The 559,873-nt window shown below is 45.5% G+C and overlaps 15 protein-coding genes, 4 long non-coding RNA genes, 3 other non-coding genes and 4 pseudogenes across 77 annotated transcripts; 13 read left to right on the top strand and 13 right to left on the bottom strand.

Annotated features, from left to right (window-relative positions):
• Nucleotides 1–29,224: 29,224 nt before the first annotated feature.
• Nucleotides 29,225–36,099, bottom strand: LOC145513639 (uncharacterized). The gene is made up of 2 exons (XR_014059611.1): nt 32,275–36,099; nt 29,225–29,593 (listed from the first exon to the last, which is right to left on the bottom strand). It is a non-coding gene; the product is annotated as an uncharacterized LOC145513639 (long non-coding RNA).
• SNW1 (SNW domain containing 1) lies at nt 35,440–68,332 on the top strand. 2 transcript variants are annotated; one of them, XM_081510559.1, is made up of 14 exons: nt 35,440–35,475; nt 39,546–39,699; nt 43,181–43,342; nt 53,005–53,100; nt 53,193–53,299; nt 54,233–54,337; nt 56,305–56,374; nt 57,042–57,107; nt 58,702–58,818; nt 59,719–59,860; nt 62,685–62,781; nt 65,717–65,834; nt 67,410–67,573; nt 67,654–68,332. In XM_081510559.1, the coding sequence occupies exons 1-14, from the start codon at nt 35,462–35,464 to the stop codon at nt 67,850–67,852; spliced, it is 1,611 nt and encodes a 536-aa protein (XP_081366685.1). In that variant the 5' UTR covers nt 35,440–35,461; the 3' UTR covers nt 67,853–68,332. The 2 variants fall into 2 exon arrangements, with proteins under 2 accessions (XP_081366685.1, XP_081366684.1); XM_081510558.1 differs by having other exon boundaries at nt 67,410–68,332.
• LOC145515929 (U6 spliceosomal RNA) lies at nt 39,048–39,150 on the top strand. Its single transcript, XR_014061134.1, has one exon. It is a non-coding gene; the product is annotated as a U6 spliceosomal RNA (small nuclear RNA).
• Nucleotides 51,619–51,690, bottom strand: TRNAC-ACA (transfer RNA cysteine (anticodon ACA)). The gene has a single exon. It is a non-coding gene; the product is annotated as a tRNA-Cys (tRNA).
• On the bottom strand, nt 62,171–74,227 carry SLIRP (SRA stem-loop interacting RNA binding protein). Of its 4 annotated transcripts, XM_081510565.1 has the most exons (5): nt 74,122–74,227; nt 72,219–72,277; nt 69,300–69,407; nt 68,350–68,448; nt 62,171–65,723 (listed from the first exon to the last, which is right to left on the bottom strand). In XM_081510565.1, the coding sequence occupies exons 1-4, from the start codon at nt 74,216–74,218 to the stop codon at nt 68,374–68,376; spliced, it is 339 nt and encodes a 112-aa protein (XP_081366691.1). In that variant the 5' UTR covers nt 74,219–74,227; the 3' UTR covers nt 62,171–65,723; nt 68,350–68,373. The 4 variants fall into 4 exon arrangements, 3 of the variants coding, with proteins under 3 accessions (XP_081366691.1, XP_081366693.1, XP_081366690.1); XM_081510567.1 differs by lacking the exon at nt 68,350–68,448; XR_014059609.1 differs by lacking the exon at nt 62,171–65,723 and having other exon boundaries at nt 68,334–68,992; nt 69,047–69,407.
• Nucleotides 74,228–74,305: 78 nt separating this feature from the next.
• ALKBH1 (alkB homolog 1, histone H2A dioxygenase) lies at nt 74,306–99,603 on the top strand. 2 transcript variants are annotated; one of them, XM_081510563.1, is made up of 6 exons: nt 74,306–74,508; nt 75,533–75,641; nt 79,493–79,622; nt 93,645–93,735; nt 96,714–96,907; nt 97,804–99,603. In XM_081510563.1, exons 1-6 carry the CDS (start codon nt 74,326–74,328, stop codon nt 98,231–98,233), a joined length of 1,137 nt encoding a protein of 378 aa, XP_081366689.1. In that variant the 5' UTR covers nt 74,306–74,325; the 3' UTR covers nt 98,234–99,603. The 2 variants fall into 2 exon arrangements, with proteins under 2 accessions (XP_081366689.1, XP_081366688.1); XM_081510562.1 differs by having other exon boundaries at nt 79,460–79,622.
• Nucleotides 99,604–132,201: 32,598 nt separating this feature from the next.
• Nucleotides 132,202–237,977, top strand: SPTLC2 (serine palmitoyltransferase long chain base subunit 2). 3 transcript variants are annotated; one of them, XR_014059607.1, is made up of 13 exons: nt 132,202–132,442; nt 157,393–157,587; nt 173,584–173,738; nt 175,477–175,625; nt 177,351–177,475; nt 178,520–178,613; nt 181,557–181,662; nt 182,358–182,577; nt 186,031–186,157; nt 223,198–223,333; nt 225,300–225,429; nt 235,452–236,330; nt 236,659–237,977. XR_014059607.1 is itself a non-coding variant. In XM_081510561.1 (12 exons), exons 1-12 carry the CDS (start codon nt 132,311–132,313, stop codon nt 235,524–235,526), a joined length of 1,644 nt encoding a protein of 547 aa, XP_081366687.1. In that variant the 5' UTR covers nt 132,202–132,310; the 3' UTR covers nt 235,527–237,977. The 3 variants fall into 3 exon arrangements, 2 of the variants coding, with proteins under 2 accessions (XP_081366687.1, XP_081366686.1); XM_081510561.1 differs by having other exon boundaries at nt 235,452–237,977; XM_081510560.1 differs by lacking the exons at nt 235,452–236,330; nt 236,659–237,977 and adding an exon at nt 232,805–234,582.
• On the bottom strand, nt 146,993–152,327 carry LOC145512458 (protein transport protein Sec24C pseudogene; annotated as a pseudogene).
• LOC145513638 (elongin-C pseudogene) lies at nt 172,911–173,363 on the bottom strand (annotated as a pseudogene). Its single transcript, XR_014059610.1, has one exon. The product of XR_014059610.1 is annotated as an elongin-C pseudogene (transcript).
• On the bottom strand, nt 197,993–205,924 carry LOC145512457 (small ubiquitin-related modifier 1 pseudogene; annotated as a pseudogene).
• Nucleotides 206,941–208,516, top strand: LOC145513636 (serine/threonine-protein phosphatase 2A catalytic subunit beta isoform pseudogene; annotated as a pseudogene). Its single transcript, XR_014059608.1, has one exon. The product of XR_014059608.1 is annotated as a serine/threonine-protein phosphatase 2A catalytic subunit beta isoform pseudogene (transcript).
• On the bottom strand, nt 226,412–231,834 carry LOC145513640 (uncharacterized). Its single transcript, XR_014059612.1, has 2 exons — nt 231,710–231,834; nt 226,412–228,681 (listed from the first exon to the last, which is right to left on the bottom strand). It is a non-coding gene; the product is annotated as an uncharacterized LOC145513640 (long non-coding RNA).
• Nucleotides 237,978–241,908: 3,931 nt separating the features above from the next.
• Nucleotides 241,909–252,063, top strand: ISM2 (isthmin 2). Its single transcript, XM_081510799.1, is given in 13 exon segments — nt 241,909–241,985; nt 242,080–242,707; nt 246,474–246,716; nt 248,191–248,334; nt 248,385–248,484; nt 249,897–249,969; nt 249,971–250,032; nt 250,251–250,334; nt 251,556–251,614; nt 251,616–251,696; nt 251,699–251,796; nt 251,798–251,978; nt 251,980–252,063. Coding segments are annotated over 13 exon segments (1,914 nt in total).
• A 7,311-nt stretch (nt 252,064–259,374) lies between these two features.
• Nucleotides 259,375–267,138, bottom strand: AHSA1 (activator of HSP90 ATPase activity 1). Of its 6 annotated transcripts, none has more exons than XM_081510553.1 (10): nt 266,981–267,138; nt 266,687–266,871; nt 265,137–265,327; nt 263,428–263,510; nt 262,899–263,016; nt 261,742–261,830; nt 260,757–260,885; nt 260,200–260,301; nt 259,890–259,941; nt 259,375–259,768 (listed from the first exon to the last, which is right to left on the bottom strand). In XM_081510553.1, exons 2-10 carry the CDS (start codon nt 266,764–266,766, stop codon nt 259,596–259,598), a joined length of 1,017 nt encoding a protein of 338 aa, XP_081366679.1. In that variant the 5' UTR covers nt 266,767–266,871; nt 266,981–267,138; the 3' UTR covers nt 259,375–259,595. The 6 variants fall into 6 exon arrangements, with proteins under 6 accessions (XP_081366679.1, XP_081366677.1, XP_081366678.1 ...); XM_081510551.1 differs by having other exon boundaries at nt 266,687–266,861; XM_081510552.1 differs by having other exon boundaries at nt 266,687–266,858.
• A 270-nt stretch (nt 267,139–267,408) lies between these two features.
• VIPAS39 (VPS33B interacting protein, apical-basolateral polarity regulator, spe-39 homolog) lies at nt 267,409–291,360 on the top strand. Of its 4 annotated transcripts, none has more exons than XM_081510550.1 (20): nt 267,409–267,495; nt 270,489–270,581; nt 271,220–271,322; nt 273,075–273,218; nt 274,325–274,363; nt 274,720–274,784; nt 275,518–275,574; nt 278,624–278,683; nt 279,677–279,710; nt 280,219–280,321; nt 282,291–282,318; nt 283,632–283,705; nt 285,336–285,411; nt 285,852–285,986; nt 286,573–286,614; nt 286,933–287,022; nt 288,208–288,294; nt 288,866–288,955; nt 289,367–289,471; nt 290,363–291,360. In XM_081510550.1, the coding sequence occupies exons 2-20, from the start codon at nt 270,489–270,491 to the stop codon at nt 290,381–290,383; spliced, it is 1,446 nt and encodes a 481-aa protein (XP_081366676.1). In that variant the 5' UTR covers nt 267,409–267,495; the 3' UTR covers nt 290,384–291,360. The 4 variants fall into 4 exon arrangements, with proteins under 4 accessions (XP_081366676.1, XP_081366673.1, XP_081366674.1 ...); XM_081510547.1 differs by having other exon boundaries at nt 278,591–278,683; XM_081510548.1 differs by lacking the exon at nt 274,325–274,363 and having other exon boundaries at nt 273,075–273,224; nt 274,678–274,784.
• Nucleotides 291,361–295,290: 3,930 nt separating this feature from the next.
• Nucleotides 295,291–315,305, top strand: NOXRED1 (NADP dependent oxidoreductase domain containing 1). Of its 6 annotated transcripts, none has more exons than XM_081510536.1 (7): nt 295,291–295,357; nt 296,093–296,264; nt 299,211–299,422; nt 303,207–303,387; nt 304,159–304,310; nt 305,689–305,911; nt 314,948–315,305. In XM_081510536.1, exons 2-7 carry the CDS (start codon nt 296,110–296,112, stop codon nt 315,120–315,122), a joined length of 1,098 nt encoding a protein of 365 aa, XP_081366662.1. In that variant the 5' UTR covers nt 295,291–295,357; nt 296,093–296,109; the 3' UTR covers nt 315,123–315,305. The 6 variants fall into 6 exon arrangements, with proteins under 6 accessions (XP_081366662.1, XP_081366664.1, XP_081366661.1 ...); XM_081510538.1 differs by having other exon boundaries at nt 295,291–295,361; nt 296,096–296,264; XM_081510535.1 differs by having other exon boundaries at nt 295,291–295,361.
• Nucleotides 299,040–299,165, bottom strand: LOC145516016 (U6atac minor spliceosomal RNA). Its single transcript, XR_014061199.1, has one exon. It is a non-coding gene; the product is annotated as a U6atac minor spliceosomal RNA (small nuclear RNA).
• Nucleotides 315,306–315,769: 464 nt separating the features above from the next.
• On the bottom strand, nt 315,770–326,768 carry SAMD15 (sterile alpha motif domain containing 15). Of its 5 annotated transcripts, none has more exons than XR_014059604.1 (4): nt 325,097–326,768; nt 323,948–324,046; nt 318,394–320,394; nt 315,770–317,517 (listed from the first exon to the last, which is right to left on the bottom strand). XR_014059604.1 is itself a non-coding variant. In XM_081510532.1 (3 exons), the coding sequence occupies exons 1-3, from the start codon at nt 326,738–326,740 to the stop codon at nt 317,281–317,283; spliced, it is 1,980 nt and encodes a 659-aa protein (XP_081366658.1). In that variant the 5' UTR covers nt 326,741–326,768; the 3' UTR covers nt 315,770–317,280. The 5 variants fall into 5 exon arrangements, 2 of the variants coding, with proteins under 2 accessions (XP_081366658.1, XP_081366659.1); XR_014059603.1 differs by having other exon boundaries at nt 320,245–320,394; XR_014059602.1 differs by having other exon boundaries at nt 320,249–320,394.
• Nucleotides 326,769–327,073: 305 nt separating this feature from the next.
• TMED8 (transmembrane p24 trafficking protein family member 8) lies at nt 327,074–355,586 on the top strand. 6 transcript variants are annotated; one of them, XR_014059605.1, is made up of 7 exons: nt 327,074–327,224; nt 342,043–342,124; nt 348,220–348,352; nt 350,151–350,277; nt 350,767–351,072; nt 351,974–352,091; nt 352,309–355,586. XR_014059605.1 is itself a non-coding variant. In XM_081510543.1 (7 exons), exons 1-6 carry the CDS (start codon nt 327,107–327,109, stop codon nt 352,524–352,526), a joined length of 984 nt encoding a protein of 327 aa, XP_081366669.1. In that variant the 5' UTR covers nt 327,074–327,106; the 3' UTR covers nt 352,527–352,549; nt 352,865–355,586. The 6 variants fall into 6 exon arrangements, 5 of the variants coding, with proteins under 5 accessions (XP_081366669.1, XP_081366668.1, XP_081366667.1 ...); XM_081510543.1 differs by lacking the exon at nt 351,974–352,091 and having other exon boundaries at nt 352,309–352,549; nt 352,865–355,586; XM_081510542.1 differs by lacking the exon at nt 351,974–352,091.
• Nucleotides 355,587–365,076: 9,490 nt separating this feature from the next.
• GSTZ1 (glutathione S-transferase zeta 1) lies at nt 365,077–376,347 on the bottom strand. 9 transcript variants are annotated; one of them, XM_081510522.1, is made up of 9 exons: nt 372,830–376,347; nt 372,505–372,556; nt 370,633–370,700; nt 370,053–370,133; nt 369,336–369,461; nt 368,045–368,120; nt 367,447–367,499; nt 366,619–366,668; nt 365,077–365,620 (listed from the first exon to the last, which is right to left on the bottom strand). In XM_081510522.1, the coding sequence occupies exons 1-9, from the start codon at nt 372,845–372,847 to the stop codon at nt 365,494–365,496; spliced, it is 651 nt and encodes a 216-aa protein (XP_081366648.1). In that variant the 5' UTR covers nt 372,848–376,347; the 3' UTR covers nt 365,077–365,493. The 9 variants fall into 9 exon arrangements, with proteins under 9 accessions (XP_081366648.1, XP_081366650.1, XP_081366655.1 ...); XM_081510524.1 differs by having other exon boundaries at nt 369,384–369,461; XM_081510529.1 differs by having other exon boundaries at nt 370,053–370,123.
• A 342-nt stretch (nt 376,348–376,689) lies between these two features.
• On the top strand, nt 376,690–418,429 carry POMT2 (protein O-mannosyltransferase 2). Of its 7 annotated transcripts, none has more exons than XM_081510515.1 (21): nt 376,690–376,994; nt 385,071–385,155; nt 390,496–390,600; nt 392,709–392,817; nt 394,470–394,578; nt 396,334–396,493; nt 398,183–398,289; nt 399,154–399,236; nt 401,200–401,309; nt 405,133–405,199; nt 407,406–407,475; nt 409,198–409,276; nt 410,429–410,580; nt 411,015–411,106; nt 412,161–412,237; nt 415,330–415,401; nt 415,639–415,698; nt 415,789–415,894; nt 416,718–416,858; nt 417,003–417,117; nt 417,944–418,429. In XM_081510515.1, exons 1-21 carry the CDS (start codon nt 376,741–376,743, stop codon nt 418,047–418,049), a joined length of 2,259 nt encoding a protein of 752 aa, XP_081366641.1. In that variant the 5' UTR covers nt 376,690–376,740; the 3' UTR covers nt 418,050–418,429. The 7 variants fall into 7 exon arrangements, with proteins under 7 accessions (XP_081366641.1, XP_081366640.1, XP_081366643.1 ...); XM_081510514.1 differs by having other exon boundaries at nt 407,403–407,475; XM_081510517.1 differs by lacking the exon at nt 385,071–385,155 and adding an exon at nt 384,960–385,007 and having other exon boundaries at nt 390,462–390,600.
• A 5,977-nt stretch (nt 418,430–424,406) lies between these two features.
• On the top strand, nt 424,407–429,753 carry NGB (neuroglobin). The gene is made up of 4 exons (XM_081511434.1): nt 424,407–424,747; nt 426,153–426,264; nt 426,868–426,987; nt 428,370–429,753. Exons 1-4 carry the CDS (start codon nt 424,659–424,661, stop codon nt 428,502–428,504), a joined length of 456 nt encoding a protein of 151 aa, XP_081367560.1. The 5' UTR covers nt 424,407–424,658; the 3' UTR covers nt 428,505–429,753.
• A 7,761-nt stretch (nt 429,754–437,514) lies between these two features.
• Nucleotides 437,515–517,721, bottom strand: TMEM63C (transmembrane protein 63C). Of its 10 annotated transcripts, none has more exons than XR_014059601.1 (27): nt 517,528–517,695; nt 495,033–495,167; nt 472,433–472,572; nt 471,822–471,987; nt 471,431–471,589; nt 471,211–471,290; nt 470,771–470,852; nt 466,309–466,346; nt 461,136–461,278; nt 459,976–460,024; nt 458,095–458,203; nt 456,623–456,696; nt 455,760–455,840; nt 455,524–455,647; nt 454,635–454,768; nt 453,128–453,250; nt 452,560–452,713; nt 450,978–451,084; nt 449,907–449,993; nt 449,288–449,353; nt 446,575–446,737; nt 446,249–446,354; nt 445,712–445,879; nt 442,916–443,025; nt 441,283–441,351; nt 440,879–441,108; nt 437,515–438,422 (listed from the first exon to the last, which is right to left on the bottom strand). XR_014059601.1 is itself a non-coding variant. In XM_081510509.1 (26 exons), exons 5-26 carry the CDS (start codon nt 471,969–471,971, stop codon nt 438,222–438,224), a joined length of 2,418 nt encoding a protein of 805 aa, XP_081366635.1. In that variant the 5' UTR covers nt 471,972–471,987; nt 472,433–472,572; nt 493,679–493,868; nt 495,033–495,167; nt 517,528–517,705; the 3' UTR covers nt 437,515–438,221. The 10 variants fall into 10 exon arrangements, 7 of the variants coding, with proteins under 7 accessions (XP_081366635.1, XP_081366638.1, XP_081366636.1 ...); XR_014059600.1 differs by having other exon boundaries at nt 471,822–471,984; XR_014059599.1 differs by lacking the exon at nt 471,431–471,589 and having other exon boundaries at nt 471,822–471,984; nt 517,528–517,705.
• Nucleotides 517,722–524,160: 6,439 nt separating this feature from the next.
• Nucleotides 524,161–532,470, bottom strand: LOC145513623 (uncharacterized). Its single transcript, XR_014059597.1, has 3 exons — nt 532,339–532,470; nt 529,079–529,174; nt 524,161–524,318 (listed from the first exon to the last, which is right to left on the bottom strand). It is a non-coding gene; the product is annotated as an uncharacterized LOC145513623 (long non-coding RNA).
• Nucleotides 532,471–532,579: 109 nt separating this feature from the next.
• LOC145513622 (uncharacterized) lies at nt 532,580–535,754 on the top strand. Its single transcript, XR_014059596.1, has 4 exons — nt 532,580–532,845; nt 533,424–533,492; nt 534,064–534,254; nt 535,652–535,754. It is a non-coding gene; the product is annotated as an uncharacterized LOC145513622 (long non-coding RNA).
• A 7,391-nt stretch (nt 535,755–543,145) lies between these two features.
• ZDHHC22 (zDHHC palmitoyltransferase 22) lies at nt 543,146–553,866 on the top strand. Of its 2 annotated transcripts, none has more exons than XM_081510504.1 (3): nt 543,146–543,265; nt 545,676–546,215; nt 551,176–553,866. In XM_081510504.1, exons 2-3 carry the CDS (start codon nt 545,690–545,692, stop codon nt 551,439–551,441), a joined length of 792 nt encoding a protein of 263 aa, XP_081366630.1. In that variant the 5' UTR covers nt 543,146–543,265; nt 545,676–545,689; the 3' UTR covers nt 551,442–553,866. The 2 variants fall into 2 exon arrangements, with proteins under 2 accessions (XP_081366630.1, XP_081366631.1); XM_081510505.1 differs by having other exon boundaries at nt 543,146–543,829.
• The last annotated feature ends 6,007 nt before the right edge of the window (nt 553,867–559,873 follow it).

Raw genomic sequence — 559,873 nt, 5'->3', positions numbered from 1 at the left:
TTGTTGTTGTTGTTGTTGTTTATTGGGGTTTTTTTTTTTCCTTTGGCCACACCATGCAGCATGCAGGATCTTAGATCCCCAACCAGGGATCAAACCCATGCTGCCTGCAGTGGAAGCGCAGAGCCCTAAGCCCTGGACCACCAGGGAATTCCCACACTGAAGGGTTTTAAATTGACATGGGATATGAACAGAGAAGCCAAGTGGAAAATGCACTGAGCAACCAAAACCATTAAGAGAAGCAACTAACTCTTCCTAGAACCTGCCAGAGTCCCAGGTGCATTTCTGGGACAGCACAACCTGGGTTGGCACATTGAGTATTTACTAATTGAATGCCGTCCAAGGGAGGTTTTCCTACAGGATGCTGTGTGGCTTATCCCAGAGGTGGACCATCTGTGAGAACGCATCCTCTAGCCAACCAGAGGAAAAGCAAGAGAAACCAAAATACAAGGTTCTTCCTTAAGGCAACGAGAAAAGAGCACCACAGAGGAAGGAACAAGGGGCCTTAGGGTCCGTGGTAAAGGAAGCAGAAAAGCTGCATTAGCTCCCAGCAGCATCTCAGAGAGGAGCAATGCCCGCAGGAGTCTGTCCACAGAAGCGGCAGCAGAAGGAGGCATGGGCTATTGGCCTGAAGCTTGTGTTGGCACCTGCCCAGGATAGAATGTTCCAATAGAACAAAGGAAGTTGACTCAGACCCAGAGCCAGAAGGTCAGGATCCAGCTACCCTGGAGGACAGTTTAGCATTTACCAGAGGATCAGCAAGCCAATCCATAAAAAACTTATGTAGTAGAGCAGAAGGACAGAAACCTGCTTGGCCTGCCCCATGAGGTGGTCAAACAGGCCTGAACCTGATGGAAGGTTGAAAGGGATTTTCTTTAATACCTGGGAGGAAATAAGTCAAGATAAGTAATCTGGAATTAATTTCCCGCCCGGGGGCTGGAGTGATATGGAGAACGGGGATTTCTTATCTGCCTCTGACTGGCTGAGAAATCCCACAAAAAGCACGTCACCCCAGCCCTTGAGGTTTTTTTTCCTCCAGCCTCCAGCTTTATTGAAATCTAATTGACATACCCTTCACTTTTCTTATCTGTCATAAGGGAGAAGAAAAATTCTTTGTGAAAAAATAGCTGATATATCTCAGTAAGGTTAAAAAACGCATATAAATTCTTAACCAGAATTCCAATTCTATTTATTGGACTATATATATATTTCCCATATGCATCTATATATTCTAATAGATATTATATAAACACACACATATGCTATCATTTATAAAGCACTTATTATTGCCAGATGGTAGTCTAAGTGCTTTAAGTATAAACATTTTCTCATATAATCATCATGATACATGACATAGATATCATCATTGTCCCCATTTTATAGTTAAGCAATCTAAGGCTCAGCGAGTTAAGCAACTTGTCCAAGGTCATGTGAAGGGGCAGAGCTGGGCTTCCAACCCATGAATCTGACTCCAGAGCCCAGTCTCTGGAATGGCAACCCACGATGATCACAGATCTACTTAGAGAGGGAATCATCTGAGGCAAATGTCTGGGGTCAAAGTAAAATATACCCTGAGACCTTTGAGCAGTTTTATCAGGAGAAAGGCAAGCTGGCTCAGCAGTAATTCTTTATTACCAACTGTCTCAAGATTCAATATCCTCTTTTGTAAAGGCAAAGTGTCAGTCGCTCAGTTGCGTATGACTTTTTGCAACCCCCATAGACTGTACCCCAACAGGCTCCTCTGTCCATGGAATTCTCTAGGCAAGAATACTAGAGTGGGTTACCATTGCCTTCTCCAGGGGATCTTCCTGACTCAGGGATCAAATTCAGGTTTCCTGCACTGCAGGCAGAGTCTTTACCATCCGAGCTAGCTAGGGAAGCCCCTTTTGTAAAGTAAAAGGATTCTGCGGGCAGAATTCTAAGAGCTCTTCCAACATTCACATTCCGTGATTCTTTGAGTCTGTAAGCAATGTCCTATCCCTATAGACTGACAGGGAAGGCAGGCATGAGTAAGCCCCTGTGCTGCACAGCCTCTGTGTCCTCCCCAAGGTCCTCTCTCCACCCTTCTCTGCCCTGCCCTATGCCCAGGAGGCTGACCAGTACAGGCTACATCCCCAGGGCTCACCAGCCCTCTGTCTTCCAGTTGAGTGCAGCCAGTGGTAGGAGGCAGGGAGGCCAAAGGAGAGAGAGACCCTGTGTCTGCACACACAGACACACCCTCCACGTGTGCTCCTGCCCTTCCTGCCTCCGTTCTGACAGTGGCTGGACTCCTCTCCTGACATAGCTCCCTCCCATGGAGCACTACTGCCTTGGCCCCAGTTCCCGCTGGGCTACAGGAACACCACTCCCATCTCACACCCCTTTAGATTCAGGGATGATTAGGGATGACCATGGCTTCCTGCTCGACTAGCTCCCAGCTGCTTCCCCTTAACATACACACCTCCTCGAAGCGGTCCATTTGTTCAGCGCTCTGGATTTAAACCCTCCAATGTGCCATCTGTTTCCCACAGGACCCTGACTGCTGCAGCCCCTGAGAGTGGGATGGCTTTCCTTCTTGTCACTGCCACCATCTCTCCAAGTGTCATAAACCAAACATAGGAATGCCAGACCTCCTTTCAGGGTCCCACAGGCATCCTTACCAAGTCAGAGAGCCTAGAAATAGGCACTTTCAGGTGAGCAGGCAAGATTCCCCAATTCTCCTCTGGTGGTGGTAGCATCAGTACCAATATTCTATTAGCCAAAGTCTATTAAAAAACAACAACAACAACAAACTCTTGGGCTCTCTTGAGAGAGGCGACATGGGTAGGACAGACAGACCTAGACTGGAATCCCAGTTCAAACTCAATGGGTTTGAACCTTGACCCAGTCACTTACAGACTCTGAGAACTTCCTGTGTCTCAGTCCTCATCGGCAAATTGAGGAAAATAATATCTGCCTCTCAGCCTTGCTTCAAGGATTGAATATGACAATCTATGCAATGCCTGGCACATTCTAAAGAGATGCTCGGTAAATGTTAACTGCCTTTCTCTATTAGGCAACTGGAAGGAAGAGGGAGGAAGCCATCAGAACAATTAGATGGGTTAAAGCAGCTTCTCCAGAAATCCCATACCACCTCCTTCAGTTCTCCAATGGAATAGCCAGGGGCTGATATGGCAGTGGACCAAGACAGGGAAAAACAAAAAAAGAACCCATCAGAAACTAGGCTTTTGTCAAAAAAAAAAAAAATGCTGAAACCCAACTGCAGCAAGCAATTAGGGAACAATAGCTAAATAGTTTCTATAATTAGAGAGAGAAAGCATCACAAGTGATGAGAGTGCCTTTGTCTGCACTGACCCTCTTCACCCGAAGAAGATCTTGGCTCACGTGAGACGGAGACTGGGGATCTTTGTGTCTTTTTTAGTTTTCTTAAGAAATTAAATCTCGTACCACTCTTCTGTGGCCAGGAAGGGAGGGCAGTGGAGGCAGCAAGGACCCTCTGGTCAGAAAGGCAACTGGAAATGTGACTCACTGTATAGGACTAATTCAATCTGAAAGAGGAGAAAGTCTTACAGCTTTGCTGAGAGTTCCTGACACCCTGACCTTACCCTGCTCGTGGGGCAGGTGGATGGGTTGCCATTTCTGTAGGAAGACAAGGCAGATGGGTTTTGACCATCACCTAGTCTGCTTCTTTTGCTAAAATCTACGTGCTTTGTGCTAAGTCGCCTCGGTCGTGTCCAACACTTTGCAACCTCATGGACTGTAGCCCACTCAGCTCTTCTGTCCATGGGATTCTCCAGGCAAGAACACTGGAGTAGGTTGCCATGTTCTCCTCCAGGGGATCTTCCCAACCCAGAAATCAAACCTGCATCTCTTATATCTTGTGCATTGGCAAGTGGGTTCTGCCACCTGGGAAGACCTGCTAAAATCTGGGGGGCAGCAAATCTTTACTTTTTAACAATGGATATTCTAGACAAAAGCAAAGGAATTCAGCTGCAGAAGTTGCTTGTATATTTTTGATATTAATTGTTTGTCTGTTGCTTCATTTGCTATTATTTTCTCCCATTCTGAAGGCTGTCTTTTCACCTTGTTTATAGTTTCCTTTGTTGTGCAAAAGCTTTTAATTTTAATTAGGTCCCATTTGTTTATTTTTGCTTTTATTTCCAATATTCTGGGAGGTGGGTCATGGGCATATACACCGAGGAAACCAGAATTGAAAGAGACGCGTGTACCCCAATGTTCATCGCAGCACTGTTTACAATAGCCAGGACATGGAAGCAACCTAGATGTCCATCAGCAGACGAATGGATAAGGAAGCTGTGGTACATATACACAATGGAATATTACTCAGCCATTAAAAAAAATACATTTGAGTCGGTTCTACTGAGATGGATGAAACTGGAGCCCATTATACAGAGTGAAGTAAGCCAGAAAGAAAAACAACAATACAGTATACTAATGCATATATATGGAATTTGAAAGATGGTAACGATAACCCTATATGCGAGACAGAATAAGAGACACAGATGCATGGAACAATTTTATGGACTCTGAGGGAGAAGGTGAGGGTGGGACCTTCCGGGAGAATAGCATTGAAACATGTATATTATCATATGTGAAACAGAACACCATTCCATGTTCGATACATGAGACAAGGGCTCAGGGCCGGGGCAATGGGATGATCCAGAAGGATGGGATGGGGAGGGAGGTGGGTGGGGGGTCCAGGAAGGGGAACACATGTAAACCCATGGCTGATTCATGTCAATGTATGGCAAAAACTATTACAATATTGTAAAGTAATTAGCCCCCAACTAAAATAAATAAATTTATAAAAAAAAAAAAAGAAAAGAAAAAAAAAAAGCAAAGGAGAGGATGTTTACACAAACATTCACGCTGGAAAATTGCTCTCTATGTCTCGACAGAAAGACAAACCTGGCTTCCTCACCCAAAATCTCTATGCCTTCCCACGTACTTCTGTTCTTCCAGGCCCCCAAGTTCTAACCCAAGTCATCCTCTTCCCTTCATTCTTCTCAACCCCTCATTACTCACTCAGTCTCTTGATACTTCCTTCTTTTTTATTATTATTTTAAATACTTACTTATTTATTTATTTGGCTGTGCTGGGTCATAGTTGAGGCATGTGGGATTAGTTCCCTGACCAAGGATCAAACCTGGGCTCCCTGCATTGGGAATGTGGTGTCTTGGCCACTGGACCACCAGGGAAGTCCATTTTGATACTTTCTTCTATAACCCTTCTCATCTTTCTCTTCCTCCCCATTCGTATTACCACAAGCATTGTCAAGCTCCACACACATCCCATGACTAGACTTGCATCCAGGCCCCCTTCCTCCAAACATTTCACAAAACACCACCTAAGGCACTGCATTCACAATGCCATCCTGTATACCCAGAGTTTCTAAACTACAGCCCTTCCTAAACTAAGTACTTCTGGTGGTAGATCATTTTAGGTGGTGTGGTAAACACCGTTAGTGTCCAGGTCCCGTTGACTGGCCAGTATGCCCATCACTCAACTTCTATGAGTGTTGGCTGCTAACAGCTGGCAGTAGCCCCCTTCTCGGGAACACTGATGGGCTGAGGGGGCTGCCTCACCAGGGAATGTCTGAAAGGTTACACCCTCTCTCATTCCTACATCGTGCTTTGAAGAAGGTATCCTGTTTCTTGAATGCTGGGGTGCTACAAACGGTTTCTTTGGGAGAAAACCAGGTCAGTCTAGGAAAATCTAGGACACCTGCAATGCGGGTCCGTGAGAGGCCGTGGAGACGGAGTTGTCTCTGCCTCACTGCCTGGAAGGAATTGTTACTGGAGGTCTGCTGTGATCCAGGTACTGAGCCACTCTCAAACACCAGACCTTGTTCTGAGAACACTGATGTAAATAAAATGATGCCCCAGCACTGCTGAGAAATCCATAGTTTGGTAGTAGACAGAGATTTTTTTCTTGTAATTTTACAATCAGTTTTCCAGTGGTCAAAACTTTGCCTTCCAGTGCAGAGGTTATGGATTCTATCCCTGATTGGGGAACTAAGACCCCACAGGCCTCGTGGCCAAAAAATCAAAACATAAAGCAGAAACAATATTGCAACAAATTCAATAAAGGCTTTTTTTTATAGTGCTATATAGACAAATGTGAAAAGTAATATTGGGGGAGGGGAGAGCCCCTCTGTTCCTTCTACCCGTGGAGCACAGTGAAGTTCAGGATTCAGCAGCTGAGTTCCAGAGTAGATTCTCTCGCTTAGTCACTGAGAGACCCCAGGCAAGTCCCTGATGGTGTCTACTTGCACAAAAGAGTAATTGAAATGCCCCTTAGAAGCCTGGAAGGATATACACCAACTTCATGGAAACTGTCTCTGGATTATAGGATTACAGGCGGGTTTTATTTTTTTCTGTTCGCTTTTCTATTTTTTAAAATTTCCATAGAGAATAAAATCCTTTTGAAATCAGCAAAAGAAACACTAACTTTTAAAAATGTGGTTTAATTCTCAGAAGTAAGCTCCACCACTCAATCTTTTGAGTACATACCCTCCTCCTCACACTTTCTCTATTAGCTTGTCTGTTTAGCAGTATTCCACAAAGGGTAGTTTCTGTATCTCATTTCAGATCTGGGGATGGAAATATAGAAGATGATCCTAGAATATCTCGTCATTCCACAAAGCCTGGACATTATCGAAAACTATGGGTGTTGGGTCAAAAGTATTCAGAAGTCAACATTAAGAGTCTCCCATTTGCTAAAAGTGGGGCAAGTTGATCATCAATCTGCTAAAATGATTAATGGATTAACATACATCAAATATGTTTAACTCCATAAAGTTTACAATGATACTCAAAAAAATAAGTCACCTCTAAAGAAAAGTAGGAAACCATCTTCATTTCAATTCAGTTCAGTCACTCAGTCATGTCCGACTCTTTGTGACCCCGTGGACTGCAGCACGCCAGGCCTCCCTGTCCATCACCAACTTCCAGAGCTTACTCAAACTCATGTCCATTAAGTCGGTGATGCCATCCAACCATCTCTTCCTCTGTTGTCCCCTTCTCTTCCTGCCTTCAATCTTTCCCAGCATCAGGGTCTTTTCGAAACGAGTCAGTTCTTCGCATCAGGTGGCCTAATTAATTAATTAGGAAACCATCCAATTATTATAAATTAGATGGCCATTAAATAGAAAGAACTGAGCATTCAGTCTCTCTTTCCTTTATGATCTGTTCCAAAGTGTAGTCAAATAACTGATGAAGGGAAGATTCTCTTTTAGAGAAGTATTCCAGCTAATAAATGGAGAAGGAGTGATAGAACATCACTAATTCACAATATCTAATGATTTAGGGGTGTAGCAATGATCATAAATGGCAACTAACATCACAAGAAAGACCACCAGACTTTGGATCTGCCTAATAGAAGTGAACACTACTATCTGTGAAACTGCTTTATTCCCTCCCCTGACCCCACCACAAAAATGAAGAAAAAAAAAAAAAATCTGAATCTAATCAGGCCTTTAGACCTAATGAAGAACTTACAGGAAACAGAGGAGAAACTTTACAAAGACACAAAATAGAGGTTATGGGAACCTCTACAAAGCAAACAAAATACTGCATGAAAAAAAAAAAATAAACAAGATGGAAGGGGAACCTATAAGTAAAAGAGATATGATATTACTGAACTCAAGTCCAACTGCCCACCACTAGAAAATCAATATTCAAGAGGTGAGTGTTGGTCAAAATGGCAAATGTTACTTTTAATTAAAAAGCCAGCACTCTGGGGAGAAGACAGGCTTGTGTCCTAAAACCGACTCTGAAGATTCTGCTTGGCCAGGAAAGTTTTCAAAGGGAAGATGGGGAAGTGATTTCAGTTAATTGTTAAGACAGGGGATCGGACTCATCGTCACCTCCTACTGTGTGCAGGCTTGTGTGCAGGCTTGTCAACTCCTCCTGATCCTACTTTACATGCTGTCTCGTTTACACAGTTTATTCATGAGATTACTGAAGGGAGAGCCGGGGAAGAAATCTGTTCATCTGTTAATTACTTCTACTTCTGTTAATAATTTCTACTTTGATGAATGGAAAGAACTAACAGTTTAGGCAAAGTATTTTGTGATCAAAAGATTTGAATAGTGGCTTGGGCTGGAGATGCCTGGTTTAAGGTTAGTTACAATAGCTTTGCTAAAGTGACAAGACAAAAGGGACCTCCTGCAGAGAGCTCTTCTCTGCAAAAAGCTGCTTATAAATCCCCACTTGTCAGAACATCATTCCATTTCTATGGAATTATGGATGAACGGGGCTTCCCAGGTGGCGCCAGTGGTAAAGAATCCACCTGCTAGGGCTTCCCTGGTGGCTTAGTGAAGTGAAGTTGCTCAGTCGTGTCTGATTCTTTGCAACCCCATGGAGTGTAGCCTACCAGGCTCCTCCGTCCATGGGATTTTCTAGGAAAAAGTACTGGAGTGTTTTGCCATTTCCCTCTCTAGGGGATCTTCTCGACCCAGGGATCGGACCCAGGTCTCCCACACTGCAGGCAGATGCTTTACTGTCTGAGCCACCATGGTGGCTTAATGGTGGTAAAGAATTCACCTGCCAGCGCAGGAGACATGGGTTCGATCCCCGATGCAGGAAGATCCCCCATGCCACGAAACAGCTAAGCCCACTTGCCACAACTATTGAGCCTGTGCTCTGGAGCTCCGGAGCCACAACTACTGAGCCCATGTGCCCCAACCACTGAAGCCCTTGTGCCCTAGAGCCTGTGCTCTGCAACAAGGGAAGCCACTACAATAAGAAGCCCCCAAGCACGGCAACTAGAGAGTAGCCCCCGCTGTCTGCAACTAGAGAAAAACCTGTGCAGCAACAAAGACCCAGCTTAACCAAAAAAAAAAGAATCCTCCTGCAATGCAGGAGACACAAGAGACTCAAGTTCAATCTCTAGGGCAGAAAGATAACCTGGAGGAAGCAATGGCACCCCACTCCAGTATTCTTGCCTGGAAAATTCCATTGGCAGAGGAGTCTGGCGGGCTATAGTCCATGAGGCCGCAAAGAATCGAACACGATTTAGTGAGTGAACGACGACAATTTCATGCTAGCATGCATGCATGCTAAGTTGCTTCAGTCATGTCTGACTATTTGCAATCCAATGGACCATATCCCACCAGTCTCCTCTATCCATGGAATTCTCCAGGCAAGAATACTGGAGTGGGTAACAGGGCACAATATTCTCAGCATGCAAGATGTTGACATGGGTCTGTAGCCTCTCTGTGCTGACACTTTCAGCTGCTTGCTTACATATATGGGTTGAACAAGCTATAATTATTTTGATGCCCAAAAAGATACAGATAATTATGAGCAGTACTGTTAATCCCATTCTCTTAAGGCCAGTCCTTGGGACTGTGCCAGCCAGAGATTCAGTACTGCTCAAGATGGAGCAGCGTATGTCACGGCTGCCGTCTGATAGTCGTGCAGTTAGCTTTTTCCCTGTAATGACAGTTACAGAATCTGTAAAACAACTCATGCTGAAGGATTCTGTGACTCTATTGTCCTAATCATTAACTGCTTGATACTGAGCACTTTTGTGAGGCCGGGAAGCCTGCAAGACCAGCTTTTCTACAGACAAGAGGCAGGAGACCTGGAGGGGCCTTTGTGCTTGAAGGGGCTGTGCAGAATTCTGCTCTGTTCCATGAGATATATCAACCTAACACAGTGGATCTCAATTTTCAGATAAACAAATTTCATGTGAGTATGCACGTGAGTGTAAAGTAAAACCCAAGAACATGTTTTTTTTTTTTTTAATGTGAAACATAATTTTAGCAAAATCAGGGAAATTCAAGCACTGGATATTTGATGATATCAAGGATTTTTTTTTAATTTAGGCATGACAATGATACCATGGTTGTGGTTTTTAAATAGGACTCTGTCTTTTAAAGAAACATAATGAAAGTTTTACAAATGAAATATAATGCTTGAGATTTGCAGCAAAATAATACAAGAGAGGAAGTGGGAAAGAGGATCATAGACAAGACTGGCCTGTATTGAAAATTGTTAAAGTCCCTGTTGAATTCATCAGGTTCATTTCCCTGTTCTATTTTTTAAGACCTTTGAAATTTTCATTGATAAAATATTCTGGAAGTTCATGGCTGAAACTTGAAAATTTCAGAAAAGTAAAAGAAGAAAAATTATCCATAATCCCACCCTGCAGAGATAATCACTACTATCATGTTACAGTATATCCTTCTTGACTTTTAAATAATACATGTAAAAGAACCCTGCTGTGAATATCGTTTTGTACTGCTTCTTTCACTTAAGATAGTATATTTTCTCTTGTCCTTAAAAACTCTAAAGCATTGTTCTTAATGGCTCCAATAGTGTTTTAGTTTCTAACATTTATTTAATCAAAGCTCCATTTTTACTGCTAAAAATTTTGCTGCTATGAACATCCTTGAAAATCTTTATTTGGGGGTACCACTCATTTTTTAAAAATAGAATTAGTGTTGAAAAGACTAAGCATTTTCAGGTATTTAATACAACTACCAAATCACTCTTTAGGAAGGTCATCCACTTATGTTTCTACCTATAGTGAAGTAGAATTCCCCTTTTCCTGAAACTTTACTTTTCTGAAAGCATTTAATGCTGCTGCTGCTGCTGCTAAGTCACGTCAGTCGTGTCTGACTCTGTGCAACCCCATAGGCGGCAGCCCACCAGGCTCCTCCGTCCCTGGGATTCTCCAGGCAAGAACACTGGAGTGGGTTGCCATTTCCTTCTCCAATGCATGAAAGTGAAAAGTGAAAGTGAAGTCGCTCAGTCGTGTCCAACTCTTAGCGACCCCATGGACTGCAGCCTACCAGGCTCCTCTGTCCATGGGATTTTCCAAGCAAGAGTACTAGAGTGGGTCGCCAGTGACTTCTCTAGGAAGCATTTAATATTCCCTACTTAATAAAAAATTCTAAGTCAAAAGAGCAGTTGACAAGTGTGTTGGAGCCAGACAGGCCTACCTTTGAAACCTATTAGCTGTGTAACGTTGGGAGAGTTAGTTAACATCTCTGTCCTGGGAACAGACTAGCACTGGGAGGTCATAACCATTGAATAAGGTCATAAATGTAATGACATATTATCTGTCAATTTCCTAACACAGTGCCTGGCTTGGCAGATGTTAGCTGTAACTATCATCATTATTATTATTACACATTACCTTTCTATGGAGTAAAATTCATATTTTTATAACAGCTGTTTTCCTTTTCGTGAAGAGGCCTTTTCACTTGTTTCTGCATTCAAGTCTGTATTTAAGAAGTGCTATTGTTGTTTAGTCACTCAGTCATGTCCAACTGTTTTGCGACTCCATGGAACTGTAGCTCGCTAGGTTCCTCTGTCCATGGAATTTCCTAGGCAAGAATACTGGAGTGGGTTGCCATTTCCTTCTCTAGGGGAACTTCCCAACCCAAGGGTCAAACTTGTGTCTCCTGCATTGCGGGAGAATTCTTTACCACTGAGCCACCTGGGAAACCTCGAATTTAAGACAGCTTATGGATAAGTTAGGGTGCTTTTTGTTGCCTCCAAAAAAAGCCCAAGCTAGGCTGATAGAGCTGCAGCATCCAGAGGGACAAAGGATTCAGGAGATGTGCTCTGACTGTCCTCAGTGATTCTGTCCTCAACAGTCTGCCTATCTCTGACTGTGGTTTTCAGCCCTATAATGATGTTCCTAGAATAAGACAGCTTGTCAAATAAAAGAAACACAACTAAACCTACAGGCTTCTTTGTTTCCCTCCATCTGGAAAAAGAAAAAGCCCCTGCCCCCTACCCTCCAGTTAGATCTTTTTTTTTTAACTTTTTATTTTCTTCTAGGGTATACCCGATTCCCTGCTGGCTCAGACGGTTAAGTGTCTGCCTACAATGTGGGAGAACTGGGTTCAATCCCTGGGTCGGGAAGATCTCCTGGAGAAGGAAATGGCAACCCACTCCAGTATTCTTGCCTGGAAAATCCCATGGACGGAGGAACCTGGTGGGCTACAGTCCATGGGGTCACAAAGAGTCGGACATGACTGAGCGACTTCATAGCTGATTAACAAACAATGTTGTAATAGTTTCAGATGAACAAGAAAGGGGCTCAACCATACATATACATGTATCCATTCTCCCCCAAACTCTCCTCCCATCCAGGCTGCCACATAACATTGAACAGAGTTCCATGTGCTATACAGTAGGTCCTTGTTGGTTATCCATTTTAAATATAGCAGTGTGTGCATGACTATCTCAAAGTCCTTTACTATCACTTCCCCCTGGCAACCATAAGTTCGTTTTCCAAGTCTGTGAGTCTCTTTCTGTTTGGTAAGTTCATTTGTAATCATTTCTTTTTAGATTCCATATATGAGGGATGTCATACAATATTTCTCCTTCTCTGTCTCACTTCATTCAGTTTGACACTCTTTAGCTCCACCCATGTTGCCACAGATGGCATTATTTCATTCTTTTTAACCCCAGGTAGATCTTGAGATGTATACTGATTAAGAAAACTGTTTTTGTTTTATTTAGTTTTTAGCTTGTGTGTGTGTGTAACTTGATAAGCACATTCTCAAGGTAAAGGGCCAAGTTGTAACACACTACTGAATCAGGAGAATAAAGTGAGAGGGCTTGCTGTAACAGAAGCAGAATAAAGAGCCCCCAGGCACACCTGCACATATGGATACTCGCTACATGACAGAGGTGGCCTACAGGGCAGTGAGGAAAGAACAAATGTGTTAATAAATGATGCCAATAAAATTGAGTATCTGTGTAGGAAAAAAAAAAACCTGAAATTGCACTTATAGCTCATATACAATAGTCAATTCCAGCTGGAATTGACCTAAGTATAAAAAGGAAACTAGAAAGCTTTTACAAGATAATACAGGAAAGCACATTCAAAACCTTGAGACAGGGCAGCATTTCTTAGACAAGACACGAGAAGCACTACCATTACAGAAAAGATTCATAAATTTGCTTACTTTAAATTCATAAATTTACTCTTAGTAAGAATTTTCTATTCATCCAAAGATACCATGCTGCTAAGTCACTTCAGTCGTGTCCGACTCTGTGCAACCACACAGACGGCAGCCCACCAGGCTCCCCCGTCCCTGGGATTCTCCAGGCAAGAACACTGGAGTGGGTTGCCATTTCCTTCTCCAGTGCATCAAAGGGAAAAGTGGAAGTGAAGTCGCTCAGTCGTGTCCGACTCTTAGCGACCTCATGGACTGTAGCCTACCAGGCTCCTCTGTCCATGGGATTTTCCAGGCAAGAGTACTGGAGTGGGGTGCCATTGCCTTCTCCGAAAGATACCATAGTTAGAGCCAAAGACAAGTAGACCTATAGAAAATACTTGCGATGCTACAAAACAAACAGACTCACAGACACAGAGAACAGTCTTGTGGTTGCCAAAGGGACAGGGGTAGGGGCTGGATTGGGAGTGTGAGATTAGCAGATGCAAACTATTATATATAGAATGGATAAACAACAAGGTCCGACTGTATAGCTCAGAGAACTATATTCAATATCCTGCGATAAAACATAATGGAAAAGAATATAAAAAAGGATGCATATATGTATAACTGAATCACTTTGCTGTACAGCAGAAATTAACATAACATTGTAAATCAACTATATTTCAATAAAATAAATTTTTTAAAAAGTACTTCCCATAGACAAAGCACTGGTTTCCAAAGAGCATGACAATTTCTCACAAATCAAGAAAAAGACTTATCAACCCATAGGAAAATGGACAAGAGACTTAAACAGGATCTTAACAAAAGAGGAAATCAAAAATGCTCCCCTCATCAGTAATCATGGAAATGCAAATTAAAATCAATGCTGTAATTACATACCAGATGTAAAATTTTACATGAGTATATCAAGTGTTGGAGGTGGGACTATAAACTGAATCACTCGCTTTGAAAAACGGTTTGGCATTATCTGGAAATAGGAAGATCCGCATATCCTATGACTCAGTCATCTACTCCTAAGTGTGTACGCTAGAGTAACTGCTGTGCAAATATTCAAAGTTGCGCTATTCATTAATAAATTGGAAACAGCTCAAATGTTCATCAACAGAAGAACAAAGTCTTGAACAAGTTTGCCATTGTGTGTGCTAAGTCGCTTCAGTCATGTCCAACTCTTTGTAATCCCATAGCCCACCAGGCTCCTCTGTCCATGGGATTCTCCAGGCAAGAATACTGGAGTGGGTTGCCATTTCCTCCTCCAGGGGATCTTCCTGACCTAGGGATCAACCTGCCTCTCATGTCTCCTGCATTGGCAGGCAGATTCTTTACCATTAGTGCCCTCTGGGAAGCCCTAAGTTTGCCATTACCCTCTCTAATAAAATTTAATTAATTAACTAACAATAACTAATCTTTGGCCACCTGATGCGAAGAGTTGACTCATTTGAAAAGACCTTGATGCTGGGAAAGATTGAGGGCAGGAAGAGAAAGGGATGACAGAGGATGAGGTGGTTGGATCGCATCACCGACTCAATGGACATGAGTTTGGGTAAACTCCGGGAGTTGGTGATGGACAGGGAGGCCTGGCGTGCTGCGGTTCATGGGGTCGCAAAGAGTCAGACATGAGTGAGTGACTGAACTGAACTGAACTGAACTGAATCTTTTTTTAATAGGCTTCCCTGGTGACTCAGTGGTAAAGAATCTGCCTGCCAGTGCAGAAGACAGGGGTTCCATCCCTGGGTCAGGAAGATCTTCTGGAGGAGGAAATGGCAACCCACTCCAGTATACTTGCCTGGAGAATCCTATGGACAGAGGAGCCTGATGGGCTTCAGTCTATGGTTTTCCAAAAGAATCAGACACGACTTAGCAACTAAACAACAACAACAATCTTTTTTTTTTATAAGGTATGGTTAAATTATGGCTAATCTTATTGGGCATTCACCATGTGCTAAATACTGTTCTAGGGTTTTAATATGGGCTTCCCTGGTGGCTCAGAAGATAAAGAATCTGCCTGCCGTGTGGGAGACCTGGGTTCGATCCCTGGGTTGGGAAGATCCCCTGGAGAAGGAAATGGCAACCCACTCCAGTATTCTTGCCTGGAGAATCCCATGGACCAAGGAGCCTGGTAGGTTATAGTCCATGGGGTCACAAAGAGATGGACCCGACTGACTAACACATTTTCAATCATTAGAAATACTAATACAGAATTTACAATGTGCCAGGTACTGTTCTAAATAGGCTTCATATATTTAGTCATTTTATCTTCATACTTAACCTATGAAGGAGACCCTGTAAGCAGCTTTTGGCAGGGAAAAAGTCTTTGCAGGAGAGAGCTCTCTGCAGGAGACACCCTGTTTGTCTTGTCACTAACCTTAAACCAGGCACTGAACCAGGCACCCCCACGCTCTGCTCCTCTCTGGCACTTGTACATCTTTCAAATCTTTTAACCACCCACTACCTTGTTGGTTCTTTCCATAAATAAAGGAAGTCGAAAAGAAGAAGTTATTAACAGATGACGCGACCTCTTCCCTAGCTTCCCCTTCCATAATCTCAAGAACAAACTGTGTGAACAAGATAACTTTTAGAGGAAGATCACAAGACATCCATGAGTCTGTGTGCAGAGGGGGATGACAACAGCTCTGAGACCCCATCTCAATGGTTAACTGAGATTACGTCCCTTCTTTCCTTTAAAACTTTCATGGCTGAGCAGAATTTTTGGAGGTGGTAGGGGGGACACTGAGCCCACCATCTCCCCAGATTGCCAGCATTCTGATTAAAAGCACCTTTCCTTTCTACCAAGACCTGCCTCTCTCTCTCTCTCTCTCTCTCTCTCTCTCTCTCTCTCTCTCAAGTATTGATTTTTCCAGTGGAGAGCAGCCAGACCTGATTCAATAACAGTGCAATTATTATCTTCACTTTTCAAATGAGGAACTTGAGGACAAGAAATTAACTAACTTGCTCACGATCACACAACTAGTTAGTGGAAAAGTTGGGAGTCGGCCTTCATGGAGCCTAAACTAGAAAAGGGTCTAAAGCAGAACCTAAAGAAAGACCATCAGATAAGGAGTTAATATATAAAGAGGGGCTCAGGAGTTTTTTATAAAATAAGGGGAAAGAGGCAAAAGTCCCTTGTGTCTTCCATTTATGTCAGAGGGAGTCGGAGGAAAGTTGGAGCAGAGATTTTTTTTTTAGTATCAGCTTTATTGAGATATAATTCCACATACCATAAAGTTCACCCTCTCAGAGTGCACAATTGAGTGATTTTTATTATATTCACAGAGTTATATAACTTTCACCCTATCTAATTTTAGGACTTTTTCTAAGACTACAAAAAGAAATGTGTACTTAGTAGCAGTCACTTCGTGGTTCCAGTCTCCCCTTATTTCTGTCTTTCTTACCCTGTGCTAGCCCCCAGGCAACCGCTAATCTATATTCTGTACAGACAGGCCTATCCTAGACATTTCATATACATGGAATCACACAAGGTCTAGTCTTTTGTGACTGGCTTCTTTCACTTAGCATAATGTTTTCAAGGTTCATTTAAGTCGTATCACGCAGGTGTACTTCATTCCTTCTTATTGCTGAAGAACATACTATGGTATGAAGATACATACCACATTTTGTTCACTCTTTCATCAGTTGATGGACATTTAGTTTCTTTCCACATTTTAGCTATTACGAATAATGCTGCTATGAATATTGTGTACAGGTTTCAATATAAATATGTTTTCATTTCTCTTGGGTCTACACCTAGAAAAGAAATTTCTGTGTCATATGGTAACTTTGTGTTTAGCATTTTGAGGAACTGCCAGACTGTATTCCAAAGCAATCATATCATTTTATTCCCATCAACAATATATCGGACTTTCAGTTTCTATACTTCCTAATACTTCTTATTGTCGGCCTTTTTGATTATAGTCATCCTAGTGGGTATGGAGTGGTATCTTATTGTGATTTGGAGCAATTGTCTTTAATATATATTAATATACATATTTATATATAATACATATTATATTAATATATGATATATAAAATATATAATATCATATATTATATATTATATTATCTATTAATATTATATATTATATTAAATATAATAATAAAAATATTATATAATATAATCAGAAGAGCAATTAATACATCAAGAGGGGCTCAGGAGTTTTTTATAATATAAGGGGAAAGAGGCAAAAGTCCCTTGTGGCTTCCATTTATGTCAGAGGGAGTCTGAGGAAAGTTGGAGCAGAGATTTTTTGGTTGTAATACATAAATATATATATTATAATAATTTATAATATTAACATTATAATATAATACATATAATATATTATATGTTGTATAATATATATTACATATACTATATTATAATATATAATATATTAATAATTATATATTTATATTACATATAATATATATAACATAATTATATAATGTATAATTATGTTATATATTATAATATAATATTATATTATTATAATGATAATTATAATAATACATAAAATTATAATAATAATTATGTATAACTATGTATAATTATATATAATAATTAATAGAATAATAATATATAAAATCATATTATATATAATATATATCATTTTATATATTATCAAATATATAAATTAAATACATATATTTATAAATATATATTATATATATATTATGCTGCTGCTGCTGCTAAGTCGCTTTAGTTGTGTCCGACTCTGTGCGACCCCATAGATGGCAGCCCACCAGGCTCCCCCGTCCCTGGGATTCTCCAGGCATATATATATTATACATATTATATATTACATAGATTATATTTAATTATTAGTATATTGTATTATTATATAATATATTATATATTATTATTTAATTAGTAATATATTATATATTATATGTACACATTATATATTATATAATATATAATTATCATAATATATTATTGTACAATTATTATTATATTATATTATTATAATATATATTATATTATTATATATTATATTGTAAATATATTATAATTATCAATATATTATTTTATAATTATTATATAATTATATTATATATATTTTATAAGTATATAATATATAATATATATAAATATAATATAAATTAAATATATATTTAATTATATATTATATAATTATATAATATATATGAAATTATAATTATATATTATATATAATATATTACATATTATATATAATATAGATACTAGATATAATTATTATATTTATATTTAATATAATATATAATATACAATATATATACTATAATATATAAATATATAATATAATATATAATATATTATATATATTCTAATATATAAATATATAATATAATATGTATAAAATATAATATATAAACATATAATATATATTTAATATAATATAAAAATATAATAATTATATTGTTTATTTATATTATTATTTATTATAAAATAAATTAAATATATATTTATAAATATATTATATATATATATTTTTTCCTTTGGCCATGCTGCATTGCCTGCAGGATTTCAGTTCTCCAACCAGACATTGACCCAGGTGAAGGCCCAGAATCCTAAATATTAGGCAACCAGCGAACTCTCTGGAGCAAATTTCTTGTCTGTCGGTTGAACTTGACCTTGAAGAGTCTTGCATTCTCAGCATTCACTCAGCCTTAGCCATGTCTCGCAGACCTCTGGTAAGAATGGGTTCCTGATAGCTTCAAAAAGTTCTCAGAGTTCACCCACTTTGAAGAATGTGCTTTTTCCTATGTGGTGAGACTGATCCTGACCATTCAGACAGGCTTCCATTCTCATGTTGCAAGGAGCTAGAATCTAGCAAGGAGCTAGAATTCTCTCCTAGAGTAGAGAATCTCTCTCTACTTTTCTGGATTCTTCCAGAAATACTCTCTCCTCGCCTCTGGAGGTTTTTCTTTATTGCCTCAGGAGGAGTTTAATTTGCTTTTGTCAGGAACAGGCATTTACGTGTGGTTATTTTGTAGGAGGACATAAATTCTCCCTCCCACACAAACTCTGATACCTATTATTTAAATACTAAAATATTCTCAGCCTCTCGGCCAAAACAATGGTCCTATATTATTGTTGGTGTATAGTTGAGTGATGGGTTTAAAGACTCCTTCTGTTAGAAGCCTGTGTGGGGATTCTGACAGGTGGTCCCCAAGGGTACGTGTGTGTCTGGTTAGTCAAGGAGAATGTTGGGATATGAGTGCAGTTAGTATATGGAGCCAGGAAGTCTCAGCCATTAGCTGTGTTCAGTCATCTTTTCTCTGCCAGTGATGACAGAGCCAGAGACTCTGCTTGCACCTGGGAAGAGGTCTGGATGGAAAAGTTAAAGGCAGGTCAATAGATCAAAGAAGAGACCAAGGCTGTTGCTGCTACCTCTTAGCCCTTTCCCAAGCTGTTCTGTCTGCTTAAACAGCTCGTCCACTCCACCCAACACCCAAACCTCTGACATTGTTCTTCAAGGTCTCACCTATTAATGGCACATGATCTTGGTCAGATGACATTATAGGAAATTCAGTTCAGTTCAGTCCCTCAGTTGTGTCCGACACTTTGTGACCCCATGGACTGCAGCACGCCAGGCTTCCCTGTCCATCACCATCTCCTGGAGCTTGCTCATACTCATGTCCATCGAGTCAGTGATGCCATCCAACCATCTCATCCACTGTTGTCCCCTTCTCCTTCCGCTTTCAATCTTTGCCAGCATTAGGGTCTTTTCCAATGAGTCAGTTCTTCACAACAGGTGGCCAAAGTACTGGAGTTTCAGCTTCAGCACCAGTCCTTCCAATGAATATTCAGAACTGATTTCCTTTAGGATGGACTGGTTGGATCTCCTTGCTGTCCAAGGGACACTCAGAGTCTTCTCCAACACCACAGTTCAAAAGCATCAATTCTTTGGTGCTCAGCTTTCTTTATGGTCCAACTCTCACATCCATACATGACTACTGGAAAAACCATAGCTTTGACTAGATGGATCTTTGTCAGCAAAGTAATGTCTCTGCTTTTTAATATGCTGTCTAGGTTGGTCATAGCTTTTCTTCCAAGGAGCAAGATTAAAATTCTTTTAATTTCATGGCTGCAGTCACCATCTGCAGTGATTTTGGAGCCCAAGAAAATAAAGTCTGTCACTGTTTCCATTGTTTCCCCATCTATTTGCCATGAAGTGATGGAACCAGATGCCATGATCTTAGTTTTCTGCATGTTGAGTTTTAAGCCAACTTTTTCACTCTCCTCTTTCACTTTCATCAAGAGGCTCTTTAGTTCTTTGCTTTTTGTCATAAGTATGGTATCATCTACATATCTGAGGTTGTTGATATTTCTCCCAGCAATCTTGATTCCAGGATTCCAATCTTGATTCCAATCTTGTGCTTCATCCAGTTTAGCATTTCTCATGATGTACTCTGCATGTAAGTAAAATAAGCAGGGTGACAATATACAGCCTTGACGTACTCCTTTCCTGATTTGGAACCAGTCTGTTTGTTCCATGTCCAGTTCCAACTGTTGCTTCTTGACCTGCATACAGATTTCTCAGGAGGCAGGTAAGGTGATCTGGTATTACCATCTCGAAGAATTTTCCACAGTTTGTTGTGATCCACACAGTCAAAGGCTTTGGCGTAGTCAACAAAGCAGAAATAGATGTTTTTCTGGAACTATCTTGCTTTTTCAATGATCCATTGGATGCAATTTGATCTCTGGTTCCTCTGCCTTTTCTAAAACCAGCTTGAACATCTGGAAGTTCACGGTTCACATATTGCTGAAGCCTGGCTTGGAGAATTTTGAGCATTACTTTGCTAGCGTGTAAGATGAGTGCAACTGTGCGGTAGTTTGAGCATTTTTTGGCATTGCCTTTCTTTGGGATTGTAATGACAAGTGACCTCTTCCAATCCTGTGGCAACTGCTGAGTTTTCCAAATTTGCTGGCATATTGAATGCAGCAGTTTCACAGCATCATATTTTAGGATTTGAAATAGCTCAACTGGACATTATAGGAAGCATCCTCTGAATTCCCAGGCTTGGCTAAGTACTTGGTACTTCCAAATCTTCTTGGGCAGGCTCACCTTCAGCACCTGGGCTTACTTCATACTGTGATGAGGTTACCTCTTTACACCAGGTGTGCAAACTCAACTGCTTACAGAGGCCAGAGAGATAACAAAAATAAGGATTCCTGGTGGTCCAGTGGCTAGGGCTCTGCATTCCCCTTGGTCAGGGAACTAAATCCCACATGCCACGACTAAGAGCCAGTGCAGCCAAATAGATAAATAAAAGGTAATAGAAGTAAGTGGAGCAGGTCAGACATGTTAATAGTCCTGGCTTTTAAAGGAAAACAAAAAATTCATCCATTTTAAATCACAGTTTCCTTGATCTACCTTTTGTTTTCTTTCAAGAGCATCATAGATACAGGAAGCATGTTACTTCTTTTATTAAGGAAAACAGTGCAGAAACTTCCCTGGTAGTCCAGTGGTTAAGGCTCTGCACTCCCACTACAGGGGCATGGGTTTGATCCCTGGTAGAGGAACTAAGATCCTATATGCTGCATGAAAGAAGTGAGAGTGAAAGTTAGTTGCTCAATCATGTCCAACTCTTTGCGATCCCATGGACTGTAGCCCACCAGGCTTCTCTGTCCATGGAATTCTCCAGGCAAGAATACTGGAATGGATTACCAATTCCTTCTTCAGGGTATCTTCCCAACCCTGGGATTGAACCAGGTCTCCTGTATTGCAAGGCAGATTCTTTACCATTCGACCCACCAGGAAAGTGTATGCTGCATGGTGAGGCCAAAAAAAAGAAAGAAAAAAGTGCACAACTGCAGCAGTGAATGGTCACTGACTCCCTCAGATATAATAGGGAGTGGAGGGGACTGTGGTCCATATTGGCACACTCCCTTCTAAATGCTGCTGCCATGTGAGAACGTAGGCCCAGGATTGCCAGCTCGACTAGCTTTCAAGAGCTGGAAATCAGATTTTTATTAAAATCTCCTAATTTTTAAATGTCTGCAACTAATTCAAAAGTGCTAAAGCATGTGTGGACAAACAGAACACTTCTGAAGGCCAGATTCAGCCCATCAGCCCCAGGTCTACCAACCCTCTGGCCTTTAGGATTCAGGGTGTATAGCATTTAACCCCAAGTCCTTCCAGATTAGCATAGGGTCTCGTACAGAGAAAGTACATGGTACATTTTTTAAGAAAACCCCCTGATATTCATTTAGTATTCACCAGACCAAGCACTTACACATACATTTATATTATCTCATAGCATCTTCAAAGTTTTATGAGGTAGGTAGGCTTGCTAAGGGCTTCCCAGGTGGCTTAATGGTAAAGAATCTGCCTGCAATGCAGGAGACACATGTTCAATCCCTGAGTCAGGAAGATCCCCTGAAGAAGGAAATGGCAGTCCACTCCAGTATTCTTGCCTAGGAAATCCCAAGGACAGAGGAACCTGGGAAGCTGCAGTCCATGGGGTGGCAAAAGAGTCAGACATGACTTAGTGACTAAACGACAAAGGCTTGCTAAAGGTTATAGAACTAGGAAGCAAGAGAGGCAGGACTCAAACTCAGGTCTGTCTGACTCCAGATTTTTTAGAAAGGTACTCTTCCATTTGGGAGCCAGTAAGGAAGAGTGGTTAAAACCATATTTCTCAGTTTAAGTCACTTTCCAGATTTGTCACTTTCCATTTGTCATCTCGGGCAACTTGTATGACATCTCTAAGCCTTCATTTTCCAATCTGTAAAATGGGGATAAAAAGTGTTAGCTACTCATAGGGCTGTTATAAGAATTAAATGAAATAAACAGACGCGGAAGAGCTCGTCAACACACAATAACTATTCTTTTCTTCGCTGCACTGGGCTTGTGATGCTGAACACAGGCTTTCTCTAGCTGCTGCAAGTGGGGGCTACTTTCATTGTGGTGCACAGTCATCTCCTTGCAGTGTCTCCTCTTGTTGCAGAGCACAAGCTCTAGGCATGTGGGCTCAGTAGTTGTGGTGCACGGGCTTAGTTGCTCCGTGGCATGTGGTACTTTCCTGATCAGGGATCGAACCCATGTCCCCTGCATTAGCAGGCAGATTCTAAACCACTGAACCACCAGGGAGGTCCCACAATAACTATTCTTATAGCCCCTGTATTTTCCCCTTTAGGATTACTAAATCATAGCCATCCACACCCACATCAGCTCCTTAGCACACAAACAGGCATATTTTAGTGGGATATCTTGTTACAAGACAAGAGAAAAGACAGGAAGTAACGCAAGCAGTCACTTCAGGTATCAGATGGCTGCCTTCTGAGCTGCCTGCACACTTGATAGGAATGAAAACGATCAAAATAAATGACAGTGCTCAGGGCAAGGGGCAAACTGTTCCCCTGCCAGGCTGTTCAATAAAAAAGGAACAGTTATCTTGGGTCTAAAGCTTCATCCCCACTGGAGCCTTGTGTTTCAAATCCCTTTAAGGTTAGAACCAACTTTCAAAAAGAATAATTAAATCTGGAAAGAAATGGGGTCAGCAGGTCTCACAGTGCTTTCAAACAGGAAGTCTTAGAGCTGGAGGAGGGAATGGCTGCCAGCAAAGCTGCTTTCCTGCATATCCAGGAAAACTCAATACAAAAACCCAAAGAACTACTCAGTCCTAGGAAGACGATATAGAAGCCTATCTAATCACGAACAAGTTGACCTTAGCTTTAAGTCATCCACTGTCAAAAGACTGGTTCTATTCATAAACTGATGCATTTCGGAACACTTTTGACTTCCTTAACAACAAAAAAATTATATTTAGTAATCACATAAACACAGAGGCTGTATTCATGCTAACAAAGAAATGAAATACCTAAGAATCAATATGCTGAGAGATGTGTACAGTCTATATAAAGAAAACTTCAAAATGTTATTGAAGAGATGAAAGATGATTTTAACATATCAAAACAGTGTTCCTGAGATATAAAATTGTAAAGATACCAGCTCTCAAAGTTAACCTATGGTCAACTCAGTGGTAGTCAATATTCCTATAGACTTTTTTAAAAGAACTCAACAAAATAATTCTAAATTTCATTTGGAAAAAAATGAATGGTGGGATATCATACTTTTATTTACTTATTTATACATTTTATTAAGTGTGCATTTTGATTTTGATTTTACAGCTTTATTGAGATACATTTTGCATTTAATTAAATTTACCTTTTCAAAGTATACAGATCAGTGGTTTTTAGTATATTCATAGAGTTGTGTCAACACCAGCACTCTGTAGTTTTTCTTTTTTTTTTTTTGGACTGGTCACTTAGCAGTGAAAACGTGAAATCCTAACCATTGGACCACCAGGGAATTCTCTATAATTTTTCAATACTAAAAAAATAAAAAACAAAAAACCCTGTACCATTAGCTCTCACTCATCTTTCCCATTCCCCATTTCCACACAAGTTAGTCCCAAGTAACTATTAATCTACATTTTGTCTGTATGCATTTGTCTATTCTGGAAGTTTTATATAAATAGAATTATACAATATCTGGCCTTTAGTGACTGGTTTCACTTAGCATAATGTTTTCAAGGTTTCTGTAGTAAGGATTTAACCTTGCCCAGATAGAAATCTGGCCTTTGTCCTGGGCTTTGGGAAGGCAATCTCTAAGCTCTTGAAAGGTCATGCATAATAGAAGTGCCTCTGTTTTTCTGGTAGCTTTGAGTCACCAGATCAATTCAGTTCAGTTCAGTCGCTCAGTCGTGTCTGATTCTTTGCGACCCTATGGATTGCAGCACTCAGGGCTTCCCTGCATTTGGTGTCATATTTTTTTGTTTTTTCATACTGTTCATGGGATTCTCAAGGCAAGAATACTGAAGTGGTTTGCCATTCCTTTCTCCAGCGGACCATGTTTTGTCAGAACTCTCCACCATGACCGGTACATCATGGTAGGCCCTACATGGCATGGCTTAGACAAAGCTGTGATCCACGTGATCAGTTTTTGAGTCACCAGATGGTCTGACAATATAATTTAGGTGGAAGCTAGCCACATCAAATAGTCTTACAGTGGGGGCTGGCCAGAAAGACTAACAATGTGATTTAGCACGGGGGCTTTAGGTCACAGTATCAGTAAACGTCTTAGAGGCTGGAGACTGAGATCAGCCACACAAGCAGTCAGTCACGCCTATGTGATGGAGGCTCAGTAAAAACTCTGGACACCAAGGTTCAGGTGAGCTTCCCAGCTTATGGTCACACAGTGGTGCCAGGAGAGAAATGCTCTTGGGCTACACAGGGAGGAGACAACTGGATTCTCCATTCTTGGAATCTTTCTGAACTCTGCCCTATTCACCTTCCCTTGGCAAATTTTTGTTAATTAATTAATTTATTTTAATTGGAGGCTAATTACTTTACAATATCGTAGTGGTTTTTGCCATACATTGACATGAATCAGCCACGGGTGCACATGTGTTCCCCATCCTGAAACCCCCCCTCCCTCCCCATCCCATCCCTCAGGGTCATCCCAGTGCAACGGCCCTGAGCACCCTGTCTCATGCATTGAACCCGGACTGACGATCTATTTCACATATGATAATATACAGGTTTCAATGCTATTCTCTCAGATCATCCCACCCTCGCCTTCTCCCACAGAGTCCAAAAGTCTGTTCTTTACATCTATGTCTCTTTTGCTGTCCCACGTATGGGATCATCATTACCATCTTTCTAAATTTCATATATATGTGTTAATATACTGTACTGGTGTTTTTCTTTCTGACTTACTTCACTCTGTATAATAGGCTCCAGTTTCATCCACCTCATTAGAACTGATTCAAATACATTCTTTTTAATAGCTGACTAATATTCCATTTGGAGAAGGAAATGGCAACCCACTCCAGTATTCTTGCCTGGAGAATCCCAGGGACGGTGGAGCCCGGTGGGCTGCCGTCTATGGGGTCGCACAGAGTCGGACACGACTGAAGCGACTTAGCAGCAGCAGCAATATTCCATTGTGTATATATATGTACCACAGCTTTCTTATCCATTCGTCTGCTGATGGACATCTAGGTTGCTTCCGTGTCCTAGCTATTGTAAACAGTGCTCCTCGGCAAATTTTTTAACAATTTATTTATTTTTGGCTGCACTATGTCTTCATTGCTGGAACTAGGCTTGTGTCTAGTTGCAATAAACAGGGGCTACTCTCTAGTTGTGGTGCACAGGCTTCTCATTGCAGTGTCTTCTCTTGTTGCAGAGCACAGGCTCTAGAGTGCACAGACTTCAGTAGTTGTTGTTCATGGGCCCTAGAACTCTGGTTCAGTAACTGTGGTCATGGGCATGGTTGCAGGGCAGCACCTGGAATACTCCTGGACCAGGGATTGATTGAACCAGTGTCCCCTGTATTGGCAGGCAGATTGCCAACCACTAGACCGCCAGGGAAGTCCCCTGTCGCTAATTTTCATCTGGATCCTTTCCCTATAATAAACCAGAAAATAAGCATAACACCTTTCAGTAAGTTCTATGTGTCGTTCTAATAAATTGTCATCAGGACTTCCCTGCTGGCTCAGATGGTAAAAAAAACCTGCCGTCTATGCAGAAAACCCAGGTTCAGTCCCTGGGTTGGGAAGATCCCCTGAAGAAGGGAATGGCAACCCACTCCAGTATTCTTGCCTAGAGAATTCCATGGACAGATCATGGGGTCACAAAGAGTCAGACACGACTGAGTGACTAACACACACACAATGAATTGTCAAAACTAAATGTGGCTTTGCTGCTGCTGCTGCTAAGTCACATCAGTTGTGTCTGACTCTGTGCAATCCCATAGTCAGCAGCCCATCAGGCTCCCCTCCCTGGGATCCTCCAGGCAAGAATACTGGAGTGAGTTGCCATTTCCTTCTCCAGTGGCTTTAGGAACTCCCAAATTTGCTGTTGGTGTTAAGAAGTGAAGGTAATCTCTTACAAACATCTTCTAACTTTGGAAGTTGGCTGAACTCACTCAAGGTTTGTTGATATTTTAGCATGTAGCAATACTACAGTCCTTTTTTTTGCCAAATAATATTCTATTCTATGGATATATCACATTTTGTTTATCCTTTCATCAGCTGATGGACATTTGGGTTGTTTCTACTTTTTGGTTTTTATGAATAATGCTGCTATGAACATTTGTGCACAGGTTTTTGTATGGACATGTATTTTCAATTCTTAGTTATAAATCTAGGAGTAGAATTGCTAGGTCACATGGTAACTTCAATGTTCAATTTTTGAGGGACTGCCAAACTGTTTTCCAAGGTGACTACACTATTTTCTAATACTACCAGCAGTGTATGAGGATTCAAATTTCTCTATATCCTCATCAATATCTGTTATTGTCTTTCTTTTTCATTTTACTCATTCTAATGAGAATGAATTAGTATCTCACTGTAGTTTTGATTGGCATTTCCCTGATTCCTAATGATGTTGAACAAATTTGCATGTGATTATTGGCTATTCACATATTTTCTTTGAAGAAATACCTACTCAAATGCTTTGCTCATTCTTTTAAATGGATTATGTCTTTTTGTTGTTAACTTGTAAGAGTTCTTCTGACTACAAGTTCCTTATCAGATATTATGATTTGCAAATATTTTCTCTCATTCTGTAGGTTGTTTTTCACTTTCCTGATGGTGTCCTTTCAAGCACAAAAGTTTTTAATTTTCATGAAACCCAATTTATCTATATTTTCTCTTGTCGTTCATATCTATGGGCTGACAGTAGACTATATTGTAAAACTTGTGCTAATTTTCTTAGAAGTATTAATGACAATGTGGTTACAAAGAGAATTCCTTAATTCTTAGTTGATGCATGCTGAAGAGTTTGGAAGGAAATATGTGCTACTTTGACATTGACATTTTGGAGATTCTAGGTCAATTGTCCTATAAAATGTCTCCACATTCCGGATTTTTCTGCGTTCTTCCTAATGCTGTTTAACTAGTGCCTCTAGAGCCTGAATTTCTTGTGAACTGGAAGTTAGATCTGGTTTGATCAGGTAATTTGAGAACATCCTGTCAGAAAAAACTAGTATCAGATTGTCCCTCCATCCAGATTTCTAGAAAGGTACATTTTTTCTTTTGCAGTTACTAAGTAATATGTGAATCTAGCCTTTTAAACTATAGTTCAGTACAAATCAGAACTTTGATTTTAAAATCTGTTTTAAAGATTGTGAAGGCATATGAAAGGATTCTAATAAGGAAGAACAGTGAGGTAGGACACTGCTACTTTTCACCAGGAAATGAATATCAGTAAATAAAGCAGCAATATCTAAAGCACAATGGCATCAAAGCATAAAATACTGATACTGCAATAAATAAAAACATTCATCATATAGGACAATAGACTGTTAGCTGGAACGCACCCTAGAAATAAAATTGAGTTTAATTGCCTCACTTTACAAATGCACAGCCTGAAGCTCAAGAAGCTTAATAAATGCTGTTAAGGCCAATTAAATTAAGTCCAGAAAATAATAATTGTTTTTTGAGTGCTTACTCTATCCTGGACATTGTTCTAAGCACTTCACATGATTAAATTAACTGATGAGTTTATTTAATTATCCCAAAAGCTTTATGAAAATAGGTTTTACTTAACTTTCTCTCTCTCTCTCTTTTTTTTTTTTTTGGTCCAGCAAGAAACTTAGAACTTAAAATAACTTGCCCTAATTTACAGGTGGTAAATTAGGATGCTAGGATGGGAACCCAGGAAAGCTGACTCAAGAATCTGTGTGTTTAGCAGCTCCATCCTATTACCTCCCAAGTTGTCACTTGTGGCTACAGGGCCACAGCTGGTTAGAAATCAAATTAGGCCCAAGGTTCTCTGAGGATGAATTCTTCCCTCCATCTGGAACACCAAGAGTGGGCTGAGTTGATTGTTTCTCGTAATCTGGGGCATCACCAATTCTAGCCTGGCTAGGCAGTCTCTTATGAGCAGGCAGCTGCTAATAACCTATGATAATGAGGGAAGAATGCTACCAGGAAGATCCAGCAGAACTGAACACAAAGCTAGAGTGTGTGCTTAGTTGCTCAGTCTTGCCCAACTTTTTGTGACCCCATGGACTGTAGCCCCCCAGGCTCCTCTGTCCGCGGGATTCTCCAGTTAGGAACACTGGAGTGGGTTGCCATGCCCTCCTCCAGGGGATCTTCCCAACCCAGGGATCGAACCCAGGTCTCCCGCATTGCAGGCAGATTCTTTACCGTCTGAGCCACCAGGGAAGCCCAAGAATAGTGGAGTGGGCAGACTGTTCCTTCTCTAGGGGATCTTCCCGACCCAGGAATCAAACTGGGGTCTCCTGCATTGCAGGCCAGTTCTTCACCAGCTGAGCTACCAGGGAAGCCCCTTAGGGTATAATATTGTACTACTTTTGCAATAGATTTGCCTTCTCCATTATGTTTTACTAAGATTGGTGTTAAAGTCATTTGCTATTCCCTATATACCCCATGGACAGCAAGAGACCACAAATAATAGAAATGCTTCACATGGATAGCCTCTGCAAAAAATGAGAGTGAGTGCATGCTCAGTTGTGGCTATCTCTTTGCAACCCCATGGACTGTAGCCCGCCAGGCTCCTCTGTCCATGGAATTTCCCAGGCAAGTATACTGAAGTGGGTTGTCATTTCCTTTTCCAGGGCATCTTCCTGTGGGTTGTCATTTCCTTTTCCAGGGGATCTTCCTTGCCCAGGGATCTAACCCAAGTCTCCTGAGTTGCAGGCAAATTCTTTACAGCTGAGCCACCAGGGAAGCCTGTGAAAAAAATGAGATAATTGTAAAAGGTCTTCTCCACCCTTTCCTTTCAATCCTACATCCCAGATCTTGGTCTATATCTTACTGATTTCCCATGTTAATTATTTTAACCTTTTCCTCAGGGGCCTCCTTTGTGTTTCATCGCTATAGAAACCCATTCTGCCTTAAGAATCATCTTTAGGGACAGTTTCTAAAGTCTTCCTTCTGCTCCAAATTACCTGCTGAGTTAAATCTAAGGTTCTTGATCTTGGCTTCAGGACTTTCTCTAATTTGCTCCTCTTTTATTCTCTTTTTAGAAATAATACATTCCTGGAGCAGAGGTTAAAGCAGATCACTATCAGTGAAAATATTAATTGAAATAACTAATATATTTACACAGTACTTTAGATTTGAGTAAAACATATTCACCTACATTACCTCAATCACTCTATGATAGATACATAAAACAGGTAACATGATCAGCATTTTAAATTTGATAAAACTGGGGGCCAAAGAATTTAAGTATCTTGACCATGATAACACAGCTTACTGGTGAAGCTATAGCTTGAATTTATATTTTCAGACTCCAGGTCATGCTTGGTACATTATACAGTCTGATCAAAGATCCAGCATTTACCAAAATATTTTTTTTTTCTTTTGGCTTATATCCTGTGGCAGATAGAATTCTAAGATCTCTCCCAAGATCCTCTCCCCAGCCCTGCCCCTTGTATACACCCTGCAATAACCCTGGAGCTGTGAATATGATGAGACATCAGTCCTGTGATTGTGTTATGCTACAAGTTGATTTTAAAATAAGATTTTCTGGGTGGGCCTGACCTAATCTGTGAGCCCTATAAAAACAAAAGAGTTTTCTCTGGCCGATAGCAGAAGAGAAAGTCAGAGAGATGTGCTGTATCTGGCCTGAAAGAAAGCAAACAGCCATCCTGTGAACTGACCAAGCGGTCACGTGGGAAGGACATGAGGGTGGCCTATAGGAAGTGAAGGTGGTCCTCCTCAACGGCACACAATGAAACAGGGACCTCGGTCCAGCAACTGCAACAACTAGAATGAGCTTGGAAATGGATTTTTCTTCAGAGCCTCAGCCTGATGAGGATCCAGCTCAACATTGTGATTTCAGGTTTATGAGACCCAGAGCAGAGAACCCATGCATGCTCTGCCAGCCTTCTGACCTAAGAGATGTGAGCTCAGAGTGCTGTTTCAACCTTAGTGCTGTTTCAAGCCACTAAGTTTGTGACAACGTGTTATACAGCAATAGAAAACAAATACATCTAATATTCCCTTTGTTGTTGTTTAGCTGCTAAATTGTGTCTGACTTTTTTGTGACCCCCATGGGCTGTAGCCCGCCAGGCTCCTCTGTCCATAGGATTTCCCAGGCAAGAATACCGGAGTAGGTTGCCGTTTCCCCCTCCAGGGGAATCTTCCCAACCCAGGGATCAAACCCACATCTCCTGCATTGGCAGGTGGGTTCTTTACCACAGAGCCCTTACTCTTCTTAAAACACACATTTTATGAAACCACTTCTATGGCCCTAGGAACCCAAGATGTGCTCTGAATCTCAGCAGATACAAAGTAAATGTTACTGATGCTGAATGAGGCTAAGGAGGCCCTTCTCACAGTACAGTGGTAAGAACTAGACCAGGCATTTTTTTAATTTTACTTTTTAATTGTCTTATAGTAAAACTGATTTTTTTTTTGGGTGTACTGTTCTATGAATTTTAGCACATGCATAGTTGTGTATAATCACCATCACAATCAGATATAGAACAATTCCATCATCCCCAACGTTGTTTTGCAGTGGTCACATGTTTCCCCTACTGCTCATCCCTGGCAACCATTGATCTGTACTCTGTCACTATTATTTTCTCTTTTCAAGAATGTCATAAATAGGGACTTCCCTGGCGGTCCACTAGTTGAGAGTCCACCTGCCAATCAAGGGACATGGGCTAGATCCCTGGACTGAAAAGACCCCACATGCTGTGGGGCAACTAAACCCATGCGCCACAACTACTGAAGCCGGAGCGTCCAGAGCCTGCACTCCGCAGCAAGGGAAGCCACCACAGTGAGCAGCCCGCACACAGCGACGCAGAGCAGGCCCTGCTTCCGCAGCTGGAGGAAGCCCGCACGCAGCAACAAAGACCCAGGGCAGCCAAAAGTAATATATTAATAAATAAAAGCTTTTTATAAAAAGAATGTCATAAATAAAATCACATAATACGTAATCTTTTGAGACTGGCTTCTTTCACTCATCATGATGCCCTGGAGATTCATCTAAGTTGCTGGACGTACCACTAGGTCTCTGAAATGACATATTTTTAAATCTCTCTATCTAGAAGTTTAAAACCTAGAGAAAAGTACTGAGAATCATCAGATGTTGAACACTAGAAGGGATGGTTGATATTACCTAGGCCCATGCTGTCCTTTTATAGATAAGAAATCTGAAATCCAGTGAGGGTTGAGGACTTGCCCAAAATTGTATAGGCACAAGTGAATGGTGAGAGAGATTCAGTCTCCCTGGAAGTCACATAACCCATTGAAATTTATGAAACGTGGTAAATGTTAAGACTAGGGGAAGAACAAGAATTATGGGAGCACAGAAAATAACCGTTGTATAAATTCCTTTTTGTTGCAAGTGATCATAAACTTAAACTAGTTGAAAGCAACAAAATAATTTATTGGCTCACTTGATTAAAAAATATTCAAGGTGGTGTGGTCTTCAGGCACTGCTGTATCCAAGAACTTCCATGATGTTGTCAGAGGTCTCAACTCCATCAACCTCTTACTCCCCCTCTCTTTATCCTCTGGCCTCTCCACTTTGCATGGTGGCTTCATTCTTCTCTGCCATAGGCTCTCGCCTTATGCCAGGAAAGATGCTGTGCGTGCGTGCATGCTCAGTCATGTCCGACTCTTTACGACCCCACGGGCTACAGCCCGCCAGGCTCCTCTGTCCGTGGGATTTCCTAGGCAAGAATGCTGGAGTGGATTGCCAGTTCCTTCTCCAGGGGATTTTCCAGACCCAGGGATGGAAGCTGCGTCTCCTGCATTGGCAGGTGGCTTCTTTACCACTGAGCCACCTGGGAAGCCCCCAGGAAAGATAGATACTGGTAACTCAGGCCTACACCCCTATAGCATCTGATCCAAATGAAAGATATATGCTTTCTCTCCTAACTCCATAGATCAAACCTCTAGCAACTCTGTTTCTTTTACTGATTCCTCTCATATCCCCAACTTCTAAACTCCAGAAGTCTGTCCTTGGACCACTTCTCTTCTGCACCTACACTCACTCCATTAGTAACCTCATCTGGTATCATGAATGTAAATACTATCTCTCTCCAAAGGTCTCCACCCTTGATCACTACCCCCACACTAAAAACTTGTATATAAACTGCCTATTTTATACCTTTACTTGGATATCTAACAAGGCATTTCAAATGTAACACGTTCAAAGCCCAATTCTGATCTTCCCCCACAAACGTGGCCCTCTCTCAGTTTTCCCATCTCAGTAAATGGCAACTCTGTCCTAGTTGGAGTCATCCCTGATTACTCTCTTTCATACCTCACATCAATTCCATCATCAAAATTTGTTGTTTATATCTTCGAAATAGATCCAGATTCCAACTTAGCCTTATCATATCCACTACTAACTCCCTGCCTAAGCCATCAGCATCTCTCCCCAAATTATCTTAAAAGTTACCCACCAGTCTCCCCATTTCCTTCCTTGCTTCTTGGAATCCATTTTTAATATAGTAGCCATAATGATCTTCTTAAAACATAAGTCAGATCAAGTTTATTCTCTGCTCGGAATCTCCAGTGTAATCTCTATATGCTGCAAAGGAGTGATCACCAAGATATATTAACAAGTGGAAAAAGCAAAGTGAAGAAACATGTCTATGTGTTATGATCGTTCAGTCATGTCTGACTCTTTGCGACCCCATGGACTGTAGCCCATGGAATTCTCTGGACCTATTTATCTATAAACTGTATAGACCCCATGGACTATACAGTCCATGGAATTCTCCAGGCCAGAATACTGCAGTGGGTAGCCTTTCCCTTCTCCAGGGGATCTTCCCAACCCAGGGATCAAACCAAGATCTCCCCGAGGTCTCCCTTGTATTTAACTTGTCAACTCCTTTATTTAACCTGTCAATCCTTTCATTTAATGTTGTCACCCCCATTTGGGAATGCAAATGTCTTCTACATTTGGGACCACAACAAAGGAAATTAGATTAAATGGGGAGTAAAATAAAGTGCACAATTTAATACTATTAATATTATTATTGCAACTAATACTGCACAATTTCACTCATCTCACATGCTAGCAAAGTAATGCTCAAAACTCGCCAAGCCAGGCTTCAACAGTACGTGAACCAAGAACTTCCAGATGTTCAAGCTGGATTTAGAAAGGCAGAGGAACCAGAGATCAAATTGCCAACATCCATTGCATCATCGAAAAAGCAAGAGAGTTCCAGAAAAACATCTATTTCTGCTTTATTGATTATGCCAAAGCCTTTGACTGTGTGGATCACAACAAACTGTGGAAAATTCCTCAAGAAATGGGAATACCAGACCACCTGACCTGCCTTCTGAGAAATCTGTATGCAGGTCAAGAAGAAACAGTTAGAACTGGACATGCAACAACAGGCTGGCCCCAAATAGGAAAAGGAGTACATCAAGGCTGTACATTGTCACCCTGCTTATTTAACTTATATGCAGAGTACATCATGCGAAATGCCGGGCTGGATGAAGCACAAGCTGGAATCAAGATTGCCGGGAGAAATATCAATAACCTCAGATATGCAGATGACACCACCCTTAGGGCAGAAAGCAAAGAGGAACTAAAGAGCCTTTTGATGAAAGTGAAAGAGAAGAGTGAAAAAGTTGGCTTAAAACTCAACATGCAGAAAACTAAGATCATGGCATCCGATCCCATCACTTCATGGCAAATAGATGGGGAAACGGTGGAACCAGTGGTAGACTTTATTTTCTTGGCTCCAAAATCACTGCATATGGTGACTGCAGCCATGAAATTAAAAAAATTTTAATCTTGCTCCTTGGAAGAAAAGCTATGACCAACCTAGACAAGCATATTAAAAAACAGAGACATTACTTTGCTGACAAACATCCACCTAGTCAAAGCTATGGTTTTTCCAGTACTCATGTATGGATGTGAGAGTTGGACTATTAAGAAAGCAGAGTGCCCAAGAATTGATACTTTTGAACTGTGGTGTTGGAGAAAACTCTTGAGAGTCCCTTGGACTGCAAGGAGATCAAACCAGTCCATCCTAAAGGAAATCAGTCTTGAATATTCATCGGAAGGATTGATGCTGAAGCTGAAACTCCAACATTTTGGCCACCTGATGTGAAGAAGTGACTCACTGGAAAAGACCCTGATGCTGGGAAAGATTGAAGTTGGGAGGAGAAAGGGATAGGGAATGAGATGGTTGAATGGCATCACCGACTCCATGGACATGAGTTTGAGTAAGCTCTGGGAGTTAGTGATGGACAGGGAACCTTGGTGCGGGGCAGTCCATGGGGGTCCCAAAGAGTCGGACACGACTGAGCGACTGAACTGAACTGAAAATAAAGCGACTTAAAAGGCCTCTCAACTTCGTTAGTATCTTGCTTAGGGAGCGCTCTATCATGCCATAGTGTAAGAGCGATGCGTTTTGTTTTTCCTTAACTGAAGCGTATATCCCAGAACTCTGGTTGAGAACGGAACCGAATTGTAGTCTTGCTCAAAGAACGACAAGTCCCAGAAGGCAGTTCGGCTAGGGCGCCTGCGCACCGCGCGCTCCTTCCTTCCCACAGCTCTCCGCCCGGGAAAGGCCCGCCCCGCGGTGCTGTCGCTCGCGCTGGAAGAAGCGGAAGAAGATGGCGCTCACCAGGTGGGTTTGTTGATTTGGGTCCTCGATACGGAAGGGTCTGGGAGTACCCTCCTTTTTCATTTCTCTGCCCACACTCTCCGGGCGGTCACCCGGCCCGGGCCACAGAGCAACTGTAGGCCGAGGCCACGGCTGGGCCCTCCTGCCGGCCGCCGGGACGGCTAGGCCTCGCCGAAGCTGGGGTCTTTTCCTCAGCGGCTTTCCGGGTTGAGTTCGCCCCCTCACTAGGGCCGAAGTCACGGCGTGGCTGATAGGTCTCTGGCCTGAGAGACCGGGGAGTCGCGCGTGTTTTTCGCCTGGGCGTCTTGGGGGTGTGGAGGGCGCTGCTTGTGGTCCGCGGCTCGGGTGGGCGCCGTGGGGTGTGTGGAGGGCAGGGGCTTATTTGGGCGGAGTGAAGAGGCCGGGAGACGGCGACTGCCCTGCTGTTTGTTCGCCTAAGTGTTTTCTTCTGTTTCTGTCCCAAACCAGGACTCCTGGGGAAAAAAAAGGTGGGGGGCGGAGGGAGCGGTACTGAAGGAGATTTAAAATCAAAAGCCACAGTAGTGGCCGCTGTCTGCTGGTTCGCGCCGCTGCCCCGCACTTTTAACTTTGGGCCTTTTTAGAATTTCTTCCCGAAGATAGAACCGCGTAAGCTCTTTGCAGTTCCCGGTTGCCTTGGCAACTGCTGGTGATTAAAGTGGTCCCCGCCTTTAAGGGAAAGATGCTTAAGGAGGAGATTCCAAGGAGTTATGTAACTCCGACCTTGCTGCCCCATCTAAGTAGAAAACTTTCCGCGCAAACGAACTGCAACAGGAAAAGTTGAGTGCCCAAAAGGGTAAAGAAAGAAATCGCGTTAGGACATCTGCCTCAGCTCCCCTGACACTCTTCATTCTCCTCGTTCGCGTTTGTCTTGGCTGATGACCGTTATGAACCCTAAAAATACTTGGATGAGAGATTTCTTTTGGGTGCCTTGCTCTGTCCTAGGGTTTGTGTGTATACAGAAGGAAATCTGACAGTCTTTGGCAGCAGGGAAGATTGGGGTACAACGCCTACAGATATGAAACAATAATACAGAATGCTTATTATGTAGTACTAGCCTAAAGTGCGAAAAGAATTAGATGGAATGGGCTGAATGAACTGGAGCGTTTTCTTTAGTAAGTGTTGCATGCAGCAGACATTTCAGTGAGTGCCCTCCAGGTGGGAGGCAATGTGACAGAGACTAGTAGTGTTATGAGGAAAGGCTTTGTGGAAAAGATGGAATTGAAAAGGATATACAGCAAAAATACCAGAGATCTTGTCAGTATTGAGTGCTTAAAATTGCAATAGCAGAGTGCAGTCATTAAATAGCTTGTCTTGGGGACTTACATAGCTTTCTGATTTTGCGGAGTTTTAGCTGATTTGGTTTCTATAGAGAGTCTCAAGTTTCCAGGTGAAGTGTTGTTATCTCTAAGATCTCCCAGAGATTCTTAACAGCAGAGACTAGTAAAAAGCAAAGGATAGACTAAGATGTCTCCACCTGGCTCTACTGACATTTTGGGCTGGATAATTCATTCTTGTATGGGGCTGTCCTACTTATATTAAGATGTTCATAAGTATCTTTAGCTTGTACCCAGTAGATGCCAGTGGCATCCCCACCCCTTCTGCTCCCTCTACCTCACAAGTTAAAACAAAATGTCTCCAGATGTTGTCAGATATCTGCATTGTAGTTATGTTGCCTCCAGTTGAGAAATACTGAGGTAGACTTTTGCTCACTTAAGCAGCCCACCCCTACCATTGGGAAGTACCTCATAGGATTGTCATCCTTTACAGGGAACAACAACATTAAGACGTCTGGAAGGCTAGGATGTGTTCTCATTATAATCCAGGCCAGATTACCTGTTTACTAGATTGTCCAGACTCTGCCTTGTCAAGCTGCCTTCCTTTTGATCATTTTAGTGACTAGTTCTTCCAACAAAAGGTAAAAGAGAAATGAAACCTAAGTAAATATTTTGACTTCTTTGTTTCTGACTTTGTATCCCTCTTATGTGTTAGTATACATGGTTTACTGAAAACAGCTATGGTATAAGCCCAAAATGTTTTGACTCCTTTCATCCATTCATTTGCTTAGTAAATTGCATGTGTTGGATCGCATGGGTTGAAAGTCTACTGTGTGTCAGCTAGTGTTGCTATTGAGTCAGTCAGGGAATCTTCTTAGCCTCAGAGTTTACATTCTAGGGAAGACAGACTGTAGGAGTAAACAAATCAATAACAATTTCGGGTAGTAAGTACTAGGAATAAAATAAAGGTTTAGAGAGTGACGCAAAGAGCGGGGTGGAATGCTGTTTTGGTCAGGTAACAGCTGTAGGGAGGTATAATTGAGCAGGAACAGGAATACTAAGAAGCAAGCACTGAAGAATCTGATGAAGAGTTTTCTTAATAAGTAAATAGAATACCTATGGCAGTGGGAAAGCAAATGTAAAGATACAGAGATGGCTTCTTTAAAGAAAGGCAGTAAGTTTGTCGTGACTGAAAAATGATGAGTGCAAAGGGTAGAGTGAATTTATTTCTCTAGCCAACGTTTAAGTAGGCCCTATTGTGAGCTAGTTAGGCAGTGCCTTAAGAGTTAAGGATTAAAGAAACAGAAAGTGTGATTCCTGCCCTCAAGTTGCCTACAGTCTAATGAGAGAAAGAAAGATAAATCAATAGTGATTCCAGTACAGTACGACAGATGTTGTAGTAGTGGTGCGCAGAGGGTCTTGTGAGAGCATAGGTGCAGGGCAACTAACTTACACTGGGGGAATTGTGGAACAGCTCCAAGCAATCAAATATTTATGGAACACACACTGAATGGTATCCAGACTCTGTGCCACATTGTTCATGGGTGGTCTCATTTAATACTTACAACAGCTCTGAGAGGTAGATAATCTTTTGGTCCATCATTACAAATGAGAAAACTGAAGTTCAGAGAGGTAAGCAACTAATCCAAGTTAGTGTGTGGCATAGACAGCTTCTGAACTCAGAGTTCTTCCCATCACATTACCTGACCTGCCAGACTGGATTAGATTCTTCTGACATTCGATGTCGAAACACTCTGTACTTTTTCTGATCACTTAGTATAATTGGTAATTACGGATTTGTGTGATTTTTATCTCTCTCTACAGCACGCATGTATCTTTCTCAGTTCATCATCTCCTTTCCTACCTAGCACAGTGACAGCACCCCAGCAACCAATAAATATTTTTTTAATAAATAAGCTCTGCTGCTTATTCAAATATTCTTACTAGCCAAGAATCACAAAGGAACCCTAACTTTTCCATTGGGTGTATTATTTACATACTGGAATCCTTTTGTGGTACTTTGGTATATCTCTGTAATAACTTTTATCATACTTAAAAGTTAAGAATGGTTAAAACCTCTTAAGTTTTAAATTACATTCAAAACTAGATACCCTTGGGAAAATGCACTTAAATATGCATCTCCTGTTCTCTTTCTTTTTTTATCCACCTCTTTGTTACTTTCAGTGCTAATACTTATTTTTTTGTATTGATGCTAAAATAGTTGAACGTAGGAAGCATAATGGTAAAATAGTTAAAAATAAGAAGTAAAAGAATAGTAAAGTGCTTGGTTCAGCAGCACATGTACTAAAATTGGAACAATACAGATAAGATTAGCGTGGCCTCTGCACGAAGATGACACGCGTGAAGTGAATATGAAATTTGTGAGGTGTTCCATTTTTTTTTTTAAGGGGTATTAAAGACACTAAGAAAATCATATTCTAGAGAGTTGACCCCTCGGTAATTGAGAAAATTTACTTGTTACAAGAAAAGAAATATGGAGGCATAAAAACTCGTGGTTTATTATGTGAAATATCTGTTAATTTTGGGCACTGGTTGCCTGCATCCTGGTCAGATATTTTTGCTGTATGTCTCTGAGTACTTATTTCTTTTCCAGGCATAATAAAGCAAGAAGTATTTAACCCTGCCATAAATCATTGGAAAGTTTGCTCTTTTGCTCAAAGGAAGAAATATTATAGGAAAATAGTGTTTCATGGCCAAATTGCAAAGATAAAATGTAAGAGTTTTTAAAATTCTTACCTTTTTTGTCTTTGTTTCTAGCTTTTTACCTGCACCTACTCAGCTGTCTCAGGACCAGCTTGAGGCTGAAGAAAAGGCACGATCCCAGAGATCACGACAGACCTCACTGGTCTCCTCCCGAAGAGAGCCTCCCCCGTATGGTTACCGGAAAGGCTGGATACCTCGGTTATTAGAGGTAAACGGTTTTGCTAAAGTTTATTATAGCACCTTTGTAAAGTAAATGTAAACCCTAGAACTGTTGCATAAGAGTTCCGGTATGATAGAGATTCTGGTTGTGAGCTCTCAAGACATGTACTTCCCTCAGAAGATTGAGCTTTTTGTTCTTGCTTATTCTCATTGCTTTGATCACTGGAGAAGCATACCAATGTATGTCTCTTATGTCAAACTGTTACTCATGTACAGAAGCAGTTAACATACCCTTTATAAATTGGGGCTTATAGTGTATGGAAAATAATGGGGAAGTAAGAGAAAAAAATGTAAGAATGGTTTCATGTTCAGATACCTTTCCCTCCAGCTTCCCTACGTGCACAGTGCCACATCACCCTGAAGAAACAGCTCTCCTCCAGGGAAAACTCTGGCAGCATTTGCTTTTCTGATTTCTTTCCTGTTAGGTGTAGTGGATAGAACACAGACAAGAAGATTTTTTTAATTAATCTTTTTTTCCTTATAGCTGTGTTCCTTACTATTTGTGTGACCCTGGACAGATCCTAAGCTCTCTTCCTCTATTTTCTTATCTTCAATAGGAGAATGTACAGCTTAGATCAATTTGGGGGAAGGTATAAGAGACAGAATTTGATGGTTAATTCAGAGTCAGTGAGGGAGAATGAGGAATCTGAAATGATCTTTTTTATGTCTCTAGCTTGATCGCAAAGAACAAACTTTGTTAGCAGCACTTAATTCTCCTCATTACTCAGCATCTTGTACATCAGTTCAATGCATATTCCTTTCCCTAATTCCAAGGGCAGACTGCCCATGCTTGATCACCTTTTTTACCTAGCCAGAAATGCAGACACTTGAGGCTTGCCTCCCCAAGGCCTCTTCCTGTTTCTTCTCCACCTTCCTATTTTCATTCTGACTCCTGCAAATTTTCCTCCTCCACTTCCCAAGGAATATACTTGCTCTATTAAAAATCTCTGTGCCTATTCATTTGTACCCAGTTATTGTAATTTTATCACTTTGTTTTGTTCTCTCTTTACATGGTTATAATTTTGCTTCACAAATAGGAAGGGTCAAGTCCTAAACTTTTTTTCACATGCCTCCAAGTGGTGATCATGGAACTAATTATTCATTGGATTGAAATATGTTGCTCAGCACCTATAAAAAAGCAACTGTATCCTCAGCCTCTCTCCTTTGTCATTATCCCTGCCTGCCACATTCTTTGTACAGCCTAGAAGAGGAACACCCAGCTAAATCAGGTCTTCTCTTAACATATTCCCTGGTGGGTTTTTTTGTTTGGTTGGTTTTTGCTCAACTATACTCTGATCTTTTATTAATTCCAGTGTCTGAAGGCCAGCCTTCTGACACCTCTGAAGGTATTTTTGTTGTTGTTGCTTTTATTTTCACTGATAATGTTAATTTGTGAGAAGCAGAGCAAAATAAATGATTATCAAGGAGGCCATAATGCTGTCTTATCTGGGGCAAAAAGGTAGTACTTGCCATTATCTAATAGAAGACTTGAGTGTCTCTTTTAAGGGATTATAGATATTCTATGTTTGGCCTCTCAATAGATTAGAGTGAGGATGGCAGGCATCATCTACATACAACAGAAATTGCATCCTTACTTTCATTTCAGCATCAGGACATATAGTACTATTAGTTTTTAAAAGCTTACATGACTATCATAGGATTCCTATATCCTGGTGGAGCTGACCAGTTTATTTGAAAATCAAACCAAAATGGCCAGCTAATGGAAATACTTACTGTGAATGCTTCTTGAGGAGAGTGAATATTCTATGGAAGAAAGTGTTTTGTTCTAGTTTTTAAAGTAAAAGCTATGATTTTCTGGCAAGCTTAATGACCGCATAATGCCACATCTACAGTCCTGAAGTGCTTGTTATAGTTGAAGAACTCTAGCAAATCTGAGCATATGTCAGATTGATGGCCTGGGTACAGGTAGGACCATTCTGGGGAATGTTTTAACTATTTTCTGCCTAATTTACAAGAAAACATCTTCAGGTCTATTATTTGTTTTAAAAGATGTCAAACCTTTCTTTAGCAAGTAAGCATGTTGTACCTAGAAACTCATATATCTAGGATCTAATGGAATATTTCTTGAAGGCGGAGGACATAAACGTGGCTATTTTCATAAATTTTTTTCATCAAATCCCCTCTAAATGATTAATATTAAAATATTTTTCCTCTGATTTCTTGCCCTTTCGTGAGCTAAGATACCTCAGTTTAGTAGGAAATGTAAAGACTTTCAGAGTCAAAAGATGTGGGTTCCAGTCCTCATAGCTATCCATGAGACCTTGGAAAAATCACTTTTAACTTTTCTAAACATATTTTGTCCATATGAAAATATGATTTGTTGAAGAACTACAAGAATTAAATGAGAATATATGTGTGAATTAAATTTTCTAAGTTTTAATAAGGTACTAAGCAAATATTATTAATTTAATAAAACTTTAAATTTAATGTTCATATGTTAACTTGAATGATAGACTTTTTTTGTAATTTTAAACTTCACTGACAGACTTAGCTTGTCTCCTTTAGAAGTCTTAATTCTGTCTTCTAAATAATTATATATAATCATCATTAGAAATGTGGTACACTCATTTCTGGATGCTTCCTATTTGCTTCTCATGGAGCACTGAATAAATAGTATCATGTTCTTACAATCTGAAGAAGAAATATAATTCTTTACTTTTTCTTTTTTTTGGCTGTGCTGCACAGCTTGCAGGATCTTAGTTCCCTGACCAGGGATTGAACCCAGGCCATGGTGGTGAAAGTCTGAAATCCTAACCACTAGGCCACCAGGGAACTCCCCAATTCTTTACCTTTCTCCTCTAACTATAGCTTGACCTGTCTTTCACTAAGAAAATTATGTATGCTAAAATGAAAAATCTTTTCCTTATACTAAACATTTTGCTTAATTTCTTCCTGCCATGTACTTAAAATCCAGATCCTTGCCATAATCTAGAACCTGTTTCATGGTCTGATGTTTGTTGTCTACCCATACAGACTTAATCACTTTATGTGTCTGCACCTCTGCTCTCAATAAGCTGCAGCCCCACTGGACCTCGTTTCCTAGAACATGCTCAGCTCAGTCTTGCAGCAGGGTCTTCACACTTGCTGTTTAATCTGCCTAGAAAATGCTTCCCTCAGATCTTCCCATGACTGATTTCTCATCATTCAGGCTTTACCTCACACTACCTCTTCACAAAGGTTATCCCAACCACACTATCAAAAACAGCCTGTTTTCCCAGCCCCTTTATTGCTGTCAAGGCATTTATCACAAGCCAAAAATTATGCCTTTTATATCTTTGCCCACTAAAATGTACACTCCGTAAGATCAGAGACCCCTGCTGTGTCTACCACCATTTCTCTAGGATCTAGCATAATAAGGGCTCGGTAGTTACTTGCTGAAAGAGGGACTGTATCTTAAATCTCAAATTACTATTATTGAACATTCTTTTTATTTCTCTTTATTTATATAGGATTTTGGAGATGGAGGGGCTTTTCCAGAGATCCACGTGGCCCAGTATCCCCTGGATATGGGACGAAAGAAAAAAATGTCAAATGCATTGGCCATTCAGGTGGATGCTGAAGGAAAAATTAAGTATGATGCAATTGCTCGACAGGGACAGTCAAAAGACAAGGTAACCCTCTCATTGATTTTTTTCCCCCCATTGATAAATATTTTGTGAGAATTTTTTTTTTTTAATTGTGTGAAAATGATAAATCTTTGGCCATTTAGTTTATGTTAAAAGTAACAATGAAATATACTTAGGCTAACTGAAGATGACTTCATAACAGTATGAACAATGTAATATGGCTTCATAACAGCAATGACTTTTTCCTTAGAAATTCCTCAAATTGATGATAAGTTTATATATATTAATCCTTAGGGATTCCATGTATTTGTTTTACATTTTAAAAACAATTCTTGTTTCCCTTCTAGTTTTACTGAGATATAATTGACATATAGCATCATATATAAAAAACAATTCTTTTATAGTACTAGCTTTTTTATTTTTATTTATTTATTTATTTTTTTTGAAGATTTTTCAGCCTAACTTTATTACCTTTATCACCTTTATCACCAACGCTATAGCCAGACCAAACTATGGCAATAGTTAATTTGAACATAACCTGTACCTTGATGCCACTGATGATTGTTTACTATGACTAGAGTACTCTAACCACATATACTTAATAAAATTCAGACTATCCTTTGGGATCCAGGTCAAATATGAAGCTTTCCAAATTTGCCTCCTGATACACATTGTCCCTTTACCTTCTTTTAAAGAGAGTAGTTTGTTTGTATTGTAATATGTTAATCCAGCAGATATTTATGTGATGACTGTGTGCTGGGCACTGTGTGTACACATTGTGGGCATATTTATATATAGAAATAGATATAGTCACTGTCACTATAGAACCTATAGCCCGAAGATAACACAGACTTTGAACAAAATCTGTGCACACATATTGTTGTTTAGTCACGCAGTCGTATCTGACTCTTTGCAACCCTGTGGACTGCAGCACACCAGGCTTCCCTGTCCTTCAGTGTCTCCCAGAGTTTGCTCCAACTCATGTCCATGGAGTCAGTGATGCCATCTAACCATCCCATCCTCTGCCATCCTCTTCTCCTTCTGCCCTCTTTACCAGCATCAGAGGCAGTTGGCTCTTCACATCAGGTGACCAAAGTATTGGAGCTTCAGCTTCAGCATCAATCCTTCCAGTGAATATTCAGAGTTGATTTCCTTTAGGATTGAGTGATCTCCTTGCTGTCCAAGGTATTCTCAAGAGTCTTCTCCAGTACCACAGTTTGAAAGCATCAATTCTTTGGTGCTCAGCCTTCTTTATGGTCCAGCTGTCACATCCGTACATGACTACTGGAAAAACCATAGCTTTGACTACAGAGACTTTGTTGGCAAAATGATGTCTGCTTTCTAATACGCTGTCTAGACTTGTCATAGCTTTTCTTCCAAGGAGCTGCTGCTGCTGCTGCTAAGTCGCTTCAGTTGTGTCTGACTCTGTGCGACCCCATAGACGGCAGCCCACCAGTGTCCGCCATCCCTGGAATTCTCCAGGCAAGAACACTGGAGTGGGTTGCCATTTCCTTCTCCAAGTACTAGCTTTTTTAAGTGCTAGTAAATTTTTAGAAATCTACAATTCTGGTATCCTAAAAAAATCAAAATTTAGTTTTGTCTATAGTCTTTTCTATTTCTCTTCCAAAATATGCACATACTTAATTATTTTAATGGTTTATTTGAATAGAATAAATCGCATAAACTTCTTTCTCCCTTAAGTAAAAAACTGGCACTTGCTAGTTTTAGGATGGCCCTGCTTACAAAGTAATCCAAAGACCAAAAATAAAATTTATTTAAAATAATCTCATCATAGAGCAGCCACACCCAGAGCCAAGGAACTGTTTTTAAGACCTAGTTTTTTTCTTATAAATAAATACTCCAAACAGAGATAAAAGATCTCTTTAGAATTGAATGTATTGGGGACAGTACCTGAGAACCTTCAGTATCTGTCCTTTGCTTCTTCTCTCTCTCCCAAAGTCTCATTTTACTCTCTAAGATAGCACTAATGATATATCATTGTTTGCTCCTCCATCATGGCTGCTAGTTTAGGGGAAAACAATTATACAGTCATGCAGATTTATATCTCAGATTTCAACTGGGCTCCCTTGATATTCCTCCAAGCTTAACTCCTACTCTTCTCCATCTTCTCTCAGTTTAACAGGAGACTCCCCATCTATTTGCAGATAAGACTGTTGGAAGAAAATTGTTGGCTTTCTTTATCTTGCACTTGCCTTTTTGTCTTGACTGTTCCTTTTGTCTCTATAACAAATCTCCTATCTAAACCTAATCTTATCACGTGTATTCTAGATCTCATCTCTTCCCCTTTCCTTTGTAACTTCACCTTTACATGTATTCCCACTTAATATATATACACATACACACATACGTATCTTTTTTTTAAATAAATGAGATTTTAATTCTTATAACTCCCATAGACTTGAATTTTTTTTTTTTACTTGTATTGTTTTAAAGATTTTTATTAGTACATAGAGATCTATTTCATTAAGGAAAATCTACCTAGATTTTCATGGTGGCCTTGTGCCCTAATTGTTTTTAAACATTGAAAATTTCCAGTTTTTTACTTTTGCAAGCAGAGTTTTAATCAAGATCCATATGTAACCATCTTTTTGCACATCAGTGTTTTGTATAACGGCTTCCCTGATGGCTCAGGGGTATAGGATCCAGCTGTCAGTGCAGGAGATGCAGGTTCCATCCCTGTGTCGGGAAGGTCCCCTGAAGAAGGAGATGCCAACCCACTCCAGTATTCTTGCCTGGACAGAGGAGCCTGGTGGGCTACAATCCACGGGGTCACAAGAGAGTCAGATACGACTAAACAACAGCAACAGCAACAGATTTGTATAAAATAAAATCTTTGTAGTGTATGTTTTGGGTCAGAGGATATTCATATTTCACATGTGACATATAATGCCAGTATGTTCTCTAAAAAGCCTTTGCCTAACATTCATTCTATTCTGTTGTATTTCCCTCAGACTCTCAATCTGTTAGTTACCATGATTTATCTTATTTCCTTAACATTTCTCAGGTATGGTTCCTTCTCTGCTACTTAGTTCAGACCCTTATCTTTTCTTGCTTAATTTACTGCAGCAAAATCTGAACCCCTCTCCTTGGCATTTGTCTTACCTGCCTGAAAAAACGGTAGTTCATGTTTTTCTGTTTCTCTCTCTCTCCCCACCCCAAACAGAGCATAAGCATGCACACTTAAAATCTTTCCATAATCTTTAGGATGAGAACCAACCAAGCACCTAATGACACACTTGACCTCTTGCTTACCTTTCTAGCCTAGCATCAATTTCCACGACCAGAATATTGAGATCCAAAAATTAAAAGTCCAGTTTTAGCCATTCTGTTTATTTTCAGTACAAAATTATCAACATTACAGGTTGTTGTTACAGAAGAAGAAACTTTCAGGCATTCCTTGTAATATGTCTGCTATAAGGAGCTTCTTGCAGTTCCCCCGTTATGACACATTTTTACTTTGGGAACTTCCCCCGTGTGCCCTCTCATTCTAGGGAAAGTCCTCTCCCTGTTCTTTTTTATGACTAAATTCTCTTGCTTTCAACTCACTCTTCTCTATTCCAGCGTAATCTCCCTGATCCTCCCTGGCTGGATTGGGTGTCCTTTTTCCCTGTTCCCTATGTATAGCAGCAGTCATCACTTTTGTTGTAATTATCCATTCACTAATAACGGTCTGTGACGTTTAATTATAAGCTCCTTGAGTACAGAGATTATGTCTTTATTTTCCTCTTTGATGCCTAACTTAGTGCCTGACATAGTGACACAAAGGCATTCCAAAGTGTTTGTTGGAAGAATTATAGCTGTATATATTGAATAACCAAGCCAGGCTTCAGCAATACATGAACCGTGAACTTCCAGATGTTCAAGCTGGTTTTAGAAAAGGCAGAGGAACCAGAGATCAAATTGCCAATATCCACTGGATCATCGGAAAAGCAAGAGAGTTCCAGGAAAACATCTATTTCTGCTTTATTGACTATGCCAAAGCCTTTGACTGTGTGGATCACAATAAACTGTGGAAAATTCTGGGAGAGATGGGAATACCAGACCATCTGACCTGTCTCTTGAGAAACCTGTATGCAGGTCAGGAAGCAACAGTTAGAACTGGACATGGAACAACAGACTGGTTCCAAATAGGAAAAGGAGTACGTCAAGGCTGTATATTGTCACCCTGCTTATTTAACTTAGATGCAGAGTACATCATGAGAAACGCTGGGCTGGAAGAAACACAAGCTGGAATCAAGATTGCCGGGAGAAATATCAATAACCTCAGATATGCGGATGACACCACCCTTATGGCAGAGAGTGAAGAAGAACTAAAGAGCCTCTTGATGAAAGTGAAAGAGGAGAGTGAAAAAGTTGGCTTAAAGCTCAACATTCAGAAAACTAAGATCATGGCATCTGGTCCCGTCACTCCATGGGAAATAGATGGGGAAACAGTGGAAACAGTGTCAGACTTTATTTTTTTGGGCTCCAGAATCACTGCTGATGGTGACTGCAGCCATGAAATTAAAAGACGCTTACTCCTTGGAAGGAAGGTTATGGCCAACCTAGATAGCATATTTAAAAGCAGAGACATTACTTTGCCAAGAAAAGTCCGTCTAGTCAAGGCTATGGTTTTTCCAGTGGTCACGTATGGATGTGCGAGTTGGACGGTGAAGAAAGCTGAGCGCCGCAGAATTGATGCTTTTGAACTGTGGTGTTGGAGAAGACTCTTGAGAGTCCCTTGGACTGCAAGGAGATCCAATCAATCCATCCTAAAAGAGATCAATCCTGGGTGTTCATTGGAAGGTCTGATGTTGAAGCTGAAACTCCAATACTTTGGCCACCTCATGGGAAGGGTTGACTCATTGGAAAAGACCCTAATGCTGGGTAGGATTGGGGGCGGGAGGAGAAGGGGACGACAGAGGATGAGGTGGTTGGATGGCATCACCGACTCGATGAACATGGGTTTGGGTAGTCTCTGGGAGTTGGTGATGGGCAGAGAGGCCTGGCATGCTGCAATTCATGGGGTCGCAAAGAGTCGGACACGACTGAGCAAATGAACTGAACTGATATTGAATAACGGAAAACCACTTTTGCCTGGTGGCTTAGACGGTAAATAATCTGCCTGCAATACGGGAGACCCAGGTTCAACCCCTGGGTCGGGAAGATCCCCTGGAAAAGGAAATGGCCATCCACTCCAGTATTCTTGCCTGGAGAACTCCATGGCCAGAGGAGCATGGCAGGCTACAGCCTATGGGGTTGCAAAGAGTCAGACACAACTGAGTGACTAACACACTAACACTTTCTGAAGCCACTAAGAAAGCACAGTCCATTCCTACAAAAGGAAAAATAGGTCCCTATTCATGCAGAGCCCATCCTGGAAATTTATCCTGTGGCAAAAGGCCTTTATTTGCCTTTGTTTTGGTTCATCACTCTTTCTTTGGAATGGTGACTATTCTTTACTGATATGTGCTACCTTTCCTCTTATTTTTTAGGAAAATAATTTGGGATTGACAGGTTGTGTAATTTTAAATGAAATATACATATTTAAATGAAATATGTATATTGGTGATTCTTTTGTATTCAAAATAGAGTAGAAATGTTAAAACTGAACTGTTTATTTTAGATTTCAGTATTCTGGCCAAATAAGGTCTCCAAAGTATTTTTCCTTATACAGTTAAAGCCTTGAGATGTCTGTCTATAGTGCCGCCACTGGAAATGAACCCTAGACTAGTAGTTTATAGGGGTACCACTCTCAGGTTCATACTAACCCTGACTTGAATGGGGGAGGCTATACGTGTGTAGGAGCGGGTGATATGTAGGAAATCTCTCTACATCCTCTTGATTTTGCTGTGAACCTAAAACTGCTCTGAAAACTGCTTTTAAATAATAATAATAAATAACCACAATGAAGGTTAAAAAAAAGAAGACTGGAACACTCACTGAATTGAGTAGAAAGATACTGAATGGAGTGACTACTTGGATGGGGGCTGTATGATGGATTTATTTCCTTGCTTGACTTTATACCCCTGGAATATACATTTGAATTCCTTACACACTTTTAATAAATATGTGCTTTTTTTTTTTTTTAAGTAGATGGATTAATGTATGAAGTTTTTGAATGGATTTAATAATTCAACATTAACTATGCACTGGTATTTGGAGGAGGGGGACACTTTTTGACTGTTTGGGACTGTCTTGAGCGTTGAATTATGTTTAACATCACTGGCACTGTCTATTGAATGCCAGTGGTGCCTCACCTGCATCCCCACCATTGTTTTGACTGGGAACACTTCACATGTTTTCAAAGACCCCGGGAGGGGAGTTGGAGCTGTTAGCATTGCCCTGTGTGAAAACCACTGATTTTCCTGTGGTAATAGGAACTGGCTACTAAATGTACAAGATAAGATTTTTTAAAAATTCATTATTCAGGATGCTGATATGCAGGGTCCTTGACCTAGGATGAAAAGGTTTATTGGATTATTGAAGTTGTACTGTATTGTAGTGATTTCTGATTTGTATCAGAGGGATCTGGTATTCTTCAGAAACCAGGGACTTTTCACTGAAATATTAATAGTGAAAGAGCAAGAATGGAAAATGCTTGGGACTTCCCTGGCGGTTCAGTGTTTGAGACTCTGAAGTTCCACTGTAGGGAGTGAGGTTCCATCCCTGTTCAGGGAACTAAGATCCCGTGTGCCATGTGGTATGACCAGAAAAAAAGAATGGAAAATGCTAGCTCTAGGTATAAGATGTGAACAAGGCAAGATTCCAAGGGATCATATTCTGGGGCAAATCTAAGGTCATTGATCTCTCTAAATGTAAATACTGTGTGTAAGACTTAATGGTAATACAAAATTGGGAAAGAGAAAAAAATTTAATGTTAATAGAACTAAATCCTTTTTTTGTCCAATGGTGACTTCAGTGGTAAGTCTTAAAAAGTGTTTACATTTTTCCATCTGAAATAGTTATATAGGAAATGTTACATACATGGTATTACCTAGAAGAATGCCTTCAACCCTCCCCACCTGAAAAAAAACCTCCGAACTTTAACCCTAAGATAAATTTTATGTTGTTACCTTGTTCATAATATATCACAAACTATAGTGTTTTGATATAACCAAAAGATAGTGTTTTCTTTTTACCTCTGAAATGGTACATATGTTGATAGGCTTATCCTTTTAGTCAGTCCAGTCCTTTGCCAGTTTTCAGTCATAAAAAAATTCTGTTTCACAGATGAGTTACTACTTTATCTTGTTCACAGAGCTCATTTGTGCTCCTGATACCTTCGAAAGTATATTGTATTTTTCAGATAATCCTCCGCAGTCCCTTTGTCTCCTGAGATACGAGTTTCTTCAGCACGTTTGGTTCTCAGGCAATAAAAATTTGGGGTTTTATAGTTAATTACCTTGGAGGAATCTCGCTCTTCACATGTCCTTCACTCAGCTTTGTGAGATGCTAGAATCTTACTGATGCTCATTTAAAGGGTTATTAACTTTGGAATACCCAAATAAGAAACAGCAAATGGCTCTTCTATGCTAAATTTAGTATTGAGACTTTATATTGAGCATGTATGACTATGAGGGAGCCATTTACTTAAAATCTTTTCCTGTAATGATTGCTGTATAAAAGTAGTTAACTCTTCATAGTTTTGGTAGTATTTTCCAGAGATTGTTATATAACTTTTAATTCTTAAGATATAGATTTTTCCATCCTGAAAAGGTGTTAGATTTTGAGATCAGTTACTGGCTGTGTGATCTTAACGCGCTGAGCCTTGCCTTTCTCACTAGAGTGAGCTTCAGAGCACCTTCCAAAACAAACACTCTTGAGAGGATGGTGACACTGCTGCTGCTGCTGAGTCGCTTCAGTCGTGTCCGACTCTGTGCGATCCCATAGACGGCAGCCCACCAGGCTCCTCCGTCCACAGGATTCTCTAGGCAAGAACACTGGAGTGGGTTGCCATTTCCTTCTTCAATGGTGACACTCGTAGCTCCCATATCAATAAACATGTTTTGTGGTAAAGTATCTGTACTTCTTACCTGCTTGCTTTTCTCATTCCTGAGAAAAACAAGCTAGAGATTTTGTCCTGTATCCATGATGCAGTTTTTCCAGGAAATCAGAAGCTTATATAAAATATTCTGCAATCCCAACATGTATACATACACCTTTAACATAGAATAGAAAGAAAGGAAAGAAAGTGAAGTCGCTCAGTCGTGTCCGACTCTTTGTGACACCATGGACTGTAGCCTATCAGGCTCCTCCGTCCATGGGATTTTCCAGGCAAGAGTACTGGAGTGGGTTGCTATTTCCTTCTCCAGGAGACCTTCCCCACCCAGGTATTGAACCTGGGTCTCCCGCGTTGTAGGCAGACGCTTTACCATCTGAGCCACCAGGGAAGTCCCAACATAGAATAGAGTATCTGTAAAAGTCATACATTCATTCATTTTTATAAAAACTATTGACTGAAAGCCTCCTGTGGACCAGGCATTGTTATAAGCACTGGAGATACTGTAATGAATAAGAGATTCCTCATCAGTGATACAGGTATAATCGTTGTGCACACCTCATAGGGTTGATACAAAAAGTTAAATTTGTTTATATATATATATATATAAAACAAAAGAACAGTGGCACAAAATATGTGCTTAATAAATTAGCTGTTTTGTTATTACTTTAATGGTGAAGACAAAGATTTAAAATAGATAATTTTGTACTGTGAGCAGTGCTTTGAAGAGAGCAGAGCTCTGTGACACCAAATGATTGGATTGGGAGGAATTGCTCCTGTAGCAAGGGTAGTCATAGGAGGCCTCACCCTTGCATGTGTGACCTTTGAATCAAGACTCGGGTTGAGAATCCAGTTGAAGAACTGGGAGCAATATTCTATAAAGGCCCAGAATTGGGGGAAAGCAAGTTGTTAAGTTGTCCTTTCTCTGTATGTGTGTTAAAGAATTCTAACTCAAGCATCAAAATCTAGAATGCTGCTTATTTGTTAAATTTCCAGTACCTCTATTTTTCTGTAAAATCTGCCATGTAGGTTATGATGGAAGTATTCAAGAAGTATACATGAGCATGAAAGTTGGTAATATTCTATTTGGCAGAGGCCTACCGATCAGAAAACAGTCCTAAATGAGTGTGAAATAAGGTGTGTGTATAGATTTTTTTTTTTCATGGAAGAATGTGTTCTGGGTTTTTTGACCATGGCATATGTTCATTTTCTTATCTATGAATATAGATGATGCAATAAAAGACAAACATCATAAGTAGGGTCAGGTCAATGAAAGTTTTTAGACCCACTGAATTTGGAAATTATTCACTAACCTGACTTAAATTCCAATGAGCTTGTAATCCAAGATAATAGTGCTTTAGGCAATTTATATCATCATTAATTTCAAGTCCTAGTGAGCCTCAAAAATAGGGATCACTGATGCGTAAGATTTTGTTGGCACAGTTTATTTGGATACTGACTTGATTAGAAGATCTCAGATAATTTAAATGCATGAGGTCAGAAGAAAATTATTAACTTTTATAGCCAGGGCAGCAATTTGTGTATATATTTTAAGCTTCCTTGGTTTTAAAATCTAAAAGACAAAATCTGTGTCCTAAATTTATAAGTGTGCTGAGAGGACATTTTGACTTCTGAAATGACTTAATGAGGTTGCTTCTCTTCATTCTTTGCTTTTCTTAAGCCTGCTTGTGTTTGAACATTTTAGGTCATTTATAGCAAGTACACTGACCTGGTTCCCAAGGAAGTCATGAATGCAGATGACCCAGACCTGCAAAGACCTGATGAAGAAGCCATTAAAGAGGTAACTGGGAATTGATATATGTAATTATTTTAGATGAGTTTTTACATCTTCATTAACTTTCAAAGCACTCATTGTGGCGTTTCTTATTTCAGATAACAGAAAAGACAAGGGTAGCCTTAGAAAAATCTGTATCGCAGAAGGTTGCTGCAGCCATGCCAGTCCGAGCAGCTGATAAACTGGCTCCTGCTCAGTATATCCGGTATGAATCATGCCTGGAGGTATTAGCTTCATGTTGGAAGTGATTGGAGTTGGGGGTCCTAGTATTCTTTCATTATCCTTAGTCACAATTGTAAATGCAGTTTTTTGAGTAATTACTTGAAGTCTGTTGATTCTTAGTGCAAATGGTAAGCAGAATTTTTTAAGATGTCCACTTTTAAGATATTAGCTGTTACGCTATTTTAAAACATTTTTTTTTTTACTTTTAGAAATTAACAGTTACACAGAGTATATGGTGTAAACCATAGAGATTATAGTTTTCCATTTTAAAATTACATGTGTATAATATCTATATAATAACAGTATATTGGAAATATTGTATAATACAACACTACTATAATTATTTGATAGTATGCTATAAGTATTAATAATGTATTAATATCATTTATATAATAATAGCCATCCTTATAATACTTCTAAATTTTGAGGAGTTTCACTCAACTAAATTTTTATGTGGAAAGATAATTCACATAGATATTAAGGAAAAATTCAGAGCTGGTAGGGCTGCTGTCATCATTTTTTCTGTTTTATAGCCTATGATTATTCAGAAACTACTAATTTTAAGTTGCTTGCTGAGGATATTATTTTTTCCTCAAATGCAGACTTACAAAATAGGTGCCATTTTCTTGACCTCTTACTTAATGAAATTGAACACAGTGCTTAGCATGGTTCAAAATGGACTGTGATGGATGATTTGCAAACTAATACAACTCTAGTTTACATTCTGCTTATAACCTCTGAGTTGCTGTTAGTTCTCTTACCTCTGTTACTATCTGCTCTGCCTAAATATTACTGCAATTTTCTATTACTGCTTTGTGAGAGAAACAATGTAGTCCAGCGTAGGATTGTAATAGAAGTAAAATACCTGTTGAAAACTTCAATTAGTTATACCTTTAGTTTCATGTACATTCCTTAGATACACACCATCTCAACAAGGAGTGGCTTTCAACTCTGGCGCTAAACAGAGAGTTATTCGGATGGTGGAAATGCAGAAAGATCCAATGGAGCCTCCAAGGTTCAAGTAAGTAGGTGGTTTCATGAGAAGGCACCACTATTCCTAAAAAAAAAGATATCACAAAGGAGGGAAATGTCCATCAGCATATAAATGGATAAACAAAATGTAGGGCATCTATACATGGAATGCTTCCCTGGTGGCTCAGCTGGTAAAGAATCCACCTGCAATGCGAGAGACCTGGGTTTAATCCCTGGGTTGGGAAGATCCCTGGAGAAGGGAAAGGTTACCCACTCTAGTATTCTGGCCTAGAGAAGACCGTGGACTGTATAGTCCATGGGGTCACACAGAGTTGGACACGACTGTGCGACTTTCACTTTCGTACATGGAATACTGTTGAGCCATAAAAAGAAACAAACTTTAATATGTACAGTGACATGGGTGAATCTCAAAATAATTATGCTGAGAAGCTAGAGAAACACAAGTACATACTGTATGATTCCTTTTATATAAAACTCTAGAAAATGCAGACTAATTTATAATGACAGGAAGTAGATCAGTGGTTGCCTGTGAGGAGGGAGGGAGTATGGATAAGAGACAACAGGAAAAAGAGGCATAGGCAAAGGGGCGTGCAGAAACTTGGAGGTGATGGGTATGTTCAGTATTTTAATTGTGATGATTATCTCACACAAGTAAATTGTGTTTACTTGTGTCAAAAGTTAATCAGATTGTACATTTTATGTATAGTTAATTGTATGTTAGTTGTGCCTCAATAAAGCTGTTTTTTACGAGGCAAAATATTATTCGATGAAATGATAATACGGTGGAGGTGAAGTGGGTAGTGATGATGATGACAGAGTTGGCTGGGTTTTAATAATTGTTGAAACTGAGTGGTTGTGATAAGAAAAACAACTTTTGAGGCAAACAGCTTTTTCCCCCCCGAGGTGCTGCCTAGGCATTTTGCAGTATGATGACCCTACTCCCAATGTAGAAACAGGACATCTAAATTAGGACTTGCATTTAGGATGCCAGTCATAAGTTCCCACTTTGCCTTTCCCAGGGAACATTTTAAAACATAGTTGGCTCTTCATGTCCACAGGTTCTGCATCTGCAAATTAAACCAACTACGGATTGAAAATAGTCAGGAGGGTTTCCTCTGGGAGTCCAGTGGTTAGGACTCTGTGCTTCTACTGCAGGGGACAGGAGTTCTATCCCTGGTTGGGAAACTAAGATCCTACATGCCACGTGGCCTAGCAAAAAGGAAAAAACAATTCCACTAAGTTCTCAAAAACGAAACTTAAATGTCATGCCCACCACAACTATTTACACAACATTTACATTGTATTAGATGTAATCTAGAAATGATTTAAAATATAAGGAAGAATGTGTGTAGTTTATATGGAAATATTACTCCATTTTGTTTAAGAGACTTAAGCATTCATGGATTTTGGTATCCTTGACGTCCAGGAACCAATCCTTGGATACCAGGGGACGACTATAACCACTTAGAGTTAAGTCCCAGGAAAAGTTAGACTCCTCTGTCCCAGCCACCTAGGTATTACTACCCTGCTCTCTGTCTCCTGCTCACTTGTGGCCTAGGACAGAGGATCGTTCTTCCTCTAGTTCTTTGCTCTCTCCTCACCCCTCACTTCTGAGGTCTTTAAGTAATAATAAATCTTGTGACTGTGCTTCATCACGTGGGTGTATTAAAACTGCACCTTAAATCGAAATGACCCAGTTGGGTTTCACTTCTCCAGAGTGAGAGCTTGGAGGCTGAGAGGGCTATCTGAGGACCCTGTGTGGGTGGCTTGTGCCCCCTTTTCAGCAGGTCTTAATCTACGCATTCTTGATTGAATACACCCGCTTTAGCTTCTCAACACATTGCTGTATTAATAGATGGACATTCATTATACACTCTTGTTTTTGTGTCTGTTTGAAGCTTTATGTAATAAAAAATGAGGAGGGAAGACTTGACTTACTGACTAAAAAGGAAAAATGTGTATCATTCTGTGGTTGTGCTTTGGTTTATCCTTCAGGATTAATAAGAAAATTCCTCGGGGACCACCTTCTCCTCCTGCACCTGTCATGCATTCTCCTAGCCGAAAGGTAAATCTTTGCTCTAGTTTAAAATCTCTTTTTGTACTCGTGATTACTAATTTATAAGTAACCTCCTATAGAATAAATTCTAGATGCCTATATTATTACTTTCCACCAAACGTATTGTTCCTTTAACTTGTTTTTCAAGATCAAATAGGGACCCACTCAAGATTGTAACATGTGGTTCCATAGTATGAGAATGTATGTAAAATGTTACCCTGTTAGCTTTATGATTAATAACCTAACCCCTGCTTTTAATGGAATGAAGAGAGTCTGCTGTTTGAACAGATTTTATCATAGTTGTAGGAAGTAAGTTCCTAGGATCATTAGGTCTGTAATTGATAGTCCAGATGACTTTTTTTTTTAGGTATATTTTATTACCCAGCTAAAAGAAAAAGTTTTCATCTGGAAGTATTCACATCAGTTTAAATATGTAAAAATACTAACCAGCATTTGCAACTGTCAAAAATAGAGTATATTCCATGTTTTATATTGAAGTTTTACTAGAAACCATGATGTGGGAACATAGTATATAGTGCGACTAAACAAATGGAATTAGGACCTTTGATTAAATCAGTGTGCATAGAACTATCTTTGAAGAGAAAGATTGCACTTAGTTTTTTGCTAGACTATAAATCTTAAAAATGTCTCTTCTTCCTCTCTTTTCTCAATGCAGATGACCGTGAAGGAGCAGCAAGAGTGGAAGATTCCTCCCTGTATTTCAAACTGGAAAAATGCAAAGGTAATTAACTTGTCATAAATTCAGTATCTTAGTGTTAGAACCTCCTGAAAAACACCCAGGAAGGCCCTTCAGCCTGAGTTACTTTAGATGAAACCTCAGCATCTCATTTAGCTGAAGGTTTTCCAGAAGGAACACCCAACTTATACGACTTTTTTCTTTTTATGTTGATGTATTGGAAATGTTAGTGTCCCAAGCACATGAGTTCCATGTAGATTCTCCTGGTAAAATGTAGTTATTGGAAACACATAGAGAAGGAATGAGTAGAATGAAGTAACATATCAGTGAAAGATACTATTCTTTAGAAAACTTAAATTTATATCTGAAATTCTTCTGAAAGGATTTAGATCAATTTAAATAATCATGTGACAAAACAAAATAAATGTTTGGATATATTCAGTGCTTTCATTTTTAAATTATTTCTGTTTATTACAATGCATGCATAAATTATTTAAATCCTATGTATATCTACTAATCACCAAAGCATCTAGGAGTCATAAATAATCTGTAAAATACTGTGAAATAAGTTTCCTAATCATTATTTCCTTTTCCTCCCAAATATTTCATGATTCTTTTTTTAATGGGTGAAGAAGGCCACCTCAATCCATGATTTAAATACAACGTATTCCTTAAAGGAACTTAGGGAATTCCCTGGCAGTCTAGTGGTTGAGACTCGGTGCTTTCACTGCCAAGGGCCCAGTTTGATACCTGCTTGGGTAACTAAGATCCAGCCCACAAGCCCTGTAGCACAGCCAAAAATAAGTTATACACTCATCCTGAAACAAAAGGATTGTTGGGTAGTCTGGTTTGGTATACCATACATATATATGTATGTATAACTGTGAGGTATCTTGAGCTGTCTGTAACACTCCTTGAATTAGGAATAAAGACCATGGACAGGAAGTCATTATTTAGCAGTCTAGTCAAAAGTCTGAAAGAATAAAGCTGAGCATGGAAGTTACATAAATGTTCAAGCATATTCCTTGAGTTGTTGAAATAGGATTCAGAATTTCAAAACACAGAATCTTAGTTGTCTAGCAAACTTTTATCTTTTTTCTGTTTACTAAAATGTGTAGGGTTCCAAGAATCTGATAAGCCGTGAAAGCAGTGCAGCAGATTAAGCTACCTATAGACACTATGATTTTAGTGCTTTCTTCTACCTTTGTATAACTGTTACATTTACTTGATGAGCAACTATTTAGCTATTTGGTAGTGATTTCCTTTTATTATACCCCAAAATTTAACATGAGAGTCTGTTTTCCTAGAGCTTGCACTCTGAAATGCTAGTTCTTCTGCTTATTAACTGTATGACCTAGGCCTTCTACCTCAGTGTCTTCATCTGTGAAATGGAAATAACAATGTTACCAGCCTATAGAATTGCTGTGAAGGATAAATAAGGCTATAAATATAAAATGCTTAAACAGTCCTCCACACAAAGCCCTCAGTGTTAGCTGCTACTACTGTTGCTTAATTATGAAGAGAGATGTAAGGAGAAAGAACTTAAAATGGTTGTCAAAATGGACATATATAAATCTAGTTTTAAAGACTCGATTGTTGCTCTTTTGTGACCAGTGTTTTCTACCTGCCTCCGTGCTAGGGTTATACAATTCCATTAGATAAACGTCTGGCTGCCGATGGAAGAGGACTGCAAACAGTTCACATCAATGAAAATTTTGCAAAACTGGCCGAAGCCCTCTACATTGCTGATCGAAAGGTTGGTCTATTGTAATTAAGTTGTTTAATGCTCTTGATAATTTGTAAATCTGTTCTCAATTACCTAAGATACTGTTATTTGGGCTACATTGCTGAGTACCCAAAGAGGCTCTCACCTGTGGTATGTGTTCCAGAGATGACACGTGCTGATGGCAGCTCTGACCCAGGATTGGCCTTTGTAGACTCATACGTACCCCACCACTGGTGATTCATCTTCCCCACAACATTCTAGAATAATGGTGCTGCACTAGACTGATCCCATTTTTGGGAAGGTTGGCACCTACTCTTTCTGGGTTTCTTAATTTTTCCCCATTTCTCTATGTCTTCCAAAAGATCAGTGGCACAGAAGGGAAAATAAACATACCGATGAATGCTACAGAAAATGGCATTCATAGTATTGGGTGTCTGTTAATATTATGGTATTAATATGTGTCTTTTAAGTTTACATGCATCAGAGTGTGGGTATAGAATATACAGAGTATATCTTCTGTGTCACAGTGAGCACCCTTATGTAAATTATTTCTTGCTTATCTATACTAAGGCTATATCTTGAGTTGATATGATTGATTTTGAAAACATTACCAGTTCCTGTTACTGATATTGAAAATTGCTTTATTGCTTGTTTAATTTTATTTTTTAGATTGTTTCTAAAATGAAACAGTGAAAAGGCGTTAGTGAAACACTGACTTACAAGATTGATTGGAGTCAGAGTGAAAAAGCTGTTTGCAATGTTGTCTAGGCAAGTTATCTTTGTAGACAAGAATCTTTGTTTTAATTAGTAGTAACAAATGTGAATTCTTCTAACTGTTCTTTCAAGCTAGAGTTTAGTCAGGAAATTAAATGACAGCTGTAATTCTTTATCCCTGGTAGTATCTTATTTAACATCTAACTTCACTTACAGGCTCGTGAAGCAGTGGAAATGCGTGCTCAAGTAGAGAGAAAGATGGCTCAAAAAGAAAAGGAAAAACATGAAGAGAAACTTAGAGAAATGGCCCAGAAAGCCAGAGAGAGAAGAGCTGGGATCAAAACCCATGTGGAAAAGGGTATAACATACTCGTTGTTTAGCTGCTAAGTCATGTCCAGCTCTTAGTGATCCCATGCACAGTAGCCCACCAGGCTCCTCTGTCCATGGTATTTCCCAGGCAAGAATACTGGAATGAAGAAAATACTGCCATTTCCTTCTGCAGGGGATCTTCCCACTCCAGGGATCGAACCTGAGTCTCCTGCATTGGCAGGCAGATTTTTTACCACCTGGGAAGTCACCAGGGAAGCCCTGACATACTCATTACTAAATTGAATTTACTTCATGAATAATATTTATCTCAGTTTAGAAAAATCTCAGCTGTTTTTTTACTGCATGCAGAAGTAGTGCATACATATAAAGAAAATGTAGATATTTCAGAAATAATGTATAAATGAAACAGTAATTTTTGCCTCATTAAGTGGAAGTAATAGAAAATAAAGAATGTGTATTTAAATGTGGGCCTTTACTATGGGATTCCACCAGAAATTTTTAAAATTCTGAGCAGAATACTTTTAAAAATCACATATCATTCAAATGATAGGCTTAACTTTCGCTTATTTTTCTGGAAACTTAAAGAAATGAGATCTCAAATTGAACAATTCAGCTCCCCCAATGGTAAACTTAACCCACAGTTTTTCTGTCTTTTAGGCCTTTAATCATAAAATCCGCCAGTGTTTTCTCTCTTGCTTTATTTAGTGATCTACATAAATATTGTGGTATATGTGCTACATTAATTCAGTTAGAGTGAGAAGACTAATTCTAATTCAAGAAAATTATGAGGGTGATTTTTCTTTCAGTAATAATTCCTCATCTAGTATACTTACTCATTCAGTTCATGTTGAGCACCTACTAGGTACAAGGTTTTCATCTAGAGACAGAGTTTTCTGCTAGTCAGGTAGGAGATATAGCAGTGAACATTTTAGGGAATGTAGACAGACAAAAAATGTTAATCATATAGTGTACTAGAATAGTCACTATGAGGGAAAAAAAGAGGAGGAGTATGTAAAAGTGCCAGAAGGAGGGAGTGGTCAGAATAGACCTCACTTCCGAGATGGTAACTTTAGCAAAAAACACTTGAAGAAAGTAAGGAAGTGAGCCATGTGGATACCTAAGGGAAGAGCATCCCAGATAGAAGGAATAGCCAGTGTAGAGGCCCTGAGTTGGGAGTGTATCTGGTGTGTTCAAGGAAAAGCAGGAGGCCAGGATGGCTGGATTAGACCTAGAAAGCTAAGTAGAGGAGATGAGGTGTCAGAGTAGTTAGGGCAAAGTGGAGATGAGGTGTCAGAGTAGTTAGGGCAAAGTGGCCAGATCTTGTGTGCGTTTTATAGCTTTTACTTCAAGTAACAAGGGAAGCAATTTGAAGAGTCTGGAGCAGGATGACGTGATCTTGCATATGTTAGAAGGCAATGGAATGGTTATTTGGAGGAGCAGGAACACCATTGGAAAGCTATTGCAATAATCCAGATACGAGATAATAGCAGGAGGTAGGTAGTGAAAATATGTCAGATATTGGGTGTGATTTGAAAGTAGAGCTGACAGAATTTGCTTATGCATTCAGCAGAAGAAGGAGAGAAAAGGAGTCAAAGATGACTCCAGAACTTTTGACCTAAACAATTGAGAAGGATTGAATTGCTATCTACTAATATTGGTAAGACTACACTGCGAAGAGATTTGGGAGGGAAGGATTAGGAATTTAGTTGTGGACATGTTAAGTTTAAAATGGAGGTGTCAAGCAGGCAATTGGTTATAGGAGTCTAGAGTTGAAGGGAAATAATGAAGGTTCTGACTAGTAACCCACTGTCTTGCATATATATATAAATGTCTTAATGGAGCACGATATAAAAAACCTACCTGTTGTAACCTAGCCACTGAAGATAACTCAGAGTAAAACCTCTCTGTATCTAACTTCTCTAAACTGATTTAAAAAAAACAGGCTGGTTCTTGAGAAGTTAGTTAAACTGTTTAAAAATCCTCTTGCCAAGTATTAATAAGAACTTACCATTTATTAAGCGTTTATTATGGCAGGTACCTCTCTGAGCACTATATTACTTTATATAATCCCTACAGCAACTCTATGCAGTGGTTTTGTTATTGTCACTATTTTACAGAGGAGGCGATGAAGGCTGAGAGGGATCAAGTAATGGGTATGATTTCACATTGTTGATCTGTCATAGAAACAGGATTTGAACCCAGACAGTCTGACTCCAAAGCTCAAGCTCTATACTACATTCCTTCTATATCCACATTATATCCCTTCAGCCTGGAGAGGGTAGAGAAAATGAAGATAGATATAGACACAGCAGATGAGATTAGATGCAGCCAGCCCCAATTGTATCATGAGTAAAACGTTCTTTATTTGGAGTCAGTCTTCGAAAATATAAGGATGAACTTTGCAAATTCTTTTTTCTGGCATTTTATTATGTAATTTTAAAACACGTAGAATTTAGCTGAAAGAATTGTACAGTGAACACCCATAACTCCACCACCTGGATTCTATAGTTAACATTTATTTATAAACAGCATTGCTAAATTTGGTTTGTAACATATTTACCCAGCTCTCTCTCCATCTATCAGTCCATCATATTATGATGTGTTTCAAAGTAAATTAAAGACATCGGTGCTGTTCATGCCTAAATACTTTAGCTGCATGCATGATTCTGGAATTCATGTACAAAAATTAAACTAGTACTGTTGGATTTAAATTAATTACAAGTGAGGTTAAAGGGCTGAATGTGAATACAAAGAAGTTCATGGATTTTTCTAAGGTTAAAGAATATTCTCTTGTTCAGAATATTAACAGTGATAAATATAGTGATAAAGTCATTTCACCTGTGTCCACACAGAGGACGGGGAGGCACGTGAGAGGGATGAAATCCGGCATGACCGGCGAAAAGAGAGACAGCATGACCGGAACCTCTCCAGGGCAGCTCCAGACAAGAGGTCAGTACTCTCTGAGGTCAATGTGAATTGTGAAGAGTGACCTTTGTGAACCTTCTAGAGAGGAGTGTTAGTCCACTGAAACCAGTTTTGCTTCTCTCCTTGCTCTTCAGGTTGATAGCTTCATACACCAGCACCTATTTTCTTGCCCTAAACTGCTTAGTCAGCCTTAGCAGAACTGACTGTGCCTCAAAGTGAGCTTTTCTTCCATTACCTTGTATTGTCAGCTAGGGTTGAGAAGGATGGGGATACACAAAAAGGGAATTCAGATCATATTTATGAAGAAGAAAGTAGTGGATATGCCTGCTCTGGTCTGTTCTTTTCCTGCTTCAAAGGGTGAGACAGATTGATTTATCACATGCCTGCTCCTCTAGACAGGAAATAAGCTGCTGGGCCTTTTTTGAGGTCCTTTCACATGCAGAATACTGCAGTGAGTGAGTGCCTGCGGTGGGGGAGAAGAGCAGCTTTTGTAAGAAGTGAAAGTCAGCTTCTCTTCATGAGCAGTTTCACTTAAAATTCAGAAAGATAGAGCTGTCATATGAAATTACTTGGGAAAACTGACAGAACGCTCTTAATAAGTACAGACTTAACAAAGGAAATACACGTATGAACACTTGGAATAAAGGAGAGACGGATTCGTGAAGTCTGTGGTTCACCAACGACCGAGGACTAAAATGGATGAAAAGTTGAAGAAATGCTGTAATACAAGAGGTGGAATTCTGAGTGAGGGTTAAATGCAAATATAAAACATTTTCTTTCCAAATGAGCAGTTTTGCATGCTCTCATCCTCCTGTGAGCTGATACAATCTGTTTTTTTAGGTCATATCTTAAACAGATTCCTGCTGGTGGTATTCTTTGTTATTTAATGGCATATTTCATCTCTGTGAATAAGGGAAGTCATGGGAAAGCAGAAAATCTGAATTTAGAGTTTAAATGTACAGTATAGAACAGAAAGGAATGAAATTTGAAAGTACACAGTTAATGATACTCTCAGTCTGAAATTCCTAAGCTGTAAAAATCAAAATGGCTCTGTAGATAATTGAGCCCTTAAAACCAGTAAAGTGACTGAGAATTGATAAAATAGAGAAGTTTTAAACTTGTGCTTGGATGAAAATTAGATTGTCTATAGAAATCATTTTAAGACCTGAACCTCTAGTAAAGTAAATGATGACAGTTATCATGGTATCATTGTGATGTAGATTACATACATAGCGAAACAGCAGGGGAATTAAGTTCATCTGAATGTCAAACATCATACTGGTTAATCCAGTCATTAGACATATTTTTCTCAAAATTCTAATAGGATAAAATTACTAAATGTTGTTAGGTAAAAATTGATTCTATCTTATTGAAAGTGATTCATGTGGTATACCTAATTTGCATCCAGTCCCCCAACTCTTTATAATAATAGCAGATACAGACCATAGCAGTTTCATATCTCAGCATGGTTACAAGGGGATTGTATTAAGAATGATTCTTTTGAGAAACGACAGCCTCTTCTATAGGTGGTGGTGGAAAAACTGGACAGCTACATGAAAAAGAAGGAAAACTTTATACCATGCATAAAAATTAACTCAAAATCAATTAAGGGTTTGAATGTAAGACCTTAAACCTTAAAATCCCTAGAACACATAGGTAGTAAGCCCTTTGACACTGGTCTTAGCATTGATTTTGTGAATCTGACTCCAAAGACAAAGGAAACAAAGGAGAAATAAACAAATGGGACTGTATCAGGCTAAAAACTTCCGCCACGATGAAGGAAGCCATCATCAGAACGAAAAGGCAGCCTACTGAGTGGGAGAAGATACTAGCAAATCATATATTCGACATGAGATTAAAGTCCAAGCTATAGAAAGAACTCCTGCAGCTCAACTAAAAACAACCCAGTTAAATGGGCAGAGGATCTGAATAGACATTTTTCCAAAGAAGACATGCAGATGGTCAACAGGCACATGAAAACATAATAACATCACTAATTATGAGGAAATGCAAATCAAAACCACACACCTTTAGAATGGTGGTTATCAGAAAGACAAGAAATAGCAAGCATTTGGAGAGGATGTAGAAAAAAGGGAACCTCATGCACTGTTGGTGGGGGTATACATTGGTGCGGTCAGTATGGGAAACACTGTGGGGATTCCTCAAAAGATTAATAAGAGTAGAACTGCCATATGATCCAGCTTCTCCACTGCTGGGTATCTATCTGAAGAATACAAAACACTAATTCAAAAAGTGTATGCATCCCTATGATCACTGCAGCATTATTTACAGTACTCAAGACGTGGGAGCAGGCTAAGTACCCATCAACAGATAAATAGATAAAGGTGTGTGTGTACACACTAGAATACAACTCAGCCATAAAAGCGAAATCTTGCTGTCTGTGATAACCTGGGTGAACTTTGAGGTTCACTTATGCTTATTTCACTTGTGCTAAGTGAAATAAGTCATAGAAAGAGAAACAGGGTGTGATTTCACTTAACGTGAAATCTACAGAAAACAAAACAAACAAAAACTCATAGAACAGATTGGTGGTTACCAGAGGAGAAGGGGGTTAAGGAATTAGTGAAATAGGTGGAGGTCAATTGTGTGGTGATTGACAGTAACTAGACTTTGGTGGTGATCACTGTGTGTAGTGCTTACAGACATCAAATTATAATGTTGTAGTCCTGAATTTTTCCTCAAGTGAAAAAAACATCTCTGAGCAGTTCTTTTCTGTATCTGGAAGGCCTAATTATAAAACCCTATCTCTTGCAATAATCATGTATCTGAAATACTGTAAGAAATGCCATCCTAATTATGCCTTATCAAGGAATATATATGTTCATAAGATGTGAACTGGACAGATTTGTTTCCTCTGCTTCTGATAATGGTTGTATTGAAGTTGAAATTCAGCTTGTCTGTGAAGAAGTTTCAATTTGCGGCATGGTATTCAAAACAGGTCGAAACTGCAGAGAAATGAAAATCGAGACATCAGTGAAGTCATCGCTCTTGGTGTGCCCAACCCTCGGACTTCCAACGAAGTTCAGTATGACCAAAGGCTCTTCAACCAATCCAAGGTACACAGAGTCTAGAAATAGCATATCTTAAGTGTTAATACAAATACCAATCTTCAGGGAAAAGAAAATTAGCATATGAGGCATTTGCATCAGCCTAAGGGCGTGATGGGAAAAAAAATTATGGGGAAAAAAATTAGAAGTTGCATATTGTAACTTAAGAAACAAGTTAGAATAGCTCTGATTTTGACCTCTTAGAGTTAGCTAAGATTTTAGACACTGTTAGAAAATGAAAGAAATTAGGTGGTAAAACTTGGTTCCGGTATGTTAGTCTTTTATTTCTAGAATAGAGCCAGTGTCCTGTAAGTGTCTCTTGGGTTATTTTTTGTGGATATTTTCAAAAATAATTGTTTTAATGCTATAAAAACACAAACTTGGGATCTTTGAAAAATGAAGCTGTAAAACCAAAGTACTCATCAGAAAGTCTGATTTCTAGTTACCAGTTGTCATTCATTAGCTAGAACACCTTAGGCCTGAGGAAGTACCTTTATGTTTTAATTTACCCAACATTGATTATTTACTGTATGTAAGTCAGTGACATCAAAGGTAGACGTGTCTTAACCCTCAAGGAACCTGCAAGTCTACTGGAAAAGACAGATACATGTATATAAATATAAAGACAAGGCAGACTGTGCTAAGAATACAGAAGTATAAATGTCTGCTGGGATATAGAGGGGTCCCATCACCCCCTGCAAGGCTGGGAGTCACCCTGCGGACTGTTCCAGCAAACATGCTGAGAGCATGGTATCCGAGTCACAGCAGGACAAACTCATGGACCCACCAGGGGTGACAGGGTACACAACGTCCCTCAGCACGACCATAACCACATCAGGAGAACCCAGGTCCTCGCCCTGACCCTGCACCAGCAGAGTCAGGGCCTGGCTTCCTGCTTCTAGGCCACAACCATGGTCCAACAGAGACCATGACCCCTCACACCCCAGGATATTGTTTCCTGAATAACAAAGTCTACCTTTGAAACTAAAGAAAATAAAAGTTGTGATGAAAAGTTTTATCAAAAGGCACATTCCTATATTAATGAACCATCCAAATACACGAAACAAGTTTGTTGACTTGAGATTTTCATTGAGAATATTGTGTTATGCTTCAATAGTGTTCTCACACAGTTAAGGGGTATAACGTTATTACTGTAAATGGCGTCAGATAAAATGTTGTGCAGTTCTTTCATCTTGCCACTGTGTCTGCATAAATGGATTGTCAGTGCCTGCTTTTACTAGTACCCTCCAATTTTAAAGACCACTTTGCTAAAACAGTCATTAATGAGTACCCTATTTAATGTTAGGACCCAAAGGTGATATGAAGAAAAAGAATGACTGAGACGGTTTTTTATTGAAGGATAATTGCTTCACAGACTTGTTTTCTGTCAGACCTCAACATGAATCAGCCATAGGTATACATATATACCCTTCTGTGATTATTTTTTAATAACCTTTTTAATTTGTAGTTCAGATTGTTGAACATGTAAGATGTAAACGAGCAAGGGTTTACTCTTCCTAAGAATGTAATCCGATTCAAATTTTAATAAAAACATGTACACTTTTAATGTCTGTTTTTCCACAGGGTATGGACAGTGGTTTTGCAGGTGGAGAAGATGAAATTTACAATGTTTATGATCAAGCCTGGAGAGGTGGAAAAGATATGGCCCAGAATATTTACAGGCCCAGTAAAAATCTGGACAAGGACATGTATGGAGATGACCTAGAAGCCAGAATAAAGACTAACAGGTACCAGGGCAGACCACTCAGTTTTAACATCTACACCAGTGAAAATAAAATGGCTCATAGTCATTTCTCTTTTTCCCTAGATTTGTTCCTGATAAGGAGTTTTCTGGTTCAGACCGTAGACAAAGAGGCCGAGAAGGACCAGTTCAGTTTGAGGAGGATCCTTTCGGTTTGGACAAATTTTTGGAAGAAGCCAAGCAACACGGTGGCTCTAAAAGACCCTCAGATAGCAGTCGTCCCAAGGAACATGAGCATGAAGGCAAAAAGAGGAGGAAGGAGTAGATACTTTGTTCGGAGTGAACGAACTGTTATTGATAACCCTAATGATGCAAGTCATATGGGGAACACTTTGTACATGGCCAGGATAAAAACCAAATCTGGGTGTCAGAGCCCAGCACTACTTTTTATTACAGGAGAGGGAGGGGGGTATGGAAAAGTTCTACTTTGAATTATTTAGTTTTTTTAAAAATGGGTTGTTTGTGCTTCTCCCACCTTTTGGCATTTATAGAAAGTACTGCCTCACACATGAAATTAAGGCCACTTCAAGTGACATCAGTACTTTGGGGTTAATATTTTGTCTAAAAATGACTGCTTATGAATAAAGTGACCCCAGTCATAGCAAGTAGAAAGAAAGATGTTCACATATTAGAACTGTCCTGCCAAATGATGTTTGCCCCTGTTGTGCTCTGTTAATTTGGAGTGGGGAAAGTAAGCTCGTGCTTGGTGCAACTATTTGTTTCAAATAAAAACATTTAGACAAAACTTGCTCTTTTATTTACTTTATTCAGTAGGCAGTGAGGGTCTCAAAAATCTTTCTCTTCATCATCAGATGTTTGGTCTCCTTGCAAAGCTTTGGGTTTTTGAGGTTGAACATGGAGCTGGGGGGAAAAAAAAATCAGCACTGTAAGGAAAGTCAATGTCTGCAAAAACATTAAAACTGAAAACTGCTGTTCTATGACGGAGTCAGCACCAGTGAGCCAAAGGATGTTATTTATTCCTTGTACTTAAGGATCCCTGAACTCCCATTAAAAACTGTAAATCATCAGTCTGGCCCAAGGTCACATCAGTTCAGTTCCGTTAAGAAGCTCAGTCGTGTCCGACTCTGCAACTCCATGGACTGCAGCACACCAGGGTCCCCTGTCCATCAACAACTCCCAGAGCTTGCTCAAACTCATATCCATCCAGTCGGTGATGCCATCCAGCCATCTCATCCTCTGTGGTCCCCTTCTCCTTCTGCCTTCAGTCTTTCCCAGCATCAGGGTCTTTTCTAATGAGTCAGTTCTTTGCATCAGGTGGCCAAAGTACTGGAGCTTCAGCTTCAGCATCAGTCCTTCCAATGAATATTCAGGACTGATTTCCTTTAGGATGGACTGGTTGGATCTCCTTGCAGTCCAAGGGACTCTCAAGAGTCTTCTCAAGGGACTGGTTGGATCTCCTTGCAGTCCAAGGGACTCTCAAGAGTCTTCTCAAGGTCACATAGTAAGTGGGAAAGAATATTTCAACCAAGGTCTCCCTGCTGTTTCCACTGTTCCATGTATCTTGCTAACCATTAAAGTGTCTTCTTGTACTTAAGTCTCCAGACCTTTTAGAACTGGGAACTCTCCCACCACCACCATTCTTTAACAAACATTAAGTTACAAATCGTCCAAAATGCCTGTCATTTCACACTTTTGACCTATTTAACTGTTATACAGAAAACTCACATGATACGATACAGAAAAATATTTACCTTTACTCCATCAATAACATGATTTTCCTGTTGTAGTGCATTGTGAAGTTCTTCTTCTGAAGAAAAGTGAATCCAACCCATACCTTTGTGAAAGCCAGTCTCTTTGTCCTTAAAAATTCAAAATTTAGGAAGAAATTAATAATCATGAACTCGAGAAAGTTTCCAGGTGTTCCAAATCAAACCACGAACTTTTTCATCTGCCGAAATGGAATACAAGACATTTTAATTAAAAAGTATCAAAAACCCTGCTTTAATACAAATACTCTCTTATTTGCCCAAAGCTTAATCTGTTAATCTTAACACACTCTCTAAATAAAACATGAGCAAAGTGCTTTCTGTGTTGTTCGAGATAAAAACCACACTAACAGCAATAGTCAAGGGAAATTTTGATAAAGAAGTACTCTTCCTCTTTCTAACTCACTTCTAGGAACTAGGAAATTACGCCTTCAAAGCTAAGTGCATTTATGGTAATTTCTGAAACTAATCACCCTCATCACAACTATCACCATTATCATCACATGCTCCTGAGGAAAAAGGAAAAGTTACCTTTACTTACCTAGTTTAGGCTTCTGGGTTAATTTAAGCAATCCTCCTACTTACTTTTGTGCAAAAGACAAGAGTGCTTATCATCCAACCTATACATCAGATTCTGGCTTCCCTATTTTTTCCTGTTACATTACACATTAATTTTCCTACGAATCAAAGACTTCTCTTCTTCAAATCTAAAATCTGTTAACTCCAGGTCCTAAGTTATTATTCTTTATACTTTTAAGAGGTAAATGGCAACCAATAAAAATGTTACTTTTTGGAGAAACTTTAATACTCCTCAAAAAAAGCAAATTTCATACACTTTGTAAAACTTTTTTCAGCTTACTGATTTTCATGTCTGTAATACACGCCTCATTCTTTTAATCATCTATAAAAATGCCATCGTATCAGTGAATTAATATCTATTCAACCAACCCCACTGATGAACACTTATCTTCTTTCCAATTATATTATTAAACAATGCTGTTTTGAACATCCCTCACTTCGCATTTCTGTAAAATCAATCTCTAGAAATGGAACCTCTAGATCAAAGCAAATCCTCCTCTTTTCTTTTTGCTACTTACTTTTTATTTTGGCTGCACTGGGTCTTTGGGGCAGAACACAGGCTTTCTCTAGAGTCAAAGGCAAATCTTAAATGTTGACAGATTTTGCCAAATTACCCTTCAGTGACAGTATCAGTTAAACTCAATTTCAGTACCAGTTTCCCTATACCTTCACTAGGGCTAGATATACATAATCTATTAACGTTAAGCCAATAGTTAAGAATTTAAGTTACTTAAAGTTGATATTTTACCACAGCCTTTTCAGTGCCATGAGGAAAAAAAGCCGTTTTAGTGAACCATGGTAAACTGTAAGTGTACTCATGTCACAAACCCCAAAACACAGTAATTTAAGCAAGTCCACAGAAAAATACAGCTCAGGAAAAAGAACAAATTTATACAGTGATATTTTTTTAAGACTTTTGTCTTTTAAGGACTCTATTACTTTATTTACTTAATTATTTTTGCAGGATGTTAGTTCTCCAACCAGAGATTGAACCCACACCCTTGGCAGTTGAGAGAGTCCTAATCACTGGACCGCCAGGGAATTCCCATAGATTGATTTTTAAACCCTCAGGAGGAAGTAAAGAAAATGTAACAAACAGAAACACACCAAAAGCACTCAACCTGGGCTTCCCTAGTGGCTCAATGGTAAAGACTCCACCTGCCAGTGTTGGCAGGAGACGCGGGTTCGATCCTTGGTCTGAGAAAATCCCACAAGCCCTGGGGCAACTGAGCCACTACTAAGCCTGTGCTCTGAAGCCCAGGAGCCGCAACTGAGCCCATCTGCCATAGGTACTGAAGCCCGCATGCCGTAGACCCTGTGCTCTGAAATGAGAAGCCACTGCAATGAGAAGAGAAGCCCATGCAGCAACAAAAACCCAGCATATCCAAAAAAAAAGCACTCAACTCAGTGAGGATAAAGATTAAAATTTTCTCCACCAGTTAAGTTTTATGATAAATTATCCTCTACTCTCTCAAAGTCCTTATTATAATACTGTAATAGACAAAATTCCAAAATGGCCCCAAGACCTCCATGTGTTCCACCACGTTACCCACTGTGTAATCCCCTCCCCCTGAATGTGGGCAGGACCTATGACATACTTCTAACCAAAAGAATACAGCAAAAGTGACAGGATGTTGCTCCTTGAACCGGAAGATGGTGTCCCTCTGAAGACTAAATTATAAAACTGTCTTAGCAGACTAGAGAAACTCCCTTAATGACTCTGAAGCAAGCTGTCATGTTGGGAGAGGGCCTGCATGGGAGGGATGTAACAAGGTAACAAGCTGAGTAACAAGCAACTGCAGGTAGCTCTGAGCACCTGAGACCAGCCTCCAGCTGAAAGCCAGCAAGAAAGCAGATACCCCAGCCCTACAGTTGAAAGACGAATTCTACCAAAACCTGAGCGAGTTGGGAAATCAATCTTTCCCGGTTGAGCCTCTCCAGCTGACAGACACCTGGATTCTGCCAGTCCAACTGACAGACACCTGGATTGCCTCTTATGTGAATCCCTGAGCAGAGAACCTAGCAAAGCTGTGCCTGGACTCCTGATCTGTATAATCTGTGAGATAATGTGTATGTGTTGTTTTGAGCCATTACATTTGTGACAATTTTATGTAACAATAAAAAAAAATAACACAAATGCTTCAAATACCTAGGATAAGGCTTTTTGTTTTGTTTTTTTAAATCAGTATCACCCATAATTTAATGAACAAAGACTGAACAGCTTTACTCCATTACAAATTCATGTAAATTGATATGCTTTGACAAAAAATAATAAAAAATTAGAAGAAAATGTTAATGCTTTTTTTAAAAAAAGGTAATACTCACAAAAGGAACAGTGCACTTTCGTACATGGCCAAATTGTGCAAAGTGTTCTCTCAGCTCACCTGTATAAGAAAAGAAAACATATTAAGAGGTTTTTTTGAGTTGTTATTGTTTTATCCTCCATCCTAGATTGAGATAGAAACAAAGAGGGGTCCTCAAGTCCCCAAACTCCTTGTGAACAAGGACTAGTTTGTATTTTCTTGCAGCTTTAAGATCCAGGAAACCGTTACGGTATTGATTATAAAGCTGTAATGTACCAGATTTGGGGAGGTGTTAGGGTGGGAGGAACATGGACAGATAAACTGCTGAGATGACCTAGTCTTCATCCCCAGCAAGTACTGAGTCATCACCATACCAGGTACTATGCTAAATGCATGGATTAAAATCTCCGTGAGATGATCACACAGGAGACAGTTCAACAATCACAATACTGTGTGTTGTTAGCTACATTAGAGATTTCCAAATAAAATCTCAATCTCAAAAATATCTGCAGAAGTGACCATGGATTTTTACATTTTGATGAGCAAATGTAAAAACCTTAACTCAAAACTACAGCTGACAAAAAGCTGTGTTGGTAACAGAAATCAGTACTGATCACTCCCCAACTCTCTATGTCCAGCCTAAGCCTCTCCCATGAACTTCAATTTTTGTAATCATGAAAACAATTATCATTTATTGAGTATTTACTCTGTATTGAGCACAAGTCTAAGCACTTGTATTTACATGTAAATTCATTTAATACAATCAACATCCCTAGGAGAAAGGTATTATTGACTCCATTTTATGGCTGATGAAACTGAGGCATAGTGGTGAGCCCTTTTCCCCCAATTACCTTCCCTTAGGTACACACCTTAGGTTTTGAACTGTGGTGTTGGAAAAGACTCTTGAGAGTCCCTTGGACTGCAAGGAGATCCAACCAGTCCATTCTAAAGGAAATCAGTCCTGAATATTCATTGGAAGGACTGATGCTGAAGCTGAAACTCCAATACTTTGGCAACCTGATGCGAAGAACTGACTCATCTGAAAAGACTCTGGTGCTGGGAAAGACTGAAGGTGGGAGAAGGGGAAGACAGAGGATGAAGTGGTTGGATGGCATCACTGACTCAATGGACATGGGTTTGAGTAGACTCCGGGAATTAGTGATGGACAGGAACGCCCGGCGTGCTGCAGTCCCTGCGGTCCCAAAGAGTCGGACACGACTGAGCGACTAAACTGAACTGAACTAGGTTATACAACTACCTAAAGGCCAGGTTGGAATTCTAACCCAAGGAGAAACGCTTCGGAGTGCATTTCTCAATCTATACACAACGTCCCCTGTCCAGCTAACAGAGAACTCACAGGTTTCTCAAACTAAACACATTTAAACTTTACTCCTCATCTTTTTTCCATCTGCTTCTCCTACATTCTAATCACCAAATTCACCAACATTAAAAACCTGGAGGTCATTCCTCCCTTTCCCCCATTCCGTACTCTTCCCCATTCAACTCATCACGAAAATCTATCGATTATTCTTTGGTTAACATAAGTGGACCTGATCTCTCCTTCTATCACTACCCTGAAGTCTCTGAACTAAACTACTGAAACTACCTCTTGTCACTTTGAATCCGTCCCCACGCTGCAATCGAAACAACCCCTTCTAAACCGTAAATCTTAAAAGTTTCCAAGTAATTAAAGCTTTAAACTCCGAAAGGCTGGAGACCGTGAATGTGCTCCCCAAAAGCTCAAGGGGCATCCCTTAAACGGCTAATTGCAGACAAAATTTCTTTCTACTCACTGGCTTGCTCTGCAGCACACTCAGCCTCCTTAAAATCCAGCCACCACGCTGATTTAAGTGCTTCGCAGGAAGCAAGGCTTTTCAAGATTTCTCGGACCTAAAGATTCCGCCCCTACTACATTTCCAACTCACTTGAGGCCGCCGTCCAGGGAATTTTTCTGACAAACGCAACCGGTCGGCTGATATTTGTACGCAGCGCCATAGCGCCCCTCGCTGCCGAAGCCGCCATCTTTGGACTGAGGAACTTCTACTGACCTGAAGTCGCGACCCCGGAAGAGTCTGCCTAATCCGGAGCACGGAAATCAGCTTCCGGGTCAGGGGAGGTTGGGCAACGAGATGGGGAAGATGGCGGCGGCAGTGGGCTCGGTGGCGACGCTGGCGGCGGAACCTGGGGAGGACGCGTTTCGGAAGCTTTTCCGCTTTTACCGGCAGAGCCGCCCCGGAACCGCAGACCTGGGAGGGGTCATCGACTTCTCGGTGGCCCACTCAGCCCGCAGCACGGGACCTGGTGCCCTCAAGGTACGGAGAGGGGAGCGGCGCGCTCGGAAGCGATGGGCTGAGCAGTTGTGGCTCAAGGACTTAGTTACCTCCTGACATGTGGAATCTTCCCGGACCAGCAGTTGAACCTGTGTCCTCTGCATTGGCAGGCGGACTCTTAACAACTGGACCACCAGGGAAGTCTCTTAAGACATTCCTAAATGCCAGGAAACCTTCATGGGTCCCTTGAAAGTTTAATTTATAAGTAATTAACAAAGATAAAAGTTACGAGTTTCGGTTAGAAGTTCATCTAAAAGAGAGCAACTATGGTGCTTTTAGTAAACAAAATTCCTAGTGTTTTATTGAAAGACTTTTTTTCTGACTAGGGCACTCCAGCTTGGTGTTCCCCAAAGCCCTGTTTAAACACCGTATTCAAGTTCCTCAGAAGCGTTATTGTTAGTCCTAACCAAAGATAGTCCATATACCAAACACCTTTGATAATTCAGAATCTTACAAAAAATCACAAAGGTGTAGTATCGTAGGAGAAGATAGTGTTAAAGGCCAGAATAGGTCAGCTCCTCATAACAACTTCAATTTTGTATAGCTCTGTTGTGTTTGTTAGTACATAGATGAGGAAACTGAGTATCTAAGATGTTAAGTGACTTATCTAAGTCTTACATCAAGTAAATGGTAGAACTAAGTTTGTTGTTGTTGTTCAGTCGCTAAGTCGTGTCCATCTCTTTGCAGCCACATGGACTGCAGCATGCTAGGCTCCTCTGTCCACCACCTCCTGGAGTTTGCTCAAATTCTTGTCCATTGAGTCAGTGATGCTACTAACCTTCTCATTCTCTGCTGCCCCCTTGAGTCGGCTCTTGGCATCAGGCGGCCAAAGTATTGGAGCTTCAGCTTCAACAGCATTCCTTCCAGTGAATATTCAGGGTTGACTTAGGACCCCAAACTTAGGACTCCTAACTGCCCCACATCAGAAATGCCTTTAGAGGTTTGAGATTCTCAGTTAACCTGTGAAATAGCTTTAGCTTGCTGACTTCTCTTTCCTTCCTGCCAGGTGGTCAAATCTCAGCTAAATTTGTCCTCAGTCAGTGACCATGATGCACTCAGAGCAGGACTTCAGCCCATCAGCAAGTGGCAAGCCTACGGACTCCAAGGCTATCCTGGTGAGTTCAGTTGAGGTCAGAAGGCAGAAATTACTCAATCATTTGTCTAATTTTGGAGAAGGAGTAAATAGACAAGAAAACTAAATATACAAATGTTCCGCTTCCAAACCCCTCCTAAATTCTTCGTTGTCTAAGATGTCCATTTATTTGGCATCTCCATTGGATAGAACAGGAGTCAGTAATGCCTGCCTTAATAGTGCAGAAAGTGACAAACCAGGTGCAAATCAAAAATTAGAACACTGACTCGGGGCTCCCTGCCACAGTTCTGAACAGAAGAAGCACTTTGAATTGATAGAGTAACTCATCATGTTCACTCCAGTCACAAAATCCCTACATTCACAAATGATGTAACAACTTAAAAGCTGTTGCTGTCATCAAGGCTGAATTTTTGAATAGAAAACTACAGATAATGAGATCAAAAGTCCTATAAGGCAAAATAATCTAGATTTTTGAATTTCAGTGATGTCAGGTAGTTCACTTTACAGATGGAGAAATTAAGATAATAATGAAAAGTGGGTAATGTTATTAACCCTTTTTCTAGGCTCATGGGGCCATTGTTGATTAATTATCATGAACTATTTAGAAAATACATAATGCCTTATTTGGCCAGACCATCTTATATCTCCATTCTGTTCCTCAAAGACATAAAGTTAACATTGCACTTGTGATTTCAAATACAGGTCAAAAGCCAGAGAAATTCCTTTAAAAATTTAATGTTTGTTGTTCCAAGAGCCGGGTCTGTGTTACAGCTATTAATACATTATGACCACTGAAGTGTACATGTTGCTATCATGGGAAGAGGTAACAACTTTCATGCTTCTATAAAAGGCCACATGCACTTTTGTGTCTGAAGTCACAAAGGAAACAAAAGTGGCTTTTATATATGAAAGCATTGCTGTTCGTGTATTTAAATAAATGAGCATTTGTCATCAGTAGTGTTTTGTGCACCTTTTATTCTTGAAGGCGCCCCTTTACCTTTCAGGCCTTGCTCCTGTCTTCATGGCCATGTTTACCAGATTGTTCATACTATAAAGTTACCAATCCCAGTTTGGTTTTCTGTTGTCCGTGTTGGAATATAGGCATACCTCATTTTATTGTGCTTCACAGATAGTTTTGTTTTTTTACAAACTGAAGTTTTGTGGCAACCCTGGATTAAGCAAGTCTTTTGGCAGCATTTTTCCAACAGCATTTGCTCACTTTGTGTTTCTGTCACATTTTGGTGATTCTGTAATATTTCAAACCCTCCACCAGCAAAAAGGTTACAGCTCACTAAAGGCTCAGATGATGGTTAGCGTTTTTCAGCATTGTTGTATATAATTCAAATAAATAGAATTTTTAATTAAAGTGGTTCATTGTTTTTTAGACACAATGCTATTGCATAAATACAATACACTATAGTGTAAATTTTATTTGCACTGGGAAACAAAAAATCTTGTGACTTGCGATATTCGCTTTATTGCAGTGGTCTAAAAGTCGAAGTATCTGAGGTATGCCTGTACTTGGTATTTGGAGTTTTCTAGGATTTCACACTTAAGCCACATCATTTGAGCTGGTACCTCATTATGTCCTTAAAGACTTTATTCTGTCTTTCCTGCCATCATAAGCTGCATTTAATAGAAGTACCATGTCGAAAACACGGGAAATGAGTCTCACCTTACTCTGACTTGATCAGAAGAATTACGTTCTGCATATTCTAAAGGAACCTGAGTATACCACAAGCTGTCCTTCCAAGAGTGAGCAGGAAGGTGATGGGTCTGAAGACCAGAGACTGAGTCTTGGGTAGGGTAGACCTGAGGGGGACCATGATAACATCAAACATTATCCTACATAGGAACGGGTGGAAAGCAGTACATACTGGTGATTAAGGTCTGACACCAGACTCTGGGGGTTCATGTCCTGGCTCTACCACTTCATACTGTGTGATCTTGAGCAAGTTTCTTAATCTCTCTTGGCCTCAGTTTCTTCATATGTAAAATGTGTCGAAAGATAGTACCTACTTTATAAGGATAGGATTCAATGTGAATGTACATGTAAAGTACTTAGGTCAGTTTCTGGCACATAGTAAATGCTCAATAAATCTTAGCTACATAGTTAGAGGCATTTATCAAGAAGAATTGAAAACTGATTTGGGGTTGCTGTGTGTGTGTCAGGACCTAAGACCAGTGCTTGAAAAATCAGGCAAATTTTAACTCCATGAAAGGAAGACAGCAATTGTCTGGAACTGATTGCCTATAAAAGTATTCAATTTCCTGTCACTGTTCAAACCTGAATTAGATCGGAAGTATTCTTCATTTAATGTGATATCTTTGGGAGTATTATATTTTTATTTTGTAAAGTAGTGGTAATTGCAGACAGTCATTTATTGGAATTTTTTTTCATATCTTTTTTTTCCCCAAAATATCAACAGCTCTATCATTCTTAAATTATTTGGAGAATTTGACTTATACATGAAATGCAAAAGTGACCTCCACACTTCTAAGTGAGTGTTCATTCCTATCCTGAATTTTAGAGGAAGAGGGGTTCCTTCTATTCAAAACCACTCTCTTCACCTTTTGATCCTGCCTTTTATCCCTTCTAGCTTTCAAGACCTCCCTTTGTTCCTTTTCCTTCTTCTATATTCAGCCAGTTCCTTTCTGCTGGTTCTTTGCTCATCATCTATAAGCATGCTTGCTGCTGCTGCTGCTGCTAAGTCGCTTCAGTCATGTCCGACTCTGTGTGACCGCATAGACTGCAGCCCACCAGGCTCCCCCGTCCCTGGGATTCTCCTGGCAACAACACTGGAGTGGGTTGCCATTTCCTTCTGCAATACGTGAAGGTGAAAAGTGAAAGTGAAGGCACTCAGTCGTGTCCGACTCTTCGAGACCCCGTGGACTGCAGCCTACCAGGCTCCTCCATCCATGGGGTTTTCCAGGCAAGAGTATTGGAGTTGGATGCCATTGCCTGCTCCGATAAGCATGCTTGGGTCTTTCCAAACTCTCCCCTTATTCTTCTATGGCTCCTTCTCAGCCTTTGTTTCCCTTCATAGCCAGACTTCTAAAAGGCATTATCTGTATAGCTATCTCTACTGATCTATCTCCAGGTGCTTCTTAGGACAGAGTTTTTCATCTGTCTGTAGTTCTTAAGAAAGTCCATACAGTGTATGCTTGTTGAACGTTAATGAGTGAATCGTTAACTATGCATATGATTCCAGTTAGCATTGTTACTCCTCTTTTATAGAGGAGAGGTGGCTAGGTATTTGCATGCTGGACAGCTGTCTATACTGTCTTTCTTCCCTGTTACAGTAGTCAAAGTTCAAAAGAGGCAGAAATCACCCCAATTGTTTTAACTGAGATAATTTAATATTAAAAAAATAATAATTAGCTAGATATTAGAAAACAGAAAAGGCCAAAAAAAGCAACACTGAGATATCACAGAAATAGTAACTACAGGAAGCAGCTTCCACCTCTGTAAATGATACTTGGTGAAATTTCAAGGGTGACTTGGCAGTTTTAGTTCTGAAGTTTGCTTCGGGGTAACACAGTAATTGTGTAATACTTGTTTCTCTTGAGAATAACCCAAAAAGCCAGAGATAATTGCATAGTGATAGATGTCTGGCGACCATCATCAAAACAGCTTTTTATTAACTTGAAGAAATGCCTCTTCCTCTAAAACTAGAGTGTAGGAATGAAAACTTACGTTTATGTGTGGAAGCATTAGCAAAGGGAGGTATGGAGTAAATAATAAAGTAGGGGGTATAAGGAAGTCAACAAAAATAAATGATCTGATTAACTGATGGAAAATTTCCTCCTCTCCTTTTTCTCTCGTCCATCTCTGTATAGGATTTATTTTTATCTCAAACCCCTTCCTCCCAGGTTACCAGTGGCACTGGGTAAAGCAGTGCCTTAAGTTATATTCCCGGAAGCCTAATGTGTGTAACCTGGATAAGCATATGACTAAAGAAGAGACCCAGGATTTGTGGGAACAGAGCAAGGAGTTTCTAAGGTAAGTCATACCAGTCACAGTAAAAGCATTAGTATTCAGCTCAGGTCATCTCAGGTCTTTAAAGGAACTACTCTATAATAGTTCAGTGAAAGTAACTGACCTGCTTTTTTTTCCTCTCATGTCTACTCAAATACAGCACAGTTATATTCTTTCCCCCAGGAACATTTGGACAGGTGCTTTGACAGAGTAAATTGAGATCCATTTTAAAGATTAGCTTATCATGGCTTAGATAATGAGTTCATCCTCATTAATCATTAGATGATCCATTTTTATTCAGCTTCACCCTTTTTTCTGCTTGAAGAGAGTTCCTTTGAAGTCTTATAGTATCCTAAGAGAGTTACACTGAAAGCTCTTCTGCTCTCCTGGATGAAGTCAGTATTACTATCTGTTTAATGGTGGCCAGCTGTTCTTCATGAAAACTACTCTTTCTACCTTAATGTTGTTTCAGCATTTCATTCATTCTACAGATATTTTTTGAGGGTCAGTTGTGTGCCAGACATGTTGCTAAGCATTGGAGATACACAGTACAAAGGTAAACAAGATGCTGTCTCTGCACTCAGGAGTGCATAGTCTATGGCAGGAACTCAGTATCAACAGGAATAAGATAATAGAACTCAGAAAGTGTTAGAATAGGTGTTTATGAAAATGCTGTGGGGAATCAGAGGAAGAAATAATTCTTCGGGGCAGGAAAGAGGTGTCAAAGAAGGAAAAATGATTTTTTAATTGGCCCATTATCCTCTTTTTTTTCTCCATCCATTTGAAATGAATCTTCAAAAACAATTAGGTGTTTGCCTGTCAGAATAGCAAAAAGGCTGTTTGGCATAGAGAAAGCAGCCTTAGCAAAGACAGAGTAACTTTTCTGTGATACAGGAGCACAGAAGGTATACATTCATGTGTTTATTCAACAAATGTCTGTTGAGTTTCTGCTGTGTCGGATTTTGTGCTTAAGTGTTAGAGATTCAAGACAGAAAAGACAGTTCCTGCCTTCAAGGAGTTGTAGGTTAGTCAAGGACAGAGATAGGTGCACATATAATTAAGTACAGTTTGGAAAGTACAGGGATAGAGTTTGTAAGATAATGAGTATGGTCAAGTAAGTGGTAGATTGAAGGTGGATGATGGAAGATGCTTCCCGGAAGTCCTGAATAGAATTGACAAGAGATGACACCGGAAAGGTTTTTTAGGGCCAGATTGTAAAGAGGGTAGTGATGTAAAGCACTGGTTCGAGAGTCTGATTGCCTGGGTTCAAATCCTGGCTCTGCCAGCTACTAGCTTTGTTGACTTTTAGCAGTTTAACGTTTGTATGCCTCATAGTAGTCTTTTCCTCATGTAATAGTGGTAGGATTAAACAAGATAATGTGAGAAATCCTTAAAACAGCCTGTTAAAACCTTTGTACCAGTTGTGTGTGTGTTGTTTGGACTTAATTTTCAGAAACTATGTCATATTAATTGTTTAATGATACAGTTTTCAGAAACTATGTCATTAATTCTAACAGAGAAATAGATTATTTTCTTAAGCTGAAAGGAAAATAACAATAAACTGCATTGGTTTCCCTTTAAAAATCCTCTTGGTCTCTAGGTTATGTTACAAGCGAAAGCAGTGAGGAAAATCCTATTATTTAAATATGTCTTCTGTAGAATTGAGAGCAAGTAAAGGAAGATCCTGGCTAAGTGAAATTAGAGAGCTTAGAGTTTGTTACTAAACCAGCCACTGTTTTCAAGAAGTTGATTTTTTTTTCTTGTTTCTAACAAGTGATTCTCTTGAAATGCCAGTTGTCATCTTCTAAGATAGCTCAGATGAATCTCTGTAATAAATCATCCTGTAAACAATGGTGAGATACTTTTTTTTTTGGTCTAATAAATTAGAAAAAATATAAAATGTGATGGTTATACCTTCTGTTGTCAAGGGGTGGAAGAAATTGATATGCTCAGACATTGCTACCAGCCCGGAAAATCAATTAGGGCCTGTTTTTCCTTCTGTCACTACTATAGGATAGATGTTTCAGTTTCCTCATCTGGGAAACAGAGGGATTGGACTGGATAAGCCATTCAGGGTGGCTGAATCATGGTCAGAGTCACCTAGATGGTACATGCCAGTTTTCCCCCTTTTCCAGAGCGTATCAGAAAGGGAGAGGATCTGTGGTTCAAACAAATTTCCCTAGAGATTTTGGTTATCTACCGTTACATTCACAGTAAGAACTACTGGATTAGAGGACCTCTAAGAATCCTTTCGATTTTAACTTTTGAGGTTTCTGTGGTCTGGGCAGAAGAAATTTTTAAGTAGAAAATGAAATATTTGGAACATATAAGCAAAAATAGATCTGTTCACAAAATTAGGGCACCCAAGGAGAGATAAGAAAGCCTTCCTCAGCAATCAGTGCAAAGAAATAAAGGAAAACAATAGAATGGGAAAGACTAAAGATCTCTTCAAGAAAATCAGAGATACCAAGGGAACATTTCATGCAAAGATGGGCTGAATCAAGGACAGAAATGGTAGGGACCTAACTGAAGCAGAAGATATTAAGAAGATGTGGCAAGAATACACAAAAGAACTGTACAGAAAACATCTTCACGACCCAGATAATCAGGATTGTGTGATCACTCACCTAGAGCCAGACATCCTGGAATGTGAAGTCAAGTGGGCCTTAGGAAGCATCACTACAAACAAAGCTAGTGGAGGTGATGGAATTCCAATTGAGCTATTTCAAATCCTGAAAGATGATGCTGTGAAAGTGCTTCACTCAATATGTCAGCAAATTTGGAAAACTCAGCACTGGCCACAGGACTGGAAAAGGTCAGTTTTCATTCCAATACCAAAGAAAGGCAATGCCAAAGAATGCTCAAACTACCACACCATTGCACTCATCTCACACGCTAGTAAAGTAATGCTCAAAATTCTCCAAGCCAGGCTTCAGCAATACATGAACTATGAACTTACAGATATTCAAGCTGGTTTTAGAAAAGGCAGAAGAACCCAAGATCAAATTGCCAACATCCGCTAGATCATCAAAAAAGCAAGAGAGTTCCAGAAAAACATCTATTTCTGCTTTATTGACTATGCCAAAGCCTTTGACTATATGGATCACAATAAACTATGGAAAATTCTGAAAGAGATGGGAATACCAGACCATCTGACCTGTCTCTAGAGAAACCTGTATGCAGGTCAGAAAGCAACAGTTAGAACTGGACATGGAACAACAGACTGGTTCCAAATAGGAAAAGGAGAACATCAAGGCTGTATATTGTCACCCGCTTATTTAACTTATATACAGAGTACATCATGAGAAACACTGGGCTGGAGGAAGCACAAGCTAAAATCAAGATTGCCAGGAGAAATATCAATAACCTCAGATATGCAGGTGACACCACCTTTATGGCAGAAAGTGAAGAAGAACTAAAGAGCCTCTTGATGAAAGTGAAAGAGGAGAGTGAAAAAGTTGGTTTAAAGCTCAACATTCAGAAAACTAAGATCATGGAATCCAGTCCCATCACTTCATGGCAAATAGATGGGGAAACAGTGGCTGACTTTATTTTTCTGGGCTCCAAAATCACTGCAGATGGTGATTGCAGCCATGAAATTAAAAGACGCTTACTCCTTGGAAGGAAAGTTATGACCAACCTAGACAGCACATTACAAAGCAGAGACATTACTTTGTCAACAAAGGTCCGACTAGTCAAGGCTATAGTTTTTCCAGTGGTCATGTATGGATGTGAGAGTTGGACTATAAAGAAAGCTGAGCATAGAAGAATTGATGCTTTTGAACTGTGGTGTTGGAGAAGATTCTTGAGAGTCCCTTGGACTGCAAGGAGATCCAGCCAGTACATCCTAAAGGAGATCAGTCCTGGGTGTTCATTGGAAGGACTGATGTTGAAACTTAAACTCCAATACTTTGGCCATCTGATGCGAAGAGCTGACTCATTTGAAAAGACCCTGATGCTGGGAAAGATTGAGGGCTGGAGGAGAAGGGGACAACGGAGGATGAGATGGCTGAATGGCATCACCGACTCAATGGACATGAGTTTCGGTAAACTCGGGGAGTTGGTGATGGACAGGGAGGGCCTGGCGTGCTGTGGTTCATGGGGTCGCAAAGAGATGGACACAGCTGAGCAACTGAACTGAACTGAATTTTATGTTTTGTTAAGAGTTTATTGTCAGTGAATAGAGATAGTTGTCAGTGTAGCTCAAGATCCTCACACAAAGAGTACAGTAGCTGGGCATAACCATCTTTATTGCAGCGTTGCTTATGATGGGGTGGGGGGAGGAATGAGAAACAACCTAAGTGTCAGCAGGAGATCTAAAATCATTCCCCAGTATCTCCCATCACATCCACCCTGGTCTAAAGCCACCATCACTTAACTGCCGTAGCCTCCTAACCCGTCGCCCTGTGTCTTTTGTCTCTCTCCAGTCTGTTTTCTACATAGAGTATAGAAATCGTGTCACATCTTTTATAGTGTCTTATCTGCAGTACTGCAGTTCAATTCTGATGTACAACATCCAGAGTCACCACAGACATCACAAGTTAAAGGCGTGGTCCTTAGCCAAAGTACCCTCACTTCAGACACCACCTCCTTTTGGGAGGTTTGGAAGTTTGGGAAATCCGCAGTCTGTGCACATTTCTGACCAACTGGGTACAAATTCAGGGGAATTGCCATGATGTCTTGGAAACCGTGATCTCCCTTCACTCATTAGAACAATTCACAAAACTCACAGAAGCATTATACTTACTATCATAATTTTATTATAAAAGGTACAGATCAGGGCCATCCAGTGAAGAGACTATAGAGTGATGTCTGGAAGGATCCTGAATACAGAGCTTCCGTGTCCTGTTCCCAGGGAATCAGGATATGTAGCTCTCACAGGAAGCTCCCCTGAGGCCTAGTGTTCACAGTTTTAATTGGAGTTTCACCACTTGAGCATGATTGATTGAATCATGATTGAACTCGGTCTCCCTGCCTAATACCACTTTCTAGCTTGACAGACCCACATCCTGAGTCATCTCCTTAGCATAAACTCAGGCGTGGTTAGGGTCCATAGTGAATAACAGATACTCCTATCCCTTCCAGAAATTCCAAGGGTTTAAAAGCTTGCTCTAAAGAACCAGGCACAAAGATCAGCCAAATTCTTTGTGTACAGTCCCGTCACACTTAGAACAAAATCAGATGTCTTTATCAAGGCTATAAGGCCTACACAATCTGACTCTCCCACCTCAGCTCCTGTTCTTTTCATTTATTCTCCAGCAGTCCTGGCCTTCATTCTGTTCCTTATACACTTTAGACATGTGCAGATTCTTTGTACAAGCTGTCCCTTCTACCTGGAAAGCTGTTTCTTTAGATGACTGATCAGTGGATTGCTTCCTGTTGGTCTTTGTTCTTATATCATCTTGTGAGATGATTCCCTTATTTGGTTAAAAATAGCACACCACCCCAACCCCTGTTCCCTTCTTCTTTGTCCCTTTGCCAGTGTTTTTATTCTTCATTGCATGGTAGTTACTAAATAAATCTTTGTAGAATTAATTGGTTAATGGATACTTTTTTATACCTCTTGAATTTTTTGAATATATTATCTATTCAAAAATAACTTCAAACGACAAGACGAGGGAAAATGTACATTTAAATAAAACAACTTTGCTTTATTTATTTCATAAGTTAGCTTATGCAATACTTTGTTTCCATTTTTGTATTCAATGTATGTGAAGGCTTTTTTCCATTGATATTTTCAGTACAGAAGCAGAATTAATCCCTTGCCCTTTCTTCTTCTTTAAGACTTTGTTTATGATGCTGTTACAGCATGTATCGTAGCTAATCCTGGCATATGCCCCTTCTCCTCCCATTGTCTGCCCTGCCCCCTCCCCCAGACCTTGAAAATTTTGTAGCCTTGGTGCCAACCACAGTTCTTTGTATGTATTAGAAGGTGCTGAGTAACTATTAGTTTTAAGTAAATTGTTAGCTTCTCTGCTAGCCCAGTAAAAGTATAATGCTAAACTTGAGAATGATTGATTAAAGACTGTATATAGTATCTTCCCATCTTATTTTCATTCATTTATTAAATAATGTATATTTACGCTTTAGGAATGGAGAAGGAAATGGCAACCCACTCCAGTATTCTTGCCTGGAGAATCCCAGGGACAAAGGAGCCTGGTGGGCTACAGTCCATGGGGTCACAAAGAGTCGGACACGACTGAGTGACTAACACACGTGCTTTAGGAAATACTTGGTGCTAGCATAGATGTGAAGATTAAAACTCAGCCCCTGCCTTTGAGGAAGAGACTATTTAAGGAGGAATTCAGGTACTTTGATAACATATTTACAGCACTAAACTGTGTGCTTTAATAGAGGAAGATGTGAAGCTCTGTGTGAGCGCTGTAGAGGAGTGAGAGGCTGAGTCCAGGATAAAGATCTCCCTGAGGAAGCGTTTAACCTGTGTGAGAAGCAAGTGAGAAAAATTGAGAGTCGAGCAGGAGAGGAGAGAGCATCTCAGAACATTGCGTGGTCAGAAACAGAGCCATGAAAGATGGAAAGTAGGATACCTTGTAGGAAATGCTTGGAGACAAAACTAGAAAGGTTAAGGCCAGATTATAAAGGGGTTTCCGTGCCGTATAGTGTTGATGAAAAATTAATTGATCTAAGAAACAAAAATGGAAATATTTTATCTGAACCAAGCTGAGGATTATTACCTGGGAATAGCATGTGAGAAAGCTCCAAGAACTATTCAGCTGTTAGAAGTCAAGGCACAGTTGCATACATTTTCTGAGACAGAGAGCTGTGTATGAAATGATGGATTATTGACAGTTTACAGAGTCTGTTTCTAAGCATCCCCTTACAAGATCAAAAAGGAACTTTATCTCTTAAGGAGTTATCTTATTGATGCTGGGAGAATGTTGCTCTTTTTTTATTTTTATTTTCTAGAATGTTGCTCTTTATATGAGCAGGTATTTCTGCTGATGGGGGAGGTTTGATCGATGCATAATACAGATACACAATGCATAGTAAGGGGGAGAGACGGAGCCTCAAGGCAGAGGAATTTTTCTATGTTTAAATTTTTCTTGTCTTGCCATAAAATACGAATTTTTTTTTCACAATAGGAAAATGTGGACTTTGTCCTTGTGAATGGGGAATTCAAGATTAGTAATAGATTTTTCACTTTAGAGAATTTTTGTGGCAGTGCAGAAAATGGACTGCAAATTTAATCATTGCAGAAAGCACAGTTAAGAATTTAACTTACTATCGCATGCAAAAGATAATGCAGGCCTGGTAGAGACATTTTCTGTAGGACTTGGTAAGCAGAAGACGATGAAAGTGACAGAAAAGTAGTTAAGGATTAAACACAGATTTCTAAGTGGCAGGTAGATTAAGTTTGGGCAAAGTGGGGGGTGTTCCAGATTTACTGAGATATAATTGACATATAACATTGTGTTATCCAAGGTGTACAACATAATCTATGTATAGTTTCAAATGATTATCACAATAAATTTCATTAACGTCAGTTACCTCACATCATTACAATTTCTTTTTCTTGTTATAAGAACATTTCTATTCTCAGCTACTTTCAAATATACAATACAGTATTAACTATAGTCACTACGTTGTACATTGGGCTTCCCAGGTGGTGCTAGTGGTAAAGAATCCTTGCCTGCCAATGCAGGAGACATAAGAGATGTGGGTTTGATCCCCGGGTCAGGAAAATCTCCTGGAGAAAAGAATGGCTACCCACTCCAGTATTCTTGCCTGAAAAATTCCGTGGGCAGAGGAGCCTGGTGGGCTACAGTCCATGGGACCACAAAGAGTCGATATGACTGAGCACACACGCTATACTCTACACCTCCAGAACCTCTCTTCCAGTGACAGGTTTTTATCTTTTGACTACCTTTACCCATTTCATACACACACAACCCCCCTCACCTCTGGCAACCACCAGTCTGTTCTGTATCAGATTTTTTCGGTTCCACACAAAACTGTGATCATACAGTATTTGTCTTTCTCTGATTTATTCCACTTAGCATAATGCCATCCAGTTTTATCCATGTTGTCACAAATGACAAGATTTCCCTTTTTAATGGCTGAATAAATACTCTGCTGTGTGCGTATCACATTTTCTTTATCCATTCATCTTTCATTGGAAAGGCAGAGGAAAGAAAGCAACTTAGGTTGTTTCCATGTCTTGGCTGCTATAAATAATGCTGCAATTATTTAATTATGCAAAACAGTGTAGCAGTTTCTCAAAAATTAAAAATAGAACTAGTATATGATCCAGGAATTCACCTTCCAAGTATGTATCCAAAGGAAACAAAATTACTATCCCAGAAATATATCTGCATCTCCACGTTCACTGGAACATTATATACTGAGATTTTTAATGGAAAAAAGATGGGAGGAAGAGGAGAGTGAGCAAAGATAATCCTTAGAGTAGTTTGGGGCTTATTGTTTTTGAAATGCCTCTGGAGTATCCACATGGAGATGTCTCTGCCTTTGGAATAGAGAACTGAGCAAAGTTTAGGAGTCAAGTGAGAGACAGGGATATGGGAGTTACACAGGAAGACCATCATCATAAAGCAAGCAGTGGGAGTGATGTGGCCTTTTGTTTGTTTGTTTATGAAAAACGTATAAAGAAAAGGCAACTGGGCTTCAGTTCAGTTCAGTCGCTCAGTCGTGTCCGACTCTCTGTGACCCCATGAATTGCAGCACGCCAGGCCTCTCTGTCCATCACCAACTCCCGGAGTCTACCCAATCCCATGTCCATCGAGTCGGTGATGCCATCCAACCATCTCATCCTCTGTCGTCCCCTTCTCCTCCCGCCCCCAATCCTACCCATCATCAGGGTCTTTTCCAATGAGTCAACCCTTCGCATGAGGTGGCCAAAGTATTGGAGTTTCAGCTTCAATATCAGACCTTCCAATGAACACCCAGGATTGATCTCCTTTAGGATGGATTGATTGGATCTCCTTGCAGTCCAAGGGACTCTCAAGAGTCTTCTCCAACACCACAGTTCAAAAGCATCAATTCTGCGGCGCTCAGCTTTCTTCACCGTCCAACACTCACATCCATACATGACCACTGGAAAAACCATAGCCTTGACTAGACGGACTTTTGTTGGCAAAGTAATGTCTCTGCTTTTAAATATGCTATCTAGGTTGGCCATAACCTTCCTTCCAAGGAGTAAGCATCTTTTAATTTCATGGCTGCAGTCACCATCAGCAGTGATTCTGGAGCCCCAAAAAATAAAGTCTGACACTGTTTCCACTGTTTCCCCATCTATTTCCAATGAAGTGATGGGACCAGATGCCATGATCTTAGTTTTCTGAATGTTGAGCTTTAAGCCAACTTTTTCACTCTCCTCTTTCACCTTCATCAAGAGGCTCTTTAGTTCTTCTTCACTTTCTGCCATAAGGGTGGTGTCATCCGCATATCTGAGGTTATTGATATTTCTCCCAGCAACCTTGATTCCAGCTTGTGTTTCTTCCAGCCCAGCGTTTCTCATGATGTACTCTGCATATAAGTTAAATAAGCAGGGTGACAATATACAGCCTTGACATACTCCTTTTCCTATTTGGAACCAGTCTGTTGTTCCATGTCCAGTTCTAACTGTTGCTTCCTGACCTGCATACAGGTTTCTCAAGAGACAGGTCAGATGGTCTGGTATTCCCATCTCTTTCAGAATTTTCCACAGTTTATTGTGATCCACTGGGCTTAGGAAGCATCAAATCTGGGTGAAAAAAATTACTATTAGAAGCCAAGGTAGGAAAATGTTTCCAAAATAAGACAAGGACCAAGGCTTAGGATTTGATGATTAAATGGTATCATTGAAACTAAATTAGTTCTTGTAGAGTGGTGTAAGCAAAAGTGAGATCTCAATGAGAAGAGAGAGTCGGAGCAGCTGATATTGAGTCCTTTGGGATGATTTAATGATGAAGAGAAGGAGAGCTATGGAACAGACAGAGGCAGAACTTAGGGTGCCTGAGTAAAAGGTCGGGTGTGAAAAGTGTTTCTTGTTGTTTTTATTTCTTAAGTTTGTGTAAATCTTGAGCGTTTTTACAGGATCAAAAGGAAGAAGAAACAAATACAAAGGCAGGTTGGAAATATGAGAAGAAAGATGATAATGGAGAAAGGCCTCAGAGGCTACATCAGGGAAATGGGGGACAGTGTAGGTGGAGAACTGGCCTTAATGGAAAGAAATAAGACCACTGCTGAAACCAGGAAGGAAGGACAGAGTAAGGATTTCAAACAGTATAGAGGTGTAGGAGAGGGAGGTTGAAATCATTAACTGGATCCTTTGAGTGGGCCCCTATATTCTCTTTGTTCTGGAAGGGAGTAGGGGCAGGACTGAGGACTTGAGGTAAATGGTGAAGGTTCAGAACAGAAAGTAGAAGATGAGATAAAACTAACATTTGCAAGATAGCAAAAGAGTGTTACAGTAGAATTGGATGTCCATTTGCACTGGTTTACTGAGAGATTCAGGTTAAGAAGAGAAACAAAACTGGAAGCACTCAAATACTGAAAAACTGGAATTCTAGGGACCTGAGATGGAACTTTAAGTTTAATGAAAACAAGAGGCTAGGAAAGGAAGAAAGACCGAAAGCTGTGGTTGTGGAGGGAAATATTCAGAATGATGAAAGACACAATTCCTAAATCTTTAAAAATGATTCAAGAGCAATACCTGTAATAGCATGTTGAAAGTTTCCTATCATAAACAACTTTCAGATTTCTGTCCTCAGTCAGTACTTGGTTCACTAATATCCCTTGAGTCAAGAAAGAAAAAAACACCAATGCTTACCCACTGCATGGAGAGTAGGCAGGCAGGACAGGAGTTCATTTCCACACAGTTTGGGTTCAGTTGAAAGCAGTGCTGTAGAACGAAATTGCTGAGAGGAATGCTAACACTTACATAAAGGTTTTCCCCTGACAGAAACTGAGCAAAGTGCTGAGTAGGCATTCAGCAGGGGAGAAGGTGCAAGCTTTGCTCATCCGTCATCTGCTTGCTAGTGCCTGAAGGGGCAACAAGTTTCTGTTTGCAGTGAGAACCAATAATTAGGGTCATACCTGCTTGAAAACCTTCTGGATAATTGGGTGAAGATTTAAAGTTAGGTTAGATGGCAACATTCCCTGCATTCCTTCAGGTGGATAAGCAGCTCCATTGCCACTAAGCCTTCTTGGCTTCTTCCTTTTGGACAGGTCAGGCTTAAAAAAAGAACCACCCACCCTTCCCTTCATTAACCCCTCAGTATTTTCTGCCTGAAAAAGATCTGGGAGCATGTGAAACCTGGTTTGAGCCTTATACTATTCACAATGTTCAAATGAATTTTTTTTGGAATCTTTATTACCCAAGAGGCCTAGAGGGACCAGAAGAGTCCCTAGGTGCTACTAAAAAAAGAAATGTCTAGCACAGGCCAGTCCTGCTCTCACATCTTGAAGGCAATTGTTACAGCAATTGTTGCTACTTTCCTTCCAAAAATCCTAGACAAAAGCAAGAATAGAAGTCAGGTTTTCGAAAGAGGATATGAAATAAGGGGTAGAATATCATACCTACATTATGTAAACACACACATACACATTTTCTCCTCAAAATGGCACACTCAAAACTAATCTTTTACTAAGCAAATTTTAAGCTTTTTTTTTTCCCTTCTGTTACTGGAACTAGAGTTATTGCTTGTGAAAGTATGGCTCTTCTCTGGCTGCTTTTGCATCCTGGACTGGTGCCCCTCTATAATATTCGTATAGGACAAAACCCAAAGCCTTTTTTATAGTGATACAGTTAAGGTAGAAAGAGATATTCTTTTTGGTTTCCTAGAAAAAGAAACAAAATTTTTTAAGGTACATGTTACCGACTATATCTTCATGCTTGGTTGTTACTATAATTTTGTTAATTTTATTAAGACCATAAACTATATGTGTTAATTATAATAATGTATATCCTGTTCTTAAAGAACATCAGACCCCATCTTTTGATGAAAAGCAGTTTATTGGTGTCACCTCAAATGTCTAAAACTCCATCAAATTTTCAGAGCTGCCTTATTATCTTTTATTTGTACAGATAGTCTGGTTTTGGGTTCTTTGTCAATAATAAAATGATCTCTTATTGAGCTAGAAAGAAATAAAAAGTTTTGTGTGTGTGTATGTGTGTTTGGCTAGAATAGAGTTTCTCAAAGTGTGGTTCCTGGACCAGCAGCATCAGCATGGTTTAAGGAAACTCAGTGCCCAGATTTTTAGTGGAGGATGGTACATAGGCAATCTCTGCCTGACAGGTACCAAAATTCAGACTCCCAGAAGGAAGACACGTGTTCAGCATAAACTGTATTGTTTATAGAGACAACATAGGAACAGTGAGCTTGGCCAAGAGCCAACCTAATATGCAGTCCTTTCAAAGGATAGCAGTAGGACCTCCTAGGCCTCTTTTCTTCACAGTTGTCCTAAATAGGTTAGTATTTGATCCATTCCTTTTATTGGTCTTGGTGTTGGGGCTTCCCTGGTGGCTCAGTTGGTAAAGAATCCACCTGCAATGCTGGAGAGCTAGGTTCGATCCCTGGGTTAGGAAGATCCCCTGGAGGAGGGCATGGCAACCCACTCCAGTATTCTTGCCTGGAGAATCCCCTTGGACAGAGGAGTCTGGCAGGCTGCAGTCCATGGGGTCACAAAGAGTCAGACGTGACTGAGCGACTAAGCACACACTGGTCTTTGTGTATGTCTGTGTTGCAACATCCTTAGAATGTAAACTCTTTGAGGACAGACAGCAACTACCCTGTAAACTATCAGACATCAAGATGGATGCCACTTCCTCTGTGAGCCTGCAGTAAATCCTTTGCTTCTGCTCATGCTCTGCCTATATTGCCTACTGCATCACTCCTTGTTTAAATGCCGTCCGTTCTTCAATGCCATACTCAACTCCCCAGCTTTACCATGAAGGCTTAACTGATTAGGTAGTTGACTTTGAACTTTCCTTTTTCTGTTCTAGTGGTCCTCAAAGTCTTGTGCTATCCATCTTAGTGCTAGATTTTATAAAACCTTAAATTTTCCCCTCACTTCTTATACTTATCTGTCATCTCCTGTCAAAATATAAACTCCTTAAAGCAGTCCAGTCTTTTCTGCTTTAAACAGTAGTGGTTCTTAGATTAAAAAAAGAAGATTGATTAATGATGTAAATTATATGGAAAAACTAAAATGATTAGCCCTGGCATTCTTACATTTTTAGGTATTTAGAGGTAAACAAGCAGGCTTCTTTAGAAGAAGAGTAGCTAAGAAATTCCCTGATGGTCCAGTGGTTAGGACTCCATGCTTCCCCTGCTGAGGGCCCAGGTTCAGTCCCTGTCAGGGAACTAAGATGCTGTAAGCCATGCTGTGCGGCCAAAAAAAAAAAAAAAAAGAGTAGTTAACCCCATAGATTTGATTAGACTAGATTATAATTACAGAAAGGACACCTCCATTTTATAGAAATCTCCTGTGGTTTAAATAAGGTAATGTTAGAAACCAAATCAATTAAAGTGGCCATTAATTGTTAGCTAAGCCTCAGGTATTTAAGTTGTTATGTGGGGTTAAAGAAGGTATGTTAAACCAGTAATTTTTGATTGTGTACTGTATTTTGCCAAACTTTTTCCCCCCAAAATGCAGTTCTAGGAAGCCACCATCATTCTAGATATAATGATAGCTGTAATTAATCATGTCCTGCTTTCAGCAAATGAAATTGTAAATGTTCTGTTAGCCAAATTTTCAATTCCCCATAGGACTCTGTCCCATTTCCCATGGACAGGTAAAGACATTTCTGTTGTCATTTTATCATTATTGATATTCTGGAGACTCACCCTTTAAAATTGATCCCATTCAGCAGAAGATTTAGAACCAAGGATTAGAAATTAGAAATGCTAGCATATTTTTGGTGGTATTATATTCTTGGTCAGCTCATTTATCTGTTCTGATTTCCCCTGAGGAGATCTTGGCTAACTGCTTATATAGATACCAAATTTAGACTCCAGGATCTATGCAAAAGGCTATTGCTGCCATTTGCAATGAGTAAAGCATCTTTTGTCTCCAATTTTGCAGGTGTAAAGAAGTGAATAAACGGAGACCCCGAAGTTTGCTAGAGAAACTACGCTGGGTGACCCTTGGCTACCATTATAACTGGGACAATAAGGTATTCAGATTTTCTTGCTAATTCCATTGATTTTCATTTTTATGCTTCTTGGGCCCACATAGTTTGACTTCTTTCTGGCCAAGCTTAAAGTATCAGATTATCCATTTGTGGGAAGGTTTCTTTAATTTATTCCCTCCTTTAAAATCCTTTTGATACAGAATCTGAAGAGAAATAATTTTTCAAGAGAAAACTACTTTTTCATGTGCTCTCAGATTATATTATTTCATCAGAAGTCATTGATGCTTTCTCTGGGGAGGTTTCAGGGGTACAGATTTTTCTTTACTGTATTCATGAGGAGTATTCAGGTATAATCTTCAGTCCCACTGTTATTTAGTGTTTGTTGATTTTTCATGTTTTGTGTAACGTGGGCCTGGAGTGAAAGCAGCTCCACGTACTTACAGTGTTCTCTTCCATCAACTCACAAAAGAACTTTCAAGATCTCGATTCCTTTGACTGCTGTATAAGATCTGTGCAGGGGAGAGATGGGAAAGAATGTTCCATGTTTTCTTGAGGTACAATTTTTTCTTTCCTGACCCTTGCGCTTCAGAAAATGCCTCCTTTATCACTGGCATCTCAGTGCCACTTTTCTCAGTGAGGTGTTTACCGCCAAAAGGACTTAATTCTGAGGATAAACTGAATCAAATTGGTATGAACCATCTTCCTACTAACCAGTTACGTTTTAAAAGCTCCATAGTTTCAGTCAACCTGGCTTATTAATAAATGTATTAACTACTCAGAATAGTAATAAATATTGCTCAGAACTATTCATGATGTAAGTCTTATTTTCAGTGATACAGCTTTAACGGAAAACCAGACATCTGTATTTGGGGAAATGGCCGTGTGGTTTTCTTCTGGTTAGACAGCCTCGATTTGAATCCTGCCTTCAATATGGATAGTGTCTAACCTCACAAGATGGTTGTGAGGATTAAATGATTAATGCCTTCATACTGATTACAGTAGTGCCTGACTGTTCTAAGCAGTTAAATTCATTAACACAATAAATACTAGCTTATTGGTTTTAAGGTACTACTTTTATTGTAGATACTGTTATTTCCCAAGGACCTCAAAGTTAGCCTCACTTAACTAAGAAAAGCATGGTGTGAAAATAGTCAAAAAACACTGAATGGTTAATCAGAGAAAAGTAAAAGAGAGACAAGAAACAAGAGTAGTGCATAGGGAATTCAGGTAGGGATAAAAGCCCAAAAAGGTGATTGTTTTGTTGTAGCAGAGACGATCTAGTGCTATAAGTCGTTGCTCTTTTGGAGGACTAAAACAAAATGGTAGAGAGAACCTTCTCTAACTACACTTATAATTTTGAGAAATTAAATAGGAGCTCTTATTTGTAGTACAAAAAAGAAAAGAAAAAAGTAAAACAGATTCCAACTGAAGAGGCTTGGCCATCCATCAGAGACTTCTCAGAAAAGTCTGATTTTTCTGATCAGATTTGAGGTTGGTTGAATAAGAGGACTGAGAGAGGAGCCTCAGACCAAGGAGGAGTGTCAGATGCTGCCGGCTCACAGAGCCCTCAGACTCGTCTGCCGCCTTGTTCTCAGAAATTGTGTGTCTTTTGTATAGAGAGTGTTCTGGCCTTTAAGAGTTGTGACCCTTAGGTACGAAAAATAGAGGCAGTTCAGGAAGGTAAGTGCTGAAAATTACTTCCATTTTAAGGTCCTGTCTTGACCACAGTGTAGGTCAGTTTAAATGTTTTGAGCATGTCAGCCCATCAGATTGACCAATGAAATCACATGAAACTACGTTGCAGACTAGTTTTTAATTGATAGACTTTTTACCTTCTGTCCCAGGATCCCATCCAGGATACAGTACATTTAGTTGGCATGTTTCCATAGGCACCTCTTGGCAGTGACAGAGTTCTGAGTTGCCTTTTTACCCTAAGAGAACTCTCATGTTTGGAATTAGAGTGGGCGTCCCTGGTAGCTCAGCTGATAAGGAATCCACCTGCAATGCAGGAGACTCCAGTTTGATTCCTGGGTCGGGAAGATCTGCAGGAGAAGGGATAGGCTACCCACTCCGGTATTCTTGAGCTTACCTGGTGGCTCAGCTGGTAAAGAATCTGCCCGCAGTGTTGGAGACCTGGGCTTGATCCCTGGATTGGCAAGATCCCCTGGAGAAGGGAAAGTCTGCCCACTCCAGTATTGTGTCCTGGAGAATTCCATGGACTGTATGGGGTCGCAGAGTCAGACACGACTGAGCAACTGTCAGAGAGAGGTGTAATTGCTTTGTATGTTGACTCCATGCAGGGTGAATTTGTTGGATTTATCACCACATAGCACGGTGCCTACCATATCATAGATGCTAAGTGTTTTGAATTGGCTCAGTATTCAATTACTGGATGCCTCAAAAATGTGTGGCTATTAAGAAGACAAACTTTTATTTTTGTGTATAAAAAGCTTTATGTATAAAAGAAATAGGCTACAAGGATATATTGTACAACACAGGGAATATAGCCAATACTTTATAATAACTATAAATGGAGTATAATCTGTAAAAGTTTTGAATCACTGTGTTGTATATATGAAACTAGTGTTGTAAATGAATGATACTTCAATAAAAAAAGTTTTAAGGGCTGAACTAATATTACATGTGGTAGAGAACAGACTTGTGGTTGCCACGGGGGAGGGGGTGGGGAAGGAGGGGTTGGGAGTTTGGGGTTAGCGGGTGCAAGCTATTGTATATAGAATTGATAAACTAACAACAAACAAGGTCCTGTACAGCACAGGGCACTATATTCAGTATCTTGTGATAAACCGTAATGGAAAAGAATGTAAGAAAGAAGTGTGCATAGGTATAACTGAATCACTTTGCTGTACAGCAGAAACTGACACAACATTGTGAATCAGTCAGTCAATATACTGCATGTAAATTAGATGATTTTAAAGTGGTAATTAATTTTATGCCACAGTTTCCTGTTTTCCTGAGATCATTGTTTATTTTTCTTATTTTCCCTGCTTTTATCAAAGAGATACTCAGCAGATCATTATACACCTTTCCCTTCTGACCTGGCTTTCCTCTCAGAGCAAGTAGCTGCTGCCTGTGGATTTCAGGGTTTCCGAGCTGAAGCAGGTATCCTGAATTACTACCGATTAGACTCCACACTGGGGATCCATGTAGACAGATCTGAACTAGATCACTCCAGACCCCTGCTGTCATTCAGGTGAGTTGGGTCTGGGGATTTTGAATTACTTTTTATCATTTCATTCCTTTTTATAAAGCATTTTTAAGCTTAAATAAATAAAAACATTAAATTTTTTAAATGGGTGAACTCAATAATCTTTCACTTCTGGGCATCTCAGCAATGTAGCGTATGTAAAATTAACATCGCCCTTTTGAGTAATGACCAAGTTACAATTAATATTTCTGTTTAACATGCATGGATTCTGTCTTTCGTAATGAGAGGTATTGTCACTGTCTGTGGAATAGATGAATGGTAAAGGCCATAAGACAAGGGAGCGATCTTTTTGAAATAGAGAAGAGGAAAGCACAGAAGCCTGAGTAGTTTACTCTCCTTGTCTCCCTGAATGTAAGTTTATATTTTTGCAGAGTGCTGCACCTGTATCTCCAGAGGAAAATGCCTGAACAGAATCTTATTAACTGCCTTATCTTTAAAGTGAACAGAAATGATAAATATCTAGTAAAAAAAAAAAAACCCAAATAAATTTTTATTTGCTTGTTTAATTGCTTCAAAATCTATTTTGCAGCAGTTCTGTGGGCTCTAGTAAGTTTAAATAGCAGACAACAGACTAGTCACTCACAGACACAAACCAGAAAAGAAGGATCTTAGAACAGTTTAAAAAGGAGGATTGGGACTTCCCTGGCACTCCACTGGTTAGGACTTGGTGCTTTCATTGCCATGGGCCTAGTCTCAATCCCTGATTGGGGAATTAAGACCCCATGAGCCGCACAGCACACACACCCCCCATCCCAAAAGGAGTATTTGGAAGCAATAAGGTTCAAGCTGAAATTAGAAAACTAGTGCAGTTGGCAGTTAACTTTCCCAACCGTGGCTAATAACAGAAACTTACTATTGTGTATTGTTTTACTTTTTCGTAGCTTTGGACAGTCTGCCATCTTTCTCCTGGGTGGCCTCAAAAGAGACGAAGCCCCCATCCCCATGTTTATGCACAGTGGTGACATCATGATAATGTCAGGTTTCAGCCGCCTGTTGAACCATGCAGTCCCGAGGGTCCTTCCCAGTCCAGAAGGGGAAAGCCTGCCTGGCTGCCTCAGGACACCTCTCCCAGCTGACCTCCCCAGAGACTCAGTGGTGGAGCCCTGTTCTGTGGAGGACTGGCAGGTGTGCGCCAGCTACTTGAAAGCTGCTCGTGTTAACATGACCGTCCGGCAGGTGCTGGCCGTGGGTCAGGACTTCCCTTTGGAGCCCACGGAGGAGAATGAAAGAGACATCACCACAGAAGGGTCCTGCCATCTGGATGATGACAATAGCCAAGTCAAACGAGCGAGGTTAAACCCTGACTGCTGAAAACTTGAAGAGCCCTTTCTTGTACTCCTGCAGGTTCTACAGGAAGTGGCTGTGCTGATTTGTATTGCCATCAACTTTAGCACCAAGACAAGCCAGAAAACAGAGACAGGGAAAAAACTCACCATTGATCACACTGTTGCCTTAGAACTCATCCAGAAGAGGAAGCTGATTAGCCACTTTGTTCAGAGAAGTGTTTGACATTGTCCAGTCCTGGTTAGGTTTTGGTGCTAAAGTACGGAAAAGTCCAAGAAGGTATGACCTTCCACAAGAGCCTTCTCAGCCTTGCCATCACCTTTGAGTGAGGTAGAAGTGAGTTTCCATGTCTCTGGAATCTTTAAATACCTCAAGTTTTGTTGATGGGAAACATTATTCTCCTTCCACCACCCTATCTAGGGATTTGTGGTAAAATTGTGGTTCCATGAACCGACTATTAGTCTTACTTTAATTCTTCCAATCAACATTGAATTCTTTGGACTTCTCTGGTCTTCACAGAAGAATCCTATACACATAACTGGAAATCACATCTCCTAGAAAAGAAATTAATCCCAGCTATCTCTCTTGCCTAAAAGGTAAACACACATAAACCCAAGGAAAGAGGAACAGTAGTTTCTCCAGATGTCTTTTGGGTCTGTAAACATTTCTGTTGGCTTTTAAATGCAATTTTAATTGTTGGACTAAAAAAAATCCTAAGGGTATTCTGTAACTTTTCTCCATGAATAAACTTACTCAATTTTAAATTAAAGATCTGTATCTGTGTTTGAGGGTAAATGTATCTGGGATTAGTTTTTTTCCTATTTTCACTTGCTGTATTGTTCATGCTGTTGAAGCCCTGTAGCTGTTTCTGCCCTAAGTATTTGTAGCTGTCTCACAGGAGAGAATGTTCCTTGACATTCTAGTCACTCTTTTTTTTTTTTTTTTGGATTATATACAGTATGGAAAATGCATGAAGCACTGAATTTTAATCTATGTCACCCCACTACTCAACTCAGTATATCCTGATCCTTTAAGTTACCTTATGTTTCTCTGGACCTCAGTTTCCTCATTCATAAAATGAAGATAATGTCTACTGCCATCTTCCTAGATGGATGTTGCTATGTCAAACAGTAATGGAAATTTAGTGCCCCTTTCTAGGAACATAATATTGCCAATATTTTATTACTGTATAGACTCTTACAAAACACCCCAGCTTATCTGTGTGAACGACTGACCAGAAGCTACTTTGTTACCTGCTGCTTGTGACATGACTTACCAAACTTTGATTTCTCCTCTGTCCTGCCCTTTTTTTTTCTTGAGTGTTAAATAATTGAGTTTATATTGTAATCTTTGGTGGGTTTTTTTAGAGGAATAAAAATGAACAGATTCACCCTTTATGTGTAGCTGGGTTCTAAAATTAGTTCATAATAGGATAATTTCATGTAATTAAAATTACCACTGAGAAAAAGTCCCTTAAATTTTCCATAATATACATTATATGAACACTGTGTGCATTATATGTGACTCACTGAAAACCAACATGTCATTCAGTAAATCCATCAGTCAACTTACCCTTCAGCATTTGAATAGATTGTTGTTTAGTCAATTGATTGTCAGATGAAGGTGTTGGCTTGTGGTCAGGGACAGTATTTTACAAAAAATGCATATGCAAACTGAATATGGAGTGAGATAGGTATGCTGTGAGAAACTGAGGCCAGCCAAGAGGATAGCAGGTTCCGCTCACCCAACCAGGCTTCCTCTAAGGCTGTGCCCATGAACTCATTTGGGAGTGGAGGGGGCTGAGCAGAGCTGTTTGCACAGTTCAGTTCTCGTTTTTATGTATATTTACTTCTGTGAGGCACATGTAGTTGAACATATATATAATGCAACTCCACTTTGACACAGGAATCTATGCAACTCGAGAAAAAGGGAATAAACTGGTGATGATTCTCATCCAATTTGAAAAAGCAAGAGACTTCCAGAAAAACATCTATTAACTGCTTTATTGACTATGCCAAAGCCTTTGACGGTGTGGATCACGATAAACTGGAAAATTTTGAAAGAGATGGGAATACCAGACCACCTGACTTGCCTCTTGAGAAATCTGTATGCAGGTCAGGAAGCAACAGTTAGAACTGGACATGGAACAACAGACTGGTTCCAAATAGGAAAAGGAGTACATCAAGGCTGTATATTGTCACCCTGCTTATTTAACATATAGAGTACATCATGAGAAATGCTGGGCTAGAGGAAGCACAAGCTGGAATCAAGATTGCTGGGAGAAATATCAATAACCTCAGATATGCAGATGACACCACCCTTATGGCAGAAAGTGAAGAAGAACTAAAGAGCCTCTTGATGAAAGTGAAAGAGGAGAGTGAAAAAGTTGGCTTAGAGCTCAACATTCAGAACACTAAGATCATGGCATCTGGTCCCTTCACTTCATGGCAAATAGATGGAGAAATAGTGGCTGACTTTATTTTTCAGGGCTCCAAAATCACTGCAGCCAATGGTGATTGCAGCCATGAAATTAAAAGACGCTTACTCCTTAGAAGAAAAGTTATGACCAACCTAGGCAGCATATTGAAAAGCAGAAACATTACTTTGCCAACAACAGTCCATCTAGTCAAGGCTATGGTTTTTCCAGTAGTCATGTATGGATGTGAGAGTTGGACTAGAAAGAGGGCTGAGCGCCGAAGAATTGATGCTTGAGAACTGTGGTGTTGGAGAAGACTCTTGAGAGTCCCTTGGGCTGCAAGGGGATCCAACCAGTCCATCCTAAAGGAGATCAGTCCTGAATATTCATTGGAAGGACTGATGTTGAAGCTGAAACTCCCAATACTTTGGTCACCTGATGCAAAGAGCTGACTCATTTGAAAAGACCCTGATGCTGGGAAAGATTGAAGGCAGGAGGAGAAGGGGAAGACAGAGGGTGAGATAGTTGGATGGCATCACCAACTCAATGGACATGAGTGAGCAAGCTCTGGGAGTTGGTGATGGACCGGGAGACCTGGAGTACTGCAGTCCATGGGGTCGCAAAGTCAGACACAACTGAGTGACTGAACTGAACCAGAAATTTTCTAAGTCAAGGGGCAACAAACTGTAACTCACCTCCTGTTTTTGTACAGCTATGAATAGTGTTTACATTTTTAAATGAGAGGGGGTGTATTAGAAGAATAATATTAGTGATACATGAAAATTATATGAAATTCTTGTTCATAAATAAAGTTTTATTGGAACACAGCCACACTTAATTCATTTATACAATCCATGGAGTCTCGAAGAGTCAGACATGACTGAGCAACTAACGCTTTGTTTTCAAGCTGGTCTTAACCCCTATGCTGTTTTCACTTAATTAAAAGGTTAGCGTATTAGAGTAGGGAAAAAAAATAAAAACCCTAATACCCTAGGTATATTTTACTAAGGCAAATTAGACTGGTAATGAGGTGGAAAGGAGTCCGAAGAATGGTTATTGATCTCAGTGTGAGTGAAGGGCTGGCGGACATCAGTAGGAAAGACACCTCACCTGTTTTCTCCACTTCAAAGATTACAGTGGAAAAAGCAATGCAAATCTAGTTTCTTAGCCTGGGTAGTAAATGTTTATCGACATTGCTTTTGATCAACTATCCTATCCAAACTTGAGCCCTCATAAGATGAGTTTGTTGGCTGTCAATTAGTTTTATTGGTAAAACAAATTTCTCACTATATCAGTCGATCATAGAGGAAATCAGTCCTGAATATTCATTGGAAGGACTGATGAAGCTGAAGCTCCAATACTTTGGCCACCTCACGTGAAGAACTGACTCATTGGAAAAGACTCTGATGCTGGGAAAGATGGAAGGCAGGAGGAGAAGGGGACGACAGATGATGAGATGGTTGAATGGTATCACCGACTCAATGGACATGAGTTTGAGCAAGCTCCAGGAGATAGTGAAGGACAGAGGAACCTGATGTACTGCAGTCCATGGAGTCGGACATGACTAAGCAACTGAACAATAACGATAAAATCACCTGGGTGAGGCCTGCCTTTCCTACCCTATTCAAAATCTCACTCCCACTGGTGTTCCTCATTTTCTTTACAACACTATTTTTGATAGCATTTATGACATAAAACTGCATTATAAGAAATAAGGAAATAATATTATTGTTCCCCACACACACTAGATTCTGAGTGCCCTGAGGCAGGCGTGCCCTAGTTCTCTAGAAGCGTGCCTGGCACAGAGTAGTTTCTCACTGCACATCAGTATCTGTCGACTGAATGGATGCCCAGTGTTGATGGGGTGTGTGAGAAGGAGCATGCATGCATTGCTGCTGCTAAGTCACTTCAGTCGTGTCCGACTCTGTGCGACCCCATGGACGGCAGCTCACCAGGCTCCGCCGTCCCTAGGATTCTCCAGGCAAGAATACTGGAGTGGGTTGCCATTTCCTTCTCCAGTGCATGAAAGGGAAAAGTGAAAGTGAAGTTGCTCAATCGTGTCCGACTCGTAGCGACCCCATGGACTGGAGCCTACCAGGCTCCAAGAGTACTGGAGTGGGGTGCCATTGCCTTCTTCTCATGCATGCATTGCTGTAGTATAAATTGATAAAGCCATTATATCATCAGTGTTTCCCTCAATTTTGACCCAGCAATTCTACTTCTAGGTATCTTCCCTATAGAAATACCTGTCCAGGACACAAAATGTTACATGTAAAAAGATGTTCATTCCTGTGTTCATAATGGTGGAAAACTGGAAACAACCCAAATGTTAATCAGTAGGAAAAGAGTTGTTTGGATTAAGGTTCATACACACTATGAAATATTAATGCTATGGAGCCCTTCGCAAGAATGTACAGACATGAAAAGGGCTCTAAGATATATTGGATATCTTGGTTATTGAAATTTTCAATAACTTTCAATTGGTTATTGAAAAACATGAAATGGTAGAATTCTATGTACAGTGTAAAAACTAATACGTAAAAACTAAACAAGACTGTTATCTGTAGATACATGTACCTGTGTGTAAAGATGGGAAAAAAGATACATCCAAATGTAATGGGAGGAGGAGGATGGGCAGGTGGTAGAAGGGACTTTTTACTCTCTAGGTTTTGTGTGTGGTCTGATTTTTTTAAGAACATATTTATGCACTACTCATATAATTTTTTAAATTATGCATAGCAAACCCTGTAAAGAATTATATGCAATAATTATATGAAAAATGGAGGAAATTCATCTTTTTTTCCCCAGACTCTCTGTTAAGTTTCCTCTTATAAATAAGAACAGGTACTCTGTTAAGTGGGCTTCCCAGGTGGTTCTAGTGGTAAAGAACCTGCCTGCCAATGCAGAGACTCGGGTTCAGTCCCTGGGTCGGGAAGATAGATCCCCCGGAGGAGGGCATGGCAACCCACTCCAGTATTCTTGCCTGGAGAATCTCATGAAACAAGGAGCCTCACAGGCTACAGTCCACAGGGTAGCAAAGAGTCAGACACGACTGAATTGACTTAGCATGCACACACTCTGTTAAGTGATGCAGAAAGCACACAGTTTCAGCTACTCCCACAAAGGTTTCTGGGTTGGGTTCTCCAGGGGCTGACTAGGGAACGTGTGATTCTATCCATCCAGGCAAGAGAACCAGGCTCTATCATGTTTGGGTCTGTCCTTAGCTCAGGTGGCTCACTGCACCTGGAGACCTTGTTCTCCATCCACTGTGGAAACACCAACGTGGGTTTTGGTTGCTAGGGCAGTAAATAGTCAGCCTTAAGGTTGAACCAACTGATGAGGGCCACAGTCATCCTCTGAAAAGGATTACTATATTCTAGGGATGTTACTGGACAGATAAAATTGAAGTCTACAGGGCACTAAATTTATTATCTGTTAGCTCTGTGGTGAGGGAAAGCAGGAGGAGAGACAAAATCTGCTGTTTGGGGCACACTGGTGTGTGTTCGTGCATGTCTACTTCATAGCATGTGTTCCCTTTTGTTAGGTGTTAACTGTCCTATCCCCAAAGTGACATTAGGCCTGAACATGTGCCCAACTGCTTGCCGGCTACTCACTGCTCCCATCAAAAGGAATCAAGCACTTCCTGGGAGTCACCAGTTAGAGGCCCTACACACTTTGCGTCTTCATTTTTAGGAGGTGCTCAACACAAAGGCTCTGGTCTCAACAGCTGGAAAACAGTCAACTAACCACCTTGCCTGGGTTCTGGCCGTGAAAGATTCTTCTCTTATCTCTGAAGACAACCATGCCATGTCTGTGTCATTATCCAACTAGTCCTGCCTTTGGAGGCATCACATGGTGGAAGAACTGCCTACAGGAGTTGAAGAAACATCAGCTTTGCTGCTGTCAGGCAGGCAGCAGCAGCCCTTGTTATTTATTAACCCAGCATCTCTGCAGCGTGAGTCACTGTGTTTTGTGAATGTGATGGGCAGTGTTTCTGCCCTCGGGTCTACAGTGAGTGGGAAAAACACCTCCATAAACAGGTAATAAAATATGCTGTGATGAGCCAAGAAAAAGGTGTAGCCAGAGGGGCATCTAACAGCTGGGAGGAAAAGCCTTCCTACAGAAAGGGACATAATAGCTGGCAAAGAATGAGCTGGCCACAGCTTCACTACCCTCCCGTGTGGCTAAAGACCTTTTATTATCTCTATTGTTTCTTTGGTCTTATGGGAATAAAGGCATCTGGAAACTTTTGAAGACCTTTTCAAACCTTCATAGTTGACGATCTGGTACGATTCATTCATTCTCTTCACAGCCCTTAGCAATGTCTGCTGTCATACCTTTTGTTCTATTATGTGGGTCCTCCAAAGAAAAATCTAAGAGCAGGCCTTCCTGTGTGTTATTCATTGATAATTCCCTGACATCTAGAATATTGCTTGCATGTGCATGCGTGCTAAGTCGCTTGGCCTTCCTGTGTGTTATTCATTGATAATTCCCTGACATCTAGAATATTGCTTGCATGTGCATGCGCGCTAAGTCGCTTCAGTCGTGTCTGATTCTTTGCGACCCTATGGGCTGTAGCCTGCTAGGCTCCTTTGTCCATGGGATTCTCCAGGTAAGAATACTGGAGTGGGTTGCCATGCCCTCCTCCAGGGGATCTTCCCCACACAGGGATCGAACCCAAGTCTCTAAAGACTCTTGGGAGTCCCTTGGACTGCAAGGAGATACAACCAGTCCATCCTAAAGGAAATCAGTCCTGAATATTCATTGGAAGGGCTGATGCTGAAGCTGAAACTCCAATACTTTGGGCACCTGATGCAAAGAACTGACTCATTTGAAAAGACCCTGATGCTGGGAAAGATTGAAGGTGGGAGGAGAAGGGGAGAACAGAGGATGAGATAGTTGGATGGCATCACCAACTCGATGGACATGAGTTTGAGTAAACTCTGGACGTTGGTGATGGACAGGGAGGCCTGGCGAGCTGGAGTCCATGGGGTCACAGAGAGTCGGACATGACTGAGTGACTGAGCTGAACTGAACTGAGCACCACCTGGGCAGCCCATTGCTTGTACATAGCTGCTCAATAAAATACTGTTGAATGATAGAAGAAAAATTTCCCAAGCAGCCTTTTGTGAGGGATTTACTGCTTATCCTGAGCAGGAATGTGGCTAGCAAAGGCATTTCCGGTGTCATCAGCCTAACCCTATCCAAGTGCTCCTCATGCCTTAATGAGGAACCATTCTGCTGTAAGACACAAGCCTATCAAGTTACGAAAAGTACCCAAGGACAGGAAATGCAGAGCCTCCCGGAGAACTAGAGGCCCAAAAGTCCCCTGGACCACAGCAGCTCCCATACTTCCTCCCTCCCTCTCCCTCCCTAGTCTCTGCCTGTGTCTGCTTCCTGGGTCTGCAGACCCTTTTCTGATTTTCCTTACACAAAGCTGCTCCTGAAGTTGCCACTTCAGCCTTCCAGGTTGGGTGCAAATAGGTAATCAACCCAGATCCAAACTGCTGGAAGAAAATCTGCTTGGTATTCTTCCGGTCCCTCGTGTTCCCTGATCTGGTCAGCAGCGGCCAGAGATGCCGTGACACTTTGCTCATCAAAATCAAAGAAGGACACAGGACTTCCCTGGTGGCCCAGTGGTTAAAGAACCTGCCTTGTAATGCAGGGGACACGGGTTCGATCCCTGGTTGGGAACTAGGATTCCACATGCTGAGGACCAACCAAGTCCATAGGCCACAACTACTAAGCCCGTGCGTCCTAGAGCCCTTGCTCTGCAACAAGAGAAACTGCTGCCTTGGGAAGCCCGAACACTGGAACTAGAGAAAGCTTGTGCATGCCAGAGAAGAGCCAGCACAGTTAGAGATAAATTAATTAATTTAATACATACATGTATATATATATATATTTTAAAGAAATCGAAGGATGATGGGTGGAAGGAAAGGAAATGATTAGTGGAAGAAATGATTGGCATCTCTACCAAATTTCCTTCTAGAATGAAGTGCTGGAGAAGGTTAACCCCGGATCACTGGACTGGGAGATAATAGAAGGGGGAACCTATCCATGGCTTTGCCCAAGCCCCTTCACCAGAGGGTATACTCCTGGGGCTCCCCCAGACAACATTCATCAGTTGCCCCCGTGACATCCCCCTGGCTTGTCGCCTCTTGGGCTTTGTTGAAAAGTTGGAGATGGGGGTGAGTCATACACTGCCCCCTCAGCCCCATTACTTGGGAGACCAGAGGTGACTGAGGCGCTTTCAGCCAGAAAAATATAATTTAAGGGCCTGGCATCTGGCTGGGAGCAGAGAGCTGTGTTGCCATGGCAATGCCTCGCTTCATTTAACAGCAGCATATCCCTGAGTTTGGTCACATCCACACTTAGGCACATACAGCTCCCTGTCAGCAGCCCCCGCGATGCGCACACATATACCTCTGGCAGAAATCCCTCTGCAGAAGCGAAACCCATTCCTGAGCCTGCCTCCCTGTCATAGACACCCACGCCCATACCCTTTTCTGCAATACCTCGGCCAATCGTGTGGGCTGCAAAAGCACCCCCAGACGGCACGGAGCCTCAAGGAAATTTAGAGGGCTAGATGAGTGCAGAGCCCCTGAGACAGGTCCACACGGAAGCCTGCCGGGGTCCATATGCTTTCCAGCCTTCCTAACACACATCAATCTTCCTTTATAAATCTCCTTTATGCGTCTCCAACCCTTTGTAAATCTCTAACCCTTTAATGATGCCCAAGAGCATAGGAAAGAGAGGAATAGCGGCGTTTGGTGCACAAATGCTTCTTTATTTTCTAAAGAGGAAAGAGGTTAGGCCAAAACCCTGCAGGTACTTACTCAGAGACCCCTAAGTACCTGCTAAGCTTCTGTTTCTGCCCCTCCCTTAACTCAGGCAGCAGTGGACAGGATGGATCAGGGCAGGGAGACCTGGAAGCACAGGGATGTTCATAGCAATGCTATTTGTGGAAGTGAACAACCAGAAACAGACTAAACATCCTTTCACAAAGAATAGGTAAATAAATTTAGAGAAAGAGCAAAGAAAGAAACTATAGATATTTCAGCAGATTCCCAATGATAAGAAATAAATGTCATCAGACTTGGAAATAGCTGCAAATGTGAAATAGATGTGCATATTATTACTGAGCAATCAAAATGGATGACGGGATTGTCTGTTCTCTTCTGGATCTCTGCCACTGCTTGCTGATCATTAAGTAATTTTCAGAACCACATGTCCACCCATAAAATGTAATGATTCTCCTTGATGAGGTCTTTGTGAAAAAAAGAAAAAAAAAGTGATGATTTCACACTTACACAATATTCCTGCAAAGATGGTTTGGTCCACTGGCATTGAGGATTTAATAAAACAGGGCCCACAAGGCAAAGAAAAAGAAGATGAACTAAAGAGAAAACAGAACATCTCCGTTTTAACATGGCAAGTTTGAAGCATCACGATTCCCAACATGTCTTGTTATGTGCAGAGCACAGTGCAAAGCGTCAAGTTCCCGGACACACCAGGGAGAAGCAGAAAAAGAACTAAGGCTATTAGAAAGATGCCAGCGATGGAGACGTCACCTGGGGTGCCAAACCCACAGGAAAGAAAGAGGTCCCAGGTCACATGCCTGGGATAGGACCACAGACAGGTGGAAGGGAAGACTATGAGGAAGGGAACTTCCTCCTCACTCCTGACATTCTCTTCCAGAGAAGGAAGCTTAACTAGTGGAACTTCTGGAACTCCCTCTGCCCCACTGCTCCAGTGACTTGCTGTTAACTTTGGAAAGAATATCTGGGCACCTTTGACTCAGCCCACATCTTGTTTCTCTTGGATAACTGTTCTCCCCCGCCCTTCTTGCTTTTACTCTTTTTTTTCTTTAAGGAGTAGGCATTTTATTGATTTATTTCAGAACAATAAAGACCTTTATTACCCAAACTGAGATAGGAAGGAAGAGGGTTTATTTTTGTGTGTTTATTCTGTCTTTAGGCCCCGCCGTGAGACTTGCAGGATCTCAGTTCGCCAACCAGGGATTGAACCTGTGGCCCCCGCATTGTGAGTACAGAGTCTTAACCACTGGACTGCCAGGGGAGTCCCTGCTTTTACCCTTAAAGGGCAGGAGGTCTGTCTCCAGTCAGTGTTGGGACTGAGTGGGTAGGTCTGCTTAAATTCTTAGGCTCGGTATTAGCAAACTCCATTGGCTAAAGAACGGTCTCTGACCACCAATAAAGGTACTATTTCACCTTCCATACTTACTTTTGTTTTATGCCTTGACTTATGCAAAACTCAGGTGGAAATAAGAATGCTAACATTTGGGAGCCACTTGAAGCCTGTCGCAGTTATTCGCTGCGGCATAACAAACTACCCGCAGACTTTGTAACTTAAAATGACAAGTGTGTTTTATCTCACACTGTTTCCCAGGGGCGGCTTAGCTGAATGGTCATGAGGCTGCAGGTCAGGGCTGCCGTGGTCTGAAGCTTGTTCAGAGCCAGAGCACCAGCTTCCAGCATGGCTGTTGGCTGGAGGCCTCAGCTCCACCCTCTGCGGCCTCTCCACAGGGCTGCCTGAGGGGCCCCTGACCCAGGAGGGCTCCTCCAGGGCAGAGATCTAACTGACAAAGGGGGGGACGTCACCATGCCTTTATAACCTAGCTTCCAAAGGCAACCACCATCACTTTTCTCTGTATTCTTTAGAAGGGAGTCCAGCCCAGAAGGGGAATTCAGCTACATCTCTCCAGAGGAGTGTCAAAGAACTCAGGGATCGTTCTTAAAACCACAGAGTCTTCGACAGAGGAAAAGCGACTCTGCTCTCTCACATAAGAAGCCAGGCAAGAGCTGGAGAAGGAGATGCCATTTGTTCAAGCCCATTTTTTTTTTTTGGCTGAGCCTGCCTGGTGGCACATGAGATCCTTGTTCCCTGACCAGGGATCAAACCTGTCCCCACTGCACTGGAAGTGCAGAGTCTTCACCACTGGACCGCCAGGAATTCCCCATTCAAACAGCTTTTATTGTCCACTAGCTTCTGGGCTTCAAGCTGGATATCACGTGGAAAGATGAGTAACACAAGACCCTTCGCTGAGTATCTGGGTGAAACCAGACACTTCTTTGACTCCCTCCTTTGACCACGTCCCTACCCTCGAGGTGACTCATCCACAGGCCCTGCAGAGGGGCCTAGCCAGAGCATTTGACCCCCTTCTAGACTGTGCTCTGAGCACCCAAGATCCACAAATGCTCTTCCCAAATGGCCCAAGCCTCCTCCCTGCGCCTTGCAGTCCTCATCCTCGGGGTCATTTTCCCACCAATGTATGCACCCCCAGCCCACGGGCTACTTGCTGGGGTGTGGACGAAGCTTGGTCATGCAGACTGGGATGTCGTTTATGCACGGTCTGGAGGTGAGGAAGGGACAAGAAGAGAAGGAGCGCGGCCTGGGGGATGGGGGGCGGCGGCCAGACGAGAGGTCAGTTAGACGCACACAGGTGAATGTGCCCACAGCACACCAGGGGCGTTCCTTTTCTTCCTAGCTTGCCAGTGCCCTTGTCTATCATCTAGCAAGCCTGTCTCAGCCGAGGGCCGATGCGGGTCAGAGGTTCTCTCCCTTGGAGGCACCCCTTTGTGGCCAGGGACCAGCAGAGCTTCAACAAGCAGCAAGGTGGCACTTCTGAGCCCAGGCCTCCCTCTAGTGGCCAGTCCGGGGACAACAGTGAGAGGCTTCTGGCCACCCTTCTGAATGGACACCCCTTCCAGAACCTGCTCTCCAAAAACGCTATCTGATCCCGTGGTGCTTGGCTTAGACACCTCAAAAACAAAGCAAAATTTCTCAAGCTCCATGGCCCCCGCGTTGGTCTTCGAGGGAAAAGCAAAGCGCACGCCTCTGTCCGGTGGACGAGGTCCTTCCCAAAGGTAAGCCAGCCTCCCTCTGCCACCTGTCCCCCCTTCCGCGCCACCACCTCCCCAGCCTCTGCCTCCCGCAGGGCACGCACACCTGCACTTCGGTCAGACCAGAGGGCTGGCTCTTCCCCACGCACCAAGGGCTTTCAAGCCTCTCTATTCTTTTGCTGGCAGTAAACGGCCCACCTCTATTCATCAAACAGGCTCTTACTCTTCACAAAAGACTCATGTCACTTCTTTGTGGCTCCCCTGGGGGAGAATTCTCAGCCCCTCAGAGGGTCTCTTTGAGCACTTTTCTACAGAACAACAGCTAACATGGACTGAGCAGTGATGCCAGTCCCAGCCCTGAGGGCTCTAGTGACATTATTCATTGACTCCTCACTAGAACCCCAAAGCCAGGAGCTACGAGCATCCGCATTCTACAGACCAGGAAACTCACGGGAGCAGGGTTAATCATATGCCCACGGACACACGAGCAGCAAGTGAGAGTCATATTCCCACGGACACACCAACAGCCACAATGCTCTCTTGAGCTCCAAGCCGCCTCCTCCGACCGTGGCTTGTGCACGGGACTTGAGAGCCCCTGTGACTCGTGCCTGGAAAGGCCTCAACCTAGTTTCTGAACCAATGGCAGACAGGAAGGGTTGGCTTTGCCTCCCACGCTTTTTCTCAGGTCCTCTGGTTCTCTGAATCTTGATTCTGAATCTCCCATCTTGTTCCGGGCTCAGAGCCGGTCACACATTGTTAATACGGAAGGGCAGACCCATGGGCATAGTTTGCAGTCTAAAGATTAACTAAGGATAAGAAACAGGGTGTAACTTTGAGCTGGTTGCCAGAACAACTGATTCTTAATTCCCATCTCTAAATTAATAAACCCAAGTCAACCAGGACTATCAGAGTTTGTGCAGCCAGCTGCTCCCAGGGAGGGCTGTCCACGGTCCCCACTGTCCCCCGGCCCCTGGCAGGACCGGCCTGTGTCCCCCCCCCTTCTTCCTCCCGACGGCCTTCTCTGCTCTCTGTGCTCTAATTTAGGCAACAAGCACTAAACAAACACTTTTCTGTCCGCCCGAAGTACTCAGGTTACTAGGCCATTACCATTTCCTTTTTTTTCTTCAAAAGGAAAATACAGGTTTTTTTTTTTTTAATTCTTCCTGGTTATGAAAGTAATAAAGTCTGGTGAAAACTACAAGCACATACATGTTTATAGTAGAAAGTGAAAGTTGTCAGCCATTCCACCAGAACAAGATAATCACTGTTTTCAGTTTAGTTTCTAGCATTCCAGATGTGTGTGTGTGTGTGTTTCTCCATACTAATCTGAGTTGTAAATGAAGACTTTTCTCTTGGCAATTTTATTCCAGCAGTCCTGGATTGAAGTGATGATGCTGCTGTAAGATCCAGGTCAAGAACCATCCAGATTCACCCAAACAGAATTCTCCAGCTTCCGTGGGGGAGGGTGAAGAAGAGGGAACCTTTGGTTCCAGAAGATTCCTGAGGTCCTTACACCAATTGGTCATAAAAGGTCTGTGTATAAAGTGACCTTTACTAAAGCCATAGATAGGAAAGCTTTCTTATAGATTTCCTCGGAGCCAAGCTCCTACTTACTCATATCACCAAAACTAAGGGAATCCACTGATGCGATATTTCCCTTCACAGTAATGAAACTGCTCTCCGGGGTACTTTGCTCTCTTTTCTTTAGAACTCAGCCTAGGATGGCACAGCTTTCATACCTGGTTCCTGCCCAGAGGAGCTCACAGGCTGTGGGAATAGTCCTCCCCCTCTAGGGCAGGAGGCAAATTTCTCCACAAACAGAAAAATGCCAGACCGTGCAAAGCAGGACTCACGCTCCAATGGCTGACTCACATCACCAAACCCCAAGAGACCGAAGCGTGAAACCAGAAAAGCAGTTTAATCATTTTCTAATAAGAAGTAGACTCTGTAAACGGGTTGATAGGCTGCTTGTGTTTGCTGACCAGCAGTTTCTCTCCCTGTGAGCTTATGATTACAAATGAAAATAAAAATAGAAAAATGGTCATGATAACAGTTCCATTTACTCTGTCGAGTGCCTACTGCGTGCTAGGTACTGCGCTGAGCATTTTATCTTCAATTTCTTAAATTAGTCTCCCTACAACAATATACGGCATCGCCGACTCAACGGACATGAATTTGAGCAGGCTCCGGGAGTTGGTGATGGACAGGGAGGCCTGGTGTGCTGCAGTCCACGGGGTCGCAAAGAGTCGGACACGACTGAGAGACTGAACTGCACTGAACAACACTGTACAGTGGGTACTATTTTTATCCCCACTTTGCAACGGGGTTCACAAATGTTTACAGCAAATAAGTAGTGGACCCACAATTCAAACCCAGTTTGTCATGCTCCTGAGGCCCAAGCTCTGAATTTCCCACCCACCTGGCCTCTCCTCCCCTTCTGGGAAACTGGATTGCAATCTGGACTCAGAACAAGAGGGCGTTGTGGGGAGACGAAAACACAACTCAAATGTAATGGGCCTCTTCGGAGCCAATCTCAACACAGTGATGTACAGGGTCTGCATCCCGCATACAGAGCGTCCACTGCAGTAGCCATCGTCCATGGAGGACTTGAGCATCCTCAGATTTAGGTACCCACAGAGGTCCTGGAACCGAGGAACCACTGTACAAAGAAAGCACAGATCTGACGCCAAAATCGCCAATGCAGAAGGTCCATTTTCCTGAAAAGATAAAAGAAAGTAAAGTCGCTCAGTCGTGTCCAACTCTTTGCAGCCCCATGGACTGTAGCCTACCAGGCTCCTCCGTCCATGGGATTTTCCAGGCAAGAGTGGGTTGCTATTTCCTTCTCCAGGGGATCTTCCTGATCCAGGGATCAAACCTGGGTCTCCTGCATTGTAGGCAGACGCTTTACCGTCTGAGCCACCAGAGGTTTTATGAAAAGAAGAGTGAAGAGTTTACACATCATGAAACTTTCTAAATATTCCGTCTCAACATCTCTGTCTTTTTTCCATGTGTCTCTCCCTCTATGGCTTCCCAGGTGGCTCAATGGTGAAGAAACGGCCTCCCAAAGCAGGAGAGGCAGGTTTGAACCCTGGGTTGGAAAGATCCCCTGGAGGAGGGCATGGCAACCCACTCCAGTATTCTTACCTGGAGAATCCCATGGAGAAAGGAGCCTGGAGGGCTACAGTCCATAGGGTCACAATGAGTCCAACACGAGTGAGCAACTAACTGAGCGGGCTCTCCCTCCAGGAAAGGTCCACACCCCTTTCCTCCTCCTGCTTTGCTCTATTCCTCATTCCGTCTTCTGGGACTCCTCCTTGACTTCCCTCCAGATTTCTCCTCCCTCCTTCAAACCTCTATCCTGGTTACCTACCTCAGAGATGACAGATTGATAGCTCCAGGCAGAGCCTGCAAAAGTGTTTCGATTGACTGACACAGTTGTTCAAAAGTTTGAATTAGTGACAAGATTTAAAATTAGCAGGTTTCACACATAAATTTAATTTGCAACTTTAAAATAAAAGGTTTGCTTTTTTTCTTCCCTATGGAGAAACCACTGGTTGGAGCTGAGCAGCACCTGTTTTTTTCTAGAAGCTCAGATTCTTCCCTTTATCAGTCTCCTTCCTTCCCCCCAGCCTGCTGACAATAAGTCTGAAGGTGAGGTGCTCTTTGTCATCGTTTCTATCAACTAAGTTATCGCCTGACCTTTTCGGGTATTGGATTTTCAAATCCCATCTATTTCTTTATTTGGATACCACAGCCTGGTAACTAGCACAGCTAGACTTTACAGCAGTCCTTGGGATGGGTCTTCCTGGCATGTCCACCTTGTAAACGGGACACTGAAGTTCTCTGTGTGTGTGTGTGCTCAGTCACTCACTTGTGTCCGACTCATTGCAGCCCCATGGACTGTAGCCCACCAGGTTCCTCTGTCCATGGAATTTTCCAGGCAAGAATACTGGAGCCGGTCGCCATTTCCTACTCCAGGGGATCTTCCCAACCCAGGGATTGAACCCACGTCTCTTGTGCCTCCTGTATTGGCAGGTGGATTCTTTACCTCTGGGAAGCCCCTCAAAAGACAGTGTCCATCCACAGATGAAAAGGCAACCCATAGAATGGGAGAAAATATTTGCAAATTCCTGATAGAAGGGATTAACACTCGATATACACAGAGCTCCTGCATATTCACCAACAATGTTCAACAATGAAGAAGCAACTAACCTGATGATAAATGGGCATGGTTGCTCGTGGGAAATCATCCAGTGTGTATACCCAAGGAGAACATGCCCTCTGCACTCAACTGAACGCAGAGCAAAGGTCAGGTGTATCTCCTAGAGACTTGCTCTTATCACAGGGTAAAAGTCAGTTGGACAATAAAAAGTGAATTCGTAATGTACCAGATGGTGATAACGTAATATAAAGAGTTTAACATTTGTTCTAAGGTGGGTGCTTCTAATCTGACTTTTATACTTATGATAAGAATAAGCTTAGTGCCTAGTGATTCATCTTTGAAATAAACTTTCTCACTTTTACGTCAAGTTTGGGGATTCATTTAATTATAATCCTTCAACTTGTCAGTTGAACTTTTATTGTTTCTAATGAATCACAGCTTCCATAGTGTTTTGCGGTGGTAGACTGTATTGTTGTTTAAGAGTATTCACTGTTTCTCCCTTGGATAAGATTGTATTTCCTTGCCTTGTTGACATCAGGCTTGCCCTTGTGATTTGTTTGGGGCAGTAACATGCGAGTGGAAGTGATCTGTGTCATCTCTATAGCTAGCAGTTGCTTATCATTGTTCTTTCTTCTCTGGACCACAATGAGGAGAGCCAGGCTCTGGGGTGAAAGCAACATGGAACAGAGCCTACTCCCTGCTGGATAAAGAGCCTGAATGAGAAATAAACCTTTGTCACAGGACTACCCCGGTGGTCCAGGGGCTAAGATTCCGTACTCCCAATGCAGGGGGCCCAGGTTCAATCCCTGGTAGGGGAACTAGATCCCACATTCCCCAACTAAATCCTAGCACAGACAAATTAAAATAATAGGTAAATAAAAATTAAAAAAAAAAACACCTTTGTCACATGCCACTGAGATATCAGGATTGTTTGTTATGGCAGCATAATCCAACCTATCCTAACCAAGACATGGGCAAACAAAGCAAAAATACTAACTCTGATAACACAATAGATTGCAAAGTTGTCCATTTTTTCCTATGTATCAAAATGATTTATATTTTCTCATTCATTAAGAAGTAAATACCAGAAGTTTAAACTGATAAAGTAATTACATACTCATGAACGCTCTATAATGCTCTATAACAATGATATATAAAATTACAGCTACATATACCAGATACACACAAATCACCCTCCCAGGACAAAGCTTACACAGGAAACTGTCAACGTTTGCTTTTTTGCAATTCCCCTTTCAAGCACCCATTGCTGAACATACCCCTTTCCAACAGACATATTCTTTCTTGAGAGAGGCCAATGGCTTTAATCAGGCTATTGTGTCAGGTTCTGCTAACTTAGAAAGCATTCTGTCTCTTGAGGTGGCTGTGTATGTCTCAACTCAAATCCGTTATGAGTGAAATATTTTCAAAGTATTGCCATAATACAGGTACCTGGAAAAAAAATGCTAGAGTAGCAAATGATAAGTAAATTCTCCCCTGCTGCCCCAATCCCTAGCACCACTGTACAGAAGTAATCCTGTTAGGAGTGTCTTATCAGGGCCAGCTTCCAGGGTATACTATCCCCGTAGTCACCCAGACCTCTATGCTCAGTATTCTGAACTTGGTTTAATGCTCCACCATTACCATCTGAAATTCTTAATCAGTTTTGAGCAAAGGCCTAGCATTTTCATTTTGCACTGGGCCCCCAAATTAAATTGCTGGTCCTGCTTAATGTATATCCTTCAGAAACATTTCCATGCATGTACAAGCATATGTTTGCTTCTTTTTTTTTTTTAAACACAGTAGCTCATCAAGTCCTTTTCTTCTTCCCGGGCCTGCAGAAAGACCTCATTTCTCAGCCTTACTTGCAGTTAAGTTGGAACTCTGTGACTGAGCTCTGGCCAGCGGAAGGTAGGCAGATGTGAGGAACACTACCTCCAGAAGGATCCCCTAAAGGGATGTACCCACTCTTCTGCAGGGTCCTTCTCTCATGTGGATGGCTCTCGATGTCTGCATGGGAATGAAGGACTCTACAAGCGCACCGTCATATGAGAGGAGGACCCCGTCACGAGTCATCCCTGAAGGGTGAGCCACTTGGAAGAACCTCTAACCCACATGAGACTGCTATTCTATCAGGCTGTGGCCTCTTTGGGGTGGTTTATTACAGCAGTTGTAGTGTTAACTACTGTAAGACATACACAAATAAGATCATACTCTGTGTGTGTGTACGTATTATGTGTGCATGCATGCTAAGTCACTTCAGTTATGTCTGACTCTTTGGGACCCTATGGACTGTAGCCCGCCAGACTCACCTATCCATAGGATTCTCCAGGCAAGAATACTGGAATGGTTTCGTATGCCCTCCTCCAGGAAATCTTCCTGACCCAGAAATCCAAGCCGTGTCTCTTATGTCTTCTGCATTGGCAGGCGGGTTCTTTACCATTAGTGGCACCTGGGAAGCCCATATATTACACATATATATTATATATATATATATAAATGTCTTCATATATATATAATTATCATATATATGTCTTTAATATATAAATATTTTACATAAATATATATATATGTACATGTCTTTGGCACCTTTGGCTTCCCTGGTAGCTCAGCTGGTAAAGAATCCACCTGCAATGAAGGAGACCCTGGCTCAATTCCCGGGTCAGGAAGATCCCCTGGAGAAAGGATAAGATACCCGCTCCAATATTCTTCAACTTCCTTGGTGGCTTAGATGATAAAGAATCTGCGTGAAACAAAAAAAAGAATCTGCGTGAAATGCAGGAGACTTGGGTTCGATCCCTGGGTTGGGAAGACCCCTGCAGGAGGGCATGGCAACCCACTCCACGTTTCTTGCCTGGAGAATTCTATGGACAGAGGAGCTTGGCGGGCTACAGTCCATGGGATCGCAAAGAGCTGGACATGACTGAGTGAAGTGCTTTTATCATACTTAGGCTGAATTTCTACTAATTTATTGTGAGTTCTTGGTAGGCAATTCACCACAGCTGTGAGTGATGACAACCCAAGCGATGTGTGTCAAGCGCAGAGCAGAAGAATTTCTACAAAACCGTGTGGTCCAGATCTATTAACCTCTTCTCCTTGCTTTGTGTCAAAGCAGAACTGACGCCTGTAGACTGCGCTTCTTGAGCCAGCTGGCTTCCTGCTGGGCCTGGCCAATGGAAGACAAGAAATTAGGAGGCGGGAGAAACGGAAGGGCCAGAGTATTTTCTACTTTTTTCATTGCCTTGATGCATCTTTAGCAGCTGCTGCGTGTTTTTGGTACCTCTAGCTCTTACTGGACAGGTCCTCCAGAATTCTGACTAAAACTAATCGATCCCGGCCCTGGGCTCCATAATACCATCTCCCTTCTTCATTATTGACTGAATGGCTGTGTCCCACCCCCCGCCCCAAATCCATATGTTGAAGCCCTAAACTTCATTGTAGCTGTACTTGGAGATACGTTCTTTATGGAGGTGATTACGGTTAAATACGGTCATCAGGGTCCTGGTGCTTCTAAGGAGACACACCAGAGAGCTCTCTCTCTTTCCCTTCCCCCTTTCCCTGCCCCCTCACACACAGCACAGTGAGATGATAGCTGCCCAGAGAAGGGGCCTTAGAATGAACCCTACCTTGCTGGCACCTTGATCCCGGACTTCCTAGCCTCCAGAACTCTGAGAAATAAAGTTCTGTTGTGTGAACCACCCAGTCCACGGTATTTTCTTAGAGCGTTTTGAACAGATGAAGACACCCTTCCAGCGGAGGAGCACTGGTAGCTGCCTGACATTGCTCATTTCTGAGCTGTCTCACTGTTCTCCTTCAGGCTTCTCAGCTTTTCTATCGCAAGTTCTCTGCATTGAACTCCCTTTGTCTCAAGGACTCACCGTGGTTTCCTTTCTCCCGGCCAGACCCTGAATGACTCACTCCCATCCTGCTCAAAGACGTTGGATGCACTCAGACATATCCAACTCCCTTCACTGACAACACAGTGTGTTGCTTAAGAAAGATATTACTGGGGCTTCCCTGGTGGCTCAGTGGTAAAGAATCTGCCTGCCAATGCAGGAGAGGCGTCTGGGTGGGGAAGACCCCACATGCCACAGAGCGACTGGGCTTGCGCACCACAACTATTAAACACGTGCCCTAGAGCCCAGGAGCCACAACTACGAGGCCCACGTGCCTCGTAAAATCCTTGAAATCCTTGTGCTCTGGAGCCGTGCTCCACAACGAGAGAGCCCAACACAATGAGGAGCCACACACCACAACTAGAGGTACCCCTCTGCTCACCACAGCTAGAGAAAAGCCCGCATAAAGCGATGACGACCCAGGGCAGCCAAAAAGAAATAAAAAAAAAAAAATGTTTCTAAAAGACGTTATCAAATTGGCCTGGCCTGAGTTTGAATCCTGACCCCACTCACTTCCTGGTTTAGTCACCAGAGTGTCACCTCAATCTCACTAAAGCTCGGTTTCCTCATATGCAAAATGGTGATAAAAATACATAGCTGAAGTCTAGCTCATGGAGGATATAATGCTTGAAAGGGGCCTGAGCATAATGCCGGACACGCAGAACGTGTTCAGTAAGTGTTAGCTAATACAGCGGGAGGAGGGACAGGGCTTGGTGAGAAGCTGACGTTGCCAGGCATAATTGCCAGAATCTTCTTGTTATTTGTGATGTGTAGTCAGTCTCCTAATAGCATGACGAGCCTCTTGTGCAGCATCCTAGGAACTTGTTTATAATCCCTTATTTATAATCAGGGTCCAGAACACATTATGCGAGAGTCTCAGAAAGTCTGGTTGGTCCTGCAGAGCACCTTACATTGGCCCTGTCTTTTTTCTTTTCCTGCCTGCAGCTGGCCCTGAACTCGCCCTAAGTTTCTGGGCCTTTAACCAAAGAACCAATATCTGCAGTCCTCTTTCCCTTCACCTCTCACTCCCTTACATATCCCAGTCAGACCCCAGAATCTGAGGCTTCCAAGGTCATCGAAAACCTAAGGAACTGCTGAGAATTCCCAACCTGGAGTCAGCAAGCTTTTTCTGTAAAGAGACAGATAGTAAATATTCCAGGGTTTGTTTGCAGGCCACTTACAGTTTATGTGCTAACTACTCAGTTCCACCTTTTTAGTGTGAAAGCAGCTGTAAGTGAATGGGCATGGCTGTGTACCCATCAAACTATGTTTATAGACACTGACAGTTGAATTTCATATAATTTTTACCTGTCAAAAAATATGATTTTTCTTTTGATAACTCTTAAAAAAGTTATCTTTTCTTAACTACCTAAAATATAAAAAATATTCTCAACTCTCAAGCTGTACAAAAAACAGATAGCAGGCAGAATTTGACTTGCAGGCCGTAGCTTTCTGATGGCTTTTACTCAAATTTCTGTGCCTTTTTAGTTGTGGCCCTCTTTCTTTCCTTCTTTCCTTCTTTTTGTGACACTGGGTAAATCACTTAGCCTCTCTGAGCCTCAGTGGTTTTTTTGTTTACGCTAAATTTATTTTTCAGTTTTATGAGGAATAACTGGCTTTCAATACTGTATAAGTTTAAGGTGCATGGCAGAATGATTTGACTTACATATATTGTGAAAGGATTACCACAATAATTTTAGTTCACATCCATCTGGGCTTCGGTTTTCTATCAGTAACTCCAGAGTAGCAGTAGATGAATGTTTATTAAAACCAGTTCTTCACTGAGGATGGGGCAGGAGAGCAGCAGTTGGTTTTGCTGTTACTGTTCTCAACCTTTTTGTTTGTTTGTTTAGGCATCCAGGTAAAAAATCTCATTTCAACAGAGAGTTCGCCTGGAATTAATCTGGGAAATTACTAAATGATCCAGTTGTTCCAAATCTTTTTTCTGCCTCCTCATTCTTTACCCCCACAAAACAAATCCAGATTTCAAGGAGTAAAGCTGATTTGGCATAAAAGTTTACTTTCCTCCCTTGAGCACTCCCTTATTAGACGATCAGTATGTTTGTTCATCATGGATGGAGGAGCCTGGTGGGCTGCAGACCATAGCATCGCACAGTCGGACACGACTGAAGGAAGTTAGCACGGACGCATGTTTGTTTATGACCTGTTTATATATTTGTTCTAGGCACAGAGTTCCATACACTCATTAAAGAAATATGTGTGGATCGCCCCCTATGTGCAGAGCATACACTGGATGTTCTGACTTCTCAGGGAGGAGCCCAGTGATGAAAAAGGGGTGAGGGAGCGGGGGAGGGGGGCTGAGTGCGGGGCGGACCACGTAGGAATGCGGAGAAACAGGGAGGGACAGTTAGTCACCCTGGCTTCTGGGTTCCCAGAACCGTTCCCACTGTCACTCCAAACCCCGGCTATCTTGCCTCCCCGACTTCCTTCCGGTGCTTTTGCCAAACACAGGCTTCAGTGTCCCCGGCCAGCGCATCCCTTCCGCCGCTGGTCCTTTCCCAGCGTGCAGGGGGAGAGGGCAAAGAGCTTGGGCATCACTCCCTTCCCCCCCGCGCGCCCCCTCCCTCGCCCTCTTTCTCGGAAATGCCCCCCGCCCCACTCGCAGCCGCAGCCCCCACCGCTGCCCTTTATCAGTTCAGGACACGTGGGAGCCCGGCGACCCTCGGACCTCCCCGCAGTGTTCCGATCTCCGTAGGGAAACCGAATCAAGGCTGACCCCAATCTGTTCCTGTGACCTTTTCTGCAGAGAAGCCCGGCGGCCTGCGATTGCTAGGGAACGCAGGCAAACATACGTTCCCTGTGGGCTTTCAGCCTAGAAAAACCTCCTGTCTGGCCTTTCACTCTTGTGGGGTGGGGCGGGGCTGGGGGTGTTAGAAGAGACGTCCAACCCCACCCTCTTGGTTTTCTCAGGAACAACGCTGGTTCCTCTCCAGGGCCAGTCCTTTCTGCCCTTCTTATTTCTTTACTCACCTCTCTTCCCCACTTCTGATTGAAGAAAAGTCCTTACAAGATCGAATTTTGACTTCTCTTCTGAGGAATTTTTAGCAACCCCCTGGGATAGCTGTTACCTCTCTCAGCTTTTCACTTGCTCTCGGAATCTGTTCATCTCTCTCAGGCTGAGTGGCCCCTTCGCACCCACTCCCTGACAGACTTAACCTGATTTTTAATCTCCCTTCCTCTCTTCCTGACCCAATAGGATGGACGCTTTGGGGTAGCTTTTAGCCCATGCCTGTCCCTTCTCTGAGAATTTCACACACACAGAGAGAATTCGATTTCTGGGTGCACCCTCCGCAGCCATGTTCGAGTTTAAGCACTTAAACGGGATCTTTACCTCCATGGTGTTAACTGGGCCAGAAAGTACAGGACTAACAACTGGGCCAAGCCTGTTCTTTCTTCCAGACTTTGGAATTGAGTTGAAGATGCTAATTGCAACCTGAGCTGATCTCTTAGATGCAGGAGATGCAAGCAGGGAGGGCTTTGCCACATGAATGTTGAACCAGTGAAAACTGGTCTGTAAAGAAGAAAGGACACAGATTCTCAGAGAGAAGGAGAGATGAGGCGGAAGAGTAACTCCCTAAGGATGTGACGGCTTTCTTCTTCCTACTTCCTGCCTTTGGAGCGCAACTGCCCTTGGCTTCCTTGAGACTCACAATAAATGTGGTATGTACGTCTGCATGAGATAGGATGTATTGACTGCAAGTGGCTTCAATGGTGAAGAATCTGCCAGCATCTTCGGTGAAGATAAGGGTGTTATTTAGTTGTGGCGCAAGGAGGCCCCCCCCCCATAAGCAACTTTAAAGGAAGTTATTTTGTATAAAAATATGTAGCATTGTCAAGTGAGCATAAAGAGAGTGATGGGGAAGACAGCAAAATCTTTGAAGAGTTCTATATACAAGTGGAAAAGAAATGGCTGCCTCACCATAAACAAATTCTGTTTAAAAAATATGTACACATCATTGCTCCATAGAATACACATGCCACGTTGCCTAGAGATGAATGACTCTTCTAATTTGTGTCATTTTTCCTTTAACTATTTTTAAAGTTGAGACATGATTTACATAAAGTACAATTCAATTTATGTCATTTAAAATCAACAATACATAGCATTCAGAGCTGGTATGGTCATCTATGAGTCCTTTGTCACAATTAGTGCTCTCTTAAAGACTAAATTCTGTCTGTAGAGATGGTATTTCTATTTTTCTTATACAACTACAAACATTTATTAATTGCTTTGAGATGACAATTTGATAAATATGATACTCATTTTAATCAAACATAAATTTGGGGTAAATTTTGGAGGTTAGGTTTGATGAAGAGAGAGCATCAAAAACCCATATGTCTTATAACATTATTTAAAAGTGTTGAGAGTCTCCTAAGCGTTCCTACTTTTTGCTTCTTGTCATGATATTTAACATGAGCAGTATAAGGGACATCTGTTGTTTATGCATGCCCAACACCCCTTTTTCTGCTAAGAGCACCCATCTCTTCCATTTGGAAATCCATTGGTCTCTCATTCTTAGATTCTGTGGCTCAGAATTGGAGGTGTGGGTGGGCACAATATTCATGCCTGACCAATCAACTCACCATTCGCCTGAGACATGTGACCTGAGCTGGGCCAGTTGGAGCTTCGCTGGGAATCTCACTGAGACCTCGGAAAAGAGGCATTCTCTCTCAGTTGAGATTTTAAAGCTGGTGGAAGGCAAGCTTGCCAGCCAGCCATGCACCATCTTTACCATCATATGGTGGCCCCCTATCCGGGAATGAAGCCAACTTAGAGGGCCATTAAACCAGAGATGGCGACAGATTCTTGATCACAACAGATCCAGTCGGATCTACTCTACCTCTTGTCTTTTTGGTTATGTGAGCCAAACCTCCTCTATGCCTAATCGAACTAGAATTCAGTTTCAAAACTCTCACTGCAGAGTCTTGAGTAATACCACCACCATCATCATAATTGTTATCTGCAGCACCACCCCTCCTTCCTGGAGCCAGAAGCAAAAGTCCATGTCCTGAAGCAGAGCCTCAGATGATAAGAATAATCAGCGGACCAAGAGCGCTTGGGAAGTGCAGGGGGGCAGTGCAGGTGTGGTGGTTGAGTAGGACAGAGGAGACACCAGGCAGAGAAGTGCTTCTAGAGCAAAGGAAACACAAGGCAGAATTCTGCCACTGAGAGACAGGCTCCAGCTGCCTGCTCCCCGAAATCTCATGTCTCATTTCCGAGTTCTGACTGCAAATGCCTTGTAGCGTAGGTGCTTAGTCGGTCAGTTGTTTGACTCTTTGTGACCCCACATACACTTTTTGGTTGTTTTTTGCCACCACCCCTGTGGACCAATGTGACCCAAACTCATCCAGTCAGATACTCTCTCCCATGACTGACTCAGGCAAGTGACTCAAGGATGGAAGAGCTCATTAGAGCTCATTTATTTCAGTGGTGGTGTGCTCACCAGCTTCTGTCACAAACCCATGCTAAGGTCCTTGCTGCCTAACCCTCTGGCTCTCCTCTGGCTCGTGAGTTTTTCCAAGCCTGGTCCCCCAGTCTTCAGCCAGGTCTCTAAGCTGCAGATAACCTTCCAATAAATTTCCACCTGTGCAAGTCAGTTCAGTTCCATTCAGTTCAGTTGCTCAGTCATGTCCGATTCTTTGAGACCCCATGGACTGCAGCATGCCAGGCCTCCCTGTCCATCACCAACTCCTGGAGTTTACTCAAACTCATGTCCATTGAGTCGGTGATGCTATCCAACCATCTCATTCTCTGTTGTCCCCTTCTCCTCATGCCTTCAATCTTTCCCAGCATCAGGGTCTTTTCCAATGAATCAGCTCTTCGCATCAGGTGGCCAAAGTATTGGAGTTTCAGCTTCAGCATCAGTTCTTCCAATGAAAATTTAGGACTGATTTCCTCTAGGATGGACTGGTTGGATCTCCTTGCAGCCCAAGGGACCCTCAAGAGTCTTCTCCAACACCACAGTTCAAAAGCATCAATTCTTCGGCACTCAGCTTTCTTCATCGTCCAGCTCTCACATCCATACATGACTACTGGAAAAACCATAGCTTTGACTAAACGGACCTTTGCTGGCAAAGTAATGTCTCTGCTTTTTAATATACTGTCTAGGCTGGTCATAACTTTTCTTCCAAGGAGCAAGCATCTTTTAATTTCATGGCTGCAGTCACCATCTGCAGTGATTTTGGAGCCCCAAAAAATAAAGTCTGTCACTGTTTCCACAGTGCAAGTCAGGCAGCGTTAACTTGTGTTGCATGCAAACGAGACACCTCTTTGACAGTACAGGCCAGCTGCTCCTCCAATGATAGCCTAGTTTCTCTTACTTCATTTCTCTTCCTAGGCTGCAGTCCTGCATGGCCCTTTTTAATGTGCTTTACTGGAGGCCTCCTCCAAACAATTGTTATTTGTCCTTTTCGTTTCTCATTCCTTGTAGTGGATAATGATAGGGTTGTTCTTTCTCTGCAGTGAATCCTCCTTCTCTGTAACTGATTCCTCACCTCCAACAGCTTGAACTTGGGCTTTGGCCATCATTGATTGCTCAAGCATTAGATATCTTATGCTGGGCCGATCAGAGTTCTGTCTCCTAAGAGTTTATAAACATGACCAGGGGAATGTGAAAGTTGTAGGTGACTATAGTTAAGCCTCAGAAGTGAGGTTCTAGGGGAAAGGTCTATAGTTTTCTGTTGCTGAGGTTTGGGATTTTTTTCTTGGTCCCAACATTTACCTATCTTGAGGAGAGATCTAATAAATATACACTTCTTGATTGTTGTTGTTCAGTCGCTCAGTGGTGTCCGACTATTTATGATCCCATGGACTGCAGCACTCCAGGCTTCCCTGTCCTTCACCATTTCCCAGAGCCTGCTCAAACTCATTGCATTGAATCAGTGATGCTGTCCAACCATCTTGTCCTCTGTTGTCCCCGTCTCCTCCTGCCTTCAATCTTTCCCAGCATCAGGGTCTTTTCTAATGAGTTGGCTCTTCGCATCAGGTGGCCAAAGTACTGGAGCTCAGCTTCAGCATCAGTCCTTCTAATGAATATTCAGGATTGATTTCCTTTAGGATTGACTGGTTTGATGTCCTTGCAGTCCAGGGGACTCTCAAGAACCTTCTCCAACACCACAGTTCAAAAGCATCAGTTCTTTGGCCTTCCTTATGGTCCAACTCTCATATCCATACATGACTACTGGAAAAAACATGTTTGACTATACGGACCTTTGTTGGTAATGTCTCTGCTTTTTAATACACTGTCAAGGTTTGGTATAGCTTTTCTTCCAAGGAGCAAGCATCTTTTAATTTCATGGCTTCAGTCACCATCTGCAGTGATTTTGGAGCCCCCCAAAATAAAATCTGCCACTGTTTCCTTTGTTTCCCCATCTATTTGCCATGAAGTGATGGGACCAGATGCCATGATCTTAGTTTTTTGAATGTTGAGTTTTGAGCCAGGTTTTTCACTCTTCTCTTTCACCTTAATCAAGAGGTTCTTTAGTTCCTCTTTGCTTTCTGCCATAAGGGTGGTGTCATCTGCATATCTGAGGTTATTGATATTTCTCCTGGCAATCTTGATTGCAGCTTCTGCTTCATCCAGCCCAGCATTTCACATGACATACTCAGCGTATAAGTTAAATAAGCACAGTGATAATATACAGCCTTGACATACTCCTTTCCCAATTTGGAACCAGTCCGTTGTTCCATGTCTGGTTCTAACTATTGCTTCTTGACCTGCAAACAGATTTCTCAGGAGGCAGGTAAGGTGGTCTGCTATTCCCACCTCTTGAAGAATTTTCCACAGTTTGTTATGATCCACACAGTCAAAGGCTTTAACGTGGTTGATGAAGTAGTAGATGTTTTACTGGAATTCTCTTGCTTTTTATATGATCCAATGGATGTTGGCAATTTGATCTCTGGTTCCTCTGCCTTTTCTAAATCCAGCTTGAACATCTGGAAGTTCTCAGTTCACATACTGCTGAAGCCTCGTTTGAAGAATTTTGAGCATTACTTTGCTAGCATGTGAAATGAGTGCAATTGTGCAGTAGTTTGAATATTCTTTGGCATTGCCTTTCTTTGGGATTGGAATGAAAACTAACCTTTTCCAGTCCTGTGGCCACTGCTGAGTTTTCCAAATTTGCTGGCATATTGAGTGCAGCATTTTCACAGCATCATCTTTCAGGATTTGAAATAGCTCAGCTGGAATTCCATCACCTCTACTAGCTTTGTTCATGGTGATGCTTCCTAAGGCCCACTTGACTTCACACTCCAGGATGTCCGACTCTAGGTGAGTGAACACACCATCGTGGTTATCTGAGTCATTAAGATCTCTTTTGTACAGTTCTTCTGTATATTCTTGCCACCTCTTCTTCATATCTTCTGCTTCTGTTAGGTCCATTCCTTCTTGATTAAGTTTTCTAATATTGGCTTTGTTGTTGTTGTTTAGTTGCCCAGTTGTGTCAATTCTTTTGCCACCCCATGGACTGTAGCCCCACCAGGCTCCTCTGTCCATGAGATTTCCTAGGCAAAAATACTGGAGTGAGTTGCCATTTCCTTCTCCAGGGGATCTTCCTGACTGAGATATTGGAGCCAGGGATCAAACCCACATCCCCTGCCCATGTCTTCTGCATTGCAGGTCAATTCTTTACCGCTGAGCCACCAGAGAGGGCCCCTTATCTGCAGTCAAAACAACCTTAATTTATAGTCTCCATGTGATATAAGACTCCTTGGAGGTAGGACCAGGTTTTCATTCATTCATCCATTTATTCATTGATGAAACATTTATTGGACACTTACTGTGTTTCAGGCACTGTGGTAGGTGCTTAGCACGCAAAGATAAATTAGACAAATACCTGAATTCAAGGAGCCTGCTCTCTGTCTAGTTTGGGTGTAAATGTCTTCAGTCAGTCATTCATTCATTTAACAAATAGTTCATTTATTCTAATGAACTAATCGTCACCAGCATGTACTTACATGACAGGCCTGAGTACTAAATGCTTTTTTTTCCCCTTTATATTATACTCCAAAATATGTTGTCAAAATCAAAATTAATAAAATATCAAAAAATTTTGAAAGACAATTTTAATGGAAATGTGTTTAAAATTTTTGAAAAATATTCTATTATCTTGAACATCCATCTACAGGGAAATGTTTTCCTAGGCTCTGGCTACATGACCACTGGTGAACTGGATCCAAGGTGAAAAACTAATTGAACAATTCAGCCAGTCTGTTTTGCTGGGACAGTTTAATACATCACAGTGTCAGGACTAGTACTTCTAGTTCCCCACTGCTGCATACAAGCATATAGATGAGTCATGATGCATAGTGCCAAGGCAGTTTTCAGATTTCCTGATTATCAGAAATATAGGCAAATACAGATTGAAAGCAAACACAGTAGCTTCAGAGTCAATGGAAGTGGATTTCCTGTTGTATTTTTTGAGTTAGATTTAGTAATATTTATATTCAATAGTTTCAGGTGATCATCTTGACACCTTTAGACAAATTTATTTTCTTCTAGATTAAAAAAAAAAAACAAAGGCTAATGTAATGGGTTTTAGTTGGACCATAAAGCAAGAAAATTGCAAAGAAGATTTAATCATCATATCCTAGTATAATATACATAAACCTTGACTGATTTGCTCATGCCTGGAAGTCAGCCTCAGAATAGTATCTTAAGAAAAGGACTAAGAGTCCAATAGCAACAGATTAATTTCAAATAAATTGCCTAGTAGTGCTAGAAACTAATGAAACTCTAACTAAATGGTTTTCTTATTTAATTCTCATAACATCTATGAGATATGTCCCAATTTTCAGATGAAGGAACTGAGTCACAGAGAGGTTGTGCAGCTTTGCCAAAGTGACAAAACTTCTAGGTGCTGGAGATGGGTCTCCAATCCTGTCTGACTACAGGGCTCTTGCTTCTAATCATTGTGTAACCTCCCTGTCAAAATAAAGAATCCCAAAGCAATGTATCATATATTTACAGAGGTGTGTATAAAGTTCACAGGGAAGAAAGTGACTAATTTTGCTAGGAAGTTGGAGTTCAAGAGAGGTTTCACAGCAGAAGAGATCTGAGCAATCTTGGAGGATAAAAGAGTTGTAAGCCTGGTTTGTACCTTGCACAGAACTTTGTATATGATCTCAATAAAGTGCTGGTAAGGCTGCTTAAGCCTCTGGAAGGAGTGGTTTTACTGTTTGCATAGAGCCTGGGGGTGTTTCCTACAACCTTCTGAGACATGCTTTTTGTAATTTAGCAATGGTGGACATGATCATTAGATCATTTGTGTATTATTTCATGCTTCCCTGGTGGCTCAGTGGTGAAGAAGCTGCCTGCCAATACAGGAGACTCAGGAGATACGGGGTTCGATCCTTGGGTGGGGAAGATCCCCTGGAGAAAGAAATGGCAATACATTCCAGTATTCTTGCCTGGGGAAGCCTGTGGACAGAGAAGCCTGGTGGGCTCTAGTCCATGGGGTCCCTAAGAGTGAGACGTGACTTAGTGACTAAACAACAACAATAACGACAAAATCATTTATGCTCACAAAAACTTTGTGAAGCAAGTAGTATGGGTATTAGCTTTGTGAGATGGGTGAGGAAACAAAGGCTGGTGTTGCGTGACCTGAGGACGATGTTGCATACATGGTGAGTAAGTGGCCAAATAAGACAAGGACCTGGTGTCTTACCCTCTGGAGGGCGGGACTGACTAGCAGGATTCCTTAATCTAGCCAGGTTCCTTAACCCTTACTCTCCTGTTCAAGGCTTTGCTGTTTCCAACCTCTGTGCCTGAGCTTCTGAAGGGTCCCTCTTCTAGGAACACCTCCTTCCTCCTCATTTGCAGCTCTCCAAATTCTACTCATCTTTCAAGATCAAGCTCACTTGACTTCTCTGGTGGTCCAGTGGTTAGGAGTTCACCTGCCAATGTGGGCGACACAGCTTTGATTCCTGGTCTGGGAAGAAGCTCCCATACTCTAGCCACCGGATACAAAGAACCCACTCACTGGAAAAGACCCTTATTCTGAGAAAGATTGAGGGCAGGAGGAAGAGGGCGTGACAGAGGATGAGATGGTTGGATGGCATCACCGATTCAACTGACATGAACTTGAGAAAACTTCAGTAGAGACTGAAGGACAGGAAAGCCTATCACACTGTAATCCATGGGGTTGCAAAGAGCTGGACATGACTTAGCCACTGAACAACAACAACAACAACTGGGAAGATTCCACATGCCTTGGGGCAACTGAGCCCATAGGCTACAGCTAATGAGCCTGCATGCCCTAGAGCCTGTGCTCTGTAACAGGAGAAGTGCGGCAACGTGAAAGTCGCTCAGTCGTGTCTGACTCTTTGGGACCCCATGGACTGTACAGTCCGTGGAATTTTCCAGGCCAGAATACTGGAGTGGGCAGCCTTTCCCTTCTCCAGGGAATCTTCCCAACCCAGGAATCGAACCCAGGCCTCCTGCATTGCAGGTGGATTCTTTACCAGCTGAGCCAAAAGGGAAACCCAAGAATACTGGAGTGGGTAGTCTATCCCTTCTCCCGCAGATATACCCAACCCAGGAATTGAACTGGGGTCTCCTGCGTTACAGGCGGATTTTTTATCAACTGAGCTATCAGGAAGCTAGAAACCCAGGCACTGTAACTGGAGAGTAGCCCCCGTTCACCACAACTAGAAAAAGCCCAACGAGGCAATGAAGACCCAGCACAGCCAAAAATAAAAAGTAAAAAGTAAAAAATAGAACTACCATGTTGTTCAGTCTCTTAGTCGTACCTGACTTTGCAATCCCATGGATGGTAGCACGCCAGGCTTCCCCGTCCTTCACTATCTCCTGGAATTTGCTCAAACTCCTGGAATTTGCTCAAACTCATGTCCATTGAGTTGTTGATGCCATTCAATAATCTCATTCTCTGTTGCCCTTTCTCTCCTGCCTTCAATCTTTCCCAGCATCAGGGTCTTTTCCAGTGAGTCAGCTCGTCGCATCAGAAGGCCAGAGTATTGGAGCTTTAGCTTCAGCATCAGTCCTTCCAATGACTATTCAGGGTTGATTTGCTTCAGGGTTGACTGGTTTGATCTCCTTGCTGTCTGAGGGACCCTCAAAAGTCTTTCCCAGCACCACAATTTTAAAGTATCAATTCTTCGGCGCTCAGTTGTCTTTATGGTCCAACTTCGCTCACAAAAGTCTGTATAGTCAAAGCTATGGTTTTTCCAGTAGTCACGTACTGATGTGAGAATTGGACCATAAAGAAGAACCACCATATGACCCAGCAACTCCACTCATAGTCATATATCTAAACAAACAAAAGATATATGCACCCCAATGTTCATTAAAAAAGAAAAAAGATCAAGCTCACTCCACATCTTCCTCCCAAACCTTCTCCAAGTTCACTCAGGCCACTGTCTAAGCCCCAATTAAATCCCTTACCCCTGCTTCCAATCAGATTCCCACCCCGAAAACTTCCTATATAGAAAAGTCTAGACTTGTCACAGCCAACCAGCCTTCCTCATCAGAACTCCTGTTACCTAATCACTCCAGCTTTTGGTCAGCCTTTCGTTTTTGTTTATTTCATGTATGTACATCTATTCTCTTGTAGAATGTGAGAGGAAAGCCATAAACTTTTTTTAGCATCATACGTGTATTGACCTCCCTGGTAGCTCAGTTGGTAAAGAATCTTCCTGCAGTGCAGGAGACCTGGGTTTGATCCCAGGGTCAGGAAGATCCCCTGGAGAAGGAAATGGCAAGCCACTCCAGTATGCTTGCCTGGAAAACCCATGAATAGCGGGGTCTGGTAGGCTACAGTCCATGGGGTCGCAAGAGTCCAACAGGACTTAGCGACTAAACCACCATTTCCTCTCTAATAACTATGGGGATATAGATAAAAATAGGTGAAAAATAATGTATATAAATATATATCAAATGCTTCTAGTATGAACCGGGTATTGTGATAGGTGCAAAATGGCTCATTAATAGAACTCTTGCAATGAGTCTATTAAGCAGGAGGTATTCACTCCATCTTAAAGAATTTGGCTCCCAAAGCGGTTAAATACTCAAGGTTTAGCTTCTGGTTACTGGCAGATCTGGAACAAGACCAAGTTCCTTGACTTTCTGTACTAAAGAAATTGTACAGAAAACCCTGAAACTGAACAGATGTGAAGGGCAAAGAGACATGTGAATTATTACTTAAAACGTGTTAATGTACGATGAGCATTGAAGAACGGTGAGGGAATGTCAAAAAAAAAAGGTATCGTGTAAAGAATTAGCTAATTAAATAGAAGGCTGGGACTCAAACCGAGCACTTCCCCGGAGGCAAAGGCAGAGAGGGCGGCACCGGACCAGGAGAACCGGGAAGCCGCTCTAGAGACTTGGGCTCAGCCCAGCTCCCAGGTCCAAGCTTTCCCCCTCCAGCAAACCCTCCTGACACACCCGCGGAGCCGCGTCGTTCTAGCCCGTGATTGGCCAGGCGGGGCGTGGGTCCGCCTCCCCCCTCGCTCCTGATTGGCCAGTGGCCCCCTCGGCGCACGCCACTCCTGCTCGCTCCCCCCGGCCGGGTCTCGGGCTCCCGGGGGCCCCGCCTTGGGCGCGCCGCAGGCTTCGCGGGAGCGGGCCCCTCCCCCGCGTGACGGCCCGGCAGGGAAGCGGCGGCGGCGTGCAGCCATTTCCGGTTTCGGAGAGGCGGGAGGGGCGCTGAGCGGGACTTCGGGGCCGAAGCTCCCTCGGCCGCCGCCTACAGAGAGCGTCTTCCTGTGGCCGCCTGGGTGCTGCCGGGACGATGCGGCCGGATCCCGGAGGCTGCTGCTGCTGCCGTCGCCCGGTGCGGGCGAACAGCTGCGTGGCGAACGGGGAGGTGCGGAACGGGTACGTGAGGAGCAGCGCCGCGGCCGCCGCAGCCGCTGCCGGCCAGGTACGGAGGGACCGGGCGGCCGGGGGCCAGGGGCCGGGGGGCCCGGCGCCCGCGAGCCGGCGCCCGTGAGGAGAGGCGGCCGGGAGGTCGCGGTGACCGTCCGCGGGGCTCACGGGTGCCAGCGGCCGCGTCCTGGCGCTGACCCTGCCTTCCCGCGGCCGGGAGGCTCAAGGGCGGCCGCTGGGGCTCCCCTATCTCTCTGCGCCTGAGGTCTTCCCCCCACCTCACCCCACCCCACCCCGGAGGTCTGGCTCTGCTTCTACTACCCGATCCCGCCAGAAGTGGGTGCTGCCACTTTGGGGAGGCAGGGAGTGCCCCCCCTTCCTTGGAGCCCGGGAGGGTCCACTCGTGGGCTCTTGTTTTTTTTTTTTTCCCCCCTCCGGAGGCTCCCCCTCTAGCCCTTTCAGGTGGTTTTGCTTCCTCCTAGACGCTCTGAAGCCCTCCAGGGAAAACCACATTTAGAATCCTCAGGAGACAAAGAAAAGTTAGGAGGTGGTACCAGTTGGAAACGCACCGTCTCTTCCTTACCCCTTTCTGCAAAGCAAGACTTTGGACCACAAACCTGGCAGTGAACCTAGTCCAGAGGCTTAAAAGCTCTATGGTCTTGGTCCTAAAAGCACTATGGTCTTGGTCCTAGGTGAAATTCCACCCCACCCCCAATCCCGGGCTCCAGATTGAGTTAGGTGGTCTTTTTGACCCCATGAGCAGGAGTACTGTCACACAAGGGAATTGTTTTAGCCTGGTGATGACTTGTGATGAGGGAAGTCCAGATGGGTCAGCAGTAAAGAATCCGCCTGCCAGTGCAGGAGACACAGGAGACGCGGGGCTCCATCCTGGAGAAGGAAATGGCAACCAACACCGGTATTCTTGCCAAGATAATCTCTTGGACAGAGGAGCCAAGAGGGTTAACAGTCCATGGGTCACAAAGAGTCAGACTGAGCCCAAACGCACAACTTGCAATGAATCTGTCTACTAATTCACCAAGGCTGAGTCACCAACCAAGCCCTGGCTGTTCTGAAATATTTGAAAAGTTCTGAATTCAAAGCAGTAATGACTGTCAACTTTCTAGTTCTGTGGACTGACAGGTATTCTGAAATGTGTTTTTAAAGAGGAGCTGGTTAGAAAGATGAAATACTCTTGGCAGAAGAGTATTGTGATATTTCTGGTTGATTTTAATACTGATAAATCTCATTAAGAAATTAAGGAAATCATTTTTTCAGGAGAGTCTGTTCCCCATAGCAGGAAATGTGACTGTTGTAATGTAATTTGGTATTACCATAAATATGCCAGCCTTCTCCCCCAATCAGTAAATACGATAGATAGGTCTGATACTATCTGGTGTGAAACAGAAAACAGGTGTTTCTCCAGGTCTTGTTGAGATATTAAGTCTGTAAGAGTTAGAGGGGAAATACTTAAAAGAGTCTTGACCTCCCCTGAAGTTTTAAGGCATAAGACAGCATAATACACAGACTCAGAAATTTTGTTTTCCATTTTTGAAGAAATAATTGTGTGAGACAGGAAGTGATAAGAATCAGCTCATTATAAACCCATTGAAAAAGCTGTTTTCCTAGCAATGGCTAATAAGATAATATTGTGGTAGAGACTGTAACAGGGAAACCTAATGGTGGAAATCGGAAAATACATTGCAGGCCAACAAGTGCATTATGATTTTTAAGAGTGAGGAGGAAATCAAGAGAAAGGTGTTCACTCGTTAGAGGTGGTTTGTGTTTAAGTACTGTTTTCACTTAACATACTTGTGTTCGGAGTTAGTATTCATAGTAAATAAGATTTCTCCCTCCCATTAATCCTGAATTGTTTAGCACTGGTGGGCATGACATTTCTTCAGAGATTGCTGACTGATACACTGAAGGAATATTAATCTGCTGAAATGAAATTTAAAAATCTATATAACTGGAAAACTTGACTTTTTCTAATATATCTTAGTGAAAAATTTCACTCAAGACACGCTGGTGGCATTTGGAAGAATGGTTTGGTGGAATGCCCAAAGAATATTTGGAGCTGCACTATCCCTTCTAGGGGAGAAGGCAATGGCAACCCACTCTAGTACTCTTGCCTGGAAAATCCCATGGACGGAGGAGCCTGGTAGGCTGCGGTGCATGGGGTCGCGAAGAGTTGGACACAACTGAGCAACTTCCCTTTCACTTTTCACTTTCATGCATTGGAGAAGGAAATGGCAACCCACTCCAGTGTTCCTGCCTGGAGAATCCCAGGGATGGCAGAGCCTGGTGGGCTGCCGTCTGTGGGGTCGCACAGAGTCGGACACGACTGAAGCGACTTAGCAGCAGCCGCAGCAGCATCCCTTCTAGAAAACAATTTCTCATGAGTCTTTTTTTTTTTTTTAAGACAAAGACTTTAGGTATTAACTTTTATACTAATAGGAGGACTTGGCTGTGGGGTGTTGCTTTTCCCCCTTTCTTTTTGCTTAAGCAAAAGAAATTTCATGAGAGCAAGAATATCTTTAAAGTATTTTTTAAAGTTGTGTTTGTTGTTTCTAAAGGGATGTGCACTCTAGTGCTCTGTGTATTTTCCCCCAGCTTCTGGGGGAAATATGGCAAATTATGCCATAAAAATACACCTAAGATGTTAAGTGCACAAGCTTGTGTCTTTTACTAAAAAGAGAATGTAGTGTGGTTTTTAAATCTGAGCTACAAGTTCATTTCCTCACATATTCCACTTTTTTGTTTTTTTTGGCCGTGCCTGAGTCATGTGGAATCTTACTTCCCTGACCAGGAATCGACCTGAGCTCCCTGCATCGGAACCATGGAATCTTAACCACTGGACTGTCAGGGACATCCCCCATTTGTCTTTTAATGAACAGAAGAGAAGTTAGAAACTTCTAAGATCCCTCTACACTCTTAGGAGTCTATGTTTCTGTGTTTGAAAGGATGAATGTGTATGCTGGCCTCTTTGTTGGATTTGGGTTTAGAGTTTGAGTAAATATCAGTAGATGCCAGGGTAGAAAGGGCATTATGAAACAATCAGATATTATTGTTTGGTTTTGTTTTCTGTTTTCCAATTTTTTTATTGTGGTAAAATACACATAACAAAATTTACCATCTTAACCATTTGTAAGTGTCCAATTCAGTGGAATTAAATATATTCATGGTGTCGTGCAACCATCCACACCATCCATCTCCATAACTCTTTTCATCATGTAAATCAGAAACTCTGTACCCATTAAGCAGTATCTCCACATTCTCTCCTCCTGCTAGTGCCTGGTAACCACCATTCCACGTTCCACTTTTTTGTCTTTTGGTGACTTTTTTTTTCAGCATAGCATCCTCATGATTCACGTATGTTGTAGCATGTATCAAAATTTCCTTCCTTTTTAAAGGCCAAATAATATTCCATTGTGTGTATATATACCGCATTTTGCATAGCCATTCATCTGTCAATGTACACTCAAGTTGCTTCCATGGTTCAGTTGTTGTGAATAATGCCACTGTCAGCCAACAACTCTTCAACCGTGCTTTCAGTTCTTTCAGGTATATACTTAGACGTGAAATTGTTGTATCATATGGTATGTTTAATTTTTTTGAGGAAACGTGCTACTGTTTGACACGGTGGCTGTATCACTTTACCTTTCCATCAGCAGTGCACAAGGATTCCAGTTTCTCCACATGCTCACCAACACTTGTTATTATTATTTTTTTTTTTACAGTAGCTGTGAGATTTATAGGAGAAAAATATGTATATATCTACCCCCACTCCTATGTGATTTCCTAAGTGGTAAAAGTCCTGGGAGCATCTTTTGTTCTAATATTTGGTCTTTGACCTCCAGTTTCTGACCCAGCTTCACATTTCCTGGATAATAGAAACATCCTTTGTTCCTAATGAGCTGACTCTCATTCGGCTCCTGAATGGGAGCCCTGGTCACCAAAAAGACCAAATCATGATTAGAAGCTTGGGATTTGGGACTTGGTGATCCAGTGGTTAAATGTCTGCCTTGTAATGCACGGGACACGGGTTCAGTCCCTGGTCTGGGAACTAAGATGCTATATGCAACGGAGCAGCTGAGTCCCGGCGCTGCAACAGGGTCCAAACACCAGTGCCACAACTAAGACCCGATGCAGCCAAAAATAAATAAATAAAACAAAAGAAGCTTGGAATTCTCAGCCCCACCCCCAGTTTTCCAGATGGGGGGAGAGGCTGGAAATGGAGTTAATGATCAATCATGCCTGCATGATGACACCTTCGTAAAAGTCCAGAGAGGACTGGGTTCAGAGAGCTGCTGGGTTGCTGACCACGTAGGGGGCTGAAACAGCAGCCCACCTGGAAGCTTTGTGCCCCTCCCCACATTCCTTGCCTACATCTCTCTTCCATCTGTATCCTTTGTTACCATCTCCTTTTATAACACACTGGTTAACAGTAAGGAAACAGTATTCCTGGGATCTGTGAGCTGCTCTAGTAAATTAGCCAAACACAAGGAAGGGGTCCCCAGAACCTCTGATTGGTCAGAAGCACAGGTGATAACCTGGACTTGATACTGGCATGTGAAGTTGGGGTTGGAGCAGGACAGGCTTGTGGGACTGAACTCTTACCTGTGGGATCTGATGCTGTATCCTGGTAGTGTAGAAGTGAGTTAAATTGTAGGACACCTACACTTGAAACTAACAACATTGTAAATTAGTGATATTCTTCGTTTTTTTTAAAAAAGGAAAAAAATTGCAGGACACCCAGCTGTGTCACAGCATTGCTTGGTGGTATGTAGCAGGCCCCCTTCCCACTGGTCCCCCCTCCCCCGCCCACACATACATGTGGTCGGAAGTGTTAGTGGTATGACAGTGTGAGAATTAAGGAGAGATATCACAGGAGAATTAGGTTTTTTCCTGTACAGTAGCCATCCTTAAAGGTGTAGACATTACTGTTTTTTAATGACGACGGTAGGTAGAGTTTTCACAAGGAAGAGAAGCAGTAATTTTGCTTCTCTGCCATTCAGAGGGAGTGAGAGAAGAGAGGCAGGATTTTTTGAGGTAAAAGTTAGCATTAGGGAAGCTTTGGTGGAATTAAGAGCTGGAAGGAACCTTAGGGGTTTATGTAATTCATTCCCTTTATCTATTTGTAGGACTTTATTAAAACTATATCATTAAAACTAATCTTGATAGATGATTCTATCCTATTTTTAAAGACCTCTAGAGATTTTGCAGGAAATTTTCTCAGCAGCAATTTGGAGTATTCAGTGATCTTAATTACCAAGAGTTTATTACTGTGGATTTAACATTTGGTTAAATAAATGCCATATTTTGGTTGTACCTGAAATATAGTACTGTTGGTTTCTACTTTTAAAGCCCATTGTTAACATTACATTTTTTCTGTCTTCATTTCTTTGAAGAACTTTTGAGATTTGTTTACACATTTAACTTTGCTAAATTAGTTAACAATATAGAAGAAAAAGGAGAAGGCAATGGCACCCCACTCCAGTACTCTTGCCTGGGAAACCCCATGGACAGAGAAGCCTGGTGGGCTACAGTCCGTGGGGTTACTAAGAGTCGGACACGACTGAGCGACTTCACTTTCACTTTTCCCTTTCATGCACTGGAGAAGGAAATGGCAACCCACTCCAGTATTCTGGCCTGGAGAATCCCAGGGACGGGGGAGCCTGGTGGGCTGCTGTCTATGGGGTCGCACAGAGTCGACCACGACTGAAGCAACTTAGCAGCAGCAGCATAGAAGAAAAAAATGATCTGCTTTTGAGAGAGTTTGAACCTAAGTTTTTTCCCATTAGGAATAGATTTAATGAGATTTTAGAAGAATGACAGCCTTCTAGCTGCCCCAGTAAATAAGATTTTATCTTAAGGAATTGGGGCAAAAGTTATGTTCTTATTTAAGTAATAAGATAAAGTAGAAAGAACAAAGTACTGGTTTTGCTACTTAGAAGAAGGCAAATGAATAACTAATGAAAGGTGGTTTACTAAGTAGCTACTAGCTTTTGTTTCCACTGAGAGGAAACAGTACCTGGGAAAAGAAGTTGGTTATGACACAGGAGTACATCATGAGAAACGCTGGGCTGGAGGAACCACAAGCTGGAATCATGATTGCCGGGAGAAATATCAATAACCTCAGATATGCAGATGACACCACCCTTATGGCAGAAAGTGAAGAAGACCTAAAGAGCCTCTTGATGAAAGTGAAAGAGGAGAGTGAAAAAGTTGGTTTAAAGCTCAACATTCAGAAAACTAAGATCATGGCAGCCAGTCCCATCACTTCATGGCAGATAGATGGAGAAACAGTGGAAATAGTGGCTGACTTTATTTTTTTGGGCTCCAAAATCACAGCAGATGGTGATTGCAGCCATGAAATTAAAAGATGCTTACTCCCTGGAAGGAAAGGTATGACTAACCTAGACAGCATATTAAAAAGCAGAGACATTACTTTGCCAACAAAGGTCCATCTAGTCAAGGCTATGGTGTTTCCAGTAGTCACGTATGGATGTGAGAGTTGGACTATAAAGAAAGCTGAGCGCAGAAGAGTTGATGCTTTTGAACTGTGGTGTTGGAGAAGACGCTTGAGGGTCCCTTGGACTGCAAGGAGATCCAACCAGTCCATCCTAGAGGAAATCAGCCCTGAATATTCATTGGAAGGACTGATGTTGAAGCTGAAACTCCAATACTTTGGCCACCTGATGCGAAGAGCTGACTCGTTGGAAAAGACCCTGATGCTGGGAAAGATTGAGGTCAGGAGGAGAAGGGGACGACAGAGAATGAGATAGCTGGATGGTACCGTCGACTCGATGGACATGGGTTTGGGTGGACTCCAGGAGCTGGTGATGGATAGGGAGGCCTGGCGTGCTGCGGTTCATGGGGTCGCAAAGAGTCAGACACGACTGAGCGACTGAACTGAAAATGACACAGGAACTGGAGGAGTAGCTAGAATGGTGAATATACCTGTTCAGGTTTCACAGGGCCTGATGAGACATCGGAAGACCTTAAAGCTTTGCGAAAGTAATGTTGTAACTGTTTACAACTCACGGGATTAGATGTTTGTTTCAAGTGCTTTTTGTTCCAAGCAGAAGAACATTTCAGGTCTTACTGGTTGGATCTGAAAGATTCCAGAGTCATTTGAGGAACTCAGGAATTCTCGTTAATAAAAATTCTTGGGAAATGAGACCAATAGTTAACAAATAAATCACTGTATTCTTCTTCTCCCCCCACCCCGCCCCCGCACTGTATTCTTAATATAGTATCTTAGAACTTGGATATTCAGGGCAGGCAGTCTTGCCCATTTTTTAAGGTTGGCCTAGGTGGCCTAGAAACTTCATAGTGTTCTGAGCAAGTAGTTAATTGGTTGAGATTCAATTAGATTCCATTTTTGAAAGAAAGAAGCAGTGTTTATTGGCAGAATAGGCAATTGAGAGGGATGGGTAGAGGCTGTGTTTGCATTCTGAGTGGGTGTGCCTTACTTGATTAAATACATGGTTTGTGGCCTCAAAAGCTAGTTGCCTTCTGAATAGCTTCTAAGAAGACTTCTATAATATAATTTGTAATTTGTGACTTAATGTGAATTAAGCAAGTAAACCCTTTGCCCTTGCCTGATTCAAGCTCAGAAAATTTATCGTAACGGTTGTTGTCTTTAAGACTGCCCTCAAGACCCATTATGAAGGTTAAAGTAGTGATTTTTCCTTTTGTTTTAAAGTGGTTTTTCCTTCTGATTGTAGAAATAATACATGTGTACTATAAGACCCTAAAGGGCAGGGGTAATCCCTGTGTTGGGGGCTCGTTTTTGAATGTGGTCTGTTGTAAATCAGTCTGCTGTTTTCTTATATTTCTACGTAGAGTGAAAAATACGCAGTTTTACTGAGACTATACACGTTGAGGTTGGGGGAAATATTCAACAATTTTTATGATTTGGAAAGCTTTAGAAACTACAGATAAAGTACTGACCTGTGCAGTGTGCTGGTTTTGAATTATTCTAGATAATAAGCCTCTTTCTGCTTAATAAGTAAGCCCCTTCAGCAAACATCTGAGCTTTTACTATTTGACTTGTGCCTGGTTTGTGATAGGAACTAAGGAAATCTTAGTTGAAGGAATGAAGGGGTGGTGGTTGAAGCCATGGAAGTTGGTAAAGTAGATAGAAAAGGGCATTAAGCAAGCAGAGGAGGCACCAAGGATGTAATATTGGGGAATCCTAGTGTTCTTGGAGAAGATACACACACACCACTGTTGAAGAAGGTTGGTTGGGAAAGAAGGAAGTGTTGGAAAGTGGTGTGAGAAAGTCCAAGGAAATGGAGGGTGTTTCAGTAAGGAGGGGTAAGCAACAATCTTGGTGGTGGGAAACTAAGGATAATAATAGCCATGAGGGGCTTCCCTGGTGGCTCAGCGTTGAAGAGGCCCCTTGCCGACGCAGGAGACACAGGTTTGATCCCTGGTCCAGGAAGCACATGCCGAGAAGCAACGAAGCTTCCATGCACCACAGCTGCTCCTGAGCCTGTGCTCTAGAGCCCGGGAGCCACAACTGCTGAAGCCCGCAGTCCCTAGAGCCTGTACTCCACCACCAGAGGAGCCCCTGCAGAGAGACGTCCGTGCACCACAGTGCCGAGTAGCCCTGCTCGCCACACCTGGAGAGAGCCCGTGCAGCAACAAAGACCCAGCACAGCCAAAAATAAATTAAAAAAAAAATTTAAAGTGATAGTAATAGGTACCATTTACTGTGGTCAGAGCCTCTCCCAGCTTTTCTACCTATCTAATCTTTACGAGAGCTTGGGTAGTAGGTGAACATTATCTCCATTTTACAAGTAAGACTGAATTCCAGACCATTTAAATAACTGGCCCAGGTAGTAAGTTAACAGGACCAGGTTGTATTCAGGTTTGTCTTAATCTATCATGTCACTGGATTTGACAATTCAGAACTTAAATTAATTTTTGAGGACTTTAGGTATCAGGAATGCCAAGAGATTTCATCTTCTGAGAGTTGGTTGTAGAGGCTGATCTTTCCTTGGATTTTTCCTGAAATGAGCTAGCCTCTCACTACTGCCTATCACACATACTAGAAAAAATAGTTTGGAGCTTTACTCCCATCACACAAGCTATGCCACTCTCTGAACATATATTTCCAGAAGTGTCCTCTTTCTTTTGGCAGGCACATTTACAAAAGAAGGGAATCCACATTTTTTCCTTGCCATCAGGGTAAGTTCCTGATTTTTTGTGATGTTACCTTGTATGGAATGGACTAAGAAATGCTTCCAAAGCCAGCCGTAAAACAGCTCTGCATTTTGACGTTACCATATTCCTGTTGATAGTTCAGAAATGCAGGCCTCCGAGTGTGCACGCTCCGCCTGGTTTCCATCAGCCGCACTCGGTGTGCTCTGGGCAGTGATGCTCTGCACAGGAGGTATTATTGTCCTTCACACCCACATCTCTGCAGCACTTTCCTGTCTCTTAGAAAAGCCACAGGTTACTACAGACGAATGTTGTAGGAAGCCTGTGTGCCAGTGCAGGTCTGCCACAAGGTCTGCATTTTCTTCTGAGCTCTCTTCCACCTCTAACGTGTTCTGGGCCGGTGCCCTCCCCTCTGCCTTTGTAGTGGGCACCAACTGAAAGGGCAGCCGGGTTCGCATCATTCTCCATAAAGCCATTAAAGCACAGCTTTTGCACACACAGCATCAAACAGAATTAAATGTTTAGGAAAAATGCAACAGAAAAATTGCAGGACTTGAATACTGAAAACTACAAAAACATTTTGAAAGAAATCAAAGATCTAAATAAGTGCAAAGACATCCAAATGTTCAGGGATTGAAAGACTTAAGATTGGTCTACAAATTCAGTGTAACTCCTATCAAAGTATCAGCTGGATTTTTTGGTAATACTTACAACCTGGTCCTAAAATTCATATGAAAACATAAAGGACCCAGAATAGACAAAGTCTTGAAAAAGAAGAACAAAGTTGGAGGACTCACCCTTTCCAATTTCAAAAGTTACTGTAGGGACTTCCCTGATATTCCAGTGGCTAAGACTGCACTGCCAATGCAGGGATCCCAGGTTGGGGCAGAACTAAAACCCTTACATTTGTGGTCAACTGATTTTTCTACAAGAGTAGATAATTCAAGGGGAGAGAGAATGGCCTTTTTAAAAAGTGTTGTGGGGGCAAACTGTGCATGCAAAAGATCAAAGACCTAAATGTAAAAGTTACAACTACAAAATTCTTAGGAAAAAACATGCAGACTTTGATCAGGCCATGGTTTTTTTATGTCCATGACTCCAAAAGTATCAGCAACCAAAGAAAAAAAAAAAGATAAATTGTCCTGGATCAACATTAAGAACTGTCTTTCAAAGGACACCATGAAGAAAGTGAAATGAGAATCCATAGAATGAGAGAAAGTATTTGAAAATCAAATCATATTGCAGATAAGAGGCCTGTTATCTAGAATGTATAAAACACTCTTCTAACTCAATAATAAAAAGACAACCCAAGGAAATTCCCTGACAGTCCATTGCTTAGGAGTTGGCATCTTCACTGTCGTGGCCTGGGTTCAGTCCCACACGCAGCATTGCTAGAAAAAAAAAAAAAGACAAACCAATGTTAAAATGGACACATGATTGTGATAGAAGTACCCGTTAGAGACCTCTGCTGTACACGCTAAAGGGTGATATCTTTATCGCGTCCTGTACAGGCGTGGTTTGTATGTAGGCAAAGGAAACAGGTTATTTTCAGGATAGCTAAGTTAATTAGTGTTAGTTCTGGTTTCCTAGAAACAGACATTGTCTTAGTAGGGGAAATGAAACTCAGATAGCCACTGTCTCAGTTCGTGTCCAGCTGATCGTATGAACAGCAAAAATAGCTAATTATATGAACAGCAAAAAATGAGCACAGAGGTTGGGTTTAAAGTGAAAGTCTCATTTTAAGCCACTGATAATTTTTAAACAATCAGATTCAGTTATATTATCTCTGAAATGATTAAAAGAAAATTTGATTCATAGAATATCTAAGGAATATGACTGAAAGTGAAAATGTTAGTTGCCCAGTCGTGGCCAGCTCTTTGGGATCCCGTGGACTTTTGCTCACCAGGCTCCTCTGCCCATGGAATTCTCCAGGCAAGAATACTGGAGTGAGTGGGTTGCCATTTCCTTTTCAAGGGGAATCTTCCCAACCCAGGGTTTGAACCTGGGTCTCCTGCATTGCAGGCAGATTCTTTACCATCTGAGCCACCAGGAAATATGACTAAGAAATGGCAATAAGTGGAAAATGTAGAAACTTGCATTCTCATCTTGACTTTCAATCCAGCTTTCTTGTGACTGGACAGATTGCTTAAGTATTCCTTGGTTTTGTCATTAGTCGTGTGAAGAGGAAAAGTGAGACAACTTGAGAATTACTTGTGCTCAAAATGCTTCTCACTTTGTGTGCAATTTTCATTCTGCGTATTTATATGTAAACCTCTTTAGATAGTATCCTTTAAAAAAGTTTCCCTATTCTCTTTTATCTCAAAAATCATGATGAACTTTGTCTTCTTTTTCTCTAAAAAAAAATTGCAGAATTCTTGAGGACTTGAAAAAGGACTACCTTTTATTTGTATCGTCAAATACAGGGTATAGATCTTTACATAGAAATGAAATATTTGCTGAATGAGTGAAAAGAATGAGATGATCATGATGATTTTGAGCTCGTTGGTAGAAAGGGGGCTCTGGGTTCCTGGGAGAGTCTGATGTCCAAAAATTATTTTTTGCAGTTTTAGAAATGTTAAAAACAATTAAACAGGAGGATTCTATACTTCTGGGGACATGAAATTAAAGGGAGAGATCAAGGTGTGAGAGATACCCCGAGACTTTGTTGTTGTTTAGTCGGTAAGTTGTGTCCTACTCTCTTGCAACCCCATGGACTCTAGCCCTCCAGACACTTCTCTCCAGGGGATTTCCCAGGCAAGAATCCTGGAGTGGGTTGCCATTTCCTTTTTCAGGAGACCTTCCCATCCCACATCTCCCACATTAGCAGGCAGAATCTTTACCACTAGGCCACCAGGGAAACACATATCCCAAGACCAGCAGTACTGAAATATAAGGCTACTGTATACTGTGCCTTCTCTCTTTTAGTCATACTCCTGTTCTCGCCCAGCCTCCTGGGAAAGCAAGGGTTTTTGATTGGTTGTTGGATGTTTTGAATAAAAGACCGGCAGAGACTAAAGTCAATTTTTTTTTTGCTGTTTGGTCTCTTAGAGATACGGGAAGGTGGAGGAGGAAATGGCAACCCACTCCAGTATTCTTGCCTGGAAAAGCCTTTGGACAGAGGAGCCTGGTGGGCTACAGTCCATGGGATCGCAAAAGAGTCGGACACAATTTAGCAACGAAACAGCAACAAAGAAAATACATCTCAATTACAATTCAACCTTATTTTTAATAAAATATTAGAGATATGGGAAGGGCCTGAGCACCTCCGTCTAACCAGGTCTTGAGCTTGGTGGGCTGGGCAGAGTTTTTAGGTAGATTCAGTTCACTCTAGTGAGTACAGCGTCTCAAGGATGGGATCCGTTGTGTGTTTGTTGCAGGCCCCTCCCTCTAGTATGACCTTACCTCCTAAGCATGGTAAGATTGTGGTTGACTTCACATCACCTTTCTAGTCCATCTCCCTAGCTTCTCCAGCACTTAATAAATGTCCTATGCAGAAAACTGGTCACATATCCAGGACTCTTCACACCAACCTATATAGCTCTTATAAACTCTGTTGGTTTTTCTTTTCCTTGGTAGAGCTCTTCTGCCCATGGCAAGTCTAGTTATGATCTGTTCATGATCAGATTCTATGAATACCGCAAGTAGAGAAAATGACCAGCGAATTTAGCTCACTAAGGAAAGGCTCTTCCCTCTCTGGAATCTTAGTTCACCTTGTCCTTTTTGCGTGGAAAACAGTTTCTCATTGTCTTTAAAACTACTTCTTGTTTTGAGTAATCTGTGCAGTTTTTTCTAGGTTTTCTGTGAAAGTGATGGCTTGGCTCTACCTATTAACTCCAACTTGGAAGCAAAAGTCTCAGTGTTGTTTTTTATTTTTTTGTTTTCTGTTGTTTTTGTTGCTATAAATGTGATGTTTAAATAAATAAGGTAGAGGTGATCTCTTTGTAAAATCGTGAGATAGGTAGTCCTGAGTAGGTAGGGTGTGAGATCTAATCTTTGTTGTCTTGCAGTCTTTGAGGATGCTGTCTTCAGTTAATATTTTCAACCTCATCCACACTAGGCCACAGGCAGAGAGGAGGAAAAGTGGAGGGAAAGGAGCACTTGCTGTTTTAAAGGATATACTCCAGCCCAGATATACCCATCATTTCTGTTCACTTCCTGTTGGCCCGAATTTCTCACACAGCTGTCTTTTGCCACAAGAGAGATTGGGGAATGTGGTATGTAGCTGGGTAGCGTTGTACCCAGCGAAAACTGAAGAGTGTCTATCACTAAAGGGAATTTAAAGAGAATGTATACAGGGGGCTGCTTAGCTGTTTCTTCCACAGTATGGTAGGAGGAAAAGCTCTAACTGGAGTGTCTTTTTTTTTTCTCCTCTAAACAATCAGTTTTCTTAATTTTATTTTTTTAGCTGCTCCATGGTCCCTGGACCACCAGGGAATTCCCTACCTCTTGATTTTATTTCTTTACGAATTGAAGATACATTGAAAAATCAACTAATGAAGAGCAATGGGAGGTCCAGAGCAGGAGTATGTATCCCAGGCTGGAAACAGGCAAACCTGGTCAATGTCAAGCCTAGCCCTTGCCCTGCCCCAGCCAGTTCAGGCTGGAAGATAGCCGTCAGGCACTCTGCCAGTACCGAAGCCTGTGGAGAGACTGTGTCCTGGCGGGAAAGACTAGCCACCTCTGCTTCTCTCCCCGTCAACCTCCAGCTTGGAGAGCCGGGTTTCCCGCGGGAGCTCAGAGTAAGATGTGGGCCGGCTCCGTAAGGTATTGCAAGTTGATGAGTAGGCTCCCTGCAGAAGCGTCCAGTGTTGGGGCCTCTGCAGCTGGAAAGGAGGCTGATACCTCTCCCAGGTCTTAATGCACTTTGCAGCTCTGTTCCCAGACCCATTCGTCTCTGATAATGCACCTCTATCCACCAAGGGATCACCAGTCACTGCAGAAGAGAGAACAAGCCGTGGAAGCAGAGCGAGAAAGCTAACCAACCCCCTGAGTGGCTGAGTTGGCTGTTGACTTCTAGACCCTAGAAGACTGACCGCTTTTCTGTCCACTGTCTGTGGTTTGTACCCTGCTCTTGTGCACCTGTGTGTGTGTTTATCCCAAGCATAGCAAGTTGTTGATGAAACACAGCTGAATTAGCAGCCCTTCTCCCCGGGGTCCCTACTTCTCCTCGCCTGCCCTTCTTTTCTTGGAGGCTGGTCCAAAGAGACATGTAATATTGTGAGGGTCTGGGTGGCTCCATATCCCCCAACACCAAATCACATACAGTGAGCTAAGAAACTGCATTCCTCACAACAGGATTAGCAGGGAAAGGAGGGTAATGTAAAAGATAAGGGCCCCTTCCAGCAGCAGCACATGACAGAGTGGTCAGGTACTTGAGCCCAGAAAGAACGTGTCCCTTATGCTTCATTTAAGGTCAGCTTATATGACTTGCCAGCTATGGAGCTGTCCCAGTTTCTCTGCTGTCCGGGGGTACTTTCTGGAAGCTGGCGTGGACCCCGTGCTCTTTACCCACGTGCTCTAGCCCAGTCGCTGTCCGAACCTCCTTGTGGCCGTGACAGAGAAGGTCCCCATGGGATCTTCCCCCGCTCAGGCTCTTGTCTTTTACCAGGAGGTGTTTGCACTGCATCTCCAGCTTGTCCTCTCATTTCACCATGACAAGCTTCGTGTACTGTCATCTCTGTTCCCCCGGACCATCAGTGAAGCCTCGCACCTTCTTGGACAGTAGATTATCCAAAACTAGCAGAACTTCTGACCACTGGCGGTCTGACTGAAGGAGGTGATGCTGAAGAAGCTGTGGACAACACCCTGCTGGACAGTCACCGCCCCCCCCAGGAAAGAGATTGAGCTCATTCTCCAGCAAATACACACCCCTGTTGCTTAGACACTCTAGATGCTCCTGCTGCTGGTGGTTCAGTGGTATTCTTAACGGGAGACTCTGTCAACAGTAGGAGTTGAGGATGGGAGAAGACATTGGTCTCAGCCACGTCCATGGAGGTAACCAGCTGTCGGACTTAGGCATGGTCATCAGGGCACACTGAGTGATGAGAGCATCTGGAATAATCCTCACAGGGCTGTTCAGAATTCTCGCCCGCCCCGCCCCACCCCAGGCTGTGGATGCAGAGCCGCCACTGCCCTGCACAGGGGTAGAGCAGAGTACACTGCAGGGCTCCACTTTCCTTGTGGAGCCAAACGTTATGCTTCAACTCCCCAGTCACCGTCTTGTCCCCCTCCAGCCCCACATCTTTTGAGTCGCTCACGTAGAAGGCCCCAAAAAAATCTACATCGCAGACACCACAGCACAACATCAAAGCCAGTGACCTTTTGTAGATCCTGACTCTGGTCACTAAGGAACCGTTGCTGGTCATGCTCCACCTGAAAGCAGGCGTGTTTACAGAGAGCCACCAGTGAGCTGGGATACTGCACAGAGCATCAGCCATACCCACACACAGGCTCCGGAAGAGGGCGAGGTCTACACCGTAGCCTTGGGCCAATACCTGATAGGCACCCGCCTGAGGCTGAAACAGTCTTGTCTGCGCTGATCAGTTTCCTGTCCTCTCTGTTCAGTTTCCTTGGAGGCTCTGCAGTGAGCAGGGAGGTGTGGAACAACAGAAACAGCTTCCCTGGACACTCAGCAGCCTTCGGATCCTCCATCCTGGCCTGGATAACTGGAGCAAATACCGTCTCTGTCTCCCTTGTGTCTGCAGATTTTTCTGGAATCTGATCTAATAAGCTGGTGATAAGTGCCCGAGACTCATTGACATTGACCAGGAAGCGATCCAGCATGTTACCCACATCAGATACAACCGTCGTCTGTGGCTGGGCCAGTGAGCTCTCTGCATGGTACAGGTGGACCACCTTAGTACAGGTGACAAAGCCAGCGGGGATCGCTGGCTCTTCTGCCCTACCCTCCCTAGGCAGAAAGTCTAACAGTACCTTGAGCCGCTCACAGAGGAGCCTGACAAGACCACTCCTGATGCCTTATAGGAGACGTCAGTCATGAAGATGAAGTCAAGAGTCCTGGGGAACTTACTGTTCTTGCAGTCCTCTGCAGTGGCCAAGAATTCGTAAGAGCCCAGGGGTCGCTCAGGACTATTATAAGCATCCACATGTTTGCCAGTATGAGCCGGATGTTGAAAACACTGGAGTGGGGAACATCATTGATAACAGCTGCAAAAGCAGCACTGGAAGCTTTTCCCTCCCTCACGGAACCACATGAAGGGGCACATACATGGTTTGCAGTGATTGCAGCGCAAAGGGCCAGATTCCCCGTGGTCAGTGATACACAGTGAAGCCTCCTCTGGGGGCAACCTTGCCAGTGGCCTGATGACAGCTGTCGGGGCACCTGAGCCTGCTTACCCACGTCAGATGTGCACGGGGTAGTATAGGATGTGCATCGGATGTATTGGGGGCTTGCATTCCCTTGGTCATTCACCAGGAGGTTGGTGGTGACTAAGGGTGGCATCTGGCTCTGTACTCCAGTAACAGATGGCCCTGAACCCCAGTTGTTCCTGTCATCCTCAGTAACCTCAGTAGGGCTTGGGATGGCATCAGGGTCCAGGCATTTAGGAGGCAGTGGTTGGGAAGCCCTGGCTGACTGACGAAAGTGGCTGCTCCTGGGTAGGGACTTGCATAATTGATCCGAGGCCCCTGGCTGGTCCACAGGAACTGTTCTGTTGCAGCTGGTAGCCTAGCTTCTGGGAAGAGTGCATGGGTGGTTGTGGTCCTGGGGGCCGGTCATTTGGATGCTGGGGGACAGAGCTTAAGGGGAGGGAGAGGATACATGACTGGGCTGGCTCTGGCTCCATGTTCTCTCCCCCAAACTCTGTCCAGCTCGGAGTGTGAAGCTGGAGGCCCATGGTGGGACAGATTGCTGGGGAGGCTGGGCCCCAGGGTGGCCCTGGGTCTGGCCAAGGGGAGGAAGCTGGCCCTGAGGATAGGAGCCATACAGACCAGGATTAGGGAACCTTCCTGCTCCTGAGGGCCAGTGATGTTGGGGGGCCATAGCCTAGCCTCACAGTGGGAGGGTCACAGCCCTGCTGATCTGCATTCCAGCCAGGTGAGCAATCACCTGTGCCTTTGTTGGAGGAGGGCCAGAGGGCTGAAGTGAGGTGGCTGGCTGACCACCAGTGTCGATGGGGTTGACCCGGATGCCTGAGACCCAGGGAGCCTGTGCATCTGGACAGTGGAGCTTGGCCCATTCTGCGCATCTTCTTGGCCAAACTGGCCGTAGGCTGTCTGGCCACAAGGGCTCTGTGCTGTTGAGGCTGGAGGTGCTCCCGGGGAAGGTGTGAGAGGGGTTGGCAGGGAGCCTGGTACTGGGCCAGTGTCGGCTCCGTGGGGTGTAGGGGCGGCTGTGGGTCCTGGTTGCCCACCATAGCTGGGTGATAACCCTGAGCAGATGGGCTGGGGCTGCCCAAATGGCGGCCCCTGTGGAGCTGACTGGTTAACTAACCAGCGAGCCTGACTTGATCTCACCCAGCTCCAGATCTAGGCTTGACTTCATTGCTAACATCAAGCCTCCCAGGCTCCGCTTCCAGTTTCCTTAAAATCTTGTATTAAATAACCTATTACTTGCTCTTTGTTTTGTGATTTTTCTGCTGTGAAAAATTAGTCTTATTTAATGGTGATGAACATGTTCTCTGTAGTTAGACAAACTTCAGTTCAATTCAGTCGCTCAGTCGTGTCCGACTCCTTGTGACCCCATGGACTGCAGCACACCAGGCTTCTCTCTGTCCATCACCAACTCCTGGAGTTTACCCAAACTCATGTCCATCGAGTCGGTGATGCCATCCAGCCATCTCATCCTCTGTCGTCCCCTTCTCCTCCTGCCCTCAGTCTTTCCCAGCATCAGGGTCTTTTCAAGTGAGTCAGCTCTTCGCATCAGGTGGCCAAAGTATTGGAGCTTCAGCTTCAGCATCAGTCCTTCCAATGAACACCCAGGACTGGTCTCCTTTAGGATGGACTGGTTGGATCTCCTTGCAGTCCAAGGGACTCTGAAGAGTCTTCTCCAACACCACAGTTCAAAAGCATCAATTCTGCGGCGCTCAGCTTTCTTTATAGTCCAACTCTCACATCCATACATGACCACTGGAAAAACCATAGCCTTGACTAGTCAGACCTTTGTTGGCAAAGTAATGTCTCTGCTTTTTAATATGCTGTCTAGGTTGGTCATAGCTTTCCTTCCAAGGAGCAAGCATCTTTTAATTTCATGGCTGCAGTCACCATCTACAGTGATTTTAGAGCCCCCCAAAATAAAGTCAGCCACTGTTTCCACTGTTTCTCCATCTATCTGCCATGAAGTGATGGGACTGGATGCCATGATCTTAGTTTTCTGAATGTTGAGCTTTAAGCCAACTTTTTCACTCTCCTCTTTCACTTTCATCAAGAGGCTCTTTAGTTCTTCACTTTCTGCCATAAGGGTGGTGTCATCTGCATATCTGAGGTTATTGATATTTCTCCCAGCAATCTTGATTCTAGCTTGTGCTTCATCCAGCCCAGCGTTTCTCATGATGTACTCTGCATATAATTTAAATAAGCAGAGTGACAATATACAGCCTTGACGTACTCCTTTTCCTATTTGGAACCAGTCTGTTGTTCCATGTCCAGTTCTAACTGTTGCTTCCTGACCTGCATACAGATTTCTCAAGAGACAGGTCAGGTGGTCTGGTATTCCCATCTCTTTCAGAAACTTAGCAGACACATATTATCTGAATTTTGATTTATGGCCTCTTTGATTTGTTGCCCTTTAAAAAAATGCTAGTTCTGACTTTCCCCCTTTTTTGGGGGTCTATCGTCAAGCGTATTAATGAGAATGTGGGAAGAGGTTACTTAATAGCAGGCAGTTAGAATCTGACGTCCCTTAATATAGAGAAGTAAGTACTTATAATGTTGAGTCAGGTATCCCTTATCCTAGATAATATCATAAGCAATATTCCAAATGCACAGAATTGATAAAGTGGGAAGCCAGTTTTTAAAATTTACTAAAGCCCTAAAAATTTTCTGGCTGTGCCAACATATAAAAAACTATTTTAGTAAGTGCAGAAAAAAAGTTCTAAAATATTTTTAACACAGAATCTGTGTTAAATTTCCTTCAGTTGCTATCAACTGCCTCTTGGTGAACAACAAGGCGATTTATTGTAAGGATGATGGGTATACAGCAAAAGCAAAAAGAAAGAGTGGGAGGCATTGATGAACCACTCAGAAAAGGTAAAATGACAGGAAATAACACAGTGCTTGGGAGTTACTCCCTGCAGCAGGTTGTGGACCTTTCCCTTAGGGTGTTGGCAGTCCAGTGCCCTTCAGACTCCTTCCCCACTGAAATTTTAAATCCCCGCACGAGAGAGTTAACTGGGTTCATTTTGGCAGAGGTGCGTACCCCTGTGCCAGCCAGTTGTGAGCCAGGAGATTGGGTCCTACTGCACAGGTGTGACCATCAGGCACCCACCCCTGGTGTAAGGGAATATTCCCAGAAAGGGAGACCGATGTGAATCCGGTGGCCTTTGCAGTTTGTGCCCACTACAGAGCCACGGTGGCAAGCACTGTGTGACAGACCCAGAACTTGTTAGTGGCGGAAGAGACCTCAGAGGAAGATGTGGAATTTGTGCAGACCTGCCCTGGCACACAGATCTCCTGTTACATTCATCTGTCATACCTTGATGCTTATCTGGAGACAGAGGAGTGCTACAGAGATGTGGGTGGTGGGTGACGACAGTAACTCCGTGCAGAGCACCACTGCCCAGAGTGCACAGGGAGCTGCAGACTGAAATCATGCAGAGCGTACATACTTGGAGTTTGCAAGAGGAAAATGGTAATGTGAAAATACAGCTGGCTCTGGAAGCATTTCTTAGTTCATTGCATCTGAGATACTAACCAAAAAGAAATCAGGAATTTATCCTGATTGCAAGGAAAAAAACAACAACCGTGGACTCCCTGCTTTTCAAAATGAGGACACTTCTGGAAATAACACGTTCAGAGTGTGGCATAGCTTGTGTGATGGGCGTAAAGCTCCAAACTATTTTCTCTAGTATGTGTGGTAGGCAGTAGAGAGAGGCTAGTACACTGCAGGAAAATTCCAAGAAAAGACCATTTCAGCAGAACTGATTTTTAAGGAACAACACAGCATATCACTGGAAATGAATAGGGTGCATTTAAAAGAAAAGACATAACAGTCCTTTGATTGCTGAGGCATAATGGGTGGTTCATATTGAACTTTAATTTTTAAAATAATGTCTGTCCCGAGCTCTCCGCCAGGTGGGCACGTTCTGTGGTGACAAGGCAGGTCTTGTCATCCTGCTGTCACGTTCAGCAGGAATGTGTGTGTTTGCTTTAAAAGAAATCATGCTTCTGTGATTTTGTGTTTATATCAGAAATGTAAGGTTCCATTTTCCAATAATTACTTCCTCATTATTGCTTCATTGCATAGTTACTTTGTTTCCTTTCGTGGGACTCTTGAAACCTCTGCTCAGGATTATTCCTTCTAATTATTTTACAATAAAACCCTTCCCCCCGCTTTTTTTTCTTTTCTGAACTGAGAGAATGCAATACATTACCCAGATCTTTCTTTTGCTGTGAAATACACTCTTAAGACAATTAGAAAAATCTAAATAAAGTCCATATTAGTATTCTGGCAGTTTCCTGATTTTGATAATTGTCCTGTGGGTAAGAGGATGTCTTTGTTTTTTAGAAATACGCACTGAAGTACTAAAAGGTAAAGGTACATTATAACTGCTGCTGACTCACAAATGGTTCATGAAGAAAATTCTCCATTATTCTCTCTCTCTCCACACACACACATACACACACACTTCTTTTTTCCTGAACCAGTTGAGAGTAGGTTATGTGCATTATGTCCCTTTATCTCTCTCTTAGCTGAAGCTTCTCTAACAAAATACCATAGATAGGGTATGTGACTTAAACAACAGATGTTTGTTTGTTTCTCACTGCTCTGGAGACTGGGAAGTCCAAGATCAAGGTGCTGGCAGGTTCGGTTCTTTGTGAGGACCCTCTTCCTGAGGACCCTCTCTTCCTGGCCTGTAGACAGGCACTTTCTCATAGTATGCTCACATGGCCTTTCCTCAGTGGAGATGTCTGCCTGCTCTTCTTCTAAGATCAGATGGGCTTCCCTGGTGGTAAAGAATCTGCCTGCCAATGGAGAAGATGCAGGTTTGATCCTTGGGTTGGAAAGATCCCCTGGAGAAGGAAATGGCAACCCACTTCAGTATTCTTGGGACTACTGGGAGATCCCATGGACAGAGGGGCCTGCCCCACCCTACAGCCCGTAGGGTTGCTAAAGAGTCGGACATGACTTAGTGACTAAACAACAGCGATCACATCAAGGGCCTCCCAGGTGGTGCAGTGGGGAAGAATCCACCTGCTAGTGCAGGAGACACAAGAGTCTCGGGTTAGATCCCAGGTGGGGAAGATCCCCTGGAGGAGGAAATGGCAACCTGCTCCAGTATTCTTGCCTGGAAAACCCCATGGTCAGAGGAGCCAGGTGGGCTACAGTGCATGGGGTCACATAGAGTTGGAAACGACTGAACACAGTCACATCAAGAGGGCCCCATCCTTGGGACCTAAACAGAATTATCCCCCAAAGGCCCAACCTTCAGATACCTCACACAGAAAGGCTTACTTAGGGCTTTAACATCTGGATGGGGGCAGAGACACAAACGCTCAGCCCCTAACATTCTGCCCAAGGCCCTCCTGTCTGTGCTCCATCTGTCAGTCATATCCAACTCCTTGTGATCCCGTAGATTGTAGCCCACCGGGCACCTCTGTTCTAAAAGTCATATTTTTTCAGTTCAGTAACTCAGTCGTGTCTGACTCTGTGACCCCATGGACTGCAGCACGCCAGGCCTCCCCATCCATCACCAACTCCCACAGTTTACTCAAACTCATGTCCATCGAGTCGGTGATGCCATCCAACCATCTCATCCTCTGTCGCCCCCTTCTCCTCCTGCCTTCAGTCTTTCCCAGCATCAGGGTCTTTTCAGATGAGTCGGTCCTTTGCATCAGGTGGCCAAAGTATTGGAGTTTCAGCTTCAGCATCAGTCTTTCCAATGAATATGCAGGGTTGATTTCCTTTAGTATGGACTGGTTGGATCTCCTTGCAGTGCAAGGGACTCTCAAGAGTCTTTCCAACACCACAGTTCAAAAGCATCAATTCTTTGGCACTCAGCTTTCTTTATAGTCCAACTCTCACATCCATACATGACCACTGGAAAAACCATAGCCTTGACTAGTCAGACCTTTGTTGGCAAAGTAATGTCTCTGCTTTTTAATATGCTGTCTAGGTTGGTCATAGCTTTCCTTCCAAGGAGCAAGCGTCTTTTAATTTCATGGCTGCAGTCACCATCTGCAGTGATTTTGGAGCCCAAGAAAATGAAGTCTGTCCCTGTTTCCATTGTTTCCCCATCTATTTGCCATGAAGTGATGGGACCAGATGCCATGATCTTAGTTTTCTGAATGTTGTTAGCACTTAATAAATCCTATCCTGAGTGCTAGTTGTACAGTGAATAGAAATCAACCTGGTGGTTTCCCTTATGGAATATTATACACATATAGGGTGATAACACCATTATTTTTATTTGAATCACATCAGAGTTCAGATTTAGCATTCAGATGGTAAAGAATCTGCCTGCAATGTGGGATACCTGAGTTGGATCCCTGGGTTGGGAAGATCCCCTGGACAAGGAACTGGCGACCCACTCCAGTATTCTTGCCTTAATAATCATGCCTGGAGAATCCCATGGACAGAGGAGCCTGGCGGGCTACAGTCCACGGGGTCACAAACAGTTGGGCACAACTGAGCAACTCACACACATGTGCTTTGACTGAGGCCATGTTATAGAAGTTGCTTCACAGTTGAATCTCAGTTCATTAAAATGCATTTAATTTTATGAAGCTTTGAGAGGATCACACAATATTTCAAAGCAAACTAAGGATTAAACTTCCTGCTTCCTGGTCAGTCCAGCCAACTGTGTAAATTTACATGGTCTTGCTGGTTTGGGTGTGTCTGAAAATAAAGGCAAATATCTTTTTAAAAAAAATCCACCCACAGCATTCCTGGCATATGTATCTCCACACATTTGTTAGAGACGTAGGAGTTCTGAAAATTGCCTTACTTTTTATTCGTATGTTCTGTTGAGAAAAAACAGTTCAAACAATTTCAGGGTTAAAAGGTGAGTTAGGTACTGGTATTCAAACACAGTGTTCTTATGGCAAAACATTTTTATAGGTTTTTTTTTTTTTTAAGATCAGGATGTTCTTTTTCTTGTGTTTTAAGTGCTCTTGATTTTGCTTTGTCCAGCTTAATAGCTTGCTTACATGTTATTACTTTTAAAAAACAATTTCTTTATCTTCAGATATTGACTTATTTTTAACTATTGTGTTCTAAACACATTACAGCTTTGCTCCTGCATAAAAGTTTACTATGCACTAAATGTTAACACGGACTTCCACCTCTGGGAAGAGATTGATAAAGACCTAAGTCAGTTTTATGAATAGTTTTCAGAAGTTCTTTAGGCACCAAATTGAATTAGTACCAACAGATTCCATGTATCATGCCTATGCAAATGTCTTTCTTCTATCAAATACAGTAATTTCTTCCCAAACTGTTCTGACTTGTAGTGTTCTAGTAGTTTTCTCAAGCTAACATTCCCAGGATACAGTAATCTAAAATGTATTTAGTCCTTGAATCAGGTTGCCTGGGAGGCCAAGAAGGAGTCTTCTATTCCTTTGGAATTCTTCTTAACTCTACTACAGTGCTCAATTGAAAATATATGTTCCTGGTAAATTGTGATTATAAACTGTGACAGAAAGGGAAGCCTGGCGTGCTGCAGTCCATGGGGCCACAAAGAGTAGGACACGACTGAGTGACTGAACTGAACTGAAATTGTGATTGACCATCCTCACAGCAGTTGGTTGTTTCAGAGTTAAGATTAAAAGTACGTACAAACTACTTAAGTGGAATTATACTGTAAAGCAACATTTCCATTAAAATTGAACAAAGAATAAAAAGTTCTCACCTATGGGATCAAAAGTATAGTATCTTGGTGTTTATGTGTTAAAATTTGGATATCCCTAAAAAAGGAAGCTAGGCATAATCTTACAATGTTTGGAAAGAGTCACTAGGTCAGGATGAAGAACAGAATGATTTCAGGACTGTTACTGATCACTCTAACAGTTTTTTCCCTTGTGTTAGATTTCACTTTCTTTTTGCTTTATACAGTGCTGGATCACTCCTATGTAAGCATTTTACTTCTGCACATAATTTCTTTGTGTTAGCACTAACAATAAAGGCCAGTATAAACTATGTGTTTTCATAGGGCCTAGTGGTGATAGTTATTTGAAATCCTATGGCTTGATGACTTGAAGAATATAAGCTAGTAAAACATTTATGTATGTTTTATTTTATTCTAAAACTGAATTTACTTTTGATTATTTGTAAGCTAATATGCTATTTTCAGAACAGGCTTTCTCTCTGTCTATTTCTGTTTTCTTCATTAGAACAAAGAACATTATGGATTCTTCAACTATACCATTTTAGGATTTCTTTTGTAGAATAAAACGATAGAAATCAGTGGTAAGCGTTTTTCTGAGACAGTCCTTCTTCCCTTGTTTCTCTTTGCTGTTCATCTGAAATATATGTGACTTAAAACTTATTTCCATTGAAAAAAATTATGCCCTGCTTAGAACTTAGTGGATGTTTGGGTTTTGGTTTTTTTGACAGTTACTTGAGAATTCTGAAGGTTGCACATCTGTAGGTACGCAGATTTTAAGTAGTAATCTTTTTCTTATCATGACTGAAATAAGCATTTTTAACTTCCCTTTTAGATACATCATGTTACACAAAATGGAGGACTGTATAAAAGACCCTTTAATGAAGGTTTTGAAGAAACACCAATGCTGGTTGCTGTGCTTACTTATGTGGGGTATGGTGTCCTCACTCTCTTTGGATATCTTCGAGATTTCTTGAGGCATTGGAGAATTGAAAAGTGTCACCATGCAACTGAAAGAGAGGAACAAAAGGTAATTGTCAGTCTTTGATTCTGTAAATGGAAGCCTTTTATCTTGCTGTTTTCACTCATTTTTTTTCTCTAGGCATTTGGGTATACATTAAAATAAAAAAAAAGTAATAATAATGTAGATGCAGTTAAATGAAAACATTCCACAAGGAGAGTGAGGACAAAGGTAAAGTCACAGAGAAATCAAAGCATTTAACATAATTTCATCATCACAAGAATCTGTACTTACTTAATGGATAAGAAGGCTGCAGTTCACAGGTTAAGTAGTGTTTCTGTTAGAACTGGTTTGTGGAGACAGGTCTGTGAAGAGCCAGAAGCCATGACCTTTCTGTTCACAGTACTATATGGTGTCCCAAGTTGTGTCTGCAGTCTTCTGGAAAGATCGTGTTCTTCAGAACACGTTGTGTTTTGTCATAGACATGTTGTACACGCATGTCTTGTTCACAGATCGCCTCTACTCCCCCAAAATGCAAACCCTGAAGCAGAATGTGAGGGAGCTACTCTGTTTCCATGGAAAGCAATCTTATTTTAGTCATGGTAAACAGAGATGTAATGATTGTCTCTGGGGAGGAGACCCTCTTTCCCCTCACTTCACTTTTCTCTGCATACTCCTTTGTGTCTCTATGAAAGTGAAAGTGAAGTCGCTCAGTCATGTCTGACTCTTTGCGACCCGTGGACTGTAGCCTACCAGGCTCCTCCGTTCATGGGATTTTCCAGGCAAGAGTACTAGAGTGGGTTGCCATTTCCTTCGCCAGGGGATTTTCCTGACCCAGGGATCGAACCCAGGTCTCCCGCATTGCAGGCAGACGCTTTAACCTCTGAGCCACCAGGGAAGCCCCTTGTGCCTCTATAGTTATATATAATATACATGTATTATCTACTCTTTAAAAAACTGTTGTAAATCAACTATACTCCAATAAAATACAGACAAACAAACAAAGCCTAAGTCATCCTGTACTAAGGAACAACACTATGCTCTTTCCCAAACCAAAATTTTCGTTATGGGCATTTTTTTTAAGTGTTTCAATTTTATTATTTAAAATGATAAAAGATTTTCTTTTTCCTGTAATAAAGGCTTTTTTTTCCTTTTTTCATTGAAAAAATAAATGAATAAAATCAGAGTGAAATAATGCCTGATCTTGCAAAAAGCAAACTTGAGTGTTCTTGCATGTGGAGTATGGAGAGGGTGGCCCTCCAGGCCAGGGCATGTTCTAGATCAGAGAAGGGATTCGGAAGTTGGGCGCTTGTGGCCCACCAAACCTCTCACAGTGATGGGGCGTTAGAGGAGAGAGGCAGACATGGCGGCGGTGAGACCAGCGCGGAGCGGAGGGCAGTGACACTGGGAGTGGGCGGTGAGACGCGGGAAGGGGGGTGAAGCACCAGGAAGCACGGGGAAGGAAAGGGCGTCCTCGGCTCCTTGGAGACGGAAACCAGTCAGCATGTGGACTGAGGATCCTGAAACCGGGAGAGCTGAGGAGCCAGGCCCTCTTCTCTCAGCTCAACCATGCTGTCCCCTCCTCAGCCCCAGAGCCACAAGCTGCCCTTCCTCGTTGCCCTGTCTAACACAAGCACAACCCTGCATTCTGAACTCTACAACTCTGAACACCATACTCATTTTCACCATTAAAACGAGAACAAATTAAATTTCTTTTATTCACTTTTTTTCCCCCCCCTCTACCACTGGAAAAACCATAGCCTTGACTAGACGGACTTTTGTTGGCAAAGTAATGTCTCTGCTTTTAAATATGCTATCTAGGATGGCCATAACCTTCCTTCCAAGGAGTAAGCGTCTTTTAATTTCATGGCTGCAATCACAATTTGCAGTGATTTTGGAGCCCAAAAAAATAAAGTCTGACACTGTTTCCACTGTTTCCCCATCTATTTCCCATGAAGTGATGGGACCAGATGCCATGATCTTAGTTTTCTGAACGTTGAGCCTTAAGCCAACTTTTTCACTCTCCTCTTTCACTTTCATCAAGAGGCTCTTTAGTTCTTCTTCACTCTCTGCCATAAGGGTGGTGTCATCCGCATATCTGAGGTTATTGATATTTCTCCCGGCAATCTTGATTCCAGCTTGTGTTTCCTCCAGCCCAGCGTTTCTCATGATGTACTCTGCATATAAGTTAAATAAGCAGGGTGACAATATACAGCCTTGACGTACTCCTTTTCCTATTTGGAACCAGTCTGTTGTTCCATGTCCACTTCTAACTGTTGCTTCCTGATTTGCATACAGGTTTCTCAAGAGAGAGGTCAGATGGTCTGGTATTCCCATCTCTTTCAGAATTTTCCACAGTTTATTGTGATCCACACAGTCAAAGGCTTTGGCATAGTCAGTAAAGCAGAAATAGATGTTTTTCTGGAACTCTCTTGCTTTTTCGATGATCCAGCGGATATTGGCAATTTGATCTCTGGTTCCTCTGCCTTTTCTAAAACCAACTTGAACATCTGGAAGTTCACGGTTCAGACTAGAAAATCTTTATCTACAGGGACCTCTCATAGTGTCTGTACACTGAGGCAACCTAATGATTGACATGTAGAGGTGGGGGTGGGGGCAGTGCTGATTGTGTAGAGAGCTTTGCTGCTGAGGGGATAGAAGTGTAGGCAGAGTCACGGGGAGTGTTTGGGAGAGCCTAGAAAGTGCACGTGTGAGAAGTTGTGTTTGAATGTTTGGTAGGCAGTGAGAGGTCCTAGGCAGTTTAGAGCAGTGGAGTGACTGGAGCGTGTGCACAGCTGGTGCGGTCTCTCTCACAGTGTGATGGACGAAGGAATGAACCCATGGGGATGCATCTGAACTCCTTTGTGAAGGAGGACATTGTCTTCAGAATTTGTTTCACATCTCCAGAGGGTAAATTGTTTCGAAGCATTGGGACTGCCTGTGTGTGTACTTCACTTTGTGTAGAAGGATTGGAACACGTAGATTTTCCTCTTAAATCTGATTCTGTTGAGGAAACATGAACACTTCAAAATCGTGGGCCTTTGCAAAGCACCATGTAGGTAAATAGTACTTGGATTGTATGCAGATGTAGAACAAAAAAGTAAACTGAGTAGCACAGAGTGAATCAGGAAATAATTCTTGAAGGAAGTAACAGGAGGAAGTAGGTAGAACAGAGGGGACATTTGCCTATAGAGTTTGTTCAGGGGAGGTCCATACTCAGTCATTCAGATCCATTTCAGTAGGATTTTCATAGTAGATGGCATTGGCAGCTAAAACCTGAGTTCTGACATTTTCTTGTAACAGTTCAGCTTTTAGAAGGGAAGGAAGGCTTCTTGGGCTTTACGGCAGATCTTGTGTGTTTCCTGATGCTGGATTAGATGTAGTGCCAGGGACAGGCCAGTTTTAAAGTGTTGCTCTGGAAGGAGGGGAGGGAAAGTGCTTGCTTAGAATCCTTAAATGCAAATATAACGTTGTTACTTTCTCATTTCCCTGAGTGAGTGGTGCTTGTAACCACATCCTTATTTTTTCCCTCATTCCATTACAAAAGAGATCCTGCTTAAACTATTTATGTTAGTTCTTCTTTCTATGTTGCTTTGGGTAGAATGAACCACACAGTCATGCTAGTAAAGGTGAGTTTTGCGTAAGTGTGTTCTGTTTTATATAACTTGCATGACATTGTTGGAATTCTTTACTGCTTGAGTCTCTGTTATTGGTGGTGTTTTGGATGAAAATGTTTTTTTCTCAGTCTGATTTCTTCATTATGTGGGGTGAAGCTAGTAGTTCAGAAACATTTATGTGATAGATACAATAAAAGCTTGAGTTAATAAAAATGTTCCAACATCTAAATCGGAAATCCTAGAAGTTAGGAGCAAATTATGGTGGGTAGTTACCACACGGGCTTCCCTGGTGGCTCAGCACTAAAGAATCTGCCTGCAATGCTGGAGACACAGGTTCAGTCCCTGCATCAGGAAAATTACCTGTAGAAAGAAGTGGCAACCCACTCCAGTATTCTTGTCTGGAGAATCCTCGTGGACAGAGGAGCCTGGCGGGCTGCAGTCCACGGGGTCGCAAAGAATCGGACACAACTGAGCGACTAAGCACAGCACATCGCCAGTTAGCGATGTGGGCAATGAAGGGACTCAGCCGTAAGTATACTTGTATCCATTCTCCCCCGAACTCCCCTCCCACCCGGGCTGCCACATGACATTGGGCCAGAGTTCTGTGTGCTCTACAGTAGGTCCTTGTTGGTTATTCAACACTTTTTTTATTTTTTCATGCTTATTTATTTATTTAATTTTGTCTGTGCTGGTTTTCGTTACCGCGAGGGCTGCTCTCTCCTTGCAGTGCTCGAGGCTGTCGTTGCATGGCTTTTCTTGTTGGGGAGCACAGGCTCTAGGGCTTTAGGGCTTTAGTAGCTGTGGCACCTCGGCTCAGTAGCTGCAGCTCAGGCTCCAGAGCATGGGCTCAGTTGCCCCACAGCATGTGGGATCTTCCCTCATCAGGGATCGAACCTGTGTCTCCTGCATTGGCAGGCAGATACTTTACCACTGAGCCTCCAGGGAAGTCCCCTGCCTGTTTTTTTTTTTTTTTTTCTTTAAACGTCTTTATTGAGATATAATTTATATACTATGAAGGGCACCTGTTTAAAGTATACAGTTCAATGATTTTTATTACTATTTACAGAAAACATACAGCCAGCACCATAAGCTAATCTTAGAATGTTTTCATTATCTGAAAAAGGAACCCATATCCAATAACAATCTCCCTTTCTCCCTCACCCCATGCTCAGTAGCCACTAATCTACTTTCCGTCTCTAGACATTTCATATAAATGGGATCATACAATGTGTGATTTTTTGTGTCTGGCTTCTTTCACTTGGAATGTTTTTGAAATTCATCCATGTATAAAAAATGAAAAAAAGTGAAAGTGTTAGTTGCTCAGTTGTGTCTGAGTCTTTGCGACCCCACGGACTGTGATTGCCAGGCTCCTCTGTCCATGGGATTCTCCAGGCAAGAATACTGGAGTGGGGTGCCATTCTCTTCTCCAGGGGATCTTCCCGACCCAGGGATAGAACCCCGGTCTCCTGCATCACAGGCAGATTCTTTACTGTCTGAGCCACCAGGGAAGCCCCATGGTGTAGTATTTCAATTATTCATTCTTTTTATTGCTAAATCATATTTCATTGTATAGAGTAGTCATCTGTTTTTATTTCTTCTAGGGATTTCTCACTGGGAATCTAAATCCAAAATAAACCTTTTAAAAAAGTTTTATTGTATGTTACCACTTTCCCCTTTTGCACTAGTGACGTTGCTAGGTTTGCCGGAGTTTCCTTGTCACCTGTTAGGCTTTTTTGTTTATAGCAACAGTGTAGCTTTTTTAGGAAATTTTTTTGTCTTTTGAATCTTGAGGTCTCTCAGAATGTGGAAGTTTAAAAAACAGGTTTCCTATCCCATATCCTAAGTCATTCCAAGTTTAAATTGAGTACCATTGCAGTGTTAAACTGGCAAGCCGATTTCAAAATGCTTATTAAGATAAAGTTTAAAAACAATAATAAAATTCATGGGTCCCAGAGACTACCTGTAAGCCCCTCAACAGCTCTTAGATCCCAGTTTAAGAAGCCATGTTGAGGTTTCCTTAGATTTCAAGCTGTATTTTGGTTTTGTTGCTTTGGAAAATGCCATGATATCTTCGGTAGTAGATGACTGAAAATGTGAAAAAACCAATCTGCTCTGCCTGAATGTGGCTGTCCAGTAGAGCTTGTCACAGGTAACAAGACCAGTACTCGGCTCCTGTTCACTACACAGTCAGTGCTGGCCTCTGGGATTCTGGTGAGTCAGCTTTGCCTCGGTCTGTCCTATACCACATCATTGCAAGTAGCATAGATGGTTATTTCCCCCATCTTAGGAAAAACCTTCTCTCGATCCTTTCTCCTCACTTACTGCTCCTTTCTTCTTTTAAAGCAGAGTTCTTTGATACAGCAATGTCTTGCTTTCCACTCTCCACTGAACCCACTCCAGGCCAAATTTTGCCCCCACCACTTCAACTGAAATGATTCCTATATTGCAAAATCTGATAGTCCTTTTTCAATCTTCGCCTTGTTTGGCCTCTCAGCAGCATTTGATCCAGTTGATCCCTCCCTCCTTCTAGAAGCATTTTGCTCACTTGGTTTCCGGGACCTGATTGCCTGTTTTTCCTCCTGTCTTTCTGGCTGTTTTCTCTCATCCTCTCCTGCTGCATCCTTGTCATTTGCCCAGCTTCTCAATGTGGATGTAGGTTGCGGTGCAGGCTTCATGCTTAGTCCTGTACTCACTCCCTTGGTGATTTCACCCACTGTTTTGGTTTTCAGTGCCCCTCTGTACGATGATAATGTCTAAATACATGTCTTTAGCACTGTCTCCCTCACTGGGCTCTACACTGTGTAGGTAGCTGCTCACTTGGCGTCTCCACATAGGCCCCTCAAACTCTGCGTGTCTTAAACTGAGCTGACATCCCCTTCTCTAATCAACCAGCAGTCTTCCCCATCTCCGTGAATGACAGTTCTCTTCTTCCAGTTGCTTAGGCTTAAAACTTTGGAGTTATCCTTGGTTCTTCTTTTTGGCATATGCCATATGTGGTCCATTAGGAAATTCAGACTTCACCCCTTTTTATCAATCTTAATTTATCACCTAGGCATAATTTATTGCTTACTTAGCCTCTCACTCCTCTGCTCCAGGCACACTGGTCTCTGCATTTCCTTCAAGGCTCTTAAGTAAGTATACTCTTGCCTCGATGCCATTGCACTTGCTGTTCACCTGCCAGGAAAGCTCTGCCCCAGGCAGTCTTGTGAATGGTTCCCTTTTTCTTCTGTATTGTACTCTGGCCACCCTAGCTAAGTTTCAGCATGATGCCAGCATTTTACATCCTGCTTCTATGTTTGATTTTTGTTTTCATGAGCACTTTTCACTGCTGACATACTTCATATTTTATACATGTGTCTTGTTTCGTACCTGTTTCTTCCACCAAAATATAAATTCCACAAAGGCAAAAAGAGTATTATTTTCTTTTTGTTCACTGTATAATCGGTGCCTGAAAGACTGCTCAGCACATGTTAATGTATCATATTAAACATATTCAGTTAAGTGTTTAAGATGTGAGTACTAAGATGTGAGTGGTGGTAACAATTACAGTGAAAAGTTCTGGGCTTTGAATTGATGTATTCACAGTCCTGTGTGTGTGTTGGTGTGTGTGTGTGTGTGTGTGAATATATATTCAGATACAAACACACAGATGACCCACTTTTAGATTTAGGGAAAACAAATGTCTCTAATCTTGAAATCTCATTTTATGCCTTCACTGATGTTACAGAAACAGCAAGGAAGTGACCTCCTATAACGTTAAAAACATGAAAGAACACACAGTAAGTAATATGACTTACATGAATAGTAGGGAAAGTTCAAAGATTTTGACATGACCACAGTTCAAAGATTTTGTCACCAGCTTAATAACTTTTCTCAGGTTATTTCACCTGATTGTCTTCATTGCTGCTGCTGCTGCTCAGTTGCTTCAGTCGTGTCCGACTCTGTGCAACCCCATAGACGGCAGCCCACCAGGCTCCGCCGTCCCTGGGATTCTCCAGGCAAGAATACTGGAGTGGGTTGCCATTTCCTTCTCCAGTGCATGAAAGGGAAAAGTGAAAGTGAAGTCACTCAGTCGTGTCCGACTCTTAGCGACACCATGGACTGCAGCCTACCAGGCTCCTCCATCCATGGGATTTTCCAGGCAAGAGTACTGGAGTGGGGTGCCATTGCCTTCTCCAGATTGTCTTCATTAAGTAGAGCTAAATATGACATTGTTAGTTTATAATACCCCTAGCCACAATAATGCTTTTTTTTAAATTAATTTTTATTGGAGTTTAGTTCCTTTACAGTGTTGTGTTAGTTTCTGCTGTATAGCAAAGTGAGCCAGCTATGCATATACATGTATTCCCTCTTTTTTGGATTGCTTTTCATTTTCAATACTTCTTCAGGTGGGAATTATATAGGATTTTCAAATTCTCTTAATTTAAGTACTGAAAAAATTTTGTCATGGTTTAGCTATATCTGGACATATCTTATGAGGTTATTTCCTTCTTTAGAAAAGGTGTTGCCAAAACAAAAGTTTAGACCATTAAAGACATTTTTTCATTAGTCTGTCTTTGATAGGCAGTATCCTCTTTATCAGACTTCCTAGGTGGCTCAGTGGTAAAGAACCCACCTGCTTGCTAATGCTGGACCTGCAGAGATTCATTCCCTGGGCTGGGAAGATACCCTGGAGGAGGAAGTAGCAACTCACTCCAGTGTTCTTGTCTGGACAATCCCGTGGACAGAAGGGCCTGGCGGGGTAGTCCATGGGGTCTCCGAGTCAGACACGACTGAGCACACATCAGTCAGTCAGTCATCCTATTTGCAACCATGAAATGTCTCAACAGTACTGTAGTAACCTATAAACAGCGTTAGAGCGTTTTTACAGAAAAGGCTTCAGGTGTGTAGCCTTCAGTTTCAGCGACCAAAGGTTTGGAAGCACCCTGACGTTTCCCGGATAGATACGTGCCTTAGTGCCAGCAGACACAGTGGATTTTCTTGTGGTCAGATGTTAAAGCAAATTAGGTCACACGCTGTTGAGCCAGGCAGTTCAACAGACTCTGTCACGTAAAACTTTTGTTTGAGATTTATTGGAAAATGCTCTTTTACTTTTTAACATATTCATTGGTTATATACAACCAATAAAGAAAGGCAATGCCAAAGAATGCTCAAACTACTGCACAATTGCACTCATCTCACACGCTAGTAAAGTAATGCTCAAAATTCTCCAAGCCAGGCTTCAGCAATATGTGAACAGTGAACTTCCAGATGTTCAAGTTGGTTTTAGAAAAAGCAGAGGAGCCAGAGATCAAATTGCCAACATCCGCTGGATCATCGAAAAAGCAAGAGAGTTCCAGAAAAACATCTATTTCTGCTTTATTGACTATACCAAAGCCTTTGACTGTGTGGATCACAATAAACTGTGGAGAATTCTGAAAGAGAAGGGAATACCAGACCACCTGACCTGCCTCTTGAGAAACCTGTATGCAGGTCAAGAAGCAACAGTTAGAAGTGGACATGGAACAACAGACTGGTTCCAAATAGGAAAAGGAGTACGTCAAGGCTGTATATTGTCACCCTGCTTATTTAACTTATATGCAGAATACATCATGAGAAACACCGGGCTGGAAGAAACACAAGCTGGAATCGAGATTGCCGGGAGAAATATCAATAACCTCAGATATGCAGATAACACCACCCTTATGGCAGAAAGTGAAGAAGAACTAAAGAGCCTCTTGATGAAAGTGAAAGAGGAGAGTGAAAAAGTTGGCTTAAAACTCAACGTTCAGAAAACTAAGATCATGGCATCTGGTCCCATCACTTCATGGGAAATAGATGGGGAAACAGTGTCAGACTTTATTTTTGGGGGCTCCAAAATCACTGCTGATGGTGATTGCAGCCATGAAATTAAAAGACGCTTACTCCTTGGAAGGAAGGTTAATGACCAACCTAGATAGCATATTTAAAAGCAGAGACATTACTTTGCCAACAAAAGTCCATCTAGTCAAGGCTGTGGTTTTTCCAGTGGTCATGTATGGATGTGAGAGTTGGACGGTGAAGAAAGCTGAGTGCAGAAGAAGTGATGCTTTTGAACTGTGGTGTTGGAGAAGACTCTTGAGAGTCCTTGGACTGCAAGGAGATCCAACCAGTCCATCCTGAAGGTGATCAATCTGAGTGTTCATTGGAAGGACTGATGTTGAAGCTGAAACTCCAGTACTCTGGCCACCTCATGCGAAGAGTTGACTCATTTGAAAAGACCCTGATGCCGGGAAGGATTGGGGGCAGGAGGAGAAGGGGACGACAGAGGATGAGATGGTTGGATGGCATCACCGAATCGATGGACATGGGTTTGGGTAAACTCTGGGAGTTGGTGATGGACAGGGAGGCCTGGCATGCTGCGATTCGTGGGGTCGCAAAGAGTCGCACATGACTGAGCGACTGGACTGAACTGAACTGATATACATATGTATAACACACATCTTGGAAGGTTAATAAAAAAGTGGATGTGGATGTAATGAGTGCTTGTATAAGTGAGCAGTGATGAAACTGCCACCTTAAAGGTAACACATTGCTGTCACCTCAGAAACCATACCTGGACATGTCCCTTCTCAGTCCTGCCTTTTCCCTCTTCCCTAGGCTAACAGTTGGCTTGACTTTTCTTCCTGGTTTTATTATCTGCATGTATATCTGTAAGCAATAAAATTTAGTTAAGCCCAGTTTTGAACATTCTATAAATGGATTTGCATTGTATATGTTTTTGTGCCTTAGTTCCTGTATTCAGCATAGGATTCAGCTGTTTTGTAGCGTACTTCTGCTTCGTTTTCGTTGCTGTATAGAATCCCAGTGTAAGAGTATACTACTAAGATTTGTCTACTGTAGTATCAGTGGTCATTGAGGCTTTTTTTTCCCCCAGTTTTTGTCAATGACTCATAAAGCTGCTGTCAACTTTCTGATATATGTTTCCTGAACATGTATCTATGAATTTCTCAAGCCTTGGAATACATGGGTTATAGAAGATGCATGTCTTCAACTTTACTAGATAGTGATAAACTGTTTTTCAAAGTGATTGTACTATTTTTTACACTTACCAGCAGTGTTTCAGAGTTCTCATTGTTCCACATCCTAACCAACAATTACTATTGTCAGAGTTAAATTTTTTTTGCCAATCCTGATGTATTTACGTCTAGTATCTCATTGTAGTTTTAATTTGCATTTCTCAGTTGCCCAATTAAGCTAAACACCTTTGCATTATGTTTAATGATCATTTGATGTTTCTGTTTCGTGAAGTGCCAATTTATCTGTTGGGTTTCTGTTTTGTTTTGTTTTTTCTTAGCAGTTTACAGGAAATGTTTATGTCTTCTAGAAGACATTTTACAACTGTCTAAGCCCATTTTGTGACTTGTCTTGCCACTCTGTGTATATCTTTTTTAAAAACTTACTTGTTTTTGATTGAAGAATAATTGCTTTACAGTACTTTATTGGTTTCTACTGAATATCAGCATGAATCAGTCATAGGTTTTCTGTGTGTGTTTTTTAATGAACAGAAGTTCTTTTAAAGTAAGCAAATTTATCAGTCTTCCTTTATGAATAGTGCCTTTGTACTTTGTTTAAGGTATTTTGTCCTAAGTTTGTGGATTTGTTTTCCTGTTTTCATTGCGTTGTAAAAATAAATATACATCAAATCACATGAAAATACCAATATTTCACCATTTTTGAACTGCCAAAATGATAATTTCATGTGATTTAGTCTAATAAAATAAGATAAAGAAGGAAAGGCATATATCTGGACATAGTATAGATGTGTAAAGGTATATAATATGGCTGTATATAATATGGTTGGTAAGTACAACTTAGGTTGTGATAGAAATTATTAATTCTTCTGAAAAAATTGCTTCTCTGCGCTATAATTAGTACCTGTTTTTACATGAGAGAAATAAACTAGATGTCAGAAGGTGGGCCCTTGGCTTTTGACCTCTGCAGTTCAAATAAAACATTCCCTCAGGGATTCTTGTCGTCTGTGTCACTTACCTCCTGTGGCTGAAAGACTGGTCTGAATGCAGAATAAGCACAGGCTTGTTCAGCCATTTTTCTGTATGGATGTATGTACCCCCACATGGCCCCATTATTCGGCTTTTCAGAGAAAGCTTCTTTGTCATGGGGGCCAAAATCCTTTTATATAGTAGATGCTAAAGTTTTATCTTATTTATTTATTTATTTTTTAGCCGCATTGTGCGGCTGTGGGATCTTAGTTCCCCAATCAAGGACTGAACCCAGGCCCAACAGCAGTGAAAAATCCAAGTTTTAACCCTTGGACCACCAAGGAATTCCCTGGAGTTTTGTCTTTAGACATTTGGGAAATGCTAGCTTTGCAGCCATTGCTTATTATAGCTTGTCTCTCACACTGCCGGCGAACTACAAGCTCAGTTTTTACTCCTCTACCCCTACTGTGGCTCTTATTTACTGGGTTGGAGAAAAGGTTTGTTTGGTTTTCCTGGCTTCAGTAGCACTTAGTTGTCTTTAACTTCATTCAAAAATTTTGTTAGATTGTATTGTGACAGGTGTTATATTAGTGTGCATTTTTAAAAAATTATCAAAATTGTTGAATTTTTGTGTAGCTATTTAAATATTGAAGATGGAAGAGAAAAAAAAATATTTTCTCCATATTGAAAAAAGAAAGTGGAAGTGTTAGTTGTTCAGTTGTGTCCGACTCTGCAACTCTTGGACTGTAGCCCACCAGGCTCCTCTGTCCCTGGAATTTTCTGGGCAAGAATATTGGAGTGGGTAGCCATTCCCTTCTCCAAGGGATCTTCCCAACCCAGGGATCAAACCCCAGGTCTCTTGCATTGTGGGAAGATTCTATGCTTTATTATTTCAAGAAAGGTAAAAATGCAGCTGAAACACACAAAAAAAGATTTGTATGGTGTATAGAGAAGGTACCATATTTATCTGTCAAAAGTGGTTTGTGAAGTTTCATGCTGGAGATTTTTCGCTGGATGATACTTTACCATTGGGGAGACCAGATGAAGTTGATTAACTAATGTGTCAAATCGAGACATTAATTGAGAATGATCAACATTATATCACACAGGAGATAGCTAACATATTCAAAATACCCAAATAAAGCATTGAAAATAATTTACACCTGCTTGGTTATGTTAATTACTTTGGTGTTTGGGTTCCACATAAGTGAATAAAAACTTTCTTGACTGCATTTCCACATGTGATTCTCTACTGAAATATAATGAAAAAGTTCCATTTTAATTTAAAGCAAGCTGTGATGGGCAATGAAAACTGGATACTGGACAATAATGTTGGAACGGGAAAGATCATGGGGCAAGCGAGATGGACCACCACCAACTGCACCAAAGGCTTCGCTGGTCTTCATCCAACGAAGGTGATGTTGTGTATGTGGTGGGATTGGAAGGCAGTCCTCTATTATGAGCTCCTTCCAGAAAACCAATTAATTCCAACAAGTACTGCTTCCGCTTAGAGCAACTGAAAGCACTTGACAAAAAGCTTCCGGAATTAGTCAACAGAAAATGCATAATCTTCCATCAGGATACTGCAAGACTGCATGTTTCTTTAATGACCAGGCAAAAACTGTTACAGCTTGGCTGGGAAGTTCTGATTCATCTACCATATTCACCAGACATCGTGCCTTTGGATTTCCATTTATTTTGAACTTTACAAAATTCTCTTAATGGGAAAAATTTTAATTCCTTGGAAGACTGTAAAAGGTACCTGGAACAGTTCTTTGCTCAAAAAGATAAAAAGTTTAGGGAAGGTGGAATTAGGAAATTGCCTGAAAAATAGCAGAAGTTAGTGGAACAAAATAGTGAATATGTTGTTCAGTAAAACTCTTGGTGAAAATGAAAAATATTTGTTATTTTTAAGAATCTGCCTGCAATGCAGGAGACCCCAGTTTGATTCCTGGGTCAGGAAGTTTGGTGGCTCAGATGGTAAAGAATCTGCCTGCAATGCAGGAGACCTGGGTTCGAATCCTGGGTTGGGAAGGTCCCCTTGGAGAAGAGAAAGGCTACCCACTCCATTCTTGCCTGGAGAATCCCCATGGACAGAAGAGCCTGGCGGGCTACAGTCCATGGTGTCACAAGGAGTCGGACACAACTGAGTGAGTAAGCACGGCACAGCACCCGCTTCGGTATTCTTGGGCTTCCCTGGTGGCTCAGACGGTAAAGAATCGGGAGACCCGATTTCAATCCCTGGGTAGGGGAGATCCCCTGGAAAAGGGCATGGCAACCCACTCCAGTATTCTTGCCTGGAGAATCCCCAAGGACAGAGGAGCCTGGCGGGCTATAGTCCATGGGGTCACAAAGAGTTGGACACGACTGAGCAACTAAGCACACAGCACACAAAAGACTGAAGAAACTTTCTGGTCAACCGAATATTTGAGTAGTAAATTTCCAGTTGTGACAGAGTATCTGTGGATATTTTCTCTTAAGGAAATGTAAATGTTAGAACCAATTGCAGGAGAGATGGTATCAGGTACCACAAATTCCTGAGAACTTTGTGACTCTGCTTTAGCTTTATTTAAGGAGATTTTATCTACTGTGAGGCTTATTTAGTAGGCACTTTAGAGTCCAATGTCCTAGAAGGTTGTTAATTTTAAAGTTTTTGGGAATGCAAACTAGTACAGCCACTATGGAAAACAGTGTGGAGATTCCTCAAAAAACTGGAAATAGAACTGCCATATGACCCAGCAATCCCACTGCTGGGCATACACACTGAGGAAACCAGACTTGAAAGAGACACGTGTACCCCAATGTTCATCACAGCACTGTTTATAAAAGCCAGGACATGGAAGCAGCCTAGATGCCCGTCAGCAGATGAATGGATAAGGAAGCTGTGGTACATACACAATGGAATATTACTCAGCCATTAAGAAGAATACATTCGAATCAGTTCTAATGAGGTGGATGAAACTGGAGCCTGTTATACAGAGTGAAGTAAGCCAGAAAGAAAAACACCAATACAGTATAATTTTAAAGTTTTATGTAGAGCCTTCTTTAGCAGTGAAAATCTTTTACGGAATAAGGCTTAAACTTTTAATATTTTCGATTAGCTTATTTAAAAGATTGATTTGGGTTGGCACCAAGCCCAGATCTGAGGGCTAGAAGCTCAGTAGTTTGCTGACTGTTGTAAAACCCTGGTACGGTTTTCTTCTGTCTCGTTGACCGATTACCTTCAAGTAGACCTCATGTGGTCTGGCCACTCTGTTCTGAGCAGAACATTATGCCTTAATTAAAGCTCCACTGTGACTGTATTTTTTACAGACTTAGATTTTAGCATAACTTATAAGGGAGATCTTTAAAGTCTAAAGTCTTGATCATGGAAATTCATTTTGAGATTCTTTTAAAAACTCCCATCCAAGGAAAGAAACCTAAGATAGGTATCTTTGTATAACCTACCTTTTAGTTTTTTCTTATTTATAGTCCTTCTTTGGATTCATTTCCTTTTGATCCTTGAAAATATGCAGAGAATGGAATCTTAATTTTGGAATTATTTTTCTTGGTTGAAACTGGAATTACAGGGTTTTATTGCATTTCCCTTAATACATTATGGGGGCAGGGATGGAGCAGAGAGCAGTGTTTTTAAGGTTATTAAGAAGGAAAACCATTTATTGACAGAATTGTACAAGTAAGTTTTATTTTTATGAGGACTGGTTTACAAAGCTAAATTCTTTGACCCTACTTTTGTGCAGTCAAGTAGTTACTTGCAACCATTTTCTTAGAGCTCATTAGTCAAAGCTAAGTGATTTTATGTGGTTGAGTTGTCTTTTTGTTTTGTTTTGTTTATTATAATTTATTTTATTTAACAATCTAGGAAGTTCGCAGCCATCAGCAGTTCCAGTACAATTTCAGGTGCAATTGGGAATTCAGGAATCTCCGTGGAGCTGTTAGTGTAGCGAACCTTGTAGGTAAAATACATGCATACTTTCGATAGCACATGTGAAGAGATCTCTCTAAAATTGACTTCATTCTCAGCAAACTGACCTGGGCCACTCAACATGGCTTTTATTGTTCCTGATGTTAGCGCATGTTCTCTCTTTACAATAAATTCATGGCCATCTGAAGATATCAATTTGACATACATGGCATCAGGGCCTTCACAGCCACCATAGGTTTTCTCTTCTCCATCCATTATGTTCTTATGAAATTCTACTTTGCGTCCACAGGAACTTTAGTCGTTTCTCGTCAGCTCCGCAGCAACCGCAGCCACCGCACCGGGTCCCCGCGCACCGCCACAGCCCCTACACCAGGGCCGCCCCCCCACCCCCCGGTTGAGTTGTCTTAAAACAACAGAAAGAATGGATGCCTTCCCAAATGTTTTCCATATCAGTTAATTCTGATTAACTGACCTCTCATTCTAAAGTGCTCTTGTAATATGAAAAGAGAAGCTGTGCAGAGAAACTCGGTTGAACATATAGCATCTCACCATTCGTTGGCAGGACTTCGTGTCATTGTACCAGGATTTCGAGAATTTCTACACGAGGAATCTCTACATGAGGATCAGAGACAACTGGAACCGGCCCATCTGCAGTGTGCCTGGAGCCAGGGTGGACATTATGGAGAGACAGTCTCATGACTACAACTGGTCCTTCAAGTGAGTCTTGGTTGGGAAATTATTTCAGAGGATTTCTTCACCTCAGAAGAGTTTCTGTTGCAGTTAGAGTATTCTGTCAAAGCAGGAGTAGAAGTATTGAGAGTACAATACAGCATGATTAACTTTCTTGCATGTTGTTCATTGTTTTGGAGATTTTTTAAAAGGCATCTCTGTACTACATCTGCCACTGTTGGATTATAGCTGAATAAAAATTTGACTTACTAAGAAAAACACACACAAAGAAAAATCATCATTTTTGTTGGGCCGTTTACTAGAATCAAGTGTCTGAATTTATTTATAGATATTTTGATTTCTCAGATGATTCAAGGAGTGTTTTTACTTAAATGGATTGAACTGTTTAGAAAACTAATTTTTTTAATTGGAGGATAATTAGTTTCTGCCATATATCAACATGAATCAGCCATAGGTATACATATGTCCACTCCCTCTTGAACCTCCCTCCATCTCCCACCCATGCCAGCCCTCTAGGTTGTCACAGAACACAGATTAGAAAATTTTATATATTCATAAAATTTTGTTTTTATTGTACAAGCATTACATGGTTGTATGGTCATTATTTTTTTTAAAAAAAAAGATAATACAAATAAAGTGAAGGTCCTCTGTGAGAACTAACCACTGTCCTTTTGCAAATCCACTTCCCCACAAATGCTCACTTCCTAGAGGTGACCATTATTATCAGTTGATTGTATATTATTCCTCCAGATTTTCTGTGGCATATGTATGTAGTGTGTTACTGGGGTTGCACACAGTTTTGATTTACACAAATGGTATCTTACTATAGAAATTATTTTACATCTTGCTTTTTTGCTTGCTAACATATCAGTAACATCTTTCTTGTGTCTATTCACAGCAAGCTCATTATTTGTAGTGGCTACTTAGTATTCTACTGAATAGATACATGTAATGTAGAACACATTGGGCTGCCTCATCCTATCTTAAAAACCCCAAATCTCTGCGTTAAGACAGGAGCAGTTTATTTTTTGTCTATGCTTCATGACCATCTTAGACCAGTAAAGCCTCTGAACTGTGATGTCCTTACTCTGGGGTCCAAGGCTGACTGCACTTCCGCCATGTGGAATGTCACTGGCCCATGTGCCCAAGAAAAGGACATGGTAGATGAATTGTGTAGTGACTTGAAGGATCCTTAAATGTATATCCTTTTATATGTGTCCAGGAACTGCTTAGTCAAAAATATGTATTGTATTCGTTTTTAGACGAACTTTTTGGCCAACTCAATGTATCTTTTGATAGATGAGTACTGCCAAACTGCCCTCCAAAAGAAAAGGGTATTCTTATCTACAGCTTATGCAAGTGGCCTGGCCAACACTGAATGTGGTCAGTTTTTTCTTTTTTCTTTTTTTAAGTAAAAATTTTCTGAAGGTCATGCTGCGTGGCTTGTGGGATCTTAGAGTTCCCTGGCCAGGGATTGAACCCAGGCTACAACAATGAAAGCGTCAAGTCCTAATCACTGGACCACCAGGGGATTCCCCTGACATAGTCAGTTTTTAATCATCGCTACTGATAAGTGAAAACTGGTATTTTGTTTTAATGTCCATCTTCCTAATTGGTAGTGAGTCTGAGCTGCTTTTAATGGAGACCATATTCTCTTAATTCCTACAGATGGTGCTTCGTTTTGTATTATCAATGAGTTTATTATCACATGTAAGTGTTTGATTTGCTCCTGAGTTTCATGAACTTTTATACTGTTGAAATACAGGTACACAGGAAATGTAATTAAAGATGTTATAAACATGGGTTCCTACAACTATCTTGGATTTGCGAGGAACACTGGACCATGTCAGGAGGCAGCTGCCAAAGTCCTAGAGGAGTATGGAGTTGGAGTGTGCAGCACTCGGCAGGAAATTGGTAAGCGTAGGCTATTATTAGTTTGGTCAGCTAATGTTCTTAACTTTTTGTCTCAGGAGGGACTAATACTGATACAGAGCTAGAATATGAACATCCAAATACATACTTTGCTGTGGAGTTTAGATCAAGTAAAGAATGGCTTATTTTTCTGAAGTGATGGATGATTCTAATGGTTCAGTGTGTTTTGAGATATTTTTATCTTTTCCATTATGTTTTACATACAGACTGTCTCTAGAAAAGTTCCATTAGGTATTTGTTTCATTTATAGCTTTTATGTTGACTTTATTAGTTAAATGATAGTGGTTGAGAGAACTCTTTACTGGTATGCTGAGCCTATGGGCAGATGAGGGTTAATCTGCTTCCATACTGGTAAATTGGAGCTAATAATAATTTCTACCTTATAAGGCTGTTTCAAAAATTAAATAAGCTAATTTATGTCAAGTGCTTGTACCATGGTAAACCCTCAATAAATGTTAACTTTTATTATTATTACAAGTCTATAAAACATAAAGGCGAACAGGGTTCTACAAAGAGATTTAGTTTATTTAAGCTCAAAGGGAGAGTCTTAATTTTTCCATCTTGTTCAAGAGAACTGATAACCATAAAAGTTATAAGACAATTTTCTGAATATTTATTCCTGTGAATCACCCCAAAACTTAGTAGGTTAAAGCAGTCGTTCATTATGGTTTCTCGTGGGTCTAGAGAATGGCAAGTGCTGCTGGGTCATTCTTCCTTGGGATCCCCAGTGATGTGCTTAAGGGAGCCTTATGCAGTGATGACACAGAGTAACCACACCTTATATCTTTATGGCCCTTTATAAATTGCTCAAACATCTTATCTCTTTTGATGTGTATAACAATGTCATGAGGTAGATAGACCAGATATTATTATAGGTATTAAACAGATAAAAAACAGAGGCCCAGAGAGGATAAATCACTTGCTTAAGCTTTAAAGAACATATAGCATCCTAATTCAGTGGTCTCCTTTCTCAGCATCTTTTCTCTTCTGCGTGTAGCCAGTATCATTGATGAATGTTGTTCGGTCTTTATGGATTTGAGCACTGGTGTAAAATCATGCACTGATGTAAAATCATAATACAAAGTTAGGGAAGGTGCTTTTTAACTCACCTTTTGCTACGTAACAAACCATTCCAAAACTTAGTGGCTCAAAACAGAAACGTATATTTATTTGCTTGTGATTCTGTCATTTGGAAAGGACTTGACATTTATCACAGCTCCATGTGGGGTCAAGTGGGGTATTACGACTGAGGGTAGCGTATCCACGATAGCATCACTTGCATGTCTGGCACCTCAGCTGATGGTGAGCCCTGCCCCTTCCTTCCATAGTCTCTATGAGCCCCTCCCTGTCCACATGATCTCTCTTTACAAAGGCTTTTTAGACTGTTTGACATGGCAGCTGACTTCAAATGTATAAAACCAGGTGCTGCCAGGCCTCTTAAGGCATAGACTTGGAACCAGCATGTGTCAATAGGAATGGGAGACATCGTTGGCAATCCTCTTTTCAGAAATGCCACCACAGGTGCTGCATCTGACTTTATCCAACTGTTGTGTCTTTATGAGCCTTGACTCTTCATGATACTGACTCCTTCATTAGACTTTAGTCTGAAAAGGTTATAGCACAGGCTATGGTTTCTTTTTCTAAAGTTATGAGTAATTCTTAAATTTGAACTTTGGTAACATTGACTTCATTAACTTCTTTACACAGGAAACCTGGACAAGCATGAAGAACTAGAGAAGCTTGTGGCAAGTTTCTTGGGAGTGGAAGCTGCTATGGCATATGGCATGGGGTTTGCAACAAATTCAATGAACATTCCTGCTCTTGTTAGCAAAGTAAGATTTAGTCTGTCACTTATGAAAGCTCCCTCATGTATATCTTCTTTTGTTTTGTAAAACATTCAGGCAAGCCAGAAAAATTTTGTCTAAGTGTATCCCATGGAAACTTAGACCAGTTGAAGCTTTTTTACTGAAACCCATGATCTTTTCTGTCTCCTTTAGATGACTCTTTCCTTCTTCATTTCATTTGAAAGGAATTCTTATAAATAAAATCTCATAAAAGACTAAAATTATGGAAGAAGGGATGTTTAGTTTGGAAATTATTTATCAGGTTGTTTCCTCTAGTAGAAAAATATGAAAATATATAGGTCCCTATTGTTACTGTGATGCACATTGTTCAGAGATATATGGGCAAGTTGTGTGTGTGTGTGTGTGTGTGTGTGTGAGAATAGGGCTTCCCAGGTGGCACTAGTGGTAAAGAACCTGCCTGCCAGTGCAGGAGACATAAGAGACTCAGGTTTGATCCCTGGGACGGGAAGATTCCCTGTTGGAGGGCGTGGCAACCCACTCCTGTATTCTTGCCGGGGGAATCTCCGTGGACAGAGGAGCCTGGCAGGCTATGGTCTGTAGGGTCGCAAAGAGTCAGACATGACTGAAGCGACTTGGCGCTCACATATGTGCATATATATATATAAAAATATGCAAGAGAGGAGATTTAACCACAACTATATTGATATCACATTAAACAGAAACGGTTTGTATTTCTAATTAGAAGACAGATTGTCAGATTAGATTAAAAATTTATTAAAAATTAAAGACACAGGCTAAAAGTAAAAGGATGGGAAAAGTTATAGCATATAAACAATAATAAGAAAATAATAATATGATTTATATAATATTATAGTATATAATAAACTAAAAATATTTTATAATATCATTATTGTATAACATAAACAAAGACCTCAGAGCAAACTGATAACTTTGCCATTGTGCATGCTTTCCTTAATAAGATATAATTATTAATGGTTTTAGCATTTTGTAGTTCGACTAACTAAACCTTTCCCCTCAGCTTCTTATCTTCCTGTGCTGGTGGTTTTGCAGGGTTGCCTGATTCTGAGTGATGAACTGAACCATGCTTCACTGGTTCTGGGAGCCAGACTCTCAGGAGCAACCATTCGAGTCTTCAAACACAACAGTGAGTTTGTTGTGAAATCTACTCTGGCTTTAGGGTTTAGGATTCTTGGGGGTTTTAGGATTCTTTTATACATATTAGTTAGTGGCAGTGGTAACAGTTATATTAACAGTAGAAACCATAAATGAAACTGAAGTACCAATACCTAAAATGTAAGTTCTGGTACTGTCTTTTAAAAGTTAGGGTTACTATCTTTCTCATTGGAATAAAAATAAAGGTGGAAGGAAGCCTTTCAATACAAAGTAAAACATTGTTCTTTTTATGACTTTGAACTTTTTCATCTTCCTTGTTTACAAATCACTTGTTCAGTATGCATTTATACTAGATGCCTGTGGTATGTCTTGCCATAACATTGTGGGTACTGAGGCGAATAAACCAGGCTTCCTGATCTCAAGGATCTCTGACTGGTTGCTAAAGAGCCTGTAGACAAACCAGTAGTTAGAATACAACAGACAAATACTGAAATGCAGATATGAACAAGTGCCATCAAAGAGAAAAGTGGCACTAAGCCAAGACTTTCTCCCTAAATGGAAATATCTTAGTGCATTATTAAAATAATCGTAATAAAAACGCATTACTTTCCAGGTTAAAATGCTCTCGTGTAGCAAAGAGATATGACCAAACTGTTTAATATCATCTTTTACCAAAATGTGTACTCAAAAGTCAAAAAGACAAGTATTTTAGACAAATGTCAGACAAAAGTCTGAAAGAAGGTACACTCAAATACTAGATGTGTGCCTCTGGATGGAAGGTTTATGGATGATAATAACCTTCCTTTCATCTTTGTTTTGTTTGAGGTGCTTTACAGTGAGCATGATATATACAGTGTTTTGATTTATGTAAATGGGGTTTATGAAGCACTGTTGTATGACTTGTTGTTTTCTTAAAGCACGTGGAAACTATGGCAGTACACGTGACTGCCCTCCTCCTGTAAAGAGCAAGGTGGCAGGCAGTGCTCTCATTCAGTCCATCCTTCCGTTTGAACATCCAGGTTGTTTCTGAGTTTTTCTGCCAGAAACAGTACCACCTACATTCACATTTTCCTCACTAGTCTGATGAGTGCCTTAGGGTAATTTCCCAGCAGTCTTTAGAATGCATGGTTAAAATGATATAAATTTGCTACACTTTCCCAAATTGCCTCCAAGCACTGTACAAATTTTTACTCAACAACACCTGAAATCAAAGACAGTGATGTTTTCTACTCACAAGCCCACATGCATCATTTAAAATCTTTCCTAATCTAATAAGTCCAATAACATTAATTTTTATTTGATTATTAGGTGTTGAGCAACTTTTTATACAGTTATTGTCTTTGTATTTCTTTGTAAATTGGCGATTTTCAAACTGTTTCTCTTTTTACCGATTATAAGAGCCCTTTGTGTTGCAATATTTTTTATTTTTAACTTTGTTTTTAGTGTCTTGCTGTGTGAACTTATTGAAATGTTGATGTTGTCACACTTACTGTCTTATGACTTTTGTTTGAATTTTGTGTGATGGCCTTTCTCATTCTCAGATTATTCTCTTACCTTTTCTTCTGGTCATTTTGTGGAATATTTTTTGTCTAAATCTCTAATTTACCATGGGATTTGGAGAGTATACTATGAGAGAAGTATTGAATTTTGTTTCCCAAGTAGATAATATGGTCAAGAATTCCACAGATATTTTCTTTCATGTAAAATTTTGAATCAACATTTATTTTTCTCTTCCTTTCTCTGTATAAACAGAGGAAACTAAAACAATGAGTTCATTTTTACTTGTCTTCTGCTAATTGCCACACATTGCTCTACTCTGTAGCAAGACTTGCAGCTTCAGATCAGATTTTTTACTTTGTGGGAGCATCTCCTTTTTCTGGGTTAGATAGCAGATAGATTGCTTTCTTATGAATAACTGAAGGTGTAAACAGTGAACTTTTGGCCATTTTATTTGTGTTTATAGTGTGTATTTTTATTACCTTACTTCTCTTTTCTACCAGTTATTTTATAAAAAGAGCAAATTCATGTAACTTTGTAACCCCTTCCTTCAGTGATGAACAGTAAAGAATCAAATTTATGATGGGGGTGTCTCCCACCCCTGATAAATATACCTTAGACTTAATGTTGCATACATTTTTGGGCTGAGGACTCTTAAGGGCCTTGTTTCAGGGCATGCAGTTTAAGTGTGAAGTCTGTAGTGGTAGTAACAGTGGTCTTCCAAGCGTTTATCTTTAACAGGAAAGTTATGCTTCTCCTTAATGGCAGCACGCCCCAAGTGTTTCCTAGGCCTGTTAATTGCCGTAACAGCAGAGCATTGAGAACTTGGTTGTAGACAGATAGCTGGTCAAATCAAACACGGGACAGTCTCCACTGATTGCCGGGCTTGTGTAACAGATAGATTCATGCCTGTCCAGACTGGTGTGTTTTTAACCACTACCAAGATAAAACTATTAACAAGCTTTTATTGAATATATCCTAGGTGAGAGGAAATGGGGTATGCACTTTGAAGTTTTTCTCCCACATTTGCTGTTTAGAAGGTGTATGTGTTTATAGTAGTTTATTCTCATTTTCTTACTCAGCTTTCTTTATGCATATACTTCTGAATGGATCACGAGGATTAAAGATACATTTGATTGTTTAAATACAAAAAAAGCTAACTGAATGGCAAGGTATTTCATGAAAAAAATTGGTCATTTCATAAGCATGCTAACCAACTGAATCAACTTTACCACACTCATTTAATTGAGTTTCTGGTGTTTTTGAACACTTGTTACATTTTAAATGAGATTTTAATTCAAGTTATCAGTAGCCTACCCATTTTGCCGTGTTTTTATCCTGTCCAATTCTAATTATGTTAATATCTTTTGCTATCTGAGACATGCTTCCTGAATAAGAAATGTATATTTGCATTTTAGGAATAAAGTTAGAAAAGAGGAAGATACTTTGAGCTGAAATTCTTTTTTGTGTGCTACAGATATGCAAAGCCTAGAGAAGCTGTTGAAAGATGCCATTGTTTATGGTCAGCCTCGGACACGAAGGCCCTGGAAGAAAATTCTAATCCTTGTAGAGGGAATATATAGGTAATCCTGCTATATTTATTCTGATGTCTGATTTGCTGCATGAAGTCATAGAAATTTTAGGTTGAAGGGGACACTAATCTAGACCCGTCTGAAAACTAAGGAGACAGAGTTTCTGACTTTTTAAAATACCTGGGTCATCTTCACTCTTCATCATGCTATATATATCATCTCCAAGTCTCCTTTCTATTTGGGTCCATTATTTTTCCACTGTTTGTGTAGGGGGGTTACACATAAGGAAAAGAATTAGAATGTGTTTTCTAATGTGTCAGAACAAATTACATGCCATTTAATTTTAAGAAATACTTTATATTGTTTACCTATTTGCAGGCCTTGCATTTATTCTCCCACCTCCTAATGTTTTTTATTCCTTCATGTAACTTTAGTTACACATGCAATACATGCAAAGTCAAATGTTGCCTGTAATTATAAACTTTAGAAGAATCTACTGGGACCTCTGTCCCTCCTGGTGAATTAAGGTCACTTGTATTCTGGTGTTTGTTTTAAAAGATCCAATCTCCTTTCCTCTGGACATCTACCTCACCATGGCATTGTCTGTCATTGCCAGTTTAAAACCACAAGCAGCGTTGTCAGACCATTTAAAAAAGCAGTGAACTTAAAATAATAATAAGTGGCTGCCTCTTGATTTTGAGAGTTAAAAAGTCTCAGTGTGTGTGTATTTTGCCCTGTTTTGCCAGCATGGAGGGGTCTATTGTTCGCCTTCCTGAAGTGATTGCCCTGAAGAAGAAGTATAAGGCGTACTTGTATCTAGATGAAGCTCACAGCATCGGGGCTCTGGGCCCTACAGGACGAGGTGTGGTGGATTACTTTGGCCTGGATCCTGAGGATGTGGACATCATGATGGGAACATTCACAAAAAGCTTTGGTGCTTCTGGAGGGTACATCGGCGGCAAGAAGGTAAACGGGCCCTGACAATCGAGCAGCTAAGGTACACTAAGGCACTGGCTACTAGATTGCAATTTGTTGTCTCACAATGAGCAGATAGAGTCCCGAACTTGGGTGTGGAGGTCCTAAATTTGTTTGCGGATCAGGCACCTGGTGCCAGCAGGCTTCACACTTCAGCTCCCCTCTGAGTGCCTCTGATAAACCAAAGCGGGGTTCTGTTCACTGTTGGTTGTTTTCCTATTGGAGCTTCGTTCTAAACTACATCCTGGTCTGCGGACAGAATACCCTGTTGTATGAAAGAACACAGAGTGGTGCTGCCCGTTCGCACGGTCTTCTGTTGGGTCTGAGTTGTGCTCACTATTTCTGACATACCGGGATGGGATGGGAGCCAGTGGGGACAGAAGACCAGTTTCTTCCCCTGCCTTTGGACTCAGATGCGTCTTGTGTGAGCATCAAGACAGGAGGGAAGGAATTCCTTTGCTGGCTCTGGTGTACTGCAAGGCATTGTCTTTGCCAATCCAAAAACTACATAATGAACTCCAGGGTATTTGAAAATCAGTGTAGCGTGGTGGGAATGGTTGAGCCATGGAGACAGAACCCTAGTTTCCGGTTTGAGTATTTTCCTAACTTTGTGAGACCTTGGGCAAAGTACTTAACGTTTAAGTTTCCTTATCAGTAAAACAGAGATAAGTGTGCCTGGCTCACATTTGTAGCAAGGGCTTAACAAATAACATATGTCCGTGCTATAACGTGGAAATAACCTTGAAAGCATTATGTTAAAGAAGTCAGTCAAAAAAGCTCACCAGTTACAGTATTTCTTTTATATGATATATCCAGAATAGGCAAATCATAGAGGCAGAAATAGGTTAGTGGTTGCTGGGGCAGAGCAGATAGAGGAAGTGGAAAGTGACTACTAATGGATATGAGGTTTCTTTTTGAGGTAATGATGTTCTAAAATTAGATAGTGATGAAAGTTGGACAGCTCTGTGAATATACTGAAAGCCACTGTATTATACACTGTGAAAAAGGGAATACTATAGTATGTGAATTGTATATCAATAAATCAGTTATTTTAAAAATTTATACACAGTGTTAGGAAAAAAACAATGTATGTCAAGTATTTGTACATGGTACTCATAAATGTACTTAAATTCCTCTTTAAAATTTGACCCTGAAAATTTTAAAGCAGGGACTTTCTCTTCATCATTGATTCCTTTTAGAGAAACCCCATTTTCAGTGGTTTTGGTCAGGTTCGATAGATTTTTGCCCTAAATTTTTGTTATTAGGAAAAGGCTATCTCCAGGCTTTCTTTGGACAATAGATTACTTTTTGGTAAGATTTGTTGCTATACCAAAAGATAGAAAAATAATACTCTGGGAGATCATCAAGATACAATATATTTACCGTTTTATATTGGGGTTTGTACACTATTTCATATTTTTGAAGTAACACACTACACTGTTTCCTGGTTGCATTTTGTGTTTCCCGGTTTGGTTCTGAAACAAGCTTCTTTGTGTGCACATTTTATTTAAAGACTTAGTGAAGTTAAAAGGCATCAGAGAATAGGGATATATAATTGATTGGAAATTTTTCTTACTGGCAGACAGGATTTTGTTTTGGTGTTTTTTTTTTTCTCAGTCAGTGCGATAGCTTTAATATTCTTACGAAAAACCCAGTAAAATTCTGTTTAATTTCTGCCACATTTATATCATTTTATAAATCTCTGTATCTGGAGGATGTTTAATGTCTTTAAAGTTGATATTAGAGAACTGTCTTTCTCTCACTCAGGAATGTAAGAATGGGCTTTGCAGGCATGGGGTAAGATGCAGATGATATTTTCTGTAATACTTAGAAGTAAGTCATATCTAAAAGCAATCCAAACACTTTCTTGTTTAATTTAGGATTGTAGATCTGTTTATAATATTAAATGATATGTTCTCTAAATTTGAGGTCTTTTTTAAAGCTAGTTTTTCATCCTTCCATGTTGTGGCATGTTTAAAAAACAAAACAGGAAATTCCCTTCTGGTTCAGTGGTTAGGACTCCACGCTTTCACTGCTGAGGATGTGGGTTCAGGGGAACTAAGATCCCACAAGCTGTGCAGCGTGGCCAAAATAACAAGCAAAACAAAGCCTAAGGACATTGCATGTTGTTGTTCAGTCGCTCAGTCATGTCCAACTCTTTGCGACCCCATGGTCTGGAGCATGCCAGGCTTCCCTGTCCTTCACTGTCTCCCAGAATTTATGCTCACACTCATCTCCATCAGGTCGGTGATGCCATCCAGCCGTCTCATCCTCTGTCGCCCCCTTCTCTTCCCACCCTCAGTCTTTCCCAGCATCAGGATCTCTTCCAGTGTGTTGCCTGTACGCATCAGGCAGCCAAAGTATTGAAGCTTCAGCTTCAGCATCAGTCCTTCCAATGAATATTCAGGACTGATTTCCTTTAGGAGGGGCTGGTTTGATCTTCTTGCAGTCCAAGGGACTCTCAAGAGTCATCTCCAGCACTACAGTTTGAAAGCATCAATTCTTTGGCAATCAGCCTTCTTTGTAGTCTAACTCTCACATCCATACATGACTATTGGAAAAACCATAGCTTTGACTGTACTAACCTTTGTCTGCAAAGTGATGTCTCTGCTTTTTAATATGCTGTCTTTGTTTTTCATAGCTTTTCTTCCAAGGAGCAAGCACGTGTTAATTTCATGGCTGCAGTCACTGTCCGCAGTGATTTTGCAGCCCAAGAAAATAAAATCTGCCACTGTTTCCATTTTTTCCCCATCTATTTGCCATGAAATGATGGGACCAGATGCCATCACCTTTGTTTTTTGAATGTTGAGTTTTAAGCCAGCTTTTTCACTCTTCTCTTCACTTTCATCAAGAGGCTCTTTAGTTCTTCTTTGCTTCCTTCCGTTAGGATGGTATCATCTCCGTATTTGAGGTTGTTAATATTTCTCCCAGGAATCTTGATTCCAGCTTGTGCTTCATCCAGCCCGGCGTTTCTTATGATGTACTCTGCGTATAAGTTAAATAAGCAGGGTGACAACATACAGCCTTGACGTACTCCTTTCCCAATTTAGAACCACTCCATTGTTCCGTGTCCAGTTCTAGCTGTTGCTTCTTGACCTGCACCCAGGTTTCTCAGGAGGCAGGTACGGTGGTAGTCCCACCTCTTTAAGAATTTTCCACATTCCAACAAATGTGGATCCTTTTGTTGTGATCCACACAGTCAGAGGCTTTAGCGTAGTCAGTGAAGCAAAGGTAGATGTTCTTCTGGAACTCTCTTGCTTTTTCTTCTAACCCAGTTGTTGCTGACAGTGTGCTCTGCCCGTGTTGGTGGGCCTTGTGTCTCAGACTGACGTCCCCAGTCAGTGCTATTGAAGGGAGGAGGCTTCTTCACCCGGGCGGAAGCCAGAGAGGTTGCCAGTGCACTCACCAACGGCCTCTAATGACTTGCCTCTGTGCCCTCCCCAGGCGCTGATCGACTACCTGCGGACACATTCCCACAGCGCGGTGTACGCCACGTCGCTGTCCCCACCTGTGGTGGAGCAGATCATCACTTCTATGAAGTGCATCATGGGGCAGGATGGCACCACCCTCGGTAAGGCTTTCTTTTCTTGGAAAGTTTCCTGGACTCAGTCAATACTCAGTGGCCAGACGTGCTCTTTTTTCTCGAGTTTTTTTCCTAAAATGAGGAGTCGGGCATACTTCTGGGCAGAGCTGACGGGTGTGTGAGGTCTTGGTGTCTATGGCCGCTTTTCAGTGTGTTTATACATGCCATGAGAATTAGCCTGGCTTGCTTCCTGTTGAGTTGTCTTGTCTATAGATGGTGAGGCTTTAATCTGTCCTACGTATTCTCGGTAAGTCTTAGGTGATGAGTCTTCAGGGTCTTGAATTGGATAATTTCGTGTGAAGATGTAAACTAATTCACTGGGTAGTGATGTTTCATTTCCATAATATGTAAAAGCTGCTGTTTTCATGAATTAGTGTCCTTTATTTAATGCCTTTTAAAAGATTTTCTACTTTAACATACAATAATTAATAAAGGTCATCCTGAATCTATTTATTCTGTCTTTGATAGGATTTGTAGTCCAAACTAGATGCCCTGACTTAAAACATCCTCAAGTGAGAGTGATGTTCACTTCCTGATACTTGACTTTTATTTTATATCACTAGAGGGCAGCATCGACTATAGAAACATTATAATAAAAGGGGAGCAATTGGGCTTTTTGTTTTTTCACTTTGAGAAGAATCTCCATTGTGAGTATGAGACATATATTTGCTTGTTGCTTTTTTAATGCTTCTAAAATCAGTTTTACTCTTATAAAACATTATCAGCCTTGATAATCTCCACTCCAGCTATGTAATATTTTGTGGTACGATTGATCTGGCTTGCATTGAGAAACAGGAAGAAAGTAGTGCATCTCATTTTTGTTGATTTGAGCCTGTTTTCTTAAATCAAAATTTCACCTTAGTATTTTTTCTGATCTGTGGTACATGCATTGTTGTTAGCTCTTGAAGTGTTGATCATTTTCAGCTTCATAAACCAATTCCTTGGGAAAGAAAGTAACTCAGTAATGTTGTGAACACTGCATATAGCTTTGTGAAAAGCTCCCCATTAATAGAACTACAACGTTATCTTCTTTCTTTCTTATAAGGTATTGCTGGAAACAGTGTACTTTGACCTGAGTATATATATATGCTTGTATATGTAAGTGTATGTGTATCTATGCTCAGACACATATATGTATATACATAGCTATTATTTATCTGGTTATTTGACATAGGTTTAGATGACTGAAAAATGAATGTTAACAGTTATCAAAGTTACTTTGGATAATGTGTTTGCCCGATCCTAGAGCATGGATCCCAGTGATGCGTGACCTCTGGATAAATGACTCATCTGTGCTAATCAATGAAATCTAGGCTCTACTGGTAAAGAGAAAATGAAATATGATAATTAAATATAGACTTTGGGTTAGCACTCATTTTCCAGTTTATCTGTTGCCTCTGTAGCCACCCTCTAAGCTTAGTGGTGTGACGCAGCAGCTATCTTAACTATGCTCACAGATTCTGCAGGTCAGGAGTTCGGTCAGGGACTGCTTGTCTTTGCTCCACGGTGTCTGGGGCTTGAACTTGGAAGACTGATGACTCGGGGCTGGGATCACCTGGAGATTTCTTGCCTCATACATCACCTGGGCTGGCATGACTTGAAAGTTGGACTCAACTGAGCTATCCTCTCCATGTGGTATGAATCCTCATAGCCTGGTGACCAGATAGAATGCTGCAGAGAGCATGCATTCCCAAAGGACGTGCTGAAACCTCATGACTTTCTCTGATCTGCCGTTAGAGCCAGTCACCAAGACCAGTCCAGATTGCAGGGCGTGGGGGACCAGACTCCCCCTCAAATGGGAGGCAGGTTGAAGAATTTGTGGCCGTTTCTAAAACTTGCCACCACCAGCTTTTAGATAATATATTTTAAAATTAGTCCCTAAAACTTCTAATTAGTATGGCAGACTTCTGTTGGCTACATTGTTTCTCTCAAAATATAGGATAATAAAATTCTAACCAAAAGTAGTTAGATTTTTTTTTTTTTTTTGCCACTCCATGGACTGTATCTCTCCAGGCTTCTCTGTCCATGGAATTCTCCAGGCTGGAATACTGGAGTGGATAGCCATTCCCTTCTCCAGGGGATCTTCCCAACCCAGGGATCAAACCCAGATCTCTTACATCATAGGCAGATTCTTAACTGTCTGGGCCACCAGGGAAGCCCCAGTAAAAAATACCATTTCTTGTAAAGCCATTGTCCTTGAAGAAGAAAAGGTAGAATCGGGCAGTAGCCTTTTCACTGGGCCTTAAGGTGACCTTTAAAAAAGAGATATCTACAAATAATTAGCTGAGTGTGATTTTGTAATAGAAGTCACCTGCCTTGAGAGAAATTTAATCTCATATGTTCAGAACATTGAATCCCATTAACTCTGCAAACGTTGAGTATCTCACTACGTATTAATATTAGACTCTGTAAATCAGAATCCATCGGTAGTAGACATCCAAGCAGATCGCTTGAGTGAGCTATGCGCTTAGGGGTCCCTGGGGATGCAGAGGATAGTGGGCTGTTGTGTTAATCTCAGAGATGACCATGTCATTGAAACATGGAAGTTTTATTAATCATTCACTAAATACTTGCGTGCCCACAGTGTGTGGTGGGTGCTGTTTCTAGGCGCTCCTGATTCATCAAAGAATAAAATACCCCCTGATTCCTGCCTTGTGGGGTTCTAATAAGGGAAATGAATTATACAGTTGCCAAAAAGTGGTAAGTACTCTGGAAAGAAGCAGGAAAGTATGTGTTGGGTTCTGGAGACGCAATTTGCAGTTTTAAATAGGGTGGTCGTTGAGAAGGTAAGATTTATCGAGCCCTTGAAGGAGGTGGAACTTTAGCCCTGAAAATCGAGGGCGAGAAGGCCCTGAGATACAGATGACTCTGTTCAGCAGTAGCGTGGAGGCCACTGTGGCAGAACCATCGTAGTATAGGTGGAGTGCATGAGGGGGGTGAGCAAGGTGGGTCACAGGTAGAGTCTTGTCCTACAGGAGTGTTAGGTTGATACGAAAACACAGGCACACTGGTTCTCTTGCCTTGTGTAGTACCAAACTCAGATTCTTGAACAGATTCTGTGGGCTGCTTAATACGGACAGACTTGTGGCCTGTTTCACAGAGGTTAGGAATTTTATAGCCCCTTCAGATTTCATAAAAAGTACAGAATATAATAAATCCATGCTTATCTTTTGAAGGATTTGTGTGGAGATCAGATTTGCTTAAGAGCTATACTGATATTTTTCTTGGAATGAATTTCAGTAGTGCAGTGAACTGGAAATGGGGGAAGCTAAGCGTGACCCATATATTAACAGAAGAGACTGTTACATAATAATATTGATATTGCAAATGAAAGAACTCTTTCTTTACTTCATGGTAAATAGCTCACATGTGAATGTGAAAGTCACTCAGTCATGTCCGACTCTTTGTGACCCCATGGACTGTACAGTCCATGGAATTCTCCAGACCAGAATACTGGAGTGGGTAGCTGTTCCCTTCTCCAGGGGATCTTTCCAACACAGAGATTGAACCCAGGTCTCCCACATTGCAGGTGGATTCTTTAACAGCTGAGCCACCAGGGAAGCCCAAATACCTCATACACGATTTCTGTTTAGGAATGAGAAGGGCAAAGATAATGTAATTGTTAGTTAGTGCTTGGTCCTAGATTTAATGTTGGTTTAAGTAAATATTAGAAATAAGAAGCTGGCTTTCTTTTCGGGTCCTTAATAGAATTTTCTGACCTTGTTATCAGACATACAAACATTAAGCATTATTTGAAATAGCTTATTTTGGACATAATATTTTCTCCTTTTTGTAAGACAGTAGTTTTATATACTTGCACACCTTTTATTTCTCTGTTGTGTAAACTTACTCATTGTGAACAGTCCTTCCTGTGGGGCCACTCTGGAAGTTTTTCTTCACCAAACAGGATGCTAAACCAATAGAATTCCATTGTAGATGGGACTGAAGACAGAGAACAGTCACTAGCAGCTTGATTTCCTTTTTTATTTATTTTTTCCTCCTGTTTCAGTTTCAGATAATTCAAAGAATTTTAGGACTAGAGGCTTTAAGTAAGCTGCAGTTAGCACAGCATTTTTTGGTTTGTTTTTACCCTGGGCCACTTACACTACCACCTATATGTTCCAGTTTCATTACCACACCCTTACTTTGAGACCCAGATTGACTTTTCTGAACACATTTTGTTCGAAAGGTGTGTGTGTGTGTGTGTGTGTGTTTTAAGACCATGAATGTATGTTATCTGTTCTCTAAGCTGCTCTCTTACTGGAATTGTTAGCATTTTATCAGTTCATTTCAGTCGCTCAGTCATGTTCGACTCTGCGACCCTGTGAACCGCAGCATGCCAGGCCTCCCTGTCTATCACCAACTCCCGGAGTCCACCCAAACCCATGTCCATTGAGTTGGTGATGCCATCTAACCATTTTACATATGATCATAAATTTGTGACAGAATTTCATGTTTGAGACTGATTCAGCAACTTAAGGGGTGCATACATTATCTCTACTGAAGTATTCATTTTCTTTCTTGGCCCAGTATGGACCCTTTTTCATTTGCAGGTCTCTTGTTTCTATACAAAGATCATCTTTCCTATGTCTTTCATTTTTAAATGTATATATTGTTTTGTTTTTTGAAACTTCCTACAACTTCTGGGGAAAAAATGGAAATTATAGGGGAAAATGGTGGTGGTTTAGTCGCTAAGTCGTGTCCAACTCGTGCGACCCCATGGACTGGAGCCTGCCAGACTCCTCTGTCCATGGGGTTCTCCAGGCAAGAATACTGGAGTGGGTTGCTATTTCCTTCTCCAAGGCTCATACATAAATGAGTGAATAAATAGATCTACTCAATGATGTGTGATGCTGTTTCTATTCTGTAATGGCTTAAACAAAATTAAACGTTATCTAATAGTTCTAAAGTCTGACATGGGTCTCAGTGGGCTAAAATCAGAGTGCCAGCCGGGCTGTGTTCCTCTTTAGAGGCCCTCGGGTAGGATCCTTTCCGTGGCTCATTCAGATTGTTAGCAGAATTCAGTTTTTTTAAGTGGTAGGCCTGAGATTCCCATTTTCTTCCTGAATGTAAATGGAAGGCTTCTAGAAGCCACCAGCTTTCCTCAGGTTGTGACTCTTTTTCTGTCTTCAGAGCAAGCAAATAGGAGCATTCTAATCTTCCTTGGTGTTCTTGCTTTTCCCAATTGGTGTTAAGAAACCGGGAGCAGGGGAAGAGAACTAAAAATTATGAAAAGTCACAGTAGTTTAAAATGTTTGTCCCTAAATTTCATGATGTAGACCTGTAGTCATATGACAGAGGTAATGTCTGTCATCATAATGTTTTGAAATCTTTTTCTTATCTGTAGAACAATCACAGACTCACATAAAAGTTGGAAGTACACCACACAAAAAGACTTTTTTTTCCTGAATCGTTGCTGATCTTATGCTCCACCATCCCAAGTGCTTCAGTGTATACTTCCTACAAAGGCATTTTCCTACATGGCCATAGTACAACCAATCAAAGCAAGAAATTTGCACTAACACATGAGTATTACTTATTTAACTCATATGAACCTGCTATCACTTCATGTCAGTGAGTAGTAGTGGTACACTGTTACTTACTCTCTGTTCCTCAGGTCGGCATCCCGAGGATGTGGAATGTGGGTCAGGGTCACCTGTTTCATTGAGTTGTCTCATCTCTCTAGTCTTCTTCAGCCACAGTTCCTCAGCCTTTCTTTGATTTCCATGACGTTGACACTTGTAACAATTACAGGCCAGTTATTACACAGAATATCCCTCAATTCAGGTTCATCAGGTGTTTCCTCGTGATTAAGATTCAGCCTGCCTGGCTTTTAGCAGGAAAAAGGCAAAAGTTACGCTGCTTTTTCTCACTGTATCCCCTCTTCGTCTTCTCAACTAAATATGGTATAGAGCTGTCTTCAAGTTATGTCGGCCTGAAATCGTAGCCTCCTTTCCCTATATCTGAGTCCGAGTCTGTTGCTTCTGTCTGTCACTGCTGCTTATTCCCTTTGCCACGTGACTGTTTTCAGGCCCTGACTTCCTGTTCCTTAAACAGTTGCGCCACCCGTAACTGCCCTCTCTCTGGTCTCTCCTGTACCGCCTGTTAATCTTCCTGACACACAGCTCTGTCGGCAGCTCTGCCGTCGTCTGCCTGAAGATGCCAAAGCAGAAGGTAACGGTGCTCGGTAACTCCTAGTTGCTTCTAGAATGAAGTCAGATTCTTTATAGGATGTTTGAGATCCTCTATAGTTTGATTTTTTAACCGCATCTTTTCCTGTTTGTACTCTTATTTCAACCAGTTTGGTGCCTCTGACGATGCTGATCCTCCTGTCACCCAAATGCTATTCATTTTTCACAACAAACTGAAGTGCTGTTTTTTATGACGCCTCTGTGTTGATACATGTTTTCTTCTCCCAAAAACCGTGTTTCACAAGTTTATAGTTTCACACATTTATTGTCTTACAGAGCTAACACTTAATGTTTGAACACAGTGTCTTCTTCAAAGTGTATAAATCAATAGACTTACTTGCTAGATGTTATTGTTGGTGTCCCAGTCCTAAAATACTAAACATATAATGAAATCTCTAAGTGTTTTCATTGCAATTTTTCAAAGGAAAATAAAGTTTTTAGTTAAAATAATTTTTTTCATTTTTTATACAGTTTTTAGAAGTTACTTTCCATTTACAGTTATTACTAAATATTGGCTCTATTGCCCATGTTGTACAACACATTCTGCGCCTACCTTACCTAACAGTTTGTGCTTCCCACTCCCTACCCCTATATTGCACCCTCTTTCATTATGGTTATAAATCAGAAGCATCAAGAACCTTGATAGTATGAAAGTAGCTGACAGAAGGCAGGAGATAGCATACAAGCGTATTGGTTTCTTTTTTACCATACTTAGTGGAATCAGTAGATACTGTCTTAAATTACAAACAACACATTTTGAAATTAAGAAATAGTCTTTAGGGCATTTCCTGGTGGTTCAACACTTAGGACTTGGCACTTTCACTCCTGTGACCCGGGTTCCATCCCTGGTGGGGAAACTAAGATCACAAGCTGTGTAGCATGCCCTCCCCAGAAAGATAGTCTCTAAATTTATGAAGATAACTAGCCATTACGAGAATTTTTAAATTAGCAATATTACAAAAAAGTAGTTGTGATTAGTGGACAAAACATGGAAAGGAGGAGTACAGATAGATACCTTACCTAGACACCATCCAAGATTGACAGAAAAAGCAGCAGAGGGGTAAGAATACTAGCAGCATTTCTATACTAGCCATGCGGTAAGCCAGAAACAGAACCTGCAGCTTCTTGCTGGGAGTGGGAATGTAAGTGACTGGGTGGAGGAATGAATTTTATTTTACCAGATTGAATTTGTTACTTTTATCATTAAAACCTGTTTGTTTTAGATTCCAGAGTACGTTAATAACTTCCATGGAAATAATGCTGCTTAAGGTTGAAAGTAAGGCTTAAACACGCACTCAAGTAGTCTGTGGTTGGTTATTGACCAATGTTTTAATCTTTCTTGTGGAAAGACGTGTTCTTCTTTGGTGACAGGAGTGTAGAGCCTTCAGAAAAACTGCAGCATGCAGGGCGAGTTGAGATCCTTTCCCTACCCTGCATTGTGAGCTTGCCTTTCTCCTTTCTCCCAGTTTTTTCTGCATTTCCTCTCCGATCTCTGTCCTTTTCTCAAAGAAGAGAGGGCCGTATGACTAGAATGATGATAGATCCTGAGAGCCGTCCGTGTTCCCTAGGAACCACAGTAAGGTGACAGTGGTTGGGAATTGTGCATGTACTCTGAGTGGACACTTGAAGTTAAAACAGGCTGGTGAGTAGGGAAAAAATGAGAGGAAATTCTGACAAATTACACAAGACATTTGAAATTCTAGATTTTACTTTACACATCACTAATCCACATCCAGTAATGGAAATTGAGCTGTAAGATCTATTCATGAATCAAGGCAAAATGTCTGGCCGAAGCAACTAAAATTGTGGTTTTCCAGTTTCCAGAGCTGTGCTTTCATGGGTTTTGATGTCCAGAGACATAGTCCATAACAAGCATAGCACCTAGCTTAGTGTCTGAAATCTACTAGCCTTTTGATAAACTTGCTGAACAAATGAATGCACACATGGTCCAGAAATATTAGAAAATGGATGGGTAGGTTCTTAAACTACGTTGTGTGAAAGTGAAGTCGCTCAGTCATGTCTGACTCTGTGCTACCCCATGCACTATACAGTCCGTGGAATTCTCCAGGCCAGAATACTGGAGTGGGTAGCCTTTCCCTTCTCCAGGGGATCTTCCCACCCTAGGGATCGAACCTAGGCCTCCCATGTTGCAGGTGAATTCTTTACCAGCTGAGCCCAGGTCTCCATCACTGAAGGCAAATTCTTTACCAGCTGAGCCAAAAGGGAAGCCCAAGAATACTGGACGGGTAGCCTATCCCTTCTCCAGGGGATCTTCCCAATCCAGGAATTGAACCAAGGTCTCCCCATTGCATGTGGATTCTTTACCAGCTGAGCCACAGGGATAGCTGAATGTTAAAGCCAGAGTGGCAAAATTATGGAACAAAATAAACTAGTTAGGTGCATCTTACTGATAGATTGTAATATGACAGAAACAACTTTCTTTGTAGAAACTGTGCTTTTTGTACTTCTTAGTACTGAGGGGAACTGAGAGCCCATTGGGCAGATTGAGGTTTAATTAAAATTCGGTTTGGCTCATTTGGATTAATTCCTATAATAGACTTGTTAATGAGGTGTTAAACGATCACCTTGAGAATCCCAGCAACTGTCCAAGGCTAATGTAGAACTGAGAAGGGTTTTTTACAAAAAGTCTTTCAGGGCCCCCACTGAGGGGGCAGGACTATTAAAGAAAACAGTCTTTGATGGGGAGGGAGTGGTCATAAAGAGAATTTCCTGCTTTTGGAGTTGGGGTGCTGACACCCACTGGTTACGTTTAGCAGGCAGGCTTCTCCTTTGGTTGAGCCTGGGTCCTTTCTTTCTGATTCCTGTGCTTTCTGAGACTAGGAGTGCTTGAGTTCCACTTTTTTTCTTTATTATTACATATCTGCTTTTATGTAATTTGTTACGTTACTATTAGATTCATCTAAGAAAAGTCAAGTTTTCTAGTGAACACAGTTTTATTCTTAGCCACAGTACTGTTTAGCAGTATATCTAACACAGAGTTAGATTAGATTCCTTTACTTGTAACTTACTGCCTAGAACACTGTTAAGAAATGTTTAATTCTTCATTTATCAAACGTTTTTCAAGCATTTACTCTGTACCCTGTGGTGGCTGTGCTGTTGAGGGATACAGAGTGAACAGTGCATGATCTTTGCCTTTGAAAATGCTCATAGTCTAGTGGTAGGGGTAGGATTCCGAGAAGGACTGGTTTCAGAGCCACAGATGAATTCCTCTTGGTTCAGCTTCCCCCTTTCTTGGTTTTCCTCCTTCCTTCTCCTCCTCCTTCACCACCCCACCAAAGAAAATCCATAAACTTCCTTAAATCCAGCTAACTATTCGAAGCAAATTCAGATCTTACTGATTTTATATTTCTTACTAATCTTTCTAGCTACGTGGATTTTTCCTATGCGATCCATTACTTTAGAAAAATAACCAGCAATCAAAGAAAGATTTTCCTTCTGTAAAGTAGGCTATTATCTTAGAGAAAGCCATTTTTAATTCATGGCTTAAGCCTTCTGAAATTAGCAAGCAGCATAACCACTTTATAGGTAGAGAAATTTGAGCTCACACATAGGACAGGTTTTCTTAATGTCTGAGTAGAATGTGGCTTTCCTGAATTCCATCCACTTCTACTTCTGAAGTTCCTTTAGTGATATTTAACATCTTATTAAAATAGACTACTATTTTATAACGTATTTTTAATTTTCTTTTTTCTGGTCTGCAAATTAAAAAAAAACCCGCTAAGTTTAGTTATAATCACTGCTACAAATGAAAGCCTACTACCTCTTTTGTCCCCATGGATCAGTAACCCCTTTAACCTTTCTGCTTCAGAAATCTATCCTGAATACTCAGGAGCTTCTGTAGCATGGTGTGTCTATTTCTTCTTCCACTCCCATTTCTTTTTTCCAAATCCAAGTACTAATAAAAATTTCTTGCCACACGAGCGGTCTCTCCTTTCAGAGTTTGTTTGAAGCCGGCTATTAAGATGTCCACAGGCAGCAACAGGCTGGAAGCTAATCTCTGAACAAATGTAGACTCCTTCATTTAGTAGAATATTGTTATTAATGCACAGCATAAATAAGGAATTTGAGGATATTCCCCTTGGACAGGAAAAGAGTCTTGAACTATTTTGGAGAAAATGTGGTAAGATGATATAAGGGAACTAAATTTTTTTATAAAATAATTTTATTTATTGATTTATTTTTTATTTTTGGCTACGCTGGGTTTTCGTTGCTGCATAGGCTTTCTCTAGAAAGCCAGGGCTACTCTTCCTTGAGGTGCATGGGCTTCTTGTGGAGGCTTCTCTAGTTGTGGAGCTTGGGCCCTAGGGCGCGAGGGCTCAGCAGTTGTGGTTCCCAGGCTCTGGAGCACAGGCTCCATAGTTGTGGCACACAGGCTTAGTTGCTCCTTGGCATGTGGGATCTTCCCGGATCGGGGATTGAACCCATGTCCTCTGCATTGGCAGGCTGATTCTTTACCTCTGAGACACCAGGGAAGCCTGGGAACTAAACTCTTAATTAAAGTACTGTGAGTCATATTATTATTATTTTTAAGATTGAAGTAGATGAACTACTTTAGTTTTATTTCATAATAAAATTGATTTAAAATATTTTTCCATGATTTGATTTGTTCAGTTACTGTTTAGCTGAGACAAATGACCATTTCTTCTCATCACTTATAATTTGGCAACTTTATACCCTAGTATACTCTAGTCTCCCCACTCCAGTGTTCTTGCCTGGAGAACCCAGGGACGGGGGAGCCTGGTGGGCTGCTGTCTATGGGGTCGCACAGAGTCGGACACGACTGAAGCGACTTAGCAGCAGCAGCAGCATACCCTAGTCTCTGTTTTCTTTGTTGAAGAAGAAGAATTTTCTCAACCTTAATACGGTTGGAATTGCTTCCCCCCCGCCCCGGGATTGTTTTTGAGGGCTTTGTCCAGGAGACTTTATCTTAGATTTTCATCAACTTTATTGTAGTTTATTGCCACGGGAATACTTAATATGTATAAATAAGTGACAAGATAGATGGGCTCTTCTCAGTTAACAACCAGATATCCTCCTTAAGATTTGAGAGCTTTTTGAAGAGGAATTGATTTTTTTTAATTGTCACCTGTGGTTTAGGAAAAAATAAATTATCTAAATACTTGTATCTGCCTACCATCTACCTTGACAATGGAATGAGTTTCAGAAGAACCTCATTAAGATGTATTCTTTTAAGCCCCTGTTTCAGACTTTGTCCATGGACCACCTGCATCAAAGTTACTTTTAGTATGGTGATTTCTAACCTTGCTCACACACAGTAATAGTAATTAGTAATAATACCTAATACCTAATTATCATGGCCCCTTTGCAGACCTAGTGAATATCTGGGGGTGAGGCTCTTATAAGTTTTTATTTAACAGCATCCCAAATGATTCTAATGTGTGGCACCACTGCTGTAGAGTTTGTTAAAAATGAGGATTCAAGGATCCCTGGTGGTACAGTGGATAAGAGTCCACCTGCTAACGTAGGGGACACCAGTCTGATCTCTGGTCTGGGAAGATACCATATGCCACGGAGCAGCTAAGCCCGTGCGCCACAGCTACTGAGCTCTGGTTCTACAGCCTGCGAGCCACAACTACTGAAACTTGAGTGCCTAGGGCCCTTGTTCTGCAACAAAAAAAGCCACAGCAATGAGAAGCCCGCACTTACTGCAACTAGAGAAAAGCCCACGCAGCAATGAAGACCCAGCACAACCAAAAAATTAGTTAATTAAAACAATGAGAGACCATTGGAAAAAAAGAGGATACGAGTCCACTCCACCAGACGATGATTCTTGGTGGACAAGGCCCTAGACTATGCACTTTAAAGAAAACCTAAGTTAATTATGCAAACTAACTTTTAAGAGATTTGAGAGTTGTCTTTTTCTTTTTCTTTGTTCTTGAGTTTCTTACATCAGTGAGAACCAAAAGCAACTCTACTGATTGGTGGTAATTGGGGAAAGGAAAGGAAATTGGAGGACAAGATATTTGATCTGTTTTCTTCTAAAAAGAAAAATAAGGGAAATATTGGTGTGTGGAACAGGAGTTTGATGTTGATGCTAAGTTGTCTATCTTCACTGTGTTTGAAACTGAATGCATTGATGCTTCCTTCCAAAGAGCTGATGGTCCTTGCTGAATGAATCAACTGCAAGGGTTAAATTACAACCAGTTCAGTTCAGTTCAGTTCAGTCGCTCAGTCATGTCCGACTCTTTGCGACCCTATGAATCGCAGCATGCCAGGCCTTCCTGTCCATCACCAACTCCCGGAGTTTACCCAAACCCATGTCCATCCAGTTGGTGATGCCATCTAGCCATCTCATCCTCTGTCGTCCCCTTCTCCTCCTGCCCCCAATCTTTCCCAGAATCAGGGTCTTTTCCAGTGAGTCAACTCTTCGCATCAGGTGGCCAAAGTATTGGAGTTTCAGCTTCAACATCAGTCCTTCCAATGAACACCCAGGACTGGTCTCCTTTAGGATGGACTGGTTGGATCTCCTTGCAGTCCAAGGGACTCTCAAGAGTCTTCTCCAACACCACAGTTCAAAAGCATCAATTCTTCAGTGCTCAGCTTTCTTCACCGTCCAACTCTCACATCCATACACGACCACTGGAAAAACCATAGCCTTGACTAGACGGACCTTTGTTGGCAAAGTAATGTCTCTGCTTTTAAATATGTTGTCTAGGATGGTCATAACTTTCCTTCCAAGGAGTAAGCGTCTTTTAATTTCATGGCTGCAGTCACCATCAGCAGTGATTTTGGAGCCCAGAAACATAAAGTCTGACACTGTTTCCCCTCTGTTTCCCATAGGGGAGGGAAAAGAAACAGCGAAGGGACCAGGGGCCTGTGCTCAGGCCGCTACGGGCTGGTTGGAATTTTTTCGTTTTAACGCTACTTATATTTTTATAGCCTATTAATTCAGAATCTCAAATTCTTTTGTACCTAACCTATAAAAGCCTTGTCCACTTTTTTCCTGAATGTTCAATACTCGCTTATTGCCTTGCCTTCTGCCTCTGAAACTCTAGTTTAATTCCAGGCCTCGCTTTATTTGCTAACCCCCTTCACCTGCCCATGGGTGCTTGACCACAGTAGTCGTGGTTCCTCGTCGCTTCATTTCTGTCTAAAAGTAGCCATGATACATGCCAGTACCAAAGGAGGACGGTAGGACAGTCTTGGACAAATTAAGCCTTTCTGTCCTAATTATGGGCTGGCACCCTGTAAAACTCAGTTCCTTAATTTCTGAGGCACTTGGCCTCTTTGCTTCCTTTTTCTAGGGCCCTCTGTTTCTGGCTACGCATTAGTAACCATTCTTTTAAATTCTTGATTATATTGAATCAACAACTTAAAGCCTTGGCCCCGCTGCCTGTTGCACATCCTGTGGCAGTCCTCAGGGAATCCTAGTTTTGGGCACTGAAACTGATTAAAGGATTAAGCTGCTGCTAGGGAGAGGGTGATAAACCATGCTCGTGAAAGGAATTTACCTGCGGTGCTTGGTGTTCACAGAGCTACTCTAGTTGCCGAGAAAAGAAATAGAAATAGTGTCGTTAACAGGTAGTAGATTCAGATACTTATATGCATGCGGTCGCAAAGAGTGGGACACGAATGAGCGCACTCACTCATACACATGCACTCTTGTAGGGAGGTGAACGCAGAAGGCAGTGGCAACCCACTCCAGTACTTTTGCCTGGAGAATCCCATGGATGGAGGAGCCTGGTGGGCTGCAGTCCATGGGGTCGAGAAGAGTCTGACACGGCTGAGCGACTTCACTTTCACTTTTCACTTTCATGCATTGGAGAAGGAAATGGCAACCCCCTCCAGTGTTCCTGCCTGGAGAATCCCAGGGACGGTGGAGCCTGGTGGGTTGCCGTCTATGGGGTCACACAGAGTCGGACACGACTGAGCGACTTCACTTTCACTTTTCACTTTCATGCATTGGAGAAGGAAATGGCAACCCCCTCCAGTGTTCCTGCCTGGAGAATCTCAGGGACAGGCGAGCCTGGTGGGCTGCCGTCTATGGGGTCACACAGAGTCGGACACGACCGAAGCGACTTAGCAGCAGCAGCACCAGGGAGGTGAAAAGCTGAAGGGCTGCTTTAGAACAGCATCCCTAGGCTAGGGAGAGGCAAGCCGTCTGCTTTGACCTTCATTAATTTGACAGTCGCCCAGGTTGAGCGCTTCAATATTTGTCAACAGTCTAGGAAAACAGGGACTGCGTCTAGAGCATGGTAAACTCATTTTGCTTCAGTGTTCCAAAGTTACTGAATTCTTGCTTCCTGAAAGTCCCTTATAAATATCCCTTCTACAAGACTGTTCACTATATTTATTTTCCTATTCCCTAGGTCTCTTAAGAGCCCATTGGGAAGATTTCCTACTGCCCTTTAACTGGGGCTTAAGTGTTATTAAAATCAGTCTGCCCTGCCTTTTAGCTAATATTTCTTTTACTTTTGTTTTAGGTAACATTTTTAAATAGTATATTTCATCCTTCTTTCTCTCAGATCATGTGAAAAACATGAACAGATTAATTCAAGTTCCAACATAGCGTGGTTTTAAAAATAGCTTCATTGATGTTTTTGTTTAGGTCCTATGCTATTCTCTCTTTCACCACTACTGCCTTCTCTAGTCCCTTTTGGCATTTTAAGATATTTTTAGATGAGTGATGCTAATTTTTCACCTAAATCTCTGCAGGTGTTCATGTAGAAGTTAAAGAACTGATGACCTTAAAGGTCAGCTGACTTGTGTGTTTGCTGACATACTTTTGTCCCTCTTGCTCTCCTTTCCAGGAGGCCATGAGATGCTGCTTTTCACGAGGCATCTTATCTGGATACTTGTGACAAGTACATCATTTATTGATCTAGAAACTGCTGTGATGAGAGTTGATAGCGTTGTCTGCTGCCTCCGTGCCCCCGCCCACTTTAGAGCTGATCAAAGAGAGTGATCATTAGTGATTAAGAAAGATGAGTCAAGAAGAGACTGCTTCTTCAGTAAAGAAAAATTCATGACCTGGTTAAGAGTGAATCCCTATTCTGCCCAATTCACATACTATGGTATCATCTAAGTGTGAAAAAACATATATATATTTTTATATATATTTATGTAATATATATATATAATCATAAAGTAGAAGTTCCTCCATGGTTTAACCTTGATAATTATCAATATATTTCTGTTGACATGAAAATCAACTTAAGTATCTATGCATTTATAAGATTCATAAATTAAGCAAAAGTTATCAAAATTTTAACAAGTACAAAATATTTGCTGCAACTTGTAGAAAAGGTCCCTCCCCCATTTTTACCTTTACTTATTCAAGTTTTTTTTTAAGCAAATACTTTGTTTATTTCAATGAAGCTAATACAGACAGTGTCCATTTAAAACCACTATCCCAGGCCAAAAAGTAGCAAAAAGAGCAGTGTTCTGTTATAATCATGTCTACGTGAATAACTTTAGCTGCTAATGAAAAGTAGAACTTTTCTGGGATCTTCTAACAAGGTTTTTCTTTCTTCTTAAAATGTTTTCTCTTCAGTGAAGCCACTTTCGGAATTAGTTATTGTTCTCACCACCTCTGTCACCATGACTCCAACCTGATACTCCTCTTCTTTTGGTCCTGACCCTCAGATTTTAAAATTAGCTTCAAGCTCAGGAAAGGTCATTTTTCATAGTTCAGTTCTCTGAAAAACTTCCATCTCCCACTGAAAGTTCTAGTACAGGAGTGAAGCGATCATATGCCTAAGAACTGGAAAGTCATTATAAACACTCACTTTAATCGATCTTATTTATCACAAGCCTGCAAATACACAGTCCTGGAGAAGGTGGCCTCTTTGTGTACCCATGTTATTTTTAAAACAGAGAGGGTGATATGACGAGGGCTGAGGTTGGATCACCAGAATTCAGCACAGTGAAAAAAGACAATAATGAATCATGGGCACAAGAATCCAAATTACAAGGCTTTGTAAAGAGATGGGGTGCCAGTTTTCAATTCTGTTTTGAACACCACATTACAAAAAAGCTATATATTTTTTAATTTTTAAAGGATTAAGGAAAAGAAAAAAAACAAGAATCTAAACTGTTGAAGGACCCTCTTTGTTCCTGACAGACTTTAATCACATCTTCCTCCATTCCCAGTTCTTTTGGAGTGTGATTATCAGCAATTTCCTGACATTCAAAGAGAAACCTGGATGAATTCATGGGAGCTCCCTGTCTTTGACAGTGTGATTCTTTGAGTTTCTTGAAATGTGTTGTCATTTTCACTTGGAAGTGAATCTCACTGCTCTCCTATCCAGTGACCTTGAGTTTAATATATTCTCCTTCCTTCTTACCTGTCAAATCCTCCTTTGAAGGTGTTGCCTCCTGGTCAGAACTGGTGATGGTGGCTTCCCCAGGGGTCTCCGTGCAGCAGCAGCCTTGGGTAGGCAGAACTTTGCTTCGAGGTTGACAAATTCATGTCTCTGCCCCACAGCACAGCACCAAGACTGGAGGGACTTCACTACACCTCCTGCTTGTTCAGTTTTTAATTATTTAGCAAGCCCTGCTCTTGTGGGGATGTATAGAGAGCATGGTTACAAGATTTTTTTATTCTAAAATAATTTGCTGCTATATGTAGTTTTGAATAATGTCTACCATTCAGTTTTTTTCTGACCATAGAGCCCCTCTTCAGTGACAGGTACTCTATTCCCAGAGACCTAGAGAGCTGCTTGTTTTTGCAGTTGATAAAGGGTAAAAGTGCCAAAGAATTCTCCTGCCAATACAGGAGACACAAGAGACCGGGTTTGATCACTGAGTTGGGAAGATCCCCTGGAGAAGGAAATGGAAACCCACTCCAGTATTCTTGCCTGGGAAATCCCATGGACAGAGGCGCCTAGCGGGCTACAGTCCAGGGGTTGCAAAGAGTCAGACATGACTGAGCACGTGTGTGTGCACACACACACAAAGGGTAAAAGAAGTACTTGGTCAATTTAATATTTGATGTGGGAAGTGGTTCTTATCTCTTTCTTATAATCAAAACCTTTTAAATGAAGTACAGTAATTATATGGGTTAGTATTCTTTCAAATTCTATGTTTGTACTTCAAATGGTAGAACTGGGGATTGCAGCTGTTTGTGGAGCGTAGTAGAAAAGAGAGTAGAAGATAAAGTGGCTCTAACAGCAGTTAGAAGTTATTTTTAACTTCTAAGTAAAAGTATGGCCATTATTCAAGAAAATGTTCTATTAAGTATCATCTAAGTCCCATAGCACCTGGAATAACTTGGTCAAATGAATAGATTGTTGTCTTCTGGAGCGATTCCAAGCTTTCTGAGACATCCATGCCACAGTCATCATCATAAAACATCTGCTGAACTTTTCCTTGCAGTATTTTTATAGGGAGGGTAGAGGGAAAGAGGAAGAGAAAGAGAAAGAATTGGCTCACATAGTTAACAGGGATCGAAAGACTCCAGATCTACAGCAGGCAAGCTGGAGACCCAGATGATTTAGTCCAAGTGCCGTCAGTCTCAAGATCCAGGAAGAGCTGGTGCTTCAGTTCAAATATGAAGGCAGGAAAAATAATAATGTCCCACCTTAGCAGGCAGGCAACCTGGCAGGTCTTATTTTGTCCTATTTAGGATTTCAGCTGATTGATTGTGGCCCACACACATGGGGTAGTCAGCCAACTTAAATGTTAACTCTCATTCAAAACACCTTCAGAGACACAAACAGAATAAGGTTTGATTCAACATCTGAGGCCCTTGGAGCCCAGTCAGAGTGACACGTAAAATTAGCCATCACAGTATTCTCAGTTAATTAGTCCACTCTTTTTGAATACTAAAATTTTTTTTCTCCCTCCCACCTACTCCCCTCCCCCTTTCCTGAATACTAAAATTTGCCTTTAATGTTTCTCAGCTTCAGGAGAAGTAAATAAGTGAATAAACTCTTGTCTAAGCTTGTCAGCTTTTTCCCTCCTCTATGTTGGGCTTGGCAGTGAAGACCCAACTTTGGATTCTTAACTCTGATTTCCTTGGAATGTTGACAGTTTTACAACATTAAGTTTAGTTACCTTTGTATTTTAGTTTCTGCTCATTAATTGATTTTTAGTTGGTCCCATGCATGATGTTTATATCCTCGTCAATTTGCTAGAAAGGAGATCATTAGTAACAGCCAAGAAGAACAAACTGATTTGGGAACTTTGTTATATGATTCTGATTAATAAAAGTAGGAGACTAACAAGTAAAACTCTGGATGTGGAGTTTATGTTTATTTATACAAATAAGAAGATGTGTTTTCATGTTCTGATTTAAGTTCTGATTTTGGAATTCTTTTTTATATGTTTTATTTTGTTTGAGTCCTCTTGCTGCATAAGTATATGGAATTTGGGGATCAGTCTGTTAAGAATGCCAAATGTAGACTTTTTAATACTACCTTTTTTTTTTTGGCTGCATTGCATGGCTTACAGGAGCTTATTAATAGTTCCCCAAGAATGGATTGAACCCAGGCCCACAGCAGTGAAAGTGCTGAGTCCTAACCACTGGACTGCCAGGGAAATCCCTTTAATACCACATTTAAATGTATCCTCCTAGTCATTCATTTTTATTTTGTTTATAGAAGCAACACCTGCTCATTTTCAAAAACTCAAACATATGTCACATAAAATAAACAGGAATAACCAGTGTCAGTTATTTGGCATATAGTCCACATTCTTTTACGTGGACATATATATACATATAACGCTTCCCTGGTGTCTCGGTAGAGTCTGCTTACAATATGGGAGCCCCGGGTTCTGGGTTGGGAACTCCCCTGGAGGAGGAAATGGCAACCCAGTCCAGTATTCTTGACTGGGAAATCCCATGGCCAGAGGAGCCTGGCGGGCTACAGTCCTTGAGGTCAAAAGAGTCAGACATGACTGACCAACTTAACACCACATATATACATATATACAAGTAGTATACACATATACAAATGATGATTTTATTAGTGTTATTTTTAGCATAGCATATACATGGCACCAAAAGATTAGAAGAGTTTGACTAGTTTGACCACCTAAAGATCAGTGAACAGAAAGAGTCGTTTAGGGGAGGGAAGAAAACGAGGATATTGATTGCCTTTTTAGCAGTTTGGGTGGACAGTTTCATTCTAAGATTATTAGAATTTACCCTATAATTTTGGCAAGAACAAAAATCAGATGAGTTCTGCTAGGATACAGATGGTGCTTACGAATAACAACATGTAAGGAAGTAAATCCTAAAGGAAATCAGTCCTGAATATTCATTGGAAGGACTGATGCTGAAGCTGAAACTCCAGTACTTTGGCCACCTGATGCGAAGAACTGACTCATTTGAAAAGACCCTGATGCTGGGAAAGATTGAGGACAGGAGGAGAAGGGGATGACAGAGGATGAGATGGCTGGATGGCATCATCAACTCGATGGACATGGGTTTGGGTGGACTCAGGGAGTTGGTGATGGACAGGGAGGCCTGCCGTGCTGCAGGCCATGGTGTTGCAAAAAGTCAGACATGACTGAGCGACTGACCTGAATTGAACTGAAGGAAGTCACTCTGTGAGAGGTCTGTCAGTTTGTGAATCATCCATAAACGGGGGGCTCGAACTAAGCTTAGACAAGTGATAAATATCTTAAAGGTCAGAATCCTGTCATTGTGGCCAGTGAAGTGTTTCATTTTGTCCTTTATTTCCTGTGCATGCCTCCATCTGATAATATCACATAGAAAGCTGATTTATTACAATATTAATTCTCTCTGAAGTGTTTTTTTCTTCCAGTTTTATTGAGGTATGTAATTAATGTTGAACAAATAGCACTGTAAGTTTAAGGTTTACATAATGATTTGACTTACATACATCAATCATGTATATAAGCTTACAATCATCATGAGATGATTACCACAGTAATTTTAGTGAACATCTGTCGTCTCATATAGATACAAAATAAAACATTTTTTCCCTTGTGATGAGCACTGTTAGGATTTACTGTCTTAACAACATACAGCCATGTTAATTAATCATGTTGTACATTACATTCCCAGTTGGTACCTTTGCTTTTTATCCATTTCTCCCTCTCCCCACCTCCTGCCTCTGGTATGAGTTTGATGTTTTTGAAGTATAATTGACCTATACTACTGTGTTGTACAACATAGTGATTAAGTATTTCGATCATTTAAGGTTATTTCTAAGGTATCATAGACAAACTGAGACTAATTTGTTTGCAGAATAAGTCTGGTTTCAACAGACTTGACCTGACGATATACATAAATGTAACAAGAATAGCTGTTAGTCGTATGCATGCATGCATGCTAAGTCACTTCAGTTGTGTCCAACTCTGTGCGACCCTATGGACTGCAGCCTTCCAGGCTCCTCTGTCCATGGGATTCTCCAGGCAAGAATACTGGAGTGGGTTGTTCTGTCCTCCAGCTTTGCTGGAACTTTGCATAAGAGATCTCAGATAATTTTGAAAGACCACCCGGCTCCTCCCTCCCCCGCTGGGAGCTGGCAGCGGGGTGGGGGGAGGATGGGTGGGGTGGGAGGATGGGGGAGGTCTAGGGTAGCAGCACCCGGGGCAGGGGCACGGCAGCCAAGGGGCAGGGGCGCCATGGACAACAAGGCGTTCACTAAGGACCTGAACCAGTCGGTCAGGCAGCTGAACGAGTGTAAACAGCTCAACGAGAACCAAGTCCAGGTGCTGTGTGAAAAGGCTAAGTGAATTTTAACAAAAGAATCAAATCTACAAGAGGTCTGTTGTCCTGTTGCCGTCTGTGGAGATGTGCATGGTCAATTCCATGATCTTATGGAACTCTTCAGAATCAGTGGGAAGTCACCAGATACAAACTATGTAGACAGAGGTTATTATTCTGTGGAGATGGTGACTCTTCTTATGGTGTTAAAGGTGCGTTATCCAGAATGCATTACAATACTGAGAGGAAACCACGAAAGCCGACAAATTACCCAAGTATGTGGCTTTTATGATGAATGTCTGCGAAAGTATGGAAATGCCAACGTTTGGAAATATTTTACAGATCTCTTTGATTATCTGCCAATTACAGCTTTAGCAGATGGACAGATATTCTCCCTCCACGGTGGCCTCTCTCCATCCATAGATACACTGGATCATATAAGAGCCCTGGATCGTTTACAAGAAGTTCCACATGAGGGCCCAATGTGTGATCTGTTATGGCCAGATCCAGATGATCTCCGTGGGTGGGATATTTCACCACGTGGTGCTGGCTACACATTTGGACAAGATATTTCTGAAACGTTTAACCGTGCTAATAATGGTCTGACCCTGGTTTCTCACGCTCACCAACTTGTAATGGAGGGATACAGTTGGTGTCACGATCAGAACGTGGTTACAACTTTCAGTGCACCCAATTACTGTTATCTTTGTGGGAACCAGGCTGCTATCATGGAATTAGATGACACTTGGAAATATTCCTTCCTTCAGTTTGACCCAGCGCCTTGTTGTGGAGAGCCTCATGTGACCCGGCACACCCCAGACTACTTGCTGTAAATCCCTCTTGGGAAAACCTGCCTTTGTATGTGGAAGTATATCTGGCTTTTATATATATATATATATATATATATATATATATATATATATATATATTTAAAAACAAAACAACAAAAAAAGCAGCAGTAATCTACATGTTTCTGTAACAAATAGGGATCTGTCTTGGCATTAAACCACATCATGGACCAAAATGTGCCATACTGCTGTACTAATGATGAGCATTCAGCACAATTTGAGACTGAAATTAGTTCAACACTATGTTCTAGATTGGTCGGTCTTAACAGTTTGCCTGCTGTATTTGTAGTAACTATTTACCTTGGGACCGTCCAAGCAAAAAAGGTAACTAACTCCATCTCTTGCACTTACTGGGAAATTTTAGTTAAGAGTGTTTAACTGGCATGGATTAATAGGGTTGGATTTTTAAGAAAAATTCACAAGCTAACTTCCACTTAATTCATTACCATTTATTTTATTGAAATGTATAACTGAAAAAAGGATTCTTGGGAGTACGATGTCATAACATTTAAAAAGATTTCACTTCTTTAAAACTAAAGTACTGTTTTATGTTGATCTGCATATTTCTGTATATTTGTCATGATAGTGCTTGCATTCTACTTGGTGTACTGAGCAAATAAACTTTCTGTTTTAAACAAAAAAAAAAAAAAAATTTTTTTTTTTTTTTTTAAAGTCCTCTTGAAGCCGGGAAGAACAAGCCAAGGGCTTGCTATCAGACTTCACCTGCGCTACCTATAGATTTCAGTGAATTTATGTCCTCGTGTGTGTTTGTGTGTGTTACTCGCACAGTCGTGTCTGACTCTCTGCAACCCCATGGACTCGGACTGCCAGAGTTGGACACGACTAGAGCCGCTTGGCAGGCAGCACACATGAGGGATGACTGACTGCTAACGGGTGTGGTTTCTTTTGGCGTGTGCTTAGTCACTCAGTCGTGCCCCACGCTTTGTGACCCCCATGGGCTGTAGCCCACCAGGCTCCTCTGTCCATGGGATTCTCCAGACAAGAATACTGGAGTTGGTTGTCATTCCCTTCTCCAGGGGATCTTCCTGACGCAGGGATTGAACCCCGGTCTCCTGCACTTCAGGTAGATTCTTTACCATCTGAGCCACCAGGGTGATGAGAATATTCTAAAATTGTCATAGTGGTTGTACAACTTCCTCCATATACTAAAAAACAGTGAGTTACATAATAGGTGAGCTATATGTGAATTATATCAATTAAAAAACAGACTTTATCTCTAGGCAGTGACGTTGTGGTAAAATATACATAACATTTTAACCAGTTTTAGTGTACAACTCTGTGGCATTCGGTACATTTTACAGTGTTGTGCAGACATCACCAGTATCATTTCCAGAAACTTTTCATCTTTTTTTTCATCATCCCAAACAGCAATTAACTTTTTTAAGGAATAGTTTTGTTTATTTATTTATGGCTGCACTGGGTCTTCGTTGCTTTTCTCTCGTTGTGGCGAGCAGGGGCTACTCTTCAGTTGTGGTGCTTGGGCTTCTCACTGCAGTGTCTTTTCTTGTTGCAGAGCATGGGCTCCAGGGCTCGAGAGCTTCAGTAGTTTTGGCTCCCGGGCTCGAGAGCACAGGCTCAGTTACTCCATGGCATGTGGGGTCTTCCCAGGTCAGGGATCGAACTCCTGCTTTGGCAGGCAGATTCTTTGTCACTGAGCCACCAGGGAAGCCCAGCAATTAATATGCCAATCCAAGTTTGGAAGCATTAGTCTTGATCTACTTAATTTTAAACCTTTAGACTCCAAAAATACTTGCTCTCCAAAATTGTTTTGTTTCTCTAAAGTTTTTAGCCTTTTCCGTTGGTTTCCCTTCAAACCTGCTTTTTCTTTTGTGTTCCCTATATCAGATAATGGCATCTTTATTCATGAAGTTGTCCAAAGAAGATATTGTTATTATGTTCTGTCTCCTTTATTCCATTTATTTAATCACCAGAGCCTGTGGATTATGTCACCTTAATATTGGTATCTTTGAACCTCTCTACTTCTCTGTATCCCCACTGTTTTTGACTTAGATACTTCTCTTTCACCTGGACTTAGTAACCAGTCAGAGGGATCAGTCAAGTGAAAAATGGTTTAGAAGAATTAACATAAATAAACAATGCTGAAAATATAGGAATAGGAGATATCCATGCAGAGTTCCAATAAAATTTTATGACTGATCTGTTAGTTCACATTGGTCTCTCCAGCCTTTCAAGATTCATTTTTTCATTAAATATTTATTTAGCGTCTTCTGTGTGCTTTAACATTTGTAACACTTTAGTCTACCTTCAAAATATATCCTCCATCTGTTTTTTATGCCTGTTGCTCTCACGTTAGTCTAATCATTTCTCCAGTGCTCTCTCTGCTTCTGTCTTTGACTGTTCTAAATATTGCACTTAGGGTGATCCTATTGAAATATGGGAGATTATATCAATCTTAACCCTCCCAGAGGGCTGCTCCTTCCTCCTTCTTTTTTAAATTAGTTAATTTTGGCTGTGCTGGGTATCGCTGTGCAGGCTTTTCTCTAGTTGCAGCAAGCAGGGGCTGTTCTCTCGTTGTGGTGCGCTGGCCCCTCTTGTTGCAGAGCGCAGGCTTCAGTAGCTGTGGCACATGGGCTCAGTAGTTTCGGCTCCCGGCTCTAAAGCACAGGCTCTGTAGTTGCGGCACACAGGCTTATTTGGGCTTCCCAGGTACCGCTAGTGGTAAAGAACCCGCCTGCCAGGGCAGGAGATGTAAGAGAAGAGTTCGATCCCTGGGTCAGGAAGATCCCCTGGAGGAGGGCATGGCAACCCACTCCAGTATTCTTGCCTAGAGAATCCCATGGACAGAGGAGCCTGGTGGGCTACAGTTCATAGACTCAAAAAGAGCTGGACATGACTGAATCAGCTTAGTACAGCACACAGACTTAGTTGTTCCTTGGCATGTGGAATCTTCCCAAACCAAAGATCAAAACCATGTCTCCTGCATTGGCAGGTGGATTCTTTACCAGTGAGCCACCAGGGAAGCCCTCTCCTGCTTCTGAAAGTCAGAGTTCTTAACATAAAGACCAGTGAAGCACTTCTTATTTGGCCCTCTGTTGACCTCCTCTGGTCCGACTCTTACCCCCTTGGTCCTTGGCAGTGCCAGGTGTGCTTTTGCTTCTGGGCATTGATATTTTATGGAGGCAGCACTTGAGCAGAATGAACATTTGAATTAGAAATTTATCTTTTTTTTCAGTGTTTCCCCCACACTGGAATGATAGCTCCAAGCAGGCAGGGGTTTTTGTGTCTTTTGTTCAGTACCATCAACCCAGGTCCTAGAGTAGTGTCTGGCACATAGTGCATGGGTGCTCAGGATAGATTTGTTTAATGTGTGCTTACCTAGCACATAATATATTCTCCCATTTCTGTGTAGTCTTCGCGGCGAGATTTTTGCCTTTGGTATAATGACTATCACACTACTTTTTTTTTCCTTTTTTTTTTTTTTTAATCACACTACTTTTGTATCTCCTGTGTCTCTAGAAAATATATACTGAAATAAATGAAGTCTTTATTATTTAATTACTTTTATGTACAACATTTGTTTTTTTAAAAAATAGTTTTATATCTTAAAATTAGGCTGCCCTGAGGGTTAAAAATGTTAATAGTCTCCAAATTCAGCCTCTTTAATGTTTGTTTTTACGTTTCTCTAAGAAATCCTAAACCCACTCCAGTATTCTTGCCTGGAGAATCCCCATGGACAGAGGAGTCGAGCTTGCTACAGTCCATGGGGCTATAGTCCATGGGGTCACAAAGAGTCAGATACGACTGTGTAAGCTCACACATACACAACTACTATATATGCAGATTTTTTTTTTAACTTACTTGATAGATTTACCAATATGAATCGGTCATCTTTCTCAAATACAAGCGCTTTTGTTTCAGTTGACAATATTGAATTTGATGAAAGAGTTAATCATTTATATGGAGTAAATAATAAGATACAGGACAAATTTACATGTTCTTTGGATTTTTATAGATGTGCATATTTATTTTTATAAAATTAAGTAGCATTTATAATAGGGATTCAAAATTCAGTTAATTTCCACTGGGCTCCCCCAAATTTCAGAGACTACAGAATAATTCTTAATACTGTGGTCTCAAATCTAAGTGTTCACTTGCCAGTCCGCCTCCCCTTTCTTGGAAGAAGTGAAAGTTATTTTTGGAACTCTGATTTCCTGATTAAGTGGAATTAAGAATCCCAGCAATTCTCCCTATTAAAGGAGAAGCCCTCACATACAAGGAATGTCCCAGAGGTTTATTTAGTTCAGGAACATTTTAGGCCCTGGTACTAATCCAGCCTTCCTTAAGCTGTCTGTCTGCATATATTTTCTCTGCTCAACTTTGTGTGGGTGTGTATATGTGCTCAGTCATGTCCAGCTCTTTGCAACTCCATGGACTAGAGCCCACCAGGTTCCTCCATCCATGGAATTTTCTAGGCGAGAATACTGGAGTGGATAGCCATTTCCTTCTCCACTGCTCAACTTTACCCACTTTTAAAATGGAAGTCAGATCCTCTGCTTTCCAAAGACCCATTGTCTAATTCAGCAAAAATGTTGGTCCTAAGAAGTTATCTTTCCACTATTAGGGAATTGGATGTTCATGATTTCCAATTCCAGTCTTCCTAGAAGCACAATTTCAGGAGAACCTTTTTTGAACATTGATACTAGGCTGACGCAAAGACTTTTAAACGTTTTTAACCCCGAATTGCCATTTTTGGTGATTGTGAAGCATTTGTTCATGCTTTTGTATTACAGCCATGTCACTTTAATTTTTTCTTTGCTGAAGAGTTCTGACTCCATTGTACCCTAATAATTTTAATTATTCTGTCCCATAGCTGTCCTAAAAAGCAGTCTTCTAGTAGACAGTCTGAACCAGATTTGTAATACTTTGTGCCAGCCTTTTATCAACCTCTCCCTATTGACAGAGTAATAATGAGAAAAACTAATACTAAAACACCTAAAGAAGAAAATGACTTTGTGGAAATGAAAGTAGATGCACAGTATACATCAAAGTGATTTAGTTGTACATAGTGTTAGTGTTTCAAGTGTACAAGCTTATAAGTTTAATTAGGTCTCAATTGTTTATTTTTATTTTCATTACTCTAGGAGATGGATCCAAAAAGATGCTGCTGTGATTTATGTCAAAGAATGTTCTGTTTATGTTTTCCTCTAAGAGTTTTATAGTATCCAGGCTTACATTTAGATCTTTAACCCATTTTGAGTTTATTTTTGTGTATGGTGTTAGAAAATGTTCTAATTGCTTTTACATGTAGCTGTTCAGTTTTCTCAGCACCACTTATTGAAGAGATTGTCTTTTCTCCATTCTATATTCTTGCCTCCTTTGTTATAGATCAATTGACCATAGGTGTGTGGCTTTACTTCTAGTCTTTCCATCTTGTTCCATTGATCGATGTTTGTGCCAATACCATACTATTTTGATTACTGTAGCTTTATAGTATAGTTTGAGGTCAAGGAGCCTGATTCCTCCAGGCCCATTTTTGTTTTTCAGGATTGGTTTAGCTGTTCAGAAGTCTTTTATGTCTCTGCACAAATTTTAAGATTTGTTTGTTCTATATCTGCAAAAAAATGCAGTTTGGTAGTTTGATAGGGATTGCATTGAATCTGTACACTTCCTACATAATTTAGTCATTTTGACAATAGTGATTTTTTCCAATCCAAGAACATGGTATATCTTTTCATCTGTGTCATTGATTTCTTTCATTAGTGTCTTGGAGTACAGGTCTTCTGCCTCCTTAGATAGGTTTATTCCTGGGTGTTTTGTTCCTAGTATTTCCTTTCAGTCAGTCCTATTAATATAGAAACCAGAGTGGATCAGCGAGTGGTTAAAAATATAGTCTGAAACCAGAAGAATCAGTTCAAATCCTGGTTCTTCCACTTGATTTACATAACCTCTCTAGATGTTACTTTAGTTTTTTCAGCCGCAAAATAAAAAGTTGTTTCTAAAAGGGAGAGGTGAGAAAGCCTTTTTTTCTCTCAGAAGTTACTGATGTGGTATATGAAAGATGGTGTGGTTTAAGTGTTGAGCATAAAAGGAATTGGAATTCATTTTCTTAGCCTGGGCTTACTTTGTCTCTTTTGAAAGTATCATTGTGATTGTGTCTGAGATTTTTCTGCCACACTAGCTATTTACAGTTCTTGGAATTAATGTAACAGCAATGGTTACCACACACCTAACTCCTCCTTCACATAACCCCAGATTACTTTCAGCTGAGAGGGAGATGGAGCTGTTGTCTTAATAGTGAGTGGATTTAGATATTGCACCACTAGTGAAAGAGAGTGCTAAGTTGATTTTTTTTCCATAATTTTATTTACTTATTTATTTGTGGCTGTAGGGCTTCCCTTGTGGCTCAGACAGTAAAGAATCTGCCTTCAATGTGGGAGACCTGGGTTTGACCCCTGAGTTGGGAAGATCCCCTGGAGGAGGACATAGCAACCCACTCCAATATTCTTGCCCGAAGAATCCCATGGACAGAGGAGTCCATGGGGTTGCAAAGAGTCGGACATGGCTGAGCGACTAAGCACACACATTTATGGCTGTGTAGGGTCTTTGTTGCTGAGTGGACTTTTCTCTAGTTGCGACAAGCAGGGGCTACTCTCTAGTTGCAGCATGCGGGCTTCTCATTACAGTGGCTTCTCTTGTTGCAGAGCACAGGCTCATGCAACACATGAGCACGTGGGCCTCGCAGAGCATGCAGGCCTCACGGAGCGTGCAGGCTTCAGTACTTGCAGTTCCCACACTCTGGATCACAGGTTCAGTAGTTGTGGCTCACCGGCTTGGTTGCTCCGCAGCATGTGGGATCTTACCAGATGAGAGATCGAACCCATATCTTCTGCATTGACAGGTGGATTCTTTACCACTGAACTACCAGGAAAGCCCCCAAGTTGATTTAAATCAATACAAATCAACATGTTCATCCATTCACTTGTGGAAGACTACAAAGTAGTACCTTATCAGGAAGTAAGGCTGGTTAGTAATTGACTTTGCAATATTTAGAGATATAATAAGTAAGTGAAGTGAAGTCGCTCAGTCGTGTCCGACTCTTTGTGACCCCGTGGACTGTAGCCTACCTGGCTCCTCCATCCACGGGATTTTCCAGGCAAGAGTACTGGAGTGGGTTGCCATTTCCTTCTCCAGGGGATCTTCCCTACCTAGGGATGGAACCTGGGTCTCCTGCATTGCAGGCAGACACTTTACCCTCTGAGCCACCAGGGAAACCCTATAAGCTAATTATAATTTTTCCTTGATTAGAAATTGCTTAACTGACAAAGGGAAAGGGAGAAAGCATTTATTCAGCCTGGCACTATGCTTGCTATGTTATGTAGTTTCTTTCCTTTAAAGGAAGTTAGCACTAGAAGCTTCCAAGATTTGGAAATAACCTTTGAAAACAGAGTCTACATATGATTTGAGTTACCTGATATTGCAAAGACTTGTTGTTTAAGAAGTCTGTAGATACGGCTCCAGTTTTAGATATCAGTGGAGACACGTGTTTAACATAGGCAGAGTAAACACTCAGGATGTCTGAGTTTATCCTTTTTTTTTTTTTTAATGGTTTTCAAGAGAAAAACCACAGGAGTGAAACATGTTCCTTTTCACTCTGGAGTACATAGTCCAACCAAAGTAAAATATTTTAAAAAATAACCTTCCAAATAGCAAAAATAAGACCTTGGACAGATGGTAAACTGAAAGATAGATAGTGAAGTTCAATTCTTAGACAAAAAATATTAAAGAGATATTATGTGAAATACCCATAATGTAATGTTTTGGTAGTATAGATTAGAAGGCGATAGGTAGTATTTTTCCATATTTTATCCTGACTTATGTCCCATAACTCCTAATACCGAAAACTAACTGAAACCATTCTTGGGGCTATATGTTCTGTTTGGGGGACCCTAAACTGGGAAAACCCTCATCTGCTCTGACATTATGACCTTTAAGAAGAAGTGGGGAAGGGGGAAGAAGCTCTTCAATTTCAAATTCTTCCAACCCATTATAATTAACTGGAAAGTATGAGTCTGAGGAATAGCAGTAATTTTATTTTTCCCAGGAAGGTAGATTATATCAGCATAACCAGGAAATCTAAGATTAGGAGCTGTGTAATGGGGTATAATGTGACTTAGGGGATCAACTCTGAACATCACTGGTTGATGTCCTTTATTTCGGAAGATTTCAGTTAATATTGAAAATGTTATTTTTGAAGTTGCAGACTCAAACTTCTTTGGTTGATTATAAGTTACATTAAAAAGCTCATCAGCTAAATTGAAAATTGTATTGCTATGTAAGCAGGTGTGAAGTGAAAAAAAGTGTGAAATGTTAGTCACTTAGTCATGTCCAACTCTTTGAGACCCCATGGACTGTATGTAACCCACTAGGCTCCTCTGTCCATGGGTTTCTCCAGGCAGGAATACTTGAATGCGTAGCCATTCCCTTTTCTAGAGGATCTTCCAGAGATTGAACCTGGGTCTCCCGCACTGCAGGCAGGTTCTTTTCCATCTGAGCCACCAGGAAGCCTTGTAAGCAGGTTTTAGATACTGGCTATATGTTTTGAAACCTAGGTTCTGAGTAGTTAGCACTAATGACCCATTGAAGACAAAATGTCTGCTCCCTTTTGTATTCCTTACTTTGTACATTGAGGTTATCTTTTTTGGTTTGTTTTTGTTTGTTTGCTTTTTAACCAGTCTTGAGACTTCAGAAAATTTGTAGCTCATAGAACACTGTCTGTTCTGATTGATAAACTGACTAGGAGGGATGTCTGGAATGCAGTTGTACAGCTGCAAAATCTGTTTAGCAATAGTTAATAAATGTAACTCTAAATCTAACTCTGTTTTGTAAAAGTGATTTAAGGCTATCAATGTATGGTGGTTGTCAATACATAGATAGTTGTGGTGCTCCTTCTAGTCCATCTTCCTCCCTTTTTAGGCTTTCAGTTTCCTTTAAAGAATTAAATCAAATGATGCCGTCACAACCCACTGATCCATCATATTCATTTTACTTCACTCCTTAGCATAAAATATATTATAAGAAATTGAGGAGTAAAAAATGACCAATTATCTACTACATTTTCTACAATATTAACTACACATACATATTTATTTTCTCTCTCTTTCATGCCAAGCTGTAGATTTTTACTGAAAAGATCCTAAAAATGGCTTCATTCTAACAAATTGCCCAAAAGGACAGCCAACACAGTAAGGTTCATTTGTAAAGTTCAAGAGAATCAGAACAGGGGTTTTCTCTAAGTTGCCTTTATGCTTTTTGTCACCCTTTAAAGTTAAGATTTATGTTTGAAAAATAGAGAAGAATGCTGATTTCTTATATTACCATCTGTGTACTCTCTGAGGCAAAGATAAAGACCCTTTAAGAGTTAGTTTGTTGTTTTTTTTTTTAAACAATGCTAACTTTTTTGTTTTTAAATTCACATTTGACCCTATACTTGCTATAGCTCTGCATTGAGAAAACCCTTTAGAAGTGAGCTTGGAGGTTGAACTTAAATACCATGCTTCTTGTATTAATATTAACTGGTATTTTATATGATGTTTAATTCAAAATGGATAGCTGTGTTGTCTTTAAAATCAGTGTCACCTCATAAGAGATAACCACTTTCCTAATACGTATAACTGCAAAAGTTCACTGATTTGTAAGTAACTTGGCTGCTTTTCCTATTCTTATCTTTGAAATTACTGGGTTGAATCAGAAGAAATTGCCTGTTTAAGGTCAAAAATAGTCAAATATTGGCATCTTCTTGGTTCAGCCTAGTAGATTTTGTTGGATAAACAGACCACTTAATTTCTGGGTTTCTGTGACTGCCATTTCTGATTTAGTTCACTTCTTTCTCCAGCGCTGGTCTTGATTCTGCCCCTCAGTCTTTATTCTCTACTCACCACTGATGATTGCAGTTTGCTGTTGCAGATGAGCTTATTGGAAGAACTCCTCTCTGCTTGTCTCATCCTTGCCCTCCCTCACCCGTTCATCCCTGTCACATTCGTTTGCTAGGAAGTGCCATTTAGAAAGGAAGCTACAGATGCGTGTGTGCGTGGGTGCTCAGTCGCTTCATTCGTGTCCTTTTCTGACTCTTTGCAGCCCTATGGACTCTGGCTCGCCAGGCTCCTCTATCCATGGGATTCTTCAGGCAAGAATACAGGAGTAGGTTGCCCTGCCCTCCTCCAGGGGATCTTCCCGACCAAGGGATCAAACTTGCATCTCCTGTATTGCAGGCAGATTCCTTACTGCTGAGCCACCGGGGAAGCCCAAAATACAGATATTGTTACCCAATAAAGGGATAAACACTTCAGAGTTTGAAACAGACATAATTTCTGGCTGTGGCAAAAGCACTGAACTGGAATCAGAAAACTTTGATCTTCCTCCTACTGAATGAAAGGCCTTGGAGAAAGTAGTTTAACATCTGTGGGCCTATTTTGTTGTGTATAAAGTATAAATACAGTTGACCTGTGTGCAGTGCAGATATGAACTGCCCGGATCCACTTACATGTGGATATTTTTCAACAGTAAATACTACAGTACTACATGGTCCCTAGTTGGTTGAATCTGTGGATTCAGAGACACCTCCAGCTACTGAGTCTTGACTATAAATCATATGCGGATTAATTCCTGTCTTATTAACGGTCAACTGTAGTACATATTTTTACCATATCCTCCTAAAGTAAGTTAGAATCAAATGAAATTGAGCTGTTATTTGCTAATTATAGTAATTTTTTCCTTATTTGGGCATGAGTAAGATGCTTAAATATGTATTTAGGAGGTAATTTTTTATTGAAGTATAGTTGATTAACATTTTAGCTTCAGATTATAGCATGGTGATTCATTATTTTTGCAGATTATATTCCATTATAAGTTATTACAAGATAATGAGTATAATTTTCTGTTGTTGTTCAGTCCCTCAGTCATGTCCAACTCTTTGCAACCCCATAGACTGCAGCACACCAGACTTCCCTGTCCTTCACTGTTTCCGGAAGTTTGCTCAAACTCGTGTCTATTGAGTTGATGATGCCATCCAACCATCTCATCCTCTGTCATCCACTTCTCCTGCCCTCAATCTTTCCCAGCATCAGGGTCTTTTCCAGTGAGTCGGCTCTTCGCATCAGGTGGCCAAAGTAATGGAACTTCAGCTTCAACATCAGTCCTTCCGATAAATATTCTGGGTTGATTTCCTTTAGGATTGACTGGTTGGATCTCCTTGCTGTCCATGGGACTCTCAAGAGTCTTCTCTAGCACCACAGTTCAAAGGCATCAGTTGTTTGGCGCTCAGCCTTCTCTGTGGCCCAGCTCTCACACCCACACACGACTACTGGGAAACTAGAGCTTTGACTATACAGAGCTTTGTCTGCAAAGTGACGTCTGCTTTTTAATACACTGTCAAGATTTGTCCCAGCTTTTCTTCCAAACAGAAGTGTCTTTTAATACAGTAAATTCTCTTGCTTATCTATTTTATATATAATAGTTTATATCTGTTAATCCCATAGCTTTCATTTGTTCTTCTCCCCTTTGGTAACTGTAAGTTTGTTTTCTAAGTCTGTGAGTCTGTTACCATTTTGTAAATAAGTTCATTTGTATCATTTTTTTAGATTCTACATGTAAGTGATATCATACGATGTTTGTCTTTCTCTGATTTACTTCACTTAGTATGATAACCTCTAGGTCTATCCATGTTGCTGCAGATGGCATCATTTCATTTTTTTATAGCTGAGTCATATTCCATTGTATGTGAGTATGTATGTGTGTGTGTATCTCACATCTTCATCCATTCATTTCTCAATGAACTATTATGGTACTTCCATGTCGTGGCTGTTGTAAACAGTGCTACTGTGAATATTGGAGTGCACATCTTTTCAAATTAGACTTTTCATCTTTTCCAGATATATGCCCATATAAGTGATATCACATAATATTTGTGTCTCTCTGACTTGTTTCACTAAGCATAATATTCTCTAGGTCCATCCCTGTTGCCGCAAATGGCATTATTTCATTCTTTTTGTGACTGAGTGATATTCCATTGTGTGGGTACATATATATATATATTCCACATCACCTTAATTCAGTCATCTGTGGATGGACACTTGTGTTGCTTCTGTGTCTTGGCTGTTGTAAATAGTGCTGATGTGAACATTGGGTGCATATATCGTCTCGAATTAGTCTCTCCTTTTTTTTCAGATTCTCATGAGTGGAATAGTCAGATGATATGGTAGTTATATTTTTATTTTTTTAAGGAACCTCCATACTTTCCCTAGTAGCTGTGTCACTTACGTTCCCATCAGCAGTGTACAGGGGTTCCCTTTATCCATATCCTCTATTTAGGAGAGAGTTCTTTTAAATCTGAACTTTATAACCGCCAAAATGAAAGTTGGTAATCTCAACTCTGATGTTCATTAACGTGTAAATAGGTAAGCAAATTGTGGTGTATCTTTGGTAAAGGATACTATTCTGCAATAATAAGGATATGTAAGTTGGCAATTTTAACTGCCTATTCCCAGTATCTTCCAGTTATGCATGTGAGTGTTATTTTAAATGTATTTTCTTCTGGGACTCTTCTTGTCAGGGAACAGATGACAGTGAGTGGCGAGACTGAACTGTCTACTCCTTTGATTACAGAAAATGTGCTTAGAATGATATAGCAATAAGGGGAAGTGGTGGGGTCTAAATCTCTTGGTGTTTCTTCTTTTCCTTGATAATTTTTCTAACAAGGTAATTTGTGGTAAGAAAAAGGTAGCAAGATGTAAAATAATACAGGAAAAATTAATGTATGCGGAACTTAGCAAATGTGTCAGTTTCTTTAAAAGTCTTTAATAAGATATCATTTATATACGGTAAAATTCACCAATGTGTAATTCCATGAGTTTTAACAAATGTATGCGGTCATGTAACCATACCATAAAGTACAGAATATTTTCATCATCCCTGGAAAGACCCCTCATACCCCTCTTCCGTCAGTCATCTCTCCATTCCCTGGCAACCGCTAATCTGTTCTGTCACTATAATTATGTCTTTTTAAGAATTTCCTATAATTGAATTCAAAAGAGTGTAATCTTTTGTGTCTAGCTTATTTCATTTAACGTAATACTCTACGACTCATCATCATTTTTGTATGTATCAAGTTATTTTTATTTCTCTTCATCATGTTTCTTTTTCTGAATGGATGGAACATATTTATAATAGCATTTTTCATCCTTGTCTGCTAATACTCTGTCATTTCTGGTCTGTTTCTCTTGAGAGACCTTTCTCCTGGTTGCTGGGTCATGTTGTCCTGTTTCTTTGAATGCCTCGATTCTTTTATCATGACATTGTGAATTTCACATTATTAGGGACTGCATTTTGCTGTATTCATGTAGATAATAATGTTGGACTTTGTTCTTGGAATCAGTTGGATCCTCTCAGGACTTGCTGTTAAGGAGTGTTTGGGTGGGCCAGAGCAGCTTTTAGTCTAGGGCTAATTTAGCTCCACTACCGGAGTGATTCTGAGGTCTTCCTGTTTTGGTTGGTGAAAATAGAAATTATTCCCAGCTCCGTATGAGTGCTGGGAATTGCTTAGTCCGCTGCTTTCTGGTGGATCTCCCCAGCCTCTCATGGTTTCTTCTCCGACATGTGCAGGTCAGCCCTTTGCCAAAGGCTCTTCCGCAGGCTCCAAACTCTCTCGGTGCACTTTCCTCCTCTCCTTTTGTGCTGCCCAGTAAATTCTAGCCACCTTAGCCTCCCCAACTTCACAATATGATGTCTCCAGTGAACAAGACTAGGTGCCTGCTTCCGGAGCATCCTGGGAGCTGTCTCTAGGTGGCAGAGAGGCAATTGCAAGCCTCGCTTCTTGTTTCCTTCCTCTCCAGCAGCACAGTTGTGCACTGCCTGTGGCCCAGTGTCTGAAAACCATTCTCTGATACACCCTGTCCAGCATTCTGTTGTTTACAAGCAGTTCAGTAAATCCAGTTCCTGGTACTCTTACCACAGCTGGAGCTGGAATTCTCTTATTCTAAATGTAGAGTAAGCATGCGTTGGTATTTCTCGGGGGAAAATAATAGTATGTCACTCATCAGTTATCAACATAAATGTAACATACTTTAATGTCTGTTTAATATTTGTAAGATGTATGTCATAACTTGAGTGATGTTCCTCAGTGTTCACACCAAAGTAATCTACGCTTGTGTTTGCTTCTCTGGTCAACTTAAAATTATTTACATAAAGAGTATTAATTTGGGGTTATTTGTAGCAAATTTATCTAGAGTAGTCTCCCATCAATGATGGATATGTTAGTGTTTTGAGTCTAAGAACGTTTGTTAATCATTTGTATTTCCAGTTGATTAATTTATCTTTGAGCTGTATGATTGTATTTTTAAAAATATGAATTTGCTGGATTTCTCATATATGTGGAAAAATGACCACAACCTTCCTTATTTGTGAGTAGATTTTGAAAACTATTGAACAGTTCTTAGCCCTTTACAAGCTGATCTTTTGAGCTTGTATCTTGCTCTCTGTAACAGAATGATTGTTTTGGGACATCTGTTTGTAGATCGACGTCTCATAAAGTCAAAACCAGGCCAAATACTTAATCCGTTTGCAATTAGAGAAATGTCTTAATACTTTTGTGTTCTAAGAAACATGAACAAAGTAGGGTTAAAAATATGATTTAAAAAAAAATATGATTTTTACATTACATGGATATGCTGCTGCTGTTTGGTAGGAGTTTTAGGAAAATGGTAATATAAACTCAAACTCAAGAAGAAAACAGGGGACTCTGAATGGCTCTCTCTCTGGTCTTATGTGTAAAATTATTTGCAGCATGGTTTTTGGAATGGGTACTGAAGTTGAGAGACCTTGATTCTAGTCAGCTGTGCCACTCATTATTATATGACTGTAGGCCAGTCACAACCTTGTGAGTCTCCTAATATAAATATATATATATATTATATTGTATCAATATTTATATAAATGAAAATGATAATAAGTATCTTACCTACTGTAAAGGGTGGCAGGGTGTTAAATGAGGTGGCATCAGTGAAAATGTTTGAGGATGCTAGTGTGCCATGGAAATACTACTCATTAAACATTATTTTGTACATTACTATGAAATCTACACTTGGCACGTACCATGACAGAATTTACCAAAGCAAGATATATTTGTGTCTTTTTATATTCCATATACAGTTTACTGTGCAAAAATATTTTACGTTGGAAAGGAAGAAACAAAACGTAGAATTGATTGATAGACTAGAGATAGAAGAACCTGCTGTCTTTTTGTGCTCTCTTTTTTCTTAGTATTATTGTGTTTCCCTCCCCATGATTTTCCAGGCAAAGAGTGTATACAGCAGTTAGCCGAAAATGTCAGGTATTTCAGGAGACGTCTGAAAAGCATGGGCTTCATCATCTATGGAAATGAAGATTCTCCGGTGGTGCCTCTGATGCTCTACATGCCAGCCAAAATTGGGTACCCTTTTTTTTTTAAATTTATTTATTTATTTTGTCTGTGTGTGTGGGCTTTCTCTAGTGGCAGCAAGCAGGAACTACTCTCTTGTTGTGGTCCACGGCTTTTCACCACAGTGTCTCCTCTTGTTGTGGAGCAAGGGCTCTGGAGTATGCAGACTTCAGTAGCTGGGGCACACGGGCTCCGTGGTTTTGGCTTGCAGGCATCAGAGCTCAGGCTCTGTAGTTGGGTTGCATGGGCTTACTTGTTCTGCTGCATGTGGGATCTTCCTGGACCAGGGATCGAACCCATGTCCCCTGTATTGGCAGGTGGATGCTTAACCATTCATTGTACCACCAGGGAAGTCTCCAAAATTGGGTACCTTTCTGCAGGTGACAGATCAGCCTCTTATTAGACTTAAGATCTCCCATAATGTGAGACCAGGGTTATGTATTCTGTTAGGTAAAATTGTCTTGGTCTCATTATGTTAACCTTCATTTGCTGGATGTGCCATAGAGTAAACAGTGGATTCCAGTTTGTAAAATGCGTTAACTTGTTAGTCTTTCATTAAACAAACATTTGAGTTTAATGCACTCTTCTAGGAGGTTAAGATAGATCGGTTAACAAACCACAGAAATAAAAATCCCTGTCTTTGTGGAGTTTATGCTCTACTGGGGGGACAAGTCAGACAAATGGAATAAATAAGGAAATTTGTAATATGTATGTTAGAAGGTTTTAAGTGCCATGGGAAAAAACAGAGTAGGATAGGGGGTGAGAGAGTGCCTTATGGGTGGCCAGATTACAGAATTAAATGGGATGGTCACCCTGGGTGAGCCTCAGTGGGAAGGGAAGATGATACACGAGCTGGAACTCATAGCTGAGCAAGTTAGCCACTTGGAGAATGAAACTTCTGTGCAAAGGCCATAATACAGTGACATAGCCAGTGGAAGACTAGCAGGAGGTGAGTGGGGCTGAAGTGCAGTGCCCAAGGGGGAGCAGTGAGCCATGGGTCAGCCGTGCAATTGCACAGTTAGCAGATGTGCATAGTGCACCAGCCTCTTTGGCTTGTGCAACGCATATATAATGGAAATCTTTGCCCTGAAATAGCTTTCGGTGTATTTGAGAAGCACAGATGTATAACAAAATGAAAGTATATTTGAAAAGCCAATATGAAGTGGATAAAGGAGTCATCTGCTTAGTCAGTAAAAAAAGGCACATCTTTTCAGAGTTGTGAGTTTGACTGGGTCTTAAATATAAATTTGAATAAGGATCATTTCTCAGGTTTAAGTGAACTCATCAGAGGAGAAAATTTTTTATTCACCTTTAAATATCCAGTGCCCACCATAGCTTCTGGCACTCAGCAAATGTTTATTAAAGTGAATTCTTACAGGAGGGGAAATTAAATCGGGGAACCTGGGAGTATGGTGGTCTGGGTGGTCATCTGAAGACTGGGGATGAGCTGGCTTCACACACACCTAAGGAAACCCTGAATGCCAATGGCAGCTCAACACCTAAATCGATCCAGAAAACACGTGGTCTGGAAGGCTAATGCTTGGTCTTTGTACCAGCAGGAAAATGTCCATGTTATAGCAGATCCTCCACATCCTTCATCTTAAAAATTTTTTTATACTGCCAAGCCCAACATTTCAAGGACCAGGCTTAAACTCAAGTTCATTTTGAAACCTCTGAGCCACTGTTACATATCAGTGACACCTTAAAGCTACAACTGCAAATTAATTTAGACAAGCCTTATTAAAAATTGGTCTCTGCCAACACTTACCCTTTCACCTTTCTGAAGGAAACCGTTTGGAAGAAGACCACTTTAGGATTGAATAGAGTCTTTGTAAACTGTCAGTTTTAAGGCTCACGGGAGTTAGAAGAAATTCCTAATAGAAATCTCTAGTGCCTTTAAGAGTTTAAATCACTCAGGACGGCAAGACCTTTGTACTCTGTGCTTTATTCTTCCTGGTTTCTTGTTTTCCCTTTGCAGCGCCTTTGGACGGGAGATGCTGAAGCGAAATATTGGTGTAGTTGTGGTAGGATTTCCTGCTACCCCAATCATTGAGTCCAGAGCCAGATTTTGCCTGTCTGCAGCTCATACCAGAGAAATGCTTGATACTGTAAGTAGACACTTTCACTTTGATATAAGTATACCTTATACTAAGAAGGCCTATGTATCAGGTGAAATCAGTCATCTGTTGGTCCTCATGGTCATTGAGCACCTGAGGTAGATGGTTACTGATAGAGGAGGGAGCACGCAGTGCTGCTTAATACATGGCTGTTAACAAAAAATTGCAAAACTGTTAGCATCAGCCACCGGATCCTGTGTGATTGGGCCTCTTGGGAAATTTCTGGCTTCATCTTGTTCCACTCTCTCCCTCATTTATAGTCTCTACAGCTCTTTATTCTCTTTCTGTTCTAGCTTTCTCTTGTAAGCTTTCCCACATGTTGTTCTGTCTGTGGCAGTTTCTCTCTTGACCCTTCTCTCCCCTTTGTCTGCCTGACTGTTGTCACATCTTCATGTAGACTTGCTCAAGAGTTTTCCCAAACCCCCTTGCTAGATGTTTCTGGAAATCTTAAGACTCTCACCTAGAAAATGCTTTAATGGCAGTCTTTTCCATTAGATAAGTCTTAAGGAGGAACTAAGTCTATTTTTTTCATTCTGTATGTCAAGCATACAATAGGAACTCATAATTATTACTGACTATAAAAATTTATGGTCTCTTAATATGTTCTCGTCTCTTGGTATTTCCTTAATATGCTATTACCTCACATGTAAGACTTCAGACTTTTTAAAGCATTAAGGTGTTCCTGTGTTGGGTGCATTCAGCTCAGTTCAGTTTGGTTCAGTCGCTCAGTCGTGTCCGACTCTCTGCGACCCCATGGACTGCAGCACGCCAGCCCTCCCTGTCCATCACCAACTCCCGGAGTTTACTCAAACTCATGTCCATTGAGTCGGTGATGCCATCCAACCATCTCATCCTCTGTTGTCCCCTTCTCCTCCCGCCTTCAATCTTTCCCAGCATCAGGGTCTTTTCAAATGAGTCAGCTCTTTGCATCAGGTGGCCAAAGTCAAAGCATATATATTACAATTGTTACATCTTTTTCTTTGATTGATCCTTTGATTGTTATAGTATCTTTCTTTGTCTCTTTTAACAGTCTTTATTTTAAACTCTATTTTGTCTGATAGGAGTATTGCTTCAGCTTTCTTTTGAATTCCATTTACGTGGATACCTTTTTCTATACCCTCACTTTCAGTCTGTATGTATTCCTAGATCTGAAGTGGGTCTCTTACAGGCAGCATATATATGGGGTTTGTTTTTGTATCCGTTCAGCCAGTCTGTCTTTTGGTTGAAGCACTTAATCCGTTTACATTTAAGGTAATTACCTGTATGTGTGTTCTTATTGTCATTTTGTTAACTGTATGTTTTCTTTTACCACTGAACTTGCCCACTTGTAATTTTCTTGTTTCTAATTGTGACCTTTTCTTTTCAGCCTCCTTTAGCGATTGTTGTAAAGCTGGTTTAGTAGTGCTGAATTCTCTCATCCTTTGCTTATTTGTGAAGCTTTTGATTTCTCCATCAAATCTGAAAGCCTAGCTGGGTAGAGAATTCTTGGTTGTAAGATTTTTTGCGTTCATCACTTTAAATATATCGTGCCTTTCCCTTCTGACCTGCATAGTTTCTATTTAAACAATCAACTGATAACCTTATGCAGATTCCCTTGTATGTTAGCTGTTGCTTTTCCCTTGCTGCTTTTAATATTTTATTTTTGTCTTTAATTTTTGTTGTTTGATTAATATGTATCTTGGTGTGTTCCTCCTTGGGTTTATGCTGTGTGGGACTCTGCCCTTCCTGGACTTGGGTGGCTGTTTCCTTTCCTATGTTAGGGAAGTTTCCGCTATTATCTGCCTATATTTTCTTAGGCCCTTTCTCTCTCTTCTCCTTCTGGGACTCCTATCATGGGAATGTTGGTGTGTTTAATGTTCTCCTAAAGGTCTCTGAAACTGTTCTCATTTCTTTTAACTCTTTTTTCCTTATCTTGTTCAACTCCAGTGATTTCCACCATTTTATCTTCAAGTCACTTATCTGTTCTTCTTAACTCATTTATTCGGTGGATTCCTTCTAGTAGAATCACTGATAACAAACATATTCCTTCTATTTTTAATTTCAGTTACTGTGCTGTTGAACTCTGTTGTTTATACTTTCTAGCTCTTTGTTATATATTTCTTGCACCTTCTTGGTCTGTGCCTCCATATTTTTTTTTCCCCTGAGATCTTGGATCATCTTTATTATCATTCCCATGAATACTTTTTCAGGTAGATTTTCTATCTCCACTTCACTGATTTGTCTTCTGGGGTTTTATCTTGATCCTTTGTGTGGAACATATTCCTCTGCTGTCTCATTTTGTCTAACTTTCTGTGTTTGCAAACTCCATTATGCAGGCTGCAGGGTTGAAGCTCCTCATCCTTCTGGTATCTGGCCCCTGGTGGGTGAGGCTGGTCTAGAGGCTTGTGCAGGCTTCCTGGTGGGAGGGATTGGTTCCTTCCCACTGGTGGGTGGAGCTGGATCTTGTCCCTCTAGTGGGTAGGGCCATATCAGGGGGAGTGTTTAGAGGCAGCTGTGGGCTCAGGAAGTCTTTTAGGCAGCCTTTCTGGTGATGAGTGGGCCTGTGTTCCCGCTGTGTTGGTTGTTTGGGCTGCGGCATCCAAGCACTGGGTGCCTACAGGCTGTTAGGTGTGGCCGGGTCTTGGTGTCAAAGTAGCAGTCTCCAAAGAGCTCACTCCAATGAGTACTCCCCAATAGCTCCACCGCCAGTGTGAACCACAGCCACCCCTGCCTTCCCTTGGGGACCCTTCCAAGCAGCATGTAGGTCTGGCCCAGGCTTCTATGAAGACACAGCTTTTCCCCAGGGTCAGGGTCCTGGTGCACACAAGACGTTGTGTGCATCTTCCACAATGCAGGTTCTGTTTCCCCCAGTCCTGTGGAAGACTGTAATCAAGCCACACTGGCCTTCAAAGCCAAATGCTGCTCCTCCCGTTGCCAGACACACACACACACCCCCCAAGCTGGGATGCCTGACATGGGGCTCAGAACTCTCCTTCCTATAGGAGAAACTCTGCAATGTAATTATTTTCCAGTCTGTGGGTTGCCCACCCAGTGGGTATGAGATTTGATTATATTGCGAATGTGCCCTTCCTATCATCTTGTTGTGGCTCCCTCTTTGTCTTTGGATGTAGAATATCTTTTATGGTAGGTTCCAGTCTTTTTTGTTAGTGGTTGTTCAGCAGGTGGTTGTGATTTAGAGAGAGGGTGAACTCAAGTCCTTCTACTCCACTGTCTTGTCTCCAGCCTCTTTAAGATTTCAGACTTCTAAAGAAAGAAAAGGATTTCAGACTTTAAATAAATACTACTTTCTGAGAGTTTATAGAGCTCTAGAACATGATATTTGCATAAAATTAGTTGATAGAAAAAAAATTAGGTAATAGAAATATCAAAATATTAATTCATTGGAGAGCTACTAATCTTAAAGAATATTATGAATGCATGTTTTCAAAAGCTTAATTTTTAAAAACAGCTTAATTGACATTTTAATTTTCTTAACTGCTAAAGATTTTGATTTTTTGTCCCTATTTCTTCATAGCAAATCTACATATATGATATATTCTTAATCATCTGACACTGAAATTGGATTCAGTTTATTGATATTGTATCTTTGTTTTTCTTCTTTATTTTTATTATACCTTTTGAGATTTTTCCGATAGATTTTCCCTTTACTCAAAAATCTTACTGATGAATTTCTTCTCTGATTATTTTTTAACCCAATGATACCAGCTTCTCTCCCATCCTGTCAGGAGTTTCTCAACACACCTTTTAAAAAATAACTCATTAAAAGCAATGGCTAAAGTAATTCACTATGTCTTCTAACAGTTTTTACTCCTGATAACTGAACACATTCATGAAATAACTTAGCTGTAACCAGGTATCTTGGTAGATTTCTATTGCCAATAATGTGTTTACCAGCTGAGTTCTGATCTTTTTCTCATAAGATCTACTTGAAGGATTATTTGACTTTGCCTTCCATTTAGGTTTTTAAAGCATAGCTCAGTTGGTAAAGAATCTGCCTGCAATGCAGGAGACCCCGATTTGATTCCTGGGTCAGGAAGATCTGCTGGAGAAGAGATAGGCTACCCATTCCAGTATTCTTGGGCTTCGCTTGTGGCTCAGCTGGTAAAGAATCCGCCTGCAATGCGGGAGACCTGAGTTCAATCCCTGGGTTGGGAAGATCTCCTGGAGAAGGGAAAGGCTACCCACTCCAGTATTCTGGCCTGGAAAATTCCATGGACTCTGTAGTCCATGGGGTTGCAAAGAGTCAGACACGACTGAGTGACTTTCACTTTCAAGCATAAAGTGCATTTTTTTGGAACTGCAGGTTCATTGAAGTCATTTTGTCTTATGATTTTTTATGGAAGTAAACATGAACATTACGAGATACAAATGAAGTTTCATTTATTAATAGACCCTGCGACATGATTCCATATATAGAAAATGCTATTCAAAAACTAACCTGCTAAAACTAAAAAACTAACCTGCTATAGCTAATAAACATATTCAGCAAAATTACAGAGTAAAAAACACAAAAATTAGTGTATTTCTATACACTAGCAGTGAACATGTGAAAAGGAGATTAATATTTCATTTACAGTAGCATTCAGAAGAATAAAATACCTAGGAATAAATTGAACCAGGGAAGTGGAAGACTTGCATATTAAGGTATAAAACATTGCTAGAAGAATTGAAGGAAGACTTAAATAAATGTAAAGATACCCCATATCCATGGACTGGAAGATTTCAGTTTATTAAAATGTCAGTTCAGCAAGATTTGTAGATCCCATGCAGTCCCTATCAAAATTACAACGGCTTTTTTTGCAGAAATAGGAAAACTGATCCTTAAATTCATACGGAACTGTAGGAGGCCCCAGAATGACAAAACGATATAGAAAAGGAAAGTAGAAGTTGGAGAACTCAAACTTCCTGATTTCAAAACTTACTACAGTGCTACAATAATTGAAACGGTGGAGTACTAGCGTAAAGATAGACTTGTAGACCAATGGAGTAGAATCAAGAGTCAAGAGATAAACCCAAACATCTATGGCTAATTGATTTTCAACATGGAAGCCTAAGACTGGTTAATGGAGAAGGTGTAGTCTCTTCAGTTAATGGTACTGAACAGCTGGATAACCACATACAAAAGAATGAAGTTATACCCTTACAATGTGGGTGAGCAAAGTGAAAGAAGACACAGAAGACCATTCATATGCAATGCTTAAAACAGGCAAATACACTGGATCAGAAAATAGATTGGTGGTTGTCAGGGCCTAGGGAAAGGAGGAATGAGGATTTGAATATGGGGTTTATTTTTTGAAGTGATAATGTTTTAAAATTAGATAGTGATGAAAGTTGTACAACTCTGAATATACTCAAGCACTGAATTGTGAACTTCTAAGAGGTGAATTCTGTGAATTGTATCTCAGTAAAGCTATTATTTTTAAAAAGGAGAAGAGCAAAATTGTCTGCTCAGGGATGTGCAGCTATTCAAGAATATTCTCTTATTCAATGACCGTATTCAACCCTATAATTAACATGTTTTTTCCTTAAGAACCCATCTTACCCTGTGATACAGAAGTTCAGTATAGACTATTTATTAACAAACTGTGATACTTGTAATGGTTCCTTATTCCTAATCTAACCAGGTAACCTCACATCATGGCCAGAAGTTTGTAGTTACAGTTTTATCTTTTATGTCAGTAAAACCTGTTCATCTGAGATATTTGTTATAGTATCAGTCTACATCCCTTTGGGCTGCAGTGGCTTTCTTTCTCATTTTCTTTTTTAATTGATGACCAATATCATGTTCTTCTGAATATCCTTTATTTTGTGTAAGTCATGTGTTATTTTAAATTAATAAGTCCTATATCAGAGGTTGGGAGAATAAATGGTTTAAGAAATTCTCTCAGCTGAAATTCAATCTTAAATTGTTTCCATATGGAACTTTTAATTAAACCTCTCCTCAAAGGTACCACTGTTCTGATAGCATATTGAAGTCAGCTCTTACTTGCTTTTTATATTTCTCACATTTGGAGTGAAGAGTATTTTTTTCTTACATTAGAATGAGTATGCAATACTATTTATTAGTGTTCCCCCCCTGCCATAAACACTGATTTCTTAAAGGCTAAACTTAAGAACAGTTGTATGTGTCAATTAACTAATAATCAACTGATTCTCCTTTCTGAGCTAGATGGTATCCATTTTCCTATGGAATTATAACCCTGAGTGGACAGGTGATTTATACGATGTGATGGAGGTTTGGAGAGCCACGCTCAGGCAGCAGGGCGTCGACCTTTTCTTAGTCTCATGAGGTGGTGTCCCAGACAGAGCCATTCTCACCAAAGCTGAGGCCTGTTAGACCCACAGCCACAGATGCCTGTGGAGTGAACAACAGTGCTGGAGAGCTGCCTGGAACTGAAACTGCAGTCTGTGACCTGTGCCAGGTGCTTTTGTTACAAAGCCTTAGAATCTAGGATTTCAGAATTTTGGCCATCTTCAATGGATTGCTCTGAGAAATTCTGATCACATATATCACACATCCCTTTCTTACACTGTGATTCTCTATTCTGACTCTGTGTGGTGGCTTTTGGAAAGTTAACTGTGTGAACTATGATCTGTGTACTTTGCTGTATGTATGTTTGTATACTTCAACCAGGAGTTGGGTTTTGTTTGTTTTTAAGTACATATAGGAAACCATATACTGATTAAGAGGTAGGACTAGTGTAGCAATCAGGAAGAGACTTTTCACTTCATCACTTTTCTTAGTGTTTTAATTTTTGTAAGAAACATATTATCTTTGAAAAGTAAAAGAGCAAACTTTACAGAAAAGAAAGTTATACTGAGAGTTTTGATGGAAAGACAAGATAATCTGTCCATGCTAGGATTGGGGGGTTTAAAGTCAAACCTGAGTTTAAATGCTAACTCTGTTCTTTCCTTTTTCTTACTAAGTCTGCACAGCAGTGCGTTTGGGGGCTTTCTTCCTCTCCCATCTAGGAAGCATCCCAGTGCCAACTTCTTATCACTTTTCCGGTAGTGTGATACCAGAAAGAACAAGTACTGGAGCATAAAAGGAGAGGGGACAAGTTGTAGCCATCCTGGCCAGTTCAGGGTACACACTCCTTCTTCTAGCAAGCATGTCATACGTTGATTAATTATACCCTTCATCCTGAATCCCTGCTCTTCACAGCCTGTTCTTCATGGTCAGCCTGATGTCCTTGCTCAACAACCAGCTCTTTCCACTGCCAGGCTCTAGTCCGCTCAGAGTGAATGCACTGGGCATGGTCCCGCCACAGGATGACCTTGCCATGATTGTTTTTAGAAGGAAAAGCACCGAGTGTGCCTTCCTCCTCCTGGCTCTGACTGACTCCTGCTGTGTCTTGTGTAATAGGCTTTAAAGGAGATAGATGAAGTCGGGGACCTACTGCACCTGAAGTATTCCCGTCATCGGTCAGTACCCCTCCTGGACAGGCCCTTTGATGAGACGACATACGAAGAAACCGAAGACTGAGCCTTTCTGGTGCTCCGCTACAGGAACTCTCCCACTCGCCCAGGAACTGCGTGTGGCCTCTCCGAGCCAGTGGCAGGAACCACACTCCGTGGCCATCTCACATGCAAGACGTTTCCTCAACTACTGACGCCGGCCACCTCCGTTCTCAGTGGCGTTTTGTAAATAATGAGAAACTGCTGCACATCCTTCCTTCGCTACATTTCACCTTAAAAAAAAAAAAAGGGTGACTCACTTTGATTTTTTTCGTCCATTAAAAAAAAAAGTTTTATTTTATAACTATTCTACTTGTGAAATCACGCTGACCCTCGCCCGTCTCTGGCTGACCATGCAGGCTGTTTTGCTCTCGCAGCCCCCTCCCACACCTGGGCCCGGCCGGAGCTCCTGCTGTCCCTGCCGCGCAGCCTTGAGACTCGCCTGGCCCTCCTTCCTGGGGAGCGGGGGCCTCCCCCTCACTTCCAGTCCAGGTCTCAGAGGCTGCCAGCCTTGGAATCCCTGTTGAGCCAGTCACGACACAATCCACCAGTGTTTTAAAGGTGACTGAAGTCTAGCTGTGTAGAAAGGCAACTTTGCCAAAACTGCCACCCTCTGCCTGGAACTCTCTCTGGCCAAAAGCCTCTGAGGCTTGGTCTTCGTCTGTTCTGTTCCGGTCACCAGAGGATAATCCTGCTTCACCATCAAATGTTTCTCCATAATGGTCACCCTCTGAACGTTATGTCCAGTTTCTGGGTGTTTCCCAAGCTGCGATCTGACACTCCTGCCCCCTCTTTAAGACACGTAGCTTGCAGCCACGTACCACCCTGGTCAGACCTCGGTGCTGAAGCTGACACCCAAGCTCTCTGCTCTGTGTGCGGAGCAGCCCCTCGGTGATCCTCCCTCCTACCGGCACGAGAGGGCAGGGGTGGTATGGAAAGAGGTGGTGGCTCCTCGTTTCCACAGAATGTCTGGTTTGGTTATTACTGCTTTCTGCTTTTCAAAATGATGACAGCCTCTGCCTGGGTCTGGGTCCAGATTAGGATTGAAACTGATAAAGGAAAATGTGGGTAAACCCTCCACTCAGAAATCATTTGTCATGTTCCTGAGTGTATTAGCTCACCTTTTCTAGAGGGTGACCTATGTAAGTAAGTATCACTGTCTGAGTGATGTTGCTCTTCCGTCCTCAGTGTCCTAGCGCAGTTCTCACCTGGCATCTGGGCCTCGGGGGCTCCATCTCCTTCCGTTACCTCCTTGTTTCTCCCTGAGAAATTCTGAACACACTTTTTCACTAACCTGAGATCCTCTTTTGACTCTGTTTTCATACCAGGCAAGGGAACGTCTTTCAGTGAGCTTTATACTGCTTGACCAAAGAACAAATCCGAAAATCACCATGTTAAAGTTCTTACTTTTTTTTTTCCGTTGACCAAAGCTTAAGTGAAGAGAATTTTGGACTTTTTTGTACCCAAGATCAGCTGTCTTCTAGTAGCCATCAAGTATTATGGGGGAAGGAGTGGAAACAGAATGGAAGAACTTTGTGTGAAAGCAGTTTTGTATATTTTTGAAATCATTCCTTTTATTGGTAAAAAAAATTCTCAGTCCAAGTTCTCTCTAGGCATCTTGTCATCAAATGTGGTATTTTTGTGCTGATATGTTTAGTGGAGGACATAAATGATGCTATTGCTGGTGAAGTTTTGTTTTCATGTCTTAAGTTATCTTAGGTCACTCTCAGCATCTGAGAACCTTAAGCCCTTGAAATAGTCTGAGGTTTTATTATACTTTTTTAAAGAATTAAAAAAAAAAAAAAAACAGGTTGAGATGCAGGGACTGCATTTAGCATGTACAAGTTGGAGTAAAAAAGACTTTGGTAAACTTAAGTAATTAGTCCCGTAAAATAAAATACATTACTAACATTTCCTGCACATCTAGGCCGTCACCATAGAACTCCATTAGAATACCAGAGAGCTTTTGCTGGTATAGAGTTTGCAAAAGTCACAAACTTTAAGCAATGAACTTAATGGCCAGTCTTTTATTTTGACTTGCATGAAGTCACTGCAACTTAAAATGTCAGTTATATGGGCATTTAAATATATATATATATATATATATATATATATATATATATATATATATATGTATCACTTTGCTATGCAGTTATTTCAGGATAAATGCAGTTAAGTTATAGGTTTATTTTGAAGTGATAAAACTGTGATCTCACCAGGAACTCGACTTTCTAGAGGACAAAACATTATGCACACTGGTTGTCTCTTCCTGAAACTGTAATGTAAATCTAGAGTCCAGTCATATCACAAACACCGTTAGTTAACCACGTACTTGGGAAAATACAAGTGTATATAAACGAAGTCATTGGGAATGAGTAGAAACCCGGAACAGATAAATGTTGTTTAGTACATGGTTTATCACAGCCTGCTTCAGGAATCTGATGGGATTCAAACAGGTATCTGCTAACCATTCCTACCAAAGCTGATCCATCAGAGTTAGCTGATAGAGGTGTGACTAATCCTTACTACTTTTTCTCATCCCTCTTTTCATTTAGCATTGTCTTCACCCATTTCAAGTTTATATGACCGTTTTGTCAGATCGCATCAGAAACCAGGAAGTGTATAACTAGGGGACATCAAAATCACATCCAAAGAATGGATCAAGTGGAAATGTCAGATTCTCCTCCCATCTTTATTAAAAGCTTTGCCCTAGAATATGGCGTGTGTTTTGGAACAAGTAAATATTGAAAGGAAATATTCAGGGTTAAGGTCTTTGAAGCACCAAACTTTTCGCTTTGCTTTGGAACATTTTTTCCTTTTAAAAACATTCTGAAAAAAAAAAGAAAAATTCTGGTCTCCAGAGGCCAGAGTACTCCTTGCTCATTTGAAGAACTCAGCACCTTTGGTCTTTTCATCATCATCTTAAACTTTTGTGATGGGGTATTTCAGTTGGTCAAACAGGCTTCTTCCTTATGTGGTCATGGAAGGTGAACAGAAATAAGGGACACAGCTACTGAGGGCTGTGCATTTGCCTGGTGCCTTTTCAGAAGCCAAAGCTGTGTTTATTCCCTCATGTCTCCCTTTCCAAATTGATGAGCATCTCTGGCAACCTGTCATACTGGGTTAGGCAGCAGCACAGAACTGCTAGTCACATGAAGAAAGAGAATTCGGGTTCTTCTTTTGTATGAATTTGTGGCAAAACCACCTTCAGAAGGTTGAATATAATTGACTGTCGCCTGGTTTTCTCTCTTTTGGCCACTCCACATGGCATGCAGAAGTCTAGTTCCCCAGTCAGGGATCAAACCTGTGCCTCCTGCAGTGGAAGCGTGGAGTCTTAACCACTGGACTGCCAGGAAAGTCCCTCCTGGTTCTCTTGTAATAATACAAAGAGTTGCTGTGACCGCATTCCCAGGGTGTCTTTCTTGATGTTGTAGGTAAGCCAGAATAGGTTTTAACCTCTACTTGCTATAACCTGTGTGGTTAGAAAAGATGAAAGAGTTCTTTTCCTCTGTCCACTGTGAGGAACGTTAAGAATTGTTGAGCACTTCACACAGGTAAAATCAGTGTAGCCCCAAGGGGTGATGAAGGGGGAGTTATGAAAATCACAGGATTTGTCTTGGCCATTGAGCAGCTGTCTGCTTCAATGCACCCTCAGCCTGTAGATTGATATGCTGCTACTTGCCTAACATGGAAGCTTAGTGCCCAGTAGGCATCTTAATCTGTGAAGCCAGTTAATCAAAATATCTTCCATTCTCTCCTCAGCATTACCTCCATGAAACACGGTGTTCAGACTCCTAGCCAGTTGCCATGTGCCCAGATAGCTAAGTTAGGCGGCTGGCTTCCTGCCTTATCGTACAGAAGAAATGCCAGGACTCGCCAATAATCCCTTTGCTCTTAATGTGTAAAAATGTCATTGCCCCTTTAGTCACTTCCAGTGACTTCTAAGCACCTTTTCCTATAGATTGAGCCTTTTCTAGGGAGGAGACTGAAGGGGCTAGCTCGAGCCCTGATAGGAAATGTTTTTTCTAGTCTCTGCTGAGTCTGGAGTTAATCACATTCCCAGTCATTCTTGGGAAGGACTTGGGGGAGCTGTGGTCAAGGTCTCGTTTACTACGGAGTACACATGATAAATGGCCTTATAAACTGAGATTCTTTGTGGTATGATGAGTTTATTTAACTGACCGTAAAGAATTCAGTGGCTCTTAAACTGCCATTACTATGTTTTTTAATGAAGCATACCCAAAGCTCTGTTCTTTTGGAGCAGTTGTGGGGAGGTTGAATGAAAGGTAAAAGTTATTGCAGCGCCCTGACATTGTACCAAGCGTCTTGCCTTGTTGCCGTCTGCATGGATAGTGGATCCTCCCATAGACGAACCTGGAGCCCACTCAGTGTCTGCTTTTTCCACCACAGTTACGGAGTTCCTTGTGCACAGTTTTGTCGCTTGGCCCAGGTCTTCCTAAGAAGTGTGGGACATATCCCTGGCTAGGGTGGAATGTCTTCACCCTTAGTATTAGGTCTTGTTCCCTCAGTTGTTAAGGGTTAGAACAGTAAAAAGCATCCTCGATGGTTCTTCAGAGGAGACTAGTGAGGTCACCAAGTCAGCCAGCATGCCCACACAGTCTTAATGATCCCTCTCTGGATAAAGGCAGCTAACATTAAGAGAAGGGGGAAAGATAAACGAAGAATAGATACATAGCTTATGGGGAGCTGAGCTCTTTATTTTGATGGCCTGTATATTTTTCATTCCTGAAAAACTGGAATTTGCAAGAGGTGCTGTGATAACCCTTCTCCAGCCCTGTAATGCTCATATAATCTGAGAAAGAGAAGGGAAATACATAAATTAATTTTTTTTAAGATTTAGTATTGTGTTAAAATGTCACCCTGTCTACCTTCTTTGCTGAATGATTTTTGTTTGTTTTTGATTTGTTAGATGATGGTTGAGCTATAAATAATGCCTTGGGAGAGGTGTATCCATTCTGAGAGTGTATGTTAAGAGCTGAAGGGGAACTACTTGAGATGACTTAAGAATCATCCAATGCAAATACATTGTTTTGCTCCAATAAAATATTCGAAAAGCTGTATCTACCTTTATTCATTCAACCAATATATACTGAGTGCTGTTTCCACGCCAGGCACTGCACTGTGGCACTCAGTCGTGTCCCGACTCTTTGCAGTTCCATAGACTGCAGCCCGCCAAGGTCCTCTGTCCATGGGATTCTCCAGGCAAGAATACTGGAGTGGGTTGCCATTTCCTTCTCCAGGGGATCTTCCTGACCCAGGGATCGAACCCACATCTGTACTGGCAGGCAAATTCTCTACCACTGAGCCACTTGGGCTTCCAAGAGGAATCCATACAGGGAGTCAAAAGGAGCGGAGGGAGACTTTGGGGTTCACAGTAGCTGGAACAGTAACAGAACAAGCTAAGATTTTAACAACATAACTCACCCCCTCTTCCCACCTTGTACTTTGTCTGGGTCATCACAGCATTCAACCAGTAAATACCAGGTGCTGTTTCCATAGCCAGGCACTGCACTGAGCATCACCAATAACTGCAACAAACAAAGTTAGGGTTCCTACTTTCAGGGAAACAAGCATGAACCAAATGCATTAGAAACTACTAAGTGCCGTGAAGGAAAGGTAAACAATGTGAGACGATTGGAACCAGTGCCTGGTTTAGACAAAGGTGATAGAGGAAGCTTTTCTAAGGAGTGGAGAATCTGGAAGAGTGTGGTTGATGGTCACTGAGTAAAGGGCCAGTGGTGAGGTGGGGCTCACGAGGAGGTGGTGGAGGCCTGCTGCACAGGCTGTCGTGAGTTTTATCTCACTGGGAGAACTAGTGAAAACTTCTAAGCATTGGAAAGAATGTCCCCTAGCATGCTTCTTTGTAGACAGTGACAAATTGATAAAATTTACATGGAAATGCAAAGGACCTAGAATAGCCAAAACAATTTTGTAACGGTACTTAACACTGTGTATATGTGCTCAGTCATGTCCTACTCTGTGGCCCCCGTAGACTATGGCCCACCAGGTTCCTCTGCCCATCGAATTTTCCAGGCAAGAATACTGCAGTGGGGTGCCATTTCCTACTCCAGGGGATTTTCTTGACTCAGGGATTGAAACTGATTTCAAAACTTTGTGCAAAGAAAACTGCAGTAACCAAGAGTGGTATCAACCAAGCAGTTGATATTAGACTAGTTATATAAGAGCAATAAAACAGAATAGGGAGTCCAGAAATAGACCCACACATGTATGGTTAGTTGATTTTTCATACATGCCAAGTTAATTCAATGGGAAAAGGACCTTCAACCCTTACATAACAACACAATTAAATCATAGATCCGAACATAAAAAATAAAAAGCTGCTAGGAGAAACTATAAAAGAAAATCTGTGACTTTGGATTAGGTGCAATGATTTCTTCAGACACAAAAAAGAAGGCTCAAAAGATGCTGAAAAACTGGACTTACTAAAAAAATACTAGGAAAATGTAACAAAAATGTAGGTAACAGACTGGGTTAAAATACCCACAGAACATATTTCTGACAAAGGCTGTCTAGAATGTAAAAAGAATTCTTAAAGCTCAGTAAGACAAGACTGTTGAGTAAAAAATAGGCAAGAGATTTGAACAGACATTTCACAAAAGGAATACTAGTGGCCAGTAAGCACATGGAAAAATGCTCAGTATCACTGTTTATTAAGGAAATGCAAATTAAAGCTGCAATAAGATGCTATCACACATCCACCTGCTAGAATCAGTTCAGTTCAGTTCAGTCGCTCAGCCGTGTCCGACTCTGCGACCCCATGAATTGGAGCACGCCCGGCCTCCCCGTCCATCACCAACTCCCAGTGTCCATCGAATCGGTGATGCCATCCAACCATCTCATCCTCTGTTGTCCCCTTCTCCTCCTGCCCCCAATCCTTCCCAGCATTAGGGTCTTTTCCAATGAGTCAACTCTTCGCATGAGGTGGCCAAACCTGCTAAGAATGGCTAAACTTAAAAAGAATTACAATGCCAAGTGTTGATGAAGGTGAGAATGCAAAATGGTGCAGCCATTTGAAAAAACAATTTGACAGTTTTTTGACAGCAGTTTCATCCAAGAGAAGTGAAAACATACCCACAGAAGAACTGGCACTTGAATATTCGTAGCTGCTTTATTCATAATAGCCCCAAAATGAAAACAATCCAAATGCCATCATAATTAACAGAAAAAGAAGCTAAATGGTCATGTGATGGAATACTACTTAGCGGTGAAAAGGAATAAATTACAACTAGATGGATGAATCCCAACCATGCTCAAAGAAAGAAGCCAAGCAAAAAGATTACATGTAAAATTCTAAAAAGGCAAACTAACCTATGATGACAGAAAGTGGAGAAGTGCTTACCAGGAGCCAGGGGTGTAGAGGTAGGAATTAACTGAACAAAGGGACTGTTAAAGAATAGTTTTTCAAAAAAGAAGAAAATCTTGACTCTTTGACAGATATAAAAATGAAAGATTTTATTTAACTCAATGATGAGGAAACTGTTAAGTATATTGCAACCAATTCAAAGGAAATTAGAAAACAAACTTTATGGGGCAGGAATATTTAATGTACAAATGACAAAACTGATCTCTTTCACACTAGGGGTGGTAGGTCAATTGAACTTCCACAGGACAGGACCGAAGAATTATTTTGCTTTGCTATTAGTTACCTACAACCTACAAAGTCGTAAAACAGCCCCAAGACAATGAAAGACTAGAATCAGATAAACTCAAGGGATGTACTGTAGACAATGCATTGTTTTCCACTGAAGCATATTTATTCTTCCTGCAGTTCACCAGAGGAAACTGGAGTTCTAAGAAGTTTCTGTATCATGATGATGGTAGTGATTACATGGATGTATACATTTGTCAAAACTCATTCAACTATACAGTTAAAATAAGTGTGTTTTAGCCTTCCTTGAGCTTCTCTGACCTCTCAGTTCCAATGGGCAGATGCAAGCACTTGTTAATTAGGGAAGGGAGAGGAGGCCAGAGAGAAACAGCCAAGAGCAGCTTTGGGGCAAAGTCCTTGTTCCCCATCAAAGGATACACACAACAGTATCTTCGAGCTATTCTGCAGGTATTGTAACCCCCTCCAGGTGGAAAAAGTTAATGATTAATGCATGGCAGATAGATGGGGAAACAGTGGCTGACTTTATTTTTCTGGGCTCCAAAATCACTGCAGATGGTGACTGCAGCCATGAAATTAAAAGACACTTACTCCTTGGAAGGAAAGTTATGACCAATCTAGACAGCATATTAAAAAGCAGAGACATTACTTTTTCAACAAAGGTCCATCTAGTCAAGGCTGTGGTTTTTCCAATGGTCATGTATGGATATGAGAGTTGGACTATAAGGAAAGCTGAGTGCCGAAGAATTGATGATTTTGAACTGTGGTGTTGGAGAAGACTCTTGAGAGTCCCTTGGACTGCAAGGAGATCCAACCAGTCCATCCTAAAGGAGATCAGTCCTGGGTGTTCATTGGAAGGACTGATGTTGAAGCTGAAACTCCAATACTTTGGCCACCTGATTCGAAGACTGACTCATTGGCAAAGATCCTGATTCTGGGAAAGATTGAGGGCAGGAGGAGAAGGGGACAATAGAGGATGAGATGGCTGGATGGCATCATCAACTCGATGGATATGGGTTTGGGTGGACTCAGGGAGTTGGTGATGGACAGAGAGGCCTGACGTGCTGCAATTCGTGGGGTCACAAAGAGTCGGACACGACTGAGTGACTGAACTGAACTGAATGATGGTATGCTGCCCACAAGCATGTACACCCCAGACCAGCTGGACTTGAAGGTTGATGGTGTGAACGCCTACTTACCTCACCACCCACCCATCAGAAGAATGTCCACCAGCTGATCACGTCCTCTTTGAACAATTACAATAAAACTTGGACTTTCCTGGTGGATCATTGGTAAAGAATCCACCTTGCAATGCAGGGGACATGGGTTCGATCCCTGGTTTGGAAGATTCCGCATAAGCCCGCATGCCGCAACTAAGACCTGGCGCAGCCAGGACGCGCCGAGTGTACAGACTAATCAGGAGGCTCTTACAGCTGTTCAGGTAAGGGGCAGAGGGACTCCCAGTGGAGTGGTAGTGATTGACCTTGGAATGAATGAACTCATGATTTTCAACTTCATGTTTAATCTGGCGCAAGGAGAGCCGCGCGGGCGCCCCCGCCAGCCCCGGACCCGAGAGAACGGCGAGCCGCGCGCCCCCCGGCCCGCGCGCCGCGGGCCCCGCGCTCGCGCGCCCGGAGGAGGCGAGGCCGCGCGTCTGCACACTCTGCGGAGCCGGCCGGGAGGCGCGGGGGCAGCGGGCGGAGCCGCCTCGGGAGAGAGAGGGTGTGGCGCCTCCCCTGCCGCGCGGGGCTCCTCCTCGGCGCGGCGCTGCTGGCCGCGGTGCGAGGGCTCCCCCTGCGGAAGCCGCGGGGCCCCGGCCGGAGCCACGCGAAGCTGGCGGAGATGAGCGGCGGGGCGCGCGCGGTGTCTGCTCGCCCGGCCCCGACGTCCCCGAGCACCCGGCGCTGGCCCACTGCTCCCGACCTGCGGGGACCCCCACCCCCGGGGAGAAACTTCACTTCTGGGCGGAGTGGGGCGCGGAATCACCCTGAAGCCGCTCGGCTTCCTCTCCCGTCCGCCCGCCGCCTGCCTGGCCCTGAGCGAACCTCGCCGGCAGCTGTGCCGGCCCGGGGCGGGCTCCGAGAGGAGGGTGGGCGAGGACCCCCGCCCTTTGCGGGCCGGCGGACGGGGGTTGCTGAGGTTCCGACGGTCCAGTCCCCCCCGGTGCAGCGTCTTCAGTCAGATCTGCAAAGGATTTGAGTCCTTCGGGGTGTGAATTGAGAAAAGGTGAGGTAGTAAGACCCTGATGCTGGGAAAGATTGAGGGCAGGAGGACAAGGGGACGACAGAGGATGAGATGGTTGGATGGCATCACCGACTCAATGGACATGAGTTTGAGTAAGCTCCAGGAGTTGGTGATGGACAGAGAGGCCTGGCCTGCTGCAGTCCATGGGGTCGCAAAGAGGCGGACACGACTGAGCGACTGAACTGACTGACTGACTGAAGTAGTAAGTGGGGGCCTCCAACTGCTGGGTGGGACCTTTGTATTACTAGGTGCTTGGACAAGCAGAAGAGGCCAGTAAGAAGGTGAAAGCGGAGGTGCTCTGCATGCCGAGGTGGTTGCCCTTGAGGGGTTATTGGCCTCAGCGTCTTCACAGGCGTGTCTGCACTGACGCCTGGGCGTTGAGATCCAGCAGAGCTGCACTTGAACACAAGCTCCCTTAGTGTGACCTGCGAGATCTTATGTAAATCCCTAGCCCTCTCGGAGCCTCCATAGCCCCATCGTTAACACAGAGGTAGTCACACTCACCCCTCAGTGTTGTTGGCGGTCATTCAATCACTCAGCAGTGATTTACTGAGCGCCTGCAGGGTGCCAGGCACCGTACTGAGCACATGATACATGTGAGCAAAGCAGACATTTCTTCCTGCACCGGGCTGACACTTACTAGCTGGAGTAAGTGTCAGGAGGTATGTAAAGGACCTGGCCCCGGGCCTGGTATGGAAGACGTGCTCAGACAATGCTCGGGTGCTCAGCTCACCTCCCTACGGGCCTCACTTCTCATTGTCTGAGGGCTTTGGCCGGCACTGGGACCTGCTCTGAGCTGTTCACGGCAAGCCGGATGTGGCTGGAGTGCAGATCCTCTCCCCCACCCAGCCTCCCTCAACCAGTGACTGACGGGGTAACTGGGGCGCCCAGAGGGATGCACCCTAGTGGTCCACTGTGGTCACTGGCTTCATGGAGCATTCTTTATTAGCTGCCTCCCTTCCCCGACTCACTCGCGTACTCCCCGTTTGGTCTCCAGGGATTACCTTCCAAAGAAACCACTTGCCCTTGAAGCTTTGTCTCAGGGTTGGCTTCTCAGGGAACCCAGACTAAGGCCAGATATCCCCCTCCACCCTGGGGAGTTCCCCAGGGGCTGATACAGGGCAGGAGACTCCCAGAGAGGAAGGGAAGGTGCATGGCTGTGAAGTTGAGCCAGGGCTTCCTATGGGATCTGCTCATTGTCTGGTCCGATGGGGCACCAGGGCAGGGAGGGCTGGAAATGGACACTTTGAATGCCCACTTGATACCAGCCCTGTCCCATCACTGTTTCCATTTACAGATGAGGACACTCACTTAGGTTACACACCTGCCAGGGTCCCACAAGTCAGAAACCAGGCCACCAATGGGATTCAGACCTGGCAGCCTCGAGAGCAGGGTTTCTTAACTATAGCACTGTTGAGATTCTAAGCTGGAAAAATTCTTGATTTTTTATTTCCTTGTTGTGAAAGGGCTTCTCCGGTTGCTCAGTGATAAAAAATCCGCCTGCAATGCAGGAGACACAGGAGAGGCAGCTTCAATCTCTGGGTCAGGAAAATTCCCTGGAGGAGGCAATGGCAACCCACGTGCATTGTAATATCTCTAGCTTCTACTCAGTGGATGCCAGTAGCACTCCCTCCTGTGATAACTATTAATACCAATATCACTGCCAAATGGTGAAACCTGGTACTTATGCCCACAAGGCTGGGGCATCTAAATCAGCTAGAAAGGCTGCAGACCCTGAACTCCTGTTCCCCCAAGTCTCCCTTCTCTGTGCCCAGAGGGTGCAGACAGGACCAACTACACACAAAATCACAGGGACAGGTAGGAATTATGGGTGGGAACTGCTAGGAAACAATCATCTGGGGAAGCTCCAGGCCTCCAGGACTGGCCAGTGAAGGTGTTGGGTTGTTGCCCAACTCCTCTGTCCATCCTCTACTCATCCACCCTGGCTATCGGGACCAGAACACTTTCACTCAGGGAGATTTTGAGCGCCGGTTGAGATGGGCCCAGGGTTGCCCTGGGACCAGGTGTTTAGGGCAGGAGCCTTGGAGCCAGGCATCTGGGGACCACAGAGGGAGGTGGTCAAAGGGGAGAGATGCAAGCAATCAGACTGATTCAGCCCCTGATTTGTGCAGTAGACTCTCAGGGCTCTCACCTGTAGGGCTGGAGCATGATGGTTAAGAGTGTGGGCTCTGGGCCCAGGCTGTCTGGTTCAAATCCTGGTTCTCCCGCTAAATGTCTGTGTCACCCCAGGCAAGTTCCTTGCCCTTTCTGTGCCTCAGTTTGCATCATCAAAATGGAGATGACAGCTAGCACTGACATCTGAGATCGTTGGGAGGATGAAGCAAGTGATTAAGTGTTTAGAATAGTGCTGGGCACACAGTGGATGCTGTGGAAGTGTTTGATAAATAAAATTCTGACAGTCCTTCCAGGTAGGAATTACTGTCCTCATTTTGTTGGTGGGAAATCACCAGATTGAATGAGCTAATAAGAAGGAGAACTGGGATTTGAACCCAAGCTGATCTGACTTCCCAGAGCCATGTTTTCCAGCGCTACCACACTGCCAGACTAGGAAGTGGGAGGTGGGGTCCAGGATGTGGCCTGGGTGAAGCAGGGTGCAGAGGCTCCCAGCCCTTGATGCTCACGGGGCAGAGCTGGACAGGCTCGTTCTACCCTGGTGTAGGGACCTGGGCAATGGGGCTGCAGCTTGGAGGTAGGTGCTGAGCTCCCGGTGTTCCAGTCTGAGCAGAGAAGGCCAGAGAAAGAGCCAGAGACATTCAGGATCTGCTTTCACTCACTATTTGAGCTGCAGCAAGGACAGTTCCAGTGTGGACCTCAGGGCACTGGCCGGCGGAGGGAATTGGCTGGCAGACAGACGGACATACCCACGGCCTGGAAATCCAGGGCCCAGGTGGGCGGGCAAAGGAAGGTATAGCTGTGGTTGGGGATGCCAGGGAATACAGCCCCCACATGGATGGCTTGGGAAGGCCAGGTGGCAGGGGGCGTTGGAGGGGAAGGGTCTGTGCCCGCTGCCCACACCTGCATCAAGTCTTTCTGAGCCTCCTGCTCTGACCTGAGAGGGCCTGAGTGTCTATTCTCTGACAAGGGCCCTGGGGGATTCTGAGGCAAGTGTTTGCGAACTGGACTTTGTAATTACTGCCTTAAACACCTCCCTTCCCCTCCAGGCCTCCCTTTCTTCCATCTGTGAATGAGGTGGGATTGTGTCTCATCCCTGTGTAGAAACCTGATTTGACCCCTCCTCCTCATGCCTCACGTTGGCATCATTTCACCCGAGCGCTTTGTGGGCATCATCCACCCTCTGAGGTGTCAAAGCAGACGTGTTTGGCTTTGTTTAATTAATTTAGTATTTGACTTTGCTGCGTCTTCGCTGTGGTGCTTGGGCTGTTCCTTGCAGCGCACAGATTTAGTTGACCCACGGCCTGTGGGATCTCAGCTCCCCGACTAGGGATCAAACCCCCATCCCCTGCACTGGAAGGCAGATTCTTTACCACTGGACACCAGGGAAGTCCCCAGACAGACATGTTTGGGTGCCTGGTCACAAGGTGAGTGTGTGATCTGGTCTTCCCCCAAACCTCCTGCCTCCCCCCTGCTCCCCACCCACTCCCAGCCTTTTCCAGGTCCACATGGGCCTTGACCTCAGGCACCTCCCTGCTCCTTCCTCCCTCAGGTCTCGGCCTCCCCAGATCCCAGCTCTCCTAGAGAAGAGGAGGAGACCCTTCTGCTCTCCAGAACCCACTTCTAGGCAAGGCCATGTCAACACAGATGTTGGGTGCTCCCTGAATAAGCACCCCTGACCCTAGATAAGACGCCCTCACCCGCGACCCTGGAGGACGCTCCCTTGCTGCTGGAGCTGCAGAAATTGCTGGGATTGGCCAATGCAGGCTTGAATGCCTTGAGCCCCAACATCCAGGTGAGGGCTACAAGGGGGGCCATGAACCCAGCGGATTCCTGGAGAGAAGTTGAGCTCAACAGCTCAGCTCTGCGGTCAGGCATCTCATCCTGTATTCCATGGAGGATGGGGATCCTGTGTGGGTCAGACAAGGTGACTCCCATGCCCCACCTATGGAGTAGGAGGAGTCGGGCTTCTCCACTTCTTAGCTGCAGACCATCACGTGGCTCTCCCAGCCTCTATTGCCTAGACAATGTTGTTGTTCATTCGCTCAGTTGTGTCCGACTCTTTGCGACTCCATGGACTGCAGTATGCCAGGCTTCCCTGTCCTCCACTATCTCCTGGAGTTTGCTCAAATTCATATCCATTGAGTTGGTGATGCTAATCATGTCTGTTTAGACCATAGCAAGGGGCAAACAGCACCAATCTGGCGGGGCTGTCATGAGGACTGAATGAGCAAAGAATGTTTCTTGAGCTGCAGGGGGTTCCTGGAATATGGGCAGAGGCCAAGTAGAAAGCCCTGAAGGTCTGATCTTCCCTGGCCAGACCCACTTCTTGCTGCAGGCCCCGGAAGAAAAATAGGGTAGGTTGCTCACCAGAGGGGCTTTATGGGAGAGAAAACTAGAGAGGTTGGTGGAATTCCAGCTTACAGTCTTCACTGTCAGCCCTGAATCCCTAAAGATAATAATTCCTGCATTTTGTGTATTCCTGCATCTACAGCTTACAAAACACTTTCACTGAAAGAGAAAAAAGGCCACAAAAATATAAAACACATAACATTCTAAAGTTGTTTAAAAGTGTGTGTGTGTGTATCTGTATATCTAAACTTGGAGTGTTAGTCACCAAAATGTTATCTGTCAAAAATGGAATATGGGTGATTTCCCTTTTCTTTATATTTTGTTGGTCCCCCCCGCCAAAAAAAATTTTGTCCTTTGACCTTGTATTACTTCGTAATAGCCCCAAAGTGATGTTTTTAAAGTTCACTTGCACATAAATGATTTCATGTTCCTTATTTCCTCTCCCCAAAGTGGTGAACAAGAGCCCTTCCCTGGGCTGCTGGGGGGTTTGCTGTCACTTGGTCTCATTTTCTGGCCCTACAATGAGGAAATGGAGGTTCAGGGCTGTTGGTGGCCCCAGAAGCTGGGCGGCCTGTGGGCTGTTGGAGCCAGAATTCAAACCCAGATTCTTGTAAAGGAGTGGATCTCCAATCTGGCAACACATGTTAGAACCATCACACCTGGCCCCATCTCACACTAGTTAAATCTGTCTGGGGTGAGGTCAGGGGGTCAGGAATCTCCCGCGAATTCTGATGCAAAGCCAGAGCTTAGGCGGTGACCACAGTTGCCCCAGGGAGGCCAAGAAGGTTGACCAGAAGAACAGGCTGGTTTACAGAAAGGGCCAGACCTCTCCCCCTGACCCTAGGCCTGTCATCTCCCTTTTTGGAGTGTGGCTCTGAGCCCTCCCTCCGTGGACAGGTGTGTCTGTCCCTCTGCAGGTGACCATCGAGGTGGTGGCGGACCCCCAGGCTGAGCTGGAGATGGACCCAATGGCTGAGCCCAACAATCGCTGGTCCGAGGCCGCCCCCTGCTGGCTGCCCGCTGAGGCACTGTTCTGGCCCCTATTCTGGGGCTACTCAAGGGTGAGGAAGGGAAGCTCCATCTCAAGGGCAGAGCCCTGGGGGAAGAGCAGGAAGAGGACCAGGAGGACGACCCCCTAGAGTACAGTGAGGGTGAGGACCAGGAGGAGGACAGTGAGGAACACGGTGGAGATGACCAGGAGCCGGGCTTCAGTGGGCTGCTGGGCCTTCGAGGAGCCTCATCACTATGGTGAGTACCCCCATCTTGACATCCCTGGCTGCTGCCCCTGGAGGTCCTGAGTGGAAATAAGGGTGGCAGCTTCCTGGGCAGGGTCGGTTGTGGAGGTCTGGAGCTTAGGCCCTGTACCAACACCATCATCAGCTCAATAGTAATACCCAAGGCTTGCAAAGGCTTTTGTTTTTTTAATTGACTCTCACAATAGCCCTGAGATCCCCTAAGCAAAACAGGCATTTGTTAATAATATATTTATTCACATCTATCAGTTTTCCAACAAATTAAGAAATAATTATAAATCCCACCACTCACAACTGACCTCATTTTCAGACTGTGTGAGTCTGAATCCTGGGTCTGCTGCTTACCAGTTGAGTGACCTTGGGCAAGTTACTTAACCTCTCTGGGGCTCGGTTCCTTCCTCTACAAAATGGAGATGGGCACAACCCTTACTACGTAGAACTAAGTGTAGAGAGTGGTGAGTTAATGCTTTTAAAATCTAAGTACATAGGAAAGTAAGTATTGGGTATTATTACTTTAGAAAACAACATGACAACACAGACTGTTCAGAAAATATCACCTGAAGCCTGCCCCGCCCCTACCATGACAGGCATTTTTATTTTTGCATATTGCAGTTCCGGTTTTCCCTGGGTAAGAATGTTTCACAAAGTGTTACAGCTCTACTTCCCAGAGCCCTAACATCTCATCGTTGGGTCAGACTAAGTCATAACAGGCTTTCCCTGTTTCACCAGAGTCCTGTAAGCTAACAGGCAGAATTTTCATGATTTCCAACATTTCTTCTATTGATTTTTCTTAATCACTTGGTGCCAGCCTGTTCAGACCTGCCTGGGAAGTGGGGAGAGGGCGGGGCATGTGTGTTCAGTACTTCAGGGGTTCCACTGAGAGCCCTGGTGCATTTCGGGTCCCTCAGAGCAGGACTGGGTCACTAACGTGGGGACATTCTTTAGTACCCCTAGTATTAAAGAAGTATACTTTTATACTTCTTTAAAGGAAGAAGTATCGTCCAGGAAAGTATCATCAACTATGGTTTGGTTGACATAAAACTGTAGCTTAAGGACATAGGGGGACTTTTCCAAGGTCCCCCCAGCAGTGACTAGGTGGCCTCCAGGTAGCTTTACTCTATGTTGCTGTGTGGGCACACAGTGGGTGACTGGGGTTTGTGACACTTCATGCATTTGCCCCGGTGTTCACTGCACAGGGGTGCCCAGCTGAGCAAGTGAGTGGGGCTGAAATTCAACCCCTGCTTCATCTGCTAGGGGAGTCCTGGCCCCAGGGCTGCACCCTTCCGAGGAAGGGGTTGCCTTTTGCTAATTCACACCAGGCTGCCTCGTGGGCTCTACCCACTCACCCTTGACTCCCTGCCTTGACCCAGACTATGAGCTTCAGGAGGAGTGGAGCCCCTTGTCTCCCTGCAGTGGGAGCTGTGGCAGCAGCCAGCGGAGGACAGCCCTGCGGCTACGCCTGCACTGCCTCCGAGTCCTGCGCCTGTGACCTGCCCCCCTGTCTTGGTGAGATGAGCCCCAGCGCCTGCAGAGGGAGTGGCTTGCACTGTCTGAGCCTTGTACAAGGTGGACTCAGGAGAGGGGAGCCAGGAAGCTCACAAACGTGGTGGTCCTGTCCCGTCCCAGGTGCTGTGGGCACTTCAAGCCTAGTGAGGGCTGGGCGCCCACCAGGGGCACAGACGTGCCCTGCAGCACCACCAGCCTGGCCTCCTCTCTTCCCAAAGGCACCAAGGACGAGGACCCCTTGGGCCTCCCCAGTGAGGGGTGGAAGCCCGTGGCCCACGATGCTACGGACATGCTCAGCCCAGGTCAGTGTGGGGGGCTAGCCCTGTCCGCCGGGGGTCTGGGGAGAACCTCTCTCGGAAGGGTGAAACCTTACTGCACTGGCAGGAATAGTGCCTCCTTGATGCAGAGGACATCTTCCAGCTGGAAGGTAGCCTCCCCAGCAAGGGGACCGTAGCAATTCTGAGCCCCCCTTGCCAGGCCCACTGGCCTTTCCCAGCCTGCTGGGAAAGAAGGTCTTGAGGGGAGCCACAGAGCTTGGGAGATCATCCAGTGGAACAGGACAGGATGGAGACCTTCTGGCTTGCCCTCCCTGGTCACTCTTGAATGCTCCTGGCGAGCTCTGTCTGGGGAGCAGGTGCTGTTAAAACCAGTCAGGGTCCAGACCGGTTTTCAGCAGCGAGGAGCAGGCCACGCTTTCACCAGCACACTCCCCATCTGTGTCTCTGGCGCTCACCTGCACTTCGCAAGGAGGCAGGCAGCTGCCAGAAGCCTCCTTGCAGTTGACTCCTGTGCTCCATGCTGCAGAAGCTCAACGAGCTGGAATGGTGCACCCAGCCCTGTGTCGGGCAGGAGATTCCCAGAAGACTAAGCCAGGTCCCAGCCCTCAAGGGGCTCAGGTCTTAGAGGGAAAGACACACAGGACCAACTTAGGCCCAGCACTGCCAAGTGGGCCCCAACGGTCTGGAGCAAAGAGGAAGGAGCAGTTTGCTCTGCGCGGTCAGAGAAGCCACATTTCCCAACGGAGAGAGAGGGGAGGAGAGCAGCATAGACAGAGGGGCCCTGGGGGCCCAGAAGGATAGAGTGAGCCTGAGAAGGGTAATGTTAAGAACAAGAATGGGCCAGTGAGAGTGGTTAAAACAGGGAAACATTTTCTTACCAGGAGACTGAAACAGCTGTCCCTGCCCTTTACCACCCCAGCTCCTTCCCCGAGATCCTAGGATCTTTCCCACCATCTAGCATCTAAAAGGACAAAGGGTAGCTCATCAGGGCTTGCTGGCCCCCTCCTCCAGCCCCTTGGCCGTTGTCCATGCTGTCATGGCCTGTTGCTTCAGCTTGCCTGGGTGGTGATGTGTGGTCTCTCCTGTCAGCCAGGTCATTCTGCCCCCAGCTTGGGTGTGGGTCCCTCCCAGCCTACCCCTAATGCACCTCCAAGCCACACCTTTGTATGGCCCTTGAGCCACCCCCACCCCACCCAGGGGCTGACCGGTCCCTCCTTCCCCCGCCACCTCCCCTGCCCTCTGCAGATGTGGACAGCCGTGAGAAGTGGCTGAACTGCAAGAGTGACCTCCTGGCCAAGTACCTGAAGCCAGGTGCTGCGGGCCCTGCCCAGCTGCCCGTGCGTGTACGCGCTGGAGGCCGTGTCCAGCGCCGTGAGCCTGCGGGACGGGAGCACCAGAGCCGCAGCTTCTGCTGGAAGGACGCCAGCGGCCCGTGCGAGTGCCTGGACGTGTACCGGCCCAGGGCCAGCTTCTGCCTGCGCTCTCTGCAGCACACTGGCCGCCCAGCACTGCTGCTACGACACAGGCAGCCGGCTGCTGACCCAGGGCAAGGGTGCTGGCGCGCCCGACCTGGTCAGCACTGACGTCTTGCCCGAGCTGCACTTAAAGGTGGACACGTTGCCCTGGATCCCGTGTAACGGGGGCTGCAACCGCTCCCACGCAGTGCGGCCCCCCCAACAATGTCTGGGCCTACACGGACAACTCTCCCAAGGAGGAGTACCTGGCCCAGTCGCAGGAAGCCAAGGAGTACTAACGAGGGGCTGCCACGCTGGACAGCGTTTCCTCGCAGGCCCCCCGCCTTCGCCCCTCCTCTGCCCAGATCTGGTGAGGCCGGCCTGAGCCTCGAGCCCTCTGCCTGGGAACCTGGGGCGGGCAGGTCAGCGCGGTGTGGGGTCGGCTTGAAAGGTGTGTGAGGGGCCCAGGGGGAGGCCGTAGCCCCGCCCCCTCCAGGGGCCTAGGAGGGAGGCTGGAGCTCCGCCCCGCTGCCGCGGTGGCTGCCAGGAAATGCGTTGTCTGTGGAGAAACTTCCCTTAGGCCTGGTGGGAGGCGCTGTCCTAGCCTTACCGCCCATTTTCCTTCCTCGGCCTGGGAGCACGGGTGAGCTGGGCTCTCCACACGCAGCGGTGATTCCCGGAACCTACGTTAAGTCCCCCAAAGCCCCAGCCCCGAGGGCCAGCCCTACCACCCCCGCAGCCTCCCACTGCCACCCCAGGTCCAGCTGCCTTCCTCGGCTCTGAGCGGTAGCACGTGGCCATCTTGCCCACCCCTTTTGGGAGGGTGGTCATCAGCCCTCCCACGGAGCTGCCTCCCATGGAGTTCCAGTGGAGACCACCTCGGTCTAGGGCCGAAGGTCCGCGGTGGAGACATAAGTGGATAGACTGAGGCAGCCAAGACGAGGCAGGATATCCGGGTGGGGCAGGGATCGACAAATTCTGGGGGCTTTGTTTGTCCACCTCACCTCTGTTCTATCCAACTTGTAGGAATGTTGTAGGGCTGGGAGATCACACCGCCCTGAGCACAGCGGTCTGGCTTGGGGAGGGCTCAGAACCGATGTAGAAGGATGGGTCAGGTGCAGGGTGAGCTGGTAGATCAGTTCTCCGGGTGGGTGTGGGTGTGTGTAGGTGTGTGTTAGGGGACAGCCCTGGTTTACAGTGTTTGGGCAATTTCTGTGGTGTAAACATACCCACTGTGGCCCACTTCAAGCTCCCAAGGTGATGTCGCTGAATGCACTGAGCTCAGAGCTGGGAAGAGATGTGTATGATCAGCTCTGCCAGCACCTCCTGCCTCTTCCCTGCCTCCCCTCACCCTCACCACCCTCTCCCCTCGGCAGCCACACTTCCTTGCCTTCTGTGGGGTTGAAATGCTGATGTCCCAGTTGTTTCTGTTCACAAAAGCCTCTAAAAGGCCGGGCACTTCAGTTCTAGCCCTTAGACAGCTGCCCTGAAGCTCTCTGGGAACCTCAGCAACAAAGCACTTTATTTTCTAATTCTGTCTGATTAAGAATTTGAGTTCCCAGAGGAGCAGAGAAATGTAGGGAGCCCTTGCTGACCTCTTAAGCCAAGCTTCCCTGGGCTCTGTTTGTAATTATCTAAACCAGCTGGGCTTCCCAGGTGGCGCTAGTGGTAAAGAACCTGCCTGCCAATACAGGTAAACATAGGAGATGAGGGTTCAATCCCTGGGTCAGGAAGACCCTCTGGAGGAGGATAGGTCAACTCACTCCAGTATTCTTGCCTGGAGAATCCCATGGACAGAGGAGCCCAGCGGGCTACAGTCCATGGGGTCCCAGAGTCAGACGTGACTGAAGCAACTTAACACACATACAACCCAGCTGGGCAGACAGAGATCCGGGGTGCAGAGCTTACATTGGTTAGGTTATCTTTCTCAGAGTCATAAAGGGTTACTTGAGAGGCAAGGAGCTAGCAGGACCTCAGGGACACATTCAGAGTCCTTTGGTCAGAGAGAGAAATTATACTGACACCAGAGGAAGGAACTTGCCGCAAGGGGATCTGATGCAGAGTTGTCCCAAGGACTACACCTAAAAGATAATCAAGGTGGACCTGTACCCTGCCTTCGCTGGTACCCTTACCAGACACTCCACTGTCACTCCAGGCATTTGGGGAAGTCACATCAGGAAGCCGAATGAGACAAGGTGTGTTCAGAGCTGCTACCTGGAGAAGCTCAGAGAGCCAGATGTTTCCAGTTACCATCACACCTAAAGGTAAGTGTGTTAGTCTGGTTCTGGGATCACAATCTAACAACACTGGTGCAACTAGAATATTACAGGATCAAAGAGGGCAGCATCTCAGGTCCCTAGATGAGAGCCAAGTTCCCTTCCCTGTCTCTTGAATGGGGAATTCAATAGGATTAGCACCAGGGAAGCCCACGATTAGCACAGGAATGTTTTAATTATGTTCTAGCAGAAACTTAAACAAAAAAAAAAAGAAGATAGACATATACCAGAGTCTGTTTTCACAGGCAACTAATTCTCCTCCTTTCTAATATAATTTACCTTGACACTTAAATACACTATCTAAATTTAATCTATACCTAATGCTGATCCCATACAAAAAAGATCTTCACAACCCAAATAATCATGATGGTGTGATCACTCACCTAGAGCCAGACATCCTGGAATGGGAAGTCAAGTGGGCCTTAGGAAGCATCACTACAAACAAAGTTAGTGGAGATGATGGAATTCCAGTTGAGCTATTTCAAATCCTAAAAGATGATGCTGTGAAAGTGCTGCACTCAATATGCCAGCAAATTTGGAAAACTCAGCAGTGGCCACAGGACTGGAAAAGGTCAGTTTTCATCCCAATCCCAAAGAAAGGCAATGCCAAAGAATGCTCAAACTACCACACAATTGCATTCATCTCACACACTAGTAAAGTAATGCTCAAAATTCTCCAAGCCAGGCTGCAACAATACGTGAACCGTGAACTTCCAGATGTTCAAGCTGGTTTTAGAAAAGGCAGAGGAACCAGAGATCAAATTGCCAACATCTGCTGGATCATCGAAAAAGCAACGGAGTTCCAGAAAAACATCTGTTTCTGCTTTATTGACTATGCCAAAGCCTTTGACTGTGTGGATCACAATAAACTGGAAAATTCTGAAAGAGATGGGAATACCAGACCACCTGACCTGCCTCTTGAGAAACCTGTATGCAAATCAGGAAGCAACAGTTAGAACTGGACATGGAACAACAGACTGGTTCCAAATAGGAAAAGGAGTACATCAAGGATGTATATTGTCACCCTGCTTATTTAATTTATATAGAGTACATCATGAGAAATGCTGGGCTGGAAGAAGCACAAGCTGGAATCAAGATTGCTGGGAGAAATATCAATAACCTCAGATATGCAGATGACACCACCTTTATGGCAGAAAGTGAAGAAGAACTAAAGAGCCTCTTGATGAAAGTGAAAGAGGAGAGTGAAGAAGTTGGCTTAAAGCTCAACATTCAAAAAACTAAGATCATGGCATCTGATCCCATCACTTCATGGGAAATAGATGGAGAAACAGTGGAAACAGTGTCAGACTTTATTTTTGGGGGCTCCAAAATCACTGCTGATGGTGATTGCAGCCATGAAATTAAAAGACACTTAACTCCTTGGGAGAAAAGTTATGACCAACCTAGACAGCATATTAAAAAGCAGAGACATTACTTTGCCAACAAAGGTCCGTCTAGTCAAGGGTATGGTTTTTCCAGTAGCCATGTATGGATGTGAGAGTTGGACTATAAAGAAAGCTGAGCACCGAAGAATTGACGCTCTTAAGCTATAGTGTTGGAGAAGACTCTTGAGAGTCCCTTGGACTGCAAGGAGATTCAACCAGTCAATCCTAAAGGAAATCATTCCTGAATATTCATTGGAAGGACTGATGTTGAAGCTGAAACTCCGATATTTTGGCCACCTGATGCGAAGAGCTGACTTGTTTGAAAAGACCCTGATGCTAGGAATAATTGAAGGCATGAGGAGAAAGGGATGACAGAGGATGAAATGGTTGGATGGCATCACTGACTCAATGGACATGAGTTTGAGTAGGCTCTGGGAGTTGGTGATGGACAGAGGGGCCTGGCGTTCGGCAGTCCATGGGGTAACAAAGATTCGGACACGACTGAGTAACTGAACTGTACTGAATGCTGATCCCCCTCCTGTCTAATATAATTTACCTTGACACTAAAATACACTATCTAAATTTATACCTAATGCTTGTCAATTATGCAGCCCCATTTTAAAATTTGTAATCTAAGTGACACGCTAAATTGCTGCCATGTCAAGCCACAGATGAGAGAAACTAAAGGAAGGGGGGCTGGACAGGAGCTTTGAAGGGACTGGGGCGTTGATCAGCTATAAAAGTGTTTATTCAAACTGTACAAAGGAGAAAGAGACACTGTGCTGGTGGCTGCGGGCTTAGGGAACACCTGTGTGAGGAGAAACAGTTGCAGAGGGGTCACTGACCCTGCTAAAGGGAGGATTTTAGGAGTGGCTGGTGTCAAAGCCGGGAGGGGCCCAGGAAATAAAGAGAGGGCCCTCCCCTCTCTGGTCCAGTGTAGGCTGTCCTAGCTCACCTGGCTGTTATTCTTGTCTTGGACCCCAGGAGCCATCTGTGACCACACATCCAGCAAGAACACCACTGCTGTTTCTAACAGCTGCCTCGGCCACATGGGCTTTGCCCTATTTCCTCCACCCTAGGTTACCTTATAAACGGTCCTAGGCTAGGCAAGACTGGTCACATTGAATTCTAACTAGTGTTTAAAACAACCCACAGTACAAACCTGCCAGATCCTGCTGATGGTCCTGGTCTCTTGGAAGACAGGATGTTTCAGCTCCTTTATCTCATTATTCACAAAAGGGACCCAGATGTGCTTCCTTGTTTCCTCCATTACAATTAGATTTTCTTAACATGTTGAAGGGCTCCTCAAAATCCATCCTTGGCGTCAATGTCACCTGGGATATTAAAATGTAAGCTCACAGGCTACATGCCACACCCAGGATGAGTCACTGGGGTAGAGTCCACTCTCCTGCATTTAATAGGTTCCTCTCAGGTGGTACTTTAGTTGAGGTGAACCCTTAGCATAGGATTTGCAATTTGGCCAGTTAACCAGCTTTTTAAAAGATCAATTCCTGCTTAAAGGAAAACATGTGGGCCTGGGAGCCCAGAAGTCAGCAGGTAAGGGATCTTCCCAACCTAGGGACCAAACCCAGGTCTCCCGCACTGCAGGCGGATTCTTTACCAGCTGAACTACCAGGGAATCCCCAGGTAACACGCTACCAGGTGCCAGAGCTTCTCTATCCATCTCTAATGCTCTCGTGAGTGCTAAGTCGCTTTAGTTGTGTCTGACTCTTCATGACCCCATGGACCAGGCTTCTAGTCCATGGGATTCTCTAGGCAAGCATACTGGAGTGGGTTGCCATGCCCTCCTCCAGGGGATCTTCTTGACCCAGGGATCAAACCCACATCTCTTAGGTCTCCTGCATTGGCAGGTGGGGTCTTTACCACTGTCACCACCTGGGAAGCCCCTAATGCTCTCATAGTTACCTATTATACCCATTTTACAGATGAGGAAATGTGTCCATTTCATTAGGTGGTGACATTTACAACTCAAACCCAAGTCCAAAGTTCTGTTTTTAGCTCTGTCATTCTGCTTTTTAGGCTCTGATACCTAACCAGAATGCTGTCAGTAAGATAGAAGTGGTAAAAATTGTAACAGCATCAGTACTGGGGATGTGAATGTTGCTGAGCTCTCACATGACAGGCTACTTTGCCTGGTACTTTGGTTTTTACTAAGGCATTTATAAACTTCGCTTCAGATGTTTCCTAGTTATTCTCAAATTGGTAATTCTCCAACCAGATATGAAAGCAGTCCTTTTTTGTCAATGGTCTCTGTGTTAGAAGGGAGTCCTTGTGTGTGTGTGTGTGTGTGTGTGTGTGTGTGTGTGTTGCCACACCACATAACATGCGGTATCTTACTTCCCTGACCTGGGAATGAACCTGTGCCCCCTGCATTAGAAATGCTGAGTCTTAACCACTGGACCACCAGGGAAGTTCCAGAGAGTTCCTGATTTGATTCAACTGGAGTCCAGGTACTTTATTTTTTATAAAAGTACTTTTTGGACACCCCAGGCAGCAGACATAACGCCCAATTAAATGCAAATTGCTTCAGTCCAGCACTTGTTGAGTAATTCAAGCCGGGGGGGGGGGGGGCGGGGGGGGGATCTTGGGGGTCTAAATTATCCAGACCAGTACTGATTTTCTGCTTTAATTACATTTTGACCAGATCATATTGGTAGGATTAGCCTGCAGGCATCCATGCCACTTAATAAAACAGGCAAAAATAGATGAAGGAAATAGCTGTAGCTGCAGGGGATAGTGTCTGGATCAGAAGACGCTCTCACACTGGGGTAGACCCAGGGCAGGGCTTGTCCAGGAAATGACCCTCCCTATGCAGGTAGTTATGCAGGAGGTGTTGGTGGTAAAGAACCTGCCTGCAAAGGCAGGAGGCATGAGACACAGGTTTGATCTCTGGGTCAGGAAGATACGCTGGAGGAGGGTACGGTGACCCAGTCCAGTATTCTTGCCTGGAGAACCCCCATAGACAGAGGAGCCTGGCGGGCTACAATTCATAAGGTTGCAAAGAGTTGGGACACGACTGAGCACACACGCATGTAGGTAGTTTATCTCTACCTGGAACGCAGCAGCCTGGACCCCACTAAGATCAGTAGCACTGACCCCGCTTGGTCAGTGCTCAGTAAGCTTGATTAATGGAACCAGGTATTTAAAAATACTCTTAAGGATTTTCAGTTTTTCGTCTTTCTGGGAGTAATAGGCCTGGGATGTCCTGCAACAGGAAGGATGCCTAACATGCTAGAAATGTAGCTGCTGCTTTGTGGGGATGAATGCAATGAAAAGGCAGTAGACAAGTTTGGACTTGAGCACTGGCTCTGCAGTTTTCAGTTCTTGTTCCAAACACCAACTCTGCTAAACTATCTGTGGTAGGATCTGGGGTATCCATTAAGAAAACAAGGACTAGGTTCTTATAAAACAGAAATGGTGGTAGTATCTATCTCACAGGGCGATTGTGGGGGCTAATGAAGCTACTGTAAGGAAACTGCTTAGTGCAGTGTCTGGAATGTAGTAACTGCTCAATAAACAGAACCTCAGTGAACAGAAATGCCAGACCCACAGGGTGGGGAATCTCTGTCCACATCTCAGACCAGCGCCTGGTGATCATCTTTTTGCAAGAGGGTAAGAGGCCATAGGGAGTGGGAGCCCCAGGATGCCACCTCCACCAGCCATGAAGCTTATTGGTACTGTTTACCACAGAGTACCACCCCCCACCCCCCTGCCAGGCTACGTTTCACTGCCCTTTTTTGTCAGTCTTCAGTATGAAAGGACTCGAGCTCAGGAATGCTTGCTGGTGAGAAGCAGGCTACCTTCATGCCTCTTGATTATGTACACTTAGCCAGGAGACAAAACCCTTCTTTTTTTTCTTTTAAATTCAAAACCTTCAAGGGAACTCTTTAATACCAGCCATCCCATCAACACAGGTTCCAGACATGCATGTTTTTTAAATTATGTTTATTTAGCGTATGTACACATAAAAGAGAAATCGCCCTCTGTTCCCACCCAGCAGAAAACATGCACAAACCCAAGGTATACATGAAGGGACAGGGCCCCAGCCCCAAGTTAGTGATTGGGATGGTGCAATCCTGTGAGTCACAAGCCCCGGTCAGGAGAGGGCTGGACTGAAGTGTTGGGCAGGCTGTACCCCCGCTGCGGGGCCTAAAATAAGCGCGCACCATAGCCAAAGGTCTGTTTGATGCCCTCAAAGTAGTACCGCTGCCAGCCCTGCCTCGTCCTCTCCTCTTCTGGGGCGGGGATGCCTCGGCCCTCCATGCACAGCTCAGTCTCTCCGTTCTTATCGATGAAGGTCAAGGTGATGGTGGCAAAGTGCCCTGGGGGAAGGCAGAGGGGAAGGAGGTTTCAGACCCAGGGTTTCCATAGGGGCCTGAGGGGAGGGGGAAAAGAAAGGGTTCTGGGGGCAACGGCAACGAACGAACAAACATGCTTGCTTACCTTCTGGCCAAGATTTAAACCTCCACTTCATCGCAATGTATTTCTCAGGGACCTGAAATAATCAGAGAGGTCAGCCTCTTTTCAATGTTTGCTTTCTCCCAGAAGAACTAATTTTACCCCACGAAGGAAAAAATTATAGGAAAGTGAGAGAGTCCAACTGTAGCATTCCTTTGAAAAACAAAATGAGCTTTTACTGACCCAAGAGACTAAAGTCTTTTATCTACAGAGCTGGAAAGAAAAAGGCAGGGAGGAAGGGACACATTATTCTTCTAAGCAGATAAAAGCTGCATCCTGGCTAGCAGGAACTCACCAGATCAGTGAATTCTCCCGAGACATTGCCGTCTACCAGGTGAAACTTGCCACCTTTGTCTGCTTCCAACACAGCAGGAGCGTGGGTGAAGGCCTGAACGAGCTGCAGAAAAAAAGGAGGTAGGAAGATGTGTGGCTCTCAGGGGGACCCAGGAGAAATGCCAGCTGACACCTGCGTGCCTCAGCTCTCAATTCCAAAGACACTACTCTGCCCCAGAACCAGCTTCAGGTTCTTTTCTGTTCCAGTAGAGACCATGCTTCGACTCAAGTAATTCTAAATCCAGGATGCCACTACACTGGATCCATTTACTTTTCTAACAAGAATGATTCCAGTTGTTCCCACTTACAGGACCCAAAACTAGTACAAGAAGAGAAAAAAAAGGCAAATCCACTTTGATGAGTGGCTTGAACAAACATGTCTTTCCTTTGCCTCTTTGTGAATGAGGAAAGCCTCATGGTTCCACTCAGCACTTTTCTGGACAATGAGAGGATGTGCCCACAACTCTAGTCACCTGGAACGGCAGACACCAGGAGCTGGAAGGACAGGACTATACTTACCTCTTGGGTGGTAAAAACTCTATAGAGCTCCTCTGGTGATGTCAGGAAGCTTTCTCTAAGGGTGATCTTACAAGTGGGGATTTTGACACCAACAGGTCTGGCCTGGGTTTTTGAAGGAGCAGACTTAGCCTGTGGAAGTGGCAGTGAAACTGTCAGTTTATAGAGTACTGGTGAGACCTCACTTCACAGGGCTGCAGGGACACACTGCCATTCATTCTCATAAACCTTGTCACCTCCAAGGCTAAATTATTCCAGGGGGTCAGAGGAAATTTATGTGCATGGGCATTTCTGTCAGGAGGGGAACTTTCTCAGCAAACTCTCAATGCCACTCTGGGTGAAAGAAGAGTGATGCTTATTTAAAAGCCCACTGCCAAAGGACACACTAAATCATTATCTACTTCTGAAGAGTCCTGTGTAATCCTCAAGCAGAATGTCTGTTTAAATAGCTGGAAGCAGCACCCCCAGAATATCCTTCAGAGTGCTGACAAAGGGGCAAGAGGGCTGAAAATCAAGTGCTGGAGCCAAACCAAACAAGTGCCAACTCCAGAAAAAACAGTTTGTTCTCCCTTCCAATGGGATGAAATCAATCCGTTTCCTGTTAGGTGAAGCCAGTGACCTAAGTAACCTCTGATACTCTGATGAGACCTTTAATATCAAAGGATGAAATGTAGATATATTACTTTAGATGCATACAGGGGAACCTGTGTTCATAACTTCCTCACTGGTGCTAAATGCCAAGAGTTGGACTCTGAAGCCGCTCATGGCTTGATGGCTTCCATTTGCTCTAGGGGTCTGTCATAAATGAATAAAAACCAGGTTAAAGATGGGGAGACAGACAACTACATTCTCTGGACCCTGAAAAGCAGCCCCTCTGGCTTGGAGGTTAGGGTGGGAGAGGAAGAGCTGAGATACAGACTTACGGAAGAGGCAGTGTCTCAACCCCCTCTCCAGACAGCCCCCCACCCCACAAAGGGACACCAGTTACCTTCCGCTCCTCGGTTTTCAGTGCTGGCGGCCCAGCTGGGTCTACTGACTCTCCATTCATCGTAGGCAAGATCATACCCTGCGTGAACTCTGAAAAGACAAAATCCGGCTCTTGGAAGTTATTTCTTAGTAGCTGAGATTTGGGGCTTCACTGTAGTTCACAAACATGGCCGTCCTAACTCAGGAGGAGGTAATGACAACGGAAGGAGGAGTCTATCCATTTTACGTCCTTCCCTTTGATCTATGCCAGGTGGGTACCTGAGTACGCGCTACAGAATGCAGTACAGTCATTGGCATTACTTGAAACCCTTGACTCAATTAGAAGCATCACAACTTGTTAAATGTGTGTGAGGTCTACTGCGGATGGCAGCCAATGAATGCAGTGGCACTTCCAAAGCCTTCAAGAGTGGGTAAGATGCTCACAGCTGCATATTTAGTTCCCTTCTCCACTCTGCCGTACCTCTGTAGGACAGCCACAACTGTTAGGGTATCAGAGCACTGGTTCCCACCTCTACACTGGCTCCCTCTGATGATCACAATCAGTACTCTGACACCCAGACCAGACCACATGGGCAAAGCTGGAGTTCTGGGGGACAGCTGAGAGGACTACTATTCAAGTAAGCCTTTAAGTATCCCTGGAGAATATAAAAATAGTCCAGGACTGTGCTCAAGTGCTCAGTCTGGAGATGCCGGGTCTTTAGATCAGTGAGTCCAACAGAAATACCACCTCAGCCTCAAATGTAACATTAAATTTTCTAGTAACCACCCTAAAGCGTTAAAACAGACAGGTGAAGTTAATTTTGACCACACATTTGGTCTAATATATCCAATCTACCATTTGTGTTATCAGTATCAAATAATTGAGATATTTCTCTTTTTAAGAAAATACCAAGTCTTTAAAATTTACTGCATATTTTATACTCACAGCACATCTCAATTTGGATGCCACATTTCATGTTCTCAACAGCCAATGCATTAGACAGCAGTCTCTAAATCTTTCTCTTATTCAAACTTTACAGACTGATTTCAAGATGAAATAAGCCTCCTCCGCCCAAATTTCTACTCATTTACTAAAGAAAGAACTGTCAAGCCCCTTAATTAGCATCTGACAGGTGGAAAACTATCTTCTCAAGGCACTCATATCTACTCAAAGGATACCTGTTTTGAGGGTGCTGATGTAAATTCCCATTGCTTCTCTTAGAAGTTTCACCCCTTCTTCCTTCATTAAGGCCACGAGATTTGTGTCAGGCTCATCTTTGGCAAGGCTCACACTAATCTGAATGAAAGATCAGAAGTAGGTGGTAAAAAGCTTGAGCGGCACCCACATTGGGGGATGTAGGTGCTGAGCAATCAGATAACTGCTGACATTTGCAAAGGAAATGCATGACGGTTGAGGTATTCGTACAATCCCCATAAGCGTTTCTCCTTGAGGTCTCTCTGCCACCTACTGCCAAGACAAAAGTGGCTAATGTTAAAACTCACACCACTCACTAAAGCAAAGTAATTGAATAAGCATAAACTGCTTGGGAAGCTCCTAATGGCACCACAGACCCAGAAAGTCATCTGCAGACTGGGGTTCTGAATGCTTAGGCCAAGCCTGGTCTGTAATCTTGAATGACAGGTCATTTTTCTCATCTGAGAATAAGAGGATGTGGAAGACTCAGATGAGGAATTAGAAAGCACAAACCTCCACTTCATCCACGCTATTTTCATCAGACAAATTGGGGATCTCCACATGGCCCTTGTACTGCACTCCAGACTTAGAGGTACCTGTCAAAAGTAACGCAGTGTTATCAGTCTCCTCCTCTTCAGGCTAAGTCTCCTGCTCTGGACGCCTAACTACTATTTTGCTTACGCTTCTTTCGGACAACTGAACCCACCTTCTTTATTCTGAGAGAAGGTGGCTGCCACACCAGATGCAACCATTGCCCCCCTCCCTGAAATGTCTTTCCTCATCAGATTTCTGGAGACTAACTGTGTTACCAGTGTGAGACTAAGAGCTACGTGAATTCCGCACAAGCATGAATTCTGCTAAGGAGGACTTGGGTTAATAGCTAATACTGGCAGTTTTGCTAAAACGCTTGTTTTGAAAATACAAATTTGTTCCAGTGCTACAGATATAAGTGACGATTTGACTGTAATACGAATTTCATATTTGCTTATATGCACTTTCATCCACAAAGAACAGCTAAACAGAACATCCAAACAGAGCTAAACAGAGCTGTATAGGAAAACACAAAACACGTCTCAAGCGTTTATCTGACAGTGACCTCAGCTCACCATGTGTTAGCAGCCACACCATCCACGACTGGTGGTATGATGCTCCTTCTGATTTCCCGTCTCTCCTTCCATCACCTCACAATAACCCACGTGCCTCAGTGCTCCTGATGCCCACTTTCACAAGCGAACCTCAGGTTTTTGTCAAGGTAAACCATGATATTTGTCAAATGATTTATGTATTTCTTATGATTTAACATGTGTAAACGGCCATCAATTTTTACATTCCTAAATTTAAAAAAATATCACTGATGAAGCTTTTGAGTGTTCTGTCATGTCCCTAACCCTATCTTCCCTACAAGTCCTGTGGTTTTTGTTGGAAGCTCATAGTGTGGTGAGCTTTAGAAACACGTGTCACATTATAGCAGAACTGACTGTGTTTCAAAGTTAACGTGTATTTATCTTTACCTCTCTAGGCCTCAGTTTCTCAATCTATAAAAAGGAGGCTGGGAAAGATGAAACCTATGGTTTCTTCCAGACTGCTATGCTTTAATTTAAAAAAAAAAAAAAAAAGAACAAGAATACATTTTGCCACTTTGTTACCATTCACTTGAGAAGAGTTTACATGTTGTGCCCCATACATGTACTCTTTTAACTTTACTGTCTTTCCTTCCTGTCAGGTCCATCGAAGGATGGCCCCAATTCTATGCTAATATCTTCACAAAAGAGACATTAAGCTAGAGAATAAAACCTGCCTGAGTTATAATCACATACAAGCAGCATTACCACAGCACTCTCAACTATTAGGTTCACAATGGAATTAAAAAAACAAAAAGCCAAAAAACTCCCATAGCCTACTTTTAAGTCATCCAAGAGGCAGAAATAGCTAGTCTGAAAAATGTCACATTGTATGCTCCCAAACAGGACAAGGCCGAAAGATTCAGCAGCCCAGTTGCTACATCAGTAGGGACTTGTGAGACCCACAGAGAAGAAACCCATTTAGTGTCCTGCAGTGGCAGAAAAATTTCAGCATTTGATACTGCTTCCTATAGGACTTTAGAGCAGCACTACCTCCCTCGAAAAAAGTTCATAACCTCTCAAAAACTGTTCTCCCTGGCTCCTGAAAAGATCAGTCAAAATGCGGTTAACCCCTGTCCTAAAAGCCGAGCACAGACTTACCTGTCCAGTTTAGTTTGATGCTCCACTCATAAAAGAAGATAAGTTTGCCTTTGCGATTGTTAATGGATGCCTCTCCATCAAGCTTACTCACTTCTGTCACCTCACACTTGCCTTCCTCATTTTGCACACGCACAGCCAGGAACAGTGTTTTCAGCTTATCTGTGGACCAGTTCGAAGCATCCCTCTCTGTCCTGCAAAACAGAAACAGAGCTATGGACCAACAGCCAAATGAAGGATATACTGCTTGCTCTATGCAAGAGCACCCAAGGCTATAGGAGGCTGGAAAAGAACACAAAACCCTCAGCCCCACTCCACTATGTCTACAAACGTGTTACTCTTTTAGGAAGACCAGGAGTCCTATACTATCAATAAGGACTACTGCTGTATAACATGGTTTCAAACTTAATGGAAAATTCTGCTTTCCTTTCTCATCATGATGGTGCTGGGGTCAGTACTGAATATTTAACATGGCGCCCCCGTCTGACCAAATGGAAAACTGTGCGCTTCTGAGGTCAGGAACACACACAACGGGGCCACAGAACGCAGTGTTAAGCTAAAAGGTCCAGTTAAGAATACACCAATAATCTTGATCTCATTAGCGCAGTGTTTTGACCTATCAAGTTCAGGCTGTGTTATAAATTTTGTGCCCTCCAAATGGCCCTGAAAACAATGAAAGTCCAGGGTTTCAAAACAAACAAAAATTAAAGTCAACCATTCTATGTTAAAAGGAGGGGAAGCTGGCTGAAATACAAAGGAAAACTATCTACCTTATAACTTTCTAACTAGCAGAGAAAACAACAGTAAGGTGAGCTACAACAAAGTAAAAATACAGTTTATGTACAAAGTTCAGTGGACTCAGAATAAGAAAATATTACTTGCAGAAGATTTCATGAAAGAGAGTAGGCTTTTAAGAGTGGTTGGATTATAAACCATGATTGCCCGGCAACCAGGGGCAGTCCCTGGAGCTACGATACAAGCAACTTAACAGTTCCGGGTGAGAGGCCACGGCGCCTTGGAGCATCACTCAGCTCTGAGCACCTGCGGAACATGTTCTAAGACCTGGCTTTCTGGAGTGAGGCAGCGATCCCTTATGACTGACTTTTAATTCCACCCGAAAGCCGAAAAATAGTAACTCCAACCCTCTGGAGCCTAACATTGCAATCTCTCAACACTATACACGGCAGTTTTGGGTCTCAATGACGCCTCCGGCCACGTGTGAGAAGCATCTCTCCGCTCAGGCTGAAAGCAGCAGCCGGGGGGCTACGTCTTCCTATGTGAAACCCCCTCGTCTGGGATGCAGCCTTCTATGTCGTCCCCCCACCCCACCCCCGGGCCTCTCCAGCATCCAATGAAACGGAGGTCGGAGGCTGGAGGGGCCTGAGACTTACGGACCCCTGGAGACAGGAAGGACCCACGCCCATCTCCTGGCAGGCAGGGCTGCCTCGACCCCAGCAGTGTCCCGGCCAAGGTTCCAGGGCCACCCCCGCCCCCCACCCCGCAACCCCCGGCCCGGCCGCAGCGCTCCCGCGGCCTGGCCCGCTGGCCCTCACCAATGCCAGTTGTTGACGTTGGTGGCGTCCGCCCGCTCCTCCACGATCCAGCGTGGGTCGCCCTCACCCCACTTGGCCATCAGCTCTCCTATCGCGCCGCCACCAGCTCCCGAGCAGCCACAGCCACAGCCTCAGGACAGCCCGGTCGCGGCCGCCCGGCAGCGCCTGGAAACTACTAGAAGAAGCTGCAAGATCCTCCTGGCTTGCTTTTCCCTCCACCCCCCCGCCCCTCCCCGCCTTGACTTCCGGCTCCGCCTCCCTCCCGCCGGGTACGTCGGCTCCCCCTCGCCGCACCTTCGCTTCCGTCTGTTCTAAGGGATCCTTTACACTCCTTAGAGTGATGCCCTGAAAGGCCCGAAAGGCGACAGCTCACACGACCATGCCTCACCCACAGAGACACACAGGACACATTTCATTGTTTCCCTGAACCCTTCATCGCCCCGCTTGGCCTCACGGGAGTTGTAGTTTTGTCGCGTGACCCAAGGGATAACCTCGGAAGGTCGAGCTGAAAGGAGAGGAAACGGGCTTGGGCAAGGTGCGCTGGGGATTCTGGGAGTTGTAGTCAAGAGACCGCTGCGGCCGGTCCGGGCAGAGCCTGATTGTAGGGGCGGAAGGAACTACAACTTCCAGCATGCCCTGCGGCGCCTGTCTCGACCCTTGGTTCCCACCCCCACTCCAGCCCTCCCGCCCCCTCCTCGGGACTATCCCCTTCCTCCCCTTTTGTATGCTGCACAGCTTGTCTAGAAAGGCTGGACCAGCGGCGGCGAAGTCTGACGCTGACCTGAGAGGGAGGGCTCGGTGTGGAAGAGGTGAGGGTGTCCCAAACCCCTTGCGCTACTTATCTGGCCGAGTCCGGCCTCTCCGCATCCATATCCTTTCCCCTCGTTATCTGAGGCGTCTCTCGATCTCCTTGGCCTGACTGTTAACTCCAGTTCTGGCGATCCCTGGGCTTGCACTCGGGGTTGGGGCCGCGAGCCAGCCCAGACAACTGATTTTGAACAAGCATTTATTGTACCAAGGTTCTGGGCTCTGGCCTCTGCGGTGGATCCGTGTTTCCTGGACCCTTCGCCCACAGAGTCTTCCTAGTTTAATCCACATTTCCTTGTCTCAGTTCGTCACCTCACTTGTGTAGGCCTGGCTTTGAAAGATGATAAATGAGTCCGAATCTAACTTCTCAGAGCTGGTTTCTGCGGTGTCCTCAGGCGGGGAGCGTGTTGGTTGTAGATATTTTTTAGCCGAGTCGTTTTCCTTCCTTTGTCGTATTCCTGCTCTTCTCTCAGATCTACTGCCCTGTATGGTGGGATCTCAGTAAACAAGTGATAGGGACAAGCCTTTGAAGTGTTTTAAATCACTTGGAAGCACTTTTCTCAGCCCTCTTAAAATTGTACCTGATTGCTTTATAAATTTTAGAACCATTAAATCATTGTCTTTTTAATTTGCTGAGGAAGTATACGTTCTGACTAGCGCTAAAAGTACAGATTAGTGTCAAGCGTCCACTGCCTTTGAAAAGTTAAGATTCCAGAAATCCTCTGGTGGATTACAGGGTTTGTTAAGACCCATGCTATGCCTATCTGTAGATACTGTAGTAATGACCGGCCCTCAGTTTTCCCTAGAGTGATAAAAGGACCATGCAAATCAGAGTGGAAATGACCCAGGAGATAGAAAACCTGGATAGCAGCAGCTAGCTTTAGCTTAAAAACTTTGGTACTTAATCCTTTTGTGCCTCATTTCCCTCATCAGTGAAATGGAATCTGCTAGGCCTACTTTGTAGAGTTGTTCTGAGGCTTTATAAACTGGCCCCTGTACCGTGGACATTTACCTGCTCTGTGGACACCTTCAGTGTTTGTGATGGCTACTCAGAGTTTTTGTATCAAAATTTTAAACTTTAGGAATGCTTAGAAATATCTTTTAGCTTTTTCCAAGATATTGATTTATTAATAAAAATTAATACTAAACAAATTTTTGTGTCAGCACATGTGCTTTCCATGTGGTTCACTGGCTTCAGCCTCACAATAGTCTTACCAGGTGTGTTTCTGTTGTTAAGTCCCATATTTACAAATGGCAGAGATAGAAAGATGGTAAAAGATATCCTACACTAAAAGGAGCTAGCCTTTAGTATTTACTTTATACTGGGGACTTTTGTTAGCTCTTTCTTGACTCCTGTTTATTCTTCCCTGCAACCCTGTGAGGTTGCCTGTCACTTTCTCCAAGGCTTAGAAGTAAGATTATTTACCCCAGGTTGCTGAGAATTGGAGAGACTGACATTTGAATTCATCTGCCTGACTACAAAGCCTATGCTTATTGCAATATAAGGGATGATTTTTTTTTTTTTCTGCTAGCTTTTGTATTTGATTTTACTTACTGCATTAAGTATACAAAAGGATTTTTAAGCCATGTCTGGGTTCAGTAGAAATCAGTTAGTGATATCTGCCATGGGAGAGGATCAGATGGTAAAAAATTCTCAGCCTGCATTGCCATTCCCAGATCCCTTGACAACACACTGAGTGAGGGCAGAGTGTGTTAAGGGCCGTTGGGAGTCTCGGTGGGTCTGCCATGGTGAGTGTTTCTTAAGCTTCTATTGAGAAAGGTGCTATAGAAATAGAAAAAGCAAGTTCATTCTTTAGAATTGGACTCTCTGTAACCTTTGGAGTTATTTTTGGCACTGAAAAATTTGGTACCTGGTTCTTGGCTTAGATCAGTTTTCTCTCTAATCCAGTTGCCATGGATAGTTTAGTTTGTGATTCTAAGGCAAAACTTTTTTTCAGGGTGAAATCTAATTTTAGAATAGTTATGAGAGGGACTTGTCATGTTTTGACTGATTCTTTATAGACTTCCTTCTTTGGCCATGCCCTCACTTCCCAAATTTTGGCCAGTACTTGTTATTAAATTAGTCATGATTTGAAGTTGAAGTTACAAGCAGGCTAATTTAGCTTCCTTTAGTTGCTTACTTGCCTTCAAGAATTCAAGAAGCACATGTGAGAGTAAGACGTCTGTGAGTTTTTATTCTCTGCAGTATTCCCAGAGCCCAGAACAGGGCCTGAGAGGTGGCACAAAACAGATTGATGTTGAGTCCATGAATGTAATTACTATCTGTTTTGTTCATGCTTTGATTAACCTTGTGTATTCAGCAAAATTCATGATGCATTCTTGTAACACATGCCTGCTTTGTACTTTTACCTTTATACATACTTATACTGGGGCCTCCCCGGTGGCGCTAGTGGTAAAGAACCCACCTGCCAGTGCAGGAGACCTAAGAGACACAGGTTCGATTTCTGGGTTGGGGAGATCCCCTGGAGAGAGGCATGATAACCCACTCCAGTATTGTTGCCTGGAGAATCCCGTGGACAGAGGAGCCTGGTGGGCTACTGTCCATAGGGTCACAAAGAGTTGGACACAACTAAAGTGACTTAGCACGCATGAGAGTGTGTAAATTAGAAAAGGTATATGCTCTATACTCTGTTGTAGGGTCCTTCAGAGAGGGACAGTGTTTTGTACTTCAGATATCCTTACATAATAAAACACTTGACAGAGTGCCTGAGATAGTGTTGTGAACAAAGTAGCTGCTCTAGGAATGAATGACTATTTGTGGGTTATCAGACAATCAAAAGTGTGATTGGATTGGTTGGAGACCCAAGGATCTGATTTTATGTGGCCTCTTCAGTATTTTCTTCACCAGACACTTTTCATGCATCCCTGACTAGAGCAGGGAGTTGGTAGTCCAGGAACCCAAAGCTTTTGGAGCTCTTTTGAGGGGAATCCAGAAAGAGACATACAGTATATATCTCTCTTCCTCTCCCTCCAGATGAATCGGACAAAGGGTGATGAGGAGGAGTATTGGAATAGCTCCAAGTTCAAGGCTTTCACCTTTGATGACGAAGATGATGAGCTCTCACAGGTAAGTTTCCGTGAACAGTTGCTGAAGTTCTCACCCCCTTCCACTGTGTACCCTTTCCCTTGCATCCTCAGTAACCTGTCTCCATTAGGCTCAGCAGTGCTTTCAGTCAGATCTTTGGAAGACTCTTCATGGAGAAGAACCCTGGGAAAGGAGAGGAATTGTAAAAGCCAACTCTCTGCCCTGCTTCCTTTACGTTCTTAAGATGATTGATTTCTTTCAGTTGTTGTTTTTTTTTTTTGTTTTCAAGAACCCTAAGTCTTTTATCATGCGATGTAATTATTATTTTTGAAGGAGGAACTGGATTGGGAGTTTTGTCTTTATCGTGTCTGTTTGACAAATGGGGGAAACATTCATTTTTGGAGAGATGGATAAACTCCCTACAAAGCAAGTCAATACCAGAAATAGGATTAGAATTCAAAAGCGGCTTTGACTCGTCCTAACCTTTTGCCACTGGACTCCAGTGTTGGCTAAATAGCAGTTTCTTTTCTTGGCAAACGTCTAATGGGCTAGGCTTTCGATGGCAGAAAGATTAAAATGTTGGCCATTCTCAAGTCCAAGTTCCTCGGCCTTCTTGGCTGTTAGAGGGAGAGGTGAGAAGTGGTGACTGCCTGAGCACCCTGCCTGATGTCTGTCCGCAGTTAAAGGAATCCAAGCGGGCAGTGAATAGCCTTCGAGACTTCGTGGATGACGATGATGAAGATGACCTGGAGAGAGTCAGCTGGACCGGGGAACCTGTGGGAAGTAAGTACGAAAGGCCCTGGGAAGGGATTAATTATTCAGGGTTCTTAGCACTCATAAAGTCTCCTCAGTACTTGTCAGGATAGAGAACGAGGCTAAACTATTTTCAGATGAGCATACACCTGGAAATTTAACCCAGGAGAGGGTACTTGGGGAAATACGGCAGTAGTTTCCATACGGCTATCTAGGTCTGCTGTCCTAGGGCTAATGTTTGGCTGGCTATTTCAGACTTATTTGGGGTTCTCGTTAAAATTAGATTCCTGGGCTTTACTCAAGAGACTCTGCTTCAGTAGGTCTTGATGTTGGTTGTGGGGTGGCGGGTAGGGTGGGGTCTCAAATGACAATAAGCACTGCTAATGTTCTGATACGCAGTCATATTTGAGAATTGCTGACTTAAATGCTCACAACTGCCTGGCAGAACTGACTTCCTTAGCCACGAAGTCCCACTGCCTAATCGTTCTGTAATACCACTTAACACCTTTGCTGGGTCCATCTGATTTTTAAGCATAGTTTTAAAGGTTTTTTTTTTTTTTTTAATGGGAAATACTGTCACATGATTTAAAAAGCAAAAAGTATTCAAGGCGTACTGAGAAAAGTTTCCCTCCCACACTGTCATGCATCTACTTAGTTCTCAGGCCCTGCCTGCCCCAAAAAACAACCGCTGTTGTTTTGCTTCCTGTGTATTCATTTAGAGATCCTTTTTGCTTGTGGAACTACATATAGGAAAATGAACCCCCTTTTTTACACCAGCAGTGGCATACTTTATACCCTCGTCTTTTCACTAGATAATACAGCTTGAAGATCTTTCCAAGTTTTCTCTCTCCTCTCCCTTTTTAAAAATAGCAACATAGTATACACTGTATGGAATTCTCATAATTTATGTAACCAGTCCACTGTTGATGAGCATTAGTTTGTTTCCAATCTTCTGTTGTTTATATTGCTGTCAGTGACCTTGTGTTTTGCCCATATAAGAGTATCTGAAAGTTCCGTTCCTAGAGTGGAATTGCTGGCGGAGGGTATTTGCATCTGTGTTGGTTAGATGTTGCACCAATTGGCGTTCCCACCTAGCAGTGTCAGAGTGTTCTTTTTTCCCCCACAGCCTTGACAGCACAGGGTGTTCTCAAACTTTTGGGTCTTTGTCAATCTTATAGGAGGCAAGTGGTATCTCAGTGCGCTTTTTAAAAATACTTATTTATTTTCAGCTGCTCCGGGTCTTTGTTGCTGCGTGGGCTTTTCTCTAGCTGCAGTGAGGAGGGTCTACTTACTAATTGTGCACAGGCTTCTCATGGCGGTGGTTTCTCTTGTTGTAGTATGGGCTCTAGGTGCACGGTCTTCAGTAGCTGTGGCACGTGAGCTTAGTTCCTCCATGGCCTGTGGGATCTTGCCAGCCCTGGGATTGAACCTGTGTCCCCTTGCATTGGTAGGCAGATTCTTAATCACTGGACCTCCAGGGAAGTCCTAAGTGTACTTTTAATTTGTGTAATTCTCTTATTAAGAGTGAGGTTGAGCACCTTTTCATATGTTTAACAGCTACTTGTATTCCCTTTTCTTTGATCCATTGATTCATTTCCTTTGCCTGCTTTTTCTGTTGACTGGCCTATTTGATTCTGTTCTTTCTCCCTGCCCCAATATTTTAAGTCCATGTTGACAAGGGACCAGGGCTTCTGATAAAAAGTTTTAGAGTTTATTGGCATGTTGGATGTGGTGGCATTATTTTGGATGAGAATGACTGACCTACATCTTACTGTCTCGCAGGTATCTCTTGGTCCATCAAAGAGACTGCTGGTAATAGCGGGTCAAGCCATGAGCGTGAACAGCTGAAGAACCGAAACAGCTTCTCCACCTATGCACAACTACCCAAACCTGCTTCTACCTACTCTCTGAGCAGCTTTTTTAGAGGTAAGAGTGATGCTTAAAGGGACAGAGCCCTTTTCTTTTTTCTGAAAAACCACTAAGACTGTGATTTTCATTTACTCTGTAAGAAAAAGATACTGAAGTATAATAGTCTTTGGAGCTAGCCGTTAGGGATCAGAAAGGGGGAGAAATGAGGGAAATTCAGAGGGGTTGGACTGGGTTTCTAAAACATGATAAACAAAATTGACATTAACCTTGTGACACATACTGAAGAAATTTGTCTAGGTCAGAATTCCTCCCTACCCCTGTGCCTTTCTGTTGGGAAGCCTTGTGCACTGCTGGTGGGAATGTAAAATGGTACAGCCTGTATGTAGAAGATACCAGAAGACTGTGGAAGACAGTTCGGCAGTTTCTCAAAAAATTAAGCATAGAATTGCCATATGATCCAGCAGTCTATTTCTGGGTATATACCAAAAAGAATTCAAAGTAAGGGCCTAAACAGGTATTTATACACCATGATTCAAAGTAGCCAAAATATGGAAACAACCCAAATGTCCATTCACTGATGAATGAATGAACAAATTGTGGCATGTACATGCAATGGAATATTATGCGACCTTAAAAAGGATTAAAATTCAGATACATGCTACAACATGGATGAACCTTGAGGACATTATGCTGAGTGAATGAAGCCAGACATACAAGGATTCTGTGTGATTCCATTTCTATGAGATACCTAGAATAGTCAGGTAGATAAAGATAGAAAGTAGAATAGTGGTCACCAGGGAATGAGAGTAAGGAGGAAAGGCAGTTATTGTTCAGTGGGTACAGTCTCAGTTTGGGATGATCAGAAAGTTCTGGAGATAGATAGTAGTGATGATTGTACAGTGTGGATGTACTTACTACCACTGAACTGTATCCTCCTTAAAAATGGTGACGTTTATGTTAGGTGTATTTTACCACAATTAAAAGAAAAAGTCCCTCAGTGCCTTTTATTTCCATGGTACCTCAAATTTCTGAAGTTGAATAAAAGCTTTTTTAGGCCTTAAGTTCTCATATTTTCACAAAAAGGTTCTATATACACTGCGTCCTAAACTGAGTCTGGATGGCTCTGACTTTAACTGTCGGTCTTATGTGTTCTTTACCTTTAGGGAAAACTAGACCTGGAAGTTTCCAGTCCCTCTCTGATGGTAGGCATGGACTCTCTTCTCTTGATTACTGTGGGGGATGTTACTGATCTGGAGTACAGCCTGGGGAGTCATGGGGACAAGTGATAATTAGATGATGACACTTCTTCTGAATCTATCATCGTTATTAGAGGAATTTTCTGATGCTGAATAAGGAGGCTGAGACCATTCTGGCCGTGGGGTCAAAGGGTAGCATCTAGGGATGCTGTCTTTGGGTAGGAACTGAGATCTACTCGGGTTTCCCTACTTTGGGCCATAAAGATGCCTCAGGAGCCCACAAGTCAAGCAAAGGAAGCAGTGGAGGAAAGGAATGGCAGGAAGATGGTGTCCTTCTCAGTCCCTTGCCTGTTCTTTTGCAGCTCTGTCAGACACACCTGCCAAGAGCTATGCTCCAGAGGTGGGGAGACCCAAGGGGGAGTATAGGGTGAGTTATATCTTATGATGATCATGACACTGTACACAGTTTGACGTACTTTGACATTTGTTATCTTGCTTGATTTTCCCAAATCTTTGAGCAGGTATTATTTTAAACCCCTCTTAGAAATGAGAAAATTGGATCTCTAAACATTAGAGCTTGCCAGGAGTCTCACAGCTAGTTACATGGTAGAACTGGAACTCAAAATTTTTCGTTTCCGATTCAGCCTTGGCGTACTTGCCTTATCCATTATACTGACATTTTTTAGGTTGTGCTCTGAAACTTTTGATCGTCACTGTGGTCTAGAAGCTTGGTGGAGCTCATATTCACATGAAGCACATAAAAAAGCAAATTGACTGAAAAGGAAAAAGCAATATCATAAGGTCCAAAAAAAGAACATGTTTCTCTCTTTCCTTCTGTCAGCAAAACCATTAATTAGAGTCCCAAAATGGCCTCTACGGGCTGAAATTCTGAACCACTTACATGTCGGGCTGCCAGCTTTGTCAGTTGATCCGTTCCCTCTTTGATCCAACTCCTCCTGCCTGTATCATCTCTGTCCTGGTTGCTTAAGAAACTCAGGACCAGACCATCCTAGTTTTGTTTTTTTTCATCCATCTTCTTCCACAAAATACTTCCCCTCTAGGGGCTAAGACTGTAAGCATGAGGTAAGGAGCTGACGCACTGATAATTCTGAATTCTGATCCTTTAACTTCCTATAATTCATGCATTGCTCATATTCCAGGATTACAGCAACGACTGGAGCCCCAGTGACACAGTGCGGCGCCTCCGGAAGGGCAAGGTAAGGGCCCTGGGGAGAGAATTCTTGTGGAATTCGAATTTTTTTTTTTGGAAGCTGAGCAGCTTGGCCTTTATCTTTAGTTTTGTTAAATGAAATGATTTTCAGGAGGAAAATCATTCCACTAAGATGGCAATTTAGCTGCAAAATTTCTAATTCTCCAGGGTTTAGTGTTTTGATGGGGAAGTGGGAAAAGAGTGATGGATGAGAGGGAAAAGTAGTGCCTTTAAGAGTGAGAGCAATCTTTCATGTTTAGGTCTGTGATCCATTGTGAGTTAATACAAAATATATGGTATGAGGTAGAAATGGACGTTCATTTTTTTCCCATATAGTTTTCTGTTTGCTCCAACACTATTTGTTGAAAAGACTATCCATTTCTGCATTGATCACTTTGGTGCCTTTGTTGAAAATGAATTGACTGTATATATGTAGGTCTCTTTCTAGACTGTATTCTGGTTCACTGATTTTTTTTTTGTCTATCCTTATGCCATTACCAAGGCCTTGATTATTGTAGCTTTGTAGTTAATCTTGAAATCAAGTCATATAAGGTCCTCAACTTTATTCTTCTCTTCCAAAATTATTTCAGCCATTCTAGATCCTGTATATTTCCATATTAGCTTGTCAGCATTACAAAAAAGCTGCTGCCATTTTGACTGAGATTGCATTGAACCTGTATTTCAATTTTGGGAGAATTGATATCATAATAATTATTGGGTCAGAATGGATCATAGTAGAATAAGTGCTAAAACTATAAAGCTAGAAGAAAATTTAGGTGAAAGTCTTTGTGATCTTGAGTTAGGCAAAGACTTATTAACCAAGCATACAAAAACCATCAGACAAAAAAGGAAGATGGACTTTACCAAAATTAAGAAGTTTTGTTCTTTGAAAACACTGTTAAAAACATGAAAAGACCATTGCTGGGAGGAAATATTTGTAAAATACATTCTGTGAAGTGTTTTCTCCAGAATATGTATATATAAAATGATGAAGTATCTTCAGTAATAAGATAAGTGATCAAATTTAAAAATTGGCTCAAGATTTCACCAGTTATATCACCAAAAGCTGTGTGAATGGCCAATAAGCACATGAAAAGATGCCCAACGTTATCAGTTATCAGGAAAATGTGAATTAAAATTGAGATACCACTATATAGTCACTATAATGGCTAAGTGTAAAAATACTGATCATACTAAGCATTGGGAGCATGCAAAGCAACTGGAACTCTCATATGCTACAAACAGGAAGGTGAAGTGGTGAAACCACTTTGGAAAAGAGTCTGACAGTTTCTTACAAAATTAAACACACATTTAATTTAATCACTAATAGACATTTACAATTCAGGAGAAATGAAAATATGTTCATACAAAGACTTGTACACAAACGTTCATAGGAACTTTATTTATTATGACCCTTAAAGCAGGAATAACCTAAATATCTGCTAGTGTAGGAAGGATAAAAATTAAAAAAAAAAAAAATCCCTTGTCAGAATGGACAAGGGAAATTTTTGTGGTGATGGAAATGTTCTGTATCTTGATTGTGGTAGTTGTTAACATGGGATTATTTACTTGTCAAAACTCAGTGAATTATACACTTAGATAGGGTAGATTTTATATGATATAAATTGTGCCTCTTTAAAAAGAGAACAACTTGGGACTTCCCTGATGGTCCAGTGGTTGAGAATCCACCTGCTGATGCAGGAGATACGAGTTTGATCCCCGGTCTGGGAAGGTGCCACAACTAAGCCCGTGTGCCACAGCTACCGAGCCAGCGCTCTGGAGCCTCACTCCGCCACTGCTGCAGCCCGTGCCCTAGGGCCCGTGCTCCACAGCAGGAGAAGCCACTGCAGTGAGAAGCCTGCGCAATGCCATGAAGAGTAGCCCCCGCTTGCCACAACTGGAGAAAGCCTGCACGCAGCAACTGAGACCCAGGACGGCCAAAAATAAGTAAATAAGTTAATTAAAAAGAAATAAAAGCTGGCCTCAGATAGCCAGTCCCCTGCTGTCCCCTCCAGTGGACCCCAGGCGCATCCCCTGTGGTGTGGCAAACACCGCAGAGCCTCAGGAGTCCCCGTGCAGAGAGCCCTTCATCCTGGGACACAGGGTGTGGCCGGAAAGGTGGCCACCGCCTCGCCTGTCACGCACCACATGTTCCTGAGGAACCTCGTCCTAAACCATTTCTAGAGGACCTGCTTCTGGATCCGGCTTTCATATGTAGCAGAGCGGCTCCCTCACTGCGATCTATTGAAAATTGGCACTCAACACAAGGGTTTGGAAAAGCAACCAGCCAACCAAACAAAAACAGATTTTAAAAAAGGGGAAAAAAAAGAGGCAAACGAGAGCAAGTGAGATCACTGTTGACTTTGGCAAGCCTTCATCAGGACACTAGCATATTCTAGGGCATAAAGCTGAACTCAAGAGGGGGTGGTGGGAACCTCCTGGCTTATAGAGTGTGGGGGCTGCTGTGTAAAAGAAAGAGGCTCTCCTTGGGGACCAGCGTGTGTGCTCAGTCGTGTCTGACTCTTTGCGACCCCGTGGACTGCAGCACACCAGACTCCTCTGTCCGTGGAATTTTTCAGGCAAGAATACTGGAGCAGGTTGCTATTTCCTCCTCCAGGGGATCTTCCCGACCCACAGATCAAACCCATTTCTCTTGCATCTCCTGCATTGGCAGCTCAGTTCTTTACCACTAGTGCCACTTGGGAAGCCCCAGGTGGCTCAGCAGTAAAGAATCCGCCTGCAATACAGGAGATGTGGGTTTGATCCCTGGGTTAGGAAGATCCCTTGGAGAAAGAAATGGCAACTCACTTCAATGTTATTGTTTGGAAAATCCAATGGACAGAGGAGCCTGGCTGTCTGCAGTCCATGGGATCGCAAAGAGGCAGGCATTACTAAGCAACTGAGCATGCATGCATGCCTTGGGGATATTTCAGGTCATTCTCACTCTTCCTCAGTATCCAGTGACAAAGGAATATAGGAAATGGTCCTCTTCCTTGCACATCAGTTCTATTTTTATCTGGCAGGTCTGCTCACTGGAAAGGTTCCGCTCCTTACAGGACAAGATCCAGCTCCTAGAAGAAGCAGTAAGCATGCATGATGGAAACGTCATTACTGCAGTGAGTTGTGCCTTTTGTTGTTTTATTATGGCTTTCATCAGTTTCTGAAAGTCCAATCAGGATAGATTTTTTTTAAAAAATCTTTATTTATCTATTTGAAATATAGTTGATTCACAATGTTGTAGTTTTGGGTGTACAGCAGAGTGACTCAGTTATATGTATTAATATATATATATATATATATATTTCAGATTCTTTTTCCTTATAGGTTCTTATAAAATATTGAGTATAGTTTTCTGTGCTATGCAGTAGGTCCTTGTTGGTCAATGTCAAGTAGACATTAATCTTTAATCCTGGGTGTTCATTGGAAGGTCTGATGTTGAAGCTGAAACTCCAATACTTTGGCCATCTCATGCAAAGGGCTGACTCATTGGAAAAGACCCTAATGCTGGGTAGGATTGGGGGCGGGAGGAGAAGGGGACGAAACAGAGGATGAGATGGTTGGATGGTATCACCGACTCGATGGACATGGGTTTGGGTAGACTCCGGGAGTTGGTGTTGGACAGAGAGGCCTGGCGTGCTGCAATTCATGGGGTCGCAAAGAGTCGGACACGACTGAGCGACTGAACTGAATTGAACTGAGAGACACTGGATTTCCTCTTGAAGTAGAAGATTATCAGAAGTACATGTTCTCAAGGCTCAGTTGGCAGAACAAGTGTTGTGTGTGGCACTCTTGATTATGACCCAGAAGTGGTAGGTTGGCTACTTCGTGTCCTCAAAAATAATCTGAAGGCAGAGAGATGTGAGAGTACCCTCTCACAGAGGGAGGGAAGTGTCTTGCCATTAGGGGCAAGGGTGTGTGGACTCCCAAGACAGACCTCATTCCATATGTCCATCACCTGTCCTTTCATCACATAGAGAAACACTTTGTCTGGACCTGCCAAGGTTCCTGATGAGTTGCTGGCCTCGTTCCTAGTCGTCAGGTGCTCAGACAGGGCCTCGTGTTTGGAAGGTTACACAGGGTGATTCATTCTTGGTTCTCTTTTCCTCTAGGTTCTGATCTTCCTGAAGAGGACGCTGAGTAAAGGTGAGCGTGGTTTGAGGGAAATCTTCAGTCAGCAAGATGTCTGCTACACTTGAAAGGAGAGTGGTCTCGTGGCTTTAATACCAGAATTCACCAGCATCAGGTCTACTTTCAGGACAGCTTGGGGGGGCCTGAGACTTCCGAGTACACATCCCATCCCTGAGGGCAGTTGCTCCTCCGTTAAAGTGATAGCTACGGTAATTAAGAAGCCCCTCATTTACTGCACAGGCAGATGGCTGTGTTGGTTTGAGGAAGTGAAGGTCCACGCTCAGGGCCTGCTGGTTGGGTTGGTGAGAACTGAAAGCTAACACGAAGGCTTCGCCTTGCCCTGGGCCCTGGAGTGTTTGCTGGTGGGTTGAGACAGGGGTGGCCACCGTCGTAAACCATTCCTAGCTTCTGATGGACTTGGAGGAGATCCTGTTAAGAATGTGTGAGTCTGGGGGTGCTGATTTCCCATTGAGTCATAGGCTTTAACCTTTCCCCATCTAACTCCTTTCTTCCTGCTTACCAGAGATCCTCTTCCGAGAGCTGGAGGTGCGGCAGATTGCCCTGAGACATCTCATTCACTTCCTTAAGGAGATAGGTGATCAGAAGCTGCTTTTGGACCTCTTTAGGTAAGAACTGGTCGTCTGGTCTGTAAAGTTTGTGAAGTACTTAGTTCAGAGCACTCTGGGCGATACTACAAAGAGAGAGAAGACACTGCCCCTTTTTTCTGGAAATGCTTGTTAAACAAGATACAGTAAGGTGATGGGGGAGTTACCTGGGGGGAGTGGTTAGGACTCGGTGCTTTCATTGCCATGGACCCAGGTTCAGTCCCTGGTTGGGGAGCAGAGATCCCACAAGCCATGTGGCATGACTGAAAAGAGAGAAAGAAAAAAAGAAATGTGATGGGATAACTAATGTTGCACCACAACCTGTAATAAAGTGACCATGTAGCACGTGGTTAAGAAATCAGGCTCCAGAGTCAAGCACCTGTGTTGAATATTATCTCCATCGCTTAATTCATAGCATGACCTTGAACAAGTTCCTCAACCTCTCCAAGCACCAGTTTTCACGTTTGTAAAATGGAAGTAATGTTGCCTACTTCACAGGTCATTATGAAGGTGAAAGGAGTTCATGCGTGTAAAGCGCTCAGCATAATGCTTAGTCTGTGGTATTAATATTTATTAACTATTTTCTTACAAAAGACCGAGACTAAAGATGCCTTTATTACTTGCTCCCGGGTGATGCCAGTGAGAAGTGCAGTGGAAGAGCGGAAGAAGCAAATGCAATTTTCAATCAGGATATCTGAGGAGAACCTCATGGGAGTGATTAGGAATTGAGTGGGCCCTGTGGGACTGGGTCGGGTTCTGATGGGTAGAGGGCAAGAAGCAGGCATGTCTGCTGGGGGCCTGGAGAAGGGGGTGCGCAGTGGGGGCACCCTATCTCATTTCAGTTGTTAGGGACTTTTTCCCACTCTTAGCTTAAAACAGGTATATTATGTTCTTTCTTCAGTGTCAGGGCAGGGGTTGGAGCCTCTGTTTAGGCTGACGTGTGGCCCAAGGTAACTTTATTTACCCAGTGGCTTCTGCACAGTGATGAGCTTTCCTGAAGACTCAAGTGGGGAGAGCAGATCACATGGTCAGGGTCAAGATTAGAGATGGTCAGCCTGGAATTTGTAGAAACCGTGTTCAAGACGAGCTGTTCCCCCAACCCTTTCTTCCCTCCCTCCCTCCCTCCCTCTTTCCTTCCTTCCTTCTGTCCTAACCAACAAGGCTTTTTTTTTAAGCATCACCTCTATGCCAAAGTAGTGATGTTAATTATAGTGGTCCTTGCAGAATTAAAAAGGAATCAGATGACAAAAGTCGTTGTTCTCCAAGGCCTTACCACCTTTGGGGAGAGACAAAATGCATCGTATGCTGTACCTGAAAACAATAGGGCTTCCCTTGGGTCCAGTGGTTAAGAATCCACCTACCAATGCGGGGAACACAGGTTCCATCCCTGGTGTGGGAGGATCCCGTATACCATGGAGCAGCTAAGCCCGTGTGCCACAGCTGCTGAAGCCCTTACACCCAGAGCCTGTACTCCGCACCAGGAGAAGCCACTGCAGTGAGACGCCTGCGCACTGCAGCTAGAGAATAGCCCCCGCTCACCAGAACCGGGCAAAGCCTACCTGCGGCAGTGAAGACCCCTCAAAGCTAAAAATTAAATAAAAAAGAAAGCAACAGAGGAGGATAGTGTAAACAGTCTGTTTCCAAGACACTGACAGAGGAGAGTGTTTTCATCTTTAAAAAACCCAGAAGACTGCTGTGGGCTAAGGTTTCACGGAGGCTCTGAGCCTTTCTGTCAGACCTGTTGATGTTACAGAGTTACTAGCACCCACGATGTCTTCCAATCTGCTCTTGACTCAGCTCGGTAGATGGGGCACGTGTTCTCAAGGGGTTGCTGACGGTAGAGAGTTTGAGAAGAGAAGGGGCTTATCTTGCGTATGGAGGCAGATGAGTTCGGATGATGTTTCTCCTGGAACACTCATCCTGTTTTGTGAGGTTATACTGCCGCGCATCAATAGATAAAAACGCCCTGCTCCCTTCTGCTTCTCCCCAGGTTCCTAGATAGAGCAGAAGAGCTTGCGGTAAGTGTGGCTTCGTTTCAGTTGGGGACCTCTTTAAAAAGTCTAAGCCAAAACCCAGCCCACCACGCTGATTGACTATTTCCTTTCCTTTGGTATTGGTTATATCTGGGAGAGAGGGGCATCTGGGAAGCCTGAGAACAATCCAGATGATGTACTGTTTTGTGTCTCTTTATATGCTCTTTTGATTGGGCTTCTGAATAAATTTTTAAGAAAAATAACTGAAAACTGGCCTGGTCAATTTGGAATTTGTCTCTTAATTTCTAGTTGTTTTTAGTTCTTGATTTGTAGGAGCTTTGGGGTTTTGGCTTCTAATACTAAAGACAATATTGAAAGCCAACAGGGATAAGAAATCAGATACAGGTCATGAAGGAAGATCGGTCAAGCTTCTGGTAGGGCACCCAGTACACATTTTGGCTGAGAGCTCAATGACTAAGCGTTAAAGTTGATTTTGGACAGATTTTACCATTGTAGACGAAACTCTTGTAATATAAGAATGAAGCTGAAATTTTACCAAAAATGTAATTTTCTTATTTAAACTTCAATAATCTATTTTAAAGGTTTGACATTATCGTGTAAGGGTAAGGATTTCTCATTGCCATCAATGTCAGAATTGTTCTTTTAGTCACTGTACCACTCATTGGTGGTGATATATTTTTAAGCTTTGCACACCAGAAGATAATTCAGGAAAATGTTTTTCAGTAACATTTTGTAAAAGGAACTTGTACTTAATACTCAAGGTGTGGGAAAATCTCAAAACCTTTTATCTTAATCTCTTCAAAATGATTAGGAATCTGTAATACTCATTTTGAAAAGCTTTTTTGGTTCAAAACTATAAGGAATTTTCTTCAGATAGCATTCATATAGTTCATTGTTTTGAAGTTTGATTAATCAGTGAAAGAAAATATGTTTTGGGTAACTCATTTTTATCTAAAGCTTTCATATTTTCTTCATATTCTCTGTTCTGTTGGAATTGAAGGTGATTTATCATGCATGCTGTTATATATGAATTTGGAGTTTTCCAACCTTATAAACCTTGAAATTGGCAAACCCGATAGTCTGCTTTTAGTTTATCCTCACAGAATAGGATAATCTCCTAAGAAGAACTTTTTCTTGAAATTAGTGGCTATTGTACTGGATAATGCAGTTAGAGATAATAATTTTGAATCACTCTTCTCCCCCACCCCTCTGCCATCTATTCCCAGAAGAATCTCTGGTAATGAAGAGTTTAGCTTTCAAGCATGAAAAACCTACTGACAGAACTAACTCACCCTTCTGAGGAAAAGAAATAGCTCAAAGTTCTCTGTTTTTTGTAGCTGTCCCATTATCGAGAGCACTTAAACATTCAGGACCCTGAGAAACGAAAAGAATTTCTTAAGACATGCATTGGGTAAGTGGGGGAGAAATGTTTTTCACTATCAATACTGTTATACAGAACAATGAAGAGACTAAAAAAGGGTAGAATGGATAGATGGTTGCAGGGAGAGGCTAACAGTGGGTCATACAAACATGATTAAAGATCATCTCATTCAGTGGTTCCAAAAACTATTCCCCCATAGAGTTTTCACTGATTGGTGACAAGTTGAGAAAAATAAAGACAGTGTAGAGAGCTTTCTCCTAAAGCTAAATTTATTTAATTTGAAAGACTGCATTTTAATCAGAGATCCCCCACACACACACTTTTTGGTAGAAAAATGAGTTTTAAGTTTCTTGTGTGTGTGACCTAATGTATTAAAAGAAAAAATTGGCAACATCTTACTTATATATTGTTTTCAGTGTCGCCAGTGCTTGAAACCCCACAGTCCAAGAACTACTGATTCAGTTCAGCTTTTATCCAGAGTATAAGTCCCTGTGAAAACCAGACCCACATACTGTTCTTCCAGGGGTGGGGCACACATTGCTCTTGGAAGTGGCTTATTTCGTTGTTGGACAACCTTTATTACTGCAAATGCCTCCTTATATTGAGCTGAAACTTGCTTCCCTGTTTATCTTTCAAGACAGGTATAGAGTCCACCCAGTAGACCTTACTTGAGGTTCAGTGGTCACAGTTCTTTCAGTCATTCCTCAAGTGACATGATTGCCAGGTTTCGCATTTAGAAATTTATGTCAGTACAATCCTTACTTTTAACTTTAGCAGCTACTGAGCCAGTATGTCTTATGGCCTCTGGTAAACAAAGAGAGAAGTTAGAATACTGAGGTAACTGGAACCTTTTGCTGTCTTCTTTATTGCTTCTAAAAATTGGCTGTGGGCTCACACTTACCTGGGAGAGTGTAATTGAATTTCAGAATTCTTCTGGAGTGAGTGGAGTAAAGGAATAAGGCAGTACTTCCTGAAGGAAGGTCTGGGAACTAGGCGTTTAAAATCTGGCTTCTATTCCTGGCCTTACCCATTGACTTGCCAAGTGACTTTTAGGCAAGACACTGTTTGTCTGTCAACTTCTTCATGTGGAAGGATATAATGTAGTGTTAAAGATGGGACCCTTGACATCAAGTAGAACTCGTGAGATCTTTGCCAATCTACAGACATACTGCCATGCTCTGTAACTTGAGTTTTACCTTATTACTCTGCATTAAAAAATGGCCAACATGTCAGTGCTCCTGAAAGACAGTTCAGCATTGACATTAGGCAGTGACCGGAACCACCGAGCCTCCCCGGGATGTGGATGATGGGCAGTTGGCTAGGCCCACTCATTGGCTGAGTGACGCGTTCATCAGTCATCGCACTGCCCACAACGAGGGGATTCCGCCTCACTCCTCAGCAGAATCACTAGTGACTATATGTATTTCGTGGACTTGAAGGCTCCCTGTCTAAGTGGCAAAACCTTAAGTATAAAATCCCGGCCAGAGGTCACCTCTATCTCCCACTTTCTCTGCCCTTCAGGGACGCTCTAAAGGGAACTGAGGTCAGAATTGTGAAGCCCCGTGAGCATCTTACACTTAGAGTGGTGGCCTGGACTAGGTGGGCGTGCTTCTTGTTTGAGTAGAGAATGAGGTGCTAACCTTCTTGCCCTCTCTCCCAGTTTGCCATTTTCAGCAGAAGATTCTGCACACATACAAGACCATTACACACTCCTGGAACGGCAGATCATTATCGAGGTTAGAATCCTTGTCTCTGTTCTTCCTGCTTCAGTGCCAAAGCTCTGTACCATTCAGCAGCTAGACTTCCGCTGTGCCCACGTGTGTCATTTCCGGTTACCCTTTCTAAGAGTCTTTCATTTTCTTTCTCTGCATGGTGGCCTTCCCTCCATTGTCTCCAGGCATCTTTTCTTTTCTCAGTTGCTGTTAATCTGGAACTATTTCCTCTTCATCCCAGAGCTCTGTTTCATCACTACTTCTCTGGTCTTCCTCCATCCAACTTAGATCATCATTTTCTGGATCTGAAGCTCCTCGGGCCATCCTCGGCAGTTTCTTTCTTTTTCTCTTCTTCGCCTCTTTTCTAGGGTAGGAAACACATCCGCTCTAGTATTACCGGCTTCTCTCCTGCCTCCACTCCACGGACACCGTTCTTTTTTTTCTCTTGGTTCACTCCACCACAGGCCAACGATCGGCATCTAGAATCAGCGGGACAGACTGAGGTCTTCCGGAAGCACCCGCGCAAAGCGTCCATCCTCAACATGCCGTTGGTGACGACGCTCTTCTACTCCTGCTTCTACCACTACACGGAGGCTGAGGTGCGGGCCACACGTTCTCACTGAACAGGGGCATCCTTCAGAGCCTGTGTTTCAGCGTATTCTGTTTACAGTGGGTGCACATCATTCTTGGCAGTCCACCTAGAAAGCGTTCCAAGAGGAGAAAAGAGGTCTGTAGGGGTTCGCATGGCTTCCAATGAGCTGGCCTGCCCCAGAACACATCTGCCTGACCAGTGCTGGTGCTGTAAGCGTCTCTGGTCAGAGGCCCAGAGTTTCAGATGGATTCCCACGGGGTAGAGAAGAGCAGCAGAGGGTAGTTACCTGTGCATACTTAAAAAAATTGTTTTGAAGAGGTGCAACTTTAATGACCCCATAGGTGGACATGATCGTAACAATCATAGGATTAGCAAAAAATTGGGAAATACTTTATACCTGTTAATCTAGTGCTCTTAAGCTGGATGGTGATGTCCAGTTAGACCTGATAGAGCTTTTCTCTTAAATTAATTTCCAGGTTTAAATGGTTACAGAGTGAAATGTAGACTGTCTAGCTAGCGGACAAGAAAACAGGAGATTGGTGGTATTTGAGAGAGTCAGTAACACCAAGATTCCTTCTCCACTTTCATCCTAGGGGACATTCAGCAGCCCAGTCAACCTGAAGAAGACATTTAAGGTAGATATAAATTCGTCAGTGTTTAGTAAAAGTAGTATCAGAATCACTCTGTGGAGTGGATGTTGCTTTGTAACCCTGTGCAGTAAGTCCCTTGACATTCAGGGTTCAGGGGAGAATGGAGTGAGTCTGTGGGAAATGAGGGAAGCCCTTAACTGAATAGCCTACAGCAGTGCTGGGCCTTGGAGACCTGAGAGGTTTGTGGATTGTAAGGGGCAGAGTCAATACCAGGGAATATTTTTGCCTGTCTTTCCAGAACTCTCAAGCCCCTCCCCTGATGCATTTCTGCTTCTCTTAATTTCCCCGGGCCTCTGCTTTCAGATCCCAGACAAACAGTACGTGCTGACAGCGCTGGCTGCTCGCGCCAAGCTCCGGGCCTGGCATGACGTCGATGCCCTGTTTACCACCAAGGTGGGTGCCCTGGGGCTGTTGGCGCTCCGGTGGAGATGCTGTCTTGCCATCCCACGCCTCCTGGGAGACTCAGGTTCCAGCTACTGGTTGACATTTTTCCTTCAACATTTTATTTTCTAAAATTTCAGACCTAAAGAAAACCGAAAGAATAATTAACAGTCTTCACCTACTTCACGAACTTATTCACTTTTTTGCCACGTTTGCTTTCTCTTGTTCTATATGTGTTTTTCTTTTGCTGAAACATTTGAAAGTAAACTGCAGGCATCACAATACCTTAACTACTTAAGCATTGTCCTCATTTGTAACCATAGTATTATTATTCTCGAGAAATTTAACATTAACATAAGAATATTATCAGGGAGTTCAAGAAGTGGGGGACACATGTATACCTGTGACCGATTCATGTTGATGTATGGCAGAAGCCATCACAATATTATAATTATCCTCTAATTAAAAAAAAAGAATATTGTAATACACATAAATTGATTAGCTCTTTAGAGCTGTTTTTTGTTTGTTTTTGTTTGCTGTCCAGATCGTCAGGGATCTTGCATTCCATTCGGTTGTCATGTCTCCGTTGGTTTGCAGTTTAAATATCCATTTTTCCATTATGGGTTTGACAAGTTTTTGTTTTCTTCCTTTGTTAGTTAATTAGAAACACTAACTATGAAAGCAGTACATGGCTGTGTCAAAATCAAACCCGCTGTGAAGTGAGAGGGTAAAAAGTGAAGTTCTCTTCAACTGTCCACCTCCTTTCTCAGTCCCTTCCTCAAGGCAAGCACTGTGAGAAGTTTGACTCGTAGCTTTCCAGACCTTTCCTCATGAATTTACAAATAAACATTTATATAAATATAAAGATGTAAAGGGTAGGATTAGTCTACCCAGAGAATTTCATACTATCAATGCAAGTATTGTTAAGGAAATTGCCTATTTCATTTAGCTGTATTTCAGACTTTTCTGCATTTGTGCCTATTCAAGCTAAGAACTTATAATACCTCTGACTCTTTTCCACCCTCCTGAGTTCCTTGACTTTTCTGAAACTCATCTCTCTTCATTTCTCTTTCCCCCACCTCCCATTCATCCACTCTCACCTCCATGTTATGCTAGTCCTACCACAAAACATAGACTAGCCCAGAGTGTGTTAAATTTGTCTGACCTGCCCACGCCCACCCCGTCTTCCTTTTTCAGAACTGGCTGGGCTACACCAAGAAGAGAGCACCCATTGGCTTCCATCGGGTTGTGGAAATTTTGCACAAGAACAGTGCCCCTGTCCAGGTAATGGCTCCCAGAGAGAGTCGGGTACAGGGCCTTCTAGGAGACCTGACTTTCAGCCTCTTACTGCTCAGCAATGGGAAACTTGACCTCTCTGGTCTTATCTTAAAGGCAACATAATGGCTGTACTGCACCTTGACCTAGAAAAGGGCAGGGAAGGAAGTTCTGCTCAGCCTTTAGAAGTATGATCCCAGACCACCCCCTCTGAGGAGTGTCCACTGTTCAGCCAGAGGGAGACACACTACTCAAATGATACAGGAGAACTTAACGAGAAAGGCCATCAAGGAACAGGGGGTGCAGCATGGGGTCAGACCCAGGGCACACCTGTTGCTGGCACAGGGATCTGGCTCCAAGATGAGGAGGAGTGGGCCCTTCCCTTCCTTCCCGGGAGAACGTGGATTACTGCAGAAAGTCTGCCTCATTGCCCATTGCAGGCCTAGTCCTGTGGTTCGTGATGGGAATTGTAGATAGCAGGCACTGACTCTTTGCTTTCTTCAGGATTTTTTCCCTACCTTTCAGAGCTCTGGGTTTAATACGGCTGGGAATCATTAATCAGAAGTACTTGTTTTCACAGATATTACAGGAATATGTCAATCTGGTGGAAGATGTGGACACAAAGTTGAACTTAGCCACCAAGTTCAAGTGTCATGATGTCGTCATTGATGTGAGTCCCTCAGAAATGAGAGCCCTGACTTAGACCTCAGTGGACAGTGGGAGGCTTCAGTCTCAGGTCCTAGAGCCTGAAGTGCTAATGTCAGTTTCCACTCGGTGCGTAGCGTGGTCTGGCAAGAGTTAGTTTGGAGACCAGCTCTCCTATACGATTTGCCCAGTCCTCTGACTGGGTTCTCTCTGCTTTTATAAATTTGTTGCACTCAGAGAATTCATAGAACTAAATCGAGCCATGTAACCTCTGCAGACGTCTCTTCAGTGTGAAGTTCAGAGGGTGCACTGTCATCCCACCGCAGCTCCCTGGCTTCTCTCAGAACCTCGGCTCAGAGTGGGAGAGACAGAAGGAAAGAGGCCCTTCTAGAGAGGGCTGACCGGAGGTTTTTACTGTCATCTCTTTTGGTGACAGACTTGCCGGGACCTGAAGGATCGTCAGCAGTTGCTCGCGTACCGGAGCAAGGTGGATAAAGGCTCTGCCGAGGAGGAGAAGATTGATGCCCTCCTCAACAGCTCGGTGAGTGGCCGCGGCTTGCCCTCCACCGGGCTCAGGAGACAGTTCTCAGAGGAGCGTCGAGCACATACTCCCAAGGCCTGGATGGGATTGCTGTCGGCCCAGCCTGTGGATGTCTTCTTGATAAGGGTCTCCTATGGGCCTACAGGGCAGAAGCTCTGGTTAGGACGGCAGAAGTCACTCCTGAGACGTGTGATGACTCAGGGTGGTCTGGGGACCAGGGCTGACACTGGTTGTGGTGCATTGATCGTTGTTAAACTTACCAGGTAAGAAGGACTAACCACTGGAAGTTAGAAACAAAGGTTAAAGAATCAGAATATTCAAACTGGAGCGTTTTTCTGGGGCTGGATGTGACCTCCCTATTGGAAGAGAGAAGTAGGTGAAGTAGATTTTAGCTACTTTTTTTTTTTTCAATTAATTAATTCATTTTAATTGGAGGATAATTACTTTACAACATGGTGATGGTTTTTGCCATACATCAACATGAATCGGCCACAGGTGTACATGTGTCCCCTGATTTTTAGCTCCTCGGGGAACACAGCTGCCTCCTCTCTCATAGCATGGAATTGCTGAGCTTATTGTTAACGTGGAGCTTTGGTCCCAGTTAGGTGTTTTGGAATCTACCCCAAGCTGAAGCTAGTCAATCTTTGAGTCTCTGTCCTGAGGCGGACAGAAGCAGATAAGCGCCCTAAATCAGGCCTGTAAGGTACAGAATAGGTGTTTAATCCGTCTCTGAATAAATGAACTCCTCTCCCCCACGTTAATTTTTTTTTCTCAGCCTGCCGGCTCCATCCGTCTTTTCCTTACATTACCTACCAGGGGTCCTTGTTTTATTGAATTCTGTCTGCCCATCTGTAGGGATCCGTGAAAACTGATCATTGTTTTTTCCCCCAGCAAATTCGATGGAAGAATTAAGTGGCATCAGCTCCCTTGCAGCCTGCCTCATTTCTTCCTTTCCTGCCTGTGAAAGTAGAGAGTGCTCTTCTTGGGAGAGTTACAGCATCACATCCCTTGGGCCCATCGTCAGCAGGCAGTGCCTGCTACCCGTGGGACAGAGACCAGCGTGTGGGCACCGACAGCCTCAGACCGGTCTTCTGTCCAGGGACTGCCACCGCAGGGCCAAGATCTAAAGCTTTGCCTCACGAGAGAGACTCTTCACCTGGTGCTCACATGAAGGTGGGAATTAATTTCTAGATTGGGCCCATATTGGGCAAGATGGCTCTTGGTCCGCAGAAAGTGACTGCTCCAGAAAGGAGGTCTCCTAGACCGAGAGGTACAGATGTCATCGGCGGCCACTCCACTCCCCTCTGTTCATTGTAACCTTGGACTTGGTGCTGGACACTGGCATCTGCTCTGCAGGAGGTCAGCACAGAACCAGGATGGCTGTCTCCCCAGTTGGGAGGGCCGCCCGCCTTGCCACACCTGTTGGAGGCACCCTCATCCCGGACTGTACAGAGTCTGCCACCTCATGGCAGAGCCGGCCCGCCCCCCTCTGCTGCCTGGTCTTCCCTTTACAGACAAACTGTGGTTCCTCTCTCCCTGCACCCCGGGGAGCCTGGTGCGGGAGATGAGGGCACCCTCCTTCCCGTTCCTCCTCCTCCCACCCAGGCCCCCCACCTTCCATGAGTCAGCAGGGCTGGGGCGCGCTCTCCCTTTCTGCACACACGTCCTCATGTCACTAGGAGCTTCCGCAAGTTTCACCGAGGCTGACCTCAGCAGCATTTCTGGGAGGCTACAAGAGGGAGGTTTTGGTTTCATGGTCGGTTTTTGAGAGGATACTCTGTAATGCCTGTGTCTTGTATTCCTGTACCAACGTGAGCCTTTCTTCTCTGTAACTGACCTGGGTTTCCCAGACACGCCTAAACGCCTAATAAAGCCATTTCTTCCTTGGCGCCTTCTCTTTCCCTCCCGGTTATTTTGTGCAGAACCATGAAATCATTGCCCTGTCTCTTGGGACCGCTATAACCCTGCCTGGGTGACTGCATATATCGGCCTGTTAACACCTCAGGTTATGGAGTAACAGTGCTTATGGCAAAGTAGGGCCATGTGCTTAACAGAGGGAACGCGGCTGAAGACCCAGCCTCTTGTCCCAGCTCTGCCACTGACAAGCTGTGTGGTGCTGGGCGAGTCCCTTTCTTTCCGGCCTCATTGTCTTCATCTGTGAGAGGAAGGCACGATTCTCTCAGGGCTTGTGGAAGTCTGTGCTCCCCACTCTGTGGGGAGTGGGGGAATTGGTAGGGGGAAAAGACGACGCTGATACAGAGACAGCAGGCTTTCAGGCAACGTGGTGCTCCCCAGGGGGCAGTTTTGCCCCCCGGGAGACGTATGTCAGCATCTGGAGACACTTCTTGCTGCCGCAACTGGAGGGAGCCACTGGCGTCTAGTGGATAGAGGCCAGGGATGCCACTGAGGAGCCTGCAGGGCACAAGCAGCTCCTTACAGCACAGAATTAACCTGCCCCCAAAGTCAGCAGTGCCAATGAGGAGGAAGCCTGCTCTTGGGATCAGACTCCATCTTGGGGCCCTCCACTTTGCATCTGCTTCTTCACGTTGCATTTCCAGGTAACCTCATGTTTGGTGCCCTTCCTGATCAACCCACTTTTTAAAAAAATTTTACTTATTTCTTATTTTTGGCCTTGCTGGGTCTTCATTGCTGCAAGGGGGCTTTCTGTAGTAGTGGCAAGCGGGGGCTACTCGAGTTGTGGTGCATGAACTTCTCGTGGCGGTGGCTTTTCTCTGTTGCAGAGCACAGGCTCTAGGGCATGCAGTCGTGGTGCATCGGCCTAGGTGCCCCATGGTATGTGGGATCTTCCTGGACCAGGGGATGAACCTGTGTCCCCTGCATTGGCAGGTGGATTCTTAACCACTGGACCACCAGGGAAGTCCCCCAACCCTCTGCTGTTGAAGAAAGTGAAGCAAAAGTGAAAGTCACTCAGTCGTGTCTGACTCTTTGCGACCCCATGGAATTCTCCAGGCCAGAATACTGGAGTGGGTAGCCATTCCCCTTTCCAGGGGATCTTTCCAACCCAGGGATCTAACCCAGGTCTCCCACATTGCAGGCAGATTCTTTACCAGCTGAGCCACCAGGGAAGCCCAAGAAGACTGGAGTGGGTAGTCTATCCCATCTCCAGCGGATCTTTCCTACCCAGGAATCGAACCGGGGTCTCCTACATTGCAGGCAGATTCTTTTCCAACTGAGCTCTCAGGGAAGCCCTGCTGTTGAAGAAATGGAAGTTTAATTTGCTAAATTGTGCTGAAAGGAATTCCCTGGCGGTCCAGCGGTTAGGAATGCACACTTTCAGTGCCGAGATCCCAGGTTCAATACTTGGTTGGGGAACAAAGATCCCGCAGGCTGTGAGGTACAGCAAAAAACAACAACAAAAATCATGCTGAAGTTATTGGCTGATCTTCAAACAGACACTGGTAACTTAACTAGCATATGAGGACTCATTCAGAGAGGCAGAACCTCTAGGAGTATATAGTCCACCTGTCTGTCTAATCTCCACGTGGAATTCATTACATGGTCTTGACCTTGCTCAAGTAATGGCAGCTGGTTAAAGAGTCTGAAAGGTTGTCTTGTCTGGGGTTACAGCTGGCAATCCGAAGGGCAGGTGATGTGGAAGGGAAGGTGGATAAAAAGGGAGGGAGGAGGAGCCAGAGCCCATGCATGGACTGAAACCCCTGCCAGTTCTCACCCCCTCCAACCTGATGAAGTGGGTGAACTGCAGGGGCAGCTCGCTGGTGACCTTTGTCATGCAGCTGAACACACGTGTGGCCCAGGAGTGTGAGAAGTGGCAGGAGGATCTGGGGAAGGTATAGCAGTCCCCCTAGGGACAGCGCCACCCCCAGCCTCGTCCACCTTCAGTCCTGCAGGGAAAGCTCTCTGGTGGCACACCCTAACTGGAAACACACACAGGGCGAAGGATACCAGAAAATGTAGTTCTGCCTAGCCACCTGCATGGGTTACAAAGCCACAACCAGCAGATCCCCGTTTTCAAGAACGTGTGAGTAAAGGATGGATCTCGAATCCAATGCTGGTACAAATCAACCCGTGCCTTGTGCTGAGCTGGGAGGTTTTGAGCTTCTCTTCCCTTTGGATCAGGAAACATCACTTATGACATTCAAGTGGCTCACCCAATGTTATGGTGGCTCAGCGGTAAAGAATCTGCCTGCAGGGTAGGAGCCACAGGAGATGTGGGTTTGATCCCTGGGTCAGGGAAGATCCACTGGAGGAGGGCATGGCAACCCACTCCAGTATTCTTGCCTGCTGCTGCTGCTAAGTCGCTTCAGTCATGTCTGACTCTGTGCGACCCCATAGACGGCAGCCCTCCAGGCTCCCCCGTCCTTGGGATTCTCCAGGCAAGAATACTGGAGTGGGTTGCCATTTCCTTCTCCAATGCATGCATGCATGCTAAGTCGCTTCAGTCGTGCTCAACTCTATCTGACCCCATGGACAGCAGCCCACCAGGCTCCTTCATCCACAGGATTCTCCAGGCAAGAACACTGGAGTTGGTTGCCATTTCCTTCTCCTGTATTCTTGCCTAAAGAATCCTATGGACAGAGGAGCTTGGTGGGCTACAGTCCATGGGGTTGCAAAGAGTCAGACACAATTGAAGCGGCTTAGCACTCACCACAACCCACTGTTATGGTCTAAGGAAGGATTTCTTAGACTTGAGACCTTGTTTGCTCTTCACCTCAAGTGCTGGAGACTTTGCTTTTAAAGAGATTAAGAGCAAAGTGACCTAAGAGCCCTCCTAGAAAAGGGATTAGAGAAGCCAGATATTAAAGGTTGAATTTTGTATGATTCCATTCATGTGAAATCAAGCCTGAATATTCATTGGAAGGGCTGGTGCTGAAGCTGAAGCTCCAATACTTTGACCTCCTGATGTGAAGAGCTGACTCATTGGAAAAGACCCTGATGCTGGGAAAGATTGAAGGCAAAAGGAGAAGGGGGCAACAGAGGATGGGATGGTTGGGTGGCATCACTGACTCAATGGACGTGAGTTTAAATGAGCAAACTCCTGGAGATGGTGAAGGACAGGGAAGCCTGGCGTGCTGCGGTCCATGGGGTCGCAAAGAGTCAGACACGACTTAGCGACTGAACAACAACAACTGTTCATGTGAAATAGCCAGAAAAGGTAATTCCATAGAGACAAGAAACAGATGTGTTGCTGCCTAGGGCTGAGGGGGTGGGTGTGGGGTGGGAAAGGGGAGTAACTGCTTCATAAGTGTCAGGTTTCCTTTGGAGCGGGATGAGAATGTCTTGGAACTAGAGGTAGTTGGTGAGCAACACTGAATATATCGAATTGTTCACTTTTAAATGGCTGTTTTGTGGATTTCACCTCAATAAAATTTTCTCACGGTTATCATTTTTGTGTGTGTGGTGAGAACACTCAAGATCGACTCTTGGCAAATTTAAAGTAGACAATGCTGTATCGTTACCTATAGTCACCATGATGTACATCGGATCCCCAAAATTTATTGTATCTATTGTTTATTATTTTATTTATTATTATTTACACATTGATTTCTTGAACACAAAAAGGAGGGGCTTGAAAAGTTAACTCCTGAGTAATGCTAAGATTTGAACAATATTGGAGTGTGCAAAAAAAGAAAAATCTAGAAGTCCAGAACCTTCTGTTGGGAAAAGGAGGATCCCAGACTGCCCTGATGTAGTACTCCAAGAAGTAGTGAAGGAATTCATGCCCTCATGGGGTAGATCTGGAAAACCTCTAGGTGGGGCTGGCCCCTTTAAGACTCCAAGACTGAAGTAACCTGGTAGCTAAGGAGTCATAATGACAACTTTCATGGGTAATCCTCCCTGAAAATGTAGTTCTTACCTTCCAGGACAAGACATACTGAGGATCAGAGCCATCTTTTCCTCAGTTTGGTTGGTGAGAGATACACAAAGAGGGGCTGATACATCTCTGGCTTCATTTTCTAAAATCTAGATATCCCTGCTCTAGATAGAAGATCATGGTATTTAGTTTGGGTTCTTTTCTACCCTGTGGGAAAAGAGAGTTTGGGGAAAGGGGTAAATTTCTGTGAAATGTAGTCTAAGCATCCAGTCCTATTTCTAAGAGAATGGAAGGGAAAAACGTCCTGGCCCAAGACCGCCTGTGAAACCCATTGCTCATGGAAATACAGGTGCTGAAAAATGTGCCCGGAGCCTACGTGGATCTTGTCCAGGTTTTTCATGAATCCAGTATTCTTGATTCATGGGTGTAGGCTCAATAGTCGCTCAGTCCAACTCTTCATGACCCTATGGGCTGTAGCCCACCAGGCTCCTCTGTTCATGTGGTTTTCCTGGCAAGAATACTGGAGTGGGTTGCCATTTCCTCCTCCAGGGGATCTTCCTGACCCAGGGATTGAACCTGCGTCTCCTGGATCTCCTGCATTGGAGGCCGATTCTTTACTGCTTTGCCACCGAGAAAGCCAGATTCATGGGTAGTCAGTGCTTAGGAATCCTCCAGGACTCATACTCAGAGAAGTGGATGGGAGCTGCCAGTTTGGAACTGGGAGGGGAGGTGCTGAAACCACCATCAGGAGAACCTGGGACTTGGGCACACGCCCCACTCTTTCTTGGGGGACAGGGGATCGAAATGATTGGCATCTGTCACTGCAGTAGATGCTGGCTTGGAGATGGACCTGCTAGAGGATCTTGAGACCCTGAAGTTTGAGTCTGGGATTCACGAGGAAGACCACAGCTGGCTGTATTTGCTGGGCCGTTCTCATGGCCTGATGACCAAGGCCTGCGCCCACGCAACCTTCTTCTGCAAGCTACTCCAAAATTTGAGGTATGCTGGGTCTCCAGGGTCAGGTAGATGGGGAAGAATCTCACCGCAGAGAATCCAGATGACTTAAACTTTTTATATTGGAGAATAACTTTGGCAGGGGGAGTGTCTTCCTACCTTGTGTAACTACACTGAAGTGCTCCTGGTCTGAAAGCACTGGGCAGATGCACCCCAGGGTACCTTGGCTGTGGTTATGTAATGTGGCATGGATTAATGGTGATTTCCTTTTGGTGAGTAGACTGATTAAATCATCCATTAACCCATTCATTCATTCACTCTCTCATCAGGACAACCAGCTTGTCTTCCACAGCTACTAATGACTGGCCATTCCACGTCTATTGGCTGAAAATGGGGGTCATTTTTTTTTCTTTTCGGGCTAACAGTGGAATGCCTCCTCACAAGAAAGCTTCCAGGGACTTAGGGGTCCCTATGGCCAGATGACTTGCCTGGAAACAGGAATACTGATTTCAAAGAAGCTCTCAGTTCAGTCCTGGCTTCTTGACACTCAAATAAGAGGCATGTGAGAGCCAAGCACCTAGGACTAAGGCTCTCGGCTCCTGTAACTCTAGGTCACTCTTGGAGCATTTGTTGCCTCCCCAGCCCCCATCCCTCAGTCTACTTCTCAGTTTACTGTCCTTTGACATCAGATTAACTCCAAGATGGGGGGGCACCACATCCCAATCAAGCATATTAAAGGTACAGCACATACCTGAGGAGGCAGACGACTCAAGCAGTTTGCTGACTGGCTGACGGATAGGGAAGCATAAACCTGTGGGCTGCCTCCAACGACGTGTGATGAGAAACCAACATGGGAAACTTCCAGGAGGCATCTTCTATTTGGAAGGATCAGGCACAGTGGGAAAACGCTCTCCTTTTAACCAAAAGAGAAGCCTCACATAGAATGTGGCTTGTCATGCTTAGATGGAAACTCCAGAGCATGAAGACTCCAGTTTTCACAGAAATACAGAACAACTATAAGTGAAGTGAAGGTCGCTCAGTCATGTCTGACTCTTTGTGACCCCATGGACTACACAGTCCATAGAATTCTCCAGGCCAGAATACTGGAGTGGGTAGACTTTCCCTTCTCCAGGGGATCTTCCCAACCCAGGGATCGAACCCAGGTCTCCTGCATTGCAGGTGGATTCTTCAATGCAAGAGGGAAGGCTATCAGGGAAGCCCCACAAATATCAGATCACCCTATAACAACATAAAATGATGCCTTATGTATTCAGGAGTCAGACCTTGTTCATCTTGGGCCAAGGAAACACATCCAGAACCAACAGTTAGTGAATCTCCAGAAAGAGTGGCTTCAAATCCTTGATCCTCCCCTTCTCAGGTCTGTTTTCCCTTATAAACCATTTTCTTTGATAAATCGTCACATTTGGAGAAAAAGCTAAGTTATGTGGTTTCCTGGGTGTGTGCAGAACTGAAGTAGCAAACTCGGAAGAGAAGGTGTATAGTAGGAGAGGGGGTGCACTTGTCCTGGCAGAGATGGAAATGGACCGCTGTCTACACAGAAAACAGTGGAAGGACTGGCTCCCTGTGTTCTGGGATAAGGTATGATGGTAGCTGTTCACAGTGATGGTCCTGTGGCAAACAGTTAAACAGTCAGTCCTTATGTTTAAGAAGGCAGGGAAATGCACAATACATGTAACCAAAAAAGAGTTCATTTAAGGTTTTAAACAAGCTCTGATCTTTTGAAAGGGGTATGCTTTACTGTTTGGAAAATTCACTCTGGAGGAACATTTCATTCCATCCAGAGAAGCTGGGTCATTGTTGTTGTTTAGTTGCTAAGTCGTGTCCGACTCTTTGCAACCCCATGGATTGTAGTCTGCCAGGCTCCTCTGTCCATGGGATTTCCCAGGCAAGAATATGGGAGTGGGTTGCCATTTCCTTCCCCAGGGAATGTTCCCAACCCAGTGATCAAACCTGTATCTCCTGCATTGGCAGGTGGATTCTTTACCGACTTAGCCACCAGGGAAGCCTGATCCTGGGTTAGTGGCACATAGTTGGAAGGCTTCTCTCTGAAGAACTTAAGGTGGCACAGCAGGCTGCATTTGAGGAAGTTAAAGCAGAGAACATCAGAGATTGACAATCAAGAAGGGCTAAGGGCGTGCGTGTCTTTTTTTTTTTAATTAATTAATTAATTAAAATTGGAGAATAATTACTTTATAATATTATGGTGCTTTTTGCCATACATTGACATGAATCTGCCACAGGTACACATGTGTCCCCCCATCCTGAACCCCCCTTCCACCTCTCTCCCCACCCCATCCTTCTGGGTTGTCCCAGAGTACTGGCTTTGAGTGCCCTGCTTCATGCATCAAATTTGCACTGGTCATCTATTTTAACTATGGTAATATACATGTTTCAATGCTAGTCTCTCAAATCATCCCACCCTTGCCTTTTCCCACAGAGTCCAAAAGTCTGTTCTTTACATCTGTGTCTCTTTTGCTGCCTTGCATGTAGGATCCTTGTTACCATCTTTCTAAATTCCATATATATGTGTGTGTGTGTGTGTGTGTGTGTGTGTGTGTTAATATACTGTATTGGTGTTTCTCTTTCTGACTTACTTCACTCTGTATGATAGGCTCCAGTTTCACCCACCTCATTAAAACTGACTCAAATGTATTCTTTCTCATAGATGAGTAATATTCTATTGTGTGTATGTACCACAACTTCCTTATCCATTCATCTGCCAGTGGACATCTAGGTTGCTTCCATGTCCTAGCTATTGGAAACAGTGCCGCAATGAACGTTGGGGTACACGTGTCTCTTTAAAAACGATGGTTAGATGCCACGAAGTAGGTGGCAATGCCTTAACCGTATGCATGTTGTCAGGCCCAAGAGCCTCTTCCATCCTTGTCAAGGGGAATGCTAACTTTCTCTCATTTCATACAACACACGTGTGTGTCTTAATATTTGTGTGTGTCCGTGTTCATTCTCCAGAGAATCGTTCTCCAGAAAATTAGTAACGGAGAAGCAAACGTCTAAATGTAGCTTGACTGGGTTGCGTGAAGAAACTCAGGGTGACGACCCGTTAAAAGTGGGCATCATCGGAGGTGGCCACCTTGGGAAGCAGCTGGCACACACCCTGCTCCAGCTCGTCCCCATCCCTGCTGAGAATCTGCGGATCTCCACTCGGAGGCCAGAGACCCTGGGTGAGGAGCACTGGGCAGTAGAAAGGGGGCTTGGGCATGCTCTTCAGGTGGTGATGAAGCCGTTTGGAAAGAGCCCCTCGAAAGAGGAATCCTTGCATACAGCTGGCCAAGTTCTCAGCTTGCTAGCCCTGAGAAAAGCTGGAAAGTTTTTTTTTTTAATTTCAATACTTTATTTGGCTGCACTGGGTCTTAGCTGTGGCACTTGGGATCTTTAATCTTCACTGTGGCATTCAGGATCTTTTTTCAGTCTCGGCATGTGGGGTCTAGTTCCCCAACCAGGGGTGGAGCCTGGGCCCCCTGCATTGGGAGCACAGTCTTAGCCTCTGGACCACCAGGGAAGTCCCAGAAAGACTTTTTTTTTTTTTAACTTGTTCCTTAAAGCGCTTTTCTTTTCCACCTAAATATTTATATCCATCTCTCCTCCTTGCACCCTGTGGCCAGGTATCTTTTGGGTCTTTGATACAGAGAAGCTTTCCAAACAGAATTCAAATCTTCTAACTGGACCAGTTAGAGCCCGAGTGGTGTTTACCACTTCCAAACATTTGGCCTTATTTTTCAAAAATACCGTTTACCGGGGACTTCTCTGGCTCTCCAATGGTCAAGACTCCATGCTTCTACTGCCGGGAGCACAGATTCGATCCCTGGTTGGGGAACTAAGATCCTGCAGGCCGTGTGGTGGAGTCAAAAAAATAATAATACCATGTACTGAAAAAAGTTTTTAAATGTTTTGCAGTGATTCCATTTATTAACCTCTGGTGTTAGAAATCAGAACAGTGATTGCTTCTGAGGGGATTGAGAAGAGGCCCTAGGGAACTTTCTGGGCAGATGTAAACATTCTGTTTCTTGAAAAAGGTGCAAGTTCCATGGGTGTCTGCATTTGTTAAAAAGAATCAAACTATTTACTTCAGATCTGTGTGATGCACTGTGTGCAAATTATATTTCAATAATTTAAAAAATGTAAAATAATACATGTGCGTTACAAAAAATTTAGAAAATTACTCTATAGGGAAGTAAATAATAACTACCTATAATCTCCTTATGAGGGTTATCATTTCTTTTCCATTTTTTTCTTCTGATTATATCAGATTATACCAGTAACTAATACTATGCAAAGCTTTTTGTGTCCTGCTGTTTACAAACAGTTAATGGATCATGTGCGTATTATTTGACATTCTTCAAAATCATGATTTTAAGGTTACATAGTATTCCTAAGTATGACTTATGGTAATTTATGTAACTGTGCCTTACTTAGTAGGACTTCCTGATTCATAATTTTTTTAAAAAATTGCTAGGTCAAAGAACAGGTACAGCCTTATTGAGATACACTTTGTATATAATAAACTGCACATTTTGAAAGTGTGCAGTTTGAGGGACTTCCCTGCTGTTTCAGTGGCTGAGACTCCATGCTCCCAAGGCAAGGGGCCTGGGTTCTATCCCTGGTCAGGGAATCAGACCCCACATGCCGCAACTAAAGATCCCACGTGTCGCAACTAAGACCTGGCACAGGCAAATAAATAAATATTAAAAAAAATTTTTTAAGTGTACAGTCTGATGTTTTGACACCTGTATGCTCCTATGAAAACATCGACACAGGCAAGTTACGAACCTCTCCACCTCCCTGCAGGTCCCACTCAGGAAACCACTGATCTGATTTCTGTCACTACCAATCAGTTTACATTCTGTAGAATTTTGTACAAATGGAATCATACAATTTGTACTTTTTCTTTGCTCTAAATTAGTTTTAATTATTTTTTAATTGAAGTATAGTTGACTTACAAGGTGTTGGTTTCAGATGTACAATAAAGTGATTTGGTTAAACATACATATAAGTATATATGTTCTTTTTCAGATTCTTTTCCCACATAGGTGATTACAAAATATTGAGTGTAATTCTCTGTGCTATACAGTAGGTTCTTTTTTTTTTTTAATTTTATGTATTTATTTTATGGCTGTGTTGGGTCTTTGCTGCTGTGAGGGTTTTTCTCCAGCTGCAGCGAGTGGGGGCTACTCCCTAGCTGCAGTGTGTGGGCTAGCTCATTGCGGTGGCTTCTCTTGTTGCAGAGTACGAACATTTGGCTGTGTGGGCTTCAGTAGTTCAGGCTCCCAGGCTTGAAGAGCACAGGCTCAATAGTTGTGGCTCAAGGGCTTAGCTGCTCCGTGGCATTTGGGATCCTCCCGGACCAGGGATCGAATTCGTGTCTCCTGCGTTGGCAGATGGATTCTTTACCACTGAGCCACCTGGGAAACCCCTCAGGTCACCTAAGTACAATCAAATGATTAACTATCAAGGAGTGGTTTTAGCAAGGACATGAATTATTATGTTTCTCTCTGTGCTTATAAATATCTTCTTGACATGAAATTGAGTACACTTTACTGAAACTACAAGCGGAGTTTCCCAGATTACTCCTGGCCTCTGCCCTCTTGCACTCTGTCAGTCTTTCCCACCAATTCAAGCCAGTTAAGCTGTTTAACTTTGTCCCAGTCACGCAATTCTGATTTTTAGAGAGCATGTTTTATTTTGCTTTGGTTGCTTGTCTTCACCCGATCAGAGATCAAACCTGTGCCCCTGCAATGGAAGCCCAGAGTCCTAACTGCTGGACTGCCGGTAAATTCCCAGTCGCGTGATTCTCAAACTTCAGTTTTCACCTCTATAATATAGGGATATCTGGTTTATAGGGATATAACCCTATAATGTAGGGATAATACTGGCCTCTGCCTCATAAGGTTCTTGTGAGGATTCCCCATTGGCGGTTTAGTCACTAAGTCGTCTCTGACTCTTTATGACCCCATGGACTATACCTCTCAGGCTCCTCTGTCCTTGGGATTTCCCAGGCAAGAATACTGGAGTGGGTTGCCATTTCCTCCTCCAGTGGATCTTCCCAACCCAGAGATCAAAACCGAGTCTCCTACACTGCAGGTGATTCCTTACCAACTGAGCCATCAGGGAAGCCAAGGGTTCCCTCGATAATGTGTCTAAAGTACTTCGTACACCACCTGGTATATGGTAAAGTCAGTAAACTGGAGCAGAAGGCTTCGTTCAGACTTTCCTCTAAAAAAAAAAAAAAATCTGACAAATTCTCGCGTTTGGTCTAAACATGAGGTCAGGATGAATTATCTAACAGTCTTGAGCACAGCTGTGGTGGCATCAGCTGTCATACTCGTGGGGCCAGGGCTTTGCTGTGTGGCTTTTAGAAGCCATAAGGGAATTTCTTCTGATTTACGTGGTGACAAGTGTGCGTGTGTGCTAAGTCACTTCAGTTGTATCCAACTGTTTGAGACCCTTTGGACCATAGCCTGCCAGGCTCCTCTGTCCATGGCATTCTCCACGCAAGAATACTGGAGTGGGTTGCCATACCCTCCTCCAGGGAATCTTCCCAACCCAGGGATCGAACTGGTATCTCTTATGTCTCCTGCACTGACAGGCAGGTTCTTTACCACTAGTGCCACCTAGGAAGCCACACGTGGTGATAAGACTTGAGATAAAATAGTTGCCACCCTGTCCCCAAACTTGGGAGCTTCTCTAGTGGCTCAATTGGTAAAGAATCTGCCTGCAATGCATAAGACCCAGGTTCAGTCCCTGGATTGGGACGATCCCTTGGAGGAGGAAATGGCAATCCACTCCAGTACTCTTGCCTGGAGAATTCCATGGACAGAGGAGCCAGGCAGGCTACACTCCATGAGATCTCAAAGAGTCAGACAGGACTGCGATTTCACTTTCCCCAAAGTTGATGTTGAGTCCGAAGTCTTCTGTATTGTGATCTATCTGACTTTTATTCCCTCCCAGATGAATTCAAGAAACTGGGAATCCAGTGCTTTTACCAGAACGCTTCTCTGGTGGGATGGGCCAATGTGGTATTCCTCTGCTGCCTGCCATCTCAGCTGCCTAACATCTGCGTAGAAATTCATACCCAGCTTGGGAAAGACTGCATTGTGTACAGCTTTGTCTCTGCCATCCCAATATCCAGGTATCTTGTTAGGGTGAGCACAGGACTGGCAGGACCTCTCTGTCACCTCATGTCCACTTCTGCCCCTACCTCTCGGAGCTGACCATTCCCAGTCATAAGGTGGAAGCATCTTCATCGGCAGCAGGGTCCAAGCCAGCCTTTGAAATTGTGTCTTCCCCATTTTTCCACCAACAGCACTTGTGGGTGGGACATTTTCTTTGATGTGCAAATGTTTAGAGCAGAAACAGAGCATTGCTTCCACCTACTTGGGGCTTCCCTTGTGACTCAGCTGGTAAAGAATCCGCTTGCAATGCAGCAGACCTGGGTTCAGTCCCTGGGTTGGGAAGATCCCCTGGAGAAGGAAAAGGCCACCCACTCCAGGATTCTGGCCTGGAGAATTCCATGGACTGTATAGTCCATAGGGTCGCAAAGAGTCGGACATGACTGAGCGACTTTCACTTTCAACTACTTGAAGTTGACTCGTATTACCTTGTATCTGGATCAGCAGCATGAAGATTGATGGAGAGCATATGTCAGATATCCTTTTGGTATGTCTAGTGCTGGGCCAAGTGCCTGGCTCATGGTAGCTTCCAATAAGTGTATCTGAGGGGGATGGGTGAACCGTTCAGCTAAGAGGTTGTGCCCCCGGGGCTGACCCACACCTGCATTTGCCTCTGAGCTGTGCTGGGCAGCAGACTGTGCGGCTGGGGCTGGATGTGCACTCCGTGGATCACGTGCTGGTTCATTCCAGTCCTGGCTCTACACTCCCTGCCGTGGTGGCTTTACTTTCAGGTTGAAACTCCTACTGAATCATACTAACATCTTGCGGCCCCAGTATCAGTGTGCTGAAGATCTTGCCCACATCTGGGGGGCCAATAAGGAGATCACTGCTGCTCTCCAAGACCCCGTGATTCTTCAGGCCACCTGCCCCTACAGCCCTGCCGGTAAGGGCTCAACATATTTTTGGCACTTTTGAAAATTACCTTCCTCTTGACCTGTTGCTGTCTTATTAAATCCCAGTGTGGTTGTGCTGAGGGTGTGTGGAGGGGGGGAAGAACACGCTAGATGGCATTCTCAGCTACTTGGGTTTTATATGGGAACAACTTTGGTGGCAAAAAGCAGCCTTTTTAGGGACTTCCTTTGTCAGTCCAGTGGTTAAGACTTTGCCATCCAAAGCAGGAGGTTCGGGTTCGATCCCTGGTTGGGAAGCTAAAATCCCACATGTCTCATGGCCAAAAAAAAACCAAAACATAAAAAAACAGAAGCAGGGCTTCCCTGGTGGCTCAGTGGTAGAGAATCCACCTGCCAATGCAGCAGATGCGGGCTCGGTCCCTGACCCGGGAAGAGCCCACATGCCGCAAAGCAGCTAAGCCCTTGTGCCACAACTATTGAGCCAGTGCTCTAGAGCCCTGGAGCCAAAACCACTGAGGCCTGAGTGCCCTGGAGCCCATGCTCTGCAGCCAGAGAGGCCGCTGCAACGAGAGGCATGTACATCACAACTAGAGGGTAGCCCCCGCCTGCAGCAACTAGAGAAAAGCCCGCACAGCAGTGAAGACCCAGCACAGCCAAAAATAAAATAAATAAATTAAAAATATATATGAAAACTGAAAGCCGCTCAGTTGCGTCTGACTCTTTGTGACCCCATGGACTATACAGTCCATGAAATTCTCCAGGCCAGAATCCTGGAGTGGGTAGCCATTCCCTCCTCCAGAGGATCTTCCCAACCCAGGGATCGAACCCACATCTCCTGCATTGCAGGTGGATTCTTTATCAGCTGAGCCACAGGTATATATATATAAAACAGAAGCAATATTGTAACAAATTCAGTAAAGACTTTAAAAAATGATTCACATTTTAAAAAATCTTAAAAAAAAAAAAAGAATTTTAAAAAAGCAGCCATTTTTAAGGAAAAGCTGAGAAGTGTGATTAATCAGACCCTCTAAGGGTGAGTTGGAAACAACCAGAGAGGAGAGCCTGTTTAAACAAAAGGATGCAGCATCTGGGACCAAATGGCTTTTCCTTACTGTAATCTTGCAGTGTGCCTTATTGCAAGAATCATTCCAGAGATTTTCCAAGATGCATTTGTCATTAGCAATGTCTACATTAACCTATCTGTAGGTAGGGTCAACACATGACGTGTTATAAAGGGCACACCCAGGGCTCTTGGTCTGGAAAGGAAGAGTGTTTTCTTATCTCCAAGTTCATATAACCAAACTGTCTTGGACAGAAGGTAGCTGTTCACTGTCTGGGGTTTGTCCTAGGTCCCCTGTAGACCTTTTTTCGGTGGTGCTCACGGGTGTTTCCTTTCTCACTGATGTTTAGGGGGAATAAGCCTCAACATCAAGTGGCTGGAGGGGATGTTCTATGCACTCATAAACTTCTGCACAGCAAAGGACATGCCCCACTTACAAGTGCTGGAGCATCTGAGCGAGCTGTTCCCCTCCCAGCACCTTGAGGTCTGTAAGGAAGACGAAGCATCGCCCCTAAAATTTCAAGCCCAAGATTTTGTCAGTAAGACCTATGCCAAGAACCTGTCTAAGAAACGGTAAAGTATCAGGCGGCAGCCATTTGAACTTCTCCCACACTGTTGTCTTAGCAGATGCTTTTTATATTTTTCCTTTAATGTTCTTTTTAAAAATTCATAAAAATAATACATTCTTAGAAAAAAAGAATCCAACTAGTGGAGAAATGAGAGCCCTCTTTTGCCCCCCTCAAATCCCTTTTTATAGACTTCACCTCTAATCGCTTTTATATTTTTATCTTTTCACCTATGTATTTACAAACATATATGTATATTAGCATTATAGTATAATGTGTATGCATATCTGTACTATATGTACATTTTAGAAATATGGAGACTATACTTACTACGTCATAGATATCGTTCTGTGTTAGTACAATAATATCTACTTCACTTATGAGCATGGTGTAGGCATCTGTTGGATACATTTCTTTTGTTTAAATTTATTTATTTTTAACTGGAGGATAATTGCTTTACAATATTGTGTTGGTTTCTGCCATATATCAGCATGACTCAGCCCTAGGTATACATACGTCCTGGTGGATATGTTTCTTTAACTGCATTTATTCATTCTATTTCCTCTTGATGGCATTGTACCCTGGCCCCACATTTTGCATAAAGGAACTGCTCTGAACATTTTTATCCTTAAACTTTGCACACTTGTACCAGTAGAATTTCTGGGTCAGAGGTTATATGTATTTTATGTTTGATAGATATTTCTAAATTACCTATCAAAAACATGATGCTTACTTATATTTCCAGCAATAGTGTATGAGAGTGCCATTTCACTATAGTTTCATAACTATTAGATCATTGTTTTTAGTCTTTAATGATCTAATAGGGACAAATGGTTGCCCTTGTTACCAGAGACTTCCATGTCACTAAATTCACTGGATACTTTTATTTTTTTATTTAAAAGAATAGATTTTATTTTTTTAGAGCAAGTTTAAGTTTACAGAAAAATTGAGCAGATGGTTCAGAAAGTTCCCATAGAGCACCTGCCTCCTGACCTGCTGTTTCCCCTACAACCTTCTCGCGTTCATGTGGCGAGTTATTATTCCTAAAGTCCCGAGTTTATGGGATTCACGATTTTCTTGTTAGTCGTGGTAAAATACACATAAGATAGACTTTACCATTCTTTTTGAAAAGTGTTTATTTATTTATTTTGGTCACATCTCACTCACAGCCTTTGGGATCTTAGTTGTCCAACCTGAGCCACCTGTAGTAGGAGCGTGGTCACGGGACACTTCTAAATCCTTTTCTTCCTTGGCATTTGAACATACCATCCTTCCTGAAACAATCATGTCTCTTAGTTTTCCTGATACCCTCACATGCTCTTCATTCTCTTCCTGTCCCTTTATCCTGCCTTTGCTAGGTCCTCTTCTGCCCCATCCTTAAATCTGGGAGTTTTCAGGGCTCTGTCCAAAGCCTTCTTGTCTCATTCTACACTTTGTTCTTGGGTGATCTTTTCCACTGTGGGGACTTAGGTTGCCATCTTCACTCTCCCAGCACAGGACTCTATATGCCTAACCGAGATGTCAGTTCTGCATCTGGTAAGTTCATACTCACCGTCTCCACTCAAACTCCTCATGTCTAAAAGCATCCCTGCTCACATGCCTGCTCTTCCAGTGTTTCTGTCTAATTACACGCTCCTTGGAAGAGTTGTTCAACCCCAAACCTGGAAGAAATCCTTGATCCTCCCCCTCCCCTGCTCCCCTTGTTTTTTGGCTGCACTGGGTCTTTGCTGTGGCATGTAAGCTTCTCTACTTACATTGCATGGGCTCAGTGGCCCTGCAGCACAGGGATCTTAGTTCCCTGACTGGGGATGGAACCGCATCCCCTGCATTGGAAGGCGGATTCTTAACCACTGGACCACCAGGGAAGTCTCTTATGTTTAGTATTCTCTTTAATCACTAGTGACCTGTGACACACTTTCAATTTGGGAATCTTCCTTCCCTCTTTTTCCCAGGACTCCTTTTGCCTCTCTATTATGTTGGATCTCTTTTGCCTGGACCCCTCTTCCTCTGGCTTCATCTACTTCTTCATTATGATGGAATATGTTCTCCAGGCGCTAGCTTCTTTCATAAAGGCTGTGTAGTAATTTTTAAGGACTATGTCTGACAATGCTTTTATTCTACACTAATATTTTGTTGAAAACACAGCCAAGGTGTAGAATCTAGGTTAGAAATAATTTCCCTCAGAATTTTGAAGGCAGTGCTCCGTCGTCTTTCAGCTTTTAGAGTTGCTGTTGAGAGGTAGAGTGCCATTCTGATTCTTCAGTTCATGCTTGGTCTGAAACCTGTTTGTTTTCTCTCTGGAAGCTTATAGTACCTTTTGATCTCAGCATCCTGAAATTTTTTTATGTGTCATGACGTAGGTCTATTATAATTCACTGGATTGGACACTTGGTGGGCCTCTCCCTTTTTCCCCCTTAACTAAAAAAAACAAAAGAATTGTACAATATAACATATACACAGAAAAGTACATATTCCATAAATTCATGAATATACAGTTTAATGAATTACTGTAAAGCAAATATACACGTAATTGCCACCCATAAAAGAAACAGACTATTCAATGGTCATTTTCAATCTGCCTGTTAAGTTCTCTGGTTTTCTCCAATTATGTCTGTGATAGTTTCTTCCCATTCCCTGTTTCCTCTTTTCTTCCTTCTGAATATTTTATTAGCCCAATGTTGGATCTGCTGGGCTGATCTTTTGATTTCTTTAGTTCTCCTATTTTCAGTATTTTTGTCTTTTTTCTCTGCTTTCTCAGAGATTGCCTCAACTATCTTGTTTTTGTTTTTGCTATTATATTTAGAACATATTTTCATTTTCAACTATTTCTTTAGTCTCCAAATATTCCTTTTTTATGTAGCATCCTGTTGTCATTTTCCTATGCAATACCATCTCTTATCCTTTGAGAATGTAAATGATAGAGTTTTTTTCTCCTCTAAGAAGTCTGTTTCCTTTGGAATTTTTCTGATCATTTGTTTTGCTCTCCATCACTCATTTTAGAGCTTTTCTTTCAAGTATATGGAAAACCTTGACTATCTGCTCATATTTAAGCTCCTGGTTACTGAAAAGTTGCTTGGAAACTCTGTGTTTGCTACCGTGGTTTCTACTGTACAATGATTTGATCAGCTTTTCCTTCAGTTCAGTTCAGTTCAGTTCAGTCGCTCAGTAGTGTCTGACCCTTTGCGACCCCATGGACTGCAGTTCACCAGGCTTCCCTGTCCAGCACCAACTCCTGGAGCTTACTCAAACTCATGCCCATTGAGTCGGTGATGCCATTCACCCATCTCATCCTCTGTCGTCCCCTTCTCCTCCCGCCTTCAGTCATTCCCAGCATCAGGGTCTTTTCAAATGAGTCAGTTCTTCGCATCAGGTGGCCGAAGTATGGGAGTTTCAGCTTACTCAGTATTGGTGCTTCCACTGAATATTCAGGACTGATTTCCTTTAGGATGGACTGGTTGGATCTCCTTGCTATTCAAAGGACTCTCAAGAGTCTTCTCTAATACCACAGTTCAAAACCATCAATTCTTTGGCATTCAGCTTTCTTTATAGTCCAACTCTCACATCCATACATGACTACTGGAAAAACCATCGCTTTGCCTACATGGACCTTTGTTGGCAAAGTAATGTCTCTGCTTTTTAATATGCTGTCTAGGTTGGTCATAGCTTTTCTTCCAAGGAGCAAGTGTCTTTTAATTTCATGACTGCAGTCACTATCTTCAGTGATTTTGGAGCCCCCTCTCCCAAAAAAAGTCTGTCACTGTTTCTATTGTTTCCCTATCTATTTGCCATGAAGTGATGGGACCAGATGCCATGATCTTAATTTTCTGAATGTTGAGTTTTAAATCAACTTTTTCACTCTCCTCTTTCACTTTCATCAAGAGGCTCTTTAGTTCTTCTTCACTTTCTGCCATAAGTATGGTGTCATAATCATATCTGAGGTTATTGATATTTCTCCTGGCAATCTTGATTCCAGCTTGTGCTTCATCCAGCCCAGCGTTTCTCATGATGTACTCTGCATATAAGTTAAATAAGCAGGGTGACAATATACATTGACATACTCCTTTCCCTATTTGGAACCAATCTGTTATTCCATGTCCAGTTCTAACTGTTGCTTCTTGACCTGCATACAGATTTCTCAGGAGGCAGGTCAGGTGGTATGGTATTCCCATCTCTTTCAGAATTTTCCAGAGTTTGTTGTGATCCACACAGTTGAAGATCCACCTCATGCGAAGAGTTGACTCACTGGAAAATACCCTGATGCTGGGAAGGATTGGGGGCAGGAGGAGAAGGGGACGACAGAGAATGAGATGGCTGGATGGCATCACCAACTAGATGGACATGAGTTTGGGTAAACTCTGGGAGTTGGTGATGGACAGGGAGTCCTGGCGTGCTGCGATTCACGGGGTTGCAAAGAGTCAGACATGACTGAGTGACTGAACTGAACTGAACACAGTCGAAGGCTTTGGCATAGTCAATAAAGTAGAAGTGAATGTTTTTCTGGAACTCTCTTGCTTTTTTGATGATCCAGTGGATGTTGGCAATTTGATCTCTGGTTCCTCTGCATTTTCTAAATCCAGCTTGAACATCTGGAAGTTCACAGTTCATGTACTGTCGAAGCCTGGCTTGGAGAATTTTGAGCATTACTTTGCTAGAGTGTGAGATGAGTGCAATTGTGTGGTAGTTTGAGCATTCTTTGGCATTGTCTTTCTTTGGGATTGGAATGAAAACTGACCTTTTCCAGTCCTGTGTCCACTGCTGAGTTTTCCAAATTTGCTGGCATATTGAGTGCAGCACTTTCACAGCATCATCTTTTAGGATTTGAAATAGCTCAACTGGAATTCCATCGTCACCACTAGCTTTGTTTGTAGTGATGCTTCCTAAGGCCCACTTGACTTCACATTCCAGGATGTCTGGCTCTGGGTGAGTGATCACACCATCGTGATTATCTTTTTTGTATAGTTCTTCTGTGTATCCTTGCCACCTCTTTTTAATATCTTCTGCTTCTGTTAGGTCCATATCATTCCTGTTCTTTATTGTGCCCATCTTTGCAAGAAATGTTCCCTTGGTATCTCCAATTTTCTTGAAGAGATCTCTAGTCTTTCCCATTCTATTGTTTTCCTCTATTTCTTTGCATTGATCACTGAGGAAGGCTTTTTATCTCTCCTTGCTATTCTTTGGAACTCTGCATTCAAATGGGTATATCTTTCCTTTTCTCCTTTGCCCTTCAGTTCTCTTCTTTTCTCAGCTATTTGTAAGGACTCCTCAGACAACCATTTTGCCTTTCTGCACTCCTTTTTCTTGGGGATGGTCTTGATAACTGCCTCCTGTACAATGTCATGAACCTCTGTCCATAGTTCTTCAGGCACTCTGTCTATCAGATCTAATCCCTTGAATCTATTTGTCACTTCCACTGTATAATCATAAGGGATTTGATTTAGGTCATACCTGAATGGTTTAGTGGTTTTCCCGACTTTCTTCAATTTCAGTCTGAATTTGGCAATAAGGGGTTCATGATCTGAGCCACAGTCTGCTCCCGGTCTTGTTTTTGCTGACTGTATAGAGCTTCTCCATCTTTGACTGCAAAGAATATAATCAATCTGATTTCAGTGTTGACCATCTGGTGATGTCCACGTGTAGAGTCTTCTCTTGTGTTGTTGGAAGAGGGTGTTTGCTGTGACCAGTGTGTTCTCTTGGCAAAACTCTATTAGCCTTTGCCCTGCTTCATTCTGTATTCCAAGGCCAAACTTGCCTGTTACTCCAGGCAAATTTCTTGACTTCCTATTTTTGCATTCCAGTCCCCTATAATGAAAAGGACATCTTTTTGGGGTGTTAGTTCTAGAAGGTCTTGTAGGTCTTCATAGAACCGTTCAGCTTCTTCAGCATTACTGGTCGGGGCATAGACTTAGATTACTGTGATATTGAATGGTTTGCCTTGGAAACGAACAGAGATCATTCTGTCATTTTTGAGATTGCATCCAAGTACTGTATTTCAGACTCTTTTGTTGACTATGATGGCTACTCCATTTCTTCTAAGGGATTCTTGCCCACAATAGTTGATATAATGGTCATCTGAGTTAAATTCACCCATTCCAGTTCATTTTAGTTTGCTGATTCCTAAAATGTGGATGTTCACTCTTGCCATCTCCTGTTTGACTGCTTCCAATTTGCCTTGATTCATGGACCTAACATTCCAGGTTCCTATGCAATATTGTTCTTTACAGCATCGGACTTTATTTCTATCACCAGTCATATCCACAACTGGGTGTTTTTGCTTTGGCTCCGTCTCTTCATTCTTTCTGGAGTTATTTCTCCACTGATCTCCAGTAACATATTAGGTACCTACCAATCTGAGGAGTTCATCTTTCAGTGTCCTATCTTTTTGCCTTTTTATACTGTTCATGGGGTTCTCAAGGCAGGAATACTGAAGTGGTTTACCATTTCCTTCTCCAGTGGACCACGTTTTGTCAGAACTCTCCACCATGATCCGTCTTGGGTGGCCCTACACGGCATGGCTCATAGTTTCATTGAGTTAGACAAGGCTGTGGTCCATGTGACCAGATTGGTTAGCTTTCTGTGATTGTGGGAAAGCCTGAATATTGGTGTCTTTAAGTCTTTGGGACCCAACTTAGGGAAAGAAAGCTGCATGTGTGTAGGGGTAGTCTTATCATTCCAAGTATTTTTTCACTTTATGCCTCCCCTTTCCAATATATCCTTGCTACTCAAACTGCCTGACAGCCATGCCATCATCTGTGCATTTGTTTAGAAATGTAGATTCCAGGGCCCCAGCCCAGATGTATGGAATCAGAGTCTGCACTTTTACAAACTCCCAGGTGATATTTGCTACTCAAACTGCCTGACAGCCATGCCATCATCTGTGCATTTGTTTAGAAATGTAGATTCCAGGGCCCCAGCCCAGATGTATGGAATCAGAGTCTGCACTTTTACAAACTCCCAGGTGATATTTGCTACTCAAACTGCCTGACAGCCATGCCATCATCTGTGCATTTGTTTAGAAATGTAGATTCCAGGGCCCCAGCCCAGATGTATGGAATCAGAGTCTGCACTTTTACAAACTCCCAGGTGATATGCCCACTAAAGTTGGAGAAGTGCTGCTCTACAGTCTTTTTTCATCAGATGATCTGTTAGAATGGGAAGCAAGGCATATTAATATTTCTACTATGATTGTAGTTTCTCAAATTATCTTTATTTTTCTAATCTTTGTTTTATAAAGTTTGAAGTCATATCATCTGATGCACAGAAGTTCATATTTTTATACCTTCCTGGTGGATTAAACTTTTTAATTCTACCCCTCTCCCTTTGAAAAACTTTTTAAAAGATGATTTTGATTCACATGCAGTTATTAAGAATACAAAGAAACCCCATGTGCCCAAACAAACCATAGTACAATATCTATATGTAGATATTTGTAAAACTATAGCCAATACCACAACCAGGACATTGACACTGATACAGTCAAGATGCAAAACAGTTCTGTAACTAGGGATCCTTCACGTTGTTTCTTCCTAAATTGGCAACCATTGAGCTGCTCTCCATTTCTATGATTTTGTCATTTCAAAAATACTATGTAAATAGAATCGTGTATTATGCAACTTTGGGGACTGGCCTTTTTCATTCAGCATAATTCGCTGGAGATTCATGCAGGTTGCTGTGTGTATCAACAGTTTATTCCCTTTTATTGCTGAGTAGTTTTCATGGCATGTATGTACCACAATTTGTTAAACCATTCACTTGTTGAAGGACATCTGGGATGTTTCCAGTTTTTGGCTATTATGCATAAAGATGCTCTGAACATTCATGTACAGGTTTTTGTATAAACATAAGTTTTCATCTCTCTAGGACAGATGCTTAGGAGTACAATGACTGGTTGCATGTTAATTTTTTTTAAGATACTGCCAAACTGTTTTTCAAAGTTATTCTTTTTACAGCACTAGCAATGTATAATTCAGTTTCTCTACATCCTCACCAGCATTTGGCGTTGTCACTAATTTTTGTTTTACCATTACATGTATAGATCGATCCATGGAGAACTGACATTTTTATAATGTTGAGTTTTCCCATCCATGTACACAGTATATATGTCTCCATTTATTTATTTCATCAGCATTTTGTAGTTTTCAGTACACAAGTCATTTACGTGTTTTGTTAGATTTACACTAAGTATTCCATTTTGTGTGTGTGAAAGGAACTACATTTTTAATTTCATTGCCCAAGTGTTCATTGCTAATATATAGAAACAAAATTTATTTTTCTATGTTTATTTTATATCCTATGACCTTGCTGAATGCATTAGCCCTAGGGGATTTTTTTTGTAGATTTGTTTGGATTTTTCTACATAGACAATGATGTCATCTATAAATACTAATGATTTTAGTTCTCCCTTTCCCATCTCTATGCCTTTTATTTCCTTTTCTTGCCTTATTGCACTGGCTATAACTTCCAGTGGTATGTTGAATTTTCAAGTGTGGTAAGAGCATATATCCTTGCCTTACTCTTGATTTGATAAATACTATAAAACTCTACATCTTAATGCTTTTTAACTTGAATTCCACTATTGACTAATACTTAACATTGCCCCATTTTTATTTGCATGTTAACTCTATTTCCTTCTCTATACAGTTGAAGAGGTTATCTTTTTCGGTTTTTTTTAAAGAGGATATTGTAAAAGAAATGAGGTCTCTCCCACTTCTAATTTCTATGATCCTCTTATTATTTTCTATCTAAATTCAAGGAAAATACACTGAAAAGGATGTTGATTTTATTATCATAATCATTCCCCAATTATGAATTCCTCCCCAAATGTACTTAGAGAATTGTACATGTGAAAACTCATAAGTACAATTAAATCCACATATTGAATAGATCCAGATGAAATTTTAATTAAGAATTTAAATTAGTTTGGTATAGAAAATGAAGAACCTTATTTCCAAGTGGAGGAAAACTTTCTTTAAAGGCAATGTTTAACAGAAAATCAGATGTATTGAACAAACATAAAAAAGTAACAGTATTTTTTTCCCTACCCCAGGCCTTTCCCCTTGTTTGATCTGACTACTGTGCAACTCAAGGAAACTCCCTTTAGCCAGTTTCTCTCAAACAGCACTACTTTTCAGGACAGCTTTACCCATCTATACTGTGACTCATTTGGCATCTCTCTAACCAAAGAACAAGAGCCAGAGGTTTCCATGGGTTTGCCATCCTAATAAGAGACTTCTCAGAAATCATGAATTTTTCTCCTTCTAATAAGGTAGTGCTTTGATTATCGCAACTGTCAGTGGAAGTCATGTGACTGTCTGGTGTTTCCCATATGTTAGGCAATGAGGAATTAGAAAACTGTACTGATGGCTCTTTAAAATCTAGAATAAAACAAGCAGTTCTTTACATCAGTATGTTTGGGTGTGTCTGGCTTTTAAAGCAACTAAATGAAACTACATAACCTGACACATTTAAGTAAGCTGCTTCCCCAGCAGCTAAATATCAATTCAATAAATTCAAATTATCTCTCATCTAAACACTAAATTCAAGAAGCTATACTGCCATTATTAGATGGTTATATACTTTTTCTGTAGCATTCTTTTCCTATAGCAGTATGTAACTACATTCTATACAGTATATACATTTCTATAGTAGTATGTAACTACAATATATAGCTACAGTACATAGTTACATTCTTTCCCCGTAGTAGTATATAGCTAACAAATGAAACACCTTGATTTTCCTACAGTTTGGATAGAAAAATAAGATGTGTGGTAAGCAATCACAGTATTCTTGCCTGGAGAATCCTCATGGACAGAAGAGCCTGGTGACTACAGTCCAGGGGGTCACAAAGAGTCGGACACAAGTGAGCAACTAAGCACAGCACAGTTCAGATTTATTTCATGTTTTGCAATTACTTTATGTCAATCAGAATAGAAAACAGTATTAGTAACAATCAAGTTGAGAAAGGATGGTAGTGACAGTGCTGTCACTAAACAGAACCATTGTTAGCCAAATGCTAAAGTTCTTTCGAACAAAGCTATTCACTGTCCATGGAAACCACCATGGTCTTAGGTTAATCATTTACATTTTTCTCTTTTGCATGTTTATGAGCCAAACAGACTCAACCGTACAATTTTAAATGGTCTAAGATAAAATTTTGATAGTCTGCTCGGGGAAAAGTTTAGGTTCATCATCAAACATTAATATTCTTGGTATGAAAGCTAAATTGAGGCACTGTTCTTTCTCACACTAGGAAAAATAAAAAACGATTCCTTTGAATAGTCATTCAGGTGTAAGGAACTGGATAGGGTACAGTGGTTTTTAGGATTAAGAAGTGTGCCTGGGAAGAGAAAGAGAAGTTAAAGTCTATGAAAGTGGAGAGGAATCAGAGTCATTCAAGCAACAAAAAGTATTTTTCATTTCTTGTGAGCAGCCCAGTCATGTGTAGCCGCTGGTCTGAATTTCATTTTATAAAAGTCTGGTGGTACTGCATAGGAAGCCTTGTAGACAAACCCCAGACCTACTCCATGGTCTGTGATACTTCTATAAGCCATGCTGTTTTAACAGGTAAATACAAATCTAAAAAGATATTTAAAAATTTTTGTTCTCTGATGCCAAAAAGGAATGAGAACTCCCCTGACCCCCGCTTTTTCATAAAACACTTTCTTTTAAAAACTTGCAATTTAAATCCTTTTTGTCTGTTTTGGAGATGTATGCTAATATTTTTTAAAAGGTGAATAAACCTTCTGCCAGTTTTCCATCCCAGGACTGTCTTCTGGGGGCAGGGCTGTTGGAGCCACTTTGAAATGAGAGCATTTCAGGGGTACTTTGTCTTCCTGACGCTGGGAGTTTAGCCTAAGTGCTTGGCTCCAGGTAGTAACTTTCTGTTTGTCACAAAGATATGAAAAGTTTTCATTTCTTTTGGATACAGACAGTTAACACGTCAAGAATGGATCATATCTGCCTGGCTTTATAAAAGGGTGAGAGGTCCTTGTCTCAGCAATCTCTTTAGTGACCTACCTGTAATGTGCATCACGGTCTGATTTAATGCTGATTCAAGAATTATCTGGGATTATGAGTTGGCAGGTGATTTTACTTTTAGTTATGTTTTCCCAACGTGTTCCAAAACCAGATGAAGTAGTAGAATTTATCAGGAAGTCTTACAGTTACTCAGGAAGAGAGCTATTGCTATCTTTGTTTTAACAAGGGGAGAAGTTGAAACATAAATAAAGGGAGGGCGCTGTGAGTCAGTGGCAGAACTAGGAATGGACCAGCAGTTCAAACTGATTCTGAATGAAGAGGAGAAAAGAAAACACAGAAATGCCTCATTTCTTCCCCCCTCATAATTTAGTTTGATTTTCAAGTTAAGTGAACCAGCTTGCCCTACAGGTCAATGGAATATAATGCTGCGTCCTTTTCAGGGGTGGTCACCCGTGGAGCATAATCCTGTAATCCTGCTTCTCGCACAAATTCAGACAAGGTCAAGGAATCAGACTTAACTCCACTATGACCTTTTCGTTCTAAAAATAAGCCAGTATTGTCTCTGTAGGGAAGGCGGATGGAGCGTGTGAATAATGGCTCTTCAATTCCCAGCAGCTTCCGGGTATGCCAAGAAATTACCTGTAATGCAAGGATAATTTTTTAATGGGAATTTCCTGAAAATACAACTAAAATCAAGTAAGTTTTACTTAGTTTCATAGACCTCTTGAATGCTAACCCCTCAAGCTAATTCTATGAGGAAATAAAACAATGAATACACTGAAAGACTTCCCACCCTGGCATTATCAAAGCACATTTCTTAACAGAAACATCACATGATTTATCTTTCTAAAAGTACCACTTAAAGATGTTTCTAGGCTCTTGGATCAAATAGGCAAGATGGGTTCATTTCTCTTTTTTGGCTGAGCAATTTGACCAACAATATGAGCAGATAATATGGTCAGATTAGGAGCCATGACTTTCTCTAGGAAGGTTAATGAATAACTTGTCTATAAGGGGCTCAGTTAATCATCAACTAAGAAAAAAATCATTACTCAAATAGTAATGCATTGGACTGGAAATAAATCTCAAACACTAAAAAGCAGACATTAAAATTCCAGTTAAAATTTATTAGTGCTTATACTTGTGTATTTTTTAAAAATACTTTTGCCAGAATTTTCAATGTCTCTAAAATATAATTTGTATTCACTGAGTACCATGCCACATGATATGCTCGATTAAACTGTCATTGCACTTTCAAAGTCTAGTTTTAATTGTAGATCTGCTATAACACTGCTATTTGAATTCATATTCTGGTTCTGGGTGAGAATGTAGTCCATGAGACTGCTGCTAGAACACAGTCAAAGGAGTACATGGAATGAATTTGCATTTGTTTAAAAATACTGGCCATAGTTACAAGGCTATAAAATTCACACCATAGATATTTCTAAGCCTGATGCAAAACTGCACATAAAATGCATTTTAGATAAGTAAGATAACTTTCTTATCAAATCTTACTTAAATTGGAGTTGTTCAGACTCTAGGGATGCTGCTGCTGCTGCTGCTGCTGCTGATGCTGCTGCTGCTAAGTCGCTTCAGTCGTGTCCGACTCTGTGCGACCCCATAGACGGCAGCCCACCAGGCTCCGCCGTCCCTGGGATTCTCCAGGCAAGAATACTGGAGTGGGCTGCCATTTCCTTCTCCAGTGCATGAAAGGGAAAAGTGAAAGTGAAGTCGCTCAGTCATCTCCGACTCTTAGCGACCCCATGGACTGTGGCCTACCAGGCTCCTCCGTCCATGGGATTTTCCAGGCAAGAGTACTGGAGTGGGGTGCCATTGCCTTCTCCGACTCTAGGGATGGTTGTAGGTAAAAGACAGAGTCTATATCATTGCCTTGCATTCCCAGTGGGAATACTAATTAAGGTCTGTAGCCACTGAGGTTTCAAGATTCAAAAGACAAACACAGAGGAGTTCCTTAAGCTGAGTTCCAATTAAACATGGAAGGAATGGAGAAATAGGAAATCATCATTAGAATAACAGTAATAACTGATGCAGGGAAGATACATTGATGAATGCTAAAATTATCGGGCAAAGCTTTAAGGCGAAACAGGTAATTTGCATAGCCTCAAACTACCTCCCCCAGTATGTTTAATACTGTGGTCTTTACTCAAGGTCTGCGCCATGCTGTGCTTAGTCGCTCAGTTGTGTCCAACTCCGCAACCCCATGGACCCTGTGACCACCAGGCTCCTCTGTCCATGGAGATTCTCCAGGCAAGCATACTGGAGTGGGTTGCCATACCCTCCTCCAGGGGATCTTCCCAACCCAGGGATTGAACCCAAGTCTCCCACATTGCCTGCAGATTCTTCACTCCCTCCAGGAGAGGGAGCTTAATTCTCCTCCCTTTGACTGTGGGCTGGACTCAGTAACTCACTTTTGATGAAGAGAATATGAAAGAGAAACACAGTAACTGTGGTGAAGAAATTTGCAGACACCACCTTAACCCAGTGATCAAAGTTAACATCTCCAATAATAGATCATGTCAATGCCATGTACTCCCTGCTATGATTAAATGATATCATCATCTATGTGATGGTTTCCCCACAAAGCATAATTTCATGGGAAACGTGAGATAAACTAAGTGAAATCTACAAAATACCAGGCTACTACTCTTCAAAGTGTCAAGGTCATAAAAGACAAAGAAAGATCAAGAAATTGTCCTATATTGGAGAAGACCAAGGAAACAGGACAGCTAAATGCAATCTCCAACTAGATCTTGGAATGAGAAAAGGACATCAGTGGGAAAACTGCAGAAGTCTGCATAAAGTCCATAGTTTGTTGAATAGTTCTGTGCTGGTGTTAATTTCTTTGTTTTGATAAAGGTATCCTGATTACATAAGATGTTAACATTAGGGGAAACAGGATTAAGAGTACATGGGAACTCTCTGTACTATTTTTGCAACTGTCCTGTAAAACTAAAATTACTTGAAAATTTAAAAAAAAATTTTTCATTTAGTGACAATTGCTGACATGTTGTTTGTGACATGAGTTGTGCTATTTAAGCAGCTTGCTACAAGGCAGGTGTAGTAAAATTGCTGAGATATTATGAAGCTGATAAGGCTCTACTTTGAAATATACGATCAGGCATATAAAAGGAATGTGCAATTCATCTGTTCTTCTCCAAATATTTGTCACAGAGTTATCTGTTATCTTTTGTTCACTTGGAGTGAATGGTTAAAAATATTTTGAGAAATATTTTTTTAAGACAGAAAGCTAAAGTAAACGCAGTGCTATCTTGTCTATTAACAGCTTGTCCCTAGAATAAGTAGGGACAAGAAAAGGACAATATAGAAATATTTTCTCCTTTTTACCAACCGAGTGCATCACTACAAATGAGAAACACAGGAGAGCAGTTTCCAGAGCTCTCTTGGCCAGGGAAGAATAATTAGTGCTTCTTTTCTTCTGGACTCCTCCCAGTCTAACCTATACATTTAGCTCTTCTCTGGTCATCTTAGTATGTCCTAGGAAGGACAAAGGGAAAGGTGAGTTATTTCTGTAAGGGAAGTATGAGTAGTTGCAAAATTATGAAAGTAAAAAGAAGCTGAAGAGAACAGAAACTAGCCATGAATTAATTGCAAGGCTTATAAATGGGGCTTCCCTGGTGGCTCAGACGGTCAAGCGTCTGCCTGCAATGTGGGAGACCTGGGTTCGATCCCTGGGTCGGGAAGATCCCCTGGAGAGGAAATGGCAACCCACTCCAGTATTCTTGCCTGGAGAATTCCATGGACAGAGGAGCCTAGCAGGCTATAATCCATGGGGTCGCAAAGAGTCAGACATGACTGAGTGACTTCACTTCACTTATAAATGGGAAGCACAGTTTACATGTGATCCAGTTTCTTAGCAGCCATGTCCAAAATTCTGTACAATTAAGCAACCTGTCCTGACTCCTCCCAATCTCTAAAGCCTGTGAACGATGATAATTGAGAGTTGGCATGAAAAAGATAACTACATTGCTTAAGTGTTGTTATGAGATAAAATTGTGGATATACTGTACTAGTGCTATAATTACAATGGTGGGGTAACAAACGCTTAGTGTATCAGTAAGGAAGGTATCTGTGGTATGCTTAAGGTCATGTTTGATCTCTAAAAAGTTACCTGTATCATAGTGTATAATTAGCTTTTTTTATGTGGACTTGTCAAGCAAAGCTTATCAACATACCTGTATGAATATCTTTATCTTTGTTACCCTAATAATTTCAAGGAGAGGCCATATTTGTCTACTGACTTTGATAATAAGTATTCCAAAGTTTGTTTATTCAAACTTCTTGGAATATAAGGAGAGACTACTGGGTTCATCATTTACTCTTGAGATTTCAGAAGATATTTAAGACCTCTTGCTTCTTGCAAGACTAGAAAAAGCATAATTAGAATTTTTATTATGCACATTGATATTGTACTTTTGGAATGAAAATGTCAAGGAAAGCAAAATGACCTGGCAGACTTTTAACACTTTCTCATGATGAAAGTTGAAGTTTTTGGTATTTAAATGTTTTAGGAATTTATATTACAAGTTACTATTTTGCATTTCTGTTCCTTATTTTTATTTAGAAAATTGAGTACATTATATACATAAGTAGAAATTAGACGGAGAAGGCAATGGCGCCCCACTCCAGTACTCTTGCCTGGAAAATCCCATGGACGGGGGAGCCTGGTGGGCTGCCGTTATGGGGTCGCACAGTGTCGGACACGACTGAAGTGACTTAGCAGTAGCAGCAGAAATTAGAGCTCATAAAAATGGTTGTATTATCTTTGAACATAAGAAGAATAAGATATTTACCTGGTAGTACTTGGTAGCTACATGAAAGCATGATTGTAATTAATAATTTGTAATAAGTTGTCCTTTTCTATATTATATATATGTGGGTTCAGAGTTATAAGATTTTTCATTTAAAGAGGCAATATTAAAAAAAGAGGCAATATAGTGTAGTGGTTTAAATACAGCATGGATTGGGATATTATACAGAATATATTTGAATCCTGGCTATTATTATCTGAATGATTTTGTGTAAGTTGCTTCACCTTTCTGGCCTCAGTTTTCTCTTCTGTAAATGGGGATTAAATGAAGTAATAGATATATGGTGTCCAACATACAGTAAAAACTCAGAGAGGATAGCTATTGATAAGAGTACAAGAGACTAAATGTTCACTTAGAACTATGTATTTAACAATTTAAAGGATTTCTTTATATTCTGTTGTCAGAAAAAGGACTTTATGTATTAACAAAGATAATTTTCTTACTTTCTAAATCATATAACTTATGGAATTATATAGTTCTAAGGACTGATCAAGAGTTACCTAGGGGGAAACTCCTTGGCAGTCCAGTGGTTAGCCCTCTGTGCTATTGCTGATGAGAACTTGGGTTCAATCCTTGGTCAGGGAACTCAGATCCTGCAAGCCATATGGTGTGGCCAAAAAATAAATAAAACTCACCAAATTCCCCTTGGGTGGGGAAAAAGGAAAGAAAAAAGGAGTCATCTAGGGAACAAATTCCAGGGCCTACCCGAGACCTAATGAATCAAAAGCTCTGGAGTCTGGAACCCAGGAATCTTTTTTTAATCTCATTTGATTCTAAAGCCTGTCCAAGACTGAGAACCATTGAGGCAGCACATTTATGGGCAACAGTGTAATGAATGAAACCACCGGTATGTTGAGGTGAGAGGTATTCAAGCAAAGGTTAGAAATGAGATTATGGATGGGAAGTTTTGTACACTACAAAATACTATAAATGGAGGGTACTGTTATGCAAAGATAATCATGGACTCTTGGTGCTGGAGAGATCTTAGGAAACTGAGGTGCAGAGAGGTTAATGCAACTTGTTTCAAAGTTAGGGAGCAGAGCAAGCAAAACACATACGGTGTTTTGTTTTGTTTAGTTTTAGTGCCATATGGGTGTTATAGACATAATACGCAGGAGAGCTTTGGAGATGAGGCTACCATGGGCTGGGAAGATCGGGAAAAATTTCCTGGGGAGATGAGAATTGACTGGGGTCATGAAGGATGACTAAGATTCATAGTAGTTATGCAGGGGGAGGGGGAACTGAGCAAAGATGTATTAATAGGAGGAGGAATGCATGAGACAGGTTTGCAAGGGTGTGAGCTTGACCTGTGAGGCTGGAGCAGGAGATTCATGGTGGTGGGAGAACACTTGTGGAGGATCCTGAATCCTAAGCTAAGGAGTTGTGTGTGTGCCTAGTCGCTTTTGCGACCCCATGGACTGTAGCCAGCCAGGCTCCTCTGTCCATGGGGATTCTCCAGGCAAGAATACTGGAATGGGTTGCCAAGCCCTCCTCCGGGGGATCTTCCCAACACAGGGATTGAAGCCGGGTCTCTCGCATTGCTGGAGGATTCTTCACCATCTGAGCCACAAGGGAAGCCCACCACTGTGAAGCTAAGGAGTTGAGACTATCTAAAGAAGGCTTCTGAGGAGAACACTGTGTAAATGGTTGGAAAGTGATAGTCTAAAATCAGGGCCCTTGAATCCAAAGGGCCTATGCTGTGCTACGTTACTTCAGTTGTGTCCAACTCTATTGTGACCCTATTGTGAGCCCACCAGGCTCCTCTGTCCATGGGATTCTCCAGGAAAGATTCCTGGACTGGGTTGCCATGCCCTCCTCCAGGAGATCTTCTTGACCCAGGGACTGAACCCATGTCTCTTGTGTCTTGTGCATTGGCAGGCAGGTTCTTTACCACTAGCACCACCTGGAAAGTCCCCAAGGGCCTATAGACAGAGGCTAAAAGCAGGCAACTAGAATGTTGTGTATATTCTAGTAAAGGTCTGATAAAGGCCTGAACAAGTGGGAATGGAGAAAACCAGATGATATAGGAGAGAGAGTTCTTGGGATCTGTGTGGGGAATCAAAGGAAAGAGTGGAAGCAACCACTATGAGCCTGGGGGACTGGGAGTATGATACCACCACTGGCAGAAATCGAAGGCCAGGTTGGAATAAAAGGAAGCTGGTTTGAGATAGATGGTAGTACTGCTGCAGTGCTCTATCAGGAGACCATATACAACTTACCTTCATGTCCTCAAAATCTGTTATCCCCATCTGAGGGAGGTTTGAGCAGTTTACATGTATGAGTTTTCGGCCACTGATGAAGTTTGTGGTAAAACACTCCTGTCAGTACAATGAGAACATCACTCAAAAGATGGATGGCCAATACAGGAAGAAAAAGCAAGAAAGGGAAAGGGAGGAGGGAAGGAAGGAAAGAGGCAAGAAGGGAGGAATAAATAAATCATGTTTGTTGCTAGCACAGTACTGAGAAAAAATAATTTTAATAATCCTAATAATCCTACATATTTTAAATTCTTGATTAAATTTCATACTGCTTTTTTTTTTTTTTGGCATGATACAACCAGTGCTTCTTTCTTACCTGAACTACATTTTTAAGTACAGAAGTACCAAAGATTTCAGATCTTGTGTTGTTTGTAGTAGCCTAAGAACATACTTGGCAGTGAAATAAGAGGATTCACTCCATTTTAAAAAGAAAACTAGTCTTGGTTAATTGGCTATAAAAATTAGTACTGGTAGGTGATCACAATACATATAACACATCGGGGGTAGATACTAAGACTAACAATACAAGTTCAAGTTAAGGGAGCTGCTAATAAAAACAAAGTACCAAAAAGTCTACCTCAGGGACTTCCCTGGTAGTCCATCCAGTGGTTGGGAGTCCGCCTTCTGGTGTGGGGGATGGATGCAGGTTCCATCCCTGGTCGGAAAGTTGGGATCTCACATGCCACAGAGCAGTTGCCAAGCTCATGAGCCACAATGAAGACCCAGCGCAGCCAAAAAATCAATTTTTTTTAAGCTTAAAAAAAACCCCAAACCCAAAAAAATCTACCACAGATGAAATCTTTTTAGAAATACAGATTTCTATGAAAAGAAGCCTACATAAATTAGTCTTTATTCAAGGATTGTAAAGAAGTATAATCACCATGATGAATAGGAAAAACAAATGTGACCTTTCCCTCCTCTCCCAATATACGAATATATGTATATATCAGTGGAAAGGCCAAAATTAAAATCCAAGTTACCTCTACCATTGTCCATGCCTGTCCTACACTTCTTCCAGTAAAGATGCAAAATCTCAGGAAAGCATAGAGGAATAAGAAGTAAAGGAATTAGAGTATGTAACACACACACAAAAATGTTATTTTTGTGTACCTTGTATTGAGGGAAGCCTAGCTGGCAAATCCACTTGGCAACTTTTTCTGGGCTCCATTGAAGATACTCAAATTGTAGATCAGAATTTTTTTTTGGCTGGGTGTCTCTATCTTTATATACCAGTTGCACTGACTCTAGGGACGGATCTTGCTTTTCACCAGAGGACTCTTTTAAATCCCTCTGAGACTCAGAGAAAACAGAGTAGAATTCATAATTGATATCAGAAAGCTGGAACAGATTTTGGAGTTCTTTAGAAAACTCATAATCTGTATTCACTGAGTCTACTTCACTTATTGGAAGAGGCTCTAGTACATGGTCTTTTGAAACTTTAGTTTCTTTTAGTAACAACTTTCCTATTGGATAGTCAGAGTACTCAGGCTCATCCCTGTCGACAGAATGTTTAAATTTGATTGCTTCTGGCCTATCTTCCTTGGCAAATTCTACAGGTGTCTCTCTTCTAAGTAGTTGTTTGCTTTTATCCCATAACTCTAAATCTATCTCCCTAGTTGGCTCTGTTTGTGTCTTCTCTTGCACCTCTGGTTTGATCTTCTGTGGTGGCACTTGACCTGTTTCTTCAGTTTCCTCTGGTTCTTTCTTTGGAAACTCTGCTTTAGTTTGTTCTGGGGGCTCTGGACCTTTCTCCTCAGTCGACTTTCTTAGTGTCTCCTCTGATCTGAACTTATGTGATGGTGTTAGGTCTGTCTCCTCGGTTGACTTTTTCTGCTTATCTTTTTGATCTGCTGGTTTGGTGTCCTCTGGTGGCTCTAGAACTCTTTCTGAAGTTGACTTACTTTGTGTCTCCTCGTGAACTTCCAGTGTGGTCTTTCCTGATGGCTCTGTAACTGTTTCCTCAATTGGTTTTCTTGACTTTTCCTCAGAAAACTCTGATTCGATCTCTTCTAGTGGCTCTGGAGTTTTTTCTTGTGTTTCCTCAGTAGCCGTACTTGGTTTCTCTTCTGGAAACCCTGGTTCGGCCTGCTCAGGTGACTCTGCCCTTTTCTCTGTAGGTGACTTACTTTGTATTTCCTCTGGATTCTCTGATGTAGTCACCTTTGGTGGCTGTTGATCTGCCTCTTCAATTGATTTTCTTGGTTTCTCATTTGGAGATTCCGGTTTGGTCGGCTCTGTAGGTTCTAGACCTGTCTTTTCATATTGCTCTCTGAGTGACTCCTCTGGAACCTCTGGTTTGCTCTCTTCTATGGGTACATCCTCAGGAGCATCCGGTTTGGCTTCCTCCTCTGGTTCCTCATGCTTTCTGTCCACAGAGACTTGCAAATCCTTGAAAAGCTCTCTTTCTATTTGTCCAAAAGTCTCTGATTTTACCTCTAGGGGAATCTCTAGCTCAACCTCGCTGAAAAGGTCTATCCTGAACTTGTGGGGAACCTCTTCCTCGGACGTCCAGGTTGGTTTTAGGTGCGGAGGCAAATCTTTAGCACTCTCTGGTGTCTTCTCTTTGAAGGCCTCTTCCTCTGTCTCTGGCTGTGGCTCTTGGTCAATCTCTACAGGAATCTCTGAGCCTGCCTCTGCCACGCTGCCTGGTTCGATATCTTCAGTCACCTGAAGAAACTGAAGTTTCGGTCTCTCAGTCTTCAGGTCTTCCTTTTCCTCAGAGGGGGAATCGTAATCCTCTGGGACTTCAGCCATGACGCAGATGAGCCGTCGCGCCCAGGCCGCCTAGCAACTCCAACTTCCGATAACGTCTCTATGGAGACCACGACTTCCGGCCAGGTCTCAAGGAATCTTCCCCACCGCCGGGTTTTGTTTGTTCTTTCAAGCACTGACTAAAAATCTGCTATGGCTGATTGAACTGAACCCCCCACCCCCACCCCGTCCCCCGAGCCCGGGTCGCCAGCCTCCGCTGACCAGAGCTCCCGTGAGCGCGCGGGGACCGGCGCGCTGCCCCTTCCGGCCCGCGGGCTCCGCTCGGCTCTTCGCGGCGGAGCTCGGCCTTCGGCTGTTTTCGGAGCTCCCGGCGGCGGGCGGCAGAGGCGCTGCGAGCGCGGGGTGCAGATGTCGGAGCCGCGGGCGGCTGAGGGGCCGGGCGTCTGGAGCCCCGCAGCCCGCCGAGGGTCGGCGCGCGGCCTCGGGGACGGCCCGGGAGTGGAGGGGAGCCAGGCGGCCGCCTCAGGTACGCAAGGCCGGGCGCCGGCGGGTGCGTGCCGCCGGCCTCGGGGCCCCGCGCTTCGGCGCGAGGCTCGGGCGAGCTCCGTCCCGCGATGTCTGGAGGAGCTGACCGGCCTGGGGGGAGCCCCTTCGCGCGCGGAGCCCCTGCCTCGGCTCCTGCCCGGGCCGCGACCCTCCTGCGCCCACCACCCCCATCCCGGCCGCTGCTATCCCCCGGGCTGGCCCTTCGCTCGAGATTATTTTCTACTTCTGTTTTCAAAATGCCTTAGTTCCTGCCCGCTTCCTTTCTTAGATCAGCCCCGATGGTAGTGACCGAGCTGTGCCCCCGGCGGCTCTTCAGCACACGCCCGCCCACTACTCCTTGGCTGCTGACCCCCGACCCCGCCGCCTTGGCTGTCCCGGGGTTTCTGGCTCCCCGTCCTGATCCTCACCTCTGTCTCAGGTCCCGACCTTTTTCCACGCGCCTCTCCGCCCCGCATCCGAAGAGGCAGCCTCGCCTTCATTTGTCCAGAATCCCATTTGCTCTAGCCTCCTTCCCCCACCGCCACCCCCCGCGCCCTGCACCCTGCACCTAGGCCCCCCGCACCTCACCTCGCATCCTTTTCTCTCCATCAAGAATGGGCGAGATGAAAAGCAGAGTTGGAAGTTATGTAGGCTCTGGGGTCTCTTTGAATGAACGTAGCGGCCAAGGCAGGAAATAACGGCCATGTAGGAAGGAACGTTGGCGACCTCCCTCATTCTCCGGGACCCTCTTCTTGTTCAGGAGACTTATCTCGTTTCTACCCACGCTAGTTTCCTCCGTTTGGATTGCTACATTGTCAGTGTTCGAAGGCGAAAGTGTCCTCCGATTGCACTTTTACCTTTCACGTCTCCTTATCTCTACACGGAATGCAACTGAAAAGATTCTCCTTTGAAATACAAAAGGGTAGGTGGGGAGAGAACTGGTTTCCCCAAGTAGCAAGTATAAATTAACTTACCAGTTCTGAAATTAAAATCAACCCCATTATAGTACAGGTGGTGCGATGGTGCCTGGGTTGGCGGCTGAATCTTTCATTTACCTGGGCAAGTTACTTTTCTATTTGTTTCCTCATCTGTAAACTGAAGGCACTGTAGTACCTGCCTGAAAGACTGCTGGGAGGGTTGCATAGACCAGTGTGTATGAGGCACTTGGTGCCTCGCCCAGGGTATGTATGATTACTGGTGTTACCCATTATTGTGAGAATAAGGTCTGTTTTTGCTCACCGAAACTCCACCTGCGGTCAGATGTGTATCTGAATGTGTATCTTCCAGCATGGTGACTTTCCTTGTCTTTTTCTTCTGTCCTAAATAGCTCCCATTTCCTAATGGGCCAAAGTACTTGGCCCATTACAATTGGTTACACTAATTGAACGCTTACTCTGTGCCACAATGTGGAAAAAGATTTCCACACACACCCCTTTGAATCACTCAGCTTTTTCCTTTTCATGTGACTTTATGTTCTCTTACTTTAAAACGTTTAACAATTTTTGGCTTTTTCCTTCTTATGAACTCTGATGCTTTGTAGTAAATCAGAAATTTTAAGCCTACTTTCTGCAAGATTGAGCAAGTGAACACTCAGAATGTCTCATTAACATCTGTCATTTGCATCTATCAATATTTATAAATTAAGGCTTTTTTTTACTTCCTCCTTAGATCTTTGTGGCAAATATACCCAAGCATTTTAAATATAAAGGCCTTAAGAATAGTCCAGAAATGTGTTGGAGGATAGTTGGTTTGTCTCTGAGTGTGTCTCCCCCCAGCCCACCCCTTGTAATTGGTTCCTGCATTCACATTTTCCTCCCAGGACTTGATAGAAATACTTATGATTACTTCCTTCCTCTCGCCCTCAGAAAGCAGGGTGAGTGTTGTTTTCTTTTATGTTGTGTAGGAGTTTGTTATTGTGGTCCAGAACAACCTCTTCCCCTTGAGGTAACATTTGTTGCTAATAAAATAGCTAATAAAATAATAGTAATGAGAGCTTACACTAAGTGAATGCTTACTCTGTGCCACAATGTGGAAAAAGATTTCCTTGTATTATCTGACTTAATCCTGTCAACAGTCATTTCCTCCCCATTTTACAGAGCAAGCTACAGCTGAGAGAGGTTGACTTGCCCAAGTTAGGTGTGGAGTTTTTGCCATCTGTAGGAAATTGTTACTTTGTTTTGATGAAGTTCCCAATAGTTTATTTATTTTTTGGCCATTAATCAAGCATTGATATTCTCGGGCAGGTGATGGTCTTTGCCATCAAGGGGTTTTTAGTTTGGTAAGATGAGAGTGCCCAGGAAGAAAAATCAACAATTCAAAACTTCATATAATTGGGTGTCTTCTATTGCAGTTATTTATGTGTGTACCCCCAAGAAGTCAGCTGGAGGATGGAGTTAGAGTCTATCTTGTCTATTTCCTGGAGCCCTTGATGTTGTGTCCTAGGTGCTCTGGAAATGCTTGCCAGATTGTTAGACATAGTCTCAACATATATAGAGATTTGAAAGAGCATCCAGTGCGTATCAAGAATGTTCTTTAGGTTAAAGCAGTGGTTCTCAACCAGGAGAGATTTTCCCTCTCCTAGGGGACATTTTGATTGTCACTTGGGTTGGGGAGGAGAGGAAGCGCCATTACTGAGATTCTGAGACTCAGAGACTTCCATCCATGTATAGGAAAGAAGTAAAATATTAGTCACTCAGTCGTGTCCAACTCTCTGCGACCCCATGAACTGTAGCCCACAAGGCTCCTCTGTCTGTGGAATTTTCTAGGTAAGAATACTGGAGTGGGTTGCCATTCCGTTCTCCAGGGAGTCTTTCCGACCCAGGGATCACAAACTGGGGTCTCCTGCTTTGCAGGCAGATTCTGTACTGGGTGAGCCACCAGGTAAACACCCTCCAGTGCACAGGACTGCCGCCACCACACAGAATTATCTGGCCCCAGGTGTCAGTAGTGCTGCTATCGAGAAATCCTGAATTAGAGTTAAGCTGGGTTTCCGAAGGGGTGTGGACAGCATGCATTTGCCTTAGCTCAGAGGTGTGTAGGCTTGGGAGCAAACTCAATACACTTCTTCAAATTAGGAGTTTGATTGAATCCTTGTGCTGCCTTCCTCTGGAAAATCATCCAATGAGTAAGCAATGGAGTAAGCAATAGAGACCTAAAAATGAAATCAAGAGGTTTCTGTCATCCTTTCTTAGAGGGAAAAGTGCAGTAAGAAATGAGATTGGACATGCAGTTGTTATTGAATTAAGGGTTTAGATGTCTCAGTGTGTCTTATTCTTTCAAAGCAGGAATTTATAATTATCCAGAATAACTGTGACTTGTTTTTTAAAAGTATTCTTGATAGAGAATAGCTTTTCAGGGTCTTCATATTTATCAGCTGAGGTTTTGGTTATGAAGTAAGAAAAATGTTGATGTTCTTCTGAAATAAGCTCTCCAGTGGTCATAGTGTTCTTGTTACTTTATGAACTGTGATTATTTTTAATAATCTTTTATTTGGGGCACCTGGGTCCTTCAATTCCCAAGAGGAGAGAGTGCGCACTCTTTATAGAGTGAAACTCTGAGGCATACATTACATCATCACTTAAGAACAGGTCTTTTCATTCTTTCTTTTTTTTTTTTTTTGTAGTTTAGGGAGCTTTGGGGAAAATAAAGGGCAAAGTCTGTTATAATCTTGAAGTCAGCAGTAGAACTTGGTCTGGTGTATATGACCCTGAGAACTATCAATGCATGTAGACCGTCAAGGACTGCAAACAAGTCAGGTGAACTTGAACTTGTTTGTTATTCTTACGTAGAATTTAGAGCAGTGCAATAAGTCTTTCTGCAGTTTTGGAAATGTTGCTTATGTGTGGCTATTTCAATTTCAATTACAAATTTAAAATTGGTAGTTATTGTGTTGGATGGAGCAAAAGAGGGGATGTCCATGCCAAAGAGTCCCTATGGTTTTGGAGTTTCTATTGTAGTTTTATAGCAAAAGAGTATAAATTTCTTCTGCCTGTGGTTATTTCTTTTTTTTACAGCAGTTGTGTTTTCATGCTGTTGAGGTGGTCAATTTAGTCCCGTCATAATCCTGTTTGTAACGGTACAACCAAGGTTTGTAATCTGAATGACCATGGAGTGTGTCCCACTCCCAAGGGCTAAGGAAAAACTGGATCACATGGACGTGGTCTCTGGATTTGGCTGGACTCTAAACTCAGCTGGTTTCTTTTCCTTTAAGCTTCTTGAGTCTATAACCACGTAACCTGCTTTTGGTTCCTCTGTAGTTGAATCTAAGAGGTTAGGCTAATTATCTCTTTGCCGCCTGTTTAGTGAAGGGGAAGTCCTATGAGACCTATTCTGAAGAACCCTGACCTGATATTCAAATACTTTAGAAAAAGCCGGCGTTTTGGTTCTCTTTGTAGAGAAAATGCAAAGTACACACTACATTTAAACACTACATTTAAATCTGTAGCATGACCAGAATGTCTAAAACCTTATTCTGGTAACATAGAGAGAAAACATATTTTTTAAATTGTCAGATATAAAATAAATTATTTTAAGAAAATTTCTTTTTTCCTTCTCAGTTTTGCTTTAAAGGCTGTCAATTCAAAATTGAGTTATTCTCTCTCTCTCTTTTTCGTTCTTAGTTTTTTTGGTCGCACCATGCGGCATGCAGGATCTTAGTTCCCCAACCAGTGAAGTGGAAGCTTGGAGACTTAACTACTGGACTGCCAGGGAAGTCCCTCAAAATTGAGTTATTCTTTTTTAAAATTGTTTTTGGCTGAGCCACGTAGCTTGTGGGATCTTAGTTCTCTGACCGGGGATTGAACCTGGTCCTCAGGCAGTGAAAGCAATAAGTCTTAACCACTGGACCACCAGGGAATTCCCTAAAATTGAATTATTCTTGAGTTTCCAGTTTCCTCTTTCTGTTCATTGTTTCCAAGACTTTGGCCTTTCAGGTACCACAGTCAGAATTTTTGCCACGTTAGAAAATACATTCTAATGGTTATTGTTTTTTCTTTAAATTGATGTTTAAAATGTTATTTGTTCCATTCTAAATAATACTCATGATATTACTAGTTTGATGCATCAGTTTTCCTGAGACATATGAAAATAAATACCATTAAAATAAAAAACATTGTCCTAAGTGCCATCTACGGAGAAGGCAATGGCATCCCATTCCAGTACTCTTGCCTGGAAAATCCCATGGACGGAGGAGCCTTGTAGGCTACAGTCCATGGAGTCGGGAAGAGTCGAACATGACCGAGCGACTTCACTTTCACTTTTCCCATTCATGCACTGGAGAAGGAAATGGCAACCCACTCCAGTATTCTTGCCTGGAGAATCCCAGGGACGGGGGAGCCTGGTGGGCTGCCGTCTGTGGGCTGCACAGAGTCGGACACGACTGAAGCGACTTACCAGCAGCAGCAGCAAGTACCATCTAAATTTGCAACATTTGTCCTGGTTTCTCTGTTCTCTTCTAGGAACACTTGTAGAATCGGTCTACATTTGGCTGACATAGTAAAAGCTATACTAGAGAGAAATTGGCTTTTTCTTCTTTATAGTGTTCTTAACTTTACTAAATAAATTTGGAAAGCCTAAAAAGCTGTGTTTGTAATTGTTTTCTTTCTCTTTAAAACAGGACTGCATCTTCAACACTTTAAACTTCTGGAAATAAACATATATTTCTTCTTTTCTTCCTGCCTGCCTCTTTAAATCCAATTACAAGTTATTTTACCAGTAGTTCTTACATAATTTAGTGAATATCTTTAACCTTAAAAATCAAAAGCAGTATCTCTTTTCACTCTTTTCCCCTGCATACATTAAGTTGTTCAGATGCTATGGGAAGTGGCTTTTCACGTATGAAAGATGCTCAGCCTAACTCATTCTGAGGAAAGTGGAAATCATAACTCTGTTGGGTAGTTTGATATCTCACTCTTGATAAGGGTGTGCAGAAACAGACACTTTCATGCATTGCTGAAGGGGGTGGAAATTGGTACAAATGCTATGGAGGGCAATTTGTCAATATCTTTCAGAATTACAATATATGTCCTTATTGACCCATTTTTCCCAGAAGTTTATCCTATAGATCACACACCTGTTTAATTAAAGCAAATACAAGTTTATTATAGCATTGCTTGTAATGGTGAAAGATTGGAAAAAACATAAATGTCCATCAATAGGGAACTGGTTAAATGAATTATAGAATACACTGCCAATGAAATATTAACCATCTGTGGAAAGGAATGAGGGAGTTTGTTATATATAGTTACAGAAAGGTCTCTGAGATATAAGTGGGGAAAACAAAGCATGTGTTAGGACGTCTAGTATGTCCATTATTTGGGTGAAAAGGTATATATATATATTTTTCTTTTTATACACACACACTTTTTTAATGTAAAATATTTCTGGAAGACTACATAAAACTTAAAAACATTGGAGGTAGGGACTGAGAATGGAGGAAGTTTTCACTGTATACCTTTATGGTTTTTGAATTTTGAATAATGTGCATATATTATGTATTCAGACAAACTATACACAGCATGTCAAGAGATTCTTCACTGTGTTTATTTTGTAAGTTACAGCCGTTCTACATATCTCTTTTTGCCTTTTTGGCCATTAGGAACTGACCTCTTCTGGACTTTTTTCTCTCAGATGAAGTTTCTATAAAGTACAGTTTGCAAATCTCCTTAGGGATTATTTTCAAGTAATTCTTTTTAAATTGAAGTATAGTTGATGTATAATACACAGGTTACAGGTATACAATATAATGATTCATAATTTTTAAATGTTATACTCCATTTATAGTTATTATAAAATATTTGCTATGTTCCCCATGTTGCACAATATATCCTTGTTAGCTTATTTTATTATGTGACTCTTTAAACCCACCTCTGTCTTCCTTTGTTGTGCTGTGCTGTGCTTAGTCTCTCAGTCGTGTCCAGCTCTTTGTGACCCCATGGATGTGGCCCGCCGGGCTCCTCTGTCCATGGGATTCTCCAGGCAAGAAGACTGGAGTGGGTTGTCATGCCCTCCTCCAGGGGATCTTCCCAAACCAAGGATCAAACCGAGGTCTCCCGCATTGCAGGCAGATTCTTTACCATCTCAGCCACCAGGGAAGCCTTATTTTTGTGCTAATTTTCATTTCTGTCTTAAAATTCAATGTTATCGAAGTATTCATTATGACTCACTACTTACAGAGGCTTATACTGTTTTCCAGTGACAGACAGAAGGCAGACTTTTAAAGTTACTATTTTGTTTCCATTTTATTCGCTAAGGTATCTTCAAACTGAAAAAGGAGGAGGCAATGCAGGTTTCTGTTTTGAGTAATGGCAGACTAGATAATTGGGGTTAGTTCTCCCACTGGAGACAATTAGGAAATAATTATCGAAATATAAATATCTTCTTGAAGATCCTGGAGAGCAGTGAACTACTCAGATAATGAAAGATTATTAGACTATGATACATGTGAGGGCAGAGAGAGAGAGAGAGGACCGAGGATGAGAGTCCAATTTGGGGTTCTTCTCTCCTCTGAGAGGATATGCTGGATTCGTAAGTGGACAGGCTGAATGGCAAGACTGTGAAAGTATGTCTCTGAATTAAAGCAACAGGGATTAATCAAGTAGGGGGAACCCTGGTGAACCCCTATTTCTCTGGGCTAGAACCATGAACGGCTATGTTCTAGAAGTAAGGATAAGTTAGTAGGAGGCCATTGTAGAGACTATAGCTCAGCTTCAGAAACATCAAAGTTCATGAAATTGGGTTAAGATAACCCTATGGTGTTAGCGTCCCCTCATTAAGGAAAAAGCAAAGGCAAATCTTTTCTGAAGGGTCACTGTAGTCTTCAAATTATTTTGACAAACAGTTTTGTGAGACAGTTTCTGGCATGTATCAGAAATGACCAGATGCATGAAAAGACACAATCTGAACAAAAATCAAACAATGAGTAAAACTGGATCCACAGGAACATCAGATTTCAGAGTTAACAGATACAGGCTTTAAAATTACAATTAAAAATTGTACTTACTGTGTTCAAGGAGATAAAAGAGAAGCTTGAGAAATTTGGCAGAAAATTGAAATTTATAAAAATAGAACCAATTAGTAATTCTGTAACTGAAAAATACAGATGAAAATGAAGAACTCTGTTGATAGATTTAACAATAAGTTATTACACCTGAAGAGAGAATAGTGGACTGGAAGAAAGGTCAGAAGAAAATATGTAAAATAAAACAGTGGAAAATTCAGGAAAGATGTAAGAGACATAGAGGATGTGGTGAAAAGTCTTAACATTTATACAGTTGGAGTCCTAGAAGGTAAGGAGGTCAAGAATGGACAGAAGAAATGTTTGATGAGATAATGGCTGTGAATTTTCCAAAACTAATGGAATCTACAGATTCATAAAGCCTTGTATACCCCAAGCAGGGGTATATAAGTGACAGTAGGTACACGTTAAATTAAAACTGCTATAAAAACAAAGCAAAGACAAAATATTACAAGTAGCCAGAAAAAAATTACAGTTTGCCTTCAAAGGAATAGTAATTAGACTGACATCTGACTTATGCACAGAGCAGTGAAAGCTAGATTATCTTTAGAATACTGACAGAAAATAACTACCAATATAGAATTTTTCTCAGTGAAAATAGTCTTCAAGAATGAAGGTGAAATAAAGATATTTTCAGGCAATTAAAACCAGGATTTATTACCTATAGGTAACTATATTCTTTAGGAAAAATCAAAATGATTCCAGATGAAAAGGAAATTGCACTTTAATGTCCCTTTTTAACATAGATGGAAAAAGTCATTAGCAAATATTAGCAGACTGAATCCAGCCTTATGTATGACCAAGGTGGGGTTTTCCAGAAATGCAAAGTTGTTTTAACATTTTTTTAAAAAGTCTGCTGTATAATCACCATTTTTGTACAGTAAAGGATTAAAATTGACAGTTTAATAGCAGCAGAAAAAAAAAAGTGGTAAAATTCAGCCTCTACTTATGATTCAAAACTCTTAGCAAACCTAGGATTAAAAGGAAACTTTCTTAATTGGATAAAGCATATCTACAAAAACCCCACAAGCAGCATTAAACTTAATGGGGAAATTTGAAAGTTTTCCTTTTAAGATTAGGAATAGGACAAGGTTGTCCACTCTCACCACTTGCTTTTCATCATTTTACTGAATGTTCTCGCTAGAACAGTCAGGCAAGAAAAAGAGAATATATGAGGATTTTAAAGGAATCCTATTGAACCTGTTGTTTGCAGATAATGACTGTGTACACAGAAAATCAAAAAGAGTCTATAGATAATTTATCAAATTAATAAGTTTGTCCAAATTGTTGAGTATAGGCCAATATGCAAAATTCCATTGCATTCATGTATACTAGCAAAGAAGTTAAAAAATACATATATATGTATATATAATTTAGCGTAAAGAAAGTTCAAATACGTAGGAATAAACCTCATAAAATATATGTAAAAACTTTATGCAGAAGATTATATTATTATTGAGAGACATTAAAGAATATCTAAGTAAATGGAAGAATGTATCATATTCTCAGTTTGGAAGACTCCATATTGTGAAGATGTCAATTCTCCCCAACTTGATTTATGGGTAAAATGCAATCCCAATAAAAATCCTAGCAAGGTTCTGGTGGGCTTTTAGGGTGGAGTTTGACAAGCTGGATCTAAAATATATATATATATAGAAATGAAAGGCCATAAAATTGCCAAGACACTTAGGTAAGAACAACAGATGGTAAGGTTTGTTCTATCATGTATCAAGACTTTTAAAAAATTTTATTGGGACCTCCCTGGTGGTCCAGTGGTTAAGACTCCATGCATCCACTGCAGGGGGCACAGGTTGGATTCCTGGTCAGGGAACTAAGATCCCACATGCCACGTGGCTCGGGCAAAAGAAAACATAAATGGATTAAGGCTTTTACAGAACAGCCCAATAGGCCCTAGGAATAGAATAAAAGCCTGGAAACAAAATCTTTGATTTGCAACAAAGGTTGTACTGTGGAGTAGTGGAGAAGAAATGATAAGTGTTGCCAGTGAAACTGAATATCCTGAGAAAACAAAGGAAAGGGAAGAAGAACACTTCATCCTGATCTCATACACCATAAACACAAATCAACTCCAGTTGGATTGTAGATCAAAATGTGAAAAGAACCACAATAAACTCCTAGAAGATAATCTAGGAGAATATTTTCTTGATCTCAGTGTAGGGAAAGGTATCTTAAATAGGACACACAAACACTCATAAAGGAAAAGATTGATAAATTTTGAATTAAGAACTTTGGTTCATCAAAGAACAGCATTAAAAGAGTAAAAAGGTAAATCACAGAGTAGAAGCAGGTGTTTATAACACATATAATTGATAAAACTTTGTATAGAGAACTCATAAATACTAAAAAGACTGTTCAGCTCGCAGCTTGTGGCTTGGAGGAGGCCAAGGTGTGCCTTTCTTTGGCTGTCCCTGACCCAAGTTCAGCTGACACCAGCTGCCTGGACGCCACAATCCCTTGTTTCTCCTTTTTGCTTGATGCATCACTTTCTGTCTCTGACCGTTGTCTGCTTAGCCATCTGCTTTTGTATGGCCTGTGAAGGCTTCTCTCGAAAGGTAGGCTCAGTCCCTGACCCAGCTGAGGCTCTTCACAGAGACTCAGCTGAGTCTGTTTTAGTCTCTGGTATCAACCCCAGATTTTGGGGAGGAGAACTGGACACTTTGGGGCAAATGTTCACCCCAAAACAATGGCCAGCATTATGTTCCTTGGTCACAGGATTGCCCCTTCAAGGCTGTGGACAGGGGAAGTTCTTTTTTTTTAATAATTAAAAAAAAATTTATATATTTATTTTTGGCTGTGCTAGGTCTTTGTTGCTGTGCAGGTTTTCTGTAATTGTGGTAAGCAGGGACTTCTCTCTAGTTGTGGTGTGCGGGCATCTCATTGCAGTGGTTTTTCTTGTTGCCAAGCATGGGCTTTAGGCATGTGGGCTTCAGTACTTGTGGTACATGGGCTCAGTAGTTGCAGCTCCCGGGATCCAAGGCACAGGCTCAGTAGTTGTGGCGCACGGTCTTAGTTGCTCTGCGGCACATGGGATCTTCCCGGACCAGGGATAGGACCCAGGTCTGGTGCATTGGCAGGTGGATTCTTTACCACTGAGCCACCAAGGAAGCCCTGGAGAAAGTTCTTAAGAGTTGTAAACATCTCTAATATAACATCATTCTCTGTGTAAGAGTGAAAGATTTGAAACAATCTGTAGCTCTAATAGTAGAGGGTTGAGGATTGGTTAAAGAAATTATGGTACAGCATATGGGATAATATACAACTGTTTAAAATTATTTTTTCAGCCCCAGGAATTCCCAGGGGATCCAGTGATTAGGACTCCAAGCTTTCACTGCCAAGGGCACAGAGTTCAATCTCTGATTGGGGAACTAAGATCCCACAATGTGACCCTCCCAAAAAATTTCTTTTCTTTAGTGTGATTTTATTGACACTGAAAAATTTTCATAAATAATGTTCACTAATACTAGGTACATGTCATTTCAGAAATATAAGTATATAAACATAATTTGTATATAAATATTTATATAACATATACACATATAAATATTACATATACATTTTTATTTGTACTGAACCCTAGAATAAGAAGCTTTGAAACATTAATGGAATAGTTCATGAAAGACTGTATTAATACCTGAGCTAGTAGGTACTACAGTCCAACAGATCAACTCATGGTACAGAATTGTCCATTAGAACCTGTGGTCTTCATGCCCCATATGAACTTGATGGCTGTGGATAGAGGGGGAATATATAAATATATAGATATATACATGTATATGTTTATCTATATATATACGTACACATGTACCATGTACATGTATATATGCATATATTTCTGAAAGGACATGCACCAGAATGTTAACAATGGTTATTTTTGTCTAGTGGGATTGTGTTTGGTTGTTCTTTTTTATTTGTTTTCTGTGTTTCCTGATTCTTCTACACTGAATAATGGATTATTTGTATATTAAAGTCTGGAAGGTAATTGCAAAATGTTTTCTTACCTGTATTTAACTTGTTATACAATGAGCAAACCACGTGTTTGTGTCATTTCAACACTCTGTGCTATGCTTAGTCGCTCAGTCATGTCCGACTCTTTGTGACCCCACGGACTGTAGCCTGCCAGGCTCCTCTGTCCATGGAATTCTCCAGGCAAGACTACTGGAGTGGGTAGCCTATTGCTTTTCCTGGGGATCTTCCCAACCCAGGAATCAAACCAGGATCTCCTGCATTGCAGGTAGATTCTTTACCATCTGAGCTACCAGGGAAGCCCTTCAGCAGTGTAATTTAAAATAGATAACATGGATAGTTAAAGTTCTGCATTTAAGTTAAAAATTTTCCAAAAATCTGTTTCAAAAATAGAGCCTCAGAGAAGCTAAGCTTGGAATAAGTTTATTTTTATAAGCCCTTGGAGAGCTCGATTGATTTATTTAGGCCAGCGGGGTAAGTTTGCAGTTAAAAAAATCTAGTGCCTAGTTAATATATTACATCAAGAAATACCGTGTCCTTATTAAGAGATGATTGTGTCAGTGTACCCTGCATGGTTTAGAACACATATGAAAAAGTTGTCCATTTTAGCTCTTTACTTGCAGTGGAACAAAGAGGAACAACAAAATGAGGCCGGCACTGCCAGAGGTTGTCTGAGGGCTGATGGAGAGAACTAGAGATGGTTGGCCTGGGAAGGAGCTTGCAGGAAATGTGATAGCAGGCTGTAAATATTTGAAAGGATATTGTGGGGAGTAGTGATCGAAGAGCAGAATTTATTAGGAAGCAAATTTTACTTAGGTCAACATAGGAAAGAGCTTTGTATTCTCATTATCTCTTGGTAAAAAGGGCCTCTTCTCAGACTGCTGGACCCTGGGGAACAGACTGGGGACTTTTGTCTTAGACCCAATTCCTTTGTTGAGAGGTGTGAGAAAACCTTAGTCCTCCTCCTGTGTTTCTCCTTTCCTTTGTCGCGCCCCCACGCTCCCAACACTTCTGACCCTAGATGTATGGAGTACTTTCTCATGCACTTAGCAATTCTGCAACACCACCTGGGTGTCCTACAGTTGAACTCAATGTTAAACACTCTCTACCTGGAGATAGTGTCAGACCCCAGTGGCTGAGGGCTCAGGCCTACGGGACTGCTCCCACCCCGCTTCAAGTGCCAAACAGCAGTAGTAGGTCCCCAGGTTACCCACAACTTCCCATCAGACGTGATTACAAAGTAGAGGTTCCCATGATCTCCTCCCTCTTGGATTTGATTATTTGCTAGAACAAGTCAGAGAACTCAAAGAAACACTTATGTTTACCAGTTTATTAAAAGATATGGTAAAGGTTACAGATGAACAGTCAGATACAGAGGGCGAGGTCTGGGAGGGTCCCAGACAGAGGAGCTTCTGTCCCCGTGAAGCTGGGGTGGAGACATGTTCACTGAACTGGCAGCTCTCCAGAGCCAGTACTTTTGGGATTTTAATGGGGGCTTCATAATATAAGTGTGATCAATCACTGACTCCATCTCCAGTCCCTCTCCTCTCTCAGGAGAGTGGATGGTGGGGCTGAAAATCCCACACTTCTAACCATGGCTTGGTCTTTCTGGTTACCAGCCCCCGTCCAGGAGCCCAAGAGTCACCTCATTAGAACAGGAGACACTTATCACCCAGGAAACTCCACAAGATTAAGGAACTCTGTGTCAGGAACCAAAGTCAAAGACCAAATATTAGAACAAAAGGTAACTCCTAGTGGTCTAATCACTTAGGGAATTGAAAGGTTTTAGTTCCGTGCCAGCAACTAGAGGCAGAAAGTAATATATGTATGTATTTTCTCTTATCTCACAGGAAATTTGGTCGCAAAAGCTCTAAGGTCTTTCCACTTATGAGTTGACAAAAAAAAAAAAAAACCTGATCCTATTCACATACAAAAATAGAGACAAAAGTTGAATCACAAATATTTGCTTGTCATTTATACTTTTATATTGCTACCAAACTCTGAAATTTTCAGTGTTTGAGGTTTATGTCAATGAGTTGTATTTTATATTGAGAAGTGAACTTTGGGCTTCCGGTTCTTGCTGTCTTTACTAGAGGAGGTTCACCAGGGGTTATCTAAACACACTGAACCAAATGCTTTTCTGAGTGCTCACAGAAAGGCTAAATGTATACACCGTAAAACTTGGTAGCACCTAATGGTTACAGTTAATTGCCTGGGCTTGCATCCTCTCTGTGCTTTCCTTTGCTTGCTTGCAAAGTGGCAATGATAGTATCCGCCGTAGGCTTGTTGTGAACCTCGTCTTCATAGCACATTTCGCCTATGTTTTCCTTGAGGATGCCCAGCAGCTACTCAGTAAGTCATTGGTGAGTGAGTAAAGGAATGAAATGACAAAAGTCCTTTACCTTATCCTGAATACAGCGATGTGAACTGGTCGAATGCAGAGGTGGCACTCTCTGCTTTGGCACTGAATTCCAGTTCATTTCATTCTACATTCCATTCTGTCCTTCATGTTCTACCTAATATAACCATTTGGTGTCTGTGAAATGTGATCCTTGAATTAGGATTAATTTTGTGGGGACTTGTGTTGGGAAATGACTTTTTTTTTTTAATGACTGGGTTATAACCGTCTTGAGAATTCTTAGATATGAAGACTTGAGTAATTTATGTGCTGGGCCTCCCAGAGTATAAAGTTTATGCCTAGAATATTTTTAGAAAGAGCAAGTTAGTTGAAACTGCCAGGTTTTTTTTTTTTTTAAGATACAAGATAATTTTGATTGTGTTCCCTCTCGAATATTGAATTTTTCTTCCCATGATTTTCCAGAGAATGAAGATCTAGAAAACACCAAGGTCACCTCTCTAGCAGCTTCTGCCTCTGACCCAGAGCCCCATTCCTCACCCTACAGGTAGGGACTGCAACTACTTTGGATATTATGCCTCTTGGGGTTTTATCATCTGAGGTCGTAATTGATGAAAGAAGTAAACAGCGACTTCAAGGGGGAAGACAAGTTGAAGTAAAGGGTATGGAGTGTTTTGTCGTTAATTAATCAATCCTTAAGCATGTTAGGGCTTCCATTGGCTCAGCCGTAAAGAATCCGCCTGCAGTGCAGGAGATTCTTACAGGAGATACCGGTTTGATCCCTGGCTCTGGAAGATCCCCTGGAGGAGGAACTGGCAACCCAATCCAGTGTGCTTGCCAGAAGAATCCCATGGACAGAGGAGCCTGGCGGGCTACAGTCCATAGAATTGCAAAGAGTTGGACATGACTGAGCGACTGAACAACAACAACGAAGTGTGTTTAGGGGCAATGTCAGGTCTGTCTCAGGTTATAAAATTTTCTTTTACTCTCAGAGAATAAAACTCTAACAAATAGTGTAGTATCTTCATTTATCTCCTCTTGAAGACCAGGTTCAAATGTTAAAATATTTAGAAATAGATTTAGACTTTCAAGAGAATGTGTGTTTGGTTTTTACCCATAAAATTCACACACACGCAGAAGTACAGCATTGGAGGCAGGTTTTCATTGTGTAGTTTTAAGATTAAATCATGGTGATGATCTTCAGATTATCATTCTTAATTTCCCACTCCACCCATCTCATTCACCTGCCATCACTGGTATCAGAGTATATAGCAGAAAGGGGATAGTAGTACTGAGTCCTGGAATAAGTGGAAGCCATGCAATATCATTGGAATAATTAATGAAAAACTATACTGCACTAGTGGGTATTATAGTCCAGCTGATCAGCTCATGGTATAGTATTGGCCAATAGAATCTGTGGTCTCCATGCCCCACCCAAAGTTGACAGCTTGGGGTGGGGGAATGTCAAGTTTTTTTTGGGGGGGCACACCACATGGCATGCAGGATCTCAGTTCCTCGACCAGGGATTGAACCTTAGTCCCCTGTAGTAGAAGTGCGGAATCTTAACCACTGGACCACCAGGGAAGCCCTCCATGATATTTTTAAAATACTATTTCTTAAGTAGAAATTCTTTCTTCCTATCTTTGTATATGAAATAAAACTTTTTCCTCCAGAACTCAGACAATGGAAGATAATAATGATTACTGTAATTATAATAGAGTTGGTGATAATAATATAATAGCCACTTTGTTTTGAATATCTCCCTGTAATAATGATGATAAAATCTTGTGTGTTAGTCGCTCAGTCATATCCAACTCTTTATGACCCCATGGACTGTAGCCCGCCAGGCTCTTCTGTCTGTGGAATTCTCCAGGCAAGAATACTGGAGTGGGTTGCCATTTCCTTCTCCAGGGGGTCTTCCTGACCCAGGAATCGAACTCAGGTCTCCTGCATTGCAGGTGGATTCTTTATCATCTGAGCCACCAGGGAAGCCCCGAATAAAATCTTACTTTTTACTTGTTTGCTCAGTACTGAGCTAGGTGTTTAAATGTGTTATCTAATTTAATCCTTGTAAGAAACCTAATGAAATAAGTATTTTTTTTTAAGATGAGGAAAATGAAACAGTGAATGTAGTAATTTGCCCAAGTTCACAGTTTTAGTTTTGTTTGCTCTAAAGCTTATTCTCATAAGTAGCAATAGAAGAGTTTTGAGTTCTATGCTTAGAGCTACTAGGTTATTACATATAAGGATCCTTTTGGAAGACATAGTCTCCTCAAGGCATGATTGAAAAAAAGTGTTCGTCGCTCAGTCGTGTCCAGCTCTTTGCAACCCTATAGACTGTTGCCTTCTAGGCTCCTCTGTCCATGGATTTCTCCAAGCAAGAATACTGGAGTGGGTTGCCATGCCCTTCTCTAGGGGATCTTCCTGACCCAGGGATTGAACCCAGGTCTCCAACATTGCAGGCAGATTCTTTACCACTGAGCCACCAGAGAAAGTGATAGTTCATGTTCTCAGCAAATCCCCTGAGGAGAATGTCTTCTGTCCTTCCATTTTCCTGCTACCACCTTTGTTCTGCACATGTTGATTTGTAGGATCCTTGGGAAATAGCTTTTGGTACAGAACTGATTTCTTTTTCCTCTTAAGAGTAAATGAATATTTTGAGTGAAGAATATAGAATATTCTTAGAAAAAGGGAGATAAATTGTTCAAGTTTTTTTTCTAAGATCTAGTGTGTGAAGAAAAGAAATCCAGCGAGTATGATGCCTGAAGTCCGGTGTTTGTGTTTTGTATATTTTAGCAATGGAAATGGCACAGCTCTGTCTTTTCTAGTGAGGCTGGCCGTCTGAGCTGGCTCTCCCTCCCTTCGGGATGGCCTCCCTGCTCTGGATTAGCATAAACCAGAAGGCTTACAGTGGGTGTTTTTCCCTTACATGGTTTATCATCAGCATCAAGTGATTTGCAATTTATTTTTCCCCAAATACCCTTCACTAATTCTTTAGAGCATAAAATGCTAATGTGAATATTAAATTTATGTAGCTGTTGCATGTCCTGTTTAAAATATTTTTCTAAATAAGCAGAACCATATTTGTGCAAAGGAGCATGCACAAAGGCACAAGAGAGACTATATTTTAGAGGCCATACACAGTAAGCTCGGGCTGATGGTCAGATTAACTGTTGTGTTCTCACATTCTGAATAGTCCTCTTTTGTTCCCAAACTAAAGCTAACTTAACTCATTTAATCATTCAACAGATTATTTGTTGAGAGCCTGCTATTACCTGGCAGTGTTCTAGGCACTGAAGATACCATATATGAATCAACAATCCAAGTCCCTGGTCTCATGCAGCTTATATTCTAGTGGGGGAGGCAGATGGGAAAAAAGTATACACCGTATTTCATAGAACCTAAATTGTCATCAACTATAAGATGTACTGTTATTTTATATACCACCAAGAAAGGAAAGAATGCCCAAGAGCGGCTAATAAGAGACCCCCCCCCCACAGACACATGAAACTGGGACCCCAAAAGCCCGCACCGTCAGTGAGAAGAGAAACAAGGAAAGAGATCGTTCCACACAGAAAAGGACCTGAAGGCAACTTGAATGTCTCAGCCTTAGCGCTGAGCGAGGGGAGGAAAAAACACCTCCCCTGAGAATATGAGCCAGAAGTCTGTTGTCTGAACTCACTCTGCCAGTGTGATCTAAACAAAACTCTTAGACACAACTCCATTCAAGTCGCCTCAGTTGGTGGCATTCCCAGGCCCTGGCAGAAGCAAATGCAAATCCCCTGAGGAGGGATTCCGTGTCATTCCAGGCCCCAGACAGTTTTAAGACAGCAGCAGTTTTTAGGACATCCTGTTATATCAGCTGTATTAAAGTCAGAAAACAAAAATGTGTCTTGCAGTCAACAAAAATATGGTACATAATATGTCAGGCAGTCATAAGTGCAGTGTAGAAAAATGAAGCAGGGTAAGGGTGTAAAGAGTGATGGGCCAGGGAGAGGAAGCATCCCCGAAAGTGATGGAGGAGCAGAAGGGAAGAAGGAAGGAAGCAAGCCCTGAGGAACTGGGGGACGAGTATTCCAGCCTGAGGCCACGTTGTTTTTGTTTAGTCGCTAGGTGGTCTGACCCTTCACAACCCCATGGACTGTAGCCTGCCAGGCTCCTCCGTCCATGCGATTCTCCAGGCAAGAATACTGGAGTGGGTTGCCATTTCCTTCTCCAGGGGATCTTCCTGACCCAGGGATCAAACCCACATCTCCTGCATTGGCAGGTGGAGGCCATAGCACACCCCAGTCCCTTAGGTGAGGGAGAGTTGAGGTGTTTGAGGACTCAAGAGAGTGAAGAGGCCCTTGTGACTGGAGTGGACTGGGGAAGGCAAGGGATCATTCTAGGAGATAAAGTCTGAGTGCAGAGGGCCTTGGAGTTCCACGGGACAAGCTTGGCTGTAGATGCTGTGCGTGCAGAGGGAGAAAGACCCAGTCCTTCCTAATAGAGGAGACAATTAATAAGTAGTGTCAAGGAACCAAAATGGACTCTGATTTCTGGGTTTAAGAGAATAAAATAGACTCACAGCTTAGACCAACTTATACTTTACACGGGATAATCAACCGCAGCTCTGATCTTCATAGTAACTGCCTCTTGTTTGTTCTGAGGTAAATTGGAGTGACTTAGATATTCTAAACGATGGCTCTGTTTTATCTGAAGAAGAGCTGATTTATAAACTAGGAGTGATTTTTCTTGTTGATGTTCAGAAAGAAAGAAGAAAAGAAACTAATGAACTCCAAAGTAAACCCTCTGTTTCCCCATGCAGTTTACAGTGTCGGTTCCCAGTCATTCACTCAGCCTTTCTGAGGACATGGGCGATACCCTAAAGCAGCAGCTCTCAAAACTACACTCTTAGCAATTATTGAGGACCTTAAAGAATTTTTATTTATGTGACTTATATCTATCAATGTTCACCATACTAGAAATTAAAACTGCAAAATTAAAAAAATAATTATTCACTCATTTAAAATAACAATAAGGAGCTCATTACATGTTAATATAAATAACTTGCCTTTAATGAAAAACAACTAGTTTCCAAAGAAAAGTAATTTAGTGAGAAGAGAGACGCTGTAAATCTCTTTAATGTCTGCATTAACAAAAGACAGTTGGATTCTTAGATCCGCTTCTGTGTTCATTCTATTGTGATGTCACATGACAGGTAGTGTCTGGAAAACTCTTAACAAGATGAAAATTAAAAAAGGCAAACAATATTTTAGAATTATTATGAAAAGGGTTTGACTTCAAAGACTACCCTGAAAGAGGAGTCTTAAGGACCGGCAGTCCCCAGACCATACTTTGATAACTGCTTCTCTAAAGACTCCACCCCACATTTTGATGGCAACAGATTTTTCAAGAGGCCTGGGATATTGCACTACAGCTCTGGCATTTAACTCCACTTTCTAGCCTCTCCGAAGCCAGAAGAAATTGAAGAGAGAATACGTTATTCCCTTGCTTCTTTAAAATTAGCTATTGGAATAGTTGTATTTGAAGTCATTGGGAGAGTAGATTAATGTGCTTTAAAAAGGAAAGTGGGCCTCCCTGGTGGCTCAGTGGTAAAGAATCTGAGTGCCAGTGCAGGAGACGTGGCTCGATACCTGATCTGGGAAGATCCCACGTGCCTCGGAGCAACTAAGCCCCTGTGCCACAGCTATTGAGCTTGTGTTCTAGAGCCCGGGAGCCCCAACTGCTGAGCCTACGAGCAGCAACTACTGAAGGCCTTATGCACCTGGAGCCTGTGCTCCACAGCAAGAGAAGCCACCGTAATGAGAAGCCCACACACCACAACTAGAGAATAGCTCCTGCTCTCCACAGCTAGAGAAAAGCCCGTGCAGCAACGAAGACCCGGCACAACCAAAAATAAATGTAAAAAAGAAGTATAAAAGATCATACATTTTTTTTTTAAAGAGGAAAAAAAGCGGTTGCCTTGCTTTTATCACCCAGTGAACTGGGCTTGCGTTCAATATCGTGATAGGATGTCAATGGAAACACTGAACTGCTCCTGGGATAGCACGAGAGAGCGTTGCCTTGCTAATCAGTCTGCACTTCCTTTCTATCCTGATCAGTTTCCAGCTTAGGCGGGGCCTCCTCTCTTTACTTCTAACAGCAGCTTTCTATGTAGAACAGAACTGGGACTCCAGCCCCTCTTTGGTTGAAATTCTGCTTGGAGCAAATGGCATGGGTCCCAGAGTGGGGAATAAAAACCAGACCTGCAGTCCATCTCAGACAACTGAGCCATGTATTTACTATGGTTCTTGGGTCCTGGGACTTCACATGATATCACTGCTTTACTGTGGGGCCATTTCAGTCCAGGGCGTTGGTCAGCTGAAATGACAGTGGACCTGACTACCGGAGGAAAGCAGGAGTTGGGGGTGCCCTTTGAAGGTTTTTTTTTCTTTCTTTCTGAGTTTCTCCAGGACTACTGTACCTTTTAGAAGAGTCCTTGAGGGGAATTCCTGGGCAGTCCAGTGGTTAGGTCTCCATCCATGCCATCACTGCCAAGGACCTGGGTTCAGTCCCTGGTCAGAGAACTAAGATTCCACAAGCCACATAGCACGGCCAAAAAAAGAGTCCATGAATTGACATGCTGTCTTCTTCTGGGAGGTCACAGATGGTGTCTCCAGTGACGGAGGATGCCACAGAAGATAAGCAGAAGGCAGCTGGAGCCTCCGGGGAGGCTCAGGCCTCGGTGGAACAGGAATTGCTGTCTGCAGACCAGACCCAGAACTTCAGCAAGGTCGGGAGCACATTCTTACTCTCTCTGAAAAGCACTAGTTTGGACGTGTTTGGATAGATTAGAATTAGAAAGCACTGTCATCTCACGCTTAGTTATGTGGGGAACAATCATGTGTATCGTCCCCAGGCCCATCACTGTACTAGCACCCAGTAAGCATCTGTTCAAAAAATGAAGGGTTATAATGAATGCTCACATGTTGTCTAAAATCCTCTCCCATCTGAGGAGTCCTTAACCATTGGATTATGTATTAGTCTCAGTTTTCTTGTGGTAGATCTACTCGGGATTTATGATAAAGATTCCATAGAAGTGGTACTGATAGCAGTGGTCTCCCTGCCTTGGAGGGAAGGGTTGTTTGTATCATTATTAACATATACATTATGTATAATGTATACATATATACAGAATACATTATGTATAATATATACATATTAACATATACAGAATAACAAATGGTGTTGGTGCCAGTAAAGACAATGACAGGCATTAAAATTACATTTGTATAATGCTTTATAGTGTACAAAGCATTTTTATCCAACAATACTTCATTTACTCCGAGAACAACCCCGTGAGATAGGTACTATTATGTCGCCATTTTACAGATGAGGAAACTGTGGTTAAGAGCTGTTATTGACTTTACTAAGTCTATGCAGCTAATAAGTTGCAAGCTAAATCTTTGTATAACCTTCTGGAAAAGGAAGGACTCATTTAAGGAAGTTAGTCAAAGTCTGGTTTAAGTCATTTAATAGTAGTGATAAGAGCTGAAGAAGTCTCTAGAAAAAGATATTATGAGAAAATGATCTGGGAGGTTTGCAGCATTCATGTATTCATTCATTCATTCATTTCTTGCAAATATCATTCTGACTCCTTGACTGGAGTCACTGATGTGAGCTGTCTCACTGATGGGCTCTTCCGTGTTAGCAGTAGGTATGCATTTCTTCTTGAGTTGCCTGCCAACTGCTTGGAGAAGGAGCAGGAAGTTAAGGCACGATGGCGTGAAATAGGGGAATGCTAATCTGAGTGGTTTGAAGTGAAACCCACTAGGGCGAGGCCACCGGCTCCTGCTATGGGTCAGTGAGGGTTGTGAGCATCGATTGACGTTTGCACTCTTCTATGCAAGTTAGATGTCTGGCAGTGGGTATACTGTTCAAATGCAAATCCTGGGGCTGGTCTGAGGTGAGCTTGTGATTCTTTATAGAACATTGTTAGTGGATGAGACAGCCTGTGTAGGGTGAGACAACCAAGGTGTGCCATGGGTGAGAGAGCGGGGGACAAAGGGAGCCAGAGCGTAGGAGCCAGGTTCTGTCTCGGCAGTACTTTGGTGGACTGATTGACAGCAATCTGTCAATCATAACCTCTGGATGGAAATTGTAGCAGGAGGACGTGTGGCCGAGTGAAGGCCCAGACGCAAGAGCTGTCCTGAGAGGAGCTGTGGGGAGGGGCTGTGCAGGCGTGGCCAAGAAACACCGTGGACAGGAAAGTCAGTAGCAAACTTTGAGGATGTTTGTGGGCCAGGTTTTTATGAAGAGCCTGAAGTCGGAAAGTAGCAAAACGCTGGAGAGACCATGAAAGAAGCTCTAAACTAGGGAACATGTTGGTGGCATGAAAATAAAAGTGGGTGGAGTTTATTACAACCTGTGGCTAGAGGAAAGAAAAGGAAAGTTGACCAACAGGAGTCAGGAGACTTGTGAGTCGGGAGAGTGGAGGTAATAATAAGGCAGGGCCGGCAGCCTTCAGTTGCAAAGAGGCTAATAGGAAACTGCCTTTAAATATGTCCTGTGACCAGAGCTCTCTTGTGCAGATGGCCAAGTACCACGGCCCACAAAGGTCTGGGGACATCGTGATGATCCAGTCTGAGCACACAGGAGCTGTTGATATTCTGTCGGCTGATTTGGAATCTGCAGACCTTCTGGGGGACCACAGGAGAGGTGAGACCTTTGGGAGCATGGAAGGTGTTTTTGTTTTGTTCCTATAGGTACTTAAAGAAGGGCAGGCAGATAGGTGGAAGGAAGGAAAGAAAGGAAGGAGAAAGCATTAGATATATGACAAAAAGAGAAAAAACAACCAGTGTCTGAATAGAGTAGGCTCTATTCAGTTTATATATATATGGTACTCTATTCAGTATATACGTCTGGTACTCGATCCTGGTGTGTGTGTGTATATATATGTGTGTGTATGTATAGATAAATATATATATATATATATTTATTTATAATAACGTTTAAAAGAGACCTGTTTCTTGAACTGAGCAGCTGACCCACCTCAGGACAATGCTCCCTCCTTCCTTGCGAACAGAAGTCAAGGAAGCCAGGAGGAAGAACGTCTTTGACTATGATCACCTCCCTTAAGCAAAATGCTGGGTGTGGCAGCGTTTCCTCAGGGTTTCTTTCTCAGTAGTAAGCAGCCTGTCCTTTCAGTCTCCCCGCCTCTGATGGCTCCTCCGTGCATCTGGACCTTTGCCAAGACGAAGGAATTCAAAAGCAAGCTGGGCAAGGAGAAGAACAGCCGTCTGGTGGTGAAGCGGGGGGAAGTGGTAACCGTCCGGGTGCCGACCCATCCCGAGGGGAAGCGTGTCTGCTGGGAGTTTGCGACCGACGACTATGACATTGGCTTTGGAGTTTACTTTGACTGGACCCCGGTAACCAGCACCGACATAACGGTGCAAGTCAGTGATTCCAGTGAGGATGAGGACGAAGACGAGGAAGAAGATGAGGAGCTCGAAGGTACACTGAACTTGAACATAATTTGCAGTCTCATTTCCTGGTTCAACCTAATTTCTAGCGATCACTTCCTGCCTTGTACCTGTCCTCCTGTTTCTGAGAATGCAGGCAGAGAATCCCTTTCAGCTTTGCAAGCCAAGTTGAGTGATGCAGGCTGAAGTCAGACCCTCTGACAGAGAACATTCTGGTGGGGTAGCAGTGATGCCTTAGTGGAAGGCTTCTGTTCTTTTTAATCGGTACCTGGCTATGTTGTCCCCTCAGGATCTGCTGGGGACAGGGGTGGGTTGGGGGCAGGGAAAGGGGTGTTGTGCTGCTGTGTGTAGAGGCAGTGTTTTTCAGATCACATATGTAAACCTGAGATTATTTTATACTTCTCAGGGATATTTATATGTCTTTCTCTGTGGGATATTTACATGTATTCTTGGTCTGGAACCAAGCTGAGGGATTGCAGTTTGCCAAACATACCCATTCTCTCCTCCTTCCAGACTGTCATAGCTGACTGACTACTGTTTATTTCTTCCTTCATGCCCAGAGCAGTTTTAAAAATAGGCTCTGTGCTATGTTCCAGTCCTTACAAGCCTACTCACAATGGCCCTAAGGCTGCCTTTTTTTTTTTTTTTTTTTAAATAAGCATTAGCCTTATTCCTTGATTTTCCCATATCATCCTATAGTCAACCCCTTAACTTGTTTCTTCATGGAAAAGCAAGTCTATAGGGAAGTTTGCATGTATTCAAGAAGGAGGAGAACCTAGGATCTTATTTGTTGCTCCTCAGGGGACCAGTAGGGGTTTGGGGGTCACTTGCTATAGCACCTTTACCTGCATTTCCTACTTCCTTTAGCTAGTTCTTTTACCTGTTGAATCTTCACTTCTAAATATCTTGCTCTCCCCCTTGGAAATTTCCAGATACTCCTTGGAAATTTCCAGATACTCCTGGAGCTAGGAAGGCTCTGTAAGGCTAAATCATTGTTTCTCAGTGCAAATACTGTTGGCATTTGGAAGGAGACACCACTTTGTTGAGAAGGTACTATCCTGATATTTAGCACTCCTGAACCCTTGAGCACTAAATGCCGGTATCACCCACTGGTCACTCTGACAGACTAGTTGGAGGCCACCAGACATTTCCAAATGCCCCGTGGGGGGGAAAGCCACCGGGACATTACCTGGTTCATCTTTTTGCCTTCAGGTAGGCCTCTTTGGTCTCTGAATTCATAGCCGAACACTGCCCTTTGCTCACACAGACCCTGTCCCAGCTGGAGACGTGGAGCGAGGCTCCAGGAGCTCCCTGCGGGGCCGCTACGGGGAGGTCATGCCTGTGTACCGCCGGGACAGCCACCGAGACGTGCAGGCCGGCAGCCACGACTACCCCGGCGAGGGCATCTACCTGCTGAAGTTCGACAACTCCTACTCCCTGCTGCGCAACAAGACTCTCTATTTCCACGTCTACTACACGAGCTGAAGGCCTGCCGGGACGGGACGCAGGTGGCGTGCACCAGCTGGAGCAGGCTGCCAGCTGGGGCCTCTTGTCCTGGATAGGCAAGGGCTCCAAGCTGAGCGTGGGGCACCTGACCCTCACGCCCTGCCTGGCGGGCCTGACTGTTGACCCCATCCATGTAGCTTTTCCCTGTTCCTAGCTTCTGCAGATGGTGGCATGGTACCCCTGTTCCGTGGTCCCTGACTCACGCTCTTGTTGCTTCCGACTCCAGCAAAATCTCTCTGCAGAGGAAACCCATCAGGCCAAAAGCCTAAGAGGAAGTCGGGTATTGCCTTTTCAAAATAGGTTTTTTTTGGTTCCAGGTGTATGCTTTCAACTGCTGCGCTCTCCTCTTCCAGAGCCTTCATGCAGGCGAGTTTAGTGGCACCTGCTCTCTTCACATTTCGAAAGGACTGGAAGAGGGCACAGCACTCTGTCCGTGAAGGAACCCAGTCTCGGGGATGCGGAAAGCTCTAGCCAGCCTCTCACCACTGCCATATTCCTGCCTGCTGGTTCTTCCCATTGTCTTACACGGGCTGGGAGCCCTCACTGCCTCTGGAGGGGTGGTGATTTCACCCTGCCTCTCTCCTTCTCTCTTTTCCCTTTTCTAAGTCTGTGTCCCTGCCATCACGCAGGAACTTCCATGCTATCCAAAGTGATGATCCATATAGTCTTAAGCTCTTCTGGGAAGAAAAACCGCCTCCATCACTTCCTATTTCAAGAGGCAATGTCCCTTTCCAAGGGCCCTGGGGGTGGAAGGAGGAAAGGGTGGAAATTAGGTACTGGATTGATCTCAGATGCCACATCTCTGGAAGTCAAGTGTTACTAAATCATTTTTATGTATAATCAAAGAAGGAGGGGTAGATAATCTGAGAGAAGAGTTTAAAAAACAAAACAACACTCCAGATTCCCCACTGCTTTTTTTTTTTTTTTTAGTCTTTAGAAAAGGGGTGATATTTAGAAATTTTGCTTTGGGACCAGTCAGATTTCCTAAGTTTCTAGATGTCTAGGTTGCTTGCATTCAGGGCTACAGGCTTTTGGTGTTGGAAATCTTGAATCAGAGGTGGTCATGAAGCTTCACTGCTGCTGCTGGTCGCCTTTGTTCTTTTACCAGGCTGAAGATTGTATGTTCCCTGGGGACGGGCTTTTCTACGCCACGAAGCTGGCATGCTGCGGGGAGCTGCCTCCAGTGTCACCAGAGCCACGTGGTGGCTGGGCACCCCCGGGCCGAGGAGAAGGCAGAGAAGGGACCACTGCAACCGTCTGTACCTCCTCCTCTCTTATTCCTTGCATCAAGCCTGTTACTACTGCCTTAGAATTTGGAGGAAGAATTAGATTTATTTATTACCTTTATTTATTGTTAAAGCCACATTTCACTTCGCCTTTGAAACAGTTCCCGTCTGTTTCTCAGAAGGCTTCCAGCTGCTCTGAGCCACTGAGGCCATCTCTCCTGTGGAGTCTAAGATGGAGATTTCGGGCGAAGTCGGGGAGGGCTGACGTTCCACTCCCGTGGGGTCAGTTCCGTGAGGTTCTGGGAGGGTTCTGCCCCTCCTGAGATGGACGGATGACGCCCCCCCACCCCCGCCAGCCTGCTGCCCCCAGCAGTCCCTGCGAGGAGCTCTAGGTTGTGAGGGAATCTGCCCATTTGCCCAGGATTGAGTGAGTGTAGGGGACTTGACCAGCCAACCAGAGGCATCCCGTGATGCCAGGACTGCCAAGTCCTCCGCCTGCTCTGAGGAGTCAGCTGCGTCACAGTGTTTCCTTTGGCTCCCTCCTTCTCTGCGTGGGAGCCTCACACCATGCCTCCCCTCTGCACAGAAGCAGAAATGCAGTGGCCAGGGCTCCTCACAACAGGTCCGTGGCGGCACGTCCGTCATGAACAAAGGGCGCTAGAGCTGCACCTTCTGTTCCTTCTGGAGCACAGCCCCAGGTGGGAGAGGATGCTGCCGCAGCATCCCTCCTCCTCCAAGTGGCCTCATACCTCCATTACTTTACGTCTGAGTGCATTCTGTAGAGGATTATACACTGGCCCAAATTTCCATCCCCTGTAAGAAGTTAGGAACTATTCTAGCGACTGCCTATTGGGGCACAGAAAGCAAACTTGCTGTGCGGTCATCCCATCAGGTAGCTGTGTGATCATTACTGAAATTGAATCATGCCTTAGCTAATTGAATAGAATCTTTATAAAATAACTTTCTACCAAGCTCTTCTCCAGTCAGCTAAAGCCTGGCTTATTTTTCCTGTTTATTGTTAACTTCTGACTTTCTCTTAAGACGGAGCTGTCGGTCATTGGAGGCTCCCTGGGATGACACTTCCTGTTGTTGATTTTTGCCACAAGAGTCTCTGCATACTTGTTTTCTTTAGAATCCTAGTTCTGTTGCATCAGGGAAGCCTGAGGGACTTGTTCCCATCGCCTCTTATTGTCTGTTCACTTTTGAAGCCCTGAACATTGTTATATTTCATTCTGTACTGGTGTTTCGTTAACAGTCATTGCCGGTTTGATCCATTCACACACACACAAAAAAATAGCTAAAAGAAGATACTTTCACCATCTAATGAATTTACTATCCCATATTAAGTCATCTGAAATTATTGAACTTTAGGGACAAAATATTACCTATAAAACACATGTAATTAATGAGAATTTCATGGTTCAGCAAATCCTAAGAGGTAGTCACTTCCTTAGTCTCTCTGTGTCTCAGTTTACAAAACCAAAAAATGAAGTGAAAATCACTTGCTTTCACCTTCACCCTGTTCTTTAGAGCATAAATATTAACGTACAATGGAAAGAAAGTACTTCACAGTAGGAGAGACTGGAATTCTTTCCACAAGGTGGCCAAGTTCTTAAGTTTCTTTGGTTTATTTAGTTTTGCTACTTTGTTGAGAGATGGGGCTTTTAGAAAGTTTAGAGTATTAATTTTTATCAACATTTTATTTTGAAAAATTCTCAGCAAACAACATTTAAAAGAAGTATAGTGTAAGCACCCTTATGTATATCCATCACATAGATTTTAAAATTATAAACTGCTAACTTTTAAACAAAAATGATTCTGCCATTCTGTTCCTTTTAACAGATGTCCAATAGAGTATTCCCTTCACTGACATCAGCTGTCCAGTGTCAGAGAGCTCCTGGTTTTTAGCAAACTCACTTCATTCAGTGCCAGTTAACCGGGGAGGTGATCCTCATAAAAAGGTTTCCTGTTCTCCATCTTTCAGAATTTGTGCTGTATTTCCCCTTTCCCTTAGGCTCTAAAAGCTAATGTTTTCTTCTCTATCTGGCATGTCAGAGTGAAGGTAATTGTGAAACTGCTTTCCATTGGAAGGACTTTTTTCTGATCTCTGTTGCTTTCCAGCATATCCTCAGGACTGAAATTAACACTCGGCTCCTCAGACATAATGTAGCTTTAAAATGGAAGTAGGTAGTAACTTGAAATTAGCCCATTCTTAGTTTTTTTTTTCTTAATTGATTCATGCACTTTAAAAATATTTTTATCTGTTATTTAGGAAAGAAAATCTTATACTTTTAAAAAGTATATATTGTCCCTTGTAATATATATATGGAAGAGTTTTAACTGAAAGCTTCCTGAAAGCTCACTATCTTATTTTAATCAGTGGGTTTAGATATTACTGTAAAACATCTTTGAAAGAGATTAGGTGAAACCCAAACCCAAAGTATTTTTATGTTTATTTTAAGACCACTTTTCTGCAGAAGGTTGCCTTTTAACCCCAGAGTATAAGGTTCTAAAGTACAAAGCTGAGTGACCCCTAACATTTACACAAAAGGCTATTGTTTTAGAGGAAGGGATAGGAGTGAAAAGGTTTGTGCAGCTTGAGAACTGCCTTTTCTTTTTTTTTTTTACATTGATAGTAAGGAATGAAAACAAAAGAGAAAAAAGCTATCAAATGTATCCCAGAATCTTGCTCATATTCTGATTTCTGTGTAGTTCTTTAGTTTGCATTTCATCCATTGGAATTTTTCTTTTGGCCAGAAACCTCACTGGTTCTCACTGTGCTTGTTGGAGACATCCCAAACTCACTTTGCTTTCTTTTCCAACAAGACTGGCTTTAGAAATATTTTTGAGTAGGTCTCCTCTGCTAAGTGTAACCCTGACCTGAGGATTGATGTCACCTCTATACCCTCTGGGACTTGTGGGTCCAGCTCCATGAAAAAAGATGGTGACTTTAGAAAGGGTAGGAGGAGTTCCTGCTATGTCCTCATAGCTTCAGTTGGTTTTGACTATGGCCCAAAAGGGATGAAACAGATTCATTTTGACCAACATCCGGAAAAGCCTCAAGCCACAAAACTTTTTGTGTACAAGCTGTACCCTCTGTAGGCTGACCTCCCTGTGAGGGGTAGGAATCTCATTCCCTTTCATCTGTGTGGGCCAGTCATACACACACAGTCAGTGGGACCAACAGACAGACACAATTTGGTCTTTCTTTTAGAGCCTCCATTTAGAATATCTCCTGGGTTGAAAAGGTTCACACTAACCTCTTGAACTAGTCTCTCTCCACCTAGCCAAAAGCGTAGACCTTTTGGAAGCCTGAATTTGCTAGAAGCAGAAAGGGCACCAACCCTATAGAATCTCAGTGGTTGAAAAGAGTTGGAAAGTGAGTTTCTGTATGAAGGAAGGTGGTCTCATTTTTTGTGGCGAGGGGTAGCTTGTTAAGGGTTTCATGCTCTTTAGAGAGCAAGTCCTTGTATTCATTGTATCTGATTGTGCTCACAGAGCCACGATGCATGATTCTTTGGGAAGTAAGTAGGGGATGGGTGGTTATAACTAGTCACAAGTTGGGTGCTTCCCAGCAACCCAATATATGGTGAGTGTCCCTATGACCAAAGTCCCAGTTTTCATGCACATGGGATCCTGTCCCTCGGCCCTCATTTCCACATAACTGAGAGGCAAAGAGAGGGGCTAGGCCCCCTCCACTTCTCTTATTTATGGTAGTTTGCAACTGGCAGCATGATATCCAAGTTTACATAATTAACCAGAATCAGATAATAGTGTGAGTTGAGTAGATAAGCTAATCAACCTTGGTTGGAAGTAGGACTGGGGAGGGCGTATGACATCCCACATTGGGGTAGCTGGGTGGGTAACTCCTGCGTGACTGTGCACTTGGAACTCTCGTTAAGCCACCAAGTGAGTGAAGAGGATGTGACGATGCTATGCCGATCAGGACGACACGTTAATTGAGTTGGCGGGGAAACAGAGCAAGGCCTCCATCTCCGGGGACTAAACCCTGTCACCAGCTGTGCGTACAATCTCAGTGTGAGGCGGCAGCTCCGCAGGTTCTCAGAGTCTGGCTTCAGGGCCCACTAAGGGGCCAGTCTAATGTAGGCAGTGACTCTGGCCTTCTGCAAAGGAGAACCTCCTGAGAGTCGGTTCCTGGTGGCCTCTTTTCTGGGAATGGGTGGAGGCACCCTGGCAAGAGCTGCTTTGGTTCTTTTGGTACCTGGTTAATGGTCAGTGTCATCCACTTGCTCTGTCCAGCCAGTCCAGCACCTGTGGGCACGCCTTTGACATCTACCCAGTTATTTAGGTAGTGATGTTAGGGCAGGATCTGGGACCCAAAGGGTGAGAGAAAGTTTGCTAAGTATGGTGTGGCCAGATTTCAGAAATCACCGCTCCCTCTGGGATGCTGCACTGTCCCTCCTGAACCAAGAAGGCCAGACAGAGCCCCTTCTATCTTAAAGTCTTGTCACCAATCTAAGAAAACGCAATTAATTGCCTAAAGCCTTGTTGGGGGGGGGGGTTCATTTACAAACAGTAGTTTCCTCAGAAACTAAGTCCAAAGGCACAAGACACTGGCTTTGAAATGATCTGTAGTCCCAGTCACTGGTTTGAACTCACAATCTGATTTCTTTCAGTCCCCCAGGTATGTGGACCAGAGTTGATTTCATGGCTCTTCACTCTTATAAAGAGATGAGGAAAATGTATGCCAGAAATCTAGAGATACAGGCTTTTGAAAAATTAAATTCCATAGTTTTCTGTCATTTTAAGCCAATAGTTTTGACTCCCCTAGGGATAAAATATGTGAAATGGTTTCCAGGGGTTCAAGTACATATATTTTCTGAATGTTCTGATATAGGGTCATGAATAATTGTAAAGTATTGGTTTGAAATATGATAGTATATGGGATAACAGAAGAGCCTTTAACTCACAGTCAGATAAAGGAGCTCTCTTCCTGAACCCTTTTCCTCACTCAGGTTTGAAATGCCTTATCTGTAATGTTACCTTAATTGATTATTACCATTGGTTTTCAGGTTCAGTCAAGAATCTTGTGGAAAACATCCTAATTCCTTCTCTCCTCTCCTAAGCAGCATATTTTCCTGAGAAATTTCATATTAAAAACTCCACTAACATCCTTTTCTGAAGTGATTGTCCCATAAATGAATTTTTTATTTAGTCAAGCTGAATTATTTCCAGTTAGCTATCTTCAAGAGCAAGTAAAGTCTGGAGAAAGCAACCCAGTCACCCATGACTCTGCTGTACCCTTTTCCCTTAATAATGGGAAGTGTCCTGAAATCCCAAGAAGAAAGCTGCTCTGTTATCAAAGTGATGGATTATAAGAAGGCCAGACTTTGGGTAAGGATAATTGGAATAGAGGAGGTGCTTGAAGATCCAAACTACTTTATGCCATTTAGCTTGTATTTCTGAAAGGCCTGCTTTGGTGCCTTGCACTGGCATCTTATCAGTTGACTGAAAGATGATTGTGCTTTCTTGGTAAATATTTTTAAGCAACTGGCAACTACAAAGGCATTCTTTCCTTATCATTCTAGATCATGCACTGATGCTGACATTACAAAAAGGGGTCTGGAAGGGAAAGAGTGTCACAGCCTTTTCTTTAAAATACACGGTATCCCAAGCAATCATTTGTCACAGTCAACTAGTTTTATGTGTTCCCTGTCATAACAAATGCTGTCAGCATCGCCTATGATTTCTAAGAACTCTGAACCAAATTGTTATTTGTTATGTCCTGCTGAGTGGTTTTCCCTTTAAAATACTGTATTTCTACCACCCCGTGGCACTGATACACAGAGGATCCTGAGCTATTGTTCCTGAAATAGCTCAGTTCTTGTGTTTTTATATTATGTAACCGTTTTGTGATGCTTTTGTGCATTCTTTGTCTTCTCTTCCTAATTTTGAAATCTGTCATAAATAAACTTTTTCACTATGCACCTGAAACATCTGAGTTATACTTTAATCTTTAACATTTTTTCTTCATCTCTCCTCTGCATCTTGAGAGAAAAAGTATTCTTCAAATCTGTATGAATTATTTTATAATCTATTATTATAAAAATTTAAGAAAAATTAATGAGAAAAAGTTAAGAATGAGATTAATGATAGAGCCTTCATCCGCATTTAAATTTTAAAATGTATATATATATATATTTGGCTGTGCTGGGTCTTAGGTGCTGCTAGTGGACTTTCTCTAGTTGTGGCGCACGGGCCTCTCATCGCCATGGCTTCTCTTGTTGCAGAGCATGGGCTCTAGGCCTGCAGGCTCAGTAGTTGTAGCACACAGGCTTAGCTGCTTCATGGCATGTGGGATCTTCCCAGACCAGGGATAGAACCCATGTCCCCTGCATTGGCAGGCGGATTCTTTAACTACTGGACCACCAGGGAAGTCTGCACTTAAATTTATACCTGAGTATGAACTGGGATCTGGGCTTGGCCCAAGAGAAGAAAAGTTAGAGTTGTTGTTTAGTCGCTAAGTCATGTCCAACTCTTTTGCAACCCCATGGACCATAGCCCACCAGGCTCCTATGTCCTCGGGATTTCCCAGGCAAGAATACTGGAGTGGGTTGCCATTTCCTTCCACAGGAATCTTCCTGACCCAAGGATTGAACCCATGTCTCCTACATTGGGAGGCAGATTCTTTACCTCTCAGCCACCAAGGAAGCCCATAAGTTTAGAGTGATGATTACTAAATAGAACATCATTTGTTAGTATTTGATCCCCAGGGATGTCATTTTCCAGTGGGCTGACTGTATTCAAACTTGGAATCAGTACTTTGGACACCACAGTAATCATTTAACATAGTCTGGGTAATATTCAGCCTACTTTCATTTATGGAAATGATACCATAAGGTGTCTTCGACATGCCTTATAATGCTGCCTCTGCCCATCCTTGGTGTGTATTCCAGAACAGAAAGGACTCACATCTGAGCAGAGGGGCACCATTAAATATTTTCTTAAGTGATACCTGTGGTCCTAAGATGAGCCTCTTGATTTTTCCCTGCTTTCTTTTGCCACATATGTAGCTTACTTAGAAAAAAAAACTACTGATATATTTAATTTTTTTTTTGGCTGTGTCGGGTCTTCATTACAGCAAATCTTCGTTGTGGCATGTGGGATCTTTCCTTGCAGTGGGAGGGCTTCTCTCTAGTTATGGCGCACGGGCTCAGTAGTTGTGGCGTCTGGGCTTGCCCCACAGTATGTGGAATCTTGGTTTCCTTGACCAGAGATCGAACCTGGGCCCCCTACATTGGGAGCTCAGAGTCTTAGCCACTACACCATCAGGGAAGTCCCTGGGGATCTTTAATGCATTGTGTTTGGGTATGCTGAATATACTATGTCACTGATGACACAGAACATATTGGAGATTATTTTCTAACTTGTTTTTTATTTTTTGTAAATGGTTGTTTTTCATAGTTAAACCACTATCACTTGGCCTTTGCTGCATGAAATCTCATCATCCCCACTGAAATCAGGAAGCATACGAACAGGCATCTCTTTTTTAAATTAATATTATTTTCGACTGTGCTGGGTCTTCATTGCAGCTCACGGACTTTCTCTAGTTGTGGCGAGCAGGAACTACTCCAGTTGTGGTGCTTGGGTTTCTCACTTCAGTGGCTTCTCTTGTTTAGGAGCAGAGGCTCTAGGCAGGCAGCCTTTCGTAGTGGCTGGAGTGTGGGCTTAGTAGTTGCGGCTCCCAGGCTCTAGAGCACAGGGTCAATAGTTGTGGCTCACGGGCTTAGTTGCCCTGCGGCATGTGGAATCTTCCTGGACCAGGGATCAAACCTGTGTCTCCTGCATTGGCGGGCAGATTCTTATCCACTGGACCACCAGGGAAGTCCCATTTTCTAACTTTTAAAGGCACTCTTTATATAATCTGTCATATCATTGGCCCTAACATCGTTCAGTATCATATACATGTGTGCAGTCACACATTGCAGCCCCTGACATCCAGTCTGATGTTCATTAGCCCTTGAAGTTCTTGCTACACTCAGCAGACATCTTAGTTCAGGTATTTGCCCTAATGCCTGCTTTTGACCTTGGAATCAAGAGCTAAATAAGCTATGTTCAAAGGTTAGGAGGAGCCAACAGAATGAGACTTATCTTATCAACATGTATATCTACCTGCTTATCCAGTAGTTAAGTTTGCTACTGTCCTTAATGATTATGTAAAATTGCTTTGGAACAAAATTGTTTATATTTTGCTATGTTCTTAAAGATTTCCTGGCAGCACCCCCATTCTGCTTTCATCCTTCTAAAGTATTTACCAGGACTTACTACTTCCATAGAGCTGGAAGATTCTCTGTATCTAATTACCAGCATTAAATCATTCCAACATCTGTTCTTCATCCACCGTGGCCATGCCCACTGCAGAAGGAGGGCAGATCAGACCTCCCTGCGGTCCTCGGCATCCTGGGATCAGGTATCTATGGATCGGTCTTCACAGATCTAACAACTGATGTGGAAATGAAGGACATGACTTTTACCACTCAGTCAGCCTTGGGGGAGAAACCCCTCCTGGAAAATATCCTCTCAATAGGAGATGGCTTTTGGATTGAGAGATATATCTGAACTCAGCCCCTGCCCAGTCAAATAAGAATTTACTTGCAGACTTGAGAGAATTGCAGAGGAGGTAGTTTTTAAAACCCTCTATAGAAGCTTAATTATTGCTAAGCATTGGAGCCACTGTCTGACCTCTAGAGAAAAGTCTACGCACTTGGGTAAATACTTGCTCCTTCATGATCTGCCAGGGCCCTAAAAGAGGAAGAGACATTCAGGGAGGGAGGAGGTAACCAGCAATGACTGTAGAGGAAAGGCAGCTCTCAACTTCACCTGCATTTATGGAGTGAGGCTAGTCACTGTGCTTGGAACTGGGGCCAAGAGAGACTGGTCAGTAGTGCAGCTCTAGAGAAGCTTGAGGGAGCTCTGCCCTCACATAGGGGAGAAGGTATAGGAATGCTGCTTTCTCCCTACAGCATAGCTAAGTTCCTCTGGAAATAGAGAAGAGTCTTCTCGCCCATGTATCCAGCCCCAGGTTCTGGGAGGATGGTTTCCTAGGGGAAGGGGCTGAAGCTGCTCACATCTCAGGTCTCCACATTTCTGAGCAGCACAGCAGCTACCCATGTTGATGCCCTGGACACCATGGAGGCCCCAGGGCTGGAACAGATAGCCTCGGTAGCTTTAAAACCACAGGCCCAGAAACCCACAGATGCTCTCCTTTTTCAGGAGTTGTGTCTGAACTTTTTCAGTGAGGCCACAACTCTGTGCATCCCACTGCCCCCCACCCCATTCCTTTGCCATCCCTCAGTTGGTCCTGAGCTGGTGGCTTCCCTGGGCCTGCCTGCTCTCTGTTCCTCTCAATTCCATCCCCCCAGGTTCCCTCACCTCCACGTCCCAGCCTCCAAAGCTCACAGAAAACTGCAGAAAAGCTGCAGCAGCCTCTTGGGAGCTGAGTTGGTTTTGGGTTAGTCCTCTCCTTGGTTCCAGGTGAAGAAGGCGGCAACAATGGTTCCCAGCCCTGACCTGGAGACTGTTTTGCTATAGGCTCTGTGAAGAGCTCTGTGGCTCAGGTTCTTTAAAACCCGGCTCATTGTACCAAGTTCCCTGTGGAATAGTTCAGACCTGGGGAGTGGTCTCAGCTTGTCTCTGTGTCTGGAGCCTTGTCCTAGATGTGGGTTCTGTCTGGTGCCTGCACTTCCCAGAAGTCTCTTGGGCTTCTCTGTCGCGTGGAAATGAGGCTGGGAGGAGGGAGGGGTCGGAGGACCTGGTAACCTCAGCAGTGCTGGCAATCACTTTGGATTATTTGGGCTCCCGAAGGCACCTGTGAGTGAGAGGCAGAGCCAGCTGTCACCTTGATCTGGGGAGGTGGTGGCAGCACCCCATTTGGCCAAGCCTCGCCCCTGCCACACGCCCGCTGCTCCTCGTAGACCCCACTCTCTGGACGGCCAGGGAGCGCAGCCTGAAGTGTGGGGCCCCCATTCTTTCCCCTGAGCTCAGGCTGTCTTTAAAATCCACTGGAGCTTAAATCACCTTCAAAGTCCAAGTCAGGTGACCGTTACAGATCCCCAAGTTGAGATTAGTCTCTGATCTCAAGGTTTCCTGGAGAGAGCCCAGGGGAGCCTGATGCAGCCAGGTGAATCTGGAGCAATCTGGGAAAAGGGCCCAGACGGCAGCAGAGCAGGACACACACACAGTCTCCCTCTCCACTGCCGTGTCTCAGCTCCCTTCCTGTGCTCTGTCTCCACCGGGACAAACTCGCTTTGGGACCAGAGTGGCCCACCTTGGTCATTCAAGAGCCTGGAACCCAGGTCATCTAATAGATGAGATGCCACCAAGGAGCCCAGGATGAGAGGGAAGAGCTAGGTGCCCTGGGATTGGAGCTAAAGAAAAGAGACTCACGGGGACTTCTCTGGTGGCCCAGGGGCTAAGACTCTGAGCTCCCAATGCATGGGGCTCCGGTGTGATCCTGGGTCAGGGAACTAGATACCACATGGCTGCAACAAAAAGTTAACAAGCTGCAACTAAAGATCCTTCATGCTGTGACCAAGACCTTTGGCACAGCCAAATAAATAAATAAGTAAAAGTAAATATTTAAAAAGAAAAGAGACTCATGGCTGAGAAAGGTGACTTCCATTTGGATCGGACACATGTATCTTAATTCCCTGTTTAAACCTGTTACACAGGGGAAGTGAAAGCTCAAGTATGGGATATAAAAGTCATCTTGTCTCACATCCAGAAGTGACCCCAATCTCCCCACAGTACCTCTGTCTAGAGGTGATCCTGGTTCTGGCTGCTCACTGCCAGGCTTGGGGACCTGCTCCAGGGCAGCCCAAGGTAAACTGTTACCAGGTTGGTCTCCTGAGCTCGTCTGTTGGAGGCTGTTTACGCTGCCCACGGAGGAGCCTGCCTCCACCCCCAGGACCATTCACAACGGGATGTATCCTAAGTACCTTTCCCTGGGCTTGATCCAGAGAATGCCACCCCTGAAGATGAGGGACTTGGCTGAGAGGGCCTTAGAAGTGGTACCACTCTCAGCCCTGGGAGCTCAGCTGGTCACAGGATGCTTTCTCTCCTGCTTCTCATACTTTTCTCTCCTGGGTCTTGTCTGACTCTCTCAGGCAGGCTGTGGGGCTTTTTTCTCTTCCTGGCTCTTAGGTCCCGAGGGCAAGGCCAACCACAGGGGGCGGGCAAGTGGCTGGCTGACTTTCTCTCCTGGTCCAGACGCAGGGGGATTCCAGCCAGGAAGAGGGTTCACCTTCTAGAACCCAGCTCAGCTTTAAGTGATACAATGCGGAGGCCTGGGCTTCAGTTTAATGATCAGATCCCAGGGTGGGCCGTCTCTGAAGTCACTTAACAGTAGAGGAGATGGGAAGACGCGCTCAGACTTCCTCATGGCTCTAGTAAACTGGCCAGACATTTCAGTCTACATTTACTTCATCCTCCGAGAACCTGGGACCCAGACACCAGGTAATTTCCTGCCTTACCCCCTCCCGCATCCTCCCACCCCACCCTGCCTGCGTGTGACAAACTAAGGGGCTGAGGCAGAGAGCGGTCCGGTCCGGTGGGAAGGCAGAGCCAGCGCGAGGGTTCAGGTCTTCCGCTTCTCTCCAGTCGGGGCTCGCTCATTTCCAGGCCAGTTCAGCCCAGGCAGTGTCTCCCTCTGCACCCCTCCCCACCCCCTGCCCCGGCACCAGTGGGGTGCAGTTTGAGAGCTAGGCCCTCAGCTCGGGGGGTGTATCCGGCTGCCGAAAGGGGTGAGACACATGGAAGGCCTCCAAGGCCAGCAGTGACTTGTTGATGCGGCTGATGGTAGGGTAGGGAGTGAGGTCCACCTTGTACCTGGGGCAGAGAAACATCCATCTAAGCCGAGGTCTGCAGGGGCACAGCCTGTGGGTGGCGGGCGAGGGGGAAGCATAGAGGCAGGGCTGGATGAAGCCCCCGGGGCTGGCCGGCGCAGGCCTAGGGAGGCGGCCCTGCCGGGTGGGGGTCTCTGTTCACAGGGAGCTCTCTGCAGAGGGGCAGGTCTCCTGCAGTATCACCTACTGTTCATACTCCAGGCCGTGGCAGTCTACACAACTTGTATATGTGTAAGGCTGGTGCTGGGCATTCATATACAGATTATCTCCCGACCATTTCATGAGCTTCTTGAGGGGAGGGAATATGTCTACAACATTCTTGTTAAGTGTTTCCATACCCGTAACAGTCCCTGGCGTAGGAAATGGCAACCCACTCCAGTATTTCTGCCAGGAGAATCCCATGGACAGAGGAGCCTGGTGGGCTACAGTCCATGGGGTCCCAAAGAGTCAGGCATGGCTGAGCAACTGAGCACACGTGCGTGCACGTGCGCGCTCACACACACACACACACACACACAGACACACACACACATACACACACACACAGCAGTGTTCAGCACAATGCCTTCCACAGACAGGTTCTATCTGGGCCTTCCTGAAGGGCTGATGGGAGGAAAGCAGAGCTCACCGCTGGGCACAGACACACCACACAGGGGAGAACAGGCTCTCAGAGGGTCTCCTTCAAGGGTGTCCACCAGGTGAGGCACCCCCTCTTGGGAGCAGGGACTACGAGGTATCCCCCGGGCTGCAGTGGGCATGGCAACGGTGTTACACCAGTTTTTTCTGGCCGTCTCCTACAGGCCACAGTGGCTGCTGTGGCCTGGAATGGGGCGGGGGGTGGGGGGGCACCTTGGCCAGTTGGGGAGAGTCTGCATGAGATGTCACCTCAGTAGATGAAGTCAGGGCCTGACGGTAGGAGGAAGCTGGGTGTTTTGAGGGGAGTAGCCAGGAGGAAGAGAGGGTGCCGTGGTGCTCTCTTACCTGTCAGCATTTGCCACCTGAGGCGCTAAGCACAGGTCAGCCATGGACACCTGCAAAGGGGTCAGGGGAGCTTTCATCAGGGGGCGCACCCCAGACTCACGCCGGTGACAGTACTGGGGTGCTGGCCTCTGACGCTGTCATCTGCCTCTGGCTCTTCTGCCCCACCCCAAGGCCGCCCTCCCCGCTGCCTGTCTCCCGTGGGCCCGGGTGGGGTCTGTCCCTTGGGTAGAAGCACTTCTCCCGGCTACGCTCCAGTTGCTCTGACAATCAGCTCTGTGGGTAGCCAGGGAAGGCCCGCCTGCCTCAGTGGACGTTACTGTCTTGTTAAAAACCACCACCACCACAGGCACGTAGGGAGGGCTCCCAGCAGGGATGGGATGCCTCGGGGTGCGGGTGGGGGGCGCCCTGGAACTAGAATTACCACAGGGCCAGGGCCTCAGCCTGTACGAGTGGAGGGCACCTGAACCCTAGAATCCTGTCACTGGAAGGGAATGGAGACACTGTCTAGTCTAATCCCTCATGTGACGGCTGGACCATCTCTGCATTTCAGAGACGAGGTCTTTGACTTGAATACCTCGAGGAACGAGAAACTCATTTCTTCTTGAGGCAGCTGACCAAGAGGACCTGAGGAGCGCCCCGTGAGCCAACTTCTGCTCAACACGGAGGGCGCCCTCCGCCATACCCACCACAGCTGCCTCCTCGGGAAGCTCTGTAGGCCAAGCCTGCCCCGGGCTGGAGGGAGGTGGCTGAGTCTAAGGGGGAGACGGTGGCAGCCTGAGGCGGCCTGAGGGAGGAGCCCGCCAAGGGCAGGCCTGGGGAGGGGCTTACCTCGTCCCCCACACAGTACCTCCCCGCCGTGCTCTGCAGGATCTGCTCCAGAGCTGTGGGGAGGCAACACGGTGACTCAAACTCTGGGCACAGAAAGGGGAGATCTGCCTTTCTGGGCTTTGGCATCCATAGCTATGACACAGGCAGCTGTCTTGAGTGGCAAGGCTGGAGTGTGTGCTGAAAGGAATGCGGCCATGCGGCCTGGAGAGGGGTGATGGGGTGTGGGAGGTGCCTGCCCTCGGCAAGTGCAGCTACTGTTTCCTCCCCTGAGAGGACAAGACCTGCCACTGGCCAGGCAGCGGTTCTCATGCTGAGGGGTAGGCGCTTTGCGGGCCTTGGCTTCCTGCCCGCAGTGGGCAGTGGAGCAGAAACTGGGCCACCCATCTTCCAAAGGCCTCGGATGTGAGGTTCCCAGAAGCACCAGGGGTTCGGGTCAGGTTTGGTTGCTGCCCAACCCACTGCCCCCTTGGCCCTGCCCATCCATGCCACTGTCAAGGCCAAGGAGCCTGGGAGGTTGCTGCAGATGCCTGGGCCCCGGATGTGAGGGCCGTTTCTTTGAGAGGTCACCAGAGGGCAGCTCACAGGAGCAGGGACTCACCGTTAAAGCCAGAAATGATGGCCTGCTGGGCCCAGGTCAGCTGGTTCTGTCCCATCTGCTTCAGGACAGACAGGTTCTGTGTGGCCCAAGGAAAAATCAGGGGTGAGCTCTGGGAGTCAGCCTGAGCCCACCCACTCCGCCAAGGCCCCTCAGGCAAGCCCAGTTCCCATGCGGCCCTTGACTGTACACCTGTCCTACCCTAGACCCCGCGAGCTCGTTCCTCCCATCTGGGCCCTGGGGTGGAAGGGAGGTGATGATCCTGGGGGCCACCTTCTCAGGCTGCCCTGGAGGCCCCTGCAGTCTGGAAGCCTGTGACTCCGGCAGAGACGTGGAAGGTTGAGGGGTGCAACCCAAGGCCTCTCTCCCTTGCATCTAGTGCTTCTCCGTGACATGGTCCCTTGTGAGGAGGGGGTGTTGATACAGGGTAAGGGGCAGGACGGGGGAGGCACACAGGACTAGCTTTCAGGAGATCTGGATGTCTGTCTGCTCCAACCTCCTTTGTTACAAAAAAAAAAAGAAACACCAACAAGGGGGCTGGAGGGGGCCCAGGTGCACAGTCAGGGGTCTGTCACACTTAGATTAACTGCAAAGTCACTCCACCTTTCTGGTCTATTTTCTTTTTTTTGTATCCTTGAGACTATACAGTCCATGGAATTCTCCAGGCCAGAATACTGAAGTGGGTAGGCTTGCCCTTCTCCCGGGGATCTTCCCAACCCAGGGATCGAACCCAGGTCTCCTGCATTGCAGGCAGATTCTTTACCAGCTGAGCCACAAGGGAAGCCCTGGGCTATTTTCTTATTTGCAAAGTCACTCCACCTTTCTGGGCTATTTTCTTTTTTGCAAAGTCAGGAGTTAGCACAGATGAATTTTTTTTTTAAACAGATAAACTCTTAACACTTTTCTGTTCTACCAGTGAAAATTAAAAAAAAAAAAAAACTGAGGCGAATCCCAGTCTATGACACACAGCAGGTCAAAGGGAGGCTGCTCTGGGTTGAGGCAGGACCTGGGTGGCTCACCTCTCCCTGCCTCCTGGCCATTTCCCACCTCGGAGGGAGGTGGTGCCTCTGGAGGTGTCCTTTGAAATCTGGGGCATCTCGGAATAAGGCTGGGTCCCCGGGGGGTGGGTGTTTTCTGGCTCCCCTTTCCCCTCTGCCATACAATCCAGGGCCAAGTCCCTGAGGGTCCCCTCTGTCCTCCTGCCCCCAGCCCCTGCCCACTGACAGCTGGGTGCCGCAGGGTGGGCTCGCAGGAGCGAGTGGAGGGAGGGAGCGCACACACACAGGCGCCACACCTGCAGGGGCTGGATGCCGCTGGCGATGAGGTCGGACACCATGCGCACCTGGGCCCTCTTCTTTGGGTCCGGAGGCAGGAGTCGTGGCGTGGGCCGGGTCTCCTCCAGATACTCGATGATGGCCAGCTGTCCAGAGGGGAGCAGTGAGACAGGGACCAGAGGGGGAGGCCGATTCCTCCTCTTCCACTTCCAACACCATCATCATCACCGTGCTATGTCACTCAGTCGTGTCTGGCTCTTCGTGACCCCACGGACTGCAGCCCGCCAGGCTCCTCTGTCCGTGGGATTCTCCAAGCAGGAATACTGGAGTGGGTTGCCATGCCCTTCTCTGGGGGATCTTCCTGACCCAGGGATCGAACGCAGGTTTCTTATGTCTCCTGCGTTGGCAGGAGGGTTCTTTACCACTAGTGCCACCCAGGGAAGCCCAAATCACCACCCCACCTTTTTTACCCTTCTTACCATCCTCCCCTCGAGCCCCGTGAAGCCAAGAGGCTCCCCAGGAGGACAAGCTCATTTTGGACCCTTGTCCTGCTGAGTGTGGGCTCCCCCCTATGCTTAAGTCTCCCCTCATTTCCCAAAGCAAGCAGGCAACCTTCCTCCCTCCCGCATCCCTCCTAAGAGCTGGGCGCCTTGGGTAGACACAGGCAAGCAAGGGCTGTGAGGTCCTCTTGTCCAGGCCCCATACTCATGTGGGGTCTTCCCAAAGCTTCCACTTACGGACTGGCTGATGGTGATTCCATCAATCTTCAGGGCTGGCACCTGCTTCATGGGATTCAGGGCCTGGAATTCTTTAGAGAACTGTGGAGATGAGGCTCTGGTGGACTGGGCAGCCTGGCCTGAGTTGGCTAAAGCAGAAAGCCCCCAGCCTACCTGCACCCCCCTCCCCTGGGGAAGGCCCTGGCTCTGAGGCCCAGGGTGACACCTGGGGGAATCCACGCAGGATTCCGAAGCCCAGTGGCCGCTGAGACACAGGCTTTGTCCCGATGGCCTTGCTGTGTGCTTGTCCCTGCACCTTGTATATGGCCACCAAGGCACATCCACAGGGTTCACCACCCACCCTCCTGGAGTTGTGCTGTGGTATGGCACCTGGAACCTAGGCCTCCCCATGGCCCAGGCAGCTGCTGCACAGCCTGCCGCCCTATCCCACGAGGGAGAGCCAGCAGCCTCCTCCAGCCATGGGGACTACAGGGTGCAGGACTACAGGGTTCATCTCTCGTGGGCAGAAGTTTGCATGCCCTGCTGGGCCCCTCTCCGAGACCTCTGCCTCCTACATTGTGGCCTGGGGCGGCCTCCTTACCTGCTGGCCCCCATCCTTTGTGAGGTTGACAGCTACTGTCTCATAGTCGATGTTTTTCAAGGCCAGAGCTAGAAGAGACGGCAGACGGCAGTTGGGTGACCACCTCCGACCACATTCCCCAGGGTGACCAGAGAGATGGAGTCTTCTTTCTCTGCACCACTGGGGGAAGTCCTGGACCCTGCTTCCCATCTCCCTTGACCAGCACCTGCTCTCCTACCCCAGGGCCCTGACGCTCTGCCTCTCTTCCTCCTGGGCTCACTGTATTTCCAAGGGAGCCCTTGTGCTTCCACGCCGTGGGCTCCTGGAGGACAGCAGGGAAGTGTCCCCATCATCTCTGCCCCCTGCAGGGCCTCACCCAGCGGCAAGTGGGGCTGATGTGTTGGGAGACACATACTCATTCCCCTGGCCAAGGCTGAGTGAGGGCCGAGGGAAGCCGCTCAGTGACCAGGTAGGGCCCACGTGGACTGATGACACTCTGGTTCTGTTTAGAGAGGAAGCCCTTTCTAATCCTCTCTCTGTTCTCCGGGCTGTTGACTGCAGATTCCAAGCAGGGCACCGGGACTCTCTGGTGGTCTCAGCGCGGGATGGCTGGGACTCCCAGTGTCTGGATTTCCTCTCCTCCTCCTTTGATATTGCCCCTCTCCCCACCCCATGGGCAAAGTGAAGGTAAAACAGTCAACCGCAGTGGAGGAGACTGCGTAGGTGTGCACACTTGTGCATTAAAATATGGCGATGGCTGGTATCAGGCGAAGGAATGAGGGGAGGAGGGTGAGACATGTCACAGTCTGCAGAGAGCCTGGAGGACCCTGGGCTCCGTCAGCCCTGGTCGGCTCCTCCCCGGAGGGTGAGCGTGGTCAGGGCCGGGCCAGAGGCCAAGGGACCCCGGCCCTGCAGAGACAGCGCCCACGCTGCCGGTCTGGCCCAGCCAGGGCAGAGGCTCTGGGCCGGGGGAGGGCGTCTTCTTCGAGGAATGTGTCCTCAGGCAGCCTAGTGCTCTTGCCCACCAAATCTAGCAAATACCAGGGGCCTGTGGGAAGAGGAGGTCATGGAGGATGGCTTCGCAGTCAGGACCGGGCTCCTGGCAGCAGGCTGCCTGGGTTCAAATGTCATCACGTTCACCCGCTAGCCGCGTGGCCTTGGGCAGGTAACTTCATGAGCCTCTGTGCCTGTTTCCCCAACTGACGCGCAGCGCAGGGTAGGAAAGAACATGGACTCTGGAGCCAGACTAGCTGGGTCAAATTCCAGCTTCGCCCCTTGCGAGCTATGTGACCTTGGGCAACCTCCCTGTGGCCCAGTTTTCCCACCAGTACAATGGTGACACCAATAATACCTCCCTCCTAGGGTTGTTCAGGTTTAAATGGAGTCATGGACACAAAAGCACTCAGCACCATTCTCTCTCAGCAAGAGCCTACAACTCTGAGCTTGGCCAAGGGCTGAGTGAAGCTGAGGGAGAGAAGGGTCAGATGAGGACTGAACCAGAGGGGCCCTGGTTTCTCCCTCCCTGAGGCCTCTCGGGTTGACACTGGCCAGTTCTGTTTAATTTGCCGGATCAAATAAGATAAGAAGGGAGGAATGCCAGCTGTTCCCTGCCAGTTACCAAGGACCTCCGAGTTCTCTGAGCTTGCCTGAAGCATGGTTGCTATGGGGCTTTGGAGAGCAGTGTTGGAGAGGTAACGAGTCCAAGAGGAAAAACAGCCCCTTCCTTCCTCTTGTTGGCTTTCTGAGGTGGACATGCCTTCAAGGCTGAGGGCTCCAGATCTGCTGGGGGTGGTACCCTGAAAAGCTGGTACCCAGCTTTTCACCCAGGCTTCCCTCCACCCCATCCCGCCCCACCCCACCCCACCCCGCTCTCAGTGGAGGCACAGCTCTTACCGATTCGAACTCGCCATGAGCAAGAGCTTCGGAAATAGGAATACAGGATGGGCTGAGGAGAGAGGATGAGTAGGCACGTTAACCCATGTTTGGTGGGTTCTCGGCCCCAGGAGCCCACTGCAGGGGAGGCAACTCTCAGGCAGGGGGCTCCCAGCAAGCCAGGCCTCCTTCCTTAGGCCTGCATCTGGAAAATTTAGGCCAGACTCAGAGCTATCTGGGATAGAGGCCTTGGGGGTCGTGTGGTGACTCCAACTGTGCTGTCATGCGTCTCTGAGGTACCAGGGACTCCCCACAGGGGAAGCCAGTCTGCAAATGCTTTCCTTACCTTGCTCGACTCAGCCATGCTGCTGTGGTGACCCCTGGCCTCTCAGGAATGTCCACTCTCAGAGAGCTGCAGGGCAGGGGGAGGAACCCTAAAGGGGTGGATGCTACTACCAGCCAATGGGAAGCTGGGCTAAACAGGCATCAGGGGAACTCTGAGTCTGGTCAGAAAGGGCCTCTTGAACTTGTGGGAAGCTTTTATGCTTCTGGTGGAGCCGGATCTGGTGTCCTGGGCAGACAGGGAAGCCTAGTTTTGAAGCAGTAGTTCATGTGGTCCAGTGCAGGAGCTGGCATAGTGTGACCGGGCACAGAGCCCTGCCTTCTCTAGTCTTCAGCTCCCTCGTCTGTAAAACGAAGGGTTGCCCTAAAATGATAGCTTAATACCTTCCGACAGTGGCAGAGAGATCGGGAAATCTAATTTTCTGAGCTTTGGTGCCCATTTCTTTCAACATTCCACCCACCAGTCCTCCATGCTCTCAAGTGATCTCATTAAAACAGCCAGGGAATATGCCCATGGATTCCAAAGCTGAGGTCACAAGCTGGCAGCCCACAGTGTTCTGTTTGGTCTATACTGTATTTTAAAGCCTTTCAATTGGTTGCTAACATTAAAAATCACATTGTTTAATATATAAATCCTGTTGCCTGTTTTTTCTTTAAAAAAAAAAAAACAGTCTGGAGACACTGGACTGTTTTCTGAGTAGCAACACTGGCCAGAGACAATAACCCCTTTTAGAGAAGGCATGCCCTCTTAGATCTGCCATGGCCCCGTCTCTCATTTTTGTTGAAGCCCCTGAAGGCAACAGCATGTGAGACATCACCTCTAAACTTTTGGGGACTCAAAATTAGTTTCTCTGGTGCTTCCAGGCACCCAGCATTTCAAAGCAGAACCCAGGAGAGAACTATCAGTAATTAGCACTCATGAATCTTCCAGCAGACACATACATAGCCTTATGGATGAGGGAGAACTCAACAGAATTTCTCAGATCACGCGTCTACCATCTCTCTGACTATAGACACTTCATTCAAGTTTCCTCCTGCTTCTGCAAGCGCCAGGTCACCAAGCTGCTTGCTACCTGACCCTGCTTTCATCATCCTCGAACGACCAACTCCACCTTCCATGCAGGTTAAGGACACAAGTGGGAACCCAGTCCTCCTAAGTTAGTTTCTGAGCCTGGGAGTTCCAGTCTATCCTGAAGGCAACTTTCATGGGGAAAGTGGAGATAGTTCTGGCACAAAAGGAAAGTGATAAGCAGCAGGCATCTTTGGAGGAAGAGTTCCCTGGCCACAGCTATATGTACCCTGCTCCAGGGTGCCTCCCTTTCCTTACCTGGTTAGGCTGGAGGAGCCCCTGGGGCCAAGAGGCAGGGACTGCTGAAACAGACTAGAATCCCTAGAGAGCCGCAAACATTAGCTTAGAATCTCTGAAGAAACACCTTACCTAGTTACTGTTATACCTTTGACCTGTATGCAGAGTACATCATGAGAAACGCTGGGATGGAAGAAACACAAGCTGGAATCAATATTGCCAGGAGAAATATCAATAACCTCAGATATGCGGATGACATCACCCTTATGGCAGAGAGTGAAGAAGAACTAAAGAGCCTCTTGATGAGGTGAAAGAGGAGAGTGAAAAAGTTGGCTTAAAGCTCAACGTTCAGAAAACTAAGATCATGGCATCTGGTCCCATCACTTCATGGGAAATAGATGGGGAAACAGTGGAAACAGTGTCAGACTTTATTTTTTTGGGCTCCAGAATCACTGCAGATGGTGACTGCAGCCATGAAATTAAAAGATGCTTACTCCTTGGAAGGAAGGTTATGGCCAACCTAGATAGTATATTTAAAAGCAGAGACATTACTTTGCCAACAAAAGTCCGTCTAGTCAAGGCTATGGTTTTTCCAGTGGTCATGTATGGATGTGAGAGTTGGACAGTGAAGAAAGCTGAGCGCCGCAGAATTGATGCTTTTGAACTGTGGTGTTGGAGAAGACTCTTGAGAGTCCCTTGAACTGCAAGGAGATCCAATCAATCCATCCTAAAAGAGATCAATCCTGGGTGTTCATTGGAAGGTCTGATGTTGAAGCTGAAACTCCAATACTTTGGGCACCTCATGCGAAGGGCTGACTCATTGGAAAAGACCCTAATGCTGGGTAGGATTGGGGGCAGGAGAAGAAGGGGACGACAGAAGATGGTTGGATGGCATCACCAACTCGATGGACATGGGTTTGGGTGGACTCCGGGAGTTGGTGATGGACAGGGAGGCCTGGCGTGCTGCAATTCATGGGGTCGCAAAGAGTTGGACACGACTGAGCAACTGAACTGAACTGAACTGAAGGGTGACCACAGAACCACTGTAAATGCCAATAAGCCCTCATGTTTCCTACTTATGGGCCATAGGCAGATATAAGGAAGGGTGGTTTCTGATCTCTTATGATACCTGCATAAACCATCCCATGTTGCTTTTTGCATTTGCAGAGCTAAATTTTAAGTGCAAGTAAAATATCCATTTCATCACCACTCCTGGAGGAATTGTTTCCAATTCAAACATGAATTCTTACCATTCCAGCATATTTTATTTTTAAACCATCTCTTACACACGATTTTCGAGAAAGGCTCCTAAACTCCCATTTGGGTGTGGGAGGTCTATTATTATCAAAGCGATGTTCTATTCCACCTAATGTTCCTGCCACCTTCCTTTGAGCTACAATCGCTGTTCTCAATCTTTAATAGATTGATACCGTGGTTTGGGGACAGGCCTAGGAAATGCAAATTAAAACTGGTAAGCTCCCCAAGTGATTATTATGACCACAAGTGCCACCGCCTCCCCTTGGCACACTCTCAAAATGCAAACAACCCTGGAAGGCCATTTGCTGTTAGACCTGTCAGGCTGACTGCCGGGAAAAACTACGCAGGACCGTGCGCGGTACAGGGAAGACGAGAGACGACGCTTAGGAAGGCACAGCGGGTCGAGTTCAGGGGTAGCAACACTAGTGCAAAGCCAGGGTAGGACTAAAACAACCCGCGCAATCTCGGGCCCAATCCCCCGCTCCCACCCCCGACCACAGGGCAACGCGCAGGCGCAGAGCCAAGTCCGAGCGGCGCACGGCCTGCTGGGAGTCTTTGTGGGAGCTGTGGGCGGAGCCAGACGGTCACCTTTGACCCCGGCCCCAGGGTCGCGTCAGTGTTTCTAAGCAGCGGCCCCTCGCCCCGGATACGCGGCACAGACCTTCCCCACTTGCATCTCGCGTTGCGGGCGGCCCCTCCTTCCGGGTCAGGAAGCTTCGCGCCTGCGACTCTCCGACTCAGCGACGATTCGGGCCCAGTGGGATCCCAAAACGTCAGAACTTCGGTTTGAGTCTGGGTAAAAAGCGAGGGGCCGGCCCCCAACACATCAGAACTTCGATTTTGGTCTTGGTAAAAGCGAAGGGCCGGACCCAACACGCCAGGACTTCGGTTTTGGTCTCGGTAAAAGCGAGGGGCCGTACCCAACACGCCAGGACTTCGGTTTTGATCTGGGTAGGAGCGAGGGGCCGGCCCCCAACACGTCAGGACTTGGGGTTCGGTCCAGGTAAAAGAGAGGGGCCGGCCGAGCATGCGCCCCAAGGTCTCGGGTAGCTCGGCCCGCCCCGCCACCACGCCCCCAGCCCCGGCGCCGCTGGGAGCTCCCAGAGACCGCCTTCTCCCCGGGCCGGCGCCGTCCGCGCGTCATGCTCTGTGCCACTAGCCGCCTCCTAGCGGCCCGGGCGGCGAGCGCCCTCCCCGCCCACCCCAGAGGCCGGGGCCCGGCACCGCGCTGCCGGCGCACGGAACTACATTTCCCAGGGCACCCCGAGCTGCCCCCTGGTGACTTCTTGGCGGGGCGCTTCGCGAGACCCAGCGTGCCTGCGGGCCGGAGGGCCATCCTGAGGAGGGGAAGGATGCCGCCGGTCGCGAGCGGAGGCCTGGCAGGATCCGAGCTGCGCCCCCGGAGGGGCCGAAGCGGGCCCCAGGCGGTTCGGGCCGCAGGCCGGGACGTGGCCACGGAGGCGGCTACAGCGCGGAGCCCCAAACGGCCTGCTGCTCCGAGCTCGCGGCACTTCGAGGCGGCCGGCCGGTGGGCCCTGCTGGCCCTGGTGACGCTAACGTCCTTCGCCACCCGCTTCCACCGTCTAGACCAGCCACCGCACATCTGGTGAGTGCTGGGAGGGCCTGGGCGGGCACCATGGCCACGCGGAAGGAGGGGCGCACCTTCTCATTGGCCCAGGGTCGCGGAGGGGGCGGGTTGCCCAGTGGGAGGGGCGGGGCCCGCTGGAGGTGGGGATACAGGTTGCTGGTGGTGGCCTCTGGCCAGGTGCATCCCTCGGGAGAAGAAACAGATTTTAGCTCTGGTGGGTGTCAGTGGGATTCCTCAGTATGTGAGGAAGCAGTCTTCCTGTCTTGCAGATTATGCTGCAGTACCTCACGTGGCTTTTAAAGATGCTCTGAACTTTCCCAGGAGAATTGGAAATCTTTAGTATAGAATTTCCTAAGCCCGAGTTCCTAATCTGCAGGTGTCCGGGCCTCAGAGGGTGGGGGGAACGTTCCTAACTGGGTGTCTCATTCTCGGGAGCCTGAACAATTTGTGTGTCCATGGGTGATAACAAAGGTCCCACACGGCAGGTCTGAGGTCATCCTGTGAGGAGAGATATTTTCTTAAAGATTTGGTTGGACCAAGTTGCAGGAGTCAAATTCATTTAAAAAGCTTCAAGAGTCTCCCGCTGAAAGGAGGAAGAGCTTTATATGATCTGAAAATGGTTAATTTGTTTGGCCAAGAACTGATACTATGGTTTCTCTGCATCACTGAAGCGGAGAAGGCAATGGCAACCCACTCCAGTGCTCTTGCCTGGAAAATCCCATGGATGGAGGAGCCCGGTAGGCTGCAGTCCATGGGGTCGCGCAGAGTCGGACACGACTGAGCGACTTCACTTTCATTTTTCACTTTCATGCATTGGAAAAGGAAATGGCAACCCACTCCAGTGTTCTTGCCTGGAGAATCCCAGGGACGGGGGAGCCTGGTGGGCTGCCGTCTATGGGGTCGCACAGAGTTGGACACGACTGAAGTAACAGCAGCAGCAGCAGCATCACTGAAGAAAAAGTTAGTGTAGAGGTTGTTAGAGATGGAACTCCTTGACTAAAAAGCAAGCAAGCTAACAGATTATCAGATTACCCCACTTGGAAGCTAAGGAATTAGCTTGTTATTATTTCATAAGTGCTGACCAAAGATATAAGACTTCTGGTTCAGCGTCAAAAGACTTATTACTCATGGCAGAGGAAGCAGGATGAATATGGGCACATTGGATTCAATTTCTCATGGCCTGGAAACCCCATGTGGTGATGCTATGGGCTGAGATGGATGACTGCGCACACAGTGGGTTGCCTTGCAGCTAAGGAACAACAAGCCTGAGGGATTTACTGTTTACAGCAAGCAACAAGTAAGCCTACTTTTTGTCCTAGAGAGAGACGTTATCTCATCTCTCAAGGCTGCTGGATGCAAACACAACTTTGGGAAATGGTCCAGGTGAAGTGCAGTCAAGGCCCTGCATCCTGGCCATACTCAGAGAGATGTGTGGAAGTACAAGAGAGCCATGGAGGACTGTCTGAGGACTGTCTCTCCCAACAGGCTCACCACTTGCTTTTAAGCTGTCTTCGCTTCCAGCAAATCTTCATAAGAATGTGCAGCTCTATTGGTTACTCTGGGTAGCCTGACTCATAGAGGCATGGACCAAGTCTGTTTAATTTGTCTCATACAAGACTTGATTAAGACTGCTCTCACCAGGACTCAAAGCAGCAGGGTGAGGCCAACCTGTGATATTAACCTATGCCCTCCAGGGTCCTGGATTCAGCCACCTAGGAAGAATTATATGTGTGGAGGAGTGGGGAGGAAGGACCAGTAAGTCTTGTTTCAGATAGCTGGGATGTAATCTAAGGCTGGTCTATTATCCATTATGTCTGTACACCGATGTTTAGACTGACCTCTGATTTTTGGAGTCATTGCCAGTAATTACGAGTTCCCTCATTAATAAAGCAACTCCCATGCCCAATGGAAAGACATTCCAAGGCCCAGTTCCTCCCTACATTCTAACATATTACCTGAAGGGGTGCGTGTCACTCCAGTTCAGGATTTTCTGTTAAATTTTATTGGGATTGCCATCAGATTTGGTTTAGACCACCATTTCAGTGATTTGGTTAAACCACGTGGGCAGTGTCACTGAGTAGTTGTAGCGTCAGTCACTAATGTAAAGCATAACCTAAGGTCCCTAGGGTGTCAGGAGAAGCATATGAATTTGTATCAGTCATACTTCCCAGGTGGCTCAGTGGTAAAGAATCTGCCTGCCAATGCAGGAGACACAGGAGACTTGGGTTCAGTCCCTGGATTGGGAAGATCCCTTGGAGGAGAAAATCACAACCCATTACAGTACTGTTGCCTGGGAAATCCCTTGGACAGAGGAGCCTGGTGGGCCACTGTCCATGGAGTTGCAAAGAGTCAGACATGACTGAGTGACTGAGCATGCACGCATACTGATAGAAGGTGGTGTCATTCCGTGTTTTTGCACACATGTGAAGGGAGGTCCATGTTGGGGACTAATGTTGATATCATCAGATACAAGAGGATAGTTCAAGACTGGCCATGTACACATGAGTTTTTCTGATTTTGTAGCAGAGTGACAGATTCAGCAACAGGTCAGATTGCTATATACAGCTGCCATTTGCCTTAGTTGTATCGTAGTGTTTTGGCAGTATGGACTCTGGGCCTAGGAGCAAAGAGCATTAATTATTTCCCTTCTGTTTACATTTTCAGGGGCCTAAGATGTTCCTTCCCCAGTTGGCAGGTTATGTCTTTCCTCCCCCTGCCACATAATCCCGGTGTCCCCCTTAGTACCTGTAACTTCACCTTTACTCCAGTTATTGCCTACTACTGATATCCAGACCTTTCTGCCATGAGCACTGTCAGAAAATTGACAGAGACTTATTATGCCTCCCACCTTGGCCCATGTGAGCTACTGTAGAGGGACTTTACAAGCAGTGTACTCAACCAAGTGATCTTTATTTTTACCTCACTCCATGAGAAAATCCAAGTAACTGAACTAGAATTAAGTTTGAATCCCATAAATCCCGCACCCCCACCCCCCACCCCCAGGCTGATCTGGAGTTGCTGTTAAGGGAGACAGACCAAGCCCAGGAATAGTCAAGGAAGAATCTCAAATTTTCCAATAGATTTTTGTAACGCTCCACCCTTTTTATCCTGATCATTACCCAGTTGGTGGCCAAGAGATAAACACCTAGTTTTAGGTGGCCAAACTATGTGACTGAAGTGTATGAACCAAGTGGAGGTGAGGGAAGTATAATCAGAAATCTTTCTAAGAAGACTGTTCAGTGCTTGACAATATCAGATACCTGTGGATGGTCTGGAGTTGGAATGTCATTGGATAATTTGACTACTGGGCCATTGCAAAAAAAAAAAAAAGTGCACCATTGTCAGACTGTAGATGGTTTGGAATGCTGAAAACCTAACACAGTTTAGTTTCAAGGGCCACAGTGGTATATCTAGAGTAAGATGATTGGACTGGAATAGCAGTATCAACACTGTAACCTGAAAAAGTAGCAGCAGCTGCAGGGCACCAGTGATAGCCTGGAGAGGGGAACAAAGTCCTGATATGGTCAGTTTCCTTGGAGTGGGCAGGGTCAGTGTCCCATGCAGTGTGGCTCCCTTTACTACAAGACAAACAGGCCAGCTTTTGTTAGGCAGCACAAGTTTCCACAATGTAGCAATGGCCTCTGCTTTGGAAACAAACAATCCTTTACTTTGTGCCTCCATGGTGGTAGATGTATTTCCATGCCTGGTGTGTTGGTGGCAGCAGGTGGTATCCTGGGAGCGATGGCAGTGGTCAGGATGGTGCAGGCTTGATCGGCAGCTTGATTCTAATCAATCTTATTAAAATACTGGCCCTTACTGGGGCTATCTTCATGAGAGATCCAGATTGTCCCATTGACAGGCAGCTATGATTTTTTTCCATGATTGGCTCCAAAGAGGGGGGCTTTAAGTTTCTAAATATATATAACCTTCCAAGTGACACACCAGATGGTTAGGCCAATGGCAAAAGCCTAAGAGTAAGTAAAAATATAACCTGTCTCTTTCTTAAGAGTATCATCTAAGGCACAGGCGTTGACTTTTGATTCAGTGCATTGTGCCAGTCAACCCTTTTTGCAGTCATCTTTCCAGAGTTGTCAATGGGGCTGGATGATAGCTGCTTCCCTGTGACTACCATCTGCTTTTAGTTTAGCCAAACCATCAGTAAACCAGGCACAAACATTAAGAGGAAACTCTGGGAATCAAGACCTCACTGAGTCAGGGGCTTTGCTGCAGGTAGTGGAGTGGAAGATAGTTTCTTTCAAGGGGATAGCTAGCACCTCTTTTTGAAAAAATCAAGATGCTTCCAGGGCCAGGCCAGCTGTGCTCTTGAATATATCACTTCCATTTCACCAACGAGGCTTACTGAGCCATTTCCTTGCTAGCCACAGTTTCAAAGCAGCATGATCAGGCCGAAGACCATGGTTCAGGCTCTTAATTTTAACAAGAGCTTAGGAGTAGGTTGGTAGTTGCTTCTTTAAAAAGGTATGTACTTGAAGCCTATGTCCAGCAGATGGCATTGCTTTTATAGAGAACCAGCTCCCCCTCCCCCTTCCCATTACATCTTTAAAGCTGTAATGTCCCTTTTTTGTGATTATATTGTTTCTCTAGGACCCCTTGGGAGGGGACAGGATCACCTCTCACTATGCAGCAGTCCCTGAATGGGATAATCTTTGACATGTGTAGGATAAATACAACTAGGCATCCAGCAGTGGGAGCCACAACAGTAATTTCAAGGACCCCACCCACAAGGCCACTTTACTTTCCCTTCCTGGATGGGAACTTGGCTCAGACCCTGTCAGTTGCATTTGGGTGCTTTTCCCCCTCTTTGAACTAACAAGTCTAATCGGCCTGCATCAGGAGCTACGGTGACAGCCACCTAGAGATTACGCCGCTACCAGGTGGGGAGTCTGGGCAGTGCTGGATGCAGAGGGCAGGAGGAAGCCTTTCTTCCCTTTAGCCCCTCGATAGGTTTGCCCCCACTTCTTCCCAATGTACTTTCCTGTGTCTGGTGAGCCCCTGGGCTTAGGGACCCTCTTCTTTCAGTCCCTGTGCTCACTGCTCTGGTCCTCCCTGCAGTCCTCAACACCTTTGGTAACCCCTGCACCTGGCAGATCATCTCCGAAACCCTAAGGGTTTCGTAGGGCGCTCCTGTATCCAACAGGACCTTGAGTTTGAGTCCCCTCTCCTCACCATGCTAAGATGGGTGTGTCTGGCCTTTACAGTCCCCTTTAGGGACAGGGAGACCTTAACCTCACCTTTCATCATTTTTCTCTTTGAAGCAGCTCAGATTGTGGCAGAGGGGCAGGATCATGGGACCCAGAGGGACAGAGTGGCTCCGAGTCACTGAGCAAGGCACACTTTGAGCTTGAGCACACAGGTCACCCAAGGACCTTTCCATATTTTCACTCTACCCAGAATTCTATGTGGAAGAGCAAGGTCCTTACAACAGGCATCATTCAGGTAAGCTTTGGGAGCTCTGTGATTCTTCAGCTGCATCCATATTCCGTTTTGACTGGGGCTCCTCGGCTAATTGCCCCATACTGGTGATTACATCTTTTCCTGCTTTTACCCAGAAGAATGTGAGCAGTAACCAAGGCAGCATTCAAACAGTTTAAATTCTGCCTCTCCCCACTCAGCCTCGTTAATAGGTAGGCCAGTGGAAGATTCTTACTACCTCCCTTCCCCACCACTTGGGCAAGAGCATTTAGTACCAGATCCAGGGAGTCTTCTGTCATCCCCTACCCCTGTCCCTGAGGGCCTTGTCCTTTCTCTTAAGGAAAGCTATAATTCAGTATCCTGTGCTCGTCAGGGTTTAGGGTTTTATTTTTACCCTGTGTGCGTGTGTTCATGCTTAGTCACTTGTCATGCCTGACTCTTTGCGACCCCGTGGACTGTACCCCACCAGACTCCTCTGTCCATGGGATTCTCCAGGCAAGAATACTGGTGTGGGTTGCCATTCCTTTCTCCAGGGGATCTTTTGGACCCAAGGATCGAACCGACCTCTTCTGCATTGGCAGGCAGGTTCTTTAAGGAGTAGTGCCACATGGGAAGCCCTTATTTTTACCCTACTTACCAACTAATCAGTTAGCCTATCACTGTTTTATGGATGCTGCCAGGAGACCAAGTCCTGGGTCAGAGACAGCCCACTTCATTTCTCACAGTACAGCAGGCAGGCTGTGCGTCAGGATGCTGGCATCAGCTCCGCTTGACCCCGGTGTCCCATGTGATGCCCTGGGCCTCGATGAACGCCTGCACATGCAGTGGGTTGCATCACAGCCGAGGTGTATGGAGCTTGGGGAATCCACTGTTTTATAATAAGCAATAAACCAGTCTGCTTTCTGTCTCGGAGAGAGATTCTGTGTCTTCCTTTAGGTTGCAGGAAGCATAACCCAGAGAAGTGGCATGAGTAAAGAGCGATCAGGACTTTGCATTCTTGGCATATCCTGCAAAGTCTGTACGAACAAGAGAGAGCCTGGGAGGACTATCTCCCACCACAAACATGCAGTGGAAGCCAACAGGAAGTGTGAATATTACTACTAGTTTTACTTGAAAGTAAAAATCTTATACTCCTCTATCAGTATGTTTCCAAACAGACTTTGAAACTAACCACAAATGTTGAGACAGTTTAAATAGTGCCCTGCATGTGTGGGACTATAGTCTGCAGAGTTTTCTCACATGTGTTACTTGATAACTCCCTGGAAGATGGACTGGCAGATACTATTATTGTCTTCTTCATGTAAATGAGAAAAGAGATCCAGAGAGGGTGAGTGACTTTGCAGGGTCATGCTCACCCGGTGGGTGGTGGTGCTGGGACCAGATCTCTCTCTCTTTTTTTTTTTTTTTCTGGAAATCTGTTTTGTCACACTGCTTAGAAGTTATTTTCTCTGTTTGACATCACCAGGTCACGGTCCTCATTTCATGTCAAGCTATGTGCTCAGCAGATGCAGAAGTAGATTTACCCTTCTGCCTAGCTGTTAGACCTAGTGAGTAAAACAAACAAAAGAACCCTGTATTTTTGCTAAGAGCATGTTTTGCCCCTCATGTTGTAGGTCAGCGATAACTGCTTATAGAAGCAGACCTGGGGATGGATAGTCACTGGAAAGCAACTGCTCCTCTGAGCTGCAGGGAGAGACTGACACACACAAATGGCCAGGTTCTGCTGCATAACTGGCCTGCTGCTGTAAAGCCCCCATGTAGGGTGTGAAAGGTTTACTGTGGTTTTGTAGAAGAACAGGATTTTTACATTGTGTTTAAAAGCTAATGTGTTAGAATCATTTCTTTCCTTGCAAGGTAATTTGCAAGTAAATAATGAGGATGGGTTTTAGATTGATTGTTTACTTAGTGAGAAAGCTCTCACTTTTTATATACTGGTTCAGTTCAGTTCAGTGGCTCAGTCATGTCCAGCTCTTTGTGACCCCATGGACCACAGCACGCCAGGCTTCCTTGTCCATCACCAACTCCCAGAGCTTGTTCAAATTCATGTCCATCATTATAGTAAGATCAGAGTTCACAGTCAGAGGTTAATTATCACAAGGTTGGGAGCAAAATCAGACTCCAGCCCACAGTGTAGTTTGTAACAGCGAAAATAACGTAGTTTTTAGTAGTCCTGGGGTTAGAAGTTAGCAGACTTGGAAGAAAACTTATTGTAAAACTTTTTATAGTATAGGAAACTCTTTACCTTTTTAAAATAAATAGAAACTCAAGATACAGAATAAGTATAGATTTAACTTAAATTTATGATGACAACAGGTTGGTATTTGCTAGCCTTTGTCTTCTGTCTAAATGCAGGTTAAGGACCAGCTTGATGTCTTGTTTCCTCAAACTACTTGCATTAAAAGCACTTTTTTTAAAATCCAGATTTTCTCATTAATTGCTTTAAACTTGTAGCCTTTGATTTTAACTGTAAATTTAACCATGCTGTATTAAGGTTATTTGGGTTGTATGATGATTTTAAGAATTTCATTTCTCTTTCTGTTTTCTTTTTAGTTGGGATGAGACTCACTTTGGAAAAATGGGAAGTTACTACATCAACCTGTATTAAGGTTATTTGGGTTGTATGATGATTTTAAGAATTTCATTTCTCTGTTTTCTTTTTAGTTGGGATGAGACTCACTTTGGAAAAATGGGAAGTTACTACATCAACCGCACCTTCTTCTTTGATGTGCACCCACCTCTGGGAAAGGTGAGCAGTGTGGTGGACTGCACTCTGCTAAGGGTTGGAGCCCAGTCTTAGGTTGAGGTTTAATTCTTGGGCTTGTAGAAAGAACCCTCTGACATCCCAGAACAGCAGCTTTCATGGGAAACCTTTGGTATTTTTAGGCGTTCTCTGGGCTCAGAAATGGAGTTAGAATCCATCAACTGAAGGATGGATACAGAATGTGATATTATATATAAGATGGAATATTATGGAGCCATAAAAAGAAAGAAGTATTGACACATGTTGCAACGTGTATTAATCTTGAAAACATTATGTTAAATGGAAGAAGTCAGACATAAAAGGCCACATATTATATGATTCCATTTATATGAAATATCCAGAATTGGCAAATCCGTAGAGAAATTTAGATTAGTAGTTGCCAGGGCTTCCCTGGTGTCTCAGTGGTAAAGAATCTGCCTGCAATGCAGGAGACCTTGGTTTGATCCCTGGGTGGGGAAGATCCCCTGGAGGAGGAAATGGCAACCCACTCCTGTATTCTTGCCTGGAAAATCCCATGGACAGAGGAGCCTTGTGGGCTACAGTCCATGGGGTCGCAAAAGAGTCAGACATGACTTAGCGACTAAACAACAAGGGGGAAGGAAGATTGGGGAGTGACTGCCAATGGGTGTGGAGTTTCTTTTTGGGGTGATGAAATAGTCTGGAGTTAGGTAGTGGTGATGGTCACAGAACCTTGTGAATAAACTAAAAGCCACTGAATTGTACACTTTACAACGGTGAATTTTATGGTACATGCTGCTGCTGGTTAGTAGCTCAGTTGTGTCTGACTCTTTTCAACCCCATGGAGCCTGCCAGTCTCTTCTGTCCATGGGATTTCCCAGGCAAGAATACTGGAGTGGGTTGCTATTTCCTTCTCCAGAGGATCGTCCCCACCCAGGGATTGAACACATGCTTCCCACTTGGCAGGCAAATTCTTTACCACTGAGCCACCTGAGAAGCCTGGTTAATGTTACATGAATTTTAGCTTATTTGAAAAAAAGAAGAAAAAAAGAAATGGAGAGAAGGACTCTGTTGCAGAAAAAGTTAGGGGAGGTGATTGTTTACAAGGGCAGGGAACTCTCTGCTCCCAGCACGTTGCTTGGCCTCTTCCTTTCACATGGCTTCCAATTAGAAATCCCACTGATCAGAATTCATGTTACTCTCTGAGAAGCAAACACTCCTGAGAAGACTAATGGGTTAGCCTGGGTGTTCACTCAGTCCTTTCTTCCTAACTGGAGGCTGAGATTTTTGGTTCCAAGGGACAGGAATCGGCCTGGTATGAAGTGTTCTTGGAGCGTGGAGCACTTGGGGCTGAAGGCAAGGGATGAGAGGCGGCAGGGGTGGTGATTTGTGACAGGTGGGCTTAGGGGCAGGCACCAGAGCATGGGGTGGGGACCAGGGAGAAGGCCCTGCAGGTTTCAGGGCAGGAGAGGAAGATGAGGTAGGTGACCTATTTCAAAATTAGCTCCAAACCCAGAGAAGAAGCAAAAAATGTTACGCTTCTTTTTGTCTCCTTTATAACAATAAGTGAGCAGCAATTGAACAGTCTCTTTTAGTCACTGTAGATGCACTAACTTACATAATGCTCAGAACAACCTTATGCAGTAGGTGCTGTTCTATCCTCATTTTACAGAAGGGGAAAGTGGGACTCAGAGCCGTAAGTGGTTTGCCATAGGGAGTATAGCCAGTAAGTGGCCGAGTCCAGGTTCAGACTGGCTTACAGTCTGCTGTCTTAACTATCATACAACTGCCTCCCTAACTTGCCTCGCCCCATACTGGGGCAAGTACATCCGTTACTACTATAGACTTAAGCCACAGAACCTGCTGAATATTTGCATTAGTCCAGCCTGGGAACCAGCTCCACAGAGGAGATTTTTCATAGGAAACCCAGCCCTGTCTTGTAGCTGGAGATTGCCTGTCTGTTTTTGGAGTCCGCGAGTGCTCAGCGCAGTGAAGACGTGAAAACACTGGCGCCATTGTTTTTGCGGAAGTCTTCCCTTCCTCCCGTCTGGCTCCTGTGTGAAGGGGGAAATGAGAGGCTTCTTTGTAAGGCTGCCGCCAGGGAGTACAGTCTGTCTGCCTGTGCTCTACCTGTTTGAAAGAGACTGATGAGCAAAGCAGCTTCCACAGGTTCTGAAGCCAAGCCAGTCGGAGAGTCAGAAAGCCCCGTGGGAGCTTGTGGTCCAGTGGCTGACTTCACCTTCCAATGCGGGGGTGCAAGTTCAGCTCCTGGTCAGGGAGCTAAGATCCACTTGCCCTCAAGGCCAAAAAGCCAAACCATGAAACAGAAACAATAGTGTAGAAAATTCAATAAAGACTTTTTAAAAAGTGGTTCACATAAAAAAAAAAAAAACTTAACAAAAACACCTTGAAGTGGTGACTAGGAAGCTGTCTCCTGTAGTACTGAGGCCAGTGCCTGCTGCTTCACACTGGCCCTAGCCCTGAGTGCCAGGGCTCCAGGGAAATAGGTGCTTTAAGAGAAATAAAAATGCCTGCACATAGCAAGAAACTTGATGAGAATAGAAGGAAATAAAAGGTCAAAAGCTACCTTCTCTCACATTTCTATTCCTCAGAGGCCACCAGAGCCACCTTTATTAACATTTTCTTATATAGCCTCTCAGAAAGTTTATACAGATACAAGTGTGTATACATTTATACACATGTATATATCAGTACACATGAACAACACATTATATATGCAAATAGAATCAGACTAAAATTGAGCAACTTGTATTTTAAATATATCTTACCTTTTTTCCACATCAGCATATACAATGTACCCCATTCTTGTTAGTGACTATATAATATTCCATTATACATGTAAGCCATAAATTACTTTGCCTCTTTTCTACTGGTAGGCATTTATGTTACTTAGAGTTTTGAGTCATTACAAAAGATAGTGCAGTGCGCTTCCTTGTACATTTGTCTTTTCATAGTTGTGCAGGTGTGGCTAAAAGAGTCTCAGCAGCTGAACTGAAGAGGCAAAGGATGTATACATTTAGATTTGAGTTAGACATTGTTAAGTTATCTTGCAAAATGTGATAATATATATTCCCAGCAACAGTGTATGAGGGCGCTTGCTTCCCTCACCTCATTGTTAGCACTGGTGTGATCACACTGCCAAAACTTTGCCAGTTTGAAAGTAAAAAAGGCTATATCAGTGTTTCCATTTGCATGTCTTCCTAAATTAGGTTGAAATTTTTTTTTGTATGTTTGTTAGCCATTAGTGTTTTGTTTTTTTGTGACAGCATTTTTTTCTAGTAAATTCCTCTTATTCATATTGATTTGAGTGAGTTCTTGAGTTAGAAAATTAGCAGAGTGGGCTTCCTTGATGGCTCAGATGGTAAAGAATCTGCCTGCAGTGCAGGAGACACAGGATTGATCTCTTTGTTGCGAAGAGCCCCTGGAGAAGCTAATGGCAACTCACTCCAGTATTCTTGCCTGGAGAATCCCATGGACAGAGGAGCCTGGCGGGCTACAGTCCATGGGGTTGCAAAGAGTCAGATATGACTAAGCGACTAATACACACTTTTTTTTTTAAGTTTTATTTCACTTTTTAAATTTCTAATTGAATTTTTTATTTTTGACTGCTAGATCTTTGTTGCTGCTCAGGCTTTGCTCTAGTTGCAGCGAGCAGGGCTACTCTTCGTTACAGCGTGCAGGCTTCTCATTGCAGTGGCTTCTCTTGTTGTCGAGTGCTGGCTTTAGGACTTGTGGGCTTCGGTAGTTGTGGTTCCCAGGCTCTAGAGCACGGGCTCAGTAGTTGTGGCTCACGGGCTTAGCTGCTCCACGGCATATGGGATCTTCCCGGACCAGGGATCCAACCTGTGTCTCCTGCACTGGCAGGTGGATTCTTTACCACTGGGCCACCTGGGAATCCCCTCAGGACTACTTTTAACCTTAGGGGAACTGAGAGGGAACTGAATTTTGAGTGCTTGTTAAATGCTTGGCAGAGTGCCAGGTGTTTGACCTTTGGCATCTGCTCTAAGCCTTACAGTCATCTGCGAGGAAGGTTTTATTACTTGTAGTTCAAAGAGTACTAAGCATTGTCCCCAATTAGAGACCTCGTATGGGGGACACTGAGATCCAAGTCATCTATACATTTCCTCATGCTATGCCACCAGCCCAGCTGTATGGGAATTTATGCACCAGGTGGGCTTATCCTCTGAGATGCCAGGTGGGAAGGGACATTCATTTGATTGTCACTTCTCAGTTTAAGATCATCTGTATTCGGGTATTCGGATGGCTCTGTCTTCTCAATACCTTATATTACTTTATATTAAATTAATTAACATTAAATATAACTTCTGGACTCTGGGATTCCTCTTTTTTTTTTTTAATAAGGCTTTATATTAATTTACTGCTGAGTTTTGGTTTCTATGTCTTGACATGGAACTATGGAGAGTGACTCTGTTTAGAACTACTTAGAGAAAAAAGTGAGTTAGTGGTCCATATTCGAGCCCCCAGAAGCAGCGTTGCTGGGCAGGGCTTTCCCTCCGCACAGCCCAGCTCGAGTGCAGGGGTCAGGCCCAGGCAGCCTGGGGCTGTTACTGATGCTTGGTATATGCTGACAGTGTTTATGTTTTAGCTGCTTCTGATTATATGTGTGAAAAAGCAAGTTTCACACTACTGATGGTCAAGGAAAGAAACGAAGAGGCCGATCCTCTCGAGCGTTTTTAAGGATTCACGACTCCCAGGCTTAGTTTGCAGCTGATGTGTTCAGTTTGGTGATGTGCCAGGGTGGCCTCCCTTTGGAAGACTGGCAGTAGGAGAAACCAGTCCCTGGCCTCTGGCTTTGTTTCCAGCGAGACTTTTCCCTTCTCCTCTGGGGAGTGCATCCATCTGCGTTCTGCTCCCCATTTTCTCCCTGGTATGCAGCCACGTGGCCTCTTTGCTCCCTCCTCATCCTGACTTGGAGCCTCATTTTCCTTTCAGTGGTGCGGTCTCCCAGGAATCAGCCCCTGCCCACAGCCTCTGTCCATGAGCTGTCGTGTTTTACTTCACAGCAAGTGAAAGAAGGCTGAATGAGGAAGCCCCTCACTGGCCCTGCCCTTCACACTGTGATTATTTTCTTCTTAAGTACTCAGTCTTCACTGTTCCCAAGGACTTGGCCTTAACATAGGAGAGGATTTGTTTCAAGCCGTGAGCTCTGTAAACAAAAGATTCTTTGCTCTGCAGCAGCTGCCGGAGAAAGTGTCGTACTGGGGGCTCCTCCTGTGGACGGTTGTCAGGGAAGCCAAGGTCTGGGTGCAGCTGTGAGGGGAGTGTGGAGGCGATGGAGTCTTCTCTCCGAGGCCTCTCATCTTTATGCTCCGCCTCTCTCCTCAGATGCTGATTGGTCTGGCTGGCTACCTGAGCGGGTACGATGGCACCTTTTTGTTCCAGAAGCCTGGGGACAGCTATGAGCATCACAGCTACATGGGAATGAGAGGAGTAAGGCTTCCTGACTTGCGCTTGGCTGCCTGAACCCTGGGGCCACACTCAGTCAGAAATGTTAACGGTCAGAAGCCCTCAAGTGGTGGCAGATCTCGGAAAAGGGACTTCGGGGAGGAGGGGGTGATTGGGTCTGTGCCCTGTAGTCAAGACTCAGAGCTGGGGTGAGTAAGAAGAGCTAGAGAGGACACAGGTAATGCGGGGATGACACAGGTGGGAGCAGGCCCAGCCTGTCACCTGTTCCCCTGCCCATGAGCGGCATCAGATTTCAGATCGGAGGGCACCCCAGGACTCAGGCGGTCAGGAGACTGCTGCGGCCCTAACGTGGGCCTCAGCACATTGGCAGGCTACATGTCCTTCCTCTGTGGCTGCAATTGCTGCAGTACTGCCTCCCTCTGAGGCTTTTACTGACACGTCAGCACCCCTACCCCCATGTGACCAGGTTCTTCCCTCTTTTCCCCATGAAGATTTCAGGCACACACGGGTTTTCTAGTCTTTTAAGGGAAGTGTATGTTTACCCAGTCCCACTGTGCCCTGAGTCCCAGCACCAGCCCTGACAGAACATGGCAGGTCCTAAAGACCCAAGTGTCTGGGCACCCCATGCTGCTGCTGCTAAGTCACTTCAGTCGCGTCTGACTCTGTGCGACCCTATGGACAGCAGCCCACCAGGTTCCTCCGTCCACAGGATTCTCTAGGCAAGAATTTTGGAGTGGGTTGCCATTTCCTTCTCCAGGACACCCCATACTTAGAGCTAAATTGGACCTACGGGAACCATTCTCCAGTGTGGAACTCTCAAAGCGGGTTGCATTTGCAAATCCCTTCCTTCAGTTTAGATAAAGGTCATGTGATTATTTGGGCTCTAGGCATTGGCTTGCTTGTGCAGTCATATCATACTGTTTTAAACAAGGAGTGTCTACTACCCTCAAATTCATATTCTTGAGTGACTCTGTGTCTTCCTAATATGTTTGATCACCACCGAGCATACAGAATTGGATATTGGCCTGACTACGAACTTGCTATGGAAGTGAGAAGGCCAAATATAACAGCCTGTTGCCTTTTACACCAGAGCATATTGCTTTCTGCTAACAAAAAGTGACAACCCAAATGTGAGAATTTCCTTTCCTTTGGGTTTGTCTGATTACTTTTGATGAATAGGGTAGGGGAATAGAGAGAACACTGGTGGTTAAAAACAAAACCGAAAAACAACTGTCCAGATGCTAAAGTGTCAAGCTGTCTTTTTTGTAAAATCAAAATACAACCTATAGATTAAAGAGTGGTTCCTGGTGTGATTGGATAAAAGGACCAAGGGAGAAAAAGCAGAAATAGCATTAGACCTCTCTAAAATATTAAAATACTTTCAGGAGCTATTTCTCTCCTTTCACCCAGTTTTGTAACAGAAGCTAGCATCTGTCAAGAACTTTCTGTGTGGTGATAAACTTTAGCTCATTTAACCTAAAAAGAAAGGCTGGGGCTTCCCTGGTGGTGCAGTGGTTAAGAATCCGCCTGCCAATGCAGGAGACACGGGTTCAATCCCTGCTCCAGGAAGATTCCACATGCCACAGGGCAACCAAGCCCGTGCACCACAACTACTGAAGCCCACGCTTCTAGAGCCCGTGCTCCGCACGAGAGAAGCCACCACAATGAGAAGCCTGCACACCGCAATGCAGACCCAGTGCAGCCAAAACTCAACAAATAAATAAAAATTAAAAAGTACGCCCTATGAGGTAGGAACGCTTATTTTTCACAGAAGGGCAGGCTGAGATACAGAGACATGACTTTGTCAAGGTCACAACTAGCAGTGATGGGTTGGTCCAACCCCAGAGTCTCCCACTTAAAACCAGTGTGCCCTCCTGCCCACACCTGCCTGGCTGAACTTCGCTGATTTCATGTCAGTACACAAGTTGGTGCTCAGTGGGAACGTAAATATTGCTTGATTTGATGCTTCACTATTACACTACCCCTTTCATATTTAAATATATTCGAAGTCATCAAGTCATGCCATCCATCATCAGGGCCCTCTATCTCAAAAGACCAGTTTGTACCAAGTCAGGTAGGTCCCTGATGCTTTGCTTAGTTGGTCCCTTGACTGCTTTCCTGTCCTTCCCTAGTTCTGTGCATTCCTCGGCTCCATGCTCATCCCCTTGGCCTACCTCACTGTGCTGGAGCTGTCCCGGTCCCTCCCAGCAGCGCTGCTCACAGCCGCCCTCCTCACCTTTGGTAAGTTGTCCTAGAACATGTTTCTTGGGAAAAGACTGCCACTCTGTGAATGTAGCTAGCAATCAATGCACTTGAAGATCCTTGTCTGTGGGCCCAGTTCTGAAGTAACCTTAGGATTGGGTAAGTGTATTCCGTATTTCCTTTTAGTCACTAGTGATACTTACATGAGTACTTGTATGTAGCAAGCCTTTATAGTATTGGAGGTGTGAGTGGGTATAGGTAATCCCAAGGAATAGATTATCTCTAAGTTATCCACATTTGAGTTTGGAATGGATGATACGTGTATGTGTGCTTGTGTGTATGTGTGTGTTTGAAGGAGGCTTACAGTTCTAATCCAGCTATTCTTCGTTACTCTGAAGATTAGTTTGCATTCCTTAAACTAATTTCACCTGAATGCAAGGGCATGCATATGCCTCCAAAGCAGCTGGGTGACAGAGGAAAACAAAATGGAAATTTAAATTATTTCTGTGGATAATCCTCACATAGATAATTGAGAGTTGATCTGTAGAAATTGATCATGTTGCTAGCCTGGCTCATATGAGAGTGAATTCATGACCTCATTGAGCTTAACATTTAAAGAAGTCCAAACCAGTTTAGATGGTTCCTTTAGGGGTGATTCTGACTTTGCTCTGACAGATAAGGTTGCAAGATCATAGAATCTCCCTCTAGAGGACTGGTGGCTTTTTCCTTGGGTCTTTAATTTCCCTCCTCAGTAGTTCATTTATTCATTTTTCATTCAACAACTACTTTCAAGCATGTACTCTGTGCTAAGCGACTTTCTTGGCCTCAGAAGTTATGCTGATGAGACTGGACTATCATGGAGCTTGCTTACTAATGGGGCAGATGACAAATAAGCAAGTAAGTTAATAAGTCTATAGTGGAACATTTTAAACAGTAAGTACAACATGGAAAATAGGATAGGGTAAAGAATAGAGTAATACGGGGTGATTCTGTTTTAGGTAGGGTGGTCAGTGAAGAGCCCCCTGAGGAGGCAGCCTTGAGCAGTTATCTGAGGGGACAGCATACACTGTGGTCCTGGTGCGAGGCAGCCCTTGGTGGATTCAGAGAACAGCAAGAAGATGAGGCCAGAGCAGAGCGCGAGAGCAGAGGAGGCTGGATGGGTAGGGAGACCATGGCTGTCTTGAGGAGTTTGTTAGTCTGAGTGAGATGGGAACACATTGAAAGACTTAACCCAGGCCATGATGTAATGAAATTTTGTTTAAAAAAAGAAAATCACTTCAGCACGTGCATGGAGAGTCAACTCCCAACAGAGACTTTATGTGAAATGGTTAAGAGTCTATCCTTGGTATATGTAGTTTGTGGCTGTGTAAGCATGATGGCAGAACTTTGGATGGTAGCAGTTAGGCAGAGCCCTTGTCTCAGGATCACTCTGTCTGAATGAATGACATGATTCCTTCTGGGGTCAACAGCCTGAAAGTGTGAGATGCTCTTTCATGTCATTGGACTTTGGTGTACCCCAAAGTGTGTCCTTCTGCTTTCCAGTTGACTCACTTGCCCATCTAATCTTGACTGCACAAACGCTTACGTGCAGTTAAGCCCAAGGGGGGCTGTTTCTTAATGCTGGAGTGTTTTGTTCTCAGGGGGGCCTGAATCTGATTCCACTTTTTGACCACTGAGCTCATGTTTTTCAGACACAGGATGCCTCACTCTGTCCCAGTACATCCTCCTTGACCCCATCTTGATGTTCTTCATCATGGCTGCCATGCTGAGCATGGTCAAGTACAACTCCTGTGCCAACAGGTCAGAAACACCATCTCTGGGAGGGGGTGTCAGAAGCTGTGGCAGCTCTAGAATTGCTATAATGTCCGGGGGCGGGGTGGGTACAGTGCCTAGAGGACTTGTCTTGAAGCTGAATTTCAGGCAAGTGTACTTTAAAAAAGTATTTTAGATTGCCCATTTAAGATCATAAAAGTTGATTTATAGAAGTTTTCTATAGATACTTTTATTTTTGCTTTCCTAAGACTAAGAAAATATCAGTTGTCTTTTTCAAGAACCTTGTTATTTTTACACTGGAGGTGGATTTGGGTAGGGGTTTATGTTACTTTATGAAGGGGTCCTAATGCCTTCCCCCACCCCACCAGCTAGGCACTCCTCAGCACCAGTGCTGGTTAGGAGATCCCAGGACAACTTCATTCTTCACGTGCTCTGTCCTAGAGGGGAGGGCACCAGAGTAGACATTGCCTGGGAACTGTTTGTCTCCCTGCCCTTGGTCCTGACCCAAGGATGGGAATGATGTACACAGAGGTTGGCTTAAAGGGTCCTAATGAATCAAGAGGATCCCTGCAGGCCCTGGTCAGTCCTAAAGCCGCTCTGGAGGGCCTGGTCTTCTTCCAGAAGAGTCCTTTCCAGATCATCCTTCGCCTCTTAAGAGAGTAGAATAGGTCATTGCATCCAAACCAAAACAGCTGGCTCTGCCAAGGCTTTTCCAGAAGCAACCTAATTTCACTGCAGCCAGGCCATGACTTCCAGCCCTCTCTGGGTTTGGCTTATCTTCCGTCTGCACCATATCCCCTCCCACCTGCCATTTCTTGAGTACATACTATGTGCCAGGTACTGTGCCCAGAGCTGAGGGTTCAGGAACACATAGGTCTTGACTGTTAAGGAGCATTTGCTCTGGTGGGGGTAAGGGTGGGGAACCTGGGGGTCTGCAGCTCTGAGCACTAAGTGCTCTAATACAGCAGACCTTGGAACCAACTGCCTGGCTTAGCACCATGCTCCACTGCTGGTTGCTGTGTTACATGACTTCTCTGTACCCCAAGTCCTCGTCTGGAAGAAGAGGCTGATGACTGGCTCTGCCTCCATGGAGTTGTAGTGAAAGTTAAAGGGTTAATACGGGATGCAGTAATGGGGCTTGCATGGGGCTTCCCTGGTGGCTCAGCGGTAAAGAATCCACCTGCCAATGCAGGGGACGCGGGCTCCATCCCTCGGTTGGGAAGATCCCCTGGAGGAGGAAATGGCAACCCACTCCAGTATTCTTGCTGGAAAAATCCCATGGACAGAGGAGCCTAGCAGGGTACAGCCCATTGGGGTCACAAAGAGTCGGACATGACTGAGTGACTGAGCACACACGCACGCACTAGTGAAGTGCTCAGAACAGTGCCTAACACATGGTAGCACTCAGTGATAGCTGGCTTTTACCAGGGACAGTCTGCCTGAATCCAGTGGGCTTCTCTGGATGTTCCTTTTCCTTCCACGTGATTGGTCACCACTGAAGAATAAGCTGTTGCTTACTTGACGCCCCTTACTTAGCCAGGGCTGCCATGACCCTCCTCCCCACAAGAATCTTGCTCTCACAGGGTGCTCCCGCAGTCTCAGGTTTCACAGACCACATCCACCTCGGCGCCACGTGTGGTCCCTGAGGTTGGGAGCCCTCATGAGAAAGGCCGCAGGGCAGCCTCTCAGAGTCAGGGCACCTCTGTCCCTCCCCGCTGCTGCACTTGGTATTGGGTTTGGTTCCAGCCGCCAAGCTGAACTCTGTGTCTGGTTGGTTTTCAGGCCCTTCTCTGCCCCCTGGTGGTTCTGGCTCAGCCTGACCGGCGTTAATCTGGCTGGTGCTCTGGGGGTCAAGTTTGTTGGCCTCTTCATCATCCTGCAAGTGGGGTGGAACACCCTTTCAGACCTTTGGCACCTGTTCGGAGACCTCAGTCTTTCAGTGGTGAGAACCCAAGTGCTTGTAGAAATGTCTTTGCTCCCTAGAGCCAGCAGTCTTTCTCCACTTCTGCTGCAGGGGGCAGAATGGCTGTGTTCGGGCTCCAGGCGGGCTGGATCCAGCTGCTGTCTGGAGGGCACCGGGCAGCAGGGGCTGGTCCACGACTGACGGGCTGGAGAGGAACAAACGGACAGGATGGACTGACATCTTTGGGGTTCTCTTTTGGCTTTCATTCCTATATTGGTTTTTAAATGCTCTACAAATGACTCATTGGAAGAAACCCTGATGCTGGGAAAGACTGCGGGCAAGAGGAGAAGTGGGGCGACAGAGGGTGAGATGGTTGGATGACATCACCATCTCAATGGACATGAGTTTGAGCAAGCTCCGGGAGATAGTAAAGGACAGGGAAGCCTGGTGTGCTGCAGTCCATGGGGTTGCTAAGAGTCAGACACGACTTAGCAACTGAACAACAACAAATGACCCAAAGGGATCCTGTTCGCTGGGCTCAGCCACGTGTATGGCACACACTGACTGGATGGGCCTTGAGTAAACTCGGTGGGCTGACTTTCTGAACTTACAGTTTTCTCTTCCCGACCCAGAGTCTCCGGACTTGGAGGCCAATAAGGGCCTTACAGCTTATTACAGTATTATTTATTAAGAGCTGACTCTGTGTCCTGCAGTATGGAAAATGCTTTACCTTTATCATCTCATTTCCTCCTCATAACAATCCCATGAGGCAGGGAGTTATTACCCCCTTAACGAATGAGGGAAACTGAGACCTGGAGAGATGATATTGTTCCCAAGGTCATACAAGTAGTGAAAGGTAGATCTAGGATTCAGAAAGGAGAGGCTGAATCCACACCTACTGCTTTGCTGTAACATTCTCCATCACCTCTGGCCCCAAGTCCCAACAAGTTCATTTAGAAAATATAGACAGACCATCCACTGAGTGTGAGACCCAGAACATGCAGATGAATAAAACAGGATCCTGCCCTCTAGAGACAATGGAGAGAGAGAGAGAAATAAGAATGAAAAGAAAAATATAAGTCATGTTCCAGCCAACAAGTTCTGTGAGACCACAGAGGAGGGCGCAAGCCCAGGGTCAGGCATTCCAGGAAGGCTTCTGGGGGAAGCTGAGGCCCAGAGTTAAGATCAGGAGCACTTACTCATGTTCACGTGTTGGGTGGGGCCGGTGCAGTGCAAGAAGTGTAGGGAAAGTGCAGGGTGTCAGCGTGACTGGGAGGGAGAGGGAGTGAGGAGTGATGATGCTGAAGATGCAGGTCACGCCTTGTCAGCAGCCTGGGGACAACCCAGGGCCCTGGGTGAGCATGTGGACAGGCAGTGGAGGGCTGGCCAGCATCAGCCTCTGGCAGTGCTTGGCTGGTTGGGTGTGATAAGAAGGCTTAGGATTTCCACATACCTTTTTCTCTTGATGGCCATTAGTTTTTCAGTTGTTTCTGATTATGACTTACACATGTGCTGATGTGCCCAGTCGTGGCCGATTCTTTGCGACCCCATGGACTGTAGCCCACCAGGTTCCTCTGTCCATGGAATTTTCCAGGCAAGAATACTGGAGTAGGTTGCCATTTCCTTCTCCAATGACTTACATGTAAATACTTAGAAATAACACACTCGTCAGGCATAAGGCATAGGTAAGCCTCCTATGCTCAGCACCTGTACTGACTCTGTTTGCAGGTGACCTTGGGAAAACACCTGACCGCTCGCATCCTGTGCCTCATAGTGCTGCCGCTGGCTCTCTACATCGCCACCTATGCTGTCCACTTCATGGTGCTGAATAAAAGGTACCGCCAGAGCCTTGCCAGCGTCTTGCTTCTGGTCTTCCTCTTGTCTCTAAGCCCATGGAGGAGCCGTGTGATTTCCTAGGTCTGTGGTTGGGATGACCCAAAGGGGACCCAGGGTTGGTTTCCTCCTGGGTTCTGTCTTCTGGGTACCCTGGCCTGAAGGAAGAAGAGAAGGCCTTTGTAGCCAAACTGCCTCTTACCCTAAAAACAGTCCCCTTGTGCTAACAGGGATGGGGGATCATGAGCACGTTCAGTTGGAGTGAGGGTAATAATAACAAGGACACCAGCAGCTCCCATATAGCAGGTAGCGACTGTGTCAGAACTGCGTTCTGTGTTTTGTATACATTATCTCATTTAGTCATAACAATTCTTTTGATTTTTTAAAATCCCTGATTTATAAATGAGACGTTGAGACTGAATGAGGCCAGCTATCTTACAAAGTTCACCTGACTAGTAGGGGAGCTGTTGTTTGGACCCCCGTTTCTCTGGCTCCATCCCCCGTGTCTGTCCGCGACACTGCACCGCCATGGCCCTGTGCATACGTGCTCGGTTGCTCAGGCGTGTCTGGCTCTTTTGTGACGTGGTGGACTGTAGCCTGCTAGGCTCCTCAGTCCATGGGATTTCTCAGACAAGAATAGTGGAGTGGTATGCCATTTCCTTCTTCGGGGGCTCTTCCCAACCTAGGGATTGAACTCGCATCTCCTGCACTGGTGGGCAGATTCTTTACCACTGCACCACCTGGGAAGCCCACCGCTCCCTTGTACTTCTTTTAGACCAACCACTCAGAGCTCTTCCCAGGGTTCCTGGGAAATCGTAATTTCACTGCTCTAACTCTGCTCCCTTCCGCTCCGCCCTCCCCCACAGCGGTCCCGGTGATGGCTTCTTCAGTTCTGCCTTCCAGGCCCGGCTTTCAGGAAACAACCTTCACAACGCGTCCATCCCAGAACGTGAGTGTCTCTTGGCCTTTACGAAGAGAGAAGGGCAGGAGGGATTCCTGGGAGTTGGATTGGAAAAGACGATATGATAGCCTGAGTTACCTTAGATGGCAGAGTGGGAGAAAGAACCATTAAATCTGGTCTGAGCGCTCATGAGAGTGAACAGGGACACAGAAAGTGCAGAGGAGGGCGGCCTGAGCAGTGAGCTCTTTGATCAGAAGATGACTTGTCTGCTGTGGCTATGGGAAGACAACAGAGAGAACCTGGGGGGGATTGAGCCCTTTGGGGCTAATGGTCAGTTCCCACCAGAGTGTCCTGCGATTCACATCCATTCACTGTTCACAGAGAGTAGTTGAGCATGTGTTAGGCATGTTGGAGGCTGTAGGGCCTCGAGCAGGATCTCTACGTGATGTGGCCATGTGTGCTAAGTATATAAAGAAGGAGCGCAGAGCTGTGGGGATTAAAGGTGTAAGAGATCACTTCTGTAGGGGGGCAGGGGGCAGGGATTAGAGGCATACAGAGTGAGATAGGTCGGGCCCAGGAGATTGCTTCCTGGAGTCATGGACAATGTCCTGTGGTCTCTCCAGGGCCTGGAACACAGTGGGCCTGCCCAGACTGTGGAAGGAATGAGAAATAGGAAAGCAGGTAAAAATTGGCCTGGAAAGACAGATGTTGGGTTCCACGTTAGAGAGGTCGGCTTTGAGATGCTTGAGGAAACCCACGTAGCAGGGCCGGTGGGCTTGGAGCTGAGATTTTCAAAAGGGTCCTTTGAAAAGGGACAGTTGATCCTGGGTGTTGGCTGTGGTCCGAGAGGAAGCTGTAGAAAGAGGAGAGGACGGGGAGAGGTCAGATCGCTGGGGAGTGTGGGGGAAGGGCTTTGCAGGAGCAGTCCAGGAGGGAGCGTGGGGTTGAGAAGGGAGACAGCCTAATCAAGACGCAGCAGTGGCCAGCAGCGTGCGAGGCTATGTGTGCTGGCCAGCACGAGGCCTTGGAAGGACGGCGCTGTGGGATTAGCAAATTCCTACTTGTCATTTAAAAGGCCCATTTCAGTTATGCTCTCTTCATTAAGCCATCCTCTTGTCACTCTTTGGGCAAGAATTTACTCCTCCCTTCGCTGGGCTCCCACCATATCACACATTGCCACACCTTTGCTGGAACACGGGCACATCGTCCTATGTTGGTCAGTGTGTGAGGCCATTGTCCCCAAGACTGGACTCTGCCAGGCCTCCTCCACCTTTGCATCCACTGTGTAATTTATGACCAAATGAATGAACAAAGGAGGACAGGAGCGGCCAGCACTGGGGCAGTGAGACCTGTTTCCGTGGAATGGGGAGGGTCGGGCAGCCATATTGCAGAGCATGGAGAGGAGGGACAGTCCTAAGCAAAGAGGCTTCTTTCCCATAACCCAGGGCCTGTGGTGGGAGGGGTGGATGCTCTTGGGTAAGCTGTTTACTCTGGGGGTTTTTTCCTTAAATTCAGATTAAAAGCCCAAAATACCATTGAGCAACTACTGCATGTGGTAGATTCAAACGGCACAAAATGATATATAGTGAAAAGTCTCTCTTAACAGCCTCTCTCTCTTAACATTATATCTGAGAGAACATTCGGGATGAAGACATAAATACTTCTCCTTCTTTGTTCCGTGGAATGTACGTAGTAGACCTTGAGTAAGGGACAAGTTGTTTCCAGTCTTTGCTGTTATAAACAGCGCTTTGGTAACAGCACTGTGAATACCCAGCCTCTTCTGAAGTGCTTCGGGGTGGGGAGGGCCGCGGAGACTGTGGTGACCTCCCCCTTGAGGTGACTCCGCTGGGGTGAGAAGGCAGCTGTGTGTCTTGCTTCCCGCAGTCCTGGGCCCGGTGGAGTCTGTTAGAGGGTTGGGGGGTGCTGTGGCTTCAGAGCCGCCCCCCCGCCCAGCCGGGGGCCGCATCCACCCTGGGCCAGCTCACGCCATCTGCTGCCCTCCCCCTCCCAGACCTGGCCTACGGCTCCGTGATCACTGTGAAGAACCTGCGGATGGCCATCGGCTACCTCCACTCGCACAGGCACTTCTACCCTGAGGGCATCGGCGCCCGCCAGCAGCAGGTCAGTGGCCCTCCGTGCGCTCGTGCTGCGTCCCCACCACGCTGTTTGCTGCGCCCGCACCACGCTGTTTGCTGCGCCCAAACCCGCCTTTCTCTTCTTGCCTTCCCGTCCTGTCCCGCACTGTTCCCCCTGCTTGAAACATCCTGCCCCCTCCTGCAGCCTCTCCTCTTTCCCCCAGCTAACTCCAGCTTCCCAGGCTCCCACTGGGGACTTCCCCTCTGACCGCCACGTTCCGCCTCTTCCTGCTCCTGGGTCAGGTGTGTCTGGTGTGGGCGGCTTTCTCAGCACCCTTAATGAGCCTGTGGGGTAACCCTCTTCCCTTTGAATTGGGAGCGCTTCCTTCCGCCCGTCTCCTTGCTGTTTGGCTGCTGGCTCCGGGGAGGCTCGGGTGCCAGCTCAGTGGCCGGCACAGAGCGGATGACGAGTAGAGCATAAAGGTTATAAACACAGACCTGGGAACCAGACTAGTGTATCGGAGTTTGAACCCTGGTTCCACAAGATGTGACTTTTAACAAATTCCTTAACCTTTCTGTGCTTCTGGGGGCTCATCTTTAAATTAGGGAAAATAAATGGTACTTCCCTCCATCTCTAAGGTTGTTGTGAGGATTGAGGGAGATAATCCATGTAAAGTGCTCGTTGAAGGGTTAGCTGTGAGTATCATCTGAACAAGTGAGTGACACTGTCCGTGTCCACGTGAAAGGGTGGTCGGTGTGGCTGTGGGGACAGTGCCTGAGAAGGAGCCAACTTGTTGGATTGATGGGGCCAACTTGTGAAGAGGCCTCCAGTAGATTTAATTTTGTTCTGCCGACACTGGGAGGCATTGAAACTTACTAAGAGATAACGTGATTAGGTTGCTAGTTTAGAAAGATGGCTCTAACAGGAGTGTGATGGATTGGAAGGAGGAGCAGACCAGGGGCAATAGTCATAACAAAGGACGGTGAACAGACCTCAGGGAGAGGTAGGGAGTGATTCAGGGCCCAGAGACTTGACAGATGTCAGGGGTGAGCCATATCAGGTCTGTAGTCTGGAGGTCAGGAGGTCAAGGTGTATGTGTGATTATGCTGGTTCACCGTAATCAGAAAGGGAGACGGAAGCATGGCTTTGGAGATGAGTTTTTGGTGTGTGTTCTAGGGCTGGGGCTTGTCTCAGGAAGGAGAGGTGAATGTGTAGCATACAGGTGTTAGTGACACAGTGACATTGCCCTGAAGGGGTGTGTAAAGGGGAGGGCAGTGTGTAAAGCAGCGTTAAAGGCGCTCAGAGTGGCGCTGGGGAAGCAGCTGAGAAGGAGGGAGTGGATGGGGAGGCTGGAGGAGAAGAGGAGGGGAAGGCCCGGCAGAGTCTCCAGGGGCAGGAGACACCAGCAGTTCAGGTACTGCAGAGACCGTGGAGAAGGAGGCCTGGGAAGGGCAGTGTGAGAGGCCTGGCAGCTCTGACCTGGAGGCTTTGGGGGTCTGGTCAGGGCCGAGCTCTCAGATCTGGTGACCTGAGGAGAGAGAGGGAGGAAGGGGCTGCAGGGCTGGCTGCTGTCCTGAGAAGCTTGGAGTGCAATTTCTCTTCCTGCAAAATGAGCGAAATCTTTACTCTGTGAAAAACTGTTGCATCTCAAAGTATTTTATTGTTATTACTTCCTTATTTACTAGAAAGTTGACCCAGAGTATTGGGTTTTGGTATCAGTTTCCCATTCCGGGCTCTCTGCTTCTCTCTAGCGCAGTGGTTCTCAGCCTGACTGCACTTTTTTCGTAGAATCCATTGGAGAGCTTTTAAAAAATTCTGAAATTCTTGCTTAATCAGTCTGGGATGGGGCCCATGCCTTGTGTATTTTTGTTTCCGTTTTAAGCTTTCCAGAGGAGTCTAACGTACAATTTGCCCTTCCGTGGTGATACCTTGCTACTGATGTCATGTAGTAACAGATGTGGTGACTGGGAACCTCTATACTGTGACTTCCCTGGTGGCTCAGGTAGTAAAGAATCTTCTGCAGTGCAGGAGACCCGAGTTCGACCCCTGGGTTGGGAAGATCCCCTGGAGAAGGGAATGGCAATCCATTCCAGTATTCTAGCCTGGAGAATCTCATGGACAGAGGAGCCTTGGCAGGCTGCAGTCCCTGGGGTCACAAAAAAATTGGATACGACTGAGCAAGTAACACTCACTCACTCATACTATGCAAAGAGCCATGTTCTGGAAGGCCCTATGAAGCTGGTCTTAGTGTTACCCACTCGAAGCCCATGGGTGGAGACATGAAGTTGTGAGAGTCATCTAGAGCGAGCACGTAGGCCAAGGGATAGAGAGTCTGACTTTGTCCCCGACTGAGTCTCTGAGCCTTCCTCACCTGTGTCTCCATCAGTAAACTAGGGGATTGGACTTAATAACCTCTAGTAACCCTCCCTGCCCTGTAGGTCAGTGTCTTGTCAGCAGCTCTAGGTCTTGATTTTTAAATGTTTTTAAAGCATAATGTTTATAAAGTAAAATTGGAAAATGTAGAAAAGTATTAAAAAGTTAGACATAATCTGAGGATCAGTGTTTATCCATGTAGATTGATGTACAACATTCTATTGTAACAGGATACCTACGTTCCTAGGAGACCTCATATTATAAAAAAAACTTCATTGTAAAAATAAATGTTTCAGTGGGCAAAAGAGGTCATGGACTATATTCACAATAAATAAATGACTTTTCTAATAGAAATTTTAATAATAATGATTTTTGTAAACAAAACAAACAACACAGAGTGCACCCATGCGCACCACAAAACCTGAACATCCTTGAGTAAATTAAGGGTGGGTGAAGTAGATGTGTGGGCTTTTGTTCTGGAATTTGAACTTAATTTCTCTATGGCTGCCAAACTTTTAACTTCTTGTATGTTCTTAATACTATTGTCCCTAATTTTTTCTGAGAAAGCAAGAGCCACTGAAACAAAGCAGCCATTAATATATGCATAATTTTTTTCCTATATGCTAATTCCAAATCACTTTGGAAGTAAATGTCATGTTTTATCCAACTGGAGTTATTAAAACTCACATTGTAAGAGAGAGGCCTTTATTTCTGTTGCTTCTGGGTGTTTATATGCTTGTTTATATGCTTGACATGATTGTATGTATGTAGTCTATCCTGGGAGCTTTGGATTAGCTGGCTGGGTTTGAATCCTGTCTCTCCAGCTGACAAGCTGTGTGACCTTCAGTAGAATTGCTTAACCTCAGTTTCCTTGTGTATAAGGTGAGGGTAACCATCATATCTACAGCCTAGAGATGAGACATGCCCGGTGCGTAGCACAGGGCCTGGCAATAGATGGCATGCATACACTCACGCACATGCCATTTTTAAAAATCAGTGTATACAAAATGGCTATGGCTAAAATTTCAGGCTTCTAGGACAAGATATTAATAGAACTTTTTCTGTTTCATTTGGCCACATTCTAGAAAACATAGCCTGAATTTTTTATTTAGAAAGTTTGAGACATGGTCTTGATGACTTTTTAAAATGCACTAAATCCTCTTTGTGTGCTGGAGCCTGTGTTACACTGTGTTGTCATGGTTCCTGCCTCTAGGAGGCTGGAATTTGAAAGACAGGATGCAGAGAGGCACAAAGAGACCAATCAAAAGGGCTTTTGTGGGAAGACGCCTCTTAAGTGCTGAAGGAAGGAGAGAACCACACTTACCAAACACTGCTTCTGGCCCCCTTGGGAAACACAGCCCCTTGGGTGGGTGGCTGGGGCTTCTGAGAGAGCCCGGAGCAGTCCTGGCTCGCTGCTGACTGTCCTGTGGCTGACTGCGCTGATGGTGACGCTCTCCTCCCTCCCACCTCCTCCTCCTCCCCCCACCCCACCCAGGTCACCACCTATTTGCACAAGGACTACAACAACCTGTGGATTATCAAGAAGCATAATTCGAACTCAGGTAATGCAGCAGAGAACTGATGCTTCTTATATTGTTACTTACTCTGAGCCCTCCCTAACATTTCTCATGCTTCCAAAAGAATGGTTCTAGGATGGGCTTTCCTAAGCATTCTTTGCCGTCTTGACTGATCTCAGTTATCCTTTCAACGGTGATTTATTGAGCCCCTGCTATGTCCCAAGGACTGTGGTTGGTCTAGGGATAAGCAGTGAGCAAGAGTGATGAGATCGGCCCTGAGAGCTGTCATTTTGAAGCCAGAGAGAAGGCTGAGGCTCAGACTTGGGTTCCCTGGGCACGTACTGGGGACACTGGTGGCTGCTCTCATGTCTGATGTGGAGCACAGCAAGCCTTGCAGACCCCAGCGTATGGTGCGGCTCGGCTGTCTGGATGTGATAGAGGACTGCTGCCCACTGCTCGTCCAGGCCTGGGCCAGTCAGTGGGAGACCCGTGGGCCTGCTAGCCCTGTGGCTGGGCTTGTCTAGGCCTGCACAGCTGCCTCTGACTGGCCTGGGCGAAGCAGCTCTGAAGCACACCTCTCGGGCTCCTGGGGCTTTGTGACAAGAGCTATGTCTGTATCTTCTGTTTTTTGGACAGACAGCTGGCTACCTGCAGACTGTACCTTCTGCTGCAGTTGGGAAGAGAACAAAACAGGGCATCTCCCGCTCACCTTCCGATTGTCTTATGCCGCAGGTGTTTGCTGTGACTCCTCGGCAAACACTGCCTGGCTCAGCCTGTCTCAAGTCAGCTGCTCCTGGTCTTTGTGGGGAAGTGGCAACTTCTCATCTAAATTCATCTTCTCTGTTCCTTTCCCCAGCTCCCCTTATTGCCATGGTTTTCTGGCTAGAAATGTGACTGACGTGACCAGTGTCTTTGCCCCTACTCCTCAGTAATGTAAACCATGACACCATTGTGTGCCTGTGTGCTCAGTCACTTCAGTCATGTCCAGCTCTTTGCGACCCTGTGGACTGTAGCCTGCCAGGCTCCCTGCCGGGTCTGTTCTGTACCCTTATAAGACTGGTATAGATTGTGCTTTGACTTAACAGGCCAAATATAAGTGGTCTATTGCAATGAGGATTTTTGAGGGAAGACCAGCTTTCTTTCTAAAGTCACGTGGACACAGACCAAATCTTTAAACATCCCCGTTCTGTTACCCTATTGCAGCTTCCAGGTTAAGGTGGCTGCATTTCACCCGGTGACGAAGGAGTCGTGTGAAGGCAGGTTGCCTCAAGCACTTGGGAAGTGGGAACTGTCTAGATGAAGGTCTCTGTGTTCTTGATGGCCGTGAGTGCCCCTCCCCCACAGGCCCATGTGAAGTAAAACTTCCCTCCCTGTTGACTTATTTGATCTGTCATCTTGCTGATTATTCTTTTTAAGAGACCTTAGAAGGCAGCGTAGGAATGGACATCTCTCCAGTTGAGTTCTTGAATTCTCTTGTGAGCCAGTGATTTGTCCTGGAAGATCTCTTTCCTGACCTTGAGTGTTGGTGTCCACTCCTGGGACAGAAATTTGCAAGGAATCTTCTGTGTTGCTGTGATTACTGCCACTTTCCTTTTCCACTGTCATCTCTTTGTTAGATCCTCGTTGGTCTTGACTTCTTGTTGATATAGAAGTAGTCCTTTTCTTTCATCATTTTCTTTGGCTCACGTTGATCAAGTCTATTGCCAGAGACAAGATAATCACTGGCAAAATATGCAGGGTTTAACGTTTGATTTTGAAGAGAGCTGCACAAATGATCATTTGCATGGAACTAATATTTGGAAGACTTTATTTTTACTATCCAAAGGAAAATCTTATTATTTATCTTCCCAGCTTAAAAATCCTCTAGTTGGGGGCTTCAGTGCTTGGCCGATAAGGGCCACGTTTCCCAGCCTGGCCCCACTTGTCCACCCCCTGGCCAATCCCCACTCTCCTTTCTGCCCTCCCACCCTAACCATGCGAAGTCATTTGCCATTGATCACATGAGTTTTGCTCTTTCATACCTCTGTGCCTTTTCCCCACTCGTTCACCTGACAAAATTCTCGCTCTCCTTTAAATTTTCAAGCATTATCTCTGGGACACGCTTTCCTTCCCCTCTGAGACAGCATTCTGTCAGCACCTCAAACAGGAGTTACCACGTTGTAAATACTATAACTCTACTGGCAGGCCCTCGATTAATACTAGTTTAATGCGTGAACGCTTTCGGACATCAGAGCTTGTTTCTTCTTAGCAGATCCCCTAGACCCTTCACTCCCAGTGGAGTTTGTGAGACATGGAGACATCATTCGACTGGAACACAAAGAGTGAGTAAATTTGCTGTTTGGCATAAATGGTGGTTTGAGCGCCAAAGGTAGGGAGCTCTTTTAAGCTGGAAATAAACAGAATCAGATGTGGATGAGGCCCTAGTAAATGGAGCAAGGCTGCTATGCTAAAATGGGAGAATGATTACTTTGCCTCTTCTGGCTTTGGGAAGCTTTGGACTTTAGTTGGACTTTGAGGGTACCTTTCAGCTTCCCTTTGTTCAGGGTGGGAGTGGGCAGTATTTGAATGGCCCAAAATTTCTTCTTAAGGGGTTGCCTTTAAAAAAATATAGGAGTCTGTTTCTGAATATGGCAAACTAGTTAATTTCACCAGTGTTCTCTCTGAAAGTAACTAAAAATGCCAGAACAATGTAAAAACATCTTCTGAAAAGCATAAAGAACCAACAAGATAGTAAGGAGTTACTATGTCAAAATCTCAGTGAAAGGGGAAATACGGAGAAAAAGTGGGATGCTGTGGCTCCTTCTGCCTTGAACCTATGATCTTGAGTTTTGAGCTTTGGTTTTTGACTGCCGTTTGAGAGAAGAAGCTTTAAAGGCCAAGCTCTAGGCTCACCCAAAGCGGTGAGTTATTGTGATCTTCACTCCAGATTTGTAACCCCCAGAGGCTTGGTGTTAGGGTAAATCTGCCCTATCTACCTATATTCAGAGTTTGTTTGGGAGGTCAAGGTGCCCTGGGGGTTCAGGTTTGTCAGGGAAACAAAATCTGGTTCCTGAGAAGTAGTGATTACCAGCTGATCTTCACATGGATTTGCAATCCAAATTCATTTCACCTGGATTGTCTCAAAATCTTCAAGGCATGAATTTAAATGAACATAATCCTAGATGTGGTAATGTCTCCTAGATGCCTGGCCAAAAGCAAATGTGAACCCGCTTTTGGGAAGGAAATGTTCTTATCCATTCCTATAAATAGTTTTTCATAACAGTGCACCCAAAAAGTAACCAAACACTCAAGGAAATAGGGCACTATGGGCAAAATGAATGGGAACAATAGATGACAGAAGCAGCCCTGCAAAAATTTCATATGAATTATCACATACAGATTTTTAAAATAAAATCAGTGGTTATTTTATATATATATATATATATATATAAAAGCTATAAGCAGTGTTTTTTCCCCAGTCAGTAGGATTATGGATACTTAAATTTTAATTTTATATTTATAATGAGCACTGACTACTTGTTATGGATAAAAGTAAGGATTATTACAAAAAGCACAAAGTAAATAAAATCTCAGTTAAACCCTCCACCTCCTACACAGATCCCCACTTTGTAAAACTGACAGGAGCAGAAACAGTAGACGGAAGGGAGGAGGTTTACTGTCTCTGGCATATGTGGATTTCAAATTTTAATTTTCTTCCCCCTAAAGCTGCCTCATAAGTCAGACTAGCTTACCTCAAACCACCAATGTGTTCAGTCGTCCCCTCTCCCCCCAGCTCAAGTTGTGGGTGAACAAAAAGTGGAGCCTCTTTCTTGGCGTGTGGTCCAGTACTCCTGCTGGTCTGTCCCTCCTGGCTTGGGCAGCTCTCCAGTTCTCTGGGTATTTCTTGTGAGTGGATGGGCAAGAAGGTCCTGGTGTGTTGGATTTGGTAGTTTGGATTCTGATTTTTCTGGCCTGAACAGATGACTGAATATCCTGGGTAAAAGAAGAAACATCACACATCTCTTTTCTTCAAGATAATGGCACTTCTCTCTCTTCATTTGCAGGACTTCTCGGAACTTGCACAGTCACTATCACGAGGCCCCCCTGACCCGGAAGCACTATCAGGTCACTGGCTATGGCATAGTAAGTGAGCCACTCGAGTGGACGCCATTGTGTCGCCTGGCTCAGTGCCATGAGGAGGAGCACGGCCTTCCCAGAATTCTGGAATGTTCCTAACGATTGGCTGTGCAGGGACTCTTAACATTCAGGAGCTTTTTGGCTAGGCTTGCTGTGGGAAAGGCCGCCTGTAAAGTCTGTTTTTTTCCATCTCTTGCCTCCTATAGTAACCATGCCATTTTTATGTTCTGACACATAATAAATGTCAAATATGAATACTGTTTGAATGTCTTTTAAAATCGTATTGTACTTAGAAGCTACAGGGCCACAATATGAACCCAGAGGAATATACAGGTCTATCCTTTGCCAGATCCCGGATTCTCATTGGCTTTATTTTTACGGATTACCTCTTTGTTCTGCAGAGGGATATTGTCCACCTTGCTTTTGGATTTTTACTCCTTGGGGTGATGCAGCTTATCGAGGAAGTTCTATGAGTAATTACAACTTGGGGAGGAGTTTGAAAGCAAAAACACCTAGTGGGAAGGTAGATTTATGACTGTCTGTCTAAGTTCCCTTCCAAGGGCTCTGGTGCTTCAGTCAAGACTCTGGGTCTCTTAAGGTGGAATTCCCAACCTTCTTTCCATTTGCTCATCCCATGTTATACTAGAGCCAAGACTCTGAACTTCATCTTTTTCTGGTGGGCATCTCCTGATGAGAATTAGACACAACTGTCTTAATTTCTACAGTATGATATCTAGGCTAGACATTCCTTAGATAGATGACTGTCATATGGCCATGGTGACAGATGCAAATGACCCAAATTTATTTCTGTTGGCTCATGGGGATGTCTTGAGTCTAATTTAAGGGCAAAAGCATCTATTTAGAACTTAAACTGTAGTTCTGTGAAGTGAAGAATCAGGTTCCAGGCTTTATACTACTTTTCTTGGTTGTGATAGTGAGTCCTGGGGCAATGGCAGTCATGTGGGATGTCCCTTGGGATGTTTCTCTGGCCCTCTTTTTCTCCTTCACACGTCAGTCACTTAGACCAGTTTGGCATTTGACCTCTGTAACATGATGGCATCTGAAAGGCTGACCATCTCCCTTTTTTGATATGCCTTCTCTGAAGTCATCTTATTAATATTTTCTTTGTATTTTTTTTTTTTTTGATTTATGTGGCAGAATGGGTCAGGGGACTCAAATGACTTCTGGCGGATTGAGGTTATAAACAGAAAATTTGGAAACCGAATCAAAGTGCTGAGAAGTCGAATTCGCCTCATCCATCTGGTGACAGGTTGTGTCCTGGGCTCCTCGGGAAAGGTCCTGCCCAAGTGGTAAGTCTGTGGTTTTGGTGTCCCAGCAGTGGCTCATGCTTTTCCTTTCACACTTACAAGGAGAATGCCCCAAAGTTCCATTCCCGAATGATCAGTGTTCACCTCGTGTTTGCTTTTTATTTGTGGTGGATGGAGGGAGAAAAGGGGCATCAAGAACTTTATGGAGCCCAGAGCTCCAAAGTTCCTGTGGTGTTTTATGTGTTGTAATAGTTGAGCATTTATATCTCTGGCCTGTGATAACCCTCTGGTTCTGTGTCTCTAAACTGGGCATGATGTAGGCTAGACTGCTTCTGGGATAGTCATGGAATACAAAAGGGAGAGGCTGGAAAGAGCATGGCCGCTAGGTTGGAAAGAGAGGAGCTCCGTGCCGCTGACAGTACTGCTGTCTGGTGAGTCTCTGACCTTCGGAGAGACGCCTGTGACTCCTTTCACAGGGGCTGGGAGCAGCTGGAAGTCACGTGCACACCGTACCTGAAGGAGACCCTTGGCTCCGTCTGGAATGTGGAGGACCACATCAACCCCAAGCGTGAGTGAGGTCATGCCCCGGGCTGGCTCTGAAGGGAGCATCTCTGAGTCGCTCTCATCTGAGGAAAATAGACCTTTACAGACGCTGCTGCCACGGTATCTTACTGTTGCCATTTTCTTCCTTTTTTAAACCTAGTCTCTTCATATGAATTGTCTGCATGGGTAGCTCCTTTTTCTCCCTATTCACTTAGACTTCCTATCTTCCTTAAACTCTTCTCCCAAAAGTGACCGGTGGCCTCACTCGGGGCCAGAGCTGGTTGCCTCTCACTGGATTTGACTCTTCCTGCCGCCTGCAATGCAGGTCCATCTGCTTGCCTCCCTCTGGGCTCTCTGTCACCTCTGTGGTTACCTCTCTACCCTCAAGGCTCAGAGCAAGCTGGTGCTTTCCCCTTCTGACCCTGCGTAGGCTCCTCCCCTCCCCACATCCAGCCGAGGCTATTACAGAAAGCGATGGCCACAGCCCTCGATTGATCCTGGTATTTATACTCCCAGGCTCCAATTTGACATTTCCAGTCCAGTGTCATCTTCAACTCAACGAGTCTCTGAGCTCATCATCTGCCTCCTAAACTACCCCCTTTAGGCTTGATTTTTTTTCTTCATGCTTCCCACTTCATTCTTACCACCTAATTTAACCAACCAGCTAATTAGCTAACTAATTAAACAATTCACTGACGAGTATGCTGGGAGCCATGTAGGGCCCTGGGGATGCCTTGGTGAATGAGATAGGCTGGGTCTCAGTCCTCACGACCTGCTTCAGGTGTGGGAGCCTTTGGGGCAGCACCGTCATGAAGGGTGACGACCCTGAGGGCTGTGGGAGCCTCCAGTGGGGATGGGTGGGACAGGGCTTTTCATCTGTTGCCATTGCTTCCCTCAGAATGCCTGCTGAGTGCTACAGGCTGAGGGAATGATGGAGAATTCCTCAGTACTCTCACAGGCTTGTTAGCTTGGCAGGAAGGTTACACTCAGACCCTGGCAGCAGAGTGGGCACCATGGACAGACAGCTGTGAGGAGAGGCTGTATGAGGAAGGTTCACGCCTCTGTCTTTCTTTTTCCAGTGCCAAACATCAGCCTGGAAGTGCTGCAGCCCAGTTTCCCTGAGATAATGCTGGAGTCCCACATGGTGATGATCCGGGTACTGTGACCCCTTCCCACTGGGCAGCTTCTCTAAGAACTCTAAGGCATCCACAGATTTGGATCACAGATCAGTAACCATGCTATAGGCCCCCTGCCCCCTTGTGGAGGACTCTGAAAGTGTCTTCACACACTGACTTAAACTTGGCCTTCAAAGGCACTAAATGATGGTGGTGATGCTGCTGGTGGTAACTGTGTGAACACTTATGTAGCTCTTGTGTGCCGGGCACTGCTCTAAGCACTGCACATGTATTAACTCACTCACTACTCGTTACAGTCCTCCAGAGATTACTGTCCCCAGTTTACAGAGGAGAGAACTGAGCACAGAGGTTAAGGAACTTACCCAGGGTCACAGCTAAATGGAAGCAGTGGATCTAGGCCTTCAGAGTAAGTGCTATTGACCACTATACTCCTCTGCCTCGAAGTGATTCTCAGATCTGTTCAAGTAGCAGAGCCCCTGAACATCACAGTCCTCTTGGTTGAAAATCATGAGACACTGATAGTTGATTCCATCATATGAAATTAGAATCAGCTAGGATGAAAGGCCAATTTGAGTGTGGTGTTTATATGCAGCATAAAATCCCAACCAGGACCCCACTCATGTTCCCAGAGAGAAACAAACTGCATAGGGGGGCATGGTGGATGCTTTTCAAGGTTTTAAAGACTCGCTTGTTTGTGCTCTATCATTAGTAGCTGACAGCTGACATAGGTTTAAAAACAATTGACAGACAAAATCTTTAAATTGAGAAAATTCTACCCACTAGCTTAAAATTTCCCCTTTGAATTGGAAAAACCCCGCGGCAGTTTTGATGTTGAGGGGGAAACCTCTACTGTGACTTCTGGAAAACTGGCGCTCTGCAGGAACAATGTTTAGAGCCAGGCTTGTGGATCTCTGCATCGTTGCAGAGAGCAGTAGCACTTGTTATTTCTTTCCTGGCGAGCCATTGTCAATTGGTCTCTCCTGGAAGTGATTATGTAAGCAGTACTTGGTAAATACAGTTGACTTATTTCAACAGATTAAATTTAAAAATTCAAATTTTGTCATTTTTGCACATTGGGAGGTGATGAGTTGACAGTAACCAATCTCTGGGTCACTTCTTCCCTGACTCTTTGCTTGTAGCTGTCACTGTGGCCTGATGACAGAGCTCTTTTGAATATGTGCCTGTCAGTCAAAATATCATTTTAGATCTGGGTAGAATTTTAAGACTAAGTCTAAATAAATAGTCTCATTTCTTCTTTCATTATCTAAGAGGTGGAATCAAAGAAGAAAAGGGACATAAGGAAGCTTTCTTATTGAACAGATGTAAAGTCACAGTGGGGAGAGAGATCAAAATTGTCTGGACTGTAGAAACTGCAGGGCATCTGTTTGCCGAGCAAGGGTCTCAGGCCTGGGCAGAGAAGGCAACTTGCCTGCTGAGGTTAGCTGGAACAAGCCTCCTGGGTGCTAAACATAGAGAACAATGCAGATATACATGCTTGTCGTGGTTACAGATTTTCCTTGCTTCCATTTCTTGGTTTACTAAAGGAGCTCGATTTCTGAAGAGTTGAATGTGTAGGATGCCCTTGGCTTGTTCTAACTCTGGCTGGAGTCCCTGGGTTTGGGGCTGAACCGTACTGGCTGGAAGGAATTGATTTCCCTCAGCAGCTGCTCTGGGGTCCAGAATGATTCATTCTTCATTGTGAGGTTCTTAAGATGGCCACAGTGGTTGAGGGGCTGTGCAACTGGCCCCTTTGGGTCTGACACCCCCCTGCACTTTCCACCCTGAAAGAGCAACCCAGCCACCCTAGGGAGGCCTGCAGATGACTCCCAAGCCCTTGAGGCATTGGGTTAATAAGGCCCTGGCTGGTGGTTCAACGAACCAGCTCTGGATCTTTCTTGGGCTAGACCCGTGGTCCTTAGTAGAGCACGGTTTGTGCCTCCAAGGGCCTATTTAACGATGTCCGGAGACGTGTTTGGCTGGCATAATGGGTAGAGGTGCTGCTGGCATCCAGTGAGTAGAAGCCAGGGATGCTCACCACTCTACACTGCACAGGCCAGCCCACACTGGAGACGTCTGCAGCCCAAAGTGTCATAGTGTCCAGGTGGAGAAACTCTGACCTGACTCCTCCTTGGGAAATGCCTTCTCAGTCTGTTCTGATAACAAGGCTGACACCATCTTGCTGGTTAGCATCCGGGATCCTGATCCTTTTCCTTCTTGTTTGAGCAAAGGTCTGATTTTGCCATGTGAAGACAGGTTATTAGATATTCTTGGCTGGTGGACTGAAGGGACTGACACTGAGTCCTTCAGACTAAAGTGTGCATTCTCAACCAGGGGGTAATGTATTCTTAGAGGGTGGAAAAAAGGAAACAGTTTTTTAATGTTTAAAGCACAAGTGTTCATCCATTATATAAACAGATATATGGAACACCTATAGTATTAAAACATCATGAGGGGACTTACTGTGCCTGTTGTTTTGCAATATATACCAATGTTAAGTCATTATGTTGTATACTTGCAACTAATATAATGTTATATATAAATTATACCACAATAAAAAAAAATGTTTAAATGTCATGGCAAGGGAGTGTTTAAGGAAAATATATCTTAAAAAGGTTGACTGTGGGCAGGTAATAATGAAAAAAAAACTGAGAAACACTGGGCTAAAGTAACTTTTTCAGAGTCCAGGAACTTAAGAGTTCTGGGTTTGGGTTTGAAATTGGCCTTGCAAGGAAACATGTAAGTCAGCCCCAATTTTACACACCCCTCCTCATCCTCTTTACACCTTATCCTTGGCCGGGAGGATGGATATATATTTTGTGCCAAGGGCAACAGGTCTGTCATGCCTCTTTCTCTCGAGCAGAGAGAGTCTGAGCGGACTGTCTCTGCCGGGACATGGAGGCCTGCTCGTTGGGCGAAGTGGGGCAGCTGTGGTCAGCAGGTGTGCGGTGACTGAGAGTGACCCCTGACTCTCCCCTGCCAGCAAGGGAGAGGGCTGAGGGGAGAGGGCTTGTCTTGACACGTGGCCACACATCAGAGATGCCCATCCGTCACGGTCCTGTCAGCCTTCTAGAGCTCTGTCTGGACCAGCTTTTTCTTTACCACTTTCCTGCAGGGGAACAACGGCCTCAAGCCCAAGGACAACGAGTTCACGTCCAAACCCTGGCACTGGCCTATCAACTATCAGGTAGGGCCCAAAGCAAGAGCTCCTCCTGGGCGGGGGAGGGGGCAGGCCTCACCAGGCGGAGGGTGGCAGAGACAGGCTCTGCCTGTGCTCGCCTGGACCCAGCCTCCCCAGGGAGCTCACTGAGAAAGTGGCCACTCCGAGCCTCCTGCCCAGGCTCCCTGTCTGTGAAAGGTGACCCGTCTTCCTCCCCTGGGATGGGCTGAGCCCTGCGCCCACTCTGTGTCCTCTACTCCACAGGGCCTGCGCTTCTCAGGGATCAATGACACCGACTTCCGAGTGTATCTGCTGGGCAACCCAGTGAGTGCCCTGCGTGCTGCGGTGGGGCCTTGAGCGTGCCCACAGGGCGCTGCTGCCTCCTCTCACCTGCCCGTGCCTGTCTCCCTGCAGGTGGTCTGGTGGCTGAACCTGCTGAGCATCGCCCTCTACGTCCTCTCAGGGAGTGTCTTTGCTGTGGCTGTGCAGAGGGGCGCGTGTCTGCCTGCCGAGGTTGAAGGTCGGGTCCCTGGGCTCCCCTGGCCCCCACCTAGCAGCCCGCAGGGTGCCCACACTTGGGGAGCGCCCACCTGCTGTTGGGCCATCCTCTGACTTTCCCTCCACTTCTTCCCTTCTCTGACTTTTTAGAGCTCACAGCCACGAGATGCCTAGTGCTATGTTAAACCCTGTATGCTCCCAGCAGAGTTTACTACCTCTGTTTATGGATTAGGAAACCAAGGCACAAAGAGGTTAAGAACCTTGTCCCATTAGGTGACACAACTGAGGTTCACACCCAAGCAGCCTGCGTTCAGAGCCTTCACTGTTGACCTCTGCACTCTATGCACGACTGCCCATCTTTTCTCTTCTCCTCTCTCCTGTCCTCTAGTCAGGAGGAGAGCAGCCCCCAGGCCATGGGCCATAGTGTCCAAGACGTTCACACAGGTTCTCTGCTGCCTCTGCAGTTCCGTGTCTGCAGACGTGGTCCCAGGCCGCCCCTCCCTCACCCCCGTCCTCGCCTGTGCCCGCACCCCCACCGTGTCTGGCTGCAGAGACCTGTGTGGCAGCAGAGATGCGGGAGCTGGGGCCGGAGGCCGGGCAGCCTGCTGCTGGGTTTGGGCGCCCCTGCCAGGGGTGCCCAGGCCTCCTGGGCTGGGGAGCGAGCAAGCAGCTCCTTCTCCTGCCAGCTGCTGTAGGGTTGTTCACCCTGGGCGGGTAGGGAACGGAAGGCCCACTCAGGTGACGTGGCTTCTGTGAGTCACATGGCGAGGAAGGGGCAGAGATGGACAGGGCAGGCTCTGTGCCTGTCCCCGTCGGCTGACTGGGCTGTGCTGCTTGGGGCCCAGGGCTGTCCCAGGTTTTGCTGCGAGGAGGTGGGCAGCTCCTGTTCGGCTGGATGATGCATTACTTCCCCTTCTTCCTGATGGGCCGGGTCCTCTACTTCCACCACTACTTCCCTGCCATGCTCTTCTCCAGCATGCTGACAGGTCAGTGCTGCCCTCCGGGACTTGGGTGATGAGGGTGGGCGGGGGGGATGAGGCCACTGTGGAGCGGCGGTGCTGGGGGAGCCCGTCTGTCTCCCTGGAAGATGTCCTCTGACGGAGCAGTGCGGGGTTTCCCTTCCTCCCCAGGCCTTCTGTGGGACACCCTCCTGCGGCTCTGTGCCTGGAGCCTGGCCTCCTATCCGCTGGCCGGGCGCGTGCATGAGCTGGGCATCCTGAGCCTACTCCTGGGAACTGCCTACAGGTGAGCAGCCCTGCATCTGCATGGCCAACCCCCCAACCCCAAGGCCTCAGCCCCAGGTGTGTTTTGGAACCCCTGTTGAAGCACACTGGTGCCTGGCTTTGTCTCCAGAGGTTGGTTCTGGTTCCGTTGAGCCCAGTTTGGGCCCTGTCAGCCACTGTTTCCAAAGCCCTCCATGTGACCCGAAGGTGCGGCAGGTAGAGAAACATGGACTAACACCCTGCGTTCTTGCCTCTGGCCAGCGGCTCCCAGCTCTGCACCTCTCTGGCCCACGTGGGAGGGCACCCCTCTGCAGTTTACCTGGCTCCCAGCTGGCGCAGCTCTCGGGGGGGTGAGAGGGCGGGTGGTAGAGGGTCGCCAGGGGGTGCGGTGTAGCTCAGAGCAACTGCAGGGAGGATGCTGTTTGGCAGGCCGCCCCCTCCCCGACCTCACAGTCTCACAGACCTGTGGTTGAGCATCACTGGCCTTGAGGGGCCGGGGGTGGGCAGCATAAAGTCCTGAGCTGGGAATAGGGGACCTGTGGCCTGAGAGCACGTCCACATTTTAACAGAGAGTCTGGGCCACACAGCCCATGACCAGACCCTGGCCTGCTCTGTCTCTTGGGCCTCTTGAGAAGAGCCCTTTTCCCTTACTGTCATTACGTCAGCGTCTTTCAAGGTCCCAGAGTATGGTGTCCCCAGGTGGTGAAGTCACACAGACGTGGTGACATGTAGGGGTGGGTCCCGGAGGTAGAGAAGGTCTGAGATGCTGAGCGTCAGGGGTCTCAGGGCTCCCCGCCTCTGCTGAGGCCCTAGGGTACCAACCGCGCCCCCTGGGTTCTTCCCCGCAGCTTCTACCTCTTCCACCCTCTGGCTTACGGGATGGTAGGTCCCCTGGCCCAGGACCCCCAAAGTCCGATGGCCGGGCTCAGGTGGCTGGAATCATGGGACTTTTGAGGCCACTGCAAGGACTCCAGCCTGAGATCAGGACCTTCGTGGGGACAGCCAGCTGTGGAGCCAGTCCCCGGACCCTCCCAGCCGTGGAGGAAGCTGCCGGAGGAGCCTGTGGACCGCTGCCTGCCGGCACCCCACCCCAGGAGCGCAACCTGCTGGGGAGCACCGCGGCCCTGCTTCGTGCACAGAGGCTCCTCCACCGGGTCTGCTCAGCCACAGACAACTTCTGTCTCAGGCCCGTCCCTCCATGAACGGCGTGAGGAAGGATGAGTGTGGAAGAGTGTGGGGGGTGAGTGTGTGAGCGTGTGTGTTTCCGTATGCCTGTGCAGAGTAGACTGTGACTATGGACAGCGGAGCATCATAAACTCTAAATCGTCCAGGGCTACAGTAGTATTTTCTGGTGTTTTTTTCTCACTGGATTGGGTTGTAAGATTCATCAGAAATTCTCAGCCCTCCAGGAAGGCTGATGCACCGACCCCGCCTTGAGGTATCACCTCAGGTGGAGCCGGCAGGATTGTCAAGGCTGTGCCTCCCTCCTTCCCACAAACAAGCAGATCCCTAAGCCTAACACCCCAGGCTGGAGGGCCCGCCTCCCTGCGTGCCCCTGCGTGGCTGCTGCTGGGAAGTTTCCCCTGTGGCCGCAGGCAGCTGGACCCCTGCCCGCAGTGTGTGCACAGGGGCCTGGGCCCCAGTGTGAGGCAGCCCTGCTGGCCCTCCTCAGCCCTCGGCTCCTCGCCATCTGGGAACGCCGGACGTGTGGTTGGTGGGGGCCCGGTGCCCCGTCCCTGGGGCTGTGTCCTCAGGGCCTGGGAACCAAGGGCGACTAGTGGTTGCCCGTCCCCTTCCACATCCAGCCTGGCTGTGAGGTTGGGACCCACGCTCTCCCGGGGGCAGGGAGAGCCCACCGGTCCCTCTCCTAGCACCCAGGGTGAATGTGTGTGGGGTTGGGCTGGGCTCCCAGTGGGGTGTCAGGGGCTGGGTTGCCCTGGCCTTCCTGGGCTCGGGTTCCTGTCACTCACTAAGCTTTCCCCATGCTTTCTTCTCTGGTCCCCAGTGCTGACGCCCTCCTTTGACTCTGTTTCACTCCCCTTCCTCTGGGTCACTGTTTCACCAGTCTCCTTTTCCCAAAGACCCCAGAGCACCTAGGCATGCATCATAACTTCTCTTTACCACCTTGAAGCCCAAGCAGGCAGCTCGGAGCTGTTCCTTTACTTCCTCTCCAGATGAGAGAGAGAAAGAAAACCCTTGGGCCAGAACTTAACTAACCCAAAGCCAATCCCTCAGCCCACCTCCGTCCTCCTGGCGCATGACAAAATATTTATTTTGTCTCAGAGGACTGTAACACTTCCAAGGTTTTAATGATGAACCTCTGCCACTGTCCATCTTTCCTCCTCTGTAGCCCCCACTAGCTCTGCCGGGGTCAGAGCTCTTTCGAGCATCTTTGCTCGGCGGTTGCCACGGAGACTGGAAATCGGTCCCAAGGACAGGCTGTGCTACCGACTGGGTGGTGGGGAGGGAAGCTTCTGGCCGCGCTCGACAACATTCAGACCGACCATCATTAATGTTAATAGAGGAAATGCAGTCACATGCAAAGCAAGGCAGGTTTGTTAATTAGATCTGGGGGCTCTGTGACCTCCCTTTCCCAGGGCTACAGCCCTTTTGACTTCCCCCAGCAGGAAGTGCTGCTGCGGGGTGCTGAGTCTGGGCTGCTTGCTTAATTGCGTCTCTGGAAGGGAGGGAGAGCAGGGATGGAGAACCTCTGCTCTCTCATGCTCCACAGCCCCCCTCTTCTCTCCTCCAGGTTGCTTTCTTCTGAGCTGGGAGGGGGGCAGCCCTCTGGGTGAGCTCTCCTGGAGGTGGGATGCGGGAGACCCTGGACTTGACTGTTTCAAAAAACAGTGGCCCCACGATGACAACCAGGAGGTGGTGGCTGTTTCTCCTGGTGCCTTCTTACTTCCTAATAGGAACTCGTTGGAAGGGAGGTGCCCTGAGGGAGCCAGAGGGGCAGCCACTCTGGTGAGGGCGAGGAGGGCGAACGCTCAGGCGGCCTCCTGTCCGGCCGCCCTCCTAATCTGGCCACCCCGGGGACAAGAGCTTCCTTGGTCTCTTGCACTGCTCTCCAGAGATGGGAGAAGAGCTGTCTGCCCACCCCACCCCCTCCTCTTTGCCCAGGCTGGCGCACACTTGTGTGGCTGCATGGGCCGATGCAGCTCCAAGGACTCAAGTTATGTCATTGGAAGATGCTGGGGAGAGGGGCTGTCGGAGCCACGCTCTGCACACGGGCTCCAGCCCCTGGGAGAATGTGACACGTCCCGCAGACGTGCTGGTAGAGGAAGGAGACATTTGCCAGCTCAACCTCCAGCCAACTTCTTAAACTATATTTTATATTAAAAAATTTTTTCTTCCACAGATAATCAGAGGCCATTTACTTTCGTAATAAATAGCTCTTATTTTGAATGCCGTGTTGTTCTTGTACTTAATTGAATCTGACTTGCCCTCTGGCTCCCAGAACGAAAAGAATGTTTTGAGTGCAAGAACCGTTCCATTGTGTCGGCAGTCTGAGCGATTCGGACTCCAGCAGAGGCCCTGGGCTGGGCAGGTGAACCCGGCTGTAGCAGGAGACACTGAGGCCCTCTCACGGATAAGGTTACTTGAGTAATGTTGGTCGTTATTTGCATTTATTTAAACTTATTCCCAAATAAGCAGGAAGCTGGACCTTATTTTTCCCTCTTGTAACCTCATCACACAAGTATGAGAAGGAATGAGAGAGAGAGAGAGCGCGTCCACTTTGAGACAGTTGAGCGGCCCAGCACTGCAGCACCAATGTCTATTCTGCTCCCCAGAGGCCCCCATCTTGGCAGGCGTCTCCTGATCAGGGGTCACGTTAAGGTCCGAAGGAGGTAAGAGCTGACGTGTTTTGGACCATAGCTGAGGGAGGAGAGGAGTCCAGTGGACTGTGAAACCAGGGGTCTTCGGGGCTCCTTGACCGCACCCCCCTCCTCTTAGGACCAAGAGGAGCTGGAGGCAAGAGGGGGGAATCCTGCAGCCCCGTGGGGGATGGAAGGGTTAGGAAAGGACCAAGCCCTTCCTGGCACAGCTTGGTTTACTGCCTCCCAACATGTCTGTGACACCGAGTCCTCATAAAGGCCCAGGGAAGTCACCGCTCTTTTTGTCCCCATTCCAGGAGAGATTCAATTCCTTACCCGAGGTGCCACAATTAGTCAATGGTAGAGCCGGGGCTGGGTTTCCCAGGTGGCGCTAGTGGTAAAGAGTCCTCCCGCCAGTGCAGCAGATGTGAGAGACCCAGGTTCAATCCCTGAGTCAGGGAGATATCCCCTGGAGAAGGGAATGGCAAACCCACTCCAGTATCCTTGCCTGGGAAAATCCCACGGATAGAGGAGCCTGGCGGGCTACAGTCCATGGGGTTGAAAGAGGCGGACACGACTGAGCACTTGGCAGCAGCAGGGCCGGGCCTCGGCACTGAGGTGGGCTTTTTCTGCTTTTCCAGCCTGGTGCTGGGACTAGAAGCACCTGCCCAGGACAGCCTGGATCCCCTGGGGAGAAGGCGTAGCCTCAGATTAGCACGTTCCTTTGCGCCTGCTGCCTAAAGCATTGACAGCTCATCCAGGGCCCGGTGTTTGCTGGTGCACCCAAACCAGTGGTCTTCTGGGAGGGAAAAAAGCCCTGATTTGTAGCATCCGTCCAGTCTCATGGTGCAAATGCTCCACCATGGCCTCTTCCAGGCCACCAACTTGACTGATGTCATCGAGAAACTGGAAAGATGAACCCAGTTGTCTTTCCCAAGCCATCTAAGAGCCAGCTCCAGCACCCTTTTGACCCAGACCCGGTGACCTTGGCTTGGTCAGAACTATGGATGCAGCTCTTGGTCACAGTCCATTAAAGTGAGGGAGGCAGAGGCAGTGGAGCACAGAGGTCTGGAGGAGGGGCCAGGGTCAGCCTTGAGGTTAAATACTGGCCCCACCACTTATGAGCCAGTTACTTAACCTCGTTGCCTTCATTTCCTCAACAGTAAGACAAGGACATAATAAACAGGATCTACTTGACAGAGTTACTATGAGAATGAAAAGTAATGATGCAAAGTCCCTTGCACAGTATCTAGACACGGATACTCAGGACATGTTAGCTCTTTATCGTTGGTGATTAAGCAGCCTCCATGACAACACTGGCCTCTCCTCGATTAGAACCTCCTGCCCAAGTCTGTGGGCAGATGCCAAGGAGGGGGGCTTCTGTGACTCCCCCAGCCCCTCAAATGTGGAGTCGACCCCCCGTCTCCTAGTTAAAATACACCACCCAGACAGCAAGGCTCAGCCAGGTTCCTGGGCCTTTTTGCTCAGGGGAGCGGAGATTAGAGAGCACTCAGCTCTCTCCTCCTGCCTCCTCCCAGCTCTAAAAAGGCAGAGCGAGTGCTGACTCCGCCGCTTACTAGCTAACCCATCAGACTCCAGACCCTGCCCAAAGGAGAAAAGAGGCAAGCAGCGTCCGAGAGTAGACTGTTGCCAGGAAGTGCAAACTGAGTGGAGTAGGAAGCCTTAGATGAGCCAGCAGGCCTGCACGGAACCCTGGGCATCTGGGCACTGAAAGATAAAGGTCCCCAGAGACATATGTGGCCCTGCCGAGCTGGCTGCAGGGCCACGGGACGCCGACCTGGGAGTCTAATCCCTGAGCACCTCAGCTTTCTCCCTTCAGCCCCCAGGCCCTTTGTGTTCTCCCTCGGGGATCCCCTGGACGCCTTAGGACACACACCAGCTGCCTTACAACTTTGCTCCCCTGCTCCAGCTCAGAGACCCCCAAGATGTGGGGAGGGATGGGGAAGAGAGAAATAAGGTGTGCTCCAAAGTCCCACGTCCCCCCCTGGAAGAAGGAGAGAAGCGAGATGGTTTTGCCAAGCTTGCCCAGCAGCAAGAGAGAAGAGTTCTGCTGAGGCCCTCAGGCCTGATTGAGGGCCAGCAGAAGTTCTAGAAGGCAAGGATTCCATACTTCATGCCTAGCACAGGGTTGGCCAGCAGAAGCTCCAGAAGGCAAGGATTCCATACTTCATGCCCAGCACGGGGTTGGGCATGGAGCCTCAGCCAGTTCATGACTGAAGGGTACACCCACCTTGTACCCACGGACCAAAGGAGGTGGGCTGAGAGGTTCTTGGAGACCCCACTCCACCCCCGCTTACCACACCGCTGAGGAAATGGGGAAAGAGAGGCGGGCAGACTAACAGGAGATAGGCTTGGAGACGACATAATGAAAGAAAAGTGAGGATCTTGTTCTTTAAAACATGGACCGCTAGGACTGGGCCGGGGCCCAAGGCACTTTCAGGGTTGAAAGAGAAAGGTTCAGGTCTTTCTCTTGAAAGGTGACCAACAAAGGTGAATTGACAGGAGACCAACCTCACACCCTGAATGGCAAATTCAGGAGATTCTGTTTGCTGAACTTCAAATTAAAGAAAGAAATAGTGCTTCTATTTAAACGTGTACGAAAGTCTATTAAAGAATCGCTGAATAGTAGAAGGTTCTCGCTGAACCCCCTCAATTGTACAGGCAGTGGAGGGCTCACAATTGCTGCACCTGAGACCCCCACCCCTGGCCAAGCAGAGCTGGGGTTAGAACTGGAGCTGACAGATTTCTAAGGATGGAGCCTCAAGAAAACGCAGGCCTGGCTGGACACAGCAGTGGTCCTGGTCCTGGCCCTGGCTCTAAAGCTGAGCGCCCTGGTGGCCCCAGAGTGTGCCAGGGTGCTTCAGTCAGTAACCAGAGCTAGGGCAGACCCTGCCCTACCCTTTGCGGCCCTTCCCCGGCTCCGCCTTGTCACACAGGCAGGCGCCCTGGCCTTCTCTGACCCCCACCTCGGGGCAGCAGGAAGGAAGCCTGGTGCCAGGGGTCGGAGACCTCCAGGCAGTGTTTGCGTGGGGTAGCGGAGAGGCCAGCAGTCCTAACTGCTGCTGCTGCTGCTGCTAAGCCGCTTCAGTCGTGTCCGACTCTGTGCGACCCCATAGACGACAGCCCACCAGGCTCCTCTGTCCCTGGGATTCTCCAGGCAAGAATACTGGAGTGGGTTGCCATTTCCTTCTCCAATGCATGCATGCATGCTAAGTCACTTCAGTCGTGTCCGACTGGAGTGGGTTGCCATTTCCTTCTCCTGTGCCCTAACTAGTAAGTGGTAAAATGTCACCGGATGAGAAACCGAGGTCCCCAGAGGCTCGGTGATTTCCCTGAAGCTCTGAAGCCCTGTCCTTTCCCAAGCCGCCAAGTCCGCGGCCAGAGTCGGTCGCCCTGAGATGCGCGTCTATCCGGACCGAGAGGGGCGGGGGCCGCGGCGGCTTTAAAGAGCCCCAGGCGGGCGGCGCGGGGCGGGGCGCAAGGCACAGCGGCCGGGAGCGGGGGTCCTTGGAAGCGCCGGGCCGGCTGGGGCGCCTCCACCTGGGCGGGGAAGGAGCGGTGGCTGGACCATCCGCCCCCCCAACCCCCGGCGCCCCGGCCGAGGTGCGGGGGCCGTAGGAGGCGCCGAGTGGCCGCGTCGCCGCAGAGATGGCGCGGCACGTGAGGTGACGGTGCCCGCGCCCCGAGGGTCCCAGCCCTGCGCCCCGCGTCCCCTGGGGCGAGCATGGAGCGCCCGGAGCCCGAGCTGATCCGGCAGAGCTGGCGGGCGGTGAGCCGCAGCCCGCTGGAGCATGGCACCGTCCTGTTCGCCAGGTGAGGGCGGCCCTAGCGCCCCCGGGGGTGCGGGGAGCGGGGTGCCTCTCCAGGAATGGGTCGGAAGCGGCTGAGCCGGCGTCGGAGGAGCGGGGCGCAGCGACGGGTGGCGCGGCCCCTGCGGCTCTTCCCGCGGCGGCCGCGTAGCAGGGCTCTCTGGGCGCCGGCCAGGGTGCGCTCCCGCCGCCCATCTCCCTACACTCGGGGCCCCGCGCTGCGCCCCTTCCCTGGCCGTGTGCCTCCTGAGTGTTCTTTCCTTGGGCGATGACTGCAGGGGTGCCCACCAATCCCCCTACGGAGAAATAACGGGTTGTCCCAAGGCCCTGCGTGGGGAGGCTGTACCGGGCGCCTGGCCCTGCAGGGCACGGGGTCTGGGCCCCGGCAGTGTGCGCTTCCAGTAATCAACTTCAGGACAAAGCTTCCCGAGCAAAGGACAGGCTGGGACCTGAGACCCTCCAGGGAAGGGAGGACAGATGCCCAGTTCTCACCACCCGAGAGAGAGGGGTGAGGGAGTGTGCAGACCCCAGAGGGGAGGGGAGTCTGCCTTCAACCTCAGCTTGAGGGTGTCTAGGTAACCCCTCTGCCATCACCAAGGAGACGATGCCCTCTCACCAGTTTTTCAGGAGCCTTGGCTCCTTTAAGCCAGCCCAGAACTTCTGAAGAGGTTTCTCTAAAGCATCCCCCCACCCCAAACTAAAAGGGACTAAATTTGCCAACTCGGCCCTCCCAGATATGGATGAGAGCTTATACTTGGGCCTCTCAGTTTTCCCCAAACCCACTCTTTTCTCAGGCACCCTCTGGCCATGCTGCTCCCAAGCTATGTGACCTGAGACAAATGACTCAACCTCTCTGGGCTTCTGTTTCCTCCTCTATAAAACTGGGTAACAGTTACACCCACTGTTTAGGATTGTGAGGGGATATCTGAGTAAGTCACATGCAAAGTACTCAATACTCAGAAAGTGTTAGGGCTTCTGAATACTAATTATTATCGTTGCTGGGCCAAGCGCCGTTGGGCAGGATGGGACTAGGGGGTTTCCGATCAAAGAATGAGAGGGAAGGAAGGAGAAGGAGACAGACGGCGGGAGGGGGAGTCCCCACCACGGACTCCGGGCTTCCTGTTTGAGGATCCCTGCCTGTACCAGCCTACACCCCTCCGGGGTTTATGGAGGGGCTTCCCTGTGAGGCCTGGGGAACACGTGTTTTCCACGATACAGAAGAGGTAAGAGGGGCCAGCGGCAAAGCTGGCCAGGCGGTGCGTGCCAGGTTGAGGGTGAGCTGTAGTTTACAACTCTGTAAACTCTGTAGTTTACAGGCTCTGCGCACCTTCTCCTGCTGCAGGGCAGCCAGGGCCCAGGGGGCCTGGAGGGGCGACGCCCCAGGGCTGACACTGGGCCTCCCCCCGCAGGCTGTTTGACCTGGAGCCAGACCTGCTGCCCCTCTTCCAGTACAACTGCCGCCAGTTCTCCAGCCCAGAGGACTGCCTGTCTTCCCCCGAGTTCCTGGACCACATCAGGAAGGTGAGGGGAGGTGGAGGGCCTTCCTGGGGTAGAACAGGAGAGGGAGAACACGGGGTGGGAGAATTCCTTCTGTGTCCTGCCCCAGCCCCGAGCTGTGCCCCTTCTCCTGCTCCCTCCTGTCGGAGGCATCTGTCGCTTTCCCTCTGTGCTGAACCAGGCAGAGTTGGGGCACCCGGTCAGCCAGTTGCTCCCAGCTCTGCCCTTTGCCCTTGGCCTCGTCCCTTGGCTCCTGTAGGTGGTGTTGGTGCTGATCCATCATGGACCATCCCCCTGGGAAAACCAAGCTGGGGTTTCCTTAGAGGCTGGTGGCTCTTACAGGGCCTCAGCCTCCCGCCGTCCCCGGAGGATAACACTGTCCAGCAGGTGTGTCTAGGGCTTAGCACCTAGCAGAAGGCAGCTTCCTTCATGGCCTAACATTAGTAGTCTGGCCACCATATGCTGAGTGCCTGCTGTAGGCAGACACAGGCTGCCTTTTGCCTCTGATCCTGGATAAACGAGAGTCCTCTCTTCCTTCTGGTTGGGAGCGCCAGGTTCTGGACTGGTTGTGAGCGGGGGCGGGGAGTTACTCTGATCTCTGTTTCACTGCGACCTTGACCTTGGCAGGTTATGTTGGTGATCGATGCTGCGGTGACCAACGTAGAGGACCTGTCCTCACTGGAGGAGTACCTGGCCTGCCTGGGCCGGAAGCACCGGGCAGTGGGCGTGAAACTCAGCTCCTTCTCGGTGGGTAAAAGGGCCCTTTCTCTCTCCAAAGCTCCTGGCCTGCCTGAGGCCACCACTCTCTCCCAGGCCCCTCCTATCCACTTGTTCCTCTCTCCCTCTCCTAAACCCTCAGATGACTGCATTGTTAGGTGCTTGCTGTGTGACCCTGGAACTGCCTTGCCCTCTCTGAGCCTCCAATTTTTCTTCTTTGGTGTGGTTTCTCTTAGAACCCATAGAAAGTGAAGGAGCCTTTGGGATTGCTGCTCAGTTTTATATCAACATGCATAAAACCATCCCAGAACAAATTGGCCTAAAACAATGACTTCTGATTCCCCTGGGCTCAGTTGAGCGATTCTTCCATCCCACATGCTGTGGCAGGAGTCACGCGTGCACTGCATTCAGTTGGGAGCTCAGCTGGGGCTGGAATGTCCAAGATGGCCTGTCATCCTTTGGGATCCCTCTCCTTGTGGCCCCTAATCATTTGGTAGTGGAGCTGAGCTTCATTCCAGAGTAGCTGCTGAGCTCCAGGAGGGAGTATTCTAAGAGGACAAGCCAGCCTCTGCTTGTATCACGCTTGCTAATGCCCCACTGGCCAAAGCCAGTCACATGGATGAGCCCTGTGTCAAGGGCATGAATCCTTGAGGTGTGGCTCACAGGGGACCACTCACCTGATGGCTCACCACACGGTCCAATCACCTTGTCAAATGTAAACACCTTGAGGAAGGAACTGAGTTTGTCTTGTTATTCTCTCCATCCCCAGCACTAGCAAAGCGTCTGGTCTTTCATGTGTGTTCAGGAAATATTTGTGGAATAAATACACTGTATTTTGTAGTTAATAATAAAAAAGTGAGAGCCGTTATTATTGCTGAAGACTTACTGGGTGTAGATGCTGTGCCAAGAGCTTTTAATAGATGATCTCTTAATCATTCCAACAACCTGATGAGTTGAAAGTTTTGCTGTTGAAGCAACTGAGGCTCAGAGAGGTTACCTAACTTGCTCAAGGTCACACAGCTCAGAATCAGTAGAGTCAAAAAGTGAACTCAGGATGGCAGAGCCTGTGCTCTTAACCTCATGACTACTGTCTTGCAGAGGAGGAAACAGGAAGAGGGACAATGATTTTGCTTGGTGTGAGCTGGAAGTCTCAGGCAATGCCTCACCCCCCACTCATGGGGTGGTTGTGAGGCTGGGAGTGGAGTGAAATGCTTTGTTCACTTTAAAGCCTCACCTTTAAGTGGCACCCAAGGATTGGGGAGCAGAATCATGCTCAGGAAGCATGGACCCCGTGCAGGAGAGCCAAAAAGCCCAGGAGTCCTTATCAGCCCCCACCCTCAGTTTCCTCACCTGTAGAATGGGGGCATGCCTCCCTGTACCTGGGAATAACAGGTGGCCCCTTGCCTCTGCAGACGGTGGGTGAATCCCTGCTCTACATGCTGGAGAAGTGCCTGGGCCCTGCCTTCACACCCGCCACACGGGCTGCCTGGAGCCAACTCTACGGGGCCGTGGTGCAGGCCATGAGTCGAGGCTGGGGTGGCGAGTAAGAGGCAGCGCTGCCCAGCGGTTTCCACCTGGTGGCCTCCCGCCTGTCTGTGTCTGTCTGTTGGTCTGTGTCCATCGTAGCCCTGGCTCCCCTAGGCCTCCCTGCCTCGTGGTCCTTGTCCCCTTGGCTGTGCCAGGGAGGTGATGGAACAGGACTGGGTCTCAGTCCCCCTCACCCCAACCGCCAGCGGGGTGGCTTCTCCTTTCCGATTTCCAAGTTTCCCCTAGCTTCCTCTCTGCTGGCCCAGCCTTCCCCTCTGGCCTCCCCACCCCCTCCTCCAGGAGGAGGAGCAGCGTTTTGGCGGCAGAGGTGGCAAGGGGCCCGGGGGTGGGGGGGGCATGGGGCTTGGAGGGGTGGACGCTCTCATCCTCCTCCCTGCCCAGGTGAGCCTGGGCTGAGGCGGGCAGTGGGCTGGGTGAGCTTCGAGCACCTTCCCAGCTCGCCTGCCCTCAGAGCGTTTCTCTCCCAGCAGTGTGTTTGCTTTGCACAAGGAGAGAGGTGCAGAACAGCTCCAGCCTTCGTGGTGGAATCCCAGGCAGCCTGAGCAGGTGGCCTGGAGACTGGCTGGTTCTGTGACGGGGCCCCTCTGGGACTCGGGGTAGGGGGCAACCTCTCAGATGCCCCCCAACAAAGTAGTTTTTCTTTTCTCGTGTCAGGTGGGAACTCCCCTATAGATCTGCAGGAACCAGCTAGCCAGCCAAGGTGGGCAGGCTCGGGAAGGGCCAGGAAGATGGGGGCTTCCTTCCCGAGACCTGAGTCTCTTCCGCAGCCCTGACTCCTGCAGAGCCTGAGGCTTATCCCCCATCCCCTACCCTTTCTGCCTCTGCTCACACCGACAGCGGGTCCAGAGCACCCGTATTTAATACCTGCTGTGTGCCTGTACCTGGGCTTCCCAGGTGGCGCTAGTGGTAAAGAGCCTGCCTGCCAGTGCAGGAGACGTAAGAGATGTGGGTTCTATCCCTGGGTCGGGAAGATCCCCTGGAGGAGGGTGTGGCAACCCACTCCAGGATTCTTGCCTGGAGAATCCCATGGACAGAGGAGCCTGGCGGGTTAGAGTCCACAGGATCTCAAAGAGTTGGACACGCCCGAAGCAACAGCACACACGCACGTGTGCCAGTGCTTAGCAGGGTTGATAGAAAACAGCAGGAGAGTCCCCCTTCCCACGCTCTGAACTGTCTCCACTTTTATCTTTTGCTGCGTGCCGTGCTTGTATAAACTCACTAGAAATAAACCTGTTCTGTGTGCCTCTCTGACCCTCTGGGACTGGTCTTTTCTTTGGCGTTGGCTTGTGTCCAGATGAAGCTGCAAGGTGGTGGATGGAAGGTAGTGAGGGAGGTTGGGGGTCAGGAGGATCAAGGCCAGAGTGGGTGGAAAAGAAGGGGGGGGTGTGGGGAAGTCGATGGCTGAGATGGTCTGCGGTGGAAACTAGCTGGCAGGGCACACAGCCGGACTACATTTCCCAGCGTCCCTTGCATTTCGGTGAGAAAGGCGACTGAGTTCTGACCAAGGGAATGTGTGGACATGTGTACCACTTCCAGACCTGGTCCCCCCAAACTCCTGCCTGATCCTCTGTGCTCTGTCATCCTCCAGTCGTCTTGATGCGGATCTCAGTGACCTTGAGGGCCATGCCTTGAACATGGCAGGCTCAAAAGGTGGAAGGAGCCTGGGTCCCGAATCACTGCTTGGAGGAGAGCACCCCCTAATTAGAAGTGCCTTGCAGCGTCCAAGCGCTTCTCCTGCATGTAGTACAGGGGCTCATTCATTTTAATTTTACAGGAAAGAGACAAACTTGTGTTTGTGCCATTACACATTTGGGGGTTGGCTTATTTCAACACATACCCACACTAGTCTGGAGTCTGAAGCAGTTCACTGGTCAGGGGTCTGGGAGCCCACCCGCTGGTGGACAAGGCGAGGCCACGAATTGAATGGGCTAGGTGTCAGGACAGCGGCAAACAGCAACAAACCTTGCAGGGTTTCCGAGGAAAAGCTCCTAGAACCTCTTTGGAGGGGTAGGTGCCAATCCCAGAGTGGACTTTTTAAGGAGACTTAATGTGTTAAGCTGGGGAGTACATTGCAGTTGAAGACCAGCTGTGAGTGTGTGTGTGTGTGTGTGAGCGTGCACGTGTGTGTGTGTGTGTGTCAGGAGGAACAGGCAGGCAACCGTAGAGAGACAGCCAGGTGAATGGGGAGTGAGTGACTTTAACAGTGGCCTTCATCCAAGCAGACTTGGGGTTACCCCCTCACCCCCCATTCACTCCTGGCCTCCAACATGTGGGGCCCTGGAGCTGGGCTGTGAGTGGCTGGAGGGGCTGCACCCGGGCCGGCTGTCCTCACCCCAAGGTCTGATTTTCTCAGCCCAGACTAATGCCACCGGTGCCAGCAGAGCCTCCCTAGCTGCAGCCAGGGCCTCACTTTTGTTAAGCTCTAGGGGCCAGGCCTGCCCAACTATATGACTGCAGACCTTGGGTTGGAGCACGTTAGGAAAACTTTTCCCCACTAGAGCATCAAAGGGATTTTTCTCTTGAGCCCCACAGGCTCCCATGCAGGGGGCCCCCTCTGCTGTGTGAAGAAAGAGTGGCTCAGACTCAGGTGGCCACGCCGAGCCTCAGGATCCTGAATGCTTGACACCCACACCGGAGACGGGGTGACCTGGCTCCACATGGGCCGAACCCCCTCCTCCGATGTGTCTGGAGCCATCCTAAGCATGGGTGCTTTTGCCTCTCTTGAAGGTCTTTCTTGCACTTGTGGATGTCTCCAAAAGAGTTGTTCTTCCTTGTCCTCATATCCTCACTCCCGTGAGAGGATGGGAACCCATTTCAGCCAGCCTTTCATTCCCCCGCCCCCATCTCACCATCAAGGTCATCAGCAGCCTCCATCCTGCCCAACTCAGGGATCGCATCCCAGGCTTCATTTTGCTCTTCTGCTCAGCAGTGCTTGGACAAGTTGAGCACTTTGGTGGGCACTTTTTTCTTTATTTTTAAACTTTTTATAGTGGAGACGTGTTAACATACACAGAGATCAGAGCCTAACGGATCTCCAGGTACCCTTCACCCTTGCATCAGCACTGAGCAACTCAAGACCTCTTCCTTCCTGACTTTTAATTTTGCTGGACAGTTTCAAAGCTAATCCCAGATCTCATGTTTTTTCGCCCATAAGGTCTTTCATATGATTTTCTAACCATTTTTTTTCCTTTTTTTTTTTACCTCTTAACCCACGCTATCAATGTATCGACCAGTTAGCTCCTCAACATAGCCAAATGCACAGACCATATTTGAATTTCCCTGGTATCTCAGAGATGTCTTTCTGCAGCTGGTTCGTTCAATTCAAGATGCAGCCAAGGGCCACACACCGTATCTGGTTGTGCCTCTTAAACATCTTATTTTCTACCAGGCTCTCGATCTCTGCCCCGTGCCATTGATTTGTGGGCGAAACCTGGTCATTTGTTTCACGGCATGTCCGGCAGTTGACCTGGCTGGTGCCTCTTGGTGGCGTCTTTGAGCTCACCCCTCTCTGTCCCGTATTTACTGTCAAGTGTGGTTTCAGGTGACCCCATGCCCTCCCCTTTGAGTCCCTTTCTTCCTTCACTTCTGGGACGCCAGGCTCTCCTGGTTTCCCCCCTCCTCTCTGCGGCTCCTTCTCAGTCTCCCTTGCAGACTCTCCTCCCCTCTCCCTCCAACCTCCTCCTCACCTCCGCCTGCACCCCTGGAGGTCGCGGCCAGTCCCCCGCTTTCCACACCATCTGGATGCTGAGGGCTCCAGTGTTCACTCCTCCGGCCTAATTCACCTCTACTCCAGACTCTGCCTCCAGCCACCCGCCCAACATTCGCATGGGGCACCATCTCAAAGCTAACACAACCCAGGTGGAGCTCTGGGTCTCCTTCCCAGACCTGCTCCTTCCCAGCTTTCTCCGCTGTGGCGAACCAGTTTGCCTAGTTGTTTGGGCTGAAGAACTGGGAGTCATCTTCACCTCCTTGCTCTCTCTCAGACCTCACACCGAATCTATCCAGGAATCCACCAGCCCTGTACCAAATCTCACTTCCTCTCTCCTCTTTCACTTGCCCTCTCCTTGTCTGAGCTACCATGTGGTTGCCCCAGGCTGCCCTCATCAGAGCCCCCCAAGGGAGCTTTCTGCTTCCGTCTTGTCCCCTCCCCGTGGCTTGTAAGGGGGTGCTGTCTCTTCCCGGCTGTGAATCCTCCAGTGGCTTGGCCCACGGAGCCCGGCTGCCCCCTCAGACTCCACTCCCATCCCCTCTGCCCCTCACTCACTCTGCTCCGGCCACTGCGGCCTCCTCACTGGTCCTCAGCCCCTTCACGCCACCTCCACTGGCTCATGTGTCTGGAGCTTGTCCCACGGAACTTGTCCCCCCATCCTCCCCATCTACAGACACTCTCCCATCCTGCTTTGTTTTTTTCTTCAAAGCGCCTGTCCTGATATCCCGCTACATAAATGTGTTCATTGTACTTACGTTCTATTGCAATTGACACGGGAAGGCTGTCAGGAAAGGCACTTTGGGCTCTGTGTTTGGAGGGGAGAGAGGAGGAGGGGTTCAAACCATGGCTGAAAGTGCCGAGCTAGGCGGAAGTGACCCCTGAGGCTGGTCTGTGTCTCTCTCCGACCCAACAGTAGTACTTATTGCCAAGGAAGGTGATTACAACAGAAGTCGTGCCCGTGCTAGGCATTAATCACTGTAAGCCCAACAGTAAATGCTTCTTTGGGCCTAATCTTTGGTTACCTGCCAGGCACCCGCTATTTGAGCTCTTTGGAGGCAGAGTGAAGGGACGAGAGGTTATCCAGCCTGTGCATTTGTAACTAGGTACAGGCCACTGGGGGCTTCGCTGGTGGCTCAGCGTCAAGAATCCTGCCTGCCAATGCAGGAGACGTGGGTTCCATCCCTGGGTCGGGAAGATCCCCTGGAAAAGGAAATGGCAACCCGCTCCAGTATTCTTGCCTGGAGAATCCCATGGAGAGAGGAGCCTACAGTCCACGGGGTTGCAAAAGAAGTCGGACATGACTGAGAGACTAAACGACAACCGGCTACAGGGCTACCCCTTCCCTGAGGTGAAGGCGGTGTGAGGTGCTGGGACCAGCTGCCCTGGTTTCCTGCCAGCCTCAGGAGAGCCTCGCCCCCTCAACCCTCCTGCACCAGAGTCACTGGGGGGATTGAGTGAAACAGGAGATCGGGCCCCACCTCATAAATTCTGGCTTGTTCAGGGAGGTGGCCTGGAGGTTGGGATTGTTTAAAATCTCCAAGGAGACTTCCACCAGCAGCCGGAATAGAGATCCAGTACTTGAGGCTTGAGAGAGGCTGGGCTGCTGGTTGTCAAGGCCATGGTATCGCAGATGTTCAAAAAACAGCCTCTGTTGAAAAAAAAACCTGTGCGCTGTCTTCCAAGAAGCTGGACTCCACCACGCTTCCCCAGGGCCTTTACAGAGAGAGCTTTGCAGGCAGAGTCGGCCAGCACGGAGTTCCCCGACGGCTTTGGGAGTGTGGTAGGGAGCTACCCCAAGTGTGGCCTCCACAGGCAGAGCCTCCGGGAGCCCAGGGCCCTTCTGCTTCTTCCCCAGCCCTGCAGACCCCAGCCTGGCACTCGGGGCGGTGCTCCAACACTCTCTTGGGCAGAGCCCCATGAAGCTGGCATCCTGGACCACCCTGGCACCAGGCCTCCCTCCTGGCCATCTGCCCAGTTCCCCCTCCCCAACACCCCACCCTTGTTTCCAGGCCGTGGAACCTGGCCTCTCTTGTCTGGCCAGGGTGGTCCTCCTGCTCCCCTCTCCACTGAAGCGTCTCTTGTGGATTTCATCTGACTCTACTTGGAAACTAATAGCGTTGAGGGGAGAGAGGTCAAGGGGGTGGGCCCTGGGTCCCTGGCCAGGCTCACACCATGGGGAGCTTTGAGCCCACACCCATGAGTGGACCATGACAGCCTGGGGAGAAGGTCCAGCAAGCGGGGGGTGCTCAGGAGCACCCCTTGGGAATCGAGCCCTGAGTGTGTCCTCTGCCCTCATAGGGGGCAGTGGCGGAGGAAGCCCCCCTCCACACCCTGTTCCCTCTATCCTTGCAGCTGAATCTGCTCCATTCAGTAATGGACCAAGCGATTGACTTCCCGCCCTCCTGCTTTCAGGATGAGGTGACCGGTGCCGGGACATCGTTGCTGCCTAGAGGAAGGCCCAGAGTCCTGGTCTCCTAGGCGAGGACATGTTATTGTCCCCCAGGGTAGGGAAGTTTTCCTCCTTGTCATGGGTATGACAGCTGACATAACTACCCTTTGCGAGAGGGTTTTCTTGTTCCGTTCAGGCCTGACGTGGCAGCCCAAGTGCCCAACCTCTCCCTGCCCCTGTGTCACTGGCCGAGGCTGGTGCAGACCGGAGCCCCGCCTGCTGCCTCTGCTGGGGGCCTCCATGGGACTAGTCCAGCTGCTCATCAGGCCAAGAGCCAGCTCTCAGGGCCCAGCACTCAGCCTGGGGCTTATGCTGCCCAGGGGAGGCTGCCTGATGGCTTCTTGGGTAGCTCAGGGACCAGAAAGTTCTCATCTACTTCCCAGGTGGTACAGTGGCGAAGAATCCGCCTGCCAATGCAGGAAACACAAGAGACGTGGGTTCGACCCCTGGGTCAGGAAGATCCCCTGGAGTAGGAAATGACAACCCACTCTGGTATTCTTGCCTGGAAAATTCCACTCACAGAGGAGCCCAGTGGGTTACCGTCCATGGGGTCGCAGAACAACTGAGCACACAGCTTTAGCAGTGGTTAGGGGGCTCTTAGAGCACCCGCAGTGGAAAGAAAGAGGCAGGTTCACTTCTGGTCTCTCCAGGAGACCAGGCAGCACTTGCCAGTCCTTTCCCTGTGAGGCCAGGGGCCAGGGAAGGCCTCAGGGCTCAAGGCATTCCCAGGGGGACAGCTTCTGGCCCCAGGCACCAAAGCCACAGTACAAGACGTGTGCTCCAGCCTGGCCACCTCCGGGAGCTCCGGCTCCTTCCAGATGGACGGGAGGCCCTGCTGGGCGGGTTCAGACGCAGAGGCACAGGCCAGCTGAGGTTGGGAGGACTTGTTTATTCAAGGCACGGTCATAGCGTTAATAACAAGAAGGTTTGGCGTTCTGGCACATTCCTTAAGTGGTGGTGGCCAAGGGAAGTCCACACGCCCACTGGGGTCCCCAGAGGATGCAATGCTGCTAATAGGCACTTCGCTTCCAGAAGCGTCTGAGGAAGAGGCAGGCAGGTGTGGAGCTGCCCTAGGCCCAGGGAGGGACACTTCTCGAAGACTCTAGGCGATCCCTGGTCCGGGAGGCAGCTCTCTCCAGAGAGAGGCAGGTCTGAGGCTCTGGGGAGGGGGCCGTGGACAGGGTGGATGGTGGTAGGCGGAGCCAGAGAGTGAGACCCGCGTGGGCCAACGGCACCGGTTGGAAGGGAGGTGCCCGAGGAGGACCTGGCTGTGCGTGGTGGGCCCCAGGCTCACCCACGCCCCCAGCAGTGGCCGCGCGAGTTGGAGCAGCTGTGGCCGGGGCCCCGGCAGGTTGCCCTGGGTCTCCAGGAAGAGCAGAGACGCCAGGGGACTCAAACGCTCCCAACACCCTCCCCATCTTTTCTCAGAACCAGGCCACATTTGATCCAGGTTCAGAGCGGGCAGCCCCAGCCCTGCTGCTGTGTCATCTGCTGGGACCCTTCCCATATGCAGCTTCCGCAGACTGGGAGGATGAGGCGAGAGCAGCCACCGCAGTAACGGTCCAGCGGGGACTGTGAGATGGGGGCCAGATGCCAGCAAGTGGTGCCAAGAGAAGGGGAGCCCTCAGGCCACCTTCCGGCAGGACGTGCCCACCAGACACCCGGGGGCTGGCAGGAGTGGTGGTGGTGGACACCGCCACCTCCCCGTGGCGGACAGGGCTCCAGGCCGAGGGTCCTGACCGCTTTGCTCTGGAGGGGACCCTTCCCCTTGACAGCTGGTGAAATGTTTGGGGCGGAGGCCTGTGGGGCCTGGGTTTATGAGGATAATTTCCTCCTTATTCCGACCTGGACGGGGTAAGACCGCCTCCTCCCCAGCTGACTCAGGCTCGCTCTGGAAATCAGCCCTCGTGCCGAAGTCCGGGCTGAGGTCTCGAGGGGTGGCGGGGAGAACAGGGCTTCTTGCCCCTCGAGTGCTATTTCTCCTCTGGGATCAAGCTCGGAGCTTCTGGAGCCAGGATGTGGGCAGCGAGGGGAGCAGAAGTGAGGCTCAAGTGATCTGAGCTCAGGAGCACCCGTGTGCCCGGGAGCGGGTGGCCAACACCCAGGTGAGGGGGACCTGAGTGCCCACCTTCAGGAGGCTGGCTGCAGGGACCCAGGCCTTTGGAGGATGGAGCTGAGGAGAGCTCTGGAGCACACAACTCCCGCCTGACTCAGCTCATCCCGGTCCACTGAGGCCCCTGCAGCCCTTCTCTGTCTCCCTTGGCCTGGCCGCCTGGTGGGCCAGCTGTCCCCAGAGGCCGAGGCCTGCGACTCCCTGCCTGGGGCGAGCGTGCCACCAGAGTCCTTCCTACTCAGGATTTTGCTCCTCCGGGCCCCGGGTGGTCGCCGCCTTGGGAGGGCAGTCTGGTCTGCCTGTCCATGGGAGACACAGCCCCCCGCCCCACCACCCACAGGGAATCTGCAGTGTCTGAGCTGGGACCACGCCAAAGGCCACTGGACCGCTCTTCAGTCCAGAGTGCAGGGAAGCCTGGAGAGGAGACGAAGGGTCCTGCTTGGAGGCTGGGGAAGGGCCAGTGCGTGGTCTGGAGCGTGGGTTTCTCACCCTAAGCTGCGGCACCCCCCCCACCTTGGCTGGGGGCTTAGGCACTCAGATGGGTATGAGGCAGGGGCACCTCTCAGCGGCCACATCCTTGACCTTGGGGGTCCTCTCATTAGGCCCTGGGGCTTGGGGGAGGCATATCTGGTTTCTCATCACTTGGCATTTTGGGAGAAGACACCCCCCTCCCTGCCGCCCCCACCAACTCCATGAATTCTGCCTCTGCCCCTCCCGCCTGACAGTAACCAGCCCGGGTTGCTTTCATCAGAATGCACACAGGTCCCATTTAATGAGCCCCGCTACTCTTGCAGGGATAGACAAGAGAAGAAGTCTCTACCCTGCGGCTCCTGGGGATACCTGATGAGGAGCGGGGGACAGAAAGGGGCTCAGTCGCCTCCTTCTCATCTATGGTCTCAGCCATCCCTTCCTGCCAGTGGGGCGCAGGACTTTCTCCTTGAGGCTCTCCATGCGAGGAAGCTGGGAGGAGGCGGTCCTCTGTGTCTCGGGTCCTCCGAAGACTGCAGGGGAGGGACGGGGCTGGGAGGAGGGGGGCAGGGCAGCCGCAGAAGCTCCTCGGGCAGGGCAGCTGGTGGAAGGTGGGGGAAGACCCCAGAGAGTCTTCTTCCTGCCTCCTCCCTTAGGCACACCTTCTCCCTCCAAGCCTTCAGTCTCTGTGCTCAGGGCTCCAGCCGGTGTTTGCCAGGAGGCGGGGCTTGCCTGTATCCTCCGTCCCATCCTGGGGGGCCCTTCTAGACTGCCCAGCATCTCCCGTTCGGGCTGGTCAGCAGGCTGGGGCCTCCACGTGGCCAAGAGATGCAGCCAGGGCTCCGCTGGAGCCTTCCCGAAGTCTGCAGGATGTGTTGGGGGAGGCAGGCCAGGGCGCCCTGCTGCCTCTCTCTGCCAGGCCCTTGCCCTGGCTGCCACTCCCGGCCAGAGTCGCCAGGTGGAGGCCTGGGTCCCGGTCAGTGATATTGGCTCTGGTCCCCCAGTTCCAACCCTTCCTGGAACTGGGCCGAGTCCAGCTCCCTCGAAAAGGCCCTCACACCGCTCTCCTCTTCTCCCTCTTCCGGCTGTCTGCTCATGGTGCCGTAGCTGGGCCGGGCGGGGGAGGAGGCGGGGGTCAGGTTCATCTCCGGCTCTTGCAGCACGGTGGCCACATACAGCTGCTCAGGACAGAGAGGGGAGACAGGACAAGGTCACACCCGGGGCGAGGTCACATCTGGGCACCCCTCAGCCCCCTGACGCTCGACCTCTCGCAGGGCCCCCGCCCTCTAAGCCGTGGCTCCTTCATCCTTCCCTGGCAGCCCATGTCCTGGCCATCCTGCCCAGTCTGCTTTCCCGGTCGCTCTCGAGCACGTCACGGGCATCTGCGTGCTCCCTGGACTAGTCAGCGGTCTCCCAACTCCCAGTCCACTGCTCCTTCAGCACACGTGCCGTTCCGTCTCGGTTCCAGGTCCGGCTGAACCCAGGGGGAGACGACAGGCTCCCTGACACTGGGGTCTTGGGGGGGAGCCCCCATTCCTGAGCTAGTGCGCTTTCTACCGCAGCTTCAGAGGTGCATCCAATGCCCCTGGGCTGCGTCACTGGCTGGCCTGTGAGTTAGGATTTGAAATCGAGGCTGCCGTCTGAGGTCTCGGTCATGAGACCTGTAAAGTCCAGACCTGGGCTCAGGAATCCCTGGGACAACAGCCAAATAGAAAAACACAAGTAGTAACAGGGATGGAGCTGTCTGTCATCCTTTGAAGGGACTTTTAAACCAACTCCTTATTTTGAAAACAGGTAATTATTGGATAAAATGAAACCTTTTCTGTAGGAGTTTATCAGAGTGAGACTAAACAGCCATAGATGATGAGGAACATTTTTTTATGCAGTAGAATTTAGATATTTTCATAGGGCCAAAGTCAACCCCACAGATGACTTTTGGGTCCTCTGGGAAAAATGGTAACTGAAAAATGGAAGAAGCCAGCAGTCATCCCTGAACAAGGGAGTCACTTTAGCATCATTAATGGCAATAAATGGGATATTATATATCTCCTGGTGTGACACATAGTGCTCCCTGTAATGTTCTAGGCCCTGGTGTTGAACTTGAATCTTCAACTCCAGCCTTTGAATCTAACTTCTAGTTTCCAGGAAATGAAGGAGATACTGTAACCTCCTGTAAGACACCATGAAGAAACAGCCAGAAAAAGCCAGAAGATGGGACCTTCTGCAGGACTACGGGCTTGGTTTCTCCAACAAGTCATAAAATAGAGATGGTGCTGAAATAAAAGGGACACGGGCAGGGGCCAGATTAATCCAGTACAGACCCTGGATTGGATTCTGGTTTGGACAAGCTGTAAAATATATTTCTGGAACCATAGGGCAAGTCGAATATCAACTAGGTATTTGAAGAGGTAAAAACGTATATATGTAGGAAGACAGAGACTGTTAACTGAAAACACAGGTTTTGAAACAGTGTGCAGTATTATGACATTTTAGAAGAAATATGTATCTGAAAGAATATACATTGAGGTGTCAGTGGTCATTGTAGGTGGTAGAAATGTGGACTTTTCTTATTTTCTTATTTTGGCTTGTTTTTTTCCCCATAGTTACCTTCAACGCTCAGACACCTCTGTTATAATAATGAAAGATTAAAAAAATCAATTCCAGTAATTTCTTAAAAAAAAAAATTGCTCAAACTCTGGAGTCTAGCAGACCTGGTTCAAACTTCGTTCTGCCGTTTCCTTGCATAGTAGTACCGTAAGGTCTAAATTAAGTCAGCTCTTTGAGCCTCAGTTTCCTCATCTGTAAAATGAGGATAAACCCCCCCACTATGTGGGTTAAGTGTAAAGATCAAGAGCAAGAATAGTGAAACGTCTAGTTTGCAAGGTTTCAATAACCAACTGCTGACACTATTCCGGAAGGGTCATCTTAGAAGGGCCCCAGGAGAAATGTTACGTGGAGAGAGACTCCTGCTTTAAAACCTTTGTCATCTCCTGGTACTGAAACTCCGTCTCCCCTGCCACCTCCCAGAGCTCACTGGGCCATATCTGTGGGCCTCGGTTCAGAGCGAGGCCTGTAGTTCTGTGCACCTGGCATGGGCACGTCCTCCCACTGTTGGTCTGTGCACTTTAGCCCAGCTCTGCCACGACTAAGGGGCCTCCTCTCCCAACCACTCTGCAAGTGCTGCCCGCTCTGCAGTTGCACCCGGCCCGAAACCGTCTTCGGTTCCCCGATGCCCCAGATTCTCTCTTCTGGGCCTTTGTACAGGCTGGCCCTCTTCCTCGAGTGCTCTCCCCAACACCCTCTTCCATCCGGCAACCCCTACTCTCCCGTGCCTGGAGTCCGGTTAGATGTCCCCTCCTCCAGGAAGCCTTCCCTGAGTGCCCAGGACTGGCTGGTGCCCTTCTTCAGTGCTCCTCCAAGGCACGCTGGCATCGGGGCACGGGCCGACCCGGTATCCAGCTCAGTGCATGCCTCGGCGGCCCGGCATCCACCCTTGTGGCCGGGTTTCGGGCGCACGCTCATGCCCATCTCCAGGCTGAGCCATGGGGGTGGGAGCCAACGCCCAGCCTGCTGGACCCCTGCACTCGGAGTCCAGCCTCGTCTCCTCTCAAGCTGACGGGCTCACTCGTCTTACCATTCCGTGCAGACCTCCAAAAGCTCGCGGCAGCTCTGTCTGCGCCACGCTGCCTGGCACCGCGCCCTTGGCGGCAGCCTTCGGTCCTGAGGCCGAAGGACCCCAGCAGGCCCCTGCGTCTACACGACTGAGCTCGTTGAGGCTGAGTCCGCCCTGCCCTTTCTCTTCCTCTCTGAGGATCTTCTATCTTTCTGAAGGCTCTTCAGCCAGGGCCACGGCAGCAATCTGACCTGGGCCAAGTCCTGCTGCGTCAGAGGGGGGAGTCCCGGGGACCCTGTCTCCTCCCCGATACCCAGGGTGGGCTCTAACCGCTGGTGCCCCCACGAGGCTGCTGGAGAAGCCCATTCCTGTAAGCACCCCACTCCCCCACCCCGACCTGTCCCAGGGCGAAGGCACTGACTCACAAGGGAAGTTGGTGTGGAGGAGGTGCTGCTAGGCTCCAGGTCAAACACGGTCTCCATCTCCTCCTCGGGCTGCGGCGGTGGGAGAGACAGGGAGGGTCACTGAATGCACCACCCCGCCGCCCTCCCCATATCCAGAGAAACCCAGACCCTAACCTCAGGCTTAAGGGGCCTCCTGCTCCCCTTCAACTCATCTTCTGTTTTTCCAGACCTGCAGCCTAGCTGGCCAGCCTGAACTCTCGGGGAACAGAGTGAGGACTGGGAGGCTGGGGAGACCCTTCTGGAAGGTTCCATCCCCAAGGACCACGATGGGAGCTGTGGAAAGCTGTGGTTCAAAGGTGAGCCTGCTGCTTTGACTCCAGAAGCCCTGACTGCAACAATACCCTCTTCCCTGCCAGAATTTCCCTTTTTTCTGTGTGATGAGATGAAGGTCTGAGTCCCCTGTCACCTTCTGTCTCTAGAGTGGACACTTGAGCAACCAGATCCCATGACATCGTTGAGTTGGGAAGAGCCAGAGATGCTGTCTGCCCAGGTCCTTCGCTAGCATCGACTCAGGCCAGGGGATGGAGGAGGGTCCAGGGAGAAGGGGGAATAAGCGCCTATGCCAGGGCCCAAGAGATGCGACCACTGGAAGCAAGAAGACCCTCTTCTCAGAGGCTCCCTTCTCTGGCTCAGGAGGATGCTAGTACTTGAAATCAACTTTCTTTCTTATTTAAATTCATTTAAAAAGGAAACAATTCACTATTATAAACAGAAATCCTGTGTCAGCTGCCATAAGCAAGGTTAACTAGAAAAATGAACGGGTAACCATGAAAAATAGAAAATGTTTTGGTCCACTGGAAATCATTCCAGTATGCTTCTAAAGTCACCCCACTTTAGGAAGTGCTGATTTAGAACACATAGTTCTGCTGGCATGGATGAGTTCCCTTCTCTAATAACTGGCTGGACCCCAAGACCCTAATGCTGGGAAAGACTGAGGGCAGGGGGAGAAGGGGGCAACAGAGGATGAGATGGTTGGATGGCATCACTGAGTCAATGAACAGGAGTTTGAGCAAGCTCCGGGAGATATGAAGGAGAGAAAGCCTAGCGTACTGCAGTCCACGGGGTCGGAAAGAGTTGGACACGACTTAGCGACTGAACAACAGTGCTGGCAAACAGTCAAAGGAGTTATGGGGCCCAGAGAACTGGGCCTCCCCTCCAGACAAGGTCAGTATCCTGAGACTCTTCAAAGTGAGATAACTGTCCCCCTTCCCCAGGGTATCATCCTTACCACCCCCTCTTTTATTCCTTCACTCCATCCTTTCTCTCAACCCTCCATCCCTTGGAATGGTCCCAGCAGCTCTGTGGCTGGACAGGCTCACATCGTAGGAGGGATGGGCCAGCAGCCTGTGGTTTGGAGGAGACGTCAGAGGGGGGAAGAGGAGAGGACAACTGTCTTCCGCCCTGGGAGGCGTGATTCTGGAGCCAGTGCAAGGATGACCACAGTACGCACACCCAGCACTGTCTGCCCATCCCACCATCAGAGGGAGAGGCAAGAGCCTCTCATCGCTCTGATGCTGCCCCAGCCAGGAGGGGGTCCTCGAGCTGTGTGCGCCCTGGGGAGAACTCGCGGAGGAAAGGCAGGCTGGCAACTCACCTCATAGTTAGTCGCTTTCGACATCTTCCCCATGAAGGTGGCAACGCAGGCCATTATTATGGAAACAATAAGGGTGGAGAGGGAGAAGATGGTGATGGCATGCTGAGACCCTGCAAGGAGAAGGAGAGACGTGGGCTTGGTGCCTGAGGACCAGAGCTGAGCACAGGGCGCTGGCAGAAATGCTGGCCTGGTTGACAGATGCCTGGGGCCCCGGCCCGGCACCTGCAGAGGAGTTTGGAGTCCAGGGTGCAGGCGTCTCTGCCCAGCTCTCCCCTTAAACACATGATCAACGAGCCCCACGCAGGGACATCATCCCTCTGTGCTACCTGACCAGTTTAGAATTTGGCATCTGGCAGATTCCATGAAAAAAAAATTCATTGACTTAAATAGCCACTTAGGTGCCCATTAAATGTCCCCCTAGATGTCAGCTACCTTCCATTCACGGTCCCTGGGAAGTATCTGAGTCATTTATGTCACTCCCTCAGGTCACTCATTTATGTCCCTGTCCCCAAATGCAGTGACTGACCCACACCTTTCCTTGCAAGCCCTCCCCCCTCTTTAAAAAAAAATTCTTTTAACTTTTTGTATTGGAGTGGACTCCCCTGTAGTTTAAATGGTAAAAAGTCTGCCTACAATGCAGGAGACCCAGGTTCGATCCCTGGATCAGAAGATCCTCTGGAGAAGGAAATGACAACCCACTCCAATATACTTGCCTGGAGAATCCCATGGACAGAGGAGCCTGATGGGCTACGGTCTGTGGGGTCACAATCAGTCGGACACGACTAAGCAACTAACACGACTACTACTACAGTTGATTAACAATGTGGTGTTAGTTTCAGGTGTACAGCAAAGGGATTCAGTTATTCATATCCAGGTATCTATTCTTTTTCAAATACTTTTCCCCATATAAGTTATTACAGAATATTGAGCAGAGTTCCCTGTGCTATGCAGTAGGTCGAGGTTGGTTATCTGTTTTAAAAATAGCAGTGTGTTCATATCCATTCCGAGCTCCCACTGTGTCCCTCCCCGTTCTTCCCCCCTGTAAATGTAAGTTCATTCTCCAAATCTGTGAATCTGACTCTGTTTTGTAGATAAGTTCCTTTGCATCATTTTCTGCATATAAGCAATATCATATGATATTTGTCTTTGTCTGACTCTCATAAGCCCTTTTGAAGTAAGCATACTCTATTACATGTGCTAATAGCACGGAAAAGCAATTCAGAATTTAAAAGTCCCTTATGTTTCTTTTGGGGATGTTTGGTAACTTTTTCAGGGCAGCAGTTTTCTAACTACATGAATATTAAAAATCAGTCTTTACAGTCAGAAGTTATTGCAAAATGATGTTTATCATTGTGTTTTTATAAAAGCAAAAAATGTTAAACAACTTCAACATCCCAACAATGGTGAACTGACTAAAACTGGCAGAAATTAATGCAGCCATTAAAAGACATGTGCTCAAACAGTATTTTAATAATGCAAGGAACTGCTCGGAACATAATGTTCAGTGAAGACACTCAGGATATAAGTCTGACTAGAATAAAATGGATCCACAGGTTTGTAAAGTCAATCAGTAAACCCTCTCCTACTTTGCCCTGTCCTCTAAAACATATGCACAGAGTGAGGTCTGGGAGCAGAAGACAGGAGGCTGCAGGTGAGATATCAGTCATTCTATAGTCACTCTAATCTTTCCATTTTTTTTCTATTTTTGATAATAAATATGTAGTCTTTTATACCTAGAAGAAAAGTCTTATTAAAAAATGAAGTCTGCCAGGGGCTTCCCAGATGGCTTGGGGTAAAGAATCTGCCTGCCAATGCAGGAGATACAGGAGACGAGGGTTCGATCCCTGGCAAGATACCCTCGAGTAAAAACAGAACACCATTCCATGTTCGATGCATGAGACAAATGCTCAAGGCTGGGGCAATGGGATGACCCAGAGGGATGGGATGGGGAGGGATGTGAGAGGGGGGTTCAGGATGGGGAACACATGTAAACCCATGGCTGATTCATGTCAATGTATGGCAAAAACTACTACAATATTGTAAAGTAATTAGCCCCCAACTAAAATAAACAAATTTATTTTAAAAAATAATAAAAAAATAAAATAAAATAAATAAAAATAAAAAAATATTAAAAAAAAAAATGGCAACCCACTGTCAATACTAAAGGAAATCAGTCTTGAATATTCATTGGAAGGACTGATGCTGAAGCTGAAACTCCAATACTTAGGCCACCTAATACGAAGAACTGACTCACTGGAAAAGACCCTGATGCTGGGAAAGATTGAGGGCAGGAGGAGAAGGGGATGACAGAGGATGAGATGGTTAGATGGCATCACCGACTCAATGGACATAAGTCTGAGTAAACTCCAGGGAGTTGGTGATGGACAGGGAGGCCTGGCGTGCTGCAGTCCATGGGGTTGCAAAGAGTCGGACACGACTGAGCGACTGAACTGAACTGACTGGTGATAGATACTATAACATTTTATTTCCTGCCAGCCTTGAGTTAGAATGAAGGAATAGGATGTTTTTTGTTGCTGTTGTTTTTTCCCTGAAAATTGTAAACTGAACTGTATATGGTTTGGACCACACTGGTGCTACCCTTAACTTCCAAGGTCAGCCAGGACTCTTAACATGAGCCCGCTGGGCCTACAGAAGGTGCTGAGCATGGCTGTGCTCCACGAGGAACACCTCGCTCCTCCCAAGGCTTGGTCTGGTCCGACAAGAGTCGTCGGTGAGGGGTGACAAAGCGGTGGGGGACAGGCAGAGGCAGGGTGGCTGGGAGGGCGCGGCACGTACCTAAGCGTAGGACAGAAAAGAAGAGCATCCAAACCAGCCCCAGGAGCGGGGCGAAGACGGCCTGGTGGATGGCGGCCATGTGGATCTGCTCGTTGAGTTTGGTGGGCGCGTACGAGTAGTACATGTTATAGCGGTCCGTGACGTGCTTCATGCACAGGTACAGCAGACCTGGGGGCCGGCAGACGGAGGCAAGCTCAGAGGCCATCCCAAGAACCTCCCCCACCTGGCCCCAAGATGCCAGACACAGGTCGGCCAGAGTGGCACGGGGGCCACGGACAGGCTGTGGGAGCCCCGTGGGGCCGATCTCTGGTGCCCGGCTGCTTCCCTTGAGTCCCAGAATCTATTCTGTCATTTTGGTAAGTGGTCATTCCCTCCACAAGCATCCTCTGTAAACAGCCATCCAACACCCGCCCCCCTGACCTTCTGATCAGCTGGCGCCAGGTCTGCTCCTGAGCCAGGAGGGAGCCAAATGCTCTGGGGCTCCCAGTCGCAACGGGGGGTGCAGCTCCCCCCGGGTGGGCCTCAGGGACGACTCACCAAAAGGAGCAATGATGGGGCAGGTGATGCTGTATGCCATCACCACGCTGAAGACATTCATCATCCACGCGTACTCGCGCCCATACTGGAAGTCCATGGCCTGGTTCTGGGGCAGAAGGCAGGGTCCACTTGGCTTGGCTGCTTCTGTGGCTCCTCGACCGGCAAGGCAGCCTCCCCTCCGAGGCTGGTGTTGGAGGAGCACCTCACCCCTTCCACCCACCAGGCCTCCCAACCTCAGGTCGCTCCACGCTTCTAACAGGGACACCTAACAGGGACTCCGCACTCCAACACCCGCCCAAGGGAAGCTCCAAGGGCCTGGTCCTCACCATTCGGATGTGCACTCTCTCTGGCTCCGACCTGGAGAAGACGAGGCGGATGGTGTACAAGAAGAGCGACCCCAGGCGCATCAGCTCCATGCCTGTGCCAATAAAGGCTGCCGTGATGACGTAGTTGACAAAGAAGGCGCCATTGTCTGGCAGGAACACACACCTGGGTGTGGAGGAGGGTGGGAGATGGCCACAGAAGCCGGAGAAGAGGGAGAGGGCAGAGATGTTGGGAGCAAAGAGGAGAGAGAGGAAGAGAATTGAAGGGATGGGCAGGGGGTGGAGGTAGAGATGGGGAGAAGAGCTTTCAAATACAGTCATCCCTTGGTATCTGCGGGTGGTTGGTTCCAGGAGCCCCTGCAGATATCAAAATCCAGGGATGCTCAAGTCCCTTATATGAAAATGTCAATAATATTGCAGATAACCTATGCCCATCCTCCTGTGTACTCTGTCTCTAGATTATCTGTAATACCTAACACAATGTAATCAGCTGTACATACAACTAAACGCTATGGTAGTAGTTGCCTGCACATGGCACATTCAAGTTTCGCTTTTGGAAACTTCCTAGAATTTTTTCCCCTGAATATTTTGATCTGTAGTAGGTCAAATCTGAAGGTGTGGAATCCGTGGGTATGGAAGGCCGACTGTATACATGCATTTCCAGCCCAATGTAACTTAAACAAGGGCCCTTTTGAGCAAGGATAGGAGTGGTGTACAGCAAGTGTGGATGGGTTAGGAGACCATGTACTGGCTTGATCTACAGAAGGGCTGTTAAAGAAAAAAAATAAAATAAAATAAAGAAGCGCTGTTTGACTGAATCCACAGATTCTGGAGAGTTCATAGGTAGACGTTTGGGGGACTGTGATCTTGAATAGGGAAAAGATTGCATCTTCACTTTCTGCAGTTTAGCACTTCCTTCCATTAAGAGCGTGGGCAACAAATCACAGGCTTGTCAGCCATGACTGAGTCTGTCACCAGTTGAAGTGAGGTATTTTCATATCATGTTGTATTTATTGCTGAGCTCTCACAATACCATTTGTGCTCATCATCGCTTCAAAATGATGCTAGTTATTAAGCCACTAAATTAGACATGTTAAATTCACATGATTGAGATTTTCCTGTCTGCACATGTGTAGCTAGCTGGCCAACTTTAATTAAGAGCCATTCAGCCACCTGAATGGACTGTCACACCGCCTGCTCTCACACTGGTGACCCAAGCATCTCTGGTGCTTTCCAGTGTCCTCATCTGTACAGTTCTGGAAACTCCCTCAAGAAGAAAAATCTGTGAGCCCCTGCACATATTTCAGAACTCCTTCAAAAGCTATTCTTTCTTGAGGGCATCAAAATTGAGTTATGAACTCACAATTCTTTTCTTTCTCATATATTTACAAACTGTATTAAAAATAATGACCTAGCCAAAGATGAACTCACTCCTCTTGGGAAAAACTATGCTTATTAAAATTATAGTTTAATTGTAGAAAGCCTGGAGAATTCTGGTTCTTGCCCTATAAAGCAAGCTATGAAATCTTGCATGGCATTGGCAACAGCACATCTTTGAAAAATTGGGACTTTCAACATTTGTAACCCTAAAAACAAAACAAAACCAAAAGAGAAACTGGCTGGATGTCCAACAAGACCTGCGTATTGCCTTGTCAAAAATCCACTCCTCTGTTCCAACTGAATATTCTTCTTTTAGCTAAGTAACATCAATTTTCACATGGATGGCTTTAAAACAATAAAATGCAACTTTTGCTTGCTTCCACTTAGAATGCATTGACCTATTATTAAATGTATTAACAGAGATTGTATCATACATTTGAATTCTAAAATATTTTCGGTAACTATATTTTGACATAACTGGTTTTCATTATAGCCCAGGTATTTTGTACATTTAAAGAACTCTGGGCTTCCTGGGTGGCTCAGTGGTAAAGAATCTGCCTGTCAATTCAAGAGACATGGGTTCAGTCCCTGGTCCGGGGAGATCCCACGTGGCCCAGAGCGACTAGGCCGTGCATCTTAACAACTGAGCCGGTACTCTAGAGCTGGGGAACCGCAACTTCTGAGCCCACTTCCCACAACTACTGACACCGCATCCTGGAGCCCGTGCTCCTCAACAAGAGAACCACCGCAATGAGAAGCCCGCGCTGCAACAAAGGGCAGCCCTCTTCTGTCAGACTGGAGAAAGCCCGTGCAGCAGTGAGGACCCAGCACAGCCAAAAATAAGTAATTCTTTTATAAAAGAAATCTAATCAGAATCAACCCAACACTGTACAGCAATTATCTTCCAATTAAAAAATATATATATATATATAAAAAAATCCACTCAGAGTATATATAAAACTGGCAAAGTCTGAATACGCTCTGTGGATTGTGTCAGTATCACTTTCCTGGTTTTGCTACTGTACCTTAGTTATGCAAGATGTGACCACTGGGGAAAAGTGGATGAAGGGTATATAGGACTTTTTTTGGTTTTTTTGGCAATTTCCTTTGAATCTACAATTATTTGAAAAACTTCATTCAGAGGAGTCGTCCCTGGGCTTTACCCGCAAAGGGGTTCGTGGCATAGGAAACGTTAAGAGGCTGCCTAGTGAGAGTGTTTGCACGCATTCTCTACCTATATGAGCAGATAAAGGATATGCGTATCCAGCTGGTATGAACCCACAAGAGCCCTGGGGAACACCGGGAGTACACCTGAAACATGCACTCCAGTACTCACTGGAACCTGACGGACGCCTGCTCCAGATAGTAGATGTCAAAGAGCCAGTGGAAAAAGACGTCCAAACTAGAAGCAAGAATAAGCAGACCCTCCAGTTAGTGAACTGATGGACTAAGGCCTGAGGTTCAACTTCTCTTGGGCTGGCTTCCCTCCTTCCAACCTCCCTTGCCTACTCCCCAAAGACTCTCACACCTTAATATTCCAGCTGGCCAATCCATACTGCCTCTCTTCTTAATGCTGGGCCACTCTGCCTCTACTCTTTGACCTTTCCACTCAAGGCCTCCCCTCTAGCAAACCTTCGCCAGCCATTTCTCCCACAGCGCTCTCTCCCTCTTCTGAATTTCTACTGCACATTTTCCCCACCTTGGGCTGCCAGTCAGCTGGTAGGTATGGCTTGTCTCCCCAGCTGGGTGATAAGCACTTTGAGGGCAGAGTTCATGGCTGACAGCTTAGAGTTCACATGATACCTGGCTCATGCTAGGCTCATGACAGGCACTGGACTGTCATTTGAGGAATGGATTTGCAGCAACCACAGGTGGGCCTACAGTATCTGAAGGAGGAGGTTCCGACTCTAGGGTGAGCCTGGCTGAGAGAGGAGAGATAATTGGAGGTGAGGTACCTGGTCAGTCCCATAGAGGGCAGAATGACCACCATGAACACCAGAAAGATATAGCACTTGTGCACTATGATCAGATTCTGACTTGATCTAGAAGGAAACAAAGAGAGACATGATAAGAACCAAACGACTAACTGCAGAATGAAGAGAGGGAGAGAGAGACGGCTACCTGGGCTAGAAAACGGTTTCATAGCGTGTACCAATGCCATCTCCACGGAACACTGAGAGCCGTGCTGTGTCTGGGAGCAGCAGGAGAGAATGGCATGATCAACTAGTGATGTCTGCCTTCGGCAGAGGAAAGGGAAGGGAAGGCTCACACATACCATACACTTGACGCCCCTGTTGCAGAGACATCACTAACAATACTCAGAATCCTTGCAGCGTTTCAATAAGCAACATGAACCTTGTCCATAGGAAAGCCCAGGAAGGATTTCTGTTAAGAGAAACCCCCTGGCTTACTGCCTGATGGTAGAAACTTTGAGGGCAGGAAATAACTTTTGAGACCCATGCAGCCTTCAGTCCAGAGCAGGTCCATTTTGCCCCAAGATATAGTAAACACTTCCTAACTAATTAGCTCCTACCACAGAACTATTAGGGCTAATAAACAGGTAGGGGCTCTTTGATTGTTTAAAATATGGCACCATATGGGCTACATGGGTCTTCAGTCAGATCGAGGGCGTGGGCTCCTCTGCAATGACTGTAGCAGCCCTTCTGGCATTTTTCAGACAAGTCCTGCTCTCTTGCTCCCATCCTCCACCCTCTCCCTGGCATTTCTGGCACTGGCCATTTCTGCCCACAGCTCCAGGCCCTCAGTGCATGGCTGGAGGATGAGGGAGCAGCCTGAGGAGGGCTTGGTTTCAGGTGTCTCAGCATCCCTGAGACAAACCAGTCCCCTCTTTCCAAAGACAAAAGCATCTGTTACTTTTTTGGGATGGTTTTGGGCATCAAAGCATCCCGCATCAATTCCATTCCCCAGGTGAGACAGGAAGCTGGAGCACTGGGCTGATGAGGGTGGGGGAGTGGGGGAAAAAGCTGGTGCTAAGCGCAGGATGAGAGGGGAGGCACCCAGCTCACCTGGTCCAGTGGGCTTCAAGGAAGGCAGAGAGGTAGACGATCAGAGGCAATATCACCGTAAAGGCCCAGAGCAACACGGAGGGGAAGAACTGGGTCACGATGGGGCTCTGTGCGGGTAGATGGAGGAGGGGCAGAGAGACGTCAATGCAAGAAGCCCCCTCCCCCCACAGGCCTCCCCTGCCTTCTCCCACACTTCTGGCCACTTCTCCAGCTCAGTCCCAGAGCAGGCCTTGTGTCCCCGAGGCTGCACAGTGGGCCGGGGCCTTTCTCACTCGGAATCTGCCTGGCTGGGGCAGCCAGAGGCTGACACCTCAAGGTCAAGGGGCATCCCCAAGGGGTGCAGGCTTCCTATGCTGAGGTCACCGGAGGGATGGCCTGGGCTGACCCCACCGACTTGGCCCCAAGGCCACAGCCACCTGCTGTCACTCCAGGAGGAGACGCGCAGACTTTAGGGAGGAGACACTGCTTTTACTGTGATGTTGTGTGAGACGTGGTGGAAAAGGGGAGCGTGTGGTGCGAGAATCCCCAGGCAGAGCTGTGGTGTTCCGGCCTGGGGCCTGTTGTGAAGTTGACAGAGGAGGGGGGGCAAAGGGAAGCAGGAGCACAAGGGCTTGGCTTGACTGTGTGCACGTGTGTGCATCTGTGTGCGTGCATATGTGTGCTGCGTGTGCACGTGTGTGTGCGTGCCTGCGTGTGTTTTGCTGGAACAGGCATGGGGATAACATGAAAGAAGGGGCCTTCTGGGATCACTGCAAGTGTGCATGTGCGTGCGTGTGTGTGCGTGCATGTGTGCTGTGTGTGTGCGTGTGTGTGTGCCTGCATGTGTTTTGCTGGAACAGGCATGGGGATAACATGAAAGAAGGGACCTTCTAGGATCACTGCAAGTGTGCATGTGTGTGTGCATGTGTGCTGCGTGTGCATGCGTGTGTGCCTGTGTGTGTTTTGCTGGAACAGGCATGGGGATAACATGAAAGAAAGGGCCTTCTAGGATCACTGCAAGAGCCTTGAGGCTACAGAACTTGGATATGGGCCTGTCCAGCTCCTCGGAACTCCTCCGTGCATATGGCAGGGACAGCTCCTGTGGACCAAGCATCCTCAGCCAGGGTCTGTGTGTCCGGAAGTGAGGCAAGTGGAACCAGACCCAGAGGGCCTGCTCCTCTCAAAGGGCTCCCTTAGAACTAACCTCTGTCTTCCCCACCTTCACCTTATCTTCACACCAAGGATGTCAGCTCTAGAGAACGTGGGGTGAACGGGGCTGTCACGCTTGCCACACCCTCTGCTGCTCTTTTGTACCTCTAGCTTGACCCAATCTAAAGAAGCCCTCCAAGCCCATCCCCCCAAATTCACCCCAGAACTTGCCTAAGTCTCCCCTACCCTTTAGCCCCAGTCCCTAAGACGGGCGATGGCCCACATGCATCCTCTTTACAGTGAAGGAGACCCTGGGCCACCACGTATGCCACTGCCAAGGCCACAACCGCCTGCGCTCTGGAGTCATGTCTCAGTGGGCCCCCCCATCCCATCCTCGCCCGAGCTCCTTTGTCTCCCGGGGGGCCCCCATGCCTGGCCTGAGCAGAGGAGGCACCTGCAAATTCTCGATGGGGCGGGTGACGTTGTACATGTCGATGGTGTTGATGATGATGGCAGGCGTGGTGAGGAAGAAGAAGAGGAAGAAGAGGAAGGTGTTGATTGCGATAAAGCGGGCCCACCAATAGAAGCGGCGGACGGACAGGTGTTTCCTGGGTGGGATGGAGGAGGGAGACGCACTTAGGACCTCGGCCCTCAGACACAGCCACGCTGCTTTCTGCGTGCCAGCTGTGGACCAGGTTGCCCTGGCCTAGTTCAACCCTGCGGGCCCTAGGCCTTCTCCTGTCGCGCCACTTGTAAAGGCTCTGAATACATCCCACAGGTGAGCCAGAAGAGTGATCTGAATTCTTTCTGCAGGAAAAAAACCTTTTCCCCAAAGGTTGGGTGCCTTCTGTGCTTGTGGTGGGGTGGGCTTGGGGGTGGGCGGAGGCTGTGATGCCCAGGAGAGACACAGCCCAGCAGGGGCCGTATGTGAAGGAGGAGGACAGGCCCTGATTCTTTTCCCCATCCTACAGGCTTCTTCCGTCCCAAAGGAGCTCAAGGGAGAAGAGACAGATGGAGCTTACCAAATAATGTCTTTGGGGTGTGGGGCAAGGACTACCCTCCAGTGGTAGGATTTGACGATGGTGGTCACCGAGGAATGTTTGGGGGACATCCCACAGTGGATGAACTTGTAATCCTGCAGAATGCTGTGGAGATGGGGGAGGAGACAGAGGTCGGGGGTGAGGAATTCTTGGAGACTTGGATGTGTCTCTCCTGACCTTACAGGTGGGCAGTTCCTGAGGCCTGGTCACTGGAGGAAAGGGCGTTAGAGGGGGGGACTGCCCAGGAGAAGAGGGGACCGTATGGTTCTCAGTTCATGTCTGGTCCCCCTAACGGTAGTAACAGCACAAAGACATGCTCTTTCTGTGAGGGTGACAGGGGAGGCACTCATTTAGCCTCCTCTTAGTATCAACAGCTACCGACATTGAGTTCCACCCAGTGCCTGACACTGTCCTAATTGGTGAGTCACATCATTTTAATTGCATAGATTATTGAAGACATAACCAAAGAGGGGCAGGTGCTGATACTGGAGCCCCATTGTGGGTTTCCTAACTCACATCTGCTGTAATTAAACCTTACACCCTCTCTACTGAGTGATGGTTCTCAGGAAGATATGGTCTCATGCATATGTCTCACACACACTAAATAGAACACATATTCCTTCTCAGCCTTCTAGGAGGTGGACAGGGAAGATGTAAGTAACCAAATTTGATGAGTAAGAAACTTGAGGATGTAACTAACTTGCAAAATTGGACGTGATCTGTTGCCCTGAATTCTAGCCTGTGCCACTGATCCTTTGCAGGGTCAGGGCGGGTGAGAACAAAGCCTTGTGAAGGATCAGGCTCCCTCAGGGAGAGGGTGGCTCCGTTGTCCTCAAAAGACTGATTCTGAGGGCACGATGTATTTGGCCCAGGCCTAAGATTCCTTCCAGAACATTCCAGTGCGGACCTCATCATTCCTTATCAAGATGGGGCTGCCAGAGGCTGGGGCAGAGGAGGGAAGAGCCTGCAAAGCTATGAAACAGGGAAGGCTTGGAGAGGACAGGAGAGCAGGAATGGCAATTGGGTCTTCTCTATCCTGACTCTCACTCCTGGTGAGGGGAAGGGTGACGTAGGAGTGATGGGTAATGAGGGGGGAAAATGGGTATCATTCTTGTCAACGCCAGGAAGAGGAACCAAGAGGTCAACGGCTACGCTGACCACTTCTGGGCTGAAGCAAGAACTTATCGGGGTGGGGCGCCCAGGGCCTGGGCGTGTCTGGAGACAAGCTGAGCCCCGGCAGCTGGGGGAAGACGCACGCGGCCATGCTCTGGAAAGCAAGATGGCGGCTGCGATGCCCGTGAGGAACAGGGCAGGGCCGAGGGGAGGAGGGCAAAGTACGGCACATCGGAGGGAGGCGCTCTCCCCTCCTCCCCTCGGCTGGAACGGGGGTGGAAAAGGATGGTTTCGGAGAAGCAGAGGCCCGCTCCTGGGGCCCGGCTGGGCGCTGCAAGCAGCTCCCCGCCCCCCCGCCCCCCCCCCCGGCACGCACTGCTTCGTCATCCTGGAGTCCTGGAAGGTGACAAAGATCAGGTCCAGACGGTTCAGCCGCGCGCGGTTGAGCTCAGCATTGAACTCATCAGTCAGCTGCTCCTCCAGCTCGCTGTAGTACTGTTCTGCGTCCACCTAGGGGGCGAGACGCGGCCCTCAGAGCTGGAGCGGCCAGGGCTCCAGGAAGGCCGCCTCTCTCCCCTCGGGCGCAGGCCGGGGGTGGGGGGGTTCTTGCTTCCATCCCCAGCTCCCTGGGAAGCCTGGCAAAAAAGCTCAGGGCCCCAGGTGGGCTCCCAGGTCCCAGCTCTCGAGGAGGAAGAGACAGTGACTCTGGAACAAGCTTCCTGCTCTTAGATCTGGGGAAAGGGAGGCTTCCCCAGGGGCGAGGGGCTGCCTTTGGCCTTGGGGTGGACTTCGGAGGAGCGACAGAATGTGCCTGCAACCTTTTCAGGCGAGGGAATCATGCTTTTTTTCTGAACTGGCTAGATGAGTTCAGTCCTGCCAAGGCTGCCTTCCAGCCACACGGGTGGGGTGATAAGATGGAGCCCATGGCTTTCAAATGTTCTGGTGCCAGCTCTGTGAACGTCCGAGGCCTGGCAGCCACTGCAGCCTGCTGTGTCCTTGCTGGTCCTCCCCCCGCCAAGCCCAGAAGGGATCAAGAACCAGCCCCGTTCTGGATCACTCTGGGGGGCCCTCCGAGAAAGGCTCCTCTGCCTTCTCAACAGGGAGACAGGACATGCTGGAAAGGAGAACGCGAGCCAGGGGCTGCTCTGAATGGCTCGGCGGCCCAAGGATGCAGGCCCGGGGTACTGCCCCGGGGCCATGGATGGAGCCTGGAGCCCCAATGCCCCAGCCCCTGTGCCACGTCCCCTGATGCCTGCGCCAGTTACCTCTTTGAAGCAAGCCCAGCACCTGCAGAAGCACAGCCGGGAGCAGGGGTGGACCTTGATCATCACCTTCCCCTTCTTCTTGGCCTTGGCAGTGTAGTAGAGCCGACCCCGCATTGCATGGCGCCTGCCAGCCAACAGGCGACAGGGTGAAGGGTCTCGCAGTTGGAGGCCAGCAGAGCCACAACCTCCCCTTCCCTCCCCGCCCCAGATCCAGACAGGTCCCGCCACAGCCTCACCTCTGATCGTCCAAGTCAATCAGGGTCCTGACATCATAGCAGAAGTGGACTCTGGTAACTACGCACCCTGGGTAGGCCTCGCTGAAGCCAGGAACAAAGATATTGAGACAGCCTGTGGGGCTTGGGACTTCCCCTTTCCCCTAGAGCTACAGCCCACAGGGTTAAGGGGCACAGCTACCAGGGGTTCCCGGTACTTGGGTAGAAGAATCCACCACCCCCTGGCTCCTAAGCCTGGACATCGGGGTTGGTCCCTGTTAATGTGAGATTTGCCACATCCTTCCCAGATGACACAGAACAGGGCCAGGGAGCAGAGCTGGACATTGCTGCTCACAGACAGATAATTAGCTTCTAGGATTTGGAACTCAGGTCACAGAAGGGGCCTCAAGATGACCTGCTCTGGATAACCGCAGGTTGGGCACCATGGCTGGAGGTACAGGGGAAGGAAAACTAGCATTTCCATCCCCACCATATCACAACCATGCCATGCAGGAAATCCCTGCTCTGGCCCCAGCCAGGGCCTCCCCAATCCTGAAAGGCTGACCCTGAGCTGAGTCTGGGGTGAGCCACAGCCCCCTCCACCCTCCTATGTCAACTCACTACCCACATGAGGACCAGGAGGATGGACATCAGGGTTGATCTCTGTTAATGAGAGATTTGCCACATCCTTCCCAGATGACACAGAACAGGACCAGGGAGCAGAGATGGACATTGCTGCTCACGGACAGATAATTAGCTTCTAGGGTTTGGAACTCAGGTCACAGCAGGGGCCACAAGATAAGATGACCTGCTTTAGACTGGGCACCACGGCTCGAGGGTGACCGGGAGGAGGCAATCCATGCCTCATCCCACCCCGCCCCACTTACTGAAAATGCTTAATGATGATCTCTGGGTCTTGGATGTCCGTGGGGACATAGGTGATCATTAGTGTCCTGGTGACCTAGGTGGGGAAGATCAGTGGAGAAAGAAGACTGCTCGCACGGGAGTCCTGGGTCTTCCGGTGGCCCACAACCACCTGGAGCAGGTCGTCTACTCACATCAGGCTGCCTCCTTGCTGGCTAAGCCAGGTGCCAGCTTCCCCACCCAGCCCTGAGGTCAGCAGGGAGGCAAGCTACACCTCTGTGAATCCCTGTGCTCCCCCGGGAGACCCCTTGCCATGGATGGCTGTAGTCTGGGGAGGAAGAGTCAGAGGCTGCAAGGAAAGGTGGAGGACTAGGGGAGGACCAGAGCTCCATGACCTGCAAGGGCAGCTCATGCTGTCTTGCTGACCTCTGGTCTCCACGTGACCCCCACCTCGAGGGGACATCCCTATCATCAGACCGGGGATGGGGAGTTGGAAGGTGAGCTGGACTGTGGGGAGGGAATGGGGAAGGCCCTCAAAGTTCACATGTTACTCTGTGAGTCGGACATGTCTTCCTGAGCCATCGCCTCGTGGTGACCGTCTGTAAACTGTGCTGCTAGAGAGGGGAGTCTGGGCGGAAGCTTCTGGTGACAAGACAGAAAGCTGATGTGGCTGAGTCCAGATGGGCCAGGAGTGCCCAAGCCTCCTGGCAGGCTGAGACACTCAGGGTTACCTTTCAGGGGTGTGTGCAGTTGCGTTCTGGGGTGTGTGCAATTGCGTTCTGGGGTGGGGTAAAGAGAATCAGCCCTTTAGGATGAAAGGCTTGAAGGAACCCATCTCTCTTTTATCTGCCATCTTCACTCCCGCTAGGAGACCCTACCTGCCTAGTGGTCCTTCCTGGGATCACCTCCCAAATAAGTGAACGGTACTCAAACCCTTGTCTCAGGTTCTGCTTGGGAGGTGGGATGGGAGAAATACAAACCAAGACAGTGAGGACACAGAGGCAGCCCATGCGTTTCTGACCTCAGGGAGATGGTGGAAGGGCCAGGAGTTGGACGCAAGAGTGGGCAAAGCAGTCAAAGTATCTACCCACTGGGGGCACTGGCCGCTGAAGATGGAGGTCACACCCCCCACAGTTAAGCCTTCAGTTTTCCAGTGGTGGGGAGGTCCAGGAGTCCTTAGAGAGGGTCCAGGGGTCCTTGGAGAGGGTCCAAGGCAGCAGGGGTGTAGCGGGAGGACGAACTTGGGGGCAACTATTCACCAGGTGGTTTGGAAGGGTCTCAGTGGTTTCACAGCCCAGACGGATGTGCCAGGTGACAATTCCCAGGGATAAGCGGAGGAGGCCTCCCTGTTCGGGCGAGACTGCCCCCCAGAGGTGTGTGGACGACGACAAGCTGGGATGCTTCTGAAGGCCGGGAGTGGGGTGGTCCCGCTGGTGGGGGGCGGGGAGGGGCTCTAGGTGAGAGGGCGTGGTCCTGGTAGTTTTCACTTACTCACCGCGTAGCGTTTCCTGGGCACAAATCCTAAGCAGTGATGAGTCATGAAGAGGAGGTTGGTGATGAAGTATAAGAAAGCGAAGAAGCTGTGTAGCCACAGAAACTTACTCCTGCCAAGAATGAGACACGGGAGGCGTGAGACCCCCACCCCCACCCCCTCCCACCTCCCCAGGGCCACCCTCTGGTGCCTCCAGACACTCAGGCACCTTGGAAGGGGATGCAGAAGGGGCTGTCCACTCTAACGAATGAAGGCTAATGTTGATCGAGTGTTCACTATATGTCAGACCCAGGGTGGGAGCAGATGCTCTGTGTACATTTTCTCACTAGACTCTTGGACCGTGTGAGCGTGTTGCTGTGAATGTCTCCATTTTACTTGTAGGGAAAAGGGAAACGAGGGTCAGAGTGACTGCCCAAGGCCACTCTTGGCTGTGGAGGTCCCAGGAGGGGAGCCCAGAACTGCAGAAGCACTTACACTCTTCATACCGTGTTGTGTTGCCCCCTGCCCAATCCCTCACCACCCCCTGCCACTGCACAGCTGACCGTGAGGCCAACCAGAGCAGGCCTGCAGAAAGGAGGGCCTGCAGATTCGGCTCACCTCCCTGGGGCAGGAAGAGTTTGGGTCCCAGGGCTCTGCTCTCACGTGAAGCTGTCCCAAGGCACTGGGCCAGGAAGGCTGCTCAGAAACGGGGCCCGCCTTATTTGGTGCAGTTTGAGGACAGAGAGGCTGCCTGGCTTCAAAATATCTCATCACTGTCCCCCCGACCTCCTCCGCCTGGCATTTCACTTAACTTCCCCATCTGGCTAAATGCCTTGCTCCTCAGTTTTCTCAGCGAGGGCAAGGTGACATGGTCTCTGAGGGACGCTCCAGCTCTCTGGATTTAGGAAAGTTGAAGGGGCTCTTTGCCGCCCTATTAGACTTCACTTCTTATTGGAAGTTGTGGGCGCCACGCTTACATCAGCGACTGGCCAGGGAGAAGCTGGTTAAGCTCTGCTCTGGCGCCGCCAGCACCCGGGGCGGAGTTGGCGAGAGGGGGCCCAGCCTTTCTGCCGCTTTTGGAGTTTGGTGGGGTTTGCAGGGGTGCAGGGTCAGAAGATGGGATGGGGTAAAGGGAGGTGGGGTTAGGAGTGCGCAAGCCCACTCACACCGGCCGGAAAGGCTGCTTCCGCTCTATCAGGAAGCCGGCCACGAGCCCTGGGGGGCCTGTTGTCTCGGCCGGGACCAGCAGGGCCGCGTCTGGCTCCTACAGATTGCTCTGGCCACCAGAGGGGTTGGCTGACGCTAACGTCCACAGGCTCCTGAACCACGAGGGCTGGAGGGGCCTTAGAGCGCATGTCCAACAGCCTTTCCCCCACCACGGACGAGGGATGAAGCTCACAGGAGGAGGGCGCCCTGCCCCAGACCCAGGGCCGGCTAACGCCAGAGCCGGGGCAGGAACCCAGCTCCTCTGGTTCCTCAGTCTCGCGGCTGCGGCATCAGGTCTGTGTTTCACCCAGTTCCTTGAGGCCTGAGCTGAACTCTTTTTGTGGGCAGAGGAAGCAGTACCTTAAACCTCCACTTACTGCGGTGCTTCTGCTCATTGGGAGCTAGACATGCCAAGCAAAGAGGACCACCTTGCTGAGACTTCAGGAGTGACCGGTTTAGCTAGTTCCATCCGTTACAGAGATGGGACATGGAGGCAGCAAGAACACTTCCTCACAAAGAGAAGGCAGTGTCTGGCGTCCCACTTGGGACCTGGGTTCCCAAAGAAACCAGGCCTTTCTCGTCAGCAAAGCAGAGCCCATGTTTTAGACTCACTGTCGGACCACCTCTCCCCACCAACATCCACCCCCCCACCCTCCGTCCCAGCCAGTAGAACGGGAGGTAAGAGGATCAGGTACCTACTCTGTGGAGACATTGACGATGGTGGTCCGGCCAAAGTGACTATCCCGGTCTGCAAGAGAAGAAAGTTGCCAACCTCAAGCCTGGCTCCTTGACTGGTTGGGCACCAGAACTTAGGGTTCCTGAGTGAATGCCTGGGGCCTAGAAACGCTTGCCTACATCCTGCACTCCCTTTTAGCTCCCCAGAGCTTGTCACAGGAGATGCAAGAGACATGAGTTCGATCCCTGAGTCGGGAAGATCCCCTGGAGTAAGAAATGGCAACCTGCTCTAGTATTCTTGCCTGGAGAATCCCCATGGACAGAGGAGCCAGGTGGGCTACAGTCTGTAGGGTTGCAAAGAGTCAGACAAGACTGAAGTGACTGAGCACGAGCGGCACTGGCTAAGGAGAAACAGCTAGAAACCTGAGCAATCAGGGTACACCTGGCTGCCATCTGGACATTTACACACCACCTAGTTGTACGGCCCTCATTCAGCTCTGTCTCTGCACTCACTAGTGAAATACTGGCTGCAATTCACTGGGCACCCACTACAGGCAGTGTGCAAAGCATGTGACATGCATCGTCTCTCTACCCCTGTGACCGTCGAGGAAATCAAGACCTGGGGACACTGTGTAAGATGAAATAACCTTCTGGGAAGCAGACGTGGGTAAACGGTGGGAAACCATGAGTTTTCAGTCTCTGAAGGCCAAGCCCTCACCCACCACACTACTGTGTCAAAATCTACCCTGTTAGAAGAAATGTCGATGGGCTCCGGATGAGAAATTCTGCCCCACGATGCTGCATCCACCAGAGTGGGTACAGCGAGAGATCTGGTCCAGGGATCTTGGCAGTGGGTCACACGCCATAACAAGGCCTCCACGAACACCTGGCCAGGTACAGCGTGGGTCATGGATCACAGATAAACATTCACTTTTAGACTGAATTACTACTATCTGCCTTCTCTGCATCAGGCCCTGGGCCAAATTGGTACCCAGAGAGGTATCACCTCTGGTTTCCACGTGAAGGAACCGGAAGCACGGGTTGCCTAAGGTCCCATAACTAATCCTGAGCAGTGCAACTAAAAGTTAGAGTTTGAGATGCCCAAGCCCCGAGCTCTGTCCCGCCAGCTGGGCTGCTTCTTAGGTCTAGCGGGCCGGGCCCAGGGTCCACAGAGCTCCGCCTACCCAGAACATCTCCAGTGTAGTTGATGGGCAAGATGATGCCCAAGGAGGGGATGCAGAGGATGAGCACAAAGACGATGAGGTGGTACTGGAACATGATGTAGATACGGGCGTCGTCTCCACATCTGCTAATCAGATCTTCATTCCTGGAGGAGACACAGAGACAGGGACACTGCTCAGGAGCCAGGGCGGCCACAACTCAAGTCAGGGGTAGAGGGAGCAAAGGGAGAGGAGATGACCGCCCCATGCCCACGTCTTCATCTTCAGAAACATCCCTCTTCTCAAAACTTGTTAGGCCCGAAATGGATTTCACTGAATTTCACAGGCGTATCAAAGAAAGAGGCTGCAGATAACGCATTTGGGAATCCAGAAGCACTCTTAAATCAGGCATTTATTTCTTCTTTTATTGCTTCTTCAAACATTCCTAGTGCCTGCCATGGTACAGGCACTGAACAAACCATTAGTGATAATAAGATTCATCCTATTTTTCAAAACGTTGCTCCTTAAATTAAAAAGGGATACTTAAAACCACAATGAGCTATCACTCCATACTGCCAGACTGGTCAGCATTGGAAAGTCGGTGAGGAAAGTGCTGGGAGGAGGTGCTGGTGAGGGTGTGGGGTCCTGGGAGTTCTCTCACACTCATAGGTACTGACTCTGGCATGGCCACTTTGGATAACAGTTGACATTATCTATAGAAATTGACTATATGTACACCCTATGGCCTAACAATTCCACTCCTAGGTTTATAACCAACAGAAATACATGCACATGGGCATTAAGAGACAAGGATGAGAATCTCAGAGATGCGTTATTTGTAACGGCCCCAAACTGGAAACAACCTAGATGTCTATCAAAGGTGGAATGGACACAAGAATTGAAATATACATGCTGTGAGCTATATACATCACATTATGTATATATGTAATGAAATACTATACAGAGATAAAAATGAATGACCACAGCTGAACTCCACAAATGTAATGTTGAGTGAAAGAGGACACAACAACACATGCCGTATCATTTCACATACAAAGTTCAAAAACAGGCAATACTGAGCTGAAGAGTTAGAAGTCAGGATGCTGGTTCCCTCTGAAGAGCAGGGAGGTGCTAGGAGATTGGGAGGGTGCAGGAGGAGAGCTTCTGGGGTCTTGGAAATGCTCTAATTCTTTCTCAGGAGGAAGGTTGTGATAATTGAGCTGAACATTTATTTTGGGGGCATGTCTCTGCATGTGTGTTAACTCCAATTAAAAATTTTAAAAGCAACACATGCTTACAATAGAAACTTTGGAAAATACGAAAGAAGAAAATCATTCACCTACAATCTCATCAAACCTAAGACAATGGGTATTAATCATTTTGGTCAATTTCCTTTAGTTTCTTATTATATTACTGGTTTAACGTAGTGACTGTAGTATAAACAGCATTTGGTGGCTCAGACGATAAAGAATCTGCCTGCAATGTGGGAGACCCGGGTTCGATTCCTAGGTCAGGAAGATACTCTGGAAAAGGGAATGGCTACCCACTCAAGTATTCTTGTGTGGAGAATTCCATGGACAGAAGAGCCTGGTGGGATTCAGTCCAGGGGGTCACAAAGAATCAGACACAACTGAGCGACTAACACTTTCACTTTTTTCCCACTTTCTTTCATTTAGCATTTAATCTTAAGTGTTTTCTGACAGTTTAACATTTTGTCTAAATGTTTTTATGACTGCACAGTAATAATGATGACAATGGCCTGTTTGTGGATTATTAGTTCACACTTAACCCCAAGGTGCACACCGGCCCCACCCCCATTGGTGGATGTACCATGGTTTACTCACCCTTGCCCTCTGATCAGACTTGAAGGTGGTATGCAACTTATAGCATCCAGTCCAATATTCAGATTTATTTTTCAACAATACTACAATGTACAGCATATCTTCAAGGCTTTCAATATCACCATTTCAGTAATTATTTAGAGCTCTCAACCTTTTTTTAAACTTCAAGCTGTTAAAACACTTCCTGCCCTGCATTTGAGAATTAAATCCCAAGAATGGGATAGATGAGGAGTGATGAGAAGGGAGAATGGGGGGAATGTCCCCCTGCAGGCTTGGGGTGCCCAGATCTGCTCACATGATATAAATAGTGTGCCTGAGGCAGGGTGAGAGCCTCCAATCAGATAGCGAGAGCAGAGGGCTGGACGGGACCGAGAACACAAAAATTTCATTTCTGAGCTGGCAATTCCCTCTGTCTCTACTGGGCTCATTGCTCCATCTGCACCAGAAAACCCAGGTTATACTCAGCAGCCCACGTTGCAGTTCCAAGGGAAGCCTGAATGTTTAAGCCTATCTATATTCCTCTATTCAACTCTGTCCCCTTCCCACCGCTCTTTAAAGTGCAGCCCCCACGATGTTCCAGGTGCCACCCTCTCTCCTACGCATGATTAATTCTTGTCTCTGCTCAAATCACTTCCTCTCCTCTACCTGTTACTGGAGACTTGCTGTACCTGGCGTCCTTCTCTTCCATCTTTAACATCTTTAACACCCGCCTCTTTTTCCCTTTCAATGACAGCCAGGTTCAAGGGCCCATTTTTCAGTCTTAGAAAAACCCGAGAAGCTCCTCAAGCATCTCCTCTTTCACCAGCTTCCCTTCAAGTTCCATCCAATAGCCTTACGTCCCTGCTCCCACCCACTTCTTGGAAAAAAGGTGGCTTCCTTTCTCAGTCTCTACTCCTTGGAGGGCTCCTCACCCGGGACCCGCCCTCCCAGGGGAGACCCAAATCTTCAAAGCCGATGTCCTTTCCTGAGCACTCATTCTAGTCCGGCTCACAGGGTTGGAGGCTGCAGAGCGCACCATGTCTGGAGCCTCACGCCTGCCTGGTTACAGTGAGCTGCTGCCCTAGAGGATGCTGCCTTTTCCTCCTGCCCCAGCTATTCTCTCCCTTGGATCCTTTCTGATTTTGTTCCCTTGGGTGAACCCTCTGCTCCCATGACTTCAACCACGACCTCTGCACTCCCATATCCCAAGTCTAAATTTCTAGCTCCAACCTTTCTCTTAAGCTTTATTTCTGTTTTTCAATAGCTTGACCATCAATTCCCATACTCGCCCTGGTTCTGTGTTATCAATTTCCCAACTCATTATGTCTCCTCACCTTCCACCTAATGGTGTCCTCGCCCTCCCCAGAAACAAGACCTTGACTTCTCCCTCTTTCCTAACCAGGTGGAAACCACGACCCACTGACGTGCCTTCAGCCCGCAGCCTCTCTTCCCATGTCTCCTCCACGTCAATTCCCTGGTCATCACTGCCTCTCACCTGGACACTGGGAAAGTCTTCTTAGCTGCTCGCATTGCCTTTGGACTCTTTCAACTGCCATTCACCCCTCATACTCCTGCCTACAAACAGATATCATCCTGCGTTTCCTCCTCAAAAACAGGCACTGTCTTTCTGCTGCCTCTAAATCAAAAGCCAAGATTCTCGGGATGGCAGTCAAGATTCCCACTGATCCATCCGGCCCAATCTTTTATCTCGTCTCTTTCTATGTACTCCTGCTTCTAGCACACCACAAGATTTACCATCTCTGGACACTCTCTGCCATCTCCACCCCAAATCATTGCCTCCACAGTCCTTAATTTCTGATTGGGCCCTCCAAATCACAACGACCAAAATTTTCCCCATTCTTCAAGGCCTCGCTCAAAACCATGCTTCTTCTGAACCCCCACATTGGAATTGAGTTCTCACTCTCCCAAATGCCTTTTGCACAGCAGTTATGCTCTTCCCGTGAGAAGTTCTGTGTTGTGGGTCTGGTTAACCTTTGTGTTTTTGATTAGACTGAGTGGGTTTTGTGCCCTGGGACATTTGGCTTCTGCAGGCAGGGAGGGTCATGAAATGGATGAGAGACTGCAGGTGAACTTTTATGTTTCTCTTAATGAAACTGTATTTATGCAAGCTTGCGCATGCTTTTCAAAATAAAGCAAAACTAGAGAAGGTGCCAAGAGATAAAAGTCTTCCCTCCACTCCACCAACATGGGGCTAAGAGTCCCAACCCCCACACAAACTAGTTGTATCACTTCCTGGGGACTCTGGTGAAAGAGGAAGGAAGACAAAAGGCCAAGGCCATGGGGAGTCCTCCGTCAGGGCTGGGGCTCAAACACCAGAGACTGCCAGTCCCAAGGCCAGCTCTGGATTCCCAAGGGCCAGTCAGGATGCCCTGCACCCCCATGGGGGTCCCAGGTCTGGGGAAAGAGAGGTGCCCTGGTGTGGCTCGTGTGGGTTGAGATGGGGTCTGGGGGCAACATCTGAATGCTCCCAGCAAGGCTCTTGAATGGTGGATGTGGAGACACACATGGAAGAAGCTCTAAGAGCCTTGGCAAAGAACCAAATGAGCAGGTCCAGGTGGACCCCTGTGCCATGGCCTCTGAGGAGCACTTAGGCAGCCCCCTAAGGCAAGCATCCCAGGCAAGGCTGGACCCTGGAGGAGGGAGTCAAAGGACGAGAAGGGCAGGCTGGATGGGAGCTATTTAGGGAGCACCCAGGAACATACAGGGCTCTGAGATGGAGACAGAGCTGTGTGCACACGAGTAAGTGTGTATGCACATATGTGTTCATGCAGTAGAGACACAGGGCTCTTATAAGAGCCTGCTCTGCTCCGCTGAGGCATCTGGATGGTATGAGGCAATCAGGAGCTGACAGGTGACTGGGGGTCTCTCTCCTTGCCAAGGGGGTCTGACACTAAAGAGATTCAGAGGATGCAGAGGGCCAGGGGTTATCCCTCCGGAGTGGGCACAGAGGCTGGGAAACAAAGCCTGCCCTTCTCTCTGGTGGTTTTCTTTTTTCCATCTTGGCAAATATGAGGAATGATGTTCACATGGAGAAAAGCAAACAACACGTGGGAAGGACTTCTTTTTCCTCGTGTGGCCTTCATAAAAGCATTTTTACAAGCCTGTGAAAGTGGTCCTTTCCTGAGAACTGTGGCAGAGGGAAACCGGGCTGTGGGCACCCTCCAGTTCCCATTTCACCAACCGGAACCCTGGAAAGCAGCCCTTTTCCCAGGATGGGCTGCAGTGGGCGGCAGGGCGTGGGGAGTGGAGGATGGGGCACAGAGTTCGGGCCCCAGGCCCAGTCCTGTGGGGAACGAGACCCACCCCCCACCCTCCTGCAGATGAGGCCCCACGGCTCAGAAAATTTAGGCACTTACTTCATGGTGATGGTGTTGAAAAACCAGGAATAGAAGCCCTGGGGGAAAAGGAGAGAAAGTGTGAGAAACCCAGCACCGGCACGTCCAAGGCAGCGAGGCAGTGTCTGAGGCTTCCTCCCCAGGCAAGGCCCGGACCGGAAGAGGTGCCGAGGGGGATGTCTTTTCGAAAGTCGGACATCCTGTGACAGGCAGTGGGGGCCTAGAGGGTGGGCTTTGGACTGGAGGGAGAGAAGGGACTCTGGGGTGGGCATCAGTTGCTTTCTGTTTGTTCCTTGTTGCTTCCTTCTGGGAAATGCCCCTTCCCCAAGCATGTGGCCCGGTGGGCTGTCCCTCAAGAAGGCTTCTGCCACGAGTGGCCAGTTGACCAACAGGAGCATGACCCAAGTGGGGCCAAACAGAATGTTCTTAAGGGAATTGACATGGCATGGCTTCCTCTGGGTTCTTGCCTCTTGGTCAACACCAGGCAGCCTGGAGAGGCTCGGTGAGTCTCTGATGCCACACGCAGCAGTCTGCCTGAGAAAAAAGCCCAGTCAGACAAGGGAGGACCAGAGAGGGATCCTGGTGGCAATGCAGGACTTCCTGGATCCAGCTGGACCTGAAACAGATATTTCTCCTAATTTCTCCACACTCAAGCCACACATCACCCTTTTGTTATAACTGTAAGCTTGACCTGGGTTTCTTCTTCTGCACCTGAGAGCCCTGTCAATTGTGCCTTTCTCTAAGGGTCTTGCTGTCTGGAGTTCCCGGGTGATGGGAAAAGGTATCCTTGGCCAGAGACTCGGGGCAGAGGGGAAGCCTGGAGAGGGAGTCAGCTTGGGAACTGTGTGCGTAAGATGGGTAGAGGGCCATGGCTCTAAAAGCCACCAGATGTGGTAGCTGGTTAAGTCGCTCTGATGCTTGCTTGCTTCTGGGATTCCAGAGAGTTTGGCAAAACCTTAGAAAAGGTTGCAGTTCCTGACTGACCCCATTTGGGTCACGAGCACATCAGTGAACTGTGCACCCCCCCTCTCAGTTGAACCATGTGGATTAGGGAATAGCTATTCAAAATGTGGTGCTGGAGAAGACTCTTGAGAGTCCCTCGGACTGCAAGGAAATCAGACCAGTCAATCTGAAAGGAAATCAACCCTGAATATTCATTGAAAGGACTGTTGCTGAAGCTAAAGCTCTGATACTTTGGCCACCTGATGTGAAGAGCTGACTCTTTGGAAAGGTTCCTGATGCTGGTAAAGATTGAAGGCAGGAGGAGAAGTGGACCACAGAGGATGAGATGGTTGGAGGGCATCACCAACTGGATGGATGTGAGTTTGAGCAAGCTCCAGGAATGGGTGATGGACAGGGAAGCCTGGCATGCTGCAGTCCATGGGGTCACAAAGAGTTGGACATAACTGAGTGACTAAACAACAACACATTTCCCAAAAGGAAGCAAGGAGAGGCTGGTAAACAAGAAACAAAAGGAAAGCTCCTTGCTACCTTCAGTGTAAGGCCCACCTTCCAGGCCTCCTCGCTGTGTTGGGTGGGTTGACAGTGGGAATGCCTCTCGGGGGAATCATTCCCCTAGCTATGACCTAAGGAACTAAGACAGGGATAAAAGCCTGGGTGTGAGGCAGAGCAATGAAGGGACAGAGTATGATGGTGGCAGCGGCGACTGGGAAAGTCCCAGGCAGTGGGTGAATTGCTAGACAAGACTGGGCTTGACTCTCAAGACTGGCCACCCCTCCCCACATGGAGAGTCTTTCCCCATCACCCACCACTGGGCCAACTTGCAGTTCATTAAGACAGTGGGCAGGTTTGCTGAGGGACCCTAGTGGTTATGTGGAGCGGAGGACCACCAGTCAAAGGGCAGAGGTCGTGAGTCGAAGTGTGGTCTATACACTCGTGAAGAATGCACGGACACAGATGTGTGTGACCCTGTGTGGATCTGTTCTCTTTCTCATACACACACACACACACACACACACTCCCCTGCATACACATCACAGCTCTGAAAGGCATAAACCATTCCAAAAACTTAGCAGCTGAATAGCGGGCCTGAGAAGCAGACGTATCTTCTCTCTTCTCCCCGCCCTGAGGAAATGGTCACAGGCTCCCAGGAGCCAGCTCAGCTGACAAGATCGAGTGACGGTGGTCAGTCCACTGCACCCACCTCGGGGGCCCCACCCTCCCCAATCCAGCCGCACCTGTCCTGACTTGCTCGTGGCACTATGGGGAGACCCGCTGGCTTCACTCATGCCGCTCAGCCAGGCTAGAGGCTTGCCACCTGCTGGGAGCCCTCACCACACTCTCCCCCTGGGTGTAATTTCTACCCTCATCTGTTTGACTGCCCCACTGCTGCCATAATGATTTACCTTCTAAATATTTTTAAAACAAAATGTCACTGTGCAGAAAAAAAAAAAAACCACTACAAAGCCAAAGCGATGTTTCCAAAAGTAAATCTGAGAATCACCTTGCAAGGTAGGTGTTACTGTCCTCATTGGACAGAGGAAACCTCCAAGACGTGAACTGTCTGAGGCTCCCGGCCTGGCCCGGGGCAGGTCTTAGCAAGGAAAGGGACCAGGTCTCTTGGAGGGATGAAAATGGAAGGAATAGGGTTCTACCTACTCACTGCCTCCAGCAAATATGTATCAGATACTAATGACACGACAGGGTGGACCGGGTGCTGGGACAATGGTAAGTGAGACCAGAACAACACTGTTCTCAAGGAGGGAAGTGGGCACGCTTGACTGACTGTAGAATGGGGAATCATCGCAGTCTGAGTTAAGAGCACAGAAGAAAAGGAGTGCGTTTTCTCTGAGGCTATAACAAGAGATCTGGATCCAGATGGAAAGGACAGGGATCCTGGGAAAGTGGTGCTTGAGCTGAAACCTGAACAAAGCCTGGGTGTGTTAGCCAGAGAGGGGCCCGTGGGCAGTGGGGAGGGGGTGAGCAGGTGAAGGGTGTGGGGCGAGAAGGAGGGTCGGAAAGATGGCCAGTGTGGTGGAGGGTGGGGCTGTTGGGAGGAAAAGAGAGACAGGGACAGGTGGGCAAGAGGCCCAACCATGAGCCCATGGCAGTTGACTCGAAGAGCATTAGGAAGCCACTGAAAGCTTACACAGGGGGCCCTGTGTCCCTGTTCATGGAGTTCACTCTGGATGGAGCAGAGGGCACACGTGGGCCGAAAGAGACCGATTAGAGGCTATGATGCTCATCCAGGCCAAAGACTGATGGAGGCTGGACTGCGGGCTGGTGGGAGAGGTGGAGAGAGACGAAAGTGGGAAGGTGCAAGCAACACAATTGGGCAACAAGCCGGCCATGCCTAGGGGCCTGGATGAGAGCAACTACACGTACTTGAGTGGATGATGGGAAGAGTCAGACCAGGGGTCCAGGGATGAGTGGCAGGGTTAGGGGAGGAAATCACAGCATATTGAATCCGAAACGCCCTTACAATATTTTGAAGGCCACTGGATAAACAGGGCCAGAGCTCAGAGGAAGGTTTAACTGGAGATAGGAATTTAGGAGGGATCCATGTAGAACTGGGGGCTTCCCTGATAGTTCAGTTGGTAAAGAATCCACCTATAATGCAGGAGACCCCAGTTCGATTCTTGGGTCGGGAAGATCCGCTGGAGAAGGGATAAGCTACCCACTCCAGTATTCTTGGGCTTCCCTGGTGGCTTAGCTGGTGAAGAATGCAGGAGACCTGGGTTCGATCCCTGGCTTGGGAAGATCCCCTGGAGAAGGGAAAGGCTACCCACTCCAGTATTCTGGCCTGGAGAATTCCATGGACTGTATAGTCCATGGGGTCGCAAAGAGTCAGACCCGACTGAGCGACTTTCACTTTCACTTTCGTGTAGAACTGAAGTCGTGAGTGAGTGTGGATGACATGGCCTGAGGCTGGGGGGTCTCCCGGTGTGGAGGAGGCACCGACAGAGGGAAACCCCAAAGAGCAGGATGCCATGGAAGCCGCTGGAAGTGCTTTCCTCTGACCAAGAAGGGAAGGTGGCCCACAGACTCAGGCGGCTCTGAGAGATGAGATGAGAGGAGAACCGAGGAGAGTCCATTGGATTTCGTGACGTGGGGCTGTGGGTGACCCTGGGGCTATCTGGGTGGGAGCCACGGGTGAGAGGGAGGTGAGCAGGCGGAGATGGCAAGCCAGACCTCTCTTCTGACTTCCGCTCAAGACCACCCACCCCTGAGCACCATCCAGAGCATGTTAGCTCCGCTCTGTCGCGCTGGCGGGCCTCCTTGTTCCCTTTATCCTCTGTGCCCTAACCACCCCCATTCTCTTGGCGCCTTAGGAGGCAGCTGGGGCAGTATCTCTGTATTTCCGCTGGGGAAACAGGCTTGGCAAGGTTGAGGCATTTGTCCAAGATCACATGGCTGCGAGTGCTTGGTGTGGCCCCTGCTGATGAGCCCGACCCTTCCTGCACATGCCCGGGCCACCTGTCCAGAGCCAGCCCTCCCCGGACCAGGCCCCCTCAGCACCCACCTTGTCCCTGTGCTCCATCTCCAGGGAGATGTCCGAGGGGGACGTCTTCTCGCTCTGCTCCCCATAGATCAGCGAGGTCAGGCTGCCAGCCAGGAAAGGGGAGGTAGACAAGGAGAGAAGGCTCTTAGGTGCCTGCCTTGCTGTCTTGCCCACTCCCGGGGTGGAGGACCAGGGTCCCCTCCTGCCCAGGAGCAGACACACCAGCTCTGGGCATCTTGGGGAGTCGTGATCCAGAATGTCTGAAAAAAGAGTGGCCTTGGGTCCAGAGGGGGCTGCCCTCCGGAAGTCACCTCTGTGCTGGGAGGGACGAGCCGGGCGGGGGCGGTAATGAGATGCCGCCTGCTGACACCTGTGCAGCTTGGGGGCAGGTCAGAGCCGTCTCCTGGTCACGGCAGCACATGCCCCGAGGAAGCTAGATCCCCACCCCGGCCCCTCCTCACCTGTCGTTGTGTATCAGCAGAGCCAGGCGCCCATAGTCCCACGCGGCTTTCCGGAGGAAGGAATAAACCAAGACGATGACCTGCGGGCCAGGAAAAGGGCAAGAGAGTTCACAGATGCCTTCCCCTCGACTCACCCCTGCATTCCCAAGGGGAAGACTGTCCCTGAGGGCCCCAGGGGCTCCCCTCTAGGTGGCCAGCTCTGTCAGGGTAGGGATCATGCCTTTTTCAAGGCCCAGTGCTCAGCAGCATCCTGGCACAGAGTGGTTGCTCAGAGTTGGTTGAATGAAGGTGGCACGTTTGGAACAACGGACGAGAGTACTCCTTGAAGAAGCCACCAAGGAGCCAGATGGGAGGCTCAAGGGCACTGGCCAAGGGGGACCTTCGGTCAAGGGTGCAAGAAAGAGAATCATGGATTTGGCTGTATCCAAAGCCCCCTCTTCTCCAAGGTGCACCCGCCCCGGGCTGCCCTGGGCAGGCTGACATTCAGCCGGTTCCCGTGGCTGCGGCTGGTGTCCACAGACAGGTGGGGCCCCTTGTATCACTTGGGAAAGCTGGACCATGCACCCTGGGTGAGACCCCTCTGTTTGCCCTCCACAGTGCCCAGCACTCACCACCCACAAGATGATGTTGAGGAACAATACAGTCGGGATACCCCCAAAGGGCTGCCCCTTTAGGACGGTGTTCCGAGAGCTGAAGCAGTCATCCACCGTGAAGTTCCGGGGTTTCCCCACCAAATTCAGGTTGCTTGGCAAGACAGTCATCCTGCGAGGCTCCCTGCTGGAGAGGGGTCCCCAGGTGAGACACGAGGCCCCCCTCCCCCCACACTGTGCAAGATACGGAAGCCTGTCAGGGAGCTGTGAGGGGTATGCTGAGCTTATAACTGGTCAAGGCAAGCTCAGCCCTCAGATGGCACGCAAGCCTGTCCTGTAAGAGACCAACTTCCTCAAACCCAGGGCCAAGATGGCAGAATAACCCAGCTACATTGGTAAATGCACATCCAGTAGGTCTTCCTACTTCTACCTCTGTGACGTTTTTCTTGAACAAACCTCACAAAGGTCTCAGGGAGAAAATATTCAGTTGAGAGGATGGCACCACCACATCACGGGATGCCCATGCAGACAGGGCCATTAACGGTCGTCTTTATCATCTTACGGCTCTCTGGTCCAGTTTCCGGGAAAGGCCAATCGCTTCTAAGACTAAGTAATGTAAGAATGTAGAGTACCTGGCACACCACAGGGACTTCGCTATTCCACCTCGAACTTGACCAGAGAGATCAGCACCCCTTCAGGGTCGTGAGCCAATGCAGTGAGCCTGAGACTCAGATGCAGAGTTCACTGTCAGGGACATCCGCATTCTTCAGGCCTAGGTAAGAGCGGAAAGTGTGAATGAAAACCGGGGGTAACCGGCAGCTGCTTGGACTTACCTGCAAAGTGGCTCCGATTTGAAATGATCACTTGTTTTGGCTCCAGACTACTACATCACACCCTAGAGATTCTTCACTCTCATTCAAGAAAAGCAGGCTTGTTCATTCAACAAATATTTGGTGAACAACTGCTTCGTGCTAGACTAATAGTGAGCAAGACCAAAAAAAACCCCTCCCTTATGGAATTCTAGTGGGGAGTCACAGTTCAGGGGTGGGAGTGAGGTTAGGATTGTAAGGAGGGTGATTGGGGAAGGCCTCACAAAGAGGATGCCATCTGCACAAAGACTTGAAGAGGGAGAAAACCATCTGGCTGTGTGGGAAGGGCGCTGCAGGCAGAGCAAAAGCCTGGGGTTGGTGGATGGAGTGGCAGGGGTTGGGGTGTCGTGTGGTGGTGGAAGCTTGTCTGGAGCGAGGAAGACTTAAGGGGCCAGCGTGGCTGGACAGGGAAGAGTGAAGGGCGTGGGGGTGCCTGAGCAAAGGAGTGACATGAAGTGACTCATAGTTTGAAGGGGTCACTTGTACTAAGACTAAATGGGGGTGAGGGCAAGTAGAGGGGGTCAGTTGGGAGGAATTTGTGGCAAGCCAGGCAAGAGGTCTTGCTGGGAAAGATTGAAGGTGGGAGGAGAAGGGGACGACAGAGGATGAGATGGTTGGATGGCCTCACCGACGTGATGGACGTGAGTTTGAGTAAGCTCTGGGAGTTGGTGATGGACTGGGAGGCCTGGCGTGCTGCAGTCCATGGGGTTGCAAAGAGTCAGACACAACTGAGTGACTGAACTGAACTGAATCGAGGCAAGAGATAGTTGAAGCCTGGACTGGGATGGGAGCCGTGAATCGGTGAGAAGGGGGTCAGACTTCGGAAATATTTTGAAGGTGGAGCCAACCAGATTTGCTGATAGATTGAATAAGGAGCATGAAACAGACGAGTCCAGGATGACTAAGGTTGTGGAATAAGCAACTGGAAACTGGAGGTGCTGTTACTGGATGGGGAAGACAGGACATGCTGGGTGGGAGGTGCAGGGCGTGGGGACTGGGAGCTGGGTCGTGGACACGCTGGGCAGGCTGTGGGCTGTGTGTCTGCAGTGCAGAGCAGAGATTGGAGACACGACATGGGAGTGGCCGGTATGGAGACAGAACTTGGGTTTTCCTACTTTCTGCTCCCCTCTCTTTCTGCCTAGGTTGCCCACCATTTTATTACCCCAGGTCACTGGTTAACACATTCACACTAACATGTTTAGCCAAATGTACAATTATTAATAGTTTATATTGGGCACAATATATTTTAAACAGTAAGCCATCTGCTGGAGAGTCAGAGTAGAAGCTATGGCATTCCTGGGGTCTCTTGGCGGATGGGGCCGGCATCTCAGCCTTCGTGGGCTCTGAGTCAGCTGCTGCATGAAATGACAGTTCTGCCAGTGGCCACTGGGGGGGGGGGCCCTTGTTGAGGAAGCAGGTGGAAAAAGGAGGCAGGCACGTCCATTAAGTCTGAAGGCCTAGTGGAGAGACTTTGCCTACTTGAATCAGTTCTCCAAGGAGCCTCTCAATCAGGCCTGGTGGCCCAACTCAGCTACGGGGGTGCTGCAAAAGAACAGATGCAGTGGCGAGTCCCCCAGACCTAGGAACCCAGGCAGTCTTTGCTGGTGGCACCCTCCACCCAGGCCCCTTCTCCTCCTCTAAGCTCCAGATGCCCTTTCTTTATCACATGCGTGTTTCACAAATAGTTTTTCGCCGTCTTGTTTGTTTTTTCATTTTTGTCACGGTATCTTTTGAAGCGCCAAAGTCACAAATTTTGACAGTCCAATGTATCAAATTTTCTTTTATGGGTCATGCTTTTGGTACTGTGTCTGAGAAATCTTTGCCTAACCCAAGATCTTAAAGATTTTCCTTGATGTTTCTCTGTCTTAGAGTTTTTGCTCTTACATCAAAGTCTGTGATCCATTTTGAGTTAATTTTTGCATATGGTGTGAAGTAAGGGTCTAAGCTCATGTGGGGGAGTATGTGGCTGTCCAGTTGCCCAGCAGCTTTAAAAGGAGGGGAACAATTTATAAGCCCTTCTCTGGGCTTTCTGGGGACTGGAACCAGGCCAAGGATGTGAAAGAGCTTGGTGAGCTGCTGTCCAACCACAAGGACTCGAGACTGTTATTATTTGGTTGATACTGTGTTTGATGAGCCCGGGAAGGGATTCCTGGGCTGTGAAGAACTCTGGTTCCCATCTGGATCTAAGAAGGTTTTGAGTTCTGGATGCTCTTCTTTTTACTCATCAACTCCCACTATGTTAGTCTCTCTTATTCCGAAAGAACCGCCCCCTCTCTCCCTCCGTTTCAACCTTCCACAAAGAAGGACTGCATACTTACTATAAGCCAGGCATCATGCCAGGCTCTAGGGGCCTGGCAGACATGGTTCCCACCTGCATGAGGCTCCCAGACTCACTGGGGGGGACACAGAAGCACACAAGGCACATGCCTCTGCCCTCCTGCACTGCCATAGCCCGGAGCCACGGGGAGGACTCGCCATCAAGTAGTCTACAGAACCTTCTGTGGGAAAGTGACCTCTGTGCCAGGACAGCACAGTGCGCTGGGGAAGCGTGGGCAGAGGAAACTGAACTGGCAAAGACGCGGGGCAGAGACAGAGCCTGGAGGTTTGGGAAAGTGAAAATGAATACTCGCGGCTCCAGTGTCGGATGGGTCGCTGGTCTGTTCTGTCATTTGTTCATTCATTCATTCAACAAGAATTCACTGAGGATCTACTCTCGCCAGGCCCTGTGCAGACCCTGGAAGTACAAACATGCATTCCTCCTCTTTAGGGAGTTCGCAGCCTTTGGGATCCGGGGAGAGGAATGCTGTTGAGAAGCCTGGCCCCAGGCTGCTATTCTGCCCTGGAGGACCCAGCTACAAGGTTCCAGCTTCTAAATTTAGAGTGGAGTGGAATCTAGCCAGCAAGGTTGGGTCAGGTGCGGGCTTTCAGCTTATCTGCAGCCCAGCCTGAAGGGGAGGTGAGAAAGGAAAAGAGAGAATACAGCCTCACCTCCACCTCACTACCGTCCTCAGCTTTCTCAGCAGCAAGCAGAGGCAGTAATGAGGGAGGCTGTTGTGTTGCCATGGAAACACGGAGTAGCACCCAACCTTTTCTCCTCACCCCTACACCGTGCCTGGACATTCCTCCTCCCTTCTTTCCAGAAGGCGAGCATTCTGGAGGTAGAGCTAGCTCTTGTGGACAGAGGACAGAAAGAGGACAGAGGATAGAAAGTTTTCTGGTAATCAGAGCATCAGCCCCCAAAATAATAAAACTTGAAATCCGAGGGTGTTAAAGGAGCACAAAGCAGGGGCACCATTTGCCTGGTGCAGCAGGCATCAAGGAACTCTTCCCTTTGAGCATGAATTTCACAGCAGAGCACAGGGACGCTGGCTATTCAGGGCATCTCTCTGGAGTCAGACTGCCTCGGCTTAAGTCCCAGAACCACCCTTGAAAGCGGTATGACAATGGACGGTGACTTCACCACTCTGAGCCTCAGTTTCCAAATCCGGAAAGTGGGGATAATAACAGAACTGCCTCTCAGGGTTACTGTGAAGAGGAAATAAGATAATTTACACAAAGCCCTTCACATGGTGCTTGGGGATATGTGTTCAAAATGAGCCAGCACCGGGATCACTGTCATTAGCTTATTTGTGAGATGGCAATGAGTGGCCCAGACTGGACCATTGCTAGTCGCCTTCCCCCTACTCCACTCTGCAACAGGCAAAAGGAGAGATGGAGAGTGAGGGAAGGACTTTACAGGGTCCTCAAACTGCAGCCTGTGGGTGGTGCTGCTTCTGCTCTTCCTGTACATGAAAAGTAAATGTCAGCCTTGCTTTTTGGACCAAGGAGGGGCAGCGAGAGAGGATGCTAAGGCTGGCTGGTGAGTCAGGAGTCTCAGGTCCCTTCAGTTGCACATCTTATCTGATAGGGAAGTGTGAGGCTTTCCTCACCTCCCCTTTCTGCCCCACCCTAAAACATCTACTTCTAGCTTTATTGATTACGCCAAAGTCTTTGGCTGTGTAGATCACAACAAACTGTGGAAAATTCTTCAAGAGATGGAAAGACCAGACCACCTTACCTGCCTCCTGAGAAATCTATATGCAAGTCAAGAAGCAACGGTTAGAACCAGACATGGAACAACGGACTGGTTCCAAATTGGGAAAGGAGTACGTCAAGACTGTATGTTGTCACTGTGCTTATTTAACTTGTATGCAGAGTACATCATGCGAAATGCCAGGCTGGATGAAGCACAAGCTGGGATCAAGAATGGTGGCAGAAATATCAATAACCTCAGATATGCAGATGATACCACCTTTATGGCAGAAAGTGAAGAGGAACTAAAGAGCCTCTTGATGAAGGTGAAAGAGGAGAGTGAAAAAGTTGGCTTAAAATTCAACATTCAGAAAACTAAGATCATGGCATCCAGTCCCATCACTTCATGGCAAATAGATGGGGAAACAGTGGAAATAGTGAGAGACTATTTTTTTGGGCTCCAAAATCACTGCAGATGGTGAGGGAAGCCATGAAATTAAAAGATGCTTGCTCCTTGGAAGAAAAACTATGATCAACCTAGACAGCATATTAAAAATCAGAGACGTTACTTTGCCTACAAAGGCCCGTCTAGTCAAAGCTATGATTTTTCCATAATCATGTATGGATGTGAGAGTTGGACTATAAAGAAAGCTGAGTGCTGAAGAATTGATGCTTTTGAACCGTGGTGTTGGAGAAGACTCTTGAGAGTCCCTTGGACTGCAAGGAGATCCAACCAGTCCATCCTGAAAGAAATCAGTCTTGAACAGTCATTGGAAGGACTGATGCTGAAGCTGAAACTCCGATATTCTGGTCACCTGATGCAAAGAACTGACTCTTTTGAAAAGACCCTGATGCTGGGAAAGATTGAAGGCAGGAGAAGAAGGGGACAACAGAGGATGAGATGGTTAGATGGCATCACCGACTTGAAGGACATGAATTTGAGTAAGCTCTGGGAGTTGGTGATGGACAGGGAGGCCTGGTGTGCTGCAGTCCATGGGGTTGCAAAGAGTCAGACACGACTGAGCAACTGAACTGAACTGAGTCTCTGGTGGCACCAGCTGGAGGCTCAGCAGTCCCAGGCCTCAGCAGAGTTGAACTGGCTTTGTCTTTGTTACTCCTCTTGCCCATCATCACTTCTAGGCTTCCAGACCTGGCCTACTTACAGCTCCTGCTGTCCCAACTAGCCAGGCCAGCACCTTCCACCACGGTTCCTTCCAGGAGAGCTGGCCATCTCAAGGCCAAGTCTTCTGTGCATGCTCAGTTGCTCAGCAGTGTCCAGCTCTTTGTGACCCCAGGGACTGTAGCCAGCCAGGCTCCTCTGTCCATGGGATTTCCCAGGTGAGAAAACGGGGCTGGATTGCCATTCCCTTCTCCAGGGGATCTTCCCGACCCACGGATCAAAGTCATATCTCTTACGTCTCCTGCATTGGCAGACAGGTTCTTTACCACTAGTGCTACCTGGGAAGCCCCATGTCCTCTGTGGTGGAGCCCAAATCCCAGAGTTTAGCTGGTTCAGGAAGCCGTAGAGGGGGCCAGTCTTATTAACAGCTAATCTTTATTGAGCACTTATTATAGGAAAATAATACCAGCTCATGTAATCCTCAGAAGTACCCAAGGGTACTAGAATCATCCCTATATGAAAGAGAAAGCTAAGGCTCAGAGAGGTTAAATAACTTGCCCAAGGTCACGATGCTGGTAAGTGGCAGACCTGGCCCTTGAACCCAGGCAGTTCATAACCCTCTGCTCTGATACCCCCAGACCCTCTGGGCCTCTGCTGGGTTGGCAGAGTTGGGCAGGAGTCAGGGAGAGGGAATGACCTTGCTTAAGCCCTTGTCCAGAGATAGAGCCTTTCCTAGTCCAGTCTCTCAGGGTGGGGCAGAGGAAGGTACTGTGGACTGAGGGATCCCAGGAAAGCCGGACTCTAGGCCACCTGTGGGCAGGTATCTTCCCTGTTCTGGCCTCCTGTCTGTAAGATGAGGGGTTTGGTTGGGAGGTCTCTGAGGACCAGGCTGGAGCCAAGGATCCCAGGGGTCCCAGAAGCACAGCGACACCCACGAAGCCTGCAGCCTAAGCTGACTCTGCTCCACGATCCCCTTGAGTTCTCAGGAACTGGTCCACAGGGCTTGGCCATTGATTTGTAGACGAGAATCACTGCAGCCACTCGCTGTGTCCCAGGGGAAGAAGCTGTGGATGGGGAGCCACCCTGATCCTCTCCCCCAAGCCTTTCCCCACCAGGGCACATGAAGCCACAGCGCCTGCCCTGCCCCCTCCTGCCCTCTGGCCTTCTCAGTCTCTTCAATAATTCAACAGCTTTTGTTCACAACAAGAAAGATTATTTTCCATGGTTCTGGACTTCAAAAAAAAAAAAACCCCAAAAACACAGGATTCCTGGTCTTGGGCACCGGTCCCATTTCCCCTCCTCTCTGGGTTTTTCCTTATATCCCACCCCGCCCCCCACCCTCAGGTCTGTCCCCACCCCCACCCTTCCAGGACAAAAGCTCAGGTTCACTCTCACCACTGGGGGGCGGTTACTCTGGGGGACCGGGAGGAGGGGGAGCGGCTGTTACAGTGAGGGTTCTGGTTCCTGTCTTTCCCTCCCCACCATGCCAGCTGGCTATGAACCTGCCCCTAAGTGTCAGTAAGTCTTTCCTTGTTTTGAACTGCCCTTGAGTCTCCTCACATCTTCATAGCTAAAGATGGGCGTCCCTGGTGGCTCAGACAGTAAAAGCATCTGCCTGCAATGCGGGACACCCAGGTTCGATCCCTGGGTCAGGAAGATCCCCTGGAGAAGGAAATGGCAACCCACTCTAGTATTCTTGCCTGGAAAATTCCATGGATGGAGGAGCCTGTTGGGCTACAGTCCCTGGGGTCACAAAGAGTCGGACACGACAGTGATTTCACTAAGGATGGTTTGCCCAACATTACAAATGGGTCACCAGCAGGCTAAGAGATTTGCCTAAGGGTGGGGAAGTTGGGCTTCCCAGGTGGCGCTAGTGGTATAGAACCTGCCTGCCAATGCAAGAAGATGCGAGTTCGATCCCTGGGTTGAGAAGATCCCATGGAGAAGGGAATAGCAACCCACTCCAGTATTCTTGCCTGGAGAATCCCACGGATAGAGGAGCCTGGAGGGCGATGGTCCACAAAGAGTCAGACACGACTGAAGCCACGTAGCACGCATGCACGGGGAAGTTGGTAAATTTGGGATCAGAACTTCAGTTTTCTGGCTCCTCATTCAGCACTCTTGCGCATGGACCAGAGATCCTCAGCCTGGGGGTGGGGGACACTGGAATTACCTGGAAGGTGTTAAATAGATACAGAAGACTCACGCCCCACTCCAGACTTCAGATATGAGAATCTCCAGTCAATTTTTATGTGCAGCCAAGAAAAAGAAACAGCAGCTTAAGACCTCTAGGGTTATTTGATCTAGATAAGGGGTTCTTGAAGATCTAAAAGGTTTTCTGACTACCCTTAAATAAGGAGTGAGGATGAGGAAGTTTTGGGATAAAGGACTGCAGCTAGTGTCCCTAAAGTTGTGTCGCTGTGGGGCAGCTCATGAGACCAGTCCTTATATTCATTTCTCAGGAGATCTCCCTTCACCAGCACCACCCCCCCCCCACCGCACTGCCCCCAGCTCTTTCTGAGACTGTGGAATGTTGGCCGGAAATCTAAAGAGACCTGCATCGCCTCTTCCTTTGAATCCCCAAACTCTTGCATTTCTCCCTGGGTCAGAGGTCAATGGCCCGGCCACTTCTTCCGGGGCCACCACGCCTGCCTGCTCTCCTGTCCCCATGTGTCTCAGGGCTGCTCCTCCTGCCCTGATCGAGCTTGAGCCGCTTCTTCCTGGCCTTGGCTGCAGCCTTGGTCTCAACCACAGTACAAGCCCCTCGGTCCAGCTCAAGGCCTTCCTCCAGTGAGTGGCCTGGGTTGGACCTTGTCCCCACTCTCTTTGCACAGCCAGCCTTTGCCAGCACTGCCTGGCATGCTTCTTCTGGTTTTCCATGCACAAGAGTTGCTGATTCCCCTGACAAATCTGTGGGCTCCTTGATGGCAGCGGCTGCATCATTGTGGTTCCCCCACAATGACCAGCACGTACAGGCCTTGGAGAAAGATACATGGGCCTTTATCCAGGGCCACATTTGGGGTGAGAAATAAAATGTAGGTGATTTGCACATGTTTTGCATAGTGTGCAGAGGGTACCTGAGTCATTCATTTTTGCCTCCCCACAGCACATTGTTGGTTACTGAGTCATGCTCCCCATGTCACAGCGCAGAGTAGAGACAGCATGTGATTTTGGGTCAGGAGGTCCGGTGTAGACCTGGCTCTATTATTTGTTAGCTGCTACTTAACTTCTTGCTGTTCACTTCTACCTTTTATAAAGTGAAAGGAAAAGGGAAGTCGCTCAGTTATGCCCGACTCTTTGCAACCCCATGGACTGTAGCCCACCAGGCTCCTCTGTCCATGGGATTCTCCAGGCAAGAATACTGGTATGGGTTGCCATTTCCTTCTCCAGGGAATCTTCCTGACACAGGGATCAAACCCAGGTCTCCCACACTGCAGGCAGACTCTTTACTGTCTGAGCCACCAACGAACATAATTATGTCTATCCTGCCTATATCAGAGTCATGATGAAGATTGCTTAAAGGAGATAGTACATGGAGACATTTTTATAAACTGTAAGTACCCCAAATGTGGGTTGCTGCCTTTGCTAGCCTCTTTCTAGGATTAAGGTCAGCCTTCATTCAGAAGCTCCTAAATGGTCCCCTCCATCACCCCTGTAGCCAGCCCCAGCGTGGGGTGAGTGGGTTGGGGTTCCATTTTGTCATCTCTCCAGCTAAGAGCAGAAGCCCACTCAGCACCACGGACAGCACCACACCAGGCAGCTCCTTTCTGGGGCTGCTTCTCTCTGCCAGGGCCCTGTGAGCAGTGTGCGACGATACCTCTGGCCCAATAATAAGAATGCCAGATAACAGCTACTGAATGAATTCTTTGTGCCAGGCACTGTGCCAAGTCTCTTAATGCATCAACTGGGTTAACAACAAACCTATCAGATTGCCTGTTGGGTACAGCAGATGGCCTTCGGCATCTATTCCCACCTCTTGCTAGTATACCTGCCTATATTGCAGAAGCTAGAAAGCTGAAAACTACATTTACAACACTCCCTTGCAGCTGGGGTTTTAAACAGAGATCGAGTTCCATCGATTAGATGCAGTGGAGATAGATTTATAAGGTGGAAGCCATCTTCCCGCCGCCCTTGCTGTGTTCTGCTGACAAACAATGTTGAGGAGGGGAAGGAGTTCTCTGCAGCAGATCAATACCCAGTCTTTGGCTCCCGGGGAGGAGGGGCGAGAGGACACTGGAGTAGGCTGCAGAGGCTCCTAGGTCCTGGCTTGCAAGAAAGAGAATATAGAATTCATGGCTCCAGTAGTCCCATCTTGGCTGTGGCTCAGAAGCAGTTAAATCAGTTCTGCTCCGTTTTGAAGACCCAGGTTCTAACCCTTCTGGTGATTCATGAGTATGTAATTCTCTGGTTTAAATTCTGTTTGCTTAAGTTCCTTAGAGTGGTTTTTGCTTTCTGTACTAACAATGGGGAGGCACTATTATTATCCCATCTTGGGCACAGAGAAGTTAAGTGATGGCCTAGTTCAGGCAGCCAGCGAGCAGAGGGACCTGAGTCTGGGACAGCTGACTCCCCAGCCCCCTTCCCAACCATTTTGCCATGTGCCACCCCCAAGGCAGAGAACACCAGCAAACATCCCAGGAAACAGGAACAAAGCTCCCAGAGGCTAAAGACAGAAGCTAAACAGAGAAGAGAAAAAGCTGACAGAGAATCCCAGGGATGAACTCCAGGCCCAAGTAGACACAGCCCATGACAAATCCTCAGAAGAAGGAGGGGGAGGAGAGGACACGGATGTTTGTGGAGGGCCAGACTGGGCCCCGGTGCCTTCACATGCCTGTCCCCCCGATCACTACGCACGCCTCACAAGCCAGGTCAGAGGCGGCAGCCTAAAAGGTGGGTATCAGTAGACCCATTCTCCAGGTAGAGAAACTGAGGCTCACAGAAGTCAAGCAATGGGCCTAAAGCTACACAGCTGGGGAGAGACAGAGGCAGAATTGAAATCTAAGAGTCTGGTTCCACCACATCACATGACCTCTGAAGGCACCATGTGGGCAGAGAGCTGCCTTGCCCATTTAGGGAAAGCTGTATTTCTGGGCTTCAGGAAGACAGCACCTCACTCCCCCACCCAGGATCTCTACTACATCCCAGGGGCTCTCCTCTAACTGGGAGAAAAGGCTGAGGGGGTAAAAGGGGCTGCAGGGCAGCCAGGGGAGACTGTAGCCACTTGGACCTGGGGTGCAGGCTGAGTGTGCTGGCTCCCCCTTCAACCGCCTTCCCTCTGGGTGCCCCCCACCCCCACCCTGCAGGAGTCCCTCTGCTTGCTGGAAAGGTTCCTTCCTTGCCCTCCACACTCTGCACCCCCACCCACAGCCCATGCCTTTTTGCCTGAAAGTCAATGAGCCACCATAACTGTGTTCAAATAAGGCTGGAGGTGGGGGAGAGGCAGCGGGGGGAACGTCATCAAGACCCCGCCCCTGGGAGCCAGGCAGTGACGACAATACACCACACCGGGAGAAGGAGAGACAACGCCCTACTTGTGCTAAAAACACAAAGTAGAGAGTGAAAACAGCAGGCTATAACAATGATTATAGCGAGCTAGATGATTTCAGTTCAAAAAGAAAGGCAGGGGCGGGGGTATAAAAAACCAAAATTATACCTGCAGAAAAAAAGACCAGCTATCACTGGGTGGTGGAACTAATTTCTTTCATTAGCATTTGAAAAGTATTTTCTGAATTTGAAAAACCATTAAACATAAGCATATATTATTATTTACAATTAGAAAAAAATCCTATTCAAAAAGGCAGGCTTGCTATTTCTAGTAGTCATGTATGGATGTGAGAGCTGGACTATAAAGAAAGCTGAGTGCTGAAGAATTGATGCTTTTGAACTGTGGTGTTGGAGAAGACTCTTGAGAGTCCCTTGGACTGCAAGGAGATCCAACCAGTCCATCCTAAAGGAAATCAGTCCTGAATATCCAGTGGAAGGACTGATGTTGAAGCTGAAACTCCAGTACTTTGGCCACCTGATGCAAAGAGCTGACTCTTTTGAAAAGACCCTGATGCTGGGAAAGATTGAAGGCAGGAGAAGGGGATGACAGAGGATGAGATGGTTGGATGGCATCAATGATGCAATCGACTTGAGTTTGAGTAAACTTCGGGAGTTGGTGATGGACAGGGAGGCCTGGCGTGCTGCAGTCCATGGGGTCGCAGAGTCAGACATGACTGAGTGACTGAACAGAACTGAACTGAATTGAACACACAATCAGCTTCTCCTCATCCTTTGGCATCAAACCTTTCTCCTTCCCCCCTTGAGTGGCCTCATCGTGACCAGCTCCCACTCAAGCTTGTCAGTGGGGTGGAGAGGGTGGAGAGGGTGCAGGGGCCAGGCCCTTGGGGTGGCCCAGGGTTCCTGCCTGCCAGCTGCCTGCTCAGAAAGAAGAGTGAAGGCCTGAATCTGAGGCCACTTCCTCCCCGCTCCATCTACAGGGCCTGGCTGGGCCAGGGGCACCATGTGGGCCAAGGTGGCCATTAGCCTGCCCTCCCTACCCAGATCAAGAGCTCCTCCAGCAGCTGCAGTGCTGGCCGCATGGTGAAGACCCAGGTGCAGTAACCAGGGAGGGGGGGTCCCTGGTGCCCCAGGGCAGCTCTCACCTGGGCAAGTGGGGGCCAGCCTCCCTTCCCAAAGACCTCACACTGATCAATCAGTGGAAGATCAGGACCACTAAAGCCCCAGTAGCATAGTTGGGGGCAGTCTAAACCTAGATCCCCATGGGGAAGGGAACAAAGGAGAGACAGGAGCCTCCTGGGCTGGGCCTGGCCGCTGGACTGTCTCCGCAGTACCTGACAGGGGCACACGTTCTTCCAGGTGACGAAGTGTGTTTACAGTTATCATCCCACCTGACCCCCAACAGCCCTGTGGCAGCAGGGGTAATAACTGTCCCCATCCTCAGAGGATGCTGAGGCCCAGAGAGGGTGAGGAGCCTACCCAGGGTCACACAGCCTGCAGTGGTGAGGCAGATGGAGGCAGGAGTCTGAAGCCAAGGCCTGAGATTTTCCATAGCTCCTTCTGACATCTCAGCTCTTGGCCCCTGGCCTGCTCTAGGCGGAGGCCCCCTTGGCCCTGAGTCTCCTCCAGTCTCGTCTCCCCCGTCTCCCTAGAAGGAGCCTCAGCTCCAGTGGATGGGCAGCCCCTGTCCCTCAAAGGCCTTGGGTTTCTCTGCTCCCTCCACCCCTTTCCTTTGTGGAAAGGCCTCATGAACATCCCCATAGAAGGATGCTCCACTGTCCATCCAGCTCAGCTTGGCTTCCTCCGGGCTCCCTAGGTCTCAGCAAACTCATCCTCCCTTCATTTACCCTCTCCTGTGGCACTAAGGAGGATGAGATGGACCTCTCATTTCACCAGCCACATTCTAGAAGGGTTGTGTCAAAGGCCTTGGCTAAGAGGCAATTACAACATACAGTCTGTAAGAAGGGCTGCCCCAGGGACAGGACTAACTGGGAGGGGTGTGGAGCCCAATCAGTGGTGTCCAGGGACCCTTCCAGGACCAGGTGAGCCTCAGTGGTCCTGCAGGTCATGATGGAATCTTCTGGAAGGGCTCTCTGTAGCTCTTCTTGACTTAGCCAACAAGGCCTGCCCATGGCTCCAGCTCCATCTCACCCACCTCTCCCCCTCATTTCCATCCTCTGGCCCCTCTCTCTGTCCCTCAGTGCCTGAAGCATGCCACCTTCCCTCCTGCCTTTGCATATGCCAGCCCTCCTACCTGGAATACTCCCCCCGACTCTGAGTTAACGCATTCTCCCACTAGTTAATCTCAGCTCTATTTCTGCCTTCTTAGCGAACAGCTCCAGTCCAGGTCACGCCCCCACATCTCATGCTTCAGGCCATCCTGGGAGACAGACAGAGCTTGGCACTTAGGTGTGGGCCCCTAGTGAGACTGGGCTCCTGGGATCCAAACCCTACCTCTGCTATTTACTAGCTCCATGTCTTTAGGCAAATGTCTTGACCTCCCCGGGCCTCAGTTTCCTTATCTGTAAAGTGAGGATGTTAATAGCATCTACCTGACCGGGTGAATGTGAGGATTTCATGAACCAATTCACATGAAACACTCAGAACAGTGCCTAGCACATACCCATGGCTCAGTACGGCAGTGTATTATTTCCTTGTAACCACCGCATGCATGTGTGCTCAGTTCCTCAGTCAGGTCTGACTCTTTGAGACTCCATGGACTACAACCCGCCAGGCTCCTCTGTCCACAGAATTCTCCAGGCAAGAATACTCGACATTGCCATTTACTCCTCCAGAGGATCTTCCCCACCCAGGGATCAAACGCACATCTCCTATGTCTCCTGCATTGCAGGCGGATTCTCTACCACTGTGCCACCTGGGAAGCCCCCGGGTACCTAGTCCCTCTGATGTTTATTCATGGAATGACACAGCAAATGGCTGCCTCCCTAGGTGGATGGAAAGCTCCTTGATGATAGTGCCCAGGGGCTGTATTTGCTCATTATTTGCTCTGCTCTGCTGGGTAGAGCACAGTGCTTTACAAATATTTGTTGAAGAAAGGGATGATCGGCAGCGGGACTAGGGCGGGTCTCATCTGGCCCCGTGATCTCAGACTCAGCATCTTGGCTGGAAAGGCTCTTACAGACCCTCTAGTCCAAGCCCCTCCTTCCTCACATGAGCGAAGGCTGCTGCTGGCTCACATTTCCGCAGCTCGCAGTCTCACGGGAAGGGCTACGGCTCCACTCTGTCCGCACCACCCGCCCCCCTGCCCTCCACCAGGCTCCCTCATTCAGAGGTTTGGGGGCATGATGAAATCTTGGACCAAGGTATCCATTTATGTCAGAAAAAGAAAGAAAGTGAAGTCACTCAGTCATGTCCGACACTTTGCGACCCCATGGACTGTAGCCTGCCAGGTTCCTCCGTCCATGGGATTTTCCAGGCAAGAGTACTGGAGTGGGTTGCCATTTCCTTCTCCAGGGGATCTTCCCAACCCAGGGATGGAACCTGGGTCTCCTGCATTGGAAGCAGACACTTTACGGTCTGAGCCACCAGGATTTAGGAAGAAAAAAAAAGGTGCCACGTCATCTCATATCTGAGTGTTGGGGAAAACATCCACACCCTCTGCAACCCAGTGAAGCTGCAGGCTTTGATTCAACCTGAGTTATTGCTGTAGTTTCCGTCTCCGTGGTAGTAAGTCTGGACTGAGCCTTCAGCTAAAGGCTCAGCAGCGGCAGGACCCCCTCCCCTAGGCTAAGATGCCAGCAGTGCGGCTTCCTCCTCAGCCTCTTGTCTGATGGACTCCTCTGCAGTGGACTGAGAGTGGGGGCAGCTGGGATGGAGCCACGGCGGAGGGAGGCCCCAGTTCATCTGCGTCCGCGCCAGGAGGAAGGCGCCCGATGGCAGGAGCAAATAGGTGGGATGCTACGGGGCGCCGTCCCAGCCCAGCTCCGCCTGCCGTCAGAGGGGCTCCGGTGGTGGACGGTGTCGCAGGATGGCGGGAGGCGGAGAGGCCCAAGAATCTTGCAGCCAGGAGGCTGAACCCTGGCCCACACAGGCCAACCAGCTGTTGATGAATCGCTGCTGTGCAGACAGAGCCAGCCTTCACTGAACGCCTTGCTCTGTGCCCCGCACTGGACTAGGAAGTGGGGAGGACGGCAGAGGGCTCTGCCCTCGGTGGGCACACCGTCAGATGAGAGCAATCAGAGCAAAGAGGAAGAGGTGCCCCTGTGAAGAGAGATGCCCACGCCACTGTTGGTGCCCCTGCCCGCGTCTGGACTTTTCTCAGGAAGGAAACTCAAAAACCTCTTGACCGGGGCTGCCTCGAGGCAGGGAGAGAAAGGATGACTTTCCATGATATCCTCCTTTCTACTTTTTGGATTTTGTACTAAGGTGATAACTAACCAAACCAAACCAAAAAAAAAAGTCAAACAAAGATGACAAGCACCACATGACAGGTACTACCACAGGGGCAGCAACTCCATGCTGGGCCTGGGGAGGGATAAGGGGCAGCCCTGACATCAAGGGACCCAGAGTTCTCATCTGCAAGGGGTGTGGGGGGGGCAGGGCTCAGTCTCTGTACCTTGGGATGTGTGAACCTACTTACTGGGTTGAAGGTTATCTCTCCAAAGTGCATGTCTACTTCTCACATCATATAGCCTTTATTTGTATAATATGTATGGTGATGGCAGGTGACTGGACTTATTGTGGTGGTCATTTTGCAATATATACAAATATCAGATCATGTTGTATAACTGAAACTAATATAATGTTATCAATTATACTACAATTAAAAAAATACAACCTAAAAAATTTACAACCTTATTTAAAAATAGGGAATCTGCAGAGATACGGGGGCTTCCCAGGTGGCACTAGTGGTAAAGAACCCGCCTGCCAATGCAGGAGACGTGAGAGGTGTGGGTTCGATCCATGAGTCAGGAAGATCCCCTGGAGGAGGGCATGGCAACCCATTCCAGTATTCTTGCCTGGAGAATCCCAAGGACAGAGGAGCCTGGTGGGCTACAGTCCACAGCGTTGCAAAGAGTCGGACATGATTGAAGCGACTTATCACGCAAGCAGAGATATTACTTAAAATGAAACCATACTGCATTAAGGTGGGCCCTGAATTCAGTGACTGCATTCTTACAATAAGGCCACATGGAGAGACACATAGAGAAGAAAACCACATGAAGACAGAAGCAGAGATCAGCAAAGGAACACCCAGGGTCATCACAACCACCAGAAACTGGAAGAAGCAAAGATTCTTCCCTAGAGCCTGCAGAAGGAGCACAGCCCTGCCAACAGCTTGATTTTGGACTTACAGCCTCCAGAGCTATGAGAGAGCCAATGTCTGTCACCCAGATTATGTTAATTTGTTAAACCTGCCCCAGGAAACAAGACAACTGGCCTACGCATTTGTGTCTGTGCATTCTGAGGTGTGTGTATCAATGGCTTTGGAGTCTGTGTGTGTCTGTGTGTGCTTGGGAATGTATTTATGACTGTAATTTGAATTTTAGGTGTTATATGTATTTGGGGGTACATGCGTGTTTGTGTGTTCATTTATGTGCAGTTTTGTGTGTACATTTATGTGTGTGTGTGTATGCGTGTGCTTTGGTGTGTTTGAAAGCTGCTGTGTATACAGTCAACGATCTCTAAAGCCTCTCTTGGCCCTAACCTTCCAGAAGCCTGCCCTGGGGCTCCTGCGGCTGCCGAGGTTGGCCTTGAGAGAAATTCGGGCCGGGGTAGAGGAGAGGGACCAGCATCAAGCCTGGGTTGGTGCAGCCCCTCCTCTGGTCTAGGGGTGCCTGGGAAAGGGGGTGGTCTGCTGGGAGAGTGCCCTCCATTACACCTGTTCTGTTGGTAAAAGGGTCTCAAGGTTAGGAGTGTGGGTCTTGCAGGAGCCATATCCTGGGGGCCCAGACTGACAGCCTTCTTGGAGTCCTTCCAAAGAGCAGAGACCCCTGAGAGAGAGAGAGACCCCTCCCATGAATCTAGGTTACTCTGAAACATGAGAGCAGTGGTTCTCAAACTTTGGTTTGAGTGTCACCTGAAGGGCTTGTTACACAGCAGATGGCTGGGGCCTGGGCCCCACGGCAGAGGGTCTGATGCAGCAGGGGTCGGGTGGAGCCTGAGGGTCTGCATCTCGAATAAGATCCTGGGTGATGCTGACACTGCTGGGCTGGGATCTTGCTTTGAGAATCACCGCGTTAGCCCATACAATAGGGGATGGGGTTCCTCCTCCATCTCCCCCAGGCCTTGCAGCAGGCATCCACATCTTTTAGGACAGGCCCCAGAAAAGTCAGGGCTGGCAGGCTCAGTTCTATTCTCACGGTCTGTCTTTCACAGTCACCCACCTATTAATCACGAAATCATTTATTCAGTAAAATAATGGGCCCTGTTCCCTGCACTCAAGACACTGACAGTCTAGGCACAAGATTCCTGTGGGTACACAGATCTGCCAGAGAAACCAGGACAGCTCTGCCTGAGTGAACTCCAGAGGCCCGCTGGAGGGATGCTGGGAGCACTGAGGAGGAGCCTTGGCTGAGGCTGCAGCAACCTGAGAAGGCTGCCTGGGGGAGGTGTCAGCCAAAGTTAGCTCTTAAGGGAGGAACGACCGTAGTCACATTAACTGAAGGCTTACTGCCAGGCACTGTGCTGAGTGAGACTTTGCAAACACGCGCTCTTTCAAGACTCACAATAGGAGGGAACTATTGTTGCTGAAAGGAGAATTGAGCCCAGGGTGCTTCCGGTAGCCACATTCCCAAACCTTGAGACTACAAGGGGATGGATCCTGACCTGAAGACGAGTTGTGGTGTGGAGGCCAGGGCGGGGCATTCCAGGAGGAGACTGCGTGTGCACCCCTGCGGAGGGAAGCGGGCTCAGACGGCCTTCCCCCTCCCCCCCGGCTGGAAACCACTCCCTCAGGCAGCATCAGGGAGGGACAGCGGGGAGCTGGAAAGAGGCAGAGGGAAGATGCTCTCTGATCACAGCGGCTCCAGCGAAGCTGGGAGCCAGATGGCAGCGGCTGTGGGTCTGGCTCACATGGTTTCCCGTGGCCTGGGGCCAGAGTGGGGACACAGGGGCCTGAGAACCACAGGGCTACGGGGCTGGGGCGCTCTATTTACAGATCTGCTTGTGATGAAGCTTAGCCCCAAAGAGAGGCTGAGGGGTGACTGGCCGGCACAACCTCCATGACTTAGGGTGGCCCCTCAGTCCCTGGCCCCCAGGCAGCCTCTGTGTGCCCCAGACCTGCTCAGCTGGAGCACACGCTCCCAGGCCGGGAGCCAGCCTCCCTACAACCTTGCTCTCACCTCTTGGCGGGGAGGGTAAGGAAAGCCACTCTGAGCCAGGCTGAATGAGTACTCAAATAGTGAGCTGAATGCAGAGGACGGAACCAGAGGGTATGAGGTTCAGCTGCAGCAAGAGGTGTTCTAATCAAACACAAGGAAGAGCACTGGCCTGGGACGCTCAAGGGACAAGAGAGATTTTCTTCTGGGGAGGAGACCTAACCTTGTGTCTTTGTGATAGTCTGTCTGTCTGGAAAACATACGGTGGGGATTTCTCTCTCTCCTCTTTCACTACTTCTCCAGCAAATCTCACCCACGCTTTTAGTTCCTTTTCTCCTTTCCTGCTGGCTTCCCATTTCTGCCTTCTTTCTCTAAGTGGGCAAAGGCTCCCCTGGGCTTGTCTCAGTGTTGCTGAGCTTGGGCACACTCCACCCAGCCAGTGTTCACTGAGCCCTCCACCTGCCGGAGGTGAAAGAACCACAGACTCTGCCTGGCAGGGGAGAGATCAGACAGTTCAACCAAGGCCCACATTCAAGGCAGAATAAGGGCCATGCAATGAGAAAGATACAAGCCAAAGTGATAGGGCTGAGAGACCATGGATTCAGGGGGCCAGGGAAGGCTTCAGACAGGGACAGGTGGGATTTCTCGGCTGGCAGAAGACAGTGGGGGCAGTCTTCTGTTTGGACAAAGGGGGCAGATGAGTAGAGAAGGGAAGCATAGAGTGGAATATTCCAGAAATGGCAGATTAGATTGGTTTGACTGCAGAGGTGGGGTGAGAAGAATCTGGTATGATAACAGGCAGGTTGGGGACCATGAGGTCCTGAATTTCAGGCTGAATGATTTGCATGTAATACTGTAGACAGCAGGAAGCTATTGAAGGTTCCAGAGGAAGAGCATGGCATTATCTGGGCTGAGACTGGAAGGGAGTCTAGACTGTGCTCCTATGCTAGTAGCTCCTGAAAGGCACCGGGCCCTGATTCTGAGTCCATTGACTTCTCAGGGGGTCCCCAAGGGGAGCAGACAACTGGTGTCTCAAATGTCACTGTTTTGGTGAGGCTTGTCCTAATGATCCAACCAGTCTTTCCTAAAGGAAATCAGTCCTGAATATTCACTGGAAGGACTGATGCTGAAACTCCAATATTTTGGCCACCTGATGTGAAGAACCGACTCATTTGAAAAGACCCTGATCCTGGGAAAGATTGAAAGCGGGAGAAGGGGACGACAGAGGATGAGATGGTTGGATGGCATCACCGACTCGATGGACATGGGTTTGAGTAAACTCTGGGAGTTGGTGATGGACAGGGAGGCCTGGCGTGCTGCAGTCCATGGGGTCACAGAGAGTCGGACATGACTGAGCGAGTAAACTGAACTCAACTGTCCTGATGATCTTATTTATCAACTCTGGCACTCCCCCTTTTTCTTCTCTGTGTTTCCGTCACATTCATTGCCTTCTAACATCCTTCATCCGTGGTTTATGCTGTTTATCGTCTGCTCCACCCTCATTGGAATGAAGGCCACACGAGGAAAAGGTCTATGTTTTACTTGCTGCTCAATATTCCAGTGCCTAGCAGAGTGCCTGGAATCCCAACAAATCCATTCATGTGTGGAATGAATCAAGAGAAAAATTCCACCCTGCATGAACCAGCGTGGTCTGCTTTGTCTCCTCCCTGTCGCTTCGCTCCTGGCTTCCTGAGCTTGGCAGTGCTCGAGTGGAAAAATCTCTGAGACAGAATTCTGCTTCTTCCCTGCTGTGCCTCTCATCCTTGCCAGGAGTCTGGGAAGATTTGGACTGTTCCTTCTCCCTTCCTCTGCCAAAAACACTTCCCTTCATCTTAGAGTAGGGGCCAGGCAAGGAAAATTTCAGTCGAGGGAAGCAAGAGGCTCGCAGCCCTGAGGCAGCCCCACCTGGCAGCCTGGAACAACTCTGATGGGCTCATCGGAATAACTGCAAATTATTTTGCAGTATTATTAACGAGTGCCCACCCCTGCATGCACTGTAGAGGAGCTCTATGCATTTTGTTCCATTTGGGCCTCCCATTAACCCTATGGAGTGGGTGTTATCTTCCCATTCTACAGATGGGAAAATAGAGGCTCAGAGAGACTAACTGATAAGGCAGAATTCTTCCCACCAGCTGAGGCAGCCCCATTTTGAACACAGGTCTGTCCTCCTCCAACCCAGTGCTTGCTCCTCTATGGCACACAGGCTCTCTTCTGCGAGAGAAGCAGCTGAGATGCATGGAGGAGGGCTTGCTGAGTTCTCTGTCCAAGGTGTCGTCAGATCACGGTGGTCTCTGCTGGCCTCAGGCTTCCCACCTGAGCTGAGGTTTTGGCCACTTCCCAACGATGAAGGAGGACAATGATGTCACATCTGCCACCCGGCCTGAGCTCATCAGAGAGTGAGAGTTATAACTGCGAGCACTGCCTGCTCTGGCCTGTGGCCAGGCATCCTCTCCTCACTTCTGTGTGCACCAGAAGAGCTGGAGTCGAGGACAGGGCTCCCTGCCTTTGCGGCCCAGCAGACACCAGGGAAACCAAACCTACCCCTGTGTGTGCAGATCCAACACCCAACATACAGGGCTGCTCACAGCTGGGCCATCACTGGGGAGGTGGAAGAGCTTGGCTCAACCCTCCAGCTGTGGATTACCAGCCTAGGAACACAGTTAACCCACCTTCAGGGGAGAAACCCTCCCTCTCAGTAAACATCACTGAGTCCTTATGTGCAAGGAAAAGAGACGATTTCTGCCTTTGAGGCTCTAAAGGACAGAGTAGAGCATAGTCATGAAATAGACCATGGGGAACCATGGATGATTCTAGAGCAGGTGAGTGAGACGCCTACGCGGTGGATTAGGAGGTGAATCAAAGTAACAAAGTGTAGTTGGGGGAGAACACGCAGCTCCTTCGTAATGATTCGAGCTAATGTGTGTGTTGAACACTTACTGAGAACTTGAGGTTGATTCAAGTGCTTTACAAATACTAACTTTAATCATCATAGTAACCCTAGGGTACGTTGTTATTCCCATTTTACAGATGAGAAGACTGATGTATAAGACTGATCTTATAAGGCTTGTAGGTGGTGAAGCTGGGCACTGAACCCACCTGGTTCCCGAGCCTGCCTTCTTTACTAGTATTCGTGGCTGCCTCTTGCAGGGATTTGGGCTGGGCAGTGGGCAGGGCCGGAAGGACGGAAGTGAAACACTGCCTGCAGTTACGACTCCTTGCCTTGGAGGGCTCTCACATGGCCAGACCAGGAAATCATAAGGGAGATGTGAACATCAAGCACTTTGATCTGCATGGAAAAGAACTGTAGCGAAGATCACTTTTATTGATAACAGCAACAATCACAATGTTCTTGGACAACAGCCCAGACAGGATAACTTCTTTCATGGAAAAGAGATTTTAGAGACTCTCCCACAGAGAAATAATATCACAGTTATAACCTCCCTTGTCTATCTAATCCTTTCCTGGTTTTATTTATTACCTTCTTTACTTAAATGGTGGCGCAGATGGTAAAGAATCTGCCTGCCGTGCAGGCGAACTGGATTTGATCCCTGGGTCGGGAAGATCCTCTGGGGAAGGAAATGGCAACCCGTTCCAGTGTTCTTGCCTGAAGCATTCCATGGACAGAGAAGCCTGGTGGGCTACAGTCCATGGGGTTGCAAAGAGTTGGACATGACTCAGGGACTAACACTTTTATTTCCTTAAATGGAGAAGAAAGCCTCACTTTGATGTTGACCTGGTTTTAATGCCTTCTAGCTTTGGATGTGTGATCACCACCAGTGCCCCTTTCACAAAAGAGTATGAGTTTCTGGGAGTCACCAGGTAGATGGAAGAAGAAGGAAGGATGTGGGGCACGGGGTGGCTACGGCCTGGCTGGAGGGAGGCAGCTGCACCCAGGAAGGGCTGCCTGAGACCCAGGGCTTCCTGTGCTATTTTGACGTGATTACACTTGATGCCTCTGAGATATTGGCTACATTTTAAATGAAACTATTGATATAAGCAAGGCTTGAGAAGTTAAAAGAAATTGAGGTTGGAGTATATCAAGAGTCCTTGCAGCTCCAACAGTCTGTGAAGATACCATCTGTCTTAATCTTCTCCCAAGGAAAAATTATCAAGAGGCAGTGTGCACTCAGAAGAGCTGTGTCTGGCTGGGTCTAGCCTGTCCCCGCACTGGGGTCAGCTGGGCAAGAGCCACTTGGGACCCAGCTGGCAGTTCAGCCTGGGGGCATCCTAGCCAGAGCCACACAGCCTCTGGCCCCCTTCCTGGGTCTCAGGAGCCAGGATCACCTGGGACACTGTCCTCCTGGCCTCTCCTGTTAGGTTGTGGGTTTAGGAGGGCTGGAGAGGGCCTTTGCTGAAGCAATGAGCAGAGGGCCGAGGGCCACAAGCTTGAGGAAGGAGCTGGCAGTAGGGACTGAGCCCTGCTGGGTGGGATGAGAGCAAAAGCACTTACCTGCAGCAGCAGGTGAGGTCGGGGGGCTCCCGAGATGAGCTGTCACCGGCACGCTCTCCTCTTAATTGGTCCCCGGGTGCTTCCAAGCTGCGTCTCTGCTTAGTTCCTGACCACAAAGGGGGCTCCTCCAAGCGTCTGCGCCACAGGAACAAAGAAGTGCTCTCAGTGCAGGTGGGCATGGATCCCCGTCCTCCCTGAGCCTCCCTGAGGCTCCTCCCCCAGCCCAAGCAGGCCAGGCCTTCCCAGGTCCACCAAGCTTGTCAGCACCGTCCCGCCAGGTCTGCCTCATGGGAACTCTGACGGGGTGAGGGGCACCCCATATATGCAGCCATAAGCCCCAGTCTGCCCCTCTACTCCACATCCAGATGCCCAGCCCTGGGGTAGGCAAGCCAGGGAGCCATCCTTCATCCAAGATCAACAGAAGCCGGGAGGAAGCCAGGGGACCATGAACAACACTATACTGGGAGTCCTGGCATCTGTGGCTGCTACTTCCCCCTGGTGAGGTGGAGCACCCCACTCTCCCTCAGTGGGGTGTGGGCTTCAGTATAGACACACAGACACACTGCCTGCAGGGCTGAGCTGGGGAGACCAGAGGGGCCCATAACTACTAGGTGACTCGGAGTAAGATCAGAATCATCTGGGGCAGGGTCCTGCTAAACTGCAGGTTTAAGGGCCCTGTCCTAGCCTGTTGAATCAGAATCTCCAGGAAGGTGCCTGGAAACGTGCATTTTAGCAGGTCCCCTACATGGATGCCAAAGAACTAGGACTCACTGGACTATGTGTGCTGGGAAAGGGTTGACAAGTCCAAGGATGAAGCTTTGATCATATACATGAGGGGGTCGTTGGTCCCTTTCCTAAAAGCAGCATCATAGGAGCCCAGTCTCTGCAGCCAACCAGCCAGGGGCCCTGGGCAACTTGCTGAAACCTCTCTGGGTCTCTTTTCCTCATGGACAAAAATACAGGTTAAAGATGATCTCTTGGGTCTTTCCAGGTGTAAAATTATCAGTGTAAAAAAAAAAGGTGAACCCACTGAGAAATGAATTTGAAAAGGAAGTTCAAGGAAGCATTTTAAATAGTATTCTCCTGTATCATTGGTTTTTTTCCTTAAATTCACTTTTTGAAATCTGAAAATAACACACTTACGTAAGGGGAAAGAAATCAAACCATTCAAAGTAATACAGAATGAAAAGTCTCCCTGCTATCCCAGACCTCTGTTCCACTCCCCAAAATAAACATTTTTCTTCAAAAATTTTCCCATAAATACTGACAAATATATATCTATGCCTACATCTTTATTTTAAACCTAACTGGGGCCATATTCCCAATGCTTTCTTTGTTTCTTAGTTATTACACATCACACATCTCTGCATACCAAGAGACAGATCTTTCATGCCTGTAGCTGCTCATAACATCCCACTGAAGGATGCACTATGATTTACACAAATCTATCCCTTTTGGCGGATGTTTAGGTTGTTTTTATGTTTTTGCTGCACAGACAAAGCTGCAGTGAACATCTTTGATGATACATGTTTGTGCATACATGTGAGGTTAGGTGTAGGATAAATTCCTAGGGGTAAGGAGTCGAAGGTTAGGTGGATCTAAAATTCTGATATTGCCAGATTGTCCTCCAAGGAAGATGAACCAGTCTGCACTGCCCAGCCATCAAATTTTCAAACTTTGCCAATATGTGAGATGAAAATGACGTCTTGTTTCAATGTGTAATTCTTTAAATATCACAAAAGGTGGGCGTTGCTTTCAGGTTGGTTGGTGGCCTTTGCATTTATTTTTCTGTGAACTATGTTCTTTCTAATTTAACTCACTGATTTTTAAGAGGTTTTTCTAAATTAAGACAATTAACTTTTTGTTATGTGCATTACAAATTGTCATTTGTCTTTTTTTTTTTTACTCTATTTATGGCATCACTACTTACAGAAATTTCAGATATTTCTGTAGCCCAAAATATTTTCTACTAGAGGATCCTAAAAATATATGCTCATGTTTTCCACTGGTATTGTTATGTTTTTTTTCTTTTTAATCATTCTTTTACTCTTTCCTTTTTTTACATTTTCTTTCTAGATTTTATTTTGGTGTTAGGAGTGTGGTAGGCCCAGCTTTCTTTCTTTCCCCAAGGGGCTGGTTATCTCAAAGTCGTGTTTGAATAATTCATTTTCTCCCCCCACCCATCCTCCCTCTTCTAGGTTCAAAATATCAATTTAACTATATTAGAATAGATAAAGAGTCAAATGTTGATTCAAATTCCACCTTCATTGGATCTAGGAGAAGTTACCTAAAACTTCATGTGCCACAGTTTCCTCATCTAAAAGTGAGGTTAACTGAATTATGTAGGGGAAAATAACGGGAAATGTGGAGTTTTTCAGGCAGTTCACTAAGAAAAGTGTTATATTATTTCTATGGATTTTTGGATATGTGTGATACTTAGCTTTCTGACACATTATTGGATATGATTTCATTCTAATTCTAAATAAATAAATGCTTCTAACTTTGGGGAAAATTAGGGACAACAATAGCAACATCTACATAAAGTTACTGTGAGAATTCAATGAATTATTTGAGCAAAAGGATGTAGAAAGATGAAACTATATGCTCTCTACAGGAAACTAACCTTTGCTGTAAAGACATACACAGCTGCAAGTGAAAGGACAGAAAAGATATTCCACGCAAATGGTAAAAAAGGAGACTGGGGTGGCCACACTTACATCAGATAAAATAGACTTTAGGTAAAAATCTGTCACAAGAGCCAAAGCAGGATATCATACAATGATAAAAGTCAATGCCCCAGGAAGAAATAACAATTATAAATATATATACACTTAACCACAGAGCACCGGAATATGTGAAGCAAACATGAACAGAAAGGAAAAACGGAAGAGTAACACAATAAGAGGAGGAGATCTCGATAAACCTCTTTCGATAGTGAGCAGAACAATCAGACAGAAGATCAACAAGGAAACAGAGGACTTGGACATATTCAACACTGTAGACCAGCTAACCCCAGTGGACACATACAGAACACCCCCCCTGAGAGGAGGAGAACACATGTTCTTCTCAAGCACGCACCGAACGTTCTCCGTGACAGATGATGCTCCAGGCTTCAGCGAGGGCCAGAGAACAGTGCCTGGCACATGGGAATCACTATATGTTGATGATTACTGTTATCATCACCACATAGTAAACGTGTCTGGGTCTTAACAGATATTTTCTGTTTCATTCATCTATGAGCCGGTTCCATCACTCAACAAGTATCTGTAATTACGTGTGAGGCCCTGTTCTACGTGCTGAGAACCAAGAGTAAGCAGCAGGAATAAGAGCTATTCTTCTCCCCTCCGGTTAGGCTCACTTCTAGCGATTTTTAGCACGTTTACTGATATTATATTTTCTTTCACTATATTGCAAAGCAGGCTAAAGTTACCAGGAGAGCGGTACGTTTTTGTTCTAAATACTGATTAGCAGGCATCTTAGTATGTGTGTGTGAGTGTGTGCACTCAGTGGCTCAGTCATGGCCAACTCCCCATGGACTGTAGCCCGCCAGGCTTCTCTGTCCATGGAATTTTCCAGGCAGGAATATTGGAGCAGGTTGCCCTTTCCTACTATAGGGGATCGTCCTGACCCAGGGATTGAGCCCTCATCTCTTGCATCTCCTGCATTGTTAGTCAGACTCTTTACCACTGTGCCACTTGAGAATTCCCATCTTAGTATATGCCTTTATTATTTCTAATAGTTTTTCAGTGGACTGTCTTGCTCTTTTTTTTCTCCAAATGGCCAATCTTATCATCTACAATTTAAACTGATAACCTGGTCTCCTTTCATAACCCATATTTTCAAATTTTGTATTGGCTTGTACTTCTAGAGAAGTGTTAAAGAATGTAGGTAATGGTGGTCACTTTTTTCCTGTATGTATGTCTCTGTACACACATATACACATACATACACAAACACACAAAATGTTAAGCAATATCCATCTATTCCTATTAAATATGAGTTAAAATCAGGGACATATGTTGAATTTTATCAAATGCCTTTTAGGCATTTTAGCATTTATGGAGCTGTTTATATTATTTTTTTATCTCTTTTAAACTATTATTTTGTTCAATTACGTTAATAGTTTTCCTAATATTGAATCTATACCTCCGGAAGATAGCCCCACTTTCTCACGATATATTCATTTTTTAAACATAATGCTGTGTGATTCTATTTGTTTCTATTAATATATGAATTTTGCACCAATATTCATAAATGAGATATTTTTGTAGTATTTTTTCTCTTTTCCTGTGTGGGCTGTTTCTTTCGGTGTTGTGCTGGCTTCATAGACTACTATGGAGAGTTTCCTTCTCTATGATCTGGCACGGTTGATGCAGTTTAAAGAACATTGGAATTCTCTCTTCCCTGAAGGTTTGCTAGAAATTAAGAGCTGTCTAAACCTGGGTTTTTTTGGAGTGGAGTTTATAAAAATGCAGTTTCTTCCATGATTATTGGCCTGTTGAGGTTTTTCTAGTTCTTCTGGGGTCAAATTGATGATTTGCATTTTCTCAGAAAACTATCTGGGCTTCCCTGGTGGCTTAGATGGTATAGAATTCACCTGCAGTGTGGGAGACCTGGGTTCAATCCCTGGGTTGGGAAGATCCCCTGGAGAAAGGATAGTCTACCCACTCCAGGATTCTTGGACTTCCCTTGTGGTTCAGCTGGTAAAGAATCCGCCTGCAATGCAGGAGACCTGAGTTCGATCCCTGAGTTGGGAAGATCTCCTGGAGGAGGGCATGACAACCCACTCCAGTATTCTTGCCTGGAGAATCCCCATGGACAGAGGAGCCTGGTGGGCCACAGTCCATGGGGTCACAAAGAGTCAGACATGACTGAGCACAGCACACAGAAAACTATCAGTTTTAGAGACTTCCCTGGTGGTCGAGTGGTTAAGAGTCCATGGTCCCCATGCAGGGGGGCATGGGTTCAATCCCTTGTCAGGGAACTAAGATCCCACATGCCACGTGGTACAGCCAAAAAAAAAAAAAGGCAAAAATAAATTACAATTAAAAAAAAAAGAAAACTATCAGTTTTAGCTGGTTTTCAACTAAATTTGCATGTGGTTGAGCACAGTATTCTTACAGAATTCTATTTTCTCTGTATCACTGGCTACTTCTCCATTTTAATGTTCAATTTTACATATTTGGCTCATTCTTCCCCTTGCTCACATTAGATTATCTATGTTTAAAAAATCATAAAATGACACATGATTTTTTTTTTTCCAGGACCCTATTTACTATGTGCATAGTCCAGAAATAGAGGAGCTAGAATGAGCTCAGGATGAGGATGAGGAAGGTAGCAGGGGAGAGGCAGCTTGACAAACATTTTAAAAGTACAGAGAGGGACTTCCTTGGCGGTCCAGTGGCTAAGACTCTATGTTGTCAATGCAAGGGGCCTGGGTTCCATCCCTGGTCAGCGAACTAGATCCCACAAGCCACAACTAAGAGTTGACATGCTGCAATACAGATCCCACGTACCACAGTGAAGAACTGGCAAAGCCAAATAAATAAATGTTTAAATATTTTTAAAAAGTACAAAGAGCCTGCCCACATACTCCTGGCCTTGAACACACTAGATCTCCTTTCCCCAACTCCCCCACCCAGTTAAACCCACCAACTTCCATTCTTCAATACCCAGCTGTCACCTCCTCTTGCAACCTTTTCTGATTTCCCTGGGAAAAGCCAGTGCCTTTCCTCTGATGTCTTAGATTACTTAATTCATTTTAATTTTGAAAAATTTCAGGCCCCAAAAGGTTAAAAGTATAAAACCAACAAAATTAACAAATGTTCATATTCTGTGTGCCCAAATCAACTTACAAGCTTTCGCACAGCAAGGGAAACCATAAAAAAATGAAAAGACAACCTACAGAATGGGGGAAAATCTTTGCAAATGATATGACAGGCAAGGGCTTAATCTCCAAAATATACGAACAGCTCTTATAACTCAACAACAACAACAACAAAAAACAACTCAATGAAAAAAATGGGCAGAAGACCTTAATACACATTTCTCCAAAGAAGACATACAGATGGCCAGTAGACATAGGAAAAGATGCTCAACATCACTATTAGAGAGATGGAAATCAAACTACAACAAGGTACCACCTCACACCGGTCAGAATAGCCATCATTACAAACTCTACAAAAAACAAGTGCTGAGAGGGTGTACGCTGTTAGTGTGAATGTAAGTTGGTGTAGCCACTATGGAAAACAGTGTGGAGGTTTCTCAGAAAACTAAAAATAGAATTACCATATGATCCAACAATTCCACTTGGGCATATACCCAAACAAAACTATAATTCAAAAAGATACATGAACCCTTATGTTCATAAGAGCACTATTCCCAATAGCCAACACATGGAAACAACCTAAATGTCCATTGACAGATGAATGGATAAAGAAGATATGCTACATATATACAAGGGCATACTACTCAGCTGGAAGAAAGAATGAAATAATGCCATTTGTGCTGGTCTTTGGAAAGGGAGAAAGAAAACAAATACTGTACCATATGATATCACTTATATGTGGAATCTCAGTGAAAGTCGCTCAGTCTTTGTGACCCCCTGGACTATACAGTCCATGGAATTCTCCAGGCCAGAACACTGGAGTGGGCAGCCTTTCCCTTCTCCAGGGGATCTTCCCAACCCAGGGACTGAACCCAGGTCTCCCACATTGCAGGCAAATTCTTGACCAACTAAACTATCAGAGAAGCCCGTGAAATCTAACATATGGCACAAAGGAACCTATCGACAAAACAGAAACAGACTCACAGACATAGAGAACAGGCTTGTGGTTGCCAGGTGGGGGGAGGGGGAGAGGGGGCCTGGGAGTGTGGGATGAGCAGATATAAACTATGATATATAGAATGGATAAACAACAAGGTTGTACTGTAAAGCACAGGGAACTATATTCAATATCTTGTGATAAACCATAGTGGAAAAGAATATAAAAATATAACGTCTATATGTGTATAACTGAGTCATTTTGCTGTACAGCAGATATTGGTACAACATTGTAAATCAACGACACTTCAATAAAAAGAAGTTTTAAAAATACAAACGCTAACATTCTGTTATTTTTGCTTCCAATCTTTCTGTTAAAAGAAATGTTACTGACAAATTAGCAATCACTTATCTTCCCGTCAGTCCTAGCACCTTCCCTCCACCCCTCCAAAGACCAGCACAAGCACGAACCTGGTAGGTGTTACAGCGTTGCAACATGCTTGTGCCCATAAAACACAGATATTGTTTTGTGATTTTTATTAAAATTAAATTTTCACTAACGGCACTATTCTGCCATTTCCTTTTTTTTCACAATAATGTTTTTGAGACTGATTCATGATAATACAGAATACACATGTGTATATACATCAGCTTTTTTGAGGCATAACTTACAAAACATAAAATTCCCCAGTTATGTACATTGTAACTGCTGTACAACATCACATCTTTGTCTACTCCATCATTGTGAGTTGAGACCTCTGTTTTTATGTTTCGAACACTGCTGCCCTAGATATCCTTGGAACCGTCTCCTTATGCACATGCGTGAGTTCTCTGGGTAATTAATCAGCCAGATATGAAACTGTTGGTCATAAAGTATGTACATTGTCACCTTTAACTGCCATTGCCCCAGCATCCCCTAGTATTTGCACTGCCATTATTGGAGCATTTCTGAAGCTGTCGTCACCATCCGATGACTTGCCTACCCTCCCCTTCCCCAAGAATTACCGGAGGGCATGTCTGTGACTGGCACTCAATGAACACTTGATAAATGAAAGGATGAGCTCACCGTCTAGCAGAAGAGGCAGACTCAGATGAGACAAGAGCATTAAAGGCTGTGAGACCTCCTCTGGCTGATATCCAGGGAAGGCTTCATGGAGGAGGTGGCATTCAAGTTGGGGTTTGAAGAACAGAGAGACTCTGAACACGTGAGGATGGGGATGAGGACAAGGACTGGGCTGGGAGGAGGATGTGGGTCAGACAATCCAGGGTACATTTGATTTGCCAGAGTAACGGTTCCTAGCCGAGCTGCAGGTGAGGGCATGTGCATTGTGTAAAAACTTCAAAGTGGTTTGATTCCTCCCCAATCTCCACGCGAAAAGAGCCTCTGAGCTGGAACAGGATGAAGGAAGCTGGCGGGCAAACTGGAAGAAGTATCTGGGGCTTACTCCAGGGTGAGTCTTCAATGGCAGGCTCTGGGGAGCCCGTGAGAAGGAACCAGGTCAGAGCCAGGCTCAAAGATGATTCATTCGTTGAGCAGGCAGGTAGCTGTTCAGCCTCTGGAATAAGGCCTCGGTCAGAGAGAGACGGCTCCTCCCAACCTCTTTCCCTCCTCTGTCTCCGGGAAAAGATCAGGGCAGCAGGCCCCAGGCCCACGTGCTCCTTCACTTTGCAGCTCTGGGGGCCCAAGTCAGGGGCTTGCACATTACTTACCCACGTCCGCCACCCCACAACCCGGCCCCTCCAACCCCACTGCTCTGGTGCCAGGGCCAGGGCTCCAGGGAGCCCCTCCGTGAACTGTGGAGCCAGGACCTGGCATCCTGAACACACCTTCGGCGTGTCCCAGTGGGGCAGGAGTGGGGTGGGAATCCTATCCTTCCATTTTCTCTGCTGTCCTTCAGCAGGACCCAGCTCTGGGCACCCTGCCAGAGTGGAGGGGACGGGGAAAACGCATGACCTTCACTCCCAAGTCCTTCTGTCTTCAGCAGCTTCAGCAAAACCACCAGTAGCGACAAGGGCAGGCGACCTGAGGATGTGTCAGCCATGCTCCGGGGAGGAGGAACCCTCCGCTGCAGACAGACCAGCCCTGGGCCAGTGTGGGCTCCGCCATGTCTGTGCGTGGGTGTGGTTGTGGCTCTCGCCACCTCTCTGAGCCTCAGCGTTCTCATCTATCACCTGGGCCACTCATGCCGGCTCATAGAGGATTAAAAGGTAATGACAAGGGGACCTCCCTGGTGGTCCAGTGGTTAAGAATCCACCTGCCAATGCAGGAGACACGGGTTCGATCCCTGGTCCAGGAAGATTCCACATGCTGTGGAGTGACAAATCCTGTGTGTCACAGCTACTGAGCCTGTGCTCTGGGGCCTGAGAGCCAAAACTACTGAGCCCACGTACCACAAGTACTGAAGGCCGAGCACCTAGAGCCCATGCTCTGCAACAAGAGAAGCCTGTGCACCACAGCTAGAGAGTAGTCCCTGCTCGCTGCAACAAAGGCTGAGCGCAGTGGTTGTTGTTCAGTTGCTCAGTCATGTCTGACTCTTTGTGACCCCATGGACCACAGCACACCAGGCTTCCCTGTCCTTCACTGTCTCCCGGCATTTGCTCAAGCTCATGTCCATTGAGTCAGTGATGCCATCCGACCATCTCACCCTCTGCTGCCCTCTGCAACAAAGCGCAGCCCCTCTACTAAAAAAAAAAAGTAATGACAGGGAACATGAGGTCACTGAATGGCACCAGGATCTCAGGCCAGGGACACTGTTCAGGGCCTGAGAAGGCCTCCCCAAAGCCTGGCCTAGATCGCAGGCCAGGGCACACTAGGTCCCTGCCCAGGAAGGGTCCCTGACTCAGTACCAGCCTATCTGTGGTACTAGAGGACACCGCCACCCCACCAATGCACACACTCTGGCTCTGAGATGTTCCCCTCTACCAGGTCTACAGGGATCTGAAGCTCTTCTTATGGGAACAGCTCAGCTTCAACAGTGCCTAGAGCCACCAACACCATTGGTCAGCTGCTGCCACCGAAGCCTGACCAGCTGGCCCAGAGACCCCAGGACCACTGGCCACTCAGCAGGTAAAAGGGTGAGCAAAGGGAAAGAAGGGGGCTCCCCATCACCAATCTCATACCAGACACCTTTCTGCTTCCCCGCACTGAATGGTCCAATGCATTGGGGGTTATTCTGAAAGTGAAAGTCGCTCAGTCGTGTCCAAGTCTTTGTGACTCTATGGACTACACAGTCCATGGAATTCTCCAGGCCAGAATACTGGAGTGGGTACCTTTCCCTTCCCCAGGGGATCTTCCCAACCCAGGGATCGAACCCAGGTCTCTCGCATTGCAGGCGGATTCTTTACCAGCTGAGCCACAAGGGAAGCCCAAGAATAGTGGAGTGGGTAGCCTATCCCTTCTCTAGGGGATCTTCCCCAACCCAGGAATCAAACTGGGGTCTCCTGCACTGTAGGTGGATTCTTTACCAGCTGAGCTACCAGGGAAGCTCCAGGGTTTATTCTACCATGTTGTGAAGGGAAGACTCACAGAGGTGAAGTGAACAGGCAGTGAAGCAGGCGGAAACCCAGCTCCCAAGTGCCCTCAGGTAATGAGTCTGGTGTGCCAGCCTCCACGCTCCCAAGCCCTCCATCAAGCACAGCTGACAACCACATGAACAATTCAGCAAAGAGCCATCTGTCTCCCTGGCCAATTGGCCAGAGGTGCATCTTGTTCATTGGTATCTCTACAGACCTCAGGATGCCTTGCTCTTTTGCCAGGACCCCGTGGCCTGCGGCCAGTGTCCCTCTGGCAGGACACGATTCTGAGAAGATCCAGTCAGGGGGAGGAGAAGGCTCCTATCTCTGGGGCCATCTTCTTCGGCGAGGCCACTCAGTCATGAGTGGGACAGGCTTGGCTTCTGGCCAGAAGCTGGCCTGACCTCTCTCCCTCTGATGCTCTGAGGCTGCCAGAGGCCTCAGCTCAGCCTGAACAAGGGTCTGCAGGCACAGGGCAGGGCCAGACCTCAGTTACTGCAGCCAAGCTCTTCAGAGCCTGCCTCCAGGGTGCTTGCATGAAACAGCAGAATGGAAGGTGAAAAAAGCAGAAGGCAGGAGCCCAGGACACTCGGATCTTGGTTTTCGAAGCGGGGATCCAGGCTTCAGTTCCCTCTGGGAACATTACTGATCACCAGGAGGCAGGAGGCGAGAGTGGGGCACCCTTCACCCCACCCCCTCTTCTGCAGGTTCCAGGACCAACCCTAGGCGGGCTGGGAAGGACCATGACAGCGTGGGAGCAAGCCCTGCCCTAGGGCTACAGCACACAGAGCTCTGGTCACTGCTGTTCTTCTAAAGAGCCCCCTCGGTTGGCCCCAAGCAATCCAGACACACTGTAACGAGGACACGGCATGCCTCATGAGCTGCCCACACTCTCATCTCAGCTTCCCCGTCACTCTGTTTTGCACAAGTTGCACCAGCCACCTCCTGGGCAAGAACAAGGGGCCCAGGGTACACCACCCCTGCTGACGTGGGAGTGGCCTGCAAAAACCACTGCTCTCTCGGAGAGGGAAGAGGAGTGAACCCCGAAGAGGAGTGAACGCCGGGCCCCAGCTCAGGCGAAACAGTGCTCCAAGAGCTGCTAGCCTCACTCGCAGCTGAGCGCTCCCCCTAAGCACTTACAGTCCAGCCTTCCCAGAGCGAGCCTGCTCATGGCCCCGAATGCCCCTCGGCCTTCCCGCACCCTGGACACTCTGTGCAAAGAGCTCCCAGCACTTGATACCCGTGATCTCTGTGGTTCTTCCACCAGCTGCTTCTGAGGAAGAAGCCAGACTAGCGAGTCCAAGGGATTCAAGATTCAGGGGGGAGGATCCAGGTGTCTGAGCAGGTCCACTGTGCCACCAGTCACCCGCATTTTATGGTGTGGAAATTCTGTGAAATTTCACCGGTGGAGGAGGGGGAAAGGAAGTCCCCAGGGGCCCAAAACACAACCTGAACTGGGCTGGGGAGGGATGGTCTGCCTTCCAAGCCTGAAGGGTGCCCTAGACTGGCCACGGGGTGGGGGGGCATCCTTCATAGAGGGAATGGCCACCTTTTCCCCATTGAGGCAGGAAATAGACGGCTTCAATTCCAGAGTCTCCAGGAATAATTCCCCACCTGCAATAAGCACTTGACATGTTTCCCAAGCCCTCCCACCCATCTGGGGAAGGTGTTTTCATGCCCAGCTGTTAGCCAGGGAAACCTGGAGGACAGAGTGCCAGCTAACAGGGGCTCGGTCCAGAACCAGGTACTGTGCCCTGTAAGTGGCTCTTCTCCCGCAGTCTCAGAGCCTACCGCTGCCTCTGCCAGCCCAGAGGGGTCACCACCAGCGTCTCTGGATCACGAGGCAGGGGCCTTTCTCCTGGAGAAGGGTTAGAAGGAACCCTGGCGGGGTGCAGAGGAATCAGACCTACCATGAGTACTCCTCTCTCTGGCATTGTACTGTCACTCCATGGGCAGCTAGCTGTGATCTAGTTTACTGGGAATCCCACCCTCTCCCACAGGGTCACCCCAGTGGCTACTGGTGGTCATCATGTAGAACAAGGCATGCTGTGAATCACCAGGGGCCAGCTTTCAGGGGCTCTGTGCTCAGAAGGTGTGTCTGAAAAGCATCAACTCAAGCACCAGGCACAAGGTAACTGCTGTGCTCATGGGCTGGGCAGGACCTCCCATCCTGAGATGCTGGCAGAGAGATAGCTGAAGTCCCCCCTGCCCCTGGGCCCCCTCCATGGCTGTGACCACAGCTGCTAGCACCAAGGCCATCTGGGCTTGGAGGTTTAGTCACTAAGTTGTGTCCGACTCTTGTGACCCCATGGACTGTAGCCCACCAGGCTCCTCTGTCCATGGGATTTTCCAGGCAAGAATACTGGAGTGCGTTGCCATTTCCTTCTCCAGAGCTCGGAGAGGCCCACAGAAATTGTGTCCACTGTGGGTACATGACAGTAAGGTAGCCAGGTGCCTTTAGCTTCCCTCTTCAAGTTGCTTCTTTCCTAAGAAACTTGAAAACACATCTTAATGTAGAAGATGCTGGAGCTGTCCCTTCCCACTGACAAAAGCCCTCCCATCAGGAGGCCCTCACAGCCTCACCTCACCAGGGCGCTGGTGGTGGAGAGGGGGAGGATCAGAGAGGAGGGGGCCTCATCCCACCTGCCTGGAGGTGGGCCAGGCAGTCAGGAGACCTGGGTGCAGGTGAGAGCCCCAGAACACCCTCTGCGACTCAGCTCCCTGGCCTGCCCAGTGACGCTGCCTGGCTCCGGCTCTAAAATAAAAGACAGTTCTCTGCCTGCCTCAGTTTCCCTCTGGAGAAAGGCAGCCACACCAGGGAGAAGGAAGGCAAGATAAATTCAGGAAAAGTTCACCTCCAGGGGCAAGAGTCCATTCCTCCCCGGAACAGGAGTTGGGGAGAGAGCAAGGCTGGACCACAGGGGGTGATGCTGAGAGAAGGCGGATTCGGTTCTCCATTCTCCCACCTCTTCTCCCAGGAGACGAGGCTGTGAAAGGACAAAGTCCATCTCCCTATTCCCCTTCCTTCCCACAGCTGCCTGGGAACTTCCACTTGGCCTTCATCAGGGCTGGTACATGAGACTGAGGCCCGGAAGGGCCTTCCTCTCCCGGAAGACAAGGCTCACTCTCCGCCCTGAGCCCTCAAGGAGAGCAAGGACCCCGAAGCTCCGCTGCTCAGACGAACGTTTTTTTTTCCTGTCCTCAGATAATTCTGACCCCCGCGATGTTCACACCATGACACTCCGGAGCCTCTCACAGAAGTCCTATGCCCCTCCATTCTCAGGAATGAGGAAAGGGGGCCCCTGGGGGAGGGGGCGGGTGGGAGTCCACCCCAGCTTGGACCAGAGGTCTAGAGAGCAAGCTTGACCCCTGCCCCTCCAGACAGCGTCAGGTCAAGGCAGTGCCTGGGAGGCCAGCTCTGTAGGACCGTGCTAAGTGACTCTGGGGCGAAGCCACCGGCACCCCCCTGGGCCTCGGTGTCCCCAGGTCCATCATCCAAATCCAAAGTTTCTCTCTCAAGGCCGAGGTGAGGATGGAGACAAGAGCCTTTCTTTGAAAGCATAGGAGAAAAGGTGGCGGCATTGTGCCCCTGGGGGCCCAGAAGTCCAGCCCACTCGGCACGGAATGAGGACCACCCCCCCACCTCCCGCACCCGCTGCAGCGCAGCGCTGACGCTGCCATCACTCAGAGCCGCGGGGAGACTGCGGGGGAGAGAGCACCCTCCCAGGCCAGCCCCGCGAGCCCGCGGCACGGCCCCGGGGAATCCCGGCGTGGGGGTGGTCCGGAGAGGCAACCAACAAGGCAGGCGGCGGGGGACCCCCAGGCAGGCCTCCTGCCCACCCTCTACCGACCCACTGAAGATGGTCGACCGAGCCACTGCCCCTCCTGGTTGGCGGTTCCTTCCACCCTTCCCCAGGGTCCAGCCTGGGGGAGAGCCCGAGCCACGGGGGAGTATGGCGCAGTCTCCCCCGCCCCCATCCCTCTGGGTCCGAGGTCCCGGAAAGCGTAGAGCCAGCCGTCCTGCCCACCCCCCATCACCACCCCCACCCCTGTCCAGGACCGGGATTCCGCGCCCCTTCTTCCAGCCGGATCGGTTCTGGAGCATCCCACCCGCGTGCTCACCACGTCTGCGCCCTCGGCGCCGCGGCCCCAGCGCCAGGCAAGGCAGGCAGGCGGCCGGGATGTGAGGCCAGGCGACACGCTCCCTACCTGGGAGGAGACTGCCCGCCGGTCCTGCTCCGCTCTGGCCTGCTCGAAGCCAGCCCCACCTGGCAAGGGACGGTCAGCAAATTCCCCGCAGCATCACCATGGGAGCGGCATCGCGGCTCCTCCCCGGCCGCCGCCAACCTCGGCCCCGCCCCAGTGCTGCTGGACCGCCGGGGAACCCAGGCTGAATTTTTTTCATATGCAAAGGCCCAGGCTCCGCCTCAGAGACCTTGTAGCTACCAGGAACCGTCTGCAAATTACCACAGCAAATCTACAAGGCTGCTGGTCCCTTGCTGGAGACACTCCGAAGCTCTGGGCCCCCAACACCAGAAACTCTGGTCTTGCTGCTCTCCGGCCATTCCCCACTTCAAGCTCTCCTCCCAGGCACGTCCGCCTTGCAACCCACCCAGCCCCGCCAGAAAAAAAAGTCAGCTAGGAGAGACGCCCAGCCCCCACAAAGGTAGCAGGACTCAGCCCCGCCCAGGGGCCAGCTGCGGGCACCCGCCTGGTGGCTGGTACCCAGTTCTTTCTTCTTCCCCAGCAAAGGGAAGATCTACAGATTGACCAAGGGAGTGGGTTTGTCTTTTCTAGTTTGCCATGGACCACAGTTCCTGTAGGTCTCCAGTTTTTTCAAAGTCCTGGCTACTCTGCTAGAGACACTCATTTTGAACCAGGGGCCGGGTGCCAGTGTTTGAACCCCCAAAGATCAGTATAACAAACTAAGTGAAAGTGAAGTCGCTCAGTCGTGTCCGACTCTGCGACCGCATGGACTGTAGCCTACCACGCGCCTCCGTCCATGGGATTTTCCAGGCAAGAGTACTAGAGTAGGTTGCCATTTCCTTCTCCAGAGGATCTTCCCAACCCAGGGATCAAACCCAGGTCTCTCACATCGTAGCCAGATGCTTTACTGTCTGAGCCACCAGGGAAGTCAACAAACTAGGGGGGCAGTAGTAAACAGCCACTCTCCTCTCTCCCAGGGAGGGGCCTCAGCAAGTTTATTTAATAGACCTTATCCAGTCATTGCGGTACAATAACTAATGGGAGAGGCAGGCTGCTGACCAATCTTCAAAAGTGACTCTTTTAACAGTTATATAATGCTAAAATATTGACATAGCTGTTAGCAATGCTCTAAGAAGGCCTTAGTGGAAACGTGTGAACATCATGTCGTGAGACACCAAGGGTCAAAGGGTAGCTAGGCTTTCGTGGGTTGACTCCCCATAACCAGCAGCACTGTGCTCCCTCCAAGCTGGCACACCCTGGGCATGTCTCTCCCTGCCCTGCACCTGCCCCCCATCCCCTCCTCCACCCCCGGTTCTTAGACCCAGTAGTGGCAGAGGATGAGATGGTTGGATGGCATCACTGACTGAATGGACATGAGTTTGAGCAAACTCCAGGAGATAGTAAAGGACAGGGAAGCCTGGCGTGCTGCAGTCCATAGGGTCACAAAGAGTCGGACACAACTGAGCAACTGAACAACAACAGCCAAGTGCCATCAGACCTCGAAGTGAGCCACTACACATTCTGCTGAAATCTGTCCATGTCTTCACTCACCACCCGTTCATTTATTTATTCATTCCAGGGACAGGAAGGCTTTTGGATTATCTATCATGCAATAGCAACAGTGTATCAAGGGCTGGGTTCTAGTCCTGGCTCAGCTATTAGTGTGCTGTGCAATCTTGGGTAACTTGCTTGATGTCTCCGTCTTTGTTTTTCTTTCTCATCTGTAATCCTGAGAGGGGAGGGCTAGTTGAGATGTAAGGCCCCTCGGGCCCTAACATTTCTATTCCTCTCTTTTAGGATAAAGGCTGGTGGGAACAAAGATAAACCAGATAAGTACAAAAGTAGTGTTTAAGAAGACCTCTAGCTGCCTAGATTCGCATCCCAGCTGTGCCATCTAAATAGGGGAGTTAAACTCTCTGAACTTCTTTCTTTGCATATGCAAAATGGAGGGAATAATAATAACCTTAAGAGGTGGTTGTGAGGATTAAGTGAGCTGTTGTATCAAAATAAATGTTTAGTGAATATTAGTTGTTTTTGTTGCTGTTGTTCCGATACTGGTGGAAGAGGGTAAAACCTGGACACAAGCAGCATGTTCTCTGTCTGTGCTTCCTCATTACAGAACTAGTGTCTGACTCCAGAGTGAAAGGAGTAAGCCTCTTAAGTATGAGGGTAATAGCTGTTTCTTTAGAGAGACCCCTTGATAAGGGGGAAGAACATGGTCTTTGGATCTAGCTGAACCTTGGTTCAAAACTGGGCTCTGCGGACTCCTCTGGTGGTCCGGTGGCTAAGATTCTGATATCTCAATGCTGGGGTCCTGGGTTTGATCCCTGGTTGGGGAACTAGATCCCACATGTCACAATTAAGACCCTGTGCAGCCAAATAAGTAAATAAAAATAAATATTTTTAAAAAAACCCAAAACTGGTCTCTGGGCTCCCCTGGTGGCACAATGGTAAAGAATTCACCTGCCAATGCATGAGTCTCAGGTTCCATCCCTGGTCCAGGAGGATCCCACATGCCTCGGAGCAGCTAAGCCTGTGCACCGTGACTGTTGAGCCTGTGGCTCTGGAGACCTGGAGCTGCAACTACTGAGCCCACGTGACATACCTCCTGAAGACTGCATGCCCTAGAGCCTGTGCTCTGCAACAAGAGAAGCCACCACAATGAGAAGCCCACACACTGCAACTAGAGAGTAGCCTCTGCTTGCTACAACTAGAGAAAAACCCACACAGCAACCAAGACCCAGAACAGCCAAAAATAAAAATAAATAAAATTTTCTAAAAGCTGGGCTCTGCTTCTTACTAGCTGTGTGACTTTGTACTAGTTATTTAACCACTCCAAGGTTAATTTTCGCATCTGTAAAATGAGTATCATAATGCAAATAAAAGGAGTCCAATAATAGTATCTACCACATAGAGTCCACATGGAATTTCAACTGAGCTATTTCAAATCCTAAAAGATGATGCTGTGAAAGTGTTGCACCCAATATGTCAGCAAATATGGAAAACTCAGCAGTGGCCACAGGACTGGAAAACGTCAGTTTTCACATTCCAATGTTCAAACTACTGCACAATTGCACTCATTTCACACGCTAGCAAAGTAATGCTCAAAATTCTCCAAGCCAGGCTTCAACAGTATGTAAACCGAGAACTTCCAGGTGTTCAACCTGGATTTAGAAAAGGTAGAGGAACCAGAGATCAAATTGCCAACATCCATTGGATCATAGGAAAAGCAAGAGAATTCTAGAGAAACATCTGTTTCTGCTTCATTGATGACACTAAAGCCTTTGGCTGTGTGGATCACAACAAGCTGTGGAAAATTCTTAAAGAGATGAGAATACCAGACCACCTGACCTGCCTCCTGCGAAACCTGTATGCAAATCAAGATGCAACAGTTAGAACAGAGATGGAACAACGGACTGATTCCAACTTGGGAAAGGACTACTTCAAGGCTGTATATTGTCGCCCTGCTTATTTAACTTATATGCAGCGTACGTCATGTGAAGTGCTGGGCTGGATGAAGCACAAGCCGGAGTCAAGACTGTGAGGAGAAATATCAGTAACCCCAGGTATGCAAATGACACCACCCTTATAGCAGGAAGCGAAGAGGTACTAAAGAGCCTCTTGATAAAGGTGAAAAAGGAGAGTGAAAAAGCTGGCTTTAAACTCAGTGTTCAAAAAACTAAGATCATGGCATCTGGTCCCATCCCTTCATGGCAAATAGGTGGGGAAACAGTGGAAACAGTGAAGTACTTTATTTTCTTGGGCTCCAAAATCACTGCAGATGGTGATTGCAGCCATGAAATTAAAAGATGCTTGCTCCTAGGAAGAAAATCTATGATGAACCTAGACAGCGTATTAAAAAACAGAGACATTACTTTGCCAACAAAGGTCTCTTTAGTCAAAGCTATGGTTTTTCCAGTAGTCATGTATGGATGTGAGAGTTGGACCATAAAGAAAGTGGGGCACTGAAGAATTGATACTTTTGAACTGTGGTGTTGGAGAAGACTCTTGAGAGTCCCTTCGAGTGCAAAGAGATCAAGCCAGTCAATCCTAAAAGAAATCAATCTTGAATATTCATTAGAAGGACTGATGCTGAAGCTGAAACTCCAATATTTTGGCCACCTGATGCGAAGAGCTGACTCATTTGAAAAGACCCTGATGCTGGGAAAGATTGAGGGCAGGAGGAGAAAGGGACGACAGAGGATGAGATGGTTGGATAGCATCACTGGCTGAATGGACATGAGTTTGAACCAGCTCCAGGAGGTGGTGAAGGACAAGGAAGCCTGGTGTGCTGCAGTCCATGGGGTTGCAAAAAGTTGGACTCAAGTGAGCAACTGAACAACAACAACAACATAGAATCACTGTGAATATAAAATGCATGTCAAATATTTAACTTAATTTTTCACAAACGGAAGATTCTTAGTCAATGTTAATCTTTCCCAGGAAGGACCTAGATAGAATGGAGGGGAGGTCCTAGCACTGAAATTTCTGGGTGTCCTTGACTGAGTGTCCTGTGAGGAGCCTGAGTAGTGGGTGTTCTAGTCCAGACCCAGAGCAGCAGCAGCAGCAGCAGCTCTCCAACCCCCTATGCCAAGATGCCATCCATACAGAACCTAGGAACCAGCCTCCCTGGATGAGCCATATCCCTGAACATACCCTCTACTGGGAACTGAGGCCAGAATGGGAGGCCAGAAGCAGGTCTTGAACGTGGGGCTCAGGAGTTTAGGCTTTACTTAGTAGGCAAAGGAAGCCACGGGGAGTTTTTGAACAGCAGCTACAGAATAAAATTTTTGAGCCAATAGCAACCCTCTCCAGTTCCTGGAGACCTGATAAGCGTCAAGTAGGTACAATACAGGGAGATACAGAAGAGGAGGGAGAATCCATGGGAGTACCAGGTGGGTTATACGGTGGGCCCCAAAGAGATGACCCCATGTCCCAAACACCAACACCAACAACCCAGATGAGTGTCAGCCTGGTAGAAGGTGCTTTGTAAAGGTGCAAAGGTGTGTGGGAGTGAATGGCTGAGGCTTTTGTGAATAGCTATGGCCTTGAGAGTCTTCCAGAGGAAAGGTGCTTCTAGCCTATGGGTGCTGAGAACATTTTCATGTTCTCACTCACGTGGATTGAGGTGGGAGATCTCTGAATGATGATGAGAGTTGTCTTTGTGACTGCTTTCTTAACCTCCAGTGTCTTGTCTGGGAACATAATCCAGAATAACAACAAAGACCCAAAAAGCATCTGAGCAACCCAAACAGATAAAACTGTCAACTGTCCAAATCAGATGCTTTATCTGCAGGAGAGCACCTTGTGTCTTCAGTGACAGCCCACCTACATTTATTCTACACAGTTTCAACAGATCCATGATGCCAGGGACTACTAAGTGTCCACTTCTGTCCTTTCTTTCCCTCTTTCTTTTAGCAGTAGAGCTTCCAAGGTTAAAACCTGGATACATGGCTACCCTGTTAGAGACTACATATCCCAGCCTCCCTTGCAGCCAGGTCCAGCAATGGGACTAAGTTATAGCCAATGGAATGTGAGTGGAAGTGATCTGTTTCATTTCTGGGCCACATTCTTAAAAGGAAGTTGCCTGCTCTCCACTCCTCTTTCCCCTTGTGCAGACTGGGCCATAGACATGGGAATGGAAATGGGGGCATCTTTGATGATGCTGGCAAGGACAGGACCCTAAGATTGGCCAACCAACAAGACCTTAAGAACCTGAATTTTCATGATGACCTGGAGGAGAAGAGCCCTGGACCATTGACACCTTGGTCTCTGTGACAATAGCTGGACCAAGAGACTTACTGATAAACCTGATCAGTTTCCTGGTTTTCAAGCCCACAGTAGATAGGGAGCAGCATATTGGAAGGAGAAAGCTTTCATGAAATGGAAAGCACAGTGAAATTAGCAAAAGCCTAGGGTGAGAGGAGACAGAACAGCTGTAAAACAAACTCAGAGTTTGGGGTCATTTAGTTCAGGATCATGCCAAGAAGCCTTGGGGGCACTGTTGTATTACAAGATAATGTTGGAAATGGTCACAAGAACAATCTTGAATCATTAAGACAAAGTTAATTGTGACAGAATATTTTATATTGGAAGGAAAGCAATTATGTGATGTATTTAGAAAGTATATAAGATAGAAAATAGTTAACTTAAAACTCGCATGCTTAAGGTAGACACCTTCAGCATCCATTCAAAATAATACCTTTCCTGAAGGGCCAGAAAGTAGAGGTTTTGTCTCATTGATATTTACCTTCTTCCCCACTAGATTATAAACCCTTTTAAGATCAGCTTGTAGGGACTTGCCTGGTGGTACAGTGGTCGACTCCCAAGGCCGGGGCCGGGTTTCACCCCTGGTCAGGGAACTAGATCCCACAGGCCACAACTAAGAGTTTGCATGCTGCCAGTAAAGACCCTGTGTGCTGCAATTAAGACCCAGTGCAGCCAAATAAATAAATATTTTTAAAAAGTCAGATTGTACTTCCTTTTCCTTCCTATGGGCTTCCCTTGTGGCTCAGCTGGTAAAGAATCTGCCTGCAATGCGGGAGACCTGGGTTCGATCCCTGGGTTGGGAAGATCCCCTGGAGAAGGGAACAGCTACCCACTCTAGTATTCCTGCCTAGAGAATTCACTGTACAGTCCATGGAGTCGCAAAGAGTTGGACACAACTGAGTGGCTTTCACTTCACTTCACTTCCTTTCTATCCCAGTATCTGGCACAGTGCTGACTCAAGTAAATATTCCTTAATTGCTAAGGGGGTGAAATCAGTGTTACCTTAGATTTCAGAGCTTAGTGGTTCCACCAGATGATGTGGAATATTGAGCAGTGAAGCTGCCTGAGGTCCCAGAATACCCTGGTGGAGAGCTGCAGGAGCACCGCCCTCTTAGCCAAGAGTTTTAAGAGCCCATGGTGACCCTACTCCTGCTGTCTAGAAATCATTTCATCAGAAACACTCTCTTGAACTCACAAGGCCAACATGCTCGGGATTTTCATTGCAGAACTGGTTGTAATTCCAAAACCAAATACAACTGAACACAGTCTACACAACAGGGCACGGCCTTTCTGCACTGCCCAGATGAGATGTTCAGGAAAACTCAAAATGAGAGGGAAAAAGTGGGAGGCCCGGGAAAGTTAGCTCGGTGTGCTCACTGTTTGTTTCACGTCACTTCGACTCCTAGGATTTTAGGTTTCAAGGCAGCAGAGCTACACTATTGTCCCCATCACCTCAAGGCTGGTGCTGGGTAAGATTGCTAAGTAGCCTGTAAGAAGGTGGGTGATGGGTCTAGAGGTAATGATCTTGAAAGTCTGCAGATTTTGCTATACGATCCAGAAGTAAACTTAGCCACTGATAGGGACAGTGTTTTCAAGGCAGAACTGCATCACTATTAACACTTTAAGTGATAATGCAGATACTGTAGGGTATCCCCTGCCCCCAAGAGCCCAATCAAGACTCTGCAAGGAAGTGGGTCTATTTTGGGAGCTCAGACTTCTGTCACAATACACTCTTATCTGTCCTTCCAGCCGACTCATTGGAAAAGACCCTGATGCTGGGAAAGATTGAGGGCAGGAGGAGAAGGGGGCGACCAAGGATGAGATGGTTGGATGGCCTCATCAACTCAATGGACATGAGTTTGGGCAAACTCTGGGAGATAGTGAAGGACAAGGAAGCCTGGCATTCTGCAGCCCATGAGGTGCTGCAAAGAGTCGGACATGGCCGAGTGACTAAACAACAACAATAGGAATTTGATTTTCTGTTCAGAAGGTAGGGGAGCAACATATTGGGATGGAAAACTATTTTCATGTCCTCTGTCTAGTCAGACACTGGGCTGTGGATTTCAAGAGACACACAGCACAGATCACTCACAGGAAGCAGCACTTCCCAGGATGGTGGGGCCAGAGTGGAGAAGTCAGAGCCGTCCAACCACGTACGTGGTCCTCAGGGCAGAGAATCCAGGACTCCCCTGTGCTGGGACAGCCCTGGCCTCCCTGCTCTCCCTTAGCTGGGTCCCCACTCACCAAGGCCCCACCAGGTAGATGCTCTTAGCTCGCAGCAGCCTCTTTGACTAGTACTTCTGTCCTGGAAGAGGGGAAAGTCAGGACTAGTGCGGGGCAGGCGGAGGAGGTGGGTCTCTGTCATTCAGCACACACAGCCACTACCAATGATCAATACTGGAAACTGCCGGTGGGCTAGGTCAGAGGCGGATGCTGGTGACATCACAAAGGAAGCACCACTGTCATGACGGAACTCTGAACACACGTTGGAGAGGGAGCAGTTCCCTAACCAGAAATGAGCTAAACTGAACATTTCCAGGGCAGATCTGGAGGTCTGAAGCCTGTACAACCTCACCTTCATCCTATCTTGAGCCTAGCTGATGCCCTGTAGGATCAAGTCATGAAAGAACACTTGGAAACTATATTATCAGTGGTGAGCATGCTGTAACATATACTGAAGTAGAAATATAATGTATACGTGAAACATATAATATTATAAACCAGTGTTACCTCAATAATAAATTAATTAAATACTTGGGTCCTCATGTTGATATTTATTGAGGTTAAAAACCATCCCCCACTCCCACCCCAAGTGGATCCTCAAGAGGCAGAAATATGGGTTTCTTATGGGATTTCTTCTGGGCTGCAAAGTGAGGGTCCCGTCTCCATGGCCAGGCTCTTGAAAGCAGCTCTGTTGTCCTCTGGGAGTTGGAGTCAGTTTCTGGTAATGAACATGTTCTTTGTTTTATAACCTGCATTAACTTTGTGAAATACAGTACACAATTAGAGAAGTATGTATAAAATAGAAATGAGCACTGTAATGAATAATCATAAAGCAAACAGTTATGTAACCACTACCCAAGTCAAGAAATAGAACATTATGCCAGACATTTCTCTGCATTGCTGCCCAATCACACCCCTTTCTCCTCCAACTGCCCTCCACCCAGAGATAGGCCCCTCTTGACCTTAATGGTAACCTTCACTTCCTTTTCTTTGTACTTTCACCACCTGATTATTCATCCCTAATCAACAGAGTTTGGTTGGGTCTCTTTTTTAAGTGAATATTAATGAAATTTATTGTATATACGCTTAGAATCTATTATGTATATACTTATACTTGTTGGGCTGTTATGCAACATTGTATTTTTTAAAATTTATTCAAGGGCTACCTCAGAAATGTTGCCATGTAAAGACATTTTTAAAAATTTTTATTTATGTATTTATTTTATTTTTGGCTGCGCTGGATATCCATTGCTGTGCACAGGCTTTCCCTGGTTGCTACTCTAGTTGCAGCGTGTGGGTTTCTCTTTGCAGCGGCTTCTCTTGTTGCAGAGCACAGGCTGTAGGGTGCGGGGGGCTCAGTAGTTGTGGCTCACAGGCTTACTTGTCCCACGGCATCTTCCCAGTTCAAGGATCAAATCTGTGTCTCCTGCCTTGGCAGGCATATTCTTAGCCATTGGACCACCAGGGAAGCCTAACATTATATTTTAAACATTCATTCAAGTTGTGGCATGCAGTTGTTTATTGATCGTTGTTGCTGTATGGTACTCCTTAGCTTGACTCTGCCGTAATTAATTGATCCCATTTGGTGGAAATTTCTGTTTGTCAGCTTGTTTTCCAAAGCAATGCCCCTATGCCTGGTACACATGTGCTCGAGTTTCTGTTGACCAAGAGTAAAGTCGAGGGAATGATCATCCACTTTGGTGGTGCATGTCTTCAGCTTTACTAATTAATGCTGTTTCCAAAGCAGGGTTGTATCAATGTGTACCTCTACCAGCAGTGGGCGAAGGGTTTCTGACGGTCTACATCCTTTCTGATATTTGGCACTGATGGTCTTTGTTACTATCCTGGTAGAGTTTTAGTAGTGTCTCATGTGGTTTCAATATGCATTTCATGAATTATTGAGATGAGGTATATGGTCAAAAATGTATTGACCATTTGGAATTCCTTTTCTGGAGATATTTGTTCAAGTCTTTCACCCATCTTTTTTTTAAATTGAGCTGCCTTTCTAACCGATTTGAAAGATATTATAAATAGCCTTGTGATTATCTTCTCCTGTTTGGGTCTTTCCTTTTCAGTATATGGTGTTCTCAAGTTAACCAGAGTTTTAAATTTTAGTTTAGCAAAATTTATCTATCTCTTTGTATCATATTTAAGAAATGTTTCCTGATTCTGAGGACTTAAAGACATGTTTCTGTACTATCTTCTAAAAATGTGAAGGTTCTTTTGCATTTTGCATTGAAGTTTATACCAGCATTCATCAGTGATAATGGCAGAGGAAGTAACTCCAAAAGTCTGTCCCTCCCCAAAGGCAGTGAACGAACTTGCAAAAAACTATCAGGACCAACTTTTTTGGAACTCTGGAAACTAACTGAAGGCTTCAAGCACCCAGTTCAGTTCAGTTCAGTTCAGCCACTCAGTCATGTCCGACTCTTTGCGACCCCATGAACTGCAGCACGCCAGGCTTCCCTGTCCATCACCAACTCCCGGAGTCTACCCAAACCCATGTCCATCAAGTCGGTGATGCCATCCAGCCATCTCATCCTCTGTCATCCCCTTCCCCTCCTGCCCCCAATCCTTCCCAGCATCAGGGTCTTTTCCAATGAGTCAACTCTTCGCATAAGGTGGCCAAAATATTGGAGTTTCAGCTTCAACATCAGTCCTTCCAATGAACACCCAGGACTGATCTCCTTTAGGATGAACTGGTTGGATCTTCTTGCAGTCCAAGGGACTCTCAAGAGTCTTCTCCAATACCACAGTTCAAAAGCATCAATTCTTCGGCGCTCAGCTTTCTTCACAGTCCAACTCTCACATCCATACATGACTACTGGAAAAACCATAGCCTTGACTAGACAGACCTTTGTTGGCAAAGTAATGTCTCTGCTTTTAAATATGCTATCTAGGTTGGTCATAACTTTCCTTCCAAGGAGTAAGCATCTTTTAATTTCATGGCTGCAGTCACCATCAGCAGTGATTTTGGAGCCCAGAAAAATAAAGTCTGACACTGTTTCCACTCTTTCCCCATCTATTTCCCATGAAGTGATGGGACCAGATGCCATGATCTTAGTTTTCTGAATGTTGAACTTCAAGCCAACATTTTTACTCTCCTCTTTCACTTTCATCAAGAGGCTTTTTAATTCCTCTTCACTTTCTGCCATAAGGGTGGTGTCATCTGCATATCTGAGGTTATTGATATTTTTCCCGACAATCTTGATTCCAGCTTGTGCTTCTTCCAGCCCAGTGTTTCTCATGATGTACTCTGCATATAAGCTAAATAAGCAGGGTGACAATATATAGCCTTGATGTACTCCTTTTCCTATTTGGAACCAGTCTGTTGTTCCATGTCCAGTTCTAACTGTTGCGTCCTGACCTGCATACAGGTTTCTCAAGAGGCAGGTCAGGTGGTCTGGTAGTCCCATCTCTTTCAGAATTTTCCACAGTTTATTGTGATCCACACAGTCAAAGGCTTTGGCATAGTCAATAAAGCAGAAGTAGGTGTTTTTCTGGAACTCTCTTGCTTTTTCGATGATCCATCGGATGTTGGCAATTTGATCTCCGGTTCCTCTGCCTTTTCTAAAACCAGCTTGAACATCTGGAAGTTCACGGTTCATGTATTGCTGAAGCCTGGCTTGGAGAATTTTGAGCATTACTTTACTAGCGTGTGAGATGAGTGCAATTGTGCAGTAATTTGAGCATTCTTTGGCATTGCCTTTCTTTGGGATTGGGTTGAAAACTGATCTTTTCCAGTCCTGTGGCCACTGCTGAGTTTTCCAAATTTGCTGGCATATTGAGTGCAGCACTTTCACAGCATCATCTTTCAGGATTTGAAATAGCTCAACTGGAATTCCATCACCTCCACTAGCTTTGTTCATAGTGATGATTTCTAAGGCCCACTTGACTTCACATTCCAGGATGTCTGGCTCTAGGTGAGTGATCACACCATCGTGATTCTCTGGGTCATGAAGATCTTTTTTGTACAGTTCTTCCCTGTATTCTTGCCACCTCTTAATATCTTCTGCTTCTGTTATGTCCATACCATTTCTGTCCTTTATTGAGCCCATCTTTGCATGAAATGTTCCCTTTGGTATCTCTAATTTTCATGAAGAGATCTCTAGTCTTTCCCATTCTGTTGTTTTCCTCTGTTTCTTTGCATTGATCGCTAAGGAAGGCTTTCTTATCTCTTCTTGCTATTCCTTGGAACTCTGCATTCATCTATTTGCCATGAAGTGATGAGACTGGATGTCATGATCTTAGTTTTTAGAATGTTGAGTTTTAAGCCAGCTTTTTCACTCTCCTCTTTCACCTTCATCAAGAGGCTCTTTAGTTCTTCTTCACTTTCTGCCATAAGGGTGGTGTCATCTGCATATCTGAGGTTATTGATATTTCTCCCTGCAAACTTGATTCCAGCTTGTGCTTCATACAGCCCAGCATTTCACATGATGTATTCTGCATATAAGTTAAATAGGCAGGGTGACAATATACAGCCTTGACGTACTCCTTTCCAAATTTGGAACCAGAGTAGATGTTTTTCAGGAACTCCCTTGCTTTCTCCATGATCCATTTGATCTCTGGTGATTTGATCTCTGGTTCCTGTGCCTCTTTGAAACCCAGCTTGTACGTCTGGAAGTTCTTGGTTCATGTATTGCTGGAGCCTAGCTAGAAGGATTTTGAGCACAACCTAGCTAGCATGTGAAATGAGTGCAGTTGTACAGCAGTTTGAACATACTTTGCTTCAAGTATGGGAGTTTCAACTCACCATTTTGGGTGGCCTAGCAGCCAAAGCCACAGCCCAAGTTTGCATCTTTCTCTTTTAGTCTGCAGTGTCTATAGAGCTAAAGCATCTTCCTCACCTTCTTATCAGCTCTTCAATGTCTTTAATTTAGAGTATGTAGTTCATGTACTTTTAAGAAAACACTTTTATTGAGATATAATTCATATGCCATATAAATCACTGCTTTAAATGTACAATTCAATGGTTTTTAGTATATTCACAGATTTGTGCAGTCATCACCACAATTTAAATTTAGAACACTTTGTCACCCCCCAAAAAAATATCTCGTACCAATTAACTGTCACTTCTGTTTCCCTCCACCTTCCTCCCCCAGCCCTAGGAAACCGCTCATCCACTTTCTGTTTTCATAGATGTGCCTATTCTGGACATTTCATAAAAATGGAATCATCCAATATGCGGTCTTTTAAGACTGGCTTTTTTCACTTGATGTGATATTTTCATGGTTCATCCATGTAGTCCATTTACTTTTAATGTAATTATTTCTATGGTTGGGTTTAAATCTACCATCTTGCTATTTTTTTTCCCATTTGTCCCATATGTTCTTTGTTCTGTTTTTTGCCTTTTTTCTTGCCTTCTTTGAGTATTTTTTAGGAGTTCATTTCATCTGTCGGCTTATTAGTTATTCCTTTCTCTTTTTTTGTGTTTGTTCTAAAGTTTACAATATGCATCTTTAATTTCTACCTTTAATATTACCCTACATCACATGTTACACAAGAAACTTACAACATTGTGTTCCTTTTCTTCCTCTCTTGTCCTTAATGCTTTTTTTTGTCATACATTCTACTTCTATATGTATTATAAGCTCCACAGTACATTGTTATTATGTTTGCTTAAGCTTTTATTTATTTTTAACATAAATTTTAAAATGAGGAGAAAACATATTTTACTTTTACCATTTTCCATATTTATTTATTTATTTGTAGAGATCTGAGTTTCTACTTTTGCCATTTTTCATATTTATTTATTTCTCTTTATTTCTTTGTAGAGATTTGAGTTTCTACCTGATATCATTTCCTTTAAGTCTTCAATAGGTCTGCAGGTGATGGCTTCCCTTAGCTTTTTCCCTGGAAACAAACCTAGGTTGACAATTCTTTCTTTTTTCTGGTAAGATGTTAAAAATTTAGTTCCATAGTCTCCTGACTTGTATTATTTATACTAAGAAGTCAGAGATTATTCATACATTTTCCTTCTTGCATAAATATTTCTTTTTACCTTTGGCTCCCTGAAAAGAAATGTTGTATCACTGATCTCGTTGAAAATGATATATCATTATCATATCATTCATCTTCAGCAGTTTAAATATGATGTACCTTGGTGTCATGTTTTTGTGCTTGGCATTGGTTCAGCTTCTTGGATGTGTCCATTTATATTATTCATAAAATTTGAAATTTTTTCAGCCATTATTTTTCAAAAATGTACCCCCTCGATGATATGAAATAATTATATATATTATTCCTGTTGATATTGTCACAGGCTACTGAGACTCTATTCCTCTTTATGGTCTTTTTTCCTCTCTGGTTCTCCTGTAGCCCCTTTAGAAGTCATCCAAACCCTAATGGAGAACCTAAAAGTCCTTCACTGGAACTCAAATCTCTAAACACAACCTATCCTTTTTGTCAGGTTTATTCATGTATTGGAAAAATGGAAAAGAATACAAGGACATAATCAACCTCAGGGTTCAACAAAGTGGTTACCTCTTATGAAAAGGTGATGGGACGTACCTCAGGGAAAGTTTATCTATGTTGGCAATGTTTTATTTCTTAAACTGGTAGCAAGAACATGGGTTTTGTTGTGTTATTGTTTATATTGTTTTAAATATTACATAATTTTTAAAGAGACACAAGGACATGGATCTCAACATGTTAGAATCTCTGAAACTTTAATGAAAGGATTGAAATGAGACATTTGGGGCACAGAAAGCCATGGGGGCCTAGATTTTGGCTCCCTGATACTGTTTTTCTGTTCCTTAGAAGATGCTTCATTGGTTTCGTCCTATTTTCTCTGTTTCTTAAAGAAGGTGTCCCTATGATAGAGCAGAGATAGAGGCAGTGGACACCCCTGGGTCATTCATTGAGCCAGGTGCTTCTATGCTGGCACTATCTGCTTTCCAGCACATTTTAATCCTGACTTTATTACCAGCATGTTATCAGTATGCAGGGAAATAAGCGGAACAAGTAAGTATCTTTTTACTGCAGCAAGATGACTCTTTCCCCAGCCCTCATCTCCCCTGTGGCTGAGCAATGCTTACTACTTTCAGCCATGATCACTGCATCCTTTCACATCCTTCTATGCATCTCCAGCAGAAACCCTCCCTCCGTCCTGTCTCTCAGTCTGATGAGCTGGAGAACCAGCTACTTTCTTGCCGACCAATCCCCTCACTAGCCTAGCCCCTCACCAAGACGCATAATAGTTAAGAGCTAACATTTGTTATACTTTTGCCATATTAACTCATATAATCCTCAAGACAACCCTACACGGTGGACATGACTATTACAGTTCTCATTTGATCTTCAAAATATCTCAGGTAAAGGAAACATCACTGCTACCATCTGTAACAGTTTAAAGATGAGGTAACAATTTAAAGATGAGGCATCAAAGGTTCAGTTACTTGACCAAGGTCACACAAGCAGGAAGGCTCAGCTAGCCCTGGACCTCCCACTCCAGTACTCTTGCCTGGAAAATCCCATGGACGGAGGAGCCTGGTAGGCTGCAGTCCATGGGGTCGCTAAGAGTTGGATACAACTGAGTGACTTCACTTTCACTTTTCACTTTCATACATTGGAGAAGGAAATGGCAACCCACTCCAGCGTTCTTGCCTGGAGAATCCCAGGGATGGCGGAGCCTGGTGGGCTGCCATCTAGGGGTCACACAGAGTCGGCCATGACTAAAGTGACTTAGCAGCAGCAGCAGCAGCCCTGAAACTCAGTTTTTCTCTCTCTAGTTTTTGTGTGTCTTGTGAATGATCAGGACTGTCTGGTTAACCCATAGAAGAATGAAAAACAATGTCACTGTTGATTCAAGGCCTGGGTTTGGGGTGGCTTGTAGCCCACCGATACGGAATTGAAACCGATGTCAAAAATTAGATGGTAGATGAGTATTTTCTCTATGAAAATATATTTTCATTGTGTTGTTAAGTGAAAAAAAAAGCAGGCTATAAAGCAATATATGCAACATGGTTTCATTGCCGTAAACAAACAGCAACAAAAAAGCACATACTCTGAACCTATTCGATTTCCAACTTGGATACTGTGTTTGATGTTGAAGGGTGCTTCTATTCCAAACAGGATGCTGGTTTGTTCAGATCCTCTTGCCTGGAAGCTGATGACTGGAACTCAAAGGGAGGATCATAGAGTGGGGAGAAACCCTCACTCTAAGGAGAGGTGGACGTTGCTGTAGGGTGGTATTCCCAGGGCATCTACAGTCTCCAGAACCAGCCTTGCTACTCTAACCAGCACTACTACCCCTCCGCTCCTCTCAACAAGCACATGAAGATGGTCAGAGAGCAGTCAGTCCCAGGGGAGACCAGCTACATAATTTTCCAGGGTTTGTGACAAGTAGCTCCTTGTTCAAACATCATGAAGAATTTCAAGACAACAGAGCATTCCACCAAGTGTGGGGCCCTCCTGGGCACAGCAAATGTCCCCAGGCTAGAGCAGGGATGCTCTGGTGTTCCCTCCACTTTCTGGCTGTGGAAGGAGGGTTGCTGGAGCTTATTCCCAGAGAGTGGGTGCCTGTGAGAGAGAGGTGGACACCCCATTTCTTAGTTGAGTGCCAGCTGACTGGTCAACCTATCCCGCCTTGGGGTGAGGTGGGGGTGGAAAGGAGAATGAACAGAGACAGAGCCAGGCAGTGAAGGTGGCCTGCAGGCCCCCGTGTGGCCAGACAAGGATGCAGGGATTTCCTGTGGGCCAGTCCCTCCTAAGGAGGTAGCTGAGGAAGAATTCCAATGGGGGGCATCCAGGGGCGAGAACGGACGGGATATGTTCACAACAGTCTAGCCAGATGACCCTTCTCCCCATTGAACCCACTTGGAAGACTTCACCCCCAGGAGACACTCGTCATCAGGCAGTGTTGGCCAAGAGCACAAAACCTGTGGTGCGAAGAGTTGACTCATTGGAAAAGACCCTGAGGCTGGGAAAGATTGAAGGCAGGAGAAGGGAACGACAGAGGATGAGATGGTTGGATGGCATCACCGACTCAATGGACATGGGTTTGAGTAAACTCCGGGAGTTGGTGATGGACAGGGAGGCCTGGCGTGCTGTGGTCCATGGGGTCACAAAGAGTCAGACACGACTGAGCGACTGAACTGAACTGAACTGAGCCCCCTTCCAGCTCTTCCACCCTCCATTTATACCCCAACCTCAAACTCAGGGGAGATCAAAGCTTTCTGATGGGGGAGGGAAGGAGGAGACGCCCCCTCCCCACTCCTAGCCTTGCTTGACACTAGGGGAGGATCACCCTATATTTGCATTTGATGTTTAACTTTTAAATTGGATTAAACTAAACTGGATATTTAATCATTTAAAAACACTAGGGAATTCGATCAGAAAACTTGAAGTCTGCCAGAAACATTGTTGGAGAGAAGACCTTTGACAAAGCATGGGTGAGGGCAGTGATGAGAAACAAAGCAACAATGTGTCCTGTTTGATCCTGTCACATTCAGACTTCCCCATAAACCAGGTCCACATGAATAAGAAGAGGTCTGAAGGGTGTACAGCTGGGTATCAGATAACAGTTGGGCTTGGGGATTTTGTACAAAGACAAGCAGTGATCTTTAACAAGGGAGGCATTCTGTCCTCCACGAGGCTGCCTCCAGCCCATCCGCCCATCCAGTGCCCATTTATAAGCAGCCCTGCCCCACGGTGGGGGGAGATAGGATGTTGGGAGGGCAGCCCTCAACCAGCTCTGGGGGAGGGGGATGAACTCCATCCTCAGCCTCCCCGCCCCACAACGTATAAGTCCCTCTGGACCCAGAGACCCAGCCTCATTCATCTCTGTCTCCCACAGCACCAGGACAAGCCTCATAAAATTCTGGCACATCAGAACACCCCTTTAGAGCCAGGAAAGCACCCATCACCGGGGAGGGGCCAGGTGGGCACGATTCACAGGGGGCTGGGCCGGGGGACGAGTGGAAGGAGATGAGCACGCAGGGTGAGCAACCTGGCCCCAGAATGGTCCATCACCCTGGGCCATTCAGGATGACTGGTCACCCTAGGGCAGGATCCGGGTTGGATGGAGCGGGGAGGGGCGGCTTGGTGGGCATGGGGTGAGGACAGGAGAGGGGGCAGAAATGGCAGCAGAGGACAGGGCCGGTGGGAGCTGCCTTTCCTTTGTTTCCGTGGCTTTTCCATCTTGTGGGGAACAAAGCCTCTCTCTGCTGGGAGGGGTGTGTGTGTGTGAGTGTGTTATGTGGGAGAGCTTTCTCTCCTCTCTCTCTCTCTCCCTCCAGAAGGCCTGCCCCCCTCCTTCGAAGCTCCAGTGGCCATGACTCAGCAGGAAAGCCAGATCTGCTCCAGCGCAGCTTCTGCACCCCCCCATCACCCCCGCACCGCCGGCTCCCTGCCAGGCTTCCTTCCCTTGGGCACCTACACAGAGGACCAGAGGCAAGAATATCTCTGACCCCATCACAAAGACAGGGGGCAAGAGCCCATAGAGGGAGCGGGGCAGACTGAAGGCACAGCCTCCCTTGCTGAGAGGAGGGATGACATTCCCGGGCTCGAAGATCCTGGAGACAGGGCAGAGCCCGTGTCCCTGGCGATCAGGGACCAGGGGGTGGGGAGGCCGTGGCGGGGGGAAGCAGCCAGCTCTGCCTGCAGCTCTCTATCTCAAAGTGACCCCAGACCACAGATCAGGTATGTGGCTTCTTGCCAACGTTACCAGCAAGGTCCTGGTTTCTCTCTCCGCTCTTGTCCCTGAAAAGCTGGTGAGGACGGTGGGTGCTGTGAACATTCTCTTGCCCCCCAAAGTCGCCTCCACGATCAGGCAGCTGCTAAAAGTTCTGCCATCAGACCCCTACCTACCATGGGTAGCTCATGAAGGTGTCACAGGCTTTAGAGAGCTCGTTCCCCTTGCAGGGCTGCCACCTACAAGCTGGGAGATCGGGACCAACTCCCTAGCAGCCCTCAGGCCCTGTGCTTTGATCTGGCAATTGGGAATGAGAAGCCTACAGGGCAGGGCTGGGGTGAGGGTGCAGAAGAGACAATGTTAATATCCGAGCCCTCATTCACACCCTAGGGTGCCTGAAGCCCCTTCCCACAGGAATTGGGAATGAGCAGGCAAAGGAGTATTTTGAAAGGAGATGGAGGGGCTTCCCTGGTGGCTCAGTGGTAAAGAATCTGCCTGCCAGTGCCAGGGACATGGGTTCAATCCTTGGTCAGGGAGGATCCCACATGGCTCAGAGCAACTAAGCCCACACACCACAACTATTGAGCCTGTGTGCTAGAACCTGGACACCACAACTGCTGGGTCCACACACAGCAGTTTCTGAAGCCCGCCTGACCAAGAGCCTGTGCTCTGCATCAAGAGAAGCCACCACAATGAGAAGCTGGTGCACTGTAGCTAGAGAAAAGCCCGCACAGCAATGAAGACCCAGAACAGCTCAAAATAAAAATAAATTAATTAAAATTATTTAAATAAAAAAAAACCAACAAGGCAGAGGAGAGAAAAAGATAAGACTGAGTGGTCTCGGCCGCAAGAGGTGTCTCCTAGGCAGGAAAGAGAAGGTGGTGGTGGGTCAGGAAGAAACACTTGGCAGCATCCTACAAGCCTCTTTGCCCAACTTACCAGGGCAGCTGCCGTCGCTCCTGCTGTGTGGTAGTCGATGTCAGAGGGCCTCCCCGCTCACTGCTGCCCTCCCTGTCACTTCAGCCAGACTCCACTCTAGAAAGGGAGGGGAGGGTAGTGTTGGGCGCATTGGGGCTGGGAGAGGAGATGCTGTAGCTGGACCAGCAGGACAGGACGGTGGGCAGCTGAGAGCATAAGGGTAGTGGGTGCATAGCACTGACTGTTGGCAATGGTGATAATTGCAACAGTATACAAGTGTCATTTACATGCAGGGAGGAAAGGACAGGAAGGTCAGGGCTGGCAAAGCCCTTCATGACATCAGGACCCAAGATCCTTGTATATCATTTCCACACTATTCTCGGTATGCATCTCATGGTCCAAAATGGTTGTTCAAGTTCCAGCCATCAAGCCAACATTCCACCAGTAGGAAGTATGAAAGAAGGGTGAGCAAGGACATACCCTCTCTGCCGAAGGACACTCCTTAGAAGTTATTCATGATTATTCCATTTATCTTCCATTGGTTAGAACTTAGTCACATGACCATATGTAGGTGCTGTTTTTGGGTAATTCTTGTTCTGTGGTCTTATGGTTATTGGTTATTTCCCTGGTCAATTTATACTGAGGAACTTTCTATGTAGAGATACCCACCCTGTAGGCAGGGGATGGTACCTCACAGGCAGAATATGGTAGAGAATTCTCATGGCTCCTCAATAAACGTTCTCCTTTTCTTCCGCAGGAATTAGATGCCCCTACAATAAAGACTAATTTCTTTGCACCTAGATATGGTCATGTGACTAAGTTCTAACTGATGGGAGATAAATGGAATAATCATGAATAACTTCCAAGGAGTGTCCTTCGGCAGAGAGGGTATGTCCTTGCTTAGCTTTCTTTCATACTTCCTACTGGTGGAATGTTGGCTTGATGGCTGGAACTTGAACAACCATTTTGGACCACGAGATGCATACTGAGAATGGTGAGGAAATGATGTACAAGGAGCCTGGGTCCTGATGTCATGAAGGGCTTTACAAGCCCTGAACTTCCACCTCTACCATGAGGATAACAGCTACACCTGAGGGATGACAGAACAGGGTACTGGAAAGGGCTTGGTCTTTCCTGACACTGTAGAGTGACTATATTAGCCATGGAAGGCCTGCCTCTAGGCTTAATACACACGAGCGGGCAATACACGTCTATCTCAATTAAGCCAATTCTACTTCAAGTTTCTTGTCCCTTCTCAGCCAAATTCTAAGGGAAACTCATAGTGAATTTGTTCTCTGTTTTTCGCTACTATGAGATGCACAGGGAAGACCCCAGCTGAGCCTCTCTTGGTCTGGACCTTGGAGGATATTTAGTAATGTGGGCCTAAGACACTGTGCAGTCAATAAGTGGCCTAGAAGTCACAAAGAGAGGGACTGGGCAAGGCCTTCTTCTCCTCAGAGTCCCAGCAGACAGTCACCCTGATTTTAACCCAGTGAGATGCAAAACAGACTTCTGACCTCCAGAACTGGACAGTGAGTGGACACTTATACACATCACAACAGAAAATGATCCCTTCATGGAATCATCCAGCTATCATAGAAAGAGAACATGGAGAGAGACACAGTTCTGAAATCCACCCAACAGCCAGCAGAAGAGAGATGGAGCCGCAGCTTCCAGAAAGATTAATTTCCATTCCCAATATTAACAATTCTCAATATTAACAGTTAAATTCGCCTCTACCACATTTAAACAAGACTGTTCTTCATTTAATGAATTTCAATAGAGGAACAATAGTAAACCTAGAAGAAAGAGTATAATTGAAAAATATTCTGGCTTTAATTATTTCCTATAAAAAGATAATCCCTTCTCTTTCAAACACCTTGATGGGGAGGGAGGTGGGGGGGAGGGTCAGGATGGGAACACATGTACACCCATGGCTGATTCATGTGAATGTATGGCAAAAACCACCACAATATTGTAAAGTAATTAGCCTCCAATTAAAACAAAAAAACAAACAAACAAAAATTAAAAAAAAAAAAAGAAAAGAGGAAGGATTCTCCCTTAGAGATTTGGGAGGGAGCATGGCCACGCAGACACCTTGATTTTGAACTTCTGGCACCCAAAACAGTCAGAGCACAAATTTCTGTTGTTTTAAGATACCAGGTTTGTGCAGCATTCACAGAAAAATAAAACGGTGTTCTGAAATTTAAAAAAAACACCTTATATAACAACACACAAAAGTCTTTAAAGAAATGGGATGAGATCTCAAGACTCAGAAACAAGATGGTGACTATGCGAACTTGATTGCCCCCTTGGGACTGTGAGAGACTGAAAGGTAGAGATCACCGTAGCACCTAGCACACAGAAGATGCTCAGTGAGTATTTGTTTACGGGCAGACTGACTTCCATTTGGAGCAGAGACTGAAGCGCCCCTGGGGATGGAACAGTGGTGGAGACCAGGAGAGAGATGCCTTGGGGGAAGATGACTCTGGGAGGGGGGCAATGATAAAATAGGAGTCAAGGTGGTCTGCAGCACACCGCTGCCCAAATAGTGCAATCCTCCTGGGTCAGCTGGGAAAACCCTGCATGTGATTAAGGCAGGATATTCCTAGGAACGGAGCTTTACAGCTAGCAATGGAGTGGTCATGTTCAGGGTAGCATTTGTTCCTCACAACCTCAAGGACATGGATGATAACTGCACTCTCTCCAGAAGAGAAAGGTAGGTCCCAGGACTGCAGAGTCACTTGCCCAAGACCACTCACTAGGAAATGCAGCAGCTGGAACTTGAACCCAGGGCTTCTGATCACAAACACCCTCTTCTTTAGAACAAAAGATGCAACTGGGGATTTCTGGCTCTAAGTGGCTCTCTCCCCTGAAATCCCCAGGCCAACACTAAGGCCCTGGCTGTGGTTTATAGAGCCCTGAAGTGAAGAGGAGGTGTGACAAGGCTGGGGATGTCAGGCAACCTCTCAGCAGATTGGAGAGATGGTAGACAGGTACACCCAACACTGGAGAACCCAAACAGTGCATTTGCACAAACACACACACACACACACACAAAAAAGCCTCGAACTCAAATATTTTACTGCCATCTACTGGAAATTGTCATAATGATCATGTAAATCCATGATGACTCAAGTGTGAAAATGATGCCCCCTGGAATTGTAAAGTGCAGAACCTGAACAACTGTACTGGGCAGCCCTAGATACATGTTCTCTTTCCTGGCAGAATGAAGAAAGACAGGGCCCTGGAAATCATGGTAAATAACGTTCTGCCCTCACCTTGTAGTCCCTAGCCCAAACAGAGGTTCTGTTGTAGTCTGTCTCCCATAGTTTTGCTACTCAGGCTCGTATAGACTCTTTTCATCCCTCTTTCTACTTTGTGCACATGTCCTGAGCATCTGCTCTGGGCCAAGTCCCGTGCTAGGCTTTGTGGGAACAACATGGGCAGAACCTAGTCCCTGCCTTTCATGAGCTCACAATCCAGTGGAGGACAGGACATGAAAACTTTACATGATATAGTGCAGAGGGACACATGTCAGCTGGACTTGGGGGGCCTAGGGGAGGTTTTCTGGAGAGAGGGACAGCTATGTCAAGCCTGAACTAATTTAATAAAGCAGGCAGAGGGCCAGGCAGTGTTCCAGGTGGGGGTCACAGTACATGCAAAGGCCTGAAGGCTAGAATAAGCTTGCAGCCTACAAGGCTTTTGAGTCAGACTCTGGAGGATCCCAGGTGGGTCTTTGGAGCTCCAGGGGTCCCAGGCCATGCCCAAGGTGGCTCCCTGCACAGGTGGGTCCTGGAGACAGTGAGTCAGGGGGGAGGCTTCTGGCTGAGGCAACAATGGGGCTGCAGCATCAGCTCACTCAATCCTCACAACCGCTGGTAAAGAAATACTACCGCGTCTACATTCTATGGCTTAAGACTCAGAGAGGTTAAGTAACTTGCTCCACGTCACAGAGCTGGAGCATGACTGAGACAGATTGGATTCAGGTCTGTGCCTCCAAGTTCTGGCCACGGCACCCGTGGGTCTTGTATGTGTTTCTGCTGAAGGAGGCCAGGGAGGAGAGGAGACTGGCTTCCATCCTCATCTCCTTTAGGCTTTGGGGTGTCACTCCCCGAGGCCTAGGCTTAGAAAAGGAAAGGAAAGGGGCAGGTCCTCACAGGAGAAGACAGCGCTCTGCCGCTCCCACTCGCTTGGCCCAGGCCGTTGAAAGGTCGGGGCTCAGCAACGCCGCCCCATGCGGTCCACCCTTGTGAGTTTCCCTCAGCTCTCTCAGGGACAACGTGTGTTTGCTCTGTGAGGGCCTCAGAGCAAGAGCCTTCCTGCTTCTGCGGTGCTTCTGAAGACTCTCTGTTTCTCTCTCAAGGCTTCAGGCTCTTACAAGAGTAATAGAAAACGTAGTAGGATGTCTTTTCCCACCTGGATCAGAGACAGTGTGAGTGTCTATCCTGGACTATGTGGGTCCTTCACCACGTACTAGCTGGGAGTCCTTGAACATTTTCCCAAGCCTCTGGCTCCTCTCCAGTAAGATGTGGATAATAGCTCTCGAACCTGGCAGTCTGAGACCTGCATGAGATGGTGCATAAGTCCCAGACGTGTGGTCACCATTTACCCTTCTCCCCAAGAAGTCAACTGTCAACTTGCTGTGTAGGGGATCCTGTGGCCAACAGTCTTGACCTTCTCCTGGCACTGTGAGTTACCACATGCGTGCATACTCACACACGCACCCTGGACGGGTGACTTGCTCAGGGATAACAGAGGCTGCGGCACAGTTTCCTTTAGAAATAACTGAGAGGCGATGGGCACACAAGCTCACCAGGTGCCCAGCAGAGAGCCCAACCCAGAGCAGAGCTGGGTTTGGTCAGCACTGCCTTTCACCTTTATTCCACCTTCAAGCCCTAGCTGGAAATACAGGCAGGCAGGAGGGCTCAGGGAGCCCGTTAGCCTCCAGGGGCTGAACAATTGGCATAATGGGGTTTGAAGTTTATGGTTTCATTTACTTGCAGGAAAAGGCTTTCAGTCTTCTACTTGGCCAGCTTCTGGAGGCTTCCATTAGGGCTGGGAGCAGGGCCACCCAACCCTTGAGCTGCAGTTTCCTCATATATAAAATGAGGCCAGCAATATTTACTAAGACAATCATCGTGAGGATTAAAATGAAAGAAGTACCTAAAGGGTCTAACATAATACCGGAAACAAGGTAAGCCCAGAAGGAGGTATAGCCGTGATGACCATGGTGGAATCCAGGAGGGTTCGGAGGATATCCGAAGGGTTCTACTCTCAACCATCTAGCTGCCAACCACCGTAGGAGGTTGAGGAGGCAAATGCCATAGCTGTTTTGGAGCCAGGAGCCAATCTCTCCCTGCTCCACTCCTGTGATGGGAGGGAAGTGGGTACAAACTTTCTGGGGGGGTGGGTAGTTTGGCAATAGGGGTCCTTTAGACCCAGCCCCTCCACTTCTTGGAATTCAGCCAAGGAAATAATCATAGAGCCCCACAGAGTTGTTTGTGCTATGACATTCATCGCAATGTTACTAACAATAGTGAGAAATTGAAAGTAATCTAAAGTTAGAGATGCACTCAACATACACTTCAGCTGAATGCCAAATGACCAAGATCAGTACTGTTCATTCAGCCGAAATCCTGGCCAACGTCTAATATGACCTTCACGAAACAAGCATCTTTGTTAAAGGAGTACATCTAAAATGTGATCAGAGATTATCTGTGATGATAATTTCATTAATGAATGTCATTGTCAATGCTTAACCGTTTAACATTTTAACACAAGAACAATACTTCTCCAGTGCTGGCAGTTAACGAGCTGGCTCCTATATTGTATATTACGCACGTTTGTGTTAATAAATCGATGCTTTTTTTCAACTAAGGATGGTGGAGGAGTGGGACCCTCACTTGTTCTAGTAATTTCTTCTTTTCTTCATATTCTTTGTATTTCTTCCCACGTAGGGTCAAATATGATTTGCCATGGATAGTGTTACACATCACTTTAGAGGTTTGCCTCCTCGTGGAATTGGGAAGTTGGTTGACATTCTGTTTTTAGTTTGTCTTTACAAGGTGTAAATAATTACAAATAAGGCTTTTGATTAAAGTTTCATGCCCTAGACAGAATAAAGTTACTAAAAGTTGACTACATTTTAAAAGATTATTTTGTTTAGTGTTACAAATGTTAGTATCTCAATTCTACAAAAATTAAAATTAAATATAATCTAATCTCTATTATTCTGCTTCATACTATTATTTTAATGTTTTATTATTGTTGCCTCAAAAATATCTTCTAAAGGAATTTGGCTGACATGTTTTCTCAATATTTTTATTAGCTATCAATGTTTCCTTCTTTATTTAAACACTCGAAATGCTTAATAATGAATTCTGTACAAAAAAGGGAAAGTGTTTATAATTATCATGTTGCTGTTCAGTCGCTCAGTCGTGTCCAACTCTTTGCAACCCCATGGACTGCAGCATTCCAGGCTTCCCTCTCCTCGCCATCTCCCAGAACCTGCTCGTGATAATCATCACAAGTGATAAGCATTTTACTTTTGCAATGATAAATATATATATTTATTCTCTAACTGACTGACAGAATCTCAACAAACAGAGCAGAAGAGAAGAACTCATTACAAGTTACATCTAGAAGGCTATCCACACTTGAAGGTGATTATTAGCAGTAAAGCCACATGACATGCCATGTGTGTATAATGGAGATTATTTTGCTTTGTGGATGCGAAGGTTATGTAACATGGTCACAGGCTCGTGGGTCATGTGCAAGTCCAGGGAACCGAGAAATGATGCTAATGTCTGAACTGAGCTTTTCAGCCTTTCAACAACCAAGGCTGAAGATGAAGCTGAAGAATGTATTTTGTCGAGATATCAAGGTCAAAGCCAAATTGTGGGGCATCCCTACAAACCTATGTCCCTTCTGTAGCCTGTCCATTGAAAATGATGTGTGAAACATATGTATCAGCATGGAAGAACTATTTTATTACTGCTGAATTTTAAACACTGGTTATAAAAGAGGATGAAGTCGTGGGCCCAAATTTGTAATTAAGGGAGCAAAGTCCGAATAAATAAAAGATTGAAAGACACATACAAAACATTAATGATGATTATCTCTGGGTTTAGGATGAGAGGATTTCTGCTTTATTTTTAATACATTATTTGTATTTTCTTATAAAACATGTCATTCATATGATTTTTAAAAATTAAAAATATTTAAAATGCATCTTTTCTGTCTCCCGTTTCTGTTTCATCTGGGGCCAGATTTCAAGCTTGCTGAGCTGGCCAGATGGTCTGGGATACTGACCACAGCTGCCTGTAGTGCTCACTGTCCATGTTCATTCGAGGTCAAGGCTTTGGCAGACTGCAGCTGCCTTTCCTGGACCTGTTTCTGAGAGGAGAAATGCCAAGAGGAACTCAAGGGTCAGTGAGGGAGTAGGGAAGGGCAAGGGGTAGTAGTAGCTCCATCTGCCCAGTGAGGAGCTGGAATCTCAGAGAGGCTAGAAGTGCCAGGAAAATCTTGCATCTGTCCTGAGACCTAGGGGATAAATAGCTTGAATATGTCTAAACGTTTCCATAGTAGAAGAAAAAACTCCAAAGTTGTCCCCCAAATTAATTTCCCTTTTCTTTTTTATGGGGCTTCCCTGGTGGCTCAGGCATATCAATATAACTCACAACTTTTAGCTGATTACCTAGCTACTTGCAGCTTTGTGTGGCCATGTGAGTCTTACCAGGTGGCACTAGTGGTAAAGAACACGCCTGCCTATGTAGGGGACGTAAGAGATGCAGGTTCGATCCCTTGTACAGGAAGATCCCATGAAGGAGGGCATGGCAGCCCACTCCAGTATTCTTGCCTGTAGAATTCCATGGACAGATGAGCTTGGCAGGCCACAGTCCATAGGGTCACAAAGAGTCAGACATGACTGAAGTGACTTAGCAAGTACTCATGCAGGCATGCGTGTGGCCATGTGACTAAGTTCTGGGCAATAAGAGGTAGTAAATGGATGTGTTGCATGCAACTTTCAGGGAACACCCTTAAAGAGAAGTGCATATCCTTTCTCCTTTTCTCCTTCTTGCTGGTTGGAATATGAATATGATGGCTGGGGCAGGAACAACCATTCTGGACCATGAGGCAACATATTTGGGATGATGGAGCAACAAAGTAGAAAGGGTCTGAGCAGATATCACAGAGCCTCCTCAGCAGCCCTGGATTGTCTCCTTTAAACTTCACTAAAGTGTGAATAAATTTCCATCTTAGCTTAAACCAGTATTTTCTTGGGATTTCTGTCACATGTCATAAAACCTACTCTTTTCTTAAAAGATATTTAATGCATACATAACTTTATTTTATTTTTGGCTGCCCTGGGTCTTTGTTGCTGTGCCCAGGCTTTCTCTATTTGTGGTGAGTGGTGGCTACTCTTCATTGAGATGCTTGGGCTTCTTATTGTCGTGGCTTCTCTTGCTGCAGAGCACAGGCTCTAGGCACACAGGCTCCAGTATCTGTGGTGCATGGGTTAAGTTGCCCTTCCACATATGGGATCTTCCTGGACCAGGGATCAAACCCATGTCGCCTGCATTGGCAGGCAAATTTCTTAACCACTGGACCACCAGGGAAGTCCAGAAACTAATCTTAATTAATTACAATAGTGTGTGTGTGCTTAGTTGCTCAGCTGTGTCTAAATCTTTGTGACCTGATGAACGGTAGCCAGCCAGACTCCTCTGTCCATGGAGATTCTATCTATTCAATATTTCTCTGCCAGCCACTATTCTAAGTGCTTACAGATGTTATCTTATCTAATCTGTGTAACAATCCTATGCGTGTGTGCGTGTTCAGTCACTTCAGTCATGTCTGACTCTTTTTGACCCTATGGACTGTAGCCCGTTGGGCTCCTTGTTGCCATTTCCTTCTCCAGGGGATCTTCCTGACCCAGGGATCGAACCCTTGTCTCTTGCATCTCCTGCACTGGCAGGTGGATTCTAGCGACACTGGCGCCACCTGGGAAGCCCATGTCTCTTCGTGTTAATTCTAATCCCCACCCTACCGCCATTCCCTGTCTCCCGCCAAAAGCTCATTCTCTCTACATCCTGTTTCACTGAGAAAAGATTCTGGCTGGCTAATTCATGCTATGATGTAAAAGATTGACATCAGCATGGTAAGTTCCTTTTCCATAAGAAAACCTGGCTGTTTAATCTTATGTCAGTGTGAGGGTTTAGGTGTAAGAAACACAGAAGGAACACTGGGTGAGGCCTAGCCACTGGAATCAAGTAACCTGAATTTTATCTCTGTAGCAAGTAAGCTTTGCAATCCTGGCAAATCTCATAACCACACTGAGCCTCCACTTCCCTCTCTACAAAATTAAGTAGATTCAGACTTTCATTGGGCATGGGTGCTGTAAAGGTTAAATGAAATAACCCAATGTGAAGGCTCTGGCCCCTTATCAGCTGGGTCCTCAATAAGTGTCAGTAAATATCAATCTTTACTTAGTGGAATTCTGTTTATCTGTTGTTCCCTCTAGCCTATTTTTAAAGCTCAGATTTTGAGATATAATTTACATACAGTAATGTCTACCCTCTTGAAGGGTACAGTTCTACAGTTTTGACAAACATACAGTTACGTAACTACCACCACCATCAAAGTATAGATTTTCACACTTGAATTGTTCCCTCAGGCACCTTTGTCCCCAAGACTGTTTCTTATTCATTCTAATATTTACTGAGTACCCACTGTGTGCCAGGCTCCATGCTAGGTCTAAGCTACAGAAACAAAACACAGTTAAGTCCTTGCCCTTCAAAGTTTAGAGTTTATCAGAAGGAAGGAGACAATAAACAAGCAAATAAACATACACACAAATAGGATCATCATTGAAGCAAGCATCGAAGTGTTATGCAACAAGCAGGATTTTTTTGTTAGTAGCCAGGGGGACTATTTCAGTCGAAAGGGTAGGTGCTATCTTTGTCGTTCAAAATTCACAACAAATGCTGCAGGTTAGTTAAAAATCCCCATTTAATGGGCAGGGTATCTGAGGATCAAAGTAGCTAAATTCTGTGTGACCGGAACCTCCTTGAGGTTACAGAGCAACTGAATAGGAAAACAGGGCTTCAAGTCCAAGTCAACAGACACCAAAATCTCACACTCAAACTCGTGGTTTTTTTCATCACATCGCACTGGGCCCTGGGCCATCGCTGCTAGAGCAGAGGAGAGATGGAGGCGGGGGGCGGGGAGGTGCAGTTCAGGATGTGAGGTCCGGGCTGCTTGCTGCTCTGCACCTGTAACCACATATCCGAGAGTCCTATGAACAGCCAAGGGCACTGCAGTGACCTCAGCCTCCTGGTCTGCCCTCCCTCGTCCTCTAATTGAGATGTCAACCTTCTGCCTCTTTCCCTCCCTCTTGGATACCTGGCATTGCAGGGCTCTCCATAGAGACAGCTGATCTCACCCTGCACCTCCATTACGAAGACATAAACTGAGGTTGCGTCAAGCAGGTGAGGGTCCACTCTCTCCGCCCTCCCTTCCTCTTCTTCCCTCCTTGTCTTCCTTCTCCTTCCCTCTGCTTTCTACCTCCTTTTTCTTTCCCCTCCCTACACCTCCCTCTTTCTCTCTCCCTCTGCCTCCTTCAGGCTTTGAGATGAAAGGGCCAATTAATCTTGCTGCCACCACCCCTGTCCGCTAAGCTGTGTACTGGTCCGCAGGCTTAGACGTTCCTACCAGGACTGCCTGAGAGGTCCCTGGAAACCACGGCTAATTGGTAAAAGATCACATTTGTTTTCCTGCAGCCTGAACATTTCAAAGGAGACTCTGCCAAGCCCAGTGAACACCTCCACTCTGATGCATCCATCACCCAGGAGACCACTGAGGTTACCTGTCACCCAGAGGGTGACGTTCAGACCTACTGCTCCTACCTTGACATGTGGCCTTGGGTGATTGAGCATCACTGGCTTAACCACATTCACACTCTCCAGCAGCACAAATGGCAGAGCATCTGATTAACATGCTGCAGCCTTTATTTATGTAATTTTACACAAATATCTTACTTAAAGAGAGACTATGCAGGTCTTTTACTCTGGGGAAGTATGCCATGTACCTTCATCCTTTCTGTATGTTCTAGAAAAGTTAACCGTCAATGTGATGTTTACATGTTAAGTCACATTTTAAATCGAACACAGGCCAGACTTAACAAATTAACATGCTGCAAATCTCTGAACCTCAGTTTCCTCGTAAGAAAAATGGGTTTACTAATGTTTCCCCAGCTACCTTACAGGGCTGTTGAGAGACTTGCGGAATGAAATTTTAATTTTGTGGATGCACTTCATAACCTGTAAAGTACTTGACTGCATTAGAGTAATATCATTAAAAGGAAGATGTAGTTGGCCAACCAAATTACCACCTCCAAGTAGAAATTCTGTGATAACCCAATTTTCATGTTTTGGCTGGCTAAGACAAAGACTGCACTTGTATCTGTTTGGAATCCAGGCAGGCAAGAATGACGTCTCGCTAAACCTTCTGAGACTTGGGGAGCACTTTGTGGTTGCCTCTGGCTATGACTTGCTCTTGGCAGTAAAGAGCATCCAGTCTGAGGAGGTCTATTAAGATCTTAATTTCAGGGCACCAGTTAGCCTTGAGACCCCAGCCTGTCTTCACCATGATCAATCTGAAATAAGAGCACAAGAATGAATGAGCAGCCTCCTCAGGTACAGCCCTTGCATCTTGGAATATTCTCTGTCCCAACACTTGAGTTGTAGGGCCAGACAGACGTTTGTATGGTTCCTCATCCAAGGGAGAAGCCGCTTACTGTGCAGTTTTTCTCTTTGTACACAACATTTCGAGGCAAATGGAATAATTGCCCCTGGGGAGGGAGTTCATTTTATTCAGATAACATCACCAAATAGCAAGATTTGTGGCACATATTTCTGAGAAAACGCTCAGCAGCAGTCAGATGCCTGTCTGTGTTCCTGCTCCCTTGGGATCGCCTGCAGGTAGAGTCATAGCTTAACCATGAGAATATATGATAAGGGAGATGCAGAGTGTGGTTTATAAATTATTTTCTGATGCTGTTTATGGAGGATGACACTATAGTTGGGGTGGGTGGTGGCGGGATGCAAGATCAATGGGAAACGTGTTCTCATCAGACACTCCAAAGACCTTGGAACATAGCTACTTCTCTCAAAGACCAGAATCAATTCATCACTGATACACTCGTACTCAGCGTCCCTTCTGGACAAACCATCATGTTAGGAGATATGGAGGAGACCCCCAAATACTTCCCACATAGACCAGGAGCTCTCATTTTAGTTGGAAAGAGAAGATGTTCTTATGAATAAAGATAAGAGCCCAGAAGAGAGACAAGCAGGAGGAGAAAAAAGCTAACACTGTCCAGTCTCCTGCCAGGACGAGGCACTTATTTTATCCCATTTGACCATCACCACCACAAGGTAACATCTTCATCTCATTTTATGGATGAGAATACTAAGAGCAGAGAGGTTAGATGACTCTGCTCCAGGGGCCACAGTAGCGGTCAGTGGCAATAAAGTGTCCATTCTTAGTCTGCTTAATTCTGATGGGGCCAGAACTGAAGTTTTCAAATTGCTTTCCCTATTGATTTTGTCAGAGGTAATCGCCAGTTTTAGAAAAACAAAATAACACTTGGCTGTCCTTCCTCTTCCTCAGTCCACTGAGTGGGGGAGGGGAGTGCTGAGGAACTACTGGCTCTAGGTTTGAAGCGTTAATGTCCTTTTTAGTTGATAAACCATATTTCTAAATAAATAATTGCTCTTGTCTGTTTGTGTTTCCAAGGCCAGATCTCCATCTCCTTCCTGGCTGAATGCTCCCTTCCCCCACCAACATCTTCCCACGTTCCTTAGCTTCTCCTTTCTCTCTCTCCTTCCCTCCTCTACACACACACACACACACACACACAGTCAGACACACACCTTCCCACCACACACCCATATGCAAAATAAAATTAGAAATACTGCCTGACTCTCAAGGTATTTAGGGAATGGATATCTTCAATCAATACAGCCAAGTCCTCCATTCCCTCCCTCCCAAGCCAGGGTGAAAGGCAAGCAGAGCTTCTGAAAAGGGTCCAGACAGCCGTGATCTTGACACAAAGAGGCTCTAAAGGAAAAAAAAAGACCATTTGTGCTTTCCTGTGCCTGCCCTCTGGCCATCAGTTCTCACAGGGCTACCAGATTCTCAGAGGCCAACACCTGGCAAGCTGTTCTTTTGCTTGTATGTAAGATCTTCGCAGAACACGAAAAGGTTTCCTGGTTGTCTTTTTCATTTTGATGCCTACCGTTAAAATACAGAGAAAACAGTATCCGATGCTTCAAAAATATAAGCTGAGCTGATAAGCATATTGTCCTCATTTTAAGGGCTTATTCTTGTTTTAATCAACCAGTTGAGGAAGCAATAAATAATTACTCATTTATGATGTTTGCCTTCACCCAGAGGAGTGTAACAGGGCAGTTAGGTGATCTCTGACAGCCCAAGAAGCTGAGGTTCTAAAGCCCTCTCTGCTCCCTCCAACCTCCATTTGACACACACTGGCCAACTGTCCCCACCCTCTTGGTGCCTCTCGGTACCTACCTCAGACTAGTGGGGTCAGAAAAAATAAAGGAAATAGGAAGAGCAAGATGGGGCCAAGACTCCAGGCAAAAGCTCTTGGTTCAAGCAGTTCAAGCTCTGTGTCTGGATAAATGGCTCAGTTATACTCCTTTCTCCCAAGTCAGAGCTCCCCCTCGGTCTCAGGGTGATGCTGGGCTGTGTAGAGGTTGAGAGCAGCTGCATTAGTTCAAAGCCAGGCTCTGCCACTTACCCGCCGTATGTCCTTGGGCATACAAACTTAGCTCCTCCGTGCCTCAGTCTCCTCGTCCATACAATGGACATCATGGAGCTTCTGCTGAGGATGAACAAAGCTGCCTCATGCTAAAGGCTTAGCACAGTGCCTGGTTCCCAGTAAGGGCCCAACAAATAGAGTCAATAATTACAAACTAATGCTCAAATAGTGCTCACCCTGGCCAGGCACAGTTTAAGCGCTTTACATAGACTGTTGTCATATAAGCTCACTTCTCTTTTTTACAGATGGGGAAACCGGAATCTGAAGATCACCCAGCTGTGAATGGTGGACATTCAGACCCGGGGCAGACAGGCTTCAGGGTCGGGGCTCTCAACCCATCAGCACAAGGACGCTGATCTTCAAAGGTGGTCGCCTTCGGGGGGGGGGGGGGGAAGCTGAACTCCTAATCACCTCAGATTTCCTCAGTCTGAGAACAACGGGAGAGGACGGAAGGGTCTCAGCCACAGTGGGGAGGGAAGGAGCAGATGACGGTGAGAGAGCATCCACATCAGGGCTGAACCCAGAGCTCACAGCTGGACTGGTGACTGAAGTCAGGCGGGAGCCCCAGCCCGCTCCAGAGGAACGAGGTGGGGGAAGGTTGGGGCTGGGGGTGGGGGTTAGTCCACGAAGCTGAGCGGGGTGGCCAGAGCGCCGCCCCCAGGAGGGAAGGGAGGGGTGGCGGGGCTCTGGGAAGGGCGGGGGGGGGTGCCCAGCTGCAGTCCCCGCCGCCTCCTGGCCCCCACTCGCCGGCGTCCAAGTGGGAGGACGGCAGCTGCCCGCTCCCTCTTCCCGACACCCCCGCTACCTGCCCGGTCCCCCAGCGAAGCGTGAGGAGGCTGAGAGCCCGTGGGGCCGAGCCCGCAACTTTGCAGCCTCGGGGAGGGCGAGAGCCGGCTTCCGGGGCTCCTCTTGTCGGCGACCAGAGCTCGGTGAGTTCCTCTCCCTACCCGCTCTGCGGCGGCGCTGGGGGCGGCTTCCCGGGCGCCCCGAAGGCGGTGGCCGCCCAGCCCGCGGCCGCCCGCGCTGTCTGTCTCGCCGGGGCCCCGGCTGTGCAGCCCTTCTCGGCGAGCGAGGCCGGCGCCGGTGCTGAACGGACAGCTCCCCGCGAGCCGGGGCCGCCAGGGCGGTCCCCGCGGTCCCTTCTCCCGCTCGCGGCTAGGGATGCGGCCGCCAGCCGTGCGCCCCTCGCTGCCCCCAGCCCGTCCTTCTTCCCGGCGCCGCGGCGCATCTGGAAGCTGCTCCTGCGGCCCCCCTGGCGACCGGCGTGGGGAAGACACTTGATTGTCGCCGGAGCCCGGGTTGCCGGCTCTCTGGTGGTGGGCAGCGCCGCCGCCGCCGCAGCCCCCCAGGAGCGTCTGGCGGAGGGGCGGTGAGGGGCCCCCAGCGACCACCCCCAGTGGTCTCAGCCCTGCGCCGAGACCCCCGCCGCTGACAGAGGCCCGCGGTCCCTACAGCGGCCGCCAGTCTCCTGGGGGCTCCGGCACCTGCAAAGGGGACTCCAAGGTGACCAGTCACCAGATTGGCACGGGACAGCCTGGACCGAGACCTCGTGGCATTCGCCCATCCTGGGTGCAACAACCCTTCCCAGAACTTTTCTCGAGTCTCAGGCTCGCCTACTCCCGAGCCTCTGGAAAAGTTCTCGCGGGCGCCCAGAATCCTATTTTTCAGTGGCTTCCGAAGCTGGGCAGGAACCGGGACTGTGAGGGGCCAGGTGGAATAAATGTGTTGGTGGGGGCTGCAGTCCGCGGTGGGAGGGGAGGGTCGGTCCGCTGAAAGGCTGGCCAAGCAGCCACTCCTGTGCCCGGGGAGAGCTTGTTGGCATCGAAAGGGTTTCGGCGGCGCCATCGGGGTTGTTTGGGTTTCTCCCGCCAGGCGGGCGGGAGGCAGGCGCAAAGTGGGAGGTGGTGGGAGGGGGCAGGGGAGGGGGCGCAGGGGGATTTTAATTTCATCGTCTCTTTGCCAAGAAATAGCTAGGGCAGTCAGCAGTCGGAGAGATGGACCGAGTAAAACCAGCTGACCCTGGTATTCCGGTGTGCCCCCCCCATCGTAAATGTGTGTGTGAATGTATTGATTGTTGTCATTGATTTTTCTAAGAAGCCAGGTGGCAGCGGCTGCTATGTGTACACTCAGACACACACATACACAAACACAGATACACAGGCGCACACACAGATTACACACACAGAATCACACACAATGAACACCCCACCCCCCATCCCATGCAAACATCAGGGGACCCACAGGCACACATACCCCCAAAGCTCTTTGGGTTATGGGTAAGGTTGCTGAGTACTGCCCAAGATGGGGGGTGGGGCAGAGAAAGGGGAGGTGAAACAGGACTGGCAGTAGGTCATTTCCATTTGCCCCCACCCCAGATCTTCTGCTTTCTCCTCCTAGGGGTCAGAGGGAGAAATCCCAAACCCTGGCACATTTCCACTGCCATAGAGGAGCAGAGCCCTAGCTCCCCTCCCCCACTCCACCTCCTACAGACAGAGAACAAGCCCTTGACCTAGCCTTCCTTTTGCCTGAACCCCGGGGGGCTCCAGGGTGCTGAGCTTGCTCAAAAATGGAGGAGGCAGACACCAGGAGGTAGGGCTTGGCCCCCAGAGGCCATGGTGATCTAAGGGTGTCACACATGCTCAGTCACAGTTAGGGAGAAGAGGAGGGGTGATTTGAGGGACGTGGATTTTCATGGAGCAGAACAGAGAACTGGGGAGCACCCTAGGGTGCCCTCGGGACACCGCGGTAAGTCTCCCTCTCACTCTGGACCCTTAGGAATGTGATTGAGGATGCTGGCCCTGAGGCTGCTCAACGTGGTGGCCCCCGCCTACTTCCTGTGCATTGCCCTGGTGACCTTGGTGCTGCAGCTCTTCCTGTTTCTGCCCCGCATGCGTGAGGACCCCACGGCCGCCCGCCTCTTCTCGCCCGCCCTGCTCCATGGGGCTCTCTTCCTGTTCCTCTCCACCAACGCCCTGGGCAACTACGTCCTGGTTATCCAGAACTCCCCGGACGACCTGGATGCCTGCCAGGGGGCCGAGGCCAGGAGGGCCCTGTGCCCCCCGCCCAGCACCCACTTCTGCCGTGTGTGCGCCAGAGTCACCCTGAAGCACGACCACCACTGTTTCTTCACCGGCAACTGCATCGGGAGCAGGAACATGCGAAACTTCATCCTGTTCTGCCTCTACACCTCACTGGCCTGCCTCTACTCCATGGTGGCCGGCGTGGCCTACATCTCCGCAGTCCTTTCCATCTCGTTCGCCCACCCCCTGGCATTCCTCACGCTCCTTCCCACCTCCATCAGCCAGTTCTTCTCTGGTGAGTGGGCCTTGGCAGGCAGGTTGGGCCCTACACGGAGACCTTCCATCTCAACCCTACGTTTGCCAGGTTTAGCAAATAATATATAGGATGCCCAGTTACACCGTAATTTCAGATAAAACAATGCTTAAATTTTCAGTACAAGTATTTCCTGAATATTGCAGGGGACATATTCATACTAGTTTTGTTTTGGTTTGTTATCTATTTGAAATTCAAACTAACTGGGCATCTATTTCACCTGGGAACCTCCCTCTCCACCCTCATCCTCATTCATTATCTCACTTGGTGCCACTATCCATGTGCTCATAGAACTGTGGCCATCCAGGCAATATACCTGCTCTGTGGCAGGCAGGGCTGAGCCCTGGCAGTCCCTCCATGCGGCCTGTGAGGTAGCCCCATGCTATGACCTTCCTCTGCCTGGACCCCAGTCCGGCTCACACATTCCTCCAAGGACTTTTCCTCTAAGGATCTTGCCAACCAATCACAGGAAGGTTGACCAGGGTGCTGGGCCAGTCCTGCCCTTCTACCCATTATATTTGACCCCACCATGTTGTTCTCCAGTCTACAGATGGCTCAGAGAAAAGAGCACCCTGGTTGAAGTTGTAGCCACATTTAATGACTCCATCTTCACACCAGCATCATGGGACTGGTGGGGGATCTTACCCTCCAGGAGGCTCTTGCAGGAGCCAGGTGTGTGTGGGCCCTCACACTGGGGTCAGCTAGGCACCCTGGTGAGGGCTGTACTTTATAAAGTGTACCCCAAGGAGACTGGGGTATCAAGGCCCAAAGGGACCCAATTCCTGGTGGCAGTTCTTACCACCTTACCTGGCCTTGAAATCTGCCCTAACCTCATTTCCTTCACTTCACCCACCCTGGCCCTGACTGTCTTGGTTCTTACAATCAGTAGCATATATATATGGACAGGTAGCCATGTGTGTATGACATTGTTATTTCCATTTCTCATGAAGAAACAGGCTCAGATGGGATTAAATGACTGTCCAGCATCTTTTTATTTCTGAATGACAGCCTCTGGCCTGCCTCCCAGGTCTTTATAGACAACACACAACAGCTCAGGACAAATAGCTTGTGTCCTCCCCCACTGACCTTTCAGGGACAAAGAAAGACAGAATACAGCTACTTCCACTGAGAATCCCAAATTGTTGTGGTATGTCTGGGCTGGATGCTCATATAAAATTCTGTTCTCTACTCTGGGGAAGGATCATTTTGGTCTTTCATTGGGGCTGTAGCCCAGTCCTTCGGAGACAGAGAACTTGGTGCCAGTTGGCAGTGGGAACACAGAGGCCCAGGGAGGACCCAGTGATGAGGGCTGTCTTGAGGGCTGGTGGTTGAGCTGGGCCCAGAACTCAGAGCTCTCAGGGCCTTCTGCACCCAGGCGGGCGCCAGCATGGGAGGCTGCCGGGGACTGAAATAACCAGGCTGGGGGAGGGTAGGTGGGCGAGTTAGAGGGTGGAGTGTGAGCACAGGCAGGTGGAGGAAGGAAAGCCAGAGAGCCTGATAACACTTTCTTTTCCAAGTAGTTTTATTCACATAAAAATGGATGTTTCCTAAGAGAGGATCTTGAAATGGTTTGATCTGAGATAAGCCTGGGCTTGAGGCCTGTCCATATGTGCTAGGTTTGGGAGACAGGAAAGTAAGGAAGGGGGACCTCTTGCTTTAATCTGATGGGGGAAACAGAGCCAGTGAGTCCCTTTCTTGGGGCCCAGATCCTGGTTCCAGCAGAAAAATAAATCCCACTATCTTTTACCTTCTCGGCCAGAACCCCTAGTAAAGGAGGCCTTGATTTCTAATCTCCAGTTGTCTCATCTCACCTTCCTCTTTTGCCAGGCTTTCATCTTTCCCCTTGGAGAAGGGAATGGCAACCCACTCCAGTACTCTTGCCTGGAGAATCCCATGGACAGAGAAGCCTGGAGAGCTACAGTCCGCGGGGTTGCAAAGAAGTCAGATACAACTAAGCGACTAACACACACACACACACACACACACACACACACACACGCATCTTTCCCTTTGCCAGCCTTTCTCTTCCCTGCCCTGACACACACCTCCCCTATTCAGCTTCTCTCTTCCTGTCCCTTCTCTCTCTCGTCTTAACCCAAATGGTTGAGTACCACCCCCCCACCACCACCACTTCTCATCTGCTCAGGAGGGCAGGTGGACAGGAGGGTGTAAAAAGGAAAAAAGTTGCCCAGGCTGAACTGTCCTCAACTGTGGGGCTACCCCTAAAGTGGATCTGCCACCAGAGCATGGGATGGCTGTGAATGTGGGCCCTGGGGGCTAAAACTGGGATGAGTCTTCAGATGGCTACTGCCCACATGCCCTCAGTTGGTGCCAGAGAAGAAGGACTGGCCAGTGAGCTTTTTAGAGCTTGTTTTTTTTGGCTTTATGGGACCACTGCAGGTTGTGTCACCTCTCTGAGCCTCATTCTTCTCATCTGAGAAATGGAGGTGATGCTATCTGACCTGTGTTCGTGGCATTTGGAAAACTACACCAGTGTGGTAGGTGCCAAAAAAATCCAGTGGACAAATAAAAAGGTTAATGTTTGTTGGGCAACCTGTATGTGCTACTCACCATGCAGATCTCATTTCAGCCAATCCTCAGGACAAGTCCGTGAGATAAGTATTATTATATAATTTTTAAAGGCTCAGAAACCAAAGGCTTAACAAGGATAAGTTGCTTTGAAACACACAGTTAGTACCAAACCCAAAATTTGGACTCTGGGCTGCTAGCATCCAGAGCCCATATTCTTCTCACCATACTGCTTTCCTGGGGCTGCCCCTCTGAAGTTGCTTCTTGATGATTGAGCCACTTTGGGAGGGAGGGAGCTTCTTATCCCTGGATTGATATTAAAGATCTGGGTGATGATCTGTCAAAGGTGCTTGGTGGGAAACTGGGCTGGAGAGACTGGATGGTGTGACTGTTTCAACCCATTAGGAAAACTCTGTGATTTTCTAAAAGGAGCAGAACTATTATTAAGTAGTTCAGAGGAGCTGAGGCAGGCAGGCTAGGCATCTTCAAACACTTTGAGAGAAAACAGGTCCCCAGAATAGCCTTTTATAGCTGCTGCAAGGGGCCAGGGAAAGGCCACAAGGTCTTTTCTGTATGCCTTGATTTGTGCCAGAAAAAAGCCTGTGGAAAACAGCTTCCGTCAGCCCGGGCTTGTTCCTGAGGCTGAGTTGCAAGGCAGGCTTGTGCTTGACAGCTCTGATGTTTGCACATCCCAGCTTGTGGGCCCTTTTTGCCTGTCAGCATTCCTGCACCCCAGAGGGCACCATGGTCTCAGGATCCTTCATCCTACACGTGGCTGCCTGAGCTAACCTGACAAGGAAGAAGTGGGTCAGAGGCATGGCACAGCCCAAGGTGAGCCCTGTCCCACTGCTGCCCCCTGCCCCCAGTGCCAGCTGGACTGAGTTTTCCATCCCTCGGGCAGCAGGACTTATATGTCCCCAAGTTTGCCAAGAGAAACTTGCTATCAAAGCTCCTAGGGCTGAGGGAAAGACAGGGATGCTAATGAGCAAACCTGAGTCATATCCACGTCCTCCTGGTTGCTGAGTCCAGCATTGCTCAGATTGGAAAAGTTTTAAAAGCCCAGCCCTCAGGAGTCTGGAAATGGAAGCTTGGGGAGATGAGAAGAGGTCCTTGGGGGCCAGGGGAAGCTGGAGAAGGGAGGAGGTGTATGGTTGAGATTTGCAGAGGATGAATATGTTGTAAGGTGGGGTCTCTGGCAGGTACTTGCGTCTCACTGGAGGGAGCAGTAGTGAGCTTGCCCTGCAGGAGAGAGCGGCTGAGCAGGGCTTTTGAATTCTCTGCTAGGCCCACTGCCCTGGTAGCTGGGCAGGTCGGGGCTGCCAAAGTTGTAGATCAGCCAGGTCTCCAAGCCCTGGAAAGGAGAAGGAGAAAGCTTGATGGTCTTAGGAGTTAAACTTGAGCCTGTTTTGGAGGTAGTCTCCTTATCTGTGAAGGATGCTCAGCAGGGAGGGCTGGGCAGAGTGTGAATCAAAATGCTGGCCACTGGGCACACAGTGTCCCTGAATGATGCAACCCTATGGAATTATTGCTATTCTACCCATTTTACATTATGAACAAATTGCAACTCAGAGAGGTTAAGAAACTTGTGCAAGACCAGAGCTGGGAGATTCAAACTTGGCAAGGACCGACCACTCCAGCTCAGAAGGAGAGTAGATGTTTAAGTCATTCAAGGAGAGTGCTGATTTAGAGAGGTTTAGGGGAGGTGCAGCTCAAGGCAGGGGGCTAGACTGATGACCTTGGGGGCCTCTTCCAGCCTTAGCAAGCCCTGATAGGACAGCTCTGATTGAAAGTTCCAGTGGCCATACTGTCCTCTTTTTAACATTGATGATTGAATTATCCTCTGTGCTGCCTTGAAGCTCGTGACTTCTTCTTGATGATGAGGCCCTGTTCTCCATCATGCTGTCACTTTCCCGAGTACTTCCAGCCAGTGCTCACAGCTCCGAAGGCAGCAGGCTCTGCAGCCTATACAGTTGCCCAGGCACCATCTCCCTCTCCAGGGTCCTCAGCTCACCCCTCTCTCCTCCTGAGAAAATCCCCTTCTCCCTGTTTCTAAACCCCAAAGAGAAGGCAGAGAGAGATGGGCAGCACTGATCCTTGGCAAAGGTTATCATCTAGGCACTGCCCATAGGAGTTTTCTTTCCTTCTCCCCCACGTCCCCAGCGCTCCTCTGTCGCCTCAGAAGCCATCAGCACTAAGAAAAAGTTAGGACAACTAGTCCTCTCCCTCTCCACAGCGCTGAGATTGCTACAAAATGTAGTTTCAGTCTCATTCATCTCCCTCTCTCCGGAGCGGAAAGCGCCTGCCTGGATCGCAGTCTCGTACGTGGCCTGAGTGTAAAGCGAGTCTCGTGTTTCCCCGCCCTCTGCAGGAGCTGTCCTCGGTTCTGAAATGTGTTTCCCTCCGCCCTCTGCAGGAGCTGTCCTCGGTTCTGAAATGTTCGTCATCCTCATGCTTTACCTCTGGTTTGCCATCGGCCTGGCCTGCGCTGGCTTCTGCTGCCACCAGCTGCTGTTGATTCTCCGGGGGCAGACCCGCCACCAGGTGCGGAAGGGGGTGGCGGTGAGGGCCCGGCCTTGGCGCAAGAATTTACAGGAGGTCTTCGGGAAGAGGTGGCTGTTGGGCCTGCTGGTCCCCATGTTCAATGTTGGGAGCGAGAGCTGCAAGCAGCGGGACAAGTAGCAGGCGCTCCCATCATTCCTCTGTGTGTGTGTCTGTCTTGACTCCTCGTGAACATGAGACCACAGCACTCTGTCTCCACCCATGACCCACTACAACTTTGGACTGGTAAGGTCCTAGCATCCACCCCTGTTCTGTAACACCAGAGAACAGGGTTGGTTGGTGGATCATGACAAGGCGGAAAGATGGCCACCCAGGCATGGCTAGGCTCCCCTATGAGCCAGTCTGGTGGCTGATAACTGTTCAGAGGCCTCTGCTTTTGTTTCCTTCCCTTGGGTGACTGCTTTCCCCCTCTGCCTGGTTCATACACTCTCTACCGAGTCTCCTGTTCATCACTGCTATCTGCTAGAGCTTTTCCTCTCAACACTAGATTAGGAATGGGGAGCGGATTCTTACTGCTGGTATGATGCTCCCTAAGGGCCTGAAATCTGGCAAAAACGTTTAAAATGACCACGGGTGAGAGACAGCCAAGTCAGCTCTGCCGACTGCTAGTGAGGTTGGGAAAGGAGGGTCGTGTGTCCTCATCTCCTCTGTGGAACTGTGGACAGTGGAAGGAAAAAAGAACTCCATAGCTTGCTTCCCAGCCCCCCAGTTGCAAGGCCTTTTCTCTGGGAGACAGAAGCCAATGGCCTGGGATTTTTCCAGCTGCTATCCCCTGTCAGCCCCACCCCAGCTGGCCCCCCAGCTCAGTCCAGAACCTGGCTGGATGCTTCTTTTCCCTGGCACTCTTCCAGCCTTTGCCATTGGTCTCCAACCTCCAGGTCTTCCACAGATGATGGGAAGACAAGGAGGCAGGGAGAAGGGAAGGGAGATACTGATAAATGAGAGAGGTGTGTGACTGTCCAACCACATAGAAGAGGGCACGTGTGTGTGTTTGTGTGTGGTGGGGGTGAGGAATGTTGTTATGAAAATAGAGACAGAATAGGAGGTGAGAGGGTCATGCAGAGGTTGGGCACTGGAATATTTTAGGACTGAGAATGAGGGTGGCAAATGGGCTTATTTCTGAAGGACATTCTAGCAGCTAAAGCTGCTCAATGTTTGAATGGTTGCCTGGGGAGATAGTGAGTGCCCCACAACTGGAGGTATTCCAGAAGGGACTGGGCAGTCATCTGATAGGTGTGCTGTGGAAGGAATTCCTGCATAGGTTGAGGGAAAGGAAGCTCCTTTCCACCCCACGACTCCAGTGTCCTCTTTCTGAGCACAAAAGGACCCCTTGCCAGGTCCAAAGGCAAGATCTGCTGCAGATGCCTGGGAGTTATTTGCTTTCACAGAGGATGGAGCAGGTAGGGAGGGGTATTAAAATCATGATGCAAACTTTCAGGACCCTACCCAACCACCAGGGAGACAGTCTCTTGAGAGAGAGACAGGACTACTGGGTATTAATGCTAATTGAGGGTGTCAGCATTTGAGAACAGGGACATGGAGTCATTTCAGGAGCAGATCGGGGCAAAGGCAGGGAAAGCAAAGCTGGAAGGTGATGCTCAACTCTGAGGAGGGAGACTGGGAGAGTGCAGGCTCAAGAATGGGGGGAGAAGAATATAGGGGTGCAAATAGGAGACCAACCTTGACTGGCTCTGGATGAAGGCCCTGCTGTGTGTTCTGGGACCCAGATGACCAGACCCCTGGGTTATATGAGGGAGTGGAGACAACACAAATGACCCCTCCTGACTGGATCCCAAGGCCATTCTACCATCCAGCCTGCTGAAGCCCACACTCCACAGCATCCAGCTGGTGGTCACAGCGACCCCAACCATGGTCACACAACACCTCACCACACCTTGAGTTCTTGAGCAGAGCTTGGGAAGGTTCTGCCTTCATGCCTCCGAGAGAACTGATGTGTAATAGTGCCACCTCCTCATACTTCTCCCTCTTATATTCATGCATTCATTCATGCCTCCTACTGTATTTATTGAGCACCAACTGTGTGCCAAGTCTCTACCAGGCACTTGTATACAACACTGAACAAGATGGTGAGATCCCTGCCCCTGGGAGCATCCAGTTGCTGTCCCCATGCGCTGACTCCCACCCCATGAAAAATGGTTACTCTGCCGTATCTCTGGACAGCAGGACAGGGGAAGGATGTGGCAGAGAGGGTGAAAGGGGAGCCCAGGCTTCCAGGATGGAGGGGATATTGAGGGGGATAGCATGCTCACCCTCAGTTCTGACCACACTGAAGCAGTGGGAGTGGAAGAGGAGCAGGGAGACCCCAAAACTCAGGCTTGGAAGCCAGCCCTGCAACGCTCCAACTCCTGGAGGCTCAGCCCTTGCGAAGGAGCAAAAGACAGATGATGCAGGGAGTCATCTCCTGGCTGATTGGCCAGAGGGAGTGGCAATGGGGAGGTTGCCAGGTGTGGGGCTTGAGTAATATTTGTACACATGGCTGAGTATTGTCAGTGAAGAGCATCAATAAAATATGTGGTTTTAAATTGGATTTGATGTGGTTGCATTGGCACTGTCATTGGTAGCAGGTCTGGCCAGGCTGGAATGCACAGACACAGTTATACTAACTGCTAAAATGCTGAAGGTAAGAATTAAAAATGCCTCTGTTCCAGTAGGTAAATAACCATTGTCCATAATCCACCCCTCCTGTCCCAGCTGCTCCTGCTCCTCCCCTGGGGTCCCGGGCTCCCCTCGAAAGTCAGGAATGAAAAGGGCAATGCCTGGCAGCTGCGTGGGACCCCCCAGGACTCTGCTCCCGCCCTTCAGCCAGTGTCCATTGTGAGGGGTCAAGGTTGGGCTGTGTGACTGGTAAAAGCATGGGCATCACCCCTGGTTGGAGACAGGTCTGCATGCTAGGATCTGCGGACCCACAGTCACCACGGATGGAACGGCTAACCCTGCCTCCTCCTCCCTCTCCCAGTCCCCCTCTCTCCCTCCTTCCCATATCAGAGGACAGCTGGGGAGTCCACCCGGTCTTCCATCTCATCCAGAACTCAGCAGCACTGAGAATCAGCTGGGGACCCCTGCCCTCTCGGCTCCTACAGTATCAGGACACCTTGAGCTGCCCAGCCTTGGGAGCAGCTGGGAGGGCATTGAGCCCTGAGGGAGGGACTGGTCCCTGAGCAGGTGAGTGGACATAAGCTCTGATGGTATCCAAAGACATGCAGGCCTGGACTGATGGAAGACACAACTGCAAAGAGCTTGCTACTTGGGCTGTTGAAGAACCTTCAGCCTAGGCCAGTGTTGTATACGGTCTGCATTCCCTGAACACTCACCAACAGGCAACCAGCAGGGCAGCCCCTAGATATGCTGGGGCAGGTGGGGAGGGGGTGAATGGAGTGGCGGTTAATCCTCAGCACATTCTAGAGCAGGAGCCATCCATACTCCACCGGGCAGAGACATCTGCCTTGTTCACCATCTTACCCTGGATGCTAGTGGCAGCTAAGCGCATAGTAGACGATCAATAAACCGAATGGTTGCACAGATCAGTGCTTATTCGCTCGTTCCATACATCTTCTTCCCTTGATGTGTCCAGCACTGAACTCTGCACACAGTGGGGCTGGAAGACAGATGAGAAAGCTGTTCTCCAGGGGTTCACACCCTGGGAGAGGTTCCTGGGAGTGCTCGGAGGAAGAAGAGAGAACACCCAGATGTAGGGCCTTCCATGTGGACAGAGCCGGGGAGGGTAGGTGAGGTCTCAGAAGGTGGAGAGGCCTGGGGAGGGCTGCCCAGGTGGAGGGAACAGGCCTGGAGTCTTGGAGTGATCGTGGAATGGTAAGCATAGGGGACATCACAGAGGGAGTTAATGCCAAGAGATGGGACCTGAGCAGAGGGGCCTTGAATTCCAAGCTAAGAAATCTAAAATGAATTTGACAGGTTATAGGGAATACTTTAGCCACCTGATGCGAAGAACTGACTTCTTGGGAAAGACCCTGATGCTGGGAAAGATTGAAGGCAGGAGGAGAAGGGGATGACAGAGGATGAGATGGTTGGTTGGCATCACCGACTCAACGGACATGAGTTTGAGCAAGTTCTGGGAGTTGGTGATGGATAGGGAAGCCTGGCATGCTGCAGTCCTTTGGGACGCAAAGAGTCGGACACGACTGAGCAACTGAACTGAATTGACTGAGGGAACCACTGAAGGTTTGAGCAAGGGAATTACCTGATTAGATCTAGAATTCAGAAATGGAGCCTTGGCAGGTAGACTGGATGTGGGAGGGACCCGATAGGAGGCATTTGCTACGGTCTGAGTGTGATGTAATCAGGGTCCGAGTGATTAGTGGCTGTGGGCTGGTAAGGAGGGGGGATGCCAAAGCCACTTCGCAGACAGGGAGCATGACCAGAGAGCTACTGGGGAAAGATCCGAAGTGATCCTGAAGGTAGAAGTGGGGTGATCAGGGTGACCTCTAAGGGCAGGCCAGCAGGAGCACTGGAGTTGGGAGAACGTGACCCTGGGTGGGGTCCTGGGCCCCCTGAAGCACTTTGATGCTGTCATTGGCCCATCATTGGCTGGCAGTTGATGGTGTCACTAACAACCACCCTGCAACCCTGAGTGGGGGAAGAGGTTCAGAGCTTACTTTAACGCACAACTCTCTGACTGCCCCAAACCGGGGGTCAGGAATCATCTGCCTGTGACGAGAGAGGTCACAGGTCCTCTGGCCTCCACACCTAGTGTCAGGTGGAGTGATACACTGGGCTCCTCACCATTCAAGAACCAAAAGAGCTTTGGGAAAACAATATACTCGAGGAGACCTAAACCACATCGCCCTCCACTGTAATGAGGAGCCAGTCCTAGGTCCTGGCAGGCATCTTTAAGCCAGTCTCCTCCCCTAAGAACACAACTGTCCCTGTCATTCCACGCATTTGGTCCCCCAAGTGTCCTGGCTCCTCTCTGTACCCTGCATCCTCCGACTGGCCTCACTGCTCCCCCTGCTTCTGGGCATGCTCTCAGGGATGCTTGAGAGGCAGCCCCTTCTGCTGGGGAGAAAGTGGGGGGTGGTGGGCAGGGAGCAAGGATGCCTGGCTCCTATCTTATCCCAGATGCTTTAGAGGTGAGGCAGAATCCTGGTCCTGCTCACCAGCCAAGGGGAGCCTGTTGGTGTGGGGGGTGGGGAGGGGAGATCAGCTGTTCTTGGTCTCTGCCTCTGCCCTCTTCCTCTCTCTCTGGGTGGTGCGGGCCCAGCTCCTCCACTCATTCCTTAAACTTTCATTGATGCCGACTCGATGCCAGGCAAGATGCCAAGAACCACGCAGGCGAAGACGACTGAGACCCATTGCTTAATCTAAGGGAGTTCACCGGCAAGACGACCAATCACAGATGGTTGTGGTCCAGGTATGAGAGCGTAGACGGGAGGGAGAGGGACAAGGTGCTAGGGAAGCCCGGAGGAGAGCACTCTATGGGCCATGGGTAAGCTGGAAGACTCCCCAGAGGAGGTGACATCTGGGTCACACAGGATGAATAGGAGTTGGCTGGGCAGAAAAGCAAGGCTGTGGGTGGAAGTGGGGATGGGAAGGACTATCCAGAAGGAGGGATGCCAGGTGATTTCTGGGAATTTCAAGTCTCCATGTACGAGGGATGGGATCATGAGTAGGCAACATGAGGCCACAGCTGAAGAAGATTTTTAGTCTTGAGGGCACGTGCTTCCTGCCTCCTCCCTCTGATCACTTCTTACAAAAGCTTGACTCAGCCTAAACCTTGGCTCCTCCTAGGTCCAGGCTGTCCCGCTTGGGTGCATCGGGCACAAACTGATGCCTAGATCAGCAGCGTCCTCCAGGTTGGAGTCTAAAGGAAGGGGGTCATGGTCATCGCCGAGAGTTTCAGCCTGAAGCCGCTGGAGAGCTCAACTGGGACCTCTTTCTGGGCCCAAAGAGGAGCCCCTGGGAGCTCCCCCATCCCTCTTTCCTTCCCAGCCAGACTCAGCAAATGGGATTGGAGGGAAACTGTTTCTGTCAAGATGGCCTCTGGGAGTAGAGTAGAATTGAAAAGCTGAAAACCCTGAAAGGCAGGGAAGACTGCATGATGCACCATCTCTGGTCTTGACTGGCAAGGCCCACATGCCCTTTGTGGCGTGCTGCCCCCTGGTGGACAGCCCCACAACCACATGCCTCTTCCACCCACCTAGGCCTCTCCCAGCCCCACTACATCCCATGGAGTACGTAGTCCAGCACTGGGGAAATTTTCCCCGGACACTCGGCAGCTCTAACTGACTGCCTCCTGTGTGGGTTCATCCCCCAGCTCTACTGTAAGCCATAGAGGGTGGGAGTGGAGATGATGGACTGCCCTGGATTCCCCCACACCTAGTGTAGAGTGTGGTCCATCGACGCTGCTGTTGCAGTAATTCTGCTGTGAGTGATAATGACCAACACTTCCTGAGCATTCTTTACCTGGCAGGTCCTTGTCATATACACACTCTACCTACACTGTTTATTCCTCACAGTAACCCCTGGAGGTGTGCTTTAGTATTACCTCTGTTTTCCAGATAAAGAAACAGAGGCACAGAGAGGTTGTATAATTTGCCCAAAGCCTTGTGGCAGAGCTGGAATTTGAACACAGGCTGCCTTCTTCTGAGTTTATCCTTCTAATCCAGACACTAGGTGGTCTTTCTACATGGACTGTTGTAGATATCCAATAAATTCCCTGCTGAAAAGTAACCATGAGTCAAGTTTTTACTCATCAATTCATTGACTGATTGATGCATCCAACACATTTATTCAGCACGAGGAGGCACTTCCTGGTAGCTGGGACGGTAAAGAATCTGCCTTCCATTCAGGAGACCCAGGTTCGATTCTTGGGTCAGGAAGATCCCCTAGAGAAGGGAATGGCAACCCACTCCAGTATTCTTGCCTGGAGAATCCCATGGACAGAGGAGCCTGGTGGGCCACAGTCCACGGCGTCCAACAAAGAGCTGGACACGACTGAAGTGACTAAGAACGCACGCACTGTGCCATAGGCCCCGTGGGGACAGAAAGAGGCACAAGGCTCAGCCTCTGTCTTCACAAGAGCAGAGAGTCAGCTGCTTAAGGTGACTGTGCAGATGAAAACAGGCTGACTTCAGAGCCAGTGAGGTGAATCTGGTTCCTCCTGGACTGATGATGATGGCAAGTTGCCCTGGATGAAGCAGCTCCTTCCGGAGGCTGATTGTGGAGGCCTGAGGACAGTGCAGGCTGGGGACCCTCCTCCAGGGCTCAGGGACGATGCCCAGCCAGCTGGAAAGGCCTGAGCTGTCTCTGGGCTGCTGCCCTTCCAGGCAGTGTTGTGGCACCTGCAGGAGGGGACCAGATGCTGCCAGGAGGCTGAGCCCAGCATCTCTCACACCCACCCCCGGAGACCAGAGCAGGGGAGGCACCAGAGACCCTGAGGTGGCCTGGGCTCCGAGGAGAAAGCACCTACAGCATATGGGAAGAGAGAAGCCTCGGGAGGGGCCAGATCACGTGGTAACATCCTCCCCGCGGAAGGCAGCATTAGCCAGAAGCTCAGCAGACAGGGAGCCAGGCACTGACCTGGAACCCTGGGCTGAGACAGCTGAGGGCCAGGGCTGGAGGCTTCCAAAGGGAGGCAGTCCTGTGTGCAGGCTCCTTCCCAGAGTCCCTGTCCCCAAATGCCCCTTTCTGGCCCACTCATGATGCCTAAAACCCCCACCACCAATAGCTCCTTAAAAAAAAAAAAAATAGCACTGCCCCCATCACGGCCAAACTCCTCCTTTCAAATTCTGGGATTGGCTTGAGCTGCTTTCTTTTCCTGCCTGATAGTTGGGCCAGACATAGCCTGAATGTGGGATTTTATCTTTCTTTTTTTTTTTGGCTGTAGTGTATCTTAGTTGCAGCATGAGGGATCTTTAGTTGCAGCATTTGGGATACAGTTCCCCAACCAGGGATCAAAACTGGGCTCCCTGCATTGGGAGCAGAGTCTTAGCCACTGGACCATCAGGGAAATCCCTGAATGGGGGCTTTTAGATAGACAGGAAGGGTGAGTGGCGTCCAAGACATGTGGTGCTCTGAGGGGAAGGGGGACCCTGCATAAGCAGAAGTAGACCTTGGATGGGCAGAAGTCAGGGTGAGGCAGAGGTCACATATCCCCTATCCAGTAAGTGGCATCTTGGAAAGATCACCACACTGAGTCCAGAGTACCCAGAAGTTCTGATGCTGAGTCCCTGTGTGACCCTGGGCAAGTCACTATCATGATTAGACATTGGACTCTTTTTTTTTTAATAGTTAAATATGCAATGTTTATTTTATTACTTTAATTTCAGATATACAGCAAAGTGATTCAGTTGTATGTTTATATATATATATTTACATACATGATTCAGTTGTGTGCATATATATATGTATATTCTTTTTCAGATTCTTTCCCATTACAGGTTTTTACAAGATATTGATCCCTGTGCTATACAGTATGTCCTTGTTTATTTTACATATGGCAGCGCATATCTGTTAATCCCAAATTCCTAATGTATCCCTCTCTCTTCCTTTCCACTTCAGTAATGATTAGTTTG

Source organism: Giraffa tippelskirchi, chromosome 7, assembly GCF_054371585.1.
Source record: "Giraffa tippelskirchi isolate mGirTip1 chromosome 7, T2T-mGirTip1v1.2.pri, whole genome shotgun sequence".
NCBI classification, from domain to species: Eukaryota; Metazoa; Chordata; class Mammalia; order Artiodactyla; family Giraffidae; genus Giraffa; species Giraffa tippelskirchi.
This window is presented reverse-complemented; position numbering and strand designations above follow the sequence as displayed.

Excerpts from the sequence above, each read along its gene's own strand:
- ALKBH1 (XM_081510562.1), top strand. The coding sequence starts at position 74,326 with ATGGGGAAGATGGCGGCGGCAGTGGGCTCGGTGGCGACGCTGGCGGCG. Across the intron at positions 79,623-93,644 it reads CAGAGCAAGGAGTTTCTAAG|GTGTAAAGAAGTGAATAAAC; the intron begins GTAAGTCATACC and ends CCAATTTTGCAG. Across the intron at positions 96,908-97,803 it reads AGACCCCTGCTGTCATTCAG|CTTTGGACAGTCTGCCATCT; the intron begins GTGAGTTGGGTC and ends ACTTTTTCGTAG.
- SNW1 (XM_081510558.1), top strand. Across the intron at positions 53,300-54,232 it reads GCTCCTGCTCAGTATATCCG|ATACACACCATCTCAACAAG; the intron begins GTATGAATCATG and ends TACATTCCTTAG. Across the intron at positions 62,782-65,716 it reads AGGGCAGCTCCAGACAAGAG|GTCGAAACTGCAGAGAAATG; the intron begins GTCAGTACTCTC and ends TATTCAAAACAG.
- TMED8 (XM_081510541.1), top strand. The coding sequence starts at position 327,107 with ATGTCGGAGCCGCGGGCGGCTGAGGGGCCGGGCGTCTGGAGCCCCGCA. Across the intron at positions 327,225-342,042 it reads GAGCCAGGCGGCCGCCTCAG|AGAATGAAGATCTAGAAAAC; the intron begins GTACGCAAGGCC and ends ATGATTTTCCAG. Across the intron at positions 348,353-350,135 it reads AGACCCAGAACTTCAGCAAG|AGCTCTCTTGTGCAGATGGC; the intron begins GTCGGGAGCACA and ends TCCTGTGACCAG.
- SAMD15 (XM_081510532.1), bottom strand. The coding sequence starts at position 326,740 with ATGGCTGAAGTCCCAGAGGATTACGATTCCCCCTCTGAGGAAAAGGAA. Across the intron at positions 324,047-325,096 it reads TAGGCTTCCCTCAATACAAG|GAGTGTTTTACCACAAACTT; the intron begins GTACACAAAAAT and ends TTGTACTGACAG. Across the intron at positions 317,518-323,947 it reads CAGATTTTGAGGACATGAAG|GTAATTTCTTGGCATACCCG; the intron begins GTAAGTTGTATA and ends CTTGCATTACAG.
- POMT2 (XM_081510514.1), top strand. The coding sequence starts at position 376,741 with ATGCCGCCGGTCGCGAGCGGAGGCCTGGCAGGATCCGAGCTGCGCCCC. Across the intron at positions 385,156-390,495 it reads TGCACCCACCTCTGGGAAAG|ATGCTGATTGGTCTGGCTGG; the intron begins GTGAGCAGTGTG and ends CTCTCTCCTCAG. Across the intron at positions 390,601-392,708 it reads GCTACATGGGAATGAGAGGA|TTCTGTGCATTCCTCGGCTC; the intron begins GTAAGGCTTCCT and ends GTCCTTCCCTAG.
- NGB (XM_081511434.1), top strand. The coding sequence starts at position 424,659 with ATGGAGCGCCCGGAGCCCGAGCTGATCCGGCAGAGCTGGCGGGCGGTG. Across the intron at positions 426,265-426,867 it reads TCCTGGACCACATCAGGAAG|GTTATGTTGGTGATCGATGC; the intron begins GTGAGGGGAGGT and ends TGACCTTGGCAG. Across the intron at positions 426,988-428,369 it reads TGAAACTCAGCTCCTTCTCG|ACGGTGGGTGAATCCCTGCT; the intron begins GTGGGTAAAAGG and ends TTGCCTCTGCAG.
- GSTZ1 (XM_081510522.1), bottom strand. Across the intron at positions 368,121-369,335 it reads GCGGCATCCAGCCCCTGCAG|AACCTGTCTGTCCTGAAGCA; the intron begins GTGTGGCGCCTG and ends TGGGCCACACAG. Across the intron at positions 367,500-368,044 it reads CATCATTTCTGGCTTTAACG|CTCTGGAGCAGATCCTGCAG; the intron begins GTGAGTCCCTGC and ends GCCTCCCCACAG.
- SLIRP (XM_081510565.1), bottom strand. The coding sequence starts at position 74,218 with ATGGCGGCTTCGGCAGCGAGGGGCGCTATGGCGCTGCGTACAAATATC. Across the intron at positions 69,408-72,218 it reads GAAAGTGCACTGTTCCTTTT|GACAAAGAGACTGGCTTTCA; the intron begins GTGAGTATTACC and ends TGAATTTTTAAG. Across the intron at positions 68,449-69,299 it reads ATGTTATTGATGGAGTAAAG|CTCCATGTTCAACCTCAAAA; the intron begins GTAAATATTTTT and ends TTTTCCCCCCAG.
- SPTLC2 (XM_081510560.1), top strand. The coding sequence starts at position 132,311 with ATGCGGCCGGATCCCGGAGGCTGCTGCTGCTGCCGTCGCCCGGTGCGG. Across the intron at positions 178,614-181,556 it reads TCGAGTCTTCAAACACAACA|ATATGCAAAGCCTAGAGAAG; the intron begins GTGAGTTTGTTG and ends TGTGTGCTACAG. Across the intron at positions 181,663-182,357 it reads CTTGTAGAGGGAATATATAG|CATGGAGGGGTCTATTGTTC; the intron begins GTAATCCTGCTA and ends CTGTTTTGCCAG.
- VIPAS39 (XM_081510546.1), top strand. The coding sequence starts at position 270,489 with ATGAATCGGACAAAGGGTGATGAGGAGGAGTATTGGAATAGCTCCAAG. Across the intron at positions 273,225-274,677 it reads CAGCTTTTTTAGAGGTAAGA|GAAGATGGTGTCCTTCTCAG; the intron begins GTGATGCTTAAA and ends AAGGAATGGCAG. Across the intron at positions 288,295-288,865 it reads AGAACAGTGCCCCTGTCCAG|ATATTACAGGAATATGTCAA; the intron begins GTAATGGCTCCC and ends TTGTTTTCACAG.
- AHSA1 (XM_081510553.1), bottom strand. The coding sequence starts at position 266,766 with ATGGCCAAGTGGGGTGAGGGCGACCCACGCTGGATCGTGGAGGAGCGG. Across the intron at positions 265,328-266,686 it reads AACGTCAACAACTGGCATTG|GACAGAGAGGGATGCTTCGA; the intron begins GTGAGGGCCAGC and ends TCTGTTTTGCAG. Across the intron at positions 260,886-261,741 it reads TGAAAACCGAGGAGCGGAAG|GCTAAGTCTGCTCCTTCAAA; the intron begins GTAACTGGTGTC and ends CCACTTCCACAG.
- ZDHHC22 (XM_081510504.1), top strand. The coding sequence starts at position 545,690 with ATGCTGGCCCTGAGGCTGCTCAACGTGGTGGCCCCCGCCTACTTCCTG. Across the intron at positions 546,216-551,175 it reads CATCAGCCAGTTCTTCTCTG|GAGCTGTCCTCGGTTCTGAA; the intron begins GTGAGTGGGCCT and ends CGCCCTCTGCAG.
- TMEM63C (XM_081510506.1), bottom strand. The coding sequence starts at position 471,971 with ATGACTGTCTTGCCAAGCAACCTGAATTTGGTGGGGAAACCCCGGAAC. Across the intron at positions 454,769-455,523 it reads GCTGGGCTTGCTTCAAAGAG|GTGGACGCAGAACAGTACTA; the intron begins GTAACTGGCGCA and ends CTCGCCCCCTAG. Across the intron at positions 445,880-446,248 it reads CCCCATCATTGCTCCTTTTG|GTCTGCTGTACCTGTGCATG; the intron begins GTGAGTCGTCCC and ends GCCGGCCCCCAG.
- NOXRED1 (XM_081510536.1), top strand. The coding sequence starts at position 296,110 with ATGGACCTGCTAGAGGATCTTGAGACCCTGAAGTTTGAGTCTGGGATT. Across the intron at positions 296,265-299,210 it reads AAGCTACTCCAAAATTTGAG|AGAATCGTTCTCCAGAAAAT; the intron begins GTATGCTGGGTC and ends TTCATTCTCCAG. Across the intron at positions 303,388-304,158 it reads TCTGCCATCCCAATATCCAG|GTTGAAACTCCTACTGAATC; the intron begins GTATCTTGTTAG and ends CTTTACTTTCAG.